This window comes from Hypanus sabinus, chromosome 4 (genome assembly GCF_030144855.1).
Source record: "Hypanus sabinus isolate sHypSab1 chromosome 4, sHypSab1.hap1, whole genome shotgun sequence".
Classification (NCBI taxonomy): domain Eukaryota; kingdom Metazoa; phylum Chordata; class Chondrichthyes; order Myliobatiformes; family Dasyatidae; genus Hypanus; species Hypanus sabinus.
In genome coordinates, this window is record NC_082709.1 from 101,632,708 (window position 1) to 102,043,224 (window position 410,517).

Here is a 410,517-nt window from a genome sequence, read left to right on the forward strand (position 1 = left end):
AGAACGAACAGTCTCCTTACAAGAAACCCACGTGGTCACGGAGAGAACGTACAGACTTCTTACAGGAAACCCGCGTGGTCACGGAGAGAACTAACAGACTCCGTACAGGAAACCCACGTGGTCACGGAGAGAACGTACAGACTCCTTACAGGAAACCCACGTGGTCACGGAGAGAACGGACAGTCTCCTTACAGGAAAACCACGTGGTCACGGAGAGAACGTACAGACTCCTTACAGGAAACCCCCGTAGTCACGGAGAGAATGTACAGACTCCTTACATGAAACCCACCTGGTCACGGAGAGAACGAACAGTCTCCTTACAGGAAACCCCTGTAGTCATGGAGAGAACCTACAGACTCCGTACAGGAAACCCACGTGGTCCCGGAGAGAACATACAGACTCCTTACAGGAAACCCCCGTAGTGACGGAGAGAATGTACAGACTCCTTACATGAAACCCACGTGGTCACGGAGAGAACGAACAGTCTCCTTACAGGAAACCCACGTGGTCACGGAGAGAACGTACAGACTGCTTCCAGGAAACCCACATGGTCACGGAGAGAACGTATAGAATCCTTACAGGAAAGCCACAATGTCACGGAGAGAACGTACAGACTCCTTACAGGAAACCCACGTGGTCACGGAGAAAATGGACAGATTCCTTACAGGAAACCTACACGGTCACGGAGAGAACGTACAGACTCCTTACAGGAAATCCACGTGGTCACGGAGAGAACGAACAGAGTCCTTACAGTAAACCCACGTGGTCATGGAGAGAACGTACATACTCCTTACAGGAAACACACATGGTCACGGAGAGAACGTATGGACTCCTTACTGGAAACCCACGTGGTCACGGACAGAATGTACAGACTACTTACAGGAAACCCGCATTGTCACGGAGAGAACGAACAGACTCCGTACAGGCAACCCCCATAGTCACGGAGAGAACCTACAGACTCCGTACTGGAAACCCACGTGGTCACGGAGAGAACGTACAGATTCCTTACAGGAAACCTACACGGTCACGGAGAGAACGTACAGACTCCTTACAGGAAACCCATGTGGTCATGGAGAGAATGTACAGACTACTTACAGGAAACCCGCATTGTCATGGAGAGAACGTACAGACTGCTTACAGGAAATCCACATGGTCACGGAGAGAACGAACAAAGTCCTTACAGTAAACCCACGTTGTCATGGAGAGAACGTACATACTCCTTACAGGAAATGCACATGGTCACGGAGAAAACGTAGGGATTACTTACAGGAAACCCACGTGGTCAGGTAAAGAACGTACAGACTCCTTACAGGAAACCCACATGGTCACGGAGAGAACGTATAGACTCCTTACTGGAAACCCACGTGGTCACGGACAGAACGTACAGACTACTTACAGGAAACCCGCATTGTCACGGAGAGAACGAACAGACTCCGTACAGGAAACCCCCATAGTCACGGTGAGAACGTACAGACTCCGTACTGGAAACCCACGTGGTCACGGAGAGAACGTATAGACTCCTTAAAGGAAACCCACGTGGTCACGGAGAGAACGTTCAGACTCCTTACAGGTAACCCACGTGGTTACGGAGAGAACATACAGACTCCTTACAGGAAATCCACGTGGTCACGGAGAGCACAAACAGACTCCTTACAGGAAACCCATGTGGTCACGGAGAGAACGAACAGACTCCTTACAGGAAACCCACGTGGTCACGGAGAGAACGAACAGTCTCCTTACAAGAAACCCGCGTGGTCACGGAGAGAACGTACAGACTCCTTACAGGAAACCCGCGTGGTCACGGAGAGAACTAACAGACTCCGTACAGGAAACCCACGTGGTCACGGAGAGAACGTACAGTCTCCTTACAGGAAACCCACGTGGTCACGGAGAAAACGTACAGACTACTTTCAGGAAACCGACGTGGTCACGGAGAGAACGTGCAGACTCCTTACAGGAAACCCACATGGTCACGGAGAGAACGTACAGACTGCTTACAGGAAACCCACGTGGTCATGGAGAGAACGTACAGACTCCTTACAGGAAAGCCACAATGTCACAGAGAGAACGTACAGACAATTTACAGGGAATCCTCGTGGTCATGGAGAGAACGTAGAGACTCCGTACAGGAAACCCCATGGTCACGGAGAGAACGTACAGATTTCTTACAGGAAACCCACGTGGTCACGAAGAGAATGAACAGACTACTTACAGGAAACACACGACGTGACGGAGAGAACGTACAGACTACTTACAGGAAACACACGTGGTGACAGAGAGAACGTATGGACTACTTACACGAAACCCACGTGGACTCGGAGAGAATGAACAGTCTCCTTACAGGAAACACACGTGGTGATGGAGAGAACGTACAGACTACTTACAGGAAACACATGTGGTGATGGAGAGAACATACAGACTCCTTACAGGAAACCCACGTGGTCACGGAGAGAGTGTACCGACTACTTACAGGAAACCCACGTGGTCACGGAGAGAACGAACAGTCTCCTTACAGGAAAACCAAGTGGTCACGGAGAGAACGTATAGACTCCTTACTGGAAACCCTAGTGGTCATGGAGAGAACGTACAGACTCCTTACAGGAAATCCACGTGGTCACGGAGAGAACGAACAGAGTCCTTACAGTAAACCCACGTGGTCATGGAGAGAACGTACATACTCCTTACAGGAAATGCACGTGGTCACGGAGAGAACGTACAGATTACTTACAGGAAACCCACGTGGTCAGGTAGAGAACGTACAGACTCTTTACAGGAAACACACACGGTCACGGAGAGAACGTATGGACTCCTTACTGGAAACCCACGTGCTCACGGACAGAACGTACAGACTACTTACAGGAAACCCGCATTGTCACGGAGAGAACGAACAGACTCCGTACAGGCAACCCCCATAGTCACGGAGAGAACCTACAGACTCCGTACTGGAAACCCACGTGGTCACGGAGAGAACGTACAGATTCCTTACAGGAAACCTACACGGTCACGGAGAGAACGTACAGACTCCTTACAGGAAACCCACGTGGTCATGGAGAGAATGTCCAGACTACTTACAGGAAACCCGCATTGTCATGGAGAGAACGTACAGACTGCTTACAGGAAATCCACATGGTCACGGAGAGAACGTACAGATTCCTTACTGGAAACCCTAGTGGTCACGGAGAGAACGTACAGACTTCTTACAGGAAACCCACGTGGTCACGGAGAGAACGTACAGATTTCTTACAGGAAACCCACGTGGTCACGAAGAGAATGAACAGACTACTTACAGGAAACACACGTGGTGACGGAGAGAACGTATGGACTACTTACACGAAACCCACGTGGACTCGGAGAGAACGAACAGTCTCCTTACAGGAAAACCACGTGGTCACGGAGAGAGTGTACAGACTACTTACAGGAAACCCACGTGCTCACGGAGAGAACGGACAGTCTCCTTACAGGAAAACCACATGGTCACGGAGAGAACGTACAGACTCCTTACAGGAAACCCACGTGGTCACGGAGAGAATGTACAGACTCCTTACAGGAAACCCACGTGGTCACGGAGAAAACGGACAGATTCCTTACAGGAAACCTACACGGTCACGGAGAGAACGTACAGACTCCTTACAGGAAATCCACGTGGTCACGGAGAGAACGTATAGACTCCTTACTGGAAACCCTAGTGGTCATGGAGAGAACGTACAGACTCCTTACAGGAAATCCACGTGGTCACGGAGAGAACGAACAGAGTCCTTACAGTAAACCCACGTGGTCATGGAGAGAACGTACATACTCCTTACAGGAAATGCACGTGGTCACGGAGAGAACGTACAGATTACTTACAGGAAACCCACGTGGTCAGGTAGAGAACGTACAGACTCTTTACAGGAAACACACACGGTCACGGAGAGAACGTATGGACTCCTTACTGGAAACCCACGTGCTCACGGACAGAACGTACAGACTACTTACAGGAAACCCGCATTGTCACGGAGAGAACGAACAGACTCCGTACAGGCAACCCCCATAGTCACGGAGAGAACCTACAGACTCCGTACTGGAAACCCACGTGGTCACGGAGAGAACGTACAGATTCCTTACAGGAAACCTACACGGTCACGGAGAGAACGTACAGACTCCTTACAGGAAACCCACGTGGTCATGGAGAGAATGTCCAGACTACTTACAGGAAACCCGCATTGTCATGGAGAGAACGTACAGACTGCTTACAGGAAATCCACATGGTCACGGAGAGAACGTACAGATTCCTTACAGGAAACCTACACGGTCACGGAGAGAACCTACAGACTCCGTACAGGAAACCCCCATGGTCACGGAGAGAACGTATAGACTCCTTACTGGAAACCCTAGTGGTCACGGAGAGAACGTACAGACTTCTTACAGGAAACCCACGTGGTCACGGAGAGAACGTACAGATTTCTTACAGGAAACCCACGTGGTCACGAAGAGAATGAACAGACTACTTACACGAAACCCACGTGGACTCGGAGAGAACGAACAGTCTCCTTACAGGAAACCCACGTGGTCACGGAGAGAGTGTACAGACTACTTACAGGAAACCCACGTGCTCACGGAGAGAACGGACAGTCTCCTTACAGGAAAACCACATGGTCACGGAGAGAACGTACAGACTCCTTACAGGAAACCCACGTGGTCACGGAGAGAATGTACAGACTCCTTACAGGAAACCCACGTGGTCACGGAGAAAACGGACAGATTCCTTACAGGAAACCTACACGGTCACGGAGAGAACGTACAGACTCCTTCCAGGAAACCCACGTGGTCACGGAGAGAATGTACAGACTACTTACAGGAAACACACGTGGTCACGGAGAGAATGTACAGACTCCTTACAGGAAATCCACGTGGTCACGGAGAGAACGAACAGTCTCCTTACAGGAAAACCACGTTGTCACGGAGAGAACGTACAGACTACTTACAGGAAACCCGCATTGTCACGGAGAGAACGAACAGACTCCGTACAGGAAACCCCCATAGTCACGGAGAGAACCTACAGACTCCTTACAGGAAACCCACGTGGTCACGGAGAGAACATACAGACTCCTTACAGGAAACCCCCGTAGTCACGGCGAGAACGTACAGACTCCTTACAGAAAACCCACGTGGTCACGGCGAGAATGTACAGACTACTTACAGAAAACCCACGTGGTCACGGAGAGAATGTACAGACTCCTTACAGGAAACCCACGTGGTCACGGAGAGAACGTACAGACTACTTCCAGGTAACCCACGTGGTCACGGAGAGAACATACAGACTCCTTACAGGAAACACACGTGGTGACGGAGAGAACATACAGGCTCCTTACAGGAAACCCACGTGGTCACGGAGAGAGTGTACAGACTACTTACAGGAAACCCACGTGGTCACGGAGAGAACGAACAGTCTCCTTACAGGAAAACCAAGTGGTCACGGAGAGAACGTATAGACTCCTTACTGGAAACCCTAGTGGTCATGGAGAGAACGTACAGACTTCTTACAGGAAACCCACGTGGTCACGGAGAGAATGTACAGATTTCTTACAGGAAATCCACGTGGTCACGAAGAGAACGAACAGACTACGTACAGGAAACCCACGTTGTCACGGAGAGAACGAACAGACTACTTACAGGAAACACACGTGCTCACGGAGAGAACGTACAGACTACTTACAGGAAACCCACGTGGACTCGGAGAGAACGAACAGTCTCCTTCAGGAAAACCACGTGGTTACGGAGAGAGTGTACAGACTCCTTACAGTAAACCCACGTGGTCGCGAAGAGAACGAACAGACTACGTACAGGAAACCCACGTTGTCACGGAGAGAACGAACAGACTACTTACAGGAAACACACGTGCTCACGGAGAGAACGTACAGACTACTTACAGGAAACCCACGTGGACTCGGAGAGAACGAACAGTCTCCTTCAGGAAAACCACGTGGTTACGGAGAGAGTGTACAGACTCCTTACAGGAAACCCACGTGGTCACGGAGAGAACGGACAGTCTCCTTACAGGAAAACCACGTGGTCACGGAGAGAACGTACAGACTCCTTACAGGAAACCCCCGTAGTCACGGAGAGAATGTACAGACTCCTTACATGAAACCCACGTGGTCACGGAGAGAACGAACAGTCTCCTTACAGGAAACCCCTGTAGTCATGGAGAGAACCTACAGACTCCTTACAGGAAACCCATGTGGTCACGGAGAGAACGAACAGACTCCGTACAGGAAACCCACGTGGTCCCGGAGAGAACATACAGACTCCTTACAGGAAACCCCCGTAGTGACGGAGAGAATGTACAGACTCCTTACATGAAACCCACGTGGTCACGGAGAGAACGAACAGTCTCCTTACAGGAAACCCACGTGGTCACGGAGAGAACGTACAGACTGCTTCCAGGAAACCCACATGGTCACGGAGAGAATGTACAGACTCCTTACAGGAAACCCACATGGTCACGGAGAGAACGTATAGACTCCTTACTGGAAACCCACGTGGTCACGGACAGAACGTACAGACTACTTACAGGAAACCCGCATTGTCACGGAGAGAACGAACAGACTCCGTACAGGAAACCCACGTGGTCACGGAGAGAGTGTACAGACTACTTACAGGAAACCCACGTGGTCACGGAGAGAACGAACAGTCTCCTTACAGGAAAACCAAGTGGTCACGGAGAGAACGTATAGACTCCTTCCTGGAAACCCTAGTGGTCATGGAGAGAACGTACAGACTTCTTACAGGAAACCCACGTGGTCACGGAGAGAATGTACAGATTTCTTACAGGAAATCCACGTGGTCACGAAGAGAACGAACAGACTACGTACAGGAAACCCACGTTGTCACGGAGAGAACGAACAGACTACTTACAGGAAACACACGTGCTCACGGAGAGAACGTACAGACTACTTACAGGAAACCCACGTGGACTCGGAGAGAACGAACAGTCTCCTTCAGGAAAACCACGTGGTTACGGAGAGAGTGTACAGACTCCTTACAGTAAACCCACGTGGTCGCGAAGAGAACGAACAGACTACGTACAGGAAACCCACGTTGTCACGGAGAGAACGAACAGACTACTTACAGGAAACACACGTGCTCACGGAGAGAACGTACAGACTACTTACAGGAAACCCACGTGGACTCGGAGAGAACGAACAGTCTCCTTCAGGAAAACCACGTGGTTACGGAGAGAGTGTACAGACTCCTTACAGGAAACCCACGTGGTCACGGAGAGAACGGACAGTCTCCTTACAGGAAAACCACGTGGTCACGGAGAGAACGTACAGACTCCTTACAGGAAACCCCCGTAGTCACGGAGAGAATGTACAGACTCCTTACATGAAACCCACGTGGTCACGGAGAGAACGAACAGTCTCCTTACAGGAAACCCCTGTAGTCATGGAGAGAACCTACAGACTCCTTACAGGAAACCCATGTGGTCACGGAGAGAACGAACAGACTCCGTACAGGAAACCCACGTGGTCCCGGAGAGAACATACAGACTCCTTACAGGAAACCCCCGTAGTGACGGAGAGAATGTACAGACTCCTTACATGAAACCCACGTGGTCACGGAGAGAACGAACAGTCTCCTTACAGGAAACCCACGTGGTCACGGAGAGAACGTACAGACTGCTTCCAGGAAACCCACATGGTCACGGAGAGAATGTACAGACTCCTTACAGGAAACCCACATGGTCACGGAGAGAACGTATAGACTCCTTACTGGAAACCCACGTGGTCACGGACAGAACGTACAGACTACTTACAGGAAACCCGCATTGTCACGGAGAGAACGAACAGACTCCGTACAGGAAACCCACGTGGTCATGGAGAGAACGTACATACTCCTTACAGGAAATGCACGTGGTCACGGAAAAAACGTAGGGATTACTTACAGGAAACCCACGTGGTCAGGTAGAGAACGTACAGACTCCTTACAGGAAACCCACATGGTCACGGAGAGAACGTATAGACTCCTTACTGGAAACCCACGTGGTCACGGACAGAACGTACAGACTACTTACAGGAAACCCGCATTGTCACGGAGAGAACGAACAGACTCCGTACAGGAAACCCCCATAGTCACGGTGAGAACGTACAGACTCCGTACTGGAAACCCACGTGGTCACGGAGAGAACGTATAGACTCCTTAAAGGAAACCCACGTGGTCACGGAGAGAACGTTCAGACTCCTTACAGGTAACCCACGTGGTTACGGAGAGAACATACAGACTCCTTACAGTAAATCCACGTGGTCACGGAGAGAACAAACAGACTCCTTACAGGAAACCCACGTGGTCACGGAGAGAACGAACAGACTCCTTACAGGAAACCCATGTGGTCACGGAGAGAACGAACAGTCTCCTTACAAGAAACCCACGTGGTCACGGAGAGAACGTACAGACTTCTTACAGGAAACCCGCGTGGTCACGGAGAGAACTAACAGACTCCGTACAGGAAACCCACGTGGTCACGGAGAGAACGTACAGACTCCTTACAGGAAACCCACGTGGTCACGGAGAGAATGTATAGACTACTTACAGAAAACCCACGTGGTCACGGAGAGAATGTACAGACTCCTTACAGGAAACCCACGTGGTCACGGAGAGAACGTACAGACTACTTCCAGGAAACCCACGTGGTCACGGAGAGAACATACAGACTCCTTACAGGAAACACACGTGGTGACGGAGAGAACATACAGGCTCCTTACAGGAAACCCACGTGGTCACGGAGAGAGTGTACAGACTACTTACAGGAAACCCACGTGGTCACGGAGAGAACGAACAGTCTCCTTACAGGAAAACCAAGTGGTCACGGAGAGAACGTATAGACTCCTTACTGGAAACCCTAGTGGTCATGGAGAGAACGTACAGACTTCTTACAGGAAACCCACGTGGTCACGGAGAGAATGTACAGATTTCTTACAGGAAATCCACGTGGTCGCGAAGAGAACGAACAGACTACGTACAGGAAACCCACGTTGTCACGGAGAGAACGAACAGACTACTTACAGGAAACACACGTGCTCACGGAGAGAACGTACAGACTACTTACAGGAAACCCACGTGGACTCGGAGAGAACGAACAGTCTCCTTACAGGAAAACCACGTGGTTACGGAGAGAGTGTACAGACTCCTTACAGGAAACCCACGTGGTCACGGAGAGAACGGACAGTCTCCTTACAGGAAAACCACGTGGTCACGGAGAGAACGTACAGACTCCTTACAGGAAACCCCCGTAGTCACGGAGAGAATGTACAGACTCCTTACATTAAACCCACCTGGTCACGGAGAGAACGAACAGTCTCCTTACAGGAAACCCCTGTAGTCATGGAGAGAACCTACAGACTCCGTACAGGAAACCCACGTGGTCCCGGAGAGAACATACAGACTCCTTACAGGAAACCCCCGTAGTGACGGAGAGAATGTACAGACTCCTTACATGAAACCCACGTGGTCACGGAGAGAACGAACAGTCTCCTTACAGGAAACCCACGTGGTCACGGAGAGAACGTACAGACTGCTTCCAGGAAACCCACATGGTCACGGAGAGAACGTATAGAATCCTTACAGGAAAGCCACAATGTCACGGAGAGAACGTACAGACTCCTTACAGGAAACCCACGTGGTCACGGAGAAAATGGACAGATTCCTTACAGGAAACCTACACGGTCACGGAGAGAACGTACAGACTCCTTACAGGAAATCCACGTGGTCACGGAGAGAACGAACAGAGTCCTTACAGTAAACCCACGTGGTCATGGAGAGAACGTACATACTCCTTACAGGAAATGCATGTGGTCACGGAGAGAACGTACAGATTACTTACAGGAAACCCACGTGGTCAGGTAGAGAACGTACAGACTCCTTACAGGAAACACACATGGTCACGGAGAGAACGTATGGACTCCTTACTGGAAACCCACGTGGTCACGGACAGAATGTACAGACTACTTACAGGAAACCCGCATTGTCACGGAGAGAACGAACAGACTCCGTACAGGCAACCCCCATAGTCACGGAGAGAACCTACAGACTCCGTACTGGAAACCCACGTGGTCACGGAGAGAACGTACAGATTCCTTACAGGAAACCTACACGGTCACGGAGAGAACGTACAGACTCCTTACAGGAAACCCATGTGGTCATGGAGAGAATGTACAGACTACTTACAGGAAACCCGCATTGTCATGGAGAGAACGTACAGACTGCTTACAGGAAATCCACATGGTCACGGAGAGAACGAACAAAGTCCTTACAGTAAACCCACGTTGTCATGGAGAGAACGTACATACTCCTTACAGGAAATGCACATGGTCACGGAGAAAACGTAGGGATTACTTACAGGAAACCCACGTGGTCAGGTAGAGAACGTACAGACTCCTTACAGGAAACCCACATGGTCACGGAGAGAACGTATAGACTCCTTACTGGAAACCCACGTGGTCACGGACAGAACGTACAGACTACTTACAGGAAACCCGCATTGTCACGGAGAGAACGAACAGACTCCGTACAGGAAACCCCCATAGTCACGGTGAGAACGTACAGACTCCGTACTGGAAACCCACGTGGTCACGGAGAGAACGTATAGACTCCTTAAAGGAAACCCACGTGGTCACGGAGAGAACGTTCAGACTCCTTACAGGTAACCCACGTGGTTACGGAGAGAACATACAGACTCCTTACAGGAAACCCATGTGGTCACGGAGAGAACGAACAGACTCCTTACAGGAAACCCACGTGGTCACGGAGAGAACGAACAGTCTCCTTACAAGAAACCCGCGTGGTCACGGAGAGAACGTACAGACTCCTTACAGGAAACCCGCGTGGTCACGGAGAGAACTAACAGACTCCGTACAGGAAACCCACGTGGTCACGGAGAGAACGTACAGTCTCCTTACAGGAAACCCACGTGGTCACGGAGAAAACGTACAGACTACTTTCAGGAAACCGACGTGGTCACGGAGAGAACGTGCAGACTCCTTACAGGAAACCCACATGGTCACGGAGAGAACGTACAGACTGCTTACAGGAAACCCACGTGGTCATGGAGAGAACTTACAGACTCCTTACAGGAAAGCCACAATGTCACAGAGAGAACGTACAGACAATTTACAGGGAATCCTCGTGGTCATGGAGAGAACGTAGAGACTCCGTACAGGAAACCCCATGGTCACGGAGAGAACGTACAGATTTCTTACAGGAAACCCACGTGGTCACGAAGAGAATGAACAGACTACTTACAGGAAACACACGACGTGACGGAGAGAACGTACAGACTACTTACAGGAAACACACGTGGTGACAGAGAGAACGTATGGACTACTTACACGAAACCCACGTGGACTCGGAGAGAATGAACAGTCTCCTTACAGGAAACACACGTGGTGATGGAGAGAACGTACAGACTACTTACAGGAAACACATGTGGTGACGGAGAGAACATACAGACTCCTTACAGGAAACCCACGTGGTCACGGAGAGAGTGTACCGACTACTTACAGGAAACCCACGTGGTCACGGAGAGAACGAACAGTCTCCTTACAGGAAAACCAAGTGGTCACGGAGAGAACGTATAGACTCCTTACTGGAAACCCTAGTGGTCATGGAGAGAACGTACAGACTCCTTACAGGAAATCCACGTGGTCACGGAGAGAACGAACAGAGTCCTTACAGTAAACCCACGTGGTCATGGAGAGAATGTACATACTCCTTACAGGAAATGCACGTGGTCACGGAGAGAACGTACAGATTACTTACAGGAAACCCACGTGGTCAGGTAGAGAACGTACAGACTCTTTACAGGAAACACACACGGTCACGGAGAGAACGTATGGACTCCTTACTGGAAACCCACGTGCTCACGGACAGAACGTACAGACTACTTACAGGAAACCCGCATTGTCACGGAGAGAACGAACAGACTCCGTACAGGCAACCCCCATAGTCACGGAGAGAACCTACAGACTCCGTACTGGAAACCCACGTGGTCACGGAGAGAACGTACAGATTCCTTACAGGAAACCTACACGGTCACGGAGAGAACGTACAGACTCCTTACAGGAAACCCACGTGGTCATGGAGAGAATGTCCAGACTACTTACAGGAAACCCGCATTGTCATGGAGAGAACGTACAGACTGCTTACAGGAAATCCACATGGTCACGGAGAGAACGTACAGATTCCTTACAGGAAACCTACACGGTCACGGAGAGAACCTACAGACTCCGTACAGGAAACCCCCATGGTCACGGAGAGAACGTATAGACTCCTTACTGGAAACCCTAGTGGTCACGGAGAGAACGTACAGACTTCTTACAGGAAACCCACGTGGTCACGGAGAGAACGTACAGATTTCTTACAGGAAACCCACGTGGTCACGGAGAGAACGTTCAGACTCCTTACAGGTAACCCACGTGGTTACGGAGAGAACATACAGACTCCTTACAGTAAATCCACGTGGTCACGGAGAGAACAAACAGACTCCTTACAGGAAACCCACGTGGTCACGGAGAGAACGAACAGACTCCTTACAGGAAACCCATGTGGTCACGGAGAGAACGAACAGTCTCCTTACAAGAAACCCACGTGGTCACGGAGAGAACGTACAGACTTCTTACAGGAAACCCGCGTGGTCACGGAGAGAACTAACAGACTCCGTACAGGAAACCCACGTGGTCACGGAGAGAACGTACAGACTCCTTACAGGAAACCCACGTGGTCACGGAGAGAATGTATAGACTACTTAAAGAAAACCCACGTGGTCACGGAGAGAATGTACAGACTCCTTACAGGAAACCCACGTGGTCACGGAGAGAACGTACAGACTACTTCCAGGAAACCCACGTGGTCACGGAGAGAACATACAGACTCCTTACAGGAAACACACGTGGTGACGGAGAGAACATACAGGCTCCTTACAGGAAACCCACGTGGTCACGGAGAGAGTGTACAGACTACTTACAGGAAACCCACGTGGTCACGGAGAGAACGAACAGTCTCCTTACAGGAAAACCAAGTGGTCACGGAGAGAACGTATAGACTCCTTACTGGAAACCCTAGTGGTCATGGAGAGAACGTACAGACTTCTTACAGGAAACCCACGTGGTCACGGAGAGAATGTACAGATTTCTTACAGGAAATCCACGTGGTCGCGAAGAGAACGAACAGACTACGTACAGGAAACCCACGTTGTCACGGAGAGAACGAACAGACTACTTACAGGAAACACACGTGCTCACGGAGAGAACGTACAGACTACTTACAGGAAACCCACGTGGACTCGGAGAGAACGAACAGTCTCCTTACAGGAAAACCACGTGGTTACGGAGAGAGTGTACAGACTCCTTACAGGAAACCCACGTGGTCACGGAGAGAACGGACAGTCTCCTTACAGGAAAACCACGTGGTCACGGAGAGAACGTACAGACTCCTCACAGGAAACCCCCGTAGTCACGGAGAGAATGTACAGACTCCTTACATTAAACCCACCTGGTCACGGAGAGAACGAACAGTCTCCTTACAGGAAACCCCTGTAGTCATGGAGAGAACCTACAGACTCCGTACAGGAAACCCACGTGGTCCCGGAGAGAACATACAGACTCCTTACAGGAAACCCCCGTAGTGACGGAGAGAATGTACAGACTCCTTACATGAAACCCACGTGGTCACGGAGAGAACGAACAGTCTCCTTACAGGAAACCCACGTGGTCACGGAGAGAACGTACAGACTGCTTCCAGGAAACCCACATGGTCACGGAGAGAACGTATAGAATCCTTACAGGAAAGCCACAATGTCACGGAGAGAACGTACAGACTCCTTACAGGAAACCCACGTGGTCACGGAGAAAATGGACAGATTCCTTACAGGAAACCTACACGGTCACGGAGAGAACGTACAGACTCCTTACAGGAAATCCACGTGGTCACGGAGAGAACGAACAGAGTCCTTACAGTAAACCCACGTGGTCATGGAGAGAACGTACATACTCCTTACAGGAAATGCATGTGGTCACGGAGAGAACGTACAGATTACTTACAGGAAACCCACGTGGTCAGGTAGAGAACGTACAGACTCCTTACAGGAAACACACATGGTCACGGAGAGAACGTATGGACTCCTTACTGGAAACCCACGTGGTCACGGACAGAATGTACAGACTACTTACAGGAAACCCGCATTGTCACGGAGAGAACGAACAGACTCCGTACAGGCAACCCCCATAGTCACGGAGAGAACCTACAGACTCCGTACTGGAAACCCACGTGGTCACGGAGAGAACGTACAGATTCCTTACAGGAAACCTACACGGTCACGGAGAGAACGTACAGACTCCTTACAGGAAACCCATGTGGTCATGGAGAGAATGTACAGACTACTTACAGGAAACCCGCATTGTCATGGAGAGAACGTACAGACTGCTTACAGGAAATCCACATGGTCACGGAGAGAACGAACAAAGTCCTTACAGTAAACCCACGTTGTCATGGAGAGAACGTACATACTCCTTACAGGAAATGCACATGGTCACGGAGAAAACGTAGGGATTACTTACAGGAAACCCACGTGGTCAGGTAGAGAACGTACAGACTCCTTACAGGAAACCCACATGGTCACGGAGAGAACGTATAGACTCCTTACTGGAAACCCACGTGGTCACGGAGAGAACTAACAGACTCCGTACAGGAAACCCACGTGGTCACGGAGAGAACGTACAGTCTCCTTACAGGAAACCCACGTGGTCACGGAGAAAACGTACAGACTACTTTCAGGAAACCGACGTGGTCACGGAGAGAACGTGCAGACTCCTTACAGGAAACCCACATGGTCACGGAGAGAACGTACAGACTGCTTACAGGAAACCCACGTGGTCATGGAGAGAACTTACAGACTCCTTACAGGAAAGCCACAATGTCACAGAGAGAACGTACAGACAATTTACAGGGAATCCTCGTGGTCATGGAGAGAACGTAGAGACTCCGTACAGGAAACCCCATGGTCACGGAGAGAACGTACAGATTTCTTACAGGAAACCCACGTGGTCACGAAGAGAATGAACAGACTACTTACAGGAAACACACGACGTGACGGAGAGAACGTACAGACTACTTACAGGAAACACACGTGGTGACAGAGAGAACGTATGGACTACTTACACGAAACCCACGTGGACTCGGAGAGAATGAACAGTCTCCTTACAGGAAACACACGTGGTGATGGAGAGAACGTACAGACTACTTACAGGAAACACATGTGGTGACGGAGAGAACATACAGACTCCTTACAGGAAACCCACGTGGTCACGGAGAGAGTGTACCGACTACTTACAGGAAACCCACGTGGTCACGGAGAGAACGAACAGTCTCCTTACAGGAAAACCAAGTGGTCACGGAGAGAACGTATAGACTCCTTACTGGAAACCCTAGTGGTCATGGAGAGAACGTACAGACTCCTTACAGGAAATCCATGTGGTCACGGAGAGAACGAACAGAGTCCTTACAGTAAACCCACGTGGTCATGGAGAGAATGTACATACTCCTTACAGGAAATGCACGTGGTCACGGAGAGAACGTACAGATTACTTACAGGAAACCCACGTGGTCAGGTAGAGAACGTACAGACTCTTTACAGGAAACACACACGGTCACGGAGAGAACGTATGGACTCCTTACTGGAAACCCACGTGCTCACGGACAGAACGTACAGACTACTTACAGGAAACCCGCATTGTCACGGAGAGAACGAACAGACTCCGTACAGGCAACCCCCATAGTCACGGAGAGAACCTACAGACTCCGTACTGGAAACCCACGTGGTCACGGAGAGAACGTACAGATTCCTTACAGGAAACCTACACGGTCACGGAGAGAACGTACAGACTCCTTACAGGAAACCCACGTGGTCATGGAGAGAATGTCCAGACTACTTACAGGAAACCCGCATTGTCATGGAGAGAACGTACAGACTGCTTACAGGAAATCCACATGGTCACGGAGAGAACGTACAGATTCCTTACAGGAAACCTACACGGTCACGGAGAGAACCTACAGACTCCGTACAGGAAACCCCCATGGTCACGGAGAGAACGTATAGACTCCTTACTGGAAACCCTAGTGGTCACGGAGAGAACGTACAGACTTCTTACAGGAAACCCACGTGGTCACGGAGAGAACGTACAGATTTCTTACAGGAAACCCACGTGGTCACGGAGAGAACGTTCAGACTCCTTACAGGTAACCCACGTGGTTACGGAGAGAACATACAGACTCCTTACAGTAAATCCACGTGGTCACGGAGAGAACAAACAGACTCCTTACAGGAAACCCACGTGGTCACGGAGAGAACGAACAGACTCCTTACAGGAAACCCATGTGGTCACGGAGAGAACGAACAGTCTCCTTACAAGAAACCCACGTGGTCACGGAGAGAACGTACAGACTTCTTACAGGAAACCCGCGTGGTCACGGAGAGAACTAACAGACTCCGTACAGGAAACCCACGTGGTCACGGAGAGAACGTACAGACTCCTTACAGGAAACCCACGTGGTCACGGAGAGAATGTATAGACTACTTACAGAAAACCCACGTGGTCACGGAGAGAATGTACAGACTCCTTACAGGAAACCCACGTGGTCACGGAGAGAACGTACAGACTACTTCCAGGAAACCCACGTGGTCACGGAGAGAACATACAGACTCCTTACAGGAAACACACGTGGTGACGGAGAGAACATACAGGCTCCTTACAGGAAACCCACGTGGTCACGGAGAGAGTGTACAGACTACTTACAGGAAACCCACGTGGTCACGGAGAGAACGAACAGTCTCCTTACAGGAAAACCAAGTGGTCACGGAGAGAACGTATAGACTCCTTACTGGAAACCCTAGTGGTCATGGAGAGAACGTACAGACTTCTTACAGGAAACCCACGTGGTCACGGAGAGAATGTACAGATTTCTTACAGGAAATCCACGTGGTCGCGAAGAGAACGAACAGACTACGTACAGGAAACCCACGTTGTCACGGAGAGAACGAACAGACTACTTACAGGAAACACACGTGCTCACGGAGAGAACGTACAGACTACTTACAGGAAACCCACGTGGACTCGGAGAGAACGAACAGTCTCCTTACAGGAAAACCACGTGGTTACAGAGAGAGTGTACAGACTCCTTACAGGAAACCCACGTGGTCACGGAGAGAACGGACAGTCTCCTTACAGGAAAACCACGTGGTCACGGAGAGAACGTACAGACTCCTTACAGGAAACCCCCGTAGTCACGGAGAGAATGTACAGACTCCTTACATTAAACCCACCTGGTCACGGAGAGAACGAACAGTCTCCTTACAGGAAACCCCTGTAGTCATGGAGAGAACCTACAGACTCCGTACAGGAAACCCACGTGGTCCCGGAGAGAACATACAGACTCCTTACAGGAAACCCCCGTAGTGACGGAGAGAATGTACAGACTCCTTACATGAAACCCACGTGGTCACGGAGAGAACGAACAGTCTCCTTACAGGAAACCCACGTGGTCACGGAGAGAACGTACAGACTGCTTCCAGGAAACCCACATGGTCACGGAGAGAACGTATAGAATCCTTACAGGAAAGCCACAATGTCACGGAGAGAACGTACAGACTCCTTACAGGAAACCCACGTGGTCACGGAGAAAATGGACAGATTCCTTACAGGAAACCTACACGGTCACGGAGAGAACGTACAGACTCCTTACAGGAAATCCACGTGGTCACGGAGAGAACGAACAGAGTCCTTACAGTAAACCCACGTGGTCATGGAGAGAACGTACATACTCCTTACAGGAAATGCATGTGGTCACGGAGAGAACGTACAGATTACTTACAGGAAACCCACGTGGTCAGGTAGAGAACGTACAGACTCCTTACAGGAAACACACATGGTCACGGAGAGAACGTATGGACTCCTTACTGGAAACCCACGTGGTCACGGACAGAATGTACAGACTACTTACAGGAAACCCGCATTGTCACGGAGAGAACGAACAGACTCCGTACAGGCAACCCCCATAGTCACGGAGAGAACCTACAGACTCCGTACTGGAAACCCACGTGGTCACGGAGAGAACGTACAGATTCCTTACAGGAAACCTACACGGTCACGGAGAGAACGTACAGACTCCTTACAGGAAACCCATGTGGTCATGGAGAGAATGTACAGACTACTTACAGGAAACCCGCATTGTCATGGAGAGAACGTACAGACTGCTTACAGGAAATCCACATGGTCACGGAGAGAACGAACAAAGTCCTTACAGTAAACCCACGTTGTCATGGAGAGAACGTACATACTCCTTACAGGAAATGCACATGGTCACGGAGAAAACGTAGGGATTACTTACAGGAAACCCACGTGGTCAGGTAGAGAACGTACAGACTCCTTACAGGAAACCCACATGGTCACGGAGAGAACGTATAGACTCCTTACTGGAAACCCACGTGGTCACGGACAGAACGTACAGACTACTTACAGGAAACCCGCATTGTCACGGAGAGAACGAACAGACTCCGTACAGGAAACCCCCATAGTCACGGAGAGAACGAACAGTCTCCTTACAAGAAACCCGCGTGGTCACGGAGAGAACGTACAGACTCCTCACAGGAAACCCGCGTGGTCACGGAGAGAACTAACAGACTCCGTACAGGAAACCCACGTGGTCACGGAGAGAACGTACAGTCTCCTTACAGGAAACCCACGTGGTCACGGAGAAAACGTACAGACTACTTTCAGGAAACCGACGTGGTCACGGAGAGAACGTGCAGACTCCTTACAGGAAACCCACATGGTCACGGAGAGAACGTACAGACTGCTTACAGGAAACCCACGTGGTCATGGAGAGAACTTACAGACTCCTTACAGGAAAGCCACAATGTCACAGAGAGAACGTACAGACAATTTACAGGGAATCCTCGTGGTCATGGAGAGAACGTAGAGACTCCGTACAGGAAACCCCATGGTCACGGAGAGAACGTACAGATTTCTTACAGGAAACCCACGTGGTCACGAAGAGAATGAACAGACTACTTACAGGAAACACACGACGTGACGGAGAGAACGTACAGACTACTTACAGGAAACACACGTGGTGACAGAGAGAACGTATGGACTACTTACACGAAACCCACGTGGACTCGGAGAGAATGAACAGTCTCCTTACAGGAAACACACGTGGTGATGGAGAGAACGTACAGACTACTTACAGGAAACACATGTGGTGACGGAGAGAACATACAGACTCCTTACAGGAAACCCACGTGGTCACGGAGAGAGTGTACCGACTACTTACAGGAAACCCACGTGGTCACGGAGAGAACGAACAGTCTCCTTACAGGAAAACCAAGTGGTCACGGAGAGAACGTATAGACTCCTTACTGGAAACCCTAGTGGTCATGGAGAGAACGTACAGACTCCTTACAGGAAATCCACGTGGTCACGGAGAGAACGAACAGAGTCCTTACAGTAAACCCACGTGGTCATGGAGAGAATGTACATACTCCTTACAGGAAATGCACGTGGTCACGGAGAGAACGTACAGATTACTTACAGGAAACCCACGTGGTCAGGTAGAGAACGTACAGACTCTTTACAGGAAACACACACGGTCACGGAGAGAACGTATGGACTCCTTACTGGAAACCCACGTGCTCACGGACAGAACGTACAGACTACTTACAGGAAACCCGCATTGTCACGGAGAGAACGAACAGACTCCGTACAGGCAACCCCCATAGTCACGGAGAGAACCTACAGACTCCGTACTGGAAACCCACGTGGTCACGGAGAGAACGTACAGATTCCTTACAGGAAACCTACACGGTCACGGAGAGAACGTACAGACTCCTTACAGGAAACCCACGTGGTCATGGAGAGAATGTCCAGACTACTTACAGGAAACCCGCATTGTCATGGAGAGAACGTACAGACTGCTTACAGGAAATCCACATGGTCACGGAGAGAACGTACAGATTCCTTACAGGAAACCTACACGGTCACGGAGAGAACCTACAGACTCCGTACAGGAAACCCCCATGGTCACGGAGAGAACGTATAGACTCCTTACTGGAAACCCTAGTGGTCACGGAGAGAACGTACAGACTTCTTACAGGAAACCCACGTGGTCACGGAGAGAACGTACAGATTTCTTACAGGAAACCCACGTGGTCACGAAGAGAATGAACAGACTACTTACAGGAAACACACGTGGTGACGGAGAGAACGTATGGACTACTTACACGAAACCCACGTGGACTCGGAGAGAACGAACAGTCTCCTTACAGGAAAACCACGTGGTCACGGAGAGAACGGACAGTCTCCTTACAGGAAAACCACATGGTCACGGAGAGAACGTACAGACTCCTTACAGGAAACCCACGTGGTGACGGAGAGAACGTACAGACTCCTTACAGGAAACCCACGTGGTCACGGAGAAAACGGACAGATTCCTTACAGGAAACCTACACGGTCACGGAGAGAACGTACAGACTCCTTACAGGAAATCCACGTGGTCACGGAGAGAACGTACAGACTCCTTACAGGAAATCCACGTGGTCATGGAGAGAACGAACAGACTCCGTACAGGAAACCCACGTGGTCACGGAGAGAACATACAGACTGCTTCCAGGAAACCCACGTGGTCACGGAGAGAACGTACAGACTACTTACAGGAAACCCTCTTTGTCACGGTGAGAACGTACAGACTCCGTACAGGAAACCCACGTGGTCACGGAGAGAATGTACAGACTGCTTACAGGAAACCCACGTGGTCATGGAGAGAACGTCCAGACTCCTTACAGGAAAGCCACAATGTCACGGAGAGAACGTACAGACAATTTACAGGGAATCCACGTGGTCACGGAGAGAACGTACAGACTCCTTACTGGAAACCCTAGTGGTCACGGAGAGAACGTACAGACTTCTTACAGGAAACCCACGTGGTCACGCAGAGAACGTACAGACGACTTATATGAAATCCACATGGTCACGGAGAGCACATACAGACTCCTTACAGGACACCTGAGTGGTTACGGTGAGAACGTACAGACTACTTACAGGAGACCCACGTGGTCACGGAGAGAATGTACAGTCTACTTAGAGGAAACCCACGTGGTCACGGAATGAATGTACAGTCTACTTAGAGGAAACCCACGTGGTCACGGAGAGAACGAACAGTCTCCTTACAGGAAACCCGCGTGGTCACGGACAGAACGTACAGACTCCTTACAGGAAACCCACGTGGTCATGGAGAGAATGTATAGACTCCTTACAGGCAGCAATGGAAATTGAAGATGGGTTACCTGTAATGTAAAGCATTGTGCTAACCACTACACTACTGTGACACGTGGCAGGGTTTGCTGGGAGTTGATGTGAGAGCGGCCTAATCCACACTGTATCTCTAAAAAATATACAACTACCTCATGTTTTTGCTCTCTGTTGCATGACTTAATTCTTATTGTAAATTATTGTAATGGTGTATGCCTTGCACTGTACTGCTACCACAAAAATGAATGAGGCACTTGAGGAGTATACGAAATGTAACTAAACAGTTAGGAAATAAATCAAAAGGGCTAAAAGAGGACATGAGGACATCCTAGCAGACAGCGTGAAGGAGAGTTCTAAGGGCTTCTGCAAACATGCTAAAAGCAAAAGGATAAAATTGTTCCTCTGAACGAGAAGAATAGTAATTCCTGCACAGAGCCAAATGAATTGGGGGGAGATGTTGTGTTTTTTTTCATCTGTAGTTACTCAGGAGATGAACACAGAAACTCTAGAAGTGTTGAAAGCAGCAACAAAGTCATGGACCCTATACAAATTACAGAGAGGGAGGTGGTTTGAGGCAAATTAGGGTGGATAAATCCCAAGTGCTTGACAAGGACCATATGGGGGACTTGCAGAAATTGCCAGAGCCCTAGCAGAGATATTTAAATTGTCTTTAGTGACCAGTGTAGTACTGGAGGGTAGCTAATGTTGTTCTGCTGTTTAAGAAAGGCTCTACGAATAAACCAGGCAATTATAAGCTGGGAGCCTGACACCAGTAGTGGGAAGGTGTTTGGAAGGTATTCCAAGGAAACAGAGAGACAGGGACTGATTAGGGATAGTCAGCATGGCTTTGTGCATGGTTCATCATGTCTAACCACTCTTACAGGGTTTTTTGATGAAGTTATCAGGAAAGTTGATGAAGTCAAGTCAGTGGAATGTTGTCTACATGGACTTTAGCAAGGCATTTGATGAGGTCCTGCATGGAGGTTGTTTGGGAAGTTTCAGATGCTTGGCTTTCAGGATGAGGTAGTAAACTGGATTAGACATTTGCTTTCCGGGAGGAGCCAGAGAGTGGTAGTAGATGGTTGCCTCACTGAGTGAAGGCCTGTGACTAGTGGAGTGTTGCAGGGATCAGTGCTGGGTCCATTGTTGCTTGTCGTCTATATCAACAATCTGGATGAATATGGTTAACTGGATCAGCAATTTTGCACTTTCCCTAGTTATTTCCCAGCCTATTCTTTCTTGCATGCCTATCAACTCCCCTAATTCTCCTGTCACCCACCCATACTAGTATGATATAACATGGCCAATTAACCTATTAGCCAGAGCACCCAGGGTTTGGGTGGGGGTTTGGTAGTAGGAACTCACACATTCAGAGAAGGTAACTGAGGAAGTCCAAAGTCCACACAAACAGTATCTGGTGTTAGCAACAAACCTGGGTCTCTTAACATTATAAAGCAGCAGCTCTATGAACTGCTTCACTCTGCACTTATTCTTTAAACTTTTTTTCTGATTTGGATCTAGTCACTCTGTCCAAGTGGATGTTTATAGTGTCAAACTCATCTTCCCTGATGGGAATATTCCAGTTTCAATGCCTGACCCACTCTATTTCCTTTGTACGACCTTACTCCTCATTTGCCATTTTCATCCCAAGCCTGCACTGTTCACACACAATTTGTAGTTTGATATATATATATATATGGAATGTACCCTGTAAATTCATGCAGACATCCACATCTGCCAAGTAATCTTTTAGTGTGGCTCGCAATTTTATTTTGTTTCTGCTCTTGAATTACAACATTCCTGCTCCTTTTATCCGATCTGATATGGAAGTTAACTGCTTATTTATTCAGTATTTTGTCCTTGTAGTTTCTTGTGTTCTGTTGTGAGTGCTGAACAAACCAGATGGAAATGGGGTCCAGAGCTGCCTCCCCCCGGGATCTATGCTGTTAATGAGAGAGAGAGAGAGAGTTGAAGAACAGAGGTAGAGACATCTTCTACAGATAAGAGAGAGAGAGAGGAATGATCTAAATATTCTGGCTTCTTCACTGATGGAAAGGTAAACAATCTTTTGGTTACAAGGACACTTCTTTGCTTGTTAACATTCTTGCTGGGACATCAGGGAGTGACCTAGTCTGATGGAAATATTGAGTTGATGGACGGCTGATACCCCGTCAGTGGGGATAAAAGACGGGTCTGCTGAGACACCTGCAGATGCACCAGTGGACACTGAAAGAGTGTTGTGCACCCACAGGAAGGTGGGGCCCAAGAAGATCGGTTCAGGAGAATCTGTCCGGAGCATGGTGGATGAAGGCAGACTGGTGGGGACTTGTGTATGTGTCCATCCTTGCCTGGGTGACGAGTCCATCACTGAGAACGGTCTAGCCTGGAATAGAAGGGTCATAACCGGTGACCCCAACGGTACAACGGAACAAGAAGATGACGGAAGGTTTACCTGCTGCAGCTGCTCATCTCTCTCTCTCTCTCCAACATTGCAACACACCAATAACTACCTCAACACAAACTGAACTGAACTCTATATTCTCTTATGACAATTCATTTACCCCTAGACTTTGATAGAGCTTGTTTTTACTGTTGATTCTGATTCCTACACTTCTGTATTTATTATTGCTAACCTGTTTTATATGTATATTTGCATTATTGATACTGTATTGTTTAGTTTACTAATAAACACCTTTAGTTACAGTACCACCAGACTCCAATGTATCCTTCCATTTCTGCTGGTGTGTTAACCCAGTTACGGGGTACATAACAGTTCCAGCTCATTCCAGCCTATGTTTTAAGGAGTACCAACTTTCTAATCAAGGATTTTTGTAGATCTGGGTTTGTTAAGCCCCAAATGAAAGTTTCCAGTAACTTTAAGTCCTCAAACCTGCATTTCTAAGCTGCATGTAGAAGTTACCTGGAGTCTCACTTACTTCTTTGTAATTTATATCTGTGCCTGTGTTGACCCGAAGTGTGTACTAAAATGTTCAATGATCATATCAGGAGTTTATCTTTGATACTACATATTCCCACCTGTTAAAAATGTTATGTTCTTTCTCATCCTATTCACAAAAGGACATAGCTGACCTTTCAATGTTTTCAGAAAACTACTGAATCATAGCGTGCATTTTTATTTACACTTCCTGCTGCTTCTGAAGTCACTGTCTGACAAAGGGTATGTGAAGGGGGATGACATGCTAATCAGAAGACAACTCTAGAGGTTATGAAGTCTACATCTATGAAATCATCAGGCCAGGGCTTATGAGTGAATTCAAAATAAAAAGCAACAAGATACCCTTTAGAAACCCTATCACAGTAAAAGGGTGTTAAAGTCATGCTGAGGGGTAGTTTGCAGCAACTTTTGTCAAACCCTTTAGTAGCAAAGCCCTTTGCATCAGATAGCCCGGGCAACATAGGTAAGCTGCCCTCACTAATCCCTCCCAAAAGTCTTTCTGCTCCTGGGTCCTCTGTTGGGCTATGGGGTGGGAGAATAGGGTAGTGACAGGAATTTTGAGCATTGGTAGTGCTGGTATTAGGGATGGAGTCGTGTTGGCATTTATAGTGGGTGGTGGGCTTGTTCATAGGGTCCCCACAGAGGGATCAAGAGGTGGGAGGTGGGCTATCAGACACTCATTTGGGCTATGATCTTGAGAAGACAGTCTGGGCCCCACCAAGCTCCCCAGAAGCAATCCAGCTGGACTTTAACCAATGCAGAAGCAAACTGCAACTCTCCCTAAGCACCGACGTTGCTCTGAATAGCCATTGACACCTGATAGTCTTAAATGAAATAAACAATATTATCCTCAGCAGGAGGACTGATCAAATGTTCAGGAGTGTGATACACATGGGAAGGGACCCAGTCACATTTATTGGACGGGTTTCAAGCCTATATGTTTCTAACAAATAGTCTCAGTGAGATGTAACTCAAAAGGTCAAAGGAAGAAGATAATTTTCTAAAACTTTCATCTGAAGGATTTAAGGATAGAATGCTATGTGGCATTGGACTTACAGTGCATTAGGGAAGAACCTTATTCCTTTCTCCCGTAAATTACAATATATCATCCATGATTACATCAGATAACATTGGATGGTATCTGAAGAGGGCATTGGAGCTGTGCTTAGCCCCACAGTCATGTGTGTATAGAGAGTAGAGGTGCACCTGCATTGATGATCAGAAAGAAGCAGATGCTGTTACCAGTCTTCACTGAGGACTGCCAATGCAGAAGTCAAGTGCCCAGAGGTACAGAGCCCCAGGGTTTTGAAGCTTGATAATGAGCTTGGATAGAATGATTGTGTTGAATGTATAGCTCCAGTGGATGAACAACAGCCTTATGTAGGAGATCCTGTTATGTAGAGCAAGTTAAGAGCCAGAGAAGTCCCATTTACTGTTGTCCTGTTGTGATGGTAGACACACTGGAACAGATCTAGATAAACTCTGAGGGAGGAGTTAATACGCACCAGAGTTCACTCTATGAACATTTGCATAAAAGTATTGAGCTTATTCAGGAGGGATGGGTCAATGCCTTTTATATTCTCCCATTATACCTTTTAAGTACCAATCCTGCACAGCTATCAACAGTCTACCTGTGATTCCAGTCTGAAACTGCCTCTTTGACCCCGTAATAGCCTTCTGGATGTCATAACTAGATTTCTGATATGACTTTGGGTTTCCAGCCTTAAATGCCACAGATCTAGTTCTCAGTAGATTACAAATCTCCTGGTTCATCCAGGGCTAGTGGCTGGGCAGGGCTCTGAATGTTTTTGTGTGAACACACGCGGCCATGTCCTTATGAAGTCAGTGATGACTGTGGCCTATTTATTTAGGTCTACTGATGAATCCTTGACATGGTTCAGTCCACCAACTGGAAGCTACCTCAAAATTGCTCCTTGTTTCTGAAGACCCCTCTTTCTAGACTTCTTCACTACAGCCCTCTTGCGTCGCCGTCTGTATACAGGCAGAAGGAGCACAGCCCAACTGGGGCACGAGTGTGCAAGCATGCGGACATCGGCCAGTTAGAACAGCAACAGGAGTTTAAAAGGAAGATAGCTATATAGAGTGGGCAACAGAGCAGCGGGCAATGGAGACAGAGTAGGAAGGAGGGCTTTGGCTCAATAGGGCTTTGGCAATAACGGGTCGAGGCGAGGTAGGTTATCTGTGTAGAATACAGACAGGAAGTATGTGTGTGAGGCCAGTGTTCTGTGCTCGGTGTCAGATGTGGGAAGTCCTGGAGACTCCCAGCCTCCCGGATGGCCATATCTGCACCAGGTGCATTGATCTGCAGCTCCTGAGGGACCGGGTTAGGGAACTGGAGATGTGGCTCTATGACCTTCATCTGGTCAGGGAGAGTGAAGTGGTGATAGAGAGGAGCTATAGGCAGGTAGTCATACCGGGGCCTGGGGAGACAGATAAGTGGGTAACAGTCAGGAGAGGGAAGGGCAAGAGTCAGATGCCAGAGAGTACCCCTGTGGCTGTCCCCCTTAACAATAAGCACTCCTGTTTGAGTACCATTGGGGTGACTGCCTACCTGGAGGAAGAAACAGTGATCGCGCCTCTGGCACAGAGTCTGGCCCTGTGGTTCAGAAGGGCAGGGAAGGGAAGAGGATGGCAGCAGTGATAGGGAACACTATAGTTAGGGGGTCAGACAGGCGATTCTGAAAGAAACACAGATGGTAGTTTGCCTCCCAAGTGCCAGGGTCCAGGGTGTTTCTGATCACATCCATGATATCCTGAAGTGGGAAGGAGAACAGCCAGAGGTTGTGGTACATATTGGTACCAATGACATAGGTAGGAAAAGGGAGGAGGTCCTGAAAACAGACCACAGGAACTTAGGAAGAAAGTTGAGAAGCAAGACCTCAAAGGTAATAATCTCGGGATTACTGCCTGTGCCGTGCAACAGTGAGTACAGGAATAGAATGAGTGGAGGATAAATGCGTGGCTGACAGATTGGAGCAGAGGGCAGGGATTCAGATTTCTGGATCATTGGGACCTCTTTTGGGGCAGACATGACCTGTGCAAAAAGGACGGGTTGCACTTGAACCCCAGGGGGACCAATATCCTGGCTACTGGGGAGAGTTTAAACTAGAATTGCTGGGGAGTGGGAACCGAACTGAAGAGACAGAGGAAGAGGTGGTTGGCTCACAAATAGAGAAAGCTTGGAGAGAGTGCGAGAGGGAGGATAGGCAGATGACAGAGAAAGGATATGCTCAGACCAATGGTTTGAGATGTGTCTATTTTAATGCAAGGAGTATTATGACAAAGCAGATGAGCTTAGAACATGGATCAGTACTTGGAGCTATGATGTTGAGGCCATTACAGAGACTTGGATGGTTCAGGTGCAGGAATAGTTACTTCCAGTGCCAGGCTTTAGATGTTTCAGAAAGGATAGGGAGGGAGGCAAAAGAAGTGGGGATGGCACTGTTGATCAGAGATAGTGACACGGCTACAGAAAAGAAAAGGAGAAAAGGATTGTCTACTGAGTCTCTGTTGGTGGAAGTTAGAAACAGGAAGGGTCAATAACTCGACTGGGTGTTTTTTATAGACCACCCGATAGTAACAGGGACATCAAGGAGCAGATATAGAGACAGATTCTGGAAAGAAGTAATAACAACAGGGTTGTTGTGGTGGGAGATTTTAATTTCCCAAATATCAATTGGCATCTCCCTAGAGTGAGGGGTTCAGATGGAGTGGAGTTTGTTAGGTGTGTTCAGGAAGGTTTCTTGAAACAATACTTAGATAAGCCTAGAAGATAAGCTGTTCTGGATCTGGAATTGGGAAATGAACCTGGTCCCTCGCCAGGTGTTAGATCTCTCAGTGGGAGAACATTTTGGAAATAGTGATCACAATTCTATTTCCTTTGCCGTAGCATTGGAGAAGGATAGGAAGAAATGAGTTAGGAAAGTGTTTAATTGGAGTAAGGGGAAATAGGAGGCTATCAGGCAGGAACTTGAAAGCATTAATTGGAAATCGATGTTCTCAGGGAAATGTATGGAAGAAATGTGGCAAATGTTCAGGGGATATTTGCATGGAGTTCTGCATAGGTACATCCCAATGAGATAGGGAAAGGATGGTAGGATACAGGAACCATGGTGTACAAAGGCTGTTGAAAATCTAGTCAAGAAGAAAAGCTTATAAATGGTTCAAAAAACTAGGTATTGACAAAAATCTAGAAGATTATAAGGCTAGCAGGAAGGAGCTTAAGAATGAAATTAGGAGAGCCAGAAGGGGCCATGAGAAGGCCTTGGCAGACAGGATTAAGGAAAACCCCAAGGCATTCTGCAAGTATGTGAAGAGCATGATGATAAGACATGAGAGAATAAGACCAATTAAGTCTGACAGTGGAAAAGTTTGTATGGAATTGGAGGAGACAGCAGAGGTACTCAATGAATACTTTGCTTCAGTATTCATTACAGAAAAGGATCTTGGTGATTGTAGGGATGACACAGTGGACTGAAAAGCTTGAGCATGTAGGTATTAAGGAAAAGGATGTGTTGGAGCTTTTGGAAAACATCAAGTTGGATAAGTCACCTAGACCGGATAAGATGTAACCCAGGCTACTGTGGGAAGCAAGTGAGGAGATTGTTGAGCCTCTGGCAATGAGCTTTGCATCATCAATGGGAACGGGAGAGTTTCCGGAGGATTGGACGGTTGCGGATGTTGTTCCTTTATTCAAGAAAGAGTGTAGAGATAGCACAGGAAATTAAAGACCAGTGAGTCTCAGTGGTTGGTAAGTTGATGGAGAAGATCCTGAGAGGCAGGATTTATGAACATTTGGAGAGGCATAATATGATTAGGAATAGTCAGCATGGCTTTGTCAAGGCAGGTCTCCAAGAACTCCAGTGGGGTCTGACCAGAGTCCTATATAGCTGCAACATTACCTCTCGGCTCTTAAACTCAATTCCATGATTGACGAAACCCAATGCACTGTATGCCTTCTTAACCACAGTCAACCTGCGTAGAAGCTTGGAGTGACCTATGGACTTGGACCCCAAGTTCCCTCTGATCCTCCACACAGCCAACAGTCTTGCTATATTCTGCCATTATATTTGACCTACCAAAATGAACCACCTCATATTTATCTGGGTTGAACTCTATCTGCCACTTCTCAGCCCAATTTTGCATCCTATCAATGTCCTGTTGTAACCTCTGACAGCCCTCTACACTATCGACAACACCCCCAACCTTTGTGTCATCAGCATATTTACTAACCCATCCCTCCACTTCCTCATCCAGGTCATTTATAAAAATCACAAAGAGTAGGGGTCCCAGAACAGATCCCTGAGGCACACCACTGGTCACTGGCCTCCATGCAGAATATGAACAATCTACAACCACTCTTTGCCTTCTGTGGGCAAGCTAGTTCTGGATCCACAAAGCAATGTCCCCTTGGATCCCATGCCTCCTTACTTTCTCAATAAGCCTTGCATGGGGTACCTTATCAAATGCCTTGCTGAAATCCATATACACTACATTTATGGCTCTACTTTCATCAATGTGCTTAGTCACATCCTCAAAAAATTCAGTCAGGCCCTTAAGGCACAACCTGCCTTTGACAAAGCCATGCTGACTATTCTTAATCATATTATGCCTCTCCAAATGTTCATAAATCCTTCCTCTCAGGATCTTCTCCATCAACTTACCAACCACTGAAGTAAGACTCTCTGGTCTATAATTTCCTGGGCTATCCCTACTCTCTTTCTTGAATAAATGAACAACATCCACAACCCTCCAATCCTCCAGTCTCCCGGAACCTCTCCTGTCCTAATTAATGATGCAAAGATCATTGCCAGAGGCTCAGCAATCTCCTCTCTTGCTTCCCACAGTAGCCTTGGGTACATCCTGTTTGATCCCAGTGACTTATCTAACTTGATGTTTTCCAAAAGCTCTAGCACATCCTCTTCCTTAATATCTACATGCTCAAGCTTTTCAGTTTGCTGCAAGACATCCCTACAATCGCCAAGATTCTTTTCCTTAGTGAATACTGAAGTAAGGTATTCATTAAGTACCTCTGCTATCTCCTCCAGTTCCATACAGACTTTTCCACTGTCACACTTGATTGGTCCTATTCTCTTGTGTCTTATCCTCTTGCTCTTCACATGCCTGTAGAATGCCTTGGGGTTTTCCTTAATCCTGTCTGCCAAGGCTTCTCATGGCCCCTTCTGGCTCTCCTAATTTCATTCTGAAGCTCCTTCCTGCTAGCCTTATAATCTTCTGGATCTCTATCATTACCTAGTTTTTTGAACCTTTCGTAAGCTTTTCTTTTCTTCTTGACTAGATTTACAACAGCCTTTGTTCACAAGGATATTGCCTGCATTGGGGAGCATGCCTTATGAGAATAGGTTGAGTGAACTTGGCTTTTTCTCCTTGGAGCAATGGAGGATGAAAGGTGACCTGATAGAGGTGAATAAGATGATGAGGGGCATTGATCATGTGGATAGTCAGAGGCTTTTACTCCGGCTGAAATGGCTAGCATGAAAGGGCACAGTTCTAAGGTGCTTTGAAGTAGGTACTGAGGAGATGTCATGGGTAAGCTTCTTACGCAGAGAGTGGTGAGTGCATGGAATGGGCCGCCGGCGATGGTGGTGGAGGCGGATACGATAGGGTCTTGTAAGAGGCGCCTGGATAGGTACATGGAGCTTAGAAAAACAGAGGGCTATGTGTAACCCTAGGTAATTTCTAAGGTAAGAACATGTTTGGTGCAGCTTTGTGGGCCGAGGACATGTATTCTGCTGTAGGTTTTCTATGTTTCTATGTTAGATGGCTAGATTTACCCAGGTGCCACTGAAGGAAGACAGAGGAGGTGTTCTTGATGGCCGGCGATGTTGAGTTCTATAGTTTTGCAGGTGATGTGCTGATAGAAGGTAGGCAGAGACACCTTCCAGATAACATGATTAAAGTCTTCCAACATGAAGTGACAGGTGTCAGGCTACACCATTTCCTTTTTTGTTGATTACAGCTCTTGTTTCCTCAAGAGCTAGTTTGATGTCTGCCTGAGGTGAGATATTGACTGCAGTGTGGATAATAGCAGAGAACGTAGGTGGAAGGTAGAAGTTTGATTGCCAGATGATGTGTGTAATTTAGGTTTAATATGATTTTCTTGTAAATGCTTATATGATGCTCCGTCCCTGCGATGCTGCTGCAAGCAAGCTTTTCATTGCACATATGCAAATGACAATTATCCACTTTGACTTTGTTGTATTATTGTAGAGTTATAAAGCACTACTGCTCAGAAACAGGCCCTTTGGCCCATCTAGTTCATGCTTAACCCGGTTGATTTGCACCTGGACCCTAGCCCATCATACCCCGCCAATCCATATACTTACTCAAACTTCCCTTAAATGTTGAAATCAACCTCACTGAAAGATCGTTCCACACTCTCACCATCCTCTGAGTAAAGCCACATGACAGTGAGAGGAGGAATGGAATGAGGTGGAGGATAAATGCGTGGCTGAGGGATTGGAGCAGGGGGCAGGGATTCAAGTTTCTGGATCTTTGGGGCAGGTGGGACCTGTACAAAAAGGACCGGTTGCAGTTGAATCCTAGGGGGCAAATATCCTGGTGGGGAGATTTGCTAAGGCTACTGGGGAGACTTTAAACTAGAATGGTTGGGGGGTGGGAATCAGTTTGAAGAGACTAGGAGAGAGGAGGTTTGTTCACAAATAGAGAAAGCTTGTAGACAGTGTGTGAGGGAGGATAGGCAGGTGACAGAGAAGGGGAGCGCTCAGACCAAAGATGAAGGGGAGAAGGAAGAAAAAGATAATAAAGTTGTTTGCACCGTTAGGGATAAACAGAGAGTTAGAGGTGGAGAATTTCTTAAATGCATCTATTTTAATGCTAAGAGCATTGTAAGAAAGGTGGATGAGCTTAGAGCATGGATTGATACCTGGAAATATGATGTTGTAGCTATTAGTGAAACATGGTTGCAGGAGGGGTGTGATTGGCAACTAAATATTCCTGGATTTAGTTGCTTCAGGTGTGGTAGAATTGGAGGGACAAGAGGGGGAGGAGTTGACGTCAATGGTGGGTAAATTAATGGAAAGTATTCTTAGAGATGGTATATATAATTATCTGGATAGACAGGGCCTGATTAGGAACAGTCAACATGGATTTGTGCATGGAATGTCATGTTTGACAAATCCTATTGAATTTTTTGAAGAGGTTACTAGGAAAGTTGATGAGGGTAAAGCAGTGGATGTTGTCTATATGGACTTCAGTAAGGCCTTTGACAAGGTTCCACGCGAAAGGTTAGTTAGGAAGCTTCAATTGTTAGGTATTAATTTTGAAGTAGTAAAATGGATTCAACAGTTGGCTGGATGGGAGATGCCAGAGAGTAGTGGTGGATAACTGTTTGTCAGGTTGGAGGCCGGTGACTAGTGGTGTGCCTCAGAGATCTGTATTGGGTCCAATGTTGTTTCTTATATACATTAATGATCTGGATGATGGGGTGGTAAATTGGATTAGTAAGTATGCAGATGATACTAAGATAGGTGGTGTTGTGGATAATGAAGTAGGTTTTCAAAGCTTGCTGAGAGATTTAGGCCACATTAGAAGAATAAGCTGAAAGATGGCAGATGGAGTTTCATGCTGATAAGTGTGGGGTGCTACATTTTGGTAGGAATAATCCAAATAGGACATACATGGTAAATGGTAGGGCATTGAAGAATGCAGTAGAACAGAGTGATCTAGGAATAATGGTGCATAGTCCCCTGAAGGTGGAATCTCATGTGGATAGGGTGGTAAAAAAAGCTTTTGGTGTGCTAGCCTTTATAATTCAGAACATTGAGTATAGAAGTTGGGATGTAATGTTAAAATTGTACAAGGCATTGGTGAGGCCAAATTTGGAGTATTGTGTACAGTTCTGGTCACTGAATTATAGGAAAGATATCAACAAAATAGAGAGAGTACAGAGGAGATTTACTAGAATGTTACCTGGGTTTCAGCACCTAAGTTACAGAGAAAGTTTGAACAAGTTAGGTCTTTATTCTTTGGAGTGTAGAAGGTTGAGGGGGGACTTGATAGAGATATTTAAAATTATGAGGGGGATAGACAGAGTTGACATGGATAGGCTTTTTCCATTGAGAGTAGGGGAGATTCAAACGAGAGGACATGATTTGAGAGTTAAGGGGAAAAAGTTTAGGGGTAACACAAGGGGGAATTTCTTTACTCAGTGAGTGGTAGCTGTGTGGAATGAGCTTCCAGTAGAAGTGGTAGAGGCAGGTTTGATATTGTCATTTAAAGAAAAATTGGATAGGTATATGGACAGGAAAGGAATGGAGGGTCATGGGCTGAGTGCAGGTCGGTGGGACTAGGTGAGAGTAAGCGTTCGGCACAGACTAGAAGGGCTGAGTTGGCCTGTTTCCATGCTGTAATTGTTATATGGTTATATAAAGAACATTCCCCTCATGTTCCCCTTAAAAAGTCACCTTTCACCCTTATCCCATGATCTTTAGTTTTAGTCTCGCCACACCTCAATGGAAAAAGCCTGCTTGCATTTATCCTATCTATGCCCTTCATAATATTGTATATCTTTATCAAATCTCCACTCATTCCCCTACTTTCCAGAAAATGAAGTCCTAACCTATTCAACCTATCTCTATAACTCAGACCTGGCAACATCCATATGAATTTTCTGTGTATTCTTTCAATTTATTGATATAATTCGTGTGGGTAGGTGACCAAAACTACACACAACACTCCAAAATATGACTCACCAATGTTTTATCAAACTTCAACATAACATCCCAACTTCTGTGCTCTACATTGTGATTTATGAAAACCAATGTCCCAAAAGAGTTCTATATGGCCCCGTCCACCTATGTCACCACCTTAAAGGAATTATGTATCTGTATTCCCAGATCCCTCTGTTCTACTGCGCTCCTCAGTGCCCTACCATTTACCTTGATTTGTCCTCTCAAAGTTCAACACTTCAGACTTGTCTGCATTAAATTCCATCTGTTATTTTTCAGCCCATTTTTACTGGAAGTCCAGATCCCACTGCAAACTTAGCTAGCCTTCCGCGCTGACCACTACACCCATAATCTTGGAGTCATCAGCTAATTTGCTGATCCAGTTAACCACATTATCATCCAGATCACTGATATAGATGACAAACAACCATGCTCTGGATCCTGCGGCACAGCGCTAGTTACAGGCCTCTAGTCGCGGAGGAAACCACATACTCTTCTCCCGCTCTCTGGCTTCTGCCACAAAGCCAATGGTGTATCATCCACTGGTTTAAAGGGTTCAATTATTGGATGTCCTGCTGGAATGAATTATTGGGTTGGCATCAGGAAGTGGAAATCGCTGGGGCATGACTGGGATCCACCTGGAGATGGTCAAATTACCTGATTCATCCATCCCTTTCCTCCACATGAGACCCTCTGAAGAGGCAAAACCCTGCTTCTGGATTGCTACAATGCTCTTGGTTGGCTCCAAAAAATAAATTCACTTTCTCAGCGCTGAGAAAACAAAGGACTATGGAATTGAATTTCTGGACATTACCTAATCAGTGTTGCGATTAGAACCTACGGAAAGCAGTTCAGGACATTTGTACAATTTGTTAAATTAAAAATTTAATAAACTGATTCAGGATTTTACTAGTGATGTAGAAATAACACAATTGAATATTTAACATCAAGATCTTTATTTCTCAGAAACTATATGTCCCTTACTAGTTTATGAAACTAACATGAGAAATATTTGCCATTGGTTCTGATGATTCTGTAAGATTCACAAAACTTGTACTGAGTGTCAGATTTGCGGGATTCAGGAACTGCCTTATCCAGTGGAAGTACTTGTGAATTTTGGTGTAGATTCCATACTTGCTCTCACGGGCACACCCTTCTCCCCAACTAACTATTCCTGTCAAAAACCAGGTGCCTTTGTACTTTGTGACGTGTGGTCCCCCACTGTCTCCCTTGCAAGTGTCTTTTGATGCCTCGAAATACCCAGCACAGAACATGTTATCGGTAATGGTATAATCGGTGGTCTGCTGGCACTCAGATGTCCAGACAATTGGCACCTGAAGGATTTGCAGTGTGTTAGCTATCAGCCCACCTTCAAATTGCCTTCCCCATCCAGACACAGTGGAAAAGTGAATTTGTGTTAACTCCCGCATAGCAAAGTCTGGCTTAGGTAAACAGATAGGAACTGCATAGTCATTCAGAGTAATGGGCACATCGAGCTTCAACATTGCAATATCATTGTCAACAGTCTTAGGGTTGTAGTTCTGATGATTGATCATTTCCGACACATTCCTTTTCTGCTCTGTCCCTTCTTCTTCATTCAGCACATGTTCCCCTTCAGAGAAGAGTAAAGGTGAATTCAATTAGGCTCTCTTATCAAATCAATCCATTTGCCTTGTGCTGGCCAACGGTAAATTAACATTAGTTTCCTCGGTCCATCTGTTCAATGTTATTCCAAAACTCCATCAGATGATCACATTCAATAATGAGCCTGCTTGGAATTGGCAAATTCTAATCCCACGCATTTTCATCAAACCCGTAAGATTCTATACCCTGGGGGCAATTTACAGTGCCTGACAAAGCAGGCATTAATCACTGGTGAAGACAAGTAAATGTGTGCTGGACAATAAATGTTTTGAAGACCTACTCTGCTGCTGATTTGATGTCCCACAGTGAAACGCCATTGCTTCACCCTCCGCATGCAAAGGAAATCCAGATTCGTATTTGATGGGGGAAGGGGCTGTTAGTACTGTAAACTTGACTTGCAATGGAGGAGATGAGGGGAGAGATTGGTTGATGTGGCGGTTGGGACAGATGAACAGGTGTGGGAGGAGGTGTGAAGTAGCAACCACTTGAATGGGGATGAGAGGGATAATAAATCAGCCATGATCAAATGGTGGAGCAGACTTGATGAGGCAGAATGGCTTAAACTTGCTCTTTTGTCTTATGGTCTAAGAAAAACATACCTGCTACAATTTGCAGATCCTCCCTCCTCTTGTCATGGGTGCAGTGAGCAGCAGTGAGAACCCACTGAGGAGCAATTAACACGGCACCACACAAAAATTCTCCTTTATAAGTTAAAAAAATCTGTTCAAAAATACAGACCAGAATCAGATAAAGCACTCTAGTGCTCAGATACTGTACAAGCATTTAATAGTATAAATACCCAATTAAGTTGAGGGGTATAAAAACAAACAGAATGGGGTACCTACACCCTATCGAGGACTACATAGATTTATATACACAATGAGAATATGTACAAAGATTTAGAAGTTGGAACCTTCATATTGTGTTCGATTCTGAAAGGTAGTAATGCTTCCAACTGTTTCAGTAAATCTGGAGACATGTGTCAGAGCAAGAAAAGCAGGAGTCTCCTTTTTCACTGGTTGGAGCCAAAATCTGAGGCTAAATACCATCAGGATGCCAACCTTGTGCAATTGGATCCCCAATTTCCTCACCCGCAGACTCCAGTCAGTTCAGATTAGCAACAACATCAGCACAGGAGCTCCACACGGCTGTGTGTGTTGCCCCTTGCTCTGCTCACTTTTCATTTATGACTGTGAGGCCAAGCACACTCCAATGCCATATTTATGTTTGCTGATGTCATTGGCGAAATAAACGGTGGTGACAAATTAGCATTTAGGAGAGAGATTGAAAATCTGGCTGAGTGGCCAGACAACAACCTCTCACTCAATGTCAGCAAGACCAAGGAGCTGATTATTGACTTCGGGAGGAGGAAACCAGAGATCCACAAGCCTGTCCTCATGAGAGAGAGCAGAGATGGAGAGGGTCAGCACCTTTAAGTTCTTCAGTTTTTTATCATTGCAGAAGACCTGTCACACACAGAAGTGCAATTATGAAGAAAGCATGGCAGCACCTGACTTCATTAGGAGTTTGCAAAGTTCGGCATGAAATCTAAATCTTTGACAAACGTCTTTAGGTGTGGGGTGGAGAGTGTATGGACTGGCTGCATCACAGCCTGGTATGGGAACACCAATGCCCTTGACAGAAGAATCTTATGAAAAGTAGTGGATACAGCCCAGTCCATCACAGGTAAAGCCCTCCCCACCATTGAGCAAATCTGCATGGAGCACTGTCACAGAAAAGCAGCATCCATCATCCGGGATTCCCACCTCCTAGAATATGCTCTCTGCTCACTATCAGGAAGAAAGTACAGGAGCTTCCTGGTTCAGGAACAGTTATTATTCCTCAACTATCAGGCTATGAACTACTGGGGATAACCTCATTCACTGAACTGTCCCCCACAACCCATGTACTTTGTTTGTTTGTCTGTCTGTCTTTTGCACATTGGTTGTCAGTCTGTCCTGTTGAATGCAGTTTTATTATATTTATATATTGGTTTTATTATATTTCTTGGACCTACTGAGTATGGCTGCAAGAATCTCAGGGTAATATATATACTTTGACAATAAATTAACTTTGACCTTTGAGGAGGAAGTCGTGTGTGTAGCATGTAGATTGAGCGCTGAAGCCCAATCAAGAGTAGTTGGGTCAGTTGTGCAAGGGAGCAGAGGAGAAGAGACTTTGATTGTTTGATACCTGCAGCTTTACTAGCCATGACTAGTGACACCAGTGAATTGTCAGGGGCACTGCAGTTATGGCCAGAATCCAATTATTGGTGTTTACCTGCCATGGGGATTCTCCTTTGACAGCATTTTCCCCATCCACAATTCTACCCAAGTGGTCAGGTGCTTCAGCCTCCGTCCCATTCATCCGGGGCGCTTTCCCACATGGGTATTGCACTATTGAAAAAATAAATCATTTCTTTTTTTCATTAAGTAAATGTTGCACCAACAGATTTGTTTTGATTCAGGTTATCTCCAACTAAGACTTTTGATCTATGGCAGTGATAGGGTCAGATAGCAGAAAGCTAATGTGTCCATGTGTCTTATGGATCAACTGCTCAATCAAGTGCAGCTGAGATTTCTGCTCTTACTGACATTAGTCAGCTCCGCACCCCAGTATGGGATGGGAGCTAACTCCTCCAGCTCCACCATTCACCCTCAATCCCTGCCTAACCTTCTTTCCAACAAGGGAAAGTACTGCCCTTTCTTAATTTCTTAACCTTTCAGAATCTACCATCCTCACATAGCCTCCTCCTTTTTAGGATGAAGAACCTCAGCACTGCCAATTATTCTTCATTATTAAAGTTTTCAACTCCAAAATCATTCTCATGACACTATCATGGGGTCCTCAACTATACATGGTTTTCTAACTGACCTAACTAAGAGCCTCTCTGCTCTTGCATTGATTGCTAAAGGAATATTTTACTTTATCTTTCCTTATCTTCCTTTCCCTTTGCTATCAGCTCTCTATAGACCTACTGGTTCTGTTTGTGTTCCTGATGTCTCAAAATGCTGCTGTCAGCAGGTTTAGAGATTGGCTCTTCAGCACCTGCTCTTTGTCACCCTGTTCTTGCCAATGTTACAAATCACTTGTCAAATAAAGATGTAGAAATGACCTGTACTTATACACGATACTCCATCTTCTGCAAGCCTGTAGTCTTCTGTACAGCTACATTCACGAGATGAATGAGGAAGATCATTGCAGAACTGTTCGCAATATCCATTTTCAAAGATGCATTTAATCTTCCTGATTTTTTCTACAAGCAAGCAAAGTAGGTTATTTTCAGGCAATGGAGATACAAGTGACTACAGATGTTGGATCCTGAAGCAAAATAAACTATAGGAACTCAAAGGGTCAGGCAGCATGTATGGTGGGAGATGGAGTGTTGATGCTTCAGGTTGAGGCCCTTCACTAGGATTACTCTTCTCTCTGGTCCCCCACTAGTTAATTCCCACTGTTCTCTCCAATTAGGCCTTCACCTGACTTTCGGCCTGTACTCTGTCTGTCCAGCTCCCATGCTGCTCTCTCAAAGACTGATCAGCAATAACAAAGCTATTGGGATCAGGAAGGCAAGCAGGGCTAAGCTCAAATTATACCAGCTATGCCCTCAGTGAACAGTGTAGCAGATCACAGGGTAACATGTTCATATCCTAAACATGATCCCTCTTGTCCAAAACTAGAGGAATTTACACAGAAGCATTAGTTATTGTCCCTTTAAATGTCATCTGCCAAGGGTTGTCCAGAGGCATTTAAGGTCGCCAAAATGGAGTCCATATGGACCTTGTTCAGAAAGCTGATCAGAATTTTATAAGGATTTTATGAGGCTTGAAATTTTAGAGGGTGGAACATGACATGGTAAGACCTTTAAGAATGACACAAATAGAGATGGGAGATAACTACACATAGCAATTTCTACCATAAATAGGAAAATTCTAATGGTTATGAATTTATGAGGTATTTGAGGGACCCTAAAGTCAGCAAAACCATCGAGACTGCTAATGTAACTAATGTAAATCTCTGATAATTCAAAGACTAGGCAGTGCTACACTGGATGATTCTCCACTCTACTGAATGCTACTCCATATTAATACTCCAACCATTTTTTCAGACAAGTCATAAAACATGGCAGCACAGAAATAGACACTTTATCCCATCCTCAGTGCCAAAATATAAATCAGCCTAGTTGCATTGATCTGCATTCAGACTATAGCCCTCCAACGCCCCTTCCATCCATGTACCTACCTGAATTACTCTTCAATGTTGAAATCAAACCTGCATCCACCACTTCCACTGGAAGTTCATTCCACACTCTCACAACCCTCTGAGTGAAGAAGCTCCCTCTCATGGTCCCCTTAAACAATTTACCTTTCACCTTTAACCCATGACCTCCACTTCAAGTCTCATCCAACCTCAGTGGAAAAAGCCTGCTTTCATTTACCCTATCTATACCCCTCATAATTTTGTATATCTCCCCTCAATCTTCTATGGTTTAGGGAATAAAGGCATAACTATTCAATTTTTCCTTATAACTCAGGTCATCCAGCCCTGGCAACATCCTTGTAAGTTTTCCCTGCACGCTTTCAACCTTATTTACATCTTTCCTGTAGGTAGGTGACCAAAACTCTACACAATACTCCAGATTAGGCCGCAACCATATCAACATAACATCCTATCTCCTGTACTCAATACTTTGATTTATGAAGGCTGATGAGCCAGAAGTTTTCTCTATGACCCTACCTACCTATGACACATCTTTTAATGAATTATGGATCTGTATTTCAAGATCCCTTTGTTCTACCACAACCTTCAATGCCCTCCCATTCACTGTGTAAGTCCAACCCTGCTTGGTCCTACTGAAGTGCAACACTTGCCTGCATTAGGTTCCATCTGCCATTTTTCAGCCCATTTTCCAGCTGGTCCAGATACTACTGCAAGCTTTGATAGTCTTCCTTGCTGCCACCAATCTTGGTATCATCTGCAAATTTGCTGATCCAGTTAACTGCTTTATCATCCAGATGGTTGGTATAGATGACAAACAACAATCGACCCAGCACTGATCTCTGAGGCACATCTCTAGTCGCAGTCTCCAGTCAGAGAGGCAACCATCTACTACAACTCTTGGGCTTCTCCTGTGAAGCCAATGACCAATCCAATTTACTATCTCATGTTGGATACCAAGTGACTGAATCTTCTTGACCAATTTTCCTATGTGGAACTTTGCTGAAGGCCTTGCTCAAGTTCATGCAGACAACATCTACTTGCCTTCATAAACTATCCTGGTAACTTCCTTGAAAAACTGTATAAGATTGGTTAGACATGACCTACCACACCATGTAGACACATTGACTATCCCAAATCAGTCCCTGTCTATCCAAATACTAATGTACCTGTTCCTTTAGAATACCTTCCAATAACTCACCCACTACTGATGAAGGCTCACCAACTTATAATTTTGTGACTTATTCTTGGAGCCGTTATTAAACAACTGAACAAACTTGCTACCCTCCTATCCTCTATGGTTAAGGGCATTTTAAATAGCTCTGCTAAGGTCCCTGAAATTTCTGCACTAACCTGCCTCAAGGTCGGAGGGAATCCACCCTAATTTTCCTCAAAACAGCAAAACCTCCTCCTTCTCTCTAATCTGCATATGGTTCTGACTTTGCTGCTGTTTTGCCTGACTTCTTAGTCCATCTCCAGAGTCAATACAGATGCAAAATATCCATTCAAGATCTCCCCATCTCTTTTGGCTCCACGCATGGATGACCATTCTGATCTTCCAAGGGACCAGCTTTGTTCCTTGCCATCTTTTGCATCTTAATATATCTGTAGAAGCCCTTGGGATCTCCTCCACCTTGTCTGCTAGAGCAACGTCGTACCTTCTGTTAGCCTCCTGATTTCCTTTTAAGTCTTCTCATGCATTTCTTATACTTCACAAGTAGCCAACTTGTTCCTACCTGCCTATACCTGATCTGTCAATTTTCTTTTTAATTATTTTGAGTAACAGCATGGAGTAGGCCTTCTGGCCCTTTGAGCATCATTGCCCAGCAACCCCCAACCACCCTGATTTAATCCTGACCTAATCATGGAACAATTGACAATGAGCAATTACTCTATCTAGTATGTCTTTAGAATGTAGGGGAAACTGGAGCACCCAGGGAAAACCTGTGCATTTCACAGACACTCCTAACAGAGGATGCTGGGATTGAACGCTGGACTCCGATACCCTGAACTGTAATAGCATCGCCCTAATCTCTGCACTACTGTGGCTATGCACCTCCTCTTTCTTAACCAGGGCCTCAATATCTCTCGAAAACCAAGGTTCCCTAAACCTTTTATCCTTGCCTTTTATACTGTCAGGAACATACAGACAGACAGACAGACAGGTTTCAAAATTGCACTCTTAAAAGCTTCCCACTTGCTAACTATATCTTTACCAGAAAACAACGTGTCCCAAATCATACTTGCCAGCTCCTTTTTGATACCATCAAAACTGGCCTTTCTCCAGTTGAGAATCTCAACGCAAGGACCAGACCTATCCTTCTCCATAATTATCTTGAAACTAATGTCATTATGATCACTGGATGCAAAGTGTTCCCTTACACAAACTTCTGTCACCTGTCCTGTCTCATTCCCAAATAGGAGATCTAGTTTCTCTTTAAACAAAATAAACCTAATTTATAATGAAGAATTATTTCTAATAATAAACCATTCAATTCTTATTCATTCTTTACTTTCATAGTCAATGCTTTCTGAACTGTTCACACCTGCATTCATACATGTCAACAGCATTGCTGGCTGTCACTCGTGTGGCACTCCGGGGTGGTATAACGCTACAATAATAATTGGTGGGCTTCCTCCCCCAGTCTGGCTGCTCCCTCTCTGGTTGAGGGAGAACTCTTCTCTGTGGTCCTTCCCATCGAGCCCTTGCGGCAGCTGCACCAAGTTTCAGAGTGTCCCTCAGCACGACCTCCTGCTGCCTGGAAAATGCCAGTCAGCAGCATTTCTCCATGAACATCTCAATGTGCTGGCAGATCAAGTAGTTTCAGGCAAACCAAAGAGATGATGAACTGCCAGCAGCACTTGCTGTTTGTCTCCGTGGGAACAACCCAAGATCAGACAGTTTTCTATCGCGCAACTCCTCGGGAGCAACTGCAACATTACTAATGCCTCCAGAATCTCTTCTGCTACCTCGCTAAGTACCCTGGGGAGTAGTTCTTCTGGTCCAGCTGACTTATCAACCTTCAGACCTTTCAGCTTAGCAACTGCAACTGTACACACTTCTGTTCCCTGACTCTCTCGGACTTCCAGCTGGGGTCTTCCCCAGTGAAGACTGAGGTCAAATATTTATTCAATTTGTCTGCCATCTCCTTGCTCCCCCATTACTATCTCTCCTACATCATCTTCTGATTGTCTCTGAAAGAACTTTCTGTGTCCTCTTTGATATTATTAGCTAGCTTACCTTCATGTTTAATCTTTTTGCACCTTGTGGTGTTTTTTTAGTTGCTTTCTGTTGTCTTTGACTTCCCTTGCAGCCACTATTGTGTCATACTGCATTTAGAATACCTCTTCTTGGGAAGTACCTATCCTGCGCCTTCCAGTTTTCTCCCAGAAACTCCAGGCATTGCTGCTCTGCCATCATCGCTGCTAGTCTCCTCTTCCAATCAACTTTGCAAGCTCCTCTGATACATTTGACTTGAGCTTCTTGCTCTCACATTGCAGGGTGAATTTGATCATATTATGATCACAGCCTCCTAAGGGCTCCTTTACCTGATCAAATCCAGATCATTACACATCACCCAATCCAGAATTCCTGATCCCAGAGTGGGCTCAACCAGCAGCTACTCTGAAAAGCCATCTCACAGGCATTGTACAAATTCTCTCTGTGATCCAAAATCAGCACCAATCTGAATTTCCAAACCTACCTGCACATTGAAATACCCCATGACTACCGTAACATTGCCCCTTTGACATGCATTTTCTGTCCCCCATTATAACTTATAGCCCACATCCTGGCTACTGTTTGGATGCCTGTATCTAACTCCCATCGGCGTCTTTTTACCCTTACAGTTCCTTAACTCTATCCACACGGATTCTAACTTTCCATCCTATGTCACTTCTTTCTAAGGATTCGTTTTCATTTTTTACCTACTGAACCACACCTCCCCTCTATCCACCTGCCTGTCCTTTTGGTAGAATGCGTATCCTTGAATGTTAAGCTCCCAGTTATAATCTTTCAGCCATGACTTAGTGATGCTTAGAAAGAAAGAAAAAATAAGCAAAAAAAAAACTACCTACAGCCTTTGTCTCTCCTTGCAGAAGCCTCTATGAGATGCTACATGTAGTACAATAAATTCTTCAGCAAATCACATGGAACTAAAAGGAGTGTGGGGAATTTTCTCCTATTGAGTTTAAAAGTAACAATATCAGCTTCAGGGCATCCAAACACCCAGGCACTGGATTATTAAGATTTTTACAATAGAATGGGAATCACTAACCATTACCAAAAGCCAACAGTGCATGGACATCAGTACCTGAACTACAATTTAGGTGCCTGCTCTCTTCCCCAGTCCAGACTGAAGTAATTTCAGAAAGGTTATGGAGGATCTGAGGAACATCAGCAGTGGGAAAAGAGTAGAGCAACTGTGTTTATTCTCCCTGGAGAGCAAAAGGTTAAAATGAGGCAGGCTTTCAAGATTATGAAATGTCTTTGCAGAGTAAACAGAGGAGCAACTGTTCCCATTTGCAAATGTCAGTGACCAGCAGTGCATGAGCTGCTTTTCAACTGGGAGGTTAGAATGATCCAGACTGTGCTCTCTGAAAAGGCAGATGAAGGTCCCATGTTGTGATGCAGAAACTAGCTATTCAGTCTGCTCAAACCATACATCTCTCAAAGCAATTCCAACCACACCCCCTCCAGCTTATGAGTAACATCTATAACCCACGATTCTCGACCACCCACACCAGTCATAGAACAAACCTGCGCACCTTTGGGATGTGGGAGAAACCAACACATCCATGGGAAACACAATGTCACGGGACACAGTCAGCACCAGAAGTCAGGATTGAGTCTGAGTTTCTAGAGCTGTGACTCTAGCACTAACTTTCAAAAGAGAACGGGATTAATACCTGGGAAAAAGAAATTACAATGCTCTTGGAAAAGGCTGGAGATGGTTAGTTAGGGATCAACCATGGGCCAAATGATTGTGCCAAACTGTATAATTCTGAAATTGCATGAGTATTTGTCTTGTGTTGGTTATAATGCTCCAGAATCCTTAAGATAAAGGAGCTGTGAAGCCATGTTGCAATACTGCTGTAATTCACTGGAAGGGTGAAAATTCTGAGGAGCGGAGTAATTCAGATCCTGAACATCATTCCAAGCACGTGACAAGAATTGGGAGAAAGCAGTCTGAGGATAAGAGAAGTACCAGAAGTAATGGGAGCCCATCCCAAACAATACAAGAGTTCAGACGGAAAAAGGGAATCTGTGTCTATGAGATAATAAAATGGACTGAGGAATAGAGAGTGCAGGATGTACTGCACTTGATCAGCTCCCACCTCAGAGGCTGTGGAAAATCAGGGGTTATGACGCAGGAGGTAACATTTTAGTGTGGATAGAAGATTGGTTAACAGGAAACAGAGTTCACATACAGGCAGACCCCAGGTTCATTAGGAATCCGTTCCTGAGAATTGTTCGTATCCTGAATAGCTCGCAAGTCAGAATGAAGAATAGCAGTGTGTGGGTGAGAATCACAGAAACACTGGGATGGGAGACTGAGCAGGCATGGGAACCCTGGCCCCACTAACAAAACACTCCCACCTCTGCTCAGTTTGGGGTGGGGAGATCCACTTGTCAGCAGATGAAGGCAGCCCCACCATAGCTGGCCGAGTCTGTAAACCTAGGAGAACCGACACATGGGTCTTCCTCGCCTTGGCAAAATATGCTGCACTGTTTTATAAATTACTTGGATTAAGGCACCAAAGGTATAGTTGCTAAATTTGCTGATGGTACAAACATAGGTATAAAAGTTAGCTATGAAGAGAACATGAGGGAGATAAAAAGGAACATAAATAGCAGGAGTCTTTGAAACATGGAGCAGAACAACGAGAACAAAGAACAATACAGCACATTACAGGCCCTTCGGCCCATAATGCTGTACCAACCCTTAAACCCTGCCTCCCATACAACCCTCCATCTTAAATTCCTCCATATACCTGTCTAGTAGTCTCTTCAACTTCACTAGTGTATCTGCCTCCAACACTGACTCAGGCAGTGCATTCCACACACCAACCACTCTCTGAGTGAAAAACCTTCCTCTAATATCCCCCTTGAACTTCCCTCCCCTTACCTTAAAGCCATGTCCTCTGGTATTGAGCAGTGGTGCCCTGGGGAAGAAGCGCTGGCTGCGCACTCTGTCTATTCCTCTTAATATCTTGTATACCTCTATCATGCCTCCTCTCATCCTCCTTCTCTCCAGAGAGTAAAATCCTAGCATCCTTAATCTCTGATCATAAACCATACTCTCTAAACCAGGCAGCATCCTGGTAAATCTCCTCTGTACCCTTTCCAGTGCTTCCACATCCTTCCTATAGTGAGGCGACCAGAACTGAACGAGGTGAATTTATCTTCTCTCAGATGCTCGAGGAATTTTGCAACTCTCTTTCTTAAAGCACAGAGGAAGCAGAGCCTGAATATTGCTAAGGCAGAAGTAAATAGGTTGTTGATAACTTAGTGGGTGGAAGCTTCTGGCGTTAGGTGGGAATGAAGTTAAAGTCAGATTCACCAAGATCCTATTGAAAGGCAAAGAACCAAGATGATGACTTTTGGCCTGAATTTGTATGCTCTGGCTGGCTACAGTGATGTCTGTAAGATCTTTGGGACTGAGAGAAGACATGTATCGAAATGAAACACTGGATAAGTGAAAGGCAGGATGGATGAGTGATGAAGGCATGAAGGGATGGGTAGGTAGAGAGGAAATATTTGTCAAAGATGGGTGGGAAGTGTGATAAATGCAATGTTGAAGGGGAGGGTGAAGCAACAAAGAAAGGATGGGATGAAGAAAAAGAAAAGTTTTAGTATGAATAAAGAAACTTCAATGGGGTTAGTCAGTAGGATTTAGAAAATTATAAGTAGACCGGCCCCATTTTCCTGCTTTCTACCCTTTACTAATCAAGAACCTGACAACTTTAAATATATCCAATGGCTTGTCTGCTTTAACTCTACCCAATGACTTGGCCCCCCCCACAGCCATCTGCAGCAATAGATTTCATGGATTCACCACTACCTGGCTAAAGAAATTCTTCCTCTTCTCTATCTCTAATCTGAAGCTGTGCTCTTTGGTTCCAGACTCTCCCACTATTGGAAAAGCTCTCTCTGTGTCCACTCTATCTAGGTCTTTCAATATTCAGTAAGTTTCAATGAAATTCCCCCCTTACTCTTCTAAACCTTAGCCCAGAACCATCAGACACACCTCAAACATTAACCCCCTCATCTTTTATCTATTATGACCCCATTATTGTATTTTCTGGCTTCAGCAGCTTGCTTTTCATTTGGCTAAATCCTGACATGGTGAACTTTGGCAGAAAGATATACACATTTAGCTGAAGCTAAATAGTGAATTTGAAGTAGGAGCAATTTTCAAACGTGGAAAAAAAAGCCTGGCTTGTTTTTATTTGGCTGCTTCTATAAGATATTTTTCTTACCTGTTTCACAATTCCAGCCTTCAAAGTTCTCTGTACACCAGCACTGGTAACTTTTCAACTGGTCATGACACATTCCACCGTTTTGGCACGGGTTTGACGCACATTGATTGCCATCTGCAGGTGACAATCGTTAAAACAAGTCTCTGGTTTCAACAAAGTAACAAATCAATAGTATATGAAAATACTTGAATCACAGATATTGTGAACACAGCTTTGAAAAATTGCGATTAAATCAAAGTAGCAAGAAAGCATTTGTGATTTTTACATCGTTGTTTAATCCCATTCAGTGATTTCAGATTGCACAGTCTCTGCTGTGTTTACCAGAACCCTCAGGCATTCTATTCCCACTGACAAGTCTCCATTTCCATCCTCGGGCAAATTAACGTAATGGTAATTAAAGTAAAGAATGGGAGTTTGAGAGTTTAGCCTCTGAGAGGTTTCTTAACAACAGAACAGGAGCCATCCTTGAGTGTTCTCAAGCTTTTAAAATCTTGTTCAATGGAAGAGGGTGAAGAAAAAGTAAGGAGAGGGCGGGTTCCTTGATTATGTTGGATATTTTCTCAAGTAGTTGGTGTTGTAGACAGTCAGTGGAGGCAGGCTGGTCTGAGTGATATGCTGGGCTGCATTCTCAACTCTAGAGTTTGGCCCTATGAACACATAGGCTTCCCCTCACATGATAAAGGTTTGGTAGGTTAATCGGCCAAAATGGATTTCCCTTAGTATGTAGGTGAGTGGTAGAGTGGATTAAAGACATGCAGCACAGAAACAATCCTTTCAGTTCACCACCCTACTTCCAGAGGATCTTCAGAGACCCCATATCACAAGACCATAAAGCAATAATACATAGGAGCAGAATTAGGTCATTTGGCCCATCGATTCTGCTCCAACACTCCATCATGTTTTAGGGATCCATTTCCCCCTCAAGGCCATTCTCCTGCTTTCTCCCTGGAACTTTCACAGCCTGACTAATCAAGAATCCATCAATCTCCACCTTAAATATATCCAATGACCTGGACTCCAGAGCCACTTGTGGGAACAAATTCCACAGATTCACTACCCTCAGGCTAAGGAAATTCCTCCTCATCTCTGTTCTACATGGACAGCCCTTTATTCTGAAGTTGTGCCCTCTGGTCCTAGACTCCCCCACTGTAGGAACCGTCCTCTCCACATCCATTCTATCTAGGCATTTCAATATTCTATAGCTTTCAGTAACATCTTGCCTCATTCTTTTAAATGCCAGCAAATACAGGCCCTGAGCCATCGCAGCGCCCATAAAAAGTATTCATCCTCCCTTGGAAGTTTTCATGTTTTAGTGTTTTACAACATTGAATAACAGTGGATTTAATTTGGCTTTTTTGACACTGATCAACAGGAAAAGACTCTTCAGTGTCAAAGAGATGTAAGTTAATTACAAATATAAAACATAAAAGAATTGATTGCATAAGTATTCACCTCCCTTTAATACAACAGACCAAATCAACACTAGTGCAGCTAATTCATTTTAGAAGTCACATTATTAGTTAAAGCAGGCAGTGGAAAAGGCAAATGGTATGTTGGCATTCATAGCAAAAGGATTTGAGTACAGGAGCAGGGAGGTTCTACTGCAGTTGTACAAGGCCTTGGTTAGACCGCACCTAGAATATTGTGTGCAGTTTTGGTCCCCTAATCTGAGGAAAGACATTCTTGCCTTAGAGGGAGTACAGAGAAGGTTCACCAGATTGATTCCTGGGATGGCAGGACTTTCATATGAAGAAAGACTGGATCGACTAGGCTTATACTCACTGGAATTTAGAAGATTGAGGGGGGATCTTATTGAAACGTATAAAATTCTAAAGGGATTGGACAGGCTAGATGCAGGAAGATTGTTTCTGATGTTGGGGAAGTCCAGAATGAGGGGTCACAGTTTCAGGATAAAGGGGAAGCCTTTTAGGACCGAGATGAGGAAAATCTTCTTCACACAGAGAGTGGTGAATCTGTGGAATTCTCTGCCACAGGAAACAGTTGAGGCCGGTTCATTGGCTATATTTAAGAGGAAGTTAGATATGGCCCTTGTGGCTGAAGGGATCGGGGGTATGGAGAGAAAGCAGCTACAGGGTTCTGAGTTGGATGATCAGCCATGATCATACTGAATGGCGGTGCAGGCTCGAAGGGCCGAATGGCCTACTCCTGCACCTATTTTCTATGTTTCTATGTTTCTAAATGAAGATGTGTTTTTGGAGACCTGTGTGCAGTCAAGGTGTTTCAATTGATTGTAGTAAAAATACACCTGTATCTGGAAGGTCCAACTGCTGGTGAGTCAGAATCCTGGCAAAAACAACACCATGGAGACAAAATAACACTCCAAGCAACTCTGCAAAAAGGTTATTGAAAAGCACAAGTCTGGAGACGGGTACAAGAAAATCTCCAAGTCACTGAATATCCCCAGGAATACCATTTCAGTATCAAGAAACCAGGCATTCTTTCTTTCTTTCTTTCTTTCTTTCTTTCTTTCTTTCTTTCTTTCTTTCTTTCTTTTTCTATAGGGCAGTTAGGGGGGGGAGGGGATAAGGGGAGGGGGTAAGGGTTATATATATTGTTTTTTCATACTTTGTAATCATTTAAAAATGCAATAAAAAAAGTTTAAAAAAAAAGAAATGTAAATATGTCACGGCTGTAGATCTGCCTGGAGCAAGATGTCGTCAAAACCTGAGTGTCTGTGCAAAGGGACTGGTGAGGGAGGCCACCAAGAGGCCTATGACAACTCTGGAGGAGTTGTGTGCTTCAGTGGCTGAGATGGGAGAGACTGTGCAAACAATGGCTGTTGCCCGGGTGCTTCACCAGTCACAGCTTTATGGGAGTGGCAAAGAGAAAGCCACTGTTGAAAAAACTCACATGAAATTTCAGCTGGAGTTTGCCAGCAGGCATGTGGGAGACTCTGAACAAAGGTTCTATGGTCTGATGAAACCAAAATTGAGCATTTTGGCCATCAAATTAAGTGCTAAGTTTGGCATAAGCCAAACACCAGACATCATCAAAAACAGACCATCCATACCGTGAAGCATGGTGGTGGCTGCATCACACTGTGGGGATGCTTCACGGCGTCACGCTGCGGGGATGTTTCACCCCATCACCCTGCGGGAATGTTTCACCCCATCACCCTGCGGGGATGTTTCACTGCATCACACTGTGGGGATGTTTCACCCCATCACCCTGCGGGGATGCTTCACGGCGTCACGCTGCGGGGATGTTTCACCCCATCACCCTGCGGGGATGTTTCACTGCATCACACTGTGGGGATGTTTCACCCCATCACCCTGCGGGGATGCTTCACGGCGTCACGCTGCGGGAATGTTTCACCCCATCACCCTGCGGGGATGTTTCACTGCATCACACTGTGGGGATGTTTCACTCCATCACCCTGCGGGGATGTTTCACTGCATCACGCTGCGGGGATGTTTCACTCCATCACGCTGCGGGGATGTTTCACTCCATCACCCTGCGGGGATGTTTCACTGCATCACCCTGCGGGGATGTTTCACTCCATCACCCTGCGGGGATGTTTCACTCCATCACCCTGCGGGGATGTTTCACCCCATCACCCTGCGGGGATGCTTCACCCCATCACCCTGCGGGGATGCTTCACCCCATCACCCTGCGGGGATGTTTCACCCCATCACCCTGCGGGGATGTTTCACCCCATCACCCTGCGGGGATGTTTCACCCCATCACCCTGCGGGGATGTTTCACCCCATCACCCTGCGGGGATGTTTCACCGCATCACCCTGCGGGGATGTTTCACCCCGTCACCCTGCGGGGATGCTTCACGGCGTCACGCTGCGGGGATGTTTCACCCCATCACCCTGCGGGGATGTTTCACCGCATCACCCTGCGGGGATGCTTCACCCCATCACCCTGCGGGGATGCTTCACCCCATCACCCTGCGGGGATGCTTCACCCCATCACCCTGCGGGGATGCTTCACTCCATCACCCTGCGGGGATGCTTCACTCCATCACCCTGCGGGGATGCTTCACCCCATCACCCTGCGGGGATGCTTCACCCCATCACCCTGCGGGGATGCTTCACTCGATCACCCTGCGGGGATGCTTCACCCCATCACCCTGCGGGGATGCTTCACTCGATCACCCTGCGGGGATGCTTCACTCCATCACGCTGCGGGGATGCTTCACTCCATCACCCTGCGGGGATGCTTCACTCCATCACCCTGCGGGGATGCTTCACTCCATCACCCTGCGGGGATGCTTCACCGCATCACCCTGCGGGGATGCTTCACCGCATCACCCTGCGGGGATGCTTCACCCCATCACCCTGCGGGGATGCTTCACCCCATCACCCTGCGGGGATGCTTCACCCCATCACCCTGCGGGGATGCTTCACCCCATCACCCTGCGGGGATGCTTCACCGCATCACCCTGCGGGGATGCTTCACCCCATCACCCTGCGGGGACGCTTCACCGCATCACGCTGCGGGGACGCTTCACCGCATCACCCTGCGGGGACGCTTCACCGCATCACCCTGCGGGGACGTTTCACCGCATCACCCTGCGGGGACGTTTCACCGCATCACCCTGCGGGGACGTTTCACCGCATCACCCTGCGGGGACGCTTCACGGCATCACCCTGCGGGGATGCTTCACCCCATCACGCTGCGGGGATGCTTCACTGCATCACCCTGCGGGGACGCTTCACTGCATCACCCTGCGGGGACGTTTCACTGCATCACCCTGCGGGGATGCTTCACTGCATCACCCTGCGGGGACGTTTCACTGCATCACCCTGCGGGGACGTTTCACTGCATCACCCTGCGGGGACGTTTCACTGCATCACCCTGCGGGGATGCTTCACGGCATCAGGCTGTGGGGATGCTTCACTGGAGCAGACCCTGGAAGGCGTGTGGAGGTAGAGGGTTAAATGAATGCAGCAAAATACAGGGACATCCTGGAGGAAAACCTGATGCAGTCTGCAGGAGAACTGATTTGGGAGCAGTTTTCCAGCAAGATGACTCCAAGCATAAAGCCAAAGCTACACTTGGCTGGCTTAAAACCAACAAAGTTAACGTCCTGGAGTGGTCAAGTCAGAGTCCAGACCTCAATCCAATTGAGAATTTGTGAACAGCATTTTAAGTCCAGCCACTCACAATTCCCATGCAATCCAACAGAGTGTAAGTGGTTTTGTAAAGAATGGGGGGAAATTGCAGTGTCCAGATATACAAAGCTGATAGAGACCTATCCACACAGACTCAAGGCTGTAATTGCTGCCAAAGGTGCCTCTACTAAGTACTGACTTGAAGGAAGGGGGAGGGGTGAATACTGGTGTAATCAATTATCTTGTGTTTTATATTTTTTATTAATTTCGATCACTTTGACACAAAAGTGTCTTTTTCTGTTAATCAGAATAAAAAAAAGCCAAATTAAATTCATCTTAATTCAATGTTGTAAAACAATAAAACAAAAACTTCCAGGGGGGTGAATACTTTTCCAAGGCACTGTAAATGATCCCCATATGATAAGTCTTTCAGACAGACAGACAGACAGATATACTTTATCAATCCTGAGGGAAATTGGGTTTTGTTACAGTCACACCAACCAAGAATAGTGAAGAAATATAGCAATATAAAACCATAAGTAATTAAATAATAATAAGTCAATCATGCCAATTGGAAATAAGTCTAGGACCAGCCTATTGGCTCAGGGTGTCTGACACTCCGAGGGAGGAGTTGTAAAGTTTGATGGCCACAGGCAGGAATGACTTCCTATGACGCTCAGTGTTACATCTCGGTGGAATGAGTCTCTGGCTGAATGTACTCCTGTGCCTAACCAGTACATTATGGAGTGGATGGGAGTCATTGTCCAAGATGGCATGCAACTTGGACAGCATCCTCTTTTCAGACACCACCGTCAGAGAGTCCAGTTCCACCCCCACAATATCACTGGTCTTACAAATGAGTTTGTTGATTCTGTTGGTGTCTGGTACCCTCAGCCTGCTGCCCCAGCACACAACAGCAAACACGATAGCACTGGCCACCACAAACTCATAGAACATTCTCAGCATCGTCCGGCAGATGTTAAAGGACCTCAGTCTCCTCAGGAAATAGAGGTGGCTCTGACCCTTCTTGTAGACAGCCTCAGTGTTCTTTGACCAGTCCAGTTTATTGTCAATTCGTATCCCCAGGTATTTGCAATCCTCCACCATGTCCACACTGACCCCTTGGATGGAAACAGAGGTCACCGGTGCCTTAGCCCTGCTCAGATCCACCACCAGCTCCTTAGTCTTTTTCACATTAAGCTGCAGATGATTCTGCTCGCACCATGTGACAAAGTTTCCCACCGTCGCCCTGTACTCAGCCTCATCTCCCTTGTTGATGCATCCAACTATGGCAGAGTTTTCATCCCCTCCTTAGAACCTCCTCCAATGTCAGCTCATCTTTTCTTAAATAAGGGGCCCAAAAGTACACATAATACTCCAGGTGAGGTCTCACTAGAGCCTTATGAAGCCTGAACTTTAATAATAATACTAATTACTTTATTGATCCTGGTGAGAAATTCTTTTGCTACAACGGCAACTTTTAAAAACATACTTAGCAGTGTACAGACTTAACTAATAATAAAGTATAAAATAATATACGCAACAATAATATCCCAATGTGCAATACTATGCAATAATAATGTACAAAGCAATAAAACAGACTATTGTACTAAGAACACACACAAAATGCTGGTGGAACACAGCAGGCCAGGCAGCCTCTATAGGGAGAAGTACAGTCGACGTTTCAGGCCGAGACCCTTCGTCAGGACTAACCGAAAGGAAAGATAGTAAGAGATTTGAAAGTAGTGGGGGGAGGGGGAAATGCGAAATGATAGAAGACCGGAGGGGGTGGGATGAAGCTAAGAGCTGGAAAGGTGATTGGCAAAAGTGATACAGAGCTGGAGAAAGGAAAGGATCATGGGACGGGAGGCCTAGGGAGAAAGAAAGGGGGAGGGGAGCACCAGAGGGAGATGGAGAACAGGCAGAGTGATGGGCAGAGAGAGAGAGAGAGAAAAACAACTAAATATGTCAGGGATGGGGTAAGAAGGGGAGGAGGGGCATTAATGGAAGCTAGAGAATTCAATGTTCATGCCATCAGGTTGGAGGCTACCCAGCCGGTATATAAGGTGTTGTTCCTCCAACCTGAGTGTGGCTTCATCTTGACAGTAGAGGAGGCCATGGATAGACATATCAGAATGGGAATGGGATGTGGAATTAAAAAGTGTGGCCACTGGGAGATCCTGCTTTCTCTGGCTGACCGAGCGTAGGTGTTCAGAGAAACGGTCTCCCAGTCTGCGTCGGGTCTCACCAATATATAAAAGGCCACACCGGGAGCACCGGACACAGTATACCACACCAGCCGACTCACAGGTGAAGTGTCGCCTCACCTGGAAGGACTGTCTGGGGCCCTGAATGGTGGTCAGGGAGGAAGTGTAAGGGCAGGTGTAGCACTTGTTCCGTTTACAAGGATAAGTGCCAGGAGGGAGATCGGTGGGAAGGGATGGGGGGGACGAGTGGACAAGGGAGTCGCGTAGGGAGTGATCCCTGCGGAAAGCAGAAGGGGGGGGAGGGAAAGATGTGTTTCGTAGTGGGATCCCGTAGGAGGTGGCGGAAGTTATGGAGAATTATATGTTGGACCTGGAGGCTGGTGGGGTGGTAGGTGAGGACAAGGGGAACCCTATACCGAGTGGAGTGGCAGGTGGATGGGGTGAGGGCAGATCTGCGGGAAATGGGAGAGATGAGTTTGAAAGCAGAGTTGACGGTGGAAGAAGGGAAGCCCTTTTGTTTAAAAAAGGAACATCCTGGAATGAAAAGCCTCATCCCGAGAGCAGATGCGGCAGAGACGGAGGAATTGTGAGGAGGGGATAGCATTTTTGTAAGAGACAGGGTGGGAAGAGGAACCTGGCCCTCTTAAGAACCTTAAGAGGTTCTCATACCTTCTCATACCTGTAGAAGCTCTTAGGATTGTCCTTCACCCTGACTGCCAAATCAACCTCATGTCTTCTTTTAGCCCTCCTGATCTCTTAAGTATTTTTTTGCACTTTTTATACTCCTCAAGCATCTTATTTGCTCCCTGTTTCCTATACATGTCATACATCTCTCTCCTCTTCGTTATCAGAGTTCCAATATCCCTGAGAACCAAGGTTCCTTATTCTTATTCACTTTGCCTTAAATCCTGACAGGAACATACGAACTCTGCACTCTCAAAATTTCTCCTTTGAAGGCCTCCCACTTATCAACGACATCCTTACCAGAGAGCAACCACGCTTTTTAGATCCTTTCTCATTTCTTCAGATTTGGCCTTTTTCCAGTTTAGAACCTCAACCCGAGGACCAAATCTATCTTTATCCGTGAGCAAGTTAAAACTGATGGTGTTCTGATCACTGGAACCTACACACACTTCTGTCACCTGTCCTAACTTGTTTCCCAATAGGAAATCTAATATTGCATCCTCTCTAGTTGATACCTCTATATATTAATTTAGAAAACTTACCTGAACACATTTTACAAACTCTAACCCGTCTAGACCTTTAACAGTATGGAGTCCATATCAATATGTGTAAAATTAAAATCCCCTACTATCACAACTTTATGTTTCCTGCAGTTGTCTGCTATCTGTCTGCAGATTTGCTCCTCCAATTCTTGCTGACTATTGGGTGGTCTATAATACAACCCTATTAATGCGGTCATATTTTTTCTGTTTCTCAGCCCCACCCATATGGCCTCAGTAGACAAGCCCTCTAATCTGTCCTGCCTGAGCACTGCTGTAATATTTTCCCTGACTAGCAATGCCACCCCCCACCCTTCATTCCTCTGCCTCTATCACATATGAAACATCGGAACCGTGGAACATTAAGCTGCCAGTCCTGCCCCTCCTGTAGCTAAGTTTCACTAATGGCTATAATGTCATAATTCCACGTGTCAATCCATACCCTCAGCTCGTCAGCCTTCTCCACAATACTCCTCGCATTGAAATAGACACGCCTCAGAAGATTATTACCACCACACACAACCCGAGGACCTAGATCTTGTTACACGGACGTGGCAGGAAGAACAAACACAAGTACAGGACTCTGACAGGGAGGCAGGATCAGGAGGCAGAATCTCCGTAGTGAGCACAGAATTGAGACCAGGCTGAGTCAGAACTAGGGAGGCTTGATTCACGAAGAGATACGGGGTTGAAGACTTGGAGCAAGGTTCCTCTCTTTCTGAGAGTCGACCAACAATCTGGCAAGGCCTTATCCTCCGGTGGCTAATGGAAACCAGGTGCTGGTGATTGAGAGGAACTGGGAAAGATTGGGAATCAAGTGTGGGGATTAAGGACCTATTAGGGAGGAAAGAGAAAAGGTGGGAAATGCCAGCCAGGACCATGACAGTACCCCCTCCTCAAAGGGAGCCTCCCGGCGATTTTCCAGACTTGTCGGGATGGTCTCAATAGAAGTCCTGGATGACGGAAGGGTCCAGGATAAAGGAGCGGGGAACCCAGGAACTCTCCTCCAGCCCATACCCTTCCCAATCCACCAAGCACTGGAACCCTCTGCCCCTTCGGCGCACATCCAATAGTCATCGGACGGTGAAGGCTGGATGGTTGTCAATGATTCGGGCTGGTGGGGGAGTATCGGGATGTGGACACAAGGGGCTGACCACTTGGGAAACATGGAAGGTAGGGTGGATGCGTAGGGAACTTGGTATCTTCAGTCGGACCGCCGTAGGATTGATAACCCGTTCGACCCTGAATGGTCCTAGGAAGCGAGGAGCGAGATTTCTATGCTCATTCTTCAGCGGAATGTCTTTGGAGGACAGCCATCCCAACTGCTCAGATTGGCACTCCGATGCCGGGGTCCAGTGTCGGTCGGCTGTCTCCTTGTAATGATCTGCTGAACGGGCTAGGGCCGCGCATGTCTCCTCCCAAATCCTGCGGCAGCAGTCAATATGATCACGGATTGATGGTACTGCAATCTCTTCTTCCTGCGCGGGAAACAACGGGGGCTGGTACCCCAGCGAGCACTCGAACAGGGATTTGCCTACGGATGAACTCATGAGGGAGTTGTGGGCGTACTCAACCCATGGGAGTTGGTCACTCCAGGTGTCCGGGTTGCTTTCGGTCACACAATGCAACGTTGCTTCCAGGTTCTGGTTAATCCGCTCCGTCTGTCCATTAGTCTGGGGGTGGAAGCCAGATGATAGGCTGACTGGATGCACCCAAAGCTCGGCAGAATGCTCTCCACACCTTGGGGATGAACTGGGGACCTCGGTCCGAGACGATGTCGGCGGGGATTCTGTGGAGGCGGAAGACGTGGCGGACAAGGAGGTCAGCGGTCTCTTGGGCCGAGGGGAGTTTAGGTAGGAGTACAAAATGCACAGCCTTGGAAAATCTGTCCACCACGGTGAGGATGGTCATATTCCCTCGGGATTTAGGCAGTCCGGTAACAAAGTCCATGTGCGACCATGGGCGGCCACGAACAGGCAGGGGCCGAAGCAATCCTGCAGGAAGCCGATGAGAGGCCTTTCCCCCGAGTACTGCACCCCATTCTATACGGTCAAACCACCCCATTCTATACGGTCAAACCACCCCATTCTATACAGTCAAACCACCCCATTCTATACGGTCAAACCACCCCGATCTATACAGTCAAACCACCCCGATCTATACAGTCAAACCACCCCATTCTATACAGTCAAACCACCCCATTCTATACGGTCAAACCACCCCGATCTATACAGTCAAACCACCCCGTTCTATACGGTCAAACCACCCCGATCTATACAGTCAAACCACCCCATTCTATACAGTCAAACCACCCCATTCTATACGGTCAAACCACCCCGATCTATACAGTCAAACCACCCCGTTCTATACGGTCAAACCACCCCATTCTATACAGTCAAACCACCCCGTTCTATATGGTCAAACCACCCAATCTAGCCTGTTGGACATGATCTACGGTCTTGCTATTTAAAACACATTAACCGACAAAGAACCTTATTGTGCTGGTAACTGCCGCATTAACTGATTTGGTCTCATCCTATCAAAGATATGCCCATTGTTCTACCCGTCCCTTCCTCCACCTGCCCTCATGACAACTAAGTTGTGTTTTTTTTTGCCGACAACACTACTTTGATTGGCCGTATCTCAAATATTAACGAGATGGCCTACAGGCAAGAAGTCATCTCTCTGACACAGTGGTGTCAAGAAAACAACCTCTCCCTCAATGTCACAAAAACAAAGAAGCTGGATGTTGGATTACAGGAGGAATGGAGACGGGCTAACCCCTATTGACATCAGTAGATCTGGGGTTGAGAGTGAACAGCTTCAAGTTCCTCGGCATCCACATCACCGAGGACCTCATGTGGTCTGAACACACCAGCTGGGTGGTGAAAAAGACACAAAACTGCCTCTTGCACCTCAGATGGTTGAGGAAGTTTGGTATAGGTCCCCATATCCTAAGAACCTTCTACAGAGGTACAATTGTGAGTATCCTGACTGGCTGCATCAATGCCTGGTATGGGAACTGTACCTCTCTTAATCGCAGGACTCTGCAGAGAGTGGTGCAGACAGCCCAGTGCATCTGCAGATGTGAACTTCCCATGATTCAGGACTTTTACAAGGACAGGTATGTGAAAAGGGCCCATAGAATCATTGGGGACTCAAGTCACCACAACCACAATCTATTCCAGCTGCTGCCATCCAGGAAGCGGTACCGCAGCATAAAAGCCAGGACCAACAGGCTCCAGGACAGCTTCTTCCACCAGGCCATTGGGCTGATTTGAGTGTACTCTATATTACATTGACTGTTCTATTTATTATAAAATATTATAAATTACTATGATTACACATTGCACATTTAGATGGAGATGTAATGTAAAGAGTTTTACTCATGTATGTGAAGGATGTAAGAAATAAACTCAATTCAATTCAATTCTTTCCCAGTTTTGACAGCAAGTGTTAGCTGTTTATCTCCAGAGATGCTGCAGGACTTATTGAGTATTTCTTGCCTTTTCTGTTAATATTGTATCCTGATGGTTCACAGAGATACTGTGTTCCTGATGGTTCACAGAGGCACAGAGGCTGTGGTACACCACAACAGAGATTTTTGAAAGACCATCCCAAGTTTAGGACAGAAGTGGAGAAATACATTTCACTCTACTGAAAACCACCCAGCAGGTTGTGAAATGTTCTGAGAGCATACCTGTATAGATGGCCCAGAACTCCTCCTGGAAAGAAGAGAAGAAACTAGTTTGTGTAAAATCCCTTAAAACAACACCAACACAAAGTACAGTCAAAAGATAAAGAGATGCTTAAATCAATTCCCAAAAAGTGGTGTTGGGTCATGGCAGAGGTTACACTGTAAAAATCTGTAATAGTAATCAAGTTTGCCCGAAAGTGGCCATTTCATCTCTACTTTCTGAGGAGACTTTAACATCTGCCGGACGATGCTGAGGATGTTCTACGAGTCTGTGGTGGCCAGTGCTATCGTGTTTGCTGTTGTGTACTGGGGCAGCAGGCTGAGGGTAACAGACACCAACAGAATCAACAAACTCATTTGTAAGGCCAGTGATGTTGTGGGGGTGGAACTGGACTCTCTGATGGTGGTGTCTGAAAAGAGGATGCTGTCCAAGTTGCATGCCATCTTGGACAATGTCTCCCATCCGCTCCATAATGTACTGGTTAGGCACAAGAGTACATTCAGCCAGAGACTCATTCCACCGAGATGTAACACTGAGCGTCATAGGAAGTCATTCCTACCTGTGACCATCAAACTTTACAACTCCTCCCTCGGAGTGTCAGACACCCTGAGCCAATAGGCTGGTCCTGGACTTATTTCCACTTGGCATGATTAACTTATTATTATTTAGTTATTTGTGGTTTGATATTGCTATATTTCTACTCTCTTATTGGTTGGTGCGAGAATAGTGTAGAAATATAGCAATATAAAACCATAAATAATTAAACTAGCAAAACCCAATTTCTCTCGGGATCAATAAAGTATGTCTGTCTGTCTGTTCATAAGAAGGGACTGTGGTGGTGGTTGCTTCCCTACTCAGTGTGAAGCAATGTCATTACAGCTTAAAGATAAAAGTTGTTCTATCCTCGGTCACAGGTGACTGCGCTTTCAAGACCAAGCAAACCCAGCAACGGGGGCAAGAAGCCGGTGAGGTAAGTACCTTTACAACACAGCTTGTTAGAGCAAGAACATCCCATAATGTCGCCAGCAGCAGAATGATGATTCAAAATAAGGTTGCCCCCATTCCAATATCCCCATCAGTCCATCTGCAAAGACCTTTCATCCACTGCATTCAGGTTACAATGCCACACCAAACGTCGGCCACAATTAGGACCCAACACCATTCAAAATTGGAAGATCACAACATATTTTTAGAGCTACCCATTTATAAATATTCCTTCCCATCCTTCTACTTTTGTGATTAGTGTCATTGAAAACCACAACAACCCCATTTTTCTGACTGCAAACACCCAGCGACTGTCTCTCTTCCCTCCTTCACCTCTGGGTGGATGTGCAGTAATTGCATGCTCTTAGAATTGGGAGATGTGGCTTCAACTATGGAGAGGGTCAAAGGAAAACGAACAAAAGTGGTGACACAGGACGAGGGGTGTAGGACAGACAGTGGGTTCAGGGACAATCGATGTGGGAGAGTGAAGGGGTTCTGGTACAATTTGTGAGGGAGAGTGAAGGGGTTGAGGTACACTGGGTGATGGAGAGTGAAGGGGTTCGGGTACACTGGGTGAGGGAGAGTGAACGGGTTCGGGTACACTGGGTGAGGGAGAGTGAAGGGGTTCGGGTACACTGGGTGAGGGAGAGTGAAGGGGTTGAGGTACACTGGGTGATGGAGAGTGAAGGGGTTCGGGTACACTGGGTGAGGCAGAGTGACGGGGTTCGGGTACACTGCGTGAGGGAGTGTGAAGCGGTGCAGGTACACTGGGTGAGGGAGAGTGAAGGGGTTCGGGTACACTGGGTGAGGGAGAGTGAAGGGGTTCGGTTACACTGGCTGAGGGAGTGTGAAGGGGTTCAGGTACACTGGGTGAGGGAGAGTGAAGGGTTTCAGGTACACTGGATGAGGGAGAGTGACGGGGTAGGTGTACACTGGGTGAGGGAGTGTGAAGGGGTTCAGGTACACTGGGTGTGGGAGTGTGAAGGGGTTTGGGTACACTGGGTGAGGGAGGGTGAAGGGGTTCAGGTACACTGGGTGAGGGTGAAGTGTTTAGGGTGCACTGTGTGAGGGAGAGTAAAGGGGTTCAGGTACACTGGGTGAGGGAGAGTGAAGGGGTTCAGGTACACTGGGTGAGGGAGAGTGAAGGGGTTCAGGTACACTGGTTGAGGGAGAGTGAAGGGGTTCAGGTACACTGGGTGAGGGAAGGTGAAGGGGTTCAGGTACACTCGTTCAGGGAGAGTGAAGGGTTCAGGTATACTGGGTGTGGGAGTGTGAAGGGATTCGGGTACACAGGGTGAGGGAGGGTGAAGGAGTTCAGGTACACTGGGTGAGGGAGAGTGAAGGGGTTCGGGTACACTGGGTGAGGGAGTGTGAAGGGGTTCGGGTACACAGGGTGAGGGAGAGTGAAGGCGTTCGGGTACACTGGGTGAGGGAGTGTGAAGGGGTTTGGGTACACTGGGTGAGGGAGAGTGAAGGCGTTCGGGTACACTGGGTGTGGGAGGGTGAAGGTTTTCAGGTACACTGGATGAGGGAGAGTGACGGGGTAGGTGTACACTGGGTGAGGGAGTGTGAAGGGGTTCAGGTACACTGGGTGTGGGAGTGTGAAGGGGTTTGGGTACACTGGGTGAGGGAGTGTGAAGGGGTTCAGGTACACAGGTTGTGGGAGGGTGAAGGGGTTCGGGTACAATGGGAGAAGAGAGTGAAGGGGTTCGGGTACACTGGGTGAGGCAGAGTGACGGGGTTCGGGTACACTGGGTGAGGGAGAGTGAAGGGTTTCAGGTACACTGGATGAGGGAGAGTGACGGGGTAGGTGTACACTGGGTGAGGGAGTGTGAAGGGGTTCAGGTACACTGGGTGTGGGAGTGTGAAGGGGTTTGGGTACACTGGGTGAGGGAGGGTGAAGGGGTTCAGGTACACTGGGTGAGGGAGAGTGAAGGGGTTCAGGTACACTGGGTGAGGGAGAGTGAAGGGGTTCAGGTACACTGGTTGAGGGAGAGTGAAGGGGTTCAGGTACACTGGGTGAGGGAAGGTGAAGGGGTTCAGGTACACTCGTTCAGGGAGAGTGAAGGGTTCAGGTATACTGGGTGTGGGAGTGTGAAGGGATTCGGGTACACAGGGTGAGGGAGGGTGAAGGAGTTCAGGTACACTGGGTGAGGGAGAGTGAAGGGGTTCGGGTACACTGGGTGAGGGAGTGTGAAGGGGTTCGGGTACACAGGGTGAGGGAGAGTGAAGGCGTTCGGGTACACTGGGTGAGGGAGTGTGAAGGGGTTTGGGTACACTGGGTGAGGGAGAGTGAAGGCGTTCGGGTACACTGGGTGTGGGAGGGTGAAGGTTTTCAGGTACACTGGATGAGGGAGAGTGACGGGGTAGGTGTACACTGGGTGAGGGAGTGTGAAGGGGTTCAGGTACACTGGGTGTGGGAGTGTGAAGGGGTTTGGGTACACTGGGTGAGGGAGTGTGAAGGGGTTCAGGTACACAGGTTGTGGGAGGGTGAAGGGGTTCGGGTACAATGGGAGAAGAGAGTGAAGGGGTTCGGGTACACTGGGTGAGGCAGAGTGACGGGGTTCGGGTACACTGGGTGAGGGAGAGTGAAGGGTTTCAGGTACACTGGATGAGGGAGAGTGACGGGGTAGGTGTACACTGGGTGAGGGAGTGTGAAGGGGTTCAGGTACACTGGGTGTGGGAGTGTGAAGGGGTTTGGGTACACTGGGTGAGGGAGGGTGAAGGGGTTCAGGTACACTGGGTGAGGGAAGGTGAAGGGGTTCAGGTACACTCGTTCAGGGAGAGTGAAGGGTTCAGGTATACTGGGTGTGGGAGAGTGAAGGGGTTCGGGTACACAGGGTGAGGGAGTGTGAAGGAGTTCGGGTACACAGGGTGAGGGAGTGTGAAGGCGTTCGGGTACACTGGTTGAGGGAGTGTGAAGGGGTTCGGGTACACTGGTTGAGGGAGTGTGAAGGGGTTCGGGTACACTGGGTGTGGGAGAGTGAAGGGGTTCAGGTACACTGGGTGAGGGAGAGTGAAGAGATTCGGGTAAAATGGTTGAGGGAGTGTGAAGTGGTTCAGGTACACTGGGTGAGGGAGGGTGAAGGGGTTCAGGTACACTGGGTGTGGGAGAGTGAAGGGGTTCAGGTACACTGGGTGAGGGACGGTGAAGGGGTTCGGGTACACTGGGTGAGGGAGTGTGAAGGGGTTCGGGTACACTGGGTGAGGGAGAGTGAAGGGGTTCAGGTACACTGGTTGAGGGAGAGTGAAGGGGTTCAGGTACACTGGGTGAGGGAAGGTGAAGGGGTTCAGGTACACTCGTTCAGGGAGAGTGAAGGGTTCAGGTATACTGGGTGTGGGAGAGTGAAGGGGTTCGGGTACACAGGGTGAGGGAGTGTGAAGGAGTTCGGGTACACAGGGTGAGGGAGTGTGAAGGCGTTCGGGTACACTGGTTGAGGGAGTGTGAAGGGGTTCGGGTACACTGGTTGAGGGAGTGTGAAGGGGTTCGGGTACACTGGGTGTGGGAGAGTGAAGGGGTTCAGGTACACTGGGTGAGGGAGAGTGAAGAGATTCGGGTAAAATGGTTGAGGGAGTGTGAAGTGGTTCAGGTACACTGGGTGAGGGAGGGTGAAGGGGTTCAGGTACACTGGGTGTGGGAGAGTGAAGGGGTTCAGGTACACTGGGTGAGGGACGGTGAAGGGGTTCGGGTACACTGGGTGTGTGAGAGTGAAGGGGTTCAGATACACTGGGTGAGGGATGGTGAAGGGGTTCAGGTACACTGGGTGAGGGAGAGTGACGGAGTTCAGGTAAACTGGGTGAGGGAGAGTGACGGGGTTCAGGTAAACTGGGTGAGGGAGAGTGACGGGGTAGGTGTACACTGGGTGTGGGAGTGTGAAGGGGTCGGGTACACTGGTTGACGGAGTGTGAAGGGGTTCAGGTACACGGTGAGGGAGAGTCAAGGGGTTCAGGTACGCTGGGTGAGGGAGAATGAAGGGGTTCAGGTACACTGGGTGAGGGAGAGTGAAGGGGTTTGGGTACACTGGGTGTGGGAGTGTGAAGGGGTTCGGGTACACTGGGTGTGGGTGTGTGAAGGGGTTTGGGTACACTGGGTGAGGGAGGGTGAAGGGGATCAGGTACACTGGGTGTGGGAGAGTGAAGGGGTTCAGGTACACTGGGTGAGGGAGAGTGAAGGGGTTCAGGTACACTGGGTGTGGGAGTGTGAAGGGGTTTGGGTACACTGGGTGAGGGAGGGTGAAGGGGTTCAGGTACACTGGGTGTGGGAGAGTGAAGGGATTCTGTTACACTGGGTGAGGGAGAGTGAAAGGATTCGGGTACACTGGGTGAGGGAGAGTGAAGGGGTTCAGGTACACTGGGTGAGGGAGAGTGAAGGGGTTCAGGTACACTGGGTGAGGGAGTGTGAAGGGGTTCGGGTACATTGGGTGTGGGAGTGTGAAGGGGTTCGAGTACACGGGGTGAGGGAGTGTGAAGGGGTTCAGGTACACTGGGTGAGTGAGAGTGAAGGGGTTCAGGTACACTGGGTGTGGGAGTGTGAAGGGGTTCGAGTACACGGGGTGAGGGAGTGTGAAGGGGTTCAGGTACACTGGGTGAGTGAGAGTGAAGGGGTTCGGGTACATTGGGTGTGGGAGAGTGAAGGGGTTCAGATACACTGGGTGAGGGAGTGTGAAGGGGTTCGGGTACACAGGTTGTGGGAGTGTGAAGGGGTTTGGGTACACTGGGTGAGGGAGGTTGAAGGGGTTCAGGTACACTGGGTGAGGGAGGTTGAAGGGGTTCAGGTACACTGGGTGTGGGAGTGTGAAGGAGTTTGGGTACACTGGGTGAGGGAGGTTGAAGGGGTTCAGGTACACTGGGTGAGGGAGTGTGAAGGGGTTTGGGTACACAGGTTGTGGGAGTGTGAAGGGGTTTGGGTACACTGGGTGAGGGAGGTTGAAGGGGTTTGGGTACACTGGGTGAGGGAGGTTGAAGGGGTTCAGGTACACTGGGTGAGGGAGTGTGAAGGAGTTTGGGTACACTGGGTGTGGGAGTGGGAAGTGGTTCAGTTACACTGGGTGTGGGAGTGTGAAGGGGTTTGGGTACACTGGGTGAGGGAGGTTGAAGGGGTTCAGGTACACTGGGTGTGGGAGAGTGAAGAGTTTCAGGTACACTGGGTGAGGGAGAGTGAAGGGGTTCAGGTACACTGGGTGTGGGTGAGTGAAGGGGTTCGGGTACACTGGGTGAGGGAGTGTGAAAGGATTCGGGTACACTGGGTGAGGGAGGGTGAAGGGGTTCAGGTACACTGGGTGAGGGAGAGTGAAGGGGTTCGAGTACACTCGGTGAGGGAGAGTGAAGGGGTTCACGTACACTGGGTGAGGGAGAGTAAAGGGGTTTGAGTACACCGGGTGAGGGAGAGTAAAGGAGTTCGGGTACACTGGGTGAGGGAGAGAAAAGGGGTTCAGGTAAACTGGGTGAGGGAGAGTGACGGGGTAGGTGTACACTGGGTGAGGGAGTGTGAAGGGGTTCAGGTACACTGGGTGTGGGAGAGTCAAGGGGTTCGAGTACACTGGGTGAGGGAGGGTGAAGGGGTTCAGGTACACTGGGTGTGGGAGAGTAAAGGGGTTCAGGTACACTTGGTGTGGGAGAGTGAAGGGTTTCAGGTACACTGGCTGAGGCAGTGTGAAGGGGTTCAGGTACACTGGGTGAGGGAGAGTGAAGGGGTTCGAGTACACTGGGTGAGGGAGAGTGAAAGGGTTCGGGTACACTGGGTGAGGGAGAGTGAAGGGGGTCAGGTACACTGGGTGAGGGAGTGTGAAGGGGTTCAGGTACACTGGGTGTGGGAGTGTGAAGGGGTTCGGGTACACTGGGTGAGGGAGAGTTAAGGGGTTCGAGTACACTGGGTGAGGGAGAGTGAAAGGGTTCAGGTACACTGGCTGAGGGAGTGTGAAGGGGTTCAGGAAAACTGGCTGAGGGAGTGTGAAGGGGTTTGGGTACACTGGGTGAGGGAGTGTGAAGGGGTTTGGGTACACTGGGTGAGGGAGACTGAAGGGGTTCGAGTACACTGGGTGTGTGAGAGTGAAGGAGTTCAGGTACACTGGGTGTGGGAGAGTGAAGGGGTTCAGGTACACTGGGTGAGGGAGAGTGAAAGGGTTCGGGTACACTGGGTGTGTGAGAGTGAAGGGGTTCAGGTACAGTGGGTGAGTGAGACTGAAGGGGTTCGGGTACACTGGGTGTGTGAGAGTGAAGGGGTTCAGATACACTCGGTGAGGGACGGTGAAGGGGTTCAGGTACACTGGCTGAGGGAGTGTGAAGGGGTTCAGGTACACTGGGTGTGGGAGAGTGAAGGGGTTCAAGTACACTTGGTGTGGGAGTGTGAAGGGGTTCGAGTACACTGGGTGAGGGAGAGTAAAGGGGTTCGGGTACACTGGGTGAGGAAGAGTGAAGGGGTTCAGGTACACTGGTTGTGGGAGTGTGAAGGGGTTCAGGTACACTGGGTGAGGGAGAGTGACGGGGTTCGAGTACACTGGGTGAGGGAGTGTGAAGGGGATCGGGTACACTGGGTGAGGGAGACTGAAGGGGTTCGAGTACACTGTGTGTGTGAGAGTGAAGGGGTTCAGGTACACTGGGTGTGGGAGAGTGAAGGGGTTCAGGTACACTAGGTGAGGGAGAGTGAAAGGGTTCGGGTACACTGGGTGTGTGAGAGTGAAGGGGTTCAGGTACACTGGGTGAGTGAGAGTGAAGGGGTTCGGGTACACTGGGTGAGGGAGTGTGAAGGGGTTCAGGTACACAGGTTGTGGGAGTGTGAAGGGGTTCGAGTACACTGGGTGAGGGAGAGTGAAAGGGTTCGGGTACACTGGGTGTGTGAGAGTGAAGGGGTTCAGGTACACTGGGTGAGTGAGAGTGAAGGGGTTCGGGTACACTGGGTGAGGGAGTGTGAAGGGGTACAGGTACACTGCGTGAGTGAGAGTGAAGGGGTTCAAGTACACTGGGTGAGGGACGGTGAAGGGGTTCGGGTACACTGGGTGTGTGAGATTGAAGGGGTTCAGATACACTGGGTGAGGGACGGTGAAGGGGTTCAGGTACACTGGGTGAGGGAGAGTGAAGGGGTTCAGGTACACGGGGTGAGGGACGGTGAAGGGGTTCGGGTACACTGGGTGAGTGAGAGTGAAGGGGTTCGAGTACACGGGGTGTGGGAGAGTGAAGGGGTTCAGGTACACAGGTTGTGGGAGTGTGAAGGGGTTCGAGTACACTGGGTGAGGGAGAGTAAAGGGGTTCGGGTACACTGGGTGAGGGAGAGTGAAGGGGTTCAGGTACACTGGTTGTGGGAGTGTGAAGGGGTTCAGGTACACTGGTTGTGGGAGTGTGAAGGGGTTCGAGTACACTGGGTGAGGGAGAGTAAAGGGGTTCGAGTACACTGGGTGAGGGAGAGTAAAGAGGTTCGGGTACACTGGGTGAGGGAGAGTGAAGGGGTTCAGGTACACTGGTTGTGGGAGTGTGAATGGGTTCAGGTACACTGGTTGTGGGAGTGTGAAGGGGTTTGAGTACACTGGGTGAGGGAGAGTGAAGGGGTTCGAGTACACTGGGTGTGGGAGAGTGAAGGGTTTCAGGTACACTGGGTGAGGGAGTGTGAAGGGGTTCAGGTACACTGGGTGAGGGAGTGTGAAGGGGATCGGGTACACTGGGTGAGGGAGACTGAAGGGGTTCGAGTACACTGGGTGTGTGAGAGTGAAGGGGTTCAGGTACACTGGGTGTGGGAGAGTGAAGGGGTTCAGGTACACTAGGTGAGGGAGAGTGAAAGGGTTCGGGTACACTGGGTGTGTGAGAGTGAAGGGGTTCAGGTACACTGGGTGAGTGAGAGTGAAGGGGTTCGGGTACACTGGGTGAGGGAGTGTGAAGGGGTACAGGTACACTGGGTGTGTGAGAGTGAAGGGGTTCAGGTACACTAGGTGAGGGAGAGTGAAAGGGTTCGGGTACACTGGGTGTGTGAGAGTGAAGGGGTTCAGGTACACTGGGTGAGTGAGAGTGAAGGGGTTCGGGTACACTGGGTGAGTGAGAGTGAAGGGGTTCGGGTACACTGGGTGAGGGACGGTGAAGGGGTTCGGGTACACTGGGTGTGTGAGATTGAAGTGGTTCAGATACACTGGGTGAGGGACGGTGAAGGGGTTCAGGTACACTGGGTGAGGGAGAGTGAAGGGGTTCAGGTACACGGGGTGAGGGACGGTGAAGGGGTTCGGGTACACTGGGTGAGTGAGAGTGAAGGGGTTCGAGTACACTGGGTGAGGGAGTGTGAAGGGGTTCAGGTACACAGGTTGTGGGAGTGTGAAGGGGTTCGAGTACACTGGGTGAGGGAGAGTGAAAGGGTTCGGGTACACTGGGTGTGTGAGAGTGAAGGGGTTCAGGTACACTGGGTGAGGGAGTGTGAAGGGGTTCAGGTACACAGGTTGTGGGAGTGTGAAGGGGTTCGAGTACACTGGGTGAGGGAGAGTGAAGGGGTTCGGGTACTGGGTGAGGGAGTGTGAAGGGGTTCAGGTACACTGCGTGAGTGAGAGTGAAGGGGTTCAAGTACACTGGGTGAGGGACGGTGAAGGGGTTCGAGTACACTGGGTGAGGGAGTGTGAGGGGGTTCATGTACACTGGGTGAGGGAGAGTGAAGGGGTTCAGATACACTGGGTGAGGGACGGTGAAGGGGTTCAGGTACACTGGGTGAGGGAGAGTGAAGGGGTTCAGGTACACGGGGTGAGGGACGGTGAAGGGGTTCAGGTACACTGGGTGAGGGAGTGTGAGGGGGTTCATGTACACTGGGTGAGGGAGAGTGAAGGGGTTCAGATACACTGGGTGAGGGACGGTGAAGGGGTTCAGGTACACTGGGTGAGGGAGTGTGAAGGGGTTCGGGTACACTGGGTGAGGGAGAGTGAAGGGGTTCAGGTACACAGGTTGTGGGAGTGTGAAGGGGTTCGAGTACACTGGGTGAGGGAGAGTAAAGGGGTTCGGGTACACTGGGTGAGGGAGAGTGAAGCGGTTCGAGTACACTGGGTGAGGGAGTGTGAAGCGGTTCAAGTACACTGGGTGAGGGGGAGTGAAGGGGTTCGGGTACACTGGGTGAGGGAGAGTGAAGGGGTTCAGGTACACTGGTTGTGGGAGTGTGAATGGGTTCAGGTACACTGGTTGTGGGAGTGTGAAGGGGTTTGAGTACACTGGGTGAGGGAGAGTGAAGGGGTTCGAGTACACTGGGTGTGGGAGAGTGAAGGGTTTCAGGTACACTGGGTGAGGGAGTGTGAAGGGGTTCAGGTACACTGGGTGAGGGAGTGTGAAGGGGATCGGGTACACTGGGTGAGGGAGACTGAAGGGGTTCGAGTACACTGGGTGTGTGAGAGTGAAGGGGTTCAGGTACACTGGGTGTGGGAGAGTGAAGGGGTTCAAGTACACTGGGTGAGGGACGGTGAAGGGCTTCGGGTACACTGGGTGTGTGAGATTGAAGGGGTTCAGGTACACTGGGTGAGGGACGGTGAAGGGGTTCGGGTACACTGGGTGTGTGAGATTGAAGGGGTTCAGATACACTGGGTGAGGGAGAGTGAAGGGGTTCAGGTACACGGGGTGAGGGACGGTGAAGGGGTTCGGGTACACTGGGTGAGTGAGAGTGAAGGGGTTCAGGTACACGGGGTGAGGGACGGTGAAGGGGTTCGGGTACACTGGGTGAGTGAGAGTGAAGGGGTTCGAGTACACTGGGTGAGGGAGAGTAAAGGGGTTCGGGTACACTGGGTGAGGGAGAGTGAAGGGGTTCAAGTACACTTGGTGTGGGAGAGTGAAGGGGTTCAGGTACACAGGTTGTGGGAGTGTGAAGGGGTTCGAGTACACTGTGTGAGGGAGAGTAAAGGGGTTCGGGTACACTGGGTGAGGGAGAGTGAAGGGGTTCAGGTACACTGGTTGTGGGAGTGTGAAGGGGTTCAGGTACACTGGTTGTGGGAGTGTGAAGGGGTTCGAGTACACTGGGTGAGGGAGAGTAAAGGGGTTCGAGTACACTGGGTGAGGGAGAGTAAAGAGGTTCGGGTACACTGGGTGAGGGAGAGTGAAGGGGTTCAGGTACACTGGTTGTGGGAGTGTGAATGGGTTCAGGTACACTGGTTGTGGGAGTGTGAAGGGGTTTGAGTACACTGGGTGAGGGAGAGTGAAGGGGTTCGAGTACACTGGGTGTGGGAGAGTGAAGGGTTTCAGGTACACTGGGTGAGGGAGTGTGAAGGGGTTCAGGTACACTGGGTGAGGGAGTGTGAAGGGGATCGGGTACACTGGGTGAGGGAGACTGAAGGGGTTCGAGTACACTGGGTGTGTGAGAGTGAAGGGGTTCAGGTACACTGGGTGTGGGAGAGTGAAGGGGTTCAGGTACACTAGCTGAGGGAGAGTGAAAGGGTTCGGGTACACTGGGTGTGTGAGAGTGAAGGGGTTCAGGTACACTGGGTGAGTGAGAGTGAAGGGGTTCGGGTACACTGGGTGAGGGAGTGTGAAGGGGTTCGAGTACACTGCGTGAGTGAGAGTGAAGGGGTTCAAGTACACTGGGTGAGGGACGGTGAAGGGGTTCGGGTACACTGGGTGTGTGAGATTGAAGTGGTTCAGATACACTGGGTGAGGGACGGTGAAGGGGTTCAGGTACACTGGGTGAGGGAGAGTGAAGGGGTTCAGGTACACGGGGTGAGGGACGGTGAAGGGGTTCGGGTACACTGGGTGAGTGAGAGTGAAGGGGTTCGAGTACACGGGGTGTGGGAGAGTGAAGGGGTTCAGGTACACAGGTTGTGGGAGTGTGAAGGGGTTCGAGTACACTGCGTGAGTGAGAGTGAAGGGGTTCAAGTACACTGGGTGAGGGACGGTGAAGGGGTTCGAGTACACTGGGTGAGGGAGTGTGAGGGGGTTCATGTACACTGGGTGAGGGAGAGTGAAGGGGTTCAGATACACTGGGTGAGGGACGGTGAAGGGGTTCAGGTACACTGGGTGAGGGAGAGTGAAGGGGTTCAGGTACACGGGGTGAGGGACGGTGAAGGGGTTCGGGTACACTGGGTGAGTGAGAGTGAAGGGGTTCAAGTACACTTGGTGTGGGAGAGTGAAGGGGTTCAGGTACACAGGTTGTGGGAGTGTGAAGGGGTTCGGGTACACTGGGTGAGGGAGAGTGAAGGGGTTCAGGTACACTGGTTGTGGGAGTGTGAAGGGGTTCAGGTACACTGGTTGTGGGAGTGTGAAGGGATTCGAGTACACTGGGTGAGGGAGAGTAAAGGGGTTCGAGTACACTGGGTGAGGGAGAGTAAAGGGGTTCGGGTACACTGGGTGAGGGAGAGTGAAGGGGTTCAGGTACACTGGTTGTGGGAGTGTGAATGGGTTCAGGTACACTGGTTGTGGGAGTGTGAAGGGGTTTGAGTACACTGGGTGAGGGAGAGTGAAGGGGTTCGAGTACACTGGGTGTGGGAGAGTGAAGGGTTTCAGGTACACTGGGTGAGGGAGTGTGAAGGGGTTCAGGTACACTGGGTGAGGGAGTGTGAAGGGGATCGGGTACACTGGGTGAGGGAGACTGAAGGGGTTCGAGTACACTGGGTGTGTGAGAGTGAAGGGGTTCAGGTACACTGGGTGTGGGAGAGTGAAGGGGTTCAGGTACACTAGGTGAGGGAGAGTGAAAGGGTTCGGGTACACTGGGTGTGTGAGAGTGAAGGGGTTCAGGTACACTGGGTGAGTGAGAGTGAAGGGGTTCGGGTACACTGGGTGAGGGAGTGTGAAGGGGTACAGGTACACTGCGTGAGTGAGAGTGAAGGGGTTCAAGTACACTGGGTGAGGGAGAGTGAAGGGGTTCGGGTACACTGGGTGTGTGAGATTGAAGTGGTTCAGATACACTGGGTGAGGGACGGTGAAGGGGTTCAGGTACACTGGGTGAGTGAGAGTGAAGGGGTTCGGGTACACTGTGTGAGGGAGTGTGAAGGGGTTCAGGTACACAGGTTGTGGGAGTGTGAAGGGGTTCGAGTACACTGGGTGAGGGAGAGTGAAAGGGTTCGGGTACACTGGGTGTGTGAGATTGAAGTGGTTCAGATACACTGGGTGAGGGATGGTGAAGGGGTTCAGGTACACTGGGTGAGTGAGAGTGAAGGGGTTCAAGTACACTGGGTGTGTGAGAGTGAAGGGGTTCGGGTACACTTGGTGTGGGAGAGTGAAGGGGTTCAGGTACACTGCGTGAGGGAGTGTGAAGGGGTTCGGGTACACTGGGTGAGGGAGAGTGAAAGGGTTCGGGTACACTGGGTGTGTGAGAGTGAAGGGGTTCAGGTACACTGGGTGAGTGAGAGTGAAGGGGTTCGGGTACACTGGGTGAGGGAGTGTGAAGGGGTACAGGTACACTGCGTGAGTGAGAGTGAAGGGGTTCGGGTACTGGGTGAGGGACGGTGAAGGGGTTCGGGTACACTGGGTGTGTGAGATTGAAGGGGTTCGAGTACACTGGGTGTGTGAGAGTGAAGGGGTTCGGGTACACTTGGTGTGGGAGAGTGAAGGGGTTCAGGTACACAGGTTGTGGGAGTGTGAAGGGGTTCGAGTACACTGGGTGAGGGAGAGTAAAGGGGTTCGGGTACACTGGGTGAGGGAGGGTGAAGGGGTTCAGGTACACTGGGTGAGGGAGAGTGAAGGGGTTCAGGTACACTGGTTGTGGGAGTGTGAAGGGGTTCAGGTACACTGGTTGTGGGAGTGTGAAGGGGTTCGAGTACACTGGGTGAGGGAGAGTAAAGGGGTTCGAGTACACTGGGTGAGGGAGAGTAAAGGGGTTCGGGTACACTGGGTGAGGGAGAGTGAAGGGGTTCAGGTACACTGGTTGTGGGAGTGTGAATGGGTTCAGGTACACTGGTTGTGGGAGTGTGAAGGGGTTTGAGTACACTGGGTGTGGGAGAGTGAAGGGTTTCAGGTACACTGGGTGAGGGAGTGTGAAGGGGATCGGGTACACTGGGTGAGGGAGACTGAAGGGGTTCGAGTACACTGGGTGTGTGAGAGTGAAGGGGTTCAGGTACACTGGGTGTGGGAGAGTGAAGGGGTTCAGGTACACTAGGTGAGGGAGAGTGAAAGGGTTCGGGTACACTGGGTGTGTGAGAGTGAAGGGGTTCAGGTACACTGGGTGAGTGAGAGTGAAGGGGTTCGGGTACACTGGGTGAGGGAGAGTGAAGGGGTTCAGATACACTGGGTGAGGGACGGTGAAGGGGTTCGGGTACACTGGGTGTGGGAGAGTGAAGGGGTTCGGGTACACTGGGTGAGGGAGAGTGAAGGGGTTCAAGTACACTGGGTGAGGGACGGTGAAGGGGTTCGGGTACACTGGGTGTGTGAGATTGAAGGGGTTCAGATACACTGGGTGAGGGACGGTGAAGGGGTTCAGGTACACTGGGTGAGGGAGAGTGAAGGGGTTCAGGTACACGGGGTGAGGGACGGTGAAGGGGTTCGGGTACACTGGGTGAGGGAGAGTGAAGGGGTTCAGGTACACTGGTTGTGGGAGTGTGAAGGGGTTCAGGTACACTGGTTGTGGGAGTGTGAAGAGGATCGGGTACACTGGTTGTGGGAGTGTGAAGAGGATCGGGTACACTGGGTGAGGGAGAGTGAAGGGGTTCCGGTACACTGGGTGAGTGAGAGTGAAGGGGTTCAAGTACACAGGTTGTGGGAGTGTGAAGGGGTTCGAGTACACTGGGTGAGGGAGAGTAAAGGGGTTCGGGTACACTGGGTGAGGGAGAGTGAAGGGGTTCAGGTACACTGGTTGTGGGAGTGTGAAGGGGTTCGAGTACACTGTGTGAGGGAGAGTAAAGGGGTTCGAGTACACAGGGTGTGGGAGAGTGAAGGGGTTCGGGTACACTGGGTGAGGGAGTGTGAAGGGGTTCGGGTACACTGGGTGAGGGAGAGTGAAGGGGTTCAGGTACACTGGTTGTGGGAGTGTGAATGGGTTCAGGTACACTGGTTGTGGGAGTGTGAAGGGGTTTGAGTACACTGGGTGAGGGAGAGTGAAGGGGTTCGAGTACACTGGGTGTGGGAGAGTGAAGGGTTTCAGGTACACTGGGTGAGGGAGTGTGAAGGGGTTTGGGTACACTGGGTGAGGGAGAGTGAAGGGGTTCGGGTACACAGGTTGTGGGAGTGTGAAGGGGTTCGGGTACACTGGGTGAGGGAGGTTGAAGGGGTTCAGGTACACTGGGTGTGGGAGAGTGAAGAGTTTCAGGTACACTGGGTGAGGGAGAGTGAAGGGGTTCAGGTACTCTGGGTGTGGGAGGTTGAAGGGGTTCAGGTACACTGGGTGTGGGAGAGTGAAGAGTTTCAGGTACACTGGGTGAGGGTGAGTGAAGGGGTTCGGGTACACTGGGTGAGGGTGAGTGAAGGGGTTCAGGTACACTGGGTGAGGGAGAGTGAAGGGGTTCGGGTACACTGGGTGAGGGAGAGTGAAGGGGTTCGGGTACACTGGGTGTGGGAGAGTGAAGGGGTTCAGGTACACTGGGTGAGGGAGAGTGAAGGGGTTCGGGTACACTGGGTGTGGGAGAGTGAAGGGGTTTAGGTACACTGGGTGAGGGAGAGTGAAGGGGTTCGGGTACACTGGGTGTGGGTGAGTGAAGGGGTTCGGGTACACTGGGTGAGGGAGATTGAAGGGCTTCAGGTACACTGGGTGAGGGAGTGTGAAGGGGTTCGTGTACACTGGGTGAGGGAGAGTGAAGGGTTCAGGTACACTGGGTGAGGGAGTGTGAAGCGGTTCGGGTACACTGGGTGAGGAAGTGTGAAGGGGTTTCCGGTACACAGGTTGTGGGAGAGTGAAGGGGTTCGGTTACACTGTCTGAGGGAGTGTGAAGGGTTTCAGGTACACTGGGTGAGGGAGTGTGAAGTGGTTCGGGTACACTGGGTGAGGGAGTGTGAAGGGGTTCGGGTACACTGGGTGTGGGAGAGTGAAGGGGTTCGGTTACACTGGGTGAGGGAGAGTGAAAGGATTCGGGTACACTGGGTGTGGGAGAGTGAAGGGGTTCGGTTACACTGGCTGAGGGAGTGTGAAGGGGTTCGGGTACACTGGGTGAGGGAGAGTGAAGGGGTTCGAGTACACTGGGTGAGGGAGAGTGAAAGGGTTCGGGTACACTGGCTGAGGGAGTGTGAAGGGGTTCGGGAAAACTGGCTGAGGGAGTGTGAAGGGGTTCGGGTACACTGGGTGAGGGAGTGTGAAGGGGATCGGGTACACTGGGTGAGGGAGAGTGAAGGGGTTCAGGTACAATGGGTGAGGGAGAGTAAAGGGGTTCAGGTACACTGGGTGTGGGAGAGTGAAGGGGTTCGAGTACGCTGGGTGAGGGAGGGTGAAGGGGTTCAGGTACACTGGGTGTGGGAGAGTAAAGGGGTTCAGGTACACTGGGTGTGGGAGTGTGAAGGGGTTTGTGTACACTGGGTGAGGGAGGGTGAAGGGGTTCAGGTACACTGGGTGTGGGAGAGTAAAGGGGTTCAGGTACACTGGGTGAGGGAGGGTGAAGGGGTTCAGGTACACTGGGTGTGGGAGAGTGAAGGGGTTCAAGTACACTGGGTGAGGGAGGGTGAAGGGGTTCAGGTACACTGGGTGTGGGAGAGTAAGGGGGTTCAGGTACACTGGGTGTGGGAGTGTGATGGGGTTTGGGTACACTGGGTGAGGGAGGGTGATGGGGTTTGGGTACACTGGGTGAGGGAGGGTGAAGGGGTTCAAGTACACTGGGTGAGGGAGGGTGAAGGGGTTCAGGTACACTGGGTGAGGGAGGGTGAAGGGGTTCAGGTACACTGGGTGTGGGAGAGTGAAGGGGTTCAAGTACACTGGGTGAGGGAGGGAGAAGGGGTTCAGGTAAAATGGGTGTGGGAGAGTAAAGGGGTTCAGGTACACTGGGTGTGGGAGTGTGATGGGGTTTGGGTACACTGGGTGAGGGAGGGTGAAGGGGTTCAGGTACACTGGGTGTGGGAGAGTGATGGGGTTCAGGTACACTGACTGAGGGAGTGTGAAGGGGTTCAGGTACACTGGGTGAGGGAGAGTAAATGTGTTCGGGTACACTGGTTGTGGGAGAGTGAATGGGTTCGGGTACACTGGGTGAGGGAGAGTGAAGGAGTTTGGGTACACTGGGTGTGGGAGTGTGAAGGGGTTCAAGTACCCGGGGTGTGGGTGAGTGAAGGGGTTTGGGTACACTGGGTGAGGGAGGTTGAAGGGGTTCAGGTACACTGGGTGTGGGAGAGTGAAGGGGTTCAGGTACACTGGGTGTGGGTGAGTGAAGGGGTTCGGGTACACGGGGTGAGGGAGAGTGAAGGGGTTCGGGTACACTGGGTGAGGGAGGTTGAAGGGGTTCAGGTACACTGGGTGAGGGAGAGTGATGGGGTTCAGGTACACTGGGTGAGGGAGTGTGATGGGGTTCAGGTACACTGGGTGAGGGAGAGTGAAGGGGTTCAGGTACTCAGGTTGTGGGAGTGTGAAGGGGTTCGAGTACACTGGGTGAGGGATAGTAAAGGGGTTCGGGTACACTGGGTGAGGAAGAGTGAAGGGGTTCAGGTACAATGGTTGTGGGAGTGTGAAGGGGTTCAGGTACACTGGGTGAGGGAGAGTGAAGGGGTTCGAGTACACTGGGTGTGGGAGAGTGAAGGGGTTCAGGTACGCTGGGTGAGGGAGAGTGAAGGCTTTCAGGTACACTGGTTGTGGGAGTGTGAAGGGGTTCGAGTACACTGGGTGAGGGAGAGTGAAAGGGTTCAGGTACACTGGGTGTGTGAGAGTTAAGGGGTTCAGGTACACAGGTTGTAGGAGTGTGAAGGGGTTCAGGTACACTGGGTGAGGGAGTGTGAAGGGGTTCGGGTACATTGTGTGTGGGAGAGTGAAGGGGTTCAGATACACTGTGTGAGGGAGTGTGAAGGGGTTCGGGTACACAGATTGTGGGAGTGTGAAGGGGTTTGGGTACACTGGGTGAGGGAGTGTGAAGGAGTTTGGGTACACTGGGTGTGGGAGTGTGAAGGGGTTTGGGTACACTGGGTGAGGGAGGTTGAAGGGGTTCAGGTACACTGGGTGTGGGAGAGTGAAGAGTTTCAGGTACACTGGGTGAGGGAGAGTGAAGGGGTTCAGGTACACTGGGTGTGGGTGAGTGAAGGGGTTCGGGTACACTGGGTGAGGGAGAGTGAAGGGGTTCAGGTACACTGGGTGAGGGAGAGTGAAGGGGTTCGGGTACACTGGGTGTGGGAGAGTGAAGGGGTTTAGGTACACTGGGTGAGGGAGAGTGAAGGGGTTCGGGTACACTGGGTTTGGGTGAGTGAAGGGGTTCGGGTACACTGGGTGAGGGAGAGTGAAGGGGTTCAGGTACACTGGGTGTGGGTGAGTGATGGGGATCGGGTACACTGGGTGTGTGAGAGTGAATGGGTTCAGGTACACTGGGTGTGGGAGAGTGAAGGGGTTCAGGTACACTGGGTGAGGGAGTGTGAAGGGGTTCACGTACACTGGTTGTGGGAGTGTGAAGGGGTTCAGGTACACTGGGTGAGGGAGAGTAAAGGGGTTCGAGTACACTGGGTGAGGGAGAGTAAAGGTGTTCGGGTACACTGGGTGAGGGAGAGTAAAGGGGTTCAGGTAAACTGGGTGAGGGAGAGTGACGGTGTATGTGTACACTGGGTGAGGGAGTGTGATGGGGTTCAGGTACACTGGGTGTGGGAGAGTGAAAGGGTTCGAGTTCACTGGGTGAGGGTGGGTGAAGGGGTTCAGGAACACTGGGTGTGGGAGAGTAAAGGGGTTCAGGTACACTGGGTGTGGGAGTGTGATGGGGTTTGGGTACACTGGGTGAGGGAGGGTGAAGGGGTTCAGGTACACTGGGTGTGGGAGAGTGATGGGGTTCAGGTACACTGGCTGAGGGAGTGTGAAGGGGTTCAGGTACACTGGGTGAGGGAGAGTAAATGTGTTCGGGTACACTGGTTGTGGGAGAGTGAATGGGTTCGGGTACACTGGGTGAGAGAGAGTGAAAGGGTTCGGGTACACTGGGTGTGTGAGAGTGAAGGTGTTCAGGTACACTGTGTGTGGGAGAGTGAAGGGGTTCAGGTACACTGGGTGAGAGAGTGTGAAGGGGTTCAGGTATACTGGGTGTGGGAGTGTGAAGGGGTTCGAGTACACTGGGTGAGGGAGGGTGAAGGGGTTCAGGTACACTGGGTGAGGGAGTGTGAAGGGGTTTGGCTACACTGGGTGAGGGAGAGTGAAGGGGTTCGAGTACACTGGGTGAGGGAGAGTGAAGGGGTTCAGGTACAATGGGTGAGGGAGAGTAAAGGGGTTCAGGTTAACTGGGTGAGGGAGAGTGACGGGGTAGGTGTACACTGGGTGAGGGAGTGTGAAGGGGTTCAGGTACACTGGGTGTGGGAGAGTGAAGGGGTTCGAGTACGCTGGGTGAGGGAGGGTGAAGGGGTTCAGGTACACTGGGTGTGGGAGAGTAAAGGGGTTCAGGTACACTGGGTGTGGGAGTGTGAAGGGGTTTGTGTACACTGGGTGAGGGAGGGTGAAGGGGTTCAGGTACACTGGGTGAGGGAGGGTGAAGGGGTTCAGGTACACTGGGTGTGGGAGAGTGAAGGGGTTCAAGTACACTGGGTGAGGGAGGGTGAAGGGGTTCAGGTACACTGGGTGTGGGAGGGTAAGGGGGTTCAGGTACACTGGGTGTGGGAGTGTGATGGGGTTTGGGTACACTGGGTGAGGGAGGGTGATGGGGTTTGGGTACACTGGGTGAGGGAGGGTGAAGGGGTTCAAGTACACTGGGTGAGGGAGGGTGAAGGGGTTCAGGTACACTGGGTGTGGGAGAGTGAAGGGGTTCGAGTACACTGGGTGAGGGAGGGTGAAGGGGTTCAGGTACAATGGGTGTGGGAGAGTAAAGGGGTTCAGGTACACTGGGTGTGGGAGTGTGATGGGGTTTGGGTACACTGGGTGAGGTAGGGTGAAGGGGTTCAGGTACACTGGGTGTGGGAGAGTGATGGGGTTCAGGTACACTGGCTGAGGGAGTGTGAAGGGGTTCAGGTACACTGGGTGAGGGAGAGTGAAGGGGTTCGAGTACACTGGGTGAGGGAGAGTGAATGGGTTCGGGTACACTGGGTGAGGGAGGGTAAAGTGGTTCAGGTACACTGGCTGAGGGAGTGTGAAGGGGTTGGGGTACGCTGGGTGAGGGAGAGTGAAGGGGTTCGAGTACACTGGCTGAGGGAGTGTGAAGGGGATCGGGAAAACTGGCTGAGGGAGTGTGAAGGGGTTCGGGTACACTGGGTAAGGAAGAGTGAAGGGGTTCGAGTACACTGGGTGAGGGAGAGTGAAAGGGTTCGGGTACACCGGTTGAGGGAGTGTGAAGGGGTTCGGGAAAACTGGTTGAGGGAGTGTGAAGGGGTTCGGGTACACTGGGTGTGGGAGAGTGAAGGGGTTCAGGTACACTGGGTGTGTGAGAGTGAAGGGGTTCGAGTACACGGGGTTTGGGAGAGTGAAGGGGTTCAGGTACACTGGGTGTGTGAGAGTGAAAGGGTTCGGGTACACGGTGTGTGAGAGTGAAAGGGTTCGGGTACACGGTGTGTGAGAGTGAGGTGGTTCAGGTACACTGGGTGAGGGAGAGTGAAAGGGTTCGGGTACACGGTGTGTGAGAGTGAAGGGGTTCAGGTACACTGGGTATGGGAGAGTGAAGGGGTTCAGGTAAACTGGGTGAGGGAGAGTGACGGGGTAGGTGTACACTGGGTGAGGGAGTGTGAAGGGGTTCAGGTACACTGGGTGTGGGAGAGTGAAGGGGTTCGAGTACGCTGGGTGAGGGAGGGTGAAGGGGTTCAGGTACACTGGGTGTGGGAGAGTAAAGGGGTTCAGGTACACTGGGTGTGGGAGTGTGAAGGGGTTTGTGTACACTGGGTGAGGGAGGGTGAAGGGGTTCAGGTACACTGGGTGTGGGAGAGTAAAGGGGTTCAGGTACACTGGGTGAGGGAGGGTGAAGGGGTTCAGGTACACTGGGTGTGGGAGAGTGAAGGGGTTCAAGTACACTGGGTGAGGGAGGGTGAAGGGGTTCAGGTACACTGGGTGTGGGAGAGTAAGCGGGTTCAGGTACACTGGGTGTGGGAGTGTGATGGGGTTTGGGTACACTGGGTGAGGGAGGGTGATGGGGTTTGGGTACACTGGGTGAGGGAGGGTGAAGGGGTTCAAGTACACTGGGTGAGGGAGGGTGAAGGGGTTCAGGTACACTGGGTGTGGGAGAGTGAAGGGGTTCAAGTACACTGGGTGAGGGAGGGAGAAGGGGTTCAGGTAAAATGGGTGTGGGAGAGTAAAGGGGTTCAGGTACACTGGGTGTGGGAGTGTGATGGGGTTTGGGTACACTGGGTGAGGGAGGGTGAAGGGGTTCAGGTACACTGGGTGTGGGAGAGTGATGGGGTTCAGGTACACTGACTGAGGGAGTGTGAAGGGGTTCAGGTACACTGGGTGAGGGAGAGTAAATGTGTTCGGGTACACTGGGTGTGGGAGTGTGAAGGGGTTCGAGTACACTGGGTGAGGGAGAGTGAAGGGGTTCGAGTACACAGGGTGAGGGAGAGTGAATGGGTTCGGGTACACTGGGTGAGGGAGAGTGAAGGAGTTTGGGTACACTGGGTGAGGGAGTGTGAAGGGGTTCAAGTACACGGGGTGTGGGTGAGTGAAGGGGTTTGGGTACACTGGGTGAGGGAGGTTGAAGGGGTTCAGGTACACTGGGTGTGGGAGAGTGAAGGGGTTCAGGTACACTGGGTGTGGGTGAGTGAAGGGGTTCGGGTACACTGGGTGATGGAGAGTGAAGGGGTTCAGGTACACTGGGTGAGGGAGAGTGAAGGGGTTCAGGTACACTTGGTGTGGGAGAGTGAAGGGGTTCAGGTACTCAGGTTGTGGGAGTGTGAAGGGGTTCGAGTACACTGGGTGTGGGAGAGTGAAGGGGTTCAGGTACGCTGGGTGTGTGAGAGTGAAGGGGTTCAGGTACACAGGTTGTAGGAGTGTGAAGGGGTTCAGGTACACTGGGTGAGGGAGTGTGAAGGGGTTCGGGTACATTGTGTGTGGGAGAGTGAAGGGGTTCAGATACACTGTGTGAGGGAGTGTGAAGGGGTTCGGGTACACAGATTGTGGGAGTGTGAAGGGGTTTGGGTACACTGGGTGTGTGAGAGTGAAGGGGTTCGGGTACACTGGGTGTGGGAGAGTGAAGGGGTTCGACGTCACAGGGTGAGGGAGTGTGAAGGAGTTTGGGTACACTGGGTGTGGGAGTGTGAAGGGGTTCGAGTACACTGGGTGTGGGAGTGTGAAGGGGTTCAAGTACACTGGGTGTGGGAGTGTGAAGGGGTTCAGTTACTGGGTGTGGGAGTGTGAAGGGGTTTGGGTACACTGGGTGAGGGAGGTTGAAGGGGTTCAGGTACACTGGGTGAGGGAGAGTGAAGGGGTTCAGGTACACTGGGTGTGGGTGAGTGAAGGGGTTCGGGTACACTGGGTGAGGGAGAGTGAAGGGGTTCAGGTACACTGGGTGAGGGAGAGTGAAGGGGTTCGGGTACACTGGGTGTGGGAGAGTGAAGGGGTTTAGGTACACTGGGTGAGGGAGAGTGAAGGGGTTCGGGTACACTGGGTTTGGGTGAGTGAAGGGGTTCGGGTACACTGGGTGAGGGAGAGTGAAGGGGTTCAGGTACACTGGGTGTGGGTGAGTGATGGGGATCGGGTACACTGGGTGTGTGAGAGTGAATGGGTTCAGGTACACTGGGTGTGGGAGAGTGAAGGGGTTCAGGTACACTGGGTGAGGGAGTGTGAAAGGGTTCGGGTACACTGGGTGAGGGAGTGTGAAGGGGTTCACGTACACTGGTTGTGGGAGTGTGAAGGGGTTCAGGTACACTGGGTGAGGGAGAGTAAAGGGGTTCGAGTACACTGGGTGAGGGAGAGTAAAGGTGTTCGGGTACACTGGGTGAGGAAGAGTAAAGGGGTTCAGGTAAACTGGGTGAGGGAGAGTGACGGTGTATGTGTACACTGGGTGAGGGAGTGTGATGGGGTTCAGGTACACTGGGTGTGGGAGAGTGAAAGGGTTCGAGTTCACTGGGTGAGGGTGGGTGAAGGGGTTCAGGTACACTGGGTGTGGGAGAGTAAAGGGGTTCAGGTACACTGGGTGTGGGAGTGTGATGGGGTTTGGGTACACTGGGTGAGGGAGGGTGAAGGGGTTCAGGTACACTGGGTGTGGGAGAGTGATGGGGTTCAGGTACACTGGCTGAGGGAGTGTGAAGGGGCTCAGGTACACTGGGTGAGGGAGAGTAAATGTGTTCGGGTACACTGGTTGTGGGAGAGTGAATGGGTTCGGGTACACTGGGTGAGAGAGAGTGAAAGGGTTCGGGTACACTGGGTGTGTGAGAGTGAAGGTGTTCAGGTACACTGTGTGTGGGAGAGTGAAGGGGTTCAGGTACACTGGGTGAGAGAGTGTGAAGGGGTTCAGGTATACTGGGTGTGGGAGTGTGAAGGGGTTCGAGTACACTGGGTGAGGGAGGGTGAAGGGGTTCAGGTACACTGGGTGAGGGAGTGTGAAGGGGTTTGGCTACACTGGGTGAGGGAGAGTGAAGGGGTTCGAGTACACTGGGTGAGGGAGAGTGAAGGGGTTCAGGTACAATGGGTGAGGGAGAGTAAAGGGGTTCAGGTTAACTGGGTGAGGGAGAGTGACGGGGTAGGTGTACACTGGGTGAGGGAGTGTGAAGGGGTTCAGGTACACTGGGTGTGGGAGAGTGAAGGGGTTCGAGTACGCTGGGTGAGGGAGGGTGAAGGGGTTCAGGTACACTGGGTGTGGGAGAGTAAAGGGGTTCAGGTACACTGGGTGTGGGAGTGTGAAGGGGTTTGTGTACACTGGGTGAGGGAGGGTGAAGGGGTTCAGGTACACTGGGTGAGGGAGGGTGAAGGGGTTCAGGTACACTGGGTGTGGGAGAGTGAAGGGGTTCAAGTACACTGGGTGAGGGAGGGTGAAGGGGTTCAGGTACACTGGGTGTGGGAGAGTAAGGGGGTTCAGGTACACTGGGTGTGGGAGTGTGATGGGGTTTGGGTACACTGGGTGAGGGAGGGTGATGGGGTTTGGGTACACTGGGTGAGGGAGGGTGAAGGGGTTCAAGTACACTGGGTGAGGGAGGGTGAAGGGGTTCAGGTACACTGGGTGTGGGAGAGTGAAGGGGTTCGAGTACACTGGGTGAGGGAGGGTGAAGGGGTTCAGGTACAATGGGTGTGGGAGAGTAAAGGGGTTCAGGTACACTGGGTGTGGGAGTGTGATGGGGTTTGGGTACACTGGGTGAGGTAGGGTGAAGGGGTTCAGGTACACTGGGTGTGGGAGAGTGATGGGGTTCAGGTACACTGGCTGAGGGAGTGTGAAGGGGTTCAGGTACACTGGGTGAGGGAGAGTGAAGGGGTTCGAGTACACTGGGTGAGGGAGAGTGAATGGGTTCGGGTACACTGGGTGAGGGAGGGTAAAGTGGTTCAGGTACACTGGCTGAGGGAGTGTGAAGGGGTTGGGGTACGCTGGGTGAGGGAGAGTGAAGGGGTTCGAGTACACTGGCTGAGGGAGTGTGAAGGGGATCGGGAAAACTGGCTGAGGGAGTGTGAAGGGGTTCGGGTACACTGGGTAAGGAAGAGTGAAGGGGTTCGAGTACACTGGGTGAGGGAGAGTGAAAGGGTTCGGGTACACCGGTTGAGGGAGTGTGAAGGGGTTCGGGAAAACTGGTTGAGGGAGTGTGAAGGGGTTCGGGTACACTGGGTGTCGGAGAGTGAAGGGGTTCAGGTACACTGGGTGTGTGAGAGTGAAGGGGTTCGAGTACACTGGGTGTGGGAGAGTGAAGGGGTTCAGGTACACTGGGTGTGTGAGAGTGAAAGGGTTCGGGTACACGGTGTGTGAGAGTGAAAGGGTTCGGGTACACGGTGTGTGAGAGTGAGGTGGTTCAGGTACACTGGGTGTGGGAGAGTGAAGGGGTTCAGGTACACTGGGTGTGGGAGAGTGAAGGGGTTCAAGTACACTGGGTGTGGGAGAGTGAAGGGGTTCAGGTACACTGGGTGTGTGAGAGTGAAGGGGTTCGAGTACACTGGGTGAGGGAGAGTGAAGGGGTTCAGGTACAATGGGTGAGGGAGAGTGAAGGGGTTCACGTACACTGGGTGTGGGAGAGTGAAGGGGTTCGGGTACACTGGGTGAGAGAGTGTGAAGGGGTTCAGGTACACTGGGTGAGGGAGTGCGAAGGGGTTTGGCTACACTGGTTGTGGGAGTGTGAAGGGGTTCAGGTACACTGGGTGAGGGAGGGTGAAGGGGTTCAGGTACACTGGGTGTGGGAGAGTGAAGGGTTTCAAGTACACTGGGTAACGGAGAGTGAAGGGGTTCGAGTACACTGGGTGAGAGAGAGTGAAAGGGTTCGGGTACAGTGGGTGAGGGAGAATGAAGGGGTTCAGGTACACTGGGTGTGGGAGTGTGAAGAGTTTCAGGTACACTGGGTGAGGGAGTGTGAAGGGGTTAGGATACACTGGGTGAGGGAGAGTGAAGGGTTCAGGTACACTGGGTGAGGGAGTGTGAAGGGGTTCGGGTACATTGGGTGTGGCAGAGTGACGGGGTTCGGTTACACTGGGTGAGGGAGAGTGAAAGGGTTCGGTTACACTGGCTAAGGGAGTGTGAATGGGTTCAGGTACACTGGGTGAGGGAGAGTGAATGGGTTCGGGTACACTGGGTGAGGGAGAGTGAAAGGGTTCGGGTACACTGGGTGTGTGAGAGTGAAGGGGTTCAGGTACACTGGGTGAGAGAGTGTGAAGGGGTTCAGGTACACTGGGTGAGGGAGTGTGAAGGGGTTTGGCTACACTGGGTGAGGGAGAGTGAAGGGGTTTGAGTACACTGAGTGAGGGAGAGTGAAGGGGTTCAGGTACAATGGGTGAGGGAGAGTAAAGGGGTTCAGGTAAACTGGGTGAGGGAAAGTGACGGGGTAGGTGTACACTGGGTGAGGGAATGTGAAGGGGTTCAGGTACACTGGGTGTGGGAGAGTGAAGGGGTTCGAGTACACTGGGTGAGGGAGGGTGAAGGGGTTCAGGTACACTGGGTGTGGGAGAGTAAAGGGGTTCAGGTACACTGGGTGAGGGAGGGTGAAGGGGTTCAGGTACACTGGGTGTGGGAGAGTAAAGAGGTTCAGGTACACTGGGTGTGGGAGTGTGATGGGGTTTGGGTACACTGGGTGAGGGAGGGTGATGGGGTTTGGGTACACTGGGTGAGGGAGGTTGAAGGGGATCAAGTACACTGGGTGAGGGAGGGTGAAGGGGTTCAGGTACACTGGGTGTGGGAGTGTGATGGGGTTTAGGTACACTGGATGAGGGAGGGTGAAGGGGTTCAGGTACACTGGGTGAGGGAGAGTGAAGGGGTTCGAGTACACTGGGTGAGGGAGAGTGAATGGGTTCGGGTACACTGGGTGAGGGAGGGTAAAGTGGTTCAGGTACACTGGCTGAGGGAGTGTGAAGGGGTTGGGGTACACTGGGTGAGGGAGAGTGAAGGGGTTCGAGTACACTGGCTGAGTGAGTGTGAAGGGGATCGGGAAAACTGGGTAAGGAAGAGTGAAGGGGTTCGAGTACACTGGGTGAGGGAGAGTGAAAGGGTTCGGGTACACCGGTTGAGGGAGTGTGAAGGGGTTCGGGAAAACTGGTTGAGGGAGTGTGAAGGGGTTCAAGTACACTGGGTGTGGGAGAGTGAAAGGGTTCGGGTACACGGTGTGTGAGAGTGAAAGGGTTCGGGTACACGGTGTGTGAGAGTGAGGGGGTTCAGGTACACTGGGTGAGGGAGAGTGAAAGGGTTCGGGTACACTGGGGGTGTGAGAGTGAAGGGGTTCGAGTACACTGGCTGAGGGAGTGTGAAAGGGTTCGGGTACACTGGGTGAGGGAGTGTGAAGGGGTTCGGGTACACTGGGTGTGGGAGAGTGAAGGGGTTCGAGTACACTGGGTGTGGGAGTGTGAAGGGGTTCAGATACACTGGGTGAGGGAGGGTGAAGGGGTTCAGGTACACTGGGTGTGGGAGAGTGATGGGGTTCAGGTACACTGGTTGAGGGAGTGTGAAGGGGTTCAGGTACACTGGGTGATGGAGAGTGAAGGGGTTCGAGTACACTGGGTGAGGGAGAGTGAATGGGTTCGGGTACACTGGGTGAGGGAGGGTAAAGTGGTTCAGGTACACTGGCTGAGGGAGTGTGAAGGGGTTGGGGTACACTGGGTGAGGGAGAGTGAAAGGGTTCGGGTACACGGTGTGTGAGAGTGAAGGGGTTCAGGTACACTGGGTGAGGGAGAGTGAAGGGGTTCAGGTACAATGGGTGAGGGAGAGTGAAGGGGTTCACGTACACTGGGTGTGGGAGAGTGAAGGGGTTCAGGTACACTGGGTGAGGGAGTGTGAAGGGGTTTGGCTACACTGGTTGTGGGAGTGTGAAGGGGTTCAGGTACACTGGGTGAGGGAGGGTGAAGGGGTTCAGGTACACTGGGTGTGGGAGAGTGAAGGGTTTCAAGTACACTGGGTAACGGAGAGTGAAGGGGTTCGAGTACACTGGGTGAGAGAGAGTGAAAGGGTTCGGGTACAGTGGGTGAGGGAGAATGAAGGGGTTCAGGTACACTGGGTGTGGGAGTGTGAAGAGTTTCAGGTACACTGGGTGAGGGAGTGTGAAGGGGTTAGGATACACTGGGTGAGGGAGAGTGAAGGGTTCAGGTACACTGGGTGAGGGAGTGTGAAGGGGTTCGGGTACATTGGGTGTGGCAGAGTGACGGGGTTCGGTTACACTGGGTGAGGGAGAGTGAAAGGGTTCGGTTACACTGGCTAAGGGAGTGTGAATGGGTTCAGGTACACTGGGTGAGGGAGAGTGAATGGGTTCGGGTACACTGGGTGAGGGAGAGTGAAAGGGTTTGGCTACACTGGGTGTGGGAGAGTGAAGGGGTTCGGGTACACTGGGTGTGTGAGAGTGAAGGGGTTCAGGTACACTGGGTGAGAGAGTGTGAAGGGGTTCAGGTACACTGGGTGAGGGAGTGTGAAGGGGTTTGGCTACACTGGGTGAGGGAGAGTGAAGGGGTTTGAGTACACTGGGTGAGGGAGAGTGAAGGGGTTCAGGTACAATGGGTGAGGGAGAGTAAAGGGGTTCAGGTAAACTGGGTGAGGGAGAGTGACGGGGTAAGTGTACACTGGGTGAGGGAGTTTGAAGGGGATCGGGAAAACTGGGTAAGGAAGAGTGAAGGGGTTCGAGTACACTGGGTGAGGGAGAGTGAAAGGGTTCGGGTACACCGGTTGAGGGAGTGTGAAGGGGTTCAGGTACACTGGGTGAGGGAGTGTGAAGGGGTTCAAGTACACTGGGTGTGGGAGAGTGAAGGGGTTCAGGTACACTGGGTGTGTGAGAGTGAAAGGGTTCGGGTACACGGTGTGTGAGAGTGAAAGGGTTCGGGTACACGGTGTGTGAGAGTGAGGGGGTTCAGGTACACTGGGTGAGGGAGAGTGAAAGGGTTCGGGTACACTGGGGGTGTGAGAGTGAAGGGGTTCGAGTACACTGGCTGAGGGAGTGTGAAAGGGTTCGGGTACACTGGGTGTGGGAGAGTGAAGGGGTTTGGGTACACTGGGTGAGGGAGTGTGAAGGGGTTCGGGTACACTGGGTGTGGGAGAGTGAAGGGGTTCGAGTACACTGGGTGTGGGAGTGTGAAGGGGTTCAGATACACTGGGTGAGGGAGGGTGAAGGGGTTCAGGTACACTGGGTGTGGGAGAGTGATGGGGTTCAGGTACACTGTTTGAGGGAGTGTGAAGGGGTTCAGGTACACTGGGTGATGGAGAGTGAAGGGGTTCGAGTACACTGGGTGAGGGAGAGTGAATGGGTTCGGGTACACTGGGTGAGGGAGGGTAAAGTGGTTCAGGTACACTGGCTGAGGGAGTGTGAAGGGGTTGGGGTACACTGGGTGAGGGAGAGTGAAAGGGTTCGGGTACACGGTGTGTGAGAGTGAAGGGGTTCAGGTACACTGGGTGTGGGAGAGTGAAGGGGTTCAAGTACACTGGGTGTGGGAGAGTGAAGGGGTTCAGGTACACTGGGTGTGTGAGAGTGAAGGGGTTCGAGTACACTGGGTGAGGGAGAGTGAAGGGGTTCAGGTACAATGGGTGAGGGAGAGTGAAGGGGTTCACGTACACTGGGTGTGGGAGAGTGAAGGGGTTCAGGTACACTGGGTGAGAGAGTGTGACGGGGTTCAGGTACACTGGGTGAGGGAGTGTGAAGGGGTTTGGCTACACTGGTTGTGGGAGTGTGAAGGGGTTCAGGTACACTGGGTGAGGGAGGGTGAAGGGGTTCAGGTACACTGGGTGTGGGAGAGTGAAGGGGTTAGGATACACTGGGTGAGGGAGAGTGAAGGGTTCAGGTACACTGGGTGAGGGAGTGTGAAGGGGTTCGGGTACATTGGGTGTGGCAGAGTGACGGGGTTCGGTTACACTGGGTGAGGGAGAGTGAAAGGGTTCGGTTACACTGGGTGAGGGAGTGTGAAGGGGTTCGGGTACACTGGGTGAGGGAGTGTGAAGGGGTTCAGGTACACTGGGTGAGGGAGTGTGAATGGGTTCAGGTTCACTGGGTGAGGGAGAGTGAATGGGTTCGGGTACACTGGGTGAGGGAGAGTGAAAGGGTTCGGGTACACTGGGTGTGTGAGAGTGAAGGGGTTCAGGTACACTGGGTGAGAGAGTGTGAAGGGGTTCAGGTACACTGGGTGAGGGAGTGTGAAGGGGTTTGGCTACACTGGGTGAGGGAGAGTGAAGGGGTTTGAGTACACTGGGTGAGGGAGAGTGAAGGGGTTCAGGTACAATGGGTGAGGGAGAGTAAAGGGGTTCAGGTAAACTGGGTGAGGGAGAGTGACGGGGTAAGTGTACACTGGGTGAGGGAGTTTGAAGGGGTTCAGGTACACTGGGTGTGGGAGAGTGAAGGGGTTCGTGTACACTGGGTGAGGGAGGGTGAAGGGGTTCAGGTACACTGGGTGTGGGAGAGTAAAGGGGTTCAGGTACACTGGGTGTGGGAGTGTGAAGGGGTTTGGGTACACTGTGTGAGGGAGGGTGAAGTGGTTCAGGTACACTGGGTGTGGGAGAGTAAAGGGGTTCAGGTACACTGGGTGAGGGAGGGTGAAGGGGTTCAGGTACACTGTGTGAGGGAGAGTGAAGGGGTTCGGGTACACTGGGTGTGGGAGAGTGAAGGGGTTCAGGTACACTGGGTGAGGGAGGGTGAAGGGGTTCAGGTACACTGGGTGTGGGAGAGTAAAGAGGTTCAGGTACACTGGGTGTGGGAGTGTGATGGGGTTTGGGTACACTGGGTGAGGGAGGGTGATGGGGTTTGGGTACACTGGGTGAGGGAGGTTGAAGGGGTTCAAGTACACTGGGTGAGGGAGGGTGAAGGGGTTCAGGTACACTGGGTGTGGGAGTGTGCTGGGGTTTAGGTACACTGGATGAGGGAGGGTGAAGGGGTTCAGGTACACTGGGTGAGGGAGAGTGAAGGGGTTCGAGTACACTGGGTGAGGGAGAGTGAATGGGTTCGGGTACACTGGGTGAGGGAGTGTAAAGTGGTTCAGGTACACTGGCTGAGGGAGTGTGAAGGGGTTGGGGTACACTGGGTGAGGGAGAGTGAAGGGGTTCGAGTACACTGGCTGAGTGAGTGTGAAGGGGATCGGGAAAACTGGGTAAGGAAGAGTGAAGGGGTTCGAGTACACTGGGTGAGGGAGAGTGAAAGGGTTCGGGTACACCGGTTGAGGGAGTGTGAAGGGGTTCGGGAAAACTGGTTGAGGGAGTGTGAAGGGGTTCAAGTACACTGGGTGTGGGAGAGTGAAGGGGTTCAGGTACACTGGGTGTGTGAGAGTGAAAGGGTTCGGGTACACGGTGTGTGAGAGTGAAAGGGTTCGGGTACACGGTGTGTGAGAGTGAGGGGGTTCAGGTACACTGGGTGAGGGAGAGTGAAAGGGTTCGGGTACACTGGGGGTGTGAGAGTGAAGGGGTTCGAGTACACTGGCTGAGGGAGTGTGAAAGGGTTCGGGTACACTGGGTGAGGGAGTGTGAAGGGGTTCGGGTACACTGGGTGTGGGAGAGTGAAGGGGTTCGAGTACACTGGGTGTGGGAGTGTGAAGGGGTTCAGATACACTGGGTGAGGGAGGGTGAAGGGGTTCAGGTACACTGGGTGTGGGAGAGTGATGGGGTTCAGGTACACTGGTTGAGGGAGTGTGAAGGGGTTCAGGTACACTGGGTGAGGGAGAGTGAAGTGGTTCGAGTACACTGGGTGAGGGAGAGTGAATGGGTTCGGGTACACTGGGTGAGGGAGGGTAAAGTGGTTCAGGTACACTGGCTGAGGGAGTGTGAAGGGGTTGGGGTACACTGGGTGAGGGAGAGTGAAGGGGTTCGAGTACACTGGCTGAGGGAGTGTGAAGGGGATCGGGAAAACTGGCTGAGGGAGTGTGAAGGGGTTCGGGTACACTGGGGAAGGAAGAGTGAAGGGGTTCGAGTACACTGGGTGAGGCAGAGTGAAAGGGTTCGGGTACACCGGCTGAGGGAGTGTGAAGGGGTTCGGGAAAACTGGCTGAGGGAGAGTGAAGGAGTTCAGGTACACTGGGTGTGGGAGAGTGAAGGGGTTCAGGTACACTGGGTGTGTGACAGTGAAGGGGTTCGAGTACACTGGGTGAGGGAGAGTGAAGGGGTTCAGGTACACTGGGTGTGTGACAGTGAAGGGGTTCGAGTACACTGGGTGAGGGAGAGTGAAGGGGTTCAGGTACACTGGGTGTGGGAGTGTGAAGGGGTTCGAGTACACTGGGTGTGGGAATGTGAAGGGGTTCAGGTACACTGGGTGAGTGAGAGTGAAGGGGTTCAGGTACACTGGTTCTGGGAGTGTGAAGGGGTTCAGGTACACTGGGTGAGGGAGAGTGAAGGCTTTCAGGTACACTGGCTGTGGGAGTGTGAAGGGGTTCGAGTACACTGGGTGAGGGAGAGTGAAGGGGTTCAGGTACACTGGGTGTGGGAATGTGAAGGGGTTCAGGTACACTGGTTGTGGGAGAGTGAAGGGGTTCAGGTATCCTGGGTGTGGGAGAGTGAAGGAGTTCGGGTACACTGGGTGAGGGAGAGTGAAGGGGTTCGGGTACACTGGGTGAGGGAGTGTGAAGGGGTTCGGGTACACTGGGAGAAGAGAGGGAAGGGGTTCAGGTACACTGGGTGTGTGAGGGTGAAGGCTTCAGGTACACTGTGTGAGGGAGGGTAAAGGGGTTCAGGTACACTGGGTGTGGGAGAGTGAAGGGGTTCAGGTACACTGGGTGAGGGAGAGTGAAGGGGTTCAGGTACACTGGGTGAGCGAGAGTGAAGGGGTTCGGGTACACTGGGTGAGGGAGAGTGAAGGGGTTCGGGTACACTGGGAGAAGAGAGGGAAGGGGTTCAGGTACACTGGGTGTGTGAGGGTGAAGGCTTCAGGTACACTGTGTGAGGGAGGGTAAAGGGGTTCAGGTACACTGGGTGTGTGAGAGTGAAGGGGATCGGGTACACTGGTTGTGGGAGTGTGAAGGGGTTCGGGTAAACTGGGTGAGGGAGGGTGAAGGAGTTCGGGTACATTGGGTGTGGGAGAGTGAAGGGTTTGGTTACACTGGCTGAGGGAGTGTGAATGGGTCAGGTACACTATGTGAGGGAGAGTGAAGGGGTTCGGGTACACTGGGTGAGGGAGTGTGAAGGGGTTCAGGTACACTGGGTGAGGGAGAGTGAAGGGGTTCGGGTACACTGGGTGAGGGAGTGTGAAGTGGTTCGGGTACACTGGGTGAGGGAGTGTGAAGGGGTTCAGGTACACGGTGAGGGAGAGTCAAGGGGTTCAGGTACACAGGGTGAGGGAGAGTGACGAGGTAGGTGTACACTGGGTGAGGGAGTGTGAACGGGTTCAGGTAGACTGGTTGTGGGAGGGTGAATGGGTTCCTGTACACTGGGTGAGGGAGGGTGAAGGGGTTCAGGTACACTGGGTGAGGGAGAGTGAAGAGATTCGGGTACAATGGTTGAGGGAGTGTGAAGGGGTTCAGGTACACTGGGTGTGGGAGAGTGAAGGGGTTCAGGTACACTGGGTGTGGGAGATTGAAGGGGATCGGGTACACTGGTTGTGGGAGAGTGAAGGGGTTCAGGTACACTGGGTGAGGGAGTGTGAAGGAGATCGGGTACACTGGGTGTGGGAGAGTGAAGGGGTTCAGGTACACTGGGTGTGGGAGAGTGAAGGAGATCGGGTACACTGGGTGAGGGAGTGTGAAGCGGTTCAGGTACACTGGGTGAGGGAGTGTGAAGGGGTTCGGGTACACTGGGTGAGCGAGAGTGAAGGGGTTCGGGTACACTGGGTGAGGGAGAGTGAAGGGGTTCGGGTACACTGGGTGAGGGAGAGTGAAGGGTTTCGGGTACACTGGGTGAGGGAGAGTGAAGGGGTTCGGGTACACTGGGTGAGGGAGAGTGAAGGGGTTCGGGTACACTGGGTGAGGGAGAGTGAAGGGGTTCGGGTACACTGGGTGAGGGAGTGTGAAGGGGTTCGGGTACACTGGGTGAGGGAGAGTGAAGGGGTTCGGGTACACTGGGTGAGGGAGAGTGAAGGGGTTCAGGTGCACTGGGTGAGGGAGAGTGAAGGGGTTCGGGTAACCGGGTGAGGGAGAGTGAAGGGTTTCAGGTACACGGGGTTTGGGAGTGTGAAGGGGTTCAGCTACACTGGGTGTGGGAGTGTGAAGGGGTTTGGGTACAATGGGTGAGGGAGGATAAAGGGGTTCAGGTACACTGGTTGTGGGAGAGTGAAGGGGTTCAGGTCTCCTGGGTGTGGGAGAGTGAAGGGGTTCGGGTACACTGGGTCAGCGAGGGTGAGGGGGTTCATGTACACTGGGTGAGGGAGAGTGAAGGGGTTCGGGTACACTGGGTGAGGGAGAGTGAAGGGGTTCGGGTACACTGGGTGAGGGAGAGTAAAGGGGTTCGGGTACACTGGGTGAGGGAGAGTGAAGGGGTTCGGGTACACTGGGTGAGGGAGAGTGAAGGGGTTCGGGTACACTGGGTGAGGGAGAGTGAAGGGGTTTGGTTACACTGGCTGAGGGAGTGTGAATGGGTGCAGGTACACTGGGTGTGGGAGAGTGAAGGGGTTCAGGTACACTGGGTGTGGGAGAGTGAAGGGGTTCAGGCACACTGGTTGTGGGAGTGTGAAGGGGTTCGAGTACACTGGGTGAGGGAGAGTAAAGGGGTTCAGGTACACTGGGTGAGGGAGAGTGACGGGGTAGGTGTACACTGGGTGTGGGACTGTGAAGGGGTTCCGGTACACTGGGTGAGGGAGTGTGAAGGGGTTCAGGTACACTGGGTGAGGGAGAGTGACGAGGTAGGTGTACACTGGGTGAGGGACTGTGAATGGGTTCAGGTACACTGGTTGTGGGAGGGTGAAGGGGTTCCTGTACAATGGGTGAGGGAGAGTGAAGGGGTTCGGGTACACTGGGTGAGGGAGTGTGAAGGGGTTCAGGTACACTGGGTGAGGGAGAGTGAAGGGGTTCGGGTACACTGGGTGAGGGAGATTGAAGGGGTTCCTGTACACTGGGTGAGGGAGAGTGAAGGGGTTCGGGTACACTGGGTGAGGGAGAGTGACGGGGTTCGAGTACACTGGGTGTGGGAGGGTGAAGGGGTTCAGGTACACTGGGTGTGGGAGAGTGAAGGGGTTAGGGTACACTTGGTGAGGCAGAGTGAAGAGGTTCGGGTTCACTGGGTGAGGGAGTGTGAAGGGGTTCAGGTACACTGGGTGAGGGAGAGTGAAGAGTTTCGGGTACACTGTGTGAGGGAGAGTGACGGGTTAGGTGTACACTGGGTGAGGAAAGGTGAAGGGGTTCAGGTACACTGGGTGTGGGAGTGTGAAGGGGTTCAGGTACACTGGTTGTGGGAGTGTGAAGGGGTTCGAGTACACTGGGTGAGGGAGAGTGAAGGGGTTCAGGTACTGGGTGTGGGAGAGTGAAGGGGTTCAGGTGCTCTGGGTGTGGGAGAGTGAAGAGGTTCAGGTACACTGGGTGTGGGAGAGTGAAGGGGTTCAGGTACACTGGTTGTGGGAGTGTGAAGGGGTTCGAGTACACTGGGTGAGGGAGAGTGAAGGGGTTCAGTTACACTGGGTGTGGGAGTGTGAAGGGGTTCAGGTCCACTGGATGAGTGAGAGTGAAGGGGTTCGGGTACACTGGGTGAGGGAGTGTGAAGGGGTTCTGGTACACTGGTTGTGGGAGTGTGAAGGGGTTCGAGTACACTGGTTGTGGGAGTGTGAAGGGGTTCGAGTACACTGGGTGAGGGAGTGTGAAGCGGTTCAGGTACACTGGGTGAGGGAGAGTGAAGGGGTTCGGGTACACTGGGTGAGGGAGAGTGAAGGGGTTCGGGTATACTGGGTGAGGGAGAGTGAAGGGGTTCAGGTACACTGGGTGTGGGAGAGTGAAGGGGTTCAGGTGCACTGGGTGTGGGAGAGTGAAGGGGTTCGGGTACACTGGGTGTGGGAGAGTGAAGGGGTTCGGGTATACTGGGTGAGGGAGAGTGAAGGGGTTCAGGTACACTGGGTGTGTGAGATTGAAGGGGTTCAGGTACACTGGGTGTGGGAGAGTGAAGGGGTTCAAGTACACTGGGTGTGGGAGAGAGAAGGGGTTCAGGTACACTGGGTGTGTGAGAGTGAAGGGGTTCGAGTACACTGGGTGTGGGAGAGTGAAGGGGTTCAGGTACACTGGGTGAGAGAGTGTGAAGGGGTTCAGGTACACTGGGTGAGGGATTGTGAAGGGGTTTGGCTACACTGGGTGAGGAAGAGTGAAGGGGTTCGAGTACACTGGGTGAGGGAGAGTGAAGGGGTTCAGGTACACTGGGTGAGGGAGAGTGAAGGGGTTCACGTACACTGGGTGTGGGAGTGTGAAGGGGTTCAGGTACACTGGGTGTGGGAGAGTGAAGGGGTTCGGGTACACCGGCTCAGGGAGTGTGAAGGGGATCGGGTACACTGGCTGAGGGAGTGTGAAGGGGATCGGGAAAACTGGCTGAGGGAGTGTGAAGGGGTTCGGGTACACTGGGTAAGGAAGAGTGAAGGGGTTTGAGTACACTGGGTGAGGGAGAGTGAAAGGGTTCGGGTACACCGGCTGAGGGAGTGTGAAGGGGTTCGGGAAAACTGGCTGAGGGAGTGTGAAGGGGTTCAAGTACACTGGGTGAGGGAGGGTGAAGGGGTTCAGGTACACTGGGTGTGGGAGAGTAAAGGGGTTCAGGTACACTGGGTGTGGGAGTGTGATGGGGTTTGGGTACACTGGGTGAGGGAGGGTGAAGGGGTTCAGGTACACTGGGTGTGGGAGAGTGATGGGGTTCAGGTACACTGGTTGAGGGAGTGTGAAGGGGTTCAGGTACACTGCGTGAGGGAGAGTGAAGGGGTTCGAGTACACTGGGTGAGGGAGAGTGAATGGGTTCGGGTACACTGGGTGAAGGAGGGTAAAGTGGTTCAGGTACACTGGCTGAGGGAGTGTGAAGGGGTTGGGGTACACTGGGTGAGGGAGAGTGAAGGGGTTCGAGTACACTGGCTGAGGGAGTGTGAAGGGGATCGGGAAAACTGGCTGAGGGAGTGTGAAGGGGTTCGGGTACACTGGGGAAGGAAGAGTGAAGGGGTTCGAGTACACTGGGTGAGGCAGAGTGAAAGGGTTCGGGTACACCGGCTGAGGGAGTGTGAAGGGGTTCGGGAAAACTGGCTGAGGGAGAGTGAAGGAGTTCAGGTACACTGGGTGTGGGAGAGTGAAAGGGTTCAGGTACACAAGGTGTGTGACAGTGAAGGGGTTCGAGTACACTGGGTGAGGGAGAGTGAAGGGGTTCAGGTACACTGGGTGAGGTAGAGTGAAGGCTTTCAGGTACACTGGTTGTGGGAGTGTGAAGGGGTTCGAGTACACTGGGTGTGGGAAAGTGAAGGGGTTCAGGTACACTGGGTGAGTGAGAGTTAAGCGGTTCAGGTACACTGGTTCTGGGAGTGTGAAGGGGTTCAGGTACACTGGCTGTGGGAGTGTGAAGGGGTTCGAGTACACTGGGTGACGGAGAGTGAAGGGGTTCGAGTACACTGGGTGTGGGAGAGTGAAGGGTTTCGGGTACACTGGTTCTGGGAGTGTGAAGGGGTTCAGGTACACTGGGTGAGGGAGAGTGAAGGCTTTCAGGTACATTGGTTGTGGGAGTGTGAAGGGGTTCGAGTACACTGGGTGAGGGAGTGTGAAGGGGTTCGGGTACACTGGGTGAGGGAGTGTGAAAGGGTTCGGGTACACTGGGTGAGGGAGATTGAAGAGGTTCAGGTACACTGGGTGAGGGAGTGTGAAGGGGTTCGGGTACACTGGGTGAGGGAGTGTGAAGGGGTTCAGGTACACTGGGTGTGGGAGAGTGAAGGGGTTCAGATACACTGGGTGAGGGAGTGTGAAGGGGTTCAGGTACACTGGGTGAGGGAGTGTGAAGGGGTTCAGGTACACTGGGTGAGGGAGTGTGAAGGGGTTCGAGTACTGGTTGTGGGAGAGTGAAGGGGTTCGAGTACACTGGGTGTGGGAGTGTGAAGGGGTTCAGATACATTGGGTGAGGGAGTGTGAAGGGGTTCAGATACACTGGGTGAGGGAGTGTGAAGGGGTTCAGATACACTGGGTGTGGGAGAGTGAAGGGTTTTGGGTACACTGGTTCTGGGAGTGTGAAGGGGTTCAGGTACACTGGGTGAGGGAGAGTGAAGGCTTTCAGGTACATTGGTTGTGGGAGTGTGAAGGGGTTCGAGTACACTGGGTGAGGGAGTGTGAAGGGGTTCGGGTACACTGGGTGAGGGAGTGTGAAGGGGTTCGGGTACACTGGGTGAGGGAGTGTGAAGGGGTTCGGGTTCACTGGGTGAGGGAGATTGAAGAGGTTCAGGTACACTGGGTGAGGGAGTGTGAAGGGGTTCGGGTACACTGGGTGAGGGAGTGTGAAGGGGTTCAGGTACACTGGGTGTGGGAGAGTGAAGGGGTTCAGATACACTGGGTGAGGGAGTGTGAAGGGGTTCAGGTACACTGGGTGAGGGAGTGTGAAGGGGTTCAGGTACACTGGGTGAGGGAGTGTGAAGGGGTTCGAGTACACTGGTTGTGGGAGAGTGAAGGGGTTCGAGTACACTGGGTGTGGGAGTGTGAAGGGGTTCAGGTACACTGGGTGAGGGAGTGTGAAGGGGTTCGAGTACACTGGTTGTGGGAGAGTGAAGGGGTTCGAGTACACTGGGTGTGGGAGTGTGAAGGGGTTCAGATACATTGGGTGAGGGAGTGTGAAGGGGTTCAGATACACTGGGTGAGGGAGTGTGAAGGGGTTCAGATACACTGGGTGAGGGAGACTGAAGGGGTTCAGGTACACTGGGTGTGGGAGAGTGAAGGGGTTCAGAACACTGGGTGAGGGAGTGTGAAGGCTTTCAGGTACACTGGTTGTGGGAGTGTGAAGGGGTTCGAGTACACTGGGTGAGGGAGTGTGAAGGGGTTCGGGTACACTGGGTGAGGGAGTGTGAAGGGGTTCGGGTACACTGGGTGAGGGAGTGTGAAGGGGTTCGGGTACACTGGGTGAGGGAGATTGAAGAGGTTCCGGTACACTGGGTGAGGGAGTGTGAAGGGGTTCGGGTACACTGGGTGAGGGAGTGTGAAGGGGTTCGGGTACACTGGGTGAGGGAGAGTGACGGGGTTCAAGTACACTGGGTGTGGGAGTGTGAAGGGGTTCAGGTACACTGGGTGAGGGAGTGTGAAGGCTTTCAGGTACACTGGTTGTGGGAGTGTGAAGGGGTTCGAGTACACTGGGTGAGGGAGAGTGAAGGGGTTCGAGTACACTGGTTCTGGGAGTGTGAAGGGGTTCAGGTTCACTGGGTGAGGGAGAGTGAAGGCTTTCAGGTACACTGGTTGTGGGAGTGTGAAGGGGTTCGAGTACACTGGGTGAGGGAGTGTGAAGGGGTTCGGGTACACTGGGTGAGGGAGTGTGAAGGGGTTCAGGTACACTGGGTGAGGGAGAGTGAAGGGGTTCAGGTACACTGGGTGAGGGAGAGTGAAGGGGTTCAGGTACACTGGGTGAGGGAGTGTGAAGGGGTTCAGGTACACTGGGTGAGGGAGTGTGAAGGGGTTCAGGTACACTGGGTGTGGGAGTGTGAAGGGGTTCAGATACACTGGGTGAGGGAGTGTGAAGGGGTTCAGGTACACTGGGTGAGGGAGTGTGAAGGGGTTCAGGTACACTGGGTGAGGGAGTGTGAAGGGGTTCGGGTACACTGGGTGAGGGAGTGTGAAGGGGTTTGGGTACACTGGGTGAGGGAGTGTGAAGGGGTTCGGGTACACTGGGTGAGGGAGTGTGAAGGGGCTCGGGTACACTGGGTGTGGGAGAGTGAAGGGGTTCGAGTACACTGGGTGTGGGAGTGTGAAGGGGTTCAGATACACTGGGTGAGGGAGTGTGAAGGGGTTCAGATACACTGGGTGAGGGAGTGTGAAGGGGTTCAGGTACACTGGGTGTGGGAGAGTGAAGGGGTTCAGATACACTGGGTGAGGCAGAGTGAAGGGGTTCAGGTACACTGGGTGTGGGAGAGTAAAGGGGTTCAGGTACACTGGGTGGGGGAGAGTGAAGGGGTTCGGGTACACGGGGTGTGGGAGAGTGAAGGGGTTTGGGTACACTGGGTGAGGGAGTGTGAAGGGGTTCCGGTACACTGGGTGTGGGAGAGTGAAGGGGTTCAGGTACACGGGGTGTGGGAGAGTGAAGGGGATCAGGTACACAGGTTGTGGGAGAGTGAAGGGGTTTGGGTACACTGGGTGAGGGAGTGTGAAGGGGTTCGGGTACACTGGGTGACGGAGTGTGAAGGGGTTCGGGTACACTGGGTGAGGGAGTGTGAAGGGGTTCGGGTACACTGGGTGAGGGAGAGTGAAGGGGTTCAGGTACACTGGGTGAGGGAGAGTGAAGGGGTTCAGGTACACTGGGTGAGGGAGTGTGAAGGGGTTCGGGTACATTGGGTGTGGGAGAGTGAAGGGGTTCAGATACACTGGGTGAGGGAGTGTGAAGGGGTTCAGGTACACTGGGTGTGGGAGAGTGAAGGGGTTCAGATACACTGGGTGAGGGAGTGTGAAGGGGTTCAGGTACACTGGGTGAGGGAGTGTGAAGGGGTTCAGGTACACTGGGTGAGGGAGTGTGAAGGGGTTCGGGTACACTGGGTGAGGGAGTGTGAAGGGGTTCGAGTACACTGGTTGTGGGAGAGTGAAGGGGTTCAGGTACACTGGGTGAGGGAGTGTGAAGGGGTTCAGATACACTGGGTGAGGGAGTGTGAAGGGGTTCAGATACATTGGGTGAGGGAGAGTGAAGGGGTTCAGATACTGGGTGAGGGAGTGTGAAGGGGTTCAGATACACTGGGTGAGGGAGACTGAAGGGGTTCAGGTACACTGGGTGTGGGAGAGTGAAGGGGTTCAGAACACTGGGTGAGGGAGTGTGAAGGCTTTCAGGTACACTGGTTGTGGGAGTGTGAAGGGGTTCGAGTACACTGGGTGAGGGAGAGTGAAGGGGTTCGGGTACACTGGGTGTGGGAGAGTGAAGGGGTTCGGGTACACTGGGTGTGGGAGAGTGAAGGGGTTCGAGTACACTGGGTGAGGGAGAGTGAAGGGGTTCGAGTACACTGGGTGTGTGAGAGTGAAGGGGTTCAGGTACATTGGGTGAGGGAGTGTGAAGGGGTTCAGGTACACTGGGTGAGGGAGAGTGAAGGGGTTCGAGTACACGGGGTGTGGGAGAGTGAAGGGGTTTGGGTACACTGGGTGTGGGAGAGTGAAGAGTTTCAGGTACACTGGGTGAGGGAGAGTGAAGGGATTCGGGTACACTGGGTGAGGGAGAGTGAAGGGATTCGGGTACACTGGGTGAGGGAGAGTGAAGGGGTTCAGGTACACTGGTTCTGGGAGAGTGAAGGGGATCGGGAAAACTGGCTGAGGGAGTGTGATGGGGTTCGGGTACACGGGGTAAGGAAGAGTGAAGGGGTTCGAGTACACTACTGGTGAGGGAGTGTGAAGGGGTTCGGGTACACTGGCTGAGGGAGTGTGAAGGGGTTCGGGAAAACTGGCTGAGGGAGTGTGAAGGGGTTCAGGTACAGTTGGTGAGGGAGTGTGAAGAGGATCGGGTACACTGGGTGAGGGAGACTGAAGGGGTTCGAGTACACTGGGTGTGGGAGAGTGAAGGGGTTCAGGTACACTGGGTGTGGGAGAGTGAAGGGGTTCAGGTACACTGGGTGAGGGAGAGTGAAAGTGTTCGGGGACACGGTGTGTGAGAGTGAAGGGGTTCAGGTACACTGGGTGTGGGAGTGTGATGGGGTTTGGTACACTGGGTGAGGGAGGGTGAAGGGGTTCAGGTACACTGGGTGTGGGAGAGTGATGGGGTTCAGGTACACTGGCTGAGGGAGTGTGAAGGGGTTCAGGTACACTGGGTGAGGGAGAGTGAAGGCGTTCGAGTACACTGGGTGAGGGAGAGTGAATGGGTTCGGGTACACTGGGTGAGGGAGGGTAAAGTGGTTCAGGTACACTGGCTGAGGGAGTGTGAAGGGGATCGGGAAAACTGGCTGAGGGAGAGTGAAGGGGTTCGGGTACACTGGGTAAGGAAGAGTGAAGGGGTTCGAGTACACTGGGTGAGGGAGAGTGAAAGGGTTCGGGTACACCGGCTGAGGGAGTGTGAAGGGGTTCGGGAAAACTGGCTGAGGGAGTGTGAAGGGGTTCGGGTACACTGGGTGAGGGAGTGTGAAGAGGATCGGGTACACTGGGTGAGGGAGACAGAAGGGGTTCGAGTACACTAGGTGTCTGAGAGTGAAGGAGTTCAGGTACACTGGGTGTGGGAGAGTGAAGGGATTCAGGTATACTGGGTGTGTGAGAGTGAAGGGGATCGGGTACACTTGGTGAGGGAGTGTGAAGGGGTTCAAGTACACTAGGTGTGGGAGAGTGAAGGGGTTCAGGTACACTGGGTGTGTGAGAGTGAAGGGGTTCGAGTACACTGGGTGTGTGAGAGTGAAGGGGTTCGAGTACACTGGGTGAGGGAGAGTGAAGGAGTTCAGGTACACTGGGTGTGGGAGAGTGAAGGGGTTCAGGTACACTGGGTGTGTGAGAGTGAAGGGGTTCGAGTACACAGGGTGAGGGAGAGTGAAGGGGTTCAGGTACACTGGGTGAGGGAGTGTGAAGGGGTTCAGGTACACTGAGTGTGGGAGTGTGAAGGGGTTCGGGTACACTGGGTGAGGGAGTGTGAAGGGGTTCGGGTACACTGGGTGTGGGAGTGTGAAGGGGTTCGGGTACACTGGGTGAGGGAGTGTGAAGGGGTTCAGATACACTGGGTGAGGGAGTGTGAAGGGGTTCGGGTACACTGGGTGAGGGAGATTGAAGAGGTTCAGGTACACTGGGTGAGGGAGTGTGAAGGGGTTCGGGTACACTGGGTGAGGGAGTGTGAAGGGGTTCGGGTACACTGGGTGAGGGAGAGTGACGGGGTAGGTGTACACTGGGTGAGGGAGAGTGAAGGGGTTCGAGTACACTGGGTGAGGGAGAGTGAAGGGGTTCGAGTACACTGGTTCTGGGAGTGTGAAGGGGTTCAGGTTCACTGGGTGAGGGAGAGTGAAGGCTTTCAGGTACACTGGTTGTGGGAGTGTGAAGTGGTTCGAGTACACTGGGTGAGGGAGTGTGAAGGGGTTCGGGTACACTGGGTGAGGGAGTGTGAAGGGGTTCAGATACACTGGGTGAGGGAGTGTGAAGGCTTTCAGGTACACTGGGTGAGGGAGAGTGAAGGGGTTCAGGTACACTGGGTGAGGGAGAGTGAAGGGGTTCAGGTACACTGGGTGAGGGAGTGTGAAGGGGTTCAGGTACACTGGGTGAGGGAGTGTGAAGGGGTTCAGATACACTGGGTGAGGGAGAGTGAAGAGTTTCAGCTACACTGGGTGAGGGAGAGTGAAGGGATTCGGGTACACTGGGTGAGGGAGGGTGAAGGGGTTCAGGTACACTGGTTCTGGGAGAGTGAAGGGGATCGGGAAAACTGGCTGAGGGAGTGTGAAGGGGTTCGGGTACACGGGGTAAGGAAGAGTGAAGGGGTTCGAGTACACTACTGGTGAGGGAGTGTGAAGGGGTTCGGGTACACTGGCTGAGGGAGTGTGAAGGGGTTCGGGAAAACTGGCTGAGGGAGTGTGAAGGGGTTCAGGTACAGTTGGTGAGGGAGTGTGAAGAGGATCGGGTAGACTGGGTGAGGGAGACTGAAGGGGTTCGAGTACACTGGGTGAGGGAGTGTGAAGGGGTTCAGGTACACTGGGTGAGGGAGTGTGAAGGGGTTCAGATACACTGGGTGAGGGAGTGTGAAGGGGTTCAGATACACTGGGTGAGGGAGTGTGAAGGGGTTCAGGTACACTGGGTGAGGGAGTGTGAAGGGGTTCAGATACACTGGGTGAGGGAGTGTGAAGGGGTTCAGGTACACTGGGTGAGGGAGTGTGAAGGGGTTCAGGTACACTGGGTGAGGGAGTGTGAAGGGGTTCGGGTACACTGGGTGAGGGAGTGTGAAGGGGTTCGGGTACACTGGGTGAGGGAGTGTGAAGGGGTTCGGGTACACTGGGTGAGGGAGTGTGAAGGGGTTCGGGTACACTGGGTGTGGGAGAGTGAAGGGGTTCGAGTACACTGGGTGTGGGAGTGTGAAGGGGTTCAGATACACTGGGTGAGGGAGTGTGAAGGGGTTCAGATACACTGGGTGAGGGAGTGTGAAGGGGTTCAGATACACTGGGTGAGGGAGTGTGAAGGGGTTCAGGTACACTGGGTGTGGGAGAGTGAAGGGGTTCAGATACACTGGGTGAGGCAGAGTGAAGGGGTTCAGGTACACTGGGTGTGGGAGAGTAAAGGGGTTCAGGTACACTGGGTGTGGGAGAGTGAAGGGGTTCGGGTACACGGGGTGTGGGAGAGTGAAGGGGTTTGGGTACACTGGGTGAGGGAGTGTGAAGGGGTTCCGGTACACTGGGTGTGGGAGAGTGAAGGGGTTCGAGTACACGGGGTGTGGGAGAGTGAAGGGGATCAGGTACACAGGTTGTGGGAGAGTGAAGGGGTTTGGGTACACTGGGTGAGGGAGTGTGAAGGGGTTCGGGTACACTGGGTGACGGAGTGTGAAGGGGTTCGGGTACACTGTGTGAGGGAGTGTGAAGGGGTTCGGGTACACTGGGTGAGGGAGAGTGAAGGGGTTCAGGTACACTGGGTGAGGGAGAGTGAAGGGGTTCAGGTACACTGGGTGAGGGAGTGTGAAGGGGTTCGGGTACATTGGGTGTGGGAGAGTGAAGGGGTTCAGATACACTGGGTGAGGGAGTGTGAAGGGGTTCAGGTACACTGGGTGTGGGAGAGTGAAGGGGTTCAGATACACTGGGTGAGGGAGTGTGAAGGGGTTCAGGTACACTGGGTGAGGGAGTGTGAAGGGGTTCAGGTACACTGGGTGAGGGAGTGTGAAGGGGTTCGGGTACACTGGGTGAGGGAGTGTGAAGGGGTTCGAGTACACTGGTTGTGGGAGAGTGAAGGGGTTCGAGTACACTGGGTGTGGGAGTGTGAAGGGGTTCAGATACATTGGGTGAGGGAGTGTGAAGGGGTTCAGATACACTGGGTGAGGGAGTGTGAAGGGGTTCAGATACACTGGGTGAGGGAGACTGAAGGGGTTCAGGTACACTGGGTGTGGGAGAGTGAAGGGGTTCAGAACACTGGGTGAGGGAGTGTGAAGGCTTTCAGGTACACTGGTTGTGGGAGTGTGAAGGGGTTCGAGTACACTGGGTGAGGGAGAGTGAAGGGGTTCGGGTACACTGGGTGTGGGAGAGTGAAGGGGTTCGAGTACACTGGGTGTGGGAGTGTGAAGGGGTTCAGATACACTGGGTGAGGGAGGCTGAAGGGGTTCAGGTACATTGGGTGAGGGAGTGTGAAGGGGTTCAGGTACACTGGGTTAGGGACTGTGAAGGGGTTCGGGTACACTGGGTGAGGGAGTGTGAAGGGGTTCAGATACACTGGATGAGGGAGAGTGAAGGGGTTCAGGTACACTGGGTGTGGGAGATCGAAGGGGTTCAGGTACACTGGGTGTGGGAGAGTGAAGGGGTTCGAGTACACGGGGTGTGGGAGAGTGAAGGGGTTTGGGTACACTTGGTGTGGGAGTGTGAAGGGGTTCAGGTATACTGGGTGTGGGAGAGTGAAGAGTTTCAGCTACACTGGGTGAGGGAGAGTGAAGGGATTCGGGTACACTGGGTGAGGGAGGGTGAAGGGGTTCAGGTACACTGGTTCTGGGAGAGTGAAGGGGATCGGGAAAACTGGCTGAGGGAGTGTGAAGGGGTTCGGGTACACGGGGTAAGGAAGAGTGAAGGGGTTCGAGTACACTACTGGTGAGGGAGTGTGAAGGGGTTCGGGTACACTGGCTGAGGGAGTGTGAAGGGGTTCGGGAAAACTGGCTGAGGGAGTGTGAAGGGGTTCAGGTACAGTTGGTGAGGGAGTGTGAAGAGGATCGGGTACACTGGGTGAGGGAGACTGAAGGGGTTCGAGTACACTGGGTGTGGGAGAGTGAAGGGGTTCAGGTACACTGGGTGTGGGAGAGTGAAGGGGTTCAGGTACACTGGGTGAGGGAGAGTGAAAGTGTTCGGGGACACGGTGTGTGAGAGTGAAGGGGTTCAGGTACACTGGGTGTGGGAGTGTGATGGGGTTTGGTACACTGGGTGAGGGAGGGTGAAGGGGTTCAGGTACACTGGGTGTGGGAGAGTGATGGGGTTCAGGTACACTGGCTGAGGGAGTGTGAAGGGGTTCAGGTACACTGGGTGAGGGAGAGTGAAGGCGTTCGAGTACACTGGGTGAGGGAGAGTGAATGGGTTCGGGTACACTGGGTGAGGGAGGGTAAAGTGGTTCAGGTACACTGGCTGAGGGAGTGTGAAGGGGATCGGGAAAACTGGCTGAGGGAGTGTGAAGGGGTTCGGGTACACTGGGTAAGGAAGAGTGAAGGGGTTCGAGTACACTGGGTGAGGGAGAGTGAAAGGGTTCGGGTACACCGGCTGAGGGAGTGTGAAGGGGTTCGGGAAAACTGGCTGAGGGAGTGTGAAGGGGTTCGGGTACACTGGGTGAGGGAGTGTGAAGAGGATCGGGTACACTGGGTGAGGGAGACTGAAGGGGTTCGAGTACACTAGGTGTCTGAGAGTGAAGGGGTTCAAGTACACTAGGTGTGGGAGAGTGAAGGGGTTCAGGTACACTGGGTGTGTGAGAGTGAAGGGGTTCGAGTACACTGGGTGTGTGAGAGTGAAGGGGTTCGAGTACACTGGGTGAGGGACTGTGAAGGGGTTCGGGTACACTGGGTGTGGGAGAGTGAAGGGGTTCAGGTACACTGGGTGTGTGAGAGTGAAGGGGTTCGAGTACACAGGGTGAGGGAGAGTGAAGGGGTTCAGGTACACTGGGTGAGGGAGTGTGAAGGGGTTCAGGTACACTGAGTGTGGGAGTGTGAAGGGGTTCGGGTACACTGGGTGAGGGAGTGTGAAGGGGTTCGGGTACACTGGGTGTGGGAGTGTGAAGGGGTTCGGGTACACTGGGTGAGGGAGTGTGAAGGGGTTCAGATACACTGGGTGAGGGAGTGTGAAGGGCTTCAGATACACTGGGTGAGGGAGAGTTAAGGGGTTCAGGTACACTGGTTCTGGGAGTGTGAAGGGGTTCAGGTACACTGGGTGAGGGAGAGTGAAGGCTTTCAGGTACACTGGCTGTGGGAGTGTGAAGGGGTTCGAGTACACTGGGTGACGGAGAGTGAAGGGGTTCGAGTACACTGGGTGTGGGAGAGTGAAGGGTTTCGGGTACACTGGTTCTGGGAGTGTGAAGGGGTTCAGGTACACTGGGTGAGGGAGAGTGAAGGCTTTCAGGTACATTGGTTGTGGGAGTGTGAAGGGGTTCGAGTACACTGGGTGAGGGAGTTTGAAGGGGTTCGGGTACACTGGGTGAGGGAGTGTGAAGGGGTTCGGGTACACTGGGTGAGGGAGTGTGAAGGGGTTCGGGTACCCTGGGTGAGGGAGATTGAAGAGGTTCAGGTACACTGGGTGAGGGAGTGTGAAGGGGTTTGGGTACACTGGGTGAGGGAGTGTGAAGGGGTTCGGGTACACTGGGTGAGGGAGTGTGAAGGGGTTCAAGTACACTGGGTGTGGGAGTGTGAAGCGGTTCAGATACACTGGTTGTGGGAGTGTGAAGGGGTTCGAGTACACTGGGTGAGGGAGAGTGAAGGGGTTCGAGTACACTGGGTGTGGGAGAGTGAAGGGGTTCGGGTACACTGGTTCTGGGAGTGTGAAGGGGTTCAGGTACACTGGGTGAGGGAGAGTGAAGGCTTTCAGGTACACTGGTTGTGGGAGTGTGAAGGGGTTCGAGTACACTGGGTGAGGGAGTGTGAAGGGGTTCGGGTACACTGGGTGAGGGAGAGTGAAGGGGTTCAGGTACACTGGGTGAGGGAGAGTGAAGGGGTTCAGGTACTCTGGGTGAGGGAGAGTGAAGGGGTTCAGGTACACTGGGTGAGGGAGTGTGAAGGGGTTCAGGTACTCTGGGTGAGGGAGTGTGAAGGGGTTCAGGTACACTGGGTGTGGGAGAGTAAAGGGGTTCAGGTACACTGGGTGTGGGAGAGTGAAGGGGTTCGGGTACACGGGGTGTGGGAGAGTGAAGGGGTTTGGGTGCACTGGGTGAGGGAGTGTGAAGGGGTTCCGGTACACTGGGTGTGGGAGAGTGAAGGGGTTCGAGTACACGGGGTGTGGGAGAGTGAAGGGGATCAGGTACACAGGTTGTGGGAGAGTGAAGGGGTTTGGGTACACTGGGTGAGGGAGTGTGAAGGGGTTCGGGTACACTGGGTGACGGAGTGTGAAGGGGTTCGGGTACACTGTGTGAGGGAGTGTGAAGGGGTTCGGGTACACTGGGTGAGGGAGAGTGAAGGGGTTCAGGTACACTGGGTGAGGGAGAGTGAAGGGGTTCAGGTACACTGGGTGAGGGAGTGTGAAGGGGTTCGGGTACATTGGGTGTGGGAGAGTGAAGGGGTTCAGATACACTGGGTGAGGGAGTGTGAAGGGGTTAAGGTACACTGGGTGTGGGAGAGTGAAGGGGTTCAGATACACTGGGTGAGGGAGTGTGAAGGGGTTCAGGTACACTGGGTGAGGGAGTGTGAAGGGGTTCAGGTACACTGGGTGAGGGAGTGTGAAGGGGTTCGGGTACACTGGGTGAGGGAGTGTGAAGGGGTTCGAGTACACTGGTTGTGGGAGAGTGAAGGGGTTCGAGTACACTGGGTGTGGGAGTGTGAAGGGGTTCAGATACATTGGGTGAGGGAGTGTGAAGGGGTTCAGATACACTGGGTGAGGGAGTGTGAAGGGGTTCAGATACACTGGGTGAGGGAGACTGAAGGGGTTCAGGTACACTGGGTGTGGGAGAGTGAAGGGGTTCAGAACACTGGGTGAGGGAGTGTGAAGGCTTTCAGGTACACTGGTTGTGGGAGTGTGAAGGGGTTCGAGTACACTGGGTGAGGGAGAGTGAAGGGGTTCGGGTACACTGGGTGTGGGAGAGTGAAGGGGTTCGAGTACACTGGGTGTGGGAGTGTGAAGGGGTTCAGATACACTGGGTGAGGGAGGCTGAAGGGGTTCAGGTACATTGGGTGAGGGAGTGTGAAGGGGTTCAGGTACACTGGGTTAGGGACTGTGAAGGGGTTCGGGTACACTGGGTGAGGGAGTGTGAAGGGGTTCAAGTACACTGGGTGTGGGAGAGTGAAGGGGTTCAGATACACTGGATGAGGGAGAGTGAAGGGGTTCAGGTACACTGGGTGTGGGAGATCGAAGGGGTTCAGGTACACTGGGTGTGGGAGAGTGAAGGGGTTCGAGTACACGGGGTGTGGGAGAGTGAAGGGGTTTGGGTACACTTGGTGTGGGAGTGTGAAGGGGTTCAGGTATACTGGGTGTGGGAGAGTGAAGAGTTTCAGCTACACTGGGTGAGGGAGAGTGAAGGGATTCGGGTACACTGGGTGAGGGAGGGTGAAGGGGTTCAGGTACACTGGTTCTGGGAGAGTGAAGGGGATCGGGAAAACTGGCTGAGGGAGTGTGAAGGGGTTCGGGTACACGGGGTAAGGAAGAGTGAAGGGGTTCGAGTACACTACTGGTGAGGGAGTGTGAAGGGGTTCGGGTACACTGGCTGAGGGAGTGTGAAGGGGTTCGGGAAAACTGGCTGAGGGAGTGTGAAGGGGTTCAGGTACAGTTGGTGAGGGAGTGTGAAGAGGATCGGGTACACTGGGTGAGGGAGACTGAAGGGGTTCGAGTACACTGGGTGTGGGAGAGTGAAGGGGTTCAGGTACACTGGGTGTGGGAGAGTGAAGGGGTTCAGGTACACTGGGTGAGGGAGAGTGAAAGTGTTCGGGGACACGGTGTGTGAGAGTGAAGGGGTTCAGGTACACTGGGTGTGGGAGTGTGATGGGGTTTGGTACACTGGGTGAGGGAGGGTGAAGGGGTTCAGGTACACTGGGTGTGGGAGAGTGATGGGGTTCAGGTACACTGGCTGAGGGAGTGTGAAGGGGTTCAGGTACACTGGGTGAGGGAGAGTGAAGGCGTTCGAGTACACTGGGTGAGGGAGAGTGAATGGGTTCGGGTACACTGGGTGAGGGAGGGTAAAGTGGTTCAGGTACACTGGCTGAGGGAGTGTGAAGGGGATCGGGAAAACTGGCTGAGGGAGTGTGAAGGGGTTCGGGTACACTGGGTAAGGAAGAGTGAAGGGGTTCGAGTACACTGGGTGAGGGAGAGTGAAAGGGTTCGGGTACACCGGCTGAGGGAGTGTGAAGGGGTTCGGGAAAACTGGCTGAGGGAGTGTGAAGGGGTTCGGGTACACTGGGTGAGGGAGTGTGAAGAGGATCGGGTACACTGGGTGAGGGAGACTGAAGGGGTTCGAGTACACTGGGTGTCTGAGAGTGAAGGGGTTCAAGTACACTGGGTGTGGGAGAGTGAAGGGGTTCAGGTACACTGGGTGTGTGAGAGTGAAGGGGTTCGAGTACACTGGGTGTGTGAGAGTGAAGGGGTTCGAGTACACTGGGTGAGGGACTGTGAAGGGGTTCGGGTACACTGGGTGTGGGAGAGTGAAGGGGTTCAGGTACACTGGGTGTGTGAGAGTGAAGGGGTTCGAGTACACAGGGTGAGGGAGAGTGAAGGGGTTCAGGTACACTGGGTGAGGGAGTGTGAAGGGGTTCAGGTACACTGAGTGTGGGAGTGTGAAGGGGTTCGGGTACACTGGGTGAGGGAGTGTGAAGGGGTTCGGGTACACTGGGTGTGGGAGTGTGAAGGGGTTCGGGTACACTGGGTGAGGGAGTGTGAAGGGGTTCAGATACACTGGGTGAGGGAGTGTGAAGGGCTTCAGATACACTGGGTGAGGGAGAGTTAAGGGGTTCAGGTACACTGGTTCTGGGAGTGTGAAGGGGTTCAGGTACACTGGGTGAGGGAGAGTGAAGGCTTTCAGGTACACTGGCTGTGGGAGTGTGAAGGGGTTCGAGTACACTGGGTGACGGAGAGTGAAGGGGTTCGAGTACACTGGGTGTGGGAGAGTGAAGGGTTTCGGGTACACTGGTTCTGGGAGTGTGAAGGGGTTCAGGTACACTGGGTGAGGGAGAGTGAAGGCTTTCAGGTACATTGGTTGTGGGAGTGTGAAGGGGTTCGAGTACACTGGGTGAGGGAGTTTGAAGGGGTTCGGGTACACTGGGTGAGGGAGTGTGAAGGGGTTCGGGTACACTGGGTGAGGGAGTGTGAAGGGGTTCGGGTACCCTGGGTGAGGGAGATTGAAGAGGTTCAGGTACACTGGGTGAGGGAGTGTGAAGGGGTTTGGGTACACTGGGTGAGGGAGTGTGAAGGGGTTCGGGTACACTGGGTGAGGGAGTGTGAAGGGGTTCAAGTACACTGGGTGTGGGAGTGTGAAGCGGTTCAGATACACTGGTTGTGGGAGTGTGAAGGGGTTCGAGTACACTGGGTGAGGGAGAGTGAAGGGGTTCGAGTACACTGGGTGTGGGAGAGTGAAGGGGTTCGGGTACACTGGTTCTGGGAGTGTGAAGGGGTTCAGGTACACTGGGTGAGGGAGAGTGAAGGCTTTCAGGTACACTGGGTGTGGGAGAGTGAAGGGGTTCGGGTACACGGGTTGTGGGAGTGTGAAGGGGTTAGAGTACACTGGGTGAGGGAGTGTGAAGGGGTTCCGGTACACTGGGTGTGGGAGAGTGAAGGGGTTCGAGTACACGGGGTGTGGGAGAGTAAAGGGGTTCAGGTACACTGGGTGAGGGAGTGTGAAGGGGTTCCGGTACACTGGGTGTGGGAGAGTGAAGGGGTTCGAGTACACGGGGTGTGGGAGAGTGAAGGGGATCAGGTACACAGGTTGTGGGAGAGTGAAGGGGTTTGGGTACACTGGGTGAGGGAGTGTGAAGGGGTTCGGGTACACTGGGTGACGGAGTGTGAAGGGGTTCGGGTACTGGGTGAGGGAGATTGAAGAGGTTCAGGTACACTGGGTGAGGGAGTTTGAAGGGGTTCGGGTACACTGGGTGAGGGAGTGTGAAGGGGTTCGGGTACACTGGGTGAGGGAGTGTGAAGGGGTTCAGGTACACTGGTTCTGGGAGTGTGAAGGGGTTCAGGTACACTGGGTGAGGGAGAGTTAAGGCTTTCAGGTACACTGGTTGTGGGAGTGTGAAGTGGTTCGAGTACACTGGGTGAGGGAGTGTGAAGGGGTTCGGGTACACTGGGTGAGGGAGAGTGAAGGGGTTCAGGTACACTGGGTGAGGGAGTGTGAAGGGGTTCGGGTACATTGGGTGTGGGAGTGTGAAGGGGTTCAGATACACTGGGTGAGGCAGAGTGAAGGGGTTCAGATACACTGGGTGAGGGAGTGTGAAGGGGTTCAGGTACACTGGGTGAGGGAGTGTGAAGGGGTTCAGGTACACCGGGTGAGGGAGTGTGAAGGGGTTCGAGTACACTGGTTGTGGGAGATTGAAGGGGTTCGAGTACACTGGGTGTGGGAGTGTGAAGGCTTTCAGGTACTCTGGTTGTGGGAGTGTGAAGGGGTTCGAGTACACTGGGTGTGGGAGTGTGAAGGGGTTCAGATACACTGGGTGAGGGAGTGTGAAGTGGTTCAGATACACTGGGTGAGGGAGTGTGAAGGGGTTCGGGTACACGGGGTGTGGGAGAGTGAAGGGGTTCGAGTACACGGGGTGTGGGAGAGTGAAGGGGTTTGGGTACACTGGGTGAGGGAGTGTGAAGGGGTTCAGGTACACTGGGTGTGGGAGAGTGAAGGGGTTCGAGTACACGGGGTGTGGGAGAGTGAAGGGGTTCAGGTACACAGGTTGTGGGAGTGTGAAGGAGTTTGGGTACACTGGGTGAGGGAGTGTGAAGGGGTTCAGGTACACTGGGTGTGGGAGAGTGAAGGGGTTCGAGTACACTGGGTGTGGGAGTGTGAAGGGGTTCAGGTACACTGGGTGTGGGAGAGTGAAGGGGTTCGAGTACACTGGGTGTGGGAGTGTGAAGGGGTTCAGGTACACTGGGTGTGGGAGAGTGAAGGGGTTCGAGTACACTGGGTGTGGGAGTGTGAAGGGGTTCAGGTACACTGGGTGTGGGAGTGTGAAGGGGTTTGGGTACACTGGGTGAGGGAGGGTGAAGGGGTTCAGGTACACTGGGTGTGGGAGAGTGAAGAGTTTCAGTTACACTGGGTGTGGGAGAGTGAAGGGATTCGGGTACTCTGGGTGAGGGAGGGTGAAGGGGTTCAGGTACACTGGTTCTGGGAGAGTGAAGGGGATCGGGAAAACTGGCTGAGGGAGTGTGAAGGGGTTCGGGTACACGGGGTAAGGAAGAGTGAAGGGGTTCGAGTACACTACTGGTGAGGGAGTGTGAAGGGGTTCGGGAAAACTGGCTGAGGGAGTGTGAAGGGGTTCAGGTACAGTTGGTGAGGGAGTGTGAAGAGGATCGGGTACACTGGGTGAGGGAGACTGAAGGGGTTCGAGTACACTGGGTGTGGGAGAGTGAAGGGGTTCAGGTACACTGGGTGTGGGAGAGTGAAGGGGTTCAGGTACACTGGGTGAGGGAGAGTGAAAGTGTTCGGGGACACGGTGTGTGAGAGTGAAGGGGTTCAGGTACACTGGGTGTGGGAGTGTGATGGGGTTTGGTACACTGGGTGAGGGAGGGTGAAGGGGTTCAGGTACACTGGGTGAGGGAGGGTAAAGTGGTTCAGGTACACTGGCTGAGGGAGTGTGAAGGGGATCGGGAAAACTGGCTGAGGGAGTGTGAAGGGGTTCGGGTACACTGGGTAAGGAAGAGTGAAGGGGTTCGAGTACACTGGGTGAGGGAGAGTGAAAGGGTTCGGGTACACCGGCTGAGGGAGTGTGAAGGGGTTCGGGAAAACTGGCTGAGGGAGTGTGAAGGGGTTCGGGTACACTGGGTGAGGGAGTGTGAAGAGGATCGGGTACACTGGGTGAGGGAGACTGAAGGGGTTCGAGTACACTAGGTGTCTGAGAGTGAAGGAGTTCAGGTACACAGGTTGTGGGAGTGTGAAGGGGTTCAGGTACACTGGGTGAGGGAGAGTGAAGGGGTTCAGGTACACTGGGTGACGGAGAGTGAAGGGGTTCGAGTACACTGGGTGTGTGAGGGTGAAGGGGTTCGAGTACACTGGGTGAGGGAGAGTGAAGGCTTTCAGGTACATTGGTTGTGGGAGTGTGAAGGGGTTCGAGTACACTGGGTGAGGGAGTGTGAAGGGGTTCGAGTACACTGGGTAAGGAAGAGTGAAGGGGTTCAAGTACACTAGGTGTGGGAGAGTGAAGGGGTTCAGGTACACTGGGTGAGGGAGTGTGAAGGGGTTCAGGTACACTGGGTGAGGGAGGGTGAAGGGGTTCGAGTACACTGGGTGTGTGAGAGTGAAGGAGTTCAGGTACACTGGGTGTGGGAGAGTGAAGGGGTTCAGGTACACTGGGTGTGTGAGAGTGAAGGGGTTCGAGTACACAGGGTGAGGGAGAGTGAAGGGGTTCAGGTACACTGGGTGAGGGAGTGTGAAGGGGTTCAGGTACACTGAGTGTGGGAGTGTGAAGGGGTTCGGGTACACTGGGTGAGGGAGTGTGAAGGGGTTCAGGTACACTGAGTGTGGGAGTGTGAAGGGGTTCGGGTACACTGTGTGAGGGAGGGTGAAGGGGTTCAGGTACACTGGGTGTGGGAGTGTGAAGGGGTTCAGATACACTGGGTGAGGGAGAGTTAAGAGGTTCAGGTACACTGGTTCTGGGAGTGTGAAGGGGTTCAGGTACACTGGGTGAGGGAGAGTGAAGGCTTTCAGGTACACTGGCTGTGGGAGTGTGAAGGGGTTCGAGTACACTGGGTGACGGAGAGTGAAGGGGTTCGAGTACACTGGTTCTGGGAGTGTGAAGGGGTTCAGGTACACTGGGTGACGGAGAGTGAAGGGGTTCGAGTACACTGGGTGTGTGAGAGTGAAGGGGTTCGAGTACACTGGGTGAGTGAGAGTGAAGGGGTTCGAGTACACTGGGTGAGGGAGAGTGAAGGGGTTCGGGTACACTGGGTGTGTGAGAGTGAAGGGGTTCAGGTACACTGGGTGAGGGAGAGTGAAGGCTTTCAGGTACATTGGTTGTGGGAGTGTGAAGGGGTTCGAGTACACTGGGTGAGGGAGTGTGAAGGGGTTCGGGTACACTGGGTGAGGGAGTGTGAAGGGGTTCGGGTACACTGGGTGAGGGAGAGTGAAGGGGTTCGAGTACACTGGGTGAGGGAGAGTGAAGGGGTTCGGGTACCCTGGGTGAGGGAGATTGAAGAGGTTCAGGTACACTGGGTGTGGGAGTGTGAAGGGGTTTGGGTACACTGGGTGAGGGAGTGTGAAGGGGTTCAAGTACACTGGGTGTGGGAGTGTGAAGCGGTTCAGATACACTGGTTGTGGGAGTGTGAAGGGGTTCGAGTATACTGGGTGAGGGAGAGTGAAGGGGTTCGAGTACACTGGGTGTGGGAGAGTGAAGGGGTTCGGGTACACTGGTTCTGGGAGTGTGAAGGGGTTCAGGTACACTGGGTGAGGGAGTGTGAAGGGGTTCGGGTACATTGGGTGTGGGAGTGTGAAGGGGTTCGGGTACATTGGGTGTGGGAGTGTGAAGGGGTTCAGGTACACTGGGTGAGGGAGTGTGAAGGGGTTCAGGTACACTGGGTGAGGGAGAGTGAAGGGGTTCAGGTACTCTGGGTGAGGGAGAGTGAAGGGGTTCAGGTACACTGGGTGAGGGAGTGTGAAGGGGTTCGGGTACATTGGGTGTGGGAGTGTGAAGGGGTTCGAGTACACTGGGTGAGGGAGTGTGAAGGGGTTCGGGTACACTGGGTGAGGGAGTGTGAAGGGGTTCGGGTACACTGGGTGAGGGAGTGTGAAGGGGTTCGGGTACACAGGGTGAGGGAGTGTGAAGGGGTTCAGGTACTCTGGGTGAGGGAGAGTGAAGGGGTTCAGGTACACTGGGTGAGGGAGTGTGAAGGGGTTCAGGTACACAGGGTGAGGGAGTGTGAAGGTGTTCAGGTACACTGGGTGAGGGAGTGTGAAGGGGTTCAGGTACACTGGGTGAGGGAGTGTGAAGGGGTTCGGGTACACTGGGTGAGGGAGTGTGAAGGGGTTCGGGTACACTGGGTGAGGGAGTGTGAAGGGGTTCGGGTACACTGGGTGAGGGAGTGTGAAGGGGTTCGGGTACACTGGGTGTGGGAGAGTGAAGGGGTTCGAGTACACTGGGTGTGGGAGTGTGAAGGGGTTCAGATACACTGTGTGAGGGAGTGTGAAGGGGTTCAGATACACTGGGTGAGGCAGTGTGAAGGGCTTCAGGTACACTGGGTGAGGGAGTGTGAAGGGGTTCAGGTACACTGGGTGTGGGAGAGTGAAGGGGTTCAGATACACTGGGTGAGGCAGAGTGAAGGGGTTCAGGTACACTGGGTGTGGGAGAGTAAAGGGGTTCAGGTACACTGGGTGTGGGAGAGTGAAGGGGTTCGGGTACACGGGGTGTGGGAGAGTGAAGGGGTTTGGGTACACTGGGTGAGGGAGTGTGAAGGGGTTCCGGTACACTGGGTGTGGGAGAGTGAAGGGGTTCGAGTACACGGGGTGTGGGAGAGTAAAGGGGTTCAGGTACACTGGGTGAGGGAATGTGAAGGGGTTCCGGTACACTGGGTGTGGGAGAGTGAAGGGGTTCGAGTACAAGGGGTGTGGGAGAGTGAAGGGGATCAGGTACACAGGTTGTGGGAGAGTGAAGGGGTTTGGGTACACTGGGTGAGGGAGTGTGAAGGGGTTCGGGTACACTGGGTGACGGAGTGTGAAGGGGTTCGGGTACTGGGTGAGGGAGATTGAAGAGGTTCAGGTACACTGGGTGAGGGAGAGTGAAGGGGTTCGGGTACACTGGGTGAGGGAGTGTGAAGGGGTTCAAGTACACTGGGTGTGGGAGTGTGAAGGGGTTCAGATACACTGGTTGTGGGAGTGTGAAGGGGTTCGAGTACACTGGGTGAGGGAGAGTGAAGGGGTTCGAGTACACTGGGTGTGGGAGAGTGAAGGGGTTCGGGTACACTGGTTCTGGGAGTGTGAAGGGGTTCAGGTACACTGGGTGTGGGAGAGTAAAGGGGTTCAGGTACACTGGGTGTGGGAGAGTGAAGGGGTTCGGGTACACGGGGTGTGGGAGAGTGAAGGGGTTTGGGTACACTGGGTGAGGGAGTGTGAAGGGGTTCCGGTACACTGGGTGTGGGAGAGTGAAGGGGTTCGAGTACACGGGGTGTGGGAGAGTAAAGGGGTTCAGGTACACTGGGTGAGGGAGTGTGAAGGGGTTCCGGTACACTTGGTGTGGGAGAGTGAAGGGGTTCGAGTACACGGGGTGTGGGAGAGTGAAGGGGATCAGGTACACAGGTTGTGGGAGAGTGAAGGGATTTGGGTACACTGGGTGAGGGAGTGTGAAGGGGTTCGGGTACACTGGGTGACGGAGTGTGAAGGGGTTCGGGTACTGGGTGAGGGAGATTGAAGAGGTTCAGGTACACTGGGTGAGGGAGTTTGAAGGGGTTCAGATACACTGTGTGAGGGAGTGTGAAGGGGTTCAGATACACTGGGTGAGGGAGTGTGAAGGGGTTCAGGTACACTGGGTGAGGGAGTGTGAAGGGCTTCAGGTACACTGGGTGTGGGAGAGTGAAGGGGTTCAGATACACTGGGTGAGGCAGAGTGAAGGGGTTCAGGTACACTGGGTGTGGGAGAGTAAAGGGGTTCAGGTACACTGGGTGTGGGAGAGTGAAGGGGTTCGGGTACACGGGGTGTGGGAGAGTGAAGGGGTTTGGGTACACTGGGTGAGGGAGTGTGAAGGGGTTCCGGTACACTGGGGGTGGGAGAGTGAATGGGTTCGAGTACACGGGGTGTGGGAGAGTAAAGGGGTTCAGGTACACAGGTTGTGGGAGAGTGAAGGGGTTTGGGTACACTGGGTGTGGGAGTGTGAAGGGGTTTGGGTACACTGGGTGAGGGAGGGTGAAGGGGTTCAGGTACACTGGGTGTGGGAGAGTGAAGAGTTTCAGGTACACTGGGTGAGGGAGAGTGAAGGGATTCGGGTACACTGGGTGAGGGAGGGTGAAGGGGTTCAGGTACACTGGTTCTGGGGGAGTGAAGGGGATCGGGAAAACTGGCTGAGGGAGTGTGAAGGGGTTCGGGTACACCGGGTAAGGAAGAGTGAAGGGGTTCGAGTACACTACTGGTGAGGGAGTGTGAAGGGGTTCGGGTACACTGGCTGAGGGAGTGTGAAGGGGTTCGGGAAAACTGGCTGAGGGAGTGTGAAGGGGTTCAGGTACAGTTGGTGAAGGAGTGTGAAGAGGATCGGGTACACTGGGTGAGGGAGACTGAAGGGGTTCGAGTACACTGGGTGTGCGAGAGTGAAGGGGTTCAGGAACACTGGGTGTGGGAGAGTGAAGGGGTTCAGGTACACTGGGTGAGGGAGAGTGAAAGTGTTCGGGGACACGGTGTGTGAGAGTGAAGGGGTTCAGGTACACTGGGTGTGGGAGTGTGATGGGGATTGGTACACTGGGTGAGGGAGGGTGAAGGGGTTCAGGTACACTGGGTGTGGGGGAGTGATGGGGTTCAGGTACACTGGCTGAGGGAGTGTGAAGGGGTTCAGGTACACTGGGTGAGGGAGAGTGAAGGCGTTCGAGTACACTGGGTGAGGGAGAGTGAATGGGTTCGGGTACACTGGGTGAGGGAGGGTAAAGTGGTTCAGGTACACTGGCTGAGGGAGTGTGAAGGGGATCGGGAAAACTGGCTGAGGGAGTGTGAAGGGGTTCGGGTACACTGGGTAAGGAAGAGTGAAGGGGTTCGAGTACACTGGGTGAGGGAGAGTGAAAGGGTTCGGGTACACCGGCTGAGGGAGTGTGAAGGGGTTCGGGAAAACTGGCTGAGGGAGTGTGAAGGGGTTCGGGTACACTGGGTGTGGGAGAGTGAAGGGGTTCGGGTACACTGGGTGAGGGAGTGTGAAGAGGATCGGGTACACTGGGTGAGGGAGACTGAAGGGGTTCGAGTACACTGGGTGTCTGAGAGTGAAGGAGTTCAGGTACACTGGGTGTGTGAGAGTGAAGGGGTTCGAGTACACTGGGTGTGTGAGAGTGAAGGGGTTCGGGTACACTGGGTGAGGGAGAGTGAAGGAGTTCAGGTACACTGGGTGTGGGAGAGTGAAGGGGTTCAGGTACACTGGGTGTGTGAGAGTGAAGGGGTTCGAGTACACAGGGTGAGGGAGAGTGAAGGGGTTCAGGTACACTGGGTGAGGGAGTGTGAAGGGGTTCAGGTACACTGGGTGTGGGAGTGTGAAGGGGTTCGGGTACACTGGGTGAGGGAGTGTGAAGGGGTTCGGGTACACTGGGTGTGGGAGTGTGAAGGGGTTCGGGTACACTGGGTGAGGGAGTGTGAAGGGGTTCAGATACACTGGGTGAGGGAGTGTGAAGGGCTTCAGATACACTGGGTGAGGGAGAGTTAAGGGGTTCAGGTACACTGGTTCTGGGAGTGTGAAGGGGTTCAGGTACACTGGGTGAGGGAGAGTGAAGGGGTTCGGGTACACTGGCTGTGGGAGTGTGAAGGGGTTCGAGTACACTGGGTGACGGAGAGTGAAGGGGTTCGAGTACACTGGGTGTGGGAGAGTGAAGGGTTTCGGGTACACTGGTTCTGGGAGTGTGAAGGGGTTCAGGTACACTGGGTGAGGGAGAGTGAAGGCTTTCAGGTACATTGGTTGTGGGAGTGTGAAGGGGTTCGAGTACACTGGGTGAGGGAGTGTGAAGGGGTTCGGGTACACTGGGTGAGGGAGTGTGAAGGGGTTCGGGTACACTGGGTGAGGGAGTGTGAAGGGGTTCGGGTACACTGGGTGAGGGAGTGTGAAGGGGTTCGGGTACACTGGGTGAGGGATTGTGAAGGGGTTCAAGTACACTGGGTGTGGGAGTGTGAAGCGGTTCAGATACACTGGTTGTGGGAGTGTGAAGGGGTTCGCGTACACTGGGTGAGGGAGTGTGAAGGGGTTCGGGTACACTGGGTGAGGGAGAGTGAAGGGGTTCGAGTACACTGGGTGTGGGAGAGTGAAGGGGTTCGGGTACACTGGTTCTGGGAGTGTGAAGGGGTTCAGGTACACTGGGTGAGGGAGAGTGAAGGGGTTCGGGTACACTGGTTCTGGGAGTGTGAAGGGGTTCAGGTACACTGGGTGAGGGAGTGTGAAGGGGTTCGGGTACACTGGGTGAGGGAGTGTGAAGGGGTTCAGATACACTGGGTGAGGGAGTGTGAAGGGGTTCAGGTACACTGGGTGAGGGAGTGTGAAGGGGTTCGGGTACACTGGGTGAGGGAGTGTGAAGGGGTTCGGGTACACTGGGTGAGGGAGTGTGAAGGGGTTCGGGTACACTGGGTGAGGGAGTGTGAAGGGGTTCGGGTACACTGGGTGAGGGAGTGTGAAGGGGTTCGGGTACACTGGGTGTGTGAGAGTGAAGGGGTTTGGGTACACTGGGTGAGGGAGTGTGAAGGGGTTCGGGTACACTGGGTGTGGGAGTGTGAAGGGGTTCAGATACACTGTGTGAGGGAGTGTGAAGGGGTTCAGATACACTGGGTGAGGCAGAGTGAAGGGGTTCAGGTACACTGGGTGTGGGAGAGTAAAGGGGTTCAGGTACACTGGGTGTGGGAGAGTGAAGGGGTTCGGGTACACGGGGTGTGGGAGAGTGAAGGGGTTTGGGTACACTGGGTGAGGGAGTGTGAAGGGGTTCCGGTACACGGGGTGTGGGAGAGTAAAGGGGTTCAGGTACACAGGTTGTGGGAGAGTGAAGGGGTTTGGGTACACTGGGTGAGGGAGTGTGAAGGGGTTCGGGTACACTGGGTGACGGAGTGTGAAGGGGTTCGGGTACTGGGTGAGGGAGATTGAAGAGGTTCAGGTACACTGGGTGAGGGAGTTTGAAGGGGTTCGGGTACACTGGGTGAGGGAGTTTGAAGGGGTTCGGGTACACTGGGTGAGGGAGTGTGAAGGGGTTCAAGTACACTGGGTGTGGGAGGGTGAAACGGTTCAGATAGACAGGTTGTGGGAGTGTGAAGGGGTTCGAGTACACTGGGTGAGGGAGAGTGAAGGGGTTCGGGTACACTGGTTCTGGGAGTGTGAAGGGGTTCAGGTACACTGGGTGAGGGAGAGTGAAGGCTTTCAGGTACACTGGTTGTGGGAGTGTGAAGGGGTTCGAGTACACTGGGTGAGGGAGTGTGAAGGGGTTCGGGTACACTGGGTGTGGGAGAGTGAAGGGGTTCGGGTACACTGGGTGTGGGAGTGTGAAGGGGTTCGGGTACACTGGGTGAGGGAGTGTGAAGGGGTTCAGATACACTGGGTGAGGGAGTGTGAAGGGCTTCAGATACACTGGGTGAGGGAGAGTTAAGGGGTTCAGGTACACTGGTTCTGGGAGTGTGAAGGGGTTCAGGTACACTGGGTGAGGGAGAGTGAAGGGGTTCGGGTACACTGGCTGTGGGAGTGTGAAGGGGTTCGAGTACACTGGGTGACGGAGAGTGAAGGGGTTCGAGTACACTGGGTGTGGGAGAGTGAAGGGTTTCGGGTACACTGGTTCTGGGAGTGTGAAGGGGTTCAGGTACACTGGGTGAGGGAGAGTGAAGGCTTTCAGGTACATTGGTTGTGGGAGTGTGAAGGGGTTCGAGTACACTGGGTGAGGGAGTGTGAAGGGGTTCGGGTACACTGGGTGAGGGAGTGTGAAGGGGTTCGGGTACACTGGGTGAGGGAGTGTGAAGGGGTTCGGGTACACTGGGTGAGGGAGTGTGAAGGGGTTCGGGTACACTGGGTGAGGGATTGTGAAGGGGTTCAAGTACACTGGGTGTGGGAGTGTGAAGCGGTTCAGATACACTGGTTGTGGGAGTGTGAAGGGGTTCGCGTACACTGGGTGAGGGAGTGTGAAGGGGTTCGGGTACACTGGGTGAGGGAGAGTGAAGGGGTTCGAGTACACTGGGTGTGGGAGAGTGAAGGGGTTCGGGTACACTGGTTCTGGGAGTGTGAAGGGGTTCAGGTACACTGGGTGAGGGAGAGTGAAGGGGTTCGGGTACACTGGTTCTGGGAGTGTGAAGGGGTTCAGGTACACTGGGTGAGGGAGTGTGAAGGGGTTCGGGTACACTGGGTGAGGGAGTGTGAAGGGGTTCAGATACACTGGGTGAGGGAGTGTGAAGGGGTTCAGGTATACTGGGTGAGGGAGTGTGAAGGGGTTCGGGTACACTGGGTGAGGGAGTGTGAAGGGGTTCGGGTACACTGGGTGAGGGAGTGTGAAGGGGTTCGGGTACACTGGGTGAGGGAGTGTGAAGGGGTTCGGGTACACTGGGTGAGGGAGTGTGAAGGGGTTCGGGTACACTGGGTGTGTGAGAGTGAAGGGGTTTGGGTACACTGGGTGAGGGAGTGTGAAGGGGTTCGGGTACACTGGGTGTGGGAGTGTGAAGGGGTTCAGATACACTGTGTGAGGGAGTGTGAAGGGGTTCAGATACACTGGGTGAGGCAGAGTGAAGGGGTTCAGGTACACTGGGTGTGGGAGAGTAAAGGGGTTCAGGTACACTGGGTGTGGGAGAGTGAAGGGGTTCGGGTACACGGGGTGTGGGAGAGTGAAGGGGTTTGGGTACACTGGGTGAGGGAGTGTGAAGGGGTTCCGGTACACGGGGTGTGGGAGAGTAAAGGGGTTCAGGTACACAGGTTGTGGGAGAGTGAAGGGGTTTGGGTACACTGGGTGAGGGAGTGTGAAGGGGTTCGGGTACACTGGGTGACGGAGTGTGAAGGGGTTCGGGTACTGGGTGAGGGAGATTGAAGAGGTTCAGGTACACTGGGTGAGGGAGTTTGAAGGGGTTCGGGTACACTGGGTGAGGGAGTTTGAAGGTGTTCGGGTACACTGGGTGAGGGAGTGTGAAGGGGTTCAAGTACACTGGGTGTGGGAGGGTGAAACGGTTCAGATAGACAGGTTGTGGGAGTGTGAAGGGGTTCGAGTACACTGGGTGAGGGAGAGTGAAGGGGTTCGGGTACACTGGTTCTGGGAGTGTGAAGGGGTTCAGGTACACTGGGTGAGGGAGAGTGAAGGCTTTCAGGTACACTGTTTGTGGGAGTGTGAAGGGGTTCGAGTACACTGGGTGAGGGAGTGTGAAGGGGTTCGGGTACACTGGGTGTGGGAGAGTGAAGGGGTTCAGGTACACTGGGTGAGGGAGAGTGAAGGGGTTCAGGTACACTGGGTGAGGGAGTGTGAAGGCTTTCAGGTACACTGGTTGTGGGAGTGTGAAGGGGTTCGAGTACACTGGGTGAGGGAGAGTGAAGGCTTTCAGGTACACTGGTTGTGGGAGTGTGAAGGGGTTCGAGTACACTGGGTGAGGGAGTGTGAAGGGGTTCGGGTACACTGGGTGTGGGAGAGTGAAGGGGTTCAGGTACACTGGGTGAGGGAGAGTGAAGGGGTTCAGGTACACTGGGTGAGGGAGTGTGAAGGGTTTCGGGTACTGGGTGAGGGAGTGTGACGGGGTTCAGTTACACTGGGTGAGGGAGAGTGAAGGGGTTCAGGTATACTGGGTGTGGGAGTGTGAAGGGGTTCAGGTACACTGGGTGAGGGAGTGTGAAGGGGTTCGGGTACACTGGGTGAGGGAGTGTGAAGGGGTTCAGGTATACTGGGTGTGGGAGTGTGAAGGGGTTCAGGTACACTGGGTGAGGGAGTGTGAAGGGGTTCGGGTACACTGGGTGAGGGAGTGTGAAGGGGTTCGGGTACACTGGGTGAGGGAGTGTGAAGGGGTTCAGGTACACTGGGTGAGGGAGTGTGAAGGGGTTCAGATACACTGGGTGAGGCAGAGTGAAGGGGTTCAGGTACACTGGGTGTGGGAGTGTGAGGGGGTTCAGGTACACTGGGTGTGGGAGAGTGAAGGGGTTCAGATACACTGGGTGAGGCAGAGTGAAGGGGTTCAGGTACACTGGGTGTGGGAGAGTAAAGGGGTTCAGGTACACTGGGTGTGGGAGAGTGAAGGGGTTCGGGTACATGGGGTGTGGGAGAGTGAAGGGGTTTGGGTACACTGGGTGAGGGAGTGTGAAGGGGTTCCGGTACACTGGGTGTGGGAGAGTGAAGGGGTTCGAGTACACGGGGTGTGGGAGAGTAAAGGGGTTCAGGTACACAGGTTGTGGGAGAGTGAAGGGGTTTGGGTACACTGGGTGAGGGAGATTGAAGAGGTTCAGGTACACTGGGTGAGGGAGTTTGAAGGGGTTCGGGTACACTGGGTGAGGGAGTGTGAAGGGGTTCGGGTACACTGGGTGAGGGAGTGTGAAGGGGTTCAAGTACACTGGGTGTGGGAGTGTGAAGGGGTTCAGATACACTGGTTGTGGGAGTGTGAAGGGGTTCGAGTACACTGGGTGAGGGAGAGTGAAGGGGTTCGAGTACACTGGGTGTGGGAGAGTGAAGGGGTTCGGGTACACTGGTTCTGGGAGTGTGAAGGGGTTCAGGTGCACTGGGTGTGGGAGTGTGAAGGGGTTCGGGTACATTGGGTGTGGGAGTGTGAAGGGGTTCAGATACACTGGGTGAGGGAGTGTGAAGGGGTTCAGGTACACTGGGTGAGGGAGTGTGAAGGGGTTCAGGTGCACTGGGTGTGGGAGTGTGAAGGGGTTCGAGTACACTGGGTGAGGGAGTGTGAAGGGGTTCGGGTACACTGGGTGAGGGAGAGTGAAGGGGTTCAGGTACACTGGGTGAGGGAGTGTGAAGGGGTTCGGGTACATTGGGTGTGGGAGTGCGAAGGGGTTCAGATAAACTGGGTGAGGGAGTGTGAAGGGGTTCAGGTACACTGGGTGAGGGAGTGTGAAGGGGTTCAGGTACACTGGGTGAGGGAGTGTGAAGGGGTTCAGGTACACTGGGTGAGGGAGTGTGAAGGGGTTCAGGTACACTGGGTGAGGGAGTGTGAAGGGGTTCGGGTACACTGGGTGAGGGAGTGTGAAGGGGTTCGAGTACACTGGGTGAGGGAGACTGAAGGGGTTCGAGTACACTGGTTGTGGGAGAGTGAAGGGGTTCGAGTACACTGGGTGTGGGAGTGTGAAGGGGTTCAGATACATTGGGTGAGGGAGTGTGAAGGGGTTCAGATACACTGGGTGAGGGAGTGTGAAGGGGTTCAGATACACTGGGTGAGGGAGACTGAAGGGGTTCGGGTACACTGGGTGTGGGAGAGTGAAGGGGTTCGAGTACACTGGGTGTGGGAGTGTGAAGGGGTTCAGATACACTGGGTGAGGGAGTGTGAAGTATTTCAGATACACTGGGTGAGGGAGTGTGTAGGGGTTCAGATACACTGGGTGACGGAATGTGAAGGGGTCCGGGTACACTGGGTGAGGGAGAGTGAAGGGGTTCAGATACACTGGGTGAGGGAGAGTGAAGGGGTTCAGGTACACTGGGTGTGGGAGAGCGAAGGGGTTCAGGTACACTGGGTGTGGGAGAGTGAAGGGGTTCGAGTACACGGGGTGTGGGAGAGTGAAGGGGTTTGGGTACACTGGGTGAGGGAGTGTGAAGGGGTTCAGGTACACTGAGTGTGGGAGAGTGAAGGGGTTCGAGTACACGGGGTGTGGGAGAGTGAAGGGGTTCAGGTACACAAGTTGTGGGAGTGTGAAGGGGTTTGGGTACACTGGGTGAGGGAGTGTGAAGGGGTTCAGGTACACTGGGTGTGGGAGAGTGAAGGGGTTCGAGTACACTGGGTGTGGGAGTGTGAAGGGGTTCAGGTACACTGGGTGTGGGAGAGTGAAGAGTTTCAGATACACTGGGTGTGGGAGTGTGAAGGGGTTTGGGTACACTGGGTGAGGGAGGGTGAAGGGGTTCAGGTACACTGGGTGTGGGAGAGTGAAGAGTTTCAGGTACACTGGGTGAGGGAGAGTGAAGGGATTCGGGTACACTGGGTGAGGGAGGGTGAAGGGGTTCAGGTACACTGGTTCTGGGAGAGTGAAGGGGATCGGGAAAACTGGCTGAGCGAGTGTGAAGGGGTTCGGGTACACGGGGTAAGGAAGAGTGAAGGGGTTCGAGTACACTACTGGTGAGGGAGTGTGAAGGGGTTCGGGTACACTGGCTGAGGGAGTGTGAAGGGGTTCGGGAAAACTGGCTGAGGGAGTGTGAAGGGGTTCAGGTACAGTTGGTGAGGGAGTGTGAAGAGGATCGGGTACACTGGGTGAGGGAGACTGACGGGGTTCGAGTACACTGGGTGTGGGAGAGTAAAGGGGTTCAGGTACACTGGGTGTGGGAGAGTGAAGGGGTTCAGGTACACTGGGTGAGGGAGAGTGAAAGTGTTCGGGGACACGGTGTGTGAGAGTGAAGGGGTTCAGGTACACTGGGTGTGGGAGTGTGATGGGGTTTGGTACACTGGGTGAGGGAGGGTGAAGGGGTTCAGGTACACTGGGTGTGGGAGAGTGATGGGGTTCAGGTACACTGGCTGAGGGAGTGTGAAGGGGTTCAGGTACACTGGGTGAGGGAGAGTGAAGGCGTTCGAGTACACTGGGTGAGGGAGAGTGAATGGGTTCGGGTACACTGGGTGAGGGAGGGTAAAGTGGTTCAGGTACACTGGCTGAGGGGGTGTGAAGGGGTTGGGGTACACTGGGTGAGGGAGAGTGAAGGGGTTCGGGTACACTGGGTGACGGAGTGTGAAGGGGTTCGGGTACTGGGTGAGGGAGATTGAAGAGGTTCAGGTACACTGGGTGAGGGAGTTTGAAGGGGTTCGGGTACACTGGGTGAGGGAGTGTGAAGGGGTTCGGGTACACTGGGTGAGGGAGTTTGAAGGGGTTCGGGTACACTGGGTGAGGGAGTGTGAAGGGGTTCAGATACACTGGGTGAGGGAGACTGAAGGGGTTCGGGTACACTGCGTGTGGGAGAGTGAAGGGGTTCGAGTACACTGGGTGTGGGAGTGTGAAGGGGTTCAGATACACTGGGTGAGGGAGTGTGAAGTATTTCAGATACACTGGGTGAGGGAGTGTGTAGGGGTTCAGATACACTGGGTGACGGAGTGTGAAGGGGTCCGGGTACACTGGGTGAGGGAGAGTGAAGGGGTTCAGATACACTGGGTGAGGGAGAGTGAAGGGGTTCAGGTACACTGGGTGTGGGAGAGTGAAGGGGTTCGAGTACACGTGGTGTGGGAGAGTGAAGGGGTTTGGGTACACTGGGTGAGGGAGTGTGAAGGGGTTCAGGTACACTGAGTGTGGGAGAGTGAAGGGGTTCGAGTACACGGGGTGTGGGAGAGTGAAGGGGTTCAGGTACACATGTTGTGGGAGTGTGAAGGGGTTTGGGTACACTGGGTGAGGGAGTGTGAAGGGGTTCAGGTACACTGGGTGTGGGAGAGTGAAGGGGTTCGAGTACACTGGGTGTGGGAGTGTGAAGGGGTTCAGGTACACTGGGTGTGGGAGAGTGAAGAGTTTCAGATACACTGGGAGTGGGAGTGTGAAGGGGTTTGGGTACTCTGGGTGAGGGAGGGTGAAGGGGTTCAGGTACACTGGGTGTGGGAGAGTGAAGAGTTTCAGGTACACTGGGTGAGGGAGAGTGAAGGGATTCGGGTACACTGGGTGAGGGAGGGTGAAGGGGTTCAGGTACACTGGTTCTGGGAGAGTGAAGGGGATCGGGAAAACTGGCTGAGCGAGTGTGAAGGGGTTCGGGTACACGGGGTAAGGAAGAGTGAAGGGGTTCGAGTACACTACTGGTGAGGGAGTGTGAAGGGGTTCGGGTACACTGGCTGAGGGAGTGTGAAGGGGTTCGGGAAAACTGGCTGAGGGAGTGTGAAGGGGTTCAGGTACAGTTGGTGAGGGAGTGTGAAGAGGATCGGGTACCCTGGGTGAGGGAGACTGACGGGGTTCGAGTACACTGGGTGTGGGAGAGTAAAGGGGTTCAGGTACACTGGGTGTGGGAGAGTGAAGGGGTTCAGGTACACTGGGTGAGGGAGAGTGAAAGTGTTCGGGGACAAGGTGTGTGAGAGTGAAGGGGTTCAGGTACACTGGGTGTGGGAGTGTGATGGGGTTTGGTACACTGGGTGAGGGAGGGTGAAGGGGTTCAGGTACACTGGGTGTGGGAGAGTGATGGGGTTCAGGTACACTGGCTGAGGGAGTGTGAAGGGGTTCAGGTACACTGGGTGAGGGAGAGTGAAGGCGTTCGAGTACACTGGGTGAGGGAGAGTGAATGGGTTCGGGTACACTGGGTGAGGGAGGGTAAAGTGGTTCAGGTACACTGGCTGAGGGGGTGTGAAGGGGTTGGGGTACACTGGGTGAGGGAGAGTGAAGGGGTTCGAGTACACTGGCTGAGTGAGTGTGAAGGGGATCGGGAAAACTGGCTGAGGGAGTGTGAAGGGGTTCGGGTACACTGAGTAAGGAAGAGTGAAGGGGTTCGAGTACACTGGGTGAGGGAGAGTGAAAGGGTTCGGGTACACCGGCTGAGGGAGTGTGAAGGGGTTCGGGAAAACTGGCTGAGGGAGTGTGAAGGGGTTCGGGTACACTGGGTGAGGGAGTGTGAAGAGGATCGGGTACACTGGGTGAGGGAGACTGAAGGGGTTCGAGTACACTGGGTGTCTGAGAGTGAAGGAGTTCAGGTACACTGGGTGTGGGAGAGTGAAGGGATTCAGGTACACTGGGTGAGTGAGAGTGAAGGGGATCGGGTACACTGGGTGAGGGAGTGTGAAGGGGTTTGGGTACACTGGGTGTGGGAGAGTGAAGGGGTTCAGGTACACTAGCTGTGGGAGAGTGAAGGGGTTCAGGTACACTGGGTGTGTGAGAGTGAAGGGGTTCGAGTACACTGGGTGTGTGAGAGTGAAGGGGTTCGAGTACACTGGGTGAGGGAGAGTGAAGGAGTTCAGGTACACTGGGTGTGGGAGAGTGAAGGGGTTCAGGTACACTGGGTGTGTGAGAGTGAAGGGGTTCGAGTACACAGGGTGAGGGAGAGTGAAGGGTTCAGGTATACTGGGTGAGGGAGTGTGAAGGGGTTCGGGTACACTGGGTGTGGGAGTGTGAAGGGGTTCGGGTACACTGGGTGAGGGAGTGTGAAGGGGTTCAGATACACTGGGTGAGGGAGTGTGAAGGGGTTCAGATACACTGGGTGAGGGAGTGTGAAGGGGTTCGGGTACATTGTGTGTGGGAGAGTGAAGGGGTTCAGATACACTGGGTGAGGGAGAGTGAAGGGGTTTGGGTACTCTGGGTGAGGGAGTGTGAAGGGGTTCAGGTACACAGGTTGTGGGAGAGTGAAAGGGTTTGGGTACTCTGGGTCAGGGAGTGTGAAGGGGTTTGGGTACACTGGGTGTGGGAGTGTGAAGGGGTTCGAGTACACGGGGTGTGGGAGTGTGAAGGGGTTCAGATACACTGGGTGTGGGAGTGTGAAGGGGTTTGGGTATACTGGGTGAGGGAGGGTGAAGGGGTTCAGGTACACTGGGTGTGGGAGAGTGAAGAGTTTCAGGTACACTGGGTGAGGGAGAGTGAAGGGGTTCGGGTACGCTGGGTGAGGGAGGGTGAAGGGGTTCAGGTACACTGGGTGTGGGAGAGTAAAGGGGATCGGGAAAACTGGCTGAGTGAGTGTGAAGGGGTTCGGGTACACTGGGTAAGGAAGAGTGAAGGGGTTCGAGTACACTGGGTGAGGGAGAGTGAAAGGGTTCGGGTACACTGGCTGAGGGAGTGTGAAAGGGTTCGGGAAAACAGGCTGAGGGAGTGTGAAAGGTTCAGGTACACTGGGTGAGGGAGACTGAAGGGGTTCGAGTACACTGGGTGTGTGAGAGTGAAGGAGTTCAGGTACACTGGGTGTGGGAGAGTGAAGGGGTTCAGGTACACTGGGTGAGGGAGTGTGAAGGGGTTCAGGTACACTGGGTGAGGGAGTGTGAAGGGGTTCAAGTACACTGGGTGTTCGAGAGTGAAGGGGTTCAGGTACACTGAGTGTGCGAGAGTGAAGGGGTTCGAGTACACTGGGTGTGTGAGAGTGAAGGGGTTCGGGTACACTGGGTGAGGGAGGGTGAAGGGGTTCAGGTACACTGGGTGTGGGAGAGTGAAGGGGTTCGAGTACACGGGGTGTGGGAGAGTAAAGGCGTTCAGGTACACAGGTTGTGGGAGAGTGAAGGGGTTTGGGTACACTGGGTGAGGGAGAGTGAAAGGGTTTGGGTACACTGGGTGAGGGAGTGTGAAGGGGTTCGGGTACACTGGGTGACGGAGTGTGAAGGGGTTCGGGTACTGGGTGAGGGAGATTGAAGAGGTTCAGGTACACTGGGTGAGGGAGTTTGAAGGGGTTCGGGTACACTGGGTGAGGGAGTGTGAAGGGGTTCAAGTACACTGGGTGTGGGAGTGTGAAGGGGTTCAGATACACTGGTTGTGGGAGTGTGATGGGGTTCGAGTACACTGGGTGAGGGAGAGTGAAGGGGTTCGAGTACACTGGGTGTGGGAGAGTGAAGGGGTTCGGGTACACTGGGTGAGGGAGAGTGAAGGGGTTCAGGTACACTGGTTCTGGGAGTGTGAAGGGGTTCAGGTACACTGGGTGAGGGAGAGTGAAGGCTTTCAGGTACACTGGTTGTGGGAGTGTGAAGGGGTTCGAGTACACTGGGTGAGGGAGTGTGAAGGGGTTCAGGTGCACTGGGTGTGGGAGTGTGAAGGGGTTCGGGTACATTGGGTGTGGGAGTGTGAAGGGGTTCAGATACACTGGGTGAGGGAGTGTGAAGGGGTTCAGGTACACTGGGTGAGGGAGTGTGAAGGGGTTCAGGTGCACTGGGTGTGGGAGTGTGAAGGGGTTCGAGTACACTGGGTGAGGGAGTGTCAAGGGGTTCGGGTACACTGGGTGAGGGAGAGTGAAGGGGTTCAGGTACACTGGGTGAGGGAGTGTGAAGGGGTTCGGGTACATTGGGTGTGGGAGTGCGAAGGGGTTCAGATAAACTGGGTGAGGGAGTGTGAAGGGGTTCAGGTACACTGGGTGAGGGAGTGTGAAGGGGTTCAGGTACACTGGGTGAGGGAGTGTGAAGCGGTTCAGGTACACTGGGTGAGGGAGTGTGAAGGGGTTCAGGTACACTGGGTGAGGGAGTGTGAAGGGGTTCGGGTACACTGGGTGAGGGAGTGTGAAGGGGTTCGAGTACACTGGGTGAGGGAGACTGAAGGGGTTCGAGTACACTGGTTGTGGGAGAGTGAAGGGGTTCGAGTACACTGGGTGTGGGAGTGTGAAGGGGTTCAGATACATTGGGTGAGGGAGTGTGAAGGGGTTCAGATACACTGGGTGAGGGAGTGTGAAGGGGTTCAGATACACTGGGTGAGGGAGACTGAAGGGGTTCGGGTACACTGGGTGTGGGAGAGTGAAGGGGTTCGAGTACACTGGGTGTGGGAGTGTGAAGGGGTTCAGATACACTGGGTGAGGGAGTGTGTAGGGGTTCAGATACACTGGGTGACGGAGTGTGAAGGGGTCCGGGTACACTGGGTGAGGGAGAGTGAAGGGGTTCAGATACACTGGGTGAGGGAGAGTGAAGGGGTTCAGGTACACTGGGTGTGGGAGAGCGAAGGGGTTCAGGTACACTGGGTGTGGGAGAGTGAAGGGGTTCGAGTACACGGGGTGTGGGAGAGTGAAGGGGTTTGGGTACACTGGGTGAGGGAGTGTGAAGGGGTTCAGGTACACTGAGTGTGGGAGAGTGAAGGGGTTCGAGTACACGGGGTGTGGGAGAGTGAAGGGGTTCAGGTACACAAGTTGTGGGAGTGTGAAGGGGTTTGGGTACACTGGGTGAGGGAGTGTGAAGGGGTTCAGGTACACTGGGTGTGGGAGAGTGAAGGGGTTCGAGTACACTGGGTGTGGGAGTGTGAAGGGGTTCAGGTACACTGGGTGTGGGAGAGTGAAGAGTTTCAGATACACTGGGTGTGGGAGTGTGAAGGGGTTTGGGTACACTGGGTGAGGGAGGGTGAAGGGGTTCAGGTACACTGGGTGTGGGAGAGTGAAGAGTTTCAGGTACACTGGGTGAGGGAGAGTGAAGGGATTCGGGTACACTGGGTGAGGGAGGGTGAAGGGGTTCAGGTACACTGGTTCTGGGAGAGTGAAGGGGATCGGGAAAACTGGCTGAGCGAGTGTGAAGGGGTTCGGGTACACGGGGTAAGGAAGAGTGAAGGGGTTCGAGTACACTACTGGTGAGGGAGTGTGAAGGGGTTCGGGTACACTGGCTGAGGGAGTGTGAAGGGGTTCGGGAAAACTGGCTGAGGGAGTGTGAAGGGGTTCAGGTACAGTTGGTGAGGGAGTGTGAAGAGGATCGGGTACACTGGGTGAGGGAGACTGACGGGGTTCGAGTACACTGGGTGTGGGAGAGTAAAGGGGTTCAGGTACACTGGGTGTGGGAGAGTGAAGGGGTTCAGGTACACTGGGTGAGGGAGAGTGAAAGTGTTCGGGGACACGGTGTGTGAGAGTGAAGGGGTTCAGGTACACTGGGTGTGGGAGTGTGATGGGGTTTGGTACACTGGGTGAGGGAGGGTGAAGGGGTTCAGGTACACTGGGTGTGGGAGAGTGATGGGGTTCAAGTACACTGGCTGAGGGAGTGTGAAGGGGTTCAGGTACACTGGGTGAGGGAGAGTGAAGGCGTTCGAGTACACTGGGTGAGGGAGAGTGAATGGGTTCGGGTACACTGGGTGAGGGAGGGTAAAGTGGTTCAGGTACACTGGCTGAGGGGGTGTGAAGGGGTTGGGGTACACTGGGTGAGGGAGAGTGAAGGGGTTCGGGTACACTGGGTGACGGAGTGTGAAGGGGTTCGGGTACTGGGTGAGGGAGATTGAAGAGGTTCAGGTACACTGGGTGAGGGAGTTTGAAGGGGTTCAGATACACTGGTTGTGGGAGTGTGAAGGGGTTCGAGTACACTGGGTGAGGGAGTGTGAAGGGGTTCAGGTGCACTGGGTGTGGGAGTGTGAAGGGGTTCAGGTACACTGGGTGATGGAGAGTGAAGGGGTTCAGGTACACTGGGTGAGGGAGTGTGAAGGGGTTCAGGTGCACTGGGTGTGGGAGTGTGAAGGGGTTCGAGTACACTGGGTGAGGGAGTGTGAAGGGGTTCGGGTACACTGGGTGAGGGAGAGTGAAGGGGTTCAGGTACACTGGGTGAGGGAGTGTGAAGGGGTTCGGGTACATTGGGTGTGGGAGTGCGAAGGGGTTCAGGTACACTGGGTGAGGGAGTGTGAAGGGGTTCGAGTACACTGGGTGAGGGAGACTGAAGGGGTTCGAGTACACTGGTTGTGGGAGAGTGAAGGGGTTCGAGTACACTGGGTGTGGGAGTGTGAAGGGGTTCAGATACATTGGGTGAGGGAGTGTGAAGGGGTTCAGATACACTGGGTGAGGGAGTGTGAAGGGGTTCAGATACACTGGGTGAGGGAGACTGAAGGGGTTCGGGTACACTGGGTGTGGGAGAGTGAAGGGGTTCGAGTACACTGGGTGTGGGAGTGTGAAGGGGTTCAGATACACTGGGTGAGGGAGTGTGAAGTATTTCAGATACACTGGGTGAGGGAGTGTGTAGGGGTTCAGATACACTGGGTGACGGAGTGTGAAGGGGTCCGGGTACACTGGGTGAGGGAGAGTGAAGGGGTTCAGATACACTGGGTGAGGGAGAGTGAAGGGGTTCAGGTACACTGGGTGTGGGAGAGCGAAGGGGTTCAGGTACACTGGGTGTGGGAGAGTGAAGGGGTTCGAGTACACGTGGTGTGGGAGAGTGAAGGGGTTTGGGTACACTGGGTGAGGGAGTGTGAAGGGGTTCAGGTACACTGAGTGTGGGAGAGTGAAGGGGTTCGAGTACACGGGGTGTGGGAGAGTGAAGGGGTTCAGGTACACAAGTTGTGGGAGTGTGAAGGGGTTTGGGTACACTGGGTGAGGGAGTGTGAAGGGGTTCAGGTACACTGGGTGTGGGAGAGTGAAGGGGTTCGAGTACACTGGGTGTGGGAGTGTGAAGGGGTTCAGGTACACTGGGTGTGGGAGAGTGAAGAGTTTCAGATACACTGGGTGTGGGAGTGTGAAGGGGTTTGGGTACTCTGGGTGAGGGAGGGTGAAGGGGTTCAGGTACACTGGGTGTGGGAGAGTGAAGAGTTTCAGGTACACTGGGTGAGGGAGAGTGAAGGGATTCGGGTACACTGGGTGAGGGAGGGTGAAGGGGTTCAGGTACACTGGTTCTGGGAGAGTGAAGGGGATCGGGAAAACTGGCTGAGCGAGTGTGAAGGGGTTCGGGTACACGGGGTAAGGAAGAGTGAAGGGGTTCGAGTACACTACTGGTGAGGGAGTGTGAAGGGGTTCGGGTACACTGGCTGAGGGAGTGTGAAGGGGTTCGGGAAAACTGGCTGAGGGAGTGTGAAGGGGTTCAGGTACAGTTGGTGAGGGAGTGTGAAGAGGATCGGGTACCCTGGGTGAGGGAGACTGACGGGGTTCGAGTACACTGGGTGTGGGAGAGTAAAGGGGTTCAGGTACACTGGGTGTGGGAGAGTGAAGGGGTTCAGGTACACTGGGTGAGGGAGAGTGAAAGTGTTCGGGGACACGGTGTGTGAGAGTGAAGGGGTTCAGGTACACTGGGTGTGGGAGTGTGATGGGGTTTGGTACACTGGGTGAGGGAGGGTGAAGGGGTTCAGGTACACTGGGTGTGGGAGAGTGATGGGGTTCAGGTACACTGGCTGAGGGAGTGTGAAGGGGTTCAGGTACACTGGGTGAGGGAGAGTGAAGGCGTTCGAGTACACTGGGTGAGGGAGAGTGAATGGGTTCGGGTACACTGGGTGAGGGAGGGTAAAGTGGTTCAGGTACACTGGCTGAGGGGGTGTGAAGGGGTTGGGGTACACTGGGTGAGGGAGAGTGAAGGGGTTCGAGTACACTGGCTGAGTGAGTGTGAAGGGGATCGGGAAAACTGGCTGAGGGAGTGTGAAGGGGTTCGGGTACACTGGGTAAGGAAGAGTGAAGGGGTTCGAGTACACTGGGTGAGGGAGAGTGAAAGGGTTCGGGTACACCGGCTGAGGGAGTGTGAAGGGGTTCGGGAAAACTGGCTGAGGGAGTGTGAAGGGGTTCGGGTACACTGGGTGAGGGAGTGTGAAGAGGATCGGGTACACTGGGTGAGGGAGACTGAAGGGGTTCGAGTACACTGGGTGTCTGAGAGTGAAGGAGTTCAGGTACACTGGGTGTGGGAGAGTGAAGGGATTCAGGTACACTGGGTGAGTGAGAGTGAAGGGGATCGGGTACACTTGGTGAGGGAGTGTGAAGGGGTTTGGGTACACTGGGTGTGGGAGAGTGAAGGGGTTCAGGTACACTAGGTGTGGGAGAGTGAAGGGGTTCAGGTACACTGGGTGTGTGAGAGTGAAGGGGTTCGAGTACACTGGGTGTGTGAGAGTGAAGGGGTTCGAGTACACTGGGTGAGGGAGAGTGAAGGAGTTCAGGTACACTGGGTGTGGGAGAGTGAAGGGGTTCAGGTACACTGGGTGTGTGAGAGTGAAGGGGTTCGAGTACACAGGGTGAGGGAGAGTGAAGGGTTCAGGTATACTGGGTGAGGGAGTGTGAAGGGGTTCGGGTATACTGGGTGAGGGAGTGTGAAGGGGTTCGGGTACACTGGGTGTGGGAGTGTGAAGGGGTTCGGGTACACTGGGTGAGGGAGTGTGAAGGGGTTCAGATACACTGGGTGAGGGAGTGTGAAGGGGTTCAGATACACTGGGTGAGGGAGTGTGAAGGGGTTCGGGTACATTGGGTGTGGGAGAGTGAAGGGGTTCAGATACACTGGGTGAGGGAGAGTGAAGGGGTTTGGGTACTCTGGGTGAGGGAGTGTGAAGGGGTTCAGGTACACAGGTTGTGGGAGAGTGAAAGGGTTTGGGTACTCTGGGTGAGGGAGTGTGAAGGGGTTTGGGTACACTGGGTGTGGGAGTGTGAAGGGGTTCGAGTACACGGGGTGTGGGAGTGTGAAGGGGTTCAGATACACAGGGTGTGGGAGTGTGAAGGGGTTTGGGTATACTGGGTGAGGGAGGGTGAAGGGGTTCAGGTACACTGGGTGTGGGAGAGTGAAGAGTTTCAGGTACACTGGGTGAGGGAGAGTGAAGGGGTTCGGGTACGCTGGGTGAGGGAGGGTGAAGGGGTTCAGGTACACTGGGTGTGGGAGAGTAAAGGGGATCGGGAAAACTGGCTGAGTGAGTGTGAAGGGGTTCGGGTACACTGGGTAAGGAAGAGTGAAGGGGTTCGAGTACACTGGGTGAGGGAGAGTGAAAGGGTTCGGGTACACTGGCTGAGGGAGTGTGAAAGGGTTCGGGAAAACAGGCTGAGGGAGTGTGAAGGGGTTCAGGTACACTGGGTGTGTGAGAGTGAAGGAGTTCAGGTACACTGGGTGTGGGAGAGTGAAGGGGTTCAGGTACACTGGGTGAGGGAGTGTGAAGGGGTTCAGGTACACTGGGTGAGGGAGTGTGAAGGGGTTCAAGTACACTGGGTGTTCGAGAGTGAAGGGGTTCAGGTACACTGAGTGTGCGAGAGTGAAGGGGTTCGAGTACACTGGGTGTGTGAGAGTGAAGGGGTTCGGGTACACTGGGTGAGGGAGGGTGAAGGGGTTCAGGTACACTGGGTGTGGGAGAGTGAAGGGGTTCGAGTACACGGGGTGTGGGAGAGTAAAGGGGTTCAGGTACACAGGTTGTGGGAGAGTGAAGGGGTTTGGGTACACTGGGTGAGGGAGTGTGAAGGGGTTCGGGTACACTGGGTGACGGAGTGTGAAGGGGTTCGGGTACTGGGTGAGGGAGATTGAAGAGGTTCAGGTACACTGGGTGAGGGAGTTTGAAGGGGTTCGGGTACACTGGGTGAGGGAGTGTGAAGGGGTTCAGATACACTGGTTGTGGGAGTGTGAAGGGGTTCGAGTACACTGGGTGAGGGAGAGTGAAGGGGTTCGAGTACACTGGGTGTGGGAGAGTGAAGGGGTTCGGGTACACTGGTTCTGGGAGTGTGAAGGGGTTCAGGTACACTGGGTGAGGGAGAGTGAAGGCTTTCAGGTACACTGGTTGTGGGAGTGTGAAGGGGTTCGAGTACACTGGGTGAGGGAGTGTGAAGGGGTTCAGGTGCACTGGGTGTGGGAGTGTGAAGGGGTTCGGGTACATTGGGTGTGGGAGTGTGAAGGGGTTCAGATACACTGGGTGAGGGAGTGTGAAGGGGTTCAGGTACACTGGGTGAGGGAGTGTGAAGGGGTTCAGGTGCACTGGGTGTGGGAGTGTGAAGGGGTTCGAGTACACTGGGTGAGGGAGTGTGAAGGGGTTCGGGTACACTGGGTGAGGGAGAGTGAAGGGGTTCAGGTACACTGGGTGAGGGAGTGTGAAGGGGTTCGGGTAAATTGGGTGTGGGAGTGCGAAGGGGTTCAGATAAACTGGGTGAGGGAGTGTGAAGGGGTTCAGGTACACTGGGTGAGGGAGTGTGAAGGGGTTCAGGTACTGGGTGAGGGAGTGTGAAGGGGTTCAGGTACACTGGGTGAGGGAGTGTGAAGGGGTTCAGGTACACTGGGTGAGGGAGTGTGAAGGGGTTCGGGTACACTGGGTGAGGGAGTGTGAAGGGGTTCGAGTACACTGGGTGAGGGAGACTGAAGGGGTTCGAGTACACTGGTTGTGGGAGAGTGAAGGGGTTCGAGTACACTGGGTGTGGGAGTGTGAAGGGGTTCAGATACATTGGGTGAGGGAGTGTGAAGGGGTTCAGATACACTGGGTGAGGGAGTGTGAAGGGGTTCAGATACACTGGGTGAGGGAGACTGAAGGGGTTCGGGTACACTGGGTGTGGGAGAGTGAAGGGGTTCAAGTACACTGGGTGTGGGAGTGTGAAGGGGTTCAGATACACTGGTTGTGGGAGTGTGAAGGGGTTCGAGTACACTGGGTGAGGGAGAGTGAAGGGGTTCGAGTACACTGGGTGTGGGAGAGTGAAGGGGTTCGGGTACACTGGTTCTGGGAGTGTGAAGGGGTTCAGGTACACTGGGTGAGGGAGAGTGAAGGCTTTCAGGTACACTGGTTGTGGGAGTGTGAAGGGGTTCGAGTACACTGGGTGAGGGAGTGTGAAGGGGTTCAGGTGCACTGGGTGTGGGAGTGTGAAGGGGTTCGGGTACATTGGGTGTGGGAGTGTGAAGGGGTTCAGATACACTGGGTGAGGGAGTGTGAAGGGGTTCAGGTACACTGGGTGAGGGAGTGTGAAGGGGTTCAGGTGCACTGGGTGTGGGAGTGTGAAGGGGTTCGAGTACACTGGGTGAGGGAGTGTGAAGGGGTTCGGGTACACTGGGTGAGGGAGAGTGAAGGGGTTCAGGTACACTGGGTGAGGGAGTGTGAAGGGGTTCGGGTACATTGGGTGTGGGAGTGCGAAGGGGTTCAGATAAACTGGGTGAGGGAGTGTGAAGGGGTTCAGGTACACTGGGTGAGGGAGTGTGAAGGGGTTCAGGTACACTGGGTGAGGGAGTGTGAAGGGGTTCAGGTACACTGGGTGAGGGAGTGTGAAGGGGTTCAGGTACACTGGGTGAGGGAGTGTGAAGGGGTTCGGGTACACTGGGTGAGGGAGTGTGAAGGGGTTCGAGTACACTGGGTGAGGGAGACTGAAGGGGTTCGAGTACACTGGTTGTGGGAGAGTGAAGGGGTTCGAGTACACTGGGTGTGGGAGTGTGAAGGGGTTCAGATACATTGGGTGAGGGAGTGTGAAGGGGTTCAGATACACTGGGTGAGGGAGTGTGAAGGGGTTCAGATACACTGGGTGAGGGAGACTGAAGGGGTTCGGGTACACTGGGTGTGGGAGAGTGAAGGGGTTCGAGTACACTGGGTGTGGGAGTGTGAAGGGGTTCAGATACACTGGGTGAGGGAGTGTGAAGTATTTCAGATACACTGGGTGAGGGAGTGTGTAGGGGTTCAGATACACTGGGTGACGGAGTGTGAAGGGGTCCGGGTACACTGGGTGAGGGACAGTGAAGGGGTTCAGATACACTGGGTGAGGGAGAGTGAAGGGGTTCAGGTACACTGGGTGTGGGAGAGCGAAGGGGTTCAGGTACACTGGGTGTGGGAGAGTGAAGGGGTTCGAGTACACGGGGTGTGGGAGAGTGAAGGGGTTTGGGTACACTGGGTGAGGGAGTGTGAAGGGGTTCAGGTACACTGAGTGTGGGAGAGTGAAGGGGTTCGAGTACACGGGGTGTGGGAGAGTGAAGGGGTTCAGGTACACAAGTTGTGGGAGTGTGAAGGGGTTTGGGTACACTGGGTGAGGGAGTGTGAAGGGGTTCAGGTACACTGGGTGTGGGAGAGTGAAGGGGTTCGAGTACACTGGGTGTGGGAGTGTGAAGGGGTTCAGGTACACTGGGTGTGGGAGAGTGAAGAGTTTCAGATACACTGGGTGTGGGAGTGTGAAGGGGTTTGGGTACACTGGGTGAGGGAGGGTGAAGGGGTTCAGGTACACTGGGTGTGGGAGAGTGAAGAGTTTCAGGTACACTGGGTGAGGGAGAGTGAAGGGATTCGGGTACACTGGGTGAGGGAGGGTGAAGGGGTTCAGGTACACTGGTTCTGGGAGAGTGAAGGGGATCGGGAAAACTGGCTGAGCGAGTGTGAAGGGGTTCGGGTACACGGGGTAAGGAAGAGTGAAGGGGTTCGAGTACACTACTGGTGAGGGAGTGTGAAGGGGTTCGGGTACACTGGCTGAGGGAGTGTGAAGGGGTTCGGGAAAACTGGCTGAGGGAGTGTGAAGGGGTTCAGGTACAGTTGGTGAGGGAGTGTGAAGAGGATCAGGTACACTGGGTGAGGGAGACTGACGGGGTTCGAGTACACTGGGTGTGGGAGAGTAAAGGGGTTCAGGTACACTGGGTGTGGGAGAGTGAAGGGGTTCAGGTACACTGGGTGAGGGAGTGTGAAAGTGTTCGGGGACACGGTGTGTGAGAGTGAAGGGGTTCAGGTACACTGGGTGTGGGAGTGTGATGGGGTTTGGTACACTGGGTGAGGGAGGGTGAAGGGGTTCAGGTACACTGGGTGTGGGAGAGTGATGGGGTTCAGGTACACTGGCTGAGGGAGTGTGAAGGGGTTCAGGTACACTGGGTGAGGGAGAGTGAAGGCGTTCGAGTACACTGGGTGAGGGAGAGTGAATGGGTTCGGGTACACTGGGTGAGGGAGGGTAAAGTGGTTCAGGTACACTGGCTGAGGGGGTGTGAAGGGGTTGGGGTACACTGGGTGAGGGAGAGTGAAGGGGTTCGGGTACACTGGGTGACGGAGTGTGAAGGGGTTCGGGTACTGGGTGAGGGAGATTGAAGAGGTTCAGGTACACTGGGTGAGGGCGTTTGAAGGGGTTCGGGTACACTGGGTGAGGGAGTGTGAAGGGGTTCGGGTACACTGGGTGAGGGAGTGTGAAGGGGTTCAAGTACACTGGGTGTGTGAGTGTGAAGGGGTTCGAGTACACTGGGTGAGGGAGTGTGAAGGGGTTCAGGTACACTGGTTCTGGGAGTGTGAAGGGGTTCAGCTACACTGGGTGAGGGAGAGTGAAGGCTTTCAGGTACACTGGTTGTGGGATTGTGAAGGGGTTCGAGTACACTGGGTGAGGGAGTGTGAAGGGGTTCGAGTACACTGGGTGTGGGAGTGTGAAGGGGTTCGAGTACACTGGGTGAGGGAGAGTGAAGGGGTTCGAGTACTCTGGGTGTGGGAGAGTGAAGGGGTTCGAGTACACTGGGTGTGGGAGAGTGAAGGGGTTCAGGTACACTGGTTGTGGGAGTGTGAAGGGGTTCGAGTACACTGGGTGAGGGAGAGTGAAGGGGTTCAGGTGCACTGGGTGTGGGAGTGTGAAGGGGTTCGGGTACATTGGGTGTGGGAGTGTGAAGGGGTTCAGATACACTGGGTGAGGGAGTGTGAAGGGGTTCAGGTACACTGGGTGAGGGAGTGTGAAGGGGTTCAGGTGCACTGGGTGTGGGAGGGTGAAGGGGTTCGGGTACACTGGGTGAGGGAGTGCGAAGGGGTTCAGATACACTGGGTGAGGGAGTGTGAAGGGGTTCAGGTACACTGGGTGAGGGAGTGTGAAGGGGTTCAGGTACACTGGGTGAGGGAGTGTGAAGGGGTTCAGGTACACTGGGTGAGGGAGTGCGAAGGGGTTCAGATACACTGGGTGAGGGAGTGTGAAGGGGTTCAGGTACACTGGGTGAGGGAGTGCGAAGGGGTTCAGATACACTGGGTGAGGGAGTGTGAAGGGGTTCAGGTACACTGGGTGAGGGAGTGTGAAGGGGTTCAGGTACACTGGGTGAGGGAGTGTGAAGGGGTTCAGGTACACTGGGTGAGGGAGTGTGAAGGGGTTCAGGTACACTGGGTGAGGGAGTGTGAAGGGGTTCGGGTACACTGGGTGAGGGAGTGTGAAGGGGTTCGAGTACACTGGGTGAGGGAGACTGAAGGGGTTCGAGTACACTGGTTGTGGGAGAGTGAAGGGGTTCGAGTACACTGGGTGTGGGAGTGTGAAGGGGTTCAGATACATTGGGTGAGGGAGTGTGAAGGAGTTCAGATACACTGGGTGAGGGAGTGTGAAGGGGTTCAGATACACTGGGTGAGGGAGACTGAAGGGGTTCGGGTACACTGGGTGTGGGAGAGTGAAGGGGTTCGAGTACACTGGGTGTGGGAGTGTGAAGGGGTTCAGATACACTGGGTGAGGGAGTGTGAAGTATTTCAGATACACTGGGTGAGGGAGTGTGTAGGGGTTCAGATACACTGGGTGACGGAGTGTGAAGGGGTCCGGGTACACTGGGTGAGGGAGAGTGAAGGGGTTCAGATACACTGGGTGAGGGAGAGTGAAGGGGTTCAGGTACACTGGGTGTGGGAGAGCGAAGGGGTTCAGGTACACTGGGTGTGGGAGAGTGAAGGGGTTCGAGTACACGTGGTGTGGGAGAGTGAAGGGGTTTGGGTACACTGGGTGAGGGAGTGTGAAGGGGTTCAGGTACACTGAGTGTGGGAGAGTGAAGGGGTTCGAGTACACGGGGTGTGGGAGAGTGAAGGGGTTCAGGTACACTGGGTGTGGGAGTGTGAAGGGGTTTGGGAAAACAGGCTGAGGGAGTGTGAAGGGGTTCAGGTACAGTGGGTGAGGGAGTGTGAAGAGGATCGGGTACACTGGGTGAGGGAGACTGAAGGGGTTCGAGTACACTGGGTGTGTGAGAGTGAAGGAGTTCAGGTACACTGGGTGAGGGAGTGTGAAGGGGTTCGGGTATACTGGGTGAGGGAGTGTGAAGGGGTTCGGGTACACAAGTTGTGGGAGTGTGAAGGGGTTTGGGTACACTGGGTGAGGGAGTGTGAAGGGGTTCAGGTACACTGGGTGTGGGAGAGTGAAGGGGTTCGAGTACACTGGGTGTGGGAGTGTGAAGGGGTTCAGGTACACTGGGTGTGGGAGAGTGAAGAGTTTCAGATACACTGGGTGTGGGAGTGTGAAGGGGTTTGGGTACTCTGGGTGAGGGAGGGTGAAGGGGTTCAGGTAGACTGGGTGTGGGAGAGTGAAGAGTTTCAGGTACACTGGGTGAGGGAGAGTGAAGGGATTCGGGTACACTGGGTGAGGGAGGGTGAAGGGGTTCAGGTACACTGGTTCTGGGAGAGTGAAGGGGATCGGGAAAACTGGCTGAGCGAGTGTGAAGGGGTTCGGGTACACGGGGTAAGGAAGAGTGAAGGGGTTCGAGTACACTACTGGTGAGGGAGTGTGAAGGGGTTCGGGTACACTGGCTGAGGGAGTGTGAAGGGGTTCGGGAAAACTGGCTGAGGGAGTGTGAAGGGGTTCAGGTACAGTTGGTGAGGGAGTGTGAAGAGGATCGGGTACACTGGGTGAGGGAGACTGACGGGGTTCGAGTACACTGGGTGTGGGAGAGTAAAGGGGTTCAGGTACACTGGGTGTGGGAGAGTGAAGGGGTTCAGGTACACTGGGTGAGGGAGAGTGAAAGTGTTCGGGGACACGGTGTGTGAGAGTGAAGGGGTTCAGGTACACTGGGTGTGGGAGTGTGATGGGGTTTGGTACACTGGGTGAGGGAGGGTGAAGGGGTTCAGGTACACTGGGTGTGGGAGAGTGATGGGGTTCAGGTACACTGGCTGAGGGAGTGTGAAGGGGTTCAGGTACACTGGGTGAGGGAGAGTGAAGGCGTTCGAGTACACTGGGTGAGGGAGAGTGAATGGGTTCGGGTACACTGGGTGAGGGAGGGTAAAGTGGTTCAGGTACACTGGCTGAGGGGGTGTGAAGGGGTTGGGGTACACTGGGTGAGGGAGAGTGAAGGGGTTCGAGTACACTGGCTGAGTGAGTGTGAAGGGGATCGGGAAAACTGGCTGAGGGAGTGTGAAGGGGTTCGGGTACACTGAGTAAGGAAGAGTGAAGGGGTTCGAGTACACTGGGTGAGGGAGAGTGAAAGGGTTCGGGTACACCGGCTGAGGGAGTGTGAAGGGGTTCGGGAAAACTGGCTGAGGGAGTGTGAAGGGGTTCGGGTATACTGGGTGAGGGAGTGTGAAGGGGTTCGGGTACACTGGGTGTCTGAGAGTGAAGGAGTTCAGGTACACTGGGTGTGGGAGAGTGAAGGGATTCAGGTACACTGGGTGAGTGAGAGTGAAGGGGATCGGGTACACTTGGTGAGGGAGTGTGAAGGGGTTTGGGTACACTGGGTGTGGGAGAGTGAAGGGGTTCAGGTACACTAGGTGTGGGAGAGTGAAGGGGTTCAGGTACACTGGGTGTGTGAGAGTGAAGGGGTTCAGGTACACTGGGTGTGTGAGAGTGAAGGGGTTCGAGTACACAGGGTGAGGGAGAGTGAAGGGTTCAGGTATACTGGGTGAGGGAGTGTGAAGGGGTTCGGGTATACTGGGTGAGGGAGTGTGAAGGGGTTCGGGTACACTGGGTGTGGGAGTGTGAAGGGGTTCGGGTACACTGGGTGAGTGAGTGTGAAGGGGTTCAGATACACTGGGTGAGGGAGTGTGAAGGGGTTCAGATACACTGGGTGAGGGAGTGTGAAGGGGTTCGGGTACATTGGGTGTGGGAGAGTGAAGGGGTTCAGATACACTGGGTGAGGGAGAGTGAAGGGGTTTGGGTACTCTGGGTGAGGGAGTGTGAAGGGGTTCAGGTACACAGGTTGTGGGAGAGTGAAAGGGTTTGGGTACTCTGGGTCAGGGAGTGTGAAGGGGTTTGGGTACACTGGGTGTGGGAGTGTGAAGGGGTTCGAGTACACGGGGTGTGGGAGTGTGAAGGGGTTTGGGTATACTGGGTGAGGGAGGGTGAAGGGGTTCAGGTACACTAGGTGTGGGAGAGTGAAGAGTTTCAGGTACACTGGGTGAGGGAGAGTGAAGGGGTTCGGGTACGCTGGGTGAGGGAGGGTGAAGGGGTTCAGGTACACTGGGTGTGGGAGAGTAAAGGGGATCGGGAAAACTGGCTGAGTGAGTGTGAAGGGGTTCGGGTACACTGGGTAAGGAAGAGTGAAGGGGTTCGAGTACACTGGGTGAGGGAGAGTGAAAGGGTTCGGGTACACTGGCTGAGGGAGTGTGAAAGGGTTCGGGAAAACAGGCTGAGGGAGTGTGAAGGGGTTCAGGTACACTGGGTGAGGGAGACTGAAGGGGTTCGAGTACACTGGGTGTGTGAGAGTGAAGGAGTTCAGGTACACTGGGTGTGGGAGAGTGAAGGGGTTCAGGTACACTGGGTGAGGGAGAGTGAAGGGGTTCAGGTACACTGGGTGAGGGAGTGTGAAGGGGTTCAGGTACACTGGGTGAGGGAGTGTGAAGGGGTTCAAGTACACTGGGTGTTCGAGAGTGAAGGGGTTCAGGTACACTGAGTGTGCGAGAGTGAAGGGGTTCGAGTACACTGGGTGTGTGAGAGTGAAGGGGTTCGGGTACACTGGGTGAGGGAGGGTGAAGGGGTTCAGGTACACTGGGTGTGGGAGTGTGAAGGGGTTTGGGAAAACAGGCTGAGGGAGTGTGAAGGGGTTCAGGTACAGTGGGTGAGGGAGTGTGAAGGGGTTCGGGTACACTGGGTGAGGGAGAGTAAAGGGGTTCAGGTACACTGGGTGTGGGAGTGTGAAGGGGTTCGGGTACACTGGGTGAGGGAGAGTAAAGGGGTTCAGGTACACAGGTTGTGGGAGAGTGAAAGGGTTTGGGTACTCTGGGTCAGGGAGTGTGAAGGGGTTTGGGTACACTGGGTGTGGGAGTGTGAAGGGGTTCGGGTACACTGGGTGTGGGAGTGTGAAGGGGTTCGAGTACACGGGGTGTGGGAGTGTGAAGGGGTTCAGATACACTGGGTGTGGGAGTGTGAAGGGGTTCGGGTACACTGGGTGTGGGAGTGTGAAGGGGTTCGAGTACACTGGGTGTGGGAGTGTGAAGGGGTTCGGGTACACTGGGTGAGGGAGTGTGAAGGGGTTCGGGTACACTGGGTGTGGGAGTGTGAAGGGGTTCGAGTACACGGGGTGTGGGAGTGTGAAGGGGTTCGAGTACACTGGGTGAGGGAGAGTGAAGGGGTTCGGGTACACTGGGTGAGGGAGGGTGAAGGGGTTCAGGTACACTAGGTGTGGGAGAGTGAAGAGTTTCAGGTACACAGGGTGAGGGAGAGTGAAGGGGTTCGGGTACGCTGGGTGAGGGAGGGTGAAGGGGTTCAGGTACACTGGGTGTGGGAGAGTAAAGGGGATCGGGAAAACTGGCTGAGTGAGTGTGAAGGGGTTCGGGTACACTGGGTAAGGAAGAGTGAAGGGGTTCGAGTACACTGGGTGAGGGAGAGTGAAAGGGTTCGGGTACACTGGCTGAGGGAGTGTGAAAGGGTTCAGGAAAACAGGCTGAGGGAGTGTGAAGGGGTTCAGGTACACTGGGTGAGGGAGACTGAAGGGGTTCGAGTACACTGGGTGTGTGAGAGTGAAGGAGTTCAGGTACACTGGGTGTGGGAGAGTGAAGGGGTTCAGGTACACTGGGTGAGGGAGTGTGAAGGGGTTCAAGTACACTGGGTGTTCGAGAGTGAAGGGGTTCAGGTACACTGAGTGTGCGAGAGTGAAGGGGTTCGAGTACACTGGGTGTGTGAGAGTGAAGGGGTTCGGGTACACTGGGTGAGGGAGGGTGAAGGGGTTCAGGTACACTGGGTGTGGGAGTGTGAAGGGGTTTGGGAAAACAGGCTGAGGGAGTGTGAAGGGGTTTGGGAAAACAGGCTGAGGGAGTGTGAAGAGGATCGGGTACACTGGGTGAGGGAGAGTGAAGGGGTTCGAGTACACTGGGTGTGTGAGAGTGAAGGAGTTCAGGTACACTGGGTGTGGGAGAGTGAAGGGGTTCAGGTACACTGGGTGAGGGAGAGTGAAGGGGTTCGAGTACACTGGGTGTGTGAGAGAGAAGGGGTTCAGGTACACTGGGTGAGGGAGAGTGAAGGGGTTCAGGTACACTGGGTGTGGGAGTGTGAAGGGGTTCGGGTACACTGGGTGTGGGAGAGTGAAGGGGTTCGAGTACACTGGGTGTGGGAGAGTGAAGGAGTTCAGGTACACTGGGTGAGGGAGTGTGAAGGGGTTCAGGTACACTGGGTGTGGGAGAGTGAAGGAGTTCAGGTACACTGGGTGAGGGAGAGTGAAGGGGTTCGGGTACACTGGGTGTGGGAGAGTGAAGGGGTTCGAGTACACTGGGTGTGGGAGTGTGAAGGGGTTCAGGTACACTGGGTGTGGGAGAGTGAAGAGTTTCAGATACACTGGGTGTGGGAGTGTGAAGGGGTTTGGGTACTCTGGGTGAGGGAGGGTGAAGGGGTTCAGGTACACTGGGTGTGGGAGTGTGAAGAGTTTCAGGTACACTGGGTGAGGGAGAGTGAAGGGATTCGGGTACACTGGGTGAGGGAGGGTGAAGGGGTTCAGGTACACTGGGTGAGGGAGTGTGAAGGGGTTTGGGTACACTGGGTGTGGGAGTGTGAAGAGTTTCAGGTACACTGGGTGAGGGAGAGTGAAGGGATTCGGGTACACTGGGTTAGGGACTGTGAAGGGGTTCAGGTACACTGGGTGAGGGAGAGTGAAGAGTTTCAGGTACACTGGGTGAGGGAGAGTGAAGGGATTCGGGTACACTGGGTGAGGGAGGGTGAAGGGGTTCAGGTACACTGGTTCTGGGAGAGTGAAGGGGATCGGGAAAACTGGCTGAGCGAGTGTGAAGGGGTTCGGGTACACGGGGTAAGGAAGAGTGAAGGGGTTCGAGTACACTACTGGTGAGGGAGTGTGAAGGGGTTCGGGTACACTGGCTGAGGGAGTGTGAAGGGGTTCGGGAAAACTGGCTGAGGGAGTGTGAAGGGGTTCAGGTACAGTTGGTGAGGGAGTGTGAAGAGGATCGGGTACACTGGGTGAGGGAGACTGACGGGGTTCGAGTACACTGGGTGTGGGAGAGTAAAGGGGTTCAGGTACACTGGGTGTGGGAGAGTGAAGGGGTTCAGGTACACTGGGTGAGGGAGAGTGAAAGTGTTCGGGGACACGGTGTGTGAGAGTGAAGGGGTTCAGGTACACTGGGTGTGGGAGTGTGATGGGGTTTGGTACACTGGGTGAGGGAGGGTGAAGGGGTTCAGGTACACTGGGTGTGGGAGAGTGATGGGGTTCAGGTACACTGGCTGAGGGAGTGTGAAGGGGTTCAGGTACACTGGGTGAGGGAGAGTGAAGGCGTTCGAGTACACTGGGTGAGGGAGAGTGAATGGGTTCGGGTACACTGGGTGAGGGAGGGTAAAGTGGTTCAGGTACACTGGCTGAGGGGGTGTGAAGGGGTTGGGGTACACTGGGTGAGGGAGAGTGAAGGGGTTCGAGTACACTGGCTGAGTGAGTGTGAAGGGGATCGGGAAAACTGGCTGAGGGAGTGTGAAGGGGTTCGGGTACACTGAGTAAGGAAGAGTGAAGGGGTTCGAGTACACTGGGTGAGGGAGAGTGAAAGGGTTCGGGTACACCGGCTGAGGGAGTGTGAAGGGGTTCGGGAAAACTGGCTGAGGGAGTGTGAAGGGGTTCGGGTATTCTGGGTGAGGGAGTGTGAAGGGGTTCGGGTACACTGGGTGTCTGAGAGTGAAGGAGTTCAGGTACACTGGGTGTGGGAGAGTGAAGGGATTCAGGTACACTGGGTGAGTGAGAGTGAAGGGGATCGGGTACACTTGGTGAGGGAGTGTGAAGGGGTTTGGGTACACTGGGTGTGGGAGAGTGAAGGGGTTCAGGTACACTAGGTGTGGGAGAGTGAAGGGGTTCAGGTACACTGGGTGTGTGAGAGTGAAGGGGTTCGAGTACACTGGGTGTGTGAGAGTGAAGGGGTTCGAGTACACTGGGTGAGGGAGAGTGAAGGAGTTCAGGTACACTGGGTGTGGGAGAGTGAAGGGGTTCAGGTACACTGGGTGTGTGAGAGTGAAGGGGTTCGAGTACACAGGGTGAGGGAGAGTGAAGGGTTCAGGTATACTGGGTGAGGGAGTGTGAAGGGGTTCGGGTATACTGGGTGAGGGAGTGTGAAGGGGTTCGGGTACACTGGGTGTGGGAGTGTGAAGGGGTTCGGGTACACTGGGTGAGGGAGTGTGAAGGGGTTCAGATACACTGGGTGAGGGAGTGTGAAGGGGTTCAGATACACTGGGTGAGGGAGTGTGAAGGGGTTCGGGTACATTGGGTGTGGGAGAGTGAAGGGGTTCAGATACACTGGGTGAGGGAGAGTGAAGGGGTTGGGGTACTCTGGGTGAGGGAGTGTGAAGGGGTTCAGGTACACAGGTTGTGGGAGAGTGAAAGGGTTTGGGTACTCTGGGTCAGGGAGTGTGAAGGGGTTTGGGTACACTGGGTGTGGGAGTGTGAAGGGGTTCGAGTACACGGGGTGTGGGAGTGTGAAGGGGTTCAGATACACTGGGTGTGGGAGTGTGAAGGGGTTTGGGTATACTGGGTGAGGGAGGGTGAAGGGGTTCAGGTACACTAGGTGTGGGAGAGTGAAGAGTTTCAGGTACACTGGGTGAGGGAGAGTGAAGGGGTTTGGGAAAACAGGCTGAGGGAGTGTGAAGGGGTTCAGGTACAGTGGGTGAGGGAGTGTGAAGAGGATCGGGTACACTGGGTGAGGGAGACTGAAGGGGTTCGAGTACACTGGGTGTGTGAGAGTGAAGGAGTTCAGGTACACTGGGTGTGGGAGAGTGAAGGGGTTCAGGTACACTGGGTGAGGGAGAGTGAAGGGGTTCGAGTACACTGGGTGTGTGAGAGAGAAGGGGTTCAGGTACACTGGGTGAGGGAGAGTGAAGGGGTTCGGGTACACTGGGTGAGGGAGTGTGAAGGGGTTCAAGTACACTGGGTGAGGGAGTGTGAAGGGGTTCAGATACACTGGGTGTGTGAGAGAGAAGGGGTTCAGGTACACTGGGTAAGGGAGTGTGAAGGGGTTCGGGTATACTGGGTGAGGGAGTGTGAAGGGGTTCGGGTACACTGGGTGTGGGAGTGTGAAGGGGTTCGGGTACACTGGGTGAGGGAGTGTGAAGGGGTTCAGATACACTGGGTGAGGGAGTGTGAAGGGGTTCGGGTACATTGGGTGTGGGAGAGTGAAGGGGTTCAGATACACTGGGTGAGGGAGTGTGAAGGGGTTCAGGTACACAGGTTGTGGGAGAGTGAAAGGGTTTGGGTACTCTGGGTGAGGGAGTGTGAAGGGGTTTGGGTACACTGGGTGTGGGAGTGTGAAGGGGTTCGGGTACACTGGGTGAGGGAGGGTGAAGGGGTTCAGGTACACTGGGTGTGGGAGTGTGAAGGGGTTTGGGTACACTGGGTGAGGGAGGGTGAAGGGGTTCAGGTACACTGGGTGAGGGAGAGTGAAGGGGTTCGGGTACGCTGGGTGAGGGAGGGTGAAGGGGTTCAGGTACACTGGGTGTGGGAGAGTAAAGGGGATCGGGATAACTGGCTGAGTGAGTGTGAAGGTGTTCGGGTACACTGGGTAAGGAAGAGTGAAGGGGTTCGAGTACACTGGGTGAGGGAGAGTGAAAGGGTTCGGGTACACTGGCTGAGGGAGTGTGAAAGGGTTCGGGAAAACAGGCTGAGGGAGTGTGAAGGGGTTCAGGTACACTGGGTGAGGGAGACTGAAGGGGTTCGAGTACACTGGGTGTGGGAGAGTGAAGGGGTTCAGGTACACTGGGTGAGGGAGTGTGAAGGGGTTCAGGTACACTGGGTGAGGGAGTGTGAAGGGGTTCAAGTACACTGGGTGTTGGAGAGTGAAGGGGTTCAGGTACACTGAGTGTGTGAGAGTGAAGGGGTTCGAGTACACTGGGTGTGTGAGAGTGAAGGGGTTCGGGTACACTGGGTGAGGGAGGGTGAAGGGGTTCAGGTACACTGGGTGTGGGAGTGTGAAGGGGTTTGGGAAAACAGGCTGAGGGAGTGTGAAGGGGTTCAGGTACAGTGGGTGAGGGAGTGTGAAGAGGATCGGGTACACTGGGTGAGGGAGACTGAAGGGGTTCGAGTACACTGGGTGTGTGAGAGTGAAGGAGTTCAGGTACACTGGGTGTGGGAGAGTGAAGGGGTTCAGGTACACTGGGTGAGGGAGAGTGAAAGGGTTCAAGTACACTGGGTGTGTGAGAGTGAAGGGGTTCGAGTACACTGGGTGTGTGAGAGAGAAGGGGTTCAGGTACACTGGGTGAGTGAGAGTGAAGGGGTTCGGGTACACTGGGTGAGGGAGTGTGAAGGGGTTCAAGTACACTGGGTGAGGGAGTGTGAAGGGGTTCAGATACACTGGGTGAGGGAGTGTGAAGGGGTTCGGGTACATTGGGTGTGGGAGAGTGAAGGGGTTCAGATACACTGGGTGAGGGAGAGTGAAGGGGTTTGGGTACTCTGGGTGAGGGAGTGTGAAGGGGTTCAGGTACACAGGTTGTGGGAGAGTGAAAGGGTTTGGGTACTCTGGGTGAGGGAGTGTGAAGGGGTTTGGGTACACTGGGTGTGGGAGAGTAAAGGGGTTCAGGTACACTGGGTGTGGGAGTGTGAAGGGGTTCGAGTACACGGGGTGTGGGAGTGTGAAGGGGTTCAGATACACTGGGTGTGGGAGTGTGAAGGGGTTTGGGTACACTGGGTGAGGGAGGGTGAAGGGGTTCATGTACACTGGGTGTGGGAGAGTGAAGAGTTTCAGGTACACTGGGTGAGGGAGAGTGAAGGGGTTCGGGTACGCTGGGTGAGGGAGGGTGAAGGGGTTCAGGTACACTGGGTGTGGGAGAGTAAAGGGGATCGGGAAAACTGGCTGAGTGAGTGTGAAGGGGTTCGGGTACACTGGGTAAGGAAGAGTGAAGGGGTTCGAGTACACTGGGTGAGGGAGAGTGAAAGGGTTCGGGTACACTGGCTGAGGGAGTGTGAAAGGGTTCGGGAAAACAGGCTGAGGGAGTGTGAAGGGGTTCAGGTACACTGGGTGAGGGAGTGTGAAGGGGATCGGGTACACTGGGTGAGGGAGACTGAAGGGGTTCGAGTACACTGGGTGTGTGAGAGTGAAGGAGTTCAGGTACACTGGGTGTGGGAGAGTGAAGGGGTTCAGGTATACTGGGTGAGGGAGTGTGAAGGGGTTCAGGTACACTGGGTGAGGGAGTGTGAAGGGGTTCAGATACACTGGGTGAGGGAGGGTGAAGGGGTTCAGGTACACTGGGTGTGGGAGAGTGAAGGGGTTCGGGTATACTGGGTGTGTCAGTGTGAAGGGGTTTGGGAAAAAAGGCTGAGGGAGTGTGAAGGGGTTCAGGTACACTGGGTGAGGGAGTGTGAAGGGGTTCAGGTACACTGGGTGAGGGAGGGTGAAGGGGTTCAAGTACACTGGGTGTTGGAGAGTGAAGGGGTTCAGGTACACTGAGTGTGTGAGAGTGAAGGGGTTCGAGTACACTGGGTGTGTGAGAGTGAAGGGGTTCGGGTACACTGGGTGAGGGAGGGTGAAGGGGTTCAGGTACACTGGGTGTGGGAGAGTGAAGGGGTTCAGGTACACTGGGTGTGTGAGAGTGAAGGGGTTCGGGTACACTGGGTGAGGGAGGGTGAAGGGGTTCAGGTACACTGGGTGTGGGAGAGTGAAGGGGTTCAGGTACACTGGGTGAGGGAGGGTGAAGGGGTTCAGGTACACTGGGTGTGGGAGAGTGAAGGGGTTCAGGTACACTGGGTGTGTGAGAGTGAAGGGGTTCGGGTACACTGGGTGAGGGAGGGTGAAGGGGTTCAGGTACACTGGGTGTGTGAGAGTGAAGGGGTTCGGGTACACTGGGTGAGGGAGGGTGAAGGGGTTCAGGTACACTGGGTGTGTGAGAGTGAAGGGGTTCGAGTACACTGGGTGAGGGAGGGTGAAGGGGTTCAGGTACACTGGTTGTGGGAGAGTGAAGGGGTTCAAGTACACTGGGTGAGGGAGAGTGAAGGGGTTCAGATACACTGGGTGAGTGAGAGTGAAGGGGTTCGGGTACTCTGGGTGAGGGAGTGTGAAGGGGTTCAAGTACACTGGGTGTGGGAGAGTGAAGGGGTTCAGGTACACTGGGTGTGTGAGAGTGAAGGGGTTCGAGTACACTGGGTGTGTGAGAGAGAAGGGGTTCGAGTACACTGGGTGTGGGAGAGTGAAGGGGTTCGGGTACACTGGGTGTGGGAGAGTGAAGGGGTTCGGGTACACTGGGTGAGGGAGTGTGAAGGGGTTCGGGTACACTGGGTAAGGAAGAGTGAAGGGGTTCGAGTACACTGGGTGAGGGAGAGTGAAAGGGTTCGGGTACACTGGCTGAGGGAGTGTGAAGGGGTTCAGGTACACTGGGTGAGGGAGACTGAAGGGGTTCGAGTACACTGGGTGTGTGAGAGTGAAGGAGTTCAGGTACACTGGGTGTGGGAGAGTGAAGGGGTTCAGGTACACTGGGTGTGGGAGAGTGAAGGGGTTCAGGTACACTGGGTGAGGGAGTGTGAAGGGGTTCAGGTACACTGGGTGTTGGAGAGTGAAGGGGTTCAGGTACACTGAGTGTGTGAGAGTGAAGGGGTTCGAGTACACTGGGTGTGTGAGAGTGAAGGGGTTCGGGTACACTGGGTGAGGGAGGGTGAAGGGGTTCAGGTACACTGGGTGTGGGAGAGTGAAGGGGTTCAGGTACACTGGGTGTGGGAGAGTGAAGGGGTTTGGGAAAAAAGGCTGAGGGAGTGTGAAGGGGTTCAGGTACACTGGGTGAGGGAGTGTGAAGAGGATCGGGTACACTGGGTGAGGGAGACTGAAGGGGTTCGAGTACACAGGGTGTGTGAGAGTGAAGGAGTTCAGGTACACTGGGTGTGGGAGAGTGAAGGGGTTCAGGTACACTGGGTGAGGGAGAGTGAAAGGGTTCAAGTACACTGGGTGTGTGAGAGTGAAGGGGTTCGAGTACACTGGGTGTGTGAGAGAGAAGGGGTTCAGGTACACTGGGTGAGTGAGAGTGAAGGGGTTCGGGTACTCTGGGTGAGGGAGTGTGAAGGGGTTCAAGTACACTGGGTGTGGGAGAGTGAAGGGGTTCGAGTACACTGGGTGTGTGAGAGAGAAGGGGTTCGAGTACACTGGGTGTGGGAGAGTGAAGGGGTTCGGGTACACTGGGTGAGGGAGAGTGAAGGAGTACAGGTACACTGGGTGTGGGAGAGTGAAGGGGTTCAGGTACACTGGGTGTGTGAGAGTGAAGGGGTTCAGGTACACTGGGTGTGTGAGAGTGAAGGGGTTCGGGTACACTGGGTGAGGGAGAGTGAAGGGGTTCAGGTACACTGGGTGTGGGAGAGTGAAGGGGTTCAGGTACACTGGGTGTGTGAGAGTGAAGGGGTTCGGGTACACTGGGTGAGGGAGGGTGAAGGGGTTCGAGTACACTGGGTGAGGGTGTGTGAAGGGGTTCGGGTACACTGGCTGAGGGAGTGTGAAGGGGTTCGGGAAAACTGGCTGAGGGAGTGTGAAAGGGTTTGGGTACACTGGGTGTGGGAGAGTGAAGGGTTTTGAGTACACTGGGTGAGGGAGAGTGAAGGGGTTCAGGTACACTGGTTGAGGGAGTGTGAAAGGGTTTGGGTACACTGGGTGTGGGAGAGTGAAGGGGTTCGAGTACACTGGGTGAGGGAGAGTGAATGGGTTCAGGTACACTGGTTGAGGGAGTGTGAAAGGGTTTGGGTACACTGGGTGTGGGAGAGTGAAGGGATTCAGGTACACTGGGTGAGTGAGAGTGAAGGGGATCGGGTACACTTGGTGAGGGAGTTTGAAGGGGTTCAAGTACACTAGGTGTGGGAGAGTGAAGGGGTTCGAGTACACTGGGTGAGGGAGAGTGAAGGAGTTCAGGTACACTGGGTGTGGGAGAGTGAAGGGGTTCAGGTACACTGGGTGTGTGAGAGTGAAGGGGTTCGAGTACACACGGTGAGGGAGAGTGAAGGGGTTCGGGTACACTGGGTGAGGGAGTGTGAAGGGGTTCGGGTACACTGGGTGTGGGAGTGTGAAGGGGTTTGAGTACACTGGGTGAGGGAGTGTGAAGGGGTTCAGATACACTGGGTGAGGGAGTGTGAAGGGGTTCAGATACACTGGGTGAGGGAGTGTGAAGGGGTTTGGGTACATTGGGTGTGGGAGAGTGAAGGGGTTCAGATACACTGGGTGAGGGAGAGTGAAGGGGTTTGGGTACTCTGGGTGAGGGAGTGTGAAGGGGTTTGGGTACACTGGGTGTGGGAGTGTGAAGGGGTTCAGGTACACTGGGTGTGGGAGAGTGAAGAGTTTCAGGTACACTGGGTGAGGGAGAGTGAAGGGATTCGGGTACACTGGGTGAGGGAGGGTGAAGGGGTTCAGGTACACTGGTTCTGGGAGAGTGAAGGGGATCGGGAAAACTGGCTGAGGGAGTGTGAAGGGGTTCGGGTACACGGGGTAAGGAAGAGTGAAGGGGTTCGAGTACACTGGGTGAGGGAGAGTGAAAGGGTTCGGGTACACCGGCTGAGGGAGTGTGAAGGGGTTCAGGTACACTGGGTGAGGGAGGGTAAAGTGGTTCAGGTACACTGGCTGAGGGAGTGTGAAGGGGATCGGGAAAACTGGCTGAGGGAGTGTGAAGGGGTTCGGGTACACTGGGTAAGGAAGAGTGAAGGGGTTCGAGTACACTGGGTGAGGGAGAGTGAAAGGGTTCGGGTACACCGGCTGAGGGAGTGTGAAGGGGTTCGGGAAAACTGGCTGAGGGAGTGTGAAGGGGTTCGGGTACACTGGGTGAGGGAGTGTGAAGAGGATCGGGTACACAGGGTGAGGGAGACTGAAGGGGTTCGAGTACACTGGGTGTCTGAGAGTGAAGGAGTTCAGGTACACTGGGTGTGGGAGAGTGAAGGGATTCAGGTACACTGGGTGAGTGAGAGTGAAGGGGATCGGGTACACTTGGTGAAGGAGTGTGAAGGGGTTCGGGTACACTGGGTGTGGGAGAGTGAAGGGGTTCAGGTACACTGGGTGAGGGAGACTGAAGGGGTTCGAGTACACTGGGTGTCTGAGAGTGAAGGAGTTCAGGTACACTGGGTGTGGGAGAGTGAAGGGATTCAGGTACACTGGGTGAGTGAGAGTGAAGGGGATCGGGTACACTTGGTGAAGGAGTGTGAAGGGGTTCAAGTACACTAGGTGTGGGAGAGTGAAGGGGTTCAGGTACACTGGGTGTGTGAGAGTGAAGGGGTTCGAGTACACTGGGTGTGTGAGAGTGAAGTGGTTCGAGTACACTGGGTGAGGGAGAGTGAAGGAGTTCAGGTACACTGGGTGTGGAAGAGTGAAGGGGTTCAGGTACACTGGGTGTGTGAGAGTGAAGGGGTTCGAGTACACAGGGTGAGGGAGAGTGAAGGGGTTCAGGTACACTGGGTGAGGGAGTGTGAAGGGGTTCGGGTACACTGGGTGAGGGGGTGTGAAGGGGTTCGGGTACACTGGGTGTGGGAGTGTGAAGGGGTTCAGGTACACTGGGTGAGGGAGAGTGAAGGGGTTCGGGTACACTGGGTGTGGGAGTGTGAAGGGGTTCGGGTACACTGGGTGAGGGGGTGTGAAGGGGTTCGGGTACACTGGGTGTGGGAGTGTGAAGGGGTTCAGGTACACTGGGTGAGGGAGAGTGAAGGGGTTCGGGTACACTGGGTGACGGAGAGTGAAGGGGTTCGAGTACACTGGGTGTGGGAGAGTGAAGGGTTTCGGGTACACTGGTTCTGGGAGTGTGAAGGGGTTCAGGTACACTGGGTGATGGAGAGTGAAGGCTTTCAGGTACATTGGTTGTGGGAGTGTGATGGGGTTCGAGTACACTGGGTGAGGGAGTGTGAAGGGGTTCGGGTACACTGGGTGAGGGAGTGTGAAGGGGTTCGGGTACACTGGGTGAGGGAGTGTGAAGGGGTTCGGGTACACTGGGTGAGGGAGTGTGAAGGGATTCAAGTACACTGGGTGTGGGAGTGTGAAGCGGTTCAGATACACTGGTTGTGGGAGGGTGAAGGGGTTCGAGTACACTGGGTGAGGGAGAGTGAAGGGGTTCGAGTACACTGGGTGTGGGAGAGTGAAGGGGTTCGGGTACACTGGGTGTGGGAGTGTGAAGCGGTTCAGATACACTGGTTGTGGGAGGGTGAAGGGGTTCGAGTACACTGGGTGAGGGAGAGTGAAGGGGTTCGAGTACACTGGGTGAGGGAGAGTGAAGGGGTTCGAGTACACTGGGTGTGGGAGAGTGAAGGGGTTCGGGTACACTGGTTCTGGGAGTGTGAAGGGGTTCAGGTACACTGGGTGAGGGAGAGTGAAGGCTTTCAGGTACACTGGTTGTGGCAGTGTGAAGGGGTTCGAGTACACTGGGTGAGGGAGTGTGAAGGGGTTCGGGTACACTGGGTGAGGGAGAGTGAAGGGGTTCAGGTACACTGGGTGAGGGAGAGTGAAGGGGTTCAGGTACACTGGGTGAGGGAGAGTGAAGGGGTTCAGGTACACTGGGTGAGGGAGTGTGAAGGGGTTCGGGTACATTGGGTGTGGGAGTGTGAAGGGGTTCAGGTACACTGGGTGTGGGAGTGTGAAGTGGTTCAGATACACTGGGTGAGGGAGTGTGAAGGGGTTCAGGTACACTGGGTGAGGGAGTGTGAAGGGGTTCGGGTACACTGGGTGAGGGAGTGTGAAGGGGTTCGGGTACACTGGGTGAGGGAGTGTGAAGGGGTTCGGGTACACTGGGTGAGGGAGTGTGAAGGGGTTCGGGTACACTGGGTGTGGGAGAGTGAAGGGGTTCGAGTACACTGGGTGTGGGAGTGTGAAGGGGTTCAGATACACTGTGTGAGGGAGTGTGAAGGGGTTCAGATACACTGGGTGAGGGAGTGTGAAGGGGTTCAGGTACACTGGGTGAGGGAGTGTGAAGGGGTTCAGGTACACTGGGTGTGGGAGAGTGAAGGGGTTCAGATACACTGGGTGAGGCAGAGTGAAGGGGTTCAGGTACACTGGGTGTGGGAGAGTAAAGGGGTTCAGGTACACTGGGTGTGGGAGAGTGAAGGGGTTCGGGTACACGGGGTGTGGGAGAGTGAAGGGGTTTGGGTACACTGGGTGAGGGAGTGTGAAGGGGTTCCGGTACACTGGGTGTGGGAGAGTGAAGGGGTTCGAGTACACGGGGTGTGGGAGAGTAAAGGGGTTCAGGTACACAGGTTGTGGGAGAGTGAAGGGGTTTGGGTACACTGGGTGAGGGAGTGTGAAGGGGTTCGGGTACACTGGGTGACGGAGTGTGAAGGGGTTCGGGTACTGGGTGAGGGAGATTGAAGAGGTTCAGATACACTGGGTGAGGGAGTTTGAAGGGGTTCGGGTACACTGGGTGAGGGAGTGTGAAGGGGTTTGGGTACTCTGGGTGAGGGAGTGTGAAGGGGTTCAAGTACACTGGGTGTGGGAGTGTGAAGGGGTTCAGATACACTGGTTGTGGGAGTGTGAAGGGGTTCGAGTACACTGGGTGTGGGAGTGTGAAGGGGTTCGAGTACACTGGGTGTGGGAGAGTGAAGGGGTTCGGGTACACTGGTTCTGGGAGTGTGAAGGGGTTCAGGTACACTGGGTGAGGGAGAGTTAAGGCTTTCAGGTACACTGGGTGAGGGAGTGTGAAGGGGTTCAGATACACTGGGTGAGGGAGTGTGAAGGGGTTCGGGTACACTGGGTGAGGGAGAGTGAAGGGGTTCAGGTACACTGGGTGAGGGAGTGTGAAGGGGTTCAGGTACACTGGGTGAGGGAGTGTGAGGGGGTTCAGGTACACTGGGTGTGGGAGAGTGAAGGGGTTCAGATACACTGGGTGAGGGAGTGTGAAGGGGTTCAGGTACACTGGGTGTGGGAGAGTGAAGGGGTTCAGGTACACTGGGTGAGGGAGTGTGAAGGGGTTCAGGTACACTGGGTGAGGGAGTGTGAAGGGGTTCGGGTACACTGGGTGAGGGAGTGTGAAGGGGTTCGAGTACACTGGTTGTGGGAGAGTGAAGGGGTTCGAGTACACTGGGTGTGGGAGTGTGAAGGGGTTCAGATACATTGGGTGAGGGAGTGTGAAGGGGTTCGGGTACACTGGGTGAGGGAGTGTGAAGGGGTTCAGATACACTGGGTGAGGGAGACTGAAGGGGTTCGGGTACACTGGGTGTGGGAGTGTGAAGGGGTTCGGGTACACTGGGTGTGGGAGAGTGAAGGGGTTCGAGTACACTGGGTGTGGGAGTGTGAAGGGGTTCAGATACACTGGGTGAGGGAGTGTGTAGGGGTTCAGATACACTGCGTCAGGGAGTGTGAAGGGTTTCAGGTACATTGGGTGAGGGAGAGTGAAGGGGTTCAGGTACACTGGGTGTGGGAGAGTGAAGGGGTTCAGATACACTGGGTGAGGGAGAGTGAAGGGGTTCAGGTACACTGGGTGTGGGAGAGCGAAGGGAATCGGGTACACTGGGTGTGGGAGAGTGAAGGGGTTCGAGTACACGGGGTGTGGGAGAGTGAAGGGGTTTGGGTACACTGGGTGAGGGAGTGTGAAGGGGTTCAGGTACACTGGGTGTGGGAGAGTGAAGGGGTTCGAGTACACGGGGTGTGGGAGAGTGAAGGGGTTCAGGTACACAGGTTGTGGGAGTGTGAAGGGGTTCGGGAAAACTGGCTGAGGGAGTGTGAAGGGGTTCAGGTACAGTTGGTGAGGGAGTGTGAAGAGGATCGGGTACACTGGGTGAGGGAGACTGAAGGGGTTCGAGTACACTGGGTGTGGGAGAGTGGAGGGGTTCAGGTACACTGGGTGTGGGAGAGTGAAGGGGTTCAGGTACACTGGGTGAGGGAGAGTGAAAGTGTTCGGGGACACGGTGTGTGAGAGTGAAGGGGTTCAGGTACACTGGGTGTGGGAGTGTGATGGGGTTTGGTACACTGGGTGAGGGAGGGTGAAGGGGTTCAGGTACACTGGGTGTGGGAGAGTGATGGGGTTCAGGTACACTGGCTGAGGGAGTGTGAAGGGGTTCAGGTACACTGAGTGTGGGAGTGTGAAGGTGTTCGGGTACACTGGGTGAGGGAGTGTGAAGGGGTTCAGATACACTGGGTGAGGGAGTGTGAAGGGGTTCAGGTACACTGGGTGAGGGAGTGTGAAGGGGTTCAGGTACACTGGGTGTGGGAGAGTGAAGGGGTTCAGATACACAGGGTGAGGCAGAGTGAAGGGGTTCAGGTACACTGGGTGTGGGAGAGTAAAGGGGTTCAGGTACACTGGGTGTGGGAGAGTGAAGGGGTTCGGCTACACGGGGTGTGGGAGAGTGAAGGGGTTTGGGTACACTGGGTGAGGGAGTGTGAAGGGGTTCCGGTACACTGGGTGTGGGAGAGTGAAGGGGTTCGAGTACACGGGGTGTGGGAGAGTAAAGGGGTTCAGGTACACAGGTTGTGGGAGAGTGAAGGGGTTTGGGTACACTGGGTGAGGGAGTGTGAAGGGGTTCGGGTACACTGGGTGACGGAGTGTGAAGGGGTTCGGGTACTGGGTGAGGGAGATTGAAGAGGTTCAGGTACACTGGGTGAGGGAGTTTGAAGGGGTTCGGGTACACTGGGTGAGGGAGTGTGAAGGGGTTCGGGTACACTGGGTGAGGGAGTGTGAAGGGGTTCAGATACACTGGTTGTGGGAGTGTGAAGGGGTTCGAGTACACTGGGTGAGGGAGAGTGAAGGGGTTCGAGTACACTGGGTGTGGGAGAGTGAAGGGGTTCGGGTACACTGGTTCTGGGAGTGTGAAGGGGTTCAGGTACACTGGGTGAGGGAGAGTTAAGGCTTTCAGGTACACTGGTTGTGGGAGTGTGAAGGGGTTCGAGTACACTGGGTGAGGGAGTGTGAAGGGGTTCGGGTACACTGGGTGAGGGAGAGTGAAGGGGTTCAGGTACACTGGGTGAGGGAGTGTGAAGGGGTTCGGGTACATTGGGTGTGGGAGTGTGAAGGGGTTCAGATACACTGGGTGAGGGAGTGTGAAGGGGTTCAGGTACACTGGGTGTGGGAGAGTGAAGGGGTTCAGATACACTGGGTGAGGGAGTGTGAAGGGGTTCAGGTACACTGGGTGTGGGAGAGTGAAGGGGTTCAGGTACACTGGGTGAGGGAGTGTGAAGGGGTTCAGGTACACTGGGTGAGGGAGTGTGAAGGGGTTCGGGTACACTGGGTGAGGGAGTGTGAAGGGGTTCGAGTACACTGGTTGTGGGAGAGTGAAGTGGTTCGAGTACACTGGGTGTGGGAGTGTGAAGGGGTTCAGATACACTGGGTGTGGGAGTGTGAAGGGGTTCAGATACATTGGGTGAGGGAGTGTGAAGGGGTTCGGGTACACTGGTTGTGGGAGAGTGAAGGGGTTCGAGTACACTGGGTGAGGGAGTGTGAAGGGGTTCAGATACACTGGGTGTGGGAGTGTGAAGGGGTTCGGGTACACTGGGTGAGGGAGTGTGAAGGGGTTCAGATACACTGGGTGAGGGAGACTGAAGGGGTTCGGGTACACTGGGTGTGGGAGTGTGAAGGGGTTCGGGTACACTGGGTGTGGGAGAGTGAAGGGGTTCGAGTACACTGGGTGTGGGAGTGTGAAGGGGTTCAGATACACTGGGTGAGGGAGTGTGTAGGGGTTCAGATACACTGCGTCAGGGAGTGTGAAGGGGTTCAGGTACATTGGGTGAGGGAGAGTGAAGGGGTTCAGGTACACTGGGTGTGGGAGAGTGAAGGGGTTCAGATACACTGGGTGAGGGAGAGTGAAGGGGTTCAGGTACACTGGGTGTGGGAGAGCGAAGGGAATCGGGTACACTGGGTGTGGGAGAGTGAAGGGGTTCGAGTACACGGGGTGTGGGAGAGTGAAGGGGTTTGGGTACACTGGGTGAGGGAGTGTGAAGGGGTTCAGGTACACTGGGTGTGGGAGAGTGAAGGGGTTCGAGTACACGGGGTGTGGGAGAGTGAAGGGGTTCAGGTACACAGGTTGTGGGAGTGTGAAGGGGTTCGGGAAAACTGGCTGAGGGAGTGTGAAGGGGTTCAGGTACAGTTGGTGAGGGAGTGTGAAGAGGATCGGGTACACTGGGTGAGGGAGACTGAAGGGGTTCGAGTACACTGGGTGTGGGAGAGTGAAGGGGTTCAGGTACACTGGGTGTGGGAGAGTGAAGGGGTTCAGGTACACTGGGTGAGGGAGAGTGAAAGTGTTCGGGGACACGGTGTGGGAGTGTGATGGGGTTTGGTACACTGGGTGAGGGAGGGTGAAGGGGTTCAGGTACACTGGGTGTGGGAGAGTGATGGGGTTCAGGTACACTGGCTGAGGGAGTGTGAAGGGGTTCAGGTACACTGGGTGAGGGAGAGTGAAGGCGTTCGAGTACACTGGGTGAGGGAGAGTGAAGGGGTTCGAGTACACTGGGTGTGGGAGAGTGAAGGGGTTCGGGTACACTGGTTCTGGGAGTGTGAAGGGGTTCAGGTACACTGGGTGAGGGAGAGTTAAGGCTTTCAGGTACACTGGTTGTGGGAGTGTGAAGGGGTTCGAGTACACTGGGTGAGGGAGTGTGAAGGGGTTCGGGTACACTGGGTGAGGGAGAGTGAAGGGGTTCAGGTACACTGGGTGAGTGAGTGTGAAGGGGTTCGGGTACATTGGGTGTGGGAGTGTGAAGGGGTTCAGATACACTGGGTGAGGGAGTGTGAAGGGGTTCAGGTACACTGGGTGTGGGAGAGTGAAGGGGTTCAGATACACTGGGTGAGGGAGTGTGAAGGGGTTCAGGTACACTGGGTGTGGGAGAGTGAAGGGGTTCAGGTACACTGGGTGAGGGAGTGTGAAGGGGTTCAGGTACACTGGGTGAGGGAGTGTGAAGGGGTTCGGGTACACTGGGTGAGGGAGTGTGAAGGGGTTCGAGTACACTGGTTGTGGGAGAGTGAAGGGGTTCGAGTACACTGGGTGTGGGAGTGTGAAGGGGTTCAGATACATTGGGTGAGGGAGTGTGAAGGGGTTCGGGTACACTGGTTGTGGGAGAGTGAAGGGGTTCGAGTACACTGGGTGAGGGAGTGTGAAGGGGTTCAGATACACTGGGTGTGGGAGTGTGAAGGGGTTCGGGTACACTGGGTGAGGGAGTGTGAAGGGGTTCAGATACACTGGGTGAGGGAGACTGAAGGGGTTCGGGTACACTGGGTGTGGGAGTGTGAAGGGGTTCGGGTACACTGGGTGTGGGAGAGTGAAGGGGTTCGAGTACACTGGGTGTGGGAGTGTGAAGGGGTTCAGATACACTGGGTGAGGGAGTGTGTAGGGGTTCAGATACACTGCGTCAGGGAGTGTGAAGGGGTTCAGGTACATTGGGTGAGGGAGAGTGAAGGGGTTCAGGTACACTGGGTGTGGGAGAGTGAAGGGGTTCAGATACACTGGGTGAGGGAGAGTGAAGGGGTTCAGGTACACTGGGTGTGGGAGAGCGAAGGGAATCGGGTACACTAGGTGTGGGAGAGTGAAGGGGTTCGAGTACACGGGGTGTGGGAGAGTGAAGGGGTTTGGGTACACTGGGTGAGGGAGTGTGAAGGGGTTCAGGTACACTGGGTGTGGGAGAGTGAAGGGGTTCGAGTACACGGGGTGTGGGAGAGTGAAGGGGTTCAGGTACACAGGTTGTGGGAGTGTGAAGGGGTTCGGGAAAACTGGCTGAGGGAGTGTGAAGGGGTTCAGGTACAGTTGGTGAGGGAGTGTGAAGAGGATCGGGTACACTGGGTGAGGGAGACTGAAGGGGTTCGAGTACACTGGGTGTGGGAGAGTGAAGGGGTTCAGGTACACTGGGTGTGGGAGAGTGAAGGGGTTCAGGTACACTGGGTGAGGGAGAGTGAAAGTGTTCGGGGACACGGTGTGGGAGTGTGATGGGGTTTGGTACACTGGGTGAGGGAGGGTGAAGGGGTTCAGGTACACTGGGTGTGGGAGAGTGATGGGGTTCAGGTACACTGGCTGAGGGAGTGTGAAGGGGTTCAGGTACACTGGGTGAGGGAGAGTGAAGGCGTTCGAGTACACTGGGTGAGGGAGAGTGAATGGGTTCGGGTACACTGGGTGAGGGAGGGTAAAGTGGTTCAGGTACACTGGCTGAGGGGGTGTGAAGGGGTTGGGTACACTGGGTGAGGGAGAGTGAAGGGGTTCGAGTACACTGGCTGAGGGAGTGTGAAGGGGATCGGGAAAACTGGCTGAGGGAGTGTGAAGGGGTTCGGGTACAGTGGGTAAGGAAGAGTGAAGGGGTTCAGGTACACTGGGTGAGGGAGAGTGAAAGGGTTCGGGTACACCGGCTGAGGGAGTGTGAAGGGGTTCGGGAAAACTGGCTGAGGGAGTGTGAAGGGGTTCGGGTACACTGGGTGAGGGAGTGTGAAGAGGATCGGGTACACTGGGTGAGGGAGACTGAAGGGGTTCAGGTACACTGGGTGTGGGAGAGTGAAGGGATTCAGGTACACTGGGTGAGGGAGACTGAAGGGGTTCAGGTACACTGGGTGTGTGAGAGTGAAGGGGTTCGAGTACACTGAGTGTGTGAGAGTGAAGGGGTTCGAGTACACAGGGTGAGGGAGAGTGAAGGGGTTCAGGTACACTGGGTGAGGGAGTGTGAAGGGGTTCGGGTACACTGGGTGAGGGAGAGTGAAGGAGTTCAGGTACACTGGGTGTGGGAGAGTGAAGGGGTTCAGGTACACTGGGTGTGTGAGAGTGAAGGGGTTCGAGTACACAGGGTGAGGGAGAGTGAAGGGTTCAGGTATACTGGGTGAGGGAGTGTGAAGGGGTTCGGGTATACTGGGTGAGGGAGTGTGAAGGGGTTCGGGTACACTGGGTGTGGGAGTGTGAAGGGGTTCGGGTACACTGGGTGAGGGAGTGTGAAGGGGTTCAGATACACTGGGTGAGGGAGTGTGAAGGGGTTCAGATACACTGGGTGAGGGAGTGTGAAGGGGTTCGGGTACATTGGGTGTGGGAGAGTGAAGGGGTTCAGATACACTGGGTGAGGGAGAGTGAAGGGGTTTGGGTACTCTGGGTGAGGGAGTGTGAAGGGGTTCAGGTACACAGGTTGTGGGAGAGTGAAAGGGTTTGGGTACTCTGGGTGAGGGAGTGTGAAGGGGTTCGAGTACACGGGGTGTGGGAGTGTGAAGGGGTTCAGATACACTGGGTGTGGGAGCGTGAAGGGGTTTGGGTACACTGGGTGAGGGAGTGTGAAGGGGTTCAGGTACACTGGGTGAGGGAGTGTGAAGGGGTTCAGGTACAGTGGGTGTGGGAGAGTGAAGAGTTTCAGGTACACTGGGTGAGGGAGAGTGAAGGGGTTCGGGTACGCTGGGTGAGGGAGGGTGAAGGGGTTCAGGTACACTGGGTGTGGGAGAGTAAAGGGGATCGGCAAAACTGGCTGAGGGAGTGTGAAGGGGTTCGGGTACACTGGGTAAGGAAGAGTGAAGGGGTTCGAGTACACTGGGTGAGGGAGAGTGAAAGGGTTCGGGTACACTGGCTGAGGGAGTGTGAAAGGGTTCGGGAAAACAGGCTGAGGGAGTGTGAAGGGGTTCAGGTACACTGGGTGTGTGAGAGTGAAGGATTTCAGGTACACCGGCTGAGGGAGTGTGAAGGGGTTCGGGAAAACTGGCTGAGGGAGTGTGAAGGGGTTTGGGTACACTGGGTGTGGGAGAGTGAAGGGATTCAGGTACACTGGGTGAGTGAGAGTGAAGGGGATCGGGTACACTGGGTGAGGGAGTGTGAAGGGGTTCGAGTACACGGGGTGTGGGAGAGTGAAGGGGTTCGAGTACACTGGTTGTGTGAGAGTGAAGGGGTTCGAGTACACTGGGTGAGGGAGAGTGAAGGAGTTCAGGTACACTGGGTGTGGGAGAGTGAAGGGGTTCAGGTACACTGGGTGTGTGAGAGTGAAGGGGTTCGAGTACACAGGGTGAGGGAGAGTGAAGGGGTTCAGGTACACTGGGTGAGGGAGTGTGAAGGGGTTCAGGTACACTGGGTGAGGGAGTGTGAAGGGGTTCGGGTACACTAGGTGTGGAAGAGTGAAGGGGTTCGAGTACACTGGTTGTGTGAGAGTGAAGGGGTTCGAGTACACTGGGTGAGGGAGAGTGAAGGAGTTCAGGTACACTGGGTGTGGGAGAGTGAAGGGGTTCAGGTACACTGGGTGTGTGAGAGTGAAGGGGTTCGAGTACACAGGGTGAGGGAGAGTGAAGGGGTTCAGGTACACTGGGTGAGGGAGTGTGAAGGGGTTCAGGTACACTGGGTGAGGGAGTGTGAAGGGGTTCGGGTACACTGGGTGTGGGAGTGTGAAGGGGTTTGGGTACACTTGGTGAGGGAGTGTGAAGGGGTTCAGATACACTGGGTGAGGGAGTGTGAAGGGGTTCAGATACACTGGGTGAGGGAGTGTGAAGGGGTTCGGGTACATTGGGTGTGGGAGAGTGAAGGGGTTCAGATACACTGGGTGAGGGAGAGTGAAGGGGTTTGGGTACTTTGGGTGAGGGAGTGTGAAGGGGTTTGGGTACACTGGGTGTGGGAGTGTGAAGGGGTTCAGGTACACAGGTTGTGGGAGAGTGAAAGGGTTTGGGTACTCTGGGTGAGGGAGTGTGAAGGGGTTTGGGTACACTGGGTGTGGGAGTGTGAAGGGGTTCGAGTACACGGGGTGTGGGAGTGTGAAGGGGTTCAGATACACTGGGTGTGGGAGTGTGAAGGGGTTTGGGTACACTGGGTGAGGGAGGGTGAAGGGGTTCAGGTACACTGGGTGTGGGAGAGTGAAGAGTTTCAGGTACACTGGGTGAGGGAGAGTGAAGGGGTTCGGGTACGCTGGGTGAGGGAGGGTGAAGGGGTACAGGTACACTGGGTGTGGGAGAGTAAAGGGGATCGGGAAAACTGGCTGAGGGAGTGTGAAGGGGTTCGGGTACACTGGGTAAGGAAGAGTGAAGGGGTTCGAGTACACTTGGTGAGGGAGAGTGAAAGGGTTCGGGTACACTGGCTGAGGGAGTGTGAAAGGGTTCGGGAAAACAGGCTGAGGGAGTGTGAAGGGGTTCAGGTACACTGGGTGAGGGAGACTGAAGGGGTTCGAGTACACTGGGTGTGTGAGAGTGAAGGAGTTCAGGTACACTGGGTGTGGGAGAGTGAAGGGGTTCAGGTACACTGGGTGAGGGAGTGTGAAGGGGTTCAGGTACACTGGGTGAGGGAGTGTGAAGGGGTTCAAGTACACTGGGTGTGGGAGAGTGAAGGGGTTCAGGTACACTGGGTGTGTGAGAGTGAAGGGGTTCGAGTACACTGGGTGTGTGAGAGTGAAGGGGTTCGGGTACACTGGGTGAGGGAGGGTGAAGGGGTTCAGGTACACTGGGTGTGGGAGTGTGAAGGGGTTTGGGAAAACAGGCTGAGGGAGTGTGAAGGGGTTCAGGTACAGTGGGTGAGGGAGTGTGAAGAGGATCGGGTACACTGGGTGAGGGAGACTGAAGGGGTTCGAGTACACTGGGTGAGGGAGAGTGAAGGGGTTCAGGTACACTGGGTTTGTGAGAGTGAAGGAGTTCAGGTACACTGGGTGTGGGAGAGTGAAGGGGTTCAGGTACACTGGGTGTGGGAGAGTGAAGGGGTTCAGGTACACTGGGTGAGGGAGAGTGAAAGGGTTCAAGTACACTGGGTGTGTGAGAGTGAAGGGGTTCGAGTACACTGGGTGTGTGAGAGAGAAGGGGTTCAGGTACACTGGGTGAGTGAGAGTGAAGGGGTTCGGGTACACTGGGTGAGGGAGTCTGAAGGGGTTCAAGTACACTGGGTGTGGGAGAGTGAAGGGGTTCAGGTACACTGGGTGTGTGAGAGTGAAGGGGTTCGAGTACACTGGGTGTGTGAGAGCGAAGGGGTTCGAGTACACTCAGGTTGTGGGAGAGTGAAGGGGTTTGGGTACACTGGGTGAGGGAGTGTGAAGGGGTTCGGGTACACTGGGTGACGGAGTGTGAAGGTGTTCGGGTACTGGGTGAGGGAGATTGAAGAGGTTCAGGTACACTGGGTGTGGAAGAGTGAAGGGGTTCAGGTACACTGGGTGTGTGAGAGTGAAGGGGTTCGAGTACACTGGGTGAGGGAGAGTGAAGGGGTTCAGGTACACTGGGTGAGGGAGTGTGAAGGGGTTCAGGTACACAGGTTGTGGGAGTGTGAAGGGGTTCGAGTACACTGGGTGAGGGAGAGTAAAGGGGTTCGGGTACACTGGGTGAGGGAAAGTGAAGGGGTTCAGGTACACTGGGTGAGGGAGAGTGAAGGGGTTCTGGTACACTGGTTGTGGGAGTGTGAAGGGGTTCGAGTACACTGGGTGAGGGAGAGTGAAAGGGTTCGGGTACACTGTGTGAGGGAGAGTGAAGGGGTTCGGGTAACTGGGTGAGGGAGAGTGAAGGGTTTCAGGTACACTGGTTGTGGGAGGGTGAAGGGGTTCGAGTACACTGGGTGAGGGAGTGTGAAGGGGTTCGGGTACACTGGGTGAGGGAGAGTGAAGGGGTTCGGGTACACAGGGTGAGGGAGAGTGAAAGGGTTCGGGTACACTGGGTGAGGGAGAGTGAAGGGGTTCGGGTAACCGGGTGAGGGAGAGTGAAGGGTTTCAGGTACACTGGGTGTGGGAGTGTGAAGGGGTTCAGCTACACTGGGTGTGGGAGTGTGAAGGGGTTTGGGTGCACTGTGTGAGGGAGGGTAAAGGGGTTCAGGTACACTGGTTGTGGGAGAGTGAAGGGGTTCAGGTATCCTGGGTGTGGGAGAGTGAAGGGGTTCGGGTACACTGGGTCAGCGAGGGTGAGGGGGTTCATGTACACTGGGTGAGGGAGAGTGAAGGGGTTCGGGTACACTGGGTGAGGGAGAGTGAAGGGGTTCGGGTACACTGGGTGAGGGAGAGTGAAGGGGTTCGGGTACACTGGGAGAAGAGCGGGAAGGGGTTCAGGTACACTGGGTGTGTGAGGGTGAAGGCTTCAGGTACACTGTGTGAGGGTGGGTAAAGGGGTTCAGGTACTGGGTGTGGGAGAGTGAAGGGGATCGGGTACACTGGTTGTGGGAGAGTGAAGGGGTTCAGGTACACTGGGTGAGGGAGAGTGAAGGGGGTTTGGTTACACTGGCTGAGGGAGTGTGAATGGGTTCAGGTACACTGGGTGTGGGAGGGTGAAGGGTTTCAGGTACACTGGGTGTGGGAGAGTGAAGGGGTTCGGGTACACTGGGTGAGGGAGTGTGAAGGGGTTCAGGTACACGGTGAGGGAGAGTCAAGGGGTTCAGGTACACTGGGTGAGGGAGAGTGACGAGGTAGGTGTACACTGGGTGAGGGAGTGTGAACGGGTTCAGGTACACTGTTTGTGGGAGGGGTGAAGGGGTTCCTGTATACTGGGTGAGGGAGGGTGAAGGGGTTCAGGTACACTGGGTGAGGGAGAGTGAAGAGATTCGGGTACAATGGTTGAGGGAGTGTGAAGGGGTTCAGGTACACTGGGTGTGGGAGAGTGAAGGGGTTCAGGTACACTGGGTGTGGGAGAGTGAAGGGGTTTAGGTACACTGGGTGTGGGAGATTGAAGGAGATCGGGTACACTGGGTGTGGGAGAGTGAAGGAGATCGGGTACACTGGGTGAGGGAAGGTGAAGGAGTTCGGGTGCACTGGGTGAGGGAGAGTGAAGGGGTTCAGGTACACTGGGTGAGGGAGTGTGAAGGGGTTCGGGTACACTGGGTGAGGGAGAGTGAAGGGGTTCGTGTACACTGGGTGAGGGAGAGTGAAGGGGTTTGGGTACACTGGGTGAGGGAGAGTGAAGGGGTTCGAGTACACTGGGTGAGGGAGAGTGAAGGGGTTCAGGTACACAGGTTGTGGGAGTGTGAAGGGGATCGGGTACACTGGGTGAGGGAGAGTGAAGGGGTTCAGGTACACTGGGTGAGGGAGAGTGACGGGGTTCGGGTACACTGGGTGTGGGAGAGTGAAAGGGTTCGGGTACACTGGGTGAGGGAGAGTGAAGGGGTTCGGGTACACTGGGTGAGGGAGTGTGAAGGGGTTCAGGTACACTGGGTGTGGGAGAGTGAAGGGGTTCGGGTACACTGGGTGAGGGAGAGTGAAGGGGTTCGAGTACACTGGGTGTGGCAGAGTGAAGGGGTTCAGGTACACTGGGTGTGGGAGTGTGAAGGGGTTCAGGTACACTGGGTGAGGGAGTGTGAAGGGGTTCGGGTACACTGGGTGAGGGAGTGTGACGGGGTTCAGGTACACTGGGTTAGGGAGCGTGAAGGCTTTCAGGTACACTGGGTGAGGGAGTGTGACGGGGTTCAGGTACACTGGGTTAGGGACTGTGAAGGGGTTCGGGTACACTGGGTGAGGGAGTGTGACGGGGTTCAGGTACACTGGGTTAGGGACTGTGAAGGGGTTCAGGTACACTGGGTGAGGGAGTGTGACGGGGTTCAGGTACACTGGGTTAGGGACTGTGAATGGCTTCGGGTACACTGGGTGAGGGAGAGTGAAGTGGTTCAGGTACACTGGGTGAGGGAGAGTGAAGGGGTTCAGGTACACTTGGTGTGGCAGAGTGAAGGGGTTCAGGTACACTGGGTGTGGGAGTGTGAAGGGGTTCAGGTACACTGGGTGAGGGAGTGTGAAGGGGTTCGGGTACTCTTGGTGTGGGAGAGTGAATGGGTTCGGGTACACAGGGTGAGCGAGCATGTAGGGGTTCGGGTACTCTGGGTGAGGGTGAGTGAAGATGTTCAGATACACTGGTTGAGGGAGAGTGAAGGGGTTCGGGTACACTGGGTGAGGGAGAGTGAAGGGGTTCGGGTACACTGGGTGAGGGAGAGTGAAGGGGTTCGGGTACACTGGGAGAAGAGCGGGAAGGGGTTCAGGTACACTGGGTGTGTGAGGGTGAAGGCTTCAGGTACACTGTGTGAGGGTGGGTAAAGGGGTTCAGGTACTGGGTGTGGAGAGTGAAGGGGATCGGGTACACTGGTTGTGGGAGAGTGAAGGGGTTCAGGTACACTGGGTGAGGGAGAGTGAAGGGGTTTGGTTACACTGGCTGAGGGAGTGTGAATGGGTTCAGGTACACTCGGTGTGGGAGGGTGAAGGGTTTCAGGTACACTGGGTGTGGGAGAGTGAAGGGGTTCGGGTACACTGGGTGAGGGAGTGTGAAGGGGTTCAGGTACACGGTGAGGGAGAGTCAAGGGGTTCAGGTACACTGGGTGAGGGAGAGTGACGAGGTAGGTGTACACTGGGTGAGGGAGTGTGAACGGGTTCAGGTACACTGTTTGTGGGAGGGTGAAGGGGTTCCTGTATACTGGGTGAGGGAGGGTGAAGGGGTTCAGGTACACTGGGTGAGGGAGAGTGAAGAGATTCGGGTACAATGGTTGAGGGAGTGTGAAGGGGTTCAGGTACACTGGGTGTGGGAGAGTGAAGGGGTTCAGGTACACTGGGTGTGGAGAGTGAAGGGGTTTAGGTACACTGGGTGTGGGAGATTGAAGGAGATCGGGTACACTGGGTGTGGGAGAGTGAAGGGGTTCAGGTACACTGGGTGTGGGAGAGTGAAGGAGATCGGGTACACTGGGTGAGGGAAGGTGAAGGAGTTCGGGTGCACTGGGTGAGGGAGAGTGAAGGGGATCAGGTACACTGGGTGAGGGAGTGTGAAGGGGTTCGGGTACACTGGGTGAGGGAGAGTGAAGGGCTTCGTGTACACTGGGTGAGGGAGAGTGAAGGGGTTTGGGTACACTGGGTGAGGGAGAGTGAAGGGGTTCGAGTACACTGGTGAGGGAGAGTGAAGGGGTTCAGGTACACTGGGTGAGGGAGAGTGACGGGGTTCGGGTACACTGGGTGTGGGAGAGTGAAAGGGTTCGGGTACACTGGGTGAGGGAGAGTGAAGGGGTTCGGGTACACTGGGTGAGGGAGTGTGAAGGGGTTCAGGTACACTGGGTGTGGGAGAGTGAAGGGGTTCAGGTACACTGGGTGAGGGAGAGTGAAGGGGTTCGAGTACACAGGGTGTGGCAGAGTGAAGGGGTTCAGGTACACTGGGTGTGGGACTGTGAAGGGGTTCAGGTACACTGGGTGAGGGAGTGTGAAGGGGTTCGGGTACACTGGGTGAGGTGTGTGACGGGGTTCAGGTACACTGGGTTAGGGAGCGTGAAGGCTTTCAGGTACACTGGGTGAGGGAGTGTGACGGGGTTCAGGTACACTGGGTTAGGGACTGTGAAGGGTTCGGGTACACTGGGTGAGGGAGTGTGACGGGGTTCAGGTACACTGGGTTTGGGACTGTGAAGGGGTTCAGGTACACTGGGTGAGGGAGTGTGACGGGGTTCAGGTACACTGGGTTAGGGACTGTGAATGGCTTCGGGTACACTGGGTGAGGGAGAGTGAAGTGGTTCAGGTACACTGGGTGAGGGAGAGTGAAGGGGTTCGGGTACACTTGGTGTGGCAGAGTGAAGGGGTTCAGGTACACTGGGTGTGGGAGTGTGAAGGGGTTCAGGTACACTGGGTGAGGGAGTGTGAAGGGGTTCGGGTACTCTTGGTGTGGGAGAGTGAATGGGTTCGGGTACACAGGGTGAGCGAGCATGTAGGGGTTCGGGTACTCTGGGTGAGGGTGAGTGAAGATGTTCAGATACACTGGTTGAGGGAGAGTGAAGGGGTTCGGGTACACTGGGTGAGGGAGCGTGAAGGCTTTCAGGTACACTGGGTGAGGGAGTGTGACGGGGTTCTGGTACACTGGGTTAGGGACTGTGAAGGGGTTCGGGTACACTGGGTGAGGGAGTGTGACGGGGTTCAGGTACACTGGGTTAGGGACTGTGAATGGCTTCGGGTACACTGGGTGAGGGAGAGTGAAGTGGTTCAGGTACACTGGGTGAGGGAGAGTGAAGGGGTTCGGGTACACTGGGTGAGGGAGTGTGAAGGGGTTCGGGTATACTGGGTGAGGAGAGTGAAGGTGTTCGGGTACACAGGGTGAGGGAGAGTGAAAGGGTTCGGGTACACTGGGTGAGGGAGAGTGAAGGGGTTCGGGTACACTGGGTGAGGGAGAGTGAAAGGGTTCGGGTACACTGGGTGAGGGAGAGTGAAGGGGTTCGGGTAACCGGGTGAGGGAGAGTGAAGGGTTTCAGGTACACTGGTTGTGGGAGGGTGAAGGGGTTCGAGTACACTGGGTGAGGGAGAGTGAAGGGGTTCGGGTACACTGGGTGAGGGAGAGTGAAGGGGTTCGGGTACACAGGGTGAGGGAGAGTGAAAGGGTTCGGGTACACTGGGTGAGGGAGAGTGAAGGGGTTCGGGTAACCGGGTGAGGGAGAGTGAAGGGTTTCAGGTACACTGGGTGTGGGAGTGTGAAGGGGTTCAGCTACACTGGGTGTGGGAGTGTGAAGGGGTTTGGGTGCACTGTGTGAGGGAGGGTAAAGGGGTTCAGGTACACTGGTTGTGGGAGAGTGAAGGGGTTCAGGTATCCTGGGTGTGGGAGAGTGAAGGGGTTCGGGTACACTGGGTCAGCGAGGGTGAGGGGGTTCATGTACACTGGGTGAGGGAGAGTGAAGGGGTTCGGGTACACTGGGTGAGGGAGAGTGAAGGGGTTCGGGTACACTGGGAGAAGAGAGGGAAGGGGTTCAGGTACACTGTGTGAGGGAGGGTAAAGGGGTTCAGGTACACTGGGTGTGGGAGAGTGAAGGGGATCGGGTACACTGGTTGTGGGAGAGTGAAGGGGTTCAGGTACACTGGGTGAGGGAGAGTGAAGGGGATTGGTTACACTGGCTGAGGGAGTGTGAATGGGTTCAGGTACACTGGGTGTGGGAGGGTGAAGGGTTTCAGGTACACTGGGTGTGGGAGAGTGAAGGGGTTCGGGTACACTGGGTGAGGGAGTGTGAAGGGGTTCAGGTACACGGTGAGGGAGAGTCAAGGCGTTCAGGTACACTGGGTGAGGGAGAGTGACTAGGTAGGTGTACACTGGGTGAGGGAGTGTGAACGGGTTCAGGTACACTGTTTGTGGGAGGGTGAAGGGGTTCCTGTACACTGGGTGAGGGAGGGTGAAGGGGTTCAGGTACACTGGGTGAGGGAGAGTGAAGAGATTCGGGTACAATGGTTGAGGGAGTGTGAAGGGGTTCAGGTACACTGGGTGTGGGAGAGTGAAGGGGTTCAGGTACACTGGGTGTGGGAGAGTGAAGGGGTTCAGGTACACTGGGTGTGGGAGATTGAAGGAGATCGGGTACACTGGGTGTGGGAGAGTGAAGGGGTTCAGGTACACTGGGTGTGGGAGAGTGAAGGAGATCGGGTACACTGGGTGAGGGAAGGTGAAGGAGTTTGGGTGCACTGGGTGAGGGAGAGTGAAGGGGTTCAGGTACACTGGGTGAGGGAGTGTGAAGGGGTTCGGGTAAACTGGGTGAGGGAGAGTGAAGGGCTTCGTGTACACTGGGTGAGGGAGAGTGAAGGGGTTTGGGTACACTGGGTGAGGGCGAGTGAAGGGGTTTGAGTACACTGGGTGAGGGAGAGTGAAGGGGTTCAGGTACACAGGTTGTGGGAGTGTGAAGGGGATCGGGTACACTGGGTGAGGGAGAGTGAAGGGGTTCAGGTACACTGGGTGAGGGAGAGTGACGGGGTTCGGGTACACTGGGTGTGGGAGAGTGAAAGGGTTCGGGTACACTGGGTGAGGGAGAGTGAAGGGGTTCAGGTACACTGGGTGAGGGAGTGTGAAGGGGTTCAGGTACACTGGGTGTGGGAGAGTGAAGGGGTTCGGGTACACTTGGTGTGGCAGAGTGAAGGGGTTCGGGTTCACTGGGTGAGGGAGTGTGAAGGGGTTCAGGTACACTGGGTTAGGGACTGTGAAGGGGTTCAGGTACACTGGGTGAGGGAGCGTGAAGGCTTTCAGGTACACTGGGTGAGGGAGTGTGAAGGGGTTCAGGTACACTGGGTGAGTGAGAGTGAAGGGGTTCGGGTACACTGGGTGAGGGAGCGTGAAGGCTTTCAGGTACACTGGGTGAGGGAGTGTGACGGGGTTCAGGTACACTGGGTTAGGGACTGTGAAGGGGTTCGGGTACACTGGGTGAGGGAGTGTGACGGGGTTCAGGTACACTGGGTTAGGGACTGTGAAGGGGTTCAGGTACACTGGGTGAGGGAGTGTGACGGGGTTCAGGTACACTGGGTTAGGGACTGTGAATGGCTTCGGGTATACTGGGTGAGGGAGAGTGAAGTGGTTCAGGTACACTGGTTGAGGGAGAGTGAAGGGGTTCGGGTACACTGGGTGTGGGAGAGTGAAGGGGTTCAGGTACACTGGGTGTGGGTTTCGGGTACACTGGGTGAGGGAGAGTGAAGGGTTCAGGTATACTGGGTGTGGGAGAGTGAAGGGGTTTGCGTACACTGGGTTAGGGACTGTGAAGGGTTCCTGGTACACTGGGTGAGGGAGAGTGAAGGGGTTCAGGTACACTGGGTGAGGGAGAGTGAAGGGGTTTGGGTACAGTGGGTGTGGGAGAGTGAAGGAGTTCAGGTACACTGGGTTAGGGACTGTGAAGGAGTTCGGGTACACCGGGTGACGAACTGTGAAGCGGTTCAGGTACACTGGGTGAGGGAGAGTGAAGGGGTTCGGGTACACTGGGTGAGGGAGAGTGAAGGGGTTCGGGTAACCGGGTGTGGGAGAGTGAAGGGGTTCAGTTATCCTGGGTGTGGGAGAGTGAAGGGGTTCGGGTACACTGGGTCAGCGAGGGTGAGGGGGTTCATGTACACTGGGTGAGGGAGAGTGAAGGGGTTCGGGTACACTGGGTGAGGAAGAGTGAAGGGGTTTGGGTACACTGGGAGAAGAGAGGGAAGGGGTTCAGGTACACTGTGTGAGGGAGGGTAAAGGGGTTCAGGTACACTGGGTTTGGGAGAGTGAAGGGGATCGGTTACACTGGTTGTGGGAGAGTGAAGGGGTTCAGGTACACTGGGTGAGGGAGAGTGAAGGGGTTTGGTTACACTGGCTGAGGGAGTGTGAATGGGTTCAGGTACACTGGGTGTGGGAGGGTGAAGGGTTTCAGGTACACTGGGTGTGGGAGAGTGAAGGGGTTCGGGTACACTGGGTGAGGGAGTGTGAAGGGGTTCAGGTACACGGTGAGGGAGAGTCAAGGGGTTCAGGTACACTGGGTGAGGGAGAGTGACGAGGTAGGTGTACACTGGGTGAGGGAGTGTGAACGGGTTCAGGTACACTGTTTGTGGGAGGGTGAAGGGGTTCCTGTACACTGGGTGAGGGAGGGTGAAGGGGTTCAGGTACACTGGGTGAGGGAGAGTGAAGAGATTCGGGTACAATGGTTGAGGGAGTGTGAAGGGGTTCAGGTACACTGGGTGTGGGAGAGTGAAGGGGTTCAGGTACACTGGGTGTGGGAGAGTGAAGGAGTTCAGGTACACTGGGTGTGGAAGAGTGAAGGGTTTCGGGTACACAGGGTGAGGGAGTGTGAAGGGGTTCAGGAACACTGGGTGAGGGAGGCTGAAGGGGTGCAGGTACCCTGTTTGAGTGAGAGTGACGGTGTTCAGGTACACTGGTTGTGGGAGGGTGGAGTGGTTCGGGTACACTGGGTGTGGGAAGCTGAATGGTTCGGGTACACTGGGTGAGGTAGAGTGAAGGGGTTCAGGTGCACTGGGTGACGGAAGGTGAAGGGGTTCAGGTACACTGGGTGAACGAGAGTTAACGGGTTCAGGTACACTGGATGAGGGAGAGTGAAGGGGTTCAGGTGCACTGGGTGAGGGGGAGTGAAGGGGTTCAGGTGCACTGGTTGATGGAGGGTGGAGGGGTTCGGGTACTCTTGGTGTGGGAGAGTGAATGGGTTCGGGTACACAGGGTGAGGGGGAGTGAAGATGTTCAGGTACACTGGTTGAGGGAGAGTGAAGGGGTTCGGGTACACTGGATGAGGGAGCGTGAAGGCTTTCAGGTACACTGGGTGAGGGAGAGTGAAGGGTTTCGGGTACTGGGTGAGGGAGTGTGACGGGGTTCAGGTACACTGGGTTAGGGACTGTGATGGGGTTCAGGTACACTGGGTGTGGGAGAGTGAAGGGGTTCGGGTACACTGGCTGAGGGAGAGTGAAGGGGTTAGGGTACACTGGGTGTGGGAGAGTGAAGGGGTTCGGGTACACTGGGTGAGGGAGAGTGAAGGGGTTCGGGTACACTGGGTGTGGGAGATTGAAGGGGTTCGGGTACACTGGGTGTGGGAGAGTGAAGGCGTTCAGGTACACTTGGTCTGGGAGAGTGAAGGGGTTCGGGTACACTGGGTGAGGGAGAGTGAAGGCTTTCAGGTACACTGGTTGTGGGAGTGTGAAGGGGTTCGGGTAACCGGGTGAGGGAGAGTGAAGGGTTTCAGGTACACTGGTTGTGGGAGGGTGAAGGGGTTCGAGTACACTGGGTGAGGGAGAGTGAAGGGGTTCGGGTACACTGGGTGAGGGAGAGTGAAGGGGTTCGGGTACACAGGGTGAGGGAGAGTGAAGGGGTTCGGGTAACCGGGTGAGGGAGAGTGAAGGGTTTCAGGTACACTGGGTGTGGGAGTGTGAAGGGGTTCAGCTACACTGGGTGTGGGAGTGTGAAGGGGTTTGGGTGCACTGTGTGAGGGAGGGTAAAGGGGTTCAGGTACACTGGTTGTGGGAGAGTGAAGGGGTTCAGGTATCCTGGGTGTGGGAGAGTGAAGGGGTTCGGGTACACTGGGTCAGCGAGGGTGAGGGGGTTCATGTACACTGGGTGAGGGAGAGTGAAGGGGTTCGGGTACACTGGGTGAGGGAGAGTGAAGGGGTTCGGGTACACTGGGAGAAGAGAGGGAAGGGGTTCAGGTACACTGTGTGAGGGAGGGTAAAGGGGTTCAGGTACACTGGGTGTGGGAGAGTGAAGGGGATCGGGTACACTGGTTGTGGGAGAGTGAAGGGGTTCAGGTACACTGGGTGAGGGAGAGTGAAGGGGTTTGGTTACACTGGCTGAGGGAGTGTGAATGGGTTCAGGTACACTGGGTGTGGGAGGGTGAAGGGTTTCAGGTACACTGGGTGTGGGAGAGTGAAGGGGTTCGGGTACACTGGGTGAGGGAGTGTGAAGGGGTTCAGGTACACGGTGAGGGAGAGTCAAGGGGTTCAGGTACACTGGGTGAGGGAGAGTGACGAGGTAGGTGTACACTGGGTGAGGGAGTGTGAACGGGTTCAGGTACACTGTTTGTGGGAGGGTGAAGGGGTTCCTGTACACTGGGTGAGGGAGGGTGAAGGGGTTCAGGTACACTGGGTGAGGGAGAGTGAAGAGATTCGGGTACAATGGTTGAGGGAGTGTGAAGGGGTTCAGGTACACTGGGTGTGGGAGAGTGAAGGGGTTCAGGTACACTGGGTGTGGGAGAGTGAAGGAGTTCAGGTACACTGGGTGTGGAAGAGTGAAGGGTTTCGGGTACACAGGGTGAGGGAGTGTGAAGGGGTTCAGGAACACTGGGTGAGAGAGGCTGAAGGGGTGCAGGTACCCTGTTTGAGTGAGAGTGACGGTGTTCTGGTACACCGGTTGTGGGAGGGTGGAGTGGTTCGGGTACACTGGGTGTGGGAAGCTGAATGGTTCGGGTACACTGGGTGAGGTAGAGTGAAGGGGTTCGGGTACACTGGGTGAGGGAGAGTGAAAGGGTTCGGGTACACTTGGTGTGGCAGAGTGAAGGGGTTCAGGTACACTGGGTGTGGGAGTGTGAAGGGGTTCGGGTACACTTGGTGTGGCAGAGTGAAGGGGTTCAGGTACACTGGATGAGGGAGAGTGAAGGGGTTCAGGTGCACTGGGTGAGGGAGAGTGAAGGGGTTCGGGTACACTGGGTGAGGGAGTGTGAAGTGGTTCAGGTGCACTGGTTGATGGAGGGTGGAGGGGTTCGGGTACTCTTGGTGTGGGAGAGTGAATGGGTTCGGGTACACAGGGTGAGCGAGCATGTAGGGGTTCGGGTACTCTGGGTGAGGGTGAGTGAAGATGTTCAGATACACTGGTTGAGGGAGAGTGAAGGGGTTCGGGTACACTGGGTTAGGGGCTGTGAAGGGGTTCGGGTACACTGGGTGAGGGAGTGTGACGGGGTTCAGGTACACTGGGTTAGGGACTGTGAAGGGGTTCGGGTACACTGGGTGAGGGAGTGTGACGGGGTTCAGGTACACTGGGTTAGGGACTCTGAAGGGGTTCAGGTACACTGGGTGAGGGAGTGTGACGGGGTTCAGGTACACTAGGTGTGGGAGAGTGAAGGGGTTCAGGTACACTGGGTGTGTGAGAGTGAAGGGGTTCGAGTACACTGGGTGTGTGAGAGTGAAGTGGTTCGAGTACACTGGGTGAGGGAGAGTGAAGGAGTTCAGGTACACTGGGTGTGGAAGAGTGAAGGGGTTCAGGTACACTGGGTGTGTGAGAGTGAAGGGGTTCGAGTACACAGGGTGAGGGAGAGTGAAGGGGTTCAGGTACACTGGGTGAGGGAGTGTGAAGGGGTTCAGGTACACTGGGTGTGGGAGTGTGAAGGGGTTCGGGTACACTGGGTGAGGGGGTGTGAAGGGGTTCGGGTACACTGGGTGTGGGAGTGTGAAGGGGTTCGAGTACACTGGGTGTGGGAGAGTGAAGGGGTTCGGGTACACTGGTTCTGGGAGTGTGAAGGGGTTCAGGTACACTGGGTGAGGGAGAGTGAAGGCTTTCAGGTACACTGGTTGTGGCAGTGTGAAGGGGTTCGAGTACACTGGGTGAGGGAGTGTGAAGGGGTTCGGGTACACTGGGTGAGGGAGAGTGAAGGGGTACAGGTACACTGGGTGAGGGAGAGTGAAGGGGTTCAGGTACACTGGGTGAGGGAGAGTGAAGGGGTTCAGGTACACTGGGTGAGGGAGTGTGAAGGGGTTCGGGTACATTGGGTGTGGGAGTGTGAAGGGGTTCAGGTACACTGGGTGTGGGAGTGTGAAGGGGTTCAGATACACTGGGTGAGGGAGTGTGAAGGGGTTCAGGTACACTGGGTGAGGGAGTGTGAAGGGGTTCGGGTACACTGGGTGAGGGAGTGTGAAGGGGTTCGGGTACACTGGGTGAGGGAGTGTGAAGGGGTTCGGGTACACTGGGTGAGGGAGTGTGAAGGGGTTCGGGTACACTGGGTGTGGGAGAGTGAAGGGGTTCGAGTACACTGGGTGTGGGAGTGTGAAGGGGTTCAGATACACTGTGTGAGGGAGTGTGAAGGGGTTCAGATACACTGGGTGAGGGAGTGTGAAGGGGTTCAGGTACACTGGGTGAGGGAGTGTGAAGGGGTTCAGGTACACTGGGTGTGGGAGAGTGAAGGGGTTCAGATACACTGGGTGAGGCAGAGTGAAGGGGTTCAGGTACACTGGGTGTGGGAGAGTAAAGGGGTTCAGGTACACTGGGTGTGGGAGAGTGAAGGGGTTCGGGTACACGGGGTGTGGGAGAGTGAAGGGGTTTGGGTACACTGGGTGAGGGAGTGTGAAGGGGTTCCGGTACACTGGGTGTGGGAGAGTGAAGGGGTTCGAGTACACGGGGTGTGGGAGAGTAAAGGGGTTCAGGTACACAGGTTGTGGGAGAGTGAAGGGGTTTGGGTACACTGGGTGAGGGAGTGTGAAGGGGTTCGGGTACACTGGGTGACGGAGTGTGAAGGTGTTCGGGTACTGGGTGAGGGAGATTGAAGAGGTTCAGATACACTGGGTGAGGGAGTTTGAAGGGGTTCGGGTACACTGGGTGAGGGAGTGTGAAGGGGTTTGGGTACACTGGGTGAGGGAGTGTGAAGGGGTTCAAGTACACTGGGTGTGGGAGTGTGAAGGGGTTCAGATACACTGGGTGAGGGAGTGTGAAGGGGTTCGAGTACACTGGGTGTGGGAGTGTGAAGGGGTTCGAGTACACTGGGTGTGGGAGAGTGAAGGGGTTCGGGTACACTGGTTCTGGGAGTGTGAAGGGGTTCAGGTACACTGGGTGAGGGAGAGTTAAGGCTTTCAGGTACACTGGGTGAGGGAGTGTGAAGGGGTTCAGATACACTGGGTGAGGGAGTGTGAAGGGGTTCGGGTACACTGGGTGAGGGAGAGTGAAGGGGTTCAGGTACACTGGGTGAGGGAGTGTGAAGGGGATCGGGTACACTGGTTGTGGGAGAGTGAAGGGGTTCAGGTACACTGGGTGAGGGAGAGTGAAGGGGTTTGGTTACACTGGCTGAGGGAGTGTGAATGGGTTCAGGTACACTGGGTGTGGGAGGGTGAAGGGTTTCAGGTACACTGGGTGTGGGAGAGTGAAGGGGTTCGGGTACACTGGGTGAGGGAGTGTGAAGGGGTTCAGGTACACGGTGAGGGAGAGTCAAGGGGTTCAGGTACACTGGGTGAGGGAGAGTGACGAGGTAGGTGTACACTGGGTGAGGGAGTGTGAACGGGTTCAGGTACACAGGGTGAGCGAGCATGTAGGGGTTCGGGTACTCTGGGTGAGGGTGAGTGAAGATGTTCAGATACACTGGTTGAGGGAGAGTGAAGGGGTTCGGGTACACTGGGTGAGGGAGCGTGAAGGCTTTCAGGTACACTGGGTGAGGGAGTGTGACGGGGTTCTGGTACACTGGGTTAGGGACTGTGAAGGGGTTCGGGTACACTGGGTGAGGGAGTGTGACGGGGTTCAGGTACACTGGGTTAGGGACTGTGAAGGGGTTCAGGTACACTGGGTGAGGGAGTGTGACGGGGTTCAGGTACACTGGGTTAGGGACTGTGAATGGCTTCGGGTACACTGGGTGAGGGAGAGTGAAGTGGTTCAGGTACACTGGGTGAGGGAGTGTGAACGGGTTCAGGTACACTGTTTGTGGGAGGGTGAAGGGGTTCCTGTATACTGGGTGAGGGAGGGTGAAGGGGTTCAGGTACACTGGGTGAGGGAGAGTGAAGAGATTCGGGTACAATGGTTGAGGGAGTGTGAAGGGGTTCAGGTACACTGGGTGTGGGAGAGTGAAGGGGTTCAGGTACACTGGGTGTGGGAGAGTGAAGGGGTTTAGGTACACTGGGTGTGGGAGATTGAAGGAGATCGGGTACACTGGGTGTGGGAGAGTGAAGGGGTTCAGGTACACTGGGTGTGGGAGAGTGAAGGAGATCGGGTACACTGGGTGAGGGAAGGTGAAGGAGTTCGGGTGCACTGGGTGAGGGAGAGTGAAGGGGTTCAGGTACACTGGGTGAGGGAGTGTGAAGGGGTTCGGGTACACTGGGTGAGGGAGAGTGAAGGGCTTCGTGTACACTGGGTGAGGGAGAGTGAAGGGGTTTGGGTACACTGGGTGAGGGAGAGTGAAGGGGTTCGAGTACACTGGGTGAGGGAGAGTGAAGGGGTTCAGGTACACTGGGTGAGGGAGAGTGACGGGGTTCGGGTACACTGGGTGTGGGAGAGTGAAAGGGTTCGGGTACACTGGGTGAGGGAGAGTGAAGGGGTTCGGGTACACTGGGTGAGGGAGTGTGAAGGGGTTCAGGTACACTGGGTGTGGGAGAGTGAAGGGGTTCAGGTACACTGGGTGAGGGAGAGTGAAGGGGTTCGAGTACACTGGGTGTGGCAGAGTGAAGGGGTTCAGGTACACTGGGTGTGGGAGTGTGAAGGGGTTCAGGTACACTGGGTTAGGGAGCGTGAAGGCTTTCAGGTACACTGGGTGAGGGAGTGTGACGGGGTTCAGGTACACTGGGTTAGGGACTGTGAAGGGGTTCGGGTACACTGGGTGAGGGAGTGTGACGGGGTTCAGGTACACTGGGTTAGGGACTGTGAAGGGGTTCAGGTACACTGGGTGAGGGAGTGTGACGGGGTTCAGGTACACTGGGTTAGGGACTGTGAATGGCTTCGGGTACACTGGGTGAGGGAGAGTGAAGTGGTTCAGGTACACTGGGTGAGGGAGAGTGAAGGGGTTCGGGTACACTTGGTGTGGCAGAGTGAAGGGGTTCAGGTACACTGGGTGTGGGAGTGTGAAGGGGTTCAGGTACACTGGGTGAGGGAGTGTGAAGGGGTTCGGGTACTCTTGGTGTGGGAGAGTGAATGGGTTCGGGTACACAGGGTGAGCGAGCATGTAGGGGTTCGGGTACTCTGGGTGAGGGTGAGTGAAGATGTTCAGATACACTGGTTGAGGGAGAGTGAAGGGGTTCGGGTACACTGGGTGAGGGAGCGTGAAGGCTTTCAGGTACACTGGGTGAGGGAGTGTGACGGGGTTCTGGTACACTGGGTTAGGGACTGTGAAGGGGTTCGGGTACACTGGGTGAGGGAGTGTGACGGGGTTCAGGTACACTGGGTTAGGGACTGTGAAGGGGTTCAGGTACACTGGGTGAGGGAGTGTGACGGGGTTCAGGTACACTGGGTTAGGGACTGTGAATGGCTTCGGGTACACTGGGTGAGGGAGAGTGAAGTGGTTCAGGTACACTGGGTGAGGGAGAGTGAAGGGGTTCGGGTACACTGGGTGAGGGAGTGTGAAGGGGTTCGGGTATACTGGGTGAGGGAGAGTGAAGGTGTTCGGGTACACAGGGTGAGGGAGAGTGAAAGGGTTCGGGTACACTGGGTGAGGGAGAGTGAAGGGGTTCGGGTACACTGGGTGAGGGAGAGTGAAAGGGTTCGGGTACACTGGGTGAGGGAGAGTGAAGGGGTTCGGGTAACCGGGTGAGGGAGAGTGAAGGGTTTCAGGTACACTGGTTGTGGGAGGGTGAAGGGGTTCGAGTACACTGGGTGAGGGAGAGTGAAGGGGTTCGGGTACACTGGGTGAGGGAGAGTGAAGGGGTTCGGGTACACAGGGTGAGGGAGAGTGAAAGGGTTCGGGTACACTGGGTGAGGGAGAGTGAAGGGGTTCGGGTAACCGGGTGAGGGAGAGTGAAGGGTTTCAGGTACACTGGGTGTGGGAGTGTGAAGGGGTTCAGCTACACTGGGTGTGGGAGTGTGAAGGGGTTTGGGTGCACTGTGTGAGGGAGGGTAAAGGGGTTCAGGTACACTGGTTGTGGGAGAGTGAAGGGGTTCAGGTATCCTGGGTGTGGGAGAGTGAAGGGGTTCGGGTACACTGGGTCAGCGAGGGTGAGGGGGTTCATGTACACTGGGTGAGGGAGAGTGAAGGGGTTCGGGTACACTGGGTGAGGGAGAGTGAAGGGGTTCGGGTACACTGGGAGAAGAGAGGGAAGGGGTTCAGGTACACTGTGTGAGGGAGGGTAAAGGGGTTCAGGTACACTGGGTGTGGGAGAGTGAAGGGGATCGGGTACACTGGTTGTGGGAGAGTGAAGGGGTTCAGGTACACTGGGTGAGGGAGAGTGAAGGGGATTGGTTACACTGGCTGAGGGAGTGTGAATGGGTTCAGGTACACTGGGTGTGGGAGGGTGAAGGGTTTCAGGTACACTGGGTGTGGGAGAGTGAAGGGGTTCGGGTACACTGGGTGAGGGAGTGTGAAGGGGTTCAGGTACACGGTGAGGGAGAGTCAAGGCGTTCAGGTACACTGGGTGAGGGAGAGTGACTAGGTAGGTGTACACTGGGTGAGGGAGTGTGAACGGGTTCAGGTACACTGTTTGTGGGAGGGTGAAGGGGTTCCTGTACACTGGGTGAGGGAGGGTGAAGGGGTTCAGGTACACTGGGTGAGGGAGAGTGAAGAGATTCGGGTACAATGGTTGAGGGAGTGTGAAGGGGTTCAGGTACACTGGGTGTGGGAGAGTGAAGGGGTTCAGGTACACTGGGTGTGGGAGAGTGAAGGAGTTCAGGTACACTGGGTGTGGAAGAGTGAAGGGTTTCGGGTACACAGGGTGAGGGAGTGTGAAGGGGTTCAGGAACACTGGGTGAGAGAGGCTGAAGGGGTGCAGGTACCCTGTTTGAGTGAGAGTGACGGTGTTCTGGTACACCGGTTGTGGGAGGGTGGAGTGGTTCGGGTACACTGGGTGTGGGAAGCTGAATGGTTCGGGTACACTGGGTGAGGTAGAGTGAAGGGGTTCGGGTACACTGGGTGAGGGAGAGTGAAAGGGTTCGGGTACACTTGGTGTGGCAGAGTGAAGGGGTTCAGGTACACTGGGTGTGGGAGTGTGAAGGGGTTCGGGTACACTTGGTGTGGCAGAGTGAAGGGGTTCAGGTACACTGGATGAGGGAGAGTGAAGGGGTTCAGGTGCACTGGGTGAGGGAGAGTGAAGGGGTTCGGGTACACTGGGTGAGGGAGTGTGAAGTGGTTCAGGTGCACTGGTTGATGGAGGGTGGAGGGGTTCGGGTACTCTTGGTGTGGGAGAGTGAATGGGTTCGGGTACACAGGGTGAGCGAGCATGTAGGGGTTCGGGTACTCTGGGTGAGGGTGAGTGAAGATGTTCAGATACACTGGTTGAGGGAGAGTGAAGGGGTTCGGGTACACTGGGTTAGGGGCTGTGAAGGGGTTCGGGTACACTGGGTGAGGGAGTGTGACGGGGTTCAGGTACACTGGGTTAGGGACTGTGAAGGGGTTCGGGTACACTGGGTGAGGGAGTGTGACGGGGTTCAGGTACACTGGGTTAGGGACTCTGAAGGGGTTCAGGTACACTGGGTGAGGGAGTGTGACGGGGTTCAGGTACACTAGGTGTGGGAGAGTGAAGGGGTTCAGGTACACTGGGTGTGTGAGAGTGAAGGGGTTCGAGTTCACTGGGTGTGTGAGAGTGAAGTGGTTCGAGTACACTGGGTGAGGGAGAGTGAAGGAGTTCAGGTACACTGGGTGTGGAAGAGTGAAGGGGTTCAGGTACACTGGGTGTGTGAGAGTGAAGGGGTTCGAGTACACAGGGTGAGGGAGAGTGAAGGGGTTCAGGTACACTGGGTGAGGGAGTGTGAAGGGGTTCAGGTACACTGGGTGTGGGAGTGTGAAGGGGTTCGGGTACACTGGGTGAGGGGGTGTGAAGGGGTTCGGGTACACTGGGTGTGGGAGTGTGAAGGGGTTCGAGTACACTGGGTGTGGGAGAGTGAAGGGGTTCGGGTACACTGGTTCTGGGAGTGTGAAGGGGTTCAGGTACACTGGGTGAGGGAGAGTGAAGGCTTTCAGGTACACTGGTTGTGGCAGTGTGAAGGGGTTCGAGTACACTGGGTGAGGGAGTGTGAAGGGGTTCGGGTACACTGGGTGAGGGAGAGTGAAGGGGTACAGGTACACTGGGTGAGGGAGAGTGAAGGGGTTCAGGTACACTGGGTGAGGGAGAGTGAAGGGGTTCAGGTACACTGGGTGAGGGAGTGTGAAGGGGTTCGGGTACATTGGGTGTGGGAGTGTGAAGGGGTTCAGGTACACTGGGTGTGGGAGTGTGAAGGGGTTCAGATACACTGGGTGAGGGAGTGTGAAGGGGTTCAGGTACACTGGGTGAGGGAGTGTGAAGGGGTTCGGGTACACTGGGTGAGGGAGTGTGAAGGGGTTCGGGTACACTGGGTGAGGGAGTGTGAAGGGGTTCGGGTACACTGGGTGAGGGAGTGTGAAGGGGTTCGGGTACACTGGGTGTGGGAGAGTGAAGGGGTTCGAGTACACTGGGTGTGGGAGTGTGAAGGGGTTCAGATACACTGTGTGAGGGAGTGTGAAGGGGTTCAGATACACTGGGTGAGGGAGTGTGAAGGGGTTCAGGTACACTGGGTGAGGGAGTGTGAAGGGGTTCAGGTACACTGGGTGTGGGAGAGTGAAGGGGTTCAGATACACTGGGTGAGGCAGAGTGAAGGGGTTCAGGTACACTGGGTGTGGGAGAGTAAAGGGGTTCAGGTACACTGGGTGTGGGAGAGTGAAGGGGTTCGGGTACACGGGGTGTGGGAGAGTGAAGGGGTTTGGGTACACTGGGTGAGGGAGTGTGAAGGGGTTCCGGTACACTGGGTGTGGGAGAGTGAAGGGGTTCGAGTACACGGGGTGTGGGAGAGTAAAGGGGTTCAGGTACACAGGTTGTGGGAGAATGAAGGGGTTTGGGTACACTGGGTGAGGGAGTGTGAAGGGGTTCGGGTACACTGGGTGACGGAGTGTGAAGGTGTTCGGGTACTGGGTGAGGGAGATTGAAGAGGTTCAGATACACTGGGTGAGGGAGTTTGAAGGGGTTCGGGTACACTGGGTGAGGGAGTGTGAAGGGGTTTGGGTACACTGGGTGAGGGAGTGTGAAGGGGTTCAAGTACACTGGGTGTGGGAGTGTGAAGGGGTTCAGATACACTGGGTGAGGGAGTGTGAAGGGGTTCGAGTACACTGGGTGTGGGAGTGTGAAGGGGTTCGAGTACACTGGGTGTGGGAGAGTGAAGGGGTTCGGGTACACTGGTTCTGGGAGTGTGAAGGGGTTCAGGTACACTGGGTGAGGGAGAGTTAAGGCTTTCAGGTACACTGGGTGAGGGAGTGTGAAGGGGTTCAGATACACTGGGTGAGGGAGTGTGAAGGGGTTCGGGTACACTGGGTGAGGGAGAGTGAAGGGGTTCAGGTACACTGGGTGAGGGAGTGTGAAGGGGTTCGGGTACATTGGGTGTGGGAGTGTGAAGGGGTTCAGATACACTGGGTGAGGGAGTGTGAAGGGGTTCAGGTACACTGGGTGAGGGAGTGTGAGGGGGTTCAGGTACACTGGGTGTGGGAGAGTGAAGGGGTTCAGATACACTGGGTGAGGGAGTGTGAAGGGGTTCAGGTACACTGGGTGTGGGAGAGTGAAGGGGTTCAGGTACACTGGGTGAGGGAGTGTGAAGGGGTTCAGGTACACTGGGTGAGGGAGTGTGAAGGGGTTCGGGTACACTGGGTGAGGGAGTGTGAAGGGGTTCGAGTACACTGGTTGTGGGAGAGTGAAGGGGTTCGAGTACACTGGGTGTGGGAGTGTGAAGGGGTTCAGATACATTGGGTGAGGGAGTGTGAAGGGGTTCAGGTACACTGGGTGTGGGAGTGTGAAGGGGTTCAGGTACACTGGGTGAGGGAGTGTGAAGGGGGTTCGGGTACACTGGGTGAGGGAGTGTGAAGGGGTTCGGGTACACTGGGTGAGGGAGTGTGAAGGGGTTCGGGTACACTGGGTGTGGGAGAGTGAAGGGGTTCGAGTACACTGGGTGTGTGAGTGTGAAGGGGTTCAGATACACTGTGTGAGGGAGTGTGAAGGGGTTCAGATACACTGGGTGAGGGAGTGTGAAGGGGTTCAGGTACACTGGGTGAGGGAGTGTGAAGGGGTTCAGGTACACTGGGTGTGGGAGAGTGAAGGGGTTCAGATACACTGGGTGAGGCAGAGTGAAGGGGTTCAGGTACACTGGGTGTGGGAGAGTAAAGGGGTTCAGGTACACTGGGTGTGGGAGAGTGAAGGGGTTCGGGTACACGGGGTGTGGGAGAGTGAAGGGGTTTGGGTACACTGGGTGAGGGAGTGTGAAGGGGTTCCGGTACACTGGGTGTGGGAGAGTGAAGGGGTTCGAGTACACGGGGTGTGGGAGAGTAAAGGGGTTCAGGTACACAGGTTGTGGGAGAGTGAAGGGGTTTGGGTACACTGGGTGAGGGAGTGTGAAGGGGTTCGGGTACACTGGGTGACGGAGTGTGAAGGTGTTCGGGTACTGGGTGAGGGAGATTGAAGAGGTTCAGATACACTGGGTGAGGGAGTTTGAAGGGGTTCGGGTACACTGGGTGAGGGAGTGTGAAGGGGTTTGGGTACACTGGGTGAGGGAGTGTGAAGGGGTTCAAGTACACTGGGTGTGGGAGTGTGAAGGGGTTCAGATACACTGGTTGTGGGAGTGTGAAGGGGTTCGAGTACACTGGGTGTGGGAGTGTGAAGGGGTTCGAGTACACTGGGTGTGGGAGAGTGAAGGGGTTCGGGTACACTGGTTCTGGGAGTGTGAAGGGGTTCAGGTACACTGGGTGAGGGAGAGTTAAGGCTTTCAGGTACACTGGGTGAGGGAGTGTGAAGGGGTTCGAGTACACTGGGTGTGGGAGAGTGAAGGGGTTCGGGTACACTGGTTCTGGGAGTGTGAAGGGGTTCAGGTACACTGGGTGAGGGAGAGTGAAGGCTTTCAGGTACACTGGTTGTGGCAGTGTGAAGGGGTTCGAGTACACTGGGTGAGGGAGTGTGAAGGGGTTCGGGTACACTGGGTGAGGGAGAGTGAAGGGGTTCAGATACACTGGGTGAGGGAGAGTGAAGGGGTTCAGGTACACTGGGTGAGGGAGAGTGAAGGGGTTCAGGTACACTGGGTGAGGGAGTGTGAAGGGGTTCGGGTACATTGGGTGTGGGAGTGTGAAGGGGTTCAGGTACACTGGGTGTGGGAGTGTGAAGGGGTTCAGATACACTGGGTGAGGGAGTGTGAAGGGGTTCAGGTACACTGGGTGAGGGAGTGTGAAGGGGTTCGGGTACACTGGGTGAGGGAGTGTGAAGGGGTTCGGGTACACTGGGTGAGGGAGTGTGAAGGGGTTCAGATACACTGTGTGAGGGAGTGTGAAGGGGTTCAGATACACTGGGTGAGGGAGTGTGAAGGGGTTCAGGTACACTGGGTGAGGGAGTGTGAAGGGGTTCAGGTACACTGGGTGTGGGAGAGTGAAGGGGTTCAGATACACTGGGTGAGGCAGAGTGAAGGGGTTCAGGTACACTGGGTGTGGGAGAGTAAAGGGGTTCAGGTACACTGGGTGTGGGAGAGTGAAGGGGTTCGGGTACACGGGGTGTGGGAGAGTGAAGGGGTTTGGGTACACTGGGTGAGGGAGTGTGAAGGGGTTCCGGTACACTGGGTGTGGGAGAGTGAAGGGGTTCGAGTACACGGGGTGTGGGAGAGTAAAGGGGTTCAGGTACACAGGTTGTGGGAGAGTGAAGGGGTTTGGGTACACTGGGTGAGGGAGTGTGAAGGGGTTCGGGTACACTGGGTGACGGAGTGTGAAGGTGTTCGGGTACTGGGTGAGGGAGATTGAAGAGGTTCAGATACACTGGGTGAGGGAGTTTGAAGGGGTTCGGGTACACTGGGTGAGGGAGTGTGAAGGGGTTTGGGTACACTGGGTGAGGGAGTGTGAAGGGGTTCAAGTACACTGGGTGTGGGAGTGTGAAGGGGTTCAGATACACTGGTTGTGGGAGTGTGAAGGGGTTCGAGTACACTGGGTGTGGGAGTGTGAAGGGGTTCGAGTACACTGGGTGTGGGAGAGTGAAGGGGTTCGGGTACACTGGTTCTGGGAGTGTGAAGGGGTTCAGGTACACTGGGTGAGGGAGAGTTAAGGCTTTCAGGTACACTGGGTGAGGGAGTGTGAAGGGGTTCAGATACACTGGGTGAGGGAGTGTGAAGGGGTTCGGGTACACTGGGTGAGGGAGAGTGAAGGGGTTCAGGTACACTGGGTGAGGGAGTGTGAAGGGGTTCGGGTACATTGGGTGTGGGAGTGTGAAGGGGTTCAGATACACTGGGTGAGGGAGTGTGAGGGGGTTCAGGTACACTGGGTGAGGGAGTGTGAGGGGGTTCAGGTACACTGGGTGTGGGAGAGTGAAGGGGTTCAGATACACTGGGTGAGGGAGTGTGAAGGGGTTCAGGTACACTGGGTGTGGGAGAGTGAAGGGGTTCAGGTACACTGGGTGAGGGAGTGTGAAGGGGTTCAGGTACACTGGGTGAGGGAGTGTGAAGGGGTTCGGGTACACTGGGTGAGGGAGTGTGAAGGGGTTCGAGTACACTGGTTGTGGGAGAGTGAAGGGGTTCGAGTACACTGGGTGTGGGAGTGTGAAGGGGTTCAGATACACTGGGTGAGGGAGTGTGAAGGGGTTCAGGTACACTGGGTGTGGGAGTGTGAAGGGGTTCAGGTACACTGGGTGAGGGAGTGTGAAGGGGTTCGGGTACACTGGGTGAGGGAGTGTGAAGGGGTTCGGGTACACTGGGTGAGGGAGTGTGAAGGGGTTCGGGTACACTGGGTGTGGGAGAGTGAAGGGGTTCGAGTACACTGGGTGTGGGAGTGTGAAGGGGTTCAGATACACTGTGTGAGGGAGTGTGAAGGGGTTCAGATACACTGGGTGAGGGAGTGTGAAGGGGTTCAGGTACACTGGGTGAGGGAATGTGAAGGGGTTCAGGTACACTGGGTGTGGGAGAGTGAAGGGGTTCAGATACACTGGGTGAGGCAGAGTGAAGGGGTTCAGGTACACTGGGTGTGGGAGAGTAAAGGGGTTCAGGTACACTGGGTGTGGGAGAGTGAAGGGGTTCGGGTACACGGGGTGTGGGAGAGTGAAGGGGTTTGGGTACACTGGGTGAGGGAGTGTGAAGGGGTTCCGGTACACTGGGTGTGGGAGAGTGAAGGGGTTCGAGTACACGGGGTGTGGGAGAGTAAAGGGGTTCAGGTACACAGGTTGTGGGAGAGTGAAGGGGTTTGGGTACACTGGGTGAGGGAGTGTGAAGGGGTTCGGGTACACTGGGTGAGGGAGTGTGAAGGGGTTTGGGTACACTGGGTGAGGGAGTGTGAAGGGGTTCAAGTACACTGGGTGTGGGAGTGTGAAGGGGTTCAGATACACTGGTTGTGGGAGTGTGAAGGGGTTCGAGTACACTGGGTGTGGGAGTGTGAAGGGGTTCGAGTACACTGGGTGTGGGAGAGTGAAGGGGTTCGGGTACACTGGTTCTGGGAGTGTGAAGGGGTTCAGGTACACTGGGTGAGGGAGAGTTAAGGCTTTCAGGTACACTGGGTGAGGGAGTGTGAAGGGGTTCGAGTACACTGGGTGTGGGAGAGTGAAGGGGTTCGGGTACACTGGTTCTGGGAGTGTGAAGGGGTTCAGGTACACTGGGTGAGGGAGAGTGAAGGCTTTCAGGTACACTGGTTGTGGCAGTGTGAAGGGGTTCGAGTACACTGGGTGAGGGAGTGTGAAGGGGTTCGGGTACACTGGGTGAGGGAGAGTGAAGGGGTACAGGTACACTGGGTGAGGGAGAGTGAAGGGGTTCAGGTACACTGGGTGAGGGAGAGTGAAGGGGTTCAGGTACACTGGGTGAGGGAGTGTGAAGGGGTTCGGGTACATTGGGTGTGGGAGTGTGAAGGGGTTCAGGTACACTGGGTGTGGGAGTGTGAAGGGGTTCAGATACACTGGGTGAGGGAGTGTGAAGGGGTTCAGGTACACTGGGTGAGGGAGTGTGAAGGGGTTCGGGTACACTGGGTGAGGGAGTGTGAAGGGGTTCGGGTACACTGGGTGAGGGAGTGTGAAGGGGTTCGGGTACACTGGGTGAGGGAGTGTGAAGGGGTTCGGGTACACTGGGTGTGGGAGAGTGAAGGGGTTCGAGTACACTGGGTGTGGGAGTGTGAAGGGGTTCAGATACACTGTGTGAGGGAGTGTGAAGGGGTTCAGATACACTGGGTGAGGGAGTGTGAAGGGGTTCAGGTACACTGGGTGAGGGAGTGTGAAGGGGTTCAGGTACACTGGGTGTGGGAGAGTGAAGGGGTTCAGATACACTGGGTGAGGCAGAGTGAAGGGGTTCAGGTACACTGGGTGTGGGAGAGTAAAGGGGTTCAGGTACACTGGGTGTGGGAGAGTGAAGGGGTTCGGGTACACGGGGTGTGGGAGAGTGAAGGGGTTTGGGTACACTGGGTGAGGGAGTGTGAAGGGGTTCCGGTACACTGGGTGTGGGAGAGTGAAGGGGTTCGAGTACACGGGGTGTGGGAGAGTAAAGGGGTTCAGGTACACAGGTTGTGGGAGAGTGAAGGGGTTTGGGTACACTGGGTGAGGGAGTGTGAAGGGGTTCGGGTACACTGGGTGACGGAGTGTGAAGGTGTTCGGGTACTGGGTGAGGGAGATTGAAGAGGTTCAGATACACTGGGTGAGGGAGTTTGAAGGGGTTCGGGTACACTGGGTGAGGGAGTGTGAAGGGGTTTGGGTACACTGGGTGAGGGAGTGTGAAGGGGTTCAAGTACACTGGGTGTGGGAGTGTGAAGGGGTTCAGATACACTGGTTGTGGGAGTGTGAAGGGGTTCGAGTACACTGGGTGTGGGAGTGTGAAGGGGTTCGAGTACACTGGGTGTGGGAGAGTGAAGGGGTTCGGGTACACTGGTTCTGGGAGTGTGAAGGGGTTCAGGTACACTGGGTGAGGGAGAGTTAAGGCTTTCAGGTACACTGGGTGAGGGAGTGTGAAGGGGTTCAGATACACTGGGTGAGGGAGTGTGAAGGGGTTCGGGTACACTGGGTGAGGGAGAGTGAAGGGGTTCAGGTACACTGGGTGAGGGAGTGTGAAGGGGTTCGGGTACATTGGGTGTGGGAGTGTGAAGGGGTTCAGATACACTGGGTGAGGGAGTGTGAAGGGGTTCAGGTACACTGGGTGAGGGAGTGTGAGGGGGTTCAGGTACACTGGGTGTGGGAGAGTGAAGGGGTTCAGGTACACTGGGTGAGGGAGTGTGAAGGGGTTCAGGTACACTGGGTGTGGGAGAGTGAAGGGGTTCAGGTACACTGGGTGTGTGAGAGTGAAGGGGTTCGGGTACACTGGGTGTGGGAGAGTGAAGGGGTTCAGATACACTGGGTGAGGGAGTGTGAAGGGGTTCAGGTACACTGGGTGTGGGAGAGTGAAGGGGTTCAGGTACACTGGGTGAGGGAGTGTGAAGGGGTTCAGGTACACTGGGTGAGGGAGTGTGAAGGGGTTCGGGTACACTGGGTGAGGGAGTGTGAAGGGGTTCGAGTACACTGGTTGTGGGAGAGTGAAGGGGTTCGAGTACACTGGGTGTGGGAGTGTGAAGGGGTTCAGATACATTGGGTGAGGGAGTGTGAAGGGGTTCGGGTACACTGGGTGAGGGAGTGTGAAGGGGTTCGGGTACACTGGGTGAGGGAGTGTGAAGGGGTTCGGGTACACTGGGTGAGGGAGTGTGAAGGGGTTCGGGTACACTGGGTGTGGGAGAGTGAAGGGGTTCGAGTACACTGGGTGTGGGAGTGTGAAGGGGTTCAGATACACTGTGTGAGGGAGTGTGAAGGGGTTCAGATACACTGGGTGAGGGAGTGTGAAGGGGTTCAGGTACACTGGGTGAGGGAGTGTGAAGGGGTTCAGGTACACTGGGTGTGGGAGAGTGAAGGGGTTCAGATACACTGGGTGAGGCAGAGTGAAGGGGTTCAGGTACACTGGGTGTGGGAGAGTAAAGGGGTTCAGGTACACTGGGTGTGGGAGAGTGAAGGGGTTCGGGTACACGGGGTGTGGGAGAGTGAAGGGGTTTGGTTACACTGGGTGAGGGAGTGTGAAGGGGTTCCGGTACACTGGGTGTGGGAGAGTGAAGGGGTTCGAGTACACGGGGTGTGGGAGAGTAAAGGGGTTCAGGTACACAGGTTGTGGGAGAGTGAAGGGGTTTGGGTACACTGGGTGAGGGAGTGTGAAGGGGTTCGGGTACACTGGGTGACGGAGTGTGAAGGTGTTCGGGTACTGGGTGAGGGAGATTGAAGAGGTTCAGATACACTGGGTGAGGGAGTTTGAAGGGGTTCGGGTACACTGGGTGAGGGAGTGTGAAGGGGTTTGGGTACACTGGGTGAGGGAGTGTGAAGGGGTTCAAGTACACTGGGTGTGGGAGTGTGAAGGGGTTCAGATACACTGGTTGTGGGAGTGTGAAGGGGTTCGAGTACACTGGGTGTGGGAGTGTGAAGGGGTTCGAGTACACTGGGTGTGGGAGAGTGAAGGGGTTCGGGTACACTGGTTCTGGGAGTGTGAAGGGGTTCAGGTACACTGGGTGAGGGAGAGTTAAGGCTTTCAGGTACACTGGGTGAGGGAGTGTGAAGGGGTTCAGATACACTGGGTGAGGGAGTGTGAAGGGGTTCGGGTACACTGGGTGAGGGAGAGTGAAGGGGTTCAGGTACACTGGGTGAGGGAGTGTGAAGGGGTTCGGGTACATTGGGTGTGGGAGTGTGAAGGGGTTCAGATACACTGGGTGAGGGAGTGTGAAGGGGTTCAGGTACACTGGGTGAGGGAGTGTGAAGGGGTTCGGGTACACTGGGTGAGGGAGTGTGAAGGGGTTCGAGTACACTGGTTGTGGGAGAGTGAAGGGGTTCGAGTACACTGGGTGTGGGAGTGTGAAGGGGTTCAGATACATTGGGTGAGGGAGTGTGAAGGGGTTCGGGTAAACTGGGTGAGGGAGTGTGAAGGGGTTCAGATACACTGGGTGAGGGAGACTGAAGGGGTTCGGGTACACTGGGTGTGGGAGTGTGAAGGGGTTCGGGTACACTGGGTGTGGGAGAGTGAAGGGGTTCGAGTACACTGGGTGTGGGAGTGTGAAGGGGTTCAGATACACTGGGTGAGGGAGTGTGTAGGGGTTCAGATACACTGCGTCAGGGAGTGTGAAGGGGTTCAGGTACATTGGGTGAGGGAGAGTGAAGGGGTTCAGGTACACTGGGTGAGGGAGAGTGAAGGGGTTCAGATACACTGGGTGAGGGAGAGTGAAGGGGTTCAGGTACACTGGGTGTGGGAGAGCGAAGGGAATCGGGTACACTGGGTGTGGGAGAGTGAAGGGGTTCGAGTACACGGGGTGTGGGAGAGTGAAGGGGTTTGGGTACACTGGGTGAGGGAGTGTGAAGGGGTTCAGGTACACTGGGTGTGGGAGAGTGAAGGGGTTCGAGTACACGGGGTGTGGGAGAGTGAAGGGGTTCAGGTACACAGGTTGTGGGAGTGTGAAGGGGTTCGGGAAAACTGGCTGAGGGAGTGTGAAGGGGTTCAGGTACAGTTGGTGAGGGAGTGTGAAGAGGATCGGGTACACTGGGTGAGGGAGACTGAAGGGGTTCGAGTACACTGGGTGTGGGAGAGTGAAGGGGTTCAGGTACACTGGGTGTGGGAGAGTGAAGGGGTTCAGGTACACTGGGTGAGGGAGAGTGAAAGTGTTCGGGGACACGGTGTGTGAGAGTGAAGGGGTTCAGGTACACTGGGTGTGGGAGTGTGATGGGGTTTGGTACACTGGGTGAGGGAGGGTGAAGGGGTTCAGGTACACTGGGTGTGGGAGAGTGATGGGGTTCAGGTACACTGGCTGAGGGAGTGTGAAGGGGTTCAGGTACACTGAGTGTGGGAGTGTGAAGGGGTTCGGGTACACTGGGTGAGGGAGTGTGAAGGGGTTCAGATACACTGGGTGAGGGAGTGTGAAGGGGTTCAGGTACACTGGGTGAGGGAGTGTGAAGGGGTTCAGGTACACTGGGTGTGGGAGAGTGAAGGGGTTCAGATACACTGGGTGAGGCAGAGTGAAGGGGTTCAGGTACACTGGGTGTGGGAGAGTAAAGGGGTTCAGGTACACTGGGTGTGGGAGAGTGAAGGGGTTCGGGTACACGGGGTGTGGGAGAGTGAAGGGGTTTGGGTACACTGGGTGAGGGAGTGTGAAGGGGTTCCGGTACACTGGGTGTGGGAGAGTGAAGGGGTTCGAGTACACGGGGTGTGGGAGAGTGTGAAGGGGTTCAGGTACACAGGTTGTGGGAGAGTGAAGGGGTTTGGGTACACTGGGTGACGGAGTGTGAAGGGGTTCGGGTACTGGGTGAGGGAGATTGAAGAGGTTCAGGTACACTGGGTGAGGGAGTTTGAAGGGGTTCGGGTACACTGGGTGAGGGAGTGTGAAGGGGTTCGGGTACACTGGGTGAGGGAGTGTGAAGGGGTTCAAGTACACTGGGTGTGGGAGTGTGAAGGGGTTCAGATACACTGGTTGTGGGAGTGTGAAGGGGTTCGAGTACACTGGGTGACGGAGAGTGAAGGGGTTCGAGTACACTGGGTGTGGGAGTGTGAAGGGGTTCGAGTACACTGGGTGAGGGAGAGTTAAGGCTTTCAGGTACACTGGTTGTGGGAGTGTGAAGGGGTTCGAGTACACTGGGTGAGGGAGTGTGAAGGGGTTCGGGTACACTGGGTGAGGGAGAGTGAAGGGGTTCAGGTACACTGGGTGAGGGAGTGTGAAGGGGTTCGGGTACATTGGGTGTGGGAGTGTGAAGGGGTTCAGATACACTGGGTGAGGGAGTGTGAAGGGGTTCAGGTACACTGGGTGTGGGAGAGTGAAGGGGTTCAGATACACTGGGTGAGGGAGTGTGAAGGGGTTCAGGTACACTGGGTGTGGGAGAGTGAAGGGGTTCAGGTACACTGGGTGAGGGAGTGTGAAGGGGTTCAGGTACACTGGGTGAGGGAGTGTGAAGGGGTTCGGGTACACTGGGTGAGGGAGTGTGAAGGGGTTCGAGTACACTGGTTGTGGGAGAGTGAAGGGGTTCGAGTACACTGGGTGTGGGAGTGTGAAGGGGTTCAGATACATTGGGTGAGGGAGTGTGAAGGGGTTCGGGTACACTGGTTGTGGGAGAGTGAAGGGGTTCGAGTACACTGGGTGAGGGAGTGTGAAGGGGTTCAGATACACTGGGTGTGGGAGTGTGAAGGGGTTCGGGTACACTGGGTGAGGGAGTGTGAAGGGGTTCAGATACACTGGGTGAGGGAGACTGAAGGGGTTCGGGTACACTGGGTGTGGGAGTGTGAAGGGGTTCGGGTACACTGGTTGTGGGAGAGTGAAGGGGTTCGAGTACACTGGGAGTGGGAGTGTGAAGGGGTTCAGATACACTGGGTGAGGGAGTGTGTAGGGGTTCAGATACACTGCGTCAGGGAGTGTGAAGGGGTTCAGGTACATTGGGTGAGGGAGAGTGAAGGGGTTCAGGTACACTGGGTGTGGGAGATTGAAGGGGTTCAGATACACTGGGTGAGGGAGAGTGAAGGGGTTCAGGTACACTGGGTGTGGGAGAGCGAAGGGTATCGGGTACACTGGGTGTGGGAGAGTGAAGGGGTTCGAGTACACGGGGTGTGGGAGAGTGAAGGGGTTTGGGTACACTGGGTGAGGGAGTGTGAAGGGGTTCAGGTACACTGGGTGTGGGAGAGTGAAGGGGTTCGAGTACACGGGGTGTGGGAGAGTGAAGGGGTTCAGGTACACAGGTTGTGGGAGTGTGAAGGGGTTCGGGAAAACTGGCTGAGGGAGTGTGAAGGGGTTCAGGTACAGTTGGTGAGGGAGTGTGAAGAGGATCGGGTACACTGGGTGAGGGAGACTGAAGGGGTTCGAGTACACTGGGTGTGGGAGAGTGAAGGGGTTCAGGTACACTGGGTGTGGGAGAGTGAAGGGGTTCAGGTACACTGGGTGAGGGAGAGTGAAAGTGTTCGGGGACACGGTGTGGGAGTGTGATGGGGTTTGGTACACTGGGTGAGGGAGGGTGAAGGGGTTCAGGTACACTGGGTGTGGGAGAGTGATGGGGTTCAGGTACACTGGCTGAGGGAGTGTGAAGGGGTTCAGGTACACTGGGTGAGGGAGAGTGAAGGCGTTCGAGTACACTGGGTGAGGGAGAGTGAATGGGTTCGGGTACACTGGGTGAGGGAGGGTAAAGTGGTTCAGGTACACTGGCTGAGGGGGTGTGAAGGGGTTGGGGTACACTGGGTGAGGGAGAGTGAAGGGGTTCGAGTACACTGGCTGAGGGAGTGTGAAGGGGATCGGGAAAACTGGCTGAGGGAGTGTGAAGGGGTTCGGGTACACTGGGTAAGGAAGAGTGAAGGGGTTCAGGTACACTGGGTGAGGGAGAGTGAAAGGGTTCGGGTACACCGGCTGAGGGAGTGTGAAGGGGTTCGGGAAAACTGGCTGAGGGAGTGTGAAGGGGTTCGGGTACACTGGGTGAGGGAGTGTGAAGAGGATCGGGTACACTGGGTGAGGGAGACTGAAGGGGTTCGAGTACACTGGGTGTCTGAGAGTGAAGGAGTTCAGGTACACTGGGTGTGGGAGAGTTAAGGGATTCAGGTACACTGGGTGAGTGAGAGTGAAGGGGATCGGGTACACTTGGTGAGGGAGTGTGAAGGGGTTCAAGTACACTAGGTGTGGGAGAGTTAAGGGGTTCAGGTACACTGGGTGTGTGAGAGTGAAGGGGTTCGAGTACACTGGGTGTGTGAGAGTGAAGGGGTTCGAGTACACAGGGTGAGGGAGAGTGAAGGGGTTCAGGTACACTGGGTGAGGGAGTGTGAACGGGTTCGGGTATACTGGGTGAGGGAGAGTGAAGGGGTTCGGGTATACTGGGTGAGGGAGAGTGAAGGGGTTCGAGTACACTGGGTGAGGGAGAGTGAAGGAGTTCAGGTACACTGGGTGAGGGAGAGTGAAGGGGTTCAGGTACACTGGGTGTGTGAGAGTGAAGGGGTTCGAGTACACAGGGTGAGGGAGAGTGAAGGGTTCAGGTATACTGGGTGAGGGAGTGTGAAGGGGTTCGGGTATACTGGGTGAGGGAGTGTGAAGGCGTTCGGGTACACTGGGTGTGGGAGTGTGAAGGGGTTCGGGTACACTGGGTGAGGGAGTGTGAAGGGGTTCAGATACACTGGGTGAGGGAGTGTGAAGGGGTTCAGATACACTGGGTGAGGGAGTGTGAAGGGGTTCGGGTACATTGGGTGTGGGAGAGTGAAGGGGTTCAGATACACTGGGTGAGGGAGAGTGAAGGGGTTTGGGTACTCTGGGTGAGGGAGTGTGAAGGGGTTCAGGTACACAGGTTGTGGGAGAGTGAAAGGGTTTGGGTACTCTGGGTGAGGGAGTGTGTAGGGGTTTGGGTACACTGGGTGTGGGAGTGTGAAGGGGTTCGAGTACACGGGGTGTGGGAGTGTGAAGGGGTTCAGATACACTGGGTGTGGGAGTGTGAAGGGGTTTGGGTACACTGGGTGAGGGAGTGTGAAGGGGTTCAGGTACACTGGGTGAGGGAGGGTGAAGGGGTTCAGGTACACTGGGTGTGGATGGTGAAGAGTTTCAGGTACACTGGGTGAGGGAGAGTGAAGGAGTTCGGGTACGCTGGGTGAGGGAGGGTGAAGGGGTTCAGGTACACTGGGTGTGGGAGAGTAAAGGGGATCGGCAAAACTGGCTGAGGGAGTGTGAAGGGGTTCGGGTACACTGGGTAAGGAAGAGTGAAGGGGTTCGAGTACACTGGGTGAGGGAGAGTGAAAGGGTTCGGGTACACTGGCTGAGGGAGTGTGAAAGGGTTCGGGAAAACAGGCTGAGGGAGTGTGAAGGGGTTCGGGTACACTGGGTAAGGAAGAGTGAAGGGGTTCGGGTACACTGGGTAAGGAAGAGTGAAGGGGTTCGAGTACACTGGGTAAGGAAGAGTGAAGGGGTTCGGGTACACTGGGTGTGGGAGAGTGAAGGGATTCAGGTACACTGGGTGTGGGAGAGTGAAGGGGATCGGGTACACTGGGTGAGGGAGTGTGAAGGGGTTCAAGTACACTAGGTGTGGGAGAGTGAAGGGGTTCAGGTACACTGGGTGTGTGAGGGTGAAGGGGTTCGGGTACACTGGGTGTGGGAGAGTCAAAGGGTTCAGGTACACTGGGTGTGGGAGAGTGAAGGGGTTCGGGTACACTGGGTGTGGGAGAGTCAAAGGGTTCAGGTACACTGGGTGTGGGAGAGTCAAAGGGTTCAGGTACACTGGGTGTGGGAGAGTGAAGGGGTTCAGGTACACTGGGTGTGTGAGAGTGAAGGGGTTCGAGTACACTGGTTGTGTGAGAGTGAAGGGGTTCGAGTACACTGGGTGTGTGAGAGTGAAGGGGTTCAGGTACACTGGGTGTGTGAGAGTGAAGGGGTTCGAGTACACAGGGTGAGGGAGAGTGAAGGGGTTCAGGTACACTGGGTGAGGGAGAGTGAAGGAGTTCAGGTACACTGGGTGTGGGAGAGTGAAGGGGTTCAGGTACACTGGGTGTGTGAGAGTGAAGGGGTTCGAGTACACTGGGTGAGGGAGAGTGAAGGAGTTCAGGTACACTGGGTGTGGGAGAGTGAAGGGGTTCAGGTACACTGGGTGTGGGAGAGTGAAGGGGTTCGAGTACACTGGGTGAGGGAGAGTGAAGGAGTTCAGGTACACTGGGTGTGGGAGAGTGAAGGGGTTCAGGTACACTGGGTGTGTGAGAGTGAAGGGGTTCGAGTACACAGGGTGAGGGAGAGTGAAGGGGTTCAGGTACACTGGGTGAGGGAGTGTGAAGGGGTTCAGGTACACTGGGTGTGGGAGTGTGAAGGGGTTCGGGTACACTGGGTGAGGGAGTGTGAAGGGGTTCGGGTACACTGGGTGTGGGAGTGTGAAGGGGTTTGGGTACACTGGGTGAGGGAGTGTGAAGGGGTTCAGATACACTGGGTGAGGGAGTGTGAAGGGGTTCAGATACACTGGGTGAGGGAGTGTGAAGGGGTTCGGGTACATTGGGTGTGGGAGAGTGAAGGGGTTCAGATACACTGGGTGAGGGAGAGTGAAGGGGTTTGGGTACTTTGGGGGAGGGAGTGTGAAGGGGTTTGGGTACACTGGGTGTGGGAGTGTGAAGGGGTTCAGGTACACAGGTTGTGGGAGAGTGAAAGGGTTTGGGTACTCTGGGTGAGGGAGAGTGAAGGGGTTCGGGTACGCTGGGTGAGGGAGGGTGAAGGGGTTCAGGTACACTGGGTGTGGGAGAGTAAAGGGGATCGGGAAAACTGGCTGAGGGAGTGTGAAGGGGTTCGGGTACACTGGGTAAGGAAGAGTGAAGGGGTTCGAGTACACTTGGTGAGGGAGAGTGAAAGGGTTCGGGTACACTGGCTGAGGGAGTGTGAAAGGGTTCGGGAAAACAGGCTGAGGGAGTGTGAAGGGGTTCAGGTACACTGGGTGAGGGAGACTGAAGGGGTTCGAGTACACTGGGTGTGTGAGAGTGAAGGAGTTCAGGTACACTGGGTGTGGGAGAGTGAAGGGGTTCAGGTACATTGGGTGAGGGAGTGTGAAGGGGTTCAGGTACACTGGGTGAGGGAGTGTGAAGGGGTTCGGGTACACTGGGTGAGGGAGTGTGAAGGGGTTCAGGTACACTGGGTGAGGGAGTGTGAAGGGGTTCAAGTACACTGGGTGTGGGAGAGTGAAGGGGTTCAGGTACACTGGGTGTGTGAGAGTGAAGGGGTTCGAGTACACTGGGTGTGTGAGAGTGAAGGGGTTCGGGTACACTGGGTGAGGGAGGGTGAAGGGGTTCAGGTACACTGGGTGTGGGAGTGTGAAGGGGTTTGGGAAAACAGGCTGAGGGAGTGTGAAGGGGTTCAGGTACAGTGGGTGAGGGAGTGTGAAGAGGATCGGGTACACTGGGTGAGGGAGACTGAAGGGGTTCGAGTACACTGGGTGTGTGAGAGTGAAGGGGTTCAGGTACACTGGGTGAGGGAGAGTGAAGGGGTTCAGGTACACTGGGTGAGGGAGACTGAAAGGGTTCAAGTACACTGGGTGTGTGAGAGTGAAGGGGTTCGAGTACACTGGGTGTGTGAGAGAGAAGGGGTTCAGGTACACTGGGTGAGTGAGAGTGAAGGGGTTCGGGTACACTGGGTGAGGGAGAGTGAAGGGGTTCGGGTACACTGGGTGAGGGAGTGTGAAGGGGTTCGAGTACACTGGGTGTGTGAGAGTGAAGGGGTTCGAGTACACTGGGTGTGTGAGAGTGAAGGGGTTCGAGTACACTGGGTGTGTGAGAGTGAAGGGGTTCGGGTACACTGGGTGAGGGAGGGTGAAGGGGTTCAGGTACACTGGGTGTGGGAGTGTGAAGGGGTTTGGGAAAACAGGCTGAGGGAGTGTGAAGGGGTTCAGGTACAGTGGGTGAGGGAGTGTGAAGAGGATCGGGTACACTGGGTGAGGGAGACTGAAGGGGTTCGAGTACACTGGGTGTGTGAGAGTGAAGGAGTTCAGGTACACTGGGTGTGGGAGAGTGAAGGGGTTCAGGTACACTGGGTGAGGGAGACTGAAAGGGTTCAAGTACACTGGGTGTGTGAGAGTGAAGGGGTTCGAGTACACTGGGTGTGTGAGAGAGAAGGGGTTCAGGTACACTGGGTGAGTGAGAGTGAAGGGGTTCGGGTACACTGGGTGAGGGAGAGTGAAGGGGTTCAGGTACACTGGGTGTGTGAGAGCGAAGGGGTTCGAGTACACTGGGTGAGGGAGAGTGAAGGGGTTCGGGTACACTGGGTGAGGGAGAGTGAAGGCGTTCGAGTACACTGGGCGAGGGAGAGTGAAGGGGTTCGGGTACACTGGGTGAGGGAGAGTGAAGGAGTACAGGTACACTGGGTGTGGGAGAGTGAAGGGGTTCAGGTACACTGGGTGTGTGAGAGTGAAGGGGTTCGAGTACACTGGGTGAGGGAGAGTGAAGGGGTTCAGGTACACTGGGTGAGGGAGTGTGAAGGGGTTCAGGTACACAGGTTGTGGGAGTGTGAAGGGGTTCGAGTACACTGGGTGAGGGAGAGTAAAGGGGTTCGGGTACACTGGGTGAGGGAAAGTGAAGGGGTTCAGGTACACTGATTGTGGGAGTGTGAAGGGGTTCAGGTACACTGGGTGAGGGAGAGTGAAGGGGTTCAGGTACACTGGGTGAGGGAGAGTGAAGGCTTTCTGGTACACTGGTTGTGGGAGTGTGAAGGGGTTCGAGTACACTGGGTGAGGGAGAGTGAAAGGGTTCGGGTACACTGGGTGAGGGAGAGTGAAGGGGTTCGGGTAACCGGGTGAGGGAGAGTGAAGGGTTTCAGGTACACTGGTTGTGGGAGGGTGAAGGGGTTCGAGTACACTGGGTGAGGGAGTGTGAAGGGGTTCGGGTACACTGGGTGAGGGAGAGTGAAGGGGTTCGGGTACACAGGGTGAGGGAGAGTGAAAGGGTTCGGGTACACTGGGTGAGGGAGAGTGAAGGGGTTCGGGTAACCGGGTGAGGGAGAGTGAAGGGTTTCAGGTACACTGGGTGTGGGAGTGTGAAGGGGTTCAGCTACACTGGGTGTGGGAGTGTGAAGGGGTTTGGGTGCACTGTGTGAGGGAGGGTAAAGGGGTTCAGGTACACTGGTTGTGGGAGAGTGAAGGGGTTCAGGTATCCTGGGTGTGGGAGAGTGAAGGGGTTCGGGTACACTGGGTCAGCGAGGGTGAGGGGGTTCATGTACACTGGGTGAGGGAGAGTGAAGGGGTTCGGGTACACTGGGTGAGGGAGAGTGAAGGGGTTCGGGTACACTGGGTGAGGGAGAGTGAAGGGGTTCGGGTACACTGGGAGAAGAGCGGGAAGGGGTTCAGGTACACTGGGTGTGGGAGAGTAAAGGGGATCGGGAAAACTGGCTGAGGGAGTGTGAAGGGGTTCGGGTACACTGGGTGAGGGAGAGTGAAAGGGTTCGGGTACACTGGCTGAGGGAGTGTGAAAGGGTTCGGGAAAACAGGCTGAGGGAGTGTGAAGGGGTTCAGGTACACTGGGTGAGGGAGACTGAAGGGGTTCGAGTACACTGGGTGTGTGAGAGTGAAGGAGTTCAGGTACACTGGGTGTGGGAGAGTGAAGGGGTTCAGGTACACTGGGTGTGTGAGAGTGAAGGGGTTCGAGTACACTGGGTGTGTGAGAGTGAAGGGGTTCGGGTACACTGGGTGAGGGAGGGTGAAGGGGTTCAGGTACACTGGGTGTGGGAGTGTGAAGCGGTTTGGGAAAACAGGCTGAGGGAGTGTGAAGGGGTTCAGGTACAGTGGGTGAGGGAGTGTGAAGAGGATCGGGTACACTGGGTGAGGGAGACTGAAGGGGTTCGAGTACACTGGGTGTGTGAGAGTGAAGGAGTTCAGGTACACTGGGTGTGGGAGAGTGAAGGGGTTCAGGTACACTGGGTGAGGGAGAGTGAAAGGGTTCAAGTACACTGGGTGTGTGAGAGTGAAGGGGTTCGAGTACACTGGGTGTGTGAGAGAGAAGGGGTTCGGGTACACTGGGTGAGGGAGTCTGAAGGGGTTCAAGTACACTGGGTGTGGGAGAGTGAAGGGGTTCAGGTACACTGGGTGTGTGAGAGTGAAGGGGTTCGAGTACACTGGGTGAGGGAGAGTGAAGGGGTTCGGGTACACTGGGTGAGGGAGAGTGAAGGCGTTCGAGTACACTGGGCGAGGGAGAGTGAAGGGGTTCGGGTACACTGGGTGAGGGAGAGTGAAGGAGTACAGGTACACTGGGTGTGGGAGAGTGAAGGGGTTCAGGTACACTGGGTGTGTGAGAGTGAAGGGGTTCGAGTACACTGGGTGAGGGAGAGTGAAGGGGTTCAGGTACACTGGGTGAGGGAGTGTGAAGGGGTTCAGGTACACAGGTTGTGGGAGTGTGAAGGGGTTCGAGTACACTGGGTGAGGGAGAGTAAAGGGGTTCGGGTACACTGGGTGAGGGAAAGTGAAGGGGTTCAGGTACACTGATTGTGGGAGAGTGAAGAGGTTCAGGTACACTGGGTGTGGGAGAGTGAAGGGGTTCGAGTACACTGGGTGAGGGAGAGTGAAGGAGTTCAGGTACACTGGGTGTGGGAGAGTGAAGGGGTTCAGGTACACTGGGTGTGTGAGAGTGAAGGGGTTCGAGTACACACGGTGAGGGAGAGTGAAGGGGTTCAGGTACACTGGGTGAGGGAGTGTGAAGGGGTTCGGGTACACTGGGTGAGGGAGTGTGAAGGGGTTCGGGTACACTGGGTGTGGGAGTGTGAAGGGGTTTGAGTACACTGGGTGAGGGAGTGTGAAGGGTTTCAGATACACTGGGTGAGGGAGTGTGAAGGGGTTCAGATACACTGGGTGAGGGAGTGTGAAGGGGTTTGGGTACATTGGGTGTGGGAGAGTGAAGGGGTTCAGATACACTGGGTGAGGGAGAGTGAAGGGGTTTGGGTACTCTGGGTGAGGGAGTGTGAAGGGGTTTGGGTACACTGGGTGTGGGAGTGTGAAGGGGTTCAGGTACACTGGGTGTGGGAGAGTGAAGAGTTTCAGGTACACTGGGTGAGGGAGAGTGAAGGGATTCGGGTACACTGGGTGAGGGAGGGTGAAGGGGTTCAGGTACACTGGTTCTGGGAGAGTGAAGGGGATCGGGAAAACTGGCTGAGGGAGTGTGAAGGGGTTCGGGTACACGGGGTAAGGAAGAGTGAAGGGGTTCGAGTACACTGGGTGAGGGAGAGTGAAAGGGTTCGGGTACACCGGCTGAGGGAGTGTGAAGGGGTTCAGGTACACTGGGTGAGGGAGGGTAAAGTGGTTCAGGTACACTGGCTGAGGGAGTGTGAAGGGGATCGGGAAAACTGGCTGAGGGAGTGTGAAGGGGTTCGGGTACAGTGGGTAAGGAAGAGTGAAGGGGTTCAGGTACACTGGGTGAGGGAGAGTGAAAGGGTTCGGGTACACCGGCTGAGGGAGTGTGAAGGGGTTCGGGAAAACTGGCTGAGGGAGTGTGAAGGGGTTCGGGTACACTGGGTGAGGGAGTGTGAAGAGGATCGGGTACACTGGGTGAGGGAGACTGAAGGGGTTCGAGTACACTGGGTGTCTGAGAGTGAAGGAGTTCAGGTACACTGGGTGTGGGAGAGTGAAGGGATTCAGGTACACTGGGTGAGTGAGAGTGAAGGGGATCGGGTACACTTGGTGAAGGAGTGTGAAGGGGTTCAAGTACACTAGGTGTGGGAGAGTGAAGGGGTTCAGGTACACTGGGTGTGTGAGAGTGAAGGGGTTCGAGTACACTGGGTGTGTGAGAGTGAAGTGGTTCGAGTACACTGGGTGAGGGAGAGTGAAGGAGTTCAGGTACACTGGGTGTGGAAGAGTGAAGGGGTTCAGGTACACTGGGTGTGTGAGAGTGAAGGGGTTCGAGTACACAGGGTGAGGGAGAGTGAAGGGGTTCAGGTACACTGGGTGAGGGAGTGTGAAGGGGTTCGGGTACACTGGGTGAGGGGGTGTGAAGGGGTTCGGGTACACTGGGTGTGGGAGTGTGAAGGGGTTCAGGTACACTGGGTGAGGGAGAGTGAAGGGGTTCGGGTACACTGGGTGTGGGAGTGTGAAGGGGTTCGGGTACACTGGGTGAGGGGGTGTGAAGGGGTTCGGGTACACTGGGTGTGGGAGTGTGAAGGGGTTCAGGTACACTGGGTGAGGGAGAGTGAAGGGGTTCGGGTACACTGGGTGACGGAGAGTGAAGGGGTTCGAGTACACTGGGTGTGGGAGAGTGAAGGGTTTCGGGTACACTGGTTCTGGGAGTGTGAAGGGGTTCAGGTACACTGGGTGATGGAGAGTGAAGGCTTTCAGGTACATTGGTTGTGGGAGTGTGATGGGGTTCGAGTACACTGGGTGAGGGAGTGTGAAGGGGTTCGGGTACACTGGGTGAGGGAGTGTGAAGGGGTTCGGGTACACTGGGTGAGGGAGTGTGAAGGGGTTCGGGTACACTGGGTGAGGGAGTGTGAAGGGATTCAAGTACACTGGGTGTGGGAGTGTGAAGCGGTTCAGATACACTGGTTGTGGGAGGGTGAAGGGGTTCGAGTACACTGGGTGAGGGAGAGTGAAGGGGTTCGAGTACACTGGGTGTGGGAGAGTGAAGGGGTTCGGGTACACTGGGTGTGGGAGTGTGAAGCGGTTCAGATACACTGGTTGTGGGAGGGTGAAGGGGTTCGAGTACACTGGGTGAGGGAGAGTGAAGGGGTTCGAGTACACTGGGTGAGGGAGAGTGAAGGGGTTCGAGTACACTGGGTGTGGGAGAGTGAAGGGGTTCGGGTACACTGGTTCTGGGAGTGTGAAGGGGTTCAGGTACACTGGGTGAGGGAGAGTGAAGGCTTTCAGGTACACTGGTTGTGGCAGTGTGAAGGGGTTCGAGTACACTGGGTGAGGGAGTGTGAAGGGGTTCGGGTACACTGGGTGAGGGAGAGTGAAGGGGTTCAGGTACACTGGGTGAGGGAGAGTGAAGGGGTTCAGGTACACTGGGTGAGGGAGAGTGAAGGGGTTCAGGTACACTGGGTGAGGGAGTGTGAAGGGGTTCGGGTACATTGGGTGTGGGAGTGTGAAGGGGTTCAGGTACACTGGGTGTGGGAGTGTGAAGTGGTTCAGATACACTGGGTGAGGGAGTGTGAAGGGGTTCAGGTACACTGGGTGAGGGAGTGTGAAGGGGTTCGGGTACACTGGGTGAGGGAGTGTGAAGGGGTTCGGGTACACTGGGTGAGGGAGTGTGAAGGGGTTCGGGTACACTGGGTGAGGGAGTGTGAAGGGGTTCGGGTACACTGGGTGTGCGAGAGTGAAGGGGTTCGAGTACACTGGGTGTGGGAGTGTGAAGGGGTTCAGATACACTGTGTGAGGGAGTGTGAAGGGGTTCAGATACACTGGGTGAGGGAGTGTGAAGGGGTTCAGGTACACTGGGTGAGGGAGTGTGAAGGGGTTCAGGTACACTGGGTGTGGGAGAGTGAAGGGGTTCAGATACACTGGGTGAGGCAGAGTGAAGGGGTTCAGGTACACTGGGTGTGGGAGAGTGAAGGGGTTCGGGTACACGGGGTGTGGGAGAGTGAAGGGGTTTGGGTACACTGGGTGAGGGAGTGTGAAGGGGTTCCGGTACACTGGGTGTGGGAGAGTGAAGGGGTTCGAGTACACGGGGTGTGGGAGAGTAAAGGGGTTCAGGTACACAGGTTGTGGGAGAGTGAAGGGGTTTGGGTACACTGGGTGAGGGAGTGTGAAGGGGTTCGGGTACACTGGGTGACGGAGTGTGAAGGGGTTCGGGTACTGGGTGAGGGAGATTGAAGAGGTTCAGATACACTGGGTGAGGGAGTTTGAAGGGGTTCGGGTACACTGGGTGAGGGAGTGTGAAGGGGTTTGGGTACTCTGGGTGAGGGAGTGTGAAGGGGTTCAAGTACACTGGGTGTGGGAGTGTGAAGGGGTTCAGATACACTGGTTGTGGGAGTGTGAAGGGGTTCGAGTACACTGGGTGTGGGAGTGTGAAGGGGTTCGAGTACACTGGGTGTGGGAGAGTGAAGGGGTTCGGGTACACTGGTTCTGGGAGTGTGAAGGGGTTCAGGTACACTGGGTGAGGGAGAGTTAAGGCTTTCAGGTACACTGGGTGAGGGAGTGTGAAGGGGTTCAGATACACTGGGTGAGGGAGTGTGAAGGGGTTCGGGTACACTGGGTGAGGGAGAGTGAAGGGGTTCAGGTACACTGGGTGAGGGAGTGTGAAGGGGTTCAGGTACACTGGGTGAGGGAGTGTGAGGGGGTTCAGGTACACTGGGTGTGGGAGAGTGAAGGGGTTCAGATACACTGGGTGAGGGAGTGTGAAGGGGTTCAGGTACACTGGGTGTGGGAGAGTGAAGGGGTTCAGGTACACTGGGTGAGGGAGTGTGAAGGGGTTCAGGTACACTGGGTGAGGGAGTGTGAAGGGGTTCGGGTACACTGGGTGAGGGAGTGTGAAGGGGTTCGAGTACACTGGTTGTGGGAGAGTGAAGGGGTTCGAGTACACTGGGTGTGGGAGTGTGAAGGGGTTCAGATACATTGGGTGAGGGAGTGTGAAGGGGTTCGGGTACACTGGGTGAGGGAGTGTGAAGGGGTTCAGATACACTGGGTGAGGGAGACTGAAGGGGTTCGGGTACACTGGGTGTGGGAGTGTGAAGGGGTTCGGGTACACTGGGTGTGGGAGAGTGAAGGGGTTCGAGTACACTGGGTGTGGGAGTGTGAAGGGGTTCAGATACACTGGGTGAGGGAGTGTGTAGGGGTTCAGATACACTGCGTCAGGGAGTGTGAAGGGGTTCAGGTACATTGGGTGAGGGAGAGTGAAGGGGTTCAGGTACACTGGGTGTGGGAGAGTGAAGGGGTTCAGATACACTGGGTGAGGGAGAGTGAAGGGGTTCGAGTACACGGGGTGTGGGAGAGCGAAGGGAATCGGGTACACTGGGTGAGGGAGTGTGAAGGGGTTCAGGTACACTGGGTGTGGGAGAGTGAAGGGGTTCGAGTACACGGGGTGTGGGAGAGTGAAGGGGTTCAGGTACACAGGTTGTGGGAGTGTGAAGGGGTTCGGGAAAACTGGCTGAGGGAGTGTGAAGGGGTTCAGGTACAGTTGGTGAGGGAGTGTGAAGAGGATCGGGTACACTGGGTGAGGGAGACTGAAGGGGTTCGAGTACACTGGGTGTGGGAGAGTGGAGGGGTTCAGGTACACTGGGTGTGGGAGAGTGAAGGGGTTCAGGTACACTGGGTGAGGGAGAGTGAAAGTGTTCGGGGACACGGTGTGTGAGAGTGAAGGGGTTCAGGTACACTGGGTGTGGGAGTGTGATGGGGTTTGGTACACTGGGTGAGGGAGGGTGAAGGGGTTCAGGTACACTGGGTGTGGGAGAGTGATGGGGTTCAGGTACACTGGCTGAGGGAGTGTGAAGGGGTTCAGGTACACTGAGTGTGGGAGTGTGAAGGTGTTCGGGTACACTGGGTGAGGGAGTGTGAAGGGGTTCAGATACACTGGGTGAGGGAGTGTGAAGGGGTTCAGGTACACTGGGTGAGGGAGTGTGAAGGGGTTCAGGTACACTGGGTGTGGGAGAGTGAAGGGGTTCAGATACACAGGGTGAGGCAGAGTGAAGGGGTTCAGGTACACTGGGTGTGGGAGAGTAAAGGGGTTCAGGTACACTGGGTGTGGGAGAGTGAAGGGGTTCGGCTACACGGGGTGTGGGAGAGTGAAGGGGTTTGGGTACACTGGGTGAGGGAGTGTGAAGGGGTTCCGGTACACTGGGTGTGGGAGAGTGAAGGGGTTCGAGTACACGGGGTGTGGGAGAGTAAAGGGGTTCAGGTACACAGGTTGTGGGAGAGTGAAGGGGTTTGGGTACACTGGGTGAGGGAGTGTGAAGGGGTTCGGGTACACTGGGTGACGGAGTGTGAAGGGGTTCGGGTACTGGGTGAGGGAGATTGAAGAGGTTCAGGTACACTGGGTGAGGGAGTTTGAAGGGGTTCGGGTACACTGGGTGAGGGAGTGTGAAGGGGTTCGGGTACACTGGGTGAGGGAGTGTGAAGGGGTTCAGATACACTGGTTGTGGGAGTGTGAAGGGGTTCGAGTACACTGGGTGAGGGAGAGTGAAGGGGTTCGAGTACACTGGGTGTGGGAGAGTGAAGGGGTTCGGGTACACTGGTTCTGGGAGTGTGAAGGGGTTCAGGTACACTGGGTGAGGGAGAGTTAAGGCTTTCAGGTACACTGGTTGTGGGAGTGTGAAGGGGTTCGAGTACACTGGGTGAGGGAGTGTGAAGGGGTTCGGGTACACTGGGTGAGGGAGAGTGAAGGGGTTCAGGTACACTGGGTGAGGGAGTGTGAAGGGGTTCGGGTACATTGGGTGTGGGAGTGTGAAGGGGTTCAGATACACTGGGTGAGGGAGTGTGAAGGGGTTCAGGTACACTGGGTGTGGGAGAGTGAAGGGGTTCAGATACACTGGGTGAGGGAGTGTGAAGGGGTTCAGGTACACTGGGTGTGGGAGAGTGAAGGGGTTCAGGTACACTGGGTGAGGGAGTGTGAAGGGGTTCAGGTACACTGGGTGAGGGAGTGTGAAGGGGTTCGGGTACACTGGGTGAGGGAGTGTGAAGGGGTTCGAGTACACTGGTTGTGGGAGAGTGAAGTGGTTCGAGTACACTGGGTGTGGGAGTGTGAAGGGGTTCAGATACACTGGGTGTGGGAGTGTGAAGGGGTTCAGATACATTGGGTGAGGGAGTGTGAAGGGGTTCGGGTACACTGGTTGTGGGAGAGTGAAGGGGTTCGAGTACACTGGGTGAGGGAGTGTGAAGGGGTTCAGATACACTGGGTGTGGGAGTGTGAAGGGGTTCGGGTACACTGGGTGAGGGAGTGTGAAGGGGTTCAGATACACTGGGTGAGGGAGACTGAAGGGGTTCGGGTACACTAGGTGTGGGAGTGTGAAGGGGTTCGGGTACACTGGGTGTGGGAGAGTGAAGGGGTTCGAGTACACTGGGTGTGGGAGTGTGAAGGGGTTCAGATACACTGGGTGAGGGAGTGTGTAGGGGTTCAGATACACTGCGTCAGGGAGTGTGAAGGGGTTCAGGTACATTGGGTGAGGGAGAGTGAAGGGGTTCAGGTACACTGGGTGTGGGAGAGTGAAGGGGTTCAGATACACTGGGTGAGGGAGAGTGAAGGGGTTCAGGTACACTGGGTGTGGGAGAGCGAAGGGAATCGGGTACACTGGGTGTGGGAGAGTGAAGGGGTTCGAGTACACGGGGTGTGGGAGAGTGAAGGGGTTTGGGTACACTGGGTGAGGGAGTGTGAAGGGGTTCAGGTACACTGGGTGTGGGAGAGTGAAGGGGTTCGAGTACACGGGGTGTGGGAGAGTGAAGGGGTTCAGGTACACAGGTTGTGGGAGTGTGAAGGGGTTCGGGAAAACTGGCTGAGGGAGTGTGAAGGGGTTCAGGTACAGTTGGTGAGGGAGTGTGAAGAGGATCGGGTACACTGGGTGAGGGAGACTGAAGGGGTTCGAGTACACTGGGTGTGGGAGAGTGAAGGGGTTCAGGTACACTGGGTGTGGGAGAGTGAAGGGGTTCAGGTACACTGGGTGAGGGAGAGTGAAAGTGTTCGGGGACACGGTGTGGGAGTGTGATGGGGTTTGGTACACTGGGTGAGGGAGGGTGAAGGGGTTCAGGTACACTGGGTGTGGGAGAGTGATGGGGTTCAGGTACACTGGCTGAGGGAGTGTGAAGGGGTTCAGGTACACTGGGTGAGGGAGAGTGAAGGCGTTCGAGTACACTGGGTGAGGGAGAGTGAAGGGGTTCGAGTACACTGGGTGTGGGAGAGTGAAGGGGTTCGGGTACACTGGTTCTGGGAGTGTGAAGGGGTTCAGGTACACTGGGTGAGGGAGAGTTAAGGCTTTCAGGTACACTGGTTGTGGGAGTGTGAAGGGGTTCGAGTACACTGGGTGAGGGAGTGTGAAGGGGTTCGGGTACACTGGGTGAGGGAGAGTGAAGGGGTTCAGGTACACTGGGTGAGTGAGTGTGAAGGGGTTCGGGTACATTGGGTGTGGGAGTGTGAAGGGGTTCAGATACACTGGGTGAGGGAGTGTGAAGGGGTTCAGGTACACTGGGTGTGGGAGAGTGAAGGGGTTCAGATACACTGGGTGAGGGAGTGTGAAGGGGTTCAGGTACACTGGGTGTGGGAGAGTGAAGGGGTTCAGGTACACTGGGTGAGGGAGTGTGAAGGGGTTCAGGTACACTGGGTGAGGGAGTGTGAAGGGGTTCGGGTACACTGGGTGAGGGAGTGTGAAGGGGTTCGAGTACACTGGTTGTGGGAGAGTGAAGGGGTTCGAGTACACTGGGTGTGGGAGTGTGAAGGGGTTCAGATACATTGGGTGAGGGAGTGTGAAGGGGTTCGGGTACACTGGTTGTGGGAGAGTGAAGGGGTTCGAGTACACTGGGTGAGGGAGTGTGAAGGGGTTCAGATACACTGGGTGTGGGAGTGTGAAGGGGTTCGGGTACACTGGGTGAGGGAGTGTGAAGGGGTTCAGATACACTGGGTGAGGGAGACTGAAGGGGTTCGGGTACACTGGGTGTGGGAGTGTGAAGGGGTTCGGGTACACTGGGTGTGGGAGAGTGAAGGGGTTCGAGTACACTGGGTGTGGGAGTGTGAAGGGGTTCAGATACACTGGGTGAGGGAGTGTGTAGGGGTTCAGATACACTGCGTCAGGGAGTGTGAAGGGGTTCAGGTACATTGGGTGAGGGAGAGTGAAGGGGTTCAGGTACACTGGGTGTGGGAGAGTGAAGGGGTTCAGATACACTGGGTGAGGGAGAGTGAAGGGGTTCAGGTACACTGGGTGTGGGAGAGCGAAGGGAATCGGGTACACTAGGTGTGGGAGAGTGAAGGGGTTCGAGTACACGGGGTGTGGGAGAGTGAAGGGGTTTGGGTACACTGGGTGAGGGAGTGTGAAGGGGTTCAGGTACACTGGGTGTGGGAGAGTGAAGGGGTTCGAGTACACGGGGTGTGGGAGAGTGAAGGGGTTCAGGTACACAGGTTGTGGGAGTGTGAAGGGGTTCGGGAAAACTGGCTGAGGGAGTGTGAAGGGGTTCAGGTACAGTTGGTGAGGGAGTGTGAAGAGGATCGGGTACACTGGGTGAGGGAGACTGAAGGGGTTCGAGTACACTGGGTGTGGGAGAGTGAAGGGGTTCAGGTACACTGGGTGTGGGAGAGTGAAGGGGTTCAGGTACACTGGGTGAGGGAGAGTGAAAGTGTTCGGGGACACGGTGTGGGAGTGTGATGGGGTTTGGTACACTGGGTGAGGGAGGGTGAAGGGGTTCAGGTACACTGGGTGTGGGAGAGTGATGGGGTTCAGGTACACTGGCTGAGGGAGTGTGAAGGGGTTCAGGTACACTGGGTGAGGGAGAGTGAAGGCGTTCGAGTACACTGGGTGAGGGAGAGTGAATGGGTTCGGGTACACTGGGTGAGGGAGGGTAAAGTGGTTCAGGTACACTGGCTGAGGGGGTGTGAAGGGGTTGGGTACACTGGGTGAGGGAGAGTGAAGGGGTTCGAGTACACTGGCTGAGGGAGTGTGAAGGGGATCGGGAAAACTGGCTGAGGGAGTGTGAAGGGGTTCGGGTACAGTGGGTAAGGAAGAGTGAAGGGGTTCAGGTACACTGGGTGAGGGAGAGTGAAAGGGTTCGGGTACACCGGCTGAGGGAGTGTGAAGGGGTTCGGGAAAACTGGCTGAGGGAGTGTGAAGGGGTTCGGGTACACTGGGTGAGGGAGTGTGAAGAGGATCGGGTACACTGGGTGAGGGAGACTGAAGGGGTTCAGGTACACTGGGTGTGGGAGAGTGAAGGGATTCAGGTACACTGGGTGAGGGAGACTGAAGGGGTTCAGGTACACTGGGTGTGTGAGAGTGAAGGGGTTCGAGTACACTGAGTGTGTGAGAGTGAAGGGGTTCGAGTACACGGGGTGTGGGAGAGTGAAGGGGTTCAGGTACACTGGGTGAGGGAGTGTGAAGGGGTTCGGGTACACTGGGTGAGGGAGAGTGAAGGAGTTCAGGTACACTGGGTGTGGGAGAGTGAAGGGGTTCAGGTACACTGGGTGTGTGAGAGTGAAGGGGTTCGAGTACACAGGGTGAGGGAGAGTGAAGGGTTCAGGTATACTGGGTGAGGGAGTGTGAAGGGGTTCGGGTATACTGGGTGAGGGAGTGTGAAGGGGTTCGGGTACACTGGGTGTGGGAGTGTGAAGGGGTTCGGGTACACTGGGTGAGGGAGTGTGAAGGGGTTCAGATACACTGGGTGAGGGAGTGTGAAGGGGTTCAGATACACTGGGTGAGGGAGTGTGAAGGGGTTCGGGTACATTGGGTGTGGGAGAGTGAAGGGGTTCAGATACACTGGGTGAGGGAGAGTGAAGGGGTTTGGGTACTCTGGGTGAGGGAGTGTGAAGGGGTTCAGGTACACAGGTTGTGGGAGAGTGAAAGGGTTTGGGTACTCTGGGTGAGGGAGTGTGAAGGGGTTCGAGTACACGGGGTGTGGGAGTGTGAAGGGGTTCAGATACACTGGGTGTGGGAGCGTGAAGGGGTTTGGGTACACTGGGTGAGGGAGTGTGAAGGGGTTCAGGTACACTGGGTGAGGGAGTGTGAAGGGGTTCAGGTACACTGGGTGTGGGAGAGTGAAGAGTTTCAGGTACACTGGGTGAGGGAGAGTGAAGGGGTTCGGGTACGCTGGGTGAGGGAGGGTGAAGGGGTTCAGGTACACTGGGTGTGGGAGAGTAAAGGGGATCGGCAAAACTGGCTGAGGGAGTGTGAAGGGGTTCGGGTACACTGGGTAAGGAAGAGTGAAGGGGTTCGAGTACACTGGGTGAGGGAGAGTGAAAGGGTTCGGGTACACTGGCTGAGGGAGTGTGAAAGGGTTCGGGAAAACAGGCTGAGGGAGTGTGAAGGGGTTCAGGTACACTGGGTGTGTGAGAGTGAAGGATTTCAGGTACACCGGCTGAGGGAGTGTGAAGGGGTTCGGGAAAACTGGCTGAGGGAGTGTGAAGGGGTTTGGGTACACTGGGTGTGGGAGAGTGAAGGGATTCAGGTACACTGGGTGAGTGAGAGTGAAGGGGATCGGGTACACTGGGTGAGGGAGTGTGAAGGGGTTCGAGTACACGGGGTGTGGGAGAGTGAAGGGGTTCGAGTACACTGGTTGTGTGAGAGTGAAGGGGTTCGAGTACACTGGGTGAGGGAGAGTGAAGGAGTTCAGGTACACTGGGTGTGGGAGAGTGAAGGGGTTCAGGTACACTGGGTGTGTGAGAGTGAAGGGGTTCGAGTACACAGGGTGAGGGAGAGTGAAGGGGTTCAGGTACACTGGGTGAGGGAGTGTGAAGGGGTTCAGGTACACTGGGTGAGGGAGTGTGAAGGGGTTCGGGTACACTAGGTGTGGAAGAGTGAAGGGGTTCGAGTACACTGGTTGTGTGAGAGTGAAGGGGTTCGAGTACACTGGGTGAGGGAGAGTGAAGGAGTTCAGGTACACTGGGTGTGGGAGAGTGAAGGGGTTCAGGTACACTGGGTGTGTGAGAGTGAAGGGGTTCGAGTACACAGGGTGAGGGAGAGTGAAGGGGTTCAGGTACACTGGGTGAGGGAGTGTGAAGGGGTTCAGGTACACTGGGTGTGGGAGTGTGAAGGGGTTCGGGTACACTGGGTGAGGGAGTGTGAAGGGGTTCGGGTACACTGGGTGTGGGAGTGTGAAGGGGTTTGGGTACACTGGGTGAGGGAGTGTGAAGGGGTTCAGATACACTGGGTGAGGGAGTGTGAAGGGGTTCAGATACACTGGGTGAGGGAGTGTGAAGGGGTTCGGGTACATTGGGTGTGGGAGAGTGAAGGGGTTCAGATACACTGGGTGAGGGAGAGTGAAGGGGTTTGGGTACTTTGGGTGAGGGAGTGTGAAGGGGTTTGGGTACACTGGGTGTGGGAGTGTGAAGGGGTTCAGGTACACAGGTTGTGGGAGAGTGAAAGGGTTTGGGTACTCTGGGTGAGGGAGTGTGAAGGGGTTTGGGTACACTGGGTGTGGGAGTGTGAAGGGGTTCGAGTACACGGGGTGTGGGAGTGTGAAGGGGTTCAGATACACTGGGTGTGGGAGTGTGAAGGGGTTTGGGTACACTGGGTGAGGGAGGGTGAAGGGGTTCAGGTACACTGGGTGTGGGAGAGTGAAGAGTTTCAGGTACACTGGGTGAGGGAGAGTGAAGGGGTTCGGGTACGCTGGGTGAGGGAGGGTGAAGGGGTACAGGTACACTGGGTGTGGGAGAGTAAAGGGGATCGGGAAAACTGGCTGAGGGAGTGTGAAGGGGTTCGGGTACACTGGGTAAGGAAGAGTGAAGGGGTTCGAGTACACTTGGTGAGGGAGAGTGAAAGGGTTCGGGTACACTGGCTGAGGGAGTGTGAAAGGGTTCGGGAAAACAGGCTGAGGGAGTGTGAAGGGGTTCAGGTACACTGGGTGAGGGAGACTGAAGGGGTTCGAGTACACTGGGTGTGTGAGAGTGAAGGAGTTCAGGTACACTGGGTGTGGGAGAGTGAAGGGGTTCAGGTACACTGGGTGAGGGAGTGTGAAGGGGTTCAGGTACACTGGGTGAGGGAGTGTGAAGGGGTTCAAGTACACTGGGTGTGGGAGAGTGAAGGGGTTCAGGTACACTGGGTGTGTGAGAGTGAAGGGGTTCGAGTACACTGGGTGTGTGAGAGTGAAGGGGTTCGGGTACACTGGGTGAGGGAGGGTGAAGGGGTTCAGGTACACTGGGTGTGGGAGTGTGAAGGGGTTTGGGAAAACAGGCTGAGGGAGTGTGAAGGGGTTCAGGTACAGTGGGTGAGGGAGTGTGAAGAGGATCGGGTACACTGGGTGAGGGAGACTGAAGGGGTTCGAGTACACTGGGTTTGTGAGAGTGAAGGAGTTCAGGTACACTGGGTGTGGGAGAGTGAAGGGGTTCAGGTACACTGGGTGTGGGAGAGTGAAGGGGTTCAGGTACACTGGGTGAGGGAGAGTGAAAGGGTTCAAGTACACTGGGTGTGTGAGAGTGAAGGGGTTCGAGTACACTGGGTGTGTGAGAGAGAAGGGGTTCAGGTACACTGGGTGAGTGAGAGTGAAGGGGTTCGGGTACACTGGGTGAGGGAGTCTGAAGGGGTTCAAGTACACTGGGTGTGGGAGAGTGAAGGGGTTCAGGTACACTGGGTGTGTGAGAGTGAAGGGGTTCGAGTACACTGGGTGTGTGAGAGCGAAGGGGTTCGAGTACACTGGGTGAGGGAGAGTGAAGGGGTTCGGGTACTCTGGGTGAGGGAGAGTGAAGGCGTTCGAGTACACTGGGCGAGGGAGAGTGAAGGGGTTCGAGTACACTGGGTGAGGGAGAGTGAAGGCGTTCGAGTACACTGGGCGAGGGAGAGTGAAGGGGTTCGGGTACACTGGGTGTGTGAGAGCGAAGGGGTTCGAGTACACTGGGTGAGGGAGAGTGAAGGGGTTCGGGTACACTGGGTGAGGGAGAGTGAAGGCGTTCGAGTACACTGGGCGAGGGAGAGTGAAGGGGTTCGAGTACACTGGGTGAGGGAGAGTGAAGGAGTACAGGTACACTGGGTGTGGGAGAGTGAAGGGGTTCAGGTACACTGGGTGTGTGAGAGTGAAGGGGTTCGAGTACACTGGGTGAGGGAGAGTGAAGGGGTTCAGGTACACTGGGTGAGGGAGTGTGAAGGAGTTCAGGTACACAGGTTGTGGGAGTGTGAAGGGGTTCGAGTACACTGGGTGAGGGAGAGTAAAGGGGTTCGGGTACACTGGGTGAGGGAAAGTGAAGGGGTTCAGGTACACTGGGTGAGGGAGAGTGAAGGGGTTCTGGTACACTGGTTGTGGGAGTGTGAAGGGGTTCGAGTACACTGGGTGAGGGAGAGTGAAAGGGTTCGGGTACACTGTGTGAGGGAGAGTGAAGGGGTTCGGGTAACCGGGTGAGGGAGAGTGAAGGGTTTCAGGTACACTGGTTGTGGGAGGGTGAAGGGGTTCGAGTACACTGGGTGAGGGAGTGTGAAGGGGTTCGGGTACACTGGGTGAGGGAGAGTGAAGGGGTTCGGTTACACAGGGTGAGGGAGAGTGAAAGGGTTCGGGTACACTGGGTGAGGGAGAGTGAAGGGGTTCGGGTAACCGGGTGAGGGAGAGTGAAGGGTTTCAGGTACACTGGGTGTGGGAGTGTGAAGGGGTTCAGCTACACTGGGTGTGGGAGTGTGAAGGGGTTTGGGTGCACTGTGTGAGGGAGGGTAAAGGGGTTCAGGTACACTGGTTGTGGGAGAGTGAAGGGGTTCAGGTATCCTGGGTGTGGGAGAGTGAAGGGGTTCGGGTACACTGGGTCAGCGAGGGTGAGGGGGTTCATGTACACTGGGTGAGGGAGAGTGAAGGGGTTCGGGTACACTGGGTGAGGGAGAGTGAAGGGGTTCGGGTACACTGGGTGAGGGAGAGTGAAGGGGTTCGGGTACACTGGGAGAAGAGCGGGAAGGGGTTCAGGTACACTGGGTGTGTGAGGGTGAAGGCTTCAGGTACACTGTGTGAGGGTGGGTAAAGGGGTTCAGGTACTGGGTGTGGGAGAGTGAAGGGGATCGGGTACACTGGTTGTGGGAGAGTGAAGGGGTTCAGGTACACTGGGTGAGGGAGAGTGAAGGGGTTTGGTTACACTGGCTGAGGGAGTGTGAATGGGTTCAGGTACACTGGGTGTGGGAGGGTGAAGGGTTTCAGGTACACTGGGTGTGGGAGAGTGAAGGGGTTCGGGTACACTGGGTGAGGGAGTGTGAAGGGGTTCAGGTACACGGTGAGGGAGAGTCAAGGGGTTCAGGTACACTGGGTGAGGGAGAGTGACGAGGTAGGTGTACACTGGGTGAGGGAGTGTGAACGGGTTCAGGTACACTGTTTGTGGGAGGGTGAAGGGGTTCCTGTATACTGGGTGAGGGAGGGTGAAGGGGTTCAGGTACACTGGGTGAGGGAGAGTGAAGAGATTCGGGTACAATGGTTGAGGGAGTGTGAAGGGGTTCAGGTACACTGGGTGTGGGAGAGTGAAGGGGTTCAGGTACACTGGGTGTGGGAGAGTGAAGGGGTTTAGGTACACTGGGTGTGGGAGATTGAAGGAGATCGGGTACACTGGGTGTGGGAGAGTGAAGGAGATCGGGTACACTGGGTGAGGGAAGGTGAAGGAGTTCGGGTGCACTGGGTGAGGGAGAGTGAAGGGGTTCAGGTACACTGGGTGAGGGAGTGTGAAGGGGTTCGGGTACACTGGGTGAGGGAGAGTGAAGGGGTTCGTGTACACTGGGTGAGGGAGAGTGAAGGGGTTTGGGTACACTGGGTGAGGGAGAGTGAAGGGGTTCGAGTACACTGGGTGAGGGAGAGTGAAGGGGTTCAGGTACACAGGTTGTGGGAGTGTGAAGGGGATCGGGTACACTGGGTGAGGGAGAGTGAAGGGGTTCAGGTACACTGGGTGAGGGAGAGTGACGGGGTTCGGGTACACTGGGTGTGGGAGAGTGAAAGGGTTCGGGTACACTGGGTGAGGGAGAGTGAAGGGGTTCGGGTACACTGGGTGAGGGAGTGTGAAGGGGTTCAGGTACACTGGGTGTGGGAGAGTGAAGGGGTTCGGGTACACTGGGTGAGGGAGAGTGAAGGGGTTCGAGTACACTGGGTGTGGCAGAGTGAAGGGGTTCAGGTACACTGGGTGTGGGAGTGTGAAGGGGTTCAGGTACACTGGGTGAGGGAGTGTGAAGGGGTTCGGGTACACTGGGTGAGGGAGTGTGACGGGGTTCAGGTACACTGGGTTAGGGAGCGTGAAGGCTTTCAGGTACACTGGGTGAGGGAGTGTGACGGGGTTCAGGTACACTGGGTTAGGGACTGTGAAGGGGTTCGGGTACACTGGGTGAGGGAGTGTGACGGGGTTCAGGTACACTGGGTTAGGGACTGTGAAGGGGTTCAGGTACACTGGGTGAGGGAGTGTGACGGGGTTCAGGTACACTGGGTTAGGGACTGTGAATGGCTTCGGGTACACTGGGTGAGGGAGAGTGAAGTGGTTCAGGTACACTGGGTGAGGGAGAGTGAAGGGGTTCAGGTACACTTGGTGTGGCAGAGTGAAGGGGTTCAGGTACACTGGGTGTGGGAGTGTGAAGGGGTTCAGGTACACTGGGTGAGGGAGTGTGAAGGGGTTCGGGTACTCTTGGTGTGGGAGAGTGAATGGGTTCGGGTACACAGGGTGAGCGAGCATGTAGGGGTTCGGGTACTCTGGGTGAGGGTGAGTGAAGATGTTCAGATACACTGGTTGAGGGAGAGTGAAGGGGTTCGGGTACACTGGGTGAGGGAGAGTGAAGGGGTTCGGGTACACTGGGTGAGGGAGAGTGAAGGGGTTCGGGTACACTGGGAGAAGAGCGGGAAGGGGTTCAGGTACACTGGGTGTGTGAGGGTGAAGGCTTCAGGTACACTGTGTGAGGGTGGGTAAAGGGGTTCAGGTACTGGGTGTGGGAGAGTGAAGGGGATCGGGTACACTGGTTGTGGGAGAGTGAAGGGGTTCAGGTACACTGGGTGAGGGAGAGTGAAGGGGTTTGGTTACACTGGCTGAGGGAGTGTGAATGGGTTCAGGTACACTGGGTGTGGGAGGGTGAAGGGTTTCAGGTACACTGGGTGTGGGAGAGTGAAGGGGTTCGGGTACACTGGGTGAGGGAGTGTGAAGGGGTTCAGGTACACGGTGAGGGAGAGTCAAGGGGTTCAGGTACACTGGGTGAGGGAGAGTGACGAGGTAGGTGTACACTGGGTGAGGGAGTGTGAACGGGTTCAGGTACACTGTTTGTGGGAGGGTGAAGGGGTTCCTGTATACTGGGTGAGGGAGGGTGAAGGGGTTCAGGTACACTGGGTGAGGGAGAGTGAAGAGATTCGGGTACAATGGTTGAGGGAGTGTGAAGGGGTTCAGGTACACTGGGTGTGGGAGAGTGAAGGGGTTCAGGTACACTGGGTGTGGGAGAGTGAAGGGGTTTAGGTACACTGGGTGTGGGAGATTGAAGGAGATCGGGTACACTGGGTGTGGGAGAGTGAAGGGGTTCAGGTACACTGGGTGTGGGAGAGTGAAGGAGATCGGGTACACTGGGTGAGGGAAGGTGAAGGAGTTCGGGTGCACTGGGTGAGGGAGAGTGAAGGGGTTCAGGTACACTGGGTGAGGGAGTGTGAAGGGGTTCGGGTACACTGGGTGAGGGAGAGTGAAGGGCTTCGTGTACACTGGGTGAGGGAGAGTGAAGGGGTTTGGGTACACTGGGTGAGGGAGAGTGAAGGGGTTCGAGTACACTGGGTGAGGGAGAGTGAAGGGGTTCAGGTACACTGGGTGAGGGAGAGTGACGGGGTTCGGGTACACTGGGTGTGGGAGAGTGAAAGGGTTCGGGTACACTGGGTGAGGGAGAGTGAAGGGGTTCGGGTACACTGGGTGAGGGAGTGTGAAGGGGTTCAGGTACACTGGGTGTGGGAGAGTGAAGGGGTTCAGGTACACTGGGTGAGGGAGAGTGAAGGGGTTCGAGTACACAGGGTGTGGCAGAGTGAAGGGGTTCAGGTACACTGGGTGTGGGAGTGTGAAGGGGTTCAGGTACACTGGGTGAGGGAGTGTGAAGGGGTTCGGGTACACTGGGTGAGGGTGTGTGACGGGGTTCAGGTACACTGGGTTAGGGAGCGTGAAGGCTTTCAGGTACACTGGGTGAGGGAGTGTGACGGGGTTCAGGTACACTGGGTTAGGGACTGTGAAGGGGTTCGGGTACACTGGGTGAGGGAGTGTGACGGGGTTCAGGTACACTGGGTTAGGGACTGTGAAGGGGTTCAGGTACACTGGGTGAGGGAGTGTGACGGGGTTCAGGTACACTGGGTTAGGGACTGTGAATGGCTTCGGGTACACTGGGTGAGGGAGAGTGAAGTGGTTCAGGTACACTGGGTGAGGGAGAGTGAAGGGGTTCGGGTACACTTGGTGTGGCAGAGTGAAGGGGTTCAGGTACACTGGGTGTGGGAGTGTGAAGGGGTTCAGGTACACTGGGTGTGGGAGTGTGAAGGGGTTCAGGTACACTGGGTGAGGGAGTGTGAAGTGGTTCGGGTACTCTTGGTGTGGGAGAGTGAATGGGTTCGGGTACACAGGGTGAGCGAGCATGTAGGGGTTCGGGTACTCTGGGTGAGGGTGAGTGAAGATGTTCAGATACACTGGTTGAGGGAGAGTGAAGGGGTTCGGGTACACTGGGTGAGGGAGCGTGAAGGCTTTCAGGTACACTGGGTGAGGGAGTGTGACGGGGTTCTGGTACACTGGGTTAGGGACTGTGAAGGGGTTCGGGTACACTGGGTGAGGGAGTGTGACGGGGTTCAGGTACACTGGGTTAGGGACTGTGAAGGGGTTCAGGTACACTGGGTGAGGGAGTGTGACGGGGTTCAGGTACACTGGGTTAGGGACTGTGAATGGCTTCGGGTACACTGGGTGAGGGAGAGTGAAGTGGTTCAGGTACACTGGGTGAGGGAGAGTGAAGGGGTTCGGGTACACTGGGTGAGGGAGTGTGAAGGGGTTCGGGTATACTGGGTGAGGGAGAGTGAAGGTGTTCGGGTACACAGGGTGAGGGAGAGTGAAAGGGTTCGGGTACACTGGGTGAGGGAGAGTGAAGGGGTTCGGGTACACTGGGTGAGGGAGAGTGAAAGGGTTCGGGTACACTGGGTGAGGGAGAGTGAAGGGGTTCGGGTAACCGGGTGAGGGAGAGTGAAGGGTTTCAGGTACACTGGTTGTGGGAGGGTGAAGGGGTTCGAGTACACTGGGTGAGGGAGAGTGAAGGGGTTCGGGTACACTGGGTGAGGGAGAGTGAAGGGGTTCGGGTACACAGGGTGAGGGAGAGTGAAAGGGTTCGGGTACACTGGGTGAGGGAGAGTGAAGGGGTTCGGGTAACCGGGTGAGGGAGAGTGAAGGGTTTCAGGTACACTGGGTGTGGGAGTGTGAAGGGGTTCAGCTACACTGGGTGTGGGAGTGTGAAGGGGTTTGGGTGCACTGTGTGAGGGAGGGTAAAGGGGTTCAGGTACACTGGTTGTGGGAGAGTGAAGGGGTTCAGGTATCCTGGGTGTGGGAGAGTGAAGGGGTTCGGGTACACTGGGTCAGCGAGGGTGAGGGGGTTCATGTACACTGGGTGAGGGAGAGTGAAGGGGTTCGGGTACACTGGGTGAGGGAGAGTGAAGGGGTTCGGGTACACTGGGAGAAGAGAGGGAAGGGGTTCAGGTACACTGTGTGAGGGAGGGTAAAGGGGTTCAGGTACACTGGGTGTGGGAGAGTGAAGGGGATCGGGTACACTGGTTGTGGGAGAGTGAAGGGGTTCAGGTACACTGGGTGAGGGAGAGTGAAGGGGATTGGTTACACTGGCTGAGGGAGTGTGAATGGGTTCAGGTACACTGGGTGTGGGAGGGTGAAGGGTTTCAGGTACACTGGGTGTGGGAGAGTGAAGGGGTTCGGGTACACTGGGTGAGGGAGTGTGAAGGGGTTCAGGTACACGGTGAGGGAGAGTCAAGGCGTTCAGGTACACTGGGTGAGGGAGAGTGACTAGGTAGGTGTACACTGGGTGAGGGAGTGTGAACGGGTTCAGGTACACTGTTTGTGGGAGGGTGAAGGGGTTCCTGTACACTGGGTGAGGGAGGGTGAAGGGGTTCAGGTACACTGGGTGAGGGAGAGTGAAGAGATTCGGGTACAATGGTTGAGGGAGTGTGAAGGGGTTCAGGTACACTGGGTGTGGGAGAGTGAAGGGGTTCAGGTACACTGGGTGTGGGAGAGTGAAGGGGTTCAGGTACACTGGGTGTGGGAGATTGAAGGAGATCGGGTACACTGGGTGTGGGAGAGTGAAGGGGTTCAGGTACACTGGGTGTGGGAGAGTGAAGGAGATCGGGTACACTGGGTGAGGGAAGGTGAAGGAGTTTGGGTGCACTGGGTGAGGGAGAGTGAAGGGGTTCAGGTACACTGGGTGAGGGAGTGTGAAGGGGTTCGGGTACACTGGGTGAGGGAGAGTGAAGGGCTTCGTGTACACTGGGTGAGGGAGAGTGAAGGGGTTTGGGTACACTGGGTGAGGGCGAGTGAAGGGGTTTGAGTACACTGGGTGAGGGAGAGTGAAGGGGTTCAGGTACACAGGTTGTGGGAGTGTGAAGGGGATCGGGTACACTGGGTGAGGGAGAGTGAAGGGGTTCAGGTACACTGGGTGAGGGAGAGTGACGGGGTTCGGGTACACTGGGTGTGGGAGAGTGAAAGGGTTCGGGTACACTGGGTGAGGGAGAGTGAAGGGGTTCAGGTACACTGGGTGAGGGAGTGTGAAGGGGTTCAGGTACACTGGGTGTGGCAGAGTGAAGGGGTTCGGGTTCACTGGGTGAGGGAGTGTGAAGGGGTTCAGGTACACTGGGTTAGGGACTGTGAAGGGGTTCAGGTACACTGGGTGAGGGAGCGTGAAGGCTTTCAGGTACACTGGGTGAGGGAGTGTGAAGGGGTTCAGGTACACTGGGTGAGTGAGAGTGAAGGGGTTCGGGTACACTGGGTGAGGGAGCGTGAAGGCTTTCAGGTACACTGGGTGAGGGAGTGTGACGGGGTTCAGGTACACTGGGTTAGGGACTGTGAAGGGGTTCGGGTACACTGGGTGAGGGAGTGTGACGGGTTTCAGGTACACTGGGTTAGGGACTGTGAAGGGGTTCAGGTACACTGGGTGAGGGAGTGTGACGGGGTTCAGGTACACTGGGTTAGGGACTGTGAATGGCTTCGGGTATACTGGGTGAGGGAGAGTGAAGTGGTTCAGGTACACTGGTTGAGGGAGAGTGAAGGGGTTCGGGTACACTGGGTGTGGGAGAGTGAAGGGGTTCAGGTACACTGGGTGTGGGTTTCGGGTACACTGGGTGAGGGAGAGTGAAGGGTTCAGGTATACTGGGTGTGGGAGAGTGAAGGGGTTTGGGTACACTGGGTTAGGGACTGTGAAGGGTTCCTGGTACACTGGGTGAGGGAGAGTGAAGGGGTTCAGGTACACTGGGTGAGGGAGAGTGAAGGGGTTTGGGTACAGTGGGTGTGGGAGAGTGAAGGAGTTCAGGTACACTGGGTTAGGGACTGTGAAGGAGTTCGGGTACACCGGGTGACGAACTGTGAAGCGGTTCAGGTACACTGGGTGAGGGAGAGTGAAGGGGTTCGGGTACACTGGGTGAGGGAGAGTGAAGGGGTTCGGGTAACCGGGTGTGGGAGAGTGAAGGGGTTCAGTTATCCTGGGTGTGGGAGAGTGAAGGGGTTCGGGTACACTGGGTCAGCGAGGGTGAGGGGGTTCATGTACACTGGGTGACGGAAGGTGAAGGGGTTCAGGTACACTGGGTGAACGAGAGTTAACGGGTTCAGGTACACTGGATGAGGGAGAGTGAAGGGGTTCAGGTGCACTGGGTGAGGGGGAGTGAAGGGGTTCAGGTGCACTGGTTGATGGAGGGTGGAGGGGTTCGGGTACTCTTGGTGTGGGAGAGTGAATGGGTTCGGGTACACAGGGTGAGGGGGAGTGAAGATGTTCAGGTACACTGGTTGAGGGAGAGTGAAGGGGTTCGGGTACACTGGATGAGGGAGCGTGAAGGCTTTCAGGTACACTGGGTGAGGGAGAGTGAAGGGTTTCGGGTACTGGGTGAGGGAGTGTGACGGGGTTCAGGTACACTGGGTTAGGGACTGTGATGGGGTTCAGGTACACTGGGTGTGGGAGAGTGAAGGGGTTCGGGTACACTGGCTGAGGGAGAGTGAAGGGGTTAGGGTACACTGGGTGTGGGAGAGTGAAGGGGTTCGGGTACACTGGGTGAGGGAGAGTGAAGGGGTTCGGGTACACTGGGTGTGGGAGATTGAAGGGGTTCGGGTACACTGGGTGTGGGAGAGTGAAGGCGTTCAGGTACACTTGGTCTGGGAGAGTGAAGGGGTTCGGGTACACTGGGTGAGGGAGAGTGAAGGCTTTCAGGTACACTGGTTGTGGGAGTGTGAAGGGGTTCGGGTAACCGGGTGAGGGAGAGTGAAGGGTTTCAGGTACACTGGTTGTGGGAGGGTGAAGGGGTTCGAGTACACTGGGTGAGGGAGAGTGAAGGGGTTCGGGTACACTGGGTGAGGGAGAGTGAAGGGGTTCGGGTACACAGGGTGAGGGAGAGTGAAGGGGTTCGGGTAACCGGGTGAGGGAGAGTGAAGGGTTTCAGGTACACTGGGTGTGGGAGTGTGAAGGGGTTCAGCTACACTGGGTGTGGGAGTGTGAAGGGGTTTGGGTGCACTGTGTGAGGGAGGGTAAAGGGGTTCAGGTACACTGGTTGTGGGAGAGTGAAGGGGTTCAGGTATCCTGGGTGTGGGAGAGTGAAGGGGTTCGGGTACACTGGGTCAGCGAGGGTGAGGGGGTTCATGTACACTGGGTGAGGGAGAGTGAAGGGGTTCGGGTACACTGGGTGAGGGAGAGTGAAGGGGTTCGGGTACACTGGGAGAAGAGAGGGAAGGGGTTCAGGTACACTGTGTGAGGGAGGGTAAAGGGGTTCAGGTACACTGGGTGTGGGAGAGTGAAGGGGATCGGGTACACTGGTTGTGGGAGAGTGAAGGGGTTCAGGTACACTGGGTGAGGGAGAGTGAAGGGGTTTGGTTACACTGGCTGAGGGAGTGTGAATGGGTTCAGGTACACTGGGTGTGGGAGGGTGAAGGGTTTCAGGTACACTGGGTGTGGGAGAGTGAAGGGGTTCGGGTACACTGGGTGAGGGAGTGTGAAGGGGTTCAGGTACACGGTGAGGGAGAGTCAAGGGGTTCAGGTACACTGGGTGAGGGAGAGTGACGAGGTAGGTGTACACTGGGTGAGGGAGTGTGAACGGGTTCAGGTACACTGTTTGTGGGAGGGTGAAGGGGTTCCTGTACACTGGGTGAGGGAGGGTGAAGGGGTTCAGGTACACTGGGTGAGGGAGAGTGAAGAGATTCGGGTACAATGGTTGAGGGAGTGTGAAGGGGTTCAGGTACACTGGGTGTGGGAGAGTGAAGGGGTTCAGGTACACTGGGTGTGGGAGAGTGAAGGAGTTCAGGTACACTGGGTGTGGAAGAGTGAAGGGTTTCGGGTACACAGGGTGAGGGAGTGTGAAGGGGTTCAGGAACACTGGGTGAGAGAGGCTGAAGGGGTGCAGGTACCCTGTTTGAGTGAGAGTGACGGTGTTCTGGTACACCGGTTGTGGGAGGGTGGAGTGGTTCGGGTACACTGGGTGTGGGAAGCTGAATGGTTCGGGTACACTGGGTGAGGTAGAGTGAAGGGGTTCGGGTACACTGGGTGAGGGAGAGTGAAAGGGTTCGGGTACACTTGGTGTGGCAGAGTGAAGGGGTTCAGGTACACTGGGTGTGGGAGTGTGAAGGGGTTCGGGTACACTTGGTGTGGCAGAGTGAAGGGGTTCAGGTACACTGGATGAGGGAGAGTGAAGGGGTTCAGGTGCACTGGGTGAGGGAGAGTGAAGGGGTTCGGGTACACTGGGTGAGGGAGTGTGAAGTGGTTCAGGTGCACTGGTTGATGGAGGGTGGAGGGGTTCGGGTACTCTTGGTGTGGGAGAGTGAATGGGTTCGGGTACACAGGGTGAGCGAGCATGTAGGGGTTCGGGTACTCTGGGTGAGGGTGAGTGAAGATGTTCAGATACACTGGTTGAGGGAGAGTGAAGGGGTTCGGGTACACTGGGTTAGGGGCTGTGAAGGGGTTCGGGTACACTGGGTGAGGGAGTGTGACGGGGTTCAGGTACACTGGGTTAGGGACTGTGAAGGGGTTCGGGTACACTGGGTGAGGGAGTGTGACGGGGTTCAGGTACACTGGGTTAGGGACTCTGAAGGGGTTCAGGTACACTGGGTGAGGGAGTGTGACGGGGTTCAGGTACACTAGGTGTGGGAGAGTGAAGGGGTTCAGGTACACTGGGTGTGTGAGAGTGAAGGGGTTCGAGTACACTGGGTGTGTGAGAGTGAAGTGGTTCGAGTACACTGGGTGAGGGAGAGTGAAGGAGTTCAGGTACACTGGGTGTGGAAGAGTGAAGGGGTTCAGGTACACTGGGTGTGTGAGAGTGAAGGGGTTCGAGTACACAGGGTGAGGGAGAGTGAAGGGGTTCAGGTACACTGGGTGAGGGAGTGTGAAGGGGTTCAGGTACACTGGGTGTGGGAGTGTGAAGGGGTTCGGGTACACTGGGTGAGGGGGTGTGAAGGCGTTCGGGTACACTGGGTGTGGGAGTGTGAAGGGGTTCGAGTACACTGGGTGTGGGAGAGTGAAGGGGTTCGGGTACACTGGTTCTGGGAGTGTGAAGGGGTTCAGGTACACTGGGTGAGGGAGAGTGAAGGCTTTCAGGTACACTGGTTGTGGCAGTGTGAAGGGGTTCGAGTACACTGGGTGAGGGAGTGTGAAGGGGTTCGGGTACACTGGGTGAGGGAGAGTGAAGGGGTACAGGTACACTGGGTGAGGGAGAGTGAAGGGGTTCAGGTACACTGGGTGAGGGAGAGTGAAGGGGTTCAGGTACACTGGGTGAGGGAGTGTGAAGGGGTTCGGGTACATTGGGTGTGGGAGTGTGAAGGGGTTCAGGTACACTGGGTGTGGGAGTGTGAAGGGGTTCAGATACACTGGGTGAGGGAGTGTGAAGGGGTTCAGGTACACTGGGTGAGGGAGTGTGAAGGGGTTCGGGTACACTGGGTGAGGGAGTGTGAAGGGGTTCGGGTACACTGGGTGAGGGAGTGTGAAGGGGTTCGGGTACACTGGGTGAGGGAGTGTGAAGGGGTTCGGGTACACTGGGTGTGGGAGAGTGAAGGGGTTCGAGTACACTGGGTGTGGGAGTGTGAAGGGGTTCAGATACACTGTGTGAGGGAGTGTGAAGGGGTTCAGATACACTGGGTGAGGGAGTGTGAAGGGGTTCAGGTACACTGGGTGAGGGAGTGTGAAGGGGTTCAGGTACACTGGGTGTGGGAGAGTGAAGGGGTTCAGATACACTGGGTGAGGCAGAGTGAAGGGGTTCAGGTACACTGGGTGTGGGAGAGTAAAGGGGTTCAGGTACACTGGGTGTGGGAGAGTGAAGGGGTTCGGGTACACGGGGTGTGGGAGAGTGAAGGGGTTTGGGTACACTGGGTGAGGGAGTGTGAAGGGGTTCCGGTACACTGGGTGTGGGAGAGTGAAGGGGTTCGAGTACACGGGGTGTGGGAGAGTAAAGGGGTTCAGGTACACAGGTTGTGGGAGAGTGAAGGGGTTTGGGTACACTGGGTGAGGGAGTGTGAAGGGGTTCGGGTACACTGGGTGACGGAGTGTGAAGGTGTTCGGGTACTGGGTGAGGGAGATTGAAGAGGTTCAGGTACACTGGGTGTGGAAGAGTGAAGGGGTTCAGGTACACTGGGTGTGTGAGAGTGAAGGGGTTCGAGTACACTGGGTGAGGGAGAGTGAAGGGGTTCAGGTACACTGGGTGAGGGAGTGTGAAGGGGTTCAGGTACACAGGTTGTGGGAGTGTGAAGGGGTTCGAGTACACTGGGTGAGGGAGAGTAAAGGGGTTCGGGTACACTGGGTGAGGGAAAGTGAAGGGGTTCAGGTACACTGGGTGAGGGAGAGTGAAGGGGTTCTGGTACACTGGTTGTGGGAGTGTGAAGGGGTTCGAGTACACTGGGTGAGGGAGAGTGAAAGGGTTCGGGTACACTGTGTGAGGGAGAGTGAAGGGGTTCGGGTAACTGGGTGAGGGAGAGTGAAGGGTTTCAGGTACACTGGTTGTGGGAGGGTGAAGGGGTTCGAGTACACTGGGTGAGGGAGTGTGAAGGGGTTCGGGTACACTGGGTGAGGGAGAGTGAAGGGGTTCGGGTACACAGGGTGAGGGAGAGTGAAAGGGTTCGGGTACACTGGGTGAGGGAGAGTGAAGGGGTTCGGGTAACCGGGTGAGGGAGAGTGAAGGGTTTCAGGTACACTGGGTGTGGGAGTGTGAAGGGGTTCAGCTACACTGGGTGTGGGAGTGTGAAGGGGTTTGGGTGCACTGTGTGAGGGAGGGTAAAGGGGTTCAGGTACACTGGTTGTGGGAGAGTGAAGGGGTTCAGGTATCCTGGGTGTGGGAGAGTGAAGGGGTTCGGGTACACTGGGTCAGCGAGGGTGAGGGGGTTCATGTACACTGGGTGAGGGAGAGTGAAGGGGTTCGGGTACACTGGGTGAGGGAGAGTGAAGGGGTTCGGGTACACTGGGTGAGGGAGAGTGAAGGGGTTCGGGTACACTGGGAGAAGAGCGGGAAGGGGTTCAGGTACACAGGGTGTGTGAGGGTGAAGGCTTCAGGTACACTGTGTGAGGGTGGGTAAAGGGGTTCAGGTACTGGGTGTGGGAGAGTGAAGGGGATCGGGTACACTGGTTGTGGGAGAGTGAAGGGGTTCAGGTACACTGGGTGAGGGAGAGTGAAGGGGTTTGGTTACACTGGCTGAGGGAGTGTGAATGGGTTCAGGTACACTGGGTGTGGGAGGGTGAAGGGTTTCAGGTACACTGGGTGTGGGAGAGTGAAGGGGTTCGGGTACACTGGGTGAGGGAGTGTGAAGGGGTTCAGGTACACGGTGAGGGAGAGTCAAGGGGTTCAGGTACACTGGGTGAGGGAGAGTGACGAGGTAGGTGTACACTGGGTGAGGGAGTGTGAACGGGTTCAGGTACACTGTTTGTGGGAGGGTGAAGGGGTTCCTGTATACTGGGTGAGGGAGGGTGAAGGGGTTCAGGTACACTGGGTGAGGGAGAGTGAAGAGATTCGGGTACAATGGTTGAGGGAGTGTGAAGGGGTTCAGGTACACTGGGTGTGGGAGAGTGAAGGGGTTCAGGTACACTGGGTGTGGGAGAGTGAAGGGGTTTAGGTACACTGGGTGTGGGAGATTGAAGGAGATCGGGTACACTGGGTGTGGGAGAGTGAAGGAGATCGGGTACACTGGGTGAGGGAAGGTGAAGGAGTTCGGGTGCACTGGGTGAGGGAGAGTGAAGGGGTTCAGGTACACTGGGTGAGGGAGTGTGAAGGGGTTCGGGTACACTGGGTGAGGGAGAGTGAAGGGGTTCGTGTACACTGGGTGAGGGAGAGTGAAGGGGTTTGGGTACACTGGGTGAGGGAGAGTGAAGGGGTTCGAGTACACTGGGTGAGGGAGAGTGAAGGGGTTCAGGTACACAGGTTGTGGGAGTGTGAAGGGGATCGGGTACACTGGGTGAGGGAGAGTGAAGGGGTTCAGGTACACTGGGTGAGGGAGAGTGACGGGGTTCGGGTACACTGGGTGTGGGAGAGTGAAAGGGTTCGGGTACACTGGGTGAGGGAGAGTGAAGGGGTTCGGGTACACTGGGTGAGGGAGTGTGAAGGGGTTCAGGTACACTGGGTGTGGGAGAGTGAAGGGGTTCGGGTACACTGGGTGAGGGAGAGTGAAGGGGTTCGAGTACACTGGGTGTGGCAGAGTGAAGGGGTTCAGGTACACTGGGTGTGGGAGTGTGAAGGGGTTCAGGTACACTGGGTGAGGGAGTGTGAAGGGGTTCGGGTACACTGGGTGAGGGAGTGTGACGGGGTTCAGGTACACTGGGTTAGGGAGCGTGAAGGCTTTCAGGTACACTGGGTGAGGGAGTGTGACGGGGTTCAGGTACACTGGGTTAGGGACTGTGAAGGGGTTCGGGTACACTGGGTGAGGGAGTGTGACGGGGTTCAGGTACACTGGGTTAGGGACTGTGAAGGGGTTCAGGTACACTGGGTGAGGGAGTGTGACGGGGTTCAGGTACACTGGGTTAGGGACTGTGAATGGCTTCGGGTACACTGGGTGAGGGAGAGTGAAGTGGTTCAGGTACACTGGGTGAGGGAGAGTGAAGGGGTTCAGGTACACTTGGTGTGGCAGAGTGAAGGGGTTCAGGTACACTGGGTGTGGGAGTGTGAAGGGGTTCAGGTACACTGGGTGAGGGAGTGTGAAGGGGTTCGGGTACTCTTGGTGTGGGAGAGTGAATGGGTTCGGGTACACAGGGTGAGCGAGCATGTAGGGGTTCGGGTACTCTGGGTGAGGGTGAGTGAAGATGTTCAGATACACTGGTTGAGGGAGAGTGAAGGGGTTCGGGTACACTGGGTGAGGGAGAGTGAAGGGGTTCGGGTACACTGGGTGAGGGAGAGTGAAGGGGTTCGGGTACACTGGGAGAAGAGCGGGAAGGGGTTCAGGTACACTGGGTGTGTGAGGGTGAAGGCTTCAGGTACACTGTGTGAGGGTGGGTAAAGGGGTTCAGGTACTGGGTGTGGGAGAGTGAAGGGGATCGGGTACACTGGTTGTGGGAGAGTGAAGGGGTTCAGGTACACTGGGTGAGGGAGAGTGAAGGGGTTTGGTTACACTGGCTGAGGGAGTGTGAATGGGTTCAGGTACACTGGGTGTGGGAGGGTGAAGGGTTTCAGGTACACTGGGTGTGGGAGAGTGAAGGGGTTCGGGTACACTGGGTGAGGGAGTGTGAAGGGGTTCAGGTACACGGTGAGGGAGAGTCAAGGGGTTCAGGTACACTGGGTGAGGGAGAGTGACGAGGTAGGTGTACACTGGGTGAGGGAGTGTGAACGGGTTCAGGTACACTGTTTGTGGGAGGGTGAAGGGGTTCCTGTATACTGGGTGAGGGAGGGTGAAGGGGTTCAGGTACACTGGGTGAGGGAGAGTGAAGAGATTCGGGTACAATGGTTGAGGGAGTGTGAAGGGGTTCAGGTACACTGGGTGTGGGAGAGTGAAGGGGTTCAGGTACACTGGGTGTGGGAGAGTGAAGGGGTTTAGGTACACTGGGTGTGGGAGATTGAAGGAGATCGGGTACACTGGGTGTGGGAGAGTGAAGGGGTTCAGGTACACTGGGTGTGGGAGAGTGAAGGAGATCGGGTACACTGGGTGAGGGAAGGTGAAGGAGTTCGGGTGCACTGGGTGAGGGAGAGTGAAGGGGATCAGGTACACTGGGTGAGGGAGTGTGAAGGGGTTCGGGTACACTGGGTGAGGGAGAGTGAAGGGCTTCGTGTACACTGGGTGAGGGAGAGTGAAGGGGTTTGGGTACACTGGGTGAGGGAGAGTGAAGGGGTTCGAGTACACTGGGTGAGGGAGAGTGAAGGGGTTCAGGTACACTGGGTGAGGGAGAGTGACGGGGTTCGGGTACACTGGGTGTGGGAGAGTGAAAGGGTTCGGGTACACTGGGTGAGGGAGAGTGAAGGGGTTCGGGTACACTGGGTGAGGGAGTGTGAAGGGGTTCAGGTACACTGGGTGTGGGAGAGTGAAGGGGTTCAGGTACACTGGGTGAGGGAGAGTGAAGGGGTTCGAGTACACAGGGTGTGGCAGAGTGAAGGGGTTCAGGTACACTGGGTGTGGGACTGTGAAGGGGTTCAGGTACACTGGGTGAGGGAGTGTGAAGGGGTTCGGGTACACTGGGTGAGGGTGTGTGACGGGGTTCAGGTACACTGGGTTAGGGAGCGTGAAGGCTTTCAGGTACACTGGGTGAGGGAGTGTGACGGGGTTCAGGTACACTGGGTTAGGGACTGTGAAGGGGTTCGGGTACACTGGGTGAGGGAGTGTGACGGGGTTCAGGTACACTGGGTTAGGGACTGTGAAGGGGTTCAGGTACACTGGGTGAGGGAGTGTGACGGGGTTCAGGTACACTGGGTTAGGGACTGTGAATGGCTTCGGGTACACTGGGTGAGGGAGAGTGAAGTGGTTCAGGTACACTGGGTGAGGGAGAGTGAAGGGGTTCGGGTACACTTGGTGTGGCAGAGTGAAGGGGTTCAGGTACACTGGGTGTGGGAGTGTGAAGGGGTTCAGGTACACTGGGTGAGGGAGTGTGAAGGGGTTCGGGTACTCTTGGTGTGGGAGAGTGAATGGGTTCGGGTACACAGGGTGAGCGAGCATGTAGGGGTTCGGGTACTCTGGGTGAGGGTGAGTGAAGATGTTCAGATACACTGGTTGAGGGAGAGTGAAGGGGTTCGGGTACACTGGGTGAGGGAGCGTGAAGGCTTTCAGGTACACTGGGTGAGGGAGTGTGACGGGGTTCTGGTACACTGGGTTAGGGACTGTGAAGGGGTTCGGGTACACTGGGTGAGGGAGTGTGACGGGGTTCAGGTACACTGGGTTAGGGACTGTGAATGGCTTCGGGTACACTGGGTGAGGGAGAGTGAAGTGGTTCAGGTACACTGGGTGAGGGAGAGTGAAGGGGTTCGGGTACACTGGGTGAGGGAGTGTGAAGGGGTTCGGGTATACTGGGTGAGGGAGAGTGAAGGTGTTCGGGTACACAGGGTGAGGGAGAGTGAAAGGGTTCGGGTACACTGGGTGAGGGAGAGTGAAGGGGTTCGGGTACACTGGGTGAGGGAGAGTGAAAGGGTTCGGGTACACTGGGTGAGGGAGAGTGAAGGGGTTCGGGTAACCGGGTGAGGGAGAGTGAAGGGTTTCAGGTACACTGGTTGTGGGAGGGTGAAGGGGTTCGAGTACACTGGGTGAGGGAGAGTGAAGGGGTTCGGGTACACTGGGTGAGGGAGAGTGAAGGGGTTCGGGTACACAGGGTGAGGGAGAGTGAAAGGGTTCGGGTACACTGGGTGAGGGAGAGTGAAGGGGTTCGGGTAACCGGGTGAGGGAGAGTGAAGGGTTTCAGGTACACTGGGTGTGGGAGTGTGAAGGGGTTCAGCTACACTGGGTGTGGGAGTGTGAAGGGGTTTGGGTGCACTGTGTGAGGGAGGGTAAAGGGGTTCAGGTACACTGGTTGTGGGAGAGTGAAGGGGTTCAGGTATCCTGGGTGTGGGAGAGTGAAGGGGTTCGGGTACACTGGGTCAGCGAGGGTGAGGGGGTTCATGTACACTGGGTGAGGGAGAGTGAAGGGGTTCGGGTACACTGGGTGAGGGAGAGTGAAGGGGTTCGGGTACACTGGGAGAAGAGAGGGAAGGGGTTCAGGTACACTGTGTGAGGGAGGGTAAAGGGGTTCAGGTACACTGGGTGTGGGAGAGTGAAGGGGATCGGGTACACTGGTTGTGGGAGAGTGAAGGGGTTCAGGTACACTGGGTGAGGGAGAGTGAAGGGGATTGGTTACACTGGCTGAGGGAGTGTGAATGGGTTCAGGTACACTGGGTGTGGGAGGGTGAAGGGTTTCAGGTACACTGGGTGTGGGAGAGTGAAGGGGTTCGGGTACACTGGGTGAGGGAGTGTGAAGGGGTTCAGGTACACGGTGAGGGAGAGTCAAGGCGTTCAGGTACACTGGGTGAGGGAGAGTGACTAGGTAGGTGTACACTGGGTGAGGGAGTGTGAACGGGTTCAGGTACACTGTTTGTGGGAGGGTGAAGGGGTTCCTGTACACTGGGTGAGGGAGGGTGAAGGGGTTCAGGTACACTGGGTGAGGGAGAGTGAAGAGATTCGGGTACAATGGTTGAGGGAGTGTGAAGGGGTTCAGGTACACTGGGTGTGGGAGAGTGAAGGGGTTCAGGTACACTGGGTGTGGGAGAGTGAAGGGGTTCAGGTACACTGGGTGTGGGAGATTGAAGGAGATCGGGTACACTGGGTGTGGGAGAGTGAAGGGGTTCAGGTACACTGGGTGTGGGAGAGTGAAGGAGATCGGGTACACTGGGTGAGGGAAGGTGAAGGAGTTTGGGTGCACTGGGTGAGGGAGAGTGAAGGGGTTCAGGTACACTGGGTGAGGGAGTGTGAAGGGGTTCGGGTACACTGGGTGAGGGAGAGTGAAGGGCTTCGTGTACACTGGGTGAGGGAGAGTGAAGGGGTTTGGGTACACTGGGTGAGGGCGAGTGAAGGGGTTTGAGTACACTGGGTGAGGGAGAGTGAAGGGGTTCAGGTACACAGGTTGTGGGAGTGTGAAGGGGATCGGGTACACTGGGTGAGGGAGAGTGAAGGGGTTCAGGTACACTGGGTGAGGGAGAGTGACGGGGTTCGGGTACACTGGGTGTGGGAGAGTGAAAGGGTTCGGGTACACTGGGTGAGGGAGAGTGAAGGGGTTCAGGTACACTGGGTGAGGGAGTGTGAAGGGGTTCAGGTACACTGGGTGTGGGAGAGTGAAGGGGTTCGGGTACACTTGGTGTGGCAGAGTGAAGGGGTTCGGGTTCACTGGGTGAGGGAGTGTGAAGGGGTTCAGGTACACTGGGTTAGGGACTGTGAAGGGGTTCAGGTACACTGGGTGAGGGAGCGTGAAGGCTTTCAGGTACACTGGGTGAGGGAGTGTGAAGGGGTTCAGGTACACTGGGTGAGTGAGAGTGAAGGGGTTCGGGTACACTGGGTGAGGGAGCGTGAAGGCTTTCAGGTACACTGGGTGAGGGAGTGTGACGGGGTTCAGGTACACTGGGTTAGGGACTGTGAAGGGGTTCGGGTACACTGGGTGAGGGAGTGTGACGGGGTTCAGGTACACTGGGTTAGGGACTGTGAAGGGGTTCAGGTACACTGGGTGAGGGAGTGTGACGGGGTTCAGGTACACTGGGTTAGGGACTGTGAATGGCTTCGGGTATACTGGGTGAGGGAGAGTGAAGTGGTTCAGGTACACTGGTTGAGGGAGAGTGAAGGGGTTCGGGTACACTGGGTGTGGGAGAGTGAAGGGGTTCAGGTACACTGGGTGTGGGTTTCGGGTACACTGGGTGAGGGAGAGTGAAGGGTTCAGGTATACTGGGTGTGGGAGAGTGAAGGGGTTTGCGTACACTGGGTTAGGGACTGTGAAGGGTTCCTGGTACACTGGGTGAGGGAGAGTGAAGGGGTTCAGGTACACTGGGTGAGGGAGAGTGAAGGGGTTTGGGTACAGTGGGTGTGGGAGAGTGAAGGAGTTCAGGTACACTGGGTTAGGGACTGTGAAGGAGTTCGGGTACACCGGGTGACGAACTGTGAAGCGGTTCAGGTACACTGGGTGAGGGAGAGTGAAGGGGTTCGGGTACACTGGGTGAGGGAGAGTGAAGGGGTTCGGGTAACCGGGTGTGGGAGAGTGAAGGGGTTCAGTTATCCTGGGTGTGGGAGAGTGAAGGGGTTCGGGTACACTGGGTCAGCGAGGGTGAGGGGGTTCATGTACACTGGGTGAGGGAGAGTGAAGGGGTTCGGGTACACTGGGTGAGGAAGAGTGAAGGGGTTTGGGTACACTGGGAGAAGAGAGGGAAGGGGTTCAGGTACACTGTGTGAGGGAGGGTAAAGGGGTTCAGGTACACTGGGTTTGGGAGAGTGAAGGGGATCGGTTACACTGGTTGTGGGAGAGTGAAGGGGTTCAGGTACACTGGGTGAGGGAGAGTGAAGGGGTTTGGTTACACTGGCTGAGGGAGTGTGAATGGGTTCAGGTACACTGGGTGTGGGAGGGTGAAGGGTTTCAGGTACACTGGGTGTGGGAGAGTGAAGGGGTTCGGGTACACTGGGTGAGGGAGTGTGAAGGGGTTCAGGTACACGGTGAGGGAGAGTCAAGGGGTTCAGGTACACTGGGTGAGGGAGAGTGACGAGGTAGGTGTACACTGGGTGAGGGAGTGTGAACGGGTTCAGGTACACTGTTTGTGGGAGGGTGAAGGGGTTCCTGTACACTGGGTGAGGGAGGGTGAAGGGGTTCAGGTACACTGGGTGAGGGAGAGTGAAGAGATTCGGGTACAATGGTTGAGGGAGTGTGAAGGGGTTCAGGTACACTGGGTGTGGGAGAGTGAAGGGGTTCAGGTACACTGGGTGTGGGAGAGTGAAGGAGTTCAGGTACACTGGGTGTGGAAGAGTGAAGGGTTTCGGGTACACAGGGTGAGGGAGTGTGAAGGGGTTCAGGAACACTGGGTGAGGGAGGCTGAAGGGGTGCAGGTACCCTGTTTGAGTGAGAGTGACGGTGTTCAGGTACACTGGTTGTGGGAGGGTGGAGTGGTTCGGGTACACTGGGTGTGGGAAGCTGAATGGTTCGGGTACACTGGGTGAGGTAGAGTGAAGGGGTTCAGGTGCACTGGGTGACGGAAGGTGAAGGGGTTCAGGTACACTGGGTGAACGAGAGTTAACGGGTTCAGGTACACTGGATGAGGGAGAGTGAAGGGGTTCAGGTGCACTGGGTGAGGGGGAGTGAAGGGGTTCAGGTGCACTGGTTGATGGAGGGTGGAGGGGTTCGGGTACTCTTGGTGTGGGAGAGTGAATGGGTTCGGGTACACAGGGTGAGGGGGAGTGAAGATGTTCAGGTACACTGGTTGAGGGAGAGTGAAGGGGTTCGGGTACACTGGATGAGGGAGCGTGAAGGCTTTCAGGTACACTGGGTGAGGGAGAGTGAAGGGTTTCGGGTACTGGGTGAGGGAGTGTGACGGGGTTCAGGTACACTGGGTTAGGGACTGTGATGGGGTTCAGGTACACTGGGTGTGGGAGAGTGAAGGGGTTCGGGTACACTGGCTGAGGGAGAGTGAAGGGGTTAGGGTACACTGGGTGTGGGAGAGTGAAGGGGTTCGGGTACACTGGGTGAGGGAGAGTGAAGGGGTTCGGGTACACTGGGTGTGGGAGATTGAAGGGGTTCGGGTACACTGGGTGTGGGAGAGTGAAGGCGTTCAGGTACACTTGGTCTGGGAGAGTGAAGGGGTTCGGGTACACTGGGTGAGGGAGAGTGAAGGCTTTCAGGTACACTGGTTGTGGGAGTGTGAAGGGGTTCGGGTAACCGGGTGAGGGAGAGTGAAGGGTTTCAGGTACACTGGTTGTGGGAGGGTGAAGGGGTTCGAGTACACTGGGTGAGGGAGAGTGAAGGGGTTCGGGTACACTGGGTGAGGGAGAGTGAAGGGGTTCGGGTACACAGGGTGAGGGAGAGTGAAGGGGTTCGGGTAACCGGGTGAGGGAGAGTGAAGGGTTTCAGGTACACTGGGTGTGGGAGTGTGAAGGGGTTCAGCTACACTGGGTGTGGGAGTGTGAAGGGGTTTGGGTGCACTGTGTGAGGGAGGGTAAAGGGGTTCAGGTACACTGGTTGTGGGAGAGTGAAGGGGTTCAGGTATCCTGGGTGTGGGAGAGTGAAGGGGTTCGGGTACACTGGGTCAGCGAGGGTGAGGGGGTTCATGTACACTGGGTGAGGGAGAGTGAAGGGGTTCGGGTACACTGGGTGAGGGAGAGTGAAGGGGTTCGGGTACACTGGGAGAAGAGAGGGAAGGGGTTCAGGTACACTGTGTGAGGGAGGGTAAAGGGGTTCAGGTACACTGGGTGTGGGAGAGTGAAGGGGATCGGGTACACTGGTTGTGGGAGAGTGAAGGGGTTCAGGTACACTGGGTGAGGGAGAGTGAAGGGGTTTGGTTACACTGGCTGAGGGAGTGTGAATGGGTTCAGGTACACTGGGTGTGGGAGGGTGAAGGGTTTCAGGTACACTGGGTGTGGGAGAGTGAAGGGGTTCGGGTACACTGGGTGAGGGAGTGTGAAGGGGTTCAGGTACACGGTGAGGGAGAGTCAAGGGGTTCAGGTACACTGGGTGAGGGAGAGTGACGAGGTAGGTGTACACTGGGTGAGGGAGTGTGAACGGGTTCAGGTACACTGTTTGTGGGAGGGTGAAGGGGTTCCTGTACACTGGGTGAGGGAGGGTGAAGGGGTTCAGGTACACTGGGTGAGGGAGAGTGAAGAGATTCGGGTACAATGGTTGAGGGAGTGTGAAGGGGTTCAGGTACACTGGGTGTGGGAGAGTGAAGGGGTTCAGGTACACTGGGTGTGGGAGAGTGAAGGAGTTCAGGTACACTGGGTGTGGAAGAGTGAAGGGTTTCGGGTACACAGGGTGAGGGAGTGTGAAGGGGTTCAGGAACACTGGGTGAGAGAGGCTGAAGGGGTGCAGGTACCCTGTTTGAGTGAGAGTGACGGTGTTCTGGTACACCGGTTGTGGGAGGGTGGAGTGGTTCGGGTACACTGGGTGTGGGAAGCTGAATGGTTCGGGTACACTGGGTGAGGTAGAGTGAAGGGGTTCGGGTACACTGGGTGAGGGAGAGTGAAAGGGTTCGGGTACACTTGGTGTGGCAGAGTGAAGGGGTTCAGGTACACTGGGTGTGGGAGTGTGAAGGGGTTCGGGTACACTTGGTGTGGCAGAGTGAAGGGGTTCAGGTACACTGGATGAGGGAGAGTGAAGGGGTTCAGGTGCACTGGTTGATGGAGGGTGGAGGGGTTCGGGTACTCTTGGTGTGGGAGAGTGAATGGGTTCGGGTACACAGGGTGAGCGAGCATGTAGGGGTTCGGGTACTCTGGGTGAGGGTGAGTGAAGATGTTCAGATACACTGGTTGAGGGAGAGTGAAGGGGTTCGGGTACACTGGGTTAGGGGCTGTGAAGGGGTTCGGGTACACTGGGTGAGGGAGTGTGACGGGGTTCAGGTACACTGGGTTAGGGACTGTGAAGGGGTTCGGGTACACTGGGTGAGGGAGTGTGACGGGGTTCAGGTACACTGGGTTAGGGACTCTGAAGGGGTTCAGGTACACTGGGTGAGGGAGTGTGACGGGGTTCAGGTACACTAGGTGTGGGAGAGTGAAGGGGTTCAGGTACACTGGGTGTGTGAGAGTGAAGGGGTTCGAGTACACTGGGTGTGTGAGAGTGAAGTGGTTCGAGTACACTGGGTGAGGGAGAGTGAAGGAGTTCAGGTACACTGGGTGTGGAAGAGTGAAGGGGTTCAGGTACACTGGGTGTGTGAGAGTGAAGGGGTTCGAGTACACAGGGTGAGGGAGAGTGAAGGGGTTCAGGTACACTGGGTGAGGGAGTGTGAAGGGGTTCAGGTACACTGGGTGTGGGAGTGTGAAGGGGTTCGGGTACACTGGGTGAGGGGGTGTGAAGGGGTTCGGGTACACTGGGTGTGGGAGTGTGAAGGGGTTCGAGTACACTGGGTGTGGGAGAGTGAAGGGGTTCGGGTACACTGGTTCTGGGAGTGTGAAGGGGTTCAGGTACACTGGGTGAGGGAGAGTGAAGGCTTTCAGGTACACTGGTTGTGGCAGTGTGAAGGGGTTCGAGTACACTGGGTGAGGGAGAGTGAAGGGGTTCGAGTACACTGGGTGAGGGAGTGTGAAGGGGTTCGGGTACACTGGGTGAGGGAGAGTGAAGGGGTACAGGTACACTGGGTGAGGGAGAGTGAAGGGGTTCAGGTACACTGGGTGAGGGAGTGTGAAGGGGTTCGGGTACATTGGGTGTGGGAGTGTGAAGGGGTTCAGGTACACTGGGTGTGGGAGTGTGAAGGGGTTCAGATACACTGGGTGAGGGAGTGTGAAGGGGTTCAGGTACACTGGGTGAGGGAGTGTGAAGGGGTTCGGGTACACTGGGTGAGGGAGTGTGAAGGGGTTCGGGTACACTGGGTGAGGGAGTGTGAAGGGGTTCGGGTACACTGGGTGAGGGAGTGTGAAGGGGTTCGGGTACACTGGGTGTGGGAGAGTGAAGGGGTTCGAGTACACTGGGTGTGGGAGTGTGAAGGGGTTCAGATACACTGTGTGAGGGAGTGTGAAGGGGTTCAGATACACTGGGTGAGGGAGTGTGAAGGGGTTCAGGTACACTGGGTGAGGGAGTGTGAAGGGGTTCAGGTACACTGGGTGTGGGAGAGTGAAGGGGTTCAGATACACTGGGTGAGGCAGAGTGAAGGGGTTCAGGTACACTGGGTGTGGGAGAGTAAAGGGGTTCAGGTACACTGGGTGTGGGAGAGTGAAGGGGTTCGGGTACACGGGGTGTGGGAGAGTGAAGGGGTTTGGGTACACTGGGTGAGGGAGTGTGAAGGGGTTCCGGTACACTGGGTGTGGGAGAGTGAAGGGGTTCGAGTACACGGGGTGTGGGAGAGTAAAGGGGTTCAGGTACACAGGTTGTGGGAGAGTGAAGGGGTTTGGGTACACTGGGTGAGGGAGTGTGAAGGGGTTCGGGTACACTGGGTGACGGAGTGTGAAGGTGTTCGGGTACTGGGTGAGGGAGATTGAAGAGGTTCAGATACACTGGGTGAGGGAGTTTGAAGGGGTTCGGGTACACTGGGTGAGGGAGTGTGAAGGGGTTTGGGTACACTGGGTGAGGGAGTGTGAAGGGGTTCAAGTACACTGGGTGTGGGAGTGTGAAGGGGTTCAGATACACTGGGTGAGGGAGTGTGAAGGGGTTCGAGTACACTGGGTGTGGGAGTGTGAAGGGGTTCGAGTACACTGGGTGTGGGAGAGTGAAGGGGTTCGGGTACACTGGTTCTGGGAGTGTGAAGGGGTTCAGGTACACTGGGTGAGGGAGAGTTAAGGCTTTCAGGTACACTGGGTGAGGGAGTGTGAAGGGGTTCAGATACACTGGGTGAGGGAGTGTGAAGGGGTTCGGGTACACTGGGTGAGGGAGAGTGAAGGGGTTCAGGTACACTGGGTGAGGGAGTGTGAAGGGGATCGGGTACACTGGTTGTGGGAGAGTGAAGGGGTTCAGGTACACTGGGTGAGGGAGAGTGAAGGGGTTTGGTTACACTGGCTGAGGGAGTGTGAATGGGTTCAGGTACACTGGGTGTGGGAGGGTGAAGGGTTTCAGGTACACTGGGTGTGGGAGAGTGAAGGGGTTCGGGTACACTGGGTGAGGGAGTGTGAAGGGGTTCAGGTACACGGTGAGGGAGAGTCAAGGGGTTCAGGTACACTGGGTGAGGGAGAGTGACGAGGTAGGTGTACACTGGGTGAGGGAGTGTGAACGGGTTCAGGTACACAGGGTGAGCGAGCATGTAGGGGTTCGGGTACTCTGGGTGAGGGTGAGTGAAGATGTTCAGATACACTGGTTGAGGGAGAGTGAAGGGGTTCGGGTACACTGGGTGAGGGAGCGTGAAGGCTTTCAGGTACACTGGGTGAGGGAGTGTGACGGGGTTCTGGTACACTGGGTTAGGGACTGTGAAGGGGTTCGGGTACACTGGGTGAGGGAGTGTGACGGGGTTCAGGTACACTGGGTTAGGGACTGTGAAGGGGTTCAGGTACACTGGGTGAGGGAGTGTGACGGGGTTCAGGTACACTGGGTTAGGGACTGTGAATGGCTTCGGGTACACTGGGTGAGGGAGAGTGAAGTGGTTCAGGTACACTGGGTGAGGGAGTGTGAACGGGTTCAGGTACACTGTTTGTGGGAGGGTGAAGGGGTTCCTGTATACTGGGTGAGGGAGGGTGAAGGGGTTCAGGTACACTGGGTGAGGGAGAGTGAAGAGATTCGGGTACAATGGTTGAGGGAGTGTGAAGGGGTTCAGGTACACTGGGTGTGGGAGAGTGAAGGGGTTCAGGTACACTGGGTGTGGGAGAGTGAAGGGGTTTAGGTACACTGGGTGTGGGAGATTGAAGGAGATCGGGTACACTGGGTGTGGGAGAGTGAAGGGGTTCAGGTACACTGGGTGTGGGAGAGTGAAGGAGATCGGGTACACTGGGTGAGGGAAGGTGAAGGAGTTCGGGTGCACTGGGTGAGGGAGAGTGAAGGGGTTCAGGTACACTGGGTGAGGGAGTGTGAAGGGGTTCGGGTACACTGGGTGAGGGAGAGTGAAGGGCTTCGTGTACACTGGGTGAGGGAGAGTGAAGGGGTTTGGGTACACTGGGTGAGGGAGAGTGAAGGGGTTCGAGTACACTGGGTGAGGGAGAGTGAAGGGGTTCAGGTACACTGGGTGAGGGAGAGTGACGGGGTTCGGGTACACTGGGTGTGGGAGAGTGAAAGGGTTCGGGTACACTGGGTGAGGGAGAGTGAAGGGGTTCGGGTACACTGGGTGAGGGAGTGTGAAGGGGTTCAGGTACACTGGGTGTGGGAGAGTGAAGGGGTTCAGGTACACTGGGTGAGGGAGAGTGAAGGGGTTCGAGTACACTGGGTGTGGCAGAGTGAAGGGGTTCAGGTACACTGGGTGTGGGAGTGTGAAGGGGTTCAGGTACACTGGGTTAGGGAGCGTGAAGGCTTTCAGGTACACTGGGTGAGGGAGTGTGACGGGGTTCAGGTACACTGGGTTAGGGACTGTGAAGGGGTTCGGGTACACTGGGTGAGGGAGTGTGACGGGGTTCAGGTACACTGGGTTAGGGACTGTGAAGGGGTTCAGGTACACTGGGTGAGGGAGTGTGACGGGGTTCAGGTACACTGGGTTAGGGACTGTGAATGGCTTCGGGTACACTGGGTGAGGGAGAGTGAAGTGGTTCAGGTACACTGGGTGAGGGAGAGTGAAGGGGTTCGGGTACACTTGGTGTGGCAGAGTGAAGGGGTTCAGGTACACTGGGTGTGGGAGTGTGAAGGGGTTCAGGTACACTGGGTGAGGGAGTGTGAAGGGGTTCGGGTACTCTTGGTGTGGGAGAGTGAATGGGTTCGGGTACACAGGGTGAGCGAGCATGTAGGGGTTCGGGTACTCTGGGTGAGGGTGAGTGAAGATGTTCAGATACACTGGTTGAGGGAGAGTGAAGGGGTTCGGGTACACTGGGTGAGGGAGCGTGAAGGCTTTCAGGTACACTGGGTGAGGGAGTGTGACGGGGTTCTGGTACACTGGGTTAGGGACTGTGAAGGGGTTCGGGTACACTGGGTGAGGGAGTGTGACGGGGTTCAGGTACACTGGGTTAGGGACTGTGAAGGGGTTCAGGTACACTGGGTGAGGGAGTGTGACGGGGTTCAGGTACACTGGGTTAGGGACTGTGAATGGCTTCGGGTACACTGGGTGAGGGAGAGTGAAGTGGTTCAGGTACACTGGGTGAGGGAGAGTGAAGGGGTTCGGGTACACTGGGTGAGGGAGTGTGAAGGGGTTCGGGTATACTGGGTGAGGGAGAGTGAAGGTGTTCGGGTACACAGGGTGAGGGAGAGTGAAAGGGTTCGGGTACACTGGGTGAGGGAGAGTGAAGGGGTTCGGGTACACTGGGTGAGGGAGAGTGAAAGGGTTCGGGTACACTGGGTGAGGGAGAGTGAAGGGGTTCGGGTAACCGGGTGAGGGAGAGTGAAGGGTTTCAGGTACACTGGTTGTGGGAGGGTGAAGGGGTTCGAGTACACTGGGTGAGGGAGAGTGAAGGGGTTCGGGTACACTGGGTGAGGGAGAGTGAAGGGGTTCGGGTACACAGGGTGAGGGAGAGTGAAAGGGTTCGGGTACACTGGGTGAGGGAGAGTGAAGGGGTTCGGGTAACCGGGTGAGGGAGAGTGAAGGGTTTCAGGTACACTGGGTGTGGGAGTGTGAAGGGGTTCAGCTACACTGGGTGTGGGAGTGTGAAGGGGTTTGGGTGCACTGTGTGAGGGAGGGTAAAGGGGTTCAGGTACACTGGTTGTGGGAGAGTGAAGGGGTTCAGGTATCCTGGGTGTGGGAGAGTGAAGGGGTTCGGGTACACTGGGTCAGCGAGGGTGAGGGGGTTCATGTACACTGGGTGAGGGAGAGTGAAGGGGTTCGGGTACACTGGGTGAGGGAGAGTGAAGGGGTTCGGGTACACTGGGAGAAGAGAGGGAAGGGGTTCAGGTACACTGTGTGAGGGAGGGTAAAGGGGTTCAGGTACACTGGGTGTGGGAGAGTGAAGGGGATCGGGTACACTGGTTGTGGGAGAGTGAAGGGGTTCAGGTACACTGGGTGAGGGAGAGTGAAGGGGATTGGTTACACTGGCTGAGGGAGTGTGAATGGGTTCAGGTACACTGGGTGTGGGAGGGTGAAGGGTTTCAGGTACACTGGGTGTGGGAGAGTGAAGGGGTTCGGGTACACTGGGTGAGGGAGTGTGAAGGGGTTCAGGTACACGGTGAGGGAGAGTCAAGGCGTTCAGGTACACTGGGTGAGGGAGAGTGACTAGGTAGGTGTACACTGGGTGAGGGAGTGTGAACGGGTTCAGGTACACTGTTTGTGGGAGGGTGAAGGGGTTCCTGTACACTGGGTGAGGGAGGGTGAAGGGGTTCAGGTACACTGGGTGAGGGAGAGTGAAGAGATTCGGGTACAATGGTTGAGGGAGTGTGAAGGGGTTCAGGTACACTGGGTGTGGGAGAGTGAAGGGGTTCAGGTACACTGGGTGTGGGAGAGTGAAGGGGTTCAGGTACACTGGGTGTGGGAGATTGAAGGAGATCGGGTACACTGGGTGTGGGAGAGTGAAGGGGTTCAGGTACACTGGGTGTGGGAGAGTGAAGGAGATCGGGTACACTGGGTGAGGGAAGGTGAAGGAGTTTGGGTGCACTGGGTGAGGGAGAGTGAAGGGGTTCAGGTACACTGGGTGAGGGAGTGTGAAGGGGTTCGGGTACACTGGGTGAGGGAGAGTGAAGGGCTTCGTGTACACTGGGTGAGGGAGAGTGAAGGGGTTTGGGTACACTGGGTGAGGGCGAGTGAAGGGGTTTGAGTACACTGGGTGAGGGAGAGTGAAGGGGTTCAGGTACACAGGTTGTGGGAGTGTGAAGGGGATCGGGTACACTGGGTGAGGGAGAGTGAAGGGGTTCAGGTACACTGGGTGAGGGAGAGTGACGGGGTTCGGGTACACTGGGTGTGGGAGAGTGAAACGGTTCGGGTACACTGGGTGAGGGAGAGTGAAGGGGTTCAGGTACACTGGGTGAGGGAGTGTGAAGGGGTTCAGGTACACTGGGTGTGGGAGAGTGAAGGGGTTCGGGTACACTTGGTGTGGCAGAGTGAAGGGGTTCGGGTTCACTGGGTGAGGGAGTGTGAAGGGGTTCAGGTACACTGGGTTAGGGACTGTGAAGGGGTTCAGGTACACTGGGTGAGGGAGCGTGAAGGCTTTCAGGTACACTGGGTGAGGGAGTGTGAAGGGGTTCAGGTACACTGGGTGAGTGAGAGTGAAGGGGTTCGGGTACACTGGGTGAGGGAGCGTGAAGGCTTTCAGGTACACTGGGTGAGGGAGTGTGACGGGGTTCAGGTACACTGGGTTAGGGACTGTGAAGGGGTTCGGGTACACTGGGTGAGGGAGTGTGACGGGGTTCAGGTACACTGGGTTAGGGACTGTGAAGGGGTTCAGGTACACTGGGTGAGGGAGTGTGACGGGGTTCAGGTACACTGGGTTAGGGACTGTGAATGGCTTCGGGTATACTGGGTGAGGGAGAGTGAAGTGGTTCAGGTACACTGGTTGAGGGAGAGTGAAGGGGTTCGAGTACACTGGGTGTGGGAGAGTGAAGGGGTTCAGGTACACTGGGTGTGGGTTTCGGGTACACTGGGTGAGGGAGAGTGAAGGGTTCAGGTATACTGGGTGTGGGAGAGTGAAGGGGTTTGGGTACACTGGGTTAGGGACTGTGAAGGGTTCCTGGTACACTGGGTGAGGGAGAGTGAAGGGGTTCAGGTACACTGGGTGAGGGAGAGTGAAGGGGTTTGGGTACAGTGGGTGTGGGAGAGTGAAGGAGTTCAGGTACACTGGGTTAGGGACTGTGAAGGAGTTCGGGTACACCGGGTGACGAACTGTGAAGCGGTTCAGGTACACTGGGTGAGGGAGAGTGAAGGGGTTCGGGTACACTGGGTGAGGGAGAGTGAAGGGGTTCAGTTATCCTGGGTGTGGGAGAGTGAAGGGGTTCGGGTACACTGGGTCAGCGAGGGTGAGGGGGTTCATGTACACTGGGTGAGGGAGAGTGAAGGGGTTCGGGTACACTGGGTGAGGAAGAGTGAAGGGGTTTGGGTACACTGGGAGAAGAGAGGGAAGGGGTTCAGGTACACTGTGTGAGGGAGGGTAAAGGGGTTCAGGTACACTGGGTTTGGGAGAGTGAAGGGGATCGGTTACACTGGTTGTGGGAGAGTGAAGGGGTTCAGGTACACTGGGTGAGGGAGAGTGAAGGGGTTTGGTTACACTGGCTGAGGGAGTGTGAATGGGTTCAGGTACACTGGGTGTGGGAGGGTGAAGGGTTTCAGGTACACTGGGTGAGGGAGAGTGAAGGGGTTCGGGTACACTGGGTGAGGGAGTGTGAAGGGGTTCAGGTACACGGTGAGGGAGAGTCAAGGGGTTCAGGTACACTGGGTGAGGGAGAGTGACGAGGTAGGTGTACACTGGGTGAGGGAGTGTGAACGGGTTCAGGTACACTGTTTGTGGGAGGGTGAAGGGGTTCCTGTACACTGGGTGAGGGAGGGTGAAGGGTTTCAGGTACACTGGGTGAGGGAGAGTGAAGAGATTCGGGTACAATGGTTGAGGGAGTGTGAAGGGGTTCAGGTACACTGGGTGTGGGAGAGTGAAGGGGTTCAGGTACACTGGGTGTGGGAGAGTGAAGGAGTTCAGGTACACTGGGTGTGGAAGAGTGAAGGGTTTCGGGTACACAGGGTGAGGGAGTGTGAAGGGGTTCAGGAACACTGGGTGAGGGAGGCTGAAGGGGTGCAGGTACCCTGTTTGAGTGAGAGTGACGGTGTTCAGGTACACTGGTTGTGGGAGGGTGGAGTGGTTCGGGTACACTGGGTGTGGGAAGCTGAATGGTTCGGGTACACTGGGTGAGGTAGAGTGAAGGGGTTCAGGTGCACTGGGTGACGGAAGGTGAAGGGGTTCAGGTACACTGGGTGAACGAGAGTTAACAGGTTCAGGTACACTGGATGAGGGAGAGTGAAGGGGTTCAGGTGCACTGGGTGAGGGGGAGTGAAGGGGTTCAGGTGCACTGGTTGATGGAGGGTGGAGGGGTTCGGGTACTCTTGGTGTGGGAGAGTGAATGGGTTCGGGTACACAGGGTGAGGGGGAGTCAAGATGTTCAGGTACACTGGTTGAGGGAGAGTGAAGGGGTTCGGGTACACTGGATGAGGGAGCGTGAAGGCTTTCAGGTACACTGGGTGAGGGAGAGTGAAGGGTTTCGGGTACTGGGTGAGGGAGTGTGACGGGGTTCAGGTACACTGGGTTAGGGACTGTGATGGGGTTCAGGTACACTGGGTGTGGGAGAGTGAAGGGGTTCGGGTACACTGGCTGAGGGAGAGTGAAGGGGTTAGGGTACACTGGGTGTGGGAGAGTGAAGGGGTTCGGGTACACTGGGTGAGGGAGAGTGAAGGGGTTCGGGTACACTGGGTGTGGGAGATTGAAGGGGTTCGGGTACACTGGGTGTGGGAGAGTGAAGGCGTTCAGGTACACTTGGTCTGGGAGAGTGAAGGGGTTCGGGTACACTGGGTGAGGGAGAGTGAAGGCTTTCAGGTACACTGGTTGTGGGAGTGTGAAGGGGTTCGGGTAACCGGGTGAGGGAGAGTGAAGGGTTTCAGGTACACTGGTTGTGGGAGGGTGAAGGGGTTCGAGTACACTGGGTGAGGGAGAGTGAAGGGGTTCGGGTACACTGGGTGAGGGAGAGTGAAGGGGTTCGGGTACACAGGGTGAGGGAGAGTGAAGGGGTTCGGGTAACCGGGTGAGGGAGAGTGAAGGGTTTCAGGTACACTGGGTGTGGGAGTGTGAAGGGGTTCAGCTACACTGGGTGTGGGAGTGTGAAGGGGTTTGGGTGCACTGTGTGAGGGAGGGTAAAGGGGTTCAGGTACACTGGTTGTGGGAGAGTGAAGGGGTTCAGGTATCCTGGGTGTGGGAGAGTGAAGGGGTTCGGGTACACTGGGTCAGCGAGGGTGAGGGGGTTCATGTACACTGGGTGAGGGAGAGTGAAGGGGTTCGGGTACACTGGGTGAGGGAGAGTGAAGGGGTTCGGGTACACTGGGAGAAGAGAGGGAAGGGGTTCAGGTACACTGTGTGAGGGAGGGTAAAGGGGTTCCGGTACACTGGGTGTGGGAGAGTGAAGGGGATCGGGTACACTGGTTGTGGGAGAGTGAAGGGGTTCAGGTACACTGGGTGAGGGAGAGTGAAGGGGTTTGGTTACACTGGCTGAGGGAGTGTGAATGGGTTCAGGTACACTGGGTGTGGGAGGGTGAAGGGTTTCAGGTACACTGGGTGTGGGAGAGTGAAGGGGTTCGGGTACACTGGGTGAGGGAGTGTGAAGGGGTTCAGGTACACGGTGAGGGAGAGTCAAGGGGTTCAGGTACACTGGGTGAGGGAGAGTGACGAGGTAGGTGTACACTGGGTGAGGGAGTGTGAACGGGTTCAGGTACACTGTTTGTGGGAGGGTGAAGGGGTTCCTGTACACTGGGTGAGGGAGGGTGAAGGGGTTCAGGTACACTGGGTGAGGGAGAGTGAAGAGATTCGGGTACAATGGTTGAGGGAGTGTGAAGGGGTTCAGGTACACTGGGTGTGGGAGAGTGAAGGGGTTCAGGTACACTGGGTGTGGGAGAGTGAAGGAGTTCAGGTACACTGGGTGTGGAAGAGTGAAGGGTTTTGGGTACACAGGGTGAGGGAGTGTGAAGGGGTTCAGGAACACTGGGTGAGAGAGGCTGAAGGGGTGCAGGTACCCTGTTTGAGTGAGAGTGACGGTGTTCTGGTACACCGGTTGTGGGAGGGTGGAGTGGTTCGGGTACACTGGGTGTGGGAAGCTGAATGGTTCGGGTACACTGGGTGAGGTAGAGTGAAGGGGTTCGGGTACACTGGGTGAGGGAGAGTGAAAGGGTTCGGGTACACTTGGTGTGGCAGAGTGAAGGGGTTCAGGTACACTGGGTGTGGGAGTGTGAAGGGGTTCGGGTACACTTGGTGTGGCAGAGTGAAGGGGTTCAGGTACACTGGATGAGGGAGAGTGAAGGGGTTCAGGTGCACTGGGTGAGGGAGAGTGAAGGGGTTCGGGTACACTGGGTGAGGGAGTGTGAAGTGGTTCAGGTGCACTGGTTGATGGAGGGTGGAGGGGTTCGGGTACTCTTGGTGTGGGAGAGTGAATGGGTTCGGGTACACAGGGTGAGCGAGCATGTAGGGGTTCGGGTACTCTGGGTGAGGGTGAGTGAAGATGTTCAGATACACTGGTTGAGGGAGAGTGAAGGGGTTCGGGTACACTGGGTTAGGGGCTGTGAAGGGGTTCGGGTACACTGGGTGAGGGAGTGTGACGGGGTTCAGGTACACTGGGTTAGGGACTGTGAAGGGGTTCGGGTACACTGGGTGAGGGAGTGTGACGGGGTTCAGGTACACTGGGTTAGGGACTCTGAAGGGGTTCAGGTACACTGGGTGAGGGAGTGTGACGGGGTTCAGGTACACTAGGTGTGGGAGAGTGAAGGGGTTCAGGTACACTGGGTGTGTGAGAGTGAAGGGGTTCGAGTTCACTGGGTGTGTGAGAGTGAAGTGGTTCGAGTACACTGGGTGAGGGAGAGTGAAGGAGTTCAGGTACACTGGGTGTGGAAGAGTGAAGGGGTTCAGGTACACTGGGTGTGTGAGAGTGAAGGGGTTCGAGTACACAGGGTGAGGGAGAGTGAAGGGGTTCAGGTACACTGGGTGAGGGAGTGTGAAGGGGTTCAGGTACACTGGGTGTGGGAGTGTGAAGGGGTTCGGGTACACTGGGTGAGGGGGTGTGAAGGGGTTCGGGTACACTGGGTGTGGGAGTGTGAAGGGGTTCGAGTACACTGGGTGTGGGAGAGTGAAGGGGTTCGGGTACACTGGTTCTGGGAGTGTGAAGGGGTTCAGGTACACTGGGTGAGGGAGAGTGAAGGCTTTCAGGTACACTGGTTGTGGCAGTGTGAAGGGGTTCGAGTACACTGGGTGAGGGAGTGTGAAGGGGTTCGGGTACACTGGGTGAGGGAGAGTGAAGGGGTACAGGTACACTGGGTGAGGGAGAGTGAAGGGGTTCAGGTACACTGGGTGAGGGAGAGTGAAGGGGTTCAGGTACACTGGGTGAGGGAGTGTGAAGGGGTTCGGGTACATTGGGTGTGGGAGTGTGAAGGGGTTCAGGTACACTGGGTGTGGGAGTGTGAAGGGGTTCAGATACACTGGGTGAGGGAGTGTGAAGGGGTTCAGGTACACTGGGTGAGGGAGTGTGAAGGGGTTCGGGTACACTGGGTGAGGGAGTGTGAAGGGGTTCGGGTACACTGGGTGAGGGAGTGTGAAGGGGTTCGGGTACACTGGGTGAGGGAGTGTGAAGGGGTTCGGGTACACTGGGTGTGGGAGAGTGAAGGGGTTCGAGTACACTGGGTGTGGGAGTGTGAAGGGGTTCAGATACACTGTGTGAGGGAGTGTGAAGGGGTTCAGATACACTGGGTGAGGGAGTGTGAAGGGGTTCAGGTACACTGGGTGAGGGAGTGTGAAGGGGTTCAGGTACACTGGGTGTGGGAGAGTGAAGGGGTTCAGATACACTGGGTGAGGCAGAGTGAAGGGGTTCAGGTACACTGGGTGTGGGAGAGTAAAGGGGTTCAGGTACACTGGGTGTGGGAGAGTGAAGGGGTTCGGGTACATGGGGTGTGGGAGAGTGAAGGGGTTTGGGTACACTGGGTGAGGGAGTGTGAAGGGGTTCCGGTACACTGGGTGTGGGAGAGTGAAGGGGTTCGAGTACACGGGGTGTGGGAGAGTAAAGGGGTTCAGGTACACAGGTTGTGGGAGAATGAAGGGGTTTGGGTACACTGGGTGAGGGAGTGTGAAGGGGTTCGGGTACACTGGGTGACGGAGTGTGAAGGTGTTCGGGTACTGGGTGAGGGAGATTGAAGAGGTTCAGATACACTGGGTGAGGGAGTTTGAAGGGGTTCGGGTACACTGGGTGAGGGAGTGTGAAGGGGTTTGGGTACACTGGGTGAGGGAGTGTGAAGGGGTTCAAGTACACTGGGTGTGGGAGAGTGAAGGGGTTCGGGTACACTGGGTGTGGGAGAGTGAAGGGGTTTGGGTACACTGGGTGAGGGAGTGTGAAGGGGTTCGAGTACACTGGGTGTGGGAGAGTGAAGGGGTTCGGGTACACTGGTTCTGGGAGTGTGAAGGGGTTCAGGTACACTGGGTGAGGGAGAGTTAAGGCTTTCAGGTACACTGGGTGAGGGAGTGTGAAGGGGTTCAGATACACTGGGTGAGGGAGTGTGAAGGGGTTCGGGTACACTGGGTGAGGGAGAGTGAAGGGGTTCAGGTACACTGGGTGAGGGAGTGTGAAGGGGTTCGGGTACATTGGGTGTGGGAGTGTGAAGGGGTTCAGATACACTGGGTGAGGGAGTGTGAAGGGGTTCAGGTACACTGGGTGAGGGAGTGTGAGGGGGTTCAGGTACACTGGGTGTGGGAGAGTGAAGGGGTTCAGATACACTGGGTGAGGGAGTGTGAAGGGGTTCAGGTACACTGTGTGTGGGAGAGTGAAGGGGTTCAGGTACACTGGGTGAGGGAGTGTGAAGGGGTTCAGGTACACTGGGTGAGGGAGTGTGAAGGGGTTCGGGTACACTGGGTGAGGGAGTGTGAAGGGGTTCGAGTACACTGGTTGTGGGAGAGTGAAGGGGTTCGAGTACACTGGGTGTGGGAGTGTGAAGGGGTTCAGATACATTGGGTGAGGGAGTGTGAAGGGGTTCAGGTACACTGGGTGTGGGAGTGTGAAGGGGTTCAGGTACACTGGGTGAGGGAGTGTGAAGGGGTTCGGGTACACTGGGTGAGGGAGTGTGAAGGGGTTCGGGTACACTGGGTGAGGGAGTGTGAAGGGGTTCGGGTACACTGGGTGTGGGAGAGTGAAGGGGTTCGAGTACACTGGGTGTGTGAGTGTGAAGGGGTTCAGATACACTGTGTGAGGGAGTGTGAAGGGGTTCAGATACACTGGGTGAGGGAGTGTGAAGGGGTTCAGGTACACTGGGTGAGGGAGTGTGAAGGGGTTCAGGTACACTGGGTGTGGGAGAGTGAAGGGGTTCAGATACACTGGGTGAGGCAGAGTGAAGGGGTTCAGGTACACTGGGTGTGGGAGAGTAAAGGGGTTCAGGTACACTGGGTGTGGGAGAGTGAAGGGGTTCGGGTACACGGGGTGTGGGAGAGTGAAGGGGTTTGGGTACACTGGGTGAGGGAGTGTGAAGGGGTTCCGGTACACTGGGTGTGGGAGAGTGAAGGGGTTCGAGTACACGGGGTGTGGGAGAGTAAAGGGGTTCAGGTACACAGGTTGTGGGAGAGTGAAGGGGTTTGGGTACACTGGGTGAGGGAGTGTGAAGGGGTTCGGGTACACTGGGTGACGGAGTGTGAAGGTGTTCGGGTACTGGGTGAGGGAGATTGAAGAGGTTCAGATACACTGGGTGAGGGAGTTTGAAGGGGTTCGGGTACACTGGGTGAGGGAGTGTGAAGGGGTTTGGGTACACTGGGTGAGGGAGTGTGAAGGGGTTCAAGTACACTGGGTGTGGGAGTGTGAAGGGGTTCAGATACACTGGTTGTGGGAGTGTGAAGGGGTTCGAGTACACTGGGTGTGGGAGTGTGAAGGGGTTCGAGTACACTGGGTGTGGGAGAGTGAAGGGGTTCGGGTACACTGGTTCTGGGAGTGTGAAGGGGTTCAGGTACACTGGGTGAGGGAGAGTTAAGGCTTTCAGGTACACTGGGTGAGGGAGTGTGAAGGGGTTCGAGTACACTGGGTGTGGGAGAGTGAAGGGGTTCGGGTACACTGGTTCTGGGAGTGTGAAGGGGTTCAGGTACACTGGGTGAGGGAGAGTGAAGGCTTTCAGGTACACTGGTTGTGGCAGTGTGAAGGGGTTCGAGTACACTGGGTGAGGGAGTGTGAAGGGGTTCGGGTACACTGGGTGAGGGAGAGTGAAGGGGTTCAGATACACTGGGTGAGGGAGAGTGAAGGGGTTCAGGTACACTGGGTGAGGGAGAGTGAAGGGGTTCAGGTACACTGGGTGAGGGAGTGTGAAGGGGTTCGGGTACATTGGGTGTGGGAGTGTGAAGGGGTTCAGGTACACTGGGTGTGGGAGTGTGAAGGGGTTCAGATACACTGGGTGAGGGAGTGTGAAGGGGTTCAGGTACACTGGGTGAGGGAGTGTGAAGGGGTTCGGGTACACTGGGTGAGGGAGTGTGAAGGGGTTCGGGTACACTGGGTGAGGGAGTGTGAAGGGGTTCGGGTACACTGGGTGAGGGAGTGTGAAGGGGTTCGGGTACACTGGGTGTGGGAGAGTGAAGGGGTTCGAGTACACTGGGTGTGGGAGTGTGAAGGGGTTCAGATACACTGTGTGAGGGAGTGTGAAGGGGTTCAGATACACTGGGTGAGGGAGTGTGAAGGGGTTCAGGTACACTGGGTGAGGGAGTGTGAAGGGGTTCAGGTACACTGGGTGTGGGAGAGTGAAGGGGTTCAGATACACTGGGTGAGGCAGAGTGAAGGGGTTCAGGTACACTGGGTGTGGGAGAGTAAAGGGGTTCAGGTACACTGGGTGTGGGAGAGTGAAGGGGTTCGGGTACACGGGGTGTGGGAGAGTGAAGGGGTTTGGGTACACTGGGTGAGGGAGTGTGAAGGGGTTCCGGTACACTGGGTGTGGGAGAGTGAAGGGGTTCGAGTACACGGGGTGTGGGAGAGTAAAGGGGTTCAGGTACACAGGTTGTGGGAGAGTGAAGGGGTTTGGGTACACTGGGTGAGGGAGTGTGAAGGGGTTCGGGTACACTGGGTGACGGAGTGTGAAGGTGTTCGGGTACTGGGTGAGGGAGATTGAAGAGGTTCAGATACACTGGGTGAGGGAGTTTGAAGGGGTTCGGGTACACTGGGTGAGGGAGTGTGAAGGGGTTTGGGTACACTGGGTGAGGGAGTGTGAAGGGGTTCAAGTACACTGGGTGTGGGAGTGTGAAGGGGTTCAGATACACTGGTTGTGGGAGTGTGAAGGGGTTCGAGTACACTGGGTGTGGGAGTGTGAAGGGGTTCGAGTACACTGGGTGTGGGAGAGTGAAGGGGTTCGGGTACACTGGTTCTGGGAGTGTGAAGGGGTTCAGGTACACTGGGTGAGGGAGAGTTAAGGCTTTCAGGTACACTGGGTGAGGGAGTGTGAAGGGGTTCAGATACACTGGGTGAGGGAGTGTGAAGGGGTTCGGGTACACTGGGTGAGGGAGAGTGAAGGGGTTCAGGTACACTGGGTGAGGGAGTGTGAAGGGGTTCGGGTACATTGGGTGTGGGAGTGTGAAGGGGTTCAGATACACTGGGTGAGGGAGTGTGAGGGGGTTCAGGTACACTGGGTGAGGGAGTGTGAGGGGGTTCAGGTACACTGGGTGTGGGAGAGTGAAGGGGTTCAGATACACTGGGTGAGGGAGTGTGAAGGGGTTCAGGTACACTGGGTGTGGGAGAGTGAAGGGGTTCAGGTACACTGGGTGAGGGAGTGTGAAGGGGTTCAGGTACACTGGGTGAGGGAGTGTGAAGGGGTTCGGGTACACTGGGTGAGGGAGTGTGAAGGGGTTCGAGTACACTGGTTGTGGGAGAGTGAAGGGGTTCGAGTACACTGGGTGTGGGAGTGTGAAGGGGTTCAGATACATTGGGTGAGGGAGTGTGAAGGGGTTCAGGTACACTGGGTGTGGGAGTGTGAAGGGGTTCAGGTACACTGGGTGAGGGAGTGTGAAGGGGTTCGGGTACACTGGGTGAGGGAGTGTGAAGGGGTTCGGGTACACTGGGTGAGGGAGTGTGAAGGGGTTCGGGTACACTGGGTGTGGGAGAGTGAAGGGGTTCGAGTACACTGGGTGTGGGAGTGTGAAGGGGTTCAGATACACTGTGTGAGGGAGTGTGAAGGGGTTCAGATACACTGGGTGAGGGAGTGTGAAGGGGTTCAGGTACACTGGGTGAGGGAGTGTGAAGGGGTTCAGGTACACTGGGTGTGGGAGAGTGAAGGGTTTCAGATACACTGGGTGAGGCAGAGTGAAGGGGTTCAGGTACACTGGGTGTGGGAGAGTAAAGGGGTTCAGGTACACTGGGTGTGGGAGAGTGAAGGGGTTCGGGTACACGGGGTGTGGGAGAGTGAAGGGGTTTGGGTACACTGGGTGAGGGAGTGTGAAGGGGTTCCGGTACACTGGGTGTGGGAGAGTGAAGGGGTTCGAGTACATGGGGTGTGGGAGAGTAAAGGGGTTCAGGTACACAGGTTGTGGGAGAGTGAAGGGGTTTGGGTACACTGGGTGAGGGAGTGTGAAGGGGTTCGGGTACACTGGGTGAGGGAGTGTGAAGGGGTTTGGGTACACTGGGTGAGGGAGTGTGAAGGGGTTCAAGTACACTGGGTGTGGGAGTGTGAAGGGGTTCAGATACACTGGTTGTGGGAGTGTGAAGGGGTTCGAGTACACTGGGTGTGGGAGTGTGAAGGGGTTCGAGTACACTGGGTGTGGGAGAGTGAAGGGGTTCGGGTACACTGGTTCTGGGAGTGTGAAGGGGTTCAGGTACACTGGGTGAGGGAGAGTTAAGGCTTTCAGGTACACTGGGTGAGGGAGTGTGAAGGGGTTCGAGTACACTGGGTGTGGGAGAGTGAAGGGGTTCGGGTACACTGGTTCTGGGAGTGTGAAGGGGTTCAGGTACACTGGGTGAGGGAGAGTGAAGGCTTTCAGGTACACTGGTTGTGGCAGTGTGAAGGGGTTCGAGTACACTGGGTGAGGGAGTGTGAAGGGGTTCGGGTACACTGGGTGAGGGAGAGTGAAGGGGTACAGGTACACTGGGTGAGGGAGAGTGAAGGGGTTCAGGTACACTGGGTGAGGGAGAGTGAAGGGGTTCAGGTACACTGGGTGAGGGAGTGTGAAGGGGTTCGGGTACATTGGGTGTGGGAGTGTGAAGGGGTTCAGGTACACTGGGTGTGGGAGTGTGAAGGGGTTCAGATACACTGGGTGAGGGAGTGTGAAGGGGTTCAGGTACACTGGGTGAGGGAGTGTGAAGGGGTTCGGGTACACTGGGTGAGGGAGTGTGAAGGGGTTCGGGTACACTGGGTGAGGGAGTGTGAAGGGGTTCGGGTACACTGGGTGAGGGAGTGTGAAGGGGTTCGGGTACACTGGGTGTGGGAGAGTGAAGGGGTTCGAGTACACTGGGTGTGGGAGTGTGAAGGGGTTCAGATACACTGTGTGAGGGAGTGTGAAGGGGTTCAGATACACTGGGTGAGGGAGTGTGAAGGGGTTCAGGTACACTGGGTGAGGGAGTGTGAAGGGGTTCAGGTACACTGGGTGTGGGAGAGTGAAGGGGTTCAGATACACTGGGTGAGGCAGAGTGAAGGGGTTCAGGTACACTGGGTGTGGGAGAGTAAAGGGGTTCAGGTACACTGGGTGTGGGAGAGTGAAGGGGTTCGGGTACACGGGGTGTGGGAGAGTGAAGGGGTTTGGGTACACTGGGTGAGGGAGTGTGAAGGGGTTCCGGTACACTGGGTGTGGGAGAGTGAAGGGGTTCGAGTACACGGGGTGTGGGAGAGTAAAGGGGTTCAGGTACACAGGTTGTGGGAGAGTGAAGGGGTTTGGGTACACTGGGTGAGGGAGTGTGAAGGGGTTCGGGTACACTGGGTGACGGAGTGTGAAGGTGTTCGGGTACTGGGTGAGGGAGATTGAAGAGGTTCAGATACACTGGGTGAGGGAGTTTGAAGGGGTTCGGGTACACTGGGTGAGGGAGTGTGAAGGGGTTTGGGTACACTGGGTGAGGGAGTGTGAAGGGGTTCAAGTACACTGGGTGTGGGAGTGTGAAGGGGTTCAGATACACTGGTTGTGGGAGTGTGAAGGGGTTCGAGTACACTGGGTGTGGGAGTGTGAAGGGGTTCGAGTACACTGGGTGTGGGAGAGTGAAGGGGTTCGGGTACACTGGTTCTGGGAGTGTGAAGGGGTTCAGGTACACTGGGTGAGGGAGAGTTAAGGCTTTCAGGTACACTGGGTGAGGGAGTGTGAAGGGGTTCAGATACACTGGGTGAGGGAGTGTGAAGGGGTTCGGGTACACTGGGTGAGGGAGAGTGAAGGGGTTCAGGTACACTGGGTGAGGGAGTGTGAAGGGGTTCGGGTACATTGGGTGTGGGAGTGTGAAGGGGTTCAGATACACTGGGTGAGGGAGTGTGAAGGGGTTCAGGTACACTGGGTGAGGGAGTGTGAGGGGGTTCAGGTACACTGGGTGTGGGAGAGTGAAGGGGTTCAGGTACACTGGGTGAGGGAGTGTGAAGGGGTTCAGGTACACTGGGTGTGGGAGAGTGAAGGGGTTCAGGTACACTGGGTGTGTGAGAGTGAAGGGGTTCGGGTACACTGGGTGTGGGAGAGTGAAGGGGTTCAGATACACTGGGTGAGGGAGTGTGAAGGGGTTCAGGTACACTGGGTGTGGGAGAGTGAAGGGGTTCAGGTACACTGGGTGAGGGAGTGTGAAGGGGTTCAGGTACACTGGGTGAGGGAGTGTGAAGGGGTTCGGGTACACTGGGTGAGGGAGTGTGAAGGGGTTCGAGTACACTGGTTGTGGGAGAGTGAAGGGGTTCGAGTACACTGGGTGTGGGAGTGTGAAGGGGTTCAGATACATTGGGTGAGGGAGTGTGAAGGGGTTCGGGTACACTGGGTGAGGGAGTGTGAAGGGGTTCGGGTACACTGGGTGAGGGAGTGTGAAGGGGTTCGGGTACACTGGGTGAGGGAGTGTGAAGGGGTTCGGGTACACTGGGTGTGGGAGAGTGAAGGGGTTCGAGTACACTGGGTGTGGGAGTGTGAAGGGGTTCAGATACACTGTGTGAGGGAGTGTGAAGGGGTTCAGATACACTGGGTGAGGGAGTGTGAAGGGGTTCAGGTACACTGGGTGAGGGAGTGTGAAGGGGTTCAGGTACACTGGGTGTGGGAGAGTGAAGGGGTTCAGATACACTGGGTGAGGCAGAGTGAAGGGGTTCAGGTACACTGGGTGTGGGAGAGTAAAGGGGTTCAGGTACACTGGGTGTGGGAGAGTGAAGGGGTTCGGGTACACGGGGTGTGGGAGAGTGAAGGGGTTTGGTTACACTGGGTGAGGGAGTGTGAAGGGGTTCCGGTACACTGGGTGTGGGAGAGTGAAGGGGTTCGAGTACACGGGGTGTGGGAGAGTAAAGGGGTTCAGGTACACAGGTTGTGGGAGAGTGAAGGGGTTTGGGTACACTGGGTGAGGGAGTGTGAAGGGGTTCGGGTACACTGGGTGACGGAGTGTGAAGGTGTTCGGGTACTGGGTGAGGGAGATTGAAGAGGTTCAGATACACTGGGTGAGGGAGTTTGAAGGGGTTCGGGTACACTGGGTGAGGGAGTGTGAAGGGGTTTGGGTACACTGGGTGAGGGAGTGTGAAGGGGTTCAAGTACACTGGGTGTGGGAGTGTGAAGGGGTTCAGATACACTGGTTGTGGGAGTGTGAAGGGGTTCGAGTACACTGGGTGTGGGAGTGTGAAGGGGTTCGAGTACACTGGGTGTGGGAGAGTGAAGGGGTTCGGGTACACTGGTTCTGGGAGTGTGAAGGGGTTCAGGTACACTGGGTGAGGGAGAGTTAAGGCTTTCAGGTACACTGGGTGAGGGAGTGTGAAGGGGTTCAGATACACTGGGTGAGGGAGTGTGAAGGGGTTCGGGTACACTGGGTGAGGGAGAGTGAAGGGGTTCAGGTACACTGGGTGAGGGAGTGTGAAGGGGTTCGGGTACATTGGGTGTGGGAGTGTGAAGGGGTTCAGATACACTGGGTGAGGGAGTGTGAAGGGGTTCAGGTACACTGGGTGAGGGAGTGTGAAGGGGTTCGGGTACACTGGGTGAGGGAGTGTGAAGGGGTTCGAGTACACTGGTTGTGGGAGAGTGAAGGGGTTCGAGTACACTGGGTGTGGGAGTGTGAAGGGGTTCAGATACATTGGGTGAGGGAGTGTGAAGGGGTTCGGGTAAACTGGGTGAGGGAGTGTGAAGGGGTTCAGATACACTGGGTGAGGGAGACTGAAGGGGTTCGGGTACACTGGGTGTGGGAGTGTGAAGGGGTTCGGGTACACTGGGTGTGGGAGAGTGAAGGGGTTCGAGTACACTGGGTGTGGGAGTGTGAAGGGGTTCAGATACACTGGGTGAGGGAGACTGAAGGGGTTCAGGTACACTGGGTGAGGGAGAGTGAAAGTGTTCGGGGACACGGTGTGTGAGAGTGAAGGGGTTCAGGTACACTGGGTGTGGGAGTGTGATGGGGTTTGGTACACTGGGTGAGGGAGGGTGAAGGGGTTCAGGTACACTGGGTGTGGGAGAGTGATGGGGTTCAGGTACACTGGCTGAGGGAGTGTGAAGGGGTTCAGGTACACTGAGTGTGGGAGTGTGAAGGGGTTCGGGTACACTGGGTGAGGGAGTGTGAAGGGGTTCAGATACACTGGGTGAGGGAGTGTGAAGGGGTTCAGGTACACTGGGTGAGGGAGTGTGAAGGGGTTCAGGTACACTGGGTGTGGGAGAGTGAAGGGGTTCAGATACACTGGGTGAGGCAGAGTGAAGGGGTTCAGGTACACTGGGTGTGGGAGAGTAAAGGGGTTCAGGTACACTGGGTGTGGGAGAGTGAAGGGGTTCGGGTACACGGGGTGTGGGAGAGTGAAGGGGTTTGGGTACACTGGGTGAGGGAGTGTGAAGGGGTTCCGGTACACTGGGTGTGGGAGAGTGAAGGGGTTCGAGTACACGGGGTGTGGGAGAGTGTGAAGGGGTTCAGGTACACAGGTTGTGGGAGAGTGAAGGGGTTTGGGTACACTGGGTGACGGAGTGTGAAGGGGTTCGGGTACTGGGTGAGGGAGATTGAAGAGGTTCAGGTACACTGGGTGAGGGAGTTTGAAGGGGTTCGGGTACACTGGGTGAGGGAGTGTGAAGGGGTTCGGGTACACTGGGTGAGGGAGTGTGAAGGGGTTCAAGTACACTGGGTGTGGGAGTGTGAAGGGGTTCAGATACACTGGTTGTGGGAGTGTGAAGGGGTTCGAGTACACTGGGTGACGGAGAGTGAAGGGGTTCGAGTACACTGGGTGTGGGAGTGTGAAGGGGTTCGAGTACACTGGGTGAGGGAGAGTTAAGGCTTTCAGGTACACTGGTTGTGGGAGTGTGAAGGGGTTCGAGTACACTGGGTGAGGGAGTGTGAAGGGGTTCGGGTACACTGGGTGAGGGAGAGTGAAGGGGTTCAGGTACACTGGGTGAGGGAGTGTGAAGGGGTTCGGGTACATTGGGTGTGGGAGTGTGAAGGGGTTCAGATACACTGGGTGAGGGAGTGTGAAGGGGTTCAGGTACACTGGGTGTGGGAGAGTGAAGGGGTTCAGATACACTGGGTGAGGGAGTGTGAAGGGGTTCAGGTACACTGGGTGTGGGAGAGTGAAGGGGTTCAGGTACACTGGGTGAGGGAGTGTGAAGGGGTTCAGGTACACTGGGTGAGGGAGTGTGAAGGGGTTCGGGTACACTGGGTGAGGGAGTGTGAAGGGGTTCGAGTACACTGGTTGTGGGAGAGTGAAGGGGTTCGAGTACACTGGGTGTGGGAGTGTGAAGGGGTTCAGATACATTGGGTGAGGGAGTGTGAAGGGGTTCGGGTACACTGGTTGTGGGAGAGTGAAGGGGTTCGAGTACACTGGGTGAGGGAGTGTGAAGGGGTTCAGATACACTGGGTGTGGGAGTGTGAAGGGGTTCGGGTACACTGGGTGAGGGAGTGTGAAGGGGTTCAGATACACTGGGTGAGGGAGACTGAAGGGGTTCGGGTACACTGGGTGTGGGAGTGTGAAGGGGTTCGGGTACACTGGTTGTGGGAGAGTGAAGGGGTTCGAGTACACTGGGAGTGGGAGTGTGAAGGGGTTCAGATACACTGGGTGAGGGAGTGTGTAGGGGTTCAGATACACTGCGTCAGGGAGTGTGAAGGGGTTCAGGTACATTGGGTGAGGGAGAGTGAAGGGGTTCAGGTACATTGGGTGAGGGAGAGTGAAGGGGTTCAGGTACACTGGGTGTGGGAGATTGAAGGGGTTCAGATACACTGGGTGAGGGAGAGTGAAGGGGTTCAGGTACACTGGGTGTGGGAGAGCGAAGGGTATCGGGTACACTGGGTGTGGGAGAGTGAAGGGGTTCGAGTACACGGGGTGTGGGAGAGTGAAGGGGTTTGGGTACACTGGGTGAGGGAGTGTGAAGGGGTTCAGGTACACTGGGTGTGGGAGAGTGAAGGGGTTCGAGTACACGGGGTGTGGGAGAGTGAAGGGGTTCAGGTACACAGGTTGTGGGAGTGTGAAGGGGTTCGGGAAAACTGGCTGAGGGAGTGTGAAGGGGTTCAGGTACAGTTGGTGAGGGAGTGTGAAGAGGATCGGGTACACTGGGTGAGGGAGACTGAAGGGGTTCGAGTACACTGGGTGTGGGAGAGTGAAGGGGTTCAGGTACACTGGGTGTGGGAGAGTGAAGGGGTTCAGGTACACTGGGTGAGGGAGAGTGAAAGTGTTCGGGGACACGGTGTGGGAGTGTGATGGGGTTTGGTACACTGGGTGAGGGAGGGTGAAGGGGTTCAGGTACACTGGGTGTGGGAGAGTGATGGGGTTCAGGTACACTGGCTGAGGGAGTGTGAAGGGGTTCAGGTACACTGGGTGAGGGAGAGTGAAGGCGTTCGAGTACACTGGGTGAGGGAGAGTGAATGGGTTCGGGTACACTGGGTGAGGGAGGGTAAAGTGGTTCAGGTACACTGGCTGAGGGGGTGTGAAGGGGTTGGGGTACACTGGGTGAGGGAGAGTGAAGGGGTTCGAGTACACTGGCTGAGGGAGTGTGAAGGGGATCGGGAAAACTGGCTGAGGGAGTGTGAAGGGGTTCGGGTACACTGGGTAAGGAAGAGTGAAGGGGTTCAGGTACACTGGGTGAGGGAGAGTGAAAGGGTTCGGGTACACCGGCTGAGGGAGTGTGAAGGGGTTCGGGAAAACTGGCTGAGGGAGTGTGAAGGGGTTCGGGTACACTGGGTGAGGGAGTGTGAAGAGGATCGGGTACACTGGGTGAGGGAGACTGAAGGGGTTCGAGTACACTGGGTGTCTGAGAGTGAAGGAGTTCAGGTACACTGGGTGTGGGAGAGTTAAGGGATTCAGGTACACTGGGTGAGTGAGAGTGAAGGGGATCGGGTACACTTGGTGAGGGAGTGTGAAGGGGTTCAAGTACACTAGGTGTGGGAGAGTTAAGGGGTTCAGGTACACTGGGTGTGTGAGAGTGAAGGGGTTCGAGTACACTGGGTGTGTGAGAGTGAAGGGGTTCGAGTACACTGGGTGAGGGAGAGTGAAGGAGTTCAGGTACACTGGGTGAGGGAGAGTGAAGGGGTTCAGGTACACTGGGTGTGTGAGAGTGAAGGGGTTCGAGTACACAGGGTGAGGGAGAGTGAAGGGTTCAGGTATACTGGGTGAGGGAGTGTGAAGGGGTTCGGGTATACTGGGTGAGGGAGTGTGAAGGGGTTCGGGTACACTGGGTGTGGGAGTGTGAAGGGGTTCGGGTACACTGGGTGAGGGAGTGTGAAGGGGTTCAGATACACTGGGTGAGGGAGTGTGAAGGGGTTCAGATACACTGGGTGAGGGAGTGTGAAGGGGTTCGGGTACATTGGGTGTGGGAGAGTGAAGGGGTTCAGATACACTGGGTGAGGGAGAGTGAAGGGGTTTGGGTACTCTGGGTGAGGGAGTGTGAAGGGGTTCAGGTACACAGGTTGTGGGAGAGTGAAAGGGTTTGGGTACTCTGGGTGAGGGAGTGTGTAGGGGTTTGGGTACACTGGGTGTGGGAGTGTGAAGGGGTTCGAGTACACGGGGTGTGGGAGTGTGAAGGGGTTCAGATACACTGGGTGTGGGAGTGTGAAGGGGTTTGGGTACACTGGGTGAGGGAGTGTGAAGGGGTTCAGGTACACTGGGTGAGGGAGGGTGAAGGGGTTCAGGTACACTGGGTGTGGATGGTGAAGAGTTTCAGGTACACTGGGTGAGGGAGAGTGAAGGAGTTCGGGTACGCTGGGTGAGGGAGGGTGAAGGGGTTCAGGTACACTGGGTGTGGGAGAGTAAAGGGGATCGGCAAAACTGGCTGAGGGAGTGTGAAGGGGTTCGGGTACACTGGGTAAGGAAGAGTGAAGGGGTTCGAGTACACTGGGTGAGGGAGAGTGAAAGGGTTCGGGTACACTGGCTGAGGGAGTGTGAAAGGGTTCGGGAAAACAGGCTGAGGGAGTGTGAAGGGGTTCGGGTACACTGGGTAAGGAAGAGTGAAGGGGTTCGGGTACACTGGGTAAGGAAGAGTGAAGGGGTTCGAGTACACTGGGTAAGGAAGAGTGAAGGGGTTCGGGTACACTGGGTGTGGGAGAGTGAAGGGATTCAGGTACACTGGGTGTGGGAGAGTGAAGGGGATCGGGTACACTGGGTGAGGGAGTGTGAAGGGGTTCAAGTACACTAGGTGTGGGAGAGTGAAGGGGTTCAGGTACACTGGGTGTGTGAGGGTGAAGGGGTTCGGGTACACTGGGTGTGGGAGAGTCAAAGGGTTCAGGTACACTGGGTGTGGGAGAGTGAAGGGGTTCGGGTACACTGGGTGTGGGAGAGTCAAAGGGTTCAGGTACACTGGGTGTGGGAGAGTCAAAGGGTTCAGGTACACTGGGTGTGGGAGAGTGAAGGGGTTCAGGTACACTGGGTGTGTGAGAGTGAAGGGGTTCGAGTACACTGGTTGTGTGAGAGTGAAGGGGTTCGAGTACACTGGGTGTGTGAGAGTGAAGGGGTTCAGGTACACTGGGTGTGTGAGAGTGAAGGGGTTCGAGTACACAGGGTGAGGGAGAGTGAAGGGGTTCAGGTACACTGGGTGAGGGAGAGTGAAGGAGTTCAGGTACACTGGGTGTGGGAGAGTGAAGGGGTTCAGGTACACTGGGTGTGTGAGAGTGAAGGGGTTCGAGTACACTGGGTGAGGGAGAGTGAAGGAGTTCAGGTACACTGGGTGTGGGAGAGTGAAGGGGTTCAGGTACACTGGGTGTGGGAGAGTGAAGGGGTTCGAGTACACTGGGTGAGGGAGAGTGAAGGAGTTCAGGTACACTGGGTGTGGGAGAGTGAAGGGGTTCAGGTACACTGGGTGTGTGAGAGTGAAGGGGTTCGAGTACACAGGGTGAGGGAGAGTGAAGGGGTTCAGGTACACTGGGTGAGGGAGTGTGAAGGGGTTCAGGTACACTGGGTGTGGGAGTGTGAAGGGGTTCGGGTACACTGGGTGAGGGAGTGTGAAGGGGTTCGGGTACACTGGGTGTGGGAGTGTGAAGGGGTTTGGGTACACTGGGTGAGGGAGTGTGAAGGGGTTCAGATACACTGGGTGAGGGAGTGTGAAGGGGTTCAGATACACTGGGTGAGGGAGTGTGAAGGGGTTCGGGTACATTGGGTGTGGGAGAGTGAAGGGGTTCAGATACACTGGGTGAGGGAGAGTGAAGGGGTTTGGGTACTTTGGGGGAGGGAGTGTGAAGGGGTTTGGGTACACTGGGTGTGGGAGTGTGAAGGGGTTCAGGTACACAGGTTGTGGGAGAGTGAAAGGGTTTGGGTACTCTGGGTGAGGGAGAGTGAAGGGGTTCGGGTACGCTGGGTGAGGGAGGGTGAAGGGGTTCAGGTACACTGGGTGTGGGAGAGTAAAGGGGATCGGGAAAACTGGCTGAGGGAGTGTGAAGGGGTTCGGGTACACTGGGTAAGGAAGAGTGAAGGGGTTCGAGTACACTTGGTGAGGGAGAGTGAAAGGGTTCGGGTACACTGGCTGAGGGAGTGTGAAAGGGTTCGGGAAAACAGGCTGAGGGAGTGTGAAGGGGTTCAGGTACACTGGGTGAGGGAGACTGAAGGGGTTCGAGTACACTGGGTGTGTGAGAGTGAAGGAGTTCAGGTACACTGGGTGTGGGAGAGTGAAGGGGTTCAGGTACATTGGGTGAGGGAGTGTGAAGGGGTTCAGGTACACTGGGTGAGGGAGTGTGAAGGGGTTCGGGTACACTGGGTGAGGGAGTGTGAAGGGGTTCAGGTACACTGGGTGAGGGAGTGTGAAGGGGTTCAAGTACACTGGGTGTGGGAGAGTGAAGGGGTTCAGGTACACTGGGTGTGTGAGAGTGAAGGGGTTCGAGTACACTGGGTGAGGGAGTGTGAAGGGGTTTGGGTACACTGGGTGTGTGAGAGTGAAGGGGTTCGGGTACACTGGGTGAGGGAGGGTGAAGGGGTTCAGGTACACTGGGTGTGGGAGTGTGAAGGGGTTTGGGAAAACAGGCTGAGGGAGTGTGAAGGGGTTCAGGTACAGTGGGTGAGGGAGTGTGAAGAGGATCGGGTACACTGGGTGAGGGAGACTGAAGGGGTTCGAGTACACTGGGTGTGTGAGAGTGAAAGTGTTCAGGTACACTGGGTGTGTGAGAGTGAAGGAGTTCAGGTACACTGGGTGTGGGAGAGTGAAGGGGTTCAGGTACACTGGGTGAGGGAGACTGAAAGGGTTCAAGTACACTGGGTGTGTGAGAGTGAAGGGGTTCGAGTACACTGGGTGTGTGAGAGAGAAGGGGTTCAGGTACACTGGGTGAGTGAGAGTGAAGGGGTTCGGGTACACTGGGTGAGGGAGAGTGAAGGGGTTCAGGTACACTGGGTGTGTGAGAGCGAAGGGGTTCGAGTACACTGGGTGAGGGAGAGTGAAGGGGTTCGGGTACACTGGGTGAGGGAGAGTGAAGGCGTTCGAGTACACTGGGCGAGGGAGAGTGAAGGGGTTCGGGTACACTGGGTGAGGGAGAGTGAAGGAGTACAGGTACACTGGGTGTGGGAGAGTGAAGGGGTTCAGGTACACTGGGTGTGTGAGAGTGAAGGGGTTCGAGTACACTGGGTGAGGGAGAGTGAAGGGGTTCAGGTACACTGGGTGAGGGAGTGTGAAGGGGTTCAGGTACACAGGTTGTGGGAGTGTGAAGGGGTTCGAGTACACTGGGTGAGGGAGAGTAAAGGGGTTCGGGTACACTGGGTGAGGGAAAGTGAAGGGGTTCAGGTACACTGATTGTGGGAGTGTGAAGGGGTTCAGGTACACTGGGTGAGGGAGAGTGAAGGGGTTCAGGTACACTGGGTGAGGGAGAGTGAAGGCTTTCTGGTACACTGGTTGTGGGAGTGTGAAGGGGTTCGAGTACACTGGGTGAGGGAGAGTGAAAGGGTTCGGGTACACTGGGTGAGGGAGAGTGAAGGGGTTCGGGTAACCGGGTGAGGGAGAGTGAAGGGTTTCAGGTACACTGGTTGTGGGAGGGTGAAGGGGTTCGAGTACACTGGGTGAGGGAGTGTGAAGGGGTTCGGGTACACTGGGTGAGGGAGAGTGAAGGGGTTCGGGTACACAGGGTGAGGGAGAGTGAAAGGGTTCGGGTACACTGGGTGAGGGAGAGTGAAGGGGTTCGGGTAACCGGGTGAGGGAGAGTGAAGGGTTTCAGGTACACTGGGTGTGGGAGTGTGAAGGGGTTCAGCTACACTGGGTGTGGGAGTGTGAAGGGGTTTGGGTGCACTGTGTGAGGGAGGGTAAAGGGGTTCAGGTACACTGGTTGTGGGAGAGTGAAGGGGTTCAGGTATCCTGGGTGTGGGAGAGTGAAGGGGTTCGGGTACACTGGGTCAGCGAGGGTGAGGGGGTTCATGTACACTGGGTGAGGGAGAGTGAAGGGGTTCGGGTACACTGGGTGAGGGAGAGTGAAGGGGTTCGGGTACACTGGGTGAGGGAGAGTGAAGGGGTTCGGGTACACTGGGAGAAGAGCGGGAAGGGGTTCAGGTACACTGGGTGTGGGAGAGTAAAGGGGATCGGGAAAACTGGCTGAGGGAGTGTGAAGGGGTTCGGGTACACTGGGTGAGGGAGAGTGAAAGGGTTCGGGTACACTGGCTGAGGGAGTGTGAAAGGGTTCGGGAAAACAGGCTGAGGGAGTGTGAAGGGGTTCAGGTACACTGGGTGAGGGAGACTGAAGGGGTTCGAGTACACTGGGTGTGTGAGAGTGAAGGAGTTCAGGTACACTGGGTGTGGGAGAGTGAAGGGGTTCAGGTACACTGGGTGTGTGAGAGTGAAGGGGTTCGAGTACACTGGGTGTGTGAGAGTGAAGGGGTTCGGGTACACTGGGTGAGGGAGGGTGAAGGGGTTCAGGTACACTGGGTGTGGGAGTGTGAAGCGGTTTGGGAAAACAGGCTGAGGGAGTGTGAAGGGGTTCAGGTACAGTGGGTGAGGGAGTGTGAAGAGGATCGGGTACACTGGGTGAGGGAGACTGAAGGGGTTCGAGTACACTGGGTGTGTGAGAGTGAAGGAGTTCAGGTACACTGGGTGTGGGAGAGTGAAGGGGTTCAGGTACACTGGGTGAGGGAGAGTGAAAGGGTTCAAGTACACTGGGTGTGTGAGAGTGAAGGGGTTCGAGTACACTGGGTGTGTGAGAGAGAAGGGGTTCGGGTACACTGGGTGAGGGAGTCTGAAGGGGTTCAAGTACACTGGGTGTGGGAGAGTGAAGGGGTTCAGGTACACTGGGTGTGTGAGAGTGAAGGGGTTCGAGTACACTGGGTGAGGGAGAGTGAAGGGGTTCGGGTACACTGGGTGAGGGAGAGTGAAGGCGTTCGAGTACACTGGGCGAGGGAGAGTGAAGGGGTTCGGGTACACTGGGTGAGGGAGAGTGAAGGAGTACAGGTACACTGGGTGTGGGAGAGTGAAGGGGTTCAGGTACACTGGGTGTGTGAGAGTGAAGGGGTTCGAGTACACTGGGTGAGGGAGAGTGAAGGGGTTCAGGTACACTGGGTGAGGGAGTGTGAAGGGGTTCAGGTACACAGGTTGTGGGAGTGTGAAGGGGTTCGAGTACACTGGGTGAGGGAGAGTAAAGGGGTTCGGGTACACTGGGTGAGGGAAAGTGAAGGGGTTCAGGTACACTGATTGTGGGAGTGTGAAGGGGTTCAGGTACACTGGGTGAGGGAGAGTGAAGGCTTTCTGGTACACTGGTTGTGGGAGTGTGAAGGGGTTCGAGTACACTGGGTGAGGGAGAGTGAAAGGGTTCGGGTACACTGGGTGAGGGAGAGTGAAGGGGTTCGGGTAACCGGGTGAGGGAGAGTGAAGGGTTTCAGGTACACTGGTTGTGGGAGGGTGAAGGGGTTCGAGTACACTGGGTGAGGGAGTGTGAAGGGGTTCGGGTACACTGGGTGAGGGAGAGTGAAGGGGTTCGGGTACACAGGGTGAGGGAGAGTGAAAGGGTTCGGGTACACTGGTTGAGGGAGAGTGAAGGGGTTCGGGTACACTGGGTGAGGGAGAGTGAAGGGGTTCGGGTACACTGGGTGAGGGAGAGTGAAGGGGTTCGGGTACACTGGGAGAAGAGCGGGAAGGGGTTCAGGTACACTGGGTGTGTGAGGGTGAAGGCTTCAGGTACACTGTGTGAGGGTGGGTAAAGGGGTTCAGGTACTGGGTGTGGGAGAGTGAAGGGGATCGGGTACACTGGTTGTGGGAGAGTGAAGGGGTTCAGGTACACTGGGTGAGGGAGAGTGAAGGGGTTTGGTTACACTGGCTGAGGGAGTGTGAATGGGTTCAGGTACACTGGGTGTGGGAGGGTGAAGGGTTTCAGGTACACTGGGTGTGGGAGAGTGAAGGGGTTCGGGTACACTGGGTGAGGGAGTGTGAAGGGGTTCAGGTACACGGTGAGGGAGAGTCAAGGGGTTCAGGTACACTGGGTGAGGGAGAGTGACGAGGTAGGTGTACACTGGGTGAGGGAGTGTGAACGGGTTCAGGTACACTGTTTGTGGGAGGGTGAAGGGGTTCCTGTATACTGGGTGAGGGAGGGTGAAGGGGTTCAGGTACACTGGGTGAGGGAGAGTGAAGAGATTCGGGTACAATGGTTGAGGGAGTGTGAAGGGGTTCAGGTACACTGGGTGTGGGAGAGTGAAGGGGTTCAGGTACACTGGGTGTGGGAGAGTGAAGGGGTTTAGGTACACTGGGTGTGGGAGATTGAAGGAGATCGGGTACACTGGGTGTGGGAGAGTGAAGGGGTTCAGGTACACTGGGTGTGGGAGAGTGAAGGAGATCGGGTACACTGGGTGAGGGAAGGTGAAGGAGTTCGGGTGCACTGGGTGAGGGAGAGTGAAGGGGTTCAGGTACACTGGGTGAGGGAGTGTGAAGGGGTTCGGGTACACTGGGTGAGGGAGAGTGAAGGGGTTCGTGTACACTGGGTGAGGGAGAGTGAAGGGGTTTGGGTACACTGGGTGAGGGAGAGTGAAGGGGTTCGAGTACACTGGGTGAGGGAGAGTGAAGGGGTTCAGGTACACAGGTTGTGGGAGTGTGAAGGGGATCGGGTACACTGGGTGAGGGAGAGTGAAGGGGTTCAGGTACACTGGGTGAGGGAGAGTGACGGGGTTCGGGTACACTGGGTGTGGGAGAGTGAAAGGGTTCGGGTACACTGGGTGAGGGAGAGTGAAGGGGTTCGGGTACACTGGGTGAGGGAGTGTGAAGGGGTTCAGGTACACTGGGTGTGGGAGAGTGAAGGGGTTCGGGTACACTGGGTGAGGGAGAGTGAAGGGGTTCGAGTACACTGGGTGTGGCAGAGTGAAGGGGTTCAGGTACTCTGGGTGTGGGAGTGTGAAGGGGTTCAGGTACACTGGGTGAGGGAGTGTGAAGGGGTTCGGGTACACTGGTTGAGGGAGTGTGACGGGGTTCAGGTACACTGGGTTAGGGAGCGTGAAGGCTTTCAGGTACACTGGGTGAGGGAGTGTGACGGGGTTCAGGTACACTGGGTTAGGGACTGTGAAGGGGTTCGGGTACACTGGGTGAGGGAGTGTGACGGGGTTCAGGTACACTGGGTTAGGGACTGTGAAGGGGTTCAGGTACACTGGGTGAGGGAGTGTGACGGGGTTCAGGTACACTGGGTTAGGGACTGTGAATGGCTTCGGGTACACTGGGTGAGGGAGAGTGAAGTGGTTCAGGTACACTGGGTGAGGGAGAGTGAAGGGGTTCGGTACACTTGGTGTGGCAGAGTGAAGGGGTTCAGGTACACTGGGTGTGGGAGTGTGAAGGGGTTCAGGTACACTGGGTGAGGGAGTGTGAAGTGGTTCGGGTACTCTTGGTGTGGGAGAGTGAATGGGTTCGGGTACACAGGGTGAGCGAGCATGTAGGGGTTCGGGTACTCTGGGTGAGGGTGAGTGAAGATGTTCAGATACACTGGTTGAGGGAGAGTGAAGGGGTTCGGGTACACTGGGTGAGGGAGAGTGAAGGGGTTCGGGTACACTGGGTGAGGGAGAGTGAAGGGGTTCGGGTACACTGGGAGAAGAGCGGGAAGGGGTTCAGGTACACTGGGTGTGTGAGGGTGAAGGCTTCAGGTACACTGTGTGAGGGTGGGTAAAGGGGTTCAGGTACTGGGTGTGGGAGAGTGAAGGGGATCGGGTACACTGGTTGTGGGAGAGTGAAGGGGTTCAGGTACACTGGGTGAGGGAGAGTGAAGGGGTTTGGTTACACTGGCTGAGGGAGTGTGAATGGGTTCAGGTACACTGGGTGTTGGAGGGTGAAGGGTTTCAGGTACACTGGGTGTGGGAGAGTGAAGGGGTTCGGGTACACTGGGTGAGGGAGTGTGAAGGGGTTCAGGTACACGGTGAGGGAGAGTCAAGGGGTTCAGGTACACTGGGTGAGGTAGAGTGACGAGGTAGGTGTACACTGGGTGAGGGAGTGTGAACGGGTTCAGGTACACTGTTTGTGGGAGGGTGAAGGGGTTCCTGTATACTGGGTGAGGGAGAGTGAAGGCTTTCTGGTACACTGGTTGTGGGAGTGTGAAGGGGTTCGAGTACACTGGGTGAGGGAGAGTGAAAGGGTTCGGGTACACTGGGTGAGGGAGAGTGAAGGGGTTCGGGTAACCGGGTGAGGGAGAGTGAAGGGTTTCAGGTACACTGGTTGTGGGAGGGTGAAGGGGTTCGAGTACACTGGGTGAGGGAGTGTGAAGGGGTTCGGGTACACTGGGTGAGGGAGAGTGAAGGGGTTCGGGTACACAGGGTGAGGGAGAGTGAAAGGGTTCGGGTACACTGGTTGAGGGAGAGTGAAGGGGTTCGGGTACACTGGGTGAGGGAGAGTGAAGGGGTTCGGGTACACTGGGTGAGGGAGAGTGAAGGGGTTCGGGTACACTGGGAGAAGAGCGGGAAGGGGTTCAGGTACACTGGGTGTGTGAGGGTGAAGGCTTCAGGTACACTGTGTGAGGGTGGGTAAAGGGGTTCAGGTACTGGGTGTGGGAGAGTGAAGGGGATCGGGTACACTGGTTGTGGGAGAGTGAAGGGGTTCAGGTACACTGGGTGAGGGAGAGTGAAGGGGTTTGGTTACACTGGCTGAGGGAGTGTGAATGGGTTCAGGTACACTGGGTGTGGGAGGGTGAAGGGTTTCAGGTACACTGGGTGTGGGAGAGTGAAGGGGTTCGGGTACACTGGGTGAGGGAGTGTGAAGGGGTTCAGGTACACGGTGAGGGAGAGTCAAGGGGTTCAGGTACACTGGGTGAGGGAGAGTGACGAGGTAGGTGTACACTGGGTGAGGGAGTGTGAACGGGTTCAGGTACACTGTTTGTGGGAGGGTGAAGGGGTTCCTGTATACTGGGTGAGGGAGGGTGAAGGGGTTCAGGTACACTGGGTGAGGGAGAGTGAAGAGATTCGGGTACAATGGTTGAGGGAGTGTGAAGGGGTTCAGGTACACTGGGTGTGGGAGAGTGAAGGGGTTCAGGTACACTGGGTGTGGGAGAGTGAAGGGGTTTAGGTACACTGGGTGTGGGAGATTGAAGGAGATCGGGTACACTGGGTGTGGGAGAGTGAAGGGGTTCAGGTACACTGGGTGTGGGAGAGTGAAGGAGATCGGGTACACTGGGTGAGGGAAGGTGAAGGAGTTCGGGTGCACTGGGTGAGGGAGAGTGAAGGGGTTCAGGTACACTGGGTGAGGGAGTGTGAAGGGGTTCGGGTACACTGGGTGAGGGAGAGTGAAGGGGTTCGTGTACACTGGGTGAGGGAGAGTGAAGGGGTTTGGGTACACTGGGTGAGGGAGAGTGAAGGGGTTCGAGTACACTGGGTGAGGGAGAGTGAAGGGGTTCAGGTACACAGGTTGTGGGAGTGTGAAGGGGATCGGGTACACTGGGTGAGGGAGAGTGAAGGGGTTCAGGTACACTGGGTGAGGGAGAGTGACGGGGTTCGGGTACACTGGGTGTGGGAGAGTGAAAGGGTTCGGGTACACTGGGTGAGGGAGAGTGAAGGGGTTCGGGTACACTGGGTGAGGGAGTGTGAAGGGGTTCAGGTACACTGGGTGTGGGAGAGTGAAGGGGTTCGGGTACACTGGGTGAGGGAGAGTGAAGGGGTTCGAGTACACTGGGTGTGGCAGAGTGAAGGGGTTCAGGTACTCTGGGTGTGGGAGTGTGAAGGGGTTCAGGTACACTGGGTGAGGGAGTGTGAAGGGGTTCGGGTACACTGGTTGAGGGAGTGTGACGGGGTTCAGGTACACTGGGTTAGGGAGCGTGAAGGCTTTCAGGTACACTGGGTGAGGGAGTGTGACGGGGTTCAGGTACACTGGGTTAGGGACTGTGAAGGGGTTCGGGTACACTGGGTGAGGGAGTGTGACGGGGTTCAGGTACACTGGGTTAGGGACTGTGAAGGGGTTCAGGTACACTGGGTGAGGGAGTGTGACGGGGTTCAGGTACACTGGGTTAGGGACTGTGAATGGCTTCGGGTACACTGGGTGAGGGAGAGTGAAGTGGTTCAGGTACACTGGGTGAGGGAGAGTGAAGGGGTTCGGTACACTTGGTGTGGCAGAGTGAAGGGGTTCAGGTACACTGGGTGTGGGAGTGTGAAGGGGTTCAGGTACACTGGGTGAGGGAGTGTGAAGTGGTTCGGGTACTCTTGGTGTGGGAGAGTGAATGGGTTCGGGTACACAGGGTGAGCGAGCATGTAGGGGTTCGGGTACTCTGGGTGAGGGTGAGTGAAGATGTTCAGATACACTGGTTGAGGGAGAGTGAAGGGGTTCGGGTACACTGGGTGAGGGAGAGTGAAGGGGTTCGGGTACACTGGGTGAGGGAGAGTGAAGGGGTTCGGGTACACTGGGAGAAGAGCGGGAAGGGGTTCAGGTACACTGGGTGTGTGAGGGTGAAGGCTTCAGGTACACTGTGTGAGGGTGGGTAAAGGGGTTCAGGTACTGGGTGTGGGAGAGTGAAGGGGATCGGGTACACTGGTTGTGGGAGAGTGAAGGGGTTCAGGTACACTGGGTGAGGGAGAGTGAAGGGGTTTGGTTACACTGGCTGAGGGAGTGTGAATGGGTTCAGGTACACTGGGTGTTGGAGGGTGAAGGGTTTCAGGTACACTGGGTGTGGGAGAGTGAAGGGGTTCGGGTACACTGGGTGAGGGAGTGTGAAGGGGTTCAGGTACACGGTGAGGGAGAGTCAAGGGGTTCAGGTACACTGGGTGAGGTAGAGTGACGAGGTAGGTGTACACTGGGTGAGGGAGTGTGAACGGGTTCAGGTACACTGTTTGTGGGAGGGTGAAGGGGTTCCTGTATACTGGGTGAGGGAGGGTGAAGGGGTTCAGGTACACTGGGTGAGGGAGAGTGAAGAGATTCGGGTACAATGGTTGAGGGAGTGTGAAGGGGTTCAGGTACACTGGGTGTGGGAGAGTGAAGGGGTTCAGGTACACTGGGTGTGGGAGAGTGAAGGGGTTTAGGTACACTGGGTGTGGGAGATTGAAGGAGATCGGGTACACTGGGTGTGGGAGAGTGAAGGGGTTCAGGTACACTGGGTGTGGGAGAGTGAAGGAGATCGGGTACACTGGGTGAGGGAAGGTGAAGGAGTTCGGGTGCACTGGGTGAGGGAGAGTGAAGGGGTTCAGGTACACTGGGTGAGGGAGTGTGAAGGGGTTCGGGTACACTGGGTGAGGGAGAGTGAAGGGGTTCGTGTACACTGGGTGAGGGAGAGTGAAGGGGTTTGGGTACACTGGGTGAGGGAGAGTGAAGGGGTTCGAGTACACTGGGTGAGGGAGAGTGAAGGGGTTCAGGTACACAGGTTGTGGGTGTGTGAAGGGGATCGGGTACACTGGGTGAGGGAGAGTGAAGGGGTTCAGGTACACTGGGTGAGGGAGAGTGACGGGGTTCGGGTACACTGGGTGTGGGAGAGTGAAAGGGTTCGGGTACACTGGGTGAGGGAGAGTGAAGGGGTTCGGGTACACTGGGTGAGGGAGTGTGAAGGGGTTCAGGTACACTGGGTGTGGGAGAGTGAAGGGGTTCGGGTACACTGGGTGAGGGAGAGTGAAGGGGTTCGAGTACACTGGGTGTGGCAGAGTGAAGGGGTTCAGGTACACTGGGTGTGGGAGTGTGAAGGGGTTCAGGTACACTGGGTGAGGGAGTGTGAAGGGGTTCGGGTACACTGGGTGAGGGAGTGTGACGGGGTTCAGGTACACTGGGTTAGGGAGCGTGAAGGCTTTCAGGTACACTGGGTGAGGGAGTGTGACGGGGTTCAGGTACACTGGGTTAGGGACTGTGAAGGGGTTCGGGTACACTGGGTGAGGGAGTGTGACGGGGTTCAGGTACACTGGGTTAGGGACTGTGATGGGGTTCAGGTACACTGGGTGAGGGAGTGTGACGGGGTTCAGGTACACTGGGTTAGGGACTGTGAATGGCTTCGGGTACACTGGGTGAGGGAGAGTGAAGTGGTTCAGGTACACTGGGTGAGGGAGAGTGAAGGGGTTCGGGTACACTTGGTGTGGCAGAGTGAAGGGGTTCAGGTACACTGGGTGTGGGAGTGTGAAGGGGTTCAGGTACACTGGGTGAGGGAGTGTGAAGGGGTTCGGGTACTCTTGGAGTGGGAGAGTGAATGGGTTCGGGTACACAGGGTGAGCGAGCATGTAGGGGTTCGGGTACTCTGGGTGAGGGTGAGTGAAGATGTTCAGATACACTGGTTGAGGGAGAGTGAAGGGGTTCGGGTACACTGGGTGAGGGAGCGTGAAGGCTTTCAGGTACACTGGGTGAGGGAGTGTGACGGGGTTCTGGTACACTGGGTTAGGGACTGTGAAGGGGTTCGGGTACACTGGGTGAGGGAGTGTGACGGGGTTCAGGTACACTGGGTTAGGGACTGTGAAGGGGTTCAGGTACACTGGGTGAGGGAGTGTGACGGGGTTCAGGTACACTGGGTTAGGGACTGTGAATGGCTTCGGGTACACTGGGTGAGGGAGAGTGAAGTGGTTCAGGTACACTGGGTGAGGGAGAGTGAAGGGGTTCGGGTACACTGGGTGAGGGAGTGTGAAGGGGTTCGGGTATACTGGGTGAGGGAGAGTGAAGGTGTTCGGGTACACAGGGTGAGGGAGAGTGAAAGGGTTCGGGTACACTGGGTGAGGGAGAGTGAAGGGGTTCGGGTACACTGGGTGAGGGAGAGTGAAAGGGTTCGGGTACACTGGGTGAGGGAGAGTGAAGGGGTTCGGGTAACCGGGTGAGGGAGAGTGAAGGGTTTCAGGTACACTGGTTGTGGGAGGGTGAAGGGGTTCGAGTACACTGGGTGAGGGAGAGTGAAGGGGTTCGGGTACACTGGGTGAGGGAGAGTGAAGGGGTTCGGGTACACAGGGTGAGGGAGAGTGAAAGGGTTCGGGTACACTGGGTGAGGGAGAGTGAAGGGGTTCGGGTAACCGGGTGAGGGAGAGTGAAGGGTTTCAGGTACACTGGGTGTGGGAGTGTGAAGGGGTTCAGCTACACTGGGTGTGGGAGTGTGAAGGGGTTTGGGTGCACTGTGTGAGGGAGGGTAAAGGGGTTCAGGTACACTGGTTGTGGGAGAGTGAAGGGGTTCATGTATCCTGGGTGTGGGAGAGTGAAGGGGTTCGGGTACACTGGGTCAGCGAGGGTGAGGGGGTTCATGTACACTGGGTGAGGGAGAGTGAAGGGGTTCGGGTACACTGGTTGAGGGAGAGTGAAGGGGTTCGGGTACACTGGGTGAGGGAGAGTGAAGGGGTTCGGGTACACTGGGTGAGGGAGAGTGAAGGGGTTCGGGTACACTGGGAGAAGAGCGGGAAGGGGTTCAGGTACACTGGGTGTGTGAGGGTGAAGGCTTCAGGTACACTGTGTGAGGGTGGGTAAAGGGGTTCAGGTACTGGGTGTGGGAGAGTGAAGGGGATCGGGTACACTGGTTGTGGGAGAGTGAAGGGGTTCAGGTACACTGGGTGAGGGAGAGTGAAGGGGTTTGGTTACACTGGCTGAGGGAGTGTGAATGGGTTCAGGTACACTGGGTGTGGGAGTGTGAAGGGTTTCAGGTACACTGGGTGTGGGAGAGTGAAGGGGTTCGGGTACACTGGGTGAGGGAGTGTGAAGGGGTTCAGGTACACGGTGAGGGAGAGTCAAGGGGTTCAGGTACACTGGGTGAGGGAGAGTGACGAGGTAGGTGTACACTGGGTGAGGGAGTGTGAACGGGTTCAGGTACACTGTTTGTGGGAGGGTGAAGGGGTTCCTGTATACTGGGTGAGGGAGGGTGAAGGGGTTCAGGTACACTGGGTGAGGGAGAGTGAAGAGATTCGGGTACAATGGTTGAGGGAGTGTGAAGGGGTTCAGGTACACTGGGTGTGGGAGAGTGAAGGGGTTCAGGTACACTGGGTGTGGGAGAGTGAAGGGGTTTAGGTACACTGGGTGTGGGAGATTGAAGGAGATCGGGTACACTGGGTGTGGGAGAGTGAAGGGGTTCAGGTACACTGGGTGTGGGAGAGTGAAGGAGATCGGGTACACTGGGTGAGGGAAGGTGAAGGAGTTCGGGTGCACTGGGTGAGGGAGAGTGAAGGGGTTCAGGTACACTGGGTGAGGGAATGTGAAGGGGTTCGGGTACACTGGGTGAGGGAGAGTGAAGGGGTTCGTGTACACTGGGTGAGGGAGAGTGAAGGGGTTTGGGTACACTGGGTGAGGGAGAGTGAAGGGGTTCGAGTACACTGGGTGAGGGAGAGTGAAGGGGTTCAGGTACACAGGTTGTGGGAGTGTGAAGGGGATCGGGTACACTGGGTGAGGGAGAGTGAAGGGGTTCAGGTACACTGGGTGAGGGAGAGTGACGGGGTTCGGGTACACTGGGTGTGGGAGAGTGAAAGGGTTCGGGTACACTGGGTGAGGGAGAGTGAAGGGGTTCGGGTACACTGGGTGAGGGAGTGTGAAGGGGTTCAGGTACACTGGGTGTGGGAGAGTGAAGGGGTTCGGGTACACTGGGTGAGGGAGAGTGAAGGGGTTCGAGTACACTGGGTGTGGCAGAGTGAAGGGGTTCAGGTACTCTGGGTGTGGGAGTGTGAAGGGGTTCAGGTACACTGGGTGAGGGAGTGTGAAGGGGTTCGGGTACACTGGTTGAGGGAGTGTGACGGGGTTCAGGTACACTGGGTTAGGGAGCGTGAAGGCTTTCAGGTACACTGGGTGAGGGAGTGTGACGGGGTTCAGGTACACTGGGTTAGGGACTGTGAAGGGGTTCGGGTACACTGGGTGAGGGAGTGTGACGGGGTTCAGGTACACTGGGTTAGGGACTGTGAAGGGGTTCAGGTACACTGGGTGAGGGAGAGTGAAGTGGTTCAGGTACACTGGGTGAGGGAGAGTGAAGGGGTTCGGTACACTTGGTGTGGCAGAGTGAAGGGGTTCAGGTACACTGGGTGTGGGAGTGTGAAGGGGTTCAGGTACACTGGGTGAGGGAGTGTGAAGTGGTTCGGGTACTCTTGGTGTGGGAGAGTGAATGGGTTCGGGTACACAGGGTGAGCGAGCATGTAGGGGTTCGGGTACTCTGGGTGAGGGTGAGTGAAGATGTTCAGATACACTGGTTGAGGGAGAGTGAAGGGGTTCGGGTACACTGGGTGAGGGAGAGTGAAGGGGTTCGGGTACACTGGGTGAGGGAGAGTGAAGGGGTTCGGGTACACTGGGAGAAGAGCGGGAAGGGGTTCAGGTACACTGGGTGTGTGAGGGTGAAGGCTTCAGGTACACTGTGTGAGGGTGGGTAAAGGGGTTCAGGTACTGGGTGTGGGAGAGTGAAGGGGATCGGGTACACTGGTTGTGGGAGAGTGAAGGGGTTCAGGTACACTGGGTGAGGGAGAGTGAAGGGGTTTGGTTACACTGGCTGAGGGAGTGTGAATGGGTTCAGGTACACTGGGTGTTGGAGGGTGAAGGGTTTCAGGTACACTGGGTGTGGGAGAGTGAAGGGGTTCGGGTACACTGGGTGAGGGAGTGTGAAGGGGTTCAGGTACACGGTGAGGGAGAGTCAAGGGGTTCAGGTACACTGGGTGAGGGAGAGTGACGAGGTAGGTGTACACTGGGTGAGGGAGTGTGAACGGGTTCAGGTACACTGTTTGTGGGAGGGTGAAGGGGTTCCTGTATACTGGGTGAGGGAGGGTGAAGGGGTTCAGGTACACTGGGTGAGGGAGAGTGAAGAGATTCGGGTACAATGGTTGAGGGAGTGTGAAGGGGTTCAGGTACACTGGGTGTGGGAGAGTGAAGGGGTTCAGGTACACTGGGTGTGGGAGAGTGAAGGGGTTTAGGTACACTGGGTGTGGGAGATTGAAGGAGATCGGGTACACTGGGTGTGGGAGAGTGAAGGGGTTCAGGTACACTGGGTGTGGGAGAGTGAAGGAGATCGGGTACACTGGGTGAGGGAAGGTGAAGGAGTTCGGGTGCACTGGGTGAGGGAGAGTGAAGGGGTTCAGGTACACTGGGTGAGGGAGTGTGAAGGGGTTCGGGTACACTGGGTGAGGGAGAGTGAAGGGGTTCGTGTACACTGGGTGAGGGAGAGTGAAGGGGTTTGGGTACACTGGGTGAGGGAGAGTGAAGGGGTTCGAGTACACTGGGTGAGGGAGAGTGAAGGGGTTCAGGTACACAGGTTGTGGGTGTGTGAAGGGGATCGGGTACACTGGGTGAGGGAGAGTGAAGGGGTTCAGGTACACTGGGTGAGGGAGAGTGACGGGGTTCGGGTACACTGGGTGTGGGAGAGTGAAAGGGTTCGGGTACACTGGGTGAGGGAGAGTGAAGGGGTTCGGGTACACTGGGTGAGGGAGTGTGAAGGGGTTCAGGTACACTGGGTGTGGGAGAGTGAAGGGGTTCGGGTACACTGGGTGAGGGAGAGTGAAGGGGTTCGAGTACACTGGGTGTGGCAGAGTGAAGGGGTTCAGGTACACTGGGTGTGGGAGTGTGAAGGGGTTCAGGTACACTGGGTGAGGGAGTGTGAAGGGGTTCGGGTACACTGGGTGAGGGAGTGTGACGGGGTTCAGGTACACTGGGTTAGGGAGCGTGAAGGCTTTCAGGTACACTGGGTGAGGGAGTGTGACGGGGTTCAGGTACACTGGGTTAGGGACTGTGAAGGGGTTCGGGTACACTGGGTGAGGGAGTGTAACGGGGTTCAGGTACACTGGGTTAGGGACTGTGAAGGGGTTCAGGTACACTGGGTGAGGGAGAGTGAAGTGGTTCAGGTACACTGGGTGAGGGAGAGTGAAGGGGTTCGGTACACTTGGTGTGGCAGAGTGAAGGGGTTCAGGTACACTGGGTGTGGGAGTGTGAAGGGGTTCAGGTACACTGGGTGAGGGAGTGTGAAGTGGTTCGGGTACTCTTGGTGTGGGAGAGTGAATGGGTTCGGGTACACAGGGTGAGCGAGCATGTAGGGGTTCGGGTACTCTGGGTGAGGGTGAGTGAAGATGTTCAGATACACTGGTTGAGGGAGAGTGAAGGGGTTCGGGTACACTGGGTGAGGGAGAGTGAAGGGGTTCGGGTACACTGGGTGAGGGAGAGTGAAGGGGTTCGGGTACACTGGGAGAAGAGCGGGAAGGGGTTCAGGTACACTGGGTGTGTGAGGGTGAAGGCTTCAGGTACACTGTGTGAGGGTGGGTAAAGGGGTTCAGGTACTGGGTGTGGGAGAGTGAAGGGGATCGGGTACACTGGTTGTGGGAGAGTGAAGGGGTTCAGGTACACTGGGTGAGGGAGAGTGAAGGGGTTTGGTTACACTGGCTGAGGGAGTGTGAATGGGTTCAGGTACACTGGGTGTTGGAGGGTGAAGGGTTTCAGGTACACTGGGTGTGGGAGAGTGAAGGGGTTCGGGTACACTGGGTGAGGGAGTGTGAAGGGGTTCAGGTACACGGTGAGGGAGAGTCAAGGGGTTCAGGTACACTGGGTGAGGGAGAGTGACGAGGTAGGTGTACACTGGGTGAGGGAGTGTGAACGGGTTCAGGTACACTGTTTGTGGGAGGGTGAAGGGGTTCCTGTATACTGGGTGAGGGAGGGTGAAGGGGTTCAGGTACACTGGGTGAGGGAGAGTGAAGAGATTCGGGTACAATGGTTGAGGGAGTGTGAAGGGGTTCAGGTACACTGGGTGTGGGAGAGTGAAGGGGTTCAGGTACACTGGGTGTGGGAGAGTGAAGGGGTTTAGGTACACTGGGTGTGGGAGATTGAAGGAGATCGGGTACACTGGGTGTGGGAGAGTGAAGGGGTTCAGGTACACTGGGTGTGGGAGAGTGAAGGAGATCGGGTACACTGGGTGAGGGAAGGTGAAGGAGTTCGGGTGCACTGGGTGAGGGAGAGTGAAGGGGTTCAGGTACACTGGGTGAGGGAGTGTGAAGGGGTTCGGGTACACTGGGTGAGGGAGAGTGAAGGGGTTCGTGTACACTGGGTGAGGGAGAGTGAAGGGGTTTGGGTACACTGGGTGAGGGAGAGTGAAGGGGTTCGAGTACACTGGGTGAGGGAGAGTGAAGGGGTTCAGGTACACAGGTTGTGGGTGTGTGAAGGGGATCGGGTACACTGGGTGAGGGAGAGTGAAGGGGTTCAGGTACACTGGGTGAGGGAGAGTGACGGGGTTCGGGTACACTGGGTGTGGGAGAGTGAAAGGGTTCGGGTACACTGGGTGAGGGAGAGTGAAGGGGTTCGGGTACACTGGGTGAGGGAGTGTGAAGGGGTTCAGGTACACTGGGTGTGGGAGAGTGAAGGGGTTCGGGTACACTGGGTGAGGGAGAGTGAAGGGGTTCGAGTACACTGGGTGTGGCAGAGTGAAGGGGTTCAGGTACACTGGGTGTGGGAGTGTGAAGGGGTTCAGGTACACTGGGTGAGGGAGTGTGAAGGGGTTCGGGTACACTGGGTGAGGGAGTGTGACGGGGTTCAGGTACACTGGGTTAGGGAGCGTGAAGGCTTTCAGGTACACTGGGTGAGGGAGTGTGACGGGGTTCAGGTACACTGGGTTAGGGACTGTGAAGGGGTTCGGGTACACTGGGTGAGGGAGTGTGACGGGGTTCAGGTACACTGGGTTAGGGACTGTGAAGGGGTTCAGGTACACTGGGTGAGGGAGTGTGACGGGGTTCAGGTACACTGGGTTAGGGACTGTGAATGGCTTCGGGTACACTGGGTGAGGGAGAGTGAAGTGGTTCAGGTACACTGGGTGAGGGAGAGTGAAGGGGTTCGGGTACACTTGGTGTGGCAGAGTGAAGGGGTTCAGGTACACTGGGTGTGGGAGTGTGAAGGGGTTCAGGTACACTGGGTGAGGGAGTGTGAAGGGGTTCGGGTACTCTTGGAGTGGGAGAGTGAATGGGTTCGGGTACACAGGGTGAGCGAGCATGTAGGGGTTCGGGTACTCTGGGTGAGGGTGAGTGAAGATGTTCAGATACACTGGTTGAGGGAGAGTGAAGGGGTTCGGGTACACTGGGTGAGGGAGCGTGAAGGCTTTCAGGTACACTGGGTGAGGGAGTGTGACGGGGTTCTGGTACACTGGGTTAGGGACTGTGAAGGGGTTCGGGTACACTGGGTGAGGGAGTGTGACGGGGTTCAGGTACACTGGGTTAGGGACTGTGAAGGGGTTCAGGTACACTGGGTGAGGGAGTGTGACGGGGTTCAGGTACACTGGGTTAGGGACTGTGAATGGCTTCGGGTACACTGGGTGAGGGAGAGTGAAGTGGTTCAGGTACACTGGGTGAGGGAGAGTGAAGGGGTTCGGGTACACTGGGTGAGGGAGTGTGAAGGGGTTCGGGTATACTGGGTGAGGGAGAGTGAAGGTGTTCGGGTACACAGGGTGAGGGAGAGTGAAAGGGTTCGGGTACACTGGGTGAGGGAGAGTGAAGGGGTTCGGGTACACTGGGTGAGGGAGAGTGAAAGGGTTCGGGTACACTGGGTGAGGGAGAGTGAAGGGGTTCGGGTAACCGGGTGAGGGAGAGTGAAGGGTTTCAGGTACACTGGTTGTGGGAGGGTGAAGGGGTTCGAGTACACTGGGTGAGGGAGAGTGAAGGGGTTCGGGTACACTGGGTGAGGGAGAGTGAAGGGGTTCGGGTACACAGGGTGAGGGAGAGTGAAAGGGTTCGGGTACACTGGGTGAGGGAGAGTGAAGGGGTTCGGGTAACCGGGTGAGGGAGAGTGAAGGGTTTCAGGTACACTGGGTGTGGGAGTGTGAAGGGGTTCAGCTACACTGGGTGTGGGAGTGTGAAGGGGTTTGGGTGCACTGTGTGAGGGAGGGTAAAGGGGTTCAGGTACACTGGTTGTGGGAGAGTGAAAGGGTTCATGTATCCTGGGTGTGGGAGAGTGAAGGGGTTCGGGTACACTGGGTCAGCGAGGGTGAGGGGGTTCATGTACACTGGGTGAGGGAGAGTGAAGGGGTTCGGGTACACTGGGTGAGGGAGAGTGAAGGGGTTCGGGTACACTGGGAGAAGAGAGGGAAGGGGTTCAGGTACACTGTGTGAGGGAGGGTAAAGGGGTTCAGGTACACTGGGTGTGGGAGAGTGAAGGGGATCGGGTACACTGGTTGTGGGAGAGTGAAGGGGTTCAGGTACACTGGGTGAGGGAGAGTGAAGGGGTTTGGTTACACTGGCTGAGGGAGTGTGAATGGGTTCAGGTACACTGGGTGTGGGAGGGTGAAGGGTTTCAGGTACACTGGGTGTGGGAGAGTGAAGGGGTTCGGGTACACTGGGTGAGGGAGTGTGAAGGGGTTCAGGTACACGGTGAGGGAGAGTCAAGGCGTTCAGGTACACTGGGTGAGGGAGAGTGACTGGGTAGGTGTACACTGGGTGAGGGAGTGTGAACGGGTTCAGGTACACTGGGTGTGGGAGAGTGAAGGGGTTCAGGTACACTGGGTGTGGGAGAGTGAAGGGGTTCAGGTACACTGGGTGTGGGAGATTGAAGGAGATCGGGTACACTGGGTGTGGGAGAGTGAAGGGGTTCAGGTACACTGGGTGTGGGAGAGTGAAGGAGATCGGGTACACTGGGTGAGGGAAGGTGAAGGAGTTTGGGTGCACTGGGTGAGGGAGAGTGAAGGGGTTCAGGTACACTGGGTGAGGGAGTGTGAAGGGGTTCGGGTACACTGGGTGAGGGAGAGTGAAGGGCTTCATGTACACTGGGTGAGGGAGAGTGAAGGGGTTTGGGTACACTGGGTGAGGGCGAGTGAAGGGGTTTGAGTACACTGGGTGAGGGAGAGTGAAGGGGTTCAGGTACACAGGTTGTGGGAGTGTGAAGGGGATCGGGTACACTGGGTGAGGGAGAGTGAAGGGGTTCAGGTACACTGGGTGAGGGAGAGTGACGGGGTTCGGGTACACTGGGTGTGGGAGAGTGAAAGGGTTCGGGTACACTGGGTGAGGGAGAGTGAAGGGGTTCAGGTACACTGGGTGAGGGAGTGTGAAGGGGTTCAGGTACACTGGGTGTGGGAGAGTGAAGGGGTTCGGGTACACTTGGTGTGGCAGAGTGAAGGGGTTCGGGTTCACTGGGTGAGTGAGTGTGAAGGGGTTCAGGTGCACTGGTTGATGGAGGGTGGAGGGGTTCGGGTACTCTTGGTGTGGGAGAGTGAATGGGTTCGGGTACACAGGGTGAGCGAGCATGTAGGGGTTCGGGTACTCTGGGTGAGGGGGAGTGAAGATGTTCAGATACACTGGTTGAGGGAGAGTGAAGGGGTTCGGGTACACTGGGTGAGGGAGCGTGAAGGCTTTCAGGTACACTGGGTGAGGGAGTGTGAAGGGGTTCAGGTACACTGGGTGAGTGAGAGTGAAGGGGTTCGGGTACACTGGGTGAGGGAGCGTGAAGGCTTTCAGGTACACTGGGTGAGGGAGTGTGACGGGGTTCAGGTACACTGGGTTAGGGACTGTGAAGGGGTTCGGGTACACTGGGTGAGGGAGTGTGACGGGGTTCAGGTACACTGGGTTAGGGACTGTGAAGGGGTTCAGGTACACTGGGTGAGGGAGTGTGACGGGGTTCAGGTACACTGGGTTAGGGACTGTGAATGGCTTCGGGTATACTGGGTGAGGGAGAGTGAAGTGGTTCAGGTACACTGGTTGAGGGAGAGTGAAGGGGTTCGGGTACACTGGGTGTGGGAGAGTGAAGGGGTTCAGGTACACTGGGTGTGGGTTTCGGGTACACTGGGTGAGGGAGAGTGAAGGGTTCAGGTATACTGGGTGTGGGAGAGTGAAGTGGTTTGGGTACACTGGGTTAGGGACTGTGAAGGGTTCCTGGTACACTGGGTGAGGGAGAGTGAAGGGGTTCAGGTACACTGGGTGAGGGAGAGTGAAGGGGTTTGGGTACAGTGGGTGTGGGAGAGTGAAGGAGTTCAGGTACACTGGGTTAGGAACTGTGAAGCGGTTCGGGTACACCGGGTGACGAACTGTGAAGCGGTTCAGGTACACTGGGTGAGGGAGAGTGAAGGGGTTCGGGTACACTGGGTGAGGGAGAGTGAAGGGGTTCGGGTAACCGGGTGAGGGAGAGTGAAGGGTTTCAGGTACACTGGGTGTGGGAGTGTGAAGGGGTTTGGGTGCACTGTGTGAGGGAGGGTAAAGGGGTTCAGGTACACTGGTTGTGGGAGAGTGAAGGGGTTCAGTTATCCTGGGTGTGGGAGAGTAAAGGGGTTCGGGTACACTGGGTCAGCGAGGGTGAGGGGGTTCATGTACACTGGGTGAGGGAGAGTGAAGGGGTTCGGGTACACTGGGTGAGGAAGAGTGAAGGGGTTCGGGTACACTGGGAGAAGAGAGGGAAGGGGTTCAGGTACACTGTGTGAGGGAGGGTAAAGGGGTTCAGGTACACTGGGTGTGGGAGAGTGAAGGGGATCGGGTACACTGGTTGTGGGAGAGTGAAGGGGTTCAGGTACACTGGGTGAGGGAGAGTGAAGGGGTTTGGTTACACTGGCTGAGGGAGTGTGAATGGGTTCAGGTACACTGGGTGTGGGAGGGTGAAGGGTTTCAGGTACACTGGGTGTGGGAGAGTGAAGGGGTTCGGGTACACTGGGTGAGGGAGTGTGAAGGGGTTCAGGTACACTGGGTGAGGGAGAGTGACGAGGTAGGTGTACACTGGGTGAGGGAGTGTGAACGGGTTCAGGTACACTGTTTGTGGGAGGGTGAAGGGGTTCCTGTACTCTGGGTGAGGGAGGGTGAAGGGGTTCAGGTACACTGGGTGAGGGAGAGTGAAGAGATTCGGGTACAATGGTTGAGGGAGTGTGAAGGGGTTCAGGTACACTGGGTGTGGGAGAGTGAAGGGGTTCAGGTACACTGGGTGTGGGAGAGTGAAGGAGTTCAGGTACACTGGGTGTGGAAGAGTGAAGGGTTTCGGGTACACAGGGTGAGGGAGTGTGAAGGGGTTCAGGAACACTGGGTGAGGGAGGCTGAAGGGGTGCAGGTACCCTGTTTGAGTGAGAGTGACGTTGTTCAGGTACACTGGTTGTGGGAGGGTGGAGTGGTTCGGGTACACTGGGTGTGGGAAGCTGAATGGTTCGGGTACACTGGGTGAGGTAGAGTGAAGGGGTTCAGGTGCACTGGGTGACGGAAGGTGAAGGGGTTCAGGTACACTGGGTGAACGAGAGTTAACGGGTTCAGGTACACTGGATGAGGGAGAGTGAAGGGGTTCAGGTGCACTGGGTGAGGGGGAGTGAAGGGGTTCAGGTGCACTGGTTGATGGAGGGTGGAGGGGTTCGGGTACTCTTGGTGTGGGAGAGTGAATGGGTTCGGGTACACAGGGTGAGGGGGAGTGAAGATGTTCAGGTACACTGGTTGAGGGAGAGTGAAGGGGTTCGGGTACACTGGATGAGGGAGCGTGAAGGCTTTCAGGTACACTGGGTGAGGGAGAGTGAAGGGTTTCGGGTACTGGGTGAGGGAGTGTGACGGGGTTCAGGTACACTGGGTTAGGGACTGTGATGGGGTTCAGGTACACTGGGTGTGGGAGAGTGAAGGGGTTCGGGTACACTGGGTGAGGGAGAGTGAAGGGGTTAGGGTACACTGGGTGTGGGAGAGTGAAGGGGTTCGGGTACACTGGGTGAGGGAGAGTGAAGGGGTTCGGGTACACTGGGTGTGGGAGATTGAAGGGGTTCGGGTACACTGGGTGTGGGAGAGTGAAGGCGTTCAGGTACACTTGGTCTGGGAAAGTGAAGGGGTTCGGGTACACTGGGTGAGGGAGAGTGAAGGCTTTCAGGTACACTGGTTGTGGGAGTGTGAAGGGGTTCGGGTAACCGGGTGAGGGAGAGTGAAGGGTTTCAGGTACACTGGTTGTGGGAGGGTGAAGGGGTTCGAGTACACTGGGTGAGGGAGAGTGAAGGGGTTCGGGTACACTGGGTGAGGGAGAGTGAAGGGGTTCGGGTACACTGGGTGAGGGAGAGTGAAGGGGTTCGGGTACACTGGGTGAGGGAGAGTGAAGGGGTTCGGGTACACAGGGTGAGGGAGAGTGAAGGGGTTCGGGTAACCGGGTGAGGGAGAGTGAAGGGTTTCAGGTACACTGGGTGTGGGAGTGTGAAGGGGTTCAGCTACACTGGGTGTGGGAGAGTGAAGGGGTTCAGGTATCCTGGGTGTGGGAGAGTGAAGGGGTTCGGGTACACTGGGTCAGCGAGGGTGAGGGGGTTCATGTACACTGGGTGAGGGAGAGTGAAGGGGTTCGGGTACACTGGGTGAGGGAGAGTGAAGGGGTTCGGGTACACTGGGAGAAGAGAGGGAAGGGGTTCAGGTACACTGTGTGAGGGAGGGTAAAGGGGTTCAGGTACACTGGGTGTGGGAGAGTGAAGGGGATCGGGTACACTGGTTGTGGGAGAGTGAAGGGGTTCAGGTACACTGGGTGAGGGAGAGTGAAGGGCTTTGGTTACACTGGCTGAGGGAGTGTGAATGGGTTCAGGTACACTGGGTGTGGGAGGGTGAAGGGTTTCAGGTACACTGGGTGTGGGAGAGTGAAGGGGTTCGGGTACACTGGGTGAGGGAGTGTGAAGGGGTTCAGGTACACGGTGAGGGAGAGTCAAGGGGTTCAGGTACACTGGGTGAGGGAGAGTGACGAGGTAGGTGTACACTGGGTGAGGGAGTGTGAACGGGTTCAGGTACACTGTTTGTGGGAGGGTGAAGGGGTTCCTGTACACTGGGTGAGGGAGGGTGAAGGGGTTCAGGTACACTGGGTGAGGGAGAGTGAAGAGATTCGGGTACAATGGTTGAGGGAGTGTGAAGGGGTTCAGGTACACTGTGTGTGGGAGAGTGAAGGGGTTCAGGTACACTGGGTGTGGGAGAGTGAAGGAGTTCAGGTACACTGGGTGTGGAAGAGTGAAGGGTTTCGGGTACACAGGGTGAGGGAGTGTGAAGGTGTTCAGGAACACTGGGTGAGGGAGGCTGAAGGGGTGCAGGTACCCTGTTTGAGTGAGAGTGACGGTGTTCAGGTACACCGGTTGTGGGAGGGTGGAGTGGTTCGGGTACACTGGGTGTGGGAAGCTGAATGGTTCGGGTACACTGGGTGAGGTAGAGTGAAGGGGTTCGGGTACACTGGGTGAGGGAGAGTGAAAGGGTTCGGGTACACTTGGTGTGGCAGAGTGAAGGGGTTCAGGTACACTGGGTGTGGGAGTGTGAAGGGGTTCGGGTACACTTGGTGTGGCAGAGTGAAGGGGTTCAGGTACACTGGATGAGGGAGAGTGAAGGGGTTCAGGTGCACTGGGTGAGGGAGAGTGAAGGGGTTCGGGTACACTGGGTGAGGGAGTGTGAAGTGGTTCAGGTGCACTGGTTGATGGAGGGTGGAGGGGTTCGGGTACTCTTGGTGTGGGAGAGTGAATGGGTTCGGGTACACAGGGTGAGCGAGCATGTAGGGGTTCGGGTACTCTGGGTGAGGGTGAGTGAAGATGTTCAGATACACTGGTTGAGGGAGAGTGAAGGGGTTCGGGTACACTGGGTTAGGGACTGTGAAGGGGTTCGGGTACACTGGGTGAGGGAGTGTGACGGGGTTCAGGTACACTGGGTTAGGGACTGTGAAGGGGTTCGGGTACACTGGGTGAGGGAGTGTGACGGGGTTCAGGTACACTGGGTTAGGGACTCTGAAGGGGTTCAGGTACACTGGGTGAGGGAGTGTGACGGGGTTCAGGTACACTGGGTTAGGGACTGTGAATGGCTTCGGGTACACTGGGTGAGGGAGAGTGAAGTGGTTCAGGTACACTGGGTGAGGGAGAGTGAAGGGGTTCGGGTACACTGGGTGTGGGAGAGTGAAGGGGTTCAGGTACACTGGGTGTGGGTTTCGGGTACACTGGGTGAGGGAGAGTGAAGGGTTCAGGTATACTGGGTGTGGGAGAGTGAAGGGGTTTGGGTACACTGTGTTAGGGACTGTGAAGGGTTCCTGGTACACTGGGTGAGGGAGAGTGAAGGGGTTCAGGTACACTGGGTGAGGGAGAGTGAAGGGGTTTGGGTACACTGGGTGTGGGAGAGTGAATGAGTTCAGGTACACTGGGTTAGGGACTGTGAAGGAGTTCGGGTACACCGGGTGACGAACTGTGAAGCGGTTCAGGTACACTGGGTGAGGGAGAGTGAAGGGGTTCGGGTACACTGGGTGTGGGAGAGTGAAGGGGTTCGGGTACACTGGGTGTGGGAGAGTGAAGGCGTTCAGGTACACTTGGTCTGGGAGAGTGAAGGGGTTCGGGTACACTGGGTGAGGGAGAGTGAAGGCTTTCAGGTACACTGGTTGTGGGAGTGTGAAGGGGTTCGAGTACACTGGGTGAGGGAGAGTGAATGGGTTCGAGTACACTGGGTGTGGGAGAGTGAAGGGGTTCAGGTACACTGGTTCTGGGAGTGTGAAGGGGTTCAGGTACACTGGGTGAGGGAGAGTGAAGGCTTTCAGGTACACTGGTTGTGGGAGTGTGAAGGGGTTCGAGTACACTGGGTGAGGGAGAGTGAAAGGGTTCGGGTACACTGGGTGAGGGAGAGTGAAGGGGTTCGGGTAACCGGGTGAGGGAGAGTGAAGGGTTTCAGGTACACTGGTTGTGGGAGGGTGAAGGGGTTCGAGTACACTGGGTGAGGGAGAGTGAAGGGGTTCGGGTACACTGGGTGAGGGAGAGTGAAGGGGTTCGGGTACACAGGGTGAGGGAGAGTGAAAGGGTTCGGGTACACTGGGTGAGGGAGAGTGAAGGGGTTCGGGTAACCGGGTGAGGGAGAGTGAAGGGTTTCAGGTACACTGGGTGTGGGAGTGTGAAGGGGTTCAGCTACACTGGGTGTGGGAGTGTGAAGGGGTTTGGGTGCACTGTGTGAGGGAGGGTAAAGGGGTTCAGGTACACTGGTTGTGGGAGAGTGAAGGGGTTCAGGTATCCTGGGTGTGGGAGAGTGAAGGGGTTCGGGTACACTGGGTCAGCGAGGGTGAGGGGGTTCATGTACACTGGGTGAGGGAGAGTGAAGGGGTTCGGGTACACTGGGTAGGGAGAGTGAAGGGGTTCGGGTACACTGGGAGAAGAGAGGGAAGGGGTTCAGGTACACTGTGTGAGGGAGGGTAAAGGGGTTCAGGTACACTGGGTTTGGGAGAGTGAAGGGGATCGGGTACACTGGTTGTGGGAGAGTGAAGGGGTTCAGGTACACTGGGTGAGGGAGAGTGAAGGGGTTTGGTTACACTGGCTGAGGGAGTGTGAATGGGTTCAGGTACACTGGGTGTGGGAGGGTGAAGGGTTTCAGGTACACTGGGTGTGGGAGAGTGAAGGGGTTCGGGTACACTGGGTGAGGGAGTGTGAAGGGGTTCAGGTACACGGTGAGGGAGAGTCAAGGGGTTCAGGTACACTGGGTGAGGGAGAGTGACGAGGTAGGTGTACACTGGGTGAGGGAGTGTGAACGGGTTCAGGTACACTGTTTGTGGGAGGGTGAAGGGGTTCCTGTACACTGGGTGAGGGAGGGTGAAGGGGTTCAGGTACACTGGGTGAGGGAGAGTGAAGAGATTCGGGTACAATGGTTGAGGGAGTGTGAAGGGGTTCAGGTACACTGGGTGTGGGAGAGTGAAGGGGTTCAGGTACACTGGGTGTGGGAGAGTGAAGGAGTTCAGGTACACTGGGTGTGGAAGAGTGAAGGGTTTCGGGTACACAGGGTGAGGGAGTGTGAAGGGGTTCAGGAACACTGGGTGAGGGAGGCTGAAGGGGTGCAGGTACCCTGTTTGAGTGAGAGTGACGGTGTTCAGGTACACCGGTTGTGGGAGGGTGGAGTGGTTCGGGTACACTGGGTGTGGGAAGCTGAATGGTTCGGGTACACTGGGTGAGGTAGAGTGAAGGGGTTCGTGTACACTTGGTGTGGCAGAGTGAAGGGGTTCAGGTACACTGGGTGTGGGAGAGTGAAGGGGTTCGGGTACACTTGGTGTGGCAGAGTGAAGGGGTTCAGGTACACTGGATGAGGGAGAGTGAAGGGGTTCAGGTGCACTAGGTGAGGGAGAGTGAAGGGGTTCAGGTGCACTGGTTGATGGAGGGTGGAGGGGTTCGGGTACTCTTGGTGTGGGAGAGTGAATGGTTTCGGGTACACAGGGTGAGCGAGCATGTAGGGGTTCGGGTACTCTGGGTGAGGGTGAGTGAAGATGTTCAGATACACTGGTTGAGGGAGAGTGAAGGGGTTCGGGTACACTGGGTGAGGGAGCGTGAAGGCTTTCAGGTACACTGGGTGAGGGAGTGTGACGGGGTTCAGGTACACTGGGTTAGGGACTGTGAAGGGGTTCGGGTACACTGGGTGAGGGAGTGTGACGGGGTTCAGGTACACTGGGTTAGGGACTGTGAAGGGGTTCGGGTACACTGGGTGAGGGAGTGTGACGGGGTTCAGGTACACTGGGTTAGGGACTCTGAAGGGGTTCAGGTACACTGGGTGAGGGAGTGTGACGGGGTTCAGGTACACTGGGTTAGGGACTGTGAATGGCTTCGGGTACACTGGGTGAGGGAGAGTGAAGTGGTTCAGGTACACTGGGTGAGGGAGAGTGAAGGGGTTCGGGTACACTGGGTGTGGGAGAGTGAAGGGGTTCAGGTACACTGGGTGTGGGTTTCGGGTACACTGGGTGAGGGAGAGTGAAGGGTTCAGGTATACTGGGTGTGGGAGAGTGAAGGGGTTTGGGTACACTGGGTTAGGGACTGTGAAGGGTTCCTGGTACACTGGGTGAGGGAGAGTGAAGGGGTTCAGGTACACTGGGTGAGGGAGAGTGAAGGGGTTTGGGTACACTGGGTGTGGGAGAGTGAATGAGTTCAGGTACACTGGGTTAGGGACTGTGAAGGAGTTCGGGTACACCGGGTGACGAACTGTGAAGCGGTTCAGGTACACTGGGTGAGGGAGAGTGAAGGGGTTCGGGTACACTGGGTGTGGGAGAGTGAAGGGTTTCGGGTACACAGGGTGAGGGAGTGTGAAGGGGTTCAGGAACACTGGGTGAGGGAGGCTGAAGGGGTGCAGGTACACTGGGTGTGTGAGAGTGAAGGGGTTCAGGTCCACTGGGTGAGTGAGAGTGAAGGGGTTCGGGTACACTGGGTGAGGGAGTGTGAAGGGGTTCAGGTACACTGGGTGAGGGAGTGTGAAGGGGATCGGGTACTCTGGGTGAGGGAGAGTGAAGGGGTTCGGGTACACTGGGTGAGGGAGAGTGAAGGGGTTCGGGTATACTGGGTGAGGGAGAGTGAAGGGGTTCGGGTAGACGGGGTGAGGGAGAGTGAAAGGGTTCGGGTACACTGGGTGAGGGAGAGTGAAGGGGTTCGGGTACACTGGGTGAGGGAGAGTGAAGGGGTTCGGGTATAATGGGTGAGGGAGAGTGAAGGGGTTCGGGTAGACAGGGTGAGGGAGAGTGAAAGGGTTCGGGTACACTGGGTGAGGGAGAGTGAAGGGGTTCGGGTATACTGGGTGAGGGAGAGTGAAGGGGTTCGGGTAGACAGGGTGAGGGAGAGTGAAAGGGTTCGGGTACACTGGGTGTGGGAGAGTGAAGGGTTTCAGGTACACTGGTTGTGGGAGGGTGAAGGGGTTCGAGTACACTGGGTGAGGGAGAGTGAAGGGGTTCGGGTACACTGGGTGAGGGAGAGTGAAGGGGTTCGGGTACACTGGGTGTGGGAGTGTGAAGGGGTTCAGCTACACTGGGTGTGGGAGTGTGAAGGGGTTTGGGTGCACTGTGTGAGGGAGGGTAAAGGGGTTCAGGTACACTGGTTGTGGGAGAGTGAAGGGGTTCAGGTATCCTGGGTGTGGGAGAGTGAAGGGGTTCGGGTACACTGGGTCAGCGAGGGTGAGGGGGTTCATGTACACTGGGTGAGGGAGAGTGAAGGGGTTCGGGTACACTGGGTGAGGGAGAGTGAAGGGGTTCGGGTACACTGGGAGAAGAGAGGGAAGGGGTTCAGGTACACTGTGTGAGGGAGGGTAAAGGGGTTCAGGTACACTGGGTGTGGGAGAGTGAAGGGGTTCGAGTACACTGGGTGAGGGAGAGTGAAGGGGTTCGGGTACACTGGGTGTGGGAGAGTGAAGGAGTTCAGGTACACTGGGTGTGGAAGAGTGAAGGGTTTCGGGTACACAGGGTGAGGGAGTGTGAAGGGGTTCAGGAACACTGGGTGAGGGAGGCTGAAGGGGTGCAGGTACACTGGGTGTGTGAGAGTGAAGGGGTTCAGGTCCACTGGGTGAGTGAGAGTGAAGGGGTTCGGGTACACTGGGTGAGGGAGTGTGAAGGGGTTCAGGTACACTGGGTGAGGGAGTGTGAAGGGGATTGGGTACACTGGGTGAGGGAGAGTGAAGGGGTTCGGGTACACTGGGTGAGGGAGAGTGAAGGGGTTCGGGTATACTGGGTGAGGGAGAGTGAAGGGGTTCGGGTAGACAGGGTGAGGGAGAGTGAAAGGGTTCGGGTACACTGGGTGAGGGAGAGTGAAGGGGTTCGGGTACACTGGGTGAGGGAGAGTGAAGGGGTTCGGGTATACTGGGTGAGGGAGAGTGAAGGGGTTCGGGTAGACAGGGTGAGGGAGAGTGAAAGGGTTCGGGTACACTGGGTGTGGGAGAGTGAAGGGTTTCAGGTACACTGGTTGTGGGAGGGTGAAGGGGTTCGAGTACACTGGGTGAGGGAGAGTGAAGGGGTTCGGGTACACTGGGTGAGGGAGAGTGAAGGGGTTCGGGTACACAGGGTGAGGGAGAGTGAAAGGGTTCGGGTACACTGGGTGAGGGAGAGTGAAGGGGTTCGGGTAACCGGGTGAGGGAGAGTGAAGGGTTTCAGGTACACTGGGTGTGGGAGTGTGAAGGGGTTCAGCTACACTGGGTGTGGGAGTGTGAAGGGGTTTGGGTGCACTGTGTGAGGGAGGGTAAAGGGGTTCAGGTACACTGGTTGTGGGAGAGTGAAGGGGTTCAGGTATCCTGGGTGTGGGAGAGTGAAGGGGTTCGGGTACACTGGGTCAACGAGGGTGAGGGGGTTCATGTACACTGGGTGAGGGAGAGTGAAGGGGTTCGGGTACACTGGGTGAGGGAGAGTGAAGGGGTTCGGGTACACTGGGAGAAGAGAGGGAAGGGGTTCAGGTACACTGGGTGAGGGAGAGTGAAGGGGTTCGGGTACACTGGGTGAGGGAGAGTGAAGGGGTTCGAGTACACTGGGAGAAGACAGGGAAGGGGTTCAGGTACACTGTGTGAGGGAGGGTAAAGGGGTTCAGGTACACTGGGTGTGGGAGAGTGAAGGGGTTCGAGTACACTGGGTGAGGGAGAGTGAAGGGGTTTGGGTACACTGGGTGTGGGAGAGTGAAGGAGTTCAGGTACACTGGGTTAGGGACTGTGAAGCGGTTCAGGTACACTGGGTGAGGGAGAGTGAAGGGGTTCGGGTACACTGGGTGTGGGAGAGTGAAGGAGTTCAGGTACACTGGGTGTGGAAGAGTGAAGGGTTTCGGGTACACAGGGTGAGGGAGTGTGAAGGGGTTCAGGAACACTGGGTGAGGGAGGCTGAAGGGGTGCAGGTACACTGGGTGTGTGAGAGTGAAGGGGTTCAGGTCCACTGGGTGAGTGAGAGTGAAGGGGTTCGGGTACACTGGGTGAGGGAGTGTGAAGGGGTTCAGGTACACTGGGTGAGGGAGTGTGAAGGGGATCGGGTACACTGGGTGAGGGAGAGTGAAGGGGTTCGGGTACAGTGGGTGAGGGAGAGTGAAGGGGTTCGGGTATACTGGGTGAGGGAGAGTGAAGGGGTTCGGGTAGACAGGGTGAGGGAGAGTGAAAGGGTTCGGGTACACTGGGTGAGGGAGAGTGAAGGGGTTCGGGTACACTGGGTGAGGGAGAGTGAAGGGGTTCGGGTATACTGGGTGAGGGAGAGTGAAGGGGTTCGGGTAGACAGGGTGAGGGAGAGTGAAAGGGTTCGGGTACACTGGGTGTGGGAGAGTGAAGGGTTTCAGGTACACTGGTTGTGGGAGGGTGAAGGGGTTCGAGTACACTGGGTGAGGGAGAGTGAAGGGGTTCGGGTACACTGGGTGAGGGAGAGTGAAGGGGTTCGGGTACACAGGGTGAGGGAGAGTGAAAGGGTTCGGGTACACTGGGTGAGGGAGAGTGAAGGGGTTCGGGTAACCGGGTGAGGGAGAGTGAAGGGTTTCAGGTACACTGGGTGTGGGAGTGTGAAGGGGTTCAGCTACACTGGGTGTGGGAGTGTGAAGGGGTTTGGGTGCACTGTGTGAGGGAGGGTAAAGGGGTTCAGGTACACTGGTTGTGGGAGAGTGAAGGGGTTCAGGTATCCTGGGTGTGGGAGAGTGAAGGGGTTCGGGTACACTGGGTCAGCGAGGGTGAGGGGGTTCATGTACACTGGGTGAGGGAGAGTGAAGGGGTTCGGGTACACTGGGTGAGGGAGAGTGAAGGGGTTCGGGTACACTGGGAGAAGAGAGGGAAGGGGTTCAGGTACACTGTGTGAGGGAGGGTAAAGGGGTTCAGGTACACTGGGTGTGGGAGAGTGAAGGGGATCGGGTACACTGGTTGTGGGAGAGTGAAGGGGTTCAGGTGCACTGGGTGAGGGAGAGTGAAGGGGTTTGGTTACACTGGCTGAGGGAGTGTGAATGGGTTCAGGTACACTGGGTGTGGGAGGGTGAAGGGTTTCAGGTACACTGGGTGTGGTAGAGTGAAGGGGTTCGGGTACACTGGGTGAGGGAGTGTGAAGGGGTTCAGGTACACGGTGAGGGAGAGTCAAGGGGTTCAGGTACACTGGGTGAGGGAGAGTGACGAGGTAGGTGTACACTGGGTGAGGGAGTGTGAACGGGTTCAGGTACACTGTTTGTGGGAGGGTGAAGGGGTTCCTGTACACTGGGTGAGGGAGGGTGAAGGGGTTCAGGTACACTGGGTGAGGGAGAGTGAAGAGATTCGGGTACAATGGTTGAGGGAGTGTGAAGGGGTTCAGGTACACTGGGTGTGGGAGAGTGAAGGGGTTCAGGTACACTGGGTGTGGGAGAGTGAAGGAGTTCAGGTACACAGGGTGTGGAAGAGTGAAGGGTTTCGGGTACACAGGGTGAGGGAGTGTGAAGGGGTTCAGGTACACTGGATGAGGGAGAGTGAAGGGGTTCAGGTGCACTGGGTGAGGGGGAGTGAAGGGGTTCAGGTGCACTGGTTGATGGAGGGTGGAGGGGTTCGGGTACTCTTGGTGTGGGAGAGTGAATGGGTTCGGGTACACAGGGTGAGGGGGAGTGAAGATGTTCAGGTACACTGGTTGAGGGAGAGTGAAGGGGTTCGGGTACACTGGATGAGGGAGCGTGAAGGCTTTCAGGTACACTGGGTGAGGGAGAGTGAAGGGGTTCGGGTACACTGGATGAGGGAGCGTGAAGGCTTTCAGGTACACTGGGTGAGGGAGAGTGAAGGGTTTCGGGTACTGGGTGAGGGAGTGTGACGGGGTTCAGGTACACTGGGTTAGGGACTGTGATGGGGTTCAGGTACACTGGGTGTGGGAGAGTGAAGGGGTTCGGGTACACTGGGTGAGGGAGAGTGAAGGGGTTCGGGTCCACTGGGTGTGGGAGAGTGAAGGGGTTCGGGTACACTGGGTGAGGGAGAGTGAAGGGGTTCAGGTACACTGGGTGAACGAGAGTTAACGGGTTCAGGAACACTGGATGAGGGAGAGTGAAGGGGTTCAGGTGCACTGGGTGAGGGAGAGTGAAGGGGTTCAGGTGCACTGGTTGATGGAGGGTGGAGGGGTTCGGGTACTCTTGGTGTGGGAGAGTGAATGGGTTCGGGTACACAGGGTGAGCGAGCATGTAGGGGTTCGGGTACACTGGGTGAGGGGGAGTGAAGATGTTCAGGTACACTGGTTGAGGGTGAGTGAAAGGGTTCGGGTACACTGGATGAGGGAGCGTGAAGGCTTTCAGGTACACTGGGTGAGGGAGAGTGAAGGGTTTCGGGTACTGGGTGAGTGAGTGTGACGGGGTTCAGGTACACTGGGTTAGGGACTGTGAAGGGGTTCAGGTACACTGTGTGAGGGAGAGTGAAGGGTTTCGGGTACACTGGGTGTGGGAGAGTGAAGGGGTTCGGGTACACTGGGTGAGGGAGAGTGAAGGGTTTGGGTACACTGGGTGTGGGAGAGTGAAGGGGTTCAGGTACACTGGGTGAGGGAGATTGAAGGGGTTCGGGTACACTGGGTGTGGGAGGGTGAAGGGTTTCAGGTACACTGGGTGTGGGAGAGTGAAGGGGTTCGGGTACACTGGGTGAGGGAGTGTGATGGGGTTCAGGTACACGGTGAGGGAGAGTCAAGGGGTTCAGGTACACTGGGTGAGGGAGAGTGACGAGGTAGGTGTACACTGGGTGAGGGAGTGTGAACGGGTTCAGGTACACTGTTTGTGGGAGGGTGAAGGGGTTCCTGTACACTGGGTGAGGGAGGGTGAAGGGGTTCAGGTACACTGGGTGAGGGAGAGTGAAGAGATTCGGGTACAATGGTTGAGGGAGTGTGAAGGGGTTCAGGTACACTGGGTGTGGGAGAGTGAAGGGGTTCAGGTACACTGGGTGTGGGAGAGTGAAGGGGTTCAGGTACACTGGGTGTGGGAGATTGAAGGAGATCGGGTACACTGGGTGAGGGAGAGTGAAGAGATTCGGGTACAATGGTTGAGGGAGTGTGAAGGGGTTCGGGTCCACTGGGTGAGGGAGAGTGAAAGGGTTCGGGTACACTGGGTGAGGGAGAGTGAAGGGGTTCGGGTAACCGGGTGAGGGAGAGTGAAGGGTTTCAGGTACACTGGTTGTGGGAGGGTGAAGGGGTTCGAGTACACTGGGTGAGAGAGAGTGAAGGGGTTCGGGTACACTGGGTGAGGGAGAGTGAAGGGGTTCGGGTAACCGGGTGAGGGAGAGTGAAGGGTTTCAGGTACACTGGGTGTGGGAGTGTGAAGGGGTTCAGCTACACTGGGTGTGGGAGTGTGAAGGGGTTTGGGTGCACTGTGTGAGGGAGGGTAAAGGGGTTCAGGTACACTGGTTGTGGGAGAGTGAAGGGGTTCAGGTATCCTGGGTGTGGGAGAGTGAAGGGGTTCGGGTACACTGGGTCAGCGAGGGTGAGGGGGTTCATGTACACTGGGTGAGGGAGAGTGAAGGGGTTCGGGTACACTGGGTGAGGGAGAGTGAAGGGGTTCGGGTACACTGGGAGAAGACAGGGAAGGGGTTCAGGTACACTGTGTGAGGGAGGGTAAAGGGGTTCAGGTACACTGGGTGTGGGAGAGTGAAGGGGATCGGGTACACTGGTTGTGGGAGAGTGAAGGGGTTCAGGTACACTGGGTGAGGGAGAGTGAAGGCGTTTGGTTACACTGGCTGAGGGAGTGTGAATGGGTTCAGGTACACTGGGTGTGGGAGGGTGAAGGGTTTCAGGTACACTGGGTGTGGGAGAGTGAAGGGGTTCGGGTACACTGGGTGAGGGAGTGTGAAGGGGTTCAGGTACACGGTGAGGGAGAGTCAAGGCGTTCAGGTACACTGGGTGAGGGAGAGTGACGAGGTAGGTGTACACTGGGTGAGGGAGTGTGAACGGGTTCAGGTACACTGTTTGTGGGAGGGTGAAGGGGTTCCTGTACACTGGGTGAGGGAGGGTGAAGGGGTTCAGGTACACTGGGTGAGGGAGAGTGAAGAGATTCGGGTACAATGGTTGAGGGAGTGTGAAGGGGTTCAGGTACAGTGGGTGTGGGAGAGTGAAGGGGTTCAGGTACACTGGGTGTGGGAGAGTGAAGGGGTTCAGGTTCACTGGGTGTGGGAGATTGAAGGAGATCGGGTACACTGGGTGTGGGGGAGTGAAGGGGTTCAGGTACACTGGGTGAGGGAAGGTGAAGGAGTTTGGGTGCACTGGGTGAGGGAGAGTGAAGGGGTTCAGGTACACTGGGTGAGGGAGTGTGAAGGGGTTCGGGTACACTGGGTGAGGGAGAGTGAAGGGGTTCGTGTACACTGGGTGAGGGAGAGTGAAGGGGTTTGGGTACACTGGGTGAGGGCGAGTGAAGGGGTTCGAGTACACTGGGTGAGGGAGAGTGAAGTGGTTCAGGTACACAGGTTGTGGGAGTGTGAAGGGGATCGGGTACACTGGGTGAGGGAGAGTGAAGGGGTTCAGGTACACTGGGTGAGGGAGAGTGACGGGGTTCGGGTACACTGGGTGTGGGAGAGTGAAAGGGTTCGGGTACACTGGGTGTGGGAGAGTGAAGGGGTTCGGGTACACTGGGTGAGGGAGTGTGAAGGGGTTCAGGTACACTGGGTGTGGGAGAGTGAAGGGGTTCGGGTACACTTGGTGTGGCAGAGTGAAGGGGTTCGGGTTCACTGGGTGAGTGAGTGTGAAGGGGTTCAGGTGCACTGGTTGATGGAGGGTGGAGGGGTTCGGGTACTCTTGGTGTGGGAGAGTGAATGGGTTCGGGTACACAGGGTGAGCGAGCATGTAGGGGTTCGGGTACTCTGGGTGAGGGGGAGTGAAGATGTTCAGATACACTGGTTGAGGGAGAGTGAAGGGGTTCGGGTACACTGGGTGAGGGAGCGTGAAGGCTTTCAGGTACACTGGGTGAGGGAGTGTGACGGGGTTCAGGTACACTGGGTTAGGGACTGTGAAGGGGTTCGGGTACACTGGGTGAGGGAGTGTGACGGGGTTCAGGTACACTGGGTTAGGGACTGTGAAGGGGTTCAGGTACACTGGGTGAGGGAGTGTGACGGGGTTCAGGTACACTGGGTTAGGGACTGTGAATGGCTTCGGGTACACTGGGTGAGGGAGAGTGAAGTGGTTCAGGTACACTGGTTGAGGGAGAGTGAAGGGGTTCGGGTACACTGGGTGTGGGAGAGTGAAGGGTTCAGGTACACTGGGTGAGGGAGAGTGAAGGGGTTCGGGTACACTGGGTGAGGGAGAGTGAAGGGTTCAGGTACACTGGGTGAGGGAGAGTGAAGGGGTTCGGGTACACTGGGTGTGGGAGAGTGAAGGAGTTCAGGTACACAGGGTGTGGAAGAGTGAAGGGTTTCGGGTACACAGGGTGAGGGAGTGTGAAGGGGTTCAGGAACACTGGGTGAGGGAGGCTGAAGGGGTGCAGGTACCCTGTTTGAGTGAGAGTGACGGTGTTCAGGTACACTGGTTGTGGGAGGGTGGAGGGGTTCGGGTACACTGGGTGTGGGAAGCTGAATGGTTCGGGTACACTGGGTGAGGTAGAGTGAAGGGGTTCAGGTGCACTGGGTGACGGAGGGTGAAGGGGTTCAGGTACACTGGGTGAACGAGAGTTAACGGGTTCAGGTACACTGGATGAGGGAGAGTGAAGGGGTTCAGGTGCACTGGGTGAGGGGGAGTGAAGGGGTTCAGGTGCACTGGTTGATGGAGGGTGGAGGGGTTCGGGTACTCTTGGTGTGGGAGAGTGAATGGGTTCGGGTACACAGGGTGAGGGGGAGTGAAGATGTTCAGGTACACTGGTTGAGGGAGAGTGAAGGGGTTCGGGTACACTGGATGAGGGAGCGTGAAGGCTTTCAGGTACACTGGGTGAGGGAGAGTGAAGGGTTTCGGGTACTGGGTGAGGGAGTGTGACGGGGTTCAGGTACACTGGGTTAGGGACTGTGATGGGGTTCAGGTACACTGGGTGTGGGAGAGTGAAGGGGTTCGGGTACACTGGGTGAGGGAGAGTGAAGGGGTTCGGGTACACTGGGTGTGGGAGAGTGAAGGGGTTCGGGTACACTGGGTGAGGGAGAGTGAAGGGGTTCGGGTACACTGGGTGTGGGAGAGTGAAGGGGTTCGGGTACACTGGGTGTGGGAGAGTGAAGGCGTTCAGGTACACTTGGTCTGGGAGAGTGAAGGGGTTCGGGTACACTGGGTGAGGGAGAGTGAAGGCTTTCAGGTACACTGGTTGTGGGAGTGTGAAGGGGTTCGAGTACACTGGGTGAGGGAGAGTGAATGGGTTCGAGTACACTGGGTGTGGGAGAGTGAAGGGGTTCAGGTACACTGGTTCTGGGAGTGTGAAGGGGTTCAGGTACACTGGGTGAGGGAGAGTGAAGGCTTTCAGGTACACTGGTTGTGGGAGTGTGAAGGGGTTCGAGTACACTGGGTGAGGGAGAGTGAAAGGGTTCGGGTACACTGGGTGAGGGAGAGTGAAGGGGTTCGGGTAACCGGGTGAGGGAGAGTGAAGGGTTTCAGGTACACTGGTTGTGGGAGGGTGAAGGGGTTCGAGTACACTGGGTGAGGGAGTGTGAAGGGGTTCGGGTACACTGGGTGAGGGAGAGTGAAGGGGTTCGGGTACACAGGGTGAGGGAGAGTGAAACGGTTCGGGTACACTGGGTGAGGGAGAGTGAAGGGGTTCGGGTAACCGGGTGAGGGAGAGTGAAGGGTTTCAGGTACACTGGGTGTGGGAGTGTGAAGGGGTTCAGCTACACTGGGTGTGGGAGGGTGAAGGGGTTTGGGTACACTGTGTGAGGGAGGGTAAAGGGGTTCAGGTACACTGGTTGTGGGAGAGTGAAGGGGTTCAGGTATCCTGGGTGTGGGAGAGTGAAGGGGTTCGGGTACACTGGGTCAGCGAGGGTGAGGGGGTTCATGTACACTGGGTGAGGGAGAGTGAAGGGGTTCGGGTACACTGGGTGAGGGAGAGTGAAGGGGTTCGGGTACACTGGGTGAGGGAGAGTGAAGGGGTTCGGGTACACTGGGAGAAGAGCGGGAAGGGGTTCAGGTACACTGGGTGTGTGAGGGTGAAGGCTTCAGGTACACTGTGTGAGGGTGGGTAAAGGGGTTCAGGTACTGGGTGTGGGAGAGTGAAGGGGATCGGGTACACTGGTTGTGGGAGAGTGAAGGGGTTCAGGTACACTGGGTGAGGGAGAGTGAAGGGGTTTGGTTACACTGGCTGAGGGAGTGTGAATGGGTTCAGGTACACTGGGTGTGGGAGGGTGAAGGGTTTCAGGTACACTGGGTGTGGGAGAGTGAAGGGGTTCGGGTACACTGGGTGAGGGAGTGTGAAGGGGTTCAGGTACACGGTGAGGGAGAGTCAAGGGGTTCAGGTACACTGGGTGAGGGAGAGTGACGAGGTAGGTGTACACTGGGTGAGGGAGTGTGAACGGGTTCAGGTACACTGTTTGTGGGAGGGTGAAGGGGTTCCTGTATACTGGGTGAGGGAGGGTGAAGGGGTTCAGGTACACTGGGTGAGGGAGAGTGAAGAGATTCGGGTACAATGGTTGAGGGAGTGTGAAGGGGTTCAGGTACACTGGGTGTGGGAGAGTGAAGGGGTTCAGGTACACTGGGTGTGGGAGAGTGAAGGGGTTTAGGTACACTGGGTGTGGGAGATTGAAGGAGATCGGGTACACTGGGTGTGGGAGAGTGAAGGGGTTCAGGTACACTGGGTGTGGGAGAGTGAAGGAGATCGGGTACACTGGGTGAGGGAAGGTGAAGGAGTTCGGGTGCACTGGGTGAGGGAGAGTGAAGGGGTTCAGGTACACTGGGTGTGGGAGGGTGAAGGGGTTCGGGTACACTGGGTGAGGGAGAGTGAAGGGGTTCGTGTACACTTGGTGAGGGTGAGTGAAGGGGTTTGGGTACACTGGGTGAGGGAGAGTGAAGGGGTTCGAGTACACTGGGTGAGGGAGAGTGAAGGGGTTCAGGTACACAGGTTGTGGGAGTGTGAAGGGGATCGGGTACACTGGGTGAGGGAGAGTGAAGGGGTTCAGGTACACTGGGTGAGGGAGAGTGACGGGGTTCGGGTACACTGGCTGTGGGAGAGTGAAAGGGTTCGGGTACACTGGGTGAGGGAGAGTGAAGGGGTTCGGGTACACTGGTTGTGGGAGTGTGAAGGGGTTCGGGTACACTGGGTGAGGGAGAGTGAAGGGGTTCGGGTACACTGGTTGTGGGAGTGTGAAGGGGTTCGGGTACACTGGGTGAGGGAGTGTGAAGGGGTTCGGGTACACTGGGTGAGGGAGATTGAAGAGGTTCAGGTACACTGGGTGAGGGAGTGTGAAGGGGTTCGGGTACCCTGGGTGAGGGAGATTGAAGAGGTTCAGGTACACTGGGTGAGGGAGTGTGAAGGGGTTCGGGTACACTGGGTGAGGGAGTGTGAAGGGGTTCGGGTACACTGGGTGAGGGAGTGTGAAGGGGTTCAAGTACACTGGGTGTGGGAGTGTGAAGGGGTTCAGATACACTGTGTGAGGGAGAGTGAAGGGGTCCGGGTACACTGGTTGTGGGAGTGTGAAGGGGTTCGAGTACACTGGGTGAGGGAGAGTGAAGGGGTTCGAGTACACTGGGTGTGGGAGAGTGAAGGGGTTCGGGTACACTGGTTCTGGGAGTGTGAAGGGGTTCAGGTACACTGGGTGAGGGAGAGTGAAGGCTTTCAGGTACACTGGTTGTGGGAGTGTGAAGGGGTTCGAGTACACTGGCTGAGGGAGTGTGAAGGGGTCCGGGTACACTGGGTGAGGGAGAGTGAAGGGGTTCGAGTACACTGGGTGTGGGAGAGTGAAGGGGTTCGGGTACACTGGTTCTGGGAGTGTGAAGGGGTTCAGGTACACTGGGTGAGGGAGAGTGAAGGCTTTCAGGTACACTGGTTGTGGGAGTGTGAAGGGGTTCGAGTACACTGGGTGAGGGAGTGTGAAGGGGTTCGGGTACACTGGGTGAGGGAGAGTGAAGGGGTTCAGTTACACTGGGTGTGGGAGTGTGAAGGGGTTCAGATACACTGGGTGAGGGAGTGTGAAGGGGTTCAGGTACACTGGGTGAGGGAGTGTGAAGGGGTTCGGGTACACTGGGTGAGGGAGTGTGAAGGGGTTCGGGTACACTGGGTGAGGGAGTGTGAAGGGGTTCGGGTACACTGGGTGAGGGAGTGTGAAGGTGTTCGGGTACACTGGGTGTGGGAGAGTGAAGGGGTTCGAGTACACTGGGTGTGGGAGTGTGAAGGGGTTCAGATACACTGTGTGAGGGAGTGTGAAGGGGTTCAGATACACTGGGTGAGGGAGTGTGAAGGGGTTCAGGTACACTGGGTGAGGGAGTGTGAAGGGGTTCAGGTACACTGGGTGTGGGAGAGTAAAGGGGTTCAGGTACACTGGGTGTGGGAGAGTGAAGGGGTTCGGGTACACTGGGTGTGGGAGAGTGAAGGGGTTCGAGTACACGGGGTGTGGGAGAGTAAAGGGGTTCAGGTACACTGGGTGAGGGAGTGTGAAGGGGTTCAGGTACACTGGGTGAGGGAGAGTGAAGGGGTTCAGGTACTCTGGGTGAGGGAGAGTGAAGGGGTTCAGGTACACTGGGTGAGGGAGTGTGAAGGGGTTCGGGTACACTGGTTGTGGGAGAGTGAAGGGGTTCAGGTACACTGGGTGTGGGAGTGTGAAGGGGTTCAGATACACTGGGTGAGGGAGTGTGAAGGGGTTCAGGTACACTGGGTGAGGGAGTGTGAAGGGGTTCGGGTACACTGGGTGAGGGAGTGTGAAGGGGTTCGGGTACACTGGGTGAGGGAGTGTGAAGGGGTTCGGGTACACTGGGTGAGGGAGTGTGAAGGGGTTCGGGTACACTGGGTGTGGGAGAGTGAAGGGGTTCGAGTACACTGGGTGTGGGAGTGTGAAGGGGTTCAGATACACTGTGTGAGGGAGTGTGAAGGGGTTCAGATACACTGGGTGAGGGAGTGTGAAGGGGTTCAGGTACACTGGGTGAGGGAGTGTGAAGGGGTTCAGGTACACTGGGTGTGGGAGAGTGAAGGGGTTCAGATACACTGGGTGAGGCAGAGTGAAGGGGTTCAGGTACACTGGGTGTGGGAGAGTAAAGGGGTTCAGGTACACTGGGTGTGGGAGAGTAAAGGGGTTCAGGTACACTGGGTGTGGGAGAGTGAAGGGGTTCGGGTACACGGGGTGTGGGAGTGTGAAGGGGTTCGAGTACACTGGGTGAGGGAGTGTGAAGGGGTTCCGGTACACTGGGTGTGGGAGAGTGAAGGGGTTCGAGTACACGGGGTGTGGGAGAGTAAAGGGGTTCAGGTACACTGGGTGAGGGAGTGTGAAGGGGTTCCGGTACACTGGGTGTGGGAGAGTGAAGGGGTTCGAGTACACGGGGTGTGGGAGAGTGAAGGGGATCAGGTACACAGGTTGTGGGAGAGTGAAGGGGTTTGGGTACACTGGGTGAGGGAGTGTGAAGGGGTTCGGGTACACTGGGTGACGGAGTGTGAAGGGGTTCGGGTATTGGGTGAGGGAGATTGAAGAGGTTCAGGTACACTGGGTGAGGGAGTTTGAAGGGGTTCGGGTACACTGGGTGAGGGAGTGTGAAGGGGTTCGGGTACACTGGGTGAGGGAGTGTGAAGGGGTTCAAGTACACTGGGTGTGGGAGTGTGAATTGGTTCAGATACACTGGTTGTGGGAGTGTGAAGGGGTTCGAGTACACTGGGTGAGGGAGAGTGAAGGGGTTCGAGTACACTGGGTGTGGGAGAGTGAAGGGGTTCGGGTACACTGGTTCTGGGAGTGTGAAGGGGTTCAGGTACACTGGGTGAGGGAGAGTTAAGGCTTTCAGGTACACTGGTTGTGGGAGTGTGAAGGGGTTCGAGTACACTGGGTGAGGGAGTGTGAAGGGGTTCGGGTACACTGGGTGAGGGAGAGTGAAGGGGTTCAGGTACACTGGGTGAGGGAGTGTGAAGGGGTTCGGGTACATTGGGTGTGGGAGTGTGAAGGGGTTCAGATTCACTGGGTGAGGGAGTGTGAAGGGGTTCAGGTACACTGGGTGTGGGAGAGTGAAGGGGTTCAGATACACTGGGTGAGGGAGTGTGAAGGGGTTCGGGTACACTGGGTGAGGGAGTGTGAAGGGGTTCGAGTACACTGGTTGTGGGAGAGTGAAGGGGTTCAGGTACACTGGGTGAGGGAGTGTGAAGGGGTTCGAGTACACTGGGTGTGGGAGTGTGAAGGCTTTCAGGTACACTGGTTGTGGGAGTGTGAAGGGGTTCGAGTACACTGGGTGTGGGAGTGTGAAGGGGTTCAGATACACTGGGTGAGGGAGTGTGAAGTGGTTCAGATACACTGGGTGAGGGAGTGTGAAGGGGTTCGGGTACACTGGGTGTGGGAGAGTGAAGGGGTTCGAGTACACGGGGTGTGGGAGAGTGAAGTGGTTTGGGTACACTGGGTGAGGGAGTGTGAAGGGGTTCAGGTACACTGGGTGTGGGAGAGTGAAGGGGTTCGAGTACACGGGGTGTGGGAGAGTGAAGGGGTTCAGGTACACAGGTTGTGGGAGTGTGAAGGAGTTTGGGTACACTGGGTGAGGGAGTGTGAAGGGGTTCAGGTACACTGGGTGTGGGAGAGTGAAGGGGTTCGAGTACACTGGGTGTGGGAGTGTGAAGGGGTTCAGGTACACTGGGTGTGGGAGAGTGAAGCGTTTCAGATACACTGGGTGTGGGAGTGTGAAGGGGTTTGGGTACACTGGGTGAGGGAGGGTGAAGGGGTTCAGGTACACTGGGTGTGGGAGAGTGAAGAGTTTCAGTTACACTGGGTGAGGGAGAGTGAAGGGATTCGGGTACTCTGGGTGAGGGAGGGTGAAGGGGTTCAGGTACACTGGTTCTGGGAGAGTGAAGGGGATCGGGAAAACTGGCTGAGGGAGTGTGAAGGGGATCGGGTACACGGGGTAAGGAAGAGTGAAGGGGTTCGAGTACACTACTGGTGAGGGAGTGTGAAGGGGTTCGGGAAAACTGGCTGAGGGAGTGTGAAGGGGTTCAGGTACAGTTGGTGAGGGAGTGTGAAGAGGATCGGGTACACTGGGTGAGGGAGACTGAAGGGGTTCGAGTACACTGGGTGTGGGAGAGTGAAGGGGTTCAGGTACACTGGGTGTGGGAGAGTGAAGGGGTTCAGGTACACTGGGTGAGGGAGAGTGAAAGTGTTCGGGGACACGGTGTGTGAGAGTGAAGGGGTTCAGGTACACTGGGTGTGGGAGTGTGATGGGGTTTGGTACACTGGGTGAGGGAGGGTGAAGGGGTTCAGGTACACTGGGTGTGGGAGAGTGATGGGGTTCAGGTACACTGGCTGAGGGAGTGTGAAGGGGTTCAGGTACACTGGGTGAGGGAGAGTGAAGGCGTTCGAGTACACTGGGTGAGGGAGAGTGAATGGGTTTGGGTACACTGGGTGAGGGAGGGTAAAGTGGTTCAGGTACACTGGCTGAGGGAGTGTGAAGGGGATCGGGAAAACTGGCTGAGGGAGTGTGAAGGGGTTCGGGTACACTGGGTAAGGAAGAGTGAAGGGGTTCAAGTACACTGGGTGAGGGAGAGTGAAAGGGTTCGGGTACACCGGCTGAGGGAGTGTGAAGGGGTTCGGGAAAACTGGCTGAGGGAGTGTGAAGGGGTTCGGGTACACTGGGTGAGGGAGTGTGAAGAGGATCGGGTACACTGGGTGAGGGAGACTGAAGGGGTTCGAGTACACTAGGTGTCTGAGAGTGAAGGAGTTCAGGTACACTGGGTGTGGGAGAGTGACGGGATTCAGGTACACTGGGTGAGTGAGAGTGAAGGGGATCGGGTACACTTGGTGAGGGAGTGTGAAGGGGTTCAAGTACACTGGGTGTGGGAGAGTGAAGGGGTTCAGGTACACTGGGTGTGTGAGGGTGAAGGGGTTCGAGTACACTGGGCGTGTGAGAGTGAAGGGGTTCGAGTACACTGGGTGAGGGAGAGTGAAGGAGTTCAGGTACACTGGGTGTGGGAGAGTGAAGGGGTTCAGGTACACTGGGTGTGTGAGAGTGAAGGGGTTCGAGTACACAGGGTGAGGGAGAGTGAAGGGGTTCAGGTACACTGGGTGAGGGAGTGTGAAGGGGTTCAGGTACACTGAGTGTGGGAGTGTGAAGGGGTTCGGGTACACTGGGTGAGGGAGTGTGAAGGGGTTCGGGTACACTGGGTGTGGGAGTGTGAAGGGGTTCGGGTACACTGGGTGAGGGAGTGTGAAGGGGTTCAGATACACTGGGTGAGGGAGTGTGAAGGGCTTCAGATACACTGGGTGAGGGAGAGTTAAGGGGTTCAGGTACACTGGTTCTGGGAGTGTGAAGGGGTTCAGGTACACTGGGTGAGGGAGAGTGAAGGCTTTCAGGTACACTGGCTGTGGGAGTGTGAAGGGGTTCGAGTACACTGGGTGACGGAGAGTGAAGGGGTTCGAGTACACTGGTTCTGGGAGTGTGAAGGGGTTCAGGTACACTGGGTGAGGGAGAGTGAAGGCTTTCAGGTACATTGGTTGTGGGAGTGTGAAGGGGTTCGAGTACACTGGGTGAGGGAGTGTGAAGGGGTTCGGGTACACTGGGTGAGGGAGAGTGAAGGGGTTCGAGTACACTGGGTGAGGGAGAGTGAAGGGGTTCGGGTACCCTGGGTGAGGGAGATTGAAGAGGTTCAGGTACACTGGGTGAGGGAGTGTGAAGGGGTTCGGGTACACTGGGTGAGGGAGTGTGAAGGGGTTCGTGTACACTGGGTGAGGGAGTGTGAAGGGGTTCAGGTACACTGGGTGAGTGAGAGTGAAGGGGTTCGGGTACACTGGGTGTGGGAGTGTGAAGCGGTTCAGATACACTGGGTGAGGGAGAGTGAAGGGGTTCAGGTACACTGGGTGTGGGAGTGTGAAGGGGTTCGAGTACACTGGGTGTGGGAGTGTGAAGGGGTTCAGATACACTGGGTGAGGGAGAGTGAAGCGGTTCGAGTACACTGGGTGTGGGAGAGTGAAGGGGTTCGGGTACACTGGTTCTGGGAGTGTGAAGGGGTTCAGGTACACTGGGTAAGGGAGAGTGAAGGCTTTCAGGTACACTGGTTGTGGGAGTGTGAAGGGGTTCGAGTACACTGGGTGAGGGAGTGTGAAGGGGTTCGGGTACACTGGGTGAGGGAGAGTGAAGGGGTTCAGGTACACTGGGTGAGGGAGTGTGAAGGGGTTCGGGTACACTGGGTGAGGGAGAGTGAAGGGGTTCAGGTACACTGGGTGTGGGAGTATGAAGGGGTTCAGTTACACTGGGTGAGGGAGTGTGAAGGGGTTCAGATACACTGGGTGAGGGAGTGTGAAGGGGTTCAGGTACACTGGGTGAGGGAGTATGAAGGGGTTCAGGTACACTGGGTGAGGGAGTGTGAAGGGGTTCGGGTACACTGGGTGAGGGAGTGTGAAGGGGTTCAGGTACACTGGGTGAGGGAGGGTGAAGGGGTTCAGGTACACTGGGTGTGGGAGAGTAAAGGGGTTCAGGTACACTGGGTGTGGGAGAGTGAAGGGGTTCGGGTACACGGGGTGTGGGAGAGTGAAGGGGTTTGGGTACACTGGGTGAGGGAGTGTGAAGGGGTTCCGGTACACTGGGTGTGGGAGAGTGAAGGGGTTCGAGTACACGGGGTGTGGGAGAGTAAAGGGGTTCAGGTACACTGGGTGAGGGAGTGTGAAGGGGTTCCGGTACACTGGGTGTGGGAGAGTGAAGGGGTTCGTGTACACGGGGTGTGGGAGAGTGAAGGGGATCAGGTACACAGGTTGTGGGAGAGTGAAGGGGTTTGGGTACACTGGGTGAGGGAGTGTGAAGGGGTTCGGGTACACTGGGTGACGGAGTGTGAAGGGGTTCGGGTACTGGGTGAGGGAGATTGAAGAGGTTCAGGTACACTGGGTGAGGGAGTTTGAAGGGGTTCGGGTACACTGGGTGAGGGAGTGTGAAGGGGTTCGGGTACACTGGGTGAGGGAGTGTGAAGGGGTTCAAGTACACTGGGTGTGGGAGTGTGAAGGGGTTCAGATACACTGGTTGTGGGAGTGTGAAGGGGTTCGAGTACACTGGGTGAGGGAGAGTGAAGGGGTTCGAGTACACTGGGTGTGGGAGAGTGAAGGGGTTCGGGTACACTGGTTCTGGGAGTGTGAAGGGGTTCAGGTACACTGGGTGTGGGAGAGTAAAGGGGTTCAGGTACACTGGGTGTGGGAGAGTGAAGGGGTTTGGGTACACTGGGTGAGGGAGTGTGAAGGGGTTCCGGTACACTGGGTGTGGGAGAGTGAAGGGGTTCGAGTACACGGGGTGTGGGAGAGTAAAGGGGTTCAGGTACACTGGGTGAGGGAGTGTGAAGGGGTTCCGGTACACTGGGTGTGGGAGAGTGAAGGGGTTCGAGTACACGGGGTGTGGGAGAGTGAAGGGGATCAGGTACACAGGTTGTGGGAGAGTGAAGGGATTTGGGTACACTGGGTGAGGGAGTGTGAAGGGGTTCGGGTACACTGGGTGACGGAGTGTGAAGGGGTTCGGGTACTGGGTGAGGGAGATTGAAGAGGTTCAGGTACACTGGGTGAGGGAGTTTGAAGGGGTTCAGATACACTGTGTGAGGGAGTGTGAAGGGGTTCAGATACACAGGGTGAGGGAGTGTGAAGGGGTTCAGGTACACTGGGTGAGGGAGTGTGAAGGGCTTCAGGTACACTGGGTGTGGGAGAGTGAAGGGGTTCAGGTACACTGGGTGAGGGAGTGTGAAGGGGTTCGGGTACACTGGGTGAGGGAGTGTGAAGGGGTTCAGGTACACTGGGTGAGGGAGGGTGAAGGGGTTCAGGTACACTGGGTGTGGGAGAGTAAAGGGGTTCAGGTACACTGGGTGTGGGAGAGTGAAGGGGTTCGGGTACACGGGGTGTGGGAGAGTGAAGGGGTTTGGGTACACTGGGTGAGGGAGTGTGAAGGGGTTCCGGTACACTGGGTGTGGGAGAGTGAAGGGGTTCGAGTACACGGGGTGTGGGAGAGTAAAGGGGTTCAGGTACACTGGGTGAGGGAGTGTGAAGGGGTTCCGGTACACTGGGTGTGGGAGAGTGAAGGGGTTCGTGTACACGGGGTGTGGGAGAGTGAAGGGGATCAGGTACACAGGTTGTGGGAGAGTGAAGGGGTTTGGGTACACTGGGTGAGGGAGTGTGAAGGGGTTCGGGTACACTGGGTGACGGAGTGTGAAGGGGTTCGGGTACTGGGTGAGGGAGATTGAAGAGGTTCAGGTACACTGGGTGAGGGAGTTTGAAGGGGTTCGGGTACACTGGGTGAGGGAGTGTGAAGGGGTTCGGGTACACTGGGTGAGGGAGTGTGAAGGGGTTCAAGTACACTGGGTGTGGGAGTGTGAAGGGGTTCAGATACACTGGTTGTGGGAGTGTGAAGGGGTTCGAGTACACTGGGTGAGGGAGAGTGAAGGGGTTCGAGTACACTGGGTGTGGGAGAGTGAAGGGGTTCGGGTACACTGGTTCTGGGAGTGTGAAGGGGTTCAGGTACACTGGGTGTGGGAGAGTAAAGGGGTTCAGGTACACTGGGTGTGGGAGAGTGAAGGGGTTTGGGTACACTGGGTGAGGGAGTGTGAAGGGGTTCCGGTACACTGGGTGTGGGAGAGTGAAGGGGTTCGAGTACACGGGGTGTGGGAGAGTAAAGGGGTTCAGGTACACTGGGTGAGGGAGTGTGAAGGGGTTCCGGTACACTGGGTGTGGGAGAGTGAAGGGGTTCGAGTACACGGGGTGTGGGAGAGTGAAGGGGATCAGGTACACAGGTTGTGGGAGAGTGAAGGGATTTGGGTACACTGGGTGAGGGAGTGTGAAGGGGTTCGGGTACACTGGGTGACGGAGTGTGAAGGGGTTCGGGTACTGGGTGAGGGAGATTGAAGAGGTTCAGGTACACTGGGTGAGGGAGTTTGAAGGGGTTCAGATACACTGTGTGAGGGAGTGTGAAGGGGTTCAGATACACAGGGTGAGGGAGTGTGAAGGGGTTCAGGTACACTGGGTGAGGGAGTGTGAAGGGCTTCAGGTACACTGGGTGTGGGAGAGTGAAGGGGTTCAGATACACTGGTTGAGGCAGAGTGAAGGGGTTCAGGTACACTGGGTGTGGGAGAGTAAAGGGGTTCAGGTACACTGGGTGTGGGAGAGTGAAGGGGTTCGGGTACACGGGGTGTGGGAGAGTGAAGGGGTTTGGGTACACTGGGTGAGGGAGTGTGAAGGGGTTCCGGTACACTGGGTGTGGGAGAGTGAATGGGTTCGAGTACACGGGGTGTGGGAGAGTAAAGGGGTTCAGGTACACAGGTTGTGGGAGAGTGAAGGGATTTGGGTACACTGGGTGTGGGAGTGTGAAGGGGTTTGGGTACACTGGGTGAGGGAGGGTGAAGGGGTTCAGGTACACTGGGTGTGGGAGAGTGAAGAGTTTCAGGTACACTGGGTGAGGGAGAGTGAAGGGATTCGGGTACACTGGGTGAGGGAGGGTGAAGGGGTTCAGGTACACTGGTTCTGGGAGAGTGAAGGGGATCGGGAAAACTGGCTGAGGGAGTGTGAAGGGGTTCGGGTACACGGGGTAAGGAAGAGTGAAGGGGTTCGAGTACACTACTGGTGAGGGAGTGTGAAGGGGTTCGGGTACACTGGCTGAGGGAGTGTGAAGGGGTTCGGGAAAACTGGCTGAGGGAGTGTGAAGGGGTTCAGGTACAGTTGGTGAGGGAGTGTGAAGAGGATCGGGTACACTGGGTGAGGGAGACTGAAGGGGTTCGAGTACACTGGGTGTGGGAGAGTGAAGGGGTTCAGGTACACTGGGTGTGGGAGAGTCAAGGGGTTCAGGTACACTGGGTGAGGGAGAGTGAAAGTGTTCGGGGACACGGTGTGTGAGAGTGAAGGGGTTCAGGTACACTGGGTGTGGGAGTGTGATGGGGATTGGTACACTGGGTGAGGGAGGGTGAAGGGGTTCAGGTACACTGGGTGTGGGAGAGTGATGGGGTTCAGGTACACTGGCTGAGGGAGTGTGAAGGGGTTCAGGTACACTGGGTGAGGGAGAGTGAAGGCGTTCGAGTACACTGGGTGAGGGAGAGTGAATGGGTTCGGGTACACTGGGTGAGGGAGGGTAAAGTGGTTCAGGTACACTGGCTGAGGGAGTGTGAAGGGGATCGGGAAAACTGGCTGAGGGAGTGTGAAGGGGTTCGGGTACACTGGGTAAGGAAGAGTGAAGGGGTTCGAGTACACTGGGTGAGGGAGAGTGAAAGGGTTCGGGTACACCGGCTGAGGGAGTGTGAAGGGGTTCGGGAAAACTGGCTGAGGGAGTGTGAAGGGGTTCAGGTACACTGGGTGAGGGAGTGTGAAGAGGATCGGGTACACTGGGTGAGGGAGACTGAAGGGGTTCGAGTACACTGGGTGTCTGAGAGTGAAGGAGTTCAGGTACACTGGGTGTGGGAGAGTGAAGGGATTCAGGTACACTGGGTGAGTGAGAGTGAAGGGGATCGGGTACACTTGGTGAGGGAGTGTGAAGGGGTTCAAGTACACTGGGTGTGTGAGAGTGAAGGGGTTCAGGTACACTGGGTGTGTGAGAGTGAAGGGGTTCGAGTACACAGGGTGTGTGAGAGTGAAGGGGTTCGAGTACACTGGGTGAGGGAGAGTGAAGGAGTTCAGGTACACTGGGTGTGGGAGAGTGAAGGGGTTCAGGTACACTGGGTGTGGGAGTGTGAAGGGGTTCGGGTACACTGGGTGTGTGAGAGTGAAGGGGTTCGAGTACACAGGGTGAGGGAGAGTGAAGGGGTTCAGGTACACTGGGTGAGGGAGTGTGAATGGGTTCAGGTACACTGGGTGTGGGAGTGTGAAGGGGTTCGGGTACACTGGGTGAGGGAGTGTGAAGGGGTTCGGGTACACTGGGTGTGGGAGTGTGAAGGGGTTCGGGTACACTGGGTGAGGGAGTGTGAAGGGGTTCAGATACACTGGGTGAGGGAGTGTGATGGGGATTGGTACACTGGGTGAGGGAGGGTGAAGGGGTTCAGGTACACTGGGTGTGGGAGAGTGATGGGGTTCAGGTACACTGGCTGAGGGAGTGTGAAGGGGTTCAGGTACACTGGGTGAGGGAGAGTGAAGGCGTTCGAGTACACTGGGTGAGGGAGAGTGAATGGGTTCGGGTACACTGGGTGAGGGAGGGTAAAGTGGTTCAGGTACACTGGCTGAGGGAGTGTGAAGGGGATCGGGAAAACTGGCTGAGGGAGTGTGAAGGGGTTCGGGTACACTGGGTAAGGAAGAGTGAAGGGGTTCGAGTACACTGGGTGAGGGAGAGTGAAAGGGTTCGGGTACACCGGCTGAGGGAGTGTGAAGGGGTTCGGGAAAACTGGCTGAGGGAGTGTGAAGGGGTTCAGGTACACTGGGTGAGGGAGTGTGAAGAGGATCGGGTACACTGGGTGAGGGAGACTGAAGGGGTTCGAGTACACTGGGTGTCTGAGAGTGAATGGGTTCAGGTACACTGGGTGAGGGAGAGTGAAAGGGTTCGGGTACACTGGGTGTGTGAGAGAGAAGGGATTCAGGTACACTGGGTGAGTGAGAGTGAAGGGGATCGGGTACACTTGGTGAGGGAGTGTGAAGGGGTTCAAGTACACTGGGTGTGTGAGAGTGAAGGGGTTCAGGTACACTGGGTGTGTGAGAGTGAAGGGGTTCGAGTACACAGGGTGTGTGAGAGTGAAGGGGTTCGAGTACACTGGGTGAGGGAGAGTGAAGGAGTTCAGGTACACTGGGTGTGGGAGAGTGAAGGGGTTCAGGTACACTGGGTGTGTGAGAGTGAAGGGGTTCGAGTACACAGGGTGAGGGAGAGTGAAGGGGTTCAGGTACACTGGGTGAGGGAGTGTGAAGGGGTTCAGGTACACTGGGTGTGGGAGTGTGAAGGGGTTCGGGTACACTGGGTGAGGGAGTGTGAAGGGGTTCGGGTACACTGGGTGTGGGAGTGTGAAGGGGTTCGGGTACACTGGGTGAGGGAGTGTGAAGGGGTTCAGATACACTGGGTGAGGGAGTGTGAAGGGCTTCAGATACACTGGGTGAGGGAGAGTTATGGGGTTCAGGTACACTGGTTCTGGGAGTGTGAAGGGGTTCAGGTACACTGGGTGAGTGAGAGTGAAGGCTTTCAGGTACACTGGCTGTGGGAGTGTGAAGGGGTTCGAGTACACTGGGTGACGGAGAGTGAAGGGGTTCGAGTACACTGGGTGTGGGAGTGTGAAGGGGTTCAGATACACTGGTTCTGGGAGTGTGAAGGGGTTCAGGTACACTGGGTGAGGGAGAGTGAAGGCTTTCAGGTACACTGGGTGAGGGAGTGTGAAGGGGTTCGGGTACACTGGGTGAGGGAGTGTGAAGGGGTTCGGGTACACTGGGTGAGGGAGTGTGAAGGGGTTCGGGTACACTGGGTGAGGGAGTGTGAAGGGGTTCGGGTACACTGGGTGAGGGAGTGTGAAGGGGTTCGGGTACACTGGGTGAGGGAGTGTGAAGGGGTTCGGGTACACTGGGTGAGGGAGTGTGAAGGGGTTCGGGTACACTGGGTGAGGGAGTGTGAAGGGGTTCAAGTACACTGGGTGTGGGAGTGTGAAGCGGTTCAGATACACTGGTTCTGGGAGTGTGAAGGGGTTCAGGTACACTGGGTGAGGGAGAGTGAAGGCTTTCAGGTACACTGGGTGTGGGAGTGTGAAGGGGTTCAGGTACACTGGGTGAGGGAGAGTGAAGGCTTTCAGGTACACTGGGTGTGGGAGTGTGAAGGGGTTCAGGTACACTGGGTGAGGGAGAGTGAAGGGGTTCGGGTACACTGGGTGAGGGAGGGTGAAGGGGTTCGGGTACTGGGTGAGGGAGATTGAAGAGGTTCAGGTACACTGGGTGAGGGAGTTTGAAGGGGTTCAGATACACTGTGTGAGGGAGTGTGAAGGGGTTCAGATACACAGGGTGAGGGAGTGTGAAGGGGTTCAGGTACACTGGGTGAGGGAGTGTGAAGGGCTTCAGGTACACTGGGTGTGGGAGAGTGAAGGGGTTCAGATACACTGGTTGAGGCAGAGTGAAGGGGTTCAGGTACACTGGGTGTGGGAGAGTAAAGGGGTTCAGGTACACTGGGTGTGGGAGAGTGAAGGGGTTCGGGTACACGGCGTGTGGGAGAGTGAAGGGGTTTGGGTACACTGGGTGAGGGAGTGTGAAGGGGTTCCGGTACACTGGGTGTGGGAGAGTGAATGGGTTCGAGTACACGGGGTGTGGGAGAGTAAAGGGGTTCAGGTACACAGGTTGTGGGAGAGTGAAGGGATTTGGGTACACTGGGTGTGGGAGTGTGAAGGGGTTTGGGTACACTGGGTGAGGGAGGGTGAAGGGGTTCAGGTACACTGGGTGTGGGAGAGTGAAGAGTTTCAGGTACACTGGGTGAGGGAGAGTGAAGGGATTCGGGTACACTGGGTGAGGGAGGGTGAAGGGGTTCAGGTACACTGGTTCTGGGAGAGTGAAGGGGATCGGGAAAACTGGCTGAGGGAGTGTGAAGGGGTTCGGGTACACGGGGTAAGGAAGAGTGAAGGGGTTCGAGTACACTACTGGTGAGGGAGTGTGAAGGGGTTCGGGTACACTGGCTGAGGGAGTGTGAAGGGGTTCGGGAAAACTGGCTGAGGGAGTGTGAAGGGGTTCAGGTACAGTTGGTGAGGGAGTGTGAAGAGGATCGGGTACACTGGGTGAGGGAGACTGAAGGGGTTCGAGTACACTGGGTGTGGGAGAGTGAAGGGGTTCAGGTACACTGGGTGTGGGAGAGTGAAGGGGTTCAGGTACACTGGGTGAGGGAGAGTGAAAGTGTTCGGGGACACGGTGTGTGAGAGTGAAGGGGTTCAGGTACACTGGGTGTGGGAGTGTGATGGGGATTGGTACACTGGGTGAGGGAGGGTGAAGGGGTTCAGGTACACTGGGTGTGGGAGAGTGATGGGGTTCAGGTACACTGGCTGAGGGAGTGTGAAGGGGTTCAGGTACACTGGGTGAGGGAGAGTGAAGGCGTTCGAGTACACTGGGTGAGGGAGAGTGAATGGGTTCGGGTACACTGGGTGAGGGAGGGTAAAGTGGTTCAGGTACACTGGCTGAGGGAGTGTGAAGGGGATCGGGAAAACTGGCTGAGGGAGTGTGAAGGGGTTCGGGTACACTGGGTAAGGAAGAGTGAAGGGGTTCGAGTACACTGGGTGAGGGAGAGTGAAAGGGTTCGGGTACACCGGCTGAGGGAGTGTGAAGGGGTTCGGGAAAACTGGCTGAGGGAGTGTGAAGGGGTTCAGGTACACTGGGTGAGGGAGTGTGAAGAGGATCGGGTACACTGGGTGAGGGAGACTGAAGGGGTTCGAGTACACTGGGTGTCTGAGAGTGAAGGAGTTCAGGTACACTGGGTGTGGGAGAGTGAAGGGATTCAGGTACACTGGGTGAGTGAGAGTGAAGGGGATCGGGTACACTTGGTGAGGGAGTGTGAAGGGGTTCAAGTACACTGGGTGTGTGAGAGTGAAGGGGTTCAGGTACACTGGGTGCGTGAGAGTGAAGGGGTTCGAGTACACAGGGTGTGCGAGAGTGAAGGGGTTCGAGTACACTGGGTGAGGGAGAGTGAAGGAGTTCAGGTACACTGGGTGTGGGAGAGTGAAGGGGTTCAGGTACACTGGGTGTGTGAGAGTGAAGGGGTTCGAGTACACAGGGTGAGGGAGAGTGAAGGGGTTCAGGTACACTGGGTGAGGGAGTGTGAAGGGGTTCAGGTACACTGGGTGTGGGAGTGTGAAGGGGTTCGGGTACACTGGGTGAGGGAGTGTGAAGGGGTTCGGGTACACTGGGTGTGGGAGTGTGAAGGGGTTCGGGTACACTGGGTGAGGGAGTGTGAAGGGGTTCAGATACACTGGGTGAGGGAGTGTGAAGGGCTTCAGATACACTGGGTGAGGGAGAGTTATGGGGTTCAGGTACACTGGTTCTGGGAGTGTGAAGGGGTTCGGGTACACTGGGTGAGTGAGAGTGAAGGCTTTCAGGTACACTGGCTGTGGGAGTGTGAAGGGGTTCGAGTACACTGGGTGACGGAGAGTGAAGGGGTTCGAGTACACTGGGTGTGGGAGAGTGAAGGGTTTCGGGTACACTGGTTCTGGGAGTGTGAAGGGGTTCAGGTACACTGGGTGAGGGAGAGTGAAGGCTTTCAGGTACACTGGGTGAGGGAGTGTGAAGGGGTTCGGGTACACTGGGTGAGGGAGTGTGAAGGGGTTCGGGTACACTGGGTGAGGGAGTGTGAAGGGGTTCGGGTACACTGGGTGAGGGAGTGTGAAGGGGTTCGGGTACACTGGGTGAGGGAGTGTGAAGGGGTTCGGGTACACTGGGTGAGGGAGTGTGAAGGGGTTCGGGTACACTGGGTGAGGGAGTGTGAAGGGGTTCGGGTACACTGGGTGAGGGAGTGTGAAGGGGTTCAAGTACACTGGGTGTGGGAGTGTGAAGCGGTTCAGATACACTGGTTGTGGGAGTGTGAAGGGGTTCGAGTACACTGGGTGAGGGAGTGTGAAGGGGTTCGGGTACACTGGGTGAGGGAGAGTGAAGGGGTTCGAGTACACTGGGTGTGGGAGAGTGAAGGGGTTCGGGTACACTGGTTCTGGGAGTGTGAAGGGGTTCAGGTACACTGGGTGAGGGAGAGTGAAGGCTTTCAGGTACACTGGGTGCGGGAGTGTGAAGGGGTTCAGGTACACTGGGTGAGGGAGAGTGAAGGCTTTCAGGTACATTGGGTGTGGGAGTGTGAAGGGGTTCGGGTACACTAGGTGAGGGAGAGTGAAGGGGTTCGGGTACACTGGGTGAGGGAGAGTGAAGGGGTTCGGGTACACTGGGTGTGGGAGAGTGAAGGGGTTCAGGTACACTGGGTGAGGGAGTGTGAAGGGGTTCGGGTACACTGGGTGAGGGAGTGTGAAGGGGTTTGGGTACACTGGGTGAGGGAGTGTGAAGGGGTTCGGGTACACTGGGTGAGGGAGTGTGAAGGGGTTCGGGTACACTGGGTGTGGGAGAGTGAAGGGGTTCGAGTACACTGGGTGTGGGAGTGTGAAGGGGTTCAGATACACTGTGTGAGGGAGTGTGAAGGGGTTCAGATACACTGGGTGAGGGAGTGTGAAGGGGTTCAGGTACACTGGGTGTGGGAGAGTGAAGGGGTTCAGATACACTGGGTGAGGCAGAGTGAAGGGGTTCAGGTACACTGGGTGTGGGAGAGTAAAGGGGTTCAGGTACACTGGGTGTGGGAGAGTGAAGGGGTTCGGGTACACGGGGTGTGGGAGAGTGAAAGGGTTCGGGTACACTGGGTCAGCGAGAGTGAAGGGGTTCGGGTACACTGGGTGAGGGAGTGTGAAGGGGTTCCGGTACACGGGGTGTGGGAGAGTAAAGGGGTTCAGGTACACAGGTTGTGGGAGAGTGAAGGGGTTTGGGTACACTGGGTGACGGAGTGTGAAGGGGTTCGGGTACTGGGTGAGGGAGATTGAAGAGGTTCAGGTACACTGGGTGAGGGAGTTTGAAGGGGTTCGGGTACACTGGGTGAGGGAGTGTGAAGGGGTTCGGGTACACTGGGTGAGGGAGTGTGAAGGGGTTCAAGTACACTGGGTGTGGGAGTGTGAAGGGGTTCAGATACACTGGTTGTGGGAGTGTGAAGGGGTTCGAGTACACTGGGTGTGGGAGTGTGAAGGGGTTCGAGTACACTGGGTGTGGGAGAGTGAAGGGGTTCGGGTACACTGGTTCTGGGAGTGTGAAGGGGTTCAGGTACACTGGGTGAGGGAGAGTTAAGGCTTTCAGGTACACTGGGTGAGGGAGTGTGAAGGGGTTCAGATACACTGGGTGAGGGAGTGTGAAGGGGTTCGGGTACACTGGGTGAGGGAGAGTGAAGGGGTTCAGGTACACTGGGTGAGGGAGTGTGAAGGGGTTCGGGTACATTGGGTGTGGGAGTGTGAAGGGGTTCAGATACACTGGGTGAGGGAGTGTGAAGGGGTTCAGGTACACTGGGTGAGGGAGTGTGAGGGGGTTCAGGTACACTGGGTGTGGGAGAGTGAAGGGGTTCAGATACACTGGGTGAGGGAGTGTGAAGGGGTTCAGGTACACTGGGTGTGGGAGAGTGAAGGGGTTCAGGTACACTGGGTGAGGGAGTGTGAAGGGGTTCGAGTACACTGGGTGTGGGAGTGTGAAGGGGTTCGAGTACACTGGGTGTGGGAGAGTGAAGGGGTTCGGGTACACTGGTTCTGGGAGTGTGAAGGGGTTCAGGTACACTGGGTGAGGGAGAGTTAAGGCTTTCAGGTACACTGGGTGAGGGAGTGTGAAGGGGTTCAGATACACTGGGTGAGGGAGTGTGAAGGGGTTCGGGTACACTGGGTGAGGGAGAGTGAAGGGGTTCAGGTACACTGGGTGAGGGAGTGTGAAGGGGTTCGGGTACATTGGGTGTGGGAGTGTGAAGGGGTTCAGATACACTGGGTGAGGGAGTGTGAAGGGGTTCAGGTACACTGGGTGAGGGAGTGTGAGGGGGTTCAGGTACACTGGGTGTGGGAGAGTGAAGGGGTTCAGATACACTGGGTGAGGGAGTGTGAAGGGGTTCAGGTACACTGGGTGTGGGAGAGTGAAGGGGTTCAGGTACACTGGGTGAGGGAGTGTGAAGGGGTTCAGGTACACTGGGTGAGGGAGTGTGAAGGGGTTCGGGTACACTGGGTGAGGGAGTGTGAAGGGGTTCGAGTACACTGGTTGTGGGAGAGTGAAGGGGTTCGAGTACACTGGGTGTGGGAGTGTGAAGGGGTTCAGATACATTGGGTGAGGGAGTGTGAAGGGGTTCGGGTAAACTGGGTGAGGGATTGTGAAGGGGTTCAGATACACTGGGTGAGGGAGACTGAAGGGGTTCGGGTACACTGGGTGTGGGAGTGTGAAGGGGTTCGGGTACACTGGGTGAGGGAGAGTTAAGGCTTTCAGATACACTGGTTGTGGGAGTGTGAAGGGGTTCGAGTACACTGGGTGAGGGAGAGTGAAGGGGTTCGAGTACACTGGGTGTGGGAGAGTGAAGGGTTTCGGGTACACTGGTTCTGGGAGTGTGAAGGGGTTCAGGTACACTGGGTGAGGGAGAGTGAAGGCTTTCAGGTACACTGGTTGTGGGAGTGTGAAGGGGTTCGAGTACACTGGGTGAGGGAGTGTGAAGGGGTTCGAGTACACTGGGTGAGGGAGTGTGAAGGGGTTCGGGTACACTGGGTGAGGGAGAGTGAAGGGGTTCAGGTACACTGGGTGAGGGAGAGTGAAGGGGTTCAGGTACACTGGGTGAGGGAGAGTGAAGGGGTTTGGGTACACTGGGTGAGGGAGTGTGAAGGGGTTCCGGTACACTGGGTGTGGGAGAGTGAAGGGGTTCGAGTACACGGGGTGTGGGAGAGTAAAGGGGTTCAGGTACACAGGTTGTGGGAGAGTGAAGGGGTTTGGGTACACTGGGTGAGGGAGTGTGAAGGGGTTCGGGTACACTGGGTGACGGAGTGTGAAGGGGTTCGGGTACTGGGTGAGGGAGATTGAAGAGGTTCAGGTACACTGGGTGAGGGAGTTTGAAGGGGTTCGGGTACACTGGGTGAGGGAGTGTGAAGGGGTTCGGGTACACTGGGTGAGGGAGTGTGAAGGGGTTCAAGTACACTGGGTGTGGGAGAGTGAAGGGGTTCGGGTACACTGGTTCTGGGAGTGTGAAGGGGTTCAGGTACACTGGGTGAGGGAGAGTTAAGGCTTTCAGGTACACTGGTTGTGGGAGTGTGAAGGGGTTCGAGTACACTGGGTGAGGGAGTGTGAAGGGGTTCGGGTACACTGGGTGAGGGAGAGTGAAGGGGTTCAGGTACACTGGGTGAGGGAGTGTGAAGGGGTTCGGGTACATTGGGTGTGGGAGTGTGAAGGGGTTCAGATACACTGGGTGAGGGAGTGTGAAGGGGTTCAGGTACACTGGGTGAGGGAGTGTGAAGGGGTTCAGGTACACTGGGTGAGGGAGTGTGAAGGGGTTCGGGTACACTGGGTGAGGGAGTGTGAAGGGGTTCGAGTACACTGGGTGAGGGAGACTGAAGGGGTTCGAGTACACTGGTTGTGGGAGAGTGAAGGGGTTCGAGTACACTGGGTGTGGGAGTGTGAAGGGGTTCAGATACATTGGGTGAGGGAGTGTGAAGGGGTTCAGATACACTGGGTGAGGGAGTGTGAAGGGGTTCAGATACACCTGGTGAGGGAGACTGAAGGGGTTCGGGTACACTGGGTGTGGGAGAGTGAAGGGGTTCGAGTACACTGGGTGTGGGAGTGTGAAGGGGTTCAGATACACTGGGTGAGGGAGTGTGAAGTATTTCAGATACACTGGGTGAGGGAGTGTGTAGGGGTTCAGATACACTGGGTCAGGGAGTGTGAAGGGGTTCAGGTACACCGGGTGTGGGAGAGTGAAGGGGTTCAGATACACTGGGTGAGGGAGAGTGAAGGGGTTCAGGTACACTGGGTGTGGGAGAGCGAAGGGGTTCAGGTACACTGGGTGTGGGAGAGTGAAGGGGTTCGAGTACACGGGGTGTGGGAGAGTGAAGGGGTTTGGGTACACTGGGTGAGGGAGTGTGAAGGGGTTCAGCTACACTGAGTGTGGGAGAGTGAAGGGGTTCGAGTACACGGGGTGTGGGAGAGTGAAGGGGTTCAGGTACACAAGTTGTGGGAGTGTGAAGGGGTTTGGGTACACTGGGTGAGGGAGTGTGAAGGGGTTCAGGTACACTGGGTGTGGGAGAGTGAAGGGGTTCGACTACACTGGGTGTGGGAGTGTGAAGGGGTTCAGGTACACTGGGTGTGGGAGAGTGAAGAGTTTCAGATACACTGGGTGTGGGAGTGTGAAGGGGTTTGGGTACACTGGGTGAGGGAGGGTGAAGGGGTTCAGGTACACTGGGTGTGGGAGAGTGAAGAGTTTCAGGTACACTGGGTGAGGGAGAGTGAAGGGATTCGGGTACACTGGGTGAGGGAGGGTGAAGGGGTTCAGGTACACTGGTTCTGGGAGAGTGAAGGGGATCGGGAAAACTGGCTGAGCGAGTGTGAAGGGGTTCGGGTACACGGGGTAAGGAAGAGTGAAGGGGTTCGAGTACACTACTGGTGAGGGATTGTGAAGGGGTTCGGGTACACTGGCTGAGGGAGTGTGAAGGGGTTCGGGAAAACTGGCTGAGGGAGTGTGAAGGGGTTCAGGTACAGTTGGTGAGGGAGTGTGAAGAGGATCGGGTACACTGGGTGAGGGAGACTGACGGGGTTCGAGTACACTGGGTGTGGGAGAGTAAAGGGGTTCAGGTACACTGGGTGTGGGAGAGTGAAGGGGTTCAGGTACACTGGGTGAGGGAGAGTGAAAGTGTTCGGGGACACGGTGTGTGAGAGTGAAGGGGTTCAGGTACACTGGGTGTGGGAGTGTGATGGGGTTTGGTACACTGGGTGAGGGAGGGTGAAGGGGTTCAGGTACACTGGGTGTGGGAGAGTGATGGGGTTCAGGTACACTGGCTGAGGGAGTGTGAAGGGGTTCAGGTACACTGGGTGAGGGAGAGTGAATGGGTTCGGGTACACTGGGTGAGGGAGGGTAAAGTGGTTCAGGTACACTGGCTGAGGGGGTGTGAAGGGGTTGGGGTAAACTGGGTGAGGGAGAGTGAAGGGGTTCGAGTACACTGGCTGAGTGAGTGTGAAGGGGATCGGGAAAACTGGCTGAGGGAGTGTGAAGGGGTTCGGGTACACTGGGTAAGGAAGAGTGAAGGGGTTCGAGTACACTGGGTGAGGGAGAGTGAAAGGGTTCGGGTACACCGGCTGAGGGAGTGTGAAGGGGTTCGGGAAAACTGGCTGAGGGAGTGTGAAGGGGTTCGGGTACACTGGGTGAGGGAGTGTGAAGAGGATCGGGTACACTGGGTGAGGGAGACTGAAGGGGTTCGAGTACACTGGGTGTCTGAGAGTGAAGGAGTTCAGGTACACTGGGTGTGGGAGAGTGAAGGGATTCAGGTACACTGGGTGAGTGAGAGTGAAGGGGTTCGGGTACACTTGGTGAGGGAGTGTGAAGGGGTTCAAGTACACTAGGTGTGGGAGAGTGAAGGGGTTCAGGTACACTGGGTGTGTGAGAGTGAAGGGGTTCGAGTACACTGGGTGTGTGAGAGTGAAGGGGTTCGAGTACACTGGGTGAGGGAGAGTGAAGGAGTTCAGGTACACTGGGTGTGGGAGAGTGAAGGGGTTCAGGTACACTGGGTGTGTGAGAGTGAAGGGGTTCGAGTACACAGGGTGAGGGAGAGTGAAGGGTTCAGGTATACTGGGTGAGGGAGTGTGAAGGGGTTCGGGTATACTGGGTGAGGGAGTGTGAAGGGGTGCGGGTACACTGGGTGTGGGAGTGTGAAGGGGTTCGGGTACACTGGGTGAGGGAGTGTGAAGGGGTTCAGATACACTGGGTGAGGGAGTGTGAAGGGGTTCAGATACACTGGGTGAGGGAGAGTGAAGGGGTTTGGGTACTCTGGGTGAGGGAGTGTGAAGGGGTTCAGGTACACAGGTTGTGGGAGAGTGAAAGGGTTTGGGTACTCTGGGTGAGGGAGTGTGAAGGGGTTTGGGTACACTGGGTGTGGGAGTCTGAAGGGGTTCGAGTACACGGGGTGTGGGAGTGTGAAGGGGTTCAGATACACTGGGTGTGGGAGTGTGAAGGGGTTTGGGTACACTGGGTGAGGGAGTGTGAAGGGGTTCAGGTACACTGGGTGTGGGAGAGTGAAGAGTTTCAGGTACACTGGGTGAGGGAGAGTGAAGGGGTTCGGGTACGCTGGGTGAGGGAGGGTGAAGGGGTTCAGGTACACTGGGTGTGGGAGAGTAAAGGGGATCGGGAAAACTGGCTGAGTGAGTGTGAAGGGGTTCGGGTACACTGGGTAAGGAAGAGTGAGGGGTTCAGATACACTGGGTGAGGGAGTGTGAAGTATTTCAGATACACTGGGTGAGGGAGTGTGTAGGGGTTCAGATACACTGGGTCAGGGAGTGTGAAGGGGTTCAGGTACACCGGGTGTGGGAGAGTGAAGGGGTTCAGATACACTGGGTGAGGGAGAGTGAAGGGGTTCAGGTACACTGGGTGTGGGAGAGCGAAGGGGTTCAGGTACACTGGGTGTGGGAGAGTGAAGGGGTTCGAGTACACGGGGTGTGGGAGAGTGAAGGGGTTTGGGTACACTGGGTGAGGGAGTGTGAAGGGGTTCAGGTACACTGAGTGTGGGAGAGTGAAGGGGTTCGAGTACACGGGGTGTGGGAGAGTGAAGGGGTTCAGGTACACAAGTTGTGGGAGTGTGAAGGGGTTTGGGTACACTGGGTGAGGGAGTGTGAAGCGGTTCAGGTACACTGGGTGTGGGAGAGTGAAGGGGTTCGAGTACACTGGGTGTGGGAGTGTGAAGGGGTTCAGGTACACTGGGTGTGGGAGAGTGAAGAGTTTCAGATACACTGGGTGTGGGAGTGTGAAGGGGTTTGGGTACACTGGGTGAGGGAGGGTGAAGGGGTTCAGGTACACTGGGTGCGGGAGAGTGAAGAGTTTCAGGTACACTGGGTGAGGGAGAGTGAAGGGATTCGGGTACACTGGGTGAGGGAGGGTGAAGGGGTTCAGGTACACTGGTTCTGGGAGAGTGAAGGGGATCGGGAAAACTGGCTGAGCGAATGTGAAGGGGTTCGGGTACACGGGGTAAGGAAGAGTGAAGGGGTTCGAGTACACTACTGGTGAGGGATTGTGAAGGGGTTCGGGTACACTGGCTGAGGGAGTGTGAAGGGGTTCGGGAAAACTGGCTGAGGGAGTGTGAAGGGGTTCAGGTACAGTTGGTGAGGGAGTGTGAAGAGGATCGGGTACACTGGGTGAGGGAGACTGACGGGGTTCGAGTACACTGGGTGTGGGAGAGTAAAGGGGTTCAGGTACACTGGGTGTGGGAGAGTGAAGGGGTTCAGGTACACTGGGTGAGGGAGAGTGAAAGTGTTCGGGGACACGGTGTGTGAGAGTGAAGGGGTTCAGGTACACTGGGTGTGGGAGTGTGATGGGGTTTGGTACACTGGGTGAGGGAGGGTGAAGGGGTTCAGGTACACTGGGTGTGGGAGAGTGATGGGGTTCAGGTACACTGGCTGAGGGAGTGTGAAGGGGTTCAGGTACACTGGGTGAGGGAGAGTGAATGGGTTCGGGTACACTGGGTGAGGGAGTGTGAAGGGGTTCGGGAAAACTGGCTGAGGGAGTGTGAAGGGGTTCAGGTACAGTTGGTGAGGGAGTGTGAAGAGGATCGGGTACACTGGGTGAGGGAGACTGACGGGGTTCGAGTACACTGGGTGTGGGAGAGTAAAGGGGTTCAGGTACACTGGGTGTGGGAGAGTGAAGGGGTTCAGGTACACTGGGTGAGGGAGAGTGAAAGTGTTCGGGGACACGGTGTGTGAGAGTGAAGGGGTTCAGGTACACTGGGTGTGGGAGTGTGATGGGGTTTGGTACACTGGGTGAGGGAGGGTGAAGGGGTTCAGGTACACTGGGTGTGGGAGAGTGATGGGGTTCAGGTACACTGGCTGAGGGAGTGTGAAGGGGTTCAGGTACACTGGGTGAGGGAGAGTGAATGGGTTCGGGTACACTGGGTGAGGGAGGGTAAAGTGGTTCAGGTACACTGGCTGAGGGGGTGTGAAGGGGTTGGGGTACACTGGGTAAGGAAGAGTGAAGGGGTTCGAGTACACTGGGTGAGGGAGAGTGAAAGGGTTCGGGTACACCGGCTGAGGGAGTGTGAAGGGGTTCGGGAAAACTGGCTGAGGGAGTGTGAAGGGGTTCGGGTACACTGGGTGAGGGAGTGTGAAGAGGATCGGGTACACTGGGTGAGGGAGACTGAAGGGGTTCGAGTACACTGGGTGTCTGAGAGTGAAGGAGTTCAGGTACACTGGGTGTGGGAGAGTGAAGGGATTCAGGTACACTGGGTGAGTGAGAGTGAAGGGGTTCAAGTACACTAGGTGTGGGAGAGTGAAGGGGTTCAGGTACACTGGGTGTGGGAGAGTGAAGGGGTTCAGGTACACTGGGTGTGTGAGAGTGAAGGGGTTCGAGTACACTGGGTGTGTGAGAGTGAAGGGGTTCGAGTACACTGGGTGAGGGAGAGTGAAGGAGTTCAGGTACACTGGGTGTGGGAGAGTGAAGGGGTTCAGGTACACTGGGTGTGTGAGAGTGAAGGGGTTCGAGTACACAGGGTGAGGGAGAGTGAAGGGTTCAGGTACACTGGGTGAGGGAGTGTGAAGGGGTTCGGGTATACTGGGTGAGGGAGTGTGAAGGGGTTCGGGTACACTGGGTGTGGGAGTGTGAAGGGGTTCGGGTACACTGGGTGAGGGAGTGTGAAGGGGTTCAGATACACTGGGTGAGGGAGTGTGAAGGGGTTCAGATACACTGGGTGAGGGAGTGTGAAGGGGTTCGGGTACATTGGGTGTGGGAGAGTGAAGGGGTTCAGATACACTGGGTGAGGGAGAGTGAAGGGGTTTGGGTACTCTGGGTGAGGGAGTGTGAAGGGGTTCAGGTACACAGGTTGTGGGAGAGTGAAAGGGTTTGGGTACTCTGGGTGAGGGAGTGTGAAGGGGTTTGGGTACACTGGGTGTGGGAGTCTGAAGGGGTTCGAGTACACGGGGTGTGGGAGTGTGAAGGGGTTCAGATACACTGGGTGTGGGAGTGTGAAGGGGTTTGGGTACACTGGGTGAGGGAGGGTGAAGGGGTTCAGGTACACTGGGTGTGGGAGAGTGAAGAGTTTCAGGTACACTGGGTGAGGGAGAGTGAAGGGGTTCGGGTACGCTGGGTGAGGGAGGGTGAAGGGGTTCAGGTACACTGGGTGTGGGAGAGTGAAGGGGTTCAGGTACACTGGGTGTGGGAGAGTAAAGGGGATCGGGAAAACTGGCTGAGTGAGTGTGAAGGGGTTCGGGTACACTGGGTAAGGAAGAGTGAAGGGGTTCGAGTACACTGGGTGAGGGAGAGTGAAAGGGTTCGGGTACACTGGCTGAGGGAGTGTGAAAGGGTTCGGGAAAACAGGCTGAGGGAGTGTGAAGGGGTTCAGGTACACTGGGTGAGGGAGACTGAAGGGGTTCGAGTACACTGGGTGTGTGAGAGTGAAGGAGTTCAGGTACACTGGGTGTGGGAGAGTGAAGGGGTTCAGGTACACTGGGTGAGGGAGAGTGAAGGGGTTCAAGTACACTGGGTGAGGGAGTGTGAAGGGGTTCAAGTACACTGGGTGTTCGAGAGTGAAGGGGTTCAGGTACACTGAGTGTGTGAGAGTGAAGGGGTTCGAGTACACTGGGTGTGTGAGAGTGAAGGGGTTCGGGTACACTGGGTGAGGGAGGGTGAAGGGGTTCAGGTACACTGGGTGAGGGAGTGTGAAGGGGTTTGGGAAAACAGGCTGAGGGAGTGTGAAGGGGTTCAGGTACAGTGGGTGAGGGAGTGTGAAGAGGATCGGGTACACTGGGTGAGGGAGACTGAAGGGGTTCGAGTACACTGGGTGTGTGAGAGTGAAGGAGTTCAGGTACACTGGGTGAGGGAGACTGAAGGGGTTCGAGTACACTGGGTGTGTGAGAGTGAAGGGGTTCGGGTACACTGGGTGAGGGAGTGTGAAGGGGTTCGGGTACACTGGGTGAGGGAGACTGAAGGGGTTCGAGTACACTGGGTGTGTGAGAGTGAAGGAGTTCAGGTACACTGGGTGTGGGAGAGTGAAGGGGTTCAAGTACGCTGGGTGTGTGAGAGTGAAGGGGTTCGAGTACACTGGGTGTGGGAGAGTGAAGGGGTTCAGGTACACTGGGTGAGTGAGAGTGAAGGGGTTCGGGTACACTGGGTGAGGGAGTGTGAAGGGGTTCAAGTACACTGGGTGTGGAAGAGTGAAGGGGTTCAGGTACACTGGGTGTGTGAGAGTGAAGGGGTTCGAGTACACTGGGCGTGTGAGAGAGAAGGGGTTCGAGTACACAGGGTGAGGGAGAGTGAAGGGTTCAGGTATACTGGGTGAGGGAGTGTGAAGGGGTTCGGGTATACTGGGTGAGGGAGTGTGAAGGGGTTCGGGTACACTGGGTGTGGGAGTGTGAAGGGGTTCGGGTACACTGGGTGAGGGAGTGTGAAGGGGTTCAGATACACTGGGTGAGGGAGTGTGAAGGGGTTCGGGTACATTGGGTGTGGGAGAGTGAAGGGGTTCGGGTACACTGGGTGAGGGAGAGTGAAGGGGTTCAGATACACTGGGTGAGGGAGAGTGAAGGGGTTTGGGTACTCTGGGTGAGGGAGTGTGAAGGGGTTCGAGTACACGGGGTGTGGGAGTGTGAAAGGGTTTGGGTACTCTGGGTGGGGGAGTGTGAAGGGGTTTGGGTACACTGGGTGTGGGAGTCTGAAGGGGTTCGAGTACACGGGGTGTGGGAGTGTGAAGGGGTTCAGATACACTGGGTGTGGGAGTGTGCAGGGGTTTGGGTACACTGGGTGAGGGAGGGTGAAGGGGTTCAGGTACACTGGGTGTGGGAGAGTGAAGAGTTTCAGGTACACTGGGTGAGGGAGAGTGAAGGGGTTCGGGTACGCTGGGTGAGGGAGGGTGAAGGGGTTCAGGTACACTGGGTGTGGGAGAGTAAAGGGGATCGGGAAAACTGGCTGAGTGAGTTTGAAGGGGTTCGGGTACACTGGGTAAGGAAGAGTGAAGGGGTTCGAGTACACTGGGTGAGGGAGAGTGAAAGGGTTCGGGTACACTGGCTGAGGGAGTGTGAAAGGGTTCGGGAAAACAGGCTGAGGGAGTGTGAAGGGGTTCAGGTACACTGGGTGTGTGAGAGTGAAGGAGTTCAGGTACACTGGGTGTGGGAGAGTGAAGGGGTTCAGGTACACTGGGTGAGGGAGTGTGAAGGGGTTCAGGTACACTGGGTGAGGGAGTGTGAAGGGGTTCAGGTACACTGGGTGAGGGAGTGTGAAGGGGTTCAAGTACACTGTGTGTTCGAGAGTGAAGGGGTTCAGGTACACTGAGTGTGTGAGAGTGAAGGGGTTCGAGTACACTGGGTGTGTGAGAGTGAAGGGGTTCGGGTACACTGGGTGAGGGAGGGTGAAGGGGTTCAGGTACACTGGGTGTGGGAGTGTGAAGGGGTTTGGGAAAACAGGCTGAGGGAGTGTGAAGGGGTTCAGGTACACTGGGTGAGGGAGACTGAAGGGGTTCGAGTACACTGGGTGTGTGAGAGTGAAGGAGTTCAGGTACACTGGGTGTGGGAGAGTGAAGGGGTTCAGGTACACTGGGTGTGGGAGAGTGAAGGGGTTCAGGTACACTGGGTGAGGGAGAGTGAAAGGGTTCAAGTACGCTGGGTGTGTGAGAGTGAAGGGGTTCGAGTACACTGGGTGTGTGAGAGAGAAGGGGTTCAGGTACACTGGGTGAGTGAGAGTGAAGGGGTTCGGGTACACTGGGTGAGGGAGTGTGAAGGGGTTCAAGTACACAGGGTGAGGGAGAGTGAAGGGTTCAGGTATACAGGGTGAGGGAGTGTGAAGGGGTTCGGGTATACTGGGTGAGGGAGTGTGAAGGGGTTCGGGTACACTGGGTGTGGGAGTGTGAAGGGGTTCGGGTACACTGGGTGAGGGAGTGTGAAGGGGTTCAGATACACTGGGTGAGGGAGTGTGAAGGGGTTCGGGTACATTGGGTGTGGGAGAGTGAAGGGGTTCGGGTACACTGGGTGAGGGAGAGTGAAGGGGTTCAGATACACTGGGTGAGGGAGTGTGAAGGGGTTCAGGTACACAGGTTGCGGGAGAGTGAAAGGGTTTGGGTACTCTGGGTGAGGGAGTGTGAAGGGGTTTGGGTACACTGGGTGTGGGAGTGTGAAGGGGTTCGAGTACACGGGGTGTGGGAGTGTGAAGGGGTTTGGGTACACTGGGTGAGGGAGGGTGAAGGGGTTCAGGTACACTGGGTGTGGGAGAGTGAAGAGTTTCAGGTACACTGGGTGAGGGAGAGTGAAGGGGTTCGGGTACGCTGGGTGAGGGAGGGTGAAGGGGTTTGGGTACACTGGGTGTGGGAGAGTGAAGGGGTTCAGATACACTGGGTGTGGGAGTGTGAAGGGGTTTGGGTACACTGGGTGTGGGAGAGTGAAGGGGTTCAGATACACTGGGTGTGGGAGTGTGAAGGGGTTTGGGTACACTGGGTGAGGGAGTGTGAAGGGGTTCAGGTACACTGGGTGAGGGAGGGTGAAGGGGTTCAGGTACACTGGGTGTGGGAGAGTGAAGAGTTTCAGGTACACTGGGTGAGGGAGAGTGAAGGGGTTCGGGTACGCTGGGTGAGGGAGGGTGAAGGGGTTCAGGTACACTGGGTGTGGGAGAGTAAAGGGGATCGGGAAAACTGGCTGAGTGAGTGTGAAGGGGTTCGGGTACACTGGGTAAGGAAGAGTGAAGGGGTTCGAGTACACTGGGTGAGGGAGAGTGAAAGGGTTCGTGTACACTGGCTGAGGGAGTGTGAAAGGGTTCGGGAAAACAGGCTGAGGGAGTGTGAAGGGGTTCAGGTACACTGGGTGAGGGAGACTGAAGGGGTTCGAGTACACTGGGTGTGTGAGAGTGAAGGAGTTCAGGTACACTGGGTGTGGGAGAGTGAAGGGGTTCAGGTACACTGGGTGAGGGAGTGTGAAGGGGTTCAGGTACACTGGGTGAGGGAGTGTGAAGGGGTTCAGGTACACTGGGTGAGGGAGTGTGAAGGGGTTCAGGTACACTGTGTGTGTGAGAGTGAAGGGGTTCGAGTACACTGGGTGTGTGAGAGTGAAGGGGTTCGGGTACACTGGGTGAGGGAGGGTGAAGGGGGTTCAGGTACACTGGGTGTGGGAGTGTGAAGGGGTTTGGGAAAACAGGCTGAGGGAGTGTGAAGGGGTTCAGGTACAGTGGGTGAGGGAGTGTGAAGAGGATCGGGTACACTGGGTGAGGGAGACTGAAGGGGTTCGAGTACACTGGGTGTGTGAGAGTGAAGGAGTTCAGGTACACTGGGTGTGGGAGAGTGAAGGGGTTCAGGTACACTGGGTGAGGGAGAGTGAAAGGGTTCAAGTACACTGGGTGTGGGAGAGTGAAGGGGTTCAGGTACACTGGGTGTGTGAGAGTGAAGGGGTTCGAGTACACTGGGTGTGTGAGAGAGAAGGGGTTCGAGTACACAGGGTGAGGGAGAGTGAAGGGTTCAGGTATACTGGGTGAGGGAGTGTGAAGGGGTTCGGGTATACTGGGTGAGGGAGTGTGAAGGGGTTCGGGTACACTGGGTGTGGGAGTGTGAAGGGGTTCGGGTACACTGGGTGAGGGAGTGTGAAGGGGTTCAGATACACTGGGTGAGGGAGTGTGAAGGGGTTCGGGTACATTGGGTGTGGGAGAGTGAAGGGGTTCAGATACACTGGGTGAGGGAGAGTGAAGGGGTTTGGGTACTCTGGGTGAGGGAGTGTGAAGGGGTTCAGGTACACAGGTTGTGGGAGAGTGAAAGGGTTTGGGTACTCTGGGTGAGGGAGTGTGAAGGGGTTTGGGTACACTGGGTGTGGGAGTGTGAAGGGGTTCGAGTACACGGGGTGTGGGAGTGTGAAGGGGTTCAGATACACTGGGTGTGGGAGTGTGAAGGGGTTTGGGTACACTGGGTGAGGGAGGGTGAAGGGGTTCAGGTACACTGGGTGTGGGAGAGTGAAGAGTTTCAGGTACACTGGGTGAGGGAGAGTGAAGGGGTTCGGGTACGCTGGGTGAGGGAGGGTGAAGGGGTTCAGGTACACTGGGTGTGGGAGAGTAAAGGGGATCGGGAAAACTGGCTGAGTGAGTGTGAAGGGGTTCGGGTACACTGGGTAAGGAAGAGTGAAGGGGTTCGAGTACACTGGGTGAGGGAGAGTGAAAGGGTTCGGGTACACTGGCTGAGGGAGTGTGAAAGGGTTCGGGAAAACAGGCTGAGGGAGAGTGAAGGGGTTCGAGTACACTGGGTGTGGGAGAGTGAAGGGGTTCAGGTACACTGGGTGAGGGAGACTGAAGGGGTTCGAGTACACTGGGTGTGTGAGAGTGAAGGAGTTCAGGTACACTGGGTGTGGGAGAGTGAAGGGGTTCAGGTACACTGGGTGAGGGAGTGTGAAGGGGTTCAGGTACACTGGGTGAGGGAGTGTGAAGGGGTTCAGGTACACTGGGTGAGGGAGTGTGAAGGGGTTCAGGTACACTGGGTGTTGGAGAGTGAAGGGGTTCAGATACACTGGGTGTGGGAGTGTGAAGGGGTTCGAGTACACTGGGTGTGGGAGAGTGAAGGGGTTCGGGTACACTGGGTGAGGGAGGGTGAAGGGGTTCAGGTACACTGGGTGTGGGAGAGTGAAGGGGTTCAGGTACACTGGGTGTGGGAGAGTGAAGGGGTTTGGGAAAACAGGCTGAGGGAGTGTGAAGGGGTTCAGGTACAGTGGGTGAGGGAGTGTGAAGAGGATCGGGTACACTGGGTGAGGGAGACTGAAGGGGTTCGAGTACACAGGGTGTGTGAGAGTGAAGGAGTTCAGGTACACTGGGTGAGTGAGAGTGAAGGGGTTCGGGTACTCTGGGTGAGGGAGTGTGAAGGGGTTCAAGTACACTGGGTGTGGGAGAGTGAAGGGGTTCGAGTACACTGGGTGTGTGAGAGAGAAGGGGTTCGAGTACACTGGGTGAGGGAGAGTGAAGGGGTTCGGGTACACTGGGTGAGGGAGAGTGAAGGGTTTCGAGTACACTGGGTGAGGGAGAGTGAAGGGGTTCAGGTACACTGGGTGTGGGAGAGTGAAGGGGTTCAGGTACACTGGGTGTGTGAGAGTGAAGGGGTTCGAGTACACTGGTTGTGTGAGAGTGAAGGGCTTCGAGTACACGGGGTGTGGGAGAGTGAAGGGGTTCAGGTACACTGGGTGTGGGAGAGTGAAGGGGTTTGGGAAAACAGGCTGAGGGAGTGTGAAGGGGTTCAGGTACAGTGGGTGAGGGAGTGTGAAGAGGATCGGGTACACTGGGTGAGGGAGACTGAAGGGGTTCGAGTACACTGGGTGTGTGAGAGTGAAGGAGTTCAGGTACACTGGGTGGGGGAGAGTGAAGGGGTTCAGGTACACTGGGTGAGGGAGAGTGAAAGGGTTCAAGTACACTGGGTGTGTGAGAGAGAAGGGGTTCAGGTACACTGGGTGAGTGAGAGTGAAGGGGTTCGGGTACTCTGGGTGAGGGAGTGTGAAGGGGTTCAAGTACACTGGGTGTGGGAGAGTGAAGGGGTTCGAGTACACTGGGTGTGTGAGAGAGAAGGGGTTCGAGTACACTGGGTGAGGGAGAGTGAAGGGGTTCGGGTACACTGGGTGAGGGAGAGTGAAGGGTTTCGAGTACACTGGGTGAGGGAGAGTGAAGGGGTTCAGGTACACTGGGTGAGGGAGAGTGAAAGGGTTCGGGTACACTGGGTGAGGGAGAGTGAAGGGTTTCGAGTACACTGGGTGAGTGAGAGTGAAGGGGATCGGGTACACTGGGTGTGGGAGAGTGAAGGGGTTCGAGTACACTGGGTGTGGGAGAGTGAAGGGGTTCAGGTACACTGGGTGAGGGAGTGTGAAGGGGTTCGGGTACACTGGGTGTGGGAGAGTGAAGGGGTTCTGGTACACTGGGTGTGTGAGAGTGAAGGGGTTCGAGTACACACGGTGAGGGAGAGTGAAGGGGTTCAGGTACACTGGGTGAGGGAGTGTGAAGGGGTTCAGGTACACTGGGTGTGGGAGAGTGAAGGGGTTCAGGTACACTGGGTGAGGGCGAGTGAAGGGGTTCGGGTACACTGGGTGAGGGAGTGTGAAGGGGTTCGGGTACACTGGGTTTGGGAGTGTGAAGGGGTTCAGATACACTGGGTGAGGGAGTGTGAAGGGGTTCAGATACACTGGGTGAGGGAGTGTGAAGGGGTTCGGGTACATTGGGTGTGGGAGAGTGAAGGGGTTCAGATACACTGGGTGAGGGAGAGTGAAGGGGTTTGGGTACTCTGGGTGAGGGAGTGTGAAGGGGTTTGGGTACACTGGGTGTGGGAGTGTGAAGGGGTTCAGGTACACTGGGTGTGGGAGAGTGAAGAGTTTCAGGTACACTGGGTGAGGGAGAGTGAAGGGATTCGGGTACACTGGGTGAGGGAGGGTGAAGGGGTTCAGGTACACTGGTTCTGGGAGAGTGAAGGGGATCGGGAAAACTGGCTGAGGGAGTGTGAAGGGGTTCGGGTACACGGGGTAAGGAAGAGTGAAGGGGTTCGAGTACACTACTGGTGAGGGAGTGTGAAGGGGTTCGGGTACACTGGCTGAGGGAGTGTGAAGGGGTTCGGGAAAACTGGCTGAGGGAGTGTGAAGGGGTTCAGGTACAGTTGGTGAGGGAGTGTGAAGAGGATCGGGTACACTGGGTGAGGGAGACTGAAGGGGTTCGAGTACACTGGGTGTGGGAGAGTGAAGGGGTTCAGGTACACTGGGTGTGGGAGAGTGAAGGGGTTCAGGTACACTGGGTGAGGGAGAGTGAAAGTGTTCGGGGACACGGTGTGTGAGAGTGAAGGGGTTCAGGTACACTGGGTGTGGGAGTGTGATGGGGTTTGGTACACTGGGTGAGGGAGGGTGAAGGGGTTCAGGTACACTGGGTGTGGGAGAGTGATAGGGTTCAGGTACACTGGCTGAGGGAGTGTGAAGGGGTTCAGGTACACTGGGTGAGGGAGAGTGAAGGCGTTCGAGTACACTGGGTGAGGGAGTGTGAATGGGTTCGGGTACACTGGGTGAGGGAGGGTAAAGTGGTTCAGGTACACTGGCTGAGGGAGTGTGAAGGGGATCGGGAAAACTGGCTGAGGGAGTGTGAAGGGGTTCGGGTACACTGGGTAAGGAAGAGTGAAGGGGTTCGAGTACACTGGGTGAGGGAGAGTGAAAGGGTTCGGGTACACCGGCTGAGGGAGTGTGAAGGGGTTCGGGAAAACTGGCTGAGGGAGTGTGAAGGGGTTCGGGTACACTGGGTGAGGGAGTGTGAAGAGGATCGGGTACACTGGGTGAGGGAGACTGAAGGGGTTCGAGTACACTGGGTGTCTGAGAGTGAAGGAGTTCAGGTACACTGGGTGTGGGAGAGTGAAGGGATTCAGGTACACTGGGTGAGTGAGAGTGAAGGGGATCGGGTACACTTGGTGAAGGAGTGTGAAGGGGTTCAAGTACACTAGGTGTGGGAGAGTGAAGGGGTTCAGGTACACTGGGTGTGTGAGAGTGAAGGGGTTCGAGTACACTGGGTGTGTGAGAGTGAAGGGGTTCGAGTACACTGGGTGAGGGAGAGTGAAGGAGTTCAGGTACACTGGGTGTGGGAGAGTGAAGGGGTTCAGGTACACTGGGTGTGTGAGAGTGAAGGGGTTCGAGTACACAGGGTGAGGGAGAGTGAAGTGGTTCAGGTACACTGGGTGAGGGAGTGTGAAGGGGTTCAGGTACACTGGGTGTGGGAGTGTGAAGGGGTTCGGGTACACTGGGTGAGGGGGTGTGAAGGGGTTCGGGTACACTGGGTGTGGGAGTGTGAAGGGGTTCGGGTACACTTGGTGAGGGAGTGTGAAGGGGTTCAGATACACTGGGTGAGGGAGTGTGAAGGGCTTCAGATACACTGGGTGAGGGAGAGTTAAGGGGTTCAGGTACACTGGTTCTGGGAGTGTGAAGGGGTTCAGGTACACTGGGTGAGGGAGAGTGAAGGCTTTCAGGTACACTGGCTGTGGGAGTGTGAAGGGGTTCGAGTACACTGGGTGACGGAGAGTGAAGGTGTTCGAGTACACTGGGTGTGGGAGAGTGAAGGGTTTCGGGTACACTGGTTCTGGGAGTGTGAAGGGGTTCAGGTACACTGGGTGATGGAGAGTGAAGGCTTTCAGGTACATTGGTTGTGGGAGTGTGATGGGGTTCGAGTACACTGGGTGAGGGAGTGTGAAGGGGTTCGGGTACACTGGGTGAGGGAGTGTGAAGGGGTTCGGGTACACTGGGTGAGGGAGTGTGAAGGGGTTCGGGTACACTGGGTGAGGGAGTGTGAAGGGGTTCAAGTACACTGGGTGTGGGAGTGTGAAGCGGTTCAGATACACTGGTTGTGGGAGGGTGAAGGGGTTCGAGTACACTGGGTGAGGGAGAGTGAAGGGGTTCGAGTACACTGGGTGTGGGAGAGTGAAGGGGTTCGGGTACACTGGTTCTGGGAGTGTGAAGGGGTTCAGGTACACTGGGTGTGGGAGAGTGAAGGGGTTTGGGTACACTGGTTGTGGCAGTGTGAAGGGGTTCGAGTACACTGGGTGAGGGAGTGTGAAGGGGTTCGGGTACACTGGGTGAGGGAGAGTGAAGGGGTTCAGGTACTCTGGGTGAGGGAGAGTGAAGGGGTTCAGGTACACTGGGTGAGGGAGAGTGAAGGGGTTCAGGTACACTGGGTGAGGGAGTGTGAAGGGGTTCGGGTACATTGGGTGTGGGAGTGTGAAGGGGTTCAGGTACACTGGGTGAGGGAGTGTGAAGGGGTTCAGGTACACTGGGTGAGGGAGTGTGAAGGGGTTCAGGTACACTGGGTGAGGGAGTGTGAAGGGGTTCGGGTACACTGGGTGAGGGAGTGTGAAGGGGTTCGGGTACACTGGGTGAGGGAGTGTGAAGGGGTTCGGGTACACTGGGTGAGGGAGTGTGAAGGGGTTCGAGTACACTGGGTGTGGGAGTGTGAAGGGGTTCAGATACACTGGGTGTGGGAGTGTGAAGGGGTTCAGATACACTGTGTGAGGGAGTGTGAAGGGGTTCAGATACACTGGGTGAGGGAGTGTGAAGGGGTTCAGGTACACTGGGTGAGGGAGTGTGAAGGGGTTCAGGTACACTGGGTGTGGGAGAGTAAAGGGGTTCAGGTACACTGGGTGTGGGAGAGTGAAGGGGTTCGGGTACACGGGGTGTGGGAGAGTGAAGGGGTTTGGGTACACTGGGTCAGGGAGTGTGAAGGGGTTCCGGTACACTGGGTGTGGGAGAGTGAAGGGGTTCGAGTACACGGGGTGTGGGAGAGTAAAGGGGTTCAGGTACACAGGTTGTGGGAGAGTGAAGGGGTTTGGGTACACTGGGTGAGGGAGTGTGAAGGGGTTCGGGTACACTGGGTGACGGAGTGTGAAGGGGTTCGGGTACTGGGTGAGGGAGATTGAAGAGGTTCAGGTACACTGGGTGAGGGAGTTTGAAGGGGTTCGGGTACACTGGGTGAGGGAGTGTGAAGGGGTTCGGGTACACTGGGTGAGGGAGTGTGAAGGGGTTCAAGTACACTGGGTGTGGGAGTGTGAAGGGGTTCAGATACACTGGTTGTGGGAGTGTGAAGGGGTTCGAGTACACTGGGTGAGGGAGAGTGAAGGGGTTCGAGTACACTGGGTGTGGGAGAGTGAAGGGGTTCGGGTACACTGGTTCTGGGAGTGTGAAGGGGTTCAGGTACACTGGGTGAGGGAGAGTTAAGGCTTTCAGGTACACTGGTTGTGGGAGTGTGAAGGGGTTCGAGTACACTGGGTGAGGGAGTGTGAAGGGGTTCGGGTACACTGGGTGAGGGAGAGTGAAGGGGTTCAGGTACACTGGGTGAGGGAGTGTGAAGGGGTTCGGGTACATTGGGTGTGGGAGTGTGAAGGGGTTCAGATACACTGGGTGAGGGAGTGTGAAGGGGTTCAGGTACACTGGGTGAGGGAGTGTGAAGGGGTTCAGGTACACTGGGTGAGGGAGTGTGAAGGGGTTCGAGTACACTGGGTGAGGGAGTGTGAAGGGGTTCGAGTACACTGGTTGTGGGAGAGTGAAGGGGTTCGAGTACACTGGGTGTGGGAGTGTGAAGGGGTTCAGATACATTGGGTGAGGGAGTGTGAAGGGGTTCGGGTACACTGGGTGAGGGAGTGTGAAGGGGTTCAGATACACTGGGTGAGGGAGACTGAAGGGGTTCGGGTACACTGGGTGTGGGAGTGTGAAGGGGTTCGGGTACACTGGGTGTGGGAGAGTGAAGGGGTTCGAGTACACTGGGTGTGGGAGTGTGAAGGGGTTCAGATACACTGGGTGAGGGAGTGTGTAGGGGTTCAGATACACTGCGTCAGGGAGTGTGAAGGGGTTCAGGTACATTGGGTGAGGGAGAGTGAAGGGGTTCAGGTACACTGGGTGTGGGAGAGTGAAGGGGTTCAGATACACTGGGTGAGGGAGAGTGAAGGGGTTCAGGTACACTGGGTGTGGGAGAGCGAAGGGAATCGGGTACACTGGGTGTGGGAGAGTGAAGGGGTTCGAGTACACGGGGTGTGGGAGAGTGAAGGGGTTTGGGTACACTGGGTGAGGGAGTGTGAAGGGGTTCAGGTACACTGGGTGTGGGAGAGTGAAGGGGTTCGAGTACACGGGGTGTGGGAGAGTGAAGGGGTTCAGGTACACAGGTTGTGGGAGTGTGAAGGGGTTCGGGAAAACTGGCTGAGGGAGTGTGAAGGGGTTCAGGTACAGTTGGTGAGGGAGTGTGAAGAGGATCGGGTACACTGGGTGAGGGAGACTGAAGGGGTTCGAGTACACTGGGTGTGGGAGAGTGAAGGGGTTCAGGTACACTGGGTGTGGGAGAGTGAAGGGGTTCAGGTACACTGGGTGAGGGAGAGTGAAAGTGTTCGGGGACACGGTGTGTGAGAGTGAAGGGGTTCAGGTACACTGGGTGTGGGAGTGTGATGGGGTTTGGTACACCGGGTGAGGGAGGGTGAAGGGGTTCAGGTACACTGGGTGTGGGAGAGTGATGGGGTTCAGGTACACTGGCTGAGGGAGTGTGAAGGGGTTCAGGTACACTGGGTGAGGGAGAGTGAAGGCGTTCGAGTACACTGGGTGAGGGAGAGTGAATGGGTTCGGGTACACTGGGTGAGGGAGGGTAAAGTGGTTCAGGTACACTGGCTGAGGGGGTGTGAAGGGGTTGGGGTACACTGGGTGAGGGAGAGTGAAGGGGTTCGAGTACACTGGCTGAGGGAGTGTGAAGGGGATCGGGAAAACTGGCTGAGGGAGTGTGAAGGGGTTCGGGTACACTGGGTAAGGAAGAGTGAAGGGGTTCGAGTTCACTGGGTGAGGGAGAGTGAAAGGGTTCGGGTACACCGGCTGAGGGAGTGTGAAGGGGTTCGGGAAAACTGGCTGAGGGAGTGTGAAGGGGTTCGGGTACACTGGGTGAGGGAGTGTGAAGAGGATCGGGTACACTGGGTGAGGGAGACTGAAGGGGTTCGAGTACACTGGGTGTCTGAGAGTGAAGGAGTTCAGGTACACTGGGTGTGGGAGAGTGAAGGGATTCAGGTACACTGGGTGAGTGAGAGTGAAGGGGATCGGGTACACTTGGTGAGGGAGTGTGAAGGGGTTCAGGTACACTGGGTGTGGGAGAGTGAAGGGGTTCAGGTACACTGGGTGTGTGAGAGTGAAGGGGTTCAGGTACACTGGGTGTGTGAGAGTGAAGGGGTTCGAGTACACAGGGTGAGGGAGAGTGAAGGGTTCAGGTATACTGGGTGAGGGAGTGTGAAGGGGTTCGGGTATACTGGGTGTGGGAGTGTGAAGGGGTTCGGGTACACTGGGTGAGGGAGTGTGAAGGGGTTCAGATACACTGGGTGAGGGAGTGTGAAGGGGTTCAGATACACTGGGTGAGGGAGTGTGAAGGGGTTCGGGTACATTGGGTGTGGGAGAGTGAAGGGGTTCAGATACACTGGGTGAGGGAGAGTGAAGGGGTTTGGGTACTCTGGGTGAGGGAGTGTGAAGGGGTTCAGGTACACAGGTTGTGGGAGAGTGAAAGGGTTTGGGTACTCTGGGTGAGGGAGTGTGAAGGGGTTTGGGTACACTGGGTGAGGGAGACTGAAGGGGTTCGGGTACACTGGGTGTGGGAGTGTGAAGGGGTTCGAGTACACGGGGTGTGGGAGTGTGAAGGGGTTCAGATACACTGGGTGTGGGAGTGTGAAGGGGTTTGGGTACACTGGGTGAGGGAGTGTGAAGGGGTTCAGGTACACTGGGTGAGGGAGGGTGAAGGGGTTCAGGTACACTGGGTGTGGGAGAGTGAAGAGTTTCAGGTACACTGGGTGAGGGAGAGTGAAGGGGTTCGGGTACGCTGGGTGAGGGAGGGTGAAGGGGTTCAGGTACACTGGGTGTGGGAGAGTAAAGGGGATCGGCAAAACTGGCTAAGGGAGTGTGAAGGGGTTCGGGTACACTGGGTAAGGAAGAGTGAAGGGGTTCGAGTACACTGGGTGAGGGAGAGTGAAAGGGTTCGGGTACACTGTCTGAGGGAGTGTGAAAGGGTTCGGGAAAACAGGCTGAGGGAGTGTGAAGGGGTTCAGGTACACTGGGTGTGGGAGAGTGAAGGGGTTCAGGTACACCGGCTGAGGGAGTGTGAAGGGGTTCGGGAAAACTGGCTGAGGGAGTGTGAAGGGGTTTGGGTACACTGGGTGTGGGAGAGTGAAGGGATTCAGGTACACTGGGTGTGTGAGAGTGAAGGGGTTCGAGTACACTGGGTGTGGGAGTGTGAAGTGGTTCAGATACACTGGGTGTGGGAGAGTGAAGGGGTTCAGGTACACTGGGTGTGGGAGTGTGAAGGGGTTCAGGTACACTGGGTGTGTGAGAGTGAAGGGGTTCGAGTACACAGGGTGAGGGAGAGTGAAGGGGTTCAGGTACACTGGGTGAGGGAGTGTGAAGGGGTTCAGGTACACTGGGTGTGGGAGTGTGAAGGGGTTCGGGTACACTGGGTGAGGGAGTGTGAAGGGGTTCGGGTACACTGGGTGTGGGAGTGTGAAGGGGTTCGGGTACACTGGGTGAGGGAGTGTGAAGGGGTTCAGATACACTGGGTGAGGGAGTGTGAAGGGGTTCGGGTACATTGGGTGTGGGAGAGTGAAGGGGTTCAGATACACTGGGTGAGGGAGTGTGAAGGGGTTTGGGTACTTTGGGTGAGGGAGTGTGAAGGGGTTTGGGTACACTGGGTGTGGGAGTGTGAAGGGGTTCAGGTACACAGGTTGTGGGAGAGTGAAAGGGTTTGGGTACTCTGGGTGAGGGAGTGTGAAGGGGTATGGGTACACTGGGTGAGGGAGTGTGAAGGGGTTCGGGTACACTGGGTGTGGGAGTGTGAAGGGGTTCGAGTACACGGGGTGTGGGAGTGTGAAGGGGTTCAGATACACTGGGTGTGGGAGTGTGAAGGGGTTTGGGTACACTGGGTGAGGGAGGGTGAAGGGGTTCAGGTACACTGGGTGTGGGAGAGTGAAGAGTTTCAGGTACACTGGGTGAGGGAGAGTGAAGGGGTTCGGGTACGCTGGGTGAGGGAGGGTGAAGGGGTTCAGGTACACTGGGTGTGGGAGAGTAAAGGGGATCGGGAAAACTGGCTGAGGGAGTGTGAAGGGGTTCGGGTACACTGGGTAAGGAAGAGTGAAGGGGTTCGAGTACACTGGGTGAGGGAGAGTGAAAGGGTTCGGGTACACTGGCTGAGGGAGTGTGAAAGGGTTCGGGAAAACAGGCTGAGGGAGTGTGAAGGGGTTCAGGTACACTGGGTGAGGGAGACTGAAGGGGTTCGAGTACACTGGGTGTGTGAGGGTGAAGGAGTTCAGGTACACTGGGTGAGGGAGTGTGAAGGGGTTCAGGTACACTGGGTGAGGGAGTGTGAAGGGGTTCAAGTACACTGGGTGTGGGAGAGTGAAGGGGTTCAGGTACACTGGGTGTGTGAGAGTGAAGGGGTTCGAGTACACTGGGTGTGTGAGAGTGAAGGGGTTTGGGAAAACAGGCTGAGGGAGTGTGAAGGAGTTCAGGTACAGTGGGTGAGGGAGTGTGAAGAGGATCGGGTACACTGGGTGAGGGAGACTGAAGGGGTTCGAGTACACTGGGTGTGTGAGAGTGAAGGAGTTCAGGTACACTGGGTGTGGGAGAGTGAAGGGGTTCAGGTACACTGGGTGAGGGAGAGTGAAAGGGTTCAAGTACACTGGGTGTGTGAGAGTGAAGGGGTTCGAGTACACTGGGTGAGGGAGTCTGAAGGGGTTCAAGTACACTGGGTGTGGGAGAGTGAAGGGGTTCAGGTACACTGGGTGTGTGAGAGTGAAGGGGTTCGAGTACACTGGGTGTGTGAGAGCGAAGGGGTTCGAGTACACTGGGTGAGGGAGAGTGAAGGGGTTCGGGTACACTGGGTGAGGGAGAGTGAAGGCGTTCGAGTACACTGGGCGAGGGAGAGTGAAGGGGTTCGGGTACACTGGGTGAGGGAGAGTGAAGGAGTACAGGTACACTGGGTGTGGGAGAGTGAAGGGGTTCAGGTACACTGGGTGAGGGAGAGTGAAGGGGTTCGGGTACACTGGGTGAGGGAGAGTGAAGGGGTTCAGGTACACTGGGTGTGTGAGAGTGAAGGGGTTCGAGTACACTGGGTGAGGGAGAGTGAAGGGGTTCAGGTACACAGGTTGTGGGAGTGTGAAGGGGTTAGAGTACACTGGGTGAGGGAGAGTAAAGGGGTTCGGGTACACTGGGTGAGGGAAAGTCAAGGGGTTCAGGTACACTGATTGTGGGAGTGTGAAGGGGTTCAGGTACACTGGGTGAGGGAGAGTGAAGGCTTTCAGGTACACTGGTTGTGGGACTGTGAAGGGGTTCGAGTACACTGGGTGAGGGAGAGTGAAAGGGTTCGGGTACACTGGGTGAGGGAGAGTGAAGGGGTTCGGGTACACTGGGTGAGGGAAAGTCAAGGGGTTCAGGTACACTGATTGTGGGAGTGTGAAGGGGTTCAGGTACACTGGGTGAGGGAGAGTGAAGGCTTTCTGGTACACTGGTTGTGGGAGTGTGAAGGGGTTCGAGTACACTGGGTGAGGGAGAGTGAAGGGGTTCAGGTACACTGGTTCTGGGAGTGTGAAGGGGTTCAGGTACACTGGGTGAGGGAGAGTGAAGGCTTTCAGGTACACTGGTTGTGGGAGTGTGAAGGGGTTCGAGTACACTGGGTGAGGGAGAGTGAAAGGGTTCGGGTACACTGGGTGAGGGAGAGTGAAGGGGTTCGGGTAACCGGGTGAGGGAGAGTGAAGGGTTTCAGGTACACTGGTTGTGGGAGGGTGAAGGGGTTCGAGTACACTGGGTGAGGGAGTGTGAAGGGGTTCGGGTACACTGGGTGAGGGAGAGTGAAGGGGTTCGGGTACACAGGGTGAGGGAGAGTGAAGGGGTTCGGGTAACCGGGTGAGGGAGAGTGAAGGGGTTCGGGTACACAGGGTGAGGGAGAGTGAAAGGGTTCGGGTACACTGGGTGAGGGAGAGTGAAGGGGTTCGGGTAACCGGGTGAGGGAGAGTGAAGGGGTTCAGGTACACTGGGTGTGGGAGTGTGAAGGGGTTCAGCTACACTGGGTGTGGGAGTGTGAAGGGGTTTGGGTGCACTGTGTGAGGGAGGGTAAAGGGGTTCAGGTACACTGGTTGTGGGAGAGTGAAGGGGTTCAGGTATCCTGGGTGTGGGAGAGTGAAGGGGTTCGGGTACACTGGGTCAGCGAGGGTGACGGGGTTCATGTACACTGGGTGAGGGAGAGTGAAGGGGTTCGGGTACACTGGGTGAGGGAGAGTGAAGGGGTTCGGGTACACTGGGTGAGGGAGAGTGAAGGGGTTCGGGTACACTGGGAGAAGAGCGGGAAGGGGTTCAGGTACACTGGGTGTGTGAGGGTGAAGGCTTCAGGTACACTGTGTGAGGGTGGGTAAAGGGGTTCAGGTACTGGGTGTGGGAGAGTGAAGGGGATCGGGTACACTGGTTGTGGGAGAGTGAAGGGGTTCAGGTACACTGGGTGAGGGAGAGTGAAGGGGTTTGGTTACACTGGCTGAGGGAGTGTGAATGGGTTCAGGTACACTGGGTGTGGGAGGGTGAAGGGTTTCAGGTACACTGGGTGTGGGAGAGTGAAGGGGTTCGGGTACACTGGGTGAGGGAGTGTGAAGGGGTTCAGGTACACGGTGAGGGAGAGTCAAGGGGTTCAGGTACACTGGGTGAGGGAGAGTGACGAGGTAGGTGTACACTGGGTGAGGGAGTGTGAACGGGTTCAGGTACACTGTTTGTGGGAGGGTGAAGGGGTTCCTGTATACTGGGTGAGGGAGGGTGAAGGGGTTCAGGTACACTGGGTGAGGGAGAGTGAAGAGATTCGGGTACAATGGTTGAGGGAGTGTGAAGGGGTTCAGGTACACTGGGTGTGGGAGAGTGAAGGGGTTCAGGTACACTGGGTGTGGGAGAGTGAAGGGGTTTAGGTACACTGGGTGTGGGAGATTGAAGGAGATCGGGTACACTGGGTGTGGGAGAGTGAAGGGGTTCAGGTACACTGGGTGTGGGAGAGTGAAGGAGATCAGGTACACTGGGTGAGGGAAGGTGAAGGAGTTCGGGTGCACTGGGTGAGGGAGAGTGAAGGGGTTCAGGTACACTGGGTGAGGGAGTGTGAAGGGGTTCGGGTACACTGGGTAAGGGAGAGTGAAGGGGTTCGTGTACACTGGGTGAGGGAGAGTGAAGGGGTTTGGGTACACTGGGTGAGGGAGAGTGAAGGGGTTCGAGTACACTGGGTGAGGGAGAGTGAAGGGGTTCAGGTACACAGGTTGTGGGAGTGTGAAGGGGATCGGGTACACTGGGTGAGGGAGAGTGAAGGGGTTCAGGTACACTGGGTGAGGGAGAGTGACGGGGTTCGGGTACACTGGGTGTGGGAGAGTGAAAGGGTTCGGGTACACTGGGTGAGGGAGAGTGAAGGGGTTCGGGTACACTGGGTGAGGGAGTGTGAAGGGGTTCAGGTACACTGGGTGTGGGAGAGTGAAGGGGTTCGGGTACACTTGGTGTGGCAGAGTGAAGGGGTTCAGGTACACTGGGTGTGGGAGTGTGAAGGGGTTCAGGTACACTGGGTGAGGGAGTGTGAAGGGGTTCGGGTACACTGGGTGAGGGAGTGTGACGGGGTTCAGGTACACTGGGTTAGGGAGCGTGAAGGCTTTCAGGTACACTGGGTGAGGGAGTGTGACGGGGTTCAGGTACACTGGGTTAGGGACTGTGAAGGGGTTCCGGTACACTGGGTGAGGGAGTGTGACGGGGTTCAGGTACACTGGGTTAGGGACTGTGAAGGGGTTCAGGTACACTGGGTGAGGGAGTGTGACGGGGTTCAGGTACACTGGGTTAGGGACTGTGAATGGCTTCGGGTACACTGGGTGAGGGAGAGTGAAGTGGTTCAGGTACACTGGCTGAGGGAGAGTGAAGGGGTTCGGGTACACTTGGTGTGGCAGAGTGAAGGGGTTCAGGTACACTGGGTGTGGGAGTGTGAAGGGGTTCAGGTACACTGGGTGAGGGAGTGTGAAGGGGTTCAGGTACACTGGTTGATGGAGGGTGGAGGGGTTCGGGTACTCTTGGTGTGGGAGAGTGAATGGGTTCGGGTACACAGGGTGAGCGAGCATGTAGGGGTTCGGGTACTCTGGGTGAGGGTGAGTGAAGATGTTCAGATACACTGGTTGAGGGAGAGTGAAGGGGTTCGGGTACACTGGGTGAGGGAGCGTGAAGGGGTTCGAGTACACGGGGTGTGGGAGAGTGAAGGGGTTCAGGTACACAGGTTGTGGGAGTGTGAAGGGGTTCGGGAAAACTGGCTGAGGGAGTGTGAAGGGGTTCAGGTACAGTTGGTGAGGGAGTGTGAAGAGGATCGGGTACACTGGGTGAGGGAGACTGAAGGGGTTCGAGTACACTGGGTGTGGGAGAGTGAAGGGGTTCAGGTACACTGGGTGTGGGAGAGTGAAGGGGTTCAGGTACACTGGGTGAGGGAGAGTGAAAGTGTTCGGGGACACGGTGTGTGAGAGTGAAGGGGTTCAGGTACACTGGGTGTGGGAGTGTGATGGGGTTTGGTACACCGGGTGAGGGAGGGTGAAGGGGTTCAGATACACTGGGTGTGGGAGAGTGATGGGGTTCAGGTACACTGGCTGAGGGAGTGTGAAGGGGTTCAGGTACACTGGGTGAGGGAGAGTGAAGGCGTTCGAGTACACTGGGTGAGGGAGAGTGAATGGGTTCGGGTACACTGGGTGAGGGAGGGTAAAGTGGTTCAGGTACACTGGCTGAGGGGGTGTGAAGGGGTTGGGGTACACTGGGTGAGGGAGAGTGAAGGGGTTCGAGTACACTGGCTGAGGGAGTGTGAAGGGGATCGGGAAAACTGGCTGAGGGAGTGTGAAGGGGTTCGGGTACACTGGGTAAGGAAGAGTGAAGGGGTTCGAGTTCACTGGGTGAGGGAGAGTGAAAGGGTTCGGGTACACCGGCTGAGGGAGTGTGAAGGGGTTCGGGAAAACTGGCTGAGGGAGTGTGAAGGGGTTCGGGTACACTGGGTGAGGGAGTGTGAAGAGGATCGGGTACACTGGGTGAGGGAGACTGAAGGGGTTCGAGTACACTGGGTGTCTGAGAGTGAAGGAGTTCAGGTACACTGGGTGTGGGAGAGTGAAGGGATTCAGGTACACTGGGTGAGTGAGAGTGAAGGGGATCGGGTACACTTGGTGAGGGAGTGTGAAGGGGTTCAGGTACACTGGGTGTGGGAGAGTGAAGGGGTTCAGGTACACTGGGTGTGTGAGAGTGAAGGGGTTCAGGTACACTGGGTGTGTGAGAGTGAAGGGGTTCGAGTACACAGGGTGAGGGAGAGTGAAGGGTTCAGGTATACTGGGTGAGGGAGTGTGAAGGGGTTCGGGTATACTGGGTGTGGGAGTGTGAAGGGGTTCGGGTACACTGGGTGAGGGAGTGTGAAGGGGTTCAGATACACTGGGTGAGGGAGTGTGAAGGGGTTCAGATACACTGGGTGAGGGAGTGTGAAGGGGTTCGGGTACATTGGGTGTGGGAGAGTGAAGGGGTTCAGATACACTGGGTGAGGGAGAGTGAAGGGGTTTGGGTACTCTGGGTGAGGGAGTGTGAAGGGGTTCAGGTACACAGGTTGTGGGAGAGTGAAAGGGTTTGGGTACTCTGGGTGAGGGAGTGTGAAGGGGTTTGGGTACACTGGGTGAGGGAGACTGAAGGGGTTCGGGTACACTGGGTGTGGGAGTGTGAAGGGGTTCGAGTACACGGGGTGTGGGAGTGTGAAGGGGTTCAGATACACTGGGTGTGGGAGTGTGAAGGGGTTTGGGTACACTGGGTGAGGGAGTGTGAAGGGGTTCAGGTACACTGGGTGAGGGAGGGTGAAGGGGTTCAGGTACACTGGGTGTGGGAGAGTGAAGAGTTTCAGGTACACTGGGTGAGGGAGAGTGAAGGGGTTCGGGTACGCTGGGTGAGGGAGGGTGAAGGGGTTCAGGTACACTGGGTGTGGGAGAGTAAAGGGGATCGGCAAAACTGGCTAAGGGAGTGTGAAGGGGTTCGGGTACACTGGGTAAGGAAGAGTGAAGGGGTTCGAGTACACTGGGTGAGGGAGAGTGAAAGGGTTCGGGTACACTGTCTGAGGGAGTGTGAAAGGGTTCGGGAAAACAGGCTGAGGGAGTGTGAAGGGGTTCAGGTACACTGGGTGTGGGAGAGTGAAGGGGTTCAGGTACACCGGCTGAGGGAGTGTGAAGGGGTTCGGGAAAACTGGCTGAGGGAGTGTGAAGGGGTTTGGGTACACTGGGTGTGGGAGAGTGAAGGGATTCAGGTACACTGGGTGTGTGAGAGTGAAGGGGTTCGAGTACACTGGGTGTGGGAGTGTGAAGTGGTTCAGATACACTGGGTGTGGGAGAGTGAAGGGGTTCAGGTACACTGGGTGTGGGAGTGTGAAGGGGTTCAGGTACACTGGGTGTGTGAGAGTGAAGGGGTTCGAGTACACAGGGTGAGGGAGAGTGAAGGGGTTCAGGTACACTGGGTGAGGGAGTGTGAAGGGGTTCAGGTACACTGGGTGTGGGAGTGTGAAGGGGTTCGGGTACACTGGGTGAGGGAGTGTGAAGGGGTTCGGGTACACTGGGTGTGGGAGTGTGAAGGGGTTCGGGTACACTGGGTGAGGGAGTGTGAAGGGGTTCAGATACACTGGGTGAGGGAGTGTGAAGGGGTTCGGGTACATTGGGTGTGGGAGAGTGAAGGGGTTCAGATACACTGGGTGAGGGAGTGTGAAGGGGTTTGGGTACTTTGGGTGAGGGAGTGTGAAGGGGTTTGGGTACACTGGGTGTGGGAGTGTGAAGGGGTTCAGGTACACAGGTTGTGGGAGAGTGAAAGGGTTTGGGTACTCTGGGTGAGGGAGTGTGAAGGGGTATGGGTACACTGGGTGAGGGAGTGTGAAGGGGTTCGGGTACACTGGGTGTGGGAGTGTGAAGGGGTTCGAGTACACGGGGTGTGGGAGTGTGAAGGGGTTCAGATACACTGGGTGTGGGAGTGTGAAGGGGTTTGGGTACACTGGGTGAGGGAGGGTGAAGGGGTTCAGGTACACTGGGTGTGGGAGAGTGAAGAGTTTCAGGTACACTGGGTGAGGGAGAGTGAAGGGGTTCGGGTACGCTGGGTGAGGGAGGGTGAAGGGGTTCAGGTACACTGGGTGTGGGAGAGTAAAGGGGATCGGGAAAACTGGCTGAGGGAGTGTGAAGGGGTTCGGGTACACTGGGTAAGGAAGAGTGAAGGGGTTCGAGTACACTGGGTGAGGGAGAGTGAAAGGGTTCGGGTACACTGGCTGAGGGAGTGTGAAAGGGTTCGGGAAAACAGGCTGAGGGAGTGTGAAGGGGTTCAGGTACACTGGGTGAGGGAGACTGAAGGGGTTCGAGTACACTGGGTGTGTGAGAGTGAAGGGGTTTGGGAAAACAGGCTGAGGGAGTGTGAAGGAGTTCAGGTACAGTGGGTGAGGGAGTGTGAAGAGGATCGGGTACACTGGGTGAGGGAGACTGAAGGGGTTCGAGTACACTGGGTGTGTGAGAGTGAAGGAGTTCAGGTACACTGGGTGTGGGAGAGTGAAGGGGTTCAGGTACACTGGGTGAGGGAGAGTGAAAGGGTTCAAGTACACTGGGTGTGTGAGAGTGAAGGGGTTCGAGTACACTGGGTGAGGGAGTCTGAAGGGGTTCAAGTACACTGGGTGTGGGAGAGTGAAGGGGTTCAGGTACACTGGGTGTGTGAGAGTGAAGGGGTTCGAGTACACTGGGTGTGTGAGAGCGAAGGGGTTCGAGTACACTGGGCGAGGGAGAGTGAAGGGGTTCGAGTACACTGGGCGAGGGAGAGTGAAGGGGTTCGGGTACACTGGGTGAGGGAGAGTGAAGGCGTTCGAGTACACTGGGCGAGGGAGAGTGAAGGGGTTCGGGTACACTGGGTGAGGGAGAGTGAAGGAGTACAGGTACACTGGGTGTGGGAGAGTGAAGGGGTTCAGGTACACTGGGTGAGGGAGAGTGAAGGGGTTCGGGTACACTGGGTGAGGGAGAGTGAAGGGGTTCAGGTACACTGGGTGTGTGAGAGTGAAGGGGTTCGAGTACACTGGGTGAGGGAGAGTGAAGGGGTTCAGGTACACAGGTTGTGGGAGTGTGAAGGGGTTAGAGTACACTGGGTGAGGGAGAGTAAAGGGGTTCGGGTACACTGGGTGAGGGAAAGTCAAGGGGTTCAGGTACACTGATTGTGGGAGTGTGAAGGGGTTCAGGTACACTGGGTGAGGGAGAGTGAAGGCTTTCAGGTACACTGGTTGTGGGAGTGTGAAGGGGTTCGAGTACACTGGGTGAGGGAGAGTGAAAGGGTTCGGGTACACTGGGTGAGGGAGAGTGAAGGGGTTCGGGTACACTGGGTGAGGGAAAGTCAAGGGGTTCAGGTACACTGATTGTGGGAGTGTGAAGGGGTTCAGGTACACTGGGTGAGGGAGAGTGAAGGCTTTCTGGTACACTGGTTGTGGGAGTGTGAAGGGGTTCGAGTACACTGGGTGAGGGAGAGTGAATGGGTTCGAGTACACTGGGTGTGGGAGAGTGAAGGGGTTCAGGTACACTGGTTCTGGGAGTGTGAAGGGGTTCAGGTACACTGGGTGAGGGAGAGTGAAGGCTTTCAGGTACACTGGTTGTGGGAGTGTGAAGGGGTTCGAGTACACTGGGTGAGGGAGAGTGAAAGGGTTCGGGTACACTGGGTGAGGGAGAGTGAAGGGGTTCGGGTAACCGGGTGAGGGAGAGTGAAGGGTTTCAGGTACACTGGTTGTGGGAGGGTGAAGGGGTTCGAGTACACTGGGTGAGGGAGTGTGAAGGGGTTCGGGTACACTGGGTGAGGGAGAGTGAAGGGGTTCGGGTACACAGGGTGAGGGAGAGTGAAGGGGTTCGGGTAACCGGGTGAGGGAGAGTGAAGGGGTTCGGGTACACAGGGTGAGGGAGAGTGAAAGGGTTCGGGTACACTGGGTGAGGGAGAGTGAAGGGGTTCGGGTAACCGGGTGAGGGAGAGTGAAGGGGTTCAGGTACACTGGGTGTGGGAGTGTGAAGGGGTTCAGCTACACTGGGTGTGGGAGTGTGAAGGGGTTTGGGTGCACTGTGTGAGGGAGGGTAAAGGGGTTCAGGTACACTGGTTGTGGGAGAGTGAAGGGGTTCAGGTATCCTGGGTGTGGGAGAGTGAAGGGGTTCGGGTACACTGGGTCAGCGAGGGTGAGGGGGTTCATGTACACTGGGTGAGGGAGAGTGAAGGGGTTCGGGTACACTGGGTGAGGGAGAGTGAAGGGGTTCGGGTACACTGGGTGAGGGAGAGTGAAGGGGTTCGGGTACACTGGGAGAAGAGCGGGAAGGGGTTCAGGTACACTGGGTGTGTGAGGGTGAAGGCTTCAGGTACACTGTGTGAGGGTGGGTAAAGGGGTTCAGGTACTGGGTGTGGGAGAGTGAAGGGGATCGGGTACACTGGTTGTGGGAGAGTGAAGGGGTTCAGGTACACTGGGTGAGGGAGAGTGAAGGGGTTTGGTTACACTGGCTGAGGGAGTGTGAATGGGTTCAGGTACACTGGGTGTGGGAGGGTGAAGGGTTTCAGGTACACTGGGTGTGGGAGAGTGAAGGGGTTCGGGTACACTGGGTGAGGGAGTGTGAAGGGGTTCAGGTACACGGTGAGGGAGAGTCAAGGGGTTCAGGTACACTGGGTGAGGGAGAGTGACGAGGTAGGTGTACACTGGGTGAGGGAGTGTGAACGGGTTCAGGTACACTGTTTGTGGGAGGGTGAAGGGGTTCCTGTATACTGGGTGAGGGAGGGTGAAGGGGTTCAGGTACACTGGGTGAGGGAGAGTGAAGAGATTCGGGTACAATGGTTGAGGGAGTGTGAAGGGGTTCAGGTACACTGGGTGTGGGAGAGTGAAGGGGTTCAGGTACACTGGGTGTGGGAGAGTGAAGGGGTTTAGGTACACTGGGTGTGGGAGATTGAAGTAGATCGGGTACACTGGGTGTGGGAGAGTGAAGGGGTTCAGGTACACTGGGTGTGGGAGAGTGAAGGAGATCGGGTACACTGGGTGAGGGAAGGTGAAGGAGTTCGGGTGCACTGGGTGAGGGAGAGTGAAGGGGTTCAGGTACACTGGGTGAGGGAGTGTGAAGGGGTTCGGGTACACTGGGTAAGGGAGAGTGAAGGGGTTCGTGTACACTGGGTGAGGGAGAGTGAAGGGGTTTGGGTACACTGGGTGAGGGAGAGTGAAGGGGTTCGAGTACACTGGGTGAGGGAGAGTGAAGGGGTTCAGGTACACAGGTTGTGGGAGTGTGAAGGGGATCGGGTACACTGGGTGAGGGAGAGTGAAGGGGTTCAGGTACACTGGGTGAGGGAGAGTGACGGGGTTCGGGTACACTGGGTGTGGGAGAGTGAAAGGGTTCGGGTACACTGGGTGAGGGAGAGTGAAGGGGTTCGGGTACACTGGGTGAGGGAGTGTGAAGGGGTTCAGGTACACTGGGTGTGGGAGAGTGAAGGGGTTCGGGTACACTTGGTGTGGCAGAGTGAAGGGGTTCAGGTACACTGGGTGTGGGAGTGTGAAGGGGTTCAGGTACACTGGGTGAGGGAGTGTGAAGGGGTTCGGGTACACTGGGTGAGGGAGTGTGACGGGGTTCAGGTACACTGGGTTAGGGAGCGTGAAGGCTTTCAGGTACACTGGGTGAGGGAGTGTGACGGGGTTCAGGTACACTGGGTTAGGGACTGTGAAGGGGTTCGGGTACACTGGGTGAGGGAGTGTGACGGGGTTCAGGTACACTGGGTTAGGGACTGTGAAGGGGTTCAGGTACACTGGGTGAGGGAGTGTGACGGGGTTCAGGTACACTGGGTTAGGGACTGTGAATGGCTTCGGGTACACTGGGTGAGGGAGAGTGAAGTGGTTCAGGTACACTGGCTGAGGGAGAGTGAAGGGGTTCGGGTACACTTGGTGTGGCAGAGTGAAGGGGTTCAGGTACACTGGGTGTGGGAGTGTGAAGGGGTTCAGGTACACTGGGTGAGGGAGTGTGAAGGGGTTCAGGTACACTGGTTGATGGAGGGTGGAGGGGTTCGGGTACTCTTGGTGTGGGAGAGTGAATGGGTTCGGGTACACAGGGTGAGCGAGCATGTAGGGGTTCGGGTACTCTGGGTGAGGGTGAGTGAAGATGTTCAGATACACTGGTTGAGGGAGAGTGAAGGGGTTCGGGTACACTGGGTGAGGGAGCGTGAAGGCTTTCAGGTACACTGGGTGAGGGAGTGTGACGGGGTTCAGATACACTGGGTTAGGGACTGTGAAGGGGTTCGGGTACACTGGGTGAGGGAGTGTGACGGGGTTCAGGTACACTGGGTTAGGGACTGTGAAGGGGTTCAGGTACACTGGGTGAGGGAGTGTGACGGGGTTCAGGTACACTGGGTTAGGGACTGTGAATGGCTTCGGGTACACTGGGTGAGGGAGAGTGAAGTGGTTCAGGTACACTGGGTGAGGGAGAGTGAAGGGGTTCGGGTACACTGGGTGAGGGAGTGTGAAGGGGTTCGGGTATACTGGGTGAGGGAGAGTGAAGGTGTTCGGGTACACAGGGTGAGGGAGAGTGAAAGGGTTCGGGTACACTGGGTGAGGGAGAGTGAAGGGGTTCGGGTACACTGGGTGAGGGAGAGTGAAAGGGTTCGGGTACACTGGGTGAGGGAGAGTGAAGGGGTTCGGGTAACCGGGTGAGGGAGAGTGAAGGGTTTCAGGTACACTGGTTGTGGGAGGGTGAAGGGGTTCGAGTACACTGGGTGAGGGAGAGTGAAGGGGTTCGGGTACACTGGGTGAGAGAGAGTGAAGGGGTTCGGGTACACAGGGTGAGGGAGAGTGAAAGGGTTCGGGTACACTGGGTGAGGGAGAGTGAAGGGGTTCGGGTAACCGGGTGAGGGAGAGTGAAGGGTTTCAGGTACACTGGGTGTGGGAGTGTGAAGGGGTTCAGCTACACTGGGTGTGGGAGTGTGAAGGGGTTTGGGTGCACTGTGTGAGGGAGGGTAAAGGGGTTCAGGTACACTGGTTGTGGGAGAGTGAAGGGGTTCAGGTATCCTGGGTGTGGGAGAGTGAAGGGGTTCGGGTACACTGGGTCAGCGAGGGTGAGGGGGTTCATGTACACTGGGTGAGGGAGAGTGAAGGGGTTCGGGTACACTGGGTGAGGGAGAGTGAAGGGGTTCGGGTACACTGGGAGAAGAGAGGGAAGGGGTTCAGGTACACTGTGTGAGGGAGGGTAAAGGGGTTCAGGTACACTGGGTGTGGGAGAGTGAAGGGGATCGGGTACACTGGTTGTGGGAGAGTGAAGGGGTTCAGGTACACTGGGTGAGGGAGAGTGAAGGGGTTTGGTTACACTGGCTGAGGGAGTGTGAATGGGTTCAGGTACACGGTGAGGGAGAGTCAAGGCGTTCAGGTACACTGGGTGAGGGAGAGTGACTAGGTAGGTGTACACTGGGTGAGGGAGTGTGAACGGGTTCAGGTACACTGTTTGTGGGAGGGTGAAGGGGTTCCTGTACACTGGGTGAGGGAGGGTGAAGGGGTTCAGGTACACTGGGTGAGGGAGAGTGAAGAGATTCGGGTACAATGGTTGAGGGAGTGTGAAGGGGTTCAGGTACACTGGGTGTGGGAGAGTGAAGGGGTTCAGGTACACTGGGTGTGGGAGAGTGAAGGGGTTCAGGTACACTGGGTGTGGGAGATTGAAGGAGATCGGGTACACTGGGTGTGGGAGAGTGAAGGGCTTCGTGTACACTGGGTGAGGGAGAGTGAAGGGGTTTGGGTACACTGGGTGAGGGCGAGTGAAGGGGTTTGAGTACACTGGGTGAGGGAGAGTGAAGGGGTTCAGGTACACAGGTTGTGGGAGTGTGAAGGGGATCGGGTACACTGGGTGAGGGAGAGTGAAGGGGTTCAGGTACACTGGGTGAGGGAGAGTGACGGGGTTCGGGTACACTGGGTGTGGGAGAGTGAAAGGGTTCGGGTACACTGGGTGAGGGAGAGTGAAGGGGTTCGGGTACACTGGGTGAGGGAGTGTGAAGGGGTTCAGGTACACTGTGTGAGGGAGAGTGAAGGGGTTCGGGTACACTTGGTGTGGCAGAGTGAAGGAGTTCGGGTTCACTAGGTGAGGGAGTGTGAAGGGGTTCAGGTGCACTGGTTGATGGAGGGTGGAGGGGTTCGGGTACTCTTGGTGTGGGAGAGTGAATGGGTTCGGGTACACAGGGTGAGCGAGCATGTAGGGGTTCGGGTACTCTGGGTGAGGGGGAGTGAAGATGTTCAGATACACTGGTTGAGGGAGAGTGAAGGGGTTCGGGTACACTGGGTGAGGGAGCGTGAAGGCTTTCAGGTACACTGGGTGAGGGAGTGTGAAGGGGTTCAGGTACACTGGGTGAGTGAGAGTGAAGGGGTTCGGGTACACTGGGTGAGGGAGCGTGAAGGCTTTCAGGTACACTGGGTGAGGGAGTGTGACGGGGTTCAGGTACACTGGGTTAGGGACTGTGAAGGGGTTCGGGTACACTGGGTGAGGGAGTGTGACGGGGTTCAGGTACACTGGGTTAGGGACTGTGAAGGGGTTCAGGTACACTGGGTGAGGGAGTGTGACGGGGTTCAGGTACACTGGGTTAGGGACTGTGAATGGCTTCGGGTACACTGGGTGAGGGAGAGTGAAGTGGTTCAGGTACACTGGTTGAGGGAGAGTGAAGGGGTTCGGGTACACTGGGTGTGGGAGAGTGAAGGGGTTCAGGTACACTGGGTGTGGGTTTCGGGTACACTGGGTGAGGGAGAGTGAAGGGTTCAGGTATACTGGGTGTGGGAGAGTGAAGGGGTTTGGGTACACTGGGTTAGGGACTGTGAAGGGTTCCTGGTACACTGGGTGAGGGAGAGTGAAGGGGTTCAGGTACACTGGGTGAGGGAGAGTGAAGGGGTTTGGGTACAGTGGGTGTGGGAGAGTGAAGGAGTTCAGGTACACTGGGTTAGGGACTGTGAAGGAGTTCGGGTACACCGGGTGACGAACTGTGAAGCGGTTCAGGTACACTGGGTGAGGGAGAGTGAAGGGGTTCGGGTACACTGGGTGAGGGAGAGTGAAGGGGTTCGGGTAACCGGGTGTGGGAGAGTGAAGGGTTTCAGGTACACTGGGTGTGGGAGTGTGAAGGGGTTTGGGTGCACTGTGTGAGGGAGGGTAAAGGGGTTCAGGTACACTGGTTGTGGGAGAGTGAAGGGGTTCAGTTATCCTGGGTGTGGGAGAGTGAAGGGGTTCGGGTACACTGGGTCAGCGAGGGTGAGGGGGTTCATGTACACTGGGTGAGGGAGAGTGAAGGGGTTCGGGTACACTGGGTGAGGAAGAGTGAAGGGGTTCGGGTACACTGGGAGAAGAGAGGGAAGGGGTTCAGGTACACTGTGTGAGGGAGGGTAAAGGGGTTCAGGTACACTGGGTGTGGGAGAGTGAAGGGGATCGGGTACACTGGTTGTGGGAGAGTGAAGGGGTTCAGGTACACTGGGTGAGGGAGAGTGAAGGGGTTTGGTTACACTGGCTGAGGGAGTGTGAATGGGTTCAGGTACACTGGGTGTGGGAGGGTGAAGGGTTTCAGGTACACTGGGTGTGGGAGAGTGAAGGGGTTCGGGTACACTGGGTGAGGGAGTGTGAAGGGGTTCAGGTACACGGTGAGGGAGAGTCAAGGGGTTCAGGTACACTGGGTGAGGGAGAGTGACGAGGTAGGTGTACACTGGGTGAGGGAGTGTGAACGGGTTCAGGTACACTGTTTGTGGGAGGGTGAAGGGGTTCCTGTACACTGGGTGAGGGAGGGTGAAGGGGTTCAGGTACACTGGGTGAGGGAGAGTGAAGAGATTCGGGTACAATGGTTGAGGGAGTGTGAAGGGGTTCAGGTACACTGGGTGTGGGAGAGTGAAGGGGTTCAGGTACACTGGGTGTGGGAGAGTGAAGGAGTTCAGGTACACTGGGTGTGGAAGAGTGAAGGGTTTCGGGTACACAGGGTGAGGGAGTGTGAAGGGGTTCAGGAACACTGGGTGAGGGAGGCTAAAGGGGTGCAGGTACCCTGTTTGAGTGAGAGTGACGGTGTTCAGGTACACTGGTTGTGGGAGGGTGGAGTGGTTCGGGTACACTGGGTGTGGGAAGCTGAATGGTTCGGGTACACTGGGTGAGGTAGAGTGAAGGGGTTCAGGTGCACTGGGTGACGGAAGGTGAAGGGGTTCAGGTACACTGGGTGAACGAGAGTTAACGGGTTCAGGTACACTGGATGAGGGAGAGTGAAGGGGTTCAGGTGCATTGGGTGAGGGGGAGTGAAGGGGTTCAGGTGCACTGGTTGATGGAGGGTGGAGGGGTTCGGGTACTCTTGGTGTGGGAGAGTGAATGGGTTCGGGTACACAGGGTGAGGGGGAGTGAAGATGTTCAGGTACACTGGTTGAGGGAGAGTGAAGGGGTTCGGGTACACTGGATGAGGGAGCGTGAAGGCTTTCAGGTACACTGGGTGAGGGAGAGTGAAGGGTTTCGGGTACTGGGTGAGGGAGTGTGACGGGGTTCAGGTACACTGGGTTAGGGACTGTGATGGGGTTCAGGTACACTGGGTGTGGGAGAGTGAAGGGGTTCGGGTACACTGGGTGAGGGAGAGTGAAGGGGTTAGGGTACACTGGGTGTGGGAGAGTGAAGGGGTTCGGGTACACTGGGTGAGGGAGAGTGAAGGGGTTCGGGTACACTGGGTGTGGGAGAGTGAAGGGGTTCGGGTACACTGGGTGTGGGAGAGTGAAGGCGTTCAGGTACACTTGGTCTGGGAGAGTGAAGGGGTTCGGGTACACTGGGTGAGGGAGAGTGAAGGCTTTCAGGTACACTGGTTGTGGGAGTGTGAAGGGGTTCGAGTACACTGGGTGAGGGAGAGTGAATGGGTTCGAGTACACTGGGTTTGGGAGAGTGAAGGGGTTCAGGTACACTGGTTCTGGGAGTGTGAAGGGGTTCAGGTACACTGGGTGAGGGAGAGTGAAGGCTTTCAGGTACACTGGTTGTGGGAGTGTGAAGGGGTTCGAGTACACTGGGTGAGGGAGAGTGAAAGGGTTCGGGTACACTGGGTGAGGGAGAGTGAAGGGGTTCGGGTAACCGGGTGAGGGAGAGTGAAGGGTTTCAGGTACACTGGTTGTGGGAGGGTGAAGGGGTTCGAGTACACTGGGTGAGGGAGAGTGAAGGGGTTCGGGTACACTGGGTGAGGGAGAGTGAAGGGGTTCGGGTACACAGGGTGAGGGAGAGTGAAAGGGTTCGGGTACACTGGGTGAGGGAGAGTGAAGGGGTTCGGGTAACCGGGTGAGGGAGAGTGAAGGGTTTCAGGTACACTGGGTGTGGGAGTGTGAAGGGGTTCAGCTACACTGGGTGTGGGAGTGTGAAGGGGTTTGGGTGCACTGTGTGAGGGAGGGTAAAGGGGTTCAGGTACACTGGTTGTGGGAGAGTGAAGGGGTTCAGGTATCCTGGGTGTGGGAGAGTGAAGGGGTTCGGGTACACTGGGTCAGCGAGGGTGAGGGGGTTCATGTACACTGGGTGAGGGAGAGTGAAGGGGTTCGGGTACACTGGGTGAGGGAGAGTGAAGGGGTTCGGGTACACTGGGAGAAGAGAGGGAAGGGGTTCAGGTACACTGTGTGAGGGAGGGTAAAGGGGTTCAGGTACACTGGGTGTGGGAGAGTGAAGGGGATCGGGTACACTGGTTGTGGGAGAGTGAAGGGGTTCAGGTACACTGGGTGAGGGAGAGTGAAGGGGTTTGGTTACACTGGCTGAGGGAGTGTGAATGGGTTCAGGTACACTGGGTGTGGGAGGGTGAAGGGTTTCAGGTACACTGGGTGTGGGAGAGTGAAGGGGTTCGGGTACACTGGGTGAGGGAGTGTGAAGGGGTTCAGGTACACGGTGAGGGAGAGTCAAGGCGTTCAGGTACACTGGGTGAGGGAGAGTGACGAGGTAGGTGTACACTGGGTGAGGGAGTGTGAACGGGTTCAGGTACACTGTTTGTGGGAGGGTGAAGGGGTTCCTGTACACTGGGTGAGGGAGGGTGAAGGGGTTCAGGTACACTGGGTTAGGGACTGTGAATGGCTTCGGGTACACTGGGTGAGGGAGAGTGAAGTGGTTCAGGTACACTGGGTGAGGGAGAGTGAAGGGGTTCGGGTACACTGGGTGTGGGAGAGTGAAGGGGTTCAGGTATACTGGGTGAGGGAGAGTGAAGGGGTTCGGGTAGACAGGGTGAGGGAGAGTGAAAGGGTTCGGGTACACTGGGTGAGGGAGAGTGAAGAGATTCGGGTACAATGGTTGAGGGAGTGTGAAGGGGTTCAGGTACACTGGGTGTGGGAGAGTGAAGGAGTTCAGGTACACTGGGTGTGGAAGAGTGAAGGGTTTCGGGTACACAGGGTGAGGGAGTGTGAAGGGGTTCAGGAACACTGGGTGAGGGAGGCTGAAGGGGTGCAGGTACCCTGTTTGAGTGAGAGTGACGGTGTTCAGGTACACCGGTTGTGGGAGGGTGGAGTGGTTCGGGTACACTGGGTGTGGGAAGCTGAATGGTTCGGGTACACTGGGTGAGGTAGAGTGAAGGGGTTCGGGTACACTTGGTGTGGCAGAGTGAAGGGGTTCAGGTACACTGGGTGTGGGAGAGTGAAGGGGTTCGGGTACACTTGGTGTGGCAGAGTGAAGGGGTTCAGGTACACTGGATGAGGGAGAGTGAAGGGGTTCAGGTGCACTAGGTGAGGGAGAGTGAAGGGGTTCAGGTGCACTGGTTGATGGAGGGTGGAGGGGTTCGGGTACTCTTGGTGTGGGAGAGTGAATGGGTTCGGGTACACAGGGTGAGCGAGCATGTAGGGGTTCGGGTACTCTGGGTGAGGGTGAGTGAAGATGTTCAGATACACTGGTTGAGGGAGAGTGAAGGGGTTCGGGTACACTGGGTGAGGGAGCGTGAAGGCTTTCAGGTACACTGGGTGAGGGAGTGTGACGGGGTTCAGGTACACTGGGTTAGGGACTGTGAAGGGGTTCGGGTACACTGGGTGAGGGAGTGTGACGGGGTTCAGGTACACTGGGTTAGGGACTGTGAAGGGGTTCGGGTACACTGGGTGAGGGAGTGTGACGGGGTTCAGGTACACTGGGTTAGGGACTCTGAAGGGGTTCAGGTACACTGGGTGAGGGAGTGTGACGGGGTTCAGGTACACTGGGTTAGGGACTGTGAATGGCTTCGGGTACACTGGGTGAGGGAGAGTGAAGTGGTTCAGGTACACTGGGTGAGGGAGAGTGAAGGGGTTCGGGTACACTGGGTGTGGGAGAGTGAAGGGGTTCAGGTACACTGGGTGTGGGTTTCGGGTACACTGGGTGAGGGAGAGTGAAGGGTTCAGGTATACTGGGTGTGGGAGAGTGAAGGGGTTTGGGTACACTGGGTTAGGGACTGTGAAGGGTTCCTGGTACACTGGGTGAGGGAGAGTGAAGGGGTTCAGGTACACTGGGTGAGGGAGAGTGAAGGGGTTTGGGTACACTGGGTGTGGGAGAGTGAAGGGGTTTGGGTACACTGGGTGTGGGAGAGTGAATGAGTTCAGGTACACTGGGTTAGGGACTGTGAAGGAGTTCGGGTACACCGGGTGACGAACTGTGAAGCGGTTCAGGTACACTGGGTGAGGGAGAGTGAAGGGGTACGGGTACACTGGGTGTGGGAGAGTGAAGGAGTTCAGGTACACTGGGTGTGGAAGAGTGAAGGGTTTCGGGTACACAGGGTGAGGGAGTGTGAAGGGGTTCAGGAACACTGGGTGAGGGAGGCTGAAGGGGTGCAGGTACACTGGGTGTGTGAGAGTGAAGGGGTTCAGGTCCACTGGGTGAGTGAGAGTGAAGGGGTTCGGGTACACTGGGTGAGGGAGTGTGAAGGGGTTCAGGTACACTGGGTGAGGGAGTGTGAAGGGGATCGGGTACACTGGGTGAGGGAGAGTGAAGGGGTTCGGGTACACTGGGTGAGGGAGAGTGAAGGGGTTCGGGTATACTGGGTGAGGGAGAGTGAAGGGGTTCGGGAAGACAGGGTGAGGGAGAGTGAAAGGGTTCGGGTACACTGGGTGAGGGAGAGTGAAGGGGTTCGGGTACACTGGGTGAGGGAGAGTGAAGGGGTTCGGGTATACTGGGTGAGGGAGAGTGAAGGGGTTCGGGTAGACAGGGTGAGGGAGAGTGAAAGGGTTCGGGTTCACTGGGTGAGGGAGAGTGAAGGGGTTCGGGTATACTGGGTGAGGGAGAGTGAAGGGGTTCGGGTAGACAGGGTGAGGGAGAGTGAAAGGGTTCGGGTACACTGGGTGTGGGAGAGTGAAGGGTTTCAGGTACACTGGTTGTGGGAGGGTGAAGGGGTTCGAGTACACTGGGTGAGGGAGAGTGAAGGGGTTCGGGTACACTGGGTGAGGGAGAGTGAAGGGGTTCGGGTACACAGGGTGAGGGAGAGTGAAAGGGTTCGGGTACACTGGGTGAGGGAGAGTGAAGGGGTTCGGGTAACCGGGTGAGGGAGAGTGAAGGGTTTCAGGCACACTGGGTGTGGGAGTGTGAAGGGGTTCAGCTACACTGGGTGTGGGGGTGTGAAGGGGTTTGGGTGCACTGTGTGAGGGAGGGTAAAGGGGTTCAGGTACACTGGTTGTGGGAGAGTGAAGGGGTTCAGGTATCCTGGGTGTGGGAGAGTGAAGGGGTTCGGGTACACTGGGTCAGCGAGGGTGAGGGGGTTCATGTACACTGGGTGAGGGAGAGTGAAGGGGTTCGGGTACACTGGGTGAGGGAGAGTGAAGGGGTTCGGGTACACTGGGAGAAGAGAGGGAAGGGGTTCAGGTACACTGTGTGAGGGAGGGTAAAGGGGTTCAGGTACACTGGGTGTGGGAGAGTGAAGGGGATCGGGTACACTGGTTGTGGGAGAGTGAAGGGGTTCAGGTACACTGGGTGAGGGAGAGTGAAGGGGTTTGGTTACACTGGCTGAGGGAGTGTGAATGGGTTCAGGTACACTGGGTGTGGGAGGGTGAAGGGTTTCAGGTACACTGGGTGTGGGAGAGTGAAGGGGTTCGGGTACACTGGGTGAGGGAGTGTGAAGGGGTTCAGGTACACGGTGAGGGAGAGTCAAGGGGTTCAGGTACACTGGGTGAGGGAGAGTGACGAGGTAGGTGTACACTGGGTGAGGGAGTGTGAACGGGTTCAGGTACACTGTTTGTGGGAGGGTGAAGGGGTTCCTGTACACTGGGTGAGGGAGGCTGAAGGGGTTCAGGTACACTGGGTGAGGGAGAGTGAAGAGATTCGGGTACAATGGTTGAGGGAGTGTGAAGGGGTTCAGGTACACTGGGTGTGGGAGAGTGAAGGGGTTCAGGTACACTGGGTGTGGGAGAGTGAAGGAGTTCAGGTACACTGGGTGTGGAAGAGTGAAGGGTTTCGGGTACACAGGGTGAGGGAGTGTGAAGGGGTTCAGGAACACTGGGTGAGGGAGGCTGAAGGGGTGCAGGTACCCTGTTTGAGTGAGAGTGACGGTGTTCAGGTACACCGGTTGTGGGAGGGTGGAGTGGTTCGGGTACACTGGGTGTGGGAAGCTGAATGGTTCGGGTACACTGGGTGAGGTAGAGTGAAGGGGTTCAGGTGCACTGGGTGACGGAAGGTGAAGGGGTTCAGGTACACTGGGTGAACGAGAGTTAACGGGTTCAGGTACACTGGATGAGGGAGAGTGAAGGGGTTCAGGTGCACTGGGTGAGGGGGAGTGAAGGGGTTCAGGTGCACTGGTTGATGGAGGGTGGAGGGGTTCGGGTACTCTTGGTGTGGGAGAGTGAATGGGTTCGGGTACACAGGGTGAGGGGGAGTGAAGATGTTCAGGTACACTGGTTGAGGGAGAGTGAATGGGTTCGGGTACACTGGATGAGGGAGCGTGAAGGCTTTCAGGTACACTGGGTGAGGGAGAGTGAAGGGTTTCGGGTACTGGGTGAGGGAGTGTGACGGGGTTCAGGTACACTGGGTTAGGGACTGTGATGGGGTTCAGGTACACTGGGTGTGGGAGAGTGAAGGGGTTCGGGTACACTGGGTGAGGGAGAGTGAAGGGGTTCGGGTCCACTGGGTGTGGGAGAGTGAAGGGGTTCGGGTACACTGGGTGAGGGAGAGTGAAGGGGTTCGGGTACACTGGGTGTGGGAGAGTGAAGGGGTTCGGGTACACTGGGTGTGGGAGAGTGAAGGCGTTCAGGTACACTTGGTCTGGGAGAGTGAAGGGGTTCGGGTACACTGGGTGAGGGAGAGTGAAGGGGTTCGGGTACACTGGGTGTGGGAGAGTGAAGGGGTTCGGGTACACTGGGTGTGGGAGAGTGAAGGGGTTCAGGTGCACTGCGTGACGGAGGGTGAAGGGGTTCAGGTACACTGGGTGAACGAGAGTTAACGGGTTCAGGTACACTGGATGAGGGAGAGTGAAGGGGTTCAGGTGCACTGGGTGAGGGAGAGTGAAGGGGTTCGGGTGCACTGGTTGATGGAGGGTGGAGGGGTTCGGGTACTCTTGGTGTGGGAGAGTGAATGGGTTCGGGTACACAGGGTGAGCGAGCATGTAGGGGTTCGGGTACACTGGGTGAGGGGGAGTGAAGATGTTCAGGTACACTGGTTGAGGGAGAGTGAAAGGGTTCGGGTACACTGGATGAGGGAGCGTGAAGGCTTTCAGGTACACTGGGTGAGGGAGAGTGAAGGGGTTCAGGTACACTGGGTGTGGGAGAGTGAAGGGGTTCAGGTACACTGGGTGTGGGAGAGTGAAGGAGTTCAGGTTCACTGGGTGTGGAAGAGTGAAGGGTTTCGGGTACACAGGGTGAGGGAGTGTGAAGGGGTTCAGGAACACTGGGTGAGGGAGGCTGAAGGGGTGCAGGTACCCTGTTTGAGTGAGAGTGACGGTGTTCAGGTACACCGGTTGTGGGAGGGTGGAGTGGTTCGGGTACACTGGGTGTGGGAAGCTGAATGGTTCGGGTACACTGGGTGAGGTAGAGTGAAGGGGTTCAGGTGCACTGGGTGACGGAGGGTGAAGGGGTTCAGGTACACTGGGTGAACGAGAGTTAACGGGTTCAGGTACACTGGATGAGGGAGAGTGAAGGGGTTCAGGTGCACTGGGTGAGGGGGAGTGAAGGGGTTCAGGTGCACTGGTTGATGGAGGGTGGAGGGGTTCGGGTACTCTTGGTGTGGGAGAGTGAATGGGTTCGGGTACACAGGGTGAGGGGGAGTGAAGATGTTCAGGTACACTGGTTGAGGGAGAGTGAAGGGGTTCGGGTACACTGGATGAGGGAGCGTGAAGGCTTTCAGGTACACTGGGTGATGGAGAGTGAAGGGTTTCGGGTACTGGGTGAGGGAGTGTGACGGGGTTCAGGTACACTGGGTTAGGGACTGTGATGGGGTTCAGGTACACTGGGTGTGGGAGAGTGAAGGGGTTCGGGTACACTGGGTGAGGGAGAGTGAAGGGGTTCGGGTCCACTGGGTGTGGGAGAGTGAAGGGGTTCGGGTACACTGGGTGAGGGAGAGTGAAGGGGTTCGGGTACACTGGGTGTGGGAGAGTGAAGGGGTTCGGGTACACTGGGTGTGGGAGAGTGAAGGCGTTCAGGTACACTTGGTCTGGGAGAGTGAAGGGGTTCGGGTACACTGGGTGAGGGAGAGTGAAGGGGTTCGGGTACACTGGGTGTGGGAGAGTGAAGGGGTTCGGGTACACTGGGTGTGGGAGAGTGAAGGGGTTCAGGTGCACTGCGTGACGGAGGGTGAAGGGGTTCAGGTACACTGGGTGAACGAGAGTTAACGGGTTCAGGTACACTGGATGAGGGAGAGTGAAGGGGTTCAGGTGCACTGGGTGAGGGAGAGTGAAGGGGTTCGGGTGCACTGGTTGATGGAGGGTGGAGGGGTTCGGGTACTCTTGGTGTGGGAGAGTGAATGGGTTCGGGTACACAGGGTGAGCGAGCATGTAGGGGTTCGGGTACACTGGGTGAGGGGGAGTGAAGATGTTCAGGTACACTGGTTGAGGGAGAGTGAAAGGGTTCGGGTACACTGGATGAGGGAGCGTGAAGGCTTTCAGGTACACTGGGTGAGGGAGAGTGAAGGGGTTCAGGTACACTGGGTGTGGGAGAGTGAAGGGGTTCAGGTACACTGGGTGTGGGAGAGTGAAGGAGTTCAGGTACACTGGGTGTGGAAGAGTGAAGGGTTTCGGGTACACAGGGTGAGGGAGTGTGAAGGGGTTCAGGAACACTGGGTGAGGGAGGCTGAAGGGGTGCAGGTACCCTGTTTGAGTGAGAGTGACGGTGTTCAGGTACACCGGTTGTGGGAGGGTGGAGTGGTTCGGGTACACTGGGTGTGGGAAGCTGAATGGTTCGGGTACGCTGGGTGAGGTAGAGTGAAGGGGTTCAGGTGCACTGGGTGACGGAAGGTGAAGGGGTTCAGGTACACTGGGTGAACGAGAGTTAACGGGTTCAGGTACACTGGATGAGGGAGAGTGAAGGGGTTCAGGTGCACTGGGTGAGGGGGAGTGAAGGGGTTCAGGTGCACTGGTTGATGGAGGGTGGAGGGGTTCGGGTACTCTTGGTGTGGGAGAGTGAATGGGTTCGGGTACACAGGGTGAGGGGGAGTGAAGATGTTCAGGTACACTGGTTGAGGGAGAGTGAAGGGGTTCGGGTACACTGGATGAGGGAGCGTGAAGGCTTTCAGGTACACTGGGTGAGGGAGAGTGAAGGGTTTCGGGTACTGGGTGAGGGAGTGTGACGGGGTTCAGGTACACTGGGTTAGGGACTGTGATGGGGTTCAGGTACACTGGGTGTGGGAGAGTGAAGGGGTTCGGGTACACTGGGTGAGGGAGAGTGAAGGGGTTCGGGTCCACTGGGTGTGGGAGAGTGAAGGGGTTCGGGTACACTGGGTGAGGGAGAGTGAAGGGGTTCGGGTACACTGGGTGTGGGAGAGTGAAGGGGTTCGGGTACACTGGGTGTGGGAGAGTGAAGGCGTTCAGGTACACTTGGTCTGGGAGAGTGAAGGGGTTCGGGTACACTGGGTGAGGGAGAGTGAAGGGGTTCGGGTACACTGGGTGTGGGAGAGTGAAGGGGTTCGGGTACACTGGGTGTGGGAGAGTGAAGGGGTTCAGGTGCACTGCGTGACGGAGGGTGAAGGGGTTCAGGTACACTGGGTGAACGAGAGTTAACGGGTTCAGGTACACTGGATGAGGGAGAGTGAAGGGGTTCAGGTGCACTGGGTGAGGGAGAGTGAAGGGGTTCAGGTGCACTGGTTGATGGAGGGTGGAGGGGTTCGGGTACTCTTGGTGTGGGAGAGTGAATGGGTTCGGGTACACAGGGTGAGCGAGCATGTAGGGGTTCGGGTACACTGGGTGAGGGGGAGTGAAGATGTTCAGGTACACTGGTTGAGGGAGAGTGAAAGGGTTCGGGTACACTGGATGAGGGAGCGTGAAGGCTTTCAGGTACACTGGGTGAGGGAGAGTGAAGGGTTTCGGGTACTGGGTGAGGGAGTGTGACGGGGTTCAGGTACACTGGGTTAGGGACTGTGAAGGGGTTCAGGTACACTGTGTGAGGGAGAGTGAAGGGTTTCGGGTACTGGGTGTGGGAGAGTGAAGGGGTTCGGGTACACTGGGTGAGGGAGAGTGAAGGGGTTCGGGTACACTGGGTGTGGGAGAGTGAAGGGGTTCAGGTACACTGGGTGAGGGAGAGTGAAGGGGTTCGGGTACACTGGGTGTGGGAGGGTGAAGGGTTTCAGGTACACTGGGTGTGGGAGAGTGAAGGGGTTCGGGTACACTGGGTGAGGGAGTGTGATGGGGTTCAGGTACACGGTGAGGGAGAGTCAAGGGGTTCAGGTACACTGGGTGAGGGAGAGTGACGAGGTAGGTGTACTCTGGGTGAGGGAGTGTGAACGGGTTCAGGTACACTGTTTGTGGGAGGGTGAAGGGGTTCCTGTACACTGGGTGAGGGAGGGTGAAGGGGTTCAGGTACACTGGGTGAGGGAGAGTGAAGAGATTCGGGTACAATGGTTGAGGGAGTGTGAAGGGGTTCAGGTACACTGGGTGTGGGAGAGTGAAGGGGTTCAGGTACACTGGGTGTGGGAGAGTGAAGGGGTTCAGGTACACTGGGTGTGGGAGATTGAAGGAGATCGGGTACACTGGGTGAGGGAGAGTGAAGAGATTCGGGTACAATGGTTGAGGGAGTGTGAAGGGGTTCGGGTCCACTGGGTGAGGGAGAGTGAAAGGGTTCGGGTACACTGGGTGAGGGAGAGTGAAGGGGTTCGGGTAACCGGGTCAGGGAGAGTGAAGGGTTTCAGGTACACTGGTTGTGGGAGGGTGAAGGGGTTCGAGTACACTGGGTGAGAGAGAGTGAAGGGGTTCGGGTACACTGGGTGAGGGAGCGTGTAGGCTTTCAGGTACACTGGGTGAGGGAGTGTGACGGGGTTCAGGTACACTGGGTTAGGGACTGTGAAGGGGTTCGGGTACACTGGGTGAGGGAGTGTGACGGGGTTCAGGTACACTGGGTTAGGGACTGTGAAGGGGTTCAAGTACACTGGGTGAGGGAGTGTGACGGGGTTCAGGTACACTGGGTTAGGGACTGTGAATGGCTTCGGGTACACTGGGTGAGGGAGAGTGAAGTGGTTCAGGTACACTGGTTGAGGGAGAGTGAAGGGGTTCGGGTACACTGGGTGTGGGAGAGTGAAGGGGTTCAGGTACACTGGGTGTGGGTTTCGGGTATACTGGGTGTGGGAGAGTGAAGGGGTTTGGGTACACTGGGTTAGGGACTGTGAAGGGTTCCTGGTACACTGGGTGAGGGAGAGTGAAGGGGTTCAGGTACACTGGGTGAGGGAGAGTGAAGGGGTTTGGGTACAGTGGGTGTGGGAGAGTGAAGGAGTTCAGGTACACTGGGTTAGGGACTGTGAAGGAGTTCGGGTACACCGGGTGACGAACTGTGAAGCGGTTCAGGTACACTGGGTGAGGGAGAGTGAAGGGGTTCGGGTACACTGGGTGTGGGAGAGTGAAGGAGTTCAGGTACACAGGGTGTGGAAGAGTGAAGGGTTTCGGGTACACAGGGTGAGGGAGTGTGAAGGGGTTCAGGAACACTGGGTGAGGGAGGCTGAAGGGGTGCAGGTACCCTGTTTGAGTGAGAGTGACGGTGTTCAGGTACACTGGTTGTGGGAGGGTGGAGTGGTTCGGGTACACTGGGTGTGGGAAGCTGAATGGTTCGGGTACACTGGGTGAGGTAGAGTGAAGGGGTTCAGGTGCACTGGGTGACGGAGGGTGAAGGGGTTCAGGTACACTGGGTGAACAAGAGTTAACGGGTTCAGGTACACTGGATGAGGGAGAGTGAAGGGGTTCAGGTGCACTGGGTGAGGGGGAGTGAAGGGGTTCAGGTGCACTGGTTGATGGAGGGTGGAGGGGTTCGGGTACTCTTGGTGTGGGAGAGTGAATGGGTTCGGGTACACAGGGTGAGGGGGAGTGAAGATGTTCAGGTACACTGGTTGAGGGAGAGTGAAGGGGTTCGGGTACACTGGATGAGGGAGCGTGAAGGCTTTCAGGTACACTGGGTGAGGGAGAGTGAAGGGTTTCGGGTACTGGGTGAGGGAGTGTGACGGGGTTCAGGTACACTGGGTTAGGGACTGTGATGGGGTTCAGGTACACTGGGTGTGGGAGAGTGAAGGGGTTCGGGTACACTGGGTGAGGGAGAGTGAAGGGGTTCGGGTACACTGGGTGTGGGAGAGTGAAGGGGTTCGGGTACACTGGGTGAGGGAGAGTGAAGGGGTTCGGGTACACTGGGTGTGGGAGAGTGAAGGGGTTCGGGTACACAGGGTGTGGGAGAGTAAAGGCGTTCAGGTACACTTGGTCTGGGAGAGTGAAGGGGTTCGGGTACACTGGGTGAGGGAGAGTGAAGGCTTTCAGGTACACTGGTTGTGGGAGTGTGAAGGGGTTCGAGTACACTGGGTGAGGGAGAGTGAATGGGTTCGAGTACACTGGGTGTGGGAGAGTGAAGGGGTTCAGGTACACTGGTTCTGGGAGTGTGAAGGGGTTCAGGTACACTGGGTGAGGGAGAGTGAAGGCTTTCAGGTACACTGGTTGTGGGAGTGTGAAGGGGTTCGAGTACACTGGGTGAGGGAGAGTGAAAGGGTTCGGGTACACTGGGTGAGGGAGAGTGAAGGGGTTCGGGTAACCGGGTGAGGGAGAGTGAAGGGTTTCAGGTACACTGGTTGTGGGAGGGTGAAGGGGTTCGAGTACACTGGGTGAGGGAGTGTGAAGGGGTTCGGGTACACTGGGTGAGGGAGAGTGAAGGGGTTCGGGTACACAGGGTGAGGGAGAGTGAAAGGGTTCGGGTACACTGGGTGAGGGAGAGTGAAGGGGTTCGGGTAACCGGGTGAGGGAGAGTGAAGGGTTTCAGGTACACTGGGTGTGGGAGTGTGAAGGGGTTCAGCTACACTGGGTGTGGGAGGGTGAAGGGGTTTGGGTACACTGTGTGAGGGAGGGTAAAGGGGTTCAGGTACACTGGTTGTGGGAGAGTGAAGGGGTTCAGGTATCCTGGGTGTGGGAGAGTGAAGGGGTTCGGGTACACTGGGTCAGCGAGGGTGAGGGGGTTCATGTACACTGGGTGAGGGAGAGTGAAGGGGTTCGGGTACACTGGGTGAGGGAGAGTGAAGGGGTTCAGGTACACTGGGTGTGTGAGGGTGAAGGCTTCAGGTACACTGTGTGAGGGTGGGTAAAGGGGTTCAGGTACTGGGTGTGGGAGAGTGAAGGGGATCGGGTACACTGGTTGTGGGAGAGTGAAGGGGTTCAGGTACACTGGGTGAGGGAGAGTGAAGGGGTTTGGTTACACTGGCTGAGGGAGTGTGAATGGGTTCAGGTACACTGGGTGTGGGAGGGTGAAGGGTTTCAGGTACACTGGGTGTGGGAGAGTGAAGGGGTTCGGGTACACTGGGTGAGGGAGTGTGAAGGGGTTCAGGTACACGGTGAGGGAGAGTCAAGGGGTTCAGGTACACTGGGTGAGGGAGAGTGACGAGGTAGGTGTACACTGGGTGAGGGAGTGTGAACGGGTTCAGGTACACTGTTTGTGGGAAGGTGAAGGGGTTCCTGTATACAGGGTGAGGGAGGGTGAAGGGGTTCAGGTACACTGGGTGAGGGAGAGTGAAGAGATTCGGGTACAATGGTTGAGGGAGTGTGAAGGGGTTCAGGTACACTGGGTGTGGGAGAGTGAAGGGGTTCAGGTACACTGGGTGTGGGAGAGTGAAGGGGTTTAGGTACACTGGGTGTGGGAGATTGAAGGAGATCGGGTACACTGGGTGTGGGAGAGTGAAGGGGTTCAGGTACACTGGGTGTGGGAGAGTGAAGGAGATCGGGTACACTGGGTGAGGGAAGGTGAAGGAGTTCGGGTGCACTGGGTGAGGGAGAGTGAAGGGGTTCAGGTACACTGGGTGTGGGAGGGTGAAGGGGTTCGGGTACACTGGGTGAGGGAGAGTGAAGGGGTTCGTGTACACTGGGTGAGGGTGAGTGAAGGGGTTTGGGTACACTGGGTGAGGGAGAGTGAAGGGGTTCGAGTACACTGGGTGAGGGAAAGTGAAGGGGTTCAGGTACACAGGTTGTGGGAGTGTGAAGGGGTTCGGGTACACTGGGTGAGGGAGAGTGAAGGGGTTCGGGTACACTGGGTGAGGGAGAGTGAAGGGGTTCGGGTACACTGGGAGAAGAGCGGGAAGGGGTTCAGGTACACTGGGTGTGTGAGGGTGAAGGCTTCAGGTACACTGTGTGAGGGTGGGTAAAGGGGTTCAGGTACTGGGTGTGGGAGAGTGAAGGGGATCGGGTACACTGGTTGTGGGAGAGTGAAGGGGTTCAGGTACACTGGGTGAGGGAGAGTGAAGGGGTTTGGTTACACTGGCTGAGGGAGTGTGAATGGGTTCAGGTACACTGGGTGTGGGAGGGTGAAGGGTTTCAGGTACACTGGGTGTGGGAGAGTGAAGGGGTTCGGGTACACTGGGTGAGGGAGTGTGAAGGGGTTCAGGTACACGGTGAGGGAGAGTCAAGGGGTTCAGGTACACTGGGTGAGGGAGAGTGACGAGGTAGGTGTACACTGGGTGAGGGAGTGTGAACGGGTTCAGGTACACTGTTTGTGGGAGGGTGAAGGGGTTCCTGTATACAGGGTGAGGGAGGGTGAAGGGGTTCAGGTACACTGGGTGAGGGAGAGTGAAGAGATTCGGGTACAATGGTTGAGGGAGTGTGAAGGGGTTCAGGTACACTGGGTGTGGGAGAGTGAAGGGGTTCAGGTACACTGGGTGTGGGAGAGTGAAGGGGTTTAGGTACACTGGGTGTGGGAGATTGAAGGAGATCGGGTACACTGGGTGTGGGAGAGTGAAGGGGTTCAGGTACACTGGGTGTGGGAGAGTGAAGGAGATCGGGTACACTGGGTGAGGGAAGGTGAAGGAGTTCGGGTGCACTGGGTGAGGGAGAGTTAAGGGGTTCAGGTACACTGGGTGTGGGAGGGTGAAGGGGTTCGGGTACACTGGGTGAGGGAGAGTGAAGGGGTTCGTGTACACTGGGTGAGGGTGAGTGAAGGGGTTTGGGTACACTGGGTGAGGGAGAGTGAAGGGGTTCGAGTACACTGGGTGAGGGAGAGTGAAGGGGTTCAGGTACACAGGTTGTGGGAGTGTGAAGGGGATCGGGTACACTGGGTGAGGGAGAGTGAAGGGGTTCAGGTACACTGGGTGAGGGAGAGTGACGGGGTTCGGGTACACTGGCTGTGGGAGAGTGAAAGGGTTCGGGTACACTGGGTGAGGGAGAGTGAAGGGGTTCGGGTACACTGGGTGAGGGAGAGTGAAGGGGTTCAGGTACACTGGGTGAGGGAGAGTGACGGGGTTCGGGTACACTGGCTGTGGGAGAGTGAAAGGGTTCGGGTACACTGGGTGTGGGAGAGTGAAAGGGTTCGGGTACACTGGGTGAGGGAGAGTGAAGGGGTTCGAGTACACTGGGTGAGGGAGTGTGAAGTGGTTCAGGTGCACTGGGTGAGGGAGAGTGAAGGGGTTCAGGTGCACTGGTTGATGGAGGGTGGAGGGGTTCGGGTACTCTTGGTGTGGGAGAGTGAATGGGTTCGGGTACACAGGGTGAGCGAGCATGTAGGGGTTCGGGTACTCTGGGTGAGGGTGAGTGAAGATGTTCAGATACACTGGTTGAGGGAGAGTGAAGGGGTTCGGGTACACTGGGTGAGGGAGCGTGAAGGCTTTCAGGTACACTGGGTGAGGGAGTGTGACGGGGTTCAGGTACACTGGGTTAGGGACTGTGAAGGGGTTCGGGTACACTGGGTGAGGGAGTGTGACGGGGTTCAGGTACACTGGGTTAGGGACTGTGAAGGGGTTCAGGTACACTGGGTGAGGGAGTGTGACGGGGTTCAGGTACACTGGGTTAGGGACTGTGAATGGCTTCGGGTACACTGGGTGAGGGAGAGTGAAGTGGTTCAGGTACACTGGGTGTGGGAGAGTGAAGGGGTTCAGATACACTGGGTGAGGGAGAGTGAAGGGGTTCGGGTACATTGGGTGTGGGAGAGTGAAGGGGTTCAGGTACACTGGGTGTGGGTTTCGGGTACACTGGGTGAGGGAGAGTGAAGGGTTCAGGTATACTGGGTGTGGGAGAGTGAAGGGGTTTGGGTACACTGGGTTAGGGACTGTGAAGGGTTCCTGGTACACTGGGTGAGGGAGAGTGAAGGAGTTCGGGTACACCGGGTGACGAACTGTGAAGCGGTTCAGGTACACTGGGTGAGGGAGAGTGAAGGGGTTCGGGTACACTGGGTGTGGGAGAGTGAAGGAGTTCAGGTACACTGGGTGTGGAAGAGTGAAGGGTTTCGGGTACACAGGGTGAGGGAGTGTGAAGGGGTTCAGGAACACTGGGTGAGGGAGGCTGAAGGGGTGCAGGTACACTGGGTGTGGGAGAGTGAAGTGGTTCAGGTACACTGGGTGAGGGAGAGTGAAGGGGTTCGAGTACACTGGGTGAGGGAGAGTGAAAGGGTTCGGGTACACTGGGTGAGGGAGAGTGAAGGGGTTCGGGTAACCGGGTGAGGGAGAGTGAAGGGTTTCAGGTACACTGGGTGTGGGAGTGTGAAGGGGTTCAGCTACACTGGGTGTGGGAGTGTGAAGGGGTTTGGGTGCACTGTGTGAGGGAGGGTAAAGGGGTTCAGGTACACTGGTTGTGGGAGAGTGAAGGGGTTCAGGTATCCTGGGTGTGGGAGAGTGAAGGGGTTCGGGTACACTGGGTCAGCGAGGGTGAGGGCGTTCATGTACACTGGGTGAGGGAGAGTGAAGGGGTTCGGGTACACTGGGTGAGGGAGAGTGAAGGGGTTCGGGTACACTGGGAGAAGAGAGGGAAGGGGTTCAGTTACACTGTGTGAGGGAGGGTAAAGGGGTTCAGGTACACTGGGTGTGGGAGAGTGAAGGGGATCGGGTACACTGGTTGTGGGAGAGTGAAGGGGTTCAGGTACACTGGGTGAGGGAGAGTGAAGGGGTTTGGTTACACTGGCTGAGGGAGTGTGAATGGGTTCAGGTACACTGGGTGTGGGAGGGTGAAGGGTTTCAGGTACACTGGGTGTGGGAGAGTGAAGGGGTTCGGGTACACTGGGTGAGGGAGTGTGAAGGGGTTCAGGTACACTGGGTGAGGGAGAGTGAAGGGGTTCGGGTACACTGGGTGAGGGAGAGTGAAGGGGTTCGGGTATACTGGGTGAGGGAGAGTGAAGGGGTTCAGGTAGACAGGGTGAGGGAGAGTGAAAGGGTTCGGGTACACTGGGTGAGGGAGAGTGAAGGGGTTCGGGTACACTGGGTGAGGGAGAGTGAAAGGGTTCGGGTACACTGGGTGAGGGAGAGTGAAGGTGTTCGGGTAACCGGGTCAGGGAGAGTGAAGGGTTTCAGGTACACTGGTTGTGGGAGGGTGAAGGGGTTCGAGTACACTGGGTGAGGGAGAGTGAAGGGGTTCGGGTACACTGGGTGAGGGAGAGTGAAGGGGTTCGGGTACACAGGGTGAGGGAGAGTGAAAGGGTTCGGGTACACTGGGTGAGGGAAAGTGAAGGGGTTCGGGTAACCGGGTGAGGGAGAGTGAAGGGTTTCAGGTACACTGGGTGTGGGAGTGTGAAGGGGTTCAGCTACACTGGGTGTGGGAGTGTGAAGGGGTTTGGGTGCACTGTGTGAGGGAGGGTAAAGGGGTTCAGGTACACTGGTTGTGGGAGAGTGAAGGGGTTCAGGTATCCTGGGTGTGGGAGAGTGAAGGGGTTCGGGTACACTGGGTCAGCGAGGGTGAGGGGGTTCATGTACACTGGGTGAGGGAGAGTGAAGGGGTTCGGGTACACTGGGTGAGGGAGAGTGAAGGGGTTCGGGTACACTGGGAGAAGAGAGGGAAGGGGTTCAGGTACACTGTGTGAGGGAGGGTAAAGGGGTTCAGGTACACTGGGTGTGGGAGAGTGAAGGGGATCGGGTACACTGGTTGTGGGAGAGTGAAGGGGTTCAGGTACACTGGGTGAGGGAGAGTGAAGGGGATTGGTTACACTGGCTGAGGGAGTGTGAATGGGTTCAGGTACACTGGGTGTGGGAGGGTGAATGGTTTCAGGTACACTGGGTGTGGGAGAGTGAAGGGGTTCGGGTACACTGGGTGAGGGAGTGTGAAGGGGTTCAGGTACACGGTGAGGGAGAGTCAAGGGGTTCAGGTACACTAGGTGAGGGAGAGTGACGAGGTAGGTGTACACTGGGTGAGGGAGTGTGAACGGGTTCAGGTACACTGTTTGTGGGAGGGTGAAGGGGTTCCTGTACACTGGGTGAGGGAGGGTGAAGGGGTTCAGGTACACTGGGTGAGGGAGAGTGAAGAGATTCGGGTACAATGGTTGAGGGAGTGTGAAGGGGTTCAGGTACACTGGGTGTGGGAGAGTGAAGGGGTTCAGGTACACTGGGTGTGGGAGAGTGAAGGGGTTCAGGTACACTGGGTGTGGGAGATTGAAGGAGATCGGGTACACTGGGTGTGGGAGAGTGAAGGGGTTCAGGTACACTGGGTGTGGGAGAGTGAAGGAGATCGGGTACACTGGGTGAGGGAAGGTGAAGGAGTTCGGGTACACTGGGTGAGGGAGAGTGAAGGGGTTCAGTTACACTGGGTGAGGGAGTGTGAAGGGGTCCGGGTACACTGGGTGAGGGAGAGTGAAGGGGTTCGTGTACACTGGGTGAGGGAGAGTGAAGGGGTTTGGGTACACTGGGTGAGGGAGAGTGAAGGGGTTCGAGTACACTGGGTGAGGGAGAGTGAAGGGGTTCAGGTACACAGGTTGTGGGAGTGTGAAGGGGATCGGGTACACTGGGTGAGGGAGAGTGAAGGGGTTCAGGTACACTGGGTGAGGGAGAGTGACGGGGTTCGGGTACACTGGGTGTGGGAGAGTGAAAGGGTTCGGGTACACTGGGTGAGGGAGAGTGAAGGGGTTCGGGTACACTGGGTGAGGGAGTGTGAAGGGGTTCAGGTACACTGGGTGTGGGAGAGTGAAGGGGTTCGGGTACACTTGGTGTGGCAGAGTGAAGGGGTTCGGGTTCACTGGGTGAGTGAGTGTGAAGGGGTTCAGGTGCACTGGTTGATGGAGGGTGGAGGGGTTCGGGTACTCTTGGTGTGGGAGAGTGAATGGGTTCGGGTACACAGGGTGAGCGAGCATGTAGGGGTTCGGGTACTCTGGGTGAGGGGGAGTGAAGATGTTCAGATACACTGGTTGAGGGAGAGTGAAGGGGTTCGGGTACACTGGGTGAGGGAGAGTGAAGGCTTTCAGGTACACTGGGTGAGGGAGTGTGACGGGGTTCAGGTACACTGGGTTAGGGACTGTGAAGGGGTTCGGGTACACTGGGTGAGGGAGTGTGACGGGGTTCAGGTACACTGGGTCAGGGACTGTGAAGGGGTTCAGGTACACTGGGTGAGGGAGTGTGACGGGGTTCAGGTACACTGGGTTAGCGACTGTGAATGGCTTCGGGTACACTGGTTGAGGGAGAGTGAAGTGGTTCAGGTACACTGGTTGAGGGAGAGTGAAGGGGTTCGGGTACACTGGGTGTGGGAGAGTGAAGGGGTTCAGGTACACTGGGTGTGGGTTTCGGGTACACTGGGTGAGGGAGAGTGAAGGGTTCAGGTATACTGGGTGTGGGAGAGTGAAGGGGTTTGGGTACACTGGGTTAGGGACTGTGAAGGGTTCCTGGTACACTGGGTGAGGGAGAGTGAAGGGGTTCAGGTACACTGGGTGAGGGAGAGTGAAGGGGTTTGGGTACAGTGGGTGTGGGAGAGTGAAGGAGTTCAGGTACACTGGGTTAGGGACTGTGAAGGAGTTCGGGTACACCGGGTGACGAACTGTGAAGCGGTTCAGGTACACTGGGTGAGGGAGAGTGAAGGGGTTCGGGTACACTGGGTGTGGGAGAGTGAAGGAGTTCAGGTACACTGGGTGTGGAAGAGTGAAGGGTTTTGGGTACACAGGGTGAGGGAGTGTGAAGGGGTTCAGGAACACTGGGTGAGGGAGGCTGAAGGGGTGCAGGTACCCTGTTTGAGTGAGAGTGACGGTGTTCAGGTACACTGGTTGTGGGAGGGTGGAGTGGTTCGGGTACACTGGGTGTGGGAAGCTGAATGGTTCGGGTACACTGGGTGAGGTAGAGTGAAGGGGTTCAGGTGCACTGGGTGACGGAGGGTGAAGGGGTTCAGGTACACTGGGTGAACGAGAGTTAACGGGTTCAGGTACACTGGATGAGGGAGAGTGAAGGGGTTCAGGTGCACTAGGTGAGGGAGAGTGAAGGGGTTCAGGTGCACTGGTTGATGGAGGGTGGAGGGGTTCGGGTACTCTTGGTGTGGGAGAGTGAATGGGTTCGGGTACACAGGGTGAGCGAGCATGTAGGGGTTCGGGTACACTGGGTGAGGGGGAGTGAAGATGTTCAGGTACACTGGTTGAGGGAGAGTGAAGGGGTTCGGGTACACTGGATGAGGGAGCGTGAAGGCTTTCAGGTACACTGGGTGAGGGAGAGTGAAGGGTTTCGGGTACTGGGTGAGGGAGTGTGACGGGGTTCAGGTACACTGGGTTAGGGACTGTGAAGGGGTTCAGGTACACTGTGTGAGGGAGAGTGAAGGGTTTCGGGTACACTGGGTGTGGGAGAGTGAAGGGGTTCGGGTACACTGTGTGAGGGAGAGTGAAGGGGTTCGGGTACACTGGGTGTGGGAGAGTGAAGGGGTTCGGGTACACTGGGTGAGGGAGAGTGAAGGGGTTCGGGTACACTGGGTGTGGGAGAGTGAAGGGGTTCAGGTACACTTGGTGTGGGAGAGTGAAGGGGTTCGGGTACACTGGGTGAGGGAGAGTGAAGGGGTTCGGGTACACTGGGTGTGGGAGAGTGAAGGGGTTCAGGTACACTGGGTGAGGGAGAGTGAAGGGGTTCGGGTACACTGGGTGTGGGAGAGTGAAGGGGTTCAGGTACACTGGGTGTGGGTTTCGGGTACACTGGGTGAGGGAGAGTGAAGGGTTCAGGTATACTGAGTGTGGGAGAGTGCAGGGGTTCGGGTACACTGGCCGAGGGAGATTGAAGTGTTTCAGGTACACTGGGTGAGGGAGAGTGAACGGGTTCGGGTACACTGGGTTAGGGACTGTGAAGGGTTTCTGGTACACTGGGTGAGGGAGAATGAAGGGGTTTGGGTACACTGGGTGAGGGAGAGTGACGGGGTCCGGGTACACTGGGTGTGGGAGAGTGAAGGAGTTCAGGTACACTGGGTGTGGAAGAGTGAAGGGTTTTGGGTACACAGGGTGAGGGAGTGTGAAGGGGTTCAGGAACACTGGGTGAGGGAGGCTGAAGGGGTGCAGGTACCCTGTTTGAGTGAGAGTGACGGTGTTCAGGTACACTGGTTGTGGGAGGGTGGAGTGGTTCGGGTACACTGGGTGTGGGAAGCTGAATGGTTCGGGTACACTGGGTGAGGTAGAGTGAAGGGGTTCAGGTGCACTGGGTGACGGAGGGTGAAGGGGTTCAGGTACACTGGGTGAACGAGAGTTAACGGGTTCAGGTACACAGGGTGAGGGGGAGTGAAGATGTTCAGGTACACTGGTTGAGGGAGAGTGAAGGGTTTCGGGTACACTGGATGAGGGAGCGTGAAGGCTTTCAGGTACACTGGGTGAGGGAGAGTGAAGGGTTTCGGGTACTGGGTGAGGGAGTGTGACGGGGTTCAGGTACACTGGGTTAGGGACTGTGATGGGGTTCAGGTACACTGGGTGTGGGAGAGTGAAGGGGTTCGGGTACACTGGGTGAGGGAGAGTGAAGGGGTTCGGGTACACTGGGTGTGGGAGAGTGAAGGGGTTCGGGTACACTGGGTGAGGGAGAGTGAAGGGGTTCGGGTACACTGGGTGTGGGAGAGTGAAGGGGTTTCGGTACGCTGGGTGTGGGAGAGTGAAGGCGTTCAGGTACACTTGGTCTGGGAGAGTGAACGGGTTCGGGTACACTGGGTTAGGGACTGTGAAGGGTTTCTGGTACACTGGGTGAGGGAGAATGAAGGGGTTTGGGTACACTGGGTGAGGGAGAGTGACGGGGTCCGGGTACACTGGTTGAGGGAGTGTGAAGGGGTTCAGGTATACTGGGTGAGGGAGGGTGAACGGGTTCAGGTACACTGGGTGAGGGAGAGTGAATGGGTTCGGGTACACTGGGTGTGGGAGCGTGAAGGGGTTCAGCTACACTGGGTGTGGGAGAGTGAAGGGGATCGGGTACACTGGGTGAGGGAGTGTGTAGGGTTTCAGGTACACTGGGTGAGGGAGAGTGAAGGGGTTCAGGTACACTGGGTGAGGGAGGGTGAAGGGGTTCGGGTACACTGGTTGAGGGAGGGTGGAGGGGTTCAGGTACACTGGGTGAGGGAGAGTGAAGGGGTTCGGGTACTCTGGTTGTGGAGAGTGACGGGGTTCAGGTACTCTGGTTGTGGGAGGGTGGAGTGGTTCGGGTACACTGGGTGTGGGAAGCTGAATGGTTCGGGTACACTGGGTGAGGTAGAGTGAAGGGGTTCAGGTGCACTGGGTGACGGAGGGTGAAGGGGTTCAGGTACACTGGGTGAACGAGAGTTATCGGGTTCGGGTACACTGTGTGAGGGAGTGTGTAGGGTTTCAGGTGCACTGGGTGAGGGAGAGTGAAGGGATTCAGGTGCACTGGTTGATGGAGGGTGGAGGGGTTCGGGTATTCTTGGTGTGGGAGAGTGAATGGGTTCGGGTACACAGGGTGAGAGAGCATGTAGGGGTTCGGGTACACTGGGTGAGGGGGAGTGAAGATGTTCAGGTACACTGGTTGAGGGAGAGTGAAAGGGTTCGGGTACACTGGATGAGGGAGCGTGAAGGCTTTCAGGTACACTGGGTGAGGGAGAGTGAAGGGTTTCGGGTACTGGGTGAGGGAGTGTGACGGGGTTCAGGTACACTGGGTTAGGGACTGTGAAGGGGTTCAGGTACACTGTGTGAGGGAGAGTGAAGGGTTTCGGGTACACTGGGTGTGGGAGAGTGAAGGGGTTCGGGTACACTGGGTGAGGGAGAGTGAAGGGGTTCGGGTACACTGGGTGTGGGAGAGTGAAGGGGTTCAGGTACACTGGGTGAGGGAGAGTGAAGGGGTTCGGGTACACTGGGTGTGGGAGAGTGAAGGGGTTCAGGTACACTGGGTGTGGGTTTCGGGTGCACTGGGTGAGGGAGAGTGAAGGGGTTCGGGTACACTGGGTGTGGGAGAGTGAAGGGGTTCAGGTACACTGGGTGAGGGAGAGTGAAGGGGTTCGGGTACACTGGGTGTGGGAGAGTGAAGGGGTTCAGGTACACTGGGTGTGGGTTTCGGGTACACTGGCCGAGGGAGATTGAAGTGTTTCAGGTACACTGGGTGAGGGAGAGTGAACAGGTTCGGGTACACTGGGTTAGGGACTGTGAAGGGTTTCTGGTACACTGGGTGAGGGAGAATGAAGGGGTTTGGGTACACTGGGTGAGGGAGAGTGACGGGGTCCGGGTACACTGGTTGAGGGAGTGTGAAGGGGTTCAGGTACACTGGGTGAGGGAGGGTGAACGGGTTCAGGTACACTGGGTGAGGGAGAGTGAATGGGTTCGGGTACACTGGGTGTGGGAGCGTGAAGGGGTTCAGCTACACTGGGTGTGGGAGAGTGAAGGGGTTCGGGTACACTGGGTGAGGGAGTGTGTAGGGTTTCAGGTACACTGGGTGAGGGAGAGTGAAGGGGTTCAGGTACACTGGGTGAGGGAGGGTGAAGGGGTTCGGGTACACTGGTTGAGGGAGGGTGGAGGGGTTCAGGCACACTGGGTGAGGGAGAGTGAAGGGGTTCGGGTACTCTGGTTGTGGAGAGTGACGGGGTTCAGGTACTCTGGTTGTGGGAGGGTGGAGTGGTTCGGGTACACTGGGTGTGGGAAGCTGAATGGTTCGGGTACACTGGGTGAGGTAGAGTGAAGGGGTTCAGGTGCACTGGGTGACGGAGGGTGAAGGGGTTCAGGTACACTGGGTGAACGAGAGTTAACGGGTTCAGGTACACTGGATGAGGGAGAGTGAAGGGGTTCAGGTGCACTAGGTGAGGGAGAGTGAAGGGGTTCAGGTGCACTGGTTGATGGAGGGTGGAGGGGTTCGGGTACTCTTGGTGTGGGAGAGTGAATGGGTTCGGGTACACAGGGTGAGCGAGCATGTAGGGGTTCGGGTACACTGGGTGAGGGGGAGTGAAGATGTTCAGGTACACTGGTTGAGGGAGAGTGAAGGGGTTCGGGTACACTGGATGAGGGAGCGTGAAGGCTTTCAGGTACACTGGGTGAGGGAGAGTGAAGGGTTTCGGGTACTGGGTGAGGGAGTGTGACGGGGTTCAGGTACACTGGGTTAGGGACTGTGAAGGGGTTCAGGTACACTGTGTGAGGGAGAGTGAAGGGTTTCGGGTACACTGGGTGTGGGAGAGTGAAGGGGTTCGGGTACACTGTGTGAGGGAGAGTGAAGGGGTTCGGGTACACTGGGTGTGGGAGAGTGAAGGGGTTCGGGTACACTGGGTGAGGGAGAGTGAAGGGGTTCGGGTACACTGGGTGTGGGAGAGTGAAGGGGTTCAGGTACACTTGGTGTGGGAGAGTGAAGGGGTTCGGGTACACTGGGTGAGGGAGAGTGAAGGGGTTCGGGTACACTGGGTGTGGGAGAGTGAAGGGGTTCAGGTACACTGGGTGAGGGAGAGTGAAGGGGTTCGGGTACACTGGGTGTGGGAGAGTGAAGGGGTTCAGGTACACTGGGTGTGGGTTTCGGGTACACTGGGTGAGGGAGAGTGAAAGGTTCAGGTATACTGAGTGTGGGAGAGTGCAGGGGTTCGGGTACACTGGCCGAGGGAGATTGAAGTGTTTCAGGTACACTGGGTGAGGGAGAGTGAACGGGTTCGGGTACACTGGGTTAGGGACTGTGAAGGGTTTCTGGTACACTGGGTGAGGGAGAATGAAGGGGTTTGGGTACACTGGGTGAGGGAGAGTGACGGGGTCCGGGTACACTGGTTGAGGGAGTGGGAAGGGGTTCAGGTACACTGGGTGAGGGAGGGTGAACGGGTTCAGGTACACTGTGTGAGGGACTGTGAATGGGCTCGGGTACACTGGGTGAGGGAGAGTGAATGGGTTCGGGTACACTGGGTGTGGGAGAGTGAAGGGGTTCAGGTACACTGGGTGTGGGAGAGTGAAGGGGTTCGGGTACACTGGGTGAGGGAGTGTGTAGGGTTTCAGGTACACTGGGTCAGGGAGAGTGAAGGGGTTCAGGTACACTGGGTGAGGGAGGGTGAAGGGTTTCGGGTACTGGGTGAGGGAGTGTGACGGGGTTCAGGTACACTGGGTTAGGGACTGTGAAGGGGTTCAGGTACACTGTGTGAGGGAGAGTGAAGGGTTTCGGGTACACTGGGTGTGGGAGAGTGAAGGGGTTCGGGTACACTGTGTGAGGGAGAGTGAAGGGGTTCGGGTACACTGGGTGTGGGAGAGTGAAGGGGTTCGGGTACACTGGGTGAGGGAGAGTGAAGGGGTTCGGGTACACTGGGTGTGGGAGAGTGAAGGGGTTCAGGTACACTTGGTGTGGGAGAGTGAAGGGGTTCGGGTACACTGGGTGAGGGAGAGTGAAGGGGTTCGGGTACACTGGGTGTGGGAGAGTGAAGGGGTTCAGGTACACTGGGTGAGGGAGAGTGAAGGGGTTCGGGTACACTGGGTGTGGGAGAGTGAAGGGGTTCAGGTACACTGGGTGTGGGTTTCGGGTACACTGGGTGAGGGAGAGTGAAAGGTTCAGGTATACTGAGTGTGGGAGAGTGCAGGGGTTCGGGTACACTGGCCGAGGGAGATTGAAGTGTTTCAGGTACACTGGGTGAGGGAGAGTGAACGGGTTCGGGTACACTGGGTTAGGGACTGTGAAGGGTTTCTGGTACACTGGGTGAGGGAGAATGAAGGGGTTTGGGTACACTGGGTGAGGGAGAGTGACGGGGTCCGGGTACACTGGTTGAGGGAGTGGGAAGGGGTTCAGGTACACTGGGTGAGGGAGGGTGAACGGGTTCAGGTACACTGTGTGAGGGACTGTGAATGGGCTCGGGTACACTGGGTGAGGGAGAGTGAATGGGTTCGGGTACACTGGGTGTGGGAGAGTGAAGGGGTTCAGGTACACTGGGTGTGGGAGAGTGAAGGGGTTCGGGTACACTGGGTGAGGGAGTGTGTAGGGTTTCAGGTACACTGGGTCAGGGAGAGTGAAGGGGTTCAGGTACACTGGGTGAGGGAGGGTGAAGGGGTTCGGGTACTCTGGTTGTGGGAGAGTGACGGGGTTCGGGTACACTGGGTGAGGGAGAGTGAAGGGGTTCAGGTACACTGGGTGAGGGAGGGTGAAGGGGTTCGGGTACTCTGGTTGTGGGAGAGTGAAGGGGTTCAGGTACACTGGTTGAGGGAGGGTGGAGGGGTTCAGGTACACTGGGTGAGGGAGAGTGAAGGGGTTCGGGTACTCTGGTTTTGGGAGAGTGACGGGGTTCAGGTACACTGGTTGAGGGAGGGTGGAGGGGTTCGGGTACACTGGGTGATGGAGGCTGAATGGTTCGGGTACTGGGTGAGGGAGGGCGAGTTGGTTCAGTTACACTGTGTGAGGGAGGGTGGAGGGGTTTGGGTACACTGGGTGATGGAGGCTGAATGGTTCGGGTACTCTGGGTGAGGGAGGGCGAGTTGGTTCAGTTACACTGTGTGAGGGACTGTGAATGGGTTCGGGTACACTGGGTGAGGGAGAGTGAAGGGGTTTGGTTACACTGGCTGAGGGAGTGTGAATGGGTTCAGGTACACTGGGTGTGGGAGTGTGAAGGGGTTCAGGTACACTGGGTGTGTGAGAGTGAAAGGGTTCCTGTACTATGGTTGAGGGAGTGTGAAGGGGTTCAGGTACACAGGGTGAGGGAGAGTGAAGGGGTTCAGGTACACTGAGTGAGGGAGAGTGACGAGGTAGGTGTACACTGGGTGAGGGAGTGTGAACGGGTTCAGGTACACTGGGTGAGGGAGGGTGAAGGGGTTCGAGTACACTGGGTGAGGGAGAGTGACGGGGTAGGTGTACACTGGGTGTGGGAGTGTGAAGGGGTTCGGGTACACTGGGTGAGGGAGTGTGAAGGGGTTCAGGTACACGGTGAGGGAGAGTCAAGGGGTTCAGGTACACTGGGTGAGGGAGAGTGACGAGGTAGGTGTACACTGGGTGAGGGAGTGTGAACGGGTTCAGGTACACTGGGTGAGGGAAGGTGAAGGAGTTCGGGTGCACTGGGTGAGGGAGAGTGAAGGGGTTCAGGTACACTGGGTGAGGGAGGGTGGAGGGGTTCAGGTACACTGGGTGAGGGAGAGTGAAGGGGTTCGGGTACTCTGGTTGTGGAGAGTGACGGGGTTCAGGTACTCTGGTTGTGGGAGGGTGGAGTGGTTCGGGTACACTGGGTGTGGGAAGCTGAATGGTTCGGGTACACTGGGTGAGGTAGAGTGAAGGGGTTCAGGTGCACTGGTTGACGGAGGGTGAAGGGGTTCAGGTACACTGGGTGAACGAGAGTTAACGGGTTCAGGTACACTGGATGAGGGAGAGTGAAGGGGTTCAGGTGCACTAGGTGAGGGAGAGTGAAGGGGTTCGGGTTCACTGGGTGAGGGAGAGTGAAGGGGTTCAGGTGCACTGGTTGATGGAGGGTGGAGGGGTTCGGGTACTCTTGGTGTGGGAGAGTGAATGGGTTCGGGTACACAGGGTGAGCGAGCATGTAGGGGTTCGGGTACACTGGGTGAGGGGGAGTGAAGATGTTCAGGTACACTGGTTGAGGGAGAGTGAAGGGGTTCGGGTACACTGGATGAGGGAGCGTGAAGGCTTTCAGGTACACTGGGTGAGGGAGAGTGAAGGGTTTCGGGTACTGGGTGAGGGAGTGTGACGGGGTTCAGGTACACTGGGTTAGGGACTGTGAAGGGGTTCAGGTACACTGTGTGAGGGAGAGTGAAGGGTTTCGGGTACACTGGGTGTGGGAGAGTGAAGGGGTTCGGGTACACTGTGTGAGGGAGAGTGAAGGGGTTCAGGTACACTGGGTGTGGGAGAGTGAAGGGGTTCGGGTACACTGGGTGAGGGAGAGTGAAGGGGTTCGGGTACACTGGGTGTGGGAGAGTGAAGGGGTTCAGGTACACTTGGTGTGGGAGAGTGAAGGGGTTCGGGTACACTGGGTGAGGGAGAGTGAAGGGGTTCGGGTACACTGGGTGTGGGAGAGTGAAGGGGTTCAGGTACACTGGGTGAGGGAGAGTGAAGGGGTTCGGGTACACTGGGTGTGGGAGAGTGAAGGGGTTCAGGTACACTGGGTGTGGGTTTCGGGTACACTGGGTGAGGGAGAGTGAAGGGTTCAGGTATACTGAGTGTGGGAGAGTGAAGGGGTTCGGGTACACTGGCCGAGGGAGATTGAAGTGTTTCAGGTACACTGGGTGAGGGAGAGTGAACGGGTTCGGGTACACTGGGTTAGGGACTGTGAAGGGTTTCTGGTACACTGGGTGAGGGAGAATGAAGGGGTTTGGGTACACTGGGTGAGGGAGAGTGACGGGGTCCGGGTACACTGGTTGAGGGAGTGTGAAGGGGTTCAGGTACACTGGGTGAAGGAGGGTGAACGGGTTCAGGTACACTGTGTGAGGGACTGTGAATGGGCTCGGGTACACTGGGTGAGGGAGAGTGAATGGGTTCGGGTACACTGGGTGTGGGAGAGTGAAGGGGTACAGGTACACTGGGTGTGGGAGAGTGAAGGGGTTCGGGTACTCTGGTTGTGGGAGAGTGACGGGGTTCAGGTACACTGGGTGAGGGAGAGTGAAGGGGTTCAGGTACACTGGGTGAGGGAGGGTGAAGGGGTTCGGGTACTCTGGTTGTGGGAGAGTGAAGGGGTTCAGGTACACTGGTTGAGGGAGGGTGGAGGGGTTCAGGTACACTGGGTGAGGGAGAGTGAAGGGGTTCGGGTACTCTGGTTTTGGGAGAGTGACGGGGTTCAGGTACTTTGGTTGTGGGAGAGTGAAGGGGTTCAGGTACACTGGTTGAGGGAGGGTGGAGGGGTTCGGGTACACTGGGTGATGGAGGCTGAATGGTTCGGGTACTGGGTGAGGGAGGGCGGGTTGGTTCAGTTACACTGTGTGAGGGAGGGTGGAGGGGTTTGGGTACACTGGGTGATGGAGGCTGAATGGTTCGGGTACTCTGGGTGAGGGAGGGCGAGTTGGTTCAGTTACACTGTGTGAGGGACTGTGAATGGGTTCGGGTACACTGGGTGAGGGAGAGTGACGGGGTAGGTGTACACTGGGTGTGGGAGTGTGGAGGGGTTCGGGTACTCTTGGTGTGGGAGAGTGAATGGGTTCGGGTACACAGGGTGAGCGAGCATGAAGGGGTTCTGGTACTCTGGGTGAGGGGGAGTGAAGATGTTCAGATACACTGGTTGAGGGAGAGTGAAGGGGTTCGGGTACACTGGGTGAGGGAGCGTGAAGGCTTTCAGGTACACTGGGTGAGGGAGTGTGACGGGGTTCAGGTACACTGGGTTAGGGACTGTGAAGGGGTTCGGGTACACTGGGTGAGGGAGTGTGACGGGGTTCAGGTACACTGGGTTAGGGACTGTGAAGGGGTTCAGGTACACTGGGTGAGGGAGTGTGACGGGGTTCAGGTACACTGGGTTAGGGACTGTGAATGGGTTCGGGTACACTGGGTGTGGGAGAGTGAAGTGGTTCAGGTACACTGGGTGAGGGAGAGTGAAGGGGTTCGGGTACAATGGGTGTGGGAGAGTGAAGGGGTTCAGGTACACTGGGTGTGGGTTTCGGGTACACTGGGTGAGGGAGAGTGAAGGGTTCAGGTATACTGGGTGTGGGAGAGTGAAGGGGTTCGGGTACACTGGGTTAGGGACTGTGAAGGGTTCCTGGTACACTGGGTGAGGGAGAGTGAAGGGGTTCAGGTACACTGGGTTAGGGACTGTGAAGGAGTTCGGGTACACCGGGTGACGAACTGTGAAGCGGTTCAGGTACACTGGGTGAGGGAGAGTGAAGGGGTTCGGGTACACTGGGTGTGGGAGAGTGAAGGAGTTCAGGTACACTGGGTGTGGAAGAGTGAAGGGTTTCGTGTACACAGGGTGAGGGAGTGTGAAGGGGTTCAGGAACACTGGGTGAGGGAGGCTGAAGGGGTGCAGGTACCCTGTTTGAGTGAGAGTGACGGTGTTCAGGTACACTGGTTGTGGGAGGGTGGAGGGGTTCGGGTACACTGGGTGTGGGAAGCTGAATGGTTCGGGTACACTGGGTGAGGTAGAGTGAAGGGGTTCAGGTGCACTGGGTGACGGAGGGTGAAGGGGTTCAGGTACACTGGGTGAACGAGAGTTAACGGGTTCAGGTACACTGGATGAGGGAGAGTGAAGGGGTTCAGGTGCACTGGGTGAGGGAGAGTGAAGGGGTTCAGGTGCACTGGTTGATGGAGGGTGGAGGGGTTCGGGTACTCTTGGTGTGGGAGAGTGAATGGGTTCGGGTACACAGGGTGAGGGGGAGTGAAGATGTTCAGGTACACTGGTTGAGGGAGAGTGAAGGGGTTCGGGTACACTGGCTGAGGGAGAGTGAAGGGTTCAGGTATACTGGATGAGGGAGCGTGAAGGCTTTCAGGTACACTGGGTGAGGGAGAGTGAAGGGTTTCGGGTACTGGGTGAGGGAGTGTGACGGGGTTCAGGTACACTGGGTGAGTGAGAGTGAAGGGGTTCAGGTACACTGTGTGAGGGAGAGTGAAGGGGTTCAGGTACACTGGGTGTGGGAGAGTGAAGGGGTTCGGGTACACTGGGTGAGGGAGAGTGAAGGGGTTCGGGTACACTGGGTGTGGGAGAGTGAAGGGGTTCGGGTACACTGGGTGAGGGAGAGTGAAGGGGTTCGGGTACACTGGGTGTGGGAGAGTGAAGGGGTTCGGGTACACTTGGTGTGGGAGAGTGAAGGGGTTCAGGTACACTTGGTGTGGGAGAGTGAAGGGGTTCGGGTACACTGGGTGAGGGAGAGTGAAGGGGTTCGGGTACACTGGGTGTGGGAGAGTGAAGGGGTTCGGGTACACTGGGTGTGGGAGAGTGAAGGGGTTCAGGTACACTGGGTGTGGGCTTCGGGTACACTGGGTGAGGGAGAGTGAAGGGTTCAGGTATACTGAGTGTGGGAGAGTGAAGGGGTTCGAGTACACTGGCCGAGGGAGATTGAAGTGTTTCAGGTACACTGGGTGAGGGAGAGTGAACGGGTTCGGGTACACTGGGTTAGGGACTGTGAAGGGTTTCTGGTACACTGGGTGAGGGAGAATGAAGGGGTTTGGGTACACTGGGTGAGGGAGAGTGACGGGGTCCGGGTACACTGGTTGAGGGAGTGTGAAGGGGTTTGGGTACACTGGGTGAGGGAGAGTGACGGTGTCCGGGTACACTGGGTGAGGGAGGGTGAACGGGTTCAGGTACACTGTGTGAGGGACTGTGAATGGGCTCGGGTACACTGGGTGAGGGAGAGTGAATGAGTTCGGGTACACTGGGTGTGGGAGAGTGAAGGGGTTCAGGTACACTGGGTGTGGGAGAGTGAAGGGTTTCGGGTACACTGGGTGAGGGAGTGTGTAGGGTTTCAGGTACACTGGGTGAGGGAGAGTGAAGGGGTTCAGGTACACTGGGTGAGGGAGGGTGAAGGGGTTCGGGTACTCTGGTTGTGGGAGAGTGACGGGGTTCAGGTACACTGGGTGAGGGAGAGTGAAGGGGTTCAGGTACACTGGGTGTGGGAGAGTGAAGGGGTTCGGGTACACTTGGTGTGGGAGAGTGAAGGGGTTCAGGTACACTTGGTGAGGGAGGGTGAAGGGGTTCGGGTACACTGGTTGAGGGAGGGTGGAGGGGTTCAGGTACACTGGGTGAGGGAGAGTGAAGGGGTTCGGGTACTCTGGTTGTGGAGAGTGACGGGGTTCAGGTACTCTGGTTGTGGGAGGGTGGAGGGGTTCGGGTACACTGGGTGTGGGAAGCTGAATGGTTCGGGTACACTGGGTGAGGTAGAGTGAAGGGGTTCAGGTGCACTGGGTGACGGAGGGTGAAGGGGTTCAGGTACACTGGGTGAACGAGAGTTATCGGGTTCGGGTACACTGTGTGAGGGAGTGTGTAGGGTTTCAGGTGCACTGGGTGAGGGAGAGTGAAGGGGTTCAGGTGCACTGGTTGATGGAGGGTGGAGGGGTTCGGGTACTCTTGGTGTGGGAGAGTGAATGGGTTCGGGTACACAGGGTGAGCGAGCATGTAGGGGTTCGGGTACACTGGGTGAGGGGGAGTGAAGGGTTCAGGTATACTGGATGAGGGAGCGTGAAGGCTTTCAGGTACACTGGGTGAGGGAGAGTGAAGGGTTTCGGGTACTGGGTGAGGGAGTGTGACGGGGTTCAGGTACACTGGGTGAGTGAGTGTGAAGGGGTTCAGGTACACTGTGTGAGGGAGAGTGAAGGGGTTCAGGTACACTGGGTGTGGGAGAGTGAAGGGGTTCGGGTACACTGGGTGAGGGAGAGTGAAGGGGTTCGGGTACACTGGGTGTGGGAGAGTGAAGGGGTTCGGGTACACTGGGTGAGGGAGAGTGAAGGGGTTCGGGTACACTGGGTGTGGGAGAGTGAAGGGGTTCGGGTACACTTGGTGTGGGAGAGTGAAGGGGTTCAGGTACACTTGGTGTGGGAGAGTGAAGGGGTTCGGTTATACTGGGTGAGTGAGAGTGAAGGGGTTCGGGTACACTGGGTGTGGGAGAGTGAAGGGGTTCGGGTACACTTGGTGTGGGAGAGTGAAGGGGTTCAGGTACACTGGGTGTGGGCTTCGGGTACACTGGGTGAGGGAGAGTGAAGGGTTCAGGTATACTGAGTGTGGGAGAGTGAAGGGGTTCGAGTACACTGGCCGAGGGAGATTGAAGTGTTTCAGGTACACTGGGTGAGGGAGAGTGAACGGGTTCGGGTACACTGGGTTAGGGACTGTGAAGGGTTTCTGGTACACTGGGTGAGGGAGAATGAAGGGGTTTGGGTACACTGGGTGAGGGAGAGTGACGGGGTCCGGGTACACTGGTTGAGGGAGTGTGAAGGGGTTTGGGTACACTGGGTGAGGGAGAGTGACGGGGTCCGGGTACACTGGGTGAGGGAGGGTGAACGGGTTCAGGTACACTGTGTGAGGGACTGTGAATGGGCTCGGGTACACTGGGTGAGGGAGAGTGAATGAGTTCGGGTACACTGGGTGTGGGAGAGTGAATGGGTTCAGGTACACTGGGTGTGGGAGAGTGAAGGGGTTCGGGTACACTGGGTGAGGGAGTGTGTAGGGTTTCAGGTACACTGGGTGAGGGAGAGTGAAGGGGTTCAGGTACACTGGGTGAGGGAGGGTGAAGGGGTTCGGGTACTCTGGTTGTGGGAGAGTGACGGGGTTCAGGTACACTGGGTGAGGGAGAGTGAAGGGGTTCAGGTACACTGGGTGTGGGAGAGTGAAGGGGTTCGGGTACACTTGGTGTGGGAGAGTGAAGGGGTTCAGGTACACTTGGTGAGGGAGGGTGAAGGGGTTCGGGTACACTGGTTGAGGGAGGGTGGAGGGGTTCAGGTACACTGGGTGAGGGAGAGTGAAGGGGTTCGGGTACTCTGGTTGTGGAGAGTGACGGGGTTCAGGTACTCTGGTTGTGGGAGGGTGGAGTGGTTCGGGTACACTGGGTGTGGGAAGCTGAATGGTTCGGGTACACTGGGTGAGGTAGAGTGAAGGGGTTCAGGTGCACTGGGTGACGGAGGGTGAAGGGGTTCAGGTACACTGGGTGAACGAGAGTTAACGGGTTCAGGTACACTGGATGAGGGAGAGTGAAGGGGTTCAGGTGCACTGGGTGAGGGAGAGTGAAGGGGTTCAGGTGCACTGGTTGATGGAGGGTGGACGGGTTCGGGTACTCTTGGTGTGGGAGAGTGAATGGGTTCGGGTACACAGGGTGAGCGAGCATGTAGGGGTTCGGGTACACTGGGTGAGGGGGAGTGAAGATGTTCAGATACACTGGTTGAGGGAGAGTGAAGGGGTTCGGGTACACTGGATGAGGGAGCGTGAAGGCTTTCAGGTACACTGGGTGAGGGAGAGTGAAGGGTTTCGGGTACTGGGTGAGGGAGTGTGACGGGGTTCAGGTACACTGGGTGTGGGACTGTGAAGGGGTTCAGGTACACTGTGTGAGGGAGAGTGAAGGGTTTCCGGTACACTGGGTGTGGGAGAGTGAAGGGGTTCGGGTACACTGTGTGAGGGAGAGTGAAGGGGTTCGGGTACACTGGGTGTGGGATAGTGAAGGGGTTCGGGTACACTGGGTGAGGGAGAGTGAAGGGGTTCGGGTACACTGGGTGTGGGAGAGTGAAGGGGTTCAGGTGCACTGGGTGTGGGTTTCGGGTACACTGGGTGAGGGAGAGTGAAGGGTTCAGGTATACTGAGTGTGGGAGAGTGAAGGGGTTCGGGTACACTGGCCGAGGGAGATTGAAGTGTTTCAGGTACACTGGATGAGGGAGAGTGAACGGGTTCGGGTACACTGTGTTAGGGACTGTGAAGGGTTTCTGGTACACTGGGTGAGGGAGAATGAAGGGGTTTGGGTACACTGGGTGAGGGAGAGTGACGGGGTCCGGGTACACTAGTTGAGGGAGTGTGAAGGGGTTCAGGTACACTGGGTGAGGGAGGGTGAACGGGTTCAGGTACACTGTGTGAGGGACTGTGAATGGGCTCGGGTACACTGGGTGAGGGAGAGTTAATGGGTTCGGGTACACTGGGTGTGGGAGAGTGAAGGGGTTCAGGTACACTGGGTGTGGGAGAGTGAAGGGGTTCAGGTACACTGGGTGAGGGAGTGTGTAGGGTTTCAGGTACACTGGGTGAGGGAGAGTGAAGGGGTTCAGGTACACTGGGTGAGGGAGGGTGAAGGGGTTCGGGTACTCTGGTTGTGGGAGAGTGACGGGGTTCAGGTACACTGGGTGAGGGAGAGTGAAGGGGTTCAGGTACACTGGGTGAGGGAGTGTGAAGGGGTTCGGGTACTCTGGTTGTGGGAGAGTGAAGGGGTTCAGGTACACTGGTTGAGGGAGGGTGGAGGGGTTCTGGTACACTGGGTGAGGGAGAGTGAAGGGGTTCGGGTATTCTGGTTGTGGGAGAGTGACGGGGTTCAGGTACTCTGGTTGTGGGAGAGTGAAGGGGTTCAGGTACACTGGTTGAGGGAGGGTGGAGGGGTTCGGGTACACTGGGTGATGGAGGCTGAATGGTTCGGGTACTGGGTGAGGGAGGGCGAGTTGGTTCAGTTACACTGTGTGAGGGAGGGTGGAGGGGTTTGGGTACACTGGGTGATGGAGTCTGAATTGTTCGGGTACTCTGGGTGAGGGAGGGCGAGTTGGTTCAGTTACACTGTGTGAGGGACTGTGAATGGGTTCGGGTACACTGGGTGAGGGAGAGTGAAGGGGTTCGGGTACACTGGGTGAGGGAGAGTGAAGGGGTTCGGGTACACTGGGTGAGGGAGAGTGAAGGGGTTCGGGTACACTGGGTGAGGGAGAGTGAAGGGGTTCGGGTACACCCAGTTTTGAGGTTTTGTTGGGAATTTGGTTTGCAGTGAGGTGTTATATTGTGAAGTGATTGTGATTGGTGAATGTTTTATGTGATAAAAATATCTGAGAGAATAAGAAAGAGGTGACTGTGAAGGTCCGAGATAGATGGGTAAGGGATTCTGACTGAATGGAATTCACGGTAACTGGTCTGTGATTCTTCTAACTTGACGAGATATATTTCCAACCTCTCCCTAATTACCACAGAAAATATTCTATCTGACAGATAGGCTTGCTGGTTTTGCATGCTTCCTTCTAACAATTTTATTCATTCATATTCATCCCCTGAGCCCAACGAGGTTCTTCAAATGTATCTTACCATTCTCGATTCATTATCAAACACTTCTCTTGCTTCTTCACGAGAGCATTTTTCCTCGAAACACTCTCGCTCAACAGACCCTCTTTTCAGCTCTTCCAAGAGCCTATTAGCTCGCTGTCTTCTGTGCAATAGGCTCTTAGCTTCACCCTCCTGCAGGAAGACTGGCATGACAAATTGCGATCAGCACATCACCACACTCACTCAACTCTACACAGATATTCTTGTGTACACAACACTGAGACTGATTAAACCAACGTGTCCGATTGTTAGGACTCTGGTTATTATTGCTTCTTTCTTTCCTCAACACTCAGTTTGCTAATTTAATAATGTCGGTTTGGAGTAAAGTCTGATCCCAAATCAACTTAATATTAATCGATGAAATACCCCATTGTCTTAAAATGGGGAAATTAATATTTCATGCAGTTAATGAGACAACAGTAAAACAAACCCGATGCAAAAACGCACTCACACTGTAAAGATACAAACAACCTGCTGCAGGAACTCAGTGAGTTATAAAGTATTCCTGGGAGCAAGGAATTGTCGAAATTTCAGGTCAAAACTCTGCACTGTTTCTCCAGCAGATTGTGTGTTGCTCCAGACTCCAGATCTGCAGTCTCTTGTGCCTGCATACAAGGTATATATCAGAGCCAGCACACCTTTGCTCTGTCTACATTGGTTGCCTTGGCCTTACAGCAATATGGCTGCTTCTCCTTCAGATACCCAACCATTCACTTCTGATCCTCACGTAGAATCATGGAGTTTGCAGGTACTGAGCAGATCCTTCAGCCCACACCATCCTTGCTAATCCCACCTACCAGCCTTGTGTTCCACAACATACTTCTTAAATGCTTTAAGAGTCTCTGATTTCACCACCCCTTAGGCAGGGTGTCTCATTTCCCAATCGCTCTCAAAGTGAAAACATTCTTCATGATCCCCTATAAAACTCCTATTTCTTCCTTAAACCTATGATCTTGAATTTTAGACACCTCTGCTAGGGAGAGATTTCATTTCAGACTTTCTCTGCCTCTCAAGATTTGGATACTTTAACGCATTGTCCATTGCAAGGCCAGTAAATCAAGCTCATCCAATCTCACCTATTTCTTGTTCTAATTGTATTCTTTCTTGTAAAAAAAAGGTGTATAATTTGTGTTAAAATTAAACTGCTTGTTTGATGCTATGTGCTTGGGATGCTGCTGCAAGTAACATTTTCATTGTACATGTATTTGTGCATATGACAATACACTCAACTTCACTCATAACTGATAAACTCCAGGCAACATTGTGGTGAATCTCCTTACAGTGTAATGACATCCACTCTACTGTGTGGTACACACAATTCTTCAGCTTTGCTGTGGCCAGAGTTTTATAATGTTGTACAATTGTCTCCGTGCTTTTATTTTCTATGCCCCAGTTAATGAAGCCAAGAATCCTGGATGCCCTAATCACTGCATCTTCCCTTCCCTCGTTCATGCACACACACATTGATTCCCCAATTCACGTGCAGACATTGATTCCCCGATTCATGCGCACACATTGATTCCGCTATGTGAGTGTTGACTTTGCTGAATACATGGTGAAGATGGGGGACTGAGAGTAGAGCAGACTCTTATGATTCGCTCTGTCATGAACCCAATCATTAATTCCCTATCTTGCACCTAATTTTCTTTGATTATGCCATGGTCCCGATCATCAATTTCCCTAATTGTTTCCAATTCTCTTTAATGATGACACACCTGGTTTCCATCAAAGACTTAGTATAAGAACCTCCACATCACAACCACTAGTTGTCAGTTCATTGGTCATTTTTTCCTGTGAGTAAACAACATTTCCTGATTGCTTGGAATTGTTTGTTCTAAATTTAGTTCCAGTTTCAAGGTACCTATGAGACTTTATTTCTCTGAGTCAAGGCCTTGTGTCAAGATCCCTTCTGCTTGCTGTTTGGTGTTTACACCCATGTAAAACATCCAAACTCACTCTCTGCGCCTGTGCCCTGCACTTGGGTTTGCTCCAGTCGCTCATTGCAACAGAATGAACTGGCCACAATGAACCCAATGGTCACGAAGACCCTGTAACAAGCCCTTGCCAGCCAGGGCTCCCTACTGAGTCTGCACAATCAACTCCTCCGGGATGTTGTGGACAACCTCCGTTCCCTGTCCGCTAACATAACAAAGATTGGTAACCAGATGGACCATGTATCCACTAATCTTACCCCTTCCTCTCCTGGAACTCTGTCTAACCAGTCCGGACAGTCTGTAGTGGCAACTCCCTTCGTGTCAGCAACACCCCCGCCAAGACAGCCAGACATACCTGAACCAGAACACTACACTGGGGATCTGGAAAAGTGCTGGGCCTTCCTTCTGCAATGCTCCTTGGTGTTTGATCATCAGTCGTCCGCTTACCCATCGGACAAGTCAAAGGTAGATTACATCATGGGGTTGTTGTGGCCTCTGGGATAAACAGCTGGATTATCTACTGGGCCTGTGCCCTGCACTTGGGTTTGCTCCAGTCGCTCATTGCAACAGAATGAACTGGCCACAATGAACCCAATGGTCACGAAGACCCTGTAACAAGTCATTCCCCACCTTTATCACAGAGATGAGAAAGGTCTTTAACCAGCCCGTCCATGGTAAAGATGCTGCGAAGTATCTACTCATCCTCTGTCAGGGCTCCCGTAGTGTCGCCGAGTATTCTGTGGAGTTCCAGACATTAGCGGCCGACTCAGGGTGGAATGATGAGGCATTCCAAGAGTTTTTCTGGAATGGCCTCAGCAACATGGCGAAGGATGAGCTGGAGGCAGAGATGACACGTTGATCTCCCTAGCCACCAGGCTGGACAACTGTCTTCGATCTAGTCGTCTACCACCATTGGCCATTCCACGGCACTCATTTCCACTACCCACAAGAACAAGTCCCTCTCCTCCTCCTGCTCCAAGAGTAGCTCCCAGTCCAGCCATTTTCACCACCCCGGGAGAGGAACTCATGCAGCTGGGATGGATGGCACTGCCTCTCTCCCGCTGAGCGACTCTAGAGATTGAAAGCCGGTGAGTGTCTATATTGCAGCCCGTCCGCCCACTTCCAAGCTACCTGTCCCCTTCGGTCAAAGAAGGAAGGCTCTCTAGTAGAAAGTGGACCATGGTGAGCCGGACAACATTCCCTTCTGTTCCCTGAATCCGGATGCAGATCCCGGCTGCTTTATGTTACAACAAATAATCCCTGTCTCTGTCAGCTCTACTGGACTCTGGTGCTGAGGGCAATCTTCTGGATGAAGACATAGCTTCCTGGGTTGGAATTCCTCGGGAGCCTTTGAGTGCCCCTCTGGAGATCTGGGTGCTGGACAGCAGACTTCTGGCCCAAATCACACACTACACACCACCCCTGTCTCTAATTCTCTCCGGGCAGGTACAATTTAACTTAATTTCCTCACCTCAAGCTCCTATAGTTCTTGAGTATCCCTGGTTGGTTCACCATAATCCTCACATCGACCGGTCTATGGGGAAGATAGCCAGCTGGAGCCCGTTCTGTCACTCATCTTGTCTTCAATCGGCCCTTTCCCCTGTGAAAGTCACCATGACCTTGTCTGCCACTGAGACCCCTGACCTATCCAAGGTTCCAGTAGAGTACCACGATCTGGGAGAAGTGTTTTGCAAACAATGGGCCCTTTCCCTGCCACCACACTGCCCTTATGATTGCTCAGTCAACCTTCTCCCCAGGGCCCTTCTACCCACCAATCGGCTGTATGACTTGTCCCGGCCAGAAAGGGAGTTAATGGAGGCATACTTAAATGAATCTTTCACGGCAGGCATTATCCAGCCCTTATCCTCCCCTATTAGTGCAGGTTTCTTCTTTGTGGGAAAGAAGGACGGCTCACTGTTCCCCTGCATTGATTGCTGAGGCCTAAATAGCATCACCATAAGGAATAAGTATCCACTGCCCCTTCTCAACTCTGCTTTTGAACCACTTCACGGAGCCATCTTCTCCAAGTTGGACCTACAAAGTGCCTAATACCAGGTCAGGATAAGGGAGGGAGATGAGTGGAACACTGCGTTCAACATCCCTCTTGGTCACTTCAAATACCTGGTCATGCCATTTGGCCTCACCAATGCTCCCGTCATTTTCCAAGCCCTGATAAATGATGTCCTTAGAGATTTCATTAACTGCTTCATGCTTGTTTATTTGGATGACATTTTAATCTTCTTCAGGAACACACCCACTATGTCCGTCAGGTTCTGCAGAGGCTTTGGGAGAACAAACTATTCGTAAAAGCCGAGGTGCGAATTTCACATGCCTTCAGTCAGTTTCTTAGGATACATCATCGAGAGCCGGCAAGTGAGAGCAGATCCTGAAAAGATCCAGGTGGTACTGGAGTGGCCAACACCTACGACACTCAAGCAACTCCAGCGATTTCTGGGGTTTGCAAACTTTTTTTTTTAAGTTTTTGAGTTTCTACAATACAACTACAAAAGAAAACCATCAACAAAATGGAGATTTATACAGTGTAAAACAAATGTGTCTAATATATAATTCATAACAATAAGGAAAAAGCACCCAAAATAAAATCATATAAAGTTAGTGTCTTCCCCACCCTCCAATTACAAAACTCCAGGTCAACCATCAATGTGTAAAAGAAAAATTAATTGGCGCATTCGACCCCACAGAGCTGTAAATATATATTTTTTAAAATGAAAATATAATGCCTACTACCAAAACTATAATGTAATTCACATCAACTGTAAAATTTACAGGAAAAAAAGCTGAAAGTAAGGGATTATAGTACAAAAAGAGGATAAACTTAATCTAAAGAGGAGTTATGAAGGTATTCAAGAATGGGTCCCCACACCTTATGAAACTTTATGTCTGAATTGAGAAGTGAATAATGAACCTTTTCAAGGTCTAAGCTGGACATAATATCACTAAGGCATTGAGCACGAGTGGGTGGGGCAACATCTCTCCACCTGAGAAGAACCAACCATCTAGCCAAAAGAGAGGCAAAAGATAATGTTTGACATTTAGTTGGACTCAAATGCATGTCTAATTCACCCAATGTGCCAAAAAAGCAATCAGAGGGTTAGGTTCTAAGTGGCAATTAAAAATATGGGATAAAGTTAAAAAAACTTCTCTCCAGACTTTCTCTAGACTAGGACAAGCCCAGTACATATGAATAAGAGAAGCCTTGCCCCCTTTACACTTGTCACAAACGGGGCTAATGTCAAGATAAAACTGAGATAATTTAGTTTTAGACATATGAGCCCTATGTACAACCTTAAACTACAAAAGACAGTGGCGAGCACATAAAGAGGTTGAGTTAACTGACAAGAATTAAAACCCAATCTACATCAGATAAAGAAATATTTAAATTATGTTCCCAGGCAGTTCTCATTTTATTGAAGGGGGCATGCCTCAAGATCACTAACTTACCATGAATAGTAGATATTAAACCTTTACCCAATGGATTAATACAAAGAAACAGGTCCACAAAGATTTTCTCGGACATCTCAGGAAAATTTGATATTAAAGGGTTAATGAAATGTCAAATTTGAAGATATCTAAAGAAGTGAGTTAAACTTTACAGACAGTTGTTGAAAAGTTGCAAAATGATTACCTATGAAAAGATCTTCAAAGTGCCTAATGCCCTTTCTGTACCAACCATGAAATGTTGAGTCTTGCATAGAAGGTAGGAAAAGATGATTGTGTAAAATAGGACTAGAGAGAGAGAAACTATGGTGGCTATTATATTTTCTGATATTCTCAGAGTATGTCCAATAAGAGGATTAACAATTAGTCTAGGCAAGTGACAAGGAAGTGCGGATCCAAGAAGTGCAGAAATGGAGAGGTCCTTACTAGAGTTCAACTCTATTGCCACCCATTTTGGACAGTCAGATTGATTATGAAAGAAGGATCAAAAAGTAAGACAATGAATATTGGCTGCCCAATAATATAAACGGAAATTAGGAAATGCCATACCACATTGGTAAATAGTAGTCGAATTTGATATAAAAAGTAAAATATCATTGGCATTAAGAGATACTTGATGCTCAATACCTCCCCTCCAAGTCCCCCATCAATTCAGCACAGCTATGAAATGCAATCACCAGTGGCTCTATAGCCAAATCGAAAAGTAAGGGACTTAAAGGGCATCCTTGTCGGGTGCCACTTTTAAGGCTAAAAGACTGAAATTGCTGAGAGTTGGTCAAAACAGAAGCAGTGGGACATGACTATAACAATTTAATCCATGAAATAAAACTTTGTCCAAAATCAATTTTTTTCTAAATCCGCAAAAAAGTAATTCCACTCCACACAATTGAATGCTTTCTCTGCATCAAGAGAAGTGACACATTCAGGAGTCCCAACTGAGGGTGAATATAAGATATCAAATAAATACTGTATATTAAAAAAGAAAGGCGATTTTTAATAAAACCAGTTTGCCCTTCAGAAATAATAGAAGGTAAAAAATTCTCCAAATTTACGAGCCAAAACATTAGCCAAAGTTTTAACATTGATATTTAACAAAGAAATTGGCTTATACGAAGAACACTCTGTTGGATCTTTACCTTTTTTGGCTAAAAGAATGATACATGCCTCATTAAATGATGCTGGCAAATTACCGTGTTTAAACGAATCAGCTGGAACTAAGAATAATTGAGGCAAAAGCAATGAGGAAAATTATTTATAAAATTCTGCAGAAAAGCCATCAGATCCAGGAGATTTACCCAATTGCAGTGCAGAAATGGCAGAGTTTTATCAATCCCTCGGCGGTCCGACTCAAACTACCCAAATCTATGCACATCCATCCTACATTCCACATTTCCCAATTGAAGCCGGTATCTATCAACTCTTTATGCCCTCCTGCTAAACTCCCTCCACCCGCCCTGGTCATTGACGACCACCCATCTGGCGATTATTGGATGTGTGCCATGGAGGCAAGGGCCTCCAACATCTGGTTGATTGGGAAAGATACGGTCCAGAGGAATGTTCCTGGATTCCCCACTCCTTCATCATGGATCCTTCCCTCATCTGTGATTTCCATCTGGACAAGCCTGGGGGATCGCCTGAAGACTCCCGTTTGGGGGGTTGGGGTTACTATCATGGTCCCGATCATTAATTCCCTATCTTGTTCCTTATTTTCTTTGATTATACCATGGTCCCAATCCTTAATTTCCCTAATTGCTTCCAAATCTCTTTCATGATGGCACACCTGGTTTCTGCCAAAGACTCAGTATAAGAACCTTTATGTCACAACCACTAGTTGCCAGTTCACTGGTCTTTTTTCCTGTGAGGAAACTACATTTCCTGATCGCTTAGAACCATTTGTTCTAAGTTTAGTTCCAGTTTCAAAGTTTACCTATGAGACAGTTTCTCTGAGTCAAAGATCTGTGTCAAGGTTCCATATCAGGGCTTCGTGTCAAGATCCCTTCTGCTTATAGACCCATTAACGTGGCGATGCATTTCTTATTTCTCAGTTCCACCCATAAAGCCTCACTCAAAGAGTTCTCCAGTCTATACTGACTGAGAACTGCCATGACATCTCTTATCCCTCTCACTCTGTCGCGTCTAAAATAATGGAACCCTGAAATATTGAGCTACCAGTCCCGTCCCTCTTGCAACCAAGTCTCACCAATGGCTACAATGTCATTGTTCCAGGGGTTGACCCAAGCCCTGAGCTCAGCCGCCTTTCCCACGACACTCAAGGCATTGAAATATACACAGCTCAGTTGCAACTTACTCAACCTTTGAGTCCTGACTTTGCTGGAGGGCTTAACACTGTCTATCTCCATGACCTCTCCACTGGTTCCCACCCCCTGCAACTGGAGTTTAACCCCTCCCCCATGCGGCACTAGCGGCTGTGAGAGTGGGTTAGCGGTTCCTATGGATGGCGTATGAGTATGCAAAAGCACTCTGAAGCTTTGGACGGTTGGGTCCACGTGAGGGTGCTGACACATGCTGTTGAAGGGCTGGTGCTGAAAACAGGACTGTTGGAGGAACTCGTCCAGCTTCTCAGGTTTTGGGGAAAGCCGGGAGGGAGTAGCCCATTCCAGCCATTGTAGGGGAATGGCCTTAAAGAATTTGAGTCTCTGTAACCCGCCGTGGTGTAAGGGCTGGTACTTCCCAGGCAATGATTTGTCTAATCCCAAGGTGCTGACTCTGAGAGTCAGGCGATACCATGAGCACAGGTCCAACCAGTCAGTGGAGCACAGTGAGTGCACAGGAGCGGTGACCTGCAGTGTCGACGCCAAATGGTGCCTTGAAGGCGGGCACTCCCTGGACTCTAAACGCTACCTGCTGGATATGCGGTACCCAGGCCTCCCTGTGGGTTTCTGTGGGACAGTGTGACTGTTGCTAACATAGCCTAAACAAGCACTCTGCTCATGAGAGTGACACAGTAGGAAGCAAACCACAGAGGCAGAAAGCCTTTTCCCTGTACGATACATCCAGGCTGTCCTAGGAACTCTCACGCATTACCTCTGTCGTGCCAACTCCATATACTCTGGGGGAGTTGCTGGCTTTGGGGGACATGGAGAGGCTGGAGGACTACTGTATTACACTGGTGGGTTGATAATTCTGGGTGGAGAGCCCTCGAGGGTGGGGAGAGGGTTATACCAACCTGTGGGGTGAGTGTCACAGTGCTGTGGCTTTCGAGTGCTGGGATGTTACAGTGAGGGGCTTGACTGACAAACTCAGCGAAGGGTGGCGACCGGCCGGTGTGAGGAGCATTGAAGCTCCTCCCACTAGCTTCCATTGAGCCGGTGACGTCACGCCCCGGGGTTTTAATCTGGTAAACACCTCTCAGTTAAGTGATCAGTGTGGAAACGGTGAACAGCGTTTGAGCATAGTTTGGCTAAGTATGTGTGTTTAGTGTTAATTTTGTCTGATCACTTTGGACGCTCAGTTTAGAGTTTATCATGAAGGGTTATTGAATGGGTTATCGCTGTAGCCTTGTAACTGAGGGTGCTTAGGTAAATACTTGTTTGGTTGAGCGTTTCACTGTTTTAAAAATAAATAGCTAATGTGGTATTTGCAAAGAGCGCCCTTTGACCCACTTACCAAATCGGGGAATCTGTTTCCCTGTAACGGACACCCACCACAGCTCACTCCACATGCCACACCCCATCAATTTCTTCTCCTCGCTAAGCATGTTATAATCTCAGCTCTGTCTTTTATTAAATCATGCTTCATTCATCGTGATGAATTCAGCAGGTCAGGCATTATTTATCGACGGAACTGTTTAGTCGATGCTTCGTGCAGAGACCAGCACCCCTCCCCCATCTACTCACCTGGACTCTAGCATCTGTAAAATCTCTTGTGCCTTCATTCATCTTTTTACATCTGGTTCTTTGCCAAAAATTATTAGTTCCCTCTGGGTTTGCTACATATCTGTTTGGATGTACATATCCTAATTATTTCTAAAAATTGGAAAGACCAGTCAACAATTAAACTGGCTCCTCTCACTGCCCTGTAATTTTGTCTGTTGAGAATTATCTACCCTTTTGAAATTCACTTTTAAATCTGCTTCTAGCATACTCTGTGCAAGAAGCTTCCAGATCACTACTGACTGTGTGCAGCTGCACCCTGCCTAGTAAAGTTTGCATATTCTCCACGTGACCATGTTGCAGTTGGATGGGCTGCCAGAGGAAGTGTTTGAGGAAGGTACAATAGCAACTTTCAAAAGACACTTGGACACGTACATGGCTGCTTAAGCTTTAGAGCAATATGGGTCAAACACAAACCAGTCAGTCTAGCTTTCATGGACATCATGATTGGCATCGACAGTTTGGACTGAAGGGTTTCTTCCTGTGCTATACAACTATGGTCTATGGCAGGGTTTCTCAACTGGGGTTCTGCGAGAGGTCGCTAGGAGTTCCGCGAGGAAATGTGATTTTTAAAAAATCAGTTTTTTGAATGTTGCACGATGCTAGTGCTTGCAGCAGTGATTAGTGACTGAGCAGTCCCGTTAGCAAACTCATCACTCTCAGCCCAGTATGGCAGTGTGCAATGGGACCACGTTTATAGGAGTGGAGACTTTCGATTCTGCTTCTGATGCCCTGCCTTTCTAGTCTATCTGGGCTGACCTTTAAATTGTCTGAACAGTGGATCATGCTTCGCATTGGGACCCGGGCCCTGCCCCAGCGAAATGCTCTGGGTCCAGCCCACACTGCCCAACCCGAAGCTGTTCTTGGCCTCCCCAAATCAGCTCACAATATAGAGTGAACCAGCCTCGCACCTGGATTGGGTGGGTGGGCTTTCGAAACTCCTCCTCCCCAAATCGCTCACATCAAATCCGACTCCAGTATCAATGTGCTTATTATCGTCGCTCTCTCACTCAATAAGATGAGCTCATTGCCCAGTTTTCATCCTCACAGGCTCTACGCTATCCCATCATTGGACTGTACATGGTGAGAGATGCTCAAGCAAGATTATTCCCTGCTTTGGCACCCATGTGACTAGCAAGGTGCCCTCCTCGGCAGCCAAGGCTCCAATTTATTTCCCACTCTGTCCACTTGTAGTGCCTGCTTGTCACCTCTGTGGGCATTTTTCTTGCCCACACCTTCCCATCAGTTCTTTAGTAAAACTGCCTCAGCTTTTCTGCTGAAGGAAATCCATCAGGTTGCCTGTTTAAGTCCAGTGAATCAACCAGTCGCCTGAATTGCCTCATTTGCAACCCTCTGAAAGTTCCAGAATTTGCTTCTGTTTGCCGGTCCTAATCTGATCATATATTTACAACCACTTCCTCTGGTCCCCATTTACAGCTGCAGGACTCGCCACTGTTGAAACTTTCTGATGGTGCAAATGCAAGTGTATTCCTGGGGCTTGCAATGCGTCCTCTGTGTGTTGGGTGAGCAACCTACTCATCAACATCTTACTGGCATCCAGTACAATCTTCTCTTCCTCAGTCTAATTACTTTAGACCATAAGATATAGGAGTCCATTAGGCTCATCGAGTCTGCTCCACCATTTCATCATGGCTGATCCAATTTTCCACTCAGCCCCAATCTCCTGCCTTCACCCTGTCCAATCAAGAACCTGTCAGGAATATACATAAAGGAATTGGCCTCCACAGCTGTCTTTGGCAAAAAAAAATTCTACAGATTCACCACCCTCTGGCTAAAGAAATTCCTCCCTTTCTCCATTCTAAAAGGATGCCCCTCCATGCTGAGGCTGTGACCTCTGGTCTAAACTCTTCCACCACAGGGAACATCCTCTCCACATCCACTCAATCAAAGCCTTTCACCATTCAATAGATTTCAATGTCATCTCTCATTCTTCTGATTTCTCATGAAAACAGGCCTAGAGCCATCAGCCACTCTTCACATGACAAGACATTCAATCTTGGAATTGTTTTCATCAGGCACCTTTGAACAGTCTCCAGTTTCAGCACATTCTTTCTAAGATAAACCTCTCACAGCACTCTAAGTGAGGCCGCACCAGTGCTTTATCTCTGTATCAACATTACCTCCTTGTTTTTATATTCTGGTCCTTTTGAAATGAATGCTAACATTGCATTTGCTTTCCTCACCGCAGACCCAACCTGCTAATTAACCTTCCAGAAATCCTGCACAAGGACTCCCAAGTCCCTTTGCATCCCAGCTTTCTGTATTTTCTCTATATTTAGCAAATAACCCTTTCATTTCTACTACCAAAGTGCGTGACCATACACTTTGCGACGTTGCCTTTTCTTTGTCCATTCTCCTAAGTTGTCTAAGTCTTTCTGAAGCCTTTCTACTTCCTATTTCCTCAAAAATACCTGCCCCTCCACCCATCTTCATATTGTCTGTAAACAAAGCCATCTATTTCATCATCCAAATCATTGACATATAACATAAAAAGAATCGGTCCCAACACTGACCCCACTAATCACTGGCAGGTAGCCAGAAAAGGCTCCCTTTATTCCCACTCTTTGCCTCTTGCTAATCAGCCACTGTGTTATCCATACTAGATAATGTATGTTGGTAATTACTGGGTAATGTCATGGGCTCATAGCTTGTTAAGCAGCCTTAAGTTTTGCACTTTATCAAAGGCCTTCTGAAAATCCAATTACACAACATTAACCAATTATCTATCCTGCTTGTTACTTCTTCTAAGAATTCTATCAGATTTGTCAAGTAAGATTTTCCCTTGAGAAAATTATGCTGACTAAGGCTTATTAGTCCTCGATTATATCATTCACGCTTAGGAACACTGAGGGACTGAACCCATTCATTAACTACACCACAACCACTGCCTGCCATTACCCAAGGAACCCAGCTGTCCATTGACATCAACACCACAATGGGTTTGAGTTTCATCCTGACCTTGGGTCCTGCCTGGTGGAGTTCTCCGTTTCCCCGAGATGATCCAGCTCCATCGCAATGACTTGTTAGCTGGTAGGTCATAACCCCTGATGTGGGTGGATTGTAGGAAAGTTGTCAGATGCGTTACAGGGAATGGGTTACATGAAATGTCTTCCTGTGTTTCAGGGAAACTGGATCACTGCACTGAGTAGCCCACAAGCAGCAACAGCCCTGACTCAAGACCTCTGTAGCATCTCTGACTCTCTGGTGCTGCTACTTACTCCAGTAAATAACACTGGTAAAGCTGGCGACAGAGCATCCTTTATTGAAGGCAGTGACTCTGGCCTAACTGCAGTGTCTGTGACAATGCACCAAAGCTCATATCATATAATATAATATATAAGTATAATATACTTTTGTATAAGTACACACAAACTGCACTATATAGGGGAGTATTTGTCAATTATTGAAACATTCCTTTTTCAGAACAATCCTATACCTTTTGTACAAATGGAAAAACAATCTTCACATCTATCCCATCTCCACCACAAACATCTTCTGTAGGCTTCTCACTTATAAAGAAATAAGTCAACTGTTTAGTCTTTCCTACTGTGAGTGAGAAACCTTAAAAAGCAGGCAGAAAATTAATCAAATATTTTACAGTAACATACTGAGCAATGTCTTGGCAAAGGGTTAACTATAATTGGCAGGCTGTGAGTAATTAACATACCTGCGGACTGTGTCAGACAGAACAGCTGGAGGACCCAGGAAACCAGTACACCGACATATAAAGAAGCCATGTTCAGGTTGACAATGACAGATCTCTTTAATCAGAGAACAAAAACAAACAAATCTTGTGGGCAAAGTACAGAATTTGCTCGAATGGACACTGACCTCAGAGCCATTAAACTCAAGCCAGCTCTGCCTTCTAATAGTAATTGTCCTTACCCAGTCTACATTTGCCTAGCAAAGGAGCCCACAGGCTCTCTTGTCATAAAGATCAAGATTGGCCATTTTGCTCCTCTCTTGCTGTCCAATTCAAGATGATGCCAGAAAGTGGTGACACTTTATGTGCAGCTGTGAAGGGAGTCATCAAATATTCCAGTTTAGGACTAGTAGAGCTGAGGTCCAGCACTGCCTTGGGTACTTCAGTAAGCAACGTTGTTCTAAGACATTAAAAATCAATCAATCAAAACCTATCAATCCTCAAAATTGTCAGAGTCTGGACTACAGACTCGGGTCGTAAATGCAGTTACCCTTTAAGAAAAAGAAAATGAGGGAAGTGTGCTGGTCTTCAAGTAAAATTGAAACGCACAGTCCTTAGACCATCCCTCCCTACTATTCTGCTGGTGAATGTACAGGCTCGGGAAAATAAAACTGAAGACCTCAGCGCAAGATTGCTGTAGCAGAGCGACATCAGGGATGGCTGCGTACGTTGTGTACGTTGTGGAAACATGGCTCACACTCACCATTTAGGGTGCAGCACTGCAGCCCAAGGGCTTCACCTTCCACCGTAAGGGCAGGACAGTGGAATCTTTTAAAGGTGGTGGAAAAGAAGTGTGTTTCATGATAAACTCGCCAGTGTGGCAGTCTGTCTCAGTCCTGCTCACCCGACCTACCTAGCGTGTCACATGTTAACCATTTTATCTGTCAGGATAGTCTTTTGCCATAATCCTGGTGGCGGTGTATATTCCAGTCTTGGCCAATATCAGGCAGGCACTGAAGGAGCTGGGCATAATGATCAGCAGCGACAAAACGGAGCACCCTAATGCCTTCATTACCATTGCAGGGGATTTCAACCAGGCCAGTCTCTGACCAACTACCACCAACATATCACCTCCAGAACTAGACGAGACAACACTCTAGAACACTGTTACACCACCATCAAAAACACTTACTCTGCCATCATACATCAACGTTTCAGAACGTCCGATCACCTGGGTGTACTTTTACTTCTGGCATACAGGCGAAGACTGAGAACTACAGCACCAATGGTGAGGACCACAAGGGTATGGTCATGGGTGGCAGAGGAACACCTGCAGAACTACTTTGAATTGATGGACTGGACAATATTCAGAGACTTATCTTCAAATCTGAATGAATATGCTATTGTGTCACTGACTTCATCAAGATCTGTGTAGATGAGTGTGTGTTGTACCTTCGAGAATATACTGGACATACCGAAACCAAAAGCCATGGATGAGCCTGGAGATTCATAGTCTCCTGAGGGCTAGATCTGTGGAATTCAAGACCGGTGATGCACAACTACACAAGAAGTCCAGGTGCAACTTATGGAAGGCTACTTTAAGAGCAATAAAAACAATTCTGATTGGACCTAAAGATGGAACCGGATGCACGCCAGCTCTGACAGGGTTTGTAGGCCTTTACTTCCCTCAGCACGAAGCCTGACATCATGAATGACTCTACTGCTTCCCTCCCGGATGAGCTTAGTGTTTTCTGTGCATAAACACAAGAAAATCTGCAGATGCTGGAAATTCAAAGCAACACACACAAAATGCAGGAAGAACTCTGCAGGTCAGGCAGCATCTGTGGAAATGAATGCATAATCAATGTTTCAGCCGAGACCCTTCTTCAGGACACACATGCTTTGAAAGGGAGAATAAAACTACAGCTGTGCAAGTCTCTGCAGCATCTGGTGACCCTGCGATTTCTGTCTCAGAAGCCTTTCAAGAGGGAGAACCCTTACAAGACATCATGTTCCACTGAAAACCTGTGCCAACCAGCTGGCAGGAGTGTTCAAGGACATCTTCAATCTCTCACTGGTGCAGTTGGAGGTTCCCACCTGCTTCCGAAGAGTGTCAATCATACCAGTGCCAAGAAGAGTTGCTTGAGCTGTCTCAACAACTGTTGCCCAAGAGCATTCATATCTACTGTGATGAAGTACTTTGAGAGGTTGGTCACAGCCAGTATCAGCTCCTGCCTGAGTAAGGACCTGGACCCACTGTGACTTGCCACAAAAAGGTAAAATTGGATGCAATTACAATGGCTCTCCTCTCAGCCTTAGACCAGCAGGACAATAGCAGTACCTATTTATTGAATACAGCTCAACATACAACAACATCCTACCTTCAGTACTAATCAACAAGCTTCAAAACCTGGGCCTCTGTACCTCTCCCTGCAATTGCATCCTTGTCTTTCTCATTGGGAGACCACAGTCAGTGGGAATCCGAAATAACATTGCCTCCTTGCTAACAATTGACACTGGTACACCTCAAGAATGTGTGCTTAGCCCACTGTCCCCTCTGCACTATGACTGTGTGGCTAGCCTCAGCTCAAATGGCATCTATAAATTTGCCAAGTGTTACATACCCGTGACATGTGACAGTGGTGTACTTGTCACGTGACAGGTGTTGAAGCTATACTGGACTTGAGGTAATGGTCTTGTGATGGTGGAGTGACGTCATTTTCCTGCCAGTAGAGGTCATGTGACAGGTTTTTTTTTACAGGGTATAAAAGCAGGACCCCTCCCTGTGAGGAGGGGCAGTCCGTGGCTGGATTTGCCATGTTGACTTCATGCCACTGCGTGATTTAATATTATGACGCAGTTTAGTTGTAAGATGAAGTTTTATCTAATGCCTAAAGTTTAAAAGGTCATTGCCAGCAGGTTCTTTATAATACTGTTAGTTGAGAATCAGTGGAGAGTGAAGATCGGAGTTCGGGAGTTAAAAGATCGAGAAAAGTCGATTTCGACGGTGAAACAGGTTCCACCTTGTCTGATCCTCATTCGGAAGGAATTCATTGACTGTCCCAGTGTTAATCCCTGTGAATAGCAGAAAGGGTTGGGAACAGTTTTGTAAAGGAAAGGTCAGTGCCCTTAAGCCGTTTCATTTCTCATCTTCGTAAAATTCTTCGTGGGAAAAGTAGTTCGACTGGGAATTGCAGCCAGACGACGTGAAAGAGAATTTAAATCATCTTAAAAAGTCTCTCCCCTAAGTGGACTGTAAGCATTTGAACTTTTGCAGTACTACTTTGAAGAACTGTTTTTGCAACATCACTTTAAGAACTGTTTAAGCTGCCGCACAGCAGCTGATTTCCGGTTACGTGAGTGGTTTGTTTACTTTTGGGGGTTTGTTTTTCAGTGTTTAATAAACATGTTATTTGTTATTAAAACCCCTGCCTCATTCATATATTTATTGTTGCTTGAATCCGTAACACAAGACACAACTATTAGCAGAATTTCAGGTGGTGAAGAGGAGGTGTACAGGAGTGAGTTAGATCTGCTGGTGGAGTGGTGTTGCAACAACAATGCACTCAATGTCAGTAAGACCAAGGAGTCGATTATAGACCAGGAAGGGAAAGTCGAGGGAACACACACCAGTCCTCTTTGAGGGATCAGCAATGAAAAAGGGTGAGCAGTTTCAAGTTGCTCAGTATCGACATCCTGGGCCCAACATATCAGTACAATTACAAAGAAGGCATGACAGCAGCAGGTGATAAGAGTGGGCTCCCTTACCTCTGCCCCTCTGACCCTCAACACAGGAGACCCCCAGGCCCATGTCCTAAGCCCCTGCTTTTGCTGTCTGTATACCCATGACTGTGTTGCCACCCACAGCTCCAATCTACTAATTAAATTTGCAGATGATACTACGTTGATTGGCTTAATCTCAAATAATAACAAGGGAGCCTACAATGAAGAAGTCACCACCCTGACACAGTGGTGTCAAAAGAAAACACCCTCTCCCTTAATGTCGCAAAAACAAAGGAGCTGGTTGTGGATTACAGGAGGAACGGAGACAGGCTAACCCCTATTGACATCAATGGATCTGGGGTTGAGAGGGTGAACAGCTTCAAGTTCCTTGGTATACACATCGCCGAGAACCTCACTTGTACGTACTGGCTGTGTGGTGAAAAATGCACAACAGCACCTCTTTCATCTCAGAGGGTTGAAGTTCAGCATGAGACCCCAAATCCTAAGGACTTTCTACAGGGAAACAACTGAGAGCATCCTGACTGTCTGTATCACTGCCTGGTATGGGAACTGTACTTCCCTCAGTCGCAGGACTCTGCAGAGAGTGGTACGGACAGCCCAGTGCATCTGTGAACGTGAACTTCCCACCATTCAGGACATTTACAGTGACAGGTGCATAAAAAGGGTCCAAAGGATCACTGGGGACCTGAGTTACCACAAACTGTTCCAGTTGCTACCATCTGGAAAATGGTACTGCAGCATTAAAGTCAGGACCAACAGGCTCTGGGACAGCTTCTTCCTCCAGGCCATCACACTGATATAATTGTATTTCTAAGCTACATTGGCTGTCCTGTTGTATATCTTACTGTACATACTATTTATTACAAATTGCTATAAATTCCACATGGCACATTCAGATGGAGATGTAACGTAAAGATTTTCACTCCTCTTGTATGTGAAGGATGTAAGAAATAAAGTCAATTCAAATCAATTCAATTTCATTAGGAGTTTGAGGGGATTTGGTATGTCATCAAAGACTCTTGCAAATTTCTTCAGATGTATCATGGAGAGCATTCTAACTGGTTACATCACAGTCTGGTATGGAGGGGCCACTACATGGGATCGGAAAAAGCTGCAGAAATTTGTAAACTCAGCCAGCTCCATCATGGACACCAGCCTTCCCCACAATGAGGACATCTTCAAAAAGGTGATGTCTCAAAAAGGTTAAATCCATCGTTAAGGACCCCCATCATGCAAAAATGCTACCATCAGGGAGGAGATACAGGAGCGTGAAGACACACAGTCAATAATTTAGAAACAGCTTCTTCCCCTCCACCATCAGAGTTCTAACGGATAATGAACACATGTACATAATCTCACTAATGTTGCATTTTATATATATATATATATATATTTATATATAGAGAGCTCTTATTATAATTGATAGTGTTTTTATTTATGTTTTCCACTGCACGGCTGCCTGAAAACAACAAATTTCACAACATATGCTAGCGGCATAAAACCTGATTTTCATTCAATTTCCTTGGAAAGATTCATGATTGCTTAGTGATATTTCCAGTACACAAGTGTAACGGAGAATGAATAATTGTTATTCCAGGTCAGATGTAGCACCACAAAAAATGGTGGATTTTATGGATTGATTGGATGTCCATAATGTGATGCTAGGCTGTCATAAGGCACCTAACAGAAAATGATAAAGTAGTTGGGTCAGCTTCACTGCTTGGGGAAAGAACTGGTTTTGAGTCTGGTGGTCCTGGCGTGAATGCTACATAGTCCATGAGCAGGATGGGTGGGATATTTCATGATGTTACTGTCACTTTTCTGGCATCTTTCTGTATATATTTAATTGATAGTGGGTAGGTTGGTGCCGGAGGTACTTTGAGCAGTTTGACTACCTATTATAGAGCCTCCCAGTATGCCACAGAGCCGTTTTTGTACCCTGCAGTGATGCAGGTTGTTAGGGTGCCCCCTACTGTGTATCAGTAGAATAACATGAGTATAGTTCAAAGTCAAATTAAACTGAATGTCAAAGGAGATAAATGAATATTTGGATAAGCATGTGTACAATGTCCTGTGTATGTGACTCAAAATGGCTTCTTTGGTTTGTTGAGAGTAGGAATGCTTCTTTGTCTGATAAGTGTTTCTCTCGCAGTTGTTCAGCTTTAGACTTGCTGATATGGGGATTGTATTCATTTGTTATTTTGTCTTGTGAGGCTGGGAACTTGGGGGGGGTTTTCGCGTGTTTTCGAGAGAGTCAGGAGGAAGACGCCGAGGAAGGTGGACGTGCACTGCACTGCTTGGTTGACCACTGGGGATGGTCCAGAGTGCGAAGACGTGGAGGTCGGAGGCAAGCGACGAGGGGTCGAATGGTTCGATGGTTGAGCTCCAACGATGTGCACTAAACTGACTGAACTTTGATAAGTTGGCACCTTTTGCTTTTTCTTTTCTTTCATATATATTGTATTGTCTAGAACTCTTTTAGTTTTAGTCAACTCTTTAAAGTGTA

The 410,517-nt window shown here is 54.9% G+C and overlaps 1 protein-coding gene across 1 annotated transcript; it reads right to left on the reverse strand.

The window, feature by feature from the left end:
* Positions 1 to 35,005: 35,005 nt before the first annotated feature.
* LOC132392150 (coagulation factor VII-like) lies at positions 35,006 to 404,361 on the reverse strand. The gene is made up of 8 exons (XM_059966000.1): positions 404,292 to 404,361; positions 391,300 to 391,460; positions 59,581 to 59,605; positions 47,367 to 47,480; positions 38,782 to 38,922; positions 37,947 to 38,062; positions 36,266 to 36,386; positions 35,006 to 35,634 (listed from the first exon to the last, which is right to left on the reverse strand). Exons 1-8 carry the CDS (start codon positions 404,359 to 404,361, stop codon positions 35,006 to 35,008), a joined length of 1,377 nt encoding a protein of 458 aa, XP_059821983.1.
* Positions 404,362 to 410,517: the final 6,156 nt, after the last annotated feature.

What these genes read in the sequence shown, in the direction of transcription:
- LOC132392150 (XM_059966000.1), bottom strand. Translation starts at nt 404,361, where the DNA reads ATGGCTTCTTTATATGTCGGTGTACTGGTTTCCTGGGTCCTCCAGCTG. An exon ending in AGGCTGGAATTGTGAAACAG is followed by an intron (nt 38,923 to 47,366) that starts GTAAGAAAAATA and finishes GCTTGCTTGTAG; the next exon opens with AAAAAATCAGGAAGATTAAA. An exon ending in GGATCTGCAAATTGTAGCAG is followed by an intron (nt 35,635 to 36,265) that starts GTATGTTTTTCT and finishes TCTTCTCTGAAG; the next exon opens with GGGAACATGTGCTGAATGAA.